This window comes from Homo sapiens, chromosome 16 (genome assembly GCF_000001405.40).
Source record: "Homo sapiens chromosome 16, GRCh38.p14 Primary Assembly".
Taxonomy (NCBI): domain Eukaryota; kingdom Metazoa; phylum Chordata; class Mammalia; order Primates; family Hominidae; genus Homo; species Homo sapiens.
The window spans coordinates 23794883-24371598 of NC_000016.10; the positions used below are offsets into that span (position 1 = coordinate 23794883).

At 43.8% G+C, this 576716-nt stretch overlaps 2 protein-coding genes, 1 long non-coding RNA gene and 2 other non-coding genes across 7 annotated transcripts, besides 42 other annotated features; 4 read left to right on the forward strand and 1 right to left on the reverse strand.

Annotated features, from left to right (window-relative positions):
* Positions 8616 to 9022: a transcriptional cis regulatory region, noted in NCBI's record as "candidate enhancer chr16.1865 targeted for multiplex CRISPR interference". NCBI's record gives its function as "positively regulates PRKCB gene expression in K562 cells {active_cell/tissue: K562}" and the evidence as "EXISTENCE:mutant phenotype evidence [ECO:0000015][PMID:30612741]".
* Positions 26988 to 27491: a transcriptional cis regulatory region, noted in NCBI's record as "candidate enhancer chr16.1866 targeted for multiplex CRISPR interference". NCBI's record gives its function as "positively regulates PRKCB gene expression with high confidence in K562 cells {active_cell/tissue: K562}" and the evidence as "EXISTENCE:mutant phenotype evidence [ECO:0000015][PMID:30612741]".
* Positions 31588 to 31727: an enhancer, noted in NCBI's record as "active region_10587". NCBI's record gives its function as "activates an Ori minimal core promoter by ATAC-STARR-seq in GM12878 lymphoblastoid cells {active_cell/tissue: GM12878}" and the evidence as "EXISTENCE:reporter gene assay evidence [ECO:0000049][PMID:35858748]".
* Positions 31588 to 32047: a biological region, named in NCBI's record as "CRISPRi-validated cis-regulatory element chr16.1867". NCBI's record gives its function as "regulatory_interactions: PRKCB".
* Positions 31675 to 32047: a transcriptional cis regulatory region, noted in NCBI's record as "candidate enhancer chr16.1867 targeted for multiplex CRISPR interference". NCBI's record gives its function as "positively regulates PRKCB gene expression with high confidence in K562 cells {active_cell/tissue: K562}" and the evidence as "EXISTENCE:mutant phenotype evidence [ECO:0000015][PMID:30612741]".
* Positions 31758 to 31857: an enhancer, noted in NCBI's record as "active region_10588". NCBI's record gives its function as "activates an Ori minimal core promoter by ATAC-STARR-seq in GM12878 lymphoblastoid cells {active_cell/tissue: GM12878}" and the evidence as "EXISTENCE:reporter gene assay evidence [ECO:0000049][PMID:35858748]".
* Positions 40597 to 41236: a silencer, noted in NCBI's record as "silent region_7282". NCBI's record gives its function as "represses an Ori minimal core promoter by ATAC-STARR-seq in GM12878 lymphoblastoid cells {active_cell/tissue: GM12878}" and the evidence as "EXISTENCE:reporter gene assay evidence [ECO:0000049][PMID:35858748]".
* Positions 40597 to 41257: a biological region, named in NCBI's record as "H3K4me1 hESC enhancer GRCh37_chr16:23846913-23847460".
* Positions 40710 to 41257: an enhancer, noted in NCBI's record as "H3K4me1 hESC enhancer chr16:23846913-23847460 (GRCh37/hg19 assembly coordinates)". NCBI's record gives its function as "activates a minimal SCP1, AML or CMV promoter by ChIP-STARR-seq in primed H9 embryonic stem cells {active_cell/tissue: H9 hESC(primed)}" and the evidence as "EXISTENCE:reporter gene assay evidence [ECO:0000049][PMID:30033119]".
* PRKCB (protein kinase C beta) lies at positions 41101 to 425729 on the forward strand. 3 transcript variants are annotated; one of them, NM_002738.7, is made up of 17 exons: positions 41101 to 41466; positions 42493 to 42524; positions 193626 to 193708; positions 237254 to 237365; positions 240537 to 240665; positions 297909 to 298065; positions 299281 to 299415; positions 318091 to 318187; positions 328953 to 329099; positions 359802 to 359975; positions 377388 to 377479; positions 379636 to 379698; positions 385908 to 386046; positions 390229 to 390309; positions 390578 to 390685; positions 396208 to 396348; positions 419776 to 425729. In NM_002738.7, exons 1-17 carry the CDS (start codon positions 41294 to 41296, stop codon positions 419932 to 419934), a joined length of 2022 nt encoding a protein of 673 aa, NP_002729.2. In that variant the 5' UTR covers positions 41101 to 41293; the 3' UTR covers positions 419935 to 425729. The 3 variants fall into 3 exon arrangements, with proteins under 3 accessions (NP_002729.2, NP_997700.1, XP_047290321.1); NM_212535.3 differs by having other exon boundaries at positions 425079 to 425729; XM_047434365.1 differs by lacking the exons at positions 41101 to 41466; positions 42493 to 42524 and adding an exon at positions 44716 to 45077.
* Positions 41258 to 41803: an enhancer, noted in NCBI's record as "H3K4me1 hESC enhancer chr16:23847461-23848006 (GRCh37/hg19 assembly coordinates)". NCBI's record gives its function as "activates a minimal SCP1, AML or CMV promoter by ChIP-STARR-seq in primed H9 embryonic stem cells {active_cell/tissue: H9 hESC(primed)}" and the evidence as "EXISTENCE:reporter gene assay evidence [ECO:0000049][PMID:30033119]".
* Positions 41267 to 41346: a silencer, noted in NCBI's record as "silent region_7283". NCBI's record gives its function as "represses an Ori minimal core promoter by ATAC-STARR-seq in GM12878 lymphoblastoid cells {active_cell/tissue: GM12878}" and the evidence as "EXISTENCE:reporter gene assay evidence [ECO:0000049][PMID:35858748]".
* Positions 41677 to 41756: a silencer, noted in NCBI's record as "silent region_7284". NCBI's record gives its function as "represses an Ori minimal core promoter by ATAC-STARR-seq in GM12878 lymphoblastoid cells {active_cell/tissue: GM12878}" and the evidence as "EXISTENCE:reporter gene assay evidence [ECO:0000049][PMID:35858748]".
* Positions 42067 to 42206: an enhancer, noted in NCBI's record as "active region_10589". NCBI's record gives its function as "activates an Ori minimal core promoter by ATAC-STARR-seq in GM12878 lymphoblastoid cells {active_cell/tissue: GM12878}" and the evidence as "EXISTENCE:reporter gene assay evidence [ECO:0000049][PMID:35858748]".
* Positions 47286 to 47335: an enhancer, noted in NCBI's record as "active region_10590". NCBI's record gives its function as "activates an Ori minimal core promoter by ATAC-STARR-seq in GM12878 lymphoblastoid cells {active_cell/tissue: GM12878}" and the evidence as "EXISTENCE:reporter gene assay evidence [ECO:0000049][PMID:35858748]".
* Positions 52454 to 52672: a silencer, noted in NCBI's record as "fragment chr16:23858657-23858875 (GRCh37/hg19 assembly coordinates)". NCBI's record gives its function as "represses an EF-1alpha promoter that drives an FKBP-Casp9 reporter gene in an ReSE screen in HepG2 liver carcinoma cells {active_cell/tissue: HepG2}" and the evidence as "EXISTENCE:reporter gene assay evidence [ECO:0000049][PMID:32094911]".
* Positions 58638 to 58727: an enhancer, noted in NCBI's record as "active region_10591". NCBI's record gives its function as "activates an Ori minimal core promoter by ATAC-STARR-seq in GM12878 lymphoblastoid cells {active_cell/tissue: GM12878}" and the evidence as "EXISTENCE:reporter gene assay evidence [ECO:0000049][PMID:35858748]".
* Positions 70878 to 71524: an enhancer, noted in NCBI's record as "OCT4-NANOG hESC enhancer chr16:23877081-23877727 (GRCh37/hg19 assembly coordinates)". NCBI's record gives its function as "activates a minimal SCP1, AML or CMV promoter by ChIP-STARR-seq in naive H9 embryonic stem cells {active_cell/tissue: H9 hESC(naive)}" and the evidence as "EXISTENCE:reporter gene assay evidence [ECO:0000049][PMID:30033119]".
* Positions 86910 to 87039: an enhancer, noted in NCBI's record as "active region_10592". NCBI's record gives its function as "activates an Ori minimal core promoter by ATAC-STARR-seq in GM12878 lymphoblastoid cells {active_cell/tissue: GM12878}" and the evidence as "EXISTENCE:reporter gene assay evidence [ECO:0000049][PMID:35858748]".
* Positions 106509 to 106653: an enhancer, noted in NCBI's record as "145 bp enhancer 73 fragment used in the MPRA reporter construct; PK_construct_4167". NCBI's record gives its function as "activates an SV40 promoter by MPRA in K562 cells {active_cell/tissue: K562}" and the evidence as "EXISTENCE:reporter gene assay evidence [ECO:0000049][PMID:23512712]".
* Positions 106572 to 106589: a transcriptional cis regulatory region, noted in NCBI's record as "GATA motif; enhancer activity is reduced when this motif is scrambled". NCBI's record gives its function as "necessary for full MPRA enhancer 73 activity {active_cell/tissue: K562}" and the evidence as "EXISTENCE:site-directed mutagenesis evidence [ECO:0005528][PMID:23512712]".
* Positions 109223 to 109408: a silencer, noted in NCBI's record as "fragment chr16:23915426-23915611 (GRCh37/hg19 assembly coordinates)". NCBI's record gives its function as "represses an EF-1alpha promoter that drives an FKBP-Casp9 reporter gene in an ReSE screen in HepG2 liver carcinoma cells {active_cell/tissue: HepG2}" and the evidence as "EXISTENCE:reporter gene assay evidence [ECO:0000049][PMID:32094911]".
* Positions 164633 to 164812: an enhancer, noted in NCBI's record as "active region_10593". NCBI's record gives its function as "activates an Ori minimal core promoter by ATAC-STARR-seq in GM12878 lymphoblastoid cells {active_cell/tissue: GM12878}" and the evidence as "EXISTENCE:reporter gene assay evidence [ECO:0000049][PMID:35858748]".
* Positions 173100 to 173229: an enhancer, noted in NCBI's record as "active region_10594". NCBI's record gives its function as "activates an Ori minimal core promoter by ATAC-STARR-seq in GM12878 lymphoblastoid cells {active_cell/tissue: GM12878}" and the evidence as "EXISTENCE:reporter gene assay evidence [ECO:0000049][PMID:35858748]".
* Positions 205124 to 205193: an enhancer, noted in NCBI's record as "active region_10595". NCBI's record gives its function as "activates an Ori minimal core promoter by ATAC-STARR-seq in GM12878 lymphoblastoid cells {active_cell/tissue: GM12878}" and the evidence as "EXISTENCE:reporter gene assay evidence [ECO:0000049][PMID:35858748]".
* Positions 215824 to 215873: a silencer, noted in NCBI's record as "silent region_7285". NCBI's record gives its function as "represses an Ori minimal core promoter by ATAC-STARR-seq in GM12878 lymphoblastoid cells {active_cell/tissue: GM12878}" and the evidence as "EXISTENCE:reporter gene assay evidence [ECO:0000049][PMID:35858748]".
* Positions 219569 to 219688: an enhancer, noted in NCBI's record as "active region_10596". NCBI's record gives its function as "activates an Ori minimal core promoter by ATAC-STARR-seq in GM12878 lymphoblastoid cells {active_cell/tissue: GM12878}" and the evidence as "EXISTENCE:reporter gene assay evidence [ECO:0000049][PMID:35858748]".
* Positions 219799 to 219868: an enhancer, noted in NCBI's record as "active region_10597". NCBI's record gives its function as "activates an Ori minimal core promoter by ATAC-STARR-seq in GM12878 lymphoblastoid cells {active_cell/tissue: GM12878}" and the evidence as "EXISTENCE:reporter gene assay evidence [ECO:0000049][PMID:35858748]".
* Positions 227832 to 227991: an enhancer, noted in NCBI's record as "active region_10598". NCBI's record gives its function as "activates an Ori minimal core promoter by ATAC-STARR-seq in GM12878 lymphoblastoid cells {active_cell/tissue: GM12878}" and the evidence as "EXISTENCE:reporter gene assay evidence [ECO:0000049][PMID:35858748]".
* Positions 260062 to 260731: an enhancer, noted in NCBI's record as "OCT4-NANOG-H3K27ac-H3K4me1 hESC enhancer chr16:24066265-24066934 (GRCh37/hg19 assembly coordinates)". NCBI's record gives its function as "activates a minimal SCP1, AML or CMV promoter by ChIP-STARR-seq in naive H9 embryonic stem cells {active_cell/tissue: H9 hESC(naive)}" and the evidence as "EXISTENCE:reporter gene assay evidence [ECO:0000049][PMID:30033119]".
* Positions 280633 to 281445: an enhancer, noted in NCBI's record as "NANOG-H3K27ac hESC enhancer chr16:24086836-24087648 (GRCh37/hg19 assembly coordinates)". NCBI's record gives its function as "activates a minimal SCP1, AML or CMV promoter by ChIP-STARR-seq in naive H9 embryonic stem cells {active_cell/tissue: H9 hESC(naive)}" and the evidence as "EXISTENCE:reporter gene assay evidence [ECO:0000049][PMID:30033119]".
* Positions 281446 to 282258: an enhancer, noted in NCBI's record as "NANOG-H3K27ac hESC enhancer chr16:24087649-24088461 (GRCh37/hg19 assembly coordinates)". NCBI's record gives its function as "activates a minimal SCP1, AML or CMV promoter by ChIP-STARR-seq in naive H9 embryonic stem cells {active_cell/tissue: H9 hESC(naive)}" and the evidence as "EXISTENCE:reporter gene assay evidence [ECO:0000049][PMID:30033119]".
* Positions 312810 to 313309: an enhancer, noted in NCBI's record as "NANOG-H3K4me1 hESC enhancer chr16:24119013-24119512 (GRCh37/hg19 assembly coordinates)". NCBI's record gives its function as "activates a minimal SCP1, AML or CMV promoter by ChIP-STARR-seq in primed H9 embryonic stem cells {active_cell/tissue: H9 hESC(primed)}" and the evidence as "EXISTENCE:reporter gene assay evidence [ECO:0000049][PMID:30033119]".
* Positions 340734 to 341269: an enhancer, noted in NCBI's record as "OCT4-NANOG-H3K27ac-H3K4me1 hESC enhancer chr16:24146937-24147472 (GRCh37/hg19 assembly coordinates)". NCBI's record gives its function as "activates a minimal SCP1, AML or CMV promoter by ChIP-STARR-seq in naive H9 embryonic stem cells {active_cell/tissue: H9 hESC(naive)}" and the evidence as "EXISTENCE:reporter gene assay evidence [ECO:0000049][PMID:30033119]".
* Positions 341806 to 342341: an enhancer, noted in NCBI's record as "H3K27ac hESC enhancer chr16:24148009-24148544 (GRCh37/hg19 assembly coordinates)". NCBI's record gives its function as "activates a minimal SCP1, AML or CMV promoter by ChIP-STARR-seq in primed H9 embryonic stem cells {active_cell/tissue: H9 hESC(primed)}" and the evidence as "EXISTENCE:reporter gene assay evidence [ECO:0000049][PMID:30033119]".
* Positions 342342 to 342877: an enhancer, noted in NCBI's record as "H3K27ac hESC enhancer chr16:24148545-24149080 (GRCh37/hg19 assembly coordinates)". NCBI's record gives its function as "activates a minimal SCP1, AML or CMV promoter by ChIP-STARR-seq in primed H9 embryonic stem cells {active_cell/tissue: H9 hESC(primed)}" and the evidence as "EXISTENCE:reporter gene assay evidence [ECO:0000049][PMID:30033119]".
* Positions 343206 to 343500: a silencer, noted in NCBI's record as "tiled region #8464; K562 Repressive non-DNase unmatched - State 14:Gen5'". NCBI's record gives its function as "represses a minimal TATA promoter and a strong SV40 promoter by Sharpr-MPRA in K562 cells {active_cell/tissue: K562}" and the evidence as "EXISTENCE:reporter gene assay evidence [ECO:0000049][PMID:27701403]".
* MIR1273H (microRNA 1273h) lies at positions 408234 to 408349 on the forward strand. Its single transcript, NR_106996.1, has one exon. It is a non-coding gene; the product is annotated as a microRNA 1273h (primary transcript).
* Positions 413703 to 414262: an enhancer, noted in NCBI's record as "NANOG hESC enhancer chr16:24219906-24220465 (GRCh37/hg19 assembly coordinates)". NCBI's record gives its function as "activates a minimal SCP1, AML or CMV promoter by ChIP-STARR-seq in naive H9 embryonic stem cells {active_cell/tissue: H9 hESC(naive)}" and the evidence as "EXISTENCE:reporter gene assay evidence [ECO:0000049][PMID:30033119]".
* On the forward strand, positions 441222 to 457978 carry LINC02194 (long intergenic non-protein coding RNA 2194). Its single transcript, NR_146569.1, has 4 exons — positions 441222 to 441254; positions 452950 to 453014; positions 457051 to 457249; positions 457825 to 457978. It is a non-coding gene; the product is annotated as a long intergenic non-protein coding RNA 2194 (long non-coding RNA).
* Positions 451428 to 452627: an enhancer, noted in NCBI's record as "MED14-independent group 3 enhancer chr16:24257631-24258830 (GRCh37/hg19 assembly coordinates)". NCBI's record gives its function as "activates an origin of replication core promoter dependent on BRD2, BRD4, P300/CBP and CDK7 cofactors, and independent of MED14, by STARR-seq in HCT116 cells {active_cell/tissue: HCT116}" and the evidence as "EXISTENCE:reporter gene assay evidence [ECO:0000049][PMID:35650434]".
* Positions 461201 to 461928: an enhancer, noted in NCBI's record as "H3K4me1 hESC enhancer chr16:24267404-24268131 (GRCh37/hg19 assembly coordinates)". NCBI's record gives its function as "activates a minimal SCP1, AML or CMV promoter by ChIP-STARR-seq in primed H9 embryonic stem cells {active_cell/tissue: H9 hESC(primed)}" and the evidence as "EXISTENCE:reporter gene assay evidence [ECO:0000049][PMID:30033119]".
* Positions 461453 to 567530, forward strand: CACNG3 (calcium voltage-gated channel auxiliary subunit gamma 3). Its single transcript, NM_006539.4, has 4 exons — positions 461453 to 462083; positions 551852 to 551935; positions 559951 to 560091; positions 566470 to 567530. The coding sequence occupies exons 1-4, from the start codon at positions 461873 to 461875 to the stop codon at positions 566979 to 566981; spliced, it is 948 nt and encodes a 315-aa protein (NP_006530.1). The 5' UTR covers positions 461453 to 461872; the 3' UTR covers positions 566982 to 567530.
* Positions 521151 to 521651: an enhancer, noted in NCBI's record as "H3K4me1 hESC enhancer chr16:24327354-24327854 (GRCh37/hg19 assembly coordinates)". NCBI's record gives its function as "activates a minimal SCP1, AML or CMV promoter by ChIP-STARR-seq in naive H9 embryonic stem cells {active_cell/tissue: H9 hESC(naive)}" and the evidence as "EXISTENCE:reporter gene assay evidence [ECO:0000049][PMID:30033119]".
* Positions 538533 to 538665, reverse strand: LOC124900377 (small nucleolar RNA SNORA1). Its single transcript, XR_007065226.1, has one exon. It is a non-coding gene; the product is annotated as a small nucleolar RNA SNORA1 (small nucleolar RNA).
* Positions 548650 to 549151: an enhancer, noted in NCBI's record as "H3K27ac hESC enhancer chr16:24354853-24355354 (GRCh37/hg19 assembly coordinates)". NCBI's record gives its function as "activates a minimal SCP1, AML or CMV promoter by ChIP-STARR-seq in primed H9 embryonic stem cells {active_cell/tissue: H9 hESC(primed)}" and the evidence as "EXISTENCE:reporter gene assay evidence [ECO:0000049][PMID:30033119]".
* Positions 562684 to 563188: an enhancer, noted in NCBI's record as "NANOG hESC enhancer chr16:24368887-24369391 (GRCh37/hg19 assembly coordinates)". NCBI's record gives its function as "activates a minimal SCP1, AML or CMV promoter by ChIP-STARR-seq in primed H9 embryonic stem cells {active_cell/tissue: H9 hESC(primed)}" and the evidence as "EXISTENCE:reporter gene assay evidence [ECO:0000049][PMID:30033119]".
* Positions 567531 to 576716: the final 9186 nt, after the last annotated feature.

Consider the following 576716-nt stretch of genomic DNA (forward strand, 5'->3'; position numbering starts at 1 on the left):
GTTTAATTTACAGTTTAACCTTGAAGCAAGGATGGGAATAGTCTTACCTTGAAATGGATCCTTTCCTTGTGCAGGGGCTGAAACTGTCTTTGTAAGATTAATAAAAGACCACAAGATTAGGATTATGGAAGGGGCATAAATTTTAAAATGTAGATATAGTTTTTATAATCCTTTTACTGCTCTGGTATCATGTAACCAGAGGTCACGAGATTTGAGACTTTGCTAATTGCTCCTGTAGATGACAACACTATTTGTAGAATCAATCTAAGGTTGATCTTTTTTTTTTTCTTTTGGGACAGAGTCTCACTGCGTCACCCAGGCTGGAGTGCAGTGGTGCAATCTTGGCTCACTGCAACCTCTGCCTCCCAAGCTCAAGCAATTCTCATGCTTCAGCCTCCCAAGTAGCTGGGACAATAGGCATGTGCCACTGCACCCAGCTATTTTTTGTTTTTGTTTTTGTTTTTAGTAGAGATGGGGTTTCACCATGTTGGTCAGGAAGGTCTTGAACTCCCAGCCTCAAGTGATCAGCCTGCCTCAGCCTTCCAAAATGCTGGAATTACAGGCATGAGCCACTGCATCTGGCCAAGATTGATCTTTTGAGATGTTTTTCAGGCTTTTACATTCTGAGTAAAGAATGGATTGACTCCCACTGAACCCATGACTCATGATTCAATCAGTCCCGTGACCTCCACCCAGAGGCAGACTCAGTGCACGAGGGCCATTTTCCGCACACCTGTGATTGCATTTCCAATCCATCAACAGGACCCATTCCCTAATCCCCCACCCACCAATCTATCCTTGAAAAACCCTAACCTCCGAGCCTTTGGAGAGAATGATTTGAGTGATAACTCCAGTTCTCCCACGTGGCCGGCCTCACATTAATTAAACCCTTTCTTTACTGCAATTTCTTTACTGCAATATCACAGTCTCAGTGAACTGGTTTTGTTTGTGTAGTGCACAGGAAGAACCCAACAGATAATTATGCATGGATACCAAAATTGGGGGATCTCCATTACTTCTGGGCGAGAGGGGGATTTCTTGCTCCCCACTAGGCCTCCATGGATACCTTCCTAGAAAGGGCAGGAATGGCTCCATACTGCTTCCCACATGGCTTTTACTGACATCATGGACCAGGGGTGGGGTGGGGAGATAGGAGAATAGAGGGTTGGGGGGATAGGAAGTTGGGGGATGGGGGGGTTTCTTCTCATGACTGCTGGGAGGCCATAAAAATCCTAACTTTCCACTAGACCTACTATGACCCCACCCAGCAGAGAGGGAGACCTTGCTACTGACTTGTGGAGATAAAAGGCCCAGTTCCCTACCTGCCCTTCTCTGACACCACTTCTAGACATCTCATTACAGCCTAGGGAGTGTGGAATTCTAGACTATTCACTCAGCTTTGCTGCATGGCTGTGGGTGCATTCAGTTTTTTTTTTTTTTTCCTCCCCTGTGGCATTTCCTGGAGAAGAGTTATTATCATTTAAAAGTTTTCTGTCTTGCTAGGCTGCCTCTGCCTGCTCCCTTAGCTACAGAGAACACTTTTGGAAGAGCATATTTATCTGCACCTCTTGGCATTTCTGGGTTGCTGGCTTCTCCAGCTCCAAGTCTAGGCTATATCAGGCAAAAAGAAAACCCAGAGAACTCAACAATATGTCATTCCTTGAGTCCCGAGGTTCTTAACTGGCCTCTCTTCTCTCTGCCTCTCAGAGCCTTTTTTTTTTTTTTGAGCGAGGGTCTCACTCTTGTTACCCAGATTGTAGTGCAGTGGCATGATCACAGCTCACTGCAGCCTCCTCCTCCTGGGCTCAGGTAATCCTCCCACCTCAGCCTCCAGAGTAGCTGGGACTACAGGCGAGTGCCATCACTCCTGACTAATTTTTGTATTTTTTTCTCTGTAGAGACAGGGTCTCATTATATTGCCCAGGCTGGTCTCAAACTCCTGAGCTCAAATGATCCTCCCCCCTTGGCTTCCCTAAGTGCTGGGATTACAGGCATGAGCCACCATGCCTGGCTGACTTTTTTCTTCGGGAATTGTAATGTGCCCAGCTGTCAAGAATGGATCATGACTTGTGTAGGCCAACCATTGCTATCCTATTCCCCTTTGCCAGATACTCATGTTCTCAGCCTCCCTTGCACCTAAGGGTGGCCGTGTGACCCAGTTCTAACAAATGATATGCAAAAGAAGATCTTTCTGGAGCCTTCTATGAGTATTTTTGCATTTTCATTGTCTTCTTTCCTGCTGGGGACAAAAGAGAGAGGGCATGAAGGCTGGAGGTGCAGCAGCTATCTTGTGACCTTGAGGTGATAAGCCTAAGAGAAAGGCCAGGTGAATGGTTACAGATGAGCTCCCAGAGACTGCAGCCATGCATAAGCTCCTGATTAGACTCATTACCTAGCTCCAGGTTCTCACTGAGAAAACCAGAAATGTCTTCACAGTCTAAATCTTCGCTGGTTGGGGTTCTTTTTTTGGTTGTTGTTACTTGCAACCAGACATATTTTGATTGATTCAGGGAGGGAGGAGTTTATGATGCAGGGAAATAGCTGCTAATAAATTAATTACAGAGTGGATGTAACACAAACTGATGTTTCTCAAGTATTTCAAAGGAAGATGATTCTTGAAAGGGAAGGAGGGAAGCTGGAACTAGGGTTTTGGATCATAAACACTGAATAAATTATATGTTTTCACAATAATAGACGTGAGCCAGCAATCCAGGGTGGGAAGGGAGATTGGAGTGAAAGAAGCCACTTGAGTTCTCTCTGGCCTTAAGGGCCTGGAACTGGGAGTTATTTCTAGTGAAAGCTCCCATTTGAGAGGGCCCTGAGGAGCTACCCCTGGGAGAACTCTGTCTTAGCAGCAGTCACAAGAGATGCAAAAATGTGGTCAGGGGCTAAAGAAAGATGGACGCTCTTCAGGATTCAGTAAACTACCGAGGGAAGCAAAGGATGCTTCTTGATTTCCAACAATAAGGACGTTTTTGATCTCAAATAATAACTCAAGAAGTAGACAGCTATGGGTTAGTTTGGAGAATACCTAGATCACCAGGAACATCAAGGTTGTGTGACCAGTTGCCTGCCATCCACATGGAAAATCCAGCTTGGGAAATGGACTCTGTCTCTCAGTCTCTCACATTCACTCAATACAAGTGCTCCTGGGTCAAAGAAAGAAAAGAGGCTCTGGAACATGGCTGGGCGCAGTGGCTCACGCATGTAGTCCCAGCATTTTGGGAGGCCGAGGCAGGTGGGTCATTTGAGGACAGGAGTTCGAGACTAGCCTGACCAACATGGTGAAACCCTGTCTCTATTAAAAATACAAAAAATTGGTAAGACGTGGTGGCACATGCCTGTAGTCCCAGCTACTTGGGAGGCTGAGGCAGGAGAATCGCTGGAACCCGAGATGTGGAGGTTGCAGTGAGCCAAGAGAGTGGGTGCCATTGCACTCCAGCCTGGGCGACAGAGTGAGACTCTGTCTAAAAAAAAGAGAGACACTCTGGAACATTCTGGAAAGGGGATATTTAAAAGATTATTATTATTTTAGAGACAGGGCCTTGGTCTGTCTTCCAGGCTGGAGTGCAATCATAGCTTACTGCAGCCTTGAACTCTTGGGTTCAAGCAATTCTCAACCTTCCAAGTAACTGTGACTACAGATGTACCCCATCACAGTGGATTAATTTTTTTTTTTTTTTTTTTTTTGGGTAGAGACAGGGTCTTGCTGTGTTGCTTAGGCTGGTCTTGAACTCCTGAGTTCAAGCAATTCTCCTGCCTCAGTTTCCCGAAGTGTTGGTATTACAGGTGTGAGCCACTGTGTGTGACCTTAACAGTTTAAAATAGAGTTGGAAGAACTAGAGGAAAGAAGGAAATGTTGGGAAAGGTGTAGTGGCTCGAGGGATGATCCTTGCAGATTTGAAAACGTTGCTTCTCAGAAGTGATATCTCTGGAAATGAGGATTTCTGTAAAGTGGGAGGGTAATTGTTCACCAGGATACGAAATATTTCTAAAGGGGAAATAATGTCACATTTAATCTTTTTTTCCTTCCAATAATAATTTTCTCTCATTGTAAAAGTAGGGCATGTCCTTAAAGAAAATGTAGAAAGTACAAGTACAAGAAAAAAAAGAAGAAAAATAAATCGCTCATATTTCTGCTACACTAACAAAGCCGCTTCCTTTATTGATTATGTTTATTTTACATTATTTTTAAAGCCATAGGCTGGGTGCCATGGCTCAAGCCTGTAATCCCAGTTCTTTGGGGGGTTGAGGTGGGCAGATCACTTGAGGCTGGGAGTTCAAGACCAGCCTGGCCACCATAGTGAAACCCATCTCTGCTGAAAATACAAATATTAGCTGGGTGTGGTGGCACATGCCTGTAATCCCAGCTACTCAGGAGGCTGAGGCAGGAGAATCGCTTGAACCCAGAAGGTGGAGGTTGCAGTGAGCCGAGATCGTGCCATTGCACTCCAGCCTGGGCAACAGGAATAAAAAATGAAAAACAAAAACAAAAACAAACCATGCTACAAAGCTTGATATTTTGTGTTCTGTTTTCTTTTTACTTTCCCATTTCCATTATATTGTGAACAGTTTTGCTTATTATTATTACAGACTTTTGGCCAATATCATTTTTAATGCCGCTTACTAATATATGAAGTGCATGTACTATAATTTCCTGAATAAATCTTTTCCATTAGTTGGACAATTAGGTTGTTTCCAGTTTCTCTCTACTAAAATTGATGTTTCAGTGAAAATTGCCATGAGAATGCCCACCGTCACCACTCACCAAGCACTTATTGTGCTGCGTGGCTTCCATTCCACATTTATTTCATCCTCACAACAACCCAATGAGGCAGACGTTATTGTGGTTTATTTCCTTTTCTTTTTATTAAATTATGAAAATAAAATGTGTCTCTGTAAAAGCAATTCAAGCAGAACCAAAGGGGCCTAAGGGGAAAGACCAAGCCCTTCCTCCCCTTTCCCTCCAATCTCACCGCTGCAATTCCCCAGAGATAACACTCATACATTTCTTGTATACCCTTCCAGAAATTTTTTGTCCATATCCAAACACATTGGGAAATGGACTCTGTACTGGCATTTCATGGCATGTATTTTACTCTGAAACTTCCTATTAGTCTGAGTGACATATCTCAAATGTCTTTTTTTTTTTTTTTTTTTTTTTTTTGAGACGGAGTCTCGTTCTGTCTTCCAGGCTGGAGTGCAGTGGTGCAATCTTGGCTCACTGCAACCTCCGCCTCCTGGGCTCAAGCGGTTCTCATGCCTCAGCCTCCCAAGTAGCTGGGACTACAGGTGTGTACCACGGCACCCTGCTAATTTTTGTATTTTTAGTAGAGACTGGCTTTTGCCATGTTGACCAGGCTGGTCTCAAACTCCTGACCTCATGATCTGCCTGCATTGGCCTCCCAAAGTGCTGGGATTACAGGTATGAGCCACCGTGCCTGGCCTCAAATGTCTTTCTATGTCAGAAAATTTCAATCCTATGAGCTGGCTATAATTATTTTCATTTTACACTTGACTAAATGAAGGCTTAGGAGGTGAAAGACTATGCTGTTGAATTGCATTGTGTGCCCAGAAAAAGATATGTTGATGTCCTTCTTATCCTCCAGTACCCCAGATGTGAGCTTAATTTGGAAATAGAGTCATTGAGGTAATTAGTTAAGATGAGGCTGTACAGGAGTAAGGTGGGCCATAATCCAATACAACTGGTGTGCTTATAAAAAGGGGCGATGTGGACACAAAATAGACAGGCATAGGAGGAAGATGTCATAAGAGACACAGAAAGAAGGCCATGTGAAGATGGAAGATTGGAGTGATACATCTGCAGCCATGGAGAGATTGCTGGAAACCACCAGAAACTGGGAAGAAGCAAAGGAGTCCCCTGCAGGTTTCAGAGAAGGCATGGCCTGGCCGACACCTTGATTTCAGATTTCTTGCCTCCAAAACTGAAACATACTTTATTATTTATTTATTTATTTATTTTGTAGAGATAGGGTCTTGCTATGTTGCCCAGGCTGGTCTTGAATTCCTGGGCTCAAGTGATCCTCCTGCCTCCAATTCCCAAAGCACTGGGATTACAGGTGTGAGCCACTGTGCCTAGCTCTTTTTTTTTTTTTTGAAATGGGGTCTCCCTCTGTCGCCCAGGCTGGAGTGCAGTGGTGCAATCTCAGCCCACTGCCACCTCTGCCTCCTGGGCTCAAGCGATTCTCCTGCCTCAGCCTCTCAAGTAGCTGAGATTCCAGGTGCCCTCCACGACGCCTGGCTAATTTTTGTATTTTTAGTAGAGATCAAGTTTCTCCACATTGGCCAGGCTGGTTTTGAACTCCCGATCTCAAGTGATTGGCCTGCTTTGGCCTCCCAAAGTACTGGGATTACAGGCGTGAACCACAGCGACCGACTGGCTCAGCTCATTTTTTAAAAACCACCCAGTTTGTGTGACTTTGTTAAGGCAGCCCTAAGAAACCCAAACACATGTCAAAGTTTCAAAACTCGTAGGTAGCAGAGCTGGAATTTGAACTCAGGTAGGTGTGACCCTAAGGCCAATGCATTTAAACGAACAGGATCTATCTATTTTCTTTTTTGAGCGAACCCCTGTATATAGTGCTTAGCCTGTGCCAGGCTCTAGGCTAAGCATTGGCATGTATCTCTCTGAAACTGGCATTTCGCCTTCTGGGCAGTGCAGTAATTTCCTCCTTGAGGTTGTCTGGTGGCTTCCACCAGGGGGCAGACCTGGGCTTTCGTGCACAGGCAGGAAAATAACACACAAGGCAGGAGGTGGACTTTTCCCTTCCCTTCCCTTCCCTTCCCTTCCCTTCCCTTCCCTTCCCTTCCCTCCCCTCCCCTCCCCTCCCCTCCCCTCCCCTCCCCTCCCCTCCCGTCTTCCCTCCCCTCCCCTCCCCCCCCCTTCCCTTCCCTTCCCTTCTTTCCTTCTTTCCTTTCTCTCTTTCTCTCTTTCTATCTTTCTTTCTTTCTTTCTGACGGAGTCTTGCTCTGTCCCCCAGGCTAGAGTGCAGTGGCGCTATCTTGGCTCACTGCAACCTCGGTCTCCTGGGTTAAAGCGATTCTCCTGCCTCAGCCTCCCAAGCAGCTGGGATTACAGGCGTCTGCCACCACACGTGGCTAATTTTTGTCTTTTTAGTAGAGACGGGATTTCACCATGTTGGCCAGGCTGGTCTCGAACTCCTGACCTCATGATCCACCCACCTCGGCCTCCCAAAGTGTTGGGATTACAGGTGTGAGCCACTGTGCCTGGCCAGGAGGTGGACTTTCTGGCAGTTCCCTCTGTAGAGATTGTCTGTAGGTTTGGTCTACCAAAGCAAAGACCACATTAAAAACAAAAAAACAAAAAACAAAAAACAAAAAAAAAAAAAAAAAAAAAAGAGAGAGAGAGAGGATCGACCCAGACGATTGAGTGCAAATAAACTTCCATGTTTTCTGAGGGAGAGAGAGCCAAACACCAGGGGTACAGGCAGTCTGATTTCCAGAGAGGGACTCTGTCATGGATGTGATGGGAGATGTGTTATCTGCTTTTTCTCCAAACAGATCCTGAACCCATTCTCACTCAGCAAGCTTCTGATGAAAAAACAACGAACATTTGTGTCATAGGCACAATTCTAGAGATGGTCATCCAATAATTAATCTTGCCGGGTGCGGTGGTTCAAGCCTGTAACCCCAGCACTTTGGGAAGCCAAGGCAGGAGGATCTCTTGAGTCCAAGAGTTTGAGACCAGCCTGGGTAACATAGAAAGACCCTGTCTCTAAAAAAAAAAAAAAAAAAAATTAAAAAATTAGCCAGACATGGTGGTGCACGCCTGTAGTCTCGGCTACTTGGGAGGCTGAATTGGGAGGATCACTCGAGTCCTGTAGTTTGAGGCTGCAGTGAGCTATGATCATGCCACTGCCCTCCAGCCTGGGCAACAAAGCCAGACCTTGTCTCTAAAAAACAAATAAAAAATTAATCTGCCTTTTTGTGCAATGGTCTCAGCAGCAGCAGCCGTATCTATACCACATGACCTTATACCCCTAGCTGAAGCAGAGCTTAGGGTTTTGACATGAGAGATGTAAAAGTGGCCCCTTAGGAGGAAGTTTGCACATTCCTGCTGCTGAGTTTCTGCAGCTGCCCTGGTTGCTGGCCCTGCTAAGCCCTGGTTGTTCAGCCCTTCCTTGGATTCTGTTAATATACCCAGTATCCATCCCATAATCTTTCTTTTTACAATGCCTTTTAAGCCAGTCGTAGTTAGTTTCTATTACTTGCAAAAGCACAAAACAAAAAAAACCCTGAATTTATATGAATAAGAATAGAAAAAATAAATGATTAAGTATATTATTTAAAGCCATGCAGGCAATTAAAAAGTTATAAATAATAAAGTCATTAGAACAACCAGCACCCAGAAAAGAGGTGGAGGTTCTCAATAAATATTTATTCAGTGACCGCAGGAATTTACCCACAATAATATCAAACAAAACTGATGTAGAAACAAGGGAAAAGGGGATAATAAGGCTGAACTAAATTTCGCTCTTTTCAATGGAGACAATATGGTTTTAAGTTGATCAATCAAAACACAGAAGCACAATCATATTATTTAGAATTATAGTGTGAACGCCAGAGTTAAAACAAGAAAACGTTTTCTGAGGAGTGGGAGAGTGTTTTTCTGTCTCCTTCTAAACATCTCCTTCTAAACTCTCAACCCTTTAATAATTTGGCAGAGGGTTCTAAGCTTGTTTGGAAACCCAGGCTGCGAGGGAGTAGGACTGAAATCCAGAACTCGCCCGGGTCACCGGCACGAGGCACATCCTCCCAGAAGGGGGTGCTGCTTTCTGATGTGCACAGAGGTGCTCACAGGCCAGACTCCACCTCCTGTTTGCCAGTCCCATAGGAGACAATGGTATCTCATTATTGTTTCAATGTGCATCTCCTTAATTGTGTGTGAGATCGAGTGGTTTCTCCCGTGTCTATAAGCCATGTGAATTGCCTCTTCATGTCCTTTGCACTAAATGGAAGCTGTGTCTCATCTCGTTCAGAACTTTCTTTTTCTTATCTGATCGTTTTATTACTCAGCTCCTCAGTTTAGCTCATTTTTGGCATACTAGCTGGGTTTTAAATTCTCCTTTCCTCTTCCTTCTTCTCCTCTACCCCTCTCTTCCTCCTCTATCCCTCTCTCCTTCTTTACAGATTTGATTTTGTAAATACCTCCCAGAATCCTAACACTCCTGCTTAGTTCCTTGCAACAGTGTTTGGGGAATCATACATACCAATGACAGGAATACATCTCGTATCGGTTACAAAATATAAAATGACCATCTTCCTTTTGTTCAGTGCCATTTACTTCTGCAAACATCCCTCCATTCTTTCTAGCTCTTCCACAAACCCTCTGCATTCTCCTATGGGCTTAGATTTTTAGGGCAAAAGCCAAGACATCTTGGAGATTATTGTGCTTTTCAGACCTGCCACAAACCCCCTCAGAGACTAGGACTTTCAAAGTTGACTTTCTGCTTGCTTGGCTGGGGGAAAGACAGTGGGGAGAGGAAAAGTGTATAAAAATCCATAAATTAAAGTCAAAATGTTATTCAATTACATTTGGGTAAACCCAGAAACAATTCTGGAAGCACTTGAAGGCAATATTTATCAGTGATTAGCCCGGGGGGATTTTATGTCTTACTTTGTATAATTTTCTATAAATTAGGATTATGCATGAGTTTTACTTTATTTTCCCCCCTTGGGCATCTCTCATATATATATATATACACGTATATATATATATATACACGTATATATATATACACTTGTATATATATACACATATATATACACGTATATATATATACACACGTATATATATACATATATATACGTGTGTATATATATATACGTGTGTATATATATATATATAATTTTTTTTAAGTGAGGTCTTGCTCTGTTGCCCAGGCTGGAGTGCAGTGGTGCAATCTTGGCTCACTGCAACCTCCGCCCCCCAGGTTCAAACGATTCTCCTGTCTCAGCCTTCTGAGTAGCTGAGATTACAGGCATGTGCCACCACGTCTGGCTAATTTTTGTATTTTTAGTAGAGACGGGTTTCCCCATGTTGGCCAGCTGGTCTGGAGCTCCTAACCTCAGGTGATCTGCCTGCCTCGGCCTCCCAAAGTGCTGGGATTACAGGCATGAGCCACTGCACCTGGAAATATTTTTCTTTTTAAAAATTTTTTTCTGGCCGGGCACAGTAGCTCATGCCTGTAATCCCAGCTACTCAGGAGGCTGAGGCAGGAGAATCACTTGAACCTGGGAGAAAAAAAAGGAAAGGAAATTTTAAAAAAATGTTTTTTAAAAATTCCTTTCTTTTTTTTTTTTTTGAAACAGGGTCTCACTCTGTAACCCAGGCTGGAGTGCAGTGGCACAATCTTGACTTGCTGCATCCTCAACCTCCCGGGCTCAAGCAATTTTCCCACTTCAACCTCCTAAGTAGCTGGGGTGACAGGCTTGCACCACCATGTCTGGCCAATTTTATAATTTTTGGTAGAGATGAGGTCTCACTATATTGCCTAGGCTGGTTTTGAACTCCTGGACTTAAATGATCCTCCCGTCTCTGCCTCCCAAAGTGCTGGAATTACAGGCATGAACCACCACTCCCGGCTCTCCTAATATTTTTTATTTGAATATTTTCTAGAAAAATAACATCGTAAAATTCAGAGTAACAAAATGTATACAATGAACACCTAATTTCTCTCTTACTTTCACCCAAGAAACAATTACAATTAATGTTCTCTTATGTAAATTCCTTGTGATATGATCTTTGTAGTGTCTCTATGTGTGTGTCTCTATCTCAATCTCTAACTCTGGATATCATCCTCCATTCTTTTTACACAAGTGGGTATGTCACCTACAGACTTTTATGTCCCCAGTGCTACAACTTGTAAATTGCTTAATGTCAGAGCCCATAAAAATCTACCTCATTTAAAAAAATGGCTGTGTAGCATTCTTCTGTGGAAGTTCTGTAATATAACAAACACTCTCCCATTGAGTGGGAAACATTGTTTCTCATCTTTTGCTACTATTAATAATGTCAAAAGAAATAACTTTGAGCAAATATCTTTACTCAGATTCCAGCTTATGTCTAGGATAAATTCTCAAAACTAGAGTTCCTGGGTCAAAGGATTTTTTTTTCTTCCTCATTTCTAATTTTTGATAGCTATTTCAGAATCTCCTTCCAAAGAAGTTGTACCAGTTTATGCTCACACCAACAATGTGTGAAGCTGGATTTTTTTTTTTTTTTAAGACAGGGTCTCACTCTGTCACCCAGGCTGGAGTGCAGTGGTTCGATCTCGGCTTCCAGGCTCAAGCTATTCTCCTGCCTCATCCTCCTGAGTAGCTGGGATTACAGGCATGTGTCACCACACCTGGCTAATTTTTGTATTTTTTGTTTTAGTAGAGACAGGGTTTAGTTATGTTGGCCAGGCTGGTCTCAAACTCCTGGCCTCAAGTGATCTGCCTGCTTTGGCCTCCCAAAGTTCTGGGATTACAGACATGAGCCACCACACCTGGCCAGAAGCTGAAGCTGGTTTTTTTTTTTTTTTTTTTTTTGAGATGGAGTTTCACTCTTGTCGCCCAGGCTGTGAACTCAGCTCACCGCAACCTCCGCCTCCCGGGTTCAAGTGATTCTAGTGCCTCAGCCTCCCTAGTAGCTGGGACTACAGATGTGAGCCACCACATCCAACTAATTTTTGTATTTTTAGTAGGGACGGGGTTTTACCATGTTGGCCAGGCTTGTCTCGAACTCCTGACCTCAGGTGATCTGCCCGCCTCAGCCTCCCAAAGTGAAGACATTTATTTATATAAATGAAGAAAGTATACAGATAAATTACACAAACACAAATTAGAGAAACTTTGATCTCTCTCTTCTACTTACTAAATTAGCAACAACAGGTAATACCCCTGCCCAAGTGGTGATGCTATAAAATGTTACAGCTCTTTGGGAATACAATAAGGCAAACATAAGCCATACAATTGTTCATATTATTCTATTTAATAATCCCACTCCCATGAATTTATCCTAATAAAATTAAAAACTACTTAAGTATTCAGTAATACTGATGCCCTCTGTTGATGAATCCATTTTCGCCCCCACTTATTTGAAATACCACTTTTATCTTATTTAGGGGTTCAATGACATGGATACTCACAGAAAGTCTTGGGTAACTGAACTCTGAGATCCTGTTCATTTTTATTGCTGACATTTTTGTCTTTCAGATGGTAAAGGAAGTATCTAGAGGAACTGTTGCCTTGGGCCAAATTCTGGCCAACCAGGTGGAACAAGCTGGTGAGGGGAAGTGACAAGGACCTTAGTAGAAAGTGACTGTGTGGGTCTAGACACCCTGTCTGCCTCCTACCACTTTGGTTAACCCTCCAGCTCTTTCCAGCTTAGCTGGGAACATCCCTTGTGGTCAGTATCCTTGACAGCCTAGCACTGTCTCTAATAACAGAAAGTTTGACCAATGAGTTCCCCAAATGTGCCCTCCTTTCTCTTGTCTCCACGTTTTTGCCTCTGCCCTTCCCTTTGCCTGCAATATTTTCCCTCACTTTTAGCCTAGCTAACTCTTCAGCCTTCACATCTGTTTAAAGGTTACCTGCAATGTGAAGGAGATAACATGCTAAGCTAGACACTCCATAATACCTTCTATTTTCTTCTTCTTCTTTTTTTTTTTTTCTTGAGACAGTCTCACTCTGTCACCCAGGCTGTAGTGCAGTGGTATGATCTTGGCTCACTGCAACTTCTGCCTCCTAGGTTCAAGTGATTCTCCTGCCTCAGCCTCCCAAGTAGCTGAGACTATAGGCACCCACCACCACGCCTGGCTAATTTTTGTATTTTTAGTAGAGACAAAATCTCCTGTTGCCCAGGCTGGTCTCGAACTCCTGACCTCAGGTGATCCACTTGCCTCAGCCTCCCAAAGTGCTGAGATTACAGGTGTGAGCCACAGCGCCTGGCCTGCTTCTATTTTCTTAATGGTCTCTATCCAAGATGGATGGGGTGCAGGCAAGAAAGCCACTCAAATTCCAGGGGCCTGATGATCTGGAAAGTGGGCTGAGGTAAATCCCAAGTAAATACTTTCCATTTCCTGTTTGCCTCAGGACTAGAACCAGCTACATAAAAGCCCAATACAAAATGAAACCGTGCTGGGCACAGTGGCTCATGCTTGTAATCCCAGCATTTTGGGAGGCCCAGGCGGGAAGATCACCTGAGGCAAGGAGTTCGAGACCAGCCTGGGTAGCACAGTGAAACCTCCATCTGTACAAAAAATTAAAAAAATCAGCTGGACATTGTGGCATGCACCTGTAGTTCCAGCTACTCATGGGGCTGAGGTGGGAGGATTGCTTAAGCTTGTGAGGTTGAGGCTGCTGTGAGCCAAGATTGCACCACTGCACTCCATCCTGGGCAACAGAGCGAGACCCTTTAAAAAAAAAAGAAAGAAAATGAAAAGAAAGAAAGAAAAAGCCACGCTTCTTTGAGGTGTCATGGAAGTCTAGCTGAAGATTTGTGGAAGTAGGAAATATTTAGTGAACAAAGTCTCCAATGAGATAAGCATGAGTTCCAGAGCCAGAGGCAAGGATAGCACGGAACAGGATTTGGAGTTGGAGGGATACTTCTTTAGACCCTTCTGTGTGACTATCAGGACTGGATGAAGATATTTAGAATCACAAAGAGCTATCTTCATATATGATAAAAACGCCAACAGTGGGGAGAGCATTAGGGAAAAGAGCTAATGCATGCTGGGCTTAATACCTAGGTGATGAGTTGACAGGTGCAGCAAACCACCATGACACACCTTTACCTATGTAACAAAACTGCATGTCCTGCACCTGCACCGTGGAACTTAAAAAGAAAAAAAAACCAGCCAGGTGCGGTGGCTCACACCTGTAATCCCAGCACTTTGGGGGGCCGAGGCCGGTGGATCACCTGAGGTCAGGAGTTCAAGACCAGCCTGACCAACATTGCGAAACTTCGTCTCTACTAAAAATACAAAAATTTGCCGGGCATGGTGGTGGGCACCTGTAATCCCAGCTACTCGGGAGGCTGAGGCAGGAGAATCGCTTGAACCTGGGAGGCGGAGGTTGCAGTGAGCTGAGATCGCGCCATCGTACTCCAGCCTGGGTGACAGAGTGACCCTGTCTCAAAAAAAAGAAAAGAAAAAAAAAAGAAAAGAAACATCAACCGTAAGTCATAAAGGATGGATAGCACACAAAAGACATGCTTCTCACCCCCTCTTAGGTCTGCTTTTTTACTCTAGCCAACACTGTGGTGCCTGGGTGTGCACAGCCATAAACGGGGAGCATCTCCCTTTGGTTGCATTGTGTATCTTTCATTCTCTGTCTCCGGGCTTTTCTGCTTTCTCCAGATGGTAGGACTGTAGGAATCTGCATGAATGAACCACACTGACTCATTCACACACCTGGAAAGGCAAGGGAGCTAACAGCCCATGCAGCAACCCTTGACAGATGAAGGAGGCCTCCATGGATAAATTGCTCTTCTCTGGAGCCTCCTGTTTGGAGAGGATTCACCATCATTCCTCTAAGGACCTCAGCAGGACTGAGCCGCAGCTGCCCATGGTGGCAACCAGCTCAATAACGTATCCGTGGATCCGTGATCACTCCTTGGTTTCATGCTTCTCCAGCCTCTGCTTTCCTGGAATCACTTTCCAGATTAAACTGGCTGCCTGCAAGCCCTTATCTCAAGCTCTGCTCTTTGGAAGAACCTAGGCTAAGACAACAGGTGTGAGAAATTCTACCAACGTTTTAGTTTTTCCATGACCGTTTTTTATTTTTTATTTTCAAGACAGGGTCTCACTCTGTGGCCCAGGCTGGAGTGTAGTGGTGCAATCATGGCTCACTGCAGCCTAGACCTCCTTGGGTTCAAGCGATCCTCCCACCTCAGCTTCCCGAGTAGTTGGGACTGCAGGTGCACACTACAACTGACTAATTTTTTTAGTGTTTTTCTTTTTTCTGTTTTTTGTTTGTTTGTTTGTTTGTTTTTTGTTTTTGAGACAGGGTTTCACTATGTTGCCCAGGCTGGACTCAAACTGAAGAGATCCTCTTGTTTTGGCCTCCGAAAGTGCTGGCATTACAGGCATGAGCCACTGCGCCCAGCCTCCTTGACTATCTCAACGTTCCGGAGTCACTGCTGTTGCTGCTACTGCTGCTGCCTGAACTGGTTCAAGAGGGCAGGAAAAAAGATAGGCTCAGGAAAGTTTCCAAACAGGGTGGGGAGAATTCAGGATGAGGCTGAGGCCATTGGGGCCTAGTAAGAGACTTGCAGAAAGGATGGAAAGAACTGGGTGGACAGGATCAGCCATGCATGTGGCAGAGTTAGGACACATTATTAGGAGTATAGCATTGAAAACAAAGGAGGCAAAAGTTCTCCATTCTTCATGGATCTGATCATAGGCTGGAACACTGTGCGTCGGTTCTGGACACTATACTTTAATAAAGACAACGAAAAACTGAAGCAAATTAACTCAAAAGTCAACAAAGGTTTTTCAGGACTTGTTACCATGTTATACAAAGAAATAAGGAGATTTACTTGCAGAACTGCTAGGAGAAAGGGAGGGATAGGGGAGCTATTTTTCAACGTGTGAAGGGTTGTCATGTGGAAGAGGGAATAGGTTTATTCTGCAGGTGAGAAATAATCAGTGGAAGTTAGAAGGAGCTGGATTTATCTCAGCTTAAGGAGAAACTCTGAAACCTGGGGGCCGCCTTCTAACTCCCAAAGGGTCCAAATGCCTGGGGCTACTATGCATGGTATGGTATACAACCCAAGAAGAACCAAAGGCAATGGAATCAAAGTTTCTTAGCTTGTCTCTTTCCTGTCGCCTCCATTCATTCCATCAAATTACTGAGCATCTCAAATTTGCATGAAGGTCTTCCTTACAAAGAATTAAAAACCTTTGGGTAACTTTCATCTTTTGTCCCTAGGCTCTTCTCTCAAAAGGAAATACAAGTCTCCAGTGTTGCTTCGTTTTGCCAGAGTCCTTCTTGAAATGTGGTTCATGGAACTGAGTGTGTCTGTGATAGCCACGTCCACACACCTTGGCAGCAAGAGTCATTTGTATTAGTTCATCACCTAGGATACTTTTTTGTAAACAACAGAAACAGACCCTGGCTAATCCTATGGGAAAAAAAATAAATTTATTAGATTGCAAAATAGGTACAGGTAAAACTAAAGGTTAATAGTTGATGCTGGAACATGGAAGGTTCTAAGGGTCTGGGTATCAGGAACAAAGGAACCTATATTGTGCATATCTCCCTCTCTCCCTCTGTATCTGTCTGTCTTGTCTATCTGTCTATGAACCCTGTGCTCACAACCACAATGTTGTAGAAAGAATCTTTCTTTTCTTCTTTCTTTCTTTTTCTTTCTTTCTTTTTCTTTCTTTCTCTCTCTCTCTTTCTTTCTTTCTTTCTCTTTCTTTCTTTCTCTCTCTCTCTCTCTTTCCTTCTTTCTTTCTTCTTTCTTTTTTTTACTTTTTGACACAGTCTCACTCCACTGCCCAGGCTGGAGTGCAATGGCACGATCTTGGCTCACTGCAACCTCTGCCTCCCGGGTTCAAGCGATTCTCCTGCCTCAGCCTCCCAAGTAGATGGGATTACACGCACCTGCCACCACACTGGCTAATTTTTGTATTTTTAGTAGAGACAGCGTTTTGCCAAGTTGGCCAGGCTGGTCTCAAACTCCTGACCTCAGGTGATCCTCCCGCATCGGCCTCCCAAAGTCCTGGGATTACAGGCATGAGCCACTGTGCTCGGCTGTAGAATCTTTTTCACAGGAAGTCAACTTTACAACCTTACCTTAGTTGAAACCTAGCTCCCCATGGAGTTTATTTCTTCTCTCCCTTTCCATTACCATCCTGAGAAATTTTAGTGTTCTTGCAGATGACTTTCCCAGCATGCTGGGTGGTTGTTCTGCAATCTTCTCAACGAGTGACCTTCTCCTCTGTTTCCTCATGGCCACACCCTGGACTTGGACATCAGCTAGAGCTGCTCTACTTGAAAAATGTCAGAAATGGATACTTCTATCTGGTCATAGCTTCCTATCTCTTCACCTCTTCTACACCTTCATTCCCAGTTAACCTATTTTTCAACCTCATCAAAGCCACTGGTTCCAGCCAGGCTTAGTGGCTCATGCCTGTAATCCCAGCACTTTGGGAAGCCAAGAAGGGCAGATCACTTGAGGTCAGGAGTTTGAGACCAGCCTTGCCAACATGGCGAAACCTTGTCTCTACTAAAAATACAAAAATTAGCTGGGCGCAGTGGCTCACATCCATAATCCCAGATCTTTGGGAGGCCAAGACGGGCAGATCACTTGAGGTCAGGAGTTTGAGACCAGTCTGGCCAACATGGTAAAACCCTGTCTCTACTAAAAATATAAAAATTAGCCTTGTATGGTGGCAGGCACCTGTAATCCCAGCTACTTGGGAGTCTGAGATAGGAGAATTGCTTAAACCTGGGAGGTGAGGGTTGCAGTGAGCTGAGATCGCCCCACTGCACTCCAACCTGGGCAAGAGTGAGACTCTGTGTCAAAAAAAAAAAAAAAAAAATAGCCACTGGTTCCTCAACTCCTCTTGGCTTCACCTTCTTCCCCAGCTGGGAGTCTGTGGTTAGTGAAATGAACATCCCTGTGACCAATAATTCCAGTTCCTCCACACCTTTGCCTTTCTAACCATTCATTTTCTCAGTTCCTATTTCCAGGCTTTTTGGCATGACTGGAGAAAAATCACAGTATCAAACTCTTTGGCTTCATGAAAAATTCTTAGTTTATATCCTTAGCTTGATCTTTACACTATCAACAATCCTTTTATGAATTCTTAGATGTTCTCCTTCTCATACAAGCCTTTACCACATTCCTGAAGGTCTCTACTCCATTGTATTATTTGATTCCCGAGATGACTTTACTTACAGAGCAAATATAAGCCAACAATTTAAAACAACCTCAACTTTCCTTTCCTCCATTTTGAAATCAGTCTGTATTTTCCTAGACCTTACCATAATCATGGCATTTTCAGTAGGACAAGGATACTGTCTAATTTTCTTTTCTTTTTTTCCTTTTCTTTCTTTTCTTTTCTCTCTTCTCTTCTCTTCTTTTCGTTTTTTTTTTTTTTTTTTTGAGACAGAGTCTCACTCTATCACCCAGCCTGGAGTGCAGTGGTGGCATCTTGGCTCACTGCAATCTCTGCCCCCTGGGCTCAAGCGATTCTCTCGCCTCAGCCTCCAGAGTAGTTGGGATTATAGGCATGCGCCACCACGCCCAGATAATTTTCATATTTTTAGTAGAGACGGGGTTTCACCACGTTGGCCAAGATGGTCTTGAACTCCTGACCTCAAGTGATTCATCCTCCTCTGCCTCCCAAAGTGCTGGCATTACAGGCGTGAGCCACTGCACCCGGCCGGATGCTGTCTGATTTTCAAGGATGTGTTCACCTCTTTCTTCACCATGTCTCCTATCTTCTCCCCAGGAACCTTGCTTCAGCAATTAATTCTCTATCCACGTACTGTTTCTTCTTTTCCTGCTATGCCTGGTTTCTCCCTCATCTTATATCTATTTCATGTCTCCATCATCTAAAAATTTAAAATCCAGCAATTCCAGCCCCTTTACTTAATCCTATGTTCGCCTCAAATCATGATCATATTGCTCCCCGCATAATCATCCAAACCTCTGGAAAAAATGCATATAGTATACATTTTAAAAATGTATCTCCTTTGAGATAATTGTAGATTCACATGCCATTGTAAAAAATATTACAGAACACATACATAATGCAGTACTATGGAGCCATAAAAAAGAATGAGATCCTGCCATTTGTGACAACGTGGATGGAACTGGAAGTCATTATGTTTATGAAATAAGCCAGGCACAGAAAGACAAACTTCATGTGTTCTAATTTAACTTGTTTGTGGGAACTAAAAGTTAAAACATTTGAACTCGTGGAGATCAAGAGTAGAAGGATGGGTACCAGAGGCTGGGAAGAGTAGTGGGGGTGGGGGGATGGGTACCAGAGGCTGGGAAGGGTAGTGGGGGTGGGGGGATGGGTACCAGAGGCTGGGAAGGGTAGTGGGGGCGCGGGGAGAAAGTGGGAATGATTAATGGGTACAAAAAATAGAATGAATAATATCTAGTATTTGATAGCACAACAGGGCATCTATAGTCCATGGTAATCTAACTGTACAATTTAAAATAATTAAAATAGTATAATTGGATTGTTTGTAACACAAAGGATAAATGCTTGAGGGGATGGATACCCCAGTTACCCTGATGTAATTACTATACATTGTATACCTGTATCAAAATACCCCATAAATACATACATCTACTATGTACCCACAAAAATTAGAAATTAAAAATAAAAAAAAAATAATATAGAGAGATCCCATATACCCTCCACCCAGTTTTCTCCAACAGAAACACCCTGTGTCACAGTAGGGCGATACTCCAACCAGGGAATTCACATTGATATAATCAATTGATCTTAGTCCGATCTCACCAGCGTTTCAGCCATTCATTTGGTGTGCGTGTGTGTGTGTGTATTTAGTTTCTTGAGATTTTATCACATGTGTAGACTCCTGTGACCACCAGCAGTGAAGACAAGAACAATTCCATCACTGCAGAGATCCTCGTGCTATTTATTCTTTTATAGCCACACGGCCATCTCCCTTCCTCTATCTCCTTGTCCCTGGCAACCCCTCATACATTTTCCATTTCTATAGTTTTGTCATTTTAAGAAAGTTATATAAATGCAGCCATGCAGCATGAAACCTTTGGGATTGGTGTTTTCCACTCAGAATAATTCTCTTATGATCTATCCAAGTTGCTGTGCATATCAATAGTTTGTTACCTTTTATTTCTGAGTGTATTTCTATTCTATGGTATGGGTATACTGTAGTTTGTTGAACGATTCATCCTTAGAAAGACATTTGGGTTGTTTCCAAATGTCTTTCCAGTTTTTTTTTTCAATTACAAATAAAGTGGCTATGAAAATTTCTGTATGGATTTTTGTGTGAACATAAATTTTCATTTGTCTAGGATATACCTCCAACAGTGCAGTTGCTGGGCAATTGCATGTATTTAGTTTGATTGATTGATTGATTATGGCAAAAAACATATACCATAAATTTACCCTCCCAACGACTTTTAAGTGTAGAGTTCAGGAGTGTTAAATATACTCACATTGTTGTGAAACAAATGTCCAGAATGTTTTCATCTTGCAAATCTGAAACTCTTTACCCATTAAACAACCACGCCTCTTTTCTTCCTTCCCTCAGCCCCTGAAAATCACTATTCTATTTTCTGTCTCTATGAATTTGACTCCTCAGGGTTTCTCATGCCAGTGGAATCATACAGTATTTTTCTTTTTTGTGACTGGCTTATTTCATCTAGCACAGTATCCTCAAGATTCATCTATGTTTAACATGGGTCAGAATTTCCTTCCTTTTTAAGTCTGGATAATATTCCGTTGTATGTATATACCATATTTTGCTTATCCATTTCGCCAGTAATGGGCATTTGGGTTCCTTCTACATGCTGGCTGTTGTGAATAATGCTACTATGAACACGGTGTACAAATATCGCTTTGAGATCCAGATCCAATTATTTTGGATAATTGAAGTGGTTTTGCTGGATCGCGTGGTAGTTCTGTTTTTAACTTTTTGAGGAACCTCCACATTATTTTCCATGCTATGTTGGAATAATTTTACAATGGTACAACAAAAATGTTGCATCATTTTACAATTCCACCAACAGTGCTGAAGGGTTCCAATTTCTCCACATCCTCACCAACATTTGTTATTTTCCCTCTTCCTCTTCCTCACCAACATTTGTTATTTTCCCTCTTCCTCTTCCTCTCCTGCTCCTCCTTCTTGTAGCCAGCCTAATGGGTATAAAGTGATATCTCACTGTGGTTTTGATTTGCATTTGTTTGATGATTAGTGATGTTGACTACCTTTTCATATGCTCATTGTGTTTTGAATATCATCTTTGGAGAAATAGCTATTCAAGAGCTTTGCCTTGAATATTTTAAAATTGGGTTATTTGATTTTTTATTCTTGAATTGTAGGTGTTCTTTATGTATTCTGGATATCTACCCCTTGTCAGATAGATGATTAGCAAATATTTTCTCCAATTCTGTAGGTTGCCTTTCCAATCTATCGATTATGTCCTTTGATACACAAAAGTTTTTAACTTTGATGTAGTTCCAACCACATTTAGTTTGTAAGAAATTGCCATGCTGTTTTCGAGAGTGGCTGTGCCATTCTACAGTCCCACCGGCAATGGATGTATGATCCTGCTTTTCCAATTTCTTACCAGAATTTGGTGTTATCACTTTTTTTAAAATTTTAGTCATCCTCATAGGTGTGTGGTGCTTTCTCACTATGGCTTTAATTTGTATTACTCTAATGGTTAATCATGTTGAACATATTTTTTTTTTAGATAGGGTCTTTCTCTGTTGCCCAGGCTGGATCACAGTTGCGTTATCATGGCTCACTGCAGCCTCCACCTCCTGGGCTCAAGCAATTCTCCCACCTCAGCCCCACTAGTTCCTGGGACTACAGGGATGTACCATCATGCCTGGCTAATTTCTTTATTGATTTTTAGTAGAGAAGAGGTCTCACTATGTTGCTCAGGCTCGTCTTTAACTTCTGGGCTCAAGCAATCCTCTTGCCCTAGCTTCCCAAAGTGCTGGGATTACAGGCATGAGCCACCATGCCAGGCTGAACATATTTTCATGTTTTTATTTGTCATTTATATATCCTCTCTCATGAAATGTCTGCTGATGTTTTTTTTTTTTCTCACTTTCCAATTGGGTTGTTAGTTTTAATACTGCTGAGTTGTGAGGGTTCTTTATGCGTGGTAGATACTAGTCTTCTGTGAGTTACGTGGTTTGTGAATACTTTCTCCTAGTATGTAGTTTGTTTTTGCATCTCTTAACAAGGTCTTTCAAAGAAAAAATTTTTAAAAATTTCATGAGGTCCAATTTATCAATTTTTCCTTGCTTTTGGTGTCAAGTCTAAGGAATCTATTATATATTTTTTAACCCTTTACTTAGCATTTCCTTTTTGAGACAAACATTGCTCCGCTTATTTCATAAAAATCCTGTTCAATCCCTGTGGCTTGAAGGCTAACAAGGGCACAGCAAATCAGAATACTCCATCTCCCAGGCTGGAGTGATAGGGTCAGGCGTAGTCATGTCTCCCAAGCTGGACCATGCAGAATTGTCCTCCCTGAGACTTTTGCTACAGTCACTGGGGAGGCTGTGCTCCACTTCTCCATGTGGAGAGAGACTTTTTTTTCTTTTTTTTGAGACAGAGTATCATTTTGTCGTCCAGGCTGGAGTGCAGTGATGTGATCTTGGCTCACTGCAACCTCTGTCTCCCAGGCTCAAATGTTTCTCCTGCCTCAGTCTCCCAAGTAGTTTCTGAGATTATAGGTACATGCCACCATGCCTGGCTAATTTTTGTATTTTTATTAGAGACGGGGTTTCACCAGGTTAGCCAGGCTGGTCTTGAACTCCAGACCTCAAGTGATCCACCCACCTCGGCCTCCCAAAGTGCTGGGATTACAGGTGTGAGCCACCATGCCCAGGATCTATGTGGAGGGAGACTTTCTGAGAAGAAGGCAAGTAGAACCAAGAAATGGAGAGAAAGACAGTGTTTCCATTATGTACAGTGGGTTCTCCATATCCAAGGATTCTGCATCCTTGGATTCAACCAATTGCAGCCCAAAAATATTAAAAAACAGGGCTGAGAATGGTGGCTCACACTTGTAATCTCAGCATGTTGGGAAGCTGAGGTGGAAGGATCATGAGACTAGGAGCTCGAGGCCAGCCTGGGCAACATAGAGAGACCTCATCTCTACAAAAGAAAAACAAAAAATTTAGCCGGGCATGGTAGTGTGTGCTTGTAGTCTCAGCTACTCAGGAGACTGATGTGAGAGGATCACTTAAGCCTAGGAGTTTGAGCGGTGAGCTATGATTGCACCTCTGCACTCCAGCCTGGGTGATGGAGTGAGACCCTGTCTCAAAAAACAAACAAACAAAAAACCAATACAGTATAACAGTTATTTACATAGCTGTTACATTATATTAGATATATAAGTAATCTAGAGAGGCTTCAAAGTATATAAAATTATATTCATTGGTTATATGCAAATCTTACATCATTTTATATAACAGTTTTGAGCATCGTCAGATTCTGGTATCTGAGAGGGTCCCGGAACAAATTCCCCACAGATAATATGGAGTGACTCTAGTTTGAACCTCTGAATCCAAGTACGTCTGATGCTAGATACTCTTTGAGTTTCAGTTATAAGAGCTGTTAAATCTACACCCTCAAACTAAGCGGTTTAAGGTGGGATTATGAGGCACATAATCGAAAGAGTCCAAGATAATGTGACATCTTATATTTATTATTCATCCTTTCTTTTCTGTAGTTTACTCTTCGATTCCTCATAGTCTGCTTTTCATGTCACAGCACTGAAACTGTCCTTGCTATGTTGACTGGTGACAAGAATTTTATGGTCTCTTTTGAGCCCTTTTTATACTTACCCTATTTGTTATATTTGGCATTAAATAAAATCTTTTTTCTAATATCTCTCTCTCTCTCTCTCTCTCTCTTTCTCTCTCTCTCTTCTGTTTCTTGGGATTGTAACGTGGGGTATTTTCTACTACACAGCAGAGGCCATGATGGGCATCATCACTTAAATTATATCATCTACCCCTCCATCTGTTTCACATGTGTTATGCCATCTTTCTATGTATGTGTGTATTTGGAATTTTGGACCTCAAAACTGGACTTTCCTTCTCATCTTCTGGACTCTATGTAATTTAAGGATGTATAAATTTGCATCTGATTTTTGGGTAACCATCCCTCAAATTTGGCTCATATTATGCAGGCAGTCAGCCTGGACTCCTTCACAGAAACTTAAAAAATATCCAGCCAGGCTGAGCGCGGTAGCTCATGCCTATAATCCCAGCACTTTGGGAGGCTGAGGCAGGTGGATTACTTGAGCTCAGGAGTTCGAGACCAACCTGGGCAACACGGTGAAACCCCTTCTCTACAAAAAACACAAGAATTAGCAGGGCATGGTGGTGTGCACCCGAAGTCCCAGCTACTCAAGAGGCTGAGGTGGGAGGATGGCTTAAGCCCAGGAAGTGGAGGTTGCAGTGAGCCAAGATCATGCCACTGCACTCCAGCCTGGGTGACAGCAAGACTGTCTACAACAACAACAACAACAAATATTCAGCCAATTTGGGATGTCTGGCAGTGGGTGAACCACCTCTTATCGTCTGGGAACTGACCTCCCCTTGTAACACCTCAACTGATATACAAAAATAATATACATCGGTTAATATCAGTTCAACTGTCTTAAACAGAAAGGAAAATTAATCAGCTCACATAACAAAAACTTCCAAGGTAGCACCTCTTCAGGGTTAGTAAATTCAGTGGTTCAATGTCATCATAGAGAATCCTTCCCATCTTCTGCCATCCTCAGGCTAGTACCCCTCATAGTCCCAAGATAGCAGAGTTCTAGGGGTCGCCAAGATAGACTGCAAAAATTGCTGCACTACATTTTATCCCCTCCCATAAAGAAATATGGTCTATTTCTCCACCCAACCAGGCTTAGCCACGTGGCTTGCTTTGGTCAATGGGACAACAGCAAATGTGATGCTTGAAGATATTTGAAAAGTGCTTGGGCAGGGCGCGGTGGCTCACACCTTTAATCCCAGCACTTTGGGAGGCTGAGGCGGGTGGATCACTTGAGGTCAGTAGATTGAGACCAGCTTGGCCAACATGGTGAAACCCCTTCTCTACTAAAAATACAAAAATTAGCTGGGCATGATGGCACATGCCTTTAATCCCAGCTACTTGGGAGGCTGAGGCAGGAGAATCACTTGAACCTGGGAGTGGAGGTTGCAGTGAGCCGAGATTGTTGCAGTGAGCCGAGATTGTACCACTGCACTCCAGCCTGAAGGACAGAGTGAGACTTTGTCTAAAAAAAAAAAAAAAAAAAGGCCTGACGCGGGGGCTCACACCTGTAATCTTTGAGAGGCCGAGGCAGGCAGGCAGATCAGGCTGGCCAACATGGTGAAACCTTGTTCTACTAAAAACACAAAAAATTAGCCAGGCGTGGTGGTGGGCACCTGTCTTCCCAGCTACTCGGGAGGCTGAGGCAGGAGAATCACTTGAACCCAGGAGGCGGAGGTTGCAGTGAGCTGAGAATTGCACTCCAGCCTGGGCAACAAGAGAGAAATTCTGTCTCAAAAAAAAAATAAATAAATAAAAAGAAAAGAAAAGTGCTTCCCCGGACCCCTGCCCAACCCTCTTACTGTACTTTGAGAGCCTGACATATCATGTTAGGAAGCCTGGACTAGGTTCCTGATGTAGTCAAGATGAGCCATCCTCAGCTGTCCCTTGTAGATCAAACAGCTTGTGAACTGCTAGACATGTGAATGAAGGCATCCTAGACCATGCAGTCCTAGCTGAGCTAGCTCAGATCAGAACCAGCTGGCTAACCTACAAAATCATGAGAAATAATAGGTGATTCTGTATTGTCGCTGAATTTGTATGTGTGTGTTTTTTCTTTTCGAGACAGGGTGTTGCTCTGTCACCCAGGCTGGAGTGCAGTGGCACAATCATAGCTTACTGCAGCCTTGACCTCTTGTGCTCAAGCAACCCTCCTGCCCCAGCCTCCCAATTAACTGGACTACAGGCATCCGCCGCTGTGCCTGGCTAATTTTTATTTTTATTTTTGTAGAGACAGAGTCTCGCTATGTGGCTCAGGCTGGTTTTGAACTCCTGGCCTTAAATGATCCTCCCACTCTTCCTCCCAAAGTGCTGAGATTACAGGTGTGAGCTACTGCAACTGGCCTAGGGTTTTTTTTTTGTTGTTGTTGTTGTTTTGAGACGGAGTCTCACTCTATCACCCAGGTTGCAGTGCAGTGGCACGGTCTCGGCTCACTGCAACCTCCGCGATTCTCCTGGGTTCAGGCGATTCTCTTGCCTCAGCTTCCTGAGTAGCTGGGATTACAGGTGAGGTGCGTGCCACCACGCCCGGCTAATTTTTGTATTTTTAGTAGAGACAGGATTTCGCCATGTTGGCCAGGCTGGTCTCGAACTTCTGACCTCAGGTGATCCGCCTGCCTTGGCTTCCCAAAGTGCTGGGATTACAGGCGTGAGACATCGCACCCCACTGTAGGGTGGTTTTTAATGTAGCGAAAGCTAATTGATAGAATCACACACAGACACAACAACATACAGTAACAGGAGAGTGGCCGTCTTGACATTGTATCTATTTTTAGCTGTGAGGAATGTTTCCTTATGTATCATTAGCTAGAACTGAATCACAGGTCTATTTCTAAACCCATTACTAGCAAAGGGCACGGAATTACCATGATTAGCTTGGAAAAGCACTGGGGCCATACAGAGAAGAGTAGACTATCCTTCACATGGGGCTTTGCAAAAACATAGGAGCCCTCTATCTTTTTGGGAGAATCACACTGGGAGAAGGGATGGTCAGTGAAGGGACCCTTGGTTTCCTATTGGCATTGCATTATCGGGGGGAAGCAATTGTATTTTCTGATTCTTATCGTTCTCCCACCTCCCACTATGGCAAATTGGACTAGGGATGCACTGTGGAAGAAAGATTAATCAATTAGAGTCTCTCTCTGGGAATTTGGAATTGAGACTATGTGAGAGCATGTGCGGGGGATGGAGATTGTGTCAGGTACACTGGGGGGATGTGGGGAGGCACACACACTCCTACACTCAGGAAGGAGGTATTTCCCAATTTGGAAAGAGAAAAGTAGATGAGAGGAGAGGAGAGAGAGATCAATCCAATTCACATTTTTTGTTTTCTAGATCTGGGGGCCTCGCTGGATTGCTGCTCTTGGCGGCATGAGACACCTCTTAATTCTTGTAGTAATTTCCCCTTCATTTGCTTGAGTTAGCCCTAAAGAGCTTCTGTCACTCACAATAAAAGTGTTTTTAATGTGCCATTCTTATGAAGAGATGCTCAACCTCATTCATAATAAGATAAATGAAAATTAAAATTCCACCAAGAGACTATTTATCACTTATCAGCTTGGCCAAAATAGAAAAGCATGACAATGTTGTGCGTACCGCTGTGGGGGAAACTGGCATTGTCATCATGAGTAGGATGAGTACAGAAGGCCATAGCCTCTGTGGAGGGCAAGCTGGGGACATCTATCAGCCTTGAAAATGCACTTACCCTTTGACCTAGCAATCCCTAGTTCTGGGAATTTATTCGACAGTTGCACTGCTGTGGGGAGGAGATGATGTATGTCCAAGGTCATTTGTTGTAGCATCATTTGCAATAGCAAAAGTTTGGAGATGACCCAAGTTTTTACTGATGAGGGACTGGTTAAACTAACAGTTATACAGAATATGATACAGCTGTAATGATTGATGAAGTTCTCTATGTTCTGATACAGAAAGAACTCCAGAAAAGTTGTGAGTTTTTTGTTTTTCTTTTGTTTATTTTATTTGATTTGTAGAGACAGGGTCTCACTCTGTTGCCCAGGTTGGAGTGCAGTGGTGCAATCATAACTCACTGCAGCCTCAAACTCCCGGGCTCAAGTGATTCTCCCACCTCAGCCTCCTGAATAGCCAGGACTATAGGCGTATGCCACCACACCCAGCTAATTTTAACTTTTTTTTTTTTTTTAATAGTGACAGGGTCTCACTATGTTGCTAAGGCTGGTCTTGAACTCCTGAGCTTAAGCAATCCTCCCACCTCAGCCTCCCGAAGTGTTGGGATTACAGGTGTGAGCCACTGCACCCAACCCAGAAAGATTGTTACGTGAAAAAATAAAGTGCAGAATATTTTACATAGTGAGATACTTTTTTTTCTGTAAGAAAAGAGGAAAGGAAGAATATATCAGAATATATGCAGCATTGATTTTTAAAAATATTTAAATAAGTAAATTTAATAAAGGAAGTATGGAAAGAAGAATAAGAAACGATAAACTAATAAATATGATTACCTCTAGGGGGTGAAGAGAAAGGCTAGGACGGGAGATGCTCCTCTCCATGAAAACCTTTTTATATTATTTTAGCTCTTAAAAAATGAACACATTAACTGTTCTAAAAATGAATGCAAGTAAAACGTCATATTTTAAAGTGAATTCAAATATTAAGTAATTCTATTCTATCCAATTGTCTAAAGAATTGAGGGCAGGCCAGGCATGGTGGCTCATGTCTGCAGTCCTGGCACTTTGGGAGCCCAAGGTGGGAGAATGGCTTGAGCCCAAGAGTTTGTGACCAGCTTGGGCAACAAAATGAGAACCTGTCTCTACAAAAAATAGAAAAAATGGGCTGGGTGCAGTGGCTCAAGCCTGTAATCCCAGCACTTTGTGAGGCTGAGGTGGACGGATCATGAGGTCAGGAGATGGAGACCATCCTGGCTAACACGGTGAAACCCTATCTCTACTAAAAATATGAAAAATTAGCCGAACTTGGTGGCATGCGCCTGTAGTCCCAGCTACTCGGGTGGCTGAGGCAGGAGAATCGCTTGAACCTGGGAGGCAGAGGTTGCAGTGAGCTGCACTCCAGCCTGGGCAACAGAGTGAGATTTGGTCTCAAAAAAAAAAAAAAAAACAAAAACAAAAAAACAAAAAAGAAAAGAAAAAATGAGCCAGGGTGTAGTGGTGTGTGCCTGTAGTCCCATCTATTCAGCAGGCTGAGGTGCGAAGATCACTTGACCCCAGGAGGTCGAAGCTGCAGTGACTCATAATCACACTTTAGCCTGGGTGACAGAGTGAGACCCTATCTAAAAGAAAAGAAAAGAAAAGAAAAGAAAAGAAAAGAAAAGAAAAGAAAAGAAAAGAAAAGAAAAGAAAAGACAAAAAGAATTCAGGGCCAGGGCAGTGGAAGAAAACATACTATGTTTATACCTTGACATTTGTTTAAAAAAAACACCCAAACCTGGAATGTACCAATGAAAATACAAAAGCAGAGAAAGTGTGTGGTAAGTATCCCTTTAACTGAGTAGTTTGTGCTTTCTACATTTGGCGCTGTGGTTGCTTGTTGAAACCTCCCCTCTCCAGGTCACACTACATCCGGAAGCAGTATTATGGATGGGCATTCTGCTTGGCCAGTTGAAGATTAAGCTGACCAGCCAAGCATAGAAAAGAATTCCAGGACAGAGAGAGATGTTGTATTAAACATTTCTTTTCAACCTGAAGGGATCAGGTGGCCTCTTAGAGAAATGACAGAACCTATTTTCTCCTTCTCATCTGTTCTCGCCGTTGGCAATCTCTTGTTGTAGGAGGGAGTAAGTAAAGATTGCCTGGGGGTGGAGGGGTAATAGAGCTGGCATCTTTTCACAGATGTGGGCGGGAGGGTTCTGTTAGCCTGGGAGCCCCATCTCATTGGATACTCAGGAGCATAGATTCGGGAGTCAGAGTGGGGTGGATGGAGCACAGCTGTCCTACGCTAGTAACTGAGTGACCTTGGGCACACACTTGACTCCTCTGTGCCTCAGTTTCTTCATCTTTAAAAGGGGAAAGTGATATCACCTACCTATATGATTACCATGAGGATTAAATGAGTTGATACATTGAAAAATGTTAGTAGAATGCTCAGCACATATGAAGTCCTCAATAAATGTTAGCACTGAAAGAAATAATGATAATTTTATTATTATATGACTTCAGACTAAATAAGAGAGTTGACAAGTATGTAAATGGTTGCCACTCCACATCTCTCGCCAACCAATTTACTGCATCCTTGTGAAGAAGGTTAGAGGAGAGATGTGTGGACACTGATTCACACTGATCTAAGAGAATAAATATAGTTCCAGTAGCTATTATGTGTGAGGCACTGTGTTTGGCCCAGGGAAGGATAAATTGGTAAGCAAAATAGGACTATCTCTGCCTTCACAGAGGTCCTAAGCTACCCAGGGAGATGAATGTGATGGACTGAGTATTTGTGTTTCCCCCAAATTCATGTGTTGAAGCCCTAAGGCCTGTGTGATGGTATTTGGAGGTGAGGTCCTTGAGAGATAATCAGGTTTAGGGGAGGTCGTGGTCCTCCTGATGGGATTAACGTCATTCTAAGAAGAGGAAGAGGCCAGAACTCTCTTTTTCCATCTTGTGAAGATAAACTGAGAAGGTTGCTGCCTGCAAGAGGGGAAGGGAGCCCTCATCAGACTCCGGATCAGGTGGCACCTTGAACTTGGACTTCCCAGCCTCCAGAACTGTGAGAAATAAATGTCTGTTGTTCAAGCTACCTAATCTGTGATATTTTGTTCTGGCGGCCTGAGTTGATGAAGACCATGGCCAAGTAAACAGACAACACAATGCTGTGTAAGTGCAGGCCAGTTCAGGATGCCAGAGGATCACAGGGAAGGAACATCTAATTTAAACCCTAGGAATCAGGAAAAACTTCTTACAGGCAAGGACAGGAACAGCAGACCCCCACTCCACTTGGTAATAAAACAACTATCTCTTTCCTACAGCAAAAATAGTAGTAATAGTAATAGTAGTAGCTGTAGTAGTAGCAGTAGTAGTAGTATGGTAACGATAATGCTAATAATTAAAACACATTGAGGGCTTGTTCTAAGCATGTTACATGCATTAGCTCATTTAATCTTAACGTCTTAGTGGAGCTACTCTGCACTTACATGACTTGGCCTTACCCTAATTCTGCCCACCATAACCTATATTTATTTTAAAAGTTGATATTTCCCTCATCAGGGATTTTTTGCATTAGTTTTGATGTTTTTAAATATTGCATTAAATGTTGTTTATCTTGCTTACTGATTTTTTTTTTTCCTTTTTGAGATGGAGTCTGTCGCCCAGGCTGGAGTGCAGTGGCATGATCTCAGCTCACTGCAACCTCCACGTCGTGGGTTCAAGTGATTCTCTTGCCTCAGCCTCCCAAGTAGCTGGGATGACAGGCATATGCCACCACACCTGGCTAATTTTTGTATTTTTAGTAGAGACAGGCTTTCGCCATGTTGGCCAGGCTGGTCTCAAACTGCTGACCTCAAGTTATCCACCCATGTTGGCCTCCCAAAGTGCTGGGATTATAGGCATGAGCCACCACGCCTGGCCTTACTTACTGATTTTTTGGCATCCCTTTAATTTTGCACTCAGGGCAAGCATCTTTCTCTCCTTACTCTAGTCCTGGCCCTGCTGAGGAACACCATGTGGGGAAGGGTAAGCAGAGCTGTCTAGCCTGCCCAATTCAGGCTGTCTATGCAGAAGGCATTTGCGGTTCCTCCTTTCCAGACAGCATCATGGGAGGAAAGAGAAAGAGAACGCATTCCCTATTTGGACTCAGTCACCCCTTAGCATCCTCCTTCCCAAATAGGGTCCCTGCAATGGCTTTTAGTATTACTTTAACGTGGCATCAAGTCCCACTGAATCTCACAATGAGAGTCCTTCCTTATTTAACTTGCTTTCAATTATTCTAAAACCATCAAGGAGAAAGTGCCAGATCGGTGCTAATAGGTTTTTAACACCTCTCTAATACTTAATGAGCAGGCCTCTGACTTTCCTCCCCTGCCTCCTTGAATGAAGAGGGTTATGGAGCTGGAATTTTAGAATCACAAGTCTGTCCTTGAATCTGAGCCCCATTACTGTACTATTACTGCTGGGAGGACCAGACGACTGTGATGGGAATGATGCTTCAGTCTGGATGTCTGACCTCTTTGTTTGTGCCCTCGTACCTTCATTTTTTTCAGTTTCCCTTTCTAGAATTTAGTAAACCAAACAAGAACTTTCCCTGACCTGAATACTGGGTTCAATTGTGCTGTGTTCATTATTACGCAGCATTTTACCCACGATTACTTCCTGTTCAAGTTCCTGTTTGTTGCTGTACTCTGAGACCCCACCTAGGTACTGGAGGCTCTTCAAGGGAAGAGGAAGACAAAACCTCCTTTCTGAAGGGGAACTTAGCTCAGGGAGTGGGGTAGATACAGGACCACGTGGCATCACAGATCCAACTGTTCAGAGTCAGTCTAAAGGACTTAAATTTTAGTAATTCTACTTCTGGGTGTATTCCTAAGAGAAATAGGCACGTATGTCCACAAAAAGACATGTACAAGGATGCTTATGGTAGGGTTTTCCAAAGTAGTCCTAAACTGGAAATAACCCAAGTAACTATCAACATTTAATGGATAAGTACACTGTGATATATTCATGAACAGCAATACAAAAGAACGAACACAGATACACACAAAAGCATGGATGAATCTTACTGACATTATGTCAAGTGAAAGAATCCAGAAACCGTATGATTTTATTCATATGAAACTCAAGAACAGGGAAAACTAATCTACCATCTCAACCTTAAAAAGGAAGGAAATGCTGACACACAATGGTACATGAATGAACCTTGAAGACGTTATGCTAAGTGAAATTACAGAAAGACAAACACTGTATGAGTCTACTTTTACGAGGTACCTGGAGTAGTCAAATTCATAGAGACAGAAAGTAAAATGGTGATTGCCAGGAGCTTGGGGCAGAGGAAATGGATAGTTGTTTAATGGGTATAGAGTTTCAGTTTTGCAAGATGAAAAGAGTTCTGCAGATTGGTTGCACAGCAATATGAATGTACATAACACCACTGAACTACAAACTTAAAAAGGCTAAGATGGTAAATGTTATGTTATATATTTATACCACAATTTAAAAGATTCTAACAACAACAGCAACAAAACCTAATCTATGATGATGAAAGTCAGACAGTGGCTCCCTTTTGAGGTAATATTTCCTGGGAAAAGGTACAGAAGAGTTTCTGGGGAACTAGAACTTTTCTGTATGTTGACCTGGTGGAAGTCATGTGGGTATATACATATATAAAAAACATAGTCTGTTGCATGTACAGCTTATTGCATAGATGTTATACTATAACAAAAAAGTATTTTAAAGAAGGTAGCCATCTGCTGGGCACAGTGGCTCATGCCTGTAATCCCAGCACTTTGGGAAGCCGAGGCGGGCAGATCACGAGGTCAGGAGTTTGAGACTAGCCTGGCCAACATGGTGAAACCCCGTCTCTACTAAAAATACAAAAAATTAGCTGGGCATGGTTGTGAGCACCTGTAATTCCAGCTGCTCAGGAGGCTGAGACAAGAGACTGCTTGAACCCTGGAGGTGGAGGTTGCAGTGAGCTGAGATCGCACTACTGCACTCCAGCCTGGGTGAGTGGCTCCATCTCGAGCCACTGGAGTGCAGTGGCTCAAACTTGGCTCACTGTAACCTCCGCCTCCCAGGTTCAAATGATTCTTCTGCCTCAGCCTCCCGAGTAGCTAGGATTACAGGCACATGCCAGCATACCTATCTAATTTTTGTATTTTTAGTAGAGATGGGGTTATACCATGTTGGCCAGGCTGGTCACGAATTCCTGACCTCAAGTGATCTGCCTGCCTTGGCCTCCCAAGTGCTGGGATTACAGGTGTGAGCCACCGTGCCCGGCCCATCTTAGCTATTTTTAAGTGTAGTCCAGTGATGTTAAGTGCATTCATGTTGTTGTGCCACCATCACCACCATCCATCTCCGGAACTCTTTTCGTCTTGCAAAGCCAAAGCTATACCCATTAAACAATAATGCTCCATTTCTTCCTGCTCCCAGCCCCCAGCAACCACCATTCTACTTTCTGTCCCTATGATTTTGACTACTCTAGGTACCTCATATGTATTAGTCCATTTTCTGTTGCTTATAACAGAATACCTGAACCTGGGTAATATAAAGAAAAGGAATTTATTTCTTACAGTTATGAAGGCTGAGAAGTCTAAGGTTGAGGGGCCACATCTGGTGAGAGCCTTCTTGTTGGTGAGGACTCTCTGAAGATTGCAGAGGTAGCTCAGGGTATTATATGGTGAGGGGGCTGACCATACTAATGTACTTGTTCAGATCTCTCTTCCTCTTCACATAAAGCCACCAGTTCCCCTCCCATTATAAGACATTAATTTATTAACCCATTAATTCACTCATGAGGGCAGACCACATCATGATCCAACCATCACTTAAGGGCCCCACCTATTAATACTACCACACTGGGGATTAACTTTCCAACACATGAAATCTGGGGGGGTGGGGGAGGCACATTAAAACAATATCGTATAAGTGCAATCATACAGTATTTGTCTTTTTATGACTTGCTTCTTTCACTTAGCATCATGTTCTCAAGGTTCATACATGTTGTAGCATGTGTCAGAATTTTCTTCTTTTTGAGGCTGAATAATATTTCATTGTATGTATATGCTACATTTTGCTTATCTTTTCATGTTTTAGCTACTGTGACTAATGCTGCTGTCAACATGGGTACAAATATTTCTTTCAGACCCTGCTTTCACATTTTTTAATTTCAACCTATTTGTGTCTTTGGATCTAAAGTAGGATCTCTTTATTATTTATTTCTTTATTTATTTTTGAGATGGAGTCTTGCTGTGTCACCCAGGCTGAAGTGCAGTGGCTTGATCTCGGCTCATTGCAAAGTCCACCTACCAGGGTCAAGTGATTCTCCTGCCTCAGCCTCTGTAGTAGCTGGGATTATAGGTGCCCACCACCACGCCTGGCTATTTTTTTTTGTGTTTTTAGTAGAATGAGGTTTCACTACGTTAGCCAGCCTGGTCTTGAACTCCTGATCTCAGGTGATCTGCCTGCCCTGGCCTCCCAAAGTGCTGAGATTACAGGTGTGAGCAACCATGCCTGGCCTAAGGTGAGTTCTCTTGTTGTAGACAGCATATAGTTAGGTCGCATTTTTGAAAATCTATTCTGCCAATCTCTGTCTTTTGATTTGAGAGTTTAATCCATTTACATTTAAAGTAATTACTGAGAATGAGAGACTTACTTTTCTCATTTTGATATTTGTTTTTTATATAACTTATAGCTTTTCTTGTTCTTCTTTTCCTGCATTGCTATCTTATTTTGTGGTTAGCTGATTTTTTTTTTTTTTTTTGCAGTGAAATGTTTTAATTCCCTTCTCATTCCCTTGTGTGTATATTCTATAATTATTTTCTATGTTGTTACCATGGGGATTACATTAAAATCCTAAAGTCAGAATATTCTAATTTGAATTCATACCAACTTAACTTTAATAACATACAAAATCTCTGCTTCTAATACCTCTGTCCCCATCCCTTTCAGTTATTAATGTCATAAAATTACATCTTCATACATTGTGCACCCAAAAACATAAAGTAGTAATTTTAAATAATGCATTAGTCTCTTAAATCACGGAGAAAACAGTAAGTGGATTTTATGATGATATTAGCTTTTATAATTGCCCATGTATTTACTTTTACTGAAATATTTATTTCTTTACATTGCTTCAAGACACTGTCCAGTGCACTTTGATTTCAACCTGCTGGACTTCCTTTAGTTTAGTATTTCTTGCATGGCAGCTCTAGTGGTGACAAACTCAGCTTTTGCTTATGTGGGGATGTCTTAATTTCTCTCACTTTTGAAGGACGGTTTTGACAGTTAGAGAATTTTGGGTTGATTATTTTTTCTTTTAGCATTTTGAATGCATCAGCCCACTACCTTCTAACTGCTGAAGTTCTGATAAGAATCTGCAGATAATCTTATTGAGGATCCCTTGTATATGATGAGTCACTTCTCTCTTACACTTTAAAGATTCTCTTTTTGTCTTTGGCTTCAGACAGTCTGATTATAATGTCTTGGTGTGGGTCTTTTTGAGTTATTCCTACTTGAAGTTTGCTGAGCTTCTTGGATGTTTATATTCATGTCTTTTATCAAACTTGGGGAGTTTCTGGCCATTATTTCTTCAAATAAGCTCTCAAATAATTCTCCTTTCTCTTTCTCTTTTTCTGAAATTCCCATGGTACGCTGTTGGTTTGCTTGATTGTGTCCCACAAGTGTTTCAGGCTTTGTTCACTTTTTTCAATCATTTTTCTTTTCGTTCTTCAGACTCAATAATTTCAATTGTCCTATATTTAAATTTGTGCATTCTTTTTTCTGCTTGCTTAAATCTGCCTTTGAAACCATTTAGTGATTTTTAAATTTCATTTATTGTATTTTCACCTCTAGAATTTCTTTTTGGTTTCTTTTTGGGTTTTCTATTTTTTTATTGACATTTCTGTTATGTTTATGCATTTTTTTAACTTTCTCCATGTCTTCCTTTAGTTCTTTGAGCATCTTCAATATAGTTGCTTTAAAGCCATTGTCTAGTAGGCTCACCTTCTGATCATTCTCTGGGACAGTTTCTGTTGGTTTATTTTTTCCCTTTGAAGGGGCCATACTCCCCTCTCTCCCTTCCTCTCTCCCTGCCTTCCTGCCTTCCTTCCCCTCTATCTCTTTCCTTCTTTCTCCCCCTGTCTCTCTTCCTGTCTTTCTTTTTTGAGATAAGGTCTCACTCTGTCACCCAAACTGGAGTGTGGTGGCACAATCATGGCTCACTGCAACCCCCAACTCTCAGGTTCAAATGATCCTCCTGCCTCAGCCTCCTGAGTAGCTGGGACTACAGGTGTGGACTACCTGTCTGGCTAATTAAAAAAAAGTTTTTGTGGAGATGGGGTCTCACTATATTGCCTCAACTGGTCTCAAACTCCTAGACTCAAGTAGTCTTCCCACCTTGGCTTCCCAAAGTGGAGGCATAAGCCTCCACCACACCTAGCCTTTTCTTGTTTCTTACTATAGGTTTTTAGTTACAATTAGTAGCAGTTCTAAGTGATCTTGAGAGTTGCCACATTTCAAATGCTCAGCAGCCACATGTGGGTACTGTGACAACTGTGTTGAAGAGTGCAGCCTTAGAACAAAGGGATTGAGGCCGAGCGCGGTGGCTCATGCCTGTAATCCCAGCACTTTGGGAGGCTGAGGCGGGTGGATCACCTGAGGTCAGAAATTTCAGACCAGCCTGGCCAACATGGTGAAACCCTGTCTCTACTAAAAATACAAAAATTAGCTGTGCACGGTGGTGCACGCCTGTAATCCCAGCTACTTGGGAGGCCGAGGCAGGAGAATGGGTTGAACCTGGGAGGCGGAAGTTGCAGTGAGCCGAGGTCGCATCACTCCACTCCAGCCTGGGTGACAGAGCAAGACTCTGTCTCAAAAAAAACCAAAACCAAAACAAAACAAAACAAAAAACAAAAGAATAAAGGGGTTGAGAGGCAAACTACTGTATCCTTGTCCTACCTTAGAGAAGAGGAAAATGAGACACAGGAGGAAGTAAGTGACTTGCCCAGGGTTATGCACTGTAGTCATTTAAATGGTAGCCCCCAAGAAGGTACATCCATGTTATAATTCCTGGAACTTGTGAATGTCATTTTATTTGGCGAAGGGGTCTTTGCAGGCATAACTATATTAAGGATTTTGAGATGAAGAGATCATCTCGGATTATCCAGTGAAGCCCTAAATCCAAGGACCAGTGTTCATATAAAAGATATACAAGGTATAGGGCCAGTGCAGTGGCTCACGCCTGTAATCCTAGCACTTTGGGAGGCTGAAGGCAGGCAGATCACCTGAGGTCAGGAGTTTGAGACCAGCCTGGCCAACATGGTGAAACCCTGTCTCTACTAAAAGTACAAAGATTAGCCGGGCATGGTGGCGGGTGCCTGTAATCCCAGCTACTTGGGAGGCTGAGGCAGGAAAATCACTTGAACCCGGGAGGCAGAGACTGCAGTGAGCCGAGACCATGCCATTTCACTCCAGCCTGGGCAACAAGAGCAAAACTCCATCTTGGAAAAAAAAAAAAAAGAAAAGAAAAAAGAGATATACAGGGGATATTAGAGAAACAGAAGGGGTGAAGATAGGCACACAGAGGAGAGGGTGATATAAAGACAGAGGAGGATGGGAGCGATGTGACCACAAGCCAGGGAAGCCAGGGAATGCTGACAGCCTCCAGAAGCCACAAAAGGCAAGGAAGCGTTCCCCTCTGAAACCTCCAGAGGGAATGTGGCCCTGCTGACACTGTGACTTATGGTTTCTGGCCTCCAGAATGATGAGAGAATAAATTTTTGTTATTTCTAGCCACCCTGTTCTGTTATAATTTTTTATGGCAGCCACAGGTCTGGAGCAAAGGGACCTTGGACTCCATTCTCAGCCACAGCAACCTGCCCCCTCACTGCCTCTGAAATCTTTCAAGTGACCAGCATTCACTCCTTCATGAGCAGAGTGGGCCTGGGGGGCTCTGGTGGCAAGGAGGACCCATGCCCAATCTACGGGGAGCTGCTGCCCTGCAGCTCCTGTTGGCACTATGCCATGTTGCCCTAATCTCTTGCCTGATCTGCTCAGTTGACCTCTTCACTGCTCTTCCTGCCTCCACCCTTTCTCCTCTAATTTCCACATAGTAGCTAGGGTAAGCTTTTAAAATGAAAACCCCATAAGTTGTATCAGGCCACTCCTCAGCTTCCAACCCTCCAATGGCTTCCATTCACTGGAGTGAAATCCAAACTCCTTATCACATTTGCAAAGCCCTTTGGGGCCCTGCTACCTCCCTGACCTCATCTCATAAGTCCTCTCTCCTCTCTGTTCATCCAACCACTGAGGCCTTCTCGCTATTTCTCCAACATACCAAGCTTGATACTCCCCTAGGCTCTTTGCATTTTCTGTTTTCTCTGTCTGGAAACTCTCGATAGTCCCCTGGCTCACCCTCTCACTTTATTCAGGCCTTACTCAGATGTCCCCATATTATAAAGGATTTCCCTGTGGTCTTTATAATAATGCTTTATTTTTATTTACAAACATTCTATTATACACCACCAGGTATGGATTCGTTAGTTGGTTAGGTTATTACTCCCCCTTCCCCATTAGACTATAAGCTCCACTAGGGCAGGGACCTTTGTCTGGTTTGTTTAACAGTATCTGGAACAGCACACAGTAGGTGCTTAATAAGCAATTTGTTGATTGAAAGAACAAATGTATGAGTGAGGGAGGAATGTAGGCTCCATTTAGCTCTATCTTTTTTCCTAGATAAGTCAGAATCTGGATATTTAAGTAAAATTCTATGACCCGTGAACTTAAAAAACAACAACAACAACAACAACCCACTGGGCTAGCTTAAAAAAAATAGAGCATCTGGAGCCACCAGTTTGAGACCCTGACCTACAGGAATCTGGGTCCAATGGGAACCACATTTCTCATCCTCACTTGGTGCAACGCCTTCAGGAACCAAGTGGCTCTTTTCCATCCACAGCCCTTGCATCCCCAGGCCCCGGCGCCATGAGGTACTGTTTGTTGTTACAGACCAAAGTCATCCAGGGCACTTCATTCAAAAGGCAGGATGTGGGCTGTGAGCTTCCAGCTCATCAGTTCAAAGGAAATCTACTTCAGCAGCAATGTCTCCTGGGATGTTTTCCCAAGCCTCCCTGGGAGGTGGTGGGGCCTCTTCAAGGACTAATAATAGACAGGCACATCCAGTTTCCCAAACATGTCAACCTTAAAAGTGAATGCTATTTTTTCCTCCTTACCTTTGAATTACTATGTAGGAGAGGGACATTCTATTATTGCAGCCCTTGCTCTCGACATGCTACCTAATAATGACTTACCACTCAGCAGCTTCCAGGCAAAATTGTCATAGTGGGACCTGAGCTCGTGCAACTCCAGCCTGCCCCCCTTCATCCACCACTACTCAGGTTCACCCCTTTGTCACCAGGATGCTTTGTAGTCAGGCCAGCCCAATCACCATTCAGCAACGGTATGACTGTGGGTGTATCTTAATCACTCTGAACCTCCCCATCCTTATCCATAATGAAAGTTACCAGATCTACATAGGGTTGTTGCGGGGGCTAAATAAGACAGCACAAGTACCTGATGCCCAGCAATCACTTGATATTTATTATTAAACACCTACTGGGTGTGAGTGGGGGTAAGAAGTGCCGACCTTTAAGTCTTCATTCATTCACTTGTTCATCCATGCCCTCACTCAATCAACCAATATTTACTGGGGTCTTGGGAGGTGTCAGGCACTGAGCTTGGTGCTGGGCGACATGGTGGTGAACAGCCCCCCTGCTCTCACAGAGCCTAGGTCTGGTGAAGGAGCTCACAGCCTAATGAAGCTCTGCGTTCCCAGAGTGGGGGACATGGTGGCAGTGGGTATCTTTAGGCCTTGTGCATGAACAGGGCGCTAAATAACATTGAATTACACATTGTAGACAATTATTACCCTTTCAGTTACCTTCAGATCACATCAAGGAGAGAGTCCTGGTTGGATAGTAATGTCTTTAACACCCCTCTAGCATTTATTAATTTCCTCTCTTAACAAATAAAAGATGACTTCAGTCGAAGATGCTTAGGACAGATGACGGCACCTGGAGATATTTTAATAATGTAGATACCTCTTGCTGTTCAAACTCAGACCAAAAGAGATAGGCTTTTTTTCCCCCAGAGGGTGCACAAATACGACCAGAATTTGTGAAGACGAGTCAGAAATGAATGAAATTTGGAAAAATATTGATCTACTGAAATCCTTCCTCCCCACACTATTAGCCCTATGTTACAGTTGGGGAAACGGAGTCGTTTTGCAGAGGGGATGGACAGAAGGTAGGGAGTTCTCTTCCAAACGTGCAGGAGGCAAGCAAAGCCAAGAATCTTCTCTGTGGTGGAGTTAGAGACATATAAAATAAAGATCGCTCCTCCCCTACCTCTGCAGAACGTGTGTGTGTATGTGTGTGTAAGTGTGTGCGGCCACAAGCCTTTCCGAATGAGTGACAGCGGGAGCCCATCCCTCCAGGAGACGCGTGCAGAATGACCAATGGGATGGATGGGGGTGGATGGGTACCAGTCTCCGCAGAGGCCGGGGTGGAATTCGCTGCGCCCCACCCCTTCCACCCGCTCCCCTTCGCCCCGTAGGTCTTTCCACTCTCGCTCCTCCCCTGGGCACATCTCCTGAACGCAGCCCCGGGGGCCGAGGACGGGGTGGGGTGGGGGGCGAGGCTCGGGTCCGACGACCCCGGGCTGCGGTCCCGGCGCTGCAGAGCTGCGGCTGTGCACGCTTAGCCGCGAGGCCCGCGGTAGCCCGGGCGCCGATATGTAAAGCAGCTGGCAGCGCTGGGCGGGGCCTGGGCGCGATGCAAATGAGGAGGGCGGGGCTGGCCCGGGGCTCCGCCTCCCTCCCCCGCAGCTGGGGCCAGCGGTGCCAAGCGCAGCTGGACGAGCGGCAGCAGCTGGGCGAGTGACAGCCCCGGCTCCGCGCGCCGCGGCCGCCAGAGCCGGCGCAGGGGAAGCGCCCGCGGCCCCGGGTGCAGCAGCGGCCGCCGCCTCCCGCGCCTCCCCGGCCCGCAGCCCGCGGTCCCGCGGCCCCGGGGCCGGCACCTCTCGGGCTCCGGCTCCCCGCGCGCAAGATGGCTGACCCGGCTGCGGGGCCGCCGCCGAGCGAGGGCGAGGAGAGCACCGTGCGCTTCGCCCGCAAAGGCGCCCTCCGGCAGAAGAACGTGCATGAGGTCAAGAACCACAAATTCACCGCCCGCTTCTTCAAGCAGCCCACCTTCTGCAGCCACTGCACCGACTTCATCTGGTGAGCGCGCGCGCGCAGGGCACCTTCCCGGGCCCCCGAGGGCAGCGCCGCGCCAGGGACCCCCTCTCCGCGCCCTCTGCGCCCTCCGCGCCCTCCGCACCCTGGGACCCCGCGTCTCCGGACTCCCGGCTCCGGACCCTGCTGCCCGGGACTCCCGGATGGACAGTCCTGCCGTTGCCCTGTCCCCACCCTGGTCCCAGACGGGCCGCCGCGGGGCGCCTCCTGCCCTCTCCTGCTCTCAGGCGCCTCTAGAGCGCCCAGGGGCGGCGTCGCGGGAGCCTTTGCTCCACCTGACTAGGAGCGCGCGGGGTCTGTGCCTGCCCTGGAGGGCAGCGCCTCGGGTGCTCTCCGACCCGGGGTTCCCTATCTCTCCGCCTGCTTCCGGGCGCGAGGAGCCCTCGCCCCCCACCCCTTGTTTCCGGGGGGGGCGGCGCCCTGGGTGTCCTTCTCTATCTCCCTGCGGGCATGGGACATCCTTTCTCACTCCTCTGTGCCTCCGGGCAGCGCCCTGTGTTATCTCCCATTGCCCCTCCCCGAGGGCCTGGGTTCCCCTTTCCACTCCTCGGTCACATCACTGCGGGCCCCTTTCTTCCCCAGTCCCTCCAGTAGTGGGGCATCCTTTCCTCCTTCCCAGTCCCCCTCCCAGAGGACACCACCGCCGCGGGGTCACTCTCGCCCTCCCTCTGAATGCGTCTTTATCTCTTCTCTTTTCCCGAGGGTGCTCGGGGCATCTATGGGTACATCTGTCGCCTGCCTTCAGCCCCTACCCCGACGGAAACGCTCCCCACTATCCCGCCACCTGGTGGTCGCAGCCTCCTCTCTTCTGCAGGAGTGAAGGCAGATGGGGGTTACAGCCGAGCTCCCACCTACCCCCACAAAGGCGGAAGACTCTTGGGCACCCGCCTGTGGCTGGGAGTTTGCACCTGGGGTACAGAGGCAGGGAGGAAGGCGGGTGACTCTGTGGGTAACTAGCTGGAGGCTGGGCCCCCCGGGCTGCCTGACATACACCTCCTTCTGCTTTTGCAGGGGCTTCGGGAAGCAGGGATTCCAGTGCCAAGGTAGGCTCTGGGGCTTTGGGGATGCTATTTGTGGGAAGAGAGGGTGAAAAATACTTTATAGAAGAAGTTACTGAGTTAGGCAGAGAGTGAAAGAATCACGTTGGTCGGAGTGACCTCCCAGGCTAGGAATTCTTCACCACAACAGGGTCCTTTCAAGGGGTGTGTGTGTGACTGGGGCCGATGGCGCTTGGGAGTCTTACATGCCAAGGAAGTTCACCTACCCTTCCTGCCTTCCCGGCTCTGGAAGAGTCAAAGCGGTCTCCTGAAGCAATCCTGGCATGGTCAGTTCCGCTGGGGGAGAAAGTGTTTTCCCGGGACGTTTCTGGGAGAACCTGTCCTCCTTAGTTCCCCTTTCTCTGCCCATGTCCCTTCCTTATCTCACCCAGGGAGGTTCTGCCTCTCCCTGCCTTGCAGAGGTCTCTGCAGGTGGCTGCCGCTCCTCTGCAGATGGTGCATCCCCTAGAAAGGCGACTGTGTTTGTCGCCTGGGCCTCCTCTCTCTCTGAAAGAAGTATTTCCAGAGGGAGTGTTTCTCAGATCCTGGTTTAAATCACCCTATCTTCTGGGTTGAAACAGAAAGGTCTCCAGGGCACTGGTTACCTGAGTTCTTGCATCTGGCTTGAGATCCTGGACTCTAACCAGGGGTATCAAACCTGCTGGTGGTGAGTTGATCACGTGTAAAGTGTCCCCCTCCCCCGTCTTTGGGGCTCATGTCTAAAAGACAGATTGCAAATTGGCTCTCCAGGACCAAAAGTTACCCGCAGCTCTGTGTAGCCCTTAGGGTGTCTTACTTGTGAATTTGATGTGAACGTTTTAGAACTGGGAGATTTCACATACACATCCTAATTTCCAACTTTAACTTTGCTGAGAAATGGTCTCACTTTCGCTTGAAAACAATCGTTTGGAGCTGAGAGCCGTCGTCGTAGATGGGGAACAGCCTTACCATTTTGTCTCAGTTGATCCCAGTGGGGAACACTTCACCCATTTCTGGCCCCTGTGGGCATTTAAGTTTGCAACCTCTCATCTGGAAAGTTTGTGTGTTATGTTTTCTTTTTAATTTAAATTTTAATTTTTCACTCTTGGGCTTGGTAAGATTGAGTTTGGTAAGAAACGGCACATTTCTGGGGTATTGTATCTTTAGGGGCAAAGTGACCACCACCCTGGTGAGCTGGGTTTAAATCAAAAGAAAGTATTTGAGTGTGGAAGAGTCTGACGTGATTTAGCACTGACTGACAGTTTTGTGGCTGCACCTCCACCCTCCAGGGAAAAGTAAAGTGATCCCTAGTGAGTGTAGGTGGCATCGTCAGTGGTGCAGAATGTTTGCTTGCTGGCAGCATGGCACTGTGCTCCTCTGAGACTCTTGCATACTCTTCTGAGATCGGGGTCCCGGTGGGCTCAGTGAGCCCTGCCAACCTACCCAGCCTGTCTTACCAAGATTTGGATCCTCTGCACCACACCAGAGGACTCCTCAAGTCTCTTTAAGTGGCAACAACTTAGGCCCTGGTGCAAACAAATTTGGATTGTTTTCTAGAACTTTGACCCCTCAAACAAAATGCCAATGGTGTCTTGGCACCGGAATGTGTAATTTCTTCTTTGAGGTTGCCTTTCACTTCCATGAATCAGTTTCAGTCTTTGTCTCTTGCTGAGATCGGGGGCGATTTTTAAACATTTTTACCACGGATCTTCTATGCCACCTGCTCTGCTGTTATTGATGGATGGGAAAGTCACTTTGGAATGTGCAAGGCATGACACATTTGAAATAGGAGATCCTTTAACTCAAAGTCTGGAAGATAATAGGAATTTTCTGATGTTAAGAGAAAAAGGCAGAATTAAAGTTTGTAATGAAATATGGGCGCTCTAGAGATAGGAGTGTCTTTTTTTTTTTTTTGACAGGGTCTCACTCTTTTGCCCCGGCTGGAGTACAGTGGTATGATCAGAGCTCACTGCAGCCTCAAACTCATGGGCTCAAGTGATCCTCCTGCATCAGCCTCCTGATTAATTGGGACTACAAGTACGCACCACCATGCCTGGCTAATTTTAAAACAACTTTTGTAGAGAAGGGGTCTTGTGATGTTGCAAGACTGGTCTTGAACTCCTGGCTTCAAGCAACCCTCCCACCTCAGCCCCCAAGTGTTGGGATTATAGGTGTGAGCCACTATGCCCCTCTGGAGTGTCTATTTTTTAAATTGCCTTTCTTTTTCTCTTCCCTGCCTCCCCACCAAGAGGCAGCGTAGAGAAGTGGGCATTTGCACAGGCTACCAGGCAAGTCCCTGTCGGTCTGAATCCTAGCTTTGAGACTTCCCAGGCATATTACTTAGCCTCTCTGTATTTCAGCCTCCTTGTCTATAAAACGGAGTCAGTAACAGTACCATAGTGTGGCTGAGCAGCTCCAACTCATTGCAATATCCAAGATTCTTGGACCAGAGCTTGACACAGAGTATGCTCAGAAAATATCTGCTCTTATGATTGTCCCCAGACTACCCCAATGGTGGGGCAGCTGGCACGAGAGAAGACTGGCTCTGCAGGGTTGCTTTGCTATGGAACTGCCTGCCAGGTAAGAGTCAAAACTCAGCCATGAACTTCTGGTCACTCTGTGTAGCTGCTTTGACAGCATATTCCATTTGGGCAGCAGTAGGGAGGAGTGAGGGGAGGGGCAGATTGGCAGTCCCTGAAATTGAGATGTTTAGAATGGGAACATATAGGAAAGAGGGAAATTTATCCCTGGTACTCAGCATTGCCTGGGACTAATTCTGGAACCACTGAGGAGTTCCTTAGTATCTGATTGTTCTTGGTATCAGATATTTCCTCTGAAAGTAAATCCACTTACGATGGAATCAACAGTTTATACAAAACACATAAGGTTTTATGATCTCACTTAAGTCAGCAATCCAGAGCCCAGGGCCTCAGGTTCCTTTGAGTTTTCTGCTCCACTATCCCTGGGGAGTGACAATTATCTCATGGTCCAAAAAGGATGCTAGACGCTGGAGTCCTCACACCCTTCTTTCAGCTAGCAGGAAGGAAGAAAGGGGTAAAGAAGGGCATATAGCACATGCTCGGTGTCACTTGTTTAAGTTGCTCAAGATCCTTCTACCTACATCCTCTTAGCTAGGGTTTAATCACATACCCACACCTTGCTGTGAGGGAGCATGTGGGAAATGTAGTGTTTATTTCAGGCAGCCACTATTTAGAGGATGTTTCCATTTCAAAAATACAAGCAGAGAGAGGATGTTGTCTCTGCCACTCTGGTAGGAGGTGTGTAGGATGATCGCAAGGCAAAGAAACCATTGAGAGTAACCTTCAGGCTCTATTACATTGTCATGGAAATTGGGGACACTGCTATGGGTTGGGAGAGGAAGGATGGAAAACTCATAAACCTTGGGAAATTATGGATTTCTGTGTGCTCAGGGGAGCTTAAGAATAGATTTTCTTGCTTTCGTATGATGATAGGACGAAACTCTAGGTTGACTGCCTCATAATTTCTCCCTTTTTGTTTCCACTCTGTCTATTTCTTATAAAACCACTCTCTGGGAGGTAATTTAAGAATGTGTTTGATGACAGGGAACTGGGGCTGAAGATCCCTATTGTAAAATTGCCTAAATTCTAGAGTAGAAGTGGAACTCCTTTGACAAGCAAGGCAGATTTCTCTCTATGGCATTTTTTTCTTTGCCTTTTATTTATTTATTTATTTATTGAGACAGAGTCTCACTCTGTTGCCCAGGCTGCAGTGCAGTGGCACCATTTCGACTCACGGTAACCTCCATCTCCTGGGGCTCAAGCGATTCTTCTGCCTCAGCCTCCCAGGTTGCTGGGATTACGGGGGCCTGCCACCACGCCTGGCTAATTTTTGTATTTTTAGTAGAGATGGGGTTTCATCATTTTGGCCAGGCTGGTCTTGAACTCCTGACCTCAGGTGATCCACCCGCCTCGGACTCCCAAAGTGTTCAGATTACAGGCATGAGCTACAGTGCTGGCTGTTTCTGTGGCATTCTTTACAGGAACTTAGGACCTGCATTTGAGCTTTAATTTTAATTAAAGTCTTCTCTAAGAAGATTTTTGGTAGAGAGAAAAACCTTCTTCTTTTATTTTAAATTTTGTTTTTAGAGACAGGGTCTCACTGTGTGGCCCAGGCTGGAGGGCAGTGACATGATCATAGCTCACTGCAGCCTCAAACTCCTGGGCTCAAGTGATTCTCCTGCCTCAGTGTCCTGAGTAGCTGGGACTGCAGGTGTGTGTCACCACGGCCCTTTTTTTTTTTTTTTTTTTTTTTTGAGACGGAGTCTTACTCTGTCATCCAGGCTGGAGTGCAGTGACGTGATCTTAGCTCACTGCAACCTCCACTTCCCAGGTTCAAGTGATTCTCGTGCCTCAGCCTCTTGAGTAGCTGGAACTACAGGCACGTGCCACCATGCCCGGCTAATTTTTATATTTTTAGTAGAGGTGGGGTTTCGCCACGTTGGTTAGGCTGGTCTCGAACTCCTGACCTCAGGTGATCTGCCCGCCTTAGCTTCCCAAAGTGCTAGGATTACAGGTGTGAGCCACTGAACCTGGCCAAATACATATTTTTTAATTTTAAAATTTTTTGTAGAGATAGTGGATCTTGCTTTGCTGCCTGTGCCTGGTCTCAAACTGCCAGCCTCAAGCCAGGAGTCTCATTCTGCTTTGGCCTCCCAAAGTGTTTGTTGTTTTTGTAAAGGAAGTGACTTTGGTAGAAATAGAGAGGCAATAAAATATAGAGATTCAGAATTCTTAGCAATGAGTTGGAGTCCAGTAGAATTGGGTATGTATCTCTGATGGAGCCGCTTACTCCCTGTGTGACCTTGGGCAAGTCGTCCCCCAGCAGCAACTTTGGTCTCCTCATCTGTAAAATGGGGATAATAGCACCTAACTCATAGGGTTATGGTGAAGAATAATGAGGTGGTGCATGAGAAATAGCCACAGCAAGTATCAATGACTCTAAGTGAGACCATCAGTATTACTTGATTAGCTGTAGGAAACTGTGTCAAAGTGGGACGGAGTTCATTCTGGAACTTGTTAAATGACTAGGCCTCTTTCATGTACTTAGATAGTTTCTCTTCTTGGGTATATTTCTTCCTGGGTATTGGGTAACACCAGTGAGTGCTCAGTTCAGTGTCTGGGCCCAGAAACCCATGCCTGGTTAGCATTGTCTTTTCTTCTGAGAAAGATCTGAACTTGCCATGGACTCTCTAGAAAAACCCCAGTGTACAAATTTTCTATGAAAAGCTAGAATTGATGATTATAATGAGTAAGTTGGCTCTTCCTTTTCCCATGTAGATTAGAAAACATGTTTTTAAATCTTCTAATTGAAATTATTCTTAAAAAACCCCAAAGTCTGACATGACTCCAACTATTGTTGTTTTCATCAATATCAATCCTATCAAATCAAAGTTTATTTTAGTGTGTAATTAACACATGTAGACTAGAAAAGTTTGCACTTTTTTATATCACAAAAAAGGTTAATTTTATTTTCTATGGAAAGCTAGAATTGATGATAATGAGTAAGTCAGCTCTTCTTTTTCCCATGTAGATTAGAAAACAGGTTTTTAAATCTTGTAGTTGAAATTATTCTTAAAAAACCCCAAATCATGACATGAATCCAACCATTCTTGTTTTTATCAATATTCACCCTATCAAATATAAAGTTTATTTTAGTGGGTAATTAACATGTGTAGATTAGCATAGCATATGTGTATTTATATAACAAAAAATGAATCAAAAGTTAATTTTATTTTGGGCAGTGTTCCCTAGAAACTTATAATATGGCCCCATGCACTTCAGGTTGAATTTTCTTAGTAAAATCATAAAGAGGTCCATTTTTTCAAAAAATCACCAAGTCAGGCTGCAAGTTTAGAGGTTACTTCTATTGTTTCACTTCTCTTTCTTCCCAGAAGCAGACCCCAGAGACCTGTGAGCCAAACTCCACTCACCTTTTAGCTTATTCTAAATGTGTCCTGCGGGCTTCTCTGTGAATAAAAGGCAGAGGCTTTTTGACTTCGTGTTTGATGATTTGGCTTTTTTCTTTTTTTTACCACCTGACGGGGGATTTCAGGCTCAATGTCCCAATCGAAATAAGAATCTTTGAGTGGGTTAACATTGAGTCTTAAAAAGGAGGGCTGATTTGTTGGAGAGGCAACAACGAATTCATTTTTCACTGTAGAGCACTCAGGAGGAGTCTGAAGCTTTGTCACTGGGCAACAGAATGCCTTTCTAAGTAAATATGGAAAATATGACCTTTGAAAATCTAGCTGATATGATATATAGATTCTTAGGATATAATTTTTAAAAAATATATTATTTCCAAGCACTAATGATACTCCAGAGATACTGCCCACAACCAGATGCAGCATGTTTATAGTGTATCTAGGCCAAAAAAAAAAAAAAAAAAAAAAAAAAATAGAAGATACAGAAGAAGGCAATTGGTCAAAAGATTAACTGAAGGTTTGAAAATAATTTTATACACATTTGTACTGTTGGGGTCTCTCTTCTCTCTGTCTCTGCTTATCCTTCTGTCTCTGTCTCTTTGTTTCCATCACACATGCACACACACACACGTGTATACACACACATATATGTAAGTAGATCAATATGTTATAATTTTCACAATACGCATCTTCTTTTGCTACTTTTCAGATACAGGTCATTAAATTACTAAGTATAATTTAAAATATATGGTCTGGCCTTTTAACTCTGCAGTTCAATTAATTCTTGGGTAGATAGGGGGATCTGCTGAAAAGTTTGTCTCTGACGCCTTCAAAGGTAAGTCCCTTATGTTCTGGCATTTGCTCTAATAACATGAATTCTTTGACTTCATTCATCCAATCTCTTCATTGAAATTGTGTGAAATTCCATAGATAGAATGTTAGCCTTTTTACAGAGAATACAACATCCACAGTGTTTACATATGGCATTTGGAGGTGTGATGGCTGCTTGAAAATCCAGTAGGAAATTTGTCTATTCACCACATACATTCATTTATTCATCCATCCATCCCTCCATTTATCCACCCACCTCTCTATTCATCATCCGTTTTTCTGTTTATCTATTTGTCCATCCATGCATCCATCCCTTCACTCCATTCTCCTTCTAAAAGTTCTTTTTTTTGAGACGGAGTCTTGCTCTGTCGCCCAGGCTGGAGTGCAGTGGTGCAATCTTTGGCTAACTGCAAGCTCCACCTCCCAGGTTCACGCCATTCTCCTGCCTCAGCCTCCCGAGTAGCTGGGACTACAGGCGCCCACCACCTCGCCCGGCTAATTTTTTGTATTTTTAGTAGAGATGGGGTTTCACCATGTTAGCCAGGATGGTATCGATCTCCTGACATTGTGATCCTCCTGCCTCGGTCTCCCAAAGTGCTGAGATTATAGGCGTGAGCCACCGCGCCCAGTCTCTTTTTTTTGTTTAGACAAACTCTCACTCTTTCGCCCAGGCTGGAGTGCAGTAGTACGATCTTGGTTCACTGTAACCTCCGCCTCCCAGGTTCAAGTGATTCTCCTGCCTCAGCCTCCCAAGTAGCTGCGATTACAGGTGCCCACCACCTCGCCCAGCTAATTTTTGTATTTTTAGTAGAGACAGGGTTTCACCATGCTGGCCAGGCTGGTCTCTAACTCCTGACCTCAAGTGATCTGCCCACCTCAACCTCCCAAAGTGCTGGGATTACAGGAGTGAGCCACCACACCTGGCCTCACTGATTAAGTTCTATGTGTCAAGTTCTATTTGTCAGGAACTATTTTAGGTGACAGAATACAATGGTGAATGAAACTGAGAAAATTTCTGTTGTCATGGAGCTTATGATGTAGCGGGGGGAGATAAGACATTCTACAGATCATTTCACTCATATTTAACCTCATTTTTATTAGGTACTTTGAAGAAAATGGACTGGGTACCGGGAGAATATATAATGGGAAGCTAACCTATGTAATGGCTGGGGATGCAGTCAGTGGTCTGGGAATTAAAAAAAAAAAGCCCAACTTCTCATTCTCATTTTCTGAGGTAACTGGAGAAAGTCTGAGTTGTCAAGGAACTAGAGCTAAAAATCTGTATTGTAAAACTGCCCATATCCTGGATAATATATGCAACAGGGCTGAAGGCAGTGGCTCATGTCTGTAATCACAGCACTCCGGAAGGCCAAGGCAAGAGGATTGCTTGAGGCCAGGAGTTCGAGACCAGCCTGGGCAACATAACAAGACCCTATCTCAATTAAAAACAAAACAAAATATGTGCAGGAGACTTATCTTTGTGACATTCTATGGAGAAACCGTAAATATTTATTTGTATCATGGCTGCAAGTAAGATGAGTAAGTATTTGGTAGAACTAGCCTGTTACCTTGAGATGGCTTCTTTCCCAGTTTGACAGAGAACTTCATCTCCTCTTAGTTAATAACTCAGATAATGAGCTGACTTCCTTTTTGTTTAGGGTTTACAGTTTGAGGTGGCTGTTCTAAAGAAGAAAAATCAGACAATTTCAGAGGTGGAGGAGCAAGTCTGGGCCAATAGATTGAAAATAAATAAAAAGAGAGAGCACGGCATTTCAGTGAGAGGCATTTTGAGCTGAAAGTCAGTTTTCAGGGAGCACAAGATTACTCACATTGCCTGCCAAATACCTTCCTCACCCTGTGTCCATCTCTGATATATTACAACTCTTCATTCCTTTGGCTTAGGCAGTATTTTCTCTTGTTCAGAAGATACTTTTTAAGTAGTTTAACAATAAACAGTGTTGACTCACTTATAGAGAAAGGACTTTTGTCAAGTCTGTCTTTCTGATTTCATTAAGGAGAAAGTCTCAGTTGGTGTTAATATATCTTTAACAACCCTCTAACACAAATCTGGGCACTTAGTAGATATCTGTTGAATATTCTTTTTTTTTAATTATAAAGGAACTACAGGGAATTATGAGAATGTAAAACTATGGGCTGGGTATGGTGGCTCATGCCTGTAATCCCAGCACTTTGGGAGGCTGAGGTGGGTGGATCATCTGAGGTCAGGAATTCGAGACCAGCCTGGCCAACATGGTGAAACTCCTTCACTACTAAAAATACAAAAATTAGCCAGGTGTGGTGGCATGTGCTTGTAGTCCCAGCTTCTCGGGAGGCTGAGGCAGGAGAATCGCTTGAACCCGGGAGGCAGAGGTTGCAGTGAGCCAAGATTGCGCCACTGCACTCCAGCCTGGCGACAGAGCGAGACTCCGTCTCAAAAAAAAAAAAAAAAAAAAAAAAGTTAGTTTCTACCTATAAACCAACTTTTTTTTGAGTCAGCGAGGGTACACTTTTACCTAATGTTGAGCCTGGTTCTGTTCTACCCTGAGCTTGATTCTGTACTGGCTATTCCTCCTTGTGAACAGAGAAGGGAAGTTCAGTGTCTTTCCTGGAAATTTTTGGTGTTGTAAGGATGCTCAGTGTTCCTGAAGGTTGAGAGGAACAGCAAGGACAGGATCTGGTAGAGATGTCGCTTTTATTCAGAAGTGCTAAGCTGTTAATCATTACCATGGTTGTTATTACCTTTTAATTGCCATTTGTCCTGCTTGTTTGTGGTCTCCTGGGCATCTCCTTCCCCCTCAGCCCACAAGCAGAAAGTTGCCCTACAGAGTCAGGAGGAGAACTCAAACCCAGACCAGAGAGCTCTGATCCACTCCTATGGGTCTTGGAACTGGCTAAGTAGATGGAAATTAACTGATTCAAGATATGCAACACCATTAGTTCAACCATAGCTGTGTTCCTGGGGTGAATTCTAGCTTTCTTTTTTCTTTCATCTTGCTACTTCCCAGAGACCAGACTTTGGGCCTCTAGGGAAGGAGTATCAAATTGGGCTTGAGAGTTCAAGCTCAAAACAGACCTGATTTTAAATCTTGGTTCTGCTTCTCCATATCTTCATGACCTTTGGGTGGGTAAAATATGATCCTGCCTCTATCTATCTATCTATCTATCTATCTATCTATCTATCTATCTATCTATCTATCTATCTGTCCATCTATCTATCTATCCATCCATCCACCTATCCACCAATACATCCATCCGTCTGTCCATCCATCCATCCATCCATCCATCCATCCATCCATCCATCCACCCAGCTATTCTTCCATTCATTCATCCAAACATCCACCCATCCACCCAGCTATTCTTCCATTCATCCATCCAACCATCCATCCATCCATCCATCCATCCGTCTGGCTATCCAACCGTTTTTCCATTCATTTAATATATATTTATTGGATGCCTACCACATATCAGGTACTGTTCTAGGCATTGGAACTAGAACAGTGAACAGAACAGCATCGCTGGCTTCATGGAATTTACATTCTAGTAGAATAACAGTAATAAGTGAATAACATAGAACGAATATATTGTATAATGTCAGGTTGCCATATGGGCTTTGAAGAGAAGTAAGACACTGTCCTCACCCTTAAAGATCTTCCTGGTCTTTTAAAAGGAGAACAGCACATGGCCAATTAGTTCTGAGACATAATGTAAAGTGCTACACCAAGAATGTAAAAACACTTTGGATGGCATCCCTACTCCTCCTCGGACCGGTGAAGATTCCACAGAGGAGGTGACATTTGGGAACAGTCTTACAGCAGGAGTGGGAGTTCCCGGATTGACAAGGGGATGAGGGCAGGGGAGGGTGTTTCAGGCACAGGACAGGACAACGCAGTTGAGATAGTGAGGAGAGAGAATAGGGCACATGCAGGGAACAGGAAGAAGAGGGTGTGAGGGAGGGAGGAGCAGGTGGGAGGTGAACGTCATATCAGAGGGGTTGGCCCCTGTGAAGGCAGTGTAGTGACTAGGAAGTGGTTGTTGTCACTGTTTTAAAGTGGGATGTGTGGGGGTGAGTGAAATGGCCAAATGTTTGAAAAAGAGGAGCATGAGATGCCTTTGGCAACAATACTTGCCATGACTCAAATCCTGAAATTCTAGGCCTGCAGTGATGGAAGTCAGGCAGGAGAAACTGAAATGGCCATTTAGAAGCAGTGGGGGTGCCTTACCGGAGCACCTCGTGGCTGTTGCTATTTTTCACACCCTAAAGAGACATTTGGAATTTCATGTCAGTCATATTGTTGATTGTTCTATTTTGAGGGTGGTTACTAGTTATTTTTATGGTTCTAACAATAGGGACATCTCTCTTCACTGTATCCTTAGACGCGGAGGGCCGTAGAAATGAATTTTCCTCTGAAAGGCATCCTCCCACTCCCTCTCCCTCTCCACTGCTGTCACCCAGTGGGTACGTGTTTATTGAGCACATGCTGCACATGGTGGTGAAGAGTTGGTGTTTTGGAGAAAGAAAGGCTTCGATTTAAATCTTGACTTCTTGCTGTGGGACCTTAAGCAAGTTACTTAACCTCTTCGAGCTTCTGTTTTTTCATAGCTAAAAGGATATAATAATAAAACCTACTTTATGTGAAGTGTTTCTTAGCACCCTACCTGACATATATACAGTAAGCACTTGATAAATGGTAGCTATTTCTGTTCTTCCTAGGACTGGGCACTGTCCTTGTCCTTACTGAGTTTATAATCCTGTTGGGGAGGCAAGATGAATGCTCTTGAATCAAGGAGACGACGCAAGAATGGATGTGCTTACATGTCGTGGTCAATAGCATTAGCTGCACCTTACAGTGGATCTTAGAGAGAAATGCTTGGTTGGGGCCGGAGAGGTGATTTGAGTGTGAGTGAGCACAGTGCTTTCTGAGAAACCCTTTCCTGGCCTGCAACACTTTAATTTGTGGGAAACCTCAGGAAGTAGAATTGCAATCTGTGATCGCCCCATCGGCTGACCTCACTTCAAAAATGTATTGGTAGCATTTCAACTTTAAATAGATTTGTGACCATTTCACCCTTCTAAATTTGGGTTCCCTTCACCCTTTGGGTGGAGTGTTTATATCCCTTTTCGGTTGAAGAAGCTGACAGATAGTGTAGGTGAAGGTGGAGGGTGAAGTCTGAAGGACGGTCGCTTGTCTCATTGGGATAGTCAGGGCAGTGATTTTTGTGGGATGGCCCTATATTGAAGATCTTCTTTCCCTCCCTAAAGGTAGAGACCATTCTTTAGAGTTTAGTGAGTGCTGCAAATGAAGATTTGATCGTTATTTGGATTTTTTTGCATGTGTATGTGTGGATTTTTTTTGGTAGTTATCCAGATACATTTTGTGGCAAAATTTATGGCTGAGGGTATTGATAATTGTTTCTGAGACAAACAGTGCACTTAGGGAAACAGGATTGACATATAGAGTAGAGAAGGACTTCTTTTTATTTCAGTTGGATATTCATCTTTTGGTGGCTAGCTTTTTTTAAAAAAACTATTAATATTATTTTTGATTGACAAATCATAATTGATGGGGTACAATGTGATGTTTTGATACATATATACAATGTGTCATGGTTAATTCAAACTAATTAATATAACCATCAGCTTGTTTACTTATTTTTTATGGTGAGACATTTGAAATTTACTTAGTTATTTGAAATATATGATACACTTATTATTGACTATGTTACCCTGCTGTGCAATAGATCTCCAAACCTATTCCCCTTGTCTATCTGAAACTTTGTATCCTTTGATCAACAACTCCTTCCCTCATCCCAGATTCTGGTAACCATCCTCCTACTCTCTACTTCTATGACTACGACTTTATTAGATTCCACATATACGTGAGATCATGCTGTATTTGTCTCTGTGTTTCTGGCTTATTTTACTTAGCATAATGTCCTCCAGATTCATGTATATTGTCACAAATGATATAATTTCTCTCTTTTTTTTAAAGTCTGGGTAGGATTCTATTGTGTGTATACACCATACTTTCTTTATTCATTCATCCTCTGTTGAACACTTAGGTTGATTCCCTATCTTTGCTATTGTAAGTAGTACTGCAACAAACATGGGAATGCACATATTCTTTGACATATTGATTTCAGTTGCTTTAAATATATGCCCAGAAGTGGGATTACTTAAAAAAAATTTAATTTAATTTTTTTTAATTTGAGACTGAGTTTTGCTCTTGTTGCCCAGGCTGGAGTACAATGGTGCGATCTCAGCTCACTGCAACCTCCACCTCTCAGGTTCAAGACATTCTCCTGCCTCGGCCTCCCAAGCAGCTGGGATTACGGGCATGCACCACCACGCCTGGCTAATTTTGTATTTTTGCTAGAGACGGGGTTTCACTGTGTTGGTGAGGCTGGTCTCAAACTCCTGACCTCAGGTGATCCACCTGCCTTGGCCTTCCAAAGTGCTGGAATTACAGGTGTCAGCCACCATGCTCGGTGGTAGTTCACTTTTTTGTTTTTTTGAGAAACTTTTAGTACTGTTTTTCATAAGGCTATACTAACTTACATTCCCACCAACAGTGTATGGGTCCCCTTTTCTCTACATCTTCTCCAACATGTTATTTTTTATCTTTTTGATAAAAGCCATTCTAACAGGTGTGAGGTGATATCTCACTGTGGTTTTAATTTGCATTTCCCTAGTGCTTAGTGTGCTGAACATTTTTTCAAGTACCTATTGGCCATTTGTGTGTCTTCTTTTGAGTAATTTCTGTTCAGATCCCATTTTTAAATCAGGTTATTTGTTTACTTGCTATTGAGTTGTTTGAGTTCTTTGTATATTTTGGATATTAACTTCTTATCAGATACAGCATTTGCAAATATTTTTCCCATTCTGTGGGCTGTCTCTTCACTTTGTTAATTGTTTCCTTTGCTGTGAGGAAGCTTTCAGTTTGATGCCCTCCCATTTGTCTCCTTTTGCTTTTGCTTAATCATTGCCCAAACCAATGTTGTGGAGTTTTTCCCTTATGTTTTTCTCTAGCAGTTTTATAGTTTCAGGTTTTAAGTCTTTAATCAATTTTGAGTTGATTGTGTATGTGGTTTGTAAGATAAAGGTCTAATTGCATTCTTCTACATGTGGATATCCAGTTTTCCCAACACCATTTACTGAAGAGACTGTCCTTTCCCTCATTGTGTGTTTTTGGCACCTTTATCAAAAATCAGTTGGCTATAAATGTGCAGGTTTATATCTGGGCTTTCTATCCTGTTCCATTGGTTGATGCATCTGTTTTTATGCTAGTACCGTGCTGTTTTGATTACAATTGCTTTATAATGTATTTTGAAATTAAGTCGTGTGATTCCTCCAGCTTTGTTCTTTTTGCTCAATGTTGTCTTGGCTATTTGGGGTCTTTTGTGGTCCCATATGAACTTAGGGATTGTTTTTTCTATTTCTGTGAAAAATGACATTGGAATTTTGATAAGAATTGCACTGAATCTGTAGATTGCTTTGGCTAGTATGGACATTTTCACAATATTAATTTGTCTAGTCCATGAACACGGAATATCTTTTCATTTATTTGTGTTTTCCTCAGTTTCTTTCATCAGTGTTGTATAGTTTTCAGTATACAGATAGTTTGCTTCCTTGGATACATTTACACCTAAGTAATTTTTTTTTTGCTGCTATTGTAAATTAGTTTGTTTTCTTAATTTTCTGGTCTGGTAGTTTGTTATTAGATAAGCTAGTATATAAAATTAGAATAATTAGATAATCTAATATAGAAACACTACTGATTGTATGTTGGTTTTGCATCCTGCAGTTTTATTGAATTTGTTGATCAGTTCTAACAGCTTTTTTAGTGGATTCTTTAGGGTTTTCTGTATATAAAATCACCTTGTCAACAAATAGAGACAAGTTCACTTCTTCCCTTCCTATTAGGATGCCTTTTATTTCTTTCTCTTTCCTAATTACTCTGGCTGGGACTTCCAGTACTCTATTGAAAAGAAAGGGTGAGAGTGGGCGTCCTGATCTTAGAGGAAAGGCTTTCAACTTTTCAGTGCTGAGAAGGATGTTAGCTACGGGTTTGTCATAATAGAGCCCATAGTGTTTATTGTGTTGAGTGCATTTCCTTTATACCTTATTGCTGAGTACTTTTTTCATGAAAGAATGTTAATTTTTTTCAAGTGCTTTTTTTTCCTGCATCTATTGAGATGATCATATGATTTTTATCCTTTATTTTGTTAACATGGGTATCACATTTATTGATTTCTATGTGTTGAACCATCCTTGCATCCCAGGGAGAAATCCCACTTGATCATGGTGAATAAAATTCTTTTAATGTGTTCTTCAATTTGGTTTGCTAATATTTTGTTGAGGATTTTTCCATCTATGTTCATCAGGGATATTGGTTTATAGTTTTCTTCTCTTGTGTTTTTGTTTGGCTTTGGTATGATAGTCTTGGATAATGAGTTTAGAAATACTCCCTTAATTTTTTGGAAGAGTTTAAGAAGAATTGATTGACATCCAGATCAAGAAACAGAACATGCTGGTACCCTAGAAGCATCATCTCACAATCCCTATCAACCGTATCCTTCAGGAGTAATCACTATCCTAACCTCTATCACCTATGATTACTTTCATCTGTTCCTGAACTTATGCCCACTTTTCTGTTATGCAACTCCATTGACTTATGCCCATTTTTCTGTTAAAAAATTTAAAAAGTGCAGAGCTTTAAGTTACTGAGGCTGAGCCTGAGAAATGTTAGCTGGGACTTTTTTAGTTTTGCATAGAGGAAGTGAAATCCGTATGGGAGACAGGCACCTTCTGGAATCACCCATTGGGGAATGGTGCCGTTTGCCTTCTTTGGGGAACATCTGCTTCCTGTTTCAATGTTGCCCATCGGTTCCAGACTGTTCAACAAGGAAGCCAGGGCATTCTGACAGTTTTTCCACACAATAATTTAGCTCTGTAAATACTAGGAAAACTTGAGCTCACAAACTATTTTTAGGGCTTAACATTTCAAAAATTCTGTATTAGTAAGAATCTATTAAAGCTGCTGTAACAGACAAACCTTGAAGTCTCTGTGGCTTGACAGAAGGGAGTTTATTTCTTACTCATGTCACTAACCAGTGCAGGTGGTCCTGGTCAGGACATCTTCCACAGAGTCACACAGGACCCCAGGGTCCTCCCCATTGGGCCAGTGGAAGGGGAAAGGGAAATTGAGAAAGCACACTCATTTCACAACAACTTCAGCTGGGGAAGGAAGTCACATCACTTCTGCTCACATTCTATTTGCCAGAACCCAGGCAAAGAGGCAACCAACGGAAGGGGGTCCTGGGACATGTCGACTAGCTCTATGTCCAGGAGGAAAAGAAAACAGGTTTTGATGAACTCAGTAAATCTCACTCCAGTCTCCAAAGCCATAATTTCCTTTGTCTTTCTTTGCGGTGATGTATCTAGTTTTATCTCTCACTTGACTGGTAAAACTAAGATGCAAAACTCTGGACGTCTTTATCTTATCAAACATAGCAGGGAAAGAGTGAGTTCTATTTGTGTTCCTAAAAGTGAAATAAAGAAGCACTTTTCTTGTTTTTAGTTATTAGAACAATCTGGCTCTTGTCAGACTTTCTAGTTTTTCAATCAGTCAGAATTCTTGCCTCTCTGGTTGCCTGTTGTATTAATCCATTCTCATGCTGCTAATAAAGGCATAACTGAGACTGGGTAATTTATAAAGGAAAGAGGTTTAATTGACTCACAATTCAGCATGGCTGGGGAGGCCTCACAATCATGGCAGAAGGCAAAGGAAGGTCAAGGCACTTCTTACATGGCAGCAGGCAAGAGAGCGTGCACAGGGGAACTGCCCTTTATAAAACCATCAGATCTCGTGAGACTTATTCACTATCACGAGAACAGCATTAGAAAACCCACCCCCATGATTCCATTACCTTCCGCCAGGTCCTTCTCATGACACATGGGGATTATGAGAGCTACAATTCAAGATGAGATTTGGGTGGGGACACAGCCAAACCATATCACCTGTGGACATCCCAAGCAGATCTCTTTGAGGCCGGGTTAGTTCTCTTCTAAGCTGACTTGTTATATAGAAGAATCCTTTGTTGGTTCTACTTCCAGATATTTGACTGGACACCCAACAAATCAATTATCTATTGCTGGATAGCACATAACCTCAAGGCTTAGTGGCTTAAAGTAGCCACTGTTTTATTTAGTTTTAGTTTCTGTGGGTCAGTAATTTGGGCTGGGCTCAGCTGGGTGGTCTGTCTGATCTGGGCAGGGATTGGCTGTTCTTGGCTGGGCTCATTTACCTTCCTGGGGCCTCAGCAGGGATGTCTAGGACAACTGGGGCCTCTCTTCAGGTCTTTCATCTTCCAGTGGGCTATCCTGAGCATGGTCATATGCTGATGGGTGCATTCTCTGGGCATGAGCAAGGGCTGCAGGGCTTCTTGAAGCCAAGGCTCAGAACATGCATAACATCACTTCTGCCATATTCCCTGGTCAAAGCAAATCACAAGCCCACCCCAGAAGTAAAGGAGGAAATAGAGAAGAGAATAGAGATGCCTCCTCTTGATGGGAGAAGCTGCAAATAATTTGTGATATTTTTTGGAACCCACCACACTAATTTCAGTGTGGTCCTCGCAATTGCTTGGCTGTCTAAAAACATACTCCAGTCTAGTGTGCATTTCTGAAAATGAACTTGATCAAAGGCAGGCCCCAAATGAGTGCTCAACATTTACACCTGATAATAATACTACCTACCTCCTAGGGAAATGGTAGGGCCAGATGAGATGCTGTATGCAAAGGATACGGCCAGGACTTAGTGCACACGCAACACTGAATACTACCACCATGACTACTGAATACTGCCATCAAATACTACCGTTACTACCACTTGGCACTCCCTAAAAGCTTGAGATTCAGAGAAAGGAAGACAAAGCCCCTGTACTTGAGGAGGGAGAGAATAAAGAGAGCCGGCGGGGGAGGGGGTGGCAGGAGAGAGAGAGAGAGAGAGGCGTGTGAGTGAGTTCTTGCAACACAGTGTGGTCAGTGTGATCACAGAGCTGTGATGGAGTGCGGATGAGGTCTGATGACTTACTGGTCAAGAGCATGGGTTCAGGCCTCAGTTCCTCCCCAATCACATGTGGGGTCTTAGGCATCTTTCTTTTTAATCTTCAGTTTCTTTGTCTGTGAAATGAAGATAATGGCACAGAGCCTACCTCCCAGAGTTCTATGTGGATTAAATGAGACAGGCAAACAACAACAAAAACCACAAACAAACAAAAAACAAAAATGAAAACAAAAATCATGTGATTGCTTATTAAATGTTAGTTATAGAAAAAAATATAAGTTCTTAAATGTGCCCTTGTAAAAATGTCCTAAAGACCTCATCTTTATTTAGTTCTTCTGCAACTCTGGCTAGCATCATTGATAAATTGTCTTAAAAGATGAAGATTTGTATGCAGGTGGTTTATTGGGGATGTAGCTCTTGGGAACAACATCTATAAGGGATAGAGGGAAGCAGGGAAGAGGTAGTTGAACTGTGGTGCAATAGTTGTAATAGAGGCCAAAGCCAATTCCATGGCTGGAGCTGAGACGGCCCTTCAGAACTGGGACAAGCCAATGCATCAAGTGGGCATTGATTGTGGGCTGCTCTTTGGAAGGCAGCATTACCTTGGGCAAAGCAGCTCCCTTCTTCAGGGGAGGAGTCCCAGGGAGGACACAGCTGTGAGCAATTGGTTTTCCCAGCAGCTGGGGGAATGAGTGCCTTGTCCCTATAGATGGTTTTGAGGGGGCTGCATTTGGGGGAATGCCTTCTGGGGTTCACTGCGTGCTTCTATGTCTTTCTTAGAGGTTCATTTCAAACTATACCTTGGTTCATTCACAGTACTGATTTAGTTACTATCCAGATTCATAGACTGTACTTGCTGGCACTGGAATATCATGGACAGAGAGTCCTAATCTGACTAGGCCTAGGGAATGACATGGGAATAGCTTGTCCTGGGTCATCCAGCTACCAGAGAGGAGAGCTGGGATTCATATCCAACCAACGATACTTTATACCTCACATTACTTCTGTTATGCTACACACTCCTGAGTCACAGGAGATTCCAACTTGTATTTCAAGCCCAGACTGCATGACTTCAATGTCCTGTTGCCCTTAACCCCTGTATCAGATTGCAGCCCCACTCTGGAAAGTTTTCTTGAATTCTTCTATGTATGTTTTTTAAACTGTGGGTCATCACTCATTAGAAGTTCATGAAGTCAATATAATAGGTCAAGAATACCATGAAGAAAGCAGAACAGAAAATATCACAGTGCATCACTCTCAGGAAGGGTAGATATTGTTTCACGAAACTTTTTTTTTTTTTGAGACAGGGTCTTTGTCTGTCGCACAGGCTGGAGTGCAGTGGTACAATCATAGCTGACTGTATCCTCAACCTCCCAGGCCCAAGAGATCCTCCCACCTCATTCTCATGAGTAGCTGGGACTTGAGGCACATGCCATCATGCCTGGCTAATTTCTAAAACTTTTTGTAGAGATAGGGTCTCCCTATGTTGCTCGGGCTGGTCTCAAACTCCTGAGCTCAAACAGTCCTCCTACCTTGGCTTCCCAAAGTACTGGGATTATAGGCATGAGCCACTACTCCTGGCCTCATACAATTTTTATTTGATATAAACATATATAGCCATGAGTGAACTGGGTCAAAATGTAAAATGTGTCTCTTACTGCAGGTAACTGTCAATGTAGTTCGAATATCACTGTGAAATATATAGAGAAGAGGCTCTGGGGGCTCATGAACTTGGCCCATGGACTGTTGAGGCTTTTTTTTTAATCTTTAGAGATGATATAAATGTAGTGCTTTGAATTCTTTATAATTAGAAGTTTTATTCTTACCCCATCACCATGTCCCAAGATAATTTTTATTATCATCTTTCAGCTTTAACATATCACAGACAAAAGTTATTTTTCCAAATAGAATTTTAAGTATGGTATAAGAGGTTTTTAGAAATGGAATGATTGGTTTTGGCGGAACTGCCTGGCCTGACCTGTCACTCGGGTGAAGTGTCAGAGAGCTGTGTCGAATGCTGGCGGAGAACTGTCCCTCTCCTGCAGAGAGAAGGAGCTGCTTATCCTGGGGGATAATGTGGGTTGAGAAAGAAGTGTTTTATGAGCAGAATCAGCACAGAGGGAGGGAGGAGGAGGTGTTTAGGGGCTGCAGAGAGCCGCCAGAAGATGTGGGAACAGTATGCCAGCACGGAGGTGGGTCAGATCCCCATGGTGGGACTCTGCTGAGGGTTGCCTCCAGCCGAGACTTCCAAGGGCTGGGATTCAGTGTGTGTTTATGTTCTCTGGTGTGCCTGATAGGTGGGGGCCCACATGACAGCTGGCCTCTCTGTGTTTCCCTTCTGGCCGTCTCTGATTTGGGGCCCAAGGGCCATAGGGGGGCCAGGGCACTCCAGATGGGACGAAAAGTCAAGTCCAAGAAAAAAATGAAATCCGGGCTAGGCTTGTCCCTGCTTGAGGATGTGAGAGAGAGAGAGAGAGTGTGTGTGTGTGTGTGGGTGTGTGCGCACGTGCGTCTGCAGTCCCTAGAAGGATCTCTATTCATTGGACAGAGAGGCCAAGGGAATTTTCCATTTCCTGGATGTCTTCAAAGATTTCAAATGCCATTAACTTGAGCTGACATTTATTGAGTACTCACTCGGTGACTGGCACTGTTCTAAGTACTTTACATGTATTAACTTATTTAATCCTCACAACAGCCCTGTGTGGCTGCTACTGTTATTGTTGCCATTTTATGCTGAGAAAACAGCACAAAGAATTGAGAAATTTTTCCAAAGTTACAGTTAGGATTCAAAAATAGACTTGGTTTTAGGATTGTGTAACTTCAGAATTGATGGTGACAATGACGTTGATGATGAGGATGATGATGATGATGATGAAGGCAGCTAATATTTCAGTGTCTGCAATGAGCTGGGCATTTTCACAAACTTTATCCCTTTGAATCTTTACCTTCCACTAAGATTTGCTGCTATTCTTATCCCTTTTGTAGATAAGAAAGCAAGCTTAGAGAAGATAAAACATTTGCTTAAGTAACTGCAGAGCGTAGATTGAATTCAGGTCCATTCGAGTCAGACTGTCTGTTCACCAAGGTGAAGGGCTCCGGGGGTCACAGAGGAGCACCATGGTGAGGAAGGCCCCGTAAGAGTGTGGCAGAATGGCAACCAGGAAGGATCTGGTATACGGGATGGTGATAAGGCCCATCTCTCATGGCCAGGAAAGTGTGCCTGCCACAGCAATGAATGAAACTGGCAACATTTGACAGGAAGGGGAAATTCTCTAGTGGGAGGAATACTTCCATCAAACTGTTTTTTTTTTTTCCCAGTGGGGGAGTTTGCACATGTGTAGATTTTTTTAGCCATAGCCTTGAATAAGGAATTCAGAAAGTGGCTTCTAGTTTGAGGACTTTCATTGGCCACGTGATCACAGTAGGCTGATTTCTTCATGCCTAAGTTACCAGGCTGGGAGGACAGGCTGAGAACTATGCAAGCTGTTGAGTCACTTGGAAGGAAGAGGGTTACATACAGCAGGCACTTTCATGGAATAATACTTCCCTGAAGAGCTGCACTAATTTATTGAGGCACTGAGCTGGATGCTTCACACACATGATCTCATTGAATGTCCACAGCACCCTAGGAGGTTGATCTCATTATTAACTTCATGAAGTGACTGAGGCTTAGAGATATTAAATAGCTTCCAGCCTGGGAAACATAGTGAAACCCCATCTCTGCAAAGAATAAAAAAAAATGAGCTAGGTGTGGTGGCTCGTGCTTATATTCACAGCTACTTAGGAGGCTGAGGTGGGAGGATCCCTTGAGCTTGTGAGGGTTGAGGCTGTAGTGAGCTTTGATGGCACCACTGCACTCCAGTCTGGGTGACAGAGTGAGACCCTCTCTCTAAACAAACAAATCCCAGGAGACATTAATTAACTTGCCACTGGTCTCTAAGCTAAGTAGTTGAAGAGGGCAACAAACCCAGGTGGTCTGACTCCTAGGCTTGAAGGTCCAGGTTCAGCTACTCCACCAGTATCCCTGGTCAGTCTTTGGCCAGGGCACAGAAGGTGGCATATCAAGTTGTGGGGTCTGATTTGGAAAGTGTGAGATCCCTCCTTTGTATCTTTTCCAAAGTCCACTCAGAAGAGAGTAGTGTAAAAGGAGTGATAGCACAGCGTGGTCTGGCTGGCATAGTCAGCCGCCCTGTGATGGGCAGGGGGAAGCTGCTTTCTGTCCTCAAGCAGCCCCTAAACTTGTAGGCCAGACTCATAAATCACACATTGATAACTCAGTGTGATGTGTGCTGTAATGGTGGAGAGGGGGGAGAAATGCCAGGAGCAGCTCACCTCCCAGGGTCCTGGGGAGGCTGCACAGAGGAGCCTGAGTTCTCAGTTGGGTTTTGAGGCAGAGGAAGCAGTGAAAGAGAGAGGAAGAATGTCAGTGAGGTGCGGGGAGAAGCAAGAGAGAGAAGACACTTGGCAGGAAGAAGTAGTTGAAGTACCCGGGGATGTTTAGCTTGAAGAATAGAAAATTTGGAGGAGGCAGAGAAAAGGCAGGAAACTTTAAAAGCAGGAGAGAAAGACCTCCAGGTTCCCAAAGGGAGCATGGCACTTCTCAAGGGGGTGAGGTTGACAGCATTAGGAGAGAGAGAGAGAGAAAGAGAGAGAGAGAAAGAGAGAGAGCGAGAGAGTTGTCAAGGAAGGGAAGGACCCATGGAGGGGAGAGCACAGGTGAAAATGAGAAGTGATGGGAAAATGGGTGGGAAATAAATGAAGTTTTGAGGCCAGTTGAGAAATCTTGCTTGGTGGTTTCTATTTTCTTTGTGAAGCAGAAAAAAAGAGGAATTAGACAGACCTGCATTCAAATCTCATGACCCCAGGCAAATTTCTTATCCTTAGCTTCTTCATTTTGAAAAAGGGGTGAATGATAATAGGACCTACCTAATAAGAGTTGTCAGGATCAAATATGTTAGTGCTTGTGTAAGATGCAGTGGCACCCTGGCACTTAGTACCAAAAAAAAGTACTATAAATGTTGTCACCTATTGAGGGAGTCCGGGTTTGGGTGCTTGATACATAGAAATATCATGAATAGCAGCAGAGAATACAAGAAGAAGAGAAAGCTTGGGGGAGAAGATAGAGAATTATGCGTTGGGTATGTTGAGGATGAGGTGCCTGTGCCATATCCGGGTGTAGGTGCCCAAAGGCAACTGGAAGTCATGAGAAGTCAGGGATAGAGGTAAATGTTTGGGAGTTGTTAATACAGGGGTGCATTTTTAAAATATCTGAAGTATGTTACTGGTGGCACTCAAAGATTTTTAATGATGTAAGGTATTCAACAACATGGAACTACGTAGTTTTAAAAGAAATTCTCTTGTAGGCCGCGTGTGGTGGCTCACACCTGTAATCCCAGCACTTTGAGAGGCCAAGGTGGGTGGATCACTTGAGGTCAGGAATTCCAGACCAGCCTGGTGAACATGGTGAAACCCCATCTCTACTAAAAAAAAAAAGAAACAAAACAAATCAAAACAAAAAAACCGGGCATGGTGGTGTGTGCCTGTACTCCCAGCTACTCGGGAGGCTGAGGCAGGAGAATTGCTTGGACCCGGAGTCAGAGGTTGCAGTGAGCCAAGATCGCGCTACTGTACTCTAGCCTAGGCAACAGAATGAGACTCAGTATAAAAAAGAAAAAAATGTTTTTTTCTTTTAATTCTTCGGGTTAAGGAGAGTGTCTTAGTTTGGTGCTATCATGTCCTAAACATCTTTCTAATGCATGCAAATCTCCCTTTTAAGCTAAAAGAATGAAGCAATCTCAGACTCAGAGCTATGTACCTGCTAGAATTTAATAATTTAAATTTTCATTGTGTTCTTCATACTCACCTTCTATTTATAGCAAGTGTTACTAGCTCTCCAATTCTGGAGGTTGTTTCAGATAGGATGCATTAGTTCTTTTTTTTTTTTTGAGACAAGGTCTTGCTCTGTCACCCAGGCTGGAGTGCAGTGGCACAAACACAGCTCACTGCAGCCTCAACCTCCCAGGCTCAAGCAAACCTCCCACTTCAGCCTCCCAGGTAGCTGGGACTACAGGCATGTCCCACCATTCCTAGCTAATTATTTTATTTTTTATAGAAACAGGGTCTCACTGTGTTTCCCAGGCTGGTCTTGAATTTGGGCTCAAGCAATCCTCACACCTCCGCCTCCTAAAGTGCTGGGATTACAGGCATGAGCCACCATGCCTGACCTGCTTTGGTTCTTAAAAACAGAATATCTGGCGAGCCTAACAAGGAGGCTGGTGGTTCCAGGGTTGGTTTAATCAAAGACTTAACACTGTCATCAAGCGCCTCTCAGTTATTTGCTCTGCCATCCTCAAAATGTGATCAGTGTCTCCCTTCTTGGTCCCAGGAAGGCTGTGATAGCTCCCAGAATCACATACTCACAGGGCAAAGCAGGAAGGAAGGGGACATAGGACAAAGGATTTGTGTTTAAGTATTTCATGTCACATTTGCATGTGGTGCTTGGAGCTGTGGCAGCTATGTTTTGACCATGAGGGACAAGGTTGGCAAGCTGTAAATGGCAGTGTAAAAAGAGGGAGAGGATCTGTCTCCTTCACAATATCCTTGAGCCCCTGAATTCACTAATCTTGATATAGCTCTATCTCTTGAAATTTTGTTTTGTTAGATAATTCTCTTACTGCTTAAAACGTCTTAAGATGGGTTTTCTGTTCTTTCCAGTAGAATGCATTGTATCTCACACAATTTGAGGTTATTGCCTCAACCTACTCTGAATCATTGCTCCTCCCCCTTTTTTCCTGGTTGATTAGCTTCTCTTGAGATTGTGTCTTATCTTCCTGGTTTTTTGTATGTCGGGTAATTTTGGATTGTATCCTGGACACTGTAAGTGTTGTGCTGTGGAGACTCTGGATTCATTCGTATTTCTCTGAAAAGCATTGATGTTTTTGTTTTAGTAGGCCATTGACTTGGTTGGACAGTAGACTGTCTCTGGGACACCAGCTCAGATGTCAGTTCTGTTTTTTATTTTATCCTTGAGTCTTCTTTGGGACTGCCCCATGCATGCATGGTTCAAGAGTCAGCCAGACATTTGGGTGGGGTTTAGACACAGAATTTGGGGCTCTTCTCTCTTGGCTGTCTCTATTATGGAATTCCTTCCTCACTTTCCAGAAGCCGTGAGTGACCTGAAACCTGTCCTCTGGTTCTGTACACCAGAAAGACTTGAGGCTTCATGTTGAAGTTTTAGCTGACAGCAGCTTGCGTTCAGGGGAAAAGCTGTAAAATGACCATTCCCTTCTTCCAAGTTTCAACCTCTCTGCAGAATCTGCTTTCTTTTGTTCACTTTCGAGTAATTTCAGGAAAAAATTTTTTTTTCGTTGAGAGTTTTTACTTGTTACCTATGGAAAGGTTGGGTCTAGCTGAAGCTTGCTTGCCCATAACAGAAACGAGACTCTTTTCTGTCTAACACATGGGAAAACTAACGCCCAGAGAGGTGAAGTCATTTCCCCAATTGTCAGAGGCACTTGAGCCAGAGTGACTCCATCTTGAGTAAGGGCTAGGAAAATAAGACCGGGACTTGCTGGGCTGCATTCCCAGAAAGAAAGGTATTCCTAGCCTCTAGATGTCTACAGTTAAGGGAACAGATTGATAATGTTTACTAAACAGAGCCAGGCTTGGCAGTGTCCAGCTATCCCGATATCTTGAGAACAAAGGCATTCCTAATTTTGCTTTAAGGATAATAATATTGATTATTGCAAAACAGAGTAATTAAGAAAATTAATCCTTTATCACAAACCCTTGTAGCAGAACACATCTCTCCATGATTTTTAAAATCATATATATATGATTTATATATATGATTATATAATATATAACATATATGATCATATAATCATATATATGCATGTGTATGTGTATATATATACACATGCATATATATGTATATATGTGTATACATACATACGTATATATGTGTATATATACATACATATATATGTGTATATATATACATATATATACACATACACACACACACACACACACACACACACACGAATATTTTACCTAGGGTGGACGTGCTCCTTCTCTTACTTTTAGGAACCCCCTACTCTGTCTATGGAGTAACTGTTCTTTCACCACTTTACTTTCTTAATAAACTTGCTTTTGCTTTGCACTGTGGACTCACCCTGAATTCTTTCTTGTGCAAGATCCAAGAACCCTTTCTTGGGGTCTGGATCAGGACTCCTTTCCTGTAATACAATGTCACAGAGCTCTTAAGTGGCAGAGCTTGGGGCCAAACTTAGGCTGCTGCACCCGATGTCCCAGCTCCTCTGCCCTATCTAGCTGTGGATTTGTGCCTCGAAATAGAATTGCATTTTGAATGCAGTTTCATTTTCGTATGGAAAGTGTCTATCCTGTAAATGTAACTGTAGCAGCCCCAAAGCTGAGCTGGGCAGTTTTATGGCAGCCTGGAGTCAGTCTTGTCCGCTTCCAATCAGGGTTCCTGGACTGGCTCCTATATTAAAATTGGTATTAGTAGACAATGTTCCAGGCAGAGTTTTGGATAGAAACTATCCATCAGCACCAAGAATGTGCCTGATTTGGTAATCTTTTTACCAAAGTAAAAGTCAGTAGTAAGTTGTGGTTAAAAGAGAGGAAGTTCAGAGTTCAGTACGTTATTTCTCTCTCTCTCTCTCTTTGTTTAAATAAAAGAGGAAGTTACTGCTCTTATTTTTGTACCAGCCCGTCAGTAATGGGTACAGAGTAAAATCTTAGCTAAGCTGAGGTCAAACTTCAAAACTTAGTAATAAGGATCTCCCTTGTTCCTTTGTAGGGCGACTAACATGAAGGTTCTGACTCTTAACCCATAGAGCCACAAAAAATAGTCCTAGGAAAATCATATGATTTTATTTATTTTAGGAACAGAAATGGTCCCTTCCGAAGTAGAGGCATTTCTACTTCTTTCCTAAACACCATCTCTGCTCAGTGAGCTCTCCCACCCTCAGGTACTGTGTTTCAGGCTTATTGCTGTATTGCTAGAAGTATCCTCACCTTCGAGATTAAGAAAAGATATTTATTGCCGGGCACAGTGGCTCACGCCTGCAATCCCAGTCTTTTGGGAAGCTGAGACGGGAGGATCACTTGAGCCCAGGATCTTGAGACCAGCCAGGGCAGTATAGTGAGAACTCATCTTGAAAAGAAAAATTTATTGAGCTCCTACTGTATACTGGGGATACAGCAATAGGCAAGATAGCCCTTGCTCCTCATGTAACCTACAGATAATAAACAAGATTACAAACAAACAAAATAAGAGGTCGTTCTAGATTATGATAAGTGATGGAAAAGAAAAAACCTGTATCTACTTCTTATAGCAGAGACCTGCATTGGGAGTTGCTGTGATCAAACAGGAAACGGAAGGTGGAGTTTGCTTCTGTATCCCTCCATCCCTGAGTGGAGGCTGGGTGCTTCTCACGACCAGGGCCTCTGAGATTTCTTTTTTTGTTTTTTTTAAATTATTTTAGATTAAGGGAGTACATGTGCAGTTTCGTTACGTGGTTATGGAGCGTGATGCTAAGGTTAGGGTTTCTATTGGTCGCGCCACTCACATAGTGAACCTAGCATCTGATAGGTAGTTTTTTGACCCCCTTCCCCTATGCCCTCTCCCTCTTGGGGTCCCTAGTGTCGGTTGTTTCCATCTTTATGCCCCTGTGTACCCAATGTTTAGTTCCCACTTCGAAGTGAGAACATGTGGTATTTGGTTTTCTGTTTCTGCATTAATTTGCTTAGGATAATGGCCTCCAGCTGCATCCATGTTGCTGCAAAGGACACAATCCAAATAAGCACAATCAGAAATGACCAAGCTGACATTATGACTGATCCCACAGAAACACAGGAGATCCTCAGGGATGACTATGAACACCTCTATGCACACAAGTTAGAAAACCTAGAGGAAATGGGTAAATTTCCTTTGCACACAACCTCACAAGATTGAACGAGGAAGAAATAGAAATCAAGATTTATTTTCTGTTTTGTTTGTGTGTGTGTGTGTGTGTGTGTGTGTGTGGTTTTTTGTTTGTTTGTTTGTTTTTTGGACAGGATCTCATTCTGTCACTCAGACTGAGGTACAGTAGCACAATCACACCTCACTGCAACCCTGACCTCCTGGGCTCAGGTGATCCTCCCACCTCAGCCTCCAGGGCAGCTGGAACTACAGGCATGTACAACAATGCCCGGCATATATATATATATATATATATATATATATATATATATATATATATATATATGTGTGTGTGTGTGTGTGTGTGTGTGTGTGTGTGTGTGTGTGTGTGTGTGTGTATATGTATATTTAAATTTTTATATATAAATATATATCTATCTTTGTAGAAATGGGGTTTTGCCATGTTGTGCAGGCTGAAATTGAGATTTCCTAATGTAAGAAACAGAGCCCCAAGGGGCTCTTCTTGGGCTGGTCGCTGTATTTCATCAGGTGCCTCTGTGTTGGACACTTACTTCCCTCCATTGCATAGATTGGATCCTTTATGCTTAGCCTAGACTCTGCCCTTTGGGATGCAAGGAGCTGAGTGAAGGTTCTGGGAGAGTAGGCTTAAGCCCAGAAGAGGGAGGCCTCTCTCTGGATGTCATGCTAGAGCCTGCCTTTTAGTCTTTGTGTTTCCACTCTCCATCCTCCTCTTCTGGAGTTCAGAACCCCTTCCTGGTCAAATTGCCCCCGGGCTCTATGGGATCCTGTGGGATTCTATCCTTTGAGTCTACCCCACCCTTCAAGTACTTCCTGTCTTTTCACACCTAAGTGAAAGAAAGTAGGATAAGAACAGCAGTTGTTAACTTGATTGATTGTAAATTGCCTTCATTAGAAAATGTTAATTATCGCCCCTGGGAAGGGATTAATCCTTTAGGTCTCTAGGTTACTAGACTGGCAAAAGCCAAGTGTGCCTTGGTTGACTGTTTCTTTCTGAGAGTAAAGAGAAAACATCAGGGGAGGTAGAAACCTCAGTCATGGGGTAATCATTATGGCCATGTTTATCCCCATACACGTATCTTCTGCTGATTCTGGAGTCAGCTAGATTTTGTGACCCAGCATAGATGATATAGTGACATTGTCCTGCTGTGTTAAAAAATTTAAGTTCATAAGAAATGCATAAGTACAATCTCATCAGGATAAATTACACAACATAGATAAGATTGAAGACCTTTTAACTCTTTTGACGTCTCAATTTAGTCCCCTCTACCTTCCCCAGAAGCCTATTGTTTGTAAATTTGGTGTCTCTTATAGAACTCTGTAGCATTCCAAAGTCTGAACTTTCTCCCATGCATATGGCCACTTCCCTGTTGATGAACATTTAGATTCTTTTTTGGAGGGGTTGTGTCTATTACAAACAGCATGGCAATGAGCATCTTTCTACACATCTCATCAATATGCAAGTGTTTCTCGTGTTCCTCGGAAGTATAATGGCTTAGCCCTGGGGTATACACGATTCAGCTTTTAATAGGTTTTGCCAAATGTTCTCCAGAATAGCTGGACCACTGTATACTCCCACCAGCAGTGTGTGTTTCCGTCTCACTGCATCTTTCCCAGACCATGATATTATCAGGCCTTAACACTTTTGCCAATCTGATGGGAGAAAAATGGCATTTAATTTTAATGATCCTTTCCTGTCCCCTTCTCTTCTCTTCTCTTCCCTTCCCTTCCCCTTCCTTTCTTCCTTCCCTTCCTTCCCTTCCTTCCCTTCCTTCCCTTCCTTCCCTTCCTTCCTTCCTTCCTTCCTTCCTTCCTTCCTTCCTTCCTTCCTTCCTTCCTTCTCTCTCTCTCTCTTTCTTTCTTTCTCTTTCTTTCTTTCTCTTTCTTTCTTTCTTTTCTTTCTTCATTTCCTTTCCTTTCTTTCCTTTCTTACTTTCCGAGTCTCACTCTGTCGCCCAGGCTGGAATGCCGTGGCATGATCTCAGCTCACTGCAACCTCCGCCTCCCAGGTTCAAGCGATTCTCCTGCCTTAGCCTCCTTAGTAGCTGGGATTACTGCCACCTCACCTGGCTGATTTTTTTTGTATTTTTAGTAGAGACGGGGTTTCGCCATGTTGGCCAGGTGGGTCTTGAACTCCTGACCTCAGGTGATCCACCGGCCTCGGCCTCCCAAAGTGCTGGGATTACAGGCGTGAGCCGCTACTCCCAGCCACCTCTTCTTACTAGTGAGACTGAACATCTTTTTACATATTTATTGGACAATTGTATTTCATCTTCTATGAATGTCTCCCTCCCCACTTTTTTATAATTTCATATTGATTTGTAATAATTTTTATTTCAATCTACTAGACACTGATCCTTTGCTCGTTGTTTGTGTTTGTGTTGTCTATTTTCATCAAGTCCTGGGTCCTGTGTCACTTTAGTGCCATAAGGGAATGACAGACTCCCTTATTATTGGTTTAGCTCTTGAAGCCTAACAAAGTGTTTCCAAACAGTTCATTATTCCCACTTTAAGGATGTGAAGACTGAGGCTCAGGGTCACAACTTGTGCAATCTTGGGTAGACTTTGAATCTCTGAGCAGACTTAGAAGTAGACCAAACTGCTGTGAGCCACAGGGAGATTATTATTGCTAACTTTTCCCTGTTAGCCAAACACTTCTGCTTGGTCCCTCTAGAGAGAAGTCTTTAATTATTCATCTCTTTCCAAGTAATTGGCGACAAGTCCTGCAGCTGGGAGTTGGAATAAACTTGGTTGCTAAAAGCATCCATCACACATAAAACAGGGGAGATCTGGCTCCAAAGAATGGTAGATGTAGATCTTCCCCTACGGATTTGTTTTCTGAAGATCTCCTTATACACTGACCTCAGCCTTTTGCTGACCTATCCTTGTGAACTGAAGGCTGAAAAAACCAATGTAGCCATGGTCCACATCCATTTATCACTTTCAGAAATGGCCCCTGCACTTTATATTTCTTCAGGTCCTGCAAAAAATATTGAAAATCCTTTACAAATAGAGGCAAGGTCAGGCCATCCCTGTGGGATTTCCAGGGAGCAGTGCACTGACCCGTTTTGCAGAATGGGAAGCAAAAAATAAAACTCAGACTTAGACAGCTGGCATAAGCAAGGACTTCCCTATTCTGAGTGCCAAATGTCAATTTGAAATACTTGAACTTTTATTCTCTGGGACATGTACTGGCATTAGTAAGAATTTCTATTTATTGAGCATTTATTTGGGGCAGGCAGATGATAAGTTATACACATTAATTATCTTATTTGATTTTCACAATGACCTATCAGTTACATAATTGATTGTCTGCATTTTATGGATAAATAACCTGAGGCTCAGTTATTTGACTTGCTCAAGGTGATGTAACAAGTAAATGGCAGAGCCATGATTTAAATAACAAAACGCATGCTCTTAATCACCACATTAATGTCTTGATATCAATTAATAGAACCATTTCCCCTCCATTTTCTCTTTAGTTTCAGAACTGGTAAGAGTTTGTCTAATAAGATTTTTATAAAGTGGTGACATGAATGGCTTGTGGGGATGGAGACTGGGGCCGGCTGCCAAGGGTACCCATCTCACACGAAGCATCAGGTCCACTTGGGTTTGTTTTTGGCTGATTACAATCTTGAATCAAACTTTTCAGTACAGCTGGTCTCCCAAGAACTTTCTAATGTTGATTTGAGCTTCCCTGAATGAATCTCAGAAAATAAGAAAGGGAGAGAGAATGCCTGTGTATTGAGCTTGACCCATTTCACAGATGCCGAAATAGAAGTGAGGCGACTTGCCCAGGGTCCCTGTGGTGGATTGTGTTGTTGTCTCAATTATTTGCTCCCACCTCATACAAGGATTATACATTTCACACATGGCTATGTGACATACATGTCTACTTGCAGAAGGGACACACTTTCCTTCCCACTGATGTGGAGCATTGGCCAATGGAACGTGAGCAGACACAATCTACTCTACATTTAAACAGAGGCTTTGAGAAGCTATTGTGTGGTTTAGCCATTGTTCTTCCCACCTCTGCCACAAGACCAAGAAAGGGCTGTTGCCTCAGCTGCGTCCTGGGATGGAAAAGACACAGGAAGTAGAATCACAGAGCCACAGACAACTGCAGTGACACGTAGCACGAGTAAGAGCTAAACTTCGAATATTGTAAGTCACTAGAATTTTGGGGTTGCTTATTATTGCACTTACCTACCAAAAGCTGACTAATACAGTCATATAGCCAGTAACTTGACTAAGCTGGAGCTTGAGCCAGGTCGAACTCCCAATCCTATCCATGGTCTTTTTCTTATTTCAGTCTTCCCTAATATTCCATTCTAACTTACATCATATTTTCTGTGTCTGTGTGCTGTCTGTCCTTTTTTCTTTTAAATAAATCTTTTTCTACCAAAGATATAGAACAGGAAATAATATTTTTCTTTAAAGAGTCTGTTTTTTCATTTCAACCCATTTATTTTGAAGGAAATTTTATCATCGTATAAATAGAAAAACAGTGTCATCACAAATAATTCATAACTATAAGCAGTGGCTCACGCCTGTAATCCCAGCACTTTGGGAGGCTGAGGTGGGCGGATCACCTGGGGTCAGGAGTTTGAGACCAGCCTGACCAACATGGTGACACTCCATCTCTACTAAAAATACAAAAATTAGCCAGGCATGCTGGCAGAGGCCTGTAATCCCAGCTACTCAGGAGGCTGAAGCAGGAGAATCGCTTAAACCTGGGAGGCGGAGGTTGCGGTGAGCCGAGATCGCGCCATTGCACTCTAGCCTGGGCGACAGAGTGAGACTCCATCTGAAAAAAAAAAAAAGGGTAATTTAAACAATATTATGAAGTTCTAGCTAGGTACTGTTGGCAGACAAGAATCTGATTTTGAAATATCGTCTCTCTATGTTCCAAAAAGGAGTTTGGCAAATATTAGAATGGTGTTCAAAACATACAAGCACCAAACTGATACTTTCTCCTTTGATAAATCAGGAAGATTAAAAAAGAATCAGAAGAACAATTTCTTCCTAGTATGGCTTGGTGTGATGAGTGTCATCTGTATTCCATATAAAATTCTTTCAGATATCACCAATGAGTGATATGTTCATTACAATGGGGGGTGTCCCTTTCTTTGGTTCATGTATAATAACTGGAAACATGTATATAGCATGTGGTATGTGCCAGGTACTCTTCAAGATACTTTAGTTATTTAATCTATTGTCAGATAAGGAAACAGAGGCTTGGAGAGGCTAAACAACTTATCCTAGCTAGAAAGAGGCAGAATTGGGGCTTCAAGTCAGGTCTGTTTGATTCCAGAGGCAACATCCTAAAGCAAAGTTTCCTTCTAACTGCTCACTTGGGACTTTTAAACGAAGCCATTAGGTGCTTCACTTTCTTGTGGCATGCCAGAGTGGTAGCTGCTTCAGGGCATCAGCCTGGGGCCACATCAGGACCTACCTGCACGTAGGTTGATCAGGACCCTGGCAGGGCTGTCAGGTACAGCCACAAAGCAAGCTGTTTCTGACTGTGTTCCCACACTTTCTCAGGCATCCACCCTGGTGTATGAATTTGCTTCTTCTTTATAACAAACTACCTCTAAACTGCACTCTAGTCTACAGATCAGCTGGGCAATGCTGTTGATCTCGGCTGGGCTTGCTCGTGTGTCTTTGGTCAGCTAGCAGGTTATCTGGGGCCTGATTGGTCTAGGATGGCTTCACTTGCACATCTGGCACTTAGATGTGTGTTAGCTGGAGCAATAGGGGGCCTGGACCCCGTGGGTCTCCTTTTCCAGCAGGCCACTTGGGCTTGTTCACAGGGCAGATGGGCCCAGTTCAAAGGGTCTGAGAACACAACGGTACTGCAGGATGAGCTTTGGAACTGCTGCACCGTCTCTTCCACTGCATTCTGCATACGGGCCCTAAACAAGTCCCAAGCCTTCTCAGATTCAAGACATGGGGGATGGGCTGTATCTCTTATGGAGAGAGTCACATAGCAAGGGTGTGGCTCTAGGGAGGAATGAAGAGTGGTCAAGTGCAGCCTGCCATGCTGGCTCCTTCACCAGCCTGTCAGTTATATGAGCCAATGGGCTGAATCATAGTCATCTTTCTCTCCACATGCCTGGCCCGTGAAGGATTTGCCTGCCCAGCAGAGACCGTGGAATGAATGTGTGCTCCAGGCACTCTGCCTTCTCTCTCTTCTTTGACTTCTCTAAGCTCGTTCCTGCCCCTGTCCCCCTCTGTCTCTCTTCCCCAGGATCATGGCATTAGTCGGATCCTTCCCATCATTTTCATTTTAGCTCCAGTATCACCTCTTTGAGCCTTCCCTGACTACCCTTCCAGCATTCTCTAATCCCATCACCTTGTTTTTTTTATCTTTTCTTTTTTTTTGAGACGGAGTCTCACTGTGTTGCCCAGGATGAAGTGCAGGGGCACAATCTCGGCTCACTGCAACCTGTGCCTCCTGGGTTCAGGTGATTCTCTGGTTTCAGCCACCCGAGTAGTTGTGATTACAGGCATGTGCCACCATGCCTGGCTAATTTTTGTATTTTTAGTAGAGACAGGGTTTCATCATGTTGGTCTGGCTGGTTTCGAACTCCTGACCTCAGGCAATCTGCCCAACTCAGCCTCTCAGCCTCCCAAAGTTATACAGGTTTTTTTTTTTTTTTTTTTTTTAAATCTTTTCATAGCATCTGTAACTGTTTAAAATATTAGTTTGACTTCCTTTTCTAGAATGTAAGCTTTGGGAGAGCGGGGTCCTTGCCTGTCTTGTTCTCTGTTACTTCTCCAGCTCCCAGAATGGTGGCTGGCACTCAGGGGGTGCTCAACACACATAATTGTCAAGAACATGCTACATCAAGGCCTGAGTGGCTTTGCCACGGCTCTTCTTGTGACTGCAGGCCTTGGTGCCAGCAGCCACCCCAGTTCCAAGAAATGGTCTCTTGCTGGCCAACTTAGCAGGAAGAACTGGCAGCGTTCCTGTTACAGCACTTCCAGGTGGCTGCTTTTCCCTGAGTCCATGTGGCTTCTCCATGTCTCTCTGTTGGAGTCACAAGTTGTGGAAATTCACTTAGGCCAACTTAGACCAAGAAGTGGAATAGTTAATAGTTAAATGTCAGTCTGGGCAACATAGCAAGACTTCGTCTTTACAAAAAATTTTTAAAAATATTAGCTGGTGCGGTCGTGTGCACCTGTAGTCCTACCTACTCGGGGGGCTGTGGTGGGAGGATCGCTTGAGCTCAGGAGTTGGAAGCTGCAGTGAACTATGATTGTGCCACTGCACTCCAGCCTGGATGACAGAGCAAGACCCTTTATCTAAAAAACAAGAAAAAATTAATAAATAAAAGTTAAATATAAGGTCTCTGGAGGTATCCTGTTTGGGTTCAGATTCTGGCTCTGCCACTTCCTAGTTGGGTCACTTTTGGGAAGTTACTTAACCTCTTTGTGCCTCAGTTTTTCACCTACAAAAATAGAGCAAAGTGTAAAAATATGAACTACCTCACAGGGTTGTCAGGAAAACTAAATTTTGTGTATGGAAAGCACTGATTGCTGAGCAGATGGTGAGCATCTCTGAGTAGGAGCTCCTGCTGCCATTATTATTATTATTATTATTGGAGGTTATCATGTGTGATTGAAGAGCAGGAACTTCAGCTGGGCTTCAGGAGCAACTGGTTAGAAAAACGGAAGACTTGGCCCGGCGTGGTGTCTCATGCCTGTAATCCCAGCACTTTGGGAGGTCGAGGCGGGCAGATCATCTGAGGTTAGGAGTTCAAGACCAGCCTGACCAACATGGTGAAACCCCGACTCTACTAAAAATAAAATAAAAAATAAAAAAAAAATTAGCTGGGTGTGGTAGCGGATGCCTGTAATCCCAGCATTTTGGGAGGTCGAGGTGGGTGGATCAACTGAGGTCAGGAGTCCAAGACCAGGCTGGCCAACGTGGCTAAACCCCGTCTCTACTAAAAACACACACACACACACACACAAAAAAAAAAAAAAAAAAAAGAAAAAAAAAGTTAGCTGAGTGTGGTGGTGGGCGCCTGTAATCCCAGCTACTTGGGAGGAGACTGAGGCAGGAGAATTGCTTGAGCCTGGGAGGTGGAGGTTGCAGTGAGCCGAAATCGTGCCATTGCACTCCAGCCTGGGCGATGGAGTGAAACTCTGTCAAAAAAAAAAAAGAGAGAAAAAAGAAAAAAAGAAAAATGGAAGACTTATCGGGAATGCAGGCAGCTGTGCGATTTCAGCTTCTCTTTGTTTTTGGACCATGGGTTTTCTGGTTCTTCTTTGGTTCCTGCAGGTCTGACTTTCTCCTTTTTCTGTTGATGGTCTTTCTTGGCCTGTGTTTGCAATGGGTCAACCATGTGCTTTCTGGCCATACTTCACACTTACTTCCCAACTGGGACAGATAGCATTTCTTAAGTCTAATTCCAAACTTCTGGGATAATCTGATTGCCCTTCATTGAGTCAGAAGCCAGTGGATAGGGACATGGAAGATGCTATAGCTGGGCTCCACCCTTGCAGGTGAGAGGAGCAGTTTCAGGAAAGTCTGCCAGGCATGAGCTGAGACCTTAAGAGATGTCAGCTAGAATTAGCCACTGTCAGTATATCTGCTTCTGGGTCCCACTCTTCATCCTGCTTTTCAAGGTTTTCAAATATACACTCCTACTCAGTCTCATGAAAATTATTATTTTTAAAATACCCTTTAGCACATTTACCTCTAATGATACTAGATTCTTGCCTCCTGCCTCTGTAAATCACTCGGTCACTTCCCGATCTTATATTTGGCTGTCAAGAATGTGGAAATCTCACAGAACCCTTGAATTTCAAAGTTGGAAGGGAAAATTGCTTGTCTATGCTTATAAAAAATACACACCTACACCCACGTACACATGTATTTACTAAAATAGTATTAGGCTAAATATTCAGTTGTACAGCTTTCTGATTTCATTAACAATGTCTGTCTTTCCGTGTCAGAAGAGATAGACATTTGAAAAAACGGCAGCGTAGGATTTTGTTCTATGGATGAGCTAAAAGTTCTTTCACCTGTCCACAAACTTCCACCTAGTCCGTGTGCCTTATAAAACACAAATTCTGAAATCCCATGTAACGTGTCAGCTAGATTCTGCCTATCACTGAGTAGAGATGAACCATCACATCTCATGTTCTAGATTTGGGGTTACAAATTCAAATTCCTACAGGGGCCAGGCAACTGTCTTAGATGTGTGAAACGTCCTAGATATAAGAAATGCCTGTAAATGAAACCTTAAGAGTTTTTATAAGCATACAAATAAGTATGTAATATTTTGAAACATACTTATTTTTTGGTGTACCCACACAGGCCTAGCATCACCAGATTCTTCTCTCTTTTTTTTTTTTTTTGTTTTGCCCCAAGAGAGGCAGGAAATGAGTATATTTATGGGAGCTTTCCTAATTGTGAAGTGTTGGTAAGTTCATTATTTTTAAAAAACTAAAAACCAACTTGCAGGCCAAACAAAATGTGGGCCACCAATGTGTAATCACTGATGTAGATAATGCACTTCAATTAATCTAAAATCATCAACTATTTTGGCAGCCCTCTCAGACTGCTGACTCACTGAGCTTTTCATCTGATGAAATCCTTAAGTGATTCACAAATACTTAATCTGAAAACCTCTTAATCTAACTTGTGTTCCTGGACTTGTAAATTGGGTTTCTGGACCTTAATACTTGCTCATGTTAAATCCATTCTGTTACTTATGTTTAAGGTCCTACATCTGTCTTCCAGCCTGATCACCCATCTTTTCAGCCATGTGTTGTTTTTGAATTCAACTCATTTGATCCTTTCTCTATGTCCTTTTTTTTTTTTTTTTTGAGACGGGGTCTTGCTCTGTTGCCCAGGCTGGAGTGTGGTAGCACGATCAGGACTCAATGCAACCTCGACTTCCTGGGCTTAAGCGATCCTCCTGCCTCAGCCCCCACAAGTGGTTGGGACTACAAGCACGTGCCACCACACCTGGCTAATTTTTTTGAATTTTAGTAGAGATGAGGTCTCACTATGTTGCCCAGGCTGGTCTTGAACTCCTGAGCTCAAGTAATCCTCCCAGCTCAGTCTCCCAAAGTGCTGGGATTACAAGCGTGAACCACCATGCCCAGCCTCTCTGTGTCTTATGATAAAAAAAATACTGGATGAGACAAGACTGAGGAGGAAGACCCAGGGACCCTTTTTAGCAGAGCTTACCAGCGGGTGTCCAAGGATTGAATTTCCCTTCCTAGACATGTTTTGCTTCAACTAAAAAGATATATATATATATATATATATATATGATGTATATCACACACATATGTGTATATCACACACATATGTATGTATATCACACACATGTGTATATCAAACACATATGTATATCACACACATATGTATGTATATCACACACATATATGTATGTATATCACACATATATGTATGTATATCACACATATATATGTATGTATATCACACACATATATGTATGTATATCACACATATATATGTATGTATATCACACATATATATGTATGTATATCACACATATATGTATGTATATCACACATATATGTGTGTATATCACACATATATGTGTGTATATCATATATATATATGCATGACCCATATTTAAAAGTAGGATATTTCATAACGAAATACCAGTATTAGGTATCTTTTGAAAAAGTGTCGTAACTGACAGCCCAAGTCTGCATTCCTTCATGGCACCAGGGCTAGAACTGAGAAGTAGCTGACTTTTTGGGGTGGATATGGGCTCCCCTAGTCATGCTATATGCCTCATTTTATGTGACTGGCCGGGCCCCATAGGCGTTTATGTTTGCCACTCTTTTAGAGGTCCCTTTAAGGTTGACATATATTCATTGATTGATCAACTCATTTACACACGCATGCAGTCATTTTTTGGACCCCTGTCTATGTGCTCTGCACAATGCGAGGTGTGGGATATAATGGTGACCAAGACAGATTCCAACCACTCACTCACAGATCCCACAGCCTACCAGGGAAGCCAGATATGGAACAATTATATACGTAATTTTACTTGTAAGTGCCACAAAGACAAATTGTATTAAGTAGTACCATGTGGCTGTGGAAGTTTAACTTGTCACTAATCCACCAAACTCTGAGAAGACAGCATATTTTCCGTCATTCCCAAAAGACTATCACAGGCAACATTGAGGAATGCTTTGTTAAACTCCAGGGATATATTCCACATCACACTTCCCCCGTCCACCAGATTAGCAACTGTCCAAGGACAAAACAAAACACACACTAAAAAGGAAATGGGGTTAGTCCGATATGTCTCCATCTCCTTATGCTGGTTCTTTTGTCTGCAGAAGCCACGGTTTCTTTTTCTTTTTGAAAAAAAAAAATGACATTTGCGTACCTCTCTGCGTTTCTCTTTCTCCAGGATTCTTCTGGGATCCTAGGCAGTGTGGTTTGGTGATCTCACTGGTGAGATCTCTTGGAGCCCTGGAATGCAATTCATCTGGGCCAGAAGAGTTGAACTAATTTAAGGACATCTGAGTGCTTCACTGATGTATTTGTTCTGCTCTGTCCCTTCAAAATACCACTACTCAAAACAATGTTCAGCTGGAGAAAGTGGTTAACACTGGAATTTTCTTTTTTTCTGAGACCTAAGTGACAGGGAAGGGTGGATGAAGGAAACATATCCTTTGAAAATCCTTTAGTTAGAATCCTTTGGTTGCAAGTAACATAAATGAACTCTGATTAATGTAAGCAAAAAAGAATTTGTTAGAAGGATATGGGGGGGGAGGGATGGACAGAGATGTGAAGGAAAAGATGAAGAACCAGGCTTTAGAAAGTCCTGAAACCAAATGAATTCTAGGGATCTAGGAAGCAGGGACTAATGACTGTTTCCTTCAGGACACCAGAGATGGGGTGAATAACTCTGTAAAAGATGCAAATTTCCCACCTGGGTAACATAGTGAGACCCTGTCCTTAAAAAAAAACAGTAGCCAGGCACAGTGCCTGTAGTCCCAGCTATGTGGAGGCTGAGGCAGAAGGATCACTTAAGCCCAGGAGCTCAAGACTGCAGTGAGCTATGATGGCACTGCTGCACCCCAGCCTGGGCAGCAGAGGGAGACCCTGTCTCTTAAAAAACAAATGCTAAATTTTAGAGAGAATAGAGAGAATCTTTTCTTAAAAAGGTGCTAAGTCTGGGGAAGGAGCTTCTGATTGTCCTGCCTTGAGTCACACGACCATCTCTGACTTGTTGACCCCTCTACAATCCCATATAAGACTCCCCAAGAGTAGATTCTGAGCAGGTAAAGCCCATGGGTGTTCCCAAAAGTCGGCCTCAACCTGAAGCCACTTATTCACTCTGAGCTCATCACCAATGGCATGCCGCACTGTCAAAACTCTCTTTCTGTGCATTTGTCTGGGCCACTCAACTCAGGAAAGTTAGTTGTTCTGTGTGAGTCCCCATGTTCTCACTGATTTCATTTCAGTCTTTAAGCTAAAAATCTGTGTAAATGGTAATGGAGAATGGCTACATCACACTTAGTATGTGTCAAAGCAGTATCCTAAGTGCCTTAGTGGTATCAGCTTATTTAAGACTGACAGTACTCTGAGGTGCAGTCACTTCTTTTTTTTTTTTTCCTTTTTTTCAAAACAGAGTCTCACTCCGTCATCCACACTGGAGTGCAGTGGCATGATCTCGGCTCACCGCAACCTCCGCCTCCCAGGGTCAGGTGATTCTCATGCCTCAGCCTCCTGAGTAGTTGGGACTACAGGCATGCACCACCACTCCTGGCTAATTTTTGCATTTTTAGTAGAGATGGGGTTTCACCACGTTGGCCAGGCCGGTCTTGAACTCCTGACCTCAGGTGATCCACCCACCTGGGCCTCCCAAAGTGCTGTAATTACAGGCGTGAGCCACCGCACCCGGCCTGTCACTTCTTGTCATTCACAGTAGTTATGTTCTGTAAAGTCACTGCAAACACTGAATTAATAAACACTGAACCATTGTTCCTAGGTGAAATACAAAGTTGGGTTCCTGTGAGCCTTTGGTCACAGCATTTTCATCCACTGATCAACCCGTAAGCTTATTCTGTGTGTGTTTCTGTTTAAAGACACCTTAATATATATTGTTGACTCATTAACATCTAACTCACTGCCAACAGCACTCCAACTCGTGCCTGATCAAAGCTTATATAACACACGCATGACACATCTCGGACTCCTTGCACTTAGGAACACCAGATAGCACTTCACCATTACCCTATGGGACCATTTTACAGCAACGTCACCCTCAAAAAGCAGAAAAATGGGAAAAAGCATGCTGCTAATATACCACAGAGAGAATGCTTGTTTACAGCATGAGAGCTGAAGTCTGAAGGTAGAACATGGTTTTGTTCATCCTCAGCTGGGAACACATGTTGGCTGACTCAAATATTTTGCCACTCCGTACATGTCCGTGAGTGATCATGAAAGAACCTTGAGTATGGATTTGGCGGTTATAAATAAATTTTAGCAAGAGGTGAATTTGCAAATAATGAGGATTGACTATAACCCCTGTTATTAGCTCTAGTTAACAGATGGGGGAATGGAGGTAAACAGCTCTCTGCAGGTCTTGCAGCCAGGGAGTGTAGAGGAGGCTTTGTCATTCTGGGTGCACAGCCTGCGTCCTTAAGAGGCAATGTAGTGTTGGCTGGGTGTGGTGGTGGTTCATGCTGTAATCCTAGCACTTTGGGAGGCTGGGGTGGGTGGATTACTTGAGGTTAGGAGTTCAAGACCAGGCTGGCCAACATGGTGAAACCCCGTCTCTACTAAAAATACAAAAAAATCAGTGGGGCGTGGTGGCACGCGCCTGTAATCCCAGCTACTCAGGAGGTTGAGGCAGGAGAATCACTTGAACTTGGGACGCGGAGGTTGCAGTGAGCTGAGAGCGTGTCACTGCACTCCAGCCTGGGCGACAGAATGAGACTCCATCTCAAAAAAAAAAAGAGGCAGTGTAGTGGTTGAGTGCAGTGTAGCTCCTGCTGAGAGCTGGTTTTCATGTTTTGTGGGCACACAGGAAGTAGAGAATGCTGAGAGCTGGGCACTGAAGCAGTAGGAGATATGGGAGTGGGAAAGTGGTTTTCTTTAGTAAGTCTGGGCTGTTTTCATAGCCTAGGATGAAGTTCAGCAATACTCAACCTTGAGGTTTTCCAGGCACCTTCTCCTTGACATGAATCTCCTGCAAACAGATGTCATAGTAATCTGGGAATAAACCTTTGTTGTTGGTCCTTTAGCTATCCTTTTTTTTTTTTTTTTTTTTTTTTTTTTTTTTTTTTGAGACGGAGCCCCACTGTTGCCAGGAGTGCAGAAGCATGATCTCAGCTCACTGCAACCTCCGCCTCCCCAGTTCAAGTGATTCTCCAGCCTAGGCCTCCCGAGTAGCTGGGATTACAGGCATGCACCACCATGCCTGGCTAAGTTTTGTATTTTTAGTAGAGACGGGGTTTCACCATGTTGGCTAGGCTGGTCTCGAGCTCCTGACCTCAAGTGATCCGCCCGCCTCGACCTTTCAAAGTGTTGGGATTATAGGCGTGAGCCACTGAGCCCGGTGCCCTGGTCCTTTAGCTTTCTAAGACAGCAGCATAGTAGTTCAGAGCATAGGCTCTTGGGCCATAGCTTCCTGAGTTCGAATCCTAGCTCTGCTGTTTTTTAAACTCTGTGACCTTGGGCAAGTCTTAACCTCTCTGTGCCTCAGTTTTCTTGTCTGCAAAATGGGATTAATAAAAACACCGATCTCATAGGATTGTTGTGAAAATCGAGTGAGTATGTTTATAGTGTTTAGGAAAGTTCCTGGTACACAAGACATGCTCTGAAAGTGTATTAATATTATTTGTCCTTAGACTCAGTAGTACTCTGGGGGAATCGAATCCCCACCCCTAAGCCAGGCAGCATGGTAGAAGCTAGGTCAGCTGGCAGGCTCCTGGGTCTTTTCCATTCTGCTGCAGGAGATGCCTGACTCACCTCTTGTGCTCACACAGATGACAGCTAAATAGAAGGGCTCTTTCCTCCTAGTATTAGCTTAATTATAGGGGCTCCCTAGAACAGTGGGGAAAATGAGCTTTGAGAATCCCCCCACCACACACACAAGGCCCACACTAGCACCTGAAAGAGGAGTGAACATTGCTTCCTGCCTCCTTCTCCCCCTCCTTCTCACATATGCCTTTGTCTCTGTGATTCTGCACGTTTAATTTTTAATCCCGGGATGGGTTCTATTAGTTTTTGTGTATTTTCTCTGCCCTGGTTTGAGCTCCAAAAGGTCTGTTTGGGTCTCTGTGGGTGTCTGACAGCCTCTGCAGGCCTTTCTGAATTATATAACTCAAGCTTTGTATTTTCTATTTGTTACTGGGGGTTCTTTCTGTGCTATAATTTTACTCTTAGAAAATGAAGTAGGGTACTAGAATTTTCTCTGGGATCCCCTAGGGTTTCCTTCTGAATATTTTTTCCTGCCATATTTTCTTCGCTAAAACATTTTTTTTTCTTATTTCAGAAGCAATACATCTTCATTATAGAACATTACAACAAGATGCAGAGAAAGAAAATAATCTTATCAAGCAGAAATGTTAATACCTTGCTATCTACCCATGTCTCTCTGTCTCTGTCTCCTCAAACACACACAAATGGGGTCAAGATGACATAAGAGACTATCTGCTTTTCAATTCACATTTTACGATCTTTTTTTTTGTATGGTTCTGTAGTCTCCACTGCTTGGCTTGACGATCTTTAACAGGTGCCCTCCGGATGGTCATGGGGGTATTTTCCATTTCTCACTGTTACAAGCAGTGCTCTGATGAAACACCTTTTGCTGGCATTCCTAATTATGTCCTGAGAGCAGACTTCTAGAAGTTTTCAGCAGTGAGGTTAAAGGGAATGTTTGCCTCTCCTCTTCACTCTGTGATGCTCCTGGGGGCCCAGGCCCATGAGTCTCTGTGTCCATCTTCCCAAGATGAAAGACAAAGAATGGGCAGAGCATTGACAGGGCCCTGTGTTGACTCCTTTTCTCTCTTTTCCCAGTTTTTTTTTTTTTTTTTGAGACAGAGTCTCGCTCTGTTGCCCAGGCTGAAGTGCGGTGGCGCGGTCTTGGTTCACTGCTACATTTGCCTCCCAGGTTCAAGCAATTCTCCCGCCTCAGCCTCCCAAGTAGTTGGGATTACAGGCACTCACCACCACACCCAGCTAATTTTGTATTTTTAGGAGAGACGGGGTTTCATCATGTTGCCCAGGCTGGTCTTGAACTCCTAGCCTCAAGTGATCCACTCACCTTGGCCTCCCAAAGTGCTGGGATTACAGGCGTGAGCCACTGCACCCTGGCCCATTCCCGTTTTTTAAAAAAATATTTTATTCCTTTTAGACTATTTAGCCACAGTTTTCCATTCTATTCCTTGGGATAAGTGAAAACTTGATTTTTAAAAAATAATTACAAAATTTTAAAATCATGGTAAAAAACACATAACATAAAATTTACCATCTTAACTATTTTTTTAAGTGTACAGTATCATTTTAAGTACATTTACATTGTTGTGCAACAGTTAGGACTTTTCATCTCGTAAAACTGAAACTCTATACCCACTGGCAATAACTTCCCATTTCTTCCTCCCCACCGAGCCTCTGGTAACCACCATTCTGCTTCCTGTTTCTATGAGTTTGGCTATTTTAGATGCCTCATGTAAGTGGACTCTTGCAGTATTTGTCTTTTCATGGCTGGTTTCTTCCTTTTTTTCTTTTCCTTTCTTTCTTTCTTTCTTTCTTTCTTTCTTTCTTTCTTTCTTTCTTTCTTTCTTTCTTCCTTCCTTCCTTCCTTCCTTCCTTCCTTCCTTCTTCCTTTCCTTTCTTTCTTTCCTTTTTTTTTTTTTTTGACAGGGTCTCCCTGTTTCTCGCAGGCCAGGCTGGAGTGCAGTGGGGCAATCACAGCTCATGGCAGCCTTGACCTCCTGTGCTCAAGGGATCCTCCCATCTCAGCCTCCTGAGTAACTGGGACTTCAGGCACACACTACCATGCCCGGTTAATTTTTTTCTTGATTTTTAATAGAGACAAGGTCTTGCTATGTTGCCCAGGGTTGTCTCAAACTCCTGGCCTCAAGAGATCCTCCCATCTCAGCCTCCTGAGTAGCTGGGATTACAGGTGCACACTACCATGCCCAGTTAATTTTTTTTCTTGATTTTTAATAGAGACAAGGTTCTTGCTATGTTGCCCAGGCTGGTCTCAAACTCCTGGCCTCAAGTGATCCTCCCACCTCAGCCTCTCAAGGTGAAGGGATGAGCCTCCCAAAGTGAAGGCGTGAGCCATTGCTCCTGGGATGACTGGTTTATTTCACTTAGTGTAATGCCCTCAGAGTTCATTCATGTTGTAGCATATGTCAGAATTTTCTTCCTCTTTAAGGTTGATTAATATTCCATTGTATGAATAGGCAACATTTTGCTTATATATTAATCGGTCAATGGACATTTGAGTTGCTTTCACCTCTTGGCTATTGTGAATAATGCTGTTGTGAACATGGGTATACAAATATCTTTTTTTTTTTTTTTTTTGTAGAGATGGGGTCTCCCTATGTTGGCCAGGCTTGTCTCAAACTCCTTGGCCCAAGCAATCCTCCTACCTCAGCCTCCCAAAGTGCTGAGATTACAGGTGTGAACTACTGCACCTGGCTGAGACTCCACTTCCAATTCTTTTGGATATAGATCCTGAAGTGGAATTGCTGATGGTAGAAACTGTCTCGGGAAGATTTTTCTGGGGATTTGGCTTCTAACTGCACCACAGCTCCAGTGGAAACATCTATTCATTAAACTGGCATTTATTGAGGACCAGCTTTGTTCCAGTCACTGAACAAGGCTGGGGGCATAGCGTGGCTTACATAGGTCCCCACCCTCCATGGAGCTGATATTCAGCAAGAAGCCAGACAATACACAGGTAAGCAAATTGAAAAAAACAGGATGAGATCCACTGGCGATAAATGTCATGATACTGAATCAGGATTTGACAACAGAGTGATGTGGTGAGTGGCTACTTTAGATCAGAAAGGCCTTCCTAACTGGGTGACAGGTGACCTGAGAACTACAAGGTGGGGAGGAGCTAGCCACACAGAATTTGGGAAAATACCATTCTGGGCCCTGGGATGAGCAATGGAAAGGTCTTGAGGAGGAAAGTGGCTAGGCGTGATCCTTGTTGCTGGGGCGTGGTGGGTGTGGGGCCAGATCATAAGGGGCCCCACAGGATGAGCCTCTGTGCTAAGTGCAGTGGGAAGCCACTGGAGAGTTTTAGGTAGGCGAGATGCAAAGGATCAGATTTGTATTTAACACACCTTCCATTGGCTGCCAAGTAGAGAATGGATTGTTGGGGACTGGAGCAGAAGTGGGAGGATGAGTCAGGAGTCAATTGCAGATTTCTAGGTGAGAGATGGTGTCTTTGTCTGCACGGGCAGCAGTGCAGAGGGAGAGACACAGGCAGATTTGGGAGGTAAAAGGACTTACTGGTAAATGGGATATGAATTGGAAGAGGGAAGCAAATGCACAGCTGGGCACCTGGTACACTTTACATATGACGTCTTTGAACTTCGTAGCAATCCCATAACCACATTTTGTAGATCTGTGTTGTCCAGTAGAAATATAACATGAGCCATAAACCTGAGCTGTGTATGTAATTTAAAATGTTCTTAGCAATCACATTAAAATGGTCAAAGGAAACAGGTGAAATGAACTGTGAGAATGTTTTCTTTAACTCAGCATATTCCAAATATTCCCATATCAACATGTAATCAATATAAAATTATTAATGAGATATTTTACTTCCCCGCATAGCAAGTCTTCAACATTTGATATGTATTTTACACGTACAGCACATCTCAATTCAACCACACTTCAAGTACTCAGTAGCCACATATGGCTAGTGGTTACCATATTGGTAGCACAGTTATAGATGAGGAAAGAGAGTCTCAGAGAGTATAAGTTCTTATGCAAGCTTATAGAATTAGGACTTGAACCCTAATTTGACTCTGGCACCCGTGTTGTGCTCAAAGCACTGCATCCACCCCCAATGATGAAGACATTTTCAATGTAAGCAAAAGTCCTGGAGATTTCCCCACATCATATACATGGGGACATAGGAACTAACATTTGTCATATATTTATATTTTCCTTTCCAAAGCAGATCAACCCCAAGTTACCTTCCCTTAGCTCTCGTTTTCTGCCTCTCTTTGCAAATATCACTTCATTAAAAATTGTGAACATTCTCTTTGCCTTCCCTTATGGGCTTCCTGTTTGAACACCACATCCAGGGCACCCTGGGAACTGAACCATCTCCTTTTCTTTTTCTTTTTGAGTCAGGGTTTCACTCTGTCGCCTAGACTGGAATGCAGTGGTGTGACCGTAGCTCACTGCAGCTTCAATCTCTTGGCCTAAAACAATCCTCCCACCTCAGCCTCCTAAGTAGCTGGGACTACAGGAACACACCACCATGCCTGGCTAATTTTTTTATTTTTATTTTTTGTAGCTGCAAGGTCTCACTGTGTTGCCCAGACTGGTCTCAAACTCCTGGACTCAAGCAGTCCTCCCACCTCAGCCTCCCAAAGTGCTAGGATGACAGGTGTGAGCCACAATGCCTAGCCCATATCTCCTTTTCTTTTGTGGCATTCTAGTAGCCCTTTGGTTCATGCGATCATTTAGTTGTTCAGCAAATATGGATGATTGAATGGATATAATAGGTGCAGGGCACTCCCAGGTTCTCAAGATGGATGATCTTGGGCAAGTTATTTAATTTCTCTGGATTTTAGTTTCCTTGCCAGCAAACTCAAGATAATAGTAATGCCTACTTTTAAGTAGTTATTGTGAAGATTATAAGGAATTAACAATAACGATAATAATAAGTAATAATGATACATGTTGTTTATTAGAGCCTGCTATATGCCAGACACTAACTCTATGATTTAACCTTCTCCTGCTACCCTTTACTCTTATTATTTCTTTAGGAGTGAAATTCACTAATCATTAAGCTTTTTAACTAACTGAATCAATTCTGTTTCTTAAGCAGATGGGAGATCCTGTGGCTTTTTACCACTATCCACAGCTCTTTTTTTCTTTTTCTTTTCTTTTTTGAGACGGAGTCTTGCTCTGTCACCCAGGCTGGAGTGCAGTGGCATGATCTCGGCTCACTGCAGTCTCCGCCTCCCTAGTTCAAGCCATTCTCCTGCCTCAGCCTCCCGAGTAGCTGAGGTTATAGGCGCCCGCCACCACGCCCAGCTAATTTTTGTATTTTTAGTAGAGATGGGGTTTCACCATCTTGGCCAGGCTGGTCTCAAACTCCTGACCTAGTGATCTACCTGCCTTGGCCTCCCAAAGTGCTGGGATTACAGGCATGAGCCACTGTGCCTGGCCTATCCACAGCTGGTTTCCCCTCTTTGCCCCCTTTTCTGGCATTCTCTTCTGATTCACTCTCAACTCTGATTTCCAAGCTACCCAGCTCCTTCCCCTAGTGTGAATCTGTATTTGCACTGGATTTATTTTTAAATGGGAAATGAAAGCCACTGTGTGCTGGAAAATATATATTTCAGACACGAGGAAGCTGGCGGGGAAATATTTTTTGGATGTCTTTCTAGATCTCTTAAAAATCCTGTGAGCCATCACCAGGTTGATCTTGTAGTAAGGTGGCCTTGGCCTTAGTGTATTTCTTTTTGACTCGATATTGGGCGGCAGGAGGTTTGAGGATTGTGATACTAACAACATTAACAACAACAAACTTTCATTGATTGATTGCCATGTGCTGGAAATGTGCTAATAAATTACATTTATTTTCTCTTTGAATCCTCAAACCAACTCTTTGAGACAAGTGTGTTGTATTACAGCTGTAGAAACTGAGGTCCTAAGAGGTCAGTAGATTTGCTGAAGGTCACAGAGCTGAGATCCAAATCTAAGCATCACAGCAAGAAGTATCCTTAACCATCATCTTTGCTGTTGGTTGGCATTAGTCTGGCTGTGCTAAGAAAGTTTCCTTTGACTTGCAGATGGATCAAGGCTTTTCTTGAGAGAGGCTTCTCTTGCCTGGTTCTCCTTGATTCTTTTACTCTAGGAGACTCAGTTCTTCTCAAATCCCTGTCTGTGGGACTTTGGGCAAAACATTCAACGTCATCTTTACCTCTTAGAGTCACTGCGAGGGTTGGACTATGGTGTGTTAGGTGTTTTTTTTTTTTTTTTTTTTTTTTTTGATGAAGTCTCACTCTGTCGCCCAGGCTGGAGTGCAATGGCATGATCTTGGCTCACTGCAACCTCCGCCTCCTGGGTTCAACCGATTCTTCTGCCTCAGCCTCCTGAGTAGCTGGGATTACAGGCACGCACCACCACGCCTGACTAATTTTTGTATTTTTAGTAGAGACGAGGTTTCACTATGTTGGCCAGGCTGGTCTCGAACTCCTGACCTCAAGTGATCGGCCTGCCTTGGCCTCCCGAAGTGCTGGGATTACAGGCGTGAGCCACCGTGCCCAGCCGTGTTATGAGTTGAACAGATTTCTTGGCTTCAGCAGGGGCTCAGTATGGGCCTATCATCATTTTCATTTATCTCCTTTTATGCCTCATGCTCTATCTGTCCCCTTCATCTCTGCCTGTAGCAGCCACAGACCCTCTCTTTCCTTGGTGCATGTCCCTCCTTCCCACTTTCCTAATTTCAGCCTGACTTAGTTCTCTACCTGTCAGCTTGGACTTAAGGAAAGGAAGTTCTCTTTTCTTGGGGGGTCACTGGGGCCATGGGCGTCTTTCCACTCCATTTCTTTTCCAAAGCTGCCTCTGGAACGAATCTGTAAATCCCAGGGCATTGCATGAGTTTTCTTTTCTTTCTTTCCTTCTTTCTTTCTCTCTCTTTCTTTCCTTCTTGCTTTCTTGCTTTCTTTCTTGCTTTCTTGCTTTCTGTCACTGAAAGCAAATATTGTAGACAGATATGCTTGTAGGATAGAAATAAAATGCCCCATTCTTTGAAACATATTTTGTTTTTTATTTTAGATTCATGGAGTATGTGTGCAAGTTTGTCACATGGGTATATTGCGTGATGCTGAGGTTTAGGCAATGAACTTGTTACCCAAATAGTGAGCATAGTACCCAGTAGGTAGTTTTTAAACCGTTACCCCCTTCTCTCCCTCCTTTCCGAGTTCCCAGTGTCTGTTGTTTCCATATTTGTGTCTGTGTATACCCCTTGTTTAGCTTCCACTATAGGTGAGAACATGTGGTATTTGGTTTTCTGTTTTTCTGTGATAATTCACTTAGGATAATGGCCTTCAGCTGCATCCATGTTGCTGCAAAGGACATGATTTCATTTTTTTTATGGCTGTGTAGTATTCCATAGTGTATATGCACCACATTTTCTTTATCCAATCCATTGTTGATGGGCACCTAGGTGGATTCCATGTTTTTGCTGTTATGGACAGTGATGCAATAAACATGAGAGTGAAGGTGTCTTTTTGGTGGAATGATGTGTTTTCCTTTGGGTATATACCCAGTAATGGGAATGCTGGATTGAATGGCAATTCTATTTTTAGTTCTTTGAGAAGTCTCTAAACTGCTTCCCAGAGGGGCTGAACTAATTTACAATTTCACCAACAGTGTAAGAGCGTCCTTTTTTCTCCGTAATCTCACCAAGGCACTGCATAAGCTATCTGAGTGGCCAGCAGGCAGAATGCTTGAAGGATTCTCCAGCTGGGGGTGCTGGGCCCAAAGGCTGGCAGCTGTATGGTCCTGGCCTTTTTCTCTCCAGCAGGGTCCCCATGATCTTCCCAGGTCTAGTTTTTTCTTGAGCACACCTGCATCTGACAGTTAATTGCAAGAATCTGACTTGCTGAACTCTCATTTCTCCCTCCTCCTTTAGCGCATCAAGTCCCCTTCTTTGTTTTCCCAGCTTGGTTCTTGCAAGGACTACCTAGAGGAGGACTTCAGGCAATCCCTTTCTCCCTGGTGGGCTGCTGTGTTCTCACCAATAAATCAATGCTCTCTCTAGTTTCAGGCTGCCTCTTAGGACAGATGCTGATACCAAGTGACTTTTGAGGTTGTTGAGTTGAGACACTTGGACCAAACAGCGGAAGGCACAGCTTGGCTCAGCTAAAGGAAGCTCCGTGAAAGCTCTCTGAGTGGGCCTATTGGCTCCATGAGTTGGCAGGCTGGCCCTCCTCTAGGAGATGGTGGGTCCTCATGGGCTGTAGCAGGGCCAGGCCACAGGAGCAGACTGCTGGAGGAGAACATTTAGGGCCATCTTCCTTGCTGCCTTTCTGTGATCTCTTCACCCAGGAAGCTGAATGCTGTTGGCAAGCAAAAGGGTGCTTGGTAACCATTTCTTTTTTAAGTGTGTGCTGGTGCCAGGGAGGGAGAAATCCTCAAAACCCATTGTGTCTGACTCAGGCACCACTGGTTTGGCCATAACCGCTAGTTTATCCTCCCTCCCTCTGCCACCCTCGTCATGTTTCTCGACCACAACCTGTCTGGACCTTCCCTGGGTTGGCCAGGGCTTGATAATCTTTTTCTGTAAGGAGTTATCCCTTCCTCATCTGCCAGGATGGGGCTACTGTGCAGGGACTGGGTAACAGGCTTGAAGTTGCAAGAGGGCTGGAAGGGTCTCACTAGCAAGCACACATTATGTCTTATATAGGTCCCTGGCCTTGTGCTTCAGACCCTATCACAGCTTTTCCACAGCTGGGGCTGTTGAGAATGTAAGTGGTGACATAGCTGGATGGCTAAGATGGGGGGAGTATGAGACCTGCAAGCGTGTGAGTCTCCTTTTGCTAGCAGAGTGTGAATGAAATGTATTTATTTTCCCAATAAATTCGACATGACTGATCATTCATCCACCCACTTACCCACCCATCTACTCACTAACCCACCCACTCAGTCATCTACACAGCTGTTCACTCGTCCATCCATCCATCCATCCATCCATCCATCCATCCATCCATCCATCCATCCATCCGTCCATCCACATTCAATGTAGTGTAATGATTAAGAGCATAGAGTTTGGAGTTATCCTGCTTAGGTTTGAATCCCAGCTCTGCCACTCACCAAGCATGTGATCTTGGTTCAGTTTTAAAACCTCTCCTTGTCTCAGTCTCCTCAGCTATAAAATGAGATTGATGTTGAAATTAATAACAGAGCCTACCTTACGGCATTATAAAGGTTATGTGAGTCAGTATGTGTAAGGTGCTTTCAGTAGTGCCTGGGTCATAGCAGTGCTATCTAAGTGTTAGCTATTAGCATTATGGCATCTACTCACCTGTTTATCATCTATAATAGTCATTAAAGGTCTTCAATAAATATTTCTGGTCTTTGGCCTTGCAGGCCAATGGTAGGATTGCACTGCTTGCCTCCCTTGTGGGTAGGTGGGGCCGTATGAGTAGCTCTGACCAGTGAGTTGTGATCCAAAGTGATGTATGTTCACTTTTATGCTGGGACATGTAATTGCTGGTTCTAGATTATCCAGAAAAAATCTTTGAGTTATGGCTGCTCTATCAACTTGCTCCTGGAGACATAGAACTTCTTCCTTAGCTGATCAGGCATGAGGCTGTAGTATGTGAGAAAAACAAACTTTTACCTATTTTGAGGGTTATTACTGCAGGATAACCCAGTTCTATCTCTGTCTCTCTCATCTATCATCTATCTATTTACAATAATTCCAGTCTCATTTTATTTCCCTTCCCTTTTCTTTTTGGCACCTATTACTAGCTGGCATTTTCTTATATTTTTTGGAGTTTCCTCCCAAAATTTATTTGTTATTAATTATAAGAATATGTTTTCCATGAGAAAAAGGACTTATTCACTTATCTAATTCCAATAGTTAGAATGGTACTTTACACATAGTAGACACTCAGCACATATTTTTAAAACAATAAATCAGTTAATGAATGGATCTACTTGACTTTTAGTAGGTCCTATTGAACACTGCATTCCACAGCTCCTTGAAAATCCTTACTGAGGCAGCTAATATTTAAGAAGGAACACCCTGACCTTTCACTGTCCAGTTTTATTGCCTGAATCAAGAAAAATATCCCTGAGATAGACCTCACTGCCTCTCTGCAAACCTCTTAATACCCTTAGTCAATTGTAAGAAGCTGCTTGGAACCCTGTAAGATGGTCTTTGGCCAGATCAAGTCTTGCTCCTCTTCCTCTGAATCTTGTAGGGGCCTTTAATCTTTCTGTAACTGTGATTCCCCAGAACAGGATGCCTTTGTTAGCCTAGCATCTTTTCTGTTACTTCTATGAAACAAGGAGAGACGCTCCCTGGGACCCTTAACTATTTCTGGAAGCAAAATGACCCTTGCCCCACTGAAGACTTAGGAGCCTGGTCACTTCCAACCGGGCTTTTCATCTTTGTGACTCCCAGTCATGGGCAAGAGGCTAGCTAGCTCCAATCCTAATGCCCGTGCCATCAACTGCTTCATTTCTGGTTTCTTCCTTGCTTTTGTGATACCCTCATTGACTCTTTCCACTGTACCCTGTGGACTTGCCTCTATGGGACACTTCCTCCCCATCCTGCCTGAAGAGGAAAGAGCCTGCCTTTCTTCTGGGAACATCATCCCATTCAGAAACAACAACCTTTCTGGAGTCAGGAGTTTGCTTTCCTCTTGTTCTTTATTGCTGCTTCCTGGAGATTGCATTCTTGTTTAAAAGCTCACCTGTAAGACTCTGATCAAATGTCCATTCTTCCCTCTCACTTCATCCCTGAAGATGAATGGGACATTTATCTTTATATATGTATGTATGCCTAGGGGAAAAAACTGAAGGAACATTATGTATATATATAATGCGTGTGTGTGTGTGTGTGTGTATATATATAATGTGTGTGTATATATATATATAATTTTTTTTGAGACAGGGTCTTGCTAGACTGGAGTGCAGTGGAGTGATCATGGCTCACTGCAGCCTCGACCTCCTGGGCTTAAGTGAGCCTCCCAACTCAGCCTCCCTAGTAGCTAGGACTACAGGCATGTGCCACCATACCCAGCTAATTTTAAAATTTGTATTTATTATTATTTTTGGTAGAGATGGGGTCTCACTATGCTGCCTGCGCTGTTCTTGAACTCCTGGGCTCAAGCAATCCTCCTGTCTCAGCCTCCCAAAGTGCTGGAAATACAGGCATGAGACACTGCATCCAGTCTATGATATTCTTATGTTTTTACAATGTGCTTATTATTGAGTAGGGAAATTATGAGTGATGTGTGTGTATGTATGTGTGTGTATACAGATGTATGCATCTGTGTTCAATTTTTCCTGTTGAGAGTGAGTAAACAAATATTTTTGAAAATAATAAAATACATAAATGAGGGGCAGGGGCTCTCTTGGACACTTCCAAAAGTACTTTGCTCAATTTTCTATGTTAGGCCTATCTGCAAGAAGCATAAGGGTTTGTCAGGAGCTATTATGATTATTTATTCTACAAATCCCAGTTCAACAAAGAAGGGTGAGGCTTGAGTGTTCAATTAGAGAAGCTGGCCAGTTGTGGTATCATATCAGCTCTACATCCAATGCTCAGTTTTCAAGGGGTCATGTTGCTCTGAAAGGCCTGGTGAGGTTGATGAGTGTCTTAATGAAGCCACTTGTGAAAGATAATGTGACATGTTTGTCCATCACATTGACGCAGGAAAGGAGCTTTCACAAAAGACAGCACAGAAATTTTGCAGGCTCGGACCAGAAGGGAATTTGTCAGTGTTTAGCTTGGCTGACATCCCACACCCTACCTTCTTGTGCAGTTAGAATCCCTTCTAGTGTAATGTGTGAAAAACCATAGGCCCCCTGCCCACACCCTCCTAGAGCTGTATCACCAACAGCTTTCAAGTGTGTGCAAATTGGGAGACGGCTGGATCCCACATCTCTGGGTGACATTTGCTGAAACAAATGCCTGTTAATAAGTGGCACGATTCCCTTGGTCTCAGTGATAAAGATGTACCTGTTACTGGGAGCCCTTGAGAGAAATCTTTGGTGAAGGCCTTCACACTCATTTTAATTGGTGATAGACAGATGTGTTGAGAAAACTTACATTTTTTTTCTCCATCCGTCTCAATTAGAATGTTATGAAATAGCACCCCCTTTGCTCTTCGTGCTTTATGCCCTAGACTTTAAAGACTGACAACGAGTGGTTAAAAAATCTCCATTGCTTCAGGATGCAGTATCAGCTGATTTGGTGGATTAAATCGTTTTAAGGTCCTGAGCTTTAATTCTTACTTCAGTGATTCTCAAACCTTGTTTTGCAAAACCCCAGAGCTTTAATCTTAAGGGATGAGCCTGCTATTTCCAAGACAACAAAATTATTTCTACTTCATATTAATACAAAACATTAAAATATACATTGTCTTTGTAATATAGTTTATTAATTCAAAGCACTTGCATTCCCATTTATCTGGTCTTCATACAAAACCATGTATGAGTGAGTAGGCAGATGGTCTTATTTATTACTTCGTTCAATATATAGATTTTTGAGTGCCTACCGGTATACAGCACTGAACGAAAGAGAAAAATACTAGTTTGGATGGGAGCTCAACACAATCTGAGGGGATATATTGGACCCATTTTGCAGAGGAAGAAACTTTGGTTCAGGAAGGGAAAGTGAACTCTGAAGTTTGACATAAAGTTAGCTTCAGAACTAGAATATCTGCCTTCTGATCTCAGCCTATCACCTATCTCAGGTTCTGTCTCCACGATACCATGTGATTGGAACTGGCTCATTAACCTGGGGATGGATCAATCAGCATCTTTTTTTTTTTTTTAACAGGATTGGATGGAAATCTGCATTCCTTGATCACTCAGTCTATAGGGTGAACTTACAATGGCCCTCATGCTTAATCTTGAAATACAGGGATGGTCTGATGGAGTGTGCTGGAGACCCTGCTGAGATCTTTGGACAACTCCTCTCCAGTCCACTACCTGAATCCTTTCTCTTCTCCTCAAAAAAATCTGAGACTATCCAAATGAAGAGTAAATAAAGGGAGAAGTAAGAAGGAAACATGAGACAGAGAGGCAGCAGGAGCAGAATGAAACTTGGGGAGCAGAGGGAGAAGCCAAGAAAACTTACTGGACTTGGAGCCAATAAATTGGCCATGGCATGAAGGTTTCTGCCAGCAATATGGCAGCCCATTCCAGCTCTTTCCATTTTCTTTTCCCAGCTGTGCTGCCAAGCACCATGCTTAGGCTGGTTTAACAGAGATTATGCTAGGAGGATTTTCTAACATTCATGTCCTGATTACCCCTTATCTGATTCCTTAGCAGTAGCCTTCAGTGGCCTCAGAGAATTCCAGGTTCAGCTGTCTGAACAGTTCAATGACTGTTTGTAAGTTCTGACTTACGATCAAGGCAGGAAATGTGAAAAGCATTTTTAAAAAGGAAAAAAACCATCCGGCGTTGTTAACATTTTTGTTATTCCAGTATTTTCCCATGCATATAAATATGTGTACTTCTTTTATTTTTCACAAGAGTACTCTCACACCATAATATTGTTTTATAACCCTCTTTTCCACTGTGCTCTAGTGTAAACATTTTACTGTACCAAATCTTTTTCCACAAAAGGATTTTTAATTACTGCATAGATTTCTATTGAACGGATGTACTAAAATTTACCTAAACAGCTCTTATTATTCAACATGATTCAACCATTGTTACAAATAATATAGTTGTATATTTATCTTTATGGAAAGCTATTTCTGAATACTCCTAAGGATAAGTTCATGTATTAGTTAGGTTTTGCTGTGTAACAAATCATCGCACAACTTAGTGGTGTCAAACAATGACTATTTACTTACCTCTGCAGGTCTGCATTTTGGGCCAGGTAGTTCTGCTGGACTAGGCTGGAATCAGTGGACATAGGCTCTGGTTACTTATGCATTTGCAATCAGCTGGGGGACTGCATGGGATGATGGTGGTATGTCATCTTCCAGCAGGCCAGGTTGTTTCCATAGCAGTTAGAGTTGCAAGAGCAGCAAGGAGGCAAACCCTGATGCACAAACTTTTTTTCAAGTTTTGGTTGCATCACATTTGCTTCTGTCCCATAGGCCAAAGCATGTGACATGGCCAAGCCCGGAGACAGTTTGAGAAGACATTACCAAAGGCATGGCTACAAAAGGCATGAAAGTCTCAGGACCATTGTTGTAATCAACTCATCACAGTCCCCAAAATGGGAGTTTCTGGGTCAAAAAGTGTGGCCATTTAAAGGTTTTCATTGTCACATTGCTCTCCAGAGAAATTGTAACTAATTTACACACCACCTAGAGTACATGCATTTCCAAATTCACTTGATCACTGGATATAATCATTGGTTTAATTTCCCCCCAGAAAATAATATTATTGCTTTTGAAGAGTACATGCTTTGTGAGGGAAGCTGTCTTGAATGTCCAGCTTCCAGGTGCAAGCGCCTGCATGTGTGCACAGGTGACACCATGTAGAACCGAAGAACCACCTGGCTGAGTCTAGCCAACCCAGAGAATTGTGAGGGAAAAGAATATTTTTTTAAGGCAGAAGAAAAATGTATGTTCATTGTAAAAACCTGAAGCAATGTGGTACCTTTATCATCAATATCTTCCCCAGTATTTGATTCATTCTGACATTATGTTGTTGGGTTACATTTATTTCTATTACATTTAGGACCTTTGAGTCTATATTCATTAGTGAAATTTGTCTGCCATTTACTCTTTTTTTTTGGTTTGCTGTCTTTGACAAGTTTTTGCTATTTTCATCAAAACATCTGGGAAGTCTTCCATCTTTTCTTGTTTTTTAATGCTTAGGAAGAGCATAAATGGCAAAGGATTTAGAATATTTTTTAGAAGTTTGAGTGGATTTACCATACCCCCAAAGCAAAACAATTTCTGGGCCTGGTGCCTTTTCCAAGATTAGTTATTTGATAATTTTTTCTGGTGTATTTCATGATCATTTTTGGTATACTTTCAAATGTGTTATGTTTTTTTAAGAATAAGCATTTAATTGAGTCTCTAATTTATTAGCATAAAACTATATATATTGTCCTGTAATGATGTGAAAAATTGCCTTGCCATCTGCAATTCTCTTTTCTCATTCTTACTGAGTTCCTATTTTTAGTTTTTGAAAATTTTCTTATGAGCTTTGCCAGAGTGTCACTGTTTTATTTTTCCCCTCAAACAACCACCTCTTAAATTTATTCTTCAGTTCAACTTTTTTCTGTTTCCAGATGCATTAATTTCTGCTTTTTAATTATTTCCTCAGTTTTATCACTCTTCCTAGTTTCTTGAGCTAAATGTCCCTATGTACTTTCAATTATATCTACTGATTTGTCAAAAATTGGATAGTATGCTCGTCTCCTACTATGATAGTGATTTTTCAACACCTTTGTATTTTTTTAAACAAATTTTGTTTTGTACATTTCTAATGTACTTTTATGTTATAGGAGTTAGAGTTTCATGATTCTCCAGTCTTATTGTGAAGTTACTCAGATCTGAGTTCAAATTCTCCTGTGCTGCCTACCAAATGATGAACCAGTTTTAGATTCTCCTAAAAGCTTGGTGATAATAATGCCAGTGTTGCTTATTTTTAATACTTAAATTAAATGATATAATTGATGTTAAGTGCTCATCATAGTGCCAGGCACATGGAACACACACTGCTATTGGTTATATTGTTATTATTGATGTACTCTTTATGAATACAAAATATCCATCTTTGTCCTATGTAATATTTTTATGCTTTACATTTTATTTGTCTGATAATTAATATTTCTGCTCATGGCAGCTTTTCCCACCTTTTCATTTTCATTTTGGATCATTTTATTTTCAGCAAGTCTCATGGGAACCATGTATATTTGAATTCTATTTTTTCTTTAAATTATGAATCTTTGTCCTTTAATGGGATAATTCAATCCATTCACATTTTTTTTTTTTGCAAGACACAGCATTTGGCAAGTGTTTACTTCTTTCTTCTCCCAATCCACTTTCCTGCCTTTGAAGATTTTAGAACCAGAATTTATGAAAAAAAATAAATATATTTGATTTCCCATGAATTGCTATTGACACATGCATTATTTCATGCAATTCAAGACTTTTTTAAAGATGTGACTCTCAAACTTACTTCATTACTCACTTTTTATGTTTTTTGGACCCATTTCCCTCTTATTGAATTAATTGATTGATTCATTAATTCAATCAACAAATATTTATTGAAAACATACTGTATGCAGACACTGTGCTAGGGTCTGAGAGAAACGTATTTGATGTAAACCTGGTCTGTGTCTTCACTGAATCTACATTTAGATTCACAAAATTAGAGACACAAAAATAGATGACAAATTAAAGCAGATATAAAGGAAACCAATAAGGGTCTCAAGGAGAGATTAGTGAACGTGCATGTGAGTATCTATTTAGCAAGTTTAATGAGGGGATGCTTTTTGTGAAGGTGACATTTATGCTGGCAGCTTAAGAAGTGGCATTAGCTGTGTGAAGAGAGGAAGGAAGAAAGGCATTCCAGGCAGAAGGACTAGCATATGCAAAGGGCTTGAAAGGGGAAAGAGCCTTATCCTAATGTTTTCATAGAAATTATTTTTAAATACTCAACAATTAGCTTTTGAATTAAAGGAATGCACACAAGTGAAGTTAATCTCTTATAGGCAAAACCAAATGAAGGATTGGAAAATGCCTCTGAAGAGTCAGCTGGAAGGCTCTTCATCCATCCATCCAACCATCCATCCATCCATCCATCCATCCATCCATCCATCCATCCACTCATCCATCCATTCATCCATCCATCCACCCACCCATCTACCCACCCATCCATCCATCCATTCACCCACCCACTCATCCATCTATCCATTCATCCATCCATCCAATAAGCAGTCATTGAGTGCCTACTGTGTGCCAGACCCTGTGCCAGGTGTTGATCACAAATAATACAAGCACCTCCTGGAGAGTAGAGCCTAGTTGTGTACATGGGATGGAGGGCCCATGATAATAAAGCTGGTACTTCTCATGGAGTGGGATGGGCCAGGGGCATGGGGAAGGCACACGTGCTGTGCTCTGTAGAGCTCTGAGCAGGGAGGGACGCAGTGGGAAAGAGCTGAGAACAATTCCTGCCAGATGGCTTTATTCTTTCCCCTGAAGGAAGTGGGGACTTCGTGCTGTGACATGATACACAAGAACAGTGTTTCCTGTGGGTTTGCAAGGGCATTTTGAATATAAACACTACAGCTCGCTGATGTGTGAAAAAATTATTTTTTTTGCTTTTTCAGACTTTGTGAAGGGATAATCAGATCAATTTTATAAGTCTGGAAAACAGGTATTTGGGGTGAATTTTAATGCACACATTATAGTGGCTGGAACCCTAACCAAAGGCAGCTGTCACCTGTTGGTGGGTTCTCTTAGGCACGTTGTTTGTTCATCTAGCTGTCACCTGGCAGCTTATGCCCTCCAGTTCCTGGAACTGACCAGTTATCTGCAACTGACTAAGTTCTGGTACTGGATCCTGTGTGATTTGACTCTAACCTCCAAGAACCTTACTGTCTTTAGCTGTGAAATGCGGAGAAGACTGGACTACTTGATCTCTCAACACTCTATATATCTTTAAAGTTAAATCATTTGTTCAGTCATTTGCCCTTTCTTCTGCCATTTCTCTTTCCCTCTCTCCCATCCATCCATCCATCCACCCATCCACCCACCCATCCATATATCTATTTAATATTTATATTATTTATGTTATTTATTTATTTATTTATTTTGCAATGGAGTCTTGCTCTGTTGTCCAGGCTGGAGTGCAATGGCGTGATCTCGGCTCACTGCAACCTCCGCCTCCCAGGCTCAAGCGATTCTTCTGCCTCAGCTTCCTGAGTAGCTGGGATTACAGGCACATGCACCACCATGCCCGGCTAATTTTTTTTTTTTTTTTGAGACAGAGTCTTGCTCTGTCGCCCAGGCCAGAGTGCAGTGGTGCGATCTCGGTTCACTGCAAGCTCCGCCTCCCAGGTTCACGCCATTCTCCTGCCTCAGCCTCCCGAGTAGCTGGAACTACAGGCGCCCACCACCACACCTCGCTAATTTTTTGTATTTTTAGTAGAGACAGGGTTTCACCTTGTTAGCCAGGATGGTCTTGATCTCCTGACCTCCAGTGATCCGCCCATCTCGGCCTCCCAAAGTGCTGGGATTATAGGCGTGAGCCACCGCACTGGACCCTGTCTAATATTTAATTGAGTGCCTGTTGTGTGCTAAGTACTGTGCTGGGTTCTCATCCAGTGGCCAGTAAATTAGACAATCCTCCCATCATAGAGCTTGCCATCTAGTAGGGAGACAGACAAGCAAATAATTACACAGGTAATAATACAATTACAGTTATGATAAGTATTACAAATGAGAAGAATGGGGTAGGTGAGCATGTGTATTAAGGCTATCGGTCTCATTTTGAGGGCCAGAGAACTCTTTCTTGACAAAATGAAGTTTAAACAAAAACTAGGTGAAGATTGGCAGAAAAGCATCCCAGGCAGAGGGCACAGCCAGTGTGAAGGCCTTGGGATAGGAAGGGGCATGGCCACATCAAGGGAGGTAAAAATACATAACAAAATAATAATATGAGTAACAATGGCAACTACTACTGAAGGAGGACCGCCTATTTGCCAGGGACCATGCGATCCTTAACTGTGTGGTTTTGATCAAATCATCTAAACTCCTTGCACCTTGGTCTATGCATCTATAAAATGGGGTGATAGTGATCGTGTATACTTCATCAGGTTCTTCTGAGGCGCCAATGAAGTAACGTCTGGGAAATCCTTAGGTCTATGCCTGGACCATAGGAAGTGTTTAAGAGACAGCCGTTGTGACTGTTATTTTTATGAATGGTATTGGGTGAGAAAAAGTTCGTGTTGCATCTCAGGGCTTGCCTTGGACCCTGTTGATGATTTCTATGTTGAGGTCACTCTTGGAGTTTCTGCAGAAGTAGAACTCTTGGAAGTCTGCTATTCAGCAGATGAGTGAAACAAGTGCTTCTCCCTCCGCTCCCACAGAAAGAGGGGCAGAGATGCCAGCCACAGCTTGGCTTTCAGGCAGCAGGCACATTGGGATCAGTGATTGGCATTTGCAACATTGGTTGGCATCACAGAGAGCATGGAAGGTCAAGGTAATAATTATCAAGGACAGTTTAAGGGAAACAGTACATTCCATTCCTTATCCATTGTAAGACCAGTACATTCCCTGTTCTTTAACTCTTGGGAAGACATCTCCCCCAGATCTCTCTGCTGAGGATCAGGGCCATTTCTCTGTTAAAAATGTCAAACAGCAACTTACCAGAGGAAACAGAATGGTGGAAATGCCATCTCAGCATTCAAGAAGCCCCAGTACCAAACTTTGCATGTATATACGTTTGAAACAAGCTTTGTAAATTACTTTTGTTCATTTGTAATTACTTATCCATAAGAACTCTCTCTCTCTCTCTCTCTCTCTCTCTCTCTCTCTCTCTCTGTGTGTGTGTGTGTGTGTGTGTGGTTTGTTGTCACCTGGGCTGGAGTGCAGTGATGCGACCATGGCTCACTATATTCAAAATCCTGGGCTCATGCGATCCTCCCACCTCAGCCTTCTGAGGAGCTGGGACCGTAGGCACGTGCCACCAGGCCCAGCAAATAAAATTTATTTATTTATTTATTTATTTATTTATTTATTTATTTATTTATTTATTTATTTATTGTAGAGATAGGGCCTTGCTATGTTGCTCAGGCTGGTCTCGAACTCCTGGCCTCAAGTGATCCTCCTGTCTCAGCCTCCCAAAGTGCAGGGATTACAGTTAGGTATGGAGAGAGAAGGAAATAAGGAAGACACAGTTATTACTCTTTAGGACCCATAATTTAACTCAAGTGATTTTGCCCCCAGGTGGTATTTGGCAATGTCTGGAGACATTTTGTTTGTCACAACTTGGGGTGGTGGGGGTTGCTACTGGAATCTAGTGGGTAGAGGCCAGGGATGCTACTGAACAAAATATACAAGACAGCCTCACAACAAAGAATTGACCAGTCCACAGTGTCCACAGTGCCATGGTTGAGAAACCTTGATCTAACTGCTTATGACATACCACTTCCATAAAGCCGAGAGATATCAATTCTTATGCAGTTATCACTGTGTACAGGAAATTGTGTGTTTGTACATGTGTGTGCATGAATGTGTAGATATAAAGGGATAAAACCTTTATCTTCCTTTCCTAGGTATTTTTACCTCTGTATTATCAATTGAAATAATTTGTTTTTGAATATACAATGCAAAGTTTGAAATCCTACAGGTACAACAAGGTATACAGTGAATAAAGAATCTCCCCATTCCACTTCTGTCCTCAAGTCTTCAGTTCTCTGGAGGAGTACTACTGTCATTAGTCTCCTATATATTAGTAGAGAGACATTCCGCATATGAACCTTATACCCTTAGTAGCACCTCACACATATTTTTTTCCTTGTTGCCTTTTTTTTTCCTATGTGATGACGTATCTTAGAGATATTTTCATATCAGCGCATATAGAGCAGCCTCATTCATTTTAACAGCTGCACAGGTTTTTTTTTTTTTTTTTTTTTTTTTTTTTTTTGTGGCTGTCCCATACGGTCTTCTGTTGATGGGCATAGGTTATTTCTAGTCTTTTGCATAACAAACAGTGCTGGAGTGGATCTCCTTGTACCTAACTGTGGACACACATGTGCAAGTACGTCTGTAATCCAAAATCCTGCAAGAGGAATTTCTAGGTTAAGATGGCATGTGCATTTTAAATTTGGCTAGAGATTTCTGCAGTGATGTCTGATCCTGTGCACCGTGCATTCATCATGTGACCCATTTCTAGTCCTTCTTGACCGCCCCCTCTCCTATGGGGATCCTGAGCTGATAGGGTCACTTCTGTCTCTCCCCCACACTGGAACAGCTCTCTCTAATCTACAAGATTAATTTTTTTTCCTAATCAAAACACAATTGCCAAGGATAGTTTGAAAAATATTAATTGTGTCTGTCATCCTGGGGCTCTGAGCACGTGAGCGTTTGGGATATAATCTTTGCAAATTGCCTATAGTTCATACAGCACAGCAAGAGCCTCTCTCTCTGCAGCCAGTCCTTTATGATCGATCATACCCACCCCCTCTCCCAATGGGCTGTATCCTAAGGGTAAGTAGACAGCATGGGTTCTCTTGCTTAAAAAAAATCGTTAACTCAACGGGGGCGCCTGCTGCTTGATTGGGAGTATGTCGGCATTTAGAGCCTGCTGGCTGCAATCTCACTACGCAGACTGGAAGTTGTGGGGTGTTTTTATCAGCAGGAAACAGCTTTGAGAGCGGAAGGGGAGTGAGAGTAGATGGATAGATGAGGGAATTCGAAGAGGAGGAAGCCGTGGGAGAAATGTCTTCTTTTAAAGACAGACAAGGCAGATTTCTCCAGCCCATCTCTCTGGAATGTCAAGTAGGAATGAAATGGGAAGTTGGGTTAATTCTACCAGGCCTGCCCAGCAACCAGCCTGTTCAGGTTCCCCAGGAGTTGCAGCCTGTTGTCTGAGACTGTGAGGTTCTCTTCCCTGAAGTGTCTTGTGGGAATTGGCTGGTGGCAGCATTTTCTCTGAGGTCCCAAAAATTCGAGTGGTCAAGAAGACACCCTGCAATGATCATTCCCCAACATTGGAGGCCATAAAAGTCAGTCTGGGTTTGCAAATACACACTGGAAGTCTCAGAGCTGGTGCAGACATCTCAGAGCTGGTGCAGACAGACACTGTGGCTGAGTGTGTGTGCCTTGTTCGTTATGGTTTCACTGCTACTGGATTGGTACCTGGTACACAGTAGGCACTGAAAAAATATTCACTGAAAGAAAGAGAAAACTTGATGGCAGTTGTAGGTCTGGGTCTGTTGGAATTTTTACCCCCAGGAAGAGATTTGATTTTAACTCAAAGCCAGTTGATAAACAGCCTCACCCAGCAGACAGAGGGCAGCTTGGGGGAAACTGGAGGGTATGTAGGGTGGGGTGGGGCTCTTATCTGTATGGACAATGCCATATATTTTCTGAAACTTGGATTTTTCTCCTTATAAGGGAGAAGATCCAAGAAGACAATGAAAAAACATTTGCCCCTGCCTTTAGAAAAAATAACCTTTTAATTTTTGGAATAATTTCAGATTTTTAGAAAAGTTGCAAAACATTTACAGAGAGTTCCACTGCATACCCCTCACCCAAAGTTTCCCCCTAATGCTAACATCTTATGCAACTGTGATGCCTTTGCCCCTACCATTTTGAGGTTAACAATTAAGTTAGTATAATACTTATTCTGTACCGAGCTCTATTCTATATCATTTTCCTGCAGTTGTTTATTTGACCCTTTCAGCATCCTTTGAGGAATAAGCACTGTTATAGCAGTCCCCATTTTACAGACGGGGAAGCTGAGGCTCAGCTAGACTCTAGCTAGTGTTCGAAACCTAAGTTGTCTGGCTCCAGTCTCTCACCCCTCACCATTATTATCTGCACAGTAATGATGGTAACTGTCATCTCTTGATGATAATGCGTTCAGGAACTGAGCTCAAAAGTTTTTCCCTCCCTCCCTTCCTCCCTTCCTTCCTTCCTTCCTTCCTTCCTTCCTTCCTTCCTTCCTTCCTTCCTCCCTCCCTCCCTCCCTTCCTTCCTTCCTTCCTTTTTTTGAGATAGGGTCTCACTCTGTCACCCAGTCTGGAGTGCAGTGTCACGATCGTAGTTCACTGTAACCTTGAACTACTGGGCTCAAGCCATCCTCCCACCTCAACTTCTTGAGTAGCTTTGACTACAGGCATAAGCCATCATGTCTACCTAATTTTTAGTTTTTTCTTTTCTTTTTTTTTTTTTTTCCTTTTTCTGTAGAGACAAAGTCTTGCTATGTTGCATGGCTGGTCTCAAACTCCTGGCCTCAGGAGCCCTCCTGCTTCAGCCTCCCCAAGTTCTGGGATTACAGGTGTGAGCTGCCACGCCCAGCCTACTTATGTTATTTCTAAACCCTCCCCTGACTCAGAGCTGTGGTAAAGAGCCCCGCTTTTGTTGTCCTGCTCAGGACAAAAATACATGGCCCCAGGCTTTTGTGAGTAGGATCCGGAAGGGAACTTAAGTGTGTGTGTGTGTGTGTGTGTGTGTGCACCCACGTGTGTGTGGGGGAGTGATAGAGATTCTCCTGGTTTCTGTCCTAGTTTTTTCTAAGCGTATGGAGACAGGTCTGCTCCGTACATCTGGGGATTGGTATTACCACATCATTTCCCCCCTAACAGCAGCAAAGATTCTCAAAGCTTCATCAGAGCATGAACAATCAGAAATGCCTTAATTTTGTTAGTCACAATAAATAATACTTTGATTAATTAGCAAGCACATGCCTTGGGAATATGAGAAAGTAAATGATTTCTACCCTAGATCTTTCAGATAGCTGGGAGGGAAGAGAGTATTAAAATACGCTTTTAACTATGGGTTTTGGATGGAGAAGAGGAGAATGCCGGAGAGGGGAAAGCAGCAGTGGAATTGTTCTTGGAGATAGGAGAAACTGAAACTCTTTCCACCCAGGGTCTTTGCAGAAAGTGGTTCCCACTGCCTGGAATACTTTTTCTTCTCTTTACATGGTGAGCTCTCACTCTAGTCTCAACTTAAATGTCTCCCCCTTTGACAGGCCCTTGCTAACATCCTGTTTCAAGTTCCTTCTGGATATTGATTAGGATGGTAAGCTTCATGAGGTTAAGGATCTCTGTTTCATCCACTGCTCCATCCTCTGGTGTCTGCAACGACGCTGGCACACCATAGGCCCTTATTAAATATGTGTCGACTAAATGAATATGTGGTCTTATTAAATATGTGTCGACTAAATGAATATGTGGTCTATTTCAAGTCCTCGTTTGTGTCTGCCCTAGAACTTAGCACTGTTTGCCATTAGCTTGTCTATTTCCTTGTGAATAGCTAGATTCCCTCATGAGCTATAAGGGCCACGATGGCAGGGGGTGTGTCTACCTTGTTCACCAAGGGTACCCAGGATGAACCTGGCCTGCAGCTAAGGGGGTGGGCTCTAGGGTCAGATTACTTGGGCTCAAATCCCAGATTTCCTATGTTCCAGCTGTGTGATTTCTGCTAATTGTCAAGCCACTCTGTGCCTCATTTTCCACATAGGTGCAAGAGGGGTGATAATAGCATCTATCTCTTGGGGTTGTTGAAAGAATTAAATATGTCAGTATTGGCTAAAACACTTAGAGGAAGCTGGGCGTGGTGGCTCATGTCTGTAATCCCAGCACTTTGGGAGGCTGAGGCAGGTGGATTGCTTGAGGCCAGGAGTTCAAGACCAGCCTGGCCAACATGGCGAAACCCCATCTCTACTAAAAATACAAAAATTAGCCAGACATGGTTGTGGGTGCCTGTGATTTCAGCTACTTGGGAGGCTGAGGCAGAAGAATCGCTTGAACCCGGGAAGTGAAGGTTGCAGTGAGCTGAGATCGCACTACTGCACTCCAGCCTGGGTGACAGAGCGAGTCTTCATCTCAAAAGAACAACAACAACAACAACAAAAAACCACAACACTTAGAAGAGTATCTAGCATATAGTAAGTGCTTCAGTGCTTTATACATGTCAGTTATTGGTAGTACTCAAAATATTTGGGATTTAAAAGTTGGGGGATTTTTACATAAAAGGCACTTTTCCTCTTTGAGTGGTAAAATCTCCCCTAAGAAAGAGGCAAGGACAGATGGAGATGATCTGAGAGGCCCAAGAGATCCTTAAAACCAGGCTTTTTAAGAAATCTGATGTTTTATTTCTCCGTATTGTCATGGAAAAGGCCAGCTTTTAGCATGCCTGGTGTTTCTGGTGTTTTCTTCTCTTCACTGTTTTCTACATTTCTTTCTTTGCATTGGTCCTTTTTTTTTCTTTTTTTTTTTTTTAATAAAAAAAAAATAGCACAGCTCGGAGTCTTGCTTGCTGACTTACTGCTAGAGTGTGGGATCCATTGCTTCCATTTAGAGAAGCAGCCGGCCCTGGAATGTGGCCGCAGGGCTGCCAGGCTGACTCTGTGAGCTGAGCTGGCGAGGAATGCACTTTGCAGCTTGCACTGAGTTTGGCCTTACGTCTGTGGAATTTCTTCTCTCTTCTTACTCATTCGTGTCGTTAAATAAATAACAACACAAGCAGTGCATCCTCCCGGTTATAATGGCAAACAGTACAATGTGTTACAACACACAGTAGCTTGAAGAGGATATCTCTCTCCTGTGGTAGATGCTTCATTCCCCAGAACTTCACTCCTCACCCCCAGAATAGGTTGCCCAGTTAACAGGATGCCTGGTTCAGTCTGCATTTTGGGTAAACAAGGAACACCTTTTTAGTATAAGTATGTCCCAAATATTGCATAGCACCAACTTATCCTAAAACACTATTTGTTGTTTATGTGCTATTCAGGTTTAACTGGGCATTCTGTAGTTTTATTTGCTAAATCTGACAACTCCAGAGAGTCTCCTAGAACCAGTTTCCTGTATTTTCTTCCAGTAATTTTCCAAGCATGTGCAACCTATGGATATCTTGGCAGACTTACTCCTGGTAGAATTCCCATCACCTAGAACAGTGCTTAGGACATTGTAGGTGCTTAATAAATATGGGTTGAATGAGTGATTGACTCTGTACCCACCCCATTTTTCTTCACATAAGTGGAAATATATTATAGTGTTGTTTCATATGTAGCTTTTCCTTTTAATAATGTCTCATGGGGATTGATACATAGAGCTGCCTCATACTCCTCTAAGGGTTTCCTAGCATTCCCTTTTATGATGCATAATGTATTTAACCAGTCCCCTGATGATCGACATTGGTGCTGTTGAGAGTCTTTAGCTATTATAAACAATAAGGTAGTGAGCATTCCTATATATGTTTACCTCTGTGGGTTTGACGACGTGCAAGGATAGGTGTCGCATTGGAATCATGAGGACGGAGGATATGTGCTTTAAAATGTGGATTGATGTTGCTGAATTGCTTTCTGTACAGGATCTGTTCACACTTCCCTCAGACAGCTTGTTCCCCATCTCCTTACCAACATAGAATATTATCAAACTTTTTCATTTTGCCAATCTGATCAGTGAAAAACTAGTATCTCGCTATCATCTTAATTTACATCTCTTTGCTTATGAGAACATTTTTATGTTTGAAAGCTCTATTTCTTTTTCTGTGAACTGCTTCTTCTTTTTTGCCTATTTTTTTCTACTTATTGATTTTTAACCGGTTTTTGTTTGTGAAAGAACATGTCTGTTAGCCTGGCATATGTTTTATATATAATGTAATTTATAAAATTGGTGTTTAACTTTGAAAAAGTGATTTATTATGGATTTTTTAAACTCTGTAGACATTAAAAAATTCCTCAGTAGTCAATTTATGAGTCTTTTCTTCCACATATTCTACATTTTGTGTCTTGCTTAGAAAGGCCTCTTACTCAATGAGATTATAGAGGAATTCTCCCATATTTTCTTTTACTACTTTAACTTCTTTTTTTTTGCATTTAAATCTTTAATCCATCTGGAATTTATTTTGGTTTTAGGAGGGAGGTGAGGATCTAGCTTTATTTTTTACCAGATGGCCAGCCAGTTGTCCCAATACCATTTATTGAATAATCCATCGCTTCCCACAGAATTGAAATGCTGCCTTTATCATATATTAAATTGTGGAGGAGGGATTTTATACTCATTTTCTGACAGCCTCCAGTGCCAGCTAGGCAGCAAGGATTTTAGGGGGTTTCAGCTGACTAGAGGCAAAGATCCTGACCTGAAGGATAACCGCAATTTATTAAACCAGAAATACTCTGTGTAGGAACAGTGGGTTTCCTGGGTGGGGACAGGGTTGGGGTGGGGGAAAGTGAGTGTCCCGTGCTGGGAGGAATTTAGTTACAGCAAGATTTCTCAACCTTGGCATTATTGACATTGGGGGGTGGAATAGGTCTTTGTTGGAGCCTGTCCCATGTAGTGTAGGATGTTTAGCAGCATCCTTGGTCTCTACCCAGTATACACCAGTATTAACTTCACCCTGATTTGTAACAATCAAAAATGTCTCCAAACATTGCCCTGGGTGGCAAAATCATCTTCAGTTGAGAATTACTGCTTTATCAAGCCTGGGTCGAGCAGACCTCCCATCCATTTCTTTTAAACAGAGGCAGGGTCTTGTTCCGTTGCCCATGCAGTGCATGATGTGATCATAGCTCACTGCAGCCTCAAATTCCTGGCTCAAGCCATCCTCCTGCCTCAGCCTCTGGGGAAGCTAGGACTATACCACATGCCCAGCTAATTTTTTAGTTTTTGTAGAGACAGGGTCTTACTATGTTGCATAGGCTGGTCTCAAACTGCTGGCCACAAGCAATCCTCTTGCCTAGGCCTCCTGAAGCACTGGGATTATGGGCGTGAGCCACTGTGCCCAGCCTGAACAGACCGTTGATTAGATGCATGTGAGGCCCTTTCTTGTTCTGAGAGTCTGTCATCAGCAGTATCAATGGCTCCAGATGTCTGGGAGGCAGGAAGGGAGGTGCCTATCTATCTCAGAGACCAGAACACCCAGATTTCTGGTATGAGTGTGGGGTCTGTGGGGAAAGGGTGGAACCATACCGGTCGACTCCGGGAGGAACAGAGGTTCCCACCTAGCCCTACAGGTGAATCTTGCAAAACTCCCTAGGACCTGCCTGGGAGCCTAGCCATTCCCCCTGCTAACCACACCCCCAGACAACAAGGCCTGGCCATGGATCCAGGAACAATGACTCTGAGAACCGGAGGTGGCAGATGTTTTGTGATTTAACAGCATATCGGTTTATTGTCTTATTTTTCTTAGGAGTAAAAGAGTCCATGGGTGTATTGTTGGGGGCAGCAGGAAGCACACGTGTCTATTCGGAGATTTGGGGCAGCAGGTGGGGAGAGAAAGTCCATCTAGACGAGGGAGGTGTGGGAGTGAGATGGAAGAGGAGAGGGAAGTGGGTGGAATCCCTGGGAGCTGGGGGAAGGAGGAAAACACAGAGAGGAGCTGGCTGAGGTTTGAGCAAGGCCTCTGGAGATTGGTGAGAGCTGGGGCGGCGGGGATTCTTTATGACAGTGCTGCAGAGGGAAAAAGGATTGTTGCTGAGTTGGGTGGAGGTAGGTAGGAGTGATTTGAAGAAGGAGGTCCCCTTGGGAAGTTGCATTAGTGGGTGAATGGGGGTTTTATAGGCCAGGCAGAGAATATGGGGAGGGCAACTCCAGCAGATGAACAGCTTTTGCAAGACACCTGTGTGGAGCATGTGGCACCACCTGAGCGTCCTCCCCAGGTGCGGCTCTAACACAGGTGCAGGTTATGTTGGGAGATAGAGAGCCAGAACTCAGGAGTGCCTTGGGTGCCTTGCTGTAAGATTTGGGCTTTCCCTTTATTTCTTTTTTTTTGAGACGGATTCTCGCTCTGTCGCCCCAGGCTGGAGTGCAGTGGCGCCATCTCGGCTCACTGCAAGCTCCGCCTCCCGGGTTCATGCCATTCTCCAGCCTCCCGAGTAGCTGGGACTACAGGTGCCCACCACCGTGCCCAGCTAATTTTTTTTTTTGTATTTTTAGTAGAGACGGGGTTTCACCGTGATCTCGATCTCCTGACCTCATGATCCAGCCGCCTCAGCCTCCCAAAGTGCTGGGATTACAGGCGTGAGCCACCGCGCCCAGCCTGGGCTTTCCCTTTATTTCAAAACACTCCTCACCCACTCAATATAGAAAACCAAAAAATAGAGGTGAGCAAAAGGAAGAGAGTGAAGAACAGCGTGGTGTCACCCACCCAGTGGCCACCTCCATAAACGCTGTCCAGTTTCCTCTGCACGTCCTTAGCATGCTCCCTGCACACCCACTGGGACACCAGCTTTGTGAAGGCAGGGGTTTGTTTTGTTTTGTTTACAGAGCTAGGCGAACAGTTGGCACTCAGTAACTGTGTAATGAATGGATCTGTACTGCAAACCTGATATCACTTGCTCTTTTCACTTCGAAGTTCATGATTCGCTTCCTTGTTAGTAGATACCTTTCTGGGACAGGTTTTTAATGGGCACAAATTATTGGACTGGGTAAATAGGCCACATTTCACGGAACCAACACCCTCCTGCTTTTTATCAGTTTTCTTCCACATTCCTCTATCACAAGTGCTTTCATTTGTTTGGGCTGCTGTAACCATGGGTGGCTTAAGTGACGGAAATGTATTTTCTCACAGTTCTGGAGCTGGAGGTCTGAGGTTCTTGGCGAGACCCTCCTCTTGGCTTATAGATAACCTCTTTCTCCTTGTATTCTCACGTGGCAGAGAGCAGAGAGAGGAAATCAGCTCTCTCATGTCCCTTTTTAAAAATTCACATACATTTAAGTTCAAGTGCAGTTTTATTACATGGGTATATTGCATGGTGGTGAAGTCTGAGCTTTTTGAGTAACCATCACCCAAATAATGTACATTGTATCTACTAAGTAATTTCTCATCCCTCACCCTCTTCCCACCCTCCCAAGTCACTATCATTCCACACTCTATGTCCGTGCACACACATTATAAGCTCCCACTTGTAAGTGAGAACATGCGGTATTTGGCTTTCTGTTTCTGAGTTGTTTCAGTTAAAATATTGACCTCTAGTTCCTTCCACATTGCTGCAAAAGATGCGATTTCATTCCTTTTATGGCTGAGTAGTATTCTGTGGTGTATATAGACCACATTTGCTTCATCCATTTTGAGTCCCTTCTTATAAGGGCCTTGATCCCATTCAGAAAGTCTCCATGATCTGATCTAATCTCATGATCTAATCACCTCCCAAAGGCCCCACCTCCTAAAAGCAACACACTGGGGGGTTAGGCTTCAACCAATTAATCTGTAGAGGACAAACACGTTCAGTCCATAGCAGGAAGCAGTGCCGCCATGGGGAAGAGCATTGTCGTGAAACCTTTTGCCCCTCTTGTTGAGTTTTCTCCTCCAGCACACCCTGAACATGCTGACAGTGTCACCTTCCTCTTTACTTGTCCCTCTTCCGCTCCAAGTTGCCTCCTGGCTTCCCAGTGTCTCTGTGGGCTTGAGACCAGAGCTTGTCATAAGAGATAGATGACGTCACTTGATGGAAAGAGTCAAGTGCAGTGACCAGCACATAGAAGGCGGCCATCAACATTGGTTTCATCCTTTAGAGCAAAGTTTCCCCAAGCGCCTGGTGTGCACTGGTGAGATTTGGGGACGGGGTGGTACTTAAGACCTGGCACTAATTAACACTAGATCACTGTGTGGGAAACATAGTCCCTTTTCTGTTCTCTTCAAATCCTTCTGATCGGGCTGAGGAGAAAGCCTCAGGTTGGTGCTGATGTGCTTTTTTCTCCCAGACCCCCATCCTAACAGAAACAGAGCAGGTCTCAGGCTCGGGCCGTTAGGCAATGATGTCAAGCCAGAATGAACTAACATTATTTTGTTCTCGTTGTGTTTTATTTTCATGGGAAACTTAGAGTTATATTCAGAGATATTGATTTTTTTAATCCCATTTAAAAATAATGTTTTAATTGAGATAAAATTCATATAATGTAAAATTCACATTTTAACCATTTAAAATGTACAATTCAGTGGTTTTAAACATATTTATAATGTTGTAAGCCATCACCACTATTTAATTCCAGAACATTCTCATCACCCCCGAAAGAAACCCTGAACCCCATTAGCAGTCGCTCTCCATTTTTTTTCTCTCTTCCCTGCGGCCCCTGGTAACCAACAAACTAATTCCGTTTCTGTAGATTTGCCTATCCTAGACATTTTGTATAAATAGAATCATACAATGAATGATCCTTTGTGACTGGCTTCTTAGAATAATGTTTTCAAGGCTCATCCAAGGCATGTATCAGTACCTCATTCCTCTTAATGGTTAGATCACTTTCCATTGGGTGGATGGACCATATTTTGTCTATTTATTCATCAATTAGTGAGCATTTGAGTTGTTTCCACTTTTTGGCTGTTATAAATAGCCATAAACGTATATATGCTTTTTTTTTTTTTTTTTTTTTTTTTGAGACAAGGTCACCCAGGCTGGAGCGCAGTGGCACAATCACAGCTCATTGCAGCCTTGAACTCCCAGGCTCAAGTGATCATCTTCCACCTCAGCTTCCCAGATAGCTGGGACTACAGGCATGTGCCACTATGCCCAACTGATTTGTTTATTTTTTGTAGACACAGGGTCTCACTTTATTGCCCAGGCTGTTCTTCAACTCCTGAGCTCAAGTGATCCACCCACCTCGGCCTCCCAAAGTGCTGGGATTACAGGCATGCGCTACCATGCCTGGTCCAATTTTTTGTATAAGCATGTTTTCAATTCTCTTGGGTGTCTTCCTAGGAGTGGAATTGCTGGGCCCTATAAGAGCTCTGTGTTTAACTTTTGCAGGCCATTTCCTGAGTGACTTTAAGTTGAAAAGTAAGTCAGTTTAAAGAAAACTATTAATCATATTGCAGATGGTGTGTGGACATGACAAACGTCATAAACGTGGTTTGCAGTGATGGAAGAGTAGAAATCCTGCTTGGACATGACCTCCTCCATCAACTGTTTCCCACTCACCTTTCCAGCCTGTGGTGCCTCTGTTCCCAGGAGCCTCAGTGCAGCCACGCTGGCCTCTGAACTGTCTTACATGAGATGTCCTTCTTCAAAGATACTGCCGTTTGTCTTGTCCTGGGATATGCGCGACCCACATTTTTTTTTTTTTTTTTTTTTTTTGAGATGGAGTCTCACTGTTTGCCCGGGCTGGAGTGCAGTGGCAGGATCTCGGCTCACTGCAACCTCCGCCTTCTGGGTTCAGGTGATTCTCCTGCCTCAGCCTCCCGAGTAGCTGGGATTTCAGGTGCGCACCACCATGCCCAGCTAAGTTTTGTATTTTTAGTAGAGACGGAGTTTTGCCATGTTAGCCACGCTAGTCTCGAACTCCTGACCTCAGGTGATCCACCCACCTCCGCCTCCCAAAGCGCTGGGATTACAGACATGAGCCACTGTACCTAACTGCGCCACCCCTTTATACCCTCCAGGGAGCTGGACTTTTCAGAGATCATCTTTCACTTAGAATCTACCGTTTAACCCTTAATTGCATTTCCCCTCATATTATTATACTCACTAATGATTTTGTTGGAGAATCTTTTGCCTCTGCTATAAGCCACTTGAGGGTAGCATCTATATTCAAGTAGTCCATTGTTCCTCTCATAGTGCAGCCTCACCTGATCAATGGTGAACAGCTGCTGATGAACAGAACCTTCCCTGGAGGCCCCTGTTCTACTGAATCTTGGTCAGCCCCGTGTCCTGATGCTTGCCCTGCTTGCTGTTACTTTTTGCCTGTGGTTTTACTGTTTAGTTAACTTCTTCTTTTCCTTTCTTTCTTTCTTCTTTTTTTTTTTTTTTTTTTTTTTGAGACAGAGTCTCTCTCTGTTGCCCAGGCTGGAGTGCAGTGGCGTGATCTAGGCTCACTGCAGTCTCCGCCTCCTGGGTTCCAGCGATTCTCCTGCCTCAGCCTCCAGAGTAGCTGGGATTGCAGACGTGTGCCACCTCACCCGGCTAATTTTTGTATTTTTAGTATAGATGGGGTCTCACCCTGTTGGGCAGGCTGGTCTCGAACTCCTGACCTCAGGTGATCCACCCTCTTTGGCCTCCCAAAGGGCTGGGATTACAGGTGTGAGCCACCGTGCCTGGCCTTTATTTATTTATTTATTTATTTATTTTTTGATATGGAGTCATGCTCTGTTGCCTAGGCTGGAGTGCAGTGGTGCAATCAAAGCTCACTGCAGCCTCGAACTCCTGGGCTCAAGTTGTCCTCCTGCCTCAGCCTCCCAAGTAGCTGGGACTACAGATATGTGCCACCACGCCCAGCTAATTGTTGTATTTTTTATAGAGACTGGTCTTGAACTCCTGGGCTTAAGCGATCTGCCCACCTTGACCTCTCCAAATGCTGGGATTGCAGGCAAATCAGATTGTTTCACAGACTTCAGAATGGAGGCTGAGGTTCAAGGAGGTGGACACCAGGCAGCCCTGGGAGGCCATCTTCCATCCAGTATGTAGAGTAAGGAACAGGAAAGCAGGTGTACCGAGAGGCAAGAACCATGAATATGGACAAGGAGAAGCCGAGAGAACACAAGGGGAGACCCAACTGTCTTCCAGTTCCCAGTTCTCTTCCTTTCCTTCAGCCAGACCGACCTTCCTCCTATTGGGCCCAAATCATGTCAAAAAAAAAAAATCTGACTGGCCAGGCTTAGTCAAGGAGGGGATCATAGAGTCCCAGTGCCATGGGTGAGGGAGGCAGTCAGTGTAGACATCATATCACTGGGGAGATAAGCCTTCAATGGTGCCCACTATTGGGTGAAAAGGCAGACCTGGAGCTCTGAACTTCAGCTTCCCCTTCTTCCCAAGGTTGTAGAAGTGGGAAAGCCAAGCTAGTCATTTCTGAGTGCGGGAGGAGAATAATGTGACAAAAATGGTTAACATCAGACTAGCTAGCCTTGAAAGCTTGAGTCTGAACGGTGATATCTTAGGAGAGGGGAAAAAATAAGCATGAAGCTGTGGCTCTGCTCCATTTCTGGGGAAGGAAGCTCTTCTGACTTTTCTGGCTCAGTGCAGGAAGGGTTGAAGAATCTCTTAAAATCTCCTGAGTCCTCTTTGTCCTTCATCTCAGAATTCCTGTGCAGGTGATGTTTGGCTGTATGCTCCACGAAAGGAATAGGGAACTTGGCTCCCTCCCTCCAGGGACTGTTGCTGCTCCTCTGAGTTTCCTTAGCTTAAGCTGTGCCCCCTGTGTGCCATTTGCCTTGGGACAGAGATGGCCCCCATTTTCCAATCCTGTTGTAGGGGTGGGAATGCTCCCCAGTATGTGAAAATATCCCCAAGCTGTGTTTTTTTTTTCTTTTCTTTTGGGGCAGGCTCTTGTGTTGCCCAGGCTGGAGTGCAGTAGCACAATCATAGCTCACTGCAGCCTCAAATTCCCAGGCTCAAGCAATCTTGCTTCAGCCTCCCGAGTTCCTAAGTAGCTGAGACTACAGGCATGTGCCTCCCTGCCCAGCTAATTTTCATTTTATTTTATTATTTTTGGGATGAGGTCTTGTTATGTTGCCCGGGCTCATGTCAAACTCCTGGCCTCAAGTGATCCTTCTGCCTCAGCTTCCTGAACAGCTGAAATATCCCTAGGCTTTTAAGCCTCAGTTACTTAATCAACACAGTGGGGCCAGTACAGCCCATCATTGGCATTTGTGGATTTGGCAGTGGTGGTTCCTTTTCTCATTAGCTACCCAGAAGATCCTTAGCACAGCATCATAAGTCACTGTCTTGAAACTCCACCCTGAATTGGATGCTTGGTGAGCATCTGGGAGAGGCAGAATGGTGTTGGAACCAAGATTGTGGGCTCTGGAGTGAGATTTCTCTGTAAGTCTGGACACCACCCCTTGGTTGGGTGATCTTGGGCAAATTAATTAATGTCTCTATGCCTCATTTTCCTTGCCCATAAGTGCGGATGACATAGCACCCACCTCACAAGGCTGTTGGGAGGTTTAAATGAGTTAAGACCTGCACAGCCCTTAGAACAGGGAGCTTTCAATATGTGTTGGCCACAGCTCTTGTGCCCAATCGATTTCACTCATTTGGGCAATGCCTGGGTTCTAGATGAAGGGGGAGGAGGCTGCCTGTAGTGTCTTCTTCATGGGCCAGTCCAGCTCTGCAGTGGACTGTACTGGTGATGTCCACCGTGCCTCAGCTTTTAAGCATATATTCTCCTTGAAAACTATTTAAGCAGAACACACTGGGGTCAAGCCAGTCCAAGCCAGATGTTTGGGGTCCTGGGTGCTTCTGTTTTCTCCATGTCTGTTTACCTTTAACAAGATGGATGGGGGCTGTGAAGCCCCTCTGGGCAGCCTTTTCTGGCTGTGACATGCACCAGAAACCCACTTTTGGCCTGTTTGCACTGTGTTAGAAAACAGCAGGTGCAGTTGGCAGCCTCTCCCCTACCCCTTCTCCCGTTAGCCCCTGATCTCTGGGGACTCCTTAGACTAATGCAGTTTTAATGAATACACATTACTGTTTACATGACTGAAATGAGAGGCTGGCTGCTTATTTTATGCTGAGGTTTACAGCCCTGCCTTTTAAAACCCTCTCTCCCTTGCTCTGCTTCTGGCCATGGCGATATTTTCTGGCGGCCCCTATGCTGTCCCTCCAAATAAGGAATTCACCATGAAGTCCTGCAGCAGTGTCAGAGCCATTGCCTTGCCCCGGAAGGAGTGAACTGTGTAGAACAAAAGCAGAGGCTGGGAGCTGTAGTTCACGCCTGTAACCCCAGCACTTCGGGAGGCAGAGGCAGAAGGATTGCTTGAGCCCAAGAGGTCTAGACCAGCCCTGACAACACAGTGGGACCCCAGTCTCTATAAAAAATACAAAATACAAAAATACAAAAATTGATGACCTGCACCTGTAGTCCCAGCTACTAGTGGACACTGAAGTAGGATGATTGCATGAGCCCAGGAGGTGGAGGCTGCAGTGAGCTTTGATTGCACCACTGCATTCCAGCCTGGGCAAGAGTGAGACTCTCTATCAAAAAAAAAAAAAAAAAAAAAAAGCAGAAAGATGGATTCTTTATTTTTTTAATTTAAAAATACTTTTTACAATTCTTAAATGCTTGCTTATGATAGAACAATTAGAAAATGAAGGTATACAAAGAGAAGAAAATAAAAATCACCTCTAATTCCACTACTCAGAAAAAACTCGATCGTTAACATTCCTGTTTATGTTTTAGCATATTTTAATCAATCTACATTTATATGTATTTTAAATTAAAATTAGAAACCAAACTTAATACATGTTATTCAGAAATCTGCTTTTTACCCTACCTCACAATTAATATATGATGAATGTCTTTCCGAGTTAAGAAATATAGATCTGCAGTATCTTTTCTTTAATTTTAATTTTAATTTTTTAGAGACAGGATCTTGCTCAGTTGCCCAGGCTGGAGTGCAGTGGGGTGATCACAGCTCACTGCAGCCTCAATCTCCTGGGCTCAAGCGATTCTCCCACCTCAGCCTGCCGAGTAGCTGGGACTACAGGTGCATGCCACCACATGTGGCTAATTTTTTTTTTTTTTTTTTTTTTGAGACGAGGTCTTACTATGTAGCCCAGGCTGGTCTTGAACTCCTGGCCACAAACAAGCAGTTCTCCCACCTCAGCCTTCCAAAGTGCTGGGATTACAGGCTTGAGCACCATGCTCGATATTGCAGTATCTTTTTTTATGCATCATTGTATCCTATTCTATAATTGTTTCTATGGTCTCATTTGTAGAAAGGTTAACATTAAATTTCGAATAGTTATATGTACTCACTGGTTCAAAATTAAAAAGGCACAAGAGCTTTAATACTTTTATTGAAAGATTTCTCTCCTATCCCTAGCCCTTAGGCCACTCTGTTCACCTCCTTTTTGGCACCCAATATTCAACTAATAATACCAATTTATTGTGTATACTTCTGGAAATAGTTCATAATGTACATGCACATCATATACATTTATTTTTCTCTTCCTCAAACACGTACATTCAAATGTTAGCTTACCTTGCTTTCTTCACTTCACAATATCCTGTATCTTGGTGTTTGTTCCATGTCAGTGCATATAGAACATCCTCATTCTTTTTTTTGAAACAGAGTCTGGCTTTGTCACCCAGGCTGGAGTGCAGTGGTGTGATCTTGGCTCACTGCAGCCTCTGCCTCCTGGGCTCAAGCAATCCTCCTACCTTAGCCTCCTAAGTAGCTGGGACTACAGGCACACACCACCATGACTGGCTGATTTTTGTATTTTTTTTTTTCATTGTTGTTGGTAGAGACAGGGTTTGTCCCTGTTGCCCAGGCTGGTCTTAAACTCCTGGGCTCAAGTGATAGGGTCACCTGGGCCTCCCAAAGTGTTGGGGTTACAAGAGTGAGCCACTGCACCCAATGTCTCATTCTATTTTTATTTATTTATTTTTTGAGACAGAGTCTCGCTCTGTTGCCCAGACCGGAGTGCAGTGGTCTTGGGTCACTGCAACCTCCACTTTCCAGGTTCATGTGATTCTTCCACCTCAGTTTCCTGACTAGCTGGGATTACAGGTGTGTGCTACCACACCCGGCTAATTTTTGTGTTTTTAGTAGAGATAGGGTTTTGCCATGTTGCCCGAGCTGGTCTCAAACTCCTGACTTCAGATGATCCACCTGCCTCCCAAAGGGTTGGGATTACTGGCGTGAGCCACCACGCCCGGCCACCTCATTCTGTTTTATGATTGCATCGTGGTCCATAGTATGGGCATCCCTGGGGTGTTTCCAAAATTGGGATATATTGACTCAGAAACCCTTCCTGTGGTTCTGTCCAAGCTCCTTGTTCATATGACCTGGCCTGGGGTGACTGGAGGAAGGATGTCCATTCGGAGATTAGGAGGGACTGCAGCTCTCGATTATGAATGGGATTGGCCTCCACAGGCCTGAGTGACAAGGACAAAGCAGAGCTGGTGAGCCCCATGCCAGGTGGCGGTCACTGGTGGAAGGCCATTTGTGACTTCTCTGCAGTTCTCCAGATGGACCACATTTAAAACAGAGGCACTGCCATTCATTTCTACTTGGTTGAGGAAAGGTTTCATCGCAGGCCCAGAGAGAGGATCAGATGTTTTTTGCAGTTTCTGGCAAGACATTAGTGGGTATCAGAGGGTAAGTGATCTCGTAAAGCTGACTCAAAGCAAGAGAAAATTTCGTGTCTGTCTTAGAAACACATTTGCCTCCAAAGGGAAGGCAGGGTGTGGAGGACTAATCAACGCATTTCACATTTGGTTTCTTTGTCTTTCTTGGTGATCTTACGTGACTAGCCCTGAATATTTTGCATATGTCAAGGAAACATTTCAAATTACTAAGATGAGAGGAAAATATGGGGAATGAATAAAATGGGGTTTATCAGCAAGAACAGCAAAAGACTTCTTAGAGCCGGCTGGGGATTGTTTTGTGAATCTCTAAACAAGAGGGGCAGTTTGACTTGGGGATGGGGGATGTTTTGACACTTGGAGGGATGGGAGGGAGCCAACAAAGATGTAAAGCAAAACTGGGATGGTGGTGATGGAGAAGCAGTGGGGGTTTCTATGGGAAGACATAGGAAATAATGGTCTGTCCTTCACAGAGTAGGTGAGGTCTACTAGAAGATACTTATCTTTTCCCTAAATTTCAGTCAACTTCACATGATTAAGTTTCCATTATTAAAGACTTGTTCTTTGTGTTACCTTTTTATTATTATTATTATTATTATTTTTTTTTTTTTGAAATAGAGTTTCACTCTGTCACCCAAGTTGGAGTGAATTGGCGTGATCTTGGCTCACTGCAACCTCCACCTCCTGGGCTCAAGAGATTCTCGTGCCTCAGCCACCCGAGTAGCTGGGACTACAGGCACACACCACCAGGCCTAACTAATATTTGTATTTTTAGTAGAGGTGGGGTCTTGCCATGTTGGCCAGGCTGGTCTCGAACTCCTGGGCTCAAGTAATCCACCCGCCTCGGCCTCCCAAAGTGCTGGGATTACAGGCATGAGGCACCATGCCAGGCCTTTTGTGTTACTTTTGTAAGAGATGAAATGAAACTAATATCTAATCAAATCTAAGCATCAAGCAATTAAAAATATTTTCTTAAATAACTATTGAGTTAAATAGGACTCAAAAGTACAATTGCAGAGAGGCTATAAATGAAAAAAAATAGAGTGCTATATAAAACAATGGATAAGATCAGCCAATGCTGTGCTTGCAGATAAGTTCATAGCTTTAATACTTTTATGATTAAGGATTGAGATGACTTGCTTTGAGCATAATCTGGCTATTCACTTATTCTAAGGAACTTGTCATGGCTCAAACATGTTTCTAGTATCCTCTTTAGAAATTCCGTTTAGATACAGTTTTCTTTATTAAACCTTCTAAGGTGACTATTTCAAAGATGAAACATTCATTTTGTTGTTTAAATTAACACGTATTTTTTAAAGGGTTATGTAAATGTGTTATCCATCAAGTATATCTTTGAGCCTTCATCACAGTGTGATGTAAGGGATATAAGTTGTTAAGGATCCAGCAGTAGAGAAAATTTCTGCACAAAAGTAACTATAGCTCTATTACTTTTGGAATATTCCCTAGGATACATCCAAAACCAAATCAAATTATACTACTTATAAAACACATTTGGAAAGATACTATGTGAATATGCTTTGAATACTGAGGCTTATGTTAGAACAGAGTCATGGACGAATTTGCAAAAAAAAAAAAACCTCCAAAATTTCCTGGAGTCTGACAAAAATACCGGATAGGGTTCCTGAATATATTTTCATGATCTTTGCTATATAACCAGATATCTCTATATTTTGAAATGGATCATATTTTATTAGTTTTTCTTAGTACACAAGCAACATGCTATCATTGCAGATGCCAGAAAGTAGGATCACATTGTTGTGCTATAGATCTCCAGAACTTCTTTATCTTGCAAAACTCAAAAACTCTATCATTTCTCAAACTCAAAACTCAACAATTCTCCATTCCCTCTTCCTCCACCCCATGGCCACCACCATTCTACTTTGTCTCTATGAATTTGAATACTATAGGTATCTCATATAAGTGGAATCATCCAGTATTTGTCATCTTAAGATTTCTTTCTTTGTGTAACGTTATCAAGGTTGATCCACATTGTTGCGTGTGTCAGAAGTTCCCTTCTCTTTTAAAGGCTGAATATTTCATTGCTTTATAGACTGCACTTTTTTATCCATTCATTTGTCAATGGACAGTTGGATTGCTCTCATCTTTTGGCTATTGTGAATAATGCTGCTATGAACAGGAGTGTACAAATATCTCTTCAAGGCCCTGTTTTCAATTCTTTTGGCTATGAACCCAGAAGTGGAATTGCTAGATTAAATGGTAATTCTATTTTTAATTTGTTGAGAACCACCATACTTGTTTTCATAGTGGCTGCACCATTTTGCATTCCCATCAACAGTGCACAAGGATTTTTCCACATCCTCACCAGCACATGTTATTTTCTTTTTCTTTTTTTGATAGTAGCCATTTAATGGGTATGAGGTGGTATCTCATTGTGGTTTTTGATTTGCATTTTGCTAATGAGTGATGCTGAGCATCTTTTCATGTGCTTATTGGCCATTTATGTGTCTTCTTTGGAGAAATTCTATTCAAGTTGACTTCTATGATTTTGCATTATCACATCTGTATTGATTCAAGCAAGCCAACTAGAATAAATTCTGGCATTTAAACCGATTTTGTGGTTTTTCTGCAAATAAATTCTGCCCCCAAATAACCTCCAACTTTCTGGAAGCAGTCAGCAGGAGTACAGTTCTGAAGATAACTTTCTTTAAAAAAGGAAATTCATAAAATATCATGCATCTTCCTTTTTTGACACTAATGGAACAATTTAATGTAATTTCAGAGGGAAGCAGAGCCCCTGGAAAGGCTGGTGTGATAAGGGAAGGTTACCCAGCTTTCCTGTCAGGCGGTGTGTGGGAGCAGAGAGTGGCATTCTCTGCATACTCTTGGGGAGAAGAGTGGGTGAGACAGGCTGCTCAGGGCTGGGGCAGAGCCCAGGGGAAGGGGATGGAAGGGGAAGAACAGCCCTTCAAGAGTCCTGCAGAAATTGGTGGAAGTTATTTAACAGAAGTGTTCGGCTCCACCCAGCACATTCTGTTGCCTTCTACATACAGAGTGTGTTAGTCTGTTCTCATGCTGCTAATAAAGACACACCTGAGACCAGGTAATTTATAAAGGAAAGAGGTTTAATGGACTCACAGTTCCACATGGCTGGGGAGGCCTCACGATCATGGCAGAAGGCAAATGAGGGGCAAAGTCACGTCTTACATGGTGGCAGGCAGGAGACAGCATGTGCAGGGGAACTCCCATTTATGAAACCGTCAGATCACCTGAGATTTATTCACTACCATGAGAACAGTATGGGGGAAACCACCCCCATGATTCAGTTATTTCCACCTAGCCCCACCCTTGACATGCAGGGATTATTACAATTCAAAGTGAGATTTGGGTGGGGCCACAGCCAAACCATATCACAGGGTAATGAAGAATGTGTGCCCAAGTAGTAGAGGGCTTAAGAAAACCACTCTTGGGCTCTGAGTCTCTCTAGGTCTCAGTTTCCTCATCTTTCAAATGGCAATATTAATAAGACCCACCTCATAGGGATTGTGTGGGGTTTAAATGAGAAAAGACAGGTAAGGTGCTGGTACCTTATAAGTGATTAAGTTGCCATTAAGGTATTGGGGACTTAGTGCTTGTCCTTGAAGAGCTTTCGGTCTCGTGAGGAGACAGCCTGATCGTTATAAACTATTATAGAAAATGGGAAGAAATAAGGGTTGAGGTGTGATAAAGATGTGCTAGGCCAGGCAAGATGGCTCACGTCTGTAATCCCAGCACTTTGGGATTACAGGTGGGCAGATCACTTGAGGCCAGGAGTTCAAGATCAGCCTGACCAACATGGCAAAACCCTGTTTCTACTAAAAATACAAAAGTTAGCTGGGTGTGGCGGCACCCATCTGTCATCCCAGCTACTTGGGAGGCTGAGGCAGGAGAATTGCTTGAATCTGAGAGGCAGAGGTTGCAGTGAGCCAAAATTGCACAACTGTACTCCAGCAAGACTCTGTCAAAAAAAGAAAAAATAAATAAAAAAAGATATGCTATACCCTCATATCACAATAATGCCAGGAAATAGATCATTAATTCTGAACCCTAATTCTTGGGTGGGCATCAAGGCAGGCCTCACAAGAAGAAGGCATTTGAGTTGAATCTTATAGGCTCAGCTGGGTTCCAACAGCAAAGACTTAGGGAAAGGGCAGAGCAGGCAGGGGAACAGTAAGAGCAAAGGCTTGAAGGCATGGAAGTTCATGGGTAATTACTGACTGAGATGTTTGGTGTTATGGTGCATAGAACACTATCGGATGATAATGAAAACATTGAATTCCAGCATGTTTAGAAGGACATTGGCTGATAAAAATGACGTCTTAATAGTTATCTGTGGACAAATTTGTAAATGTAAAAGAGTTGTAGACTCAAATCCTACAGAAATTAGGCAGGAGACCTAAATGAGTGAAGTGGGTGGGTATAAAACAGAGGTGGTGGCAGGAACCCATGTTGAATTGAATAGTGGGTGTTTTGTTTAAAGGGGCACCAGTAGTAATTTTTCCTCTGTTGGAATATGATCCTAGGGCTGCCAGCTCTTCTACTTTTTCAAGAGAAGCCAGAAATCTGGATTTCATGCAAAATTTCTTGTTTTTCTTTTTATTAAAGACATGGTATGGACCAAAAAAAGATGTCTCTAGGCTAGATCTCTGCAACCTCTCATCTATACTCTATTTGCATTTTTAAAGACTATATGCAAATGTTATTTAGCAGAGCTACCTAGTTTTTTTGTGTGATGATAGCATGTGAAAGAGCTATGATACATCTTGGAAATGTCAACTTTGAAATATACAGTGACTGTGTTGGTCACTACAGAATGATCTCTGCAGAAACTTCAGTTACATTTTCTCTAAATGACACCTTTGCTTTGACAACACATTTTCAAAAAGAAAAATAGCAAACTACCCTTCCTCCAGGGCCTTAGCCACAGTAGCTCCTGCCAGCATAACACAATGCTGCACCTTACTGAGGGATCAGGAAATGTGGTTTGATTTATAATTATGGCTTCATGGGTAGAATGGTGGCCAATGTCCACATGAGCCACACTCAGTGGCTAAGATCCAGAGGGCATTTAATTTAGGTAGCCAGTGTTACAGACATAGTTTAGATTTTTGCAGCCTTGACCAATCTTAATAGATCTGTCTGTTCTTTAGAGTTACCTTTTTTTCCTGCCTCCTAGCTACCTACACCTTTTAATGCTAAATGTAGTTAGCTAGTGAATGCTGTTATTTGAATCTTAAAATTTCAGGTTGGGACAGAACCTTAAAATTCATGTATTTCAACCACCCTTTGTATGAGGCAGGAATCTTGGTTATGACAGGTGACAGAAAATTCAAACTAGCTTAATTCAGAAGGGAATTTATTGCCTTTATAAAACCAAAAAGTCCAAGGGTAGCTGCCTTCAGGTATTGTCTGATCCAGGGGTTTGTTATGTTTCCAGGACATGGTTTCCTTTATTCCATCTCTGCTTATGTATTGGCTCCCTTCTCAGATGGAAGAGACTCCCCTCATCAAGGTGAGATGGCTATGGAAGCTCTACTCACATTTCCTCTAGGTTCAAGTCCATGTAGAGAAGAGCACCTCTTTCTCTTGTTATATCTCACAGGCTCTAAATTAGCTACTAGGGCCAGTGAAAAAGCAATGTGCTGATTGACCACCCTTATCTACTCTTGGAGTTCCGGATGGAATTAACACTACCTGAATTATGTGGACCAAGAGTGGGAAAGGAATAGTTCTCCAGAAGGATATTTGGTATTGTTATTAAAATAAGGTTAATTGAATACTCACTGAACCATCTAATGCTTGAATTCCCTTCATAGCACGCCATTGGTGACTGTCCAATCTTCAGTTACTAACATGCTACCCCCAAAATGGTGTGTTTGTGCAGCTCTAATAATGACAGGGTTTCTCCTAATACTGAGATGATATTGGCATCTCCATAGTTCCAGACATTATTTCTGGTCCCAACCATAATCAACCTGTTTTGACACGGGTGAACATGTAAGGGAAGGGATTGCTCATTGTGGTCACAGAAGTAACCTACCCAATAGAAGCACACCAACTTGAAGCATGCTTCCATGATCACTGAGGGAGGAAAATGATTGGCAAGTCTCGTATTGGTCCTTGAAGCGCTCCCTATAAACACTTGTCACTGCCAAGCGTGTATCACTGGCCAAAGCAAGTCACATTGTGATATGATTAGACTTTGTGTCCCCACCCAAATCTCATCTTGAATTGTAATCCCCATAATCCCCATGTGTCTAGGGAGAGAACTGGTGGGAGGTGAATGGATCATAGGGGCAGTTTCTCCCATGCTGTTCTCATGATACTGAGTGAGTTCTCACAAGAGCTGATGGTTTTATAAGGGGCTCCTCCCCCTTCACTCCTCACTCTTCTCTCTCCCGTAGCCATGTGAGAAGGTCCAAGCTTGCTTCCCCTTCGCCTTCTGTCATAATTGTAAGTTTCCTGAGGCCTCCCCAACCATGCGGAACTGTGAGTCATTTAAATCTCTTTCCTCTAGAAATTACCCAGTCTCGGGTAGTATCAAGATAGCAGTGTGAGAACCGACTAATACGCATGGCCATGCCTAACTTCAAAGCGGCTGGGCAAGTATCATATTGCTGTGTACTTGGGAGGAGGGGAGAATCAGAATATTTGATCTGGCGACCACCACACAACTGAACTTCTCTATTTCTGTGTTCTTCTTGTTAACCATCTAGTTTCTGTTTCCTCTTGTGACACATATATTAATTAATTTTTCAATACCCAAACACAAGCCTCTAATATTTATCTTTGTTTAGTTACTTCCTAATAAACTAAGATATCTCTACATCCTGATCCTAAAATTCAAAGGCTCCACGTATACCATGGTGACTAGTTAATTCCAATATATTGCATAGTTGAAAATTGCCAAGAGAGTAGATTTTAAGTGTTCTCACTACGAAAAAATGCATATGTTAAATAGCTTGATTTAGCCATTTCACTATGTATACATGTAGGAAAACATCATGTTGTACACTACAGATGTATACAATTTTTACTTGTCAATTATAAACAACAACAACAAAACTGCAAAGTCTCCTTAGACCCACCCAATCACATGTTGTCTGCTCATTTAATGAGTAAATGCTATATAGGTTCATTCTGGACCTGGGTAAAATGATTTACGGACTGGGACCAAGTGGGAGGACCCTATTTCAATTCATTAGGTAAGGTCTTCCAGGTCAATATTTGACCATTGATTGGCACATCTGGGGTATAGTTATTTAACTGCCTTCTAGTTTACCTCAATATGACCCCTCAGTGGAGGGAAAATGGAGCACAATGACTAGAAGAATGTTGAGAGATGAGGAAAGAGAGAATGGGATGGAAAGAACATAAAATAGGAAAGCATTGACATTGTCACTTCTTGGCTATTTCTTCCTGTAAAATTTTGCCTGGAGTGCCCTACAATGGGGTCCCCATCCTCTGCCCTGATAACATCTTAGTGGATCACTCCTCTCTCCCTTTTCATTCTGCAGGACTTGCCCATTGGGGCTCTTTCAGACCTGACTGGTCATTGGGTATCTGTGGCCATGATAATCACTCTCTTCCTGGACGTGACCCTCCTCTCGTTAACCAGGATGCCTGTGTTCTTAAGGTTGGCCGTTTCCAAGGACAGAGAGCTTGCATCCCATTTCTAGGGGACTGGGGATCCAAGGACTCCATTCTTGACATTGTCTTGTCAGCCTTGAAGTGCCGAAACCCAGCATCCCTGTCTGAGGTCATCCTGTCTCTCTTCCAAACATGAGGACTTCTTAAATTTTTTAAAAAAAGTTTTTACTTGTATAAATTGAGAAGGCACAAGTGCAATTTTGTTACATGGATATGTTATTTAGTGGTAGAATCTGTGCTTTTGGTATGTCCATCACCCAGATAGGGTACCCTGTACTCATTAAGTGATTTCTTATCCTTCACTCCCCCACCCAACCCTTCCAAGAAGGATGACTATTACTCAACAGTCATTCAGTAGCCATTGGAGAATGACTATTATTCCATACTCTGTGTCTATGTGTATTATATAGTTCCCATTTATAACTAAGAATATGCATTATTTGACTTTCTCTTTCTGAGTTTTTTTTTTTTAAGATAATGGCTTTGGGTTCCATCCTGTTGCTGCAAAAGACATGATTTCAGACTGGGCATGGTGGCTCATGCCTGTCATATTAGCACACTGGGAGGCTGACGAAGGAAGATCACTTGAGCCCAGGAGTTTGAAACCAGCCTGAGCAACTTGGTGAGACTCCGGCTCTATAAAAATTAAATTAGCCAGGCATCGTGTTGTGTACCTGTGGTCCCAGTTTCTTGAGAGGCTGAGGCAGGAGGATCTCTTGAGCCCAGGAGTTCAAGGCTGCAGTGAGCTATGATCACACAACTGCCCCCCAGCCTGGGTGACAGAGTGAGACCCTGTTTTAGTCAGGACTTCAAGACCAGCCTTGCCAACATGGTGAAGCCCCATCTCTGCAAAAATACAAAAATTAGCTGGGCATGATGGCGGGTGCCTGTAGTCCCAGCTACTCAGGAGGCCGAGGTGGAAGAATCACTTGAACCCGGGAGGTGGAGGTTGCAGTGAGCCGAGATTGCCCCACTGCACTCCAGCCTGGGCGACAGAGTGAGACTGTTTCAAAAAAAATAAATAATAAATAAATAAATAAAAATAAAATCAAAGGTCTTACTCTTTTTTATGGCTGAGTAGTATTCTATTGTGTGTATGTATATATAGATATACATACATATACCACACACATACGTGTATATATGTATATATATGGTGGTATGTGTGTCTATATACACACAATGATATGTATATTAATATATATGTATATATAAATATATATACATTTTCTTTATCCAGTCATCCATTGATTGATGCTTAAGTTGATTCCATATCTTTGCTATTGTACTGTGATAAACGTATGAGTGCAGGCATCTTTTATATAATAATTTCTTCTTTGGATAGCTGCCCAAAATTCAGGTAAAAGATCTCAGTCTACAAGGCAGCTCCCAAGCTTCAAAAAATTGTCCTGCCAGATTTTTAAAAGCAAGTTTTCTCAAAAGCTTCGATGTATACATTGGTCGATTTATTTATCCATTAAAGTATTTATTGAATACTTCTTACTGCGTATGGTGGTGGTGGTGCTGAGGTGTCTCACAGTGAACACAACAGGCGTAGCCTCTGCTATTACCAAAATTATTGTCTGGTAAAGAATGCAGATGGCTAACCAGGCAGGTGCCTGTACGGTGAGATATGTGCTGTGATGGCTGTAAGCGCATGGTGTGAGCGTAGAGTTGGGTGCTTAATTGAAGGCATCAGGAAGGCTTCCAGGACTAAATGATATCAAAGTCCCACCTTAAGGATGACAGGTTTAACTAAGTAAAGGAGGATGTGGAAAGAAGGGGGAGAGTGCTCCAGGCAGAGGAAATAGTATATACAAAAGCACAAGAGGATTGAAGAACCAAAATCACTTTGGCATGGCTGGAATGAAGGGCATGTTTGTGTATTTTCAGGGTAGGGGATGTGTTTAGGGACAAGCTCAGAGAAAAGGAAGTAAGGAACCCTGTCATAAAGGGCTCATCTGTCCTATGAAAGAGTGTGTACATTTTATTCTGAGAGTACAGAGCCTTTTCTTTTTTCTAAGCATTACATGATTAGATTTGTCTTTTAGAAACCACTCTGGCTGCCGTTAAAAATGAATTTCACAGTGACAAGGCTGGAGGAAGGATCTTGGGTTAGGAGGCGGTGGTAGTAATCTAGGCAGGACTTGAGGACGCCTGAGTGGTGGTGAGGAAGGAGAGAGGTGGATGGAAGATTCAAGAGATATTTAGGGGGTGTTATTGAGAGAACTTAGTGATTGATTTGGCGTGGGAGGAATGAGAAAGTCAGGGATGGCTCCCTGGTTTCTGGCTTGGGTACTAGGTGCGCTGGTGGTGCTTTTGACAGAGATAGAACCATGGGAGGAGGAACATGTTTTGAGGGAAGGCTGTCTCCCTTTTAGACACCTAGTTGGTGTCCAAATGGCACAGACCAGTTGGCGTGTGGATATCTTGGGGCTTAGGGCGTGGATCTGGGCTCAGGGTGGAGATCTGAGCCTTAGCTGCACATCAGTAGTCATTGCAGTCATGGAGTGTGCTGGGGTTTTGCCAAGAGCTCATGTAGATTCAGGCGAGAAGAGAGGAGGGGCCCAGGCTGGGAATACTGGCTTTGGAAATACTCTTGAAATATATAGAAATGAAAGAATGTATAGGGCTGTTTCCACAGACGTTTATTTTTTATTTTTATTTTTTTGAGATGGTGTTTCACTCTTGTTGCCCAGGCTGGAGTGCAATGGCATGATCTCAGCTCACTGCAACCTCCACCTCCCAGGTTCAAGCAATTCTCCTGCCTCAGCCTACTGAGTAGCTGGGATTATAGATGCCCACGACCATGCCCGGCTAATTTTTTTGTATTTTTAGTAGAGACACGGTTTCACCATGTTGGCCAGGCTGGTCTCGAACTCCTGACCTCAGGTGATCCACCCACCTTGGCCTCCCAAAGTGCTGGGATTACAGGCATGAGCCACCGCGCCCGGCCCACAGACATTTACTGAGCAAGAGCTTGTGCAAGGCACTCTGGTATGCATGCAGTCGGGGACCCTCTGATGAATGGAACTCAGGCCTTGTATAAGGAAGTGACCTCCATCAGAGGGTGGAGACGCTGTCAGTGAACATCCATCACAGACAAGTGACTGAGCTAGGAGCTGGGGTAAGGTAGAAAGAGGAGGACAGTGGGCGATATGAGCTGGGAAATGCACCTCTGTTGGGGGACTGGGGAGGGCTTCCTGGAGGAGGTGATTTTGGTATCTAGTGGTTTTGTTTTGTTTTGTTTGTTTTTTTTGTTTTGAGATGGGGCCTTGCTCTTGTTGCCCAGGCTGGAGTGCAATGGCATGATCTCGGCTCACTGCAACCTCCGCCTCCCAGGTTCAAGCGATTCTCCTGCCTCAGCCTCCCAAGTAGCTAGGATTACAGGCGCCCACAACCATACCTGGCTAATTTTTGTATTTTTAGTAGAGACGGGGTTTTGCCATGTTGGCCAGGCTGTTCCCGACCTCCTGACCTCGTGATCCGCCCGCCTCGGCATCCCAAAGTGTTGGGATTACAGGCGTGAGCCACTGCGCCAGGCCTGTATCCAGTGTTTAAGGAGATGTTTTGTCAGATAAAGCTGGAGTTTTGTAATGGAGTTTTGGAGATGGGGAAGGGCAGACTGGCTTAAGAGGGTGCTGCATAAGAGATGGCTCAGAGGAGAGAAAGTGTACGATGTTTTCAGGACAAATTAGTCCTTCACCATGGCAGGAATCTAGGCGGCCGAAGGACATTTGTGGGAAATTGTAGCAGAAAATACGAGGAGGACTTTGATGCCAGGCCACAGAGTTTGCAGTCCTTTTTGGAGACTCAGGGGAGTTATTGAACAATTAGAAACTAAAGGCTGATGTGACCTCCACAGGATACTGGCTAAACGCATGAACTCTTGAACCAGATGGACCTGGATTTAAGTCTGGATTCTGCCATTTCCTTGCTGTGTGGTCTTAGGCAGATTATTAACCTCTCTGAGCCTCAGTTTTCTCATCTGTCAAATAGGAGTGAAATACCTCATAGAGGGTTGTGAAGAGTGAAGTAAACTAATGTGGAGAAGGCATTCTGCAGTGTCTGGAATTCAGCGACCCCTCAGTACATGTTAACACACTAATACTTTCTACGTAATCATACCTGTAACAACACAGAGACGATGGTATTATCTTTACAGCTTGTTCGCTTCTGTATCCTGAGCATCTAGGACAGTGCCTGGCATGTAATGGATGCTGGAGAAATATTTCTTGGGCAAGAAATGAATTGCACCAGTTTCTTTTTGTAAGGGATCTATTTTTTTCTTGTCTGGAAAAATACTTTGATAAAACCTTAGGGAAAAGATGAAATTCCCTTTCTTCTGGAGCCTAGATTTCAAAGAGGAGAGGTTGAGTGCTCTGCAAAGTAGAAGGAGAAGATTTTGGGCAGTGAGGAGGAGAGAATTGATGAGATGGTGGGGCACAGCGTACTATGAAATGTGACTCTTCCCCCGGGACCCCCGAAAAAATCTTCTGTAACATTTTATATGTGTAAGACATCTCTCTACCATCTGCTATGGTCGAAATGGGATTTGTAGAGAGCTCATGTGATTCTCAAACCTCCTAGTAACTCTGCTTACATGGAGAGACAGCTGTCTCCAAGCCAGCTGTTGTCTTTTGGAAAGCTTTAATCTGGGGGAAGATAACACCTTGAGAAAAGATGTCAGGATTGGAGGCAGATGTTGACGGAGCCAGTTTCTAATGCCCCAAGGCAGCCACACTTTGTATGGATTGTATGGATGGGCAGGTGCACAAGGTGAGTTATTTTTTTCCCTACCCAGAAATTTATGGAAGCCTGGCATGGTGGCTCACCCCTATAATCCCAGCACTTTGGGAGGCCAAGGTGGGCAGATCACTTGAGCCCAGGAGTTCGAAACCAGCCTGGGCAACATGGTGAAACCCTATCTCTACTAAAAATACAAAAATTAGCCTGGTATGGGGGTATGCACCTGTAGTCTCAGCTACTCAGGAGGCTGAGGTGGGAGAACTACTTGGACCCAGGAGGTCGAGGCTTCAGTGAACCATGTTCATGCCACCACACTTCAGCCTGGGTGAGAGAGTGAGAACCTGTCTAAAAAAAAATATGAAGTTGCTCTTTTGAAGAGCATTCTAATGACTTATCTGGAGATTCTAGGAAAGAAATTAAATTCAGCTTTCAATGTCTGTCTTTCTAGATTTCTTCCTTCTAACGTTATTGTTGTTATGTCCTCAAACAAAAACATTTAGTACTTATTATGAGCTTCATAGGGTTGTTGTGGATTAATACATGTAAAGCTCTTAGTGCAATACACGACACATAGATAACATTTAATTTTATTATCGTTACTGTTGGGTAGCACTCAGTTCATGAAATTCCCACACACAGTCAAGTGGTAAATGCTATTACTTTGTAAATATCATCGATGAGGAACCTGAAGCTCACAGAGGTTGATGACTTGCCTAGGATCGCTCAGAAAGCAGGCAGCAGAGCTGATTGCCATGGTAACCATTTCCAAGCTTCAGTGCCCAGAGATGGACCCAGTCTGGCATGGGCTTATCCCCTGGAGCACTGTGAGTGTCTTGACAGATAAGTAAAGGAAGTCTTTAATTTCTGAAAAATGCCCAGCTGTGATTGGCATTGTTAGGGGTCAGTGAAGACACGCTCAAAGACCTTACTGTCCAGCTTTTTTATCTTTCACCTTTAATGCCGCTGTTAGCCCCAGGAGCTAACCAAAGGGGAGTTTTCTTTATCAGTTCCAAGAGGGATGCCATGGTTGTCCCAAGATTCTGGAGCTAAAGGTGGGACCAGGACCAGAATTCAGTTTCTGTGTTTCCAAATTCAGTTCTATTCTCCTCTCAGTAGACCAGGAGGCCTCCAGACAAGACAGATGGCAGACAGCTACAGTAGTTTAAAATAGCCTGAGCTCACTTCTGAGGTAGACATGTGCGTGGAGTGAGCTGGAAGACAGGGACCCCTGTGTGGGAAAGATTTTGGCAAAGAGAAGCCCAGTGGGGAGTTCTGATGCTAGGCTGAGTGTCATCAGGTTGGGGTGAGGGTGTGAGAAGAGACCTGAGCAGGTGCCAACCTGAGGCTGAGTGGGGAGGAGAGAAGCGAGAGGACAGGTGCCAGGCAAGATGCGGCACTGCCAATCAGTAGAAGCTTCCTCCCTCCTTTCCAGCTGTGCTACCGAGACGGGGAGGTCAGGTGGTCGTTCTGGGAGGGCTGGTGCCTTTTACTTCCCGGCCTTCTGGCCTGCTGGGTCTTGGAGTCCAGTGCAAAATAATGAAGTTCCTATAAAGACAGTTTGTATAGATCCTTTTAGGATGACTTGAAAGCCTATGCATTTCCTTAACAATGATCAATTCTTGGCTAATCCTCTTTCATCCATATCCGCACCCAATGCTTTTCACTCCATTTCCATACTGGATGTTTTGAAATAAATCCCAGACACCATATAATTTCAGTAATTATCAATCTCAATATCACAGAAAGTCAAATAGACATTATATATCTTCTAATATGATGCAAATAGAAGTGGCCAATGCTATCTATGCAATATTATTACTAAAGATCTAACCAAATTTACAGGAAATACAGAGAATATGTAGGAAATTCTACATAGAAATAACTTGATTTCTTCACGAAACCAATGGCATGGAAGTGTGAAAAAAATAGAATTAAAAGATATAGCAATCTAAGATAGTGTGTGGACCTCATTTGGAAATAAATTCAAACAAATCATCCATAAAGAAAACATTGTGAGATAATCAAGGAGAAGGAAACATTAACTGAAATATAAAATGATAATAAAGAATTGTTATTGCTTTTACTGGGTGGGATAATGGAATTGTGGTTGCTTTTTTGTTGTTCTTATCTGTGGAGATATGCTGAAGAATTTATGGGTAAAATAAAACTAAGCGATGCTAGGTGGGGAGGAACCTATGCATTTCCTATTTTTTGGCAAAAAGGCCCCAAGGTGTAGTCCCTAGCACCTATGTTCGAACAATGTGACCCAGCATTCCTGCTGATCCCTGACTGAACCAGGTATGGCTCCACTTGATCCTCTCTCTGGGGACTGGGAGTTAGCATTCAGAAATGCCAGCTAGCCTCCATCAACAGCAGACTGGAAGGATCAGGCATCTCAGGAATCATGCAATGTGCATCAAAAAATAGAGAAAGCTTATCTTCAGAGAGACAGACAAGTGAAGCTGGCTCAGAGGTCATGTGGACCAGAGGGATGGGGGAAGCAGTTGCCTTGGTTCCTGACAATCCTGCATTGAAGTCAAACTGCTGTTCCTTTCCCTGGTTTCTGTTTCCTTGTAACAGACTTATTCCTTTGCTTGAACTGGGGGCTTTTAGTGGGGTTCTGTTGCTTGCAAATCTTAAGTACTCTGAGAAACAGCTAAGGAGATGAAGATGGAAAACTTTGTCATGAAGGGAATGGGTTACTGGAATCTTTCTGGAGGGAGAATTTCAGAATTACGAGGATGCAGTTCTGATTGAAGGGGGTCTTGTGGGTATCTGGGATTTGGAAGTGAGAATGAATGCTGTAGCAGATGCTATTAGCTACCCATCCAATGGCGATTCCTTCTTTGTTTCTAGTTTTGTTCGGTGGCAATGTGCCCAGGGGACAGTGCATGCATGACCCATGATTATTTCCCTTTCAGTGATTGGTCTGGAAGTGGGCACTGGACCCAGTTTGGGTCATGTAGGAAAGACTCTTTCTTTTCATCCTTTCTTCCTGCTCTGGAGGCTGTTAGGTGAGGACATAATTGTTGGAGCTATGGCAGCCACATTATGACTATGAACAGGTGCCTAGATTTGTAGCAACACTGACTGAGAGCACTGTCATTCTTGAGACACTCATACCTCCTTCTTTCAGACTTTATTATTTTGGGGATGATATTTATTGATGAGCCCCTTTTGGTTAAGTTGCATATGGTTGGCTCTTCTGTTAATTCAAGCCAGAAGATTCTTAATTGATACAGTTAGGCTTCATAATTTGGAGGTTTGGGAGGAAAATGAGGTGAAAGAGCATGCATTGTTGGGGAAGATAATATTTTAAATCAGAAAATTAACATTTTCTACCAGAAGACCTTCAATTATTATATTATAGACTGGTTTGCAGAGCCTTTTGAGAGTGGTGTGAACTGATATCCATCCATCCATCCATCCATCCATCCATCCATCCATCCATCCATCATCTTCTGTTTGTTGATTTTCTATCCATCCATCCATTCATCCATCCATCTATCCATCCATCCATTCGTCCATCCATCTATCCATCTATCCACTCCATCCATCCATCCATCCATCCATCCATCCATCCATCCACCCATCCATCCATCTTCTGTTTGTCGATTTTCTATTCATCCATCCATCCATCCATCCATCCATCCATCCATCATCTTGTTTGTCAATTTTCTACCCATCCATCCATCCATCCTTCCATTCATCCATCCATCCATCCATCCATCCACCTACCTCATCCATCCATCCATCCATCCATCCATCCATCATCTTCTGTTTGTTGATTTTCTACCCACTCATCCATCCATCCATCCATCCATCCATCCATCCACCCATTTGACTTTCTTTTTACGAAACTTTCCCTTTGATCAATGGAGGATTTCCTTCCTGGACTTGCTTGGTTCTGTCTATTATCAGCTGGGTATAAAATGCTTTTCCTTCTTCAGTTAGGTCACGTGTAGAGAATTGATATTAGATAGCTATGGTGAGGAGTGAATGGGATTCTGCCTGGCCTCTCTCTAGGGACACTTTGCCTTCTGCAGTGTCTGGCATTTCTAAGAAACGTTGATTTTTAGGCATTGAGGAAAAAAGCTGTTTTTTTTTTTTTTTTTTGACATTAAAAGCTCTAGTTTTCCCTTATTTTATTCCCTGGAGCTTCTTTCAACATATTCAAGCACTGTTGGCTTCAGGCGTGGCTTTGTGGGCTGGAAAGGGCCAGGGTATGTTTTCAGAGGAATCCTGTGGGATTGAATTAGGAATGCTGCCTTCAGGGGATAAGTATTATTTTAATAGGAAGATATTCTTTATTTTTTGATTCTTAGGAATTGCTGTTTCTCATGTAGATGTACTTACCTTTGTTACATTAATAAGTTCCATAAAATATTTTCAGCGTATAGAATTTTTATATATCTAGACCATTGTCTGTTTCAGGTTAGGAATTGTCAGTGTTTATACGTGCGCCTAATCCCTTGTAGTCTGTTCGTTACTGGGATGGTGGTGATGGGGGCACTAGAGGGTGGAATTTGCGCACATGGAGAGAGGAGATGGTGCATGTCAGTGTGTTTTCCAGTTGAGGCCCTTGGGGTTGTGGGTGGGGAGGAAAGAGGAGGAGGAGGAAGCCAGTGTGGTAGGAGTGTGATCCACATTCTCAGGAAGAACCATATTTGATTTCATTTAGAAAACGGAATTCTTACTTCTTGAACAAAGTTGGCTTTTCTTCTCTGAACGTGGCCTTTGCAAATGCTTGAGTCTTTGAGTATGGTGATGACTGAGTGAGAGGAGGGATTTGCTTGGGGCAGCAGGCACATCTGGAACCATTGACCACAAACCTGGCTGAGCACAGAGCCACCCGGATGATGGGCTTAATAGGTACAAACTGGGAACTTCCCCTCAGGCATGCCAACTCAGGAGGTTGTCACCAGTGGCTGCAGCTTGGAGTGATCTGGGGATCTTTTAAATGCCCCAATGCCCTGCCTCTACCTCTGTCAGTGAAAGCAGGCTGTCTGGGAGTAGAATCAGAGCAGCAGTATTCATTAAAGGCTCTCCAGGTGACTGTCATCAGCATCCAGGTTTGAGAGCCACTGTGGGGAAATAATCTGTACTTTCTATAAAGCCAGAAGCAGTCAGTTTTCTGAACATCACTGATTAGACCGTAGCCATTTTCCAGTATGGACAAAGTAGGTTCTCTCCTGCCATCCCCCAGCTGCAGCAAACTTCTCACTAATGGGCATGCTTTGAGAAACACCAAACTGCAGGGACCCAAAGGAGCATACAATTAACGTTAAATCACACCAGCTTTGGGCATATATATCCCTCCTCCACCCCAAAATCTCTTTTAAAATAGTGTTTTAAATGTATTTTTTGTAGTATGTTCACAGGACTCAAAAAAAAATACAAAATGCTGCACTATTCACAATAACAAAGATATGGAATCAACCCAGGTGCCCATCAGTGGCAGAATACTATGCAGTCATAAAAGAGAATGAAATCATATCCTTTGCAGCAACATGGATGGAGCTGGAGGCCATTATTTTAAGCAAATTAGAGCAAGAACAGAAAATCAAATACTGCATATTCTCACTGATAAGGGAGAGCTAAGCATTGAGCACACATAGACATAAATATGAAACTAGACACTGGACTACTGGAAGTTAGAGGGAGGGGTGGGTTTAAAAACTACCTGTCGAGCACTGTGCTCACTGCCAGGGTGACGGGATCTGTACACCAAACCTCAGCATCTTGCATTATTCCCGTGTAACAAATCTGCACATGTACCTACTGTATCTAAAATGAAAGTTGAAATTTAAAAAATGTTTAAAATCCACACAGTTTTAAAGTCTCTTATTCTCTTCTGTTCTCCATCCACCCATTTCCCACCCCCTTCTCTGGATATCTTTTCAGAAATCTTTTCCTTCACCCCCTTTGTTGTCACACAAAAGATGACATACTGCAACCCCTATTCTCCACCTTGTTTTTTTTTTTTCCTGCTAATATTTGGCTAGTAAGCACCAGCATGGTGTAATGACTGGCATTTGTTCTGATTTGTTGAGCATCCTCAGTGACTGGCAGAAGCTCACATGGTGCTGCCAGTCTTTAGATATTTGAATTACTTCCCCTGTCCACCCCACGTCTAGAAGATCTCTCTAAGCAATGCAAAGACAGCTTCCTTATACTACTTTTTAAAATAGATGTAGAGTATATATATATTTGAGACAGGGTCTCGCTCTCACCCAGGTTGCAGTACATTGGTGCGATCTTGGCTTACTACAACCTCTGCCTCCCAGGCTTGAGTGATCCTCCCACCTCAGCTTCCTGCGTAGGTGAGGTCACAGGTGTGCACCACCACACCCAACTAATTTTTTTTTTTTTTTTTTTTTTTTTGCATTTTTGGTAGAGACAGAGTTTCACCATGTTGCTCAGGCTGGTCTCGAACTCAAGCGATCCACCTGCCTTGGCCTCCCAAAATGCTGGGATTACAGATGTGAGCCTGGCCCAAGTATTCATTTTTTAATAGATGTAAAGTATGGATAATTCATAATTTATTAAACAAGTCCTGTAGGGATGGACTTTAGGTGATTTCCAATTTGGGGCCATTACAAACAATGCCATTAAGAATAGTGTGGCCAATGCATCACTTCAGATGTGTAGAAATCCATCTGTAGAGTTCCCATAAGTGCTATTTCTTGGTCAAGGGGCATGTGTAGAGTATCTTTAGCGACGGGAAATTTCACGAAGGCATCACATTTTCCAGTTTGCTGTAGCAGGCAGCTCTGCTTCTGAAATTGTAGTAGGTACAGGGTTTTCTTTTCTTTTTTTCCATTGGTGGCTTTGAGGAACTTTCAGATGGGATAGTTGAAAAATGTACATCTAATGGTTTTAGAGGAGATGCTTCTGGAGCTGCAGTTCTCCTAGGGCCTTTCTTGAATGACCTGCAGGCACCATCTGGTGTTTGTTAAAAATGTGGACCCTGAGCCCTATTAGACTCTTTGAGGCAAGGCCCAATAAATTTTTAACACAAGCTTCCCAAGCGATGCTTCTGTGCACTGAAGTTTCAGAACCACTGTTCTAAGGGATTTGTTGTAGAACAATGCCGTGAGAGGACATCTTTTCATATGATTAGCACAGTGGAACCACACTGGTTTACTCGGGACAAAGTCTGCGACTGCCATGAACATTGCAAGCTCAATAATGCCAAGCAAAGACTGAGTCTTGGCATCGGGTTGAAAATAACATTTGGCTATCAACCTCTGATGCAGCATTTACAAGTTTGCCCTCAAATGCCCATAGAATAGGAGGAACAGGGTCAACAACACTGAAAATAGTCAGATAACCAGTTGCTGGAATCTCAGTGAAATATCCATTAACTCAAAGGCAGATGGCACTGGATTGGATCTACCCTTCACAGTCAACACCTCCAACAAGATGGAACAAGACCAACTGGAAACAGCTTTGTCTATCTTCCACTGTCCTATTCCTAGACTAAGAGACTCAGCTTCGTACCAAGTGGGAAGTCACTCTCTTCTGCTCAAAATTAAGTTTTTGAAATGACCACAGGCCTCTTACGATGGCTAATTTTCCTACATTCATTCAGAGAAGCCAGCAAGGGAAGGGGAGGCAGTTAACTTGTGCAGTGGTTTGTGTAGGGAACTGCTGGTGGTGAATTGAACGTTCAGTTGTGTGGCTGCCATACGTTAGGTGCATAGAAGAGACCGAAGGAACTAGGGTGTGAGTGCATTGTGGAATCAGAGAATCAGATTGTGGAGGTGGGAGAAGAGTCTGAGGCAGTTCAAGAGAGCTGCAGTGGATGAGTGCTTGCTAAAATCCCAGTGCTATATGTGTAGTTCTGCCCTCCAACCATGGCTTGAGAAGAGGACTGGACCATTACTAGCGAAAACATCACTAGGAAGGGCAGCCTATACAACCAATCTTCTGGCAGACACAGGGCCTGGATATATCTTTCCAAAGAATAACCCAGTACTTAAGACAATGCAGCTGCGTTTACAGAGTTTTGAAGGGAAATGTTATCATCTACATATTTGATTCTCAGTCAAACTGTCACTTATGTGTGAAGGCAACAGAAAGACAGTTTTCAGATATAAAAAGGCACTGCAAATCTACCACCACTGAAAAAGTTAATTGAAGATGTACTCTGATTGAGAGCAGATCCAAAATTAGGAACTTAAGAATGAAGAAGTCATGGTATGGAGGAACTGGGATGAGCACTTCCAGTAATTAAACATAATATTGAGTCCAAATAATTGTTATAAGTCTCCAATTAAGTGTCAGACAACAATAATTATTTGTGAATGAGTAGCTATATGGTGTAAAATTAGCTTCATGATCTATTTGAGTGCAAAATCCTAGCATATAAATGAAGACTGGGAAGTAGATAACATAGGAGCAAGGATATGAAAACTTTACTTAATCTATCATCTTTTATTGGTTTTACTTAATTTTTCATCTTTCATTGTGGAAGACAGTCAGAAAACATGCTGTTAACTTTCTTTAATCACAATGAAGTAAAACTAGAAGTTAATAACAAAGGTTATAAAAAATCAATGACTTAAATATAAAATACTTTCCTTAATGACCCTGGGACGTGTTCAACATAGTGCTGTATGTTCCTGTTGGTCCTTACCATTGCAATACGGCAAAAAAGAAAGAAAGAAAGAAAGCATACAAAGAAAGAAATAAAACTGTATTTATTTGCAAACGACATGCGTATCTGTGCAGAAAATACCAAGGAATCTATAAAACAAACCAATCAACCATAAACAAGCCATCCTACAACACATAAGTGAATTCAGCAAGGTTGCCAGATACAGGGGAAACATACAAAAAACAATTGTATTTCTATAAACTAGCAATGAATACGGGAAGACTGAAATTGAAAATATAATACTATTGACAATTGATTGCTCAAAGGAAAAAAATAATTAGCTGTAAATCCAACAAAACATTTGCAGGACTTATGTACTGAAAACTGTAAAATGTTGATGAAAGAAATAAAGAATATCTACATAAATGAAGACATACTGTGTTCATGAATTGAAAGACTCAATATAGTAAAGGTAGCAGCTATCCCCAAATTGATATACAGGTTTAATGTGATTCTTATAAAAATCCCAACAAAATTACTTTGTAGATATAAATAAGATTATTCTATAATTTATATGAGAAGGCAAAGGAACTAGCATAGCTAAAACAGTTTTGAAGAAGTAGAATAAAATGGGAGGAATCAGTCTACCGTAGTCAAGACTATGTGATATTGGTGGAGGGACAGACACATAAATCAATAGAACAGAATAGATAACCCAGAAATACACCCACACAAGTATGCTCAATTGATTTTTGACAAAGGCACAAAAGGAGTTCAATGGAGAAATGAATTTTCAACACATAGTGCTAGAACAATTGGATATTTATTGGCCAAAAAATGAACCTCAGCCCAAGTCTTGCACTTTATACAAAAATTAACTCAAAATTGATCATGCTATTAAATGTAAAATATAAAACTATACAACTTTTAGAAGAAAACATAGGAGAAAATTTTTGGAATCTAGGGTCAGGGAAAATTTCTTAGACTTTACACCAAAATCATGATCCATAAAAGGAAAAATTGAATAGTCGGACTTCATCGAAACTAAACGCTATTGTTCTGCAAAACGCTGTTGAGAGAATGAAAAGGCAAACTACAATCTGGACCAAATATTTGCAAATCACTTATCTGACAAAGGACTATTATCTAGGATACATAAAGAGCCCTCAAGTTTCAGCTGTAAGAAACAAACAATCCAATTAAAAAAGGGCAAAAGCTATCAACAGACATTTCACCAAAGAGGGAACACAGATGACAAATAAACACATGAAAAGATGTTCTACATCATTGGCTTTTAGGAAAATGCAAATTAAAAGCACAATGAGATATCACTACAGATCAAAATGTCAAAAATGAAAAATAATGGTAATGCCAAATTCTAGCAAGGGAGGCTGAGGAACAACTAGATCACCCACACATGGTTGCTGAGAATGGGAACTGCAGTAGCCACTCTGGAAAACTGGCAGTTTTTTAAAACATGCCAACTGCCCTATGACCCAGCAGTTGCACTCTTGGGCATCTATCCTAGATAAATCAAAGCTTAAAGGCTCATACAAAAACCTCTGTGTGAATATTTATAGCAAGCAAGGAAAAAAAAACCCACAAGAGAAACCTAAGGTGAACTGGAGTAAGAATATAGATGAGAATATATAATATTTTATATTCTGATGAAATATAGTGTTAGGATATATAAAAAGGATTGTGTTGATACCTCTAAGAGTTAGTCCTGGAAAACAGAACAAAGCAAAGCAAACAAAAGAGCCAATAAAACATCTACTTCTAATTATATATTTAATCATATATATAGATCATATATATATCACGCATATATTTATGTAACATATACAATGAATATATATAGCAAATATATATATGAACAACATGCAAGTTAGAAGTGAGAAAGGACTTATAAATCCAGAGATAGAAAAATTATAAGACGAGATGTGCTATTACAATGGTGTTCAGACTGGTACTCTCGGATTTATGTCGTAGCTTTTCCACTACTGTTTTCTGACCTTGGGTGATTATTTACTCTCTCAGTCTCAATCTCCTCCACTATAAAACAGGGATAATAACGCAGTAGTTGTATGGATTTGGTTAAATAATGCATGCAAATAGCTCAACCCAGTGTTGGATGCCTCATAGAACTAGGATGATAGCTGTTTTTCAATTTTTGGTATTAAGTTTGAAAGTCCAAGAAGACAGAAATGCTCAAATTGTCTACCATAAAAGATAGACTGCCTAGATTAGGGGTTGGCAAATGTTTTCTTACAGGACTAGATAGTAAATATTTTAGGTTTATGGGGCATCTGAGCAACTACTCAATGCTACTATTGTAGCATGAAGGCAGCCGTGGACAATTTATAAAGAAGTGAGCATGGCTGTGTTCCAATAAATCTTTATCAAAACAGGTGGCAGGCCTGCAGGCTGTAGTTTACTGGCCTCTAGTCTAAACCAATAACAAGAAGGAAGTAATGAAAGTTTTCAAAATCCTCACCAAAACCTATATAACAAATGATCCTTTTGGTTTTTAAAACATTTCTCTAGACCATAGGGAAAAAGGACACTGTCTCACTTCTCTCCTCTTACCCTAGCATCATACATACACAAAAATCTAACAAAGATAAGGCAAAAAATAAAGCCATGGTCTAATTTCACTTATAAACACAGAGAAAACAGTCCTAAATAAAATCTTGGCAAGTTGAATCCTCTAGGATATTAAAAGAACAATGCATCATGATCAAGGAAGCTTCATTCTAGAAATACATTATGATTTATTATTAGGAAGTCTATTAATACGTCCCATCAATATGTCAAAGGAAAAATATGATCATAGATGCAAAAAAAAGCATTTGTTAAAATTTCAATATTTGTTCTTGGTGAAAATTCTTGGAGAAAGGACTAAGAACAAAAAGATACTTTTTCAGCATGATGAAGACTATATGTGGCCAACCAGTAGCCAAAAATATACTTAATTTTGAGATACTTAAGGAATTCCCATTAAAGTTAAGAATAAATGAAAGATGGTTGATAGCAACACTGTTATTTGTCATTGTTTTGGATGTTCTAGTCAATGAAACAAGAAAAGAAACATATAAATACTAATTACATATTGGAAAAATGAATACCAAATTAACACTATTCACAGGTTATATTATTTATTTTAGCAACTCTAAAGGAATCCATTGAAAAACTATTAGTACAAATAACAGAATTAGTTAAGAGGGCTGATTACAAAACATGTCAACCAAAATCAATAACTTTCTTAGAGAGCATCTCTAACTTGGTGGATGACATAATGGAAAAATAATCCCTTTTGGTCTCCAGATGCCACCAGCTCCCTTTTCCTCCTCCGCATGCTTGGCAGAAGGCCAGAGGAAGTACTGTAGTCCTCTACTACAGAGGGAAGTGTAGGAAACTGGAATATTAACCATGGATTGGCAATCTGTGTGTCTAAAGGAAAGTGGTTTACATTTTCTTTTAAACGTCACACTTGGCATGCCAGATCCCCATGGCGTTGGAGCATACCAAAGTGATAGAGCGTGGGCATAATATGTTTCAGGCAAAATGTTTAGCATTTGCACAGTTAGGTTCTCACCAATGGTGTGTTCCTTCCATAGACATGTGAGCCTGGAGCTTGGAGCATTGGAGTTTGAGAAATGGCTTGATGAGGGCATTGAGAAGCACTAGAAAGGATATGGATAGCAACTCGATTCAAATTTTATTTTTGTCTACTTTTCTAAGTTTGTTTACTTCAAGCACTTAAACTCCACTTCTTTGAGCCTTTGTTGCCTTGCCTACATACTGAGGATAATTAAACCTTTCTCCTAGGGTCTTGTAGCAGTAAATATGATTGGATGAAAAATACGAAAGCATGTCAACAACTGCTTGTTAAAAGTTAGTTACCTTTCTGCTTCCTTCTTATGCTTGACTAGCTCCCTTGACTCTTTGAAAACATCAGAAAGCCTAGCCTTAAACTCCTTTTTGGAAACTAAGCATTGGGTCCCAGAGCCTGAGGTTTCTTAACGTCTGCCCCTAGTCTGGTTCAGCTTCTGCCTGTTTCTCAACTTTGCTCTCATTTCAGGAAAGGAGACAAATGAATTATTCACGATTATTGTCTCTTGAGGGGCAGTGACTGTCTCTTCTATCTTGTTCTTCCACTCCCCTCCGGAGCATCCAGAGCAACTCTAGAAATAGGAGTGTAGAAATAAAACCCAGGAAAGAGGGACTTTAGAAACAAGAGGCAATGCCATGGACAGGGGTGGCAGAACTGTTGCCCTTCCAGTCTTTGCTCTGCCATCCACCAGACTTGTTGCATGGGAAACTCAGTCAAACTCTGAAGCTTCGGAGTGTTCTCCACTATAAAAGGAGAAAAATGATCATCTACCTTAGGGTGGTGTTGTAAAGGTCACATATGTGTGGCCAGGCACAGTGGCTTATGCCTGTAATCCTAGTGCTTTGGGAGGCTGAGATGGGAAGATCACTTGAGGTCAGGAGTTCAAGACCAACGTGGACAACATAGCAAGACCCCATCTCTACAAAAAAAGTTAAACAATACTAACCAGGCTAGTTGACATACACCTGCAGTCCCAGCTACTTGGGAGGCTGAGGCGGGAGGATCACTGGAGCCCAGGAGGTGGAGGTTGCAGTGAGCCATGATTGTGCCACTGCATTTCAGCCTGGGTGATAGAGTGAGACTCTCTCTCTCTCTCTTTTTAAAGATACATGTGTGAATGTGTCTTATTTAACTATGTTACACATACATATAAATATAAATTCTGTTTATTAATAGCTCATATAATATACAGACTCTGCGCCTGTACAAATGTAAAGGCAATGCATTTTACGTAGGAAAAATGGTTGAGTCGAATGATTTAATTTTTTTACAAATCACACAATACTTGCATGAAATAGCAACAGGTGCGAACCTCCTAGGCAGATAGGAGTGCAGTGCTTTGTTTCACAGATACCATCAAGCCTAACCTTTATTGTGGGCTTACTATGTGTCAGGCCTGTTCTAGGATCTTGTTAATGAACTGATTCATTTTTTTCTCATAACAACATAGAGGGGAAAAGATCACATGGGGAAGGCACCAGGTCCCTGGACTTTGCCTCGCGTGCTCCTGGCATTTTGTAGAGAGGTAAGGACTTGGTTCCTTATGGACTTTTAAGCTCATGATTGGTTTGGTCTGGTTTCAATTCTCATCTTCATGTATGCTCTTAGAAATAATCTCATTTTAGGAGAGAAATTCAGAGTCAACACGGAAACTGAAAAGCTCTAGTACTGCCTGAAGTCTCAGAATAAAGGGTGCCTTCATTTTCACTTTTCCAAATAATCTATGAGAGGGACTTTTAGTAGATCCGTAAGATGTGATACTAACATAGTATCTGCATATTGTGAAAAATTTATAACTGTATCCATAAAGGTTATTTGACTCCATTGCCTCAAAGTCTATATAATTAGAATTCCATGATGTCATCTTTGAGCTTTAATATAGCTTAAAATTATCCTTCTGTAGGTTGTGTTTCTTTCTGAAACATTTTAAATTTAGAAAATTAACTTGTTAAACTTTTTTAAGTTAAATCTTTAGATTTTTTTTTATTCACCCTGCTGTGGGGGAGTCAGAATGACAAATGCTTGAATCATCAAAGTCAAATGTTAGGGCATTTTAGCCCCTCTGGGAAAGCTAAGGTCTCCATGGCCCAAGAATCTAACTCTACTTATGGGGATGATGATCTCACATGATCTCATGATCTCTGTGTTTTGCCAACATTCCTTCTTGGCAGGACTTAGGAGTGCAGATGGGCCCCAGAGAGCATGCCTTGCTCAAGCCAGGTCCCCCTCCTGCTGCCACTTTGGGTGGCTGGAAAAACCTCACAAAGGGTGCAGTGTCTGCGGTTGGGAGACTGGTCTCAATTTTCCTCCATCACCTGCTCATAAACTCTCATGGGTTTCTGGGTCACAGTGCAGCCCTAGGTCAATCTTCCAAAAGCTGATTTGCTGAATTTCATGTGAATTGACTAGCTTCATGTCAGCATTTTAGGGAACATTTGATTGGTCTTCATGCCTGCTTTCTGCCTTTGCAGGCTGAGAAACAATGAGGGGAGAGAATGAGGGACAGAGAGAGGAGGGGACTGAGGGGCCAAGGAGGTTCCGATGAGCAAAAATGGAAGAGAAAGAACGTCAGAGAGGAGGCTATTGGGGGATGAGGAGAGAGACCAGAGATCAAGAAGCATGAAGGTATTGAGGGCCAGAGAGGGGACTTCTAGGGACATGGAGAGGCTGCAGGACAGAGAAAGGGCTAGGGGAACGGGACAGTGGTTCTTTCATTTCAATGATCAAAGTTCCCAGCTTTTTGACACCACAGGGGCACCCTGACAATTCTGGCAATAAGAACATGAAAGGCCTGGTCTTTATTTCACTCAATTCCTGCTATGTGTGGTGAGTGTGGGTGAGCCAAGGGGAAGGTGATCCTATTGTCAGGAGGTAATTTACCATGAATAGGGGATGATATGGAAATAATGTGTGTGATCCTTCCCCTGCCACTGTTGGGATGTCTTTTTAATTTCCTTCCCTCATTTGTCACAGCCGTGAAAATACTTTTTCTGATATGATGAATGACAGATGGCAGGGTGCCGGCAGCCCTTCTGGAGGGATGGGAGGTTGTGTGTGTCCACGATAGGGGCCCAATAAGTACTGGCTGAATGAGAAAATGAGGAGCCTCACTGTGGGCTTTCTTTGGGGTGGATGGAGGTGCTGAGTGACCTCTCAGCTTCCTAGAAGTCACAGGCCAGAAGCCGTGGAATCTCAGTGGTGGAAAGTCCTACTGATTTGAGGATCAGGGAGGGAGAGAATCAGCAATGGTGTGCTGATAAATGTTTAGTAGTTGGCTCTCTGGTAAAAAAGAAAAAGAAAAAGAAAAAGAAAACAAAAACAAAACAAAACAAAAAAAACAAACAATGAACAACCCTGGTATGCAGTGCTTGCCACTGGTCAGTTTCCATGGTCAGTTTCTCACCATGGGCAATTTCATGTGCCATCACTGAACACAGAGTAGGGAAGAGATCCACGCCATTGGCTCACAAGCTGGCCCTACCACACCACCAGGAGGAATATATATTGGGCAACGACTAATAGCAATAGAAAAACTCATGCTTCTTTCTCCTGGCATGACTTCATGTATATGACATACATCCTCTCATTTTATGCTTGTAGCAACTCTGAAACCTAAGATTTATTTCCTCATTGCAGGTGGGGAAGCCAAAGCTCAGAGGGGTTAAATAATGTTTCTGTTATTGTACAGCAAATCAGTGGCAGAGTGGATTCTAAGATTCGTGCCTTCTCTACTCACTTCACTGGGCTGTCAGAGGTTAAGGGAAGAGTTACATAAGCCACCTCTGATTATTAGAGAATGACAGGGCTGGCTAATTCTGCCTGGATAGTATTGAAGAGGAGCTTCATTCAGGGGCACCGCTTTGCTAAAGAGACCACCCAAAGAATGAGTAGTTTTGAGTCACCAGGTACCCTGAAGTGGTACCTGAAGGTACAGCTGGTATGATGGATGACAGATGCCGGTACCTTGCTGTCATCCATCATATCAGTTGTCAGTTACCAGGTAGACCTAGCGGTAAAGGGTAAGTTATATCTCTTGCCTAAATGTCAGTTTCCTCATCTGTAAAATGGGACCCTGAAAGTCTACTTTAGAGGGCTATAGGGTTGTTAAGATTTAATGAGTTAAGTCCATAAAGAACCTAACGTAGTGTCAGACACATAATAGATCCAGAGAAATGCTGATTCTTAGCAGGCTAACTTTTTCTTTTTGAATTCCTCTTTAGGCCAGAACTGACTAGTATAGGCTTTTCAAACTTTAGCGTGCAGAAGAATCACCTGTGGATCTAATTAAGATGCAGGTTGTGATCCAGTAGGTCTGGGGAGGGGCCGGGCCTGGAATCCTACATTTCTAACAAGCTGCCAGATGGTGCTGATTCTGCTAGTCCATAGATCACACGTTTTCTTTCATTCTTTCTTTGTCTTTGTCTTTTTTTTTTTTGAGACAGGGTCTTGTGCCGTCATCCAGGCTGAAGTGCAGTGGTGTGATCTCAGCTCACTGCAACCTCCACCTTCTAGGCTTAAGCGATTCTCTTGCCTTAGCCTCCCAAGTAGCTGGGATTACAGGCATATGCAACCACTGCTGGCTAATTTTTGTATTTTTAGTAGAGACGGGGTTTTACCATGTTGGCCAGGCTGGTCTCGAACTTCTGATCTCAAACGATCCACCTGCCTTGGCCTCCCAAAGCGCTGGCATTACAGGCGTGAGCCACCATGCCCAGCCCATGGATCACACTTTGAGTAGCAAGGGGCTAAGGGATCCTGACATAGCATTTTGGGGTCCTGCAGCTTCAACTTACTCTGCTGCCTGTTCCCATGACCTCTAAGACTGCTCTTCTCGAGACAGCATCCTTGTTCTGCACTGGTTCCTTTGGAGCAGCTGCTCAGCCCTGCTAAAGGCATCTTGCTCAGTGCAATATTAGTTTGCTGCGGAAGATCTGGGACCTGGGCTCCTCTCCTCATTCTCCTTGATCTTAGTTTTGGTTCTGCCAGGACTTTGCTGGGCAATCTTTGTCATGTCCTTTCCCCTTTTTAGATTCAATTTCTTGATTTGCAAAACAAGACAGTAGGAGAGAGTCACTTTCTAGTTTAGGCATTCTGAAGTTCTGTGAATCTGTGATACCAGCTGGTTGGTGCATTTTCCTGCCAGGCCATAAGCAGTACTTGCCTTTATTTCTGGGCTCCAGTGGGGGTCTTCAGAGATACATAGATGCATATAGTCAGGACAAGAGTTAGGAGGAGTAAAGGTAAGGGTTCAATCCAAACCTTTTGGAATAGTAACAGGGTGGCCCAGAGAGATGAAGAATGATTGGGGCACAGGAATCTTCTTGCTTTGGGGCCTAAACGACATCTCCAGGGAATGGCTACTCATTGGGCACATATGAGCCAGGCACTGTGCCAAGAGCTAATGGGAGACACTTGTCATTCTTTCTGGCCACACACTCTGGAGCCGCTTTTTTTTTTTTTTTTTTTAATATTTGTGAATTCGCCACCTCATAAACCCATGTCTCTTTAATGCACAACTCAGAAACCCACTCGCCCAACCTCCCTTGCAGCTAGAGCACAGACATGTGACCTAGGATCTGTCAATCAGGTGAGTCCTTGCTGGACTCTGAATTGGTGGCTAGAAGCAGCAGACACTGTGTTTGATCTGTTCTGGAGGGGGAGGTGTTAAGTATGTCCAGACTGCAGAGTCAGCTATGGTGGGGCTTCTAGCAAGATCTGTCCCTTGTGAATGTTGAATATTCACAGCATCTGTAGTGCAGATTGCCTGGTCTGGACTCTGGAGTGGTGGCAGCGGGTTCTGTACTGTGGTCAAGATGTTTCTTCTGGCTTTCTAAATGTGTCCTAATTGGATTCTCAGGGCCTCCCAAAGCTTGTCTTTCCTGGTTAAACTGGTTAGAGTGGGCTTCCATGTTTATAAATAAGAATCTTGACTGCTTACAACACTTTATGTGTGTTATCTCATTGAATTCTTTTTTTAATTTTTGAGATGGAGTCTTGCTCTGTTGCCCAGGCTGGAGTGCAGTGGTGCGATCTTGGCTCACTGCAACCTCCACCTCCAGGGTTCAAGCGAGTCTCATGCCGCAGCCTCCCAGGTAGCTGGGATTACAGGCACACAGCACCATGCCTGGCTAATTTTTGTATTTTTAGTAGAGACTAATAAGGTTCACCATGTTGGCCAGGCTGGTCTCAAACTCCTGACCTCAAGTGATCCACCTGCCTTGGCCTCCCAAAGTGCTGGGATTACAGGTGTGAGCCACCGTGCCTGGCCCTCCTTGAATTCTCACAGTAACCTAGTGAGGTAGGTGTTATTATCCTCTTCTTGTAACTGAAGAAACTGAGTCAAGAAGAGATGAACTAACTTGCTCAAGGTTCCACTGTCGATAAGTGGAGGCCCAGGATTTGAGTCCAGATCCTCTGGTTCCAAAGCACACATTCTTAACCACCATGCATCTCCTGTCAGAGATTTGTGGGTGTGGAAAGGTCCTTGCAAATCACTTGTCAGTAGTACAGGGTTTCATGAGATCTACACCTGGGCTGGGCACGCCTGTTGGTTTTTTACTGACAACGCATAATTTTTCGAGGAGTGGTAATCAGAGGCAACCGTTCTAGTGACAGTGATTCAGGCGTAAACACTTGGCTTTGGCCCAGAGGTTGCACTGTGTGAGACCACAGGTGAACACTAGAATGTTTACACTCTTCCGGAGTCTGTAGGTGGATGCCAGGGACAGAGAATGAGATTGTAACCCAGAGAAAGAAAGAAAAGAAAGAACGAACAAACAAAAGAAAGAAAGAACGAACGAATGGACAAAAGAAAGAACGAATGAAAGAAAGGGCCAGCCCCTGGGGCCTCCTTAGATAAGGAAGAGAAAGGAGACCTTGCCTCAAGCTCAGAAACTGGTTAAAACACGAGCCCAGTCACCTAGTGATAAGCAGTGCTTGGTTCTATTAACTCTGACAACATAGTACTATCTTGGGCAGAGCTCTTTGGAGAAGCAGGTTGGCTAACTGGCCAACCTCAGTTGATTCTCATGGTCTTGGAACTTTCCTGGGGGTCCAACTTCCTCCGTTCTGCCCCTCTTTTTTCTCTACCTTCTATCGTTTTATTCTTTGTCTCCTTTATTTTTCTTCAACAAATATTTTTGAGCACCTATTGTTAACAATTCAACCAATATTTATTGGGTGTTTGCTCGGTGCCACTTACAGTTCTAAGTGCTGGAGATACAGCAGTGAACTAGCCAGACAAGCTGTCATAGAGTTTCCAATTTAGTGGCAGTGGGGTAGTCCAGTAGGCATGAAGCCAGGCAGGTACCAGTTGTTGAGGTGGTGGTAGTTCCACCCAGTACTAGGAAGATAACATTCTTATCCCCATTTTACAGATGAAGACACTGAGGCAAGAGAGCTTAAATTAATTGCCTGAGGTCTCACAGGTAGGCTGGGATCTCTGTGAGATCTAGGAGTGCCAGAGCCACTTGGGTCCAGCCACCCACACCTCTTCCCTGTGCCTCAGGCTGGGATGACACCCAGAGCCTCTCCTTTCTCCCTCACCTGGGCCCAGAGACCACCTCCTTCCCTCTCCTTGCATTGCTGCTGCCCATGCTAACCGAAGGAGCCTCGCCGTGGGGCGGATGTGGCCTCCCCAGTGGCCCACTTCCTCCTGCTTCTGCCAACAGCAGCATTGGCCCCTATGATTTGAATTTTTTTTTTTTTTTTTTTTTTTTTTCTGTTGATCCCTCTAGCGGCACCAGATGTGGGTGGGGTGGAGGGTGGGTACACCCACACTCCCTTAAGCCTGGAAGTAACCTAGGTTCCAGACTCTGTGTGTCCCTGAATGGTAATAGTGACTCTCTTCTTAGCTGTCTGTCCCACTGGGTCCTCCCACTCCCCAACTGGTGCTCCTGCTTTTCCTCAGAATGGGGGACATAAATCTCCTTCTAGTCCCAACCCATTGTCAGGCAGGGCTTCCTCCTGGAGGGCTGACTTCCCAGGACTGGGCCAGCTAAAAGCTAAGCAGTATGGGTAAGAGCACGGGGTTCTGGAGTCAGACAGACCTAAGTTCAAACCCCAGTACTGCCGTGGACAAGCTGTGTGGCCTCAGACAAGTTGATTAACCTCTCTGAGTTCCTTTTAAAATAGGCTGAGGTCTGTAGGGATAAGGTACCTGAGGTCTTAGTGCCTGGCACAGAGTAAACCCACGTGTTGGCTGTTTCCATTATTGGGTAGAACAGAGGGGCCTCCTGGCATCAGTGGGCATTTTGGGCCTGCTGCTGTCTTGTCTATCTAGGCCTTGGTTTTGCCTTTCAGGCTGGTGCCTCTTTGCAGTTTCACTTTAGCAAGTGAAACTTTATTTTTCCTGTTTCTCCTGATCTGTTTCCTCCTTATTTTCCATAGTGAATAATCACACATAAGCCTTTCTTTTCTCAGGGCAAGGTTGCTGTCTGTGAAGGAGTGGAATGCCTGAGCATCCCTGGTAGGAAAGGAAGAGTGACCAGCATCAATGGGGTACTCTATTCCCTGAGTAGCAAGCCCTCTTCCCGCCTTGTCCCTGGCTCCCACACCTGTTATCCTGCCGGCAGTCATCTCCAGTATCCCAGAGGAGCCATAGGGATGGGTGTTTGAATATAAGAACACTCTGCAGCTCAGATATGCGGCATTACTTTTCCTGTTTGACTCAGTTCTGCAGAGGGTTGCTGAGTGACTGTCATGTGCAAAGCACGTGGGAGGAAAGATGAATAATGAGAGCAATCGAATGCCCATTCCCTTGCATCCAGGGTGCTCTACTAGACCTGCGTTCTTCCATCATTCTTTCAGCCCACGTGGTTGCCAATACTGGGAGTTATCAGTCTTTTCCATTTTTGCCAATCTAATGGATAAAATATCTTGTATTAATTTGCATTTCCCAGATATTCATGAGATTAGGCATACGCTTTTTGGGCACTTGTATTTTTTTCTCTGGGAATTCCCTCTTCGTATTACTTTGTCAATTTTTCTAGTGGCTTTTTTATTTGAGACAGGGTCTTCCTCTGTCACCCAGGCTGGGGTACAGTGTCCAGATCACAGCTCACTGTAACCTCAACTCCAGTGATCTTCCCACCTTAGCCTCCCTAGTAAATGGGACTACAGGCACACACCACTATGCCAGGCTTTTTTTTTTTTTTTTTTTGTAGAGACAGGGTTTTGCCATGTTGCCCAGGCTGGTCTTAAACTCCTGGGATCAACTCATCCTCCCAACTTAGCCTCCCAAGGTGCTGAGATTACAGGCATGAGCCACTGCACCTGGTCCCCTGTCTTTTTTTTTTTAATTAATTGATAGTAACTCTTTATATATTCTAGATGCCAATCCGTGATTTAGTCTAAAAATAAATCCCCTTGGTCTGTCCTATGTCTTTTCTTTTGGTTTATGAAATCTTTTGTAATACAGGAACGTCACACTTCCACAGTCAAATGTGTCAGTCTTCTAAATAGATATAGGTACCTTGTATATACTCCTTGATATATCACATTGATTGGTGGTGACCTGTTTGTCTCCCTGGCTGTCAGACTGTGAGAAACTTGAGGGCAGGGGCTGTACTTTATTCTTCTCTGTCTCTCTAGGGACTAGTGCAAAGCTGGGCACAGAGTTTTGTGCCTGAATGAGTTTTTTTTGTGTGTAAACGTGGTATAAAACAGGTCTTGTGACTGAATGAGGGAATGAATGAAAAAGCCCTGTCCTGCCCTCCCTGCAGAGATGGGGTCTGCTGCAGAGATGGGAGTGAGTCAGGGAGTGAATCACAAGCTCTTCCGTGGCTCAGCTGACATTTCAAAAGCCCTGAGCAGAGAAGCCCCCCTCATTCCAAGAGAGCCTCCGCCTCTTTGAGCAGGCACAGTGAAGCTCTGCTGATTATCAAACTCTGTGTGTGTATGTGCACGCACGTCAGGGGTTTAGCAGTTAAAACTCTTAGTGCTGCATATTCTGCGTATGTGTGAACAAGGCTTTAAAAAATCTCTCAGAGGACCTGTGTATGTGTGTGGGTGCTGGGGGCTGCATAGAGAGAGAGTTAAAAGAGATGAGGGGGTGTTTAGAATCGTTGCAATGTATTGCATTTGTTTCTGGGAGGGTGGGGCGACTGGAGGGGGTTAAATAGCTCCCAGAGGCGCTCTTGTGAGCGGAGCTTCCTGAAATCTCTTTATCTGTGGCCACATGCTGTTCTTGGTTGTCCACGTGGTTCCCTGGTGTCCCTGTTGCTGAAGGCACTTCTGTTTTGTTCTTGGAGGCTTGGCTTCTCATTGCCATTTTCTAAAGCAGTAGAGAGTGCCAGTTAGATTGTTAGACCCAAATAATCTGAAATGTGTGAAAAAATAGTAAATATTTACTGTACCTTTTGTGGAACAGGTTATTGCCATGGAAATGCACTGTACACGAATCTGGATGATGGAGGGAAGCTGGCTCAGGAGCTATGGGAGTGTTTGGATACCATGCCGCCTGAATTGGCAGGTTTAGGAGTGAGTGCCGTGGGTTTAGAATCACAGTGTGGTTGGGTGAGGCTGAAACACTTGGTCCCCAGTCAACCTGTACTGAGAGGGGCATTTATTCATTGCTTCCCACATGCAGGGTGCTTCCTAGAGCATTCTCCATGCATTATTGCGTTTAATCATCATGCCACCCCAATGAGGTGCCATTATCCTCCCTGTTTTACGGAGACACAGAGTGTTTGATCTACTTGCTTGAAGGTACGCAGTCAATGAATGGCAGAGCCCCCTGACTCTGTTCTCTGGAGCTTGATCCTTCCCTGCTCAGCTGTTTCTCTCACTGTGATTTACCCTAGAGAAAGCTAACCAGCTGTCTACCGGGGTTTTATTTTCCAATATTGACTTCGGGGCTGACATTTAGAAACCATCAACAATTTCCAGCTTCTCTTGAAAATGTGCACAATCTGGCTACTGTGTGGGGCTTCCCTAGTGGCTGCTCCCGAGCAGCCATCCAGGTTAGCCGGGCATCAGCTCTGCAGTTGGCGCTGGGCATCCTCCTGTTGCAGCTGGGGAGAAAGCATGGGGTATCACACCCAGGGGCTCCTTGAATTAATTGAGAACTGTCTGTTGAGAGCTCCTCATCCTGTTAGACTTGACATTTAATTTAGCTGTTGTTTTCATTTGCCAATTAGAGCTTTTGAGATTCTTTTGATTTTCTTCCTGTGGTCTCAAGGAATTTGTGGGTGGTTGAGTGAAGATCTTCATGGCAGGAAAGGAAGGCTGCAACAGGAGATGTAATGCGTGAGCACATTCATTCATTCATTCATTCATTTACTTGTTTATTCATTTGTTCAACATATTCATTGAGTATTGGATGTTGAAGTTACAACAGTGGAAGTATGGCAATAAATAAGACAGACCCAGTCACTGCTCTCAAGGAGCATATAGTCAAAGAGGGCAGTCAGACATCAACTATGATGCACGTTACAGGGAAGGCATCCATCTTTTTTTTTTTTCTGTGTCACCCAGGCTGGAATGCAGTGATGTGATCTCAGCTCACTGCAACCTCTGCCTCCCGGGTTCAAGCGATTCTCCTGCCTCAGCCTTCCAAGTAGCTGAGATTACAGGCACCCACCACCATGCCCGGCTAATTTTTTTTTAAATTTTATTATTATTATATTTTAAGTTTTAGGGTACATGTGCACAATGTGCAGGTTTGTTACATATGTATACATGTGCCATGTAGTAGAGACGGGGTTTCATCATGTTGACCAGGCTGGTCTTGAACTCCTGACCTCAGGTGATCTGCCCACCTTGGCCTCTCAAAGTGCTGGGATTACAGGCATGAGACACCACGCCTGACCAGGGAAGGCATCGATCTTAGACTGACTTAGTGGTGTCTAGGTCTCTGAAGGAGGTGTCAGAGAAGGTCTCCTTGGCTAATCTTTGTGACCACCGGAGCTCTGTTAGTTTCATAAGACATAAGTCTCAGCAACTGTTGCAGAAAGACCCTTCCTCAGTAAGGATGATGGGCTCCTCGGGCTCTTGCCCTTCCCGTCCTGGGAGGAACCTTCTATCAAGAGCCATGGCTAGTCATTTCATCCATTGGGAATGAGCTTACTGGCTCCATTTATGAGAGTTAGTTTAGACTGAGGAGTAAAGGAGGAGTGAAGGAGTTTGGGAGTTGTCAGTGATAAGCATGCACATTTGGAGTTGACAGGACAGCATGGACACTAGAGCCTGAACACCTTAGTTCAGCTTAGCTGCACTGCCTATTATGTGATACTGGGCTGGTTTCTTAACTGTTCTATGCCTCAGTTTCCCCATCTGAAGTTGGGAATAAAATACTCATCTCATAGGGTTATTGTGAAGAGTAAATGAGTCAAGCTGGGTGTAGCGGCTCATGCCTGTAATCCCAGCACTTTGGAAGGCCGAAGTGGGTGGATGGCTTGAGGTCAGGAGTTTGAGAACAGTCTGGACAACACGATGAAACCCTGTCTCTACTAAAACTACAGAACATTAGCTGGGATTACACATATGCAGGTGTGTAATCCCATGAAACACATTTCAAATAATTGCTAAAATTTTTCAAGCTGTGGCATAAGAGACAACAGTCCTGAAGAGGACTGAAAGGTCTTGGGATGCAGGGGAGCTTAATGTATTAAAAGGTGACATTTTGGATCAGTAGGGAAAAAATTACACACAGGTGTGTGTGTAATCCCAGCTACTTGGGAGGTTGAGGCACGACAATCACTTGAATCTGGGAGGTGGAGGTTGTAGTGAGCCAAGATGGCACCACTGCACTCCAGCCTGGGCGAGCGAGACTGTCTCAAACACACACACATGCACACACACACACACACACACAGCCAGGCAAAGGATGAAGAGAAGCAGTTAATAAATGTGAGCCATTCACGTGTGTATTATGATTATCACGTGATATCAGCCAGTCCTGCTTGAGACTCACTTTTCCGACAGTTCTTTCTTCGGTGGACTGTACCCATGCCCCTGTGTGCCATATATTTGTGATTTCCAGCCTTCCTTTCTGATAACTTCAATTCATTGCTCTTCCCAGGCAAGTCCTTCAATGGTTATGGGGTGCCGCGCTTGCCCTCATCCCCAGCTGAGTGTTCTGCGTTTGGGGACTTGTGTTTATAAGTGTGGGAGGCTGTCCCCTGGGGGTTACTGCCCAGACAGTTAGGGTTGTCCATAATAACAGAAAAGTGCATGGAGAGAGAAGGTGCAGGTCCGCCTATTTGATGTTGGGTAGGATGTGCTGCTTGATGACCGGTGAAACATTTACTTCTCCCACCATGGGCGAGACCTTGGATGTGTCCTTTACCTCTCTCTTTGTCACTTCTGTCCTGAACTGCCCATGAGTGACCAGGGGCTTCCGACAGAAGTGTCTCACAATCCAACCACACAGCAGAAAGGCATTTTCCTTTGGATTTGAGCTTTGTCCCTGCACTGACTTTTTGTGTCATCTCCTCTTCATTCAATGTGAGATACTCACCTTGATTCATAGAATGTTTTCTCATTCCAGGTTTGTATTTTTTTAATCACCAAAAGAAGCACTTATCATAAAAGACTGTGATGATGTATAACTGTGTATTTAGTTTGAAAATCTTCACCTTATAGAAGCAATAAACAATATTTAGGTGTATTATCCTGTGAAATTTTTATAAATATAAGACTTTATTACGAATAAACAAAAAAAGAGATCATATCCTATATACTTTTTTTATAATTTTTTTTGAGAGAGGGCCTTGCTGTGTCATCTAGGCTGAAGTGCAGTGGTGTGATCTCAGCTCACTGCAACCTCCACCTCCAGGGCTCAATCCTCCCACCTCAGACTCTCAAGTAGCTGGGACTACAGGCACGCGCCACCACGTCCAGCTAATTTTTGTAATATTTTTTTTTTGTAGAGATGGGGTTTTGCCCTGTTGCCCAGGCTAGTAACTTTTTCCCTTATTAATACCTTATTTAGATCCACCTTATGTTTTAAATGGCTGCAGAGTGTTTCATAATATGGCCACCATATTATTTACATTCATATTTATAATTTGTCTAAAACATTAGCAATAGGCATTTGGATTATTTCCAAGTTTTCTCTATAATGAACAGTGCAACAGTGAACACTCTTGGGCACTGTAGTGGGGATTTCCATAGAACAATTCTTAGAAATGGGGTGTTTAGGGCAAAGGATATTAACATTTTTAGTTGTAATAGATATTGCTAAATTGCTCTCAAATGTTGTGCCAATTTATGCACCCACCAACAGCGCACGAAAGTGCCTCTTAGAAAATGTCTTTTAGAAGATAAAATACCTATTGTTAAGCCATGAAACACATTTCAAATAATTGCTAAAATTTTTCTAGCTGTGGCATAAGAGACAAGAGTCCTGAGGAGGACTGAAAGGTCTTGGGATGCAGGGGAGCTTAATGTATTAAAAGGTGACATTTTGGATCAGTAGGAAAAAAAATGGCTTATTTAATACATGGTGCTGGCATAATTGGGAGGCCATGTGGAAGGATGCTGAGTTTGATTCCTAACTCATACAAAAATAAATTACAGGTGGAGTAAGCTATAGGCAGTAAAAAAAAAAAAAAAAAAAAAAAAAAAGAATATTAGAGGAAGTTTTAGGAGCATACTTCTGTAACCTTGAGTGAGGGAAATCCAGAAGCCATAAAGAAAAAGATTAGACAGTTTCAATTATGTAAAAATAATTTAATCTTTTAAAAGGAGAATGTATTCATGAATTGCTTATGTAATAAGAAAGACTATTAAAAATAGGTCCAGTAGATAATGTACAATGGTTTCCAATGTGAATAAAGTTGAAGTTAATAAAGAAAAGAAAGTTTTAGGACATGTCAGGGAGTTTTTGTTCAAGGATTGAGATTCTGCAATGTTTATTCTAAATAAAGATGAATGATAGACTAGTGCACATGTAGTAAACTAGTAAATGTGTAGCCCATAAACCTTGTAAGCCCTGGAAGGGTAAAGAAAAAGGGAAGGAAATGTTGTTTTCTGCCTCTTTATTTTTTGTTGTTTTGAGAAAGTTGAGTACCCACCCAAAGCCCCAGGTGTCCCAGGAGAGAGAAGATTGAAAACATGCCATCAAAACAGGAGCTTCAGCCTCAGCCACAAGCTCCAGTGTTTACTGGGGGCCAGTGCCCTTATTCCCACGTGAAGCATCTGCCTTTTTTGCCCCCTTGAAGTCTGAGTCTCTCGTCTGTTCCTGGAGATTTTTAGCCAAGCCCCTCCTCCCCACCCCTCACCTTAGTATTTGTACCACCCTCTGAATCAACCCCAAAGACACCCCTTTGTACTCTTCCCTTCATCTGGCCATCACCAGGGTACTGTGGTCATTGAAGCTGAGTGTGTGCCCTCACTTTCCGTAAACTCACAGTTCCTTTATTCTGCACCTTCAGGGATTGCAAATCGTTAAGGGTATGCCTTCAAATACCAGCCCTCTGACTTCCTAGCTCAATAACCTCACACAGCTCTATATCTCAGTTTCCTCATCTGAAAAACAGTCATGAAATGGCACCACCTCCTAGCATTAATGTGAAGATTGTTATTATTATGTGTTATTAATTATTATTATGTTATCCTATTAATATATGAGACAGAATCTCACTCTGTTGCCCAGGCTGGAGTGCAGTGGCACAATCTTGGCTCACTGCAACCTCTGCTTCCCAAGTTCAAGGGATTCTCCTGCCTCAGCCTCCTGAGTAGCTGGGATTACAGGTGTGTGCCACCACGCCTGGCTAATTTTTGTATTTTTAGTAGAGACAGGGTTTCGCCATGTTGGCCAGGGTGGTCTTGAACTCCTGATCTCAGGTGATCTGCCCACCTTGGCCTCCCAAAGTACTGGGATTACAAGTGTGAGCCACTGCGCCTGGCCTATCTTATTATTATTATTATTATTACTTTTTGAGATGGGATCTCACTCTGTCACCCAGGTGGGAGTGCAGCAGTGCAATCTCAGCTCACTGCAATGTCTGCCTCCTGGGTTCAAGCGATTCTTCTGCCTCAGCCTCCTGAGTAGCTGGGACCACAGGCACCCACCACCATGCCCGGCTAATTTTTGCATTTTTAGTAGAGATGGGGTGTCACCATATTGGCCAGGCTGATCTCGAACTCCTGACCTCGTGATCCACCCACCTCGGCCTCCCAATGTGCTGGGATTACAGGTGTGAGCCACTGCGCCCAGCCTCTTTTTATTATTATACTTAGCACGGCACTTGGCACTTAGGAAATGTTCAGTATATGTTAGCTATTATTGGCTACTGTTATTTCTTCTTCTTCTCCTCCTCCTCTTCTTCTTTCTCCTCTTATTCCTCCTCCTCCCCCACTCCCTTCCACCCCCTCTTCTTATTCCTCCTCCTTCTCCTCATTATTATTTTAAGTACCTCCTTACCAATGCCTACAGAAATAGACTGACCTAGTACCAGGATCTAGAGGAGTTCAATCAAGTTCGTCTGTTGCCTTCAAGGTAACAGCGTAGTGGTGGTTCCGAGCCAGATGCCAGACCCAGTCTGCCTTTGTTCAAATCCTGGTTTTACACTTAATACTGTAGGTACCTCGGGCAAGTTACCTAACATTTCTTCACCTCAATTTCTCCATTTGTAAAATGTATATAATGATAGTACCTACCACGCATGGTTGTTAGGAAGATTAAATCAATTAATATTTGTAAAGTAGAGCAGCCGGCTCATTGTAAGTATTGGGAGTATTGGTTAAAATAATTACAAAATAAACAATCTCACTTAGATACATCCCTTACCCCCTGTGGATTATGTCAAGGGTGAAAGAAACAGTGTGCTTGAAATCCTGCTGTGCGCCGAGCTGTATATCAGAGGTGTTATGGTGATTCGTCATCATTCTCCTGACCACTTTCCATTTTTCTTTTAGAGTCAACACTGGCCAATCTTTAGGGAGGAGCTCTGATCATTGAGAAACTGACACTGTGGAAGGGGGCATTTCTGACTCTCTCTTCCTAGCTCCATTTGATCTTCCTAAATCTTTCAATAATGTGTCATTGGGGTAGGACCAAAGAAAAACGGGGTGAATGTACGGTTGCTGCTTTGTTTCCCATAGTGGGAGTGACTCTGATGTTTCACAAAGGCAGGGGTGGAGAGGCAGCGCCTCGCAGGAAAGCCTTCTTGCTAAATCGAGGACTTCTGCACAGAAATAGATACAAACTTGCTTACTGTTTAAATAGAATATTAGCGATTATCTTTTATCCAGCTGGAGTCTCCTCGGTTTGGTACTGCCTCAAATGAGCAGCCTGCAATCTTGGGTGTCACTTCCTCACTGGTTCTGCTTTCCATAACTGTGTTGAAATCACTCCCCCAGAAGGTCACCAAAAGGGAAAATATTAGTGTGTGTTTATTGGCACGATCTTGCAGGTGCTGGGCTAAGTGTAGACATGATTTATTTTCATTTAATCTTCAAGGTAGTTCTAGGCGATGTCCCCCCACTTTGCAGATGGGGACACTGATGTGCAGGAAATGAAGTGACATGCTGTAGCACTGTTGGTGCTCTGCTGTGTCCCCTCACCCTTCCATTTCATTGCATTCTGGCCTGGCTTCCAATGGGCAGCAACTGCAGCTGTTCACCTGAGGGCTTGCTCTGCCGTAGTCCATTCGGTCCATAGGCATGTCAGGCTGTGGAAGCACAGGAGGAGAGGTGAGGGATGGTGCAGGAGAGAGGAGAGGATGATTAATGTCCCCCAGGGCCCATCCTCAACCAATGACTTATGGGAAACAACCTCCTAGAGTTGTATTAAGCTCCAGTGACCCAGAATGGTAACAAGCTCACAAACACTTCCTTTTTTAAAAAATTTCACAAAAATACTTTATTATACCCATACCTCCTTGTTTTAGCCCATCCCAGTACGGTGGTATCTTCAGAACACTTCCACTTTCCCCTCTCCTCACCTCTTCCCTCCCACCCTTGAGATGTAATCTTTGGACCACTTTTACTTCTTTGCTTTCTCTCAGCACCCTTTCTCCCCTACTCTATGGTGACTTTGTGTTTTTGAATTGAAGTCGTTTCATGTCTGTGTCTTTTTTTTTTCTTCAACTGTTATTTTAAGTTCTAGGGTACATGTGCAGGATGTGCAGATTTGTTACATAGGTAAACACGTGCCATGGTGGTTTGCTGCACAGATCGACCCATCACCTAGGTATTAAGCCCAGCATCCATTAGCTATTCTTCCTGATGCTCTCCCTCTTCCCTCCCCACTCTGACATGGCCCAGTGTGTGTCATTCCCCACCACCAAATGTCCATGTGTTCTCATTATTCAGCGCCCACTTATAAGTGAGAACATGCAGTAAAACACTGCCTTTATAGGCTTCCTTCCCTTCACTGTCTTACTTCCCCACTCCCTACTGCTGCTCTCTGGGATCACCTCTCACAGAAGCTGTTTGTACTTTAATCATTGTCTGAGAGTCTGGGGTATCCCAAACTAAGATAATTGCCCAAGGTCTTAGCTAAATTCAACAGCCCTATTTGTCTTTATCCTCCTTGTGGCAATGCCACTACTAATGGATGTCCCTTCTTAAAATTCTTCCCCATTTTGGCTTTTGTGACACGTAATAGAATTCTTCTACTTCTGATTATTTCTTTCCTTTTTCATTAATTGGCAGCTCTTTCTTTTTAAAAAAATTTGCTAGATTTTTGCTTATTTTTTTTTTTAAGAAATGAGGTCTCATTATGTTGCGCAGACTGGCCTTGGAATCCTAGGCTCAAGCGATCCTCCCATCTCGTCCTCCGAAGTGCTGGGATTACAGGCGTGAGCCACTGTGCCCATCTTTCTTTTCCTTTCTTTAGCCACCCAGTTTTAGGTACCTCCAGTATCCCAGTATTTTAGTTGTAAGTGACAGAAAATCTGACTCAAATTGGTTTATGTATAACAAAATGTAAGTTATTGGATCACATACTTGGGAATCTTAGGATAGGTGGCTTCAGGGAAGATATGATCAAGGTGTTCAGCAATCTGATTCTCTCTCCATCATGATTCAGCTTTCCTCTGTATTGCTTGATTCTCAGGCATGTGCTTGACTAATGAGGCAACAACAACTTGCAGGTCCAATCTTATCTTCATCAATGGTATCTTAACTACATCAGTGGTATAGGACTGCTTCTTTCCTTAGAGTCCCACTGTAAGTTTTGGGTTTCATTCTCATTGGCCTGTGTTGAGTGATGTATACATTTCTAAACCAATCACAGTTGCCACGGAGATGTAATACAGGTTGAGCATCTCTTATCCAAAATGCTTGGGACCAGAAGCATTTCTGAGTGTGGATTTTTTTTTTCTTCAGATTTTGAACTATTTGCATTTTACTTGCCAGTTGAGCATCCCAAATCCAAAAAGTTAAAATCCAAAATGCTCCAATGAGCCTTTCCTTGGAGCATCATGTCAGTGCTCAAAAGGTTTTGGGTTTTGGAGCATTTCACATTTTGGGTTCCTGGATTTGGGGTGCCCTCATTTCCCAGGCTGGGTCACATAATCACCCTTGGAGCTAAGGTTAGAGTTGAGCCCTACTCCATAAGGACTGAGAGTGGGGAGAGGTGATTTCGCAAAGGAAAGTCAAAGTGCTGTCACATGAGGGGATGGGTACTGGAGAGGCAAAAACAACAGATGTTCATACTCCGCATCTCTGGGTTCATTTATCTGCTCTTCTCTTTCTCTGTGAATCATCTGATGATTTCCACTCCTGCCTGCCTGAGTAGGACTCTGAAACTCCTGCCTCCAGATCTGACTCCACTTCTGAGTTGTAGCCTCCTTTCCCCCACCCTCTAGAGTTAGGCATTTCCATTTGGTGGTGCCATGCAGACCTGAAACTCAGTGTGCCACAACCCTCGCCACCTCCCACCTGGTTTCGCTCCCTAACGTCCCTGTCTTTGTCAGTGGTGCCAGTTGGGTTTCCATCTCTCCCTCATCCGTCCCAACCCCCACCTAATTTCCAGCCCCATTGTGCTGCTTTTGATTCCTTGAATGCACCTTTGCAATGCTTTTCCTTGGTTTGTAACCCTCTTTAGCATATTCTTGGTTTGGTGAACCCCTGGCCATATTTAGATATCAGCTCAGAATTCACTTATTTGGGAACCTCTAACCTGGTCACCCATCTCTGCCAAGCCTGAGTTAGATGCTCTTTCCCTGAGTTCTACTAGGCCTTCATCTCGTCTACCACAGCACTTCTCACTCAGACTCCAATGACTGGCTCCATTGCCTGCCTTCCCCGTAAGGGCAGGGGCACATCTGTGTAATTCACCATTGTATCTTCAGCAGTCCAGCCTGACAATTGAGTCTAGGCTGGTGTCCAACAAACCAGTCTTTGTTTTTTTTTTCTTTTATTTTAATTTTGATAGTTTTGGGGGAGCAAGTGGTTTTTTTGGTTACATGGATAAGTTCTTTCATGGTGATTTCTGAGATTTTGGTGCACCCATCACTGTAACAGTATATGTGGTATCCAATATGTAGTCTTTTATTCTTCACCCCCTCCCACCATTCCCCGGAGTCCTCAAAGTCCATTATATCACTCTTATGCTTTTGCATCCTCATAGCTTAGCTTCATTTACAAGTGAGAATATATGGTATTTGGTTTTCCAGTCCTGAGTTACTTCCCTTAGAACAATGGCCTCCAACTTCATCCAAGGTGCTGCAAAGGCCATTATTTCGTTCCGTTTTATGGCTGAGTAGTATTCCATCATGTATGTGTACCACATTTTCTTTATCCACTAGAGATAAACCAGGTTTTGAATTCAGGATCCACCTCTCCTGAGCTGTGAGCACATGGGCAAGTTTCCTCACCAGTCCAAGCCTGTTTTCTCATCTCTAAAATGGAGACAATGACGGTTCCTCCCTCACTGAGCACTTGTGAGAAGTAAGTGGTGATCACGGTTACAAAGTGTTCAGCACAGTGCCTGGAACACGGTAAGCGTTCAATCAGTGCCAATGATCATTTATTATACTCACTATGAACATTATTTTTACCTCATGCAGTGTCTAGAACATAATCAACTCTCAACAAATGACAGCTCTTATTATTAGCCAAGAATGGAACCTGAAACATAGTACGCTCCATGGATCATTGAAGCTTTGTTTTTGAAAGTTTGAAATTAACAAAAAGAGCCTTTGATGTTTCCCTTGCTGCACATTCTTCCCCTCCAGGTGGAGTGGGCAGTTTCCACTGGGTGCTGGAACCAACCCTCCTGTAGTTGGAGGTGATCTTCTCTGATGTCACTAGGGTGCCGAGGTGATGTGTCACCAGCACTTGTTTGCTTGTGTGATGTAATGAGGGTGGACTTGCTTCTCCTAGGGAAGAGCCTCATTAAGGTTAGCAAGGGGCTTGTTCCTGGGAAGTTCTAAGGACCGCCTGGGGCTGCCACATAAGGAACTCCCCTTTTCTCATTTTGTCTCCGGTAAGTTGTTATTGATCTGTACATGATGTTTCTCTTTCTTACCAGCCGTGGGAATGGGCCATCCTCTGGCATCACTGTTGCCTTGAACGTTACCATCACCACCGTTGCCATGAAGTCATGACAGCAGCACCATTGGCTCTGGTTTATTGGGTGTCTACCATGGACAGTAGTAGGGCTAGACATTTAGTATACTCCAGGGCTACTGCGGGGATTAAATGAGGTATGAAGCATCTATAACCCCACGGTCCAATAGGGTAGCCACTAGCCATGTGTGCCTACTGAGATATACATTTTAATTAAAGTTAAATAAAGAAAAAATTCAATTTATCATGCACAGTAGCCACATTTCAAGTGCTCAGTATGTGCTCATGGCTGATGTAGCTGGCAGTGAAGATGGGGAACATTGTCATCATCACAGAAAATTCTTCCACAGCGCTGATCTAGATAGAACAGGATTCAGTCCGCTGTGGCTTGTGGATCCATGGACTGAATTCATACACACAGAATTTTGTGGGAACACAGCTGTGCCTGTTTGTTTATGCCTTATCTATGGCTGCCTTTGCGCTACAAGGATGGAATTGAGTAGTTGTGACAGAGACCATGTGGCCTGCAAAACCTAAAATACTCAGTCTCTTATCCTTGAAGAAAAAGTTTGTCAGCCTCTGGTCTAGAACATTGCCTGGCTCTTGGTAAGGTTAAATACATGTTTGGAACTTTTTATTTATTGAAAATAATATACATTTTGTTCTCCACCTAACCTTTTAAGGTAAGTATTGTTATCCCTGTCCTAGAGATGAGAAAACTGGGACTGGAATTCTGTACTGTCACTTCCAGGGGGCAAACACCTCATGAGGTTTTTTTTTTTTTTTTGGCAGTCTTGCTCTGTCTCCCAGGCTGGACTGCAGTGTCGCGATCTCAGCTCACTGCAGCCTCTGCCTCCTGGGGTTCAAGTGATTCTCCTGCTTCAGCCTCCCCAGTAGCTGGGATTATAGGTACCTGCCCCCTCTCCCCGCTAATTCTTGTATTTTTAGTAGAGATAGGGTTTCATCATGTTGGCCAGGCTGGTCTTGAATTCCTGACCTCAAGTGATCCACCCGCCTTGGCCTCCCAAAGTGCTGGGATTACAGGTGTGAGCTACCATGCCTGGTCTCATGAGTCTTGTTCATCACTTACCTCCTTTTGTTCTTCCAGCTTCAGTTTCAGGTTCAGGGGGTACATGTACAGGTTTGTTACATGGGTAAATTGCATGTCCCTGGAGTTTGGTGTACTAATGATTTCATCACCCAGGTAGTGAGCATAGTACCTGATAGTAGTTTTTGATCCTCACCTTCCACCCTCAAGGAGGTCTCAGTGTCTGTTGTTCCCTTCTTTGTGTCATGAGTGCCTGATGTTTAGCTCCCACTTATAAGTGAGAATATGCAGCATTTGGTTTTCTGTTCCTGTATTAACTCACTTAGGATAGTGGCCTCCAGCTGCGTCCATGTTGCAGCAAAGAGCATGGTTTCATTCTTTTTTATGCCTGCATAGTATTCCATGGTGTTTATATACCACATTTTCTTTATCCCATGCACCGTGGATGGGCACCTCCGTTGATTTCTTGTCTTTGCTATTGCATCACTTACTCTTGAATCTGGAGCAGTGCCTAGCACATAATAGACATTCAGGACATGTTTGTTGAGCAATGAATGGATGAGTTAGGAATCAATTACATATAAATCAATAATCAATAATCATCAATGATGAATTTCTATGAACAAATATGAAAATTAGATCGGCCGCATTGTAGAGATGAGGAGACAGCCCTGTAGAAGGAAAGTGCCTCATCAAAATGCAACATCGCTGTGAAAGTGTAGACTTGGAGCTCCAGCTGAAGTCATCTGTGTATTTTCTAAGCTGTCCCCTCTACCATCCTGCCTTCTCCGGGAGCTGCCAAAGTGCAGCGCTGATGCCTCCTCTCTCTGTCCCACAGCCTGACTTTTGTTCAGCTCCTGCTTCTCTTCTTCACCAACTGCCAGCTTCAGCTGCTTTGTGGCACCCTGGGGCTTGAAGCTTCATTTCTGGTGCTGTGGCACCACAAAGCTCTGCCCCAGTGTCACTTGAGTCCAAGTAGATCAGCCAAGTTTGAATGATCTCTCTCTTGGCCACTTCAGTCTATGAAGCTGGAGTTGAGACCATCTGTGATTTTACACATTCGTTACAGCAAAACCAAGAGGGCCATGGGGTAAGAGGGCCATTAAGCTAGAGGCTGAGCAAAACTCTGCTCTTGAAGCACCTTCTGAGATGGCTTCTCATGGAACGTCTGCGCAAAGTGGCTTCACATCCAATTAAGTCAAAGATGCATTAAATGAATCCAGTTTGTAACTGCTTCCAACCATGAAGTCACAGTTCCATCTCTTGCCCTGGGAGGGGCTTCTTTCAGGCTCTGAGGACTGGAGCCCTGGAGACTTTATTGCCTTACGGTTTCCTCCTCTACCATCAGATGTTTCTTTTTCATGTGTTCTGGCCTGGATTTGAATAGACTGCCTGGATTTGAATGCTGCCTTCACCTCTTTCTGGTGTGTAATCTTGGACAAGTTACCTTCTTTCTCAGTGCCTCAGTTTCCTCTTCAGTACAATAAGGATAATAATAAGACCTACCACATAGCTGTAGAGAGGATTAAAGGAGCCAATATGTGGAAAGTATTTACAACAGTGTACTGCATAGTAGCTTTTCTATAAGTGATTATTATTATTATCCCTTCGAATCTAAAATCCCTCTAGTTTGTTTCAGAGGAGCAAGGATTGTGTCTCGCCTGCCTTTAAATCCCTTTAAGTTGGGTGTCTCAAGCCCAACCATCTGCAGGAGACTAGAAGGGGACTTACATGAGTGAATTGAATCAGGTGTGGATTTCTGTGAACTAGAGAATGCAAGGCTGTCTGAAAGGGGAACTATTCCTTATTCATGCATCACATATACACTGGTGTGCCAAGCCCTGTTCTGCATCTGGGGACACAGCAGAGAATGAACCGGGCAAAATTCCCTGCCCCCTTGGAGTTGATGTTGTAGTGGACTAAGCTCTGATGACTCTGTTGCTGCATGAGAATGTGGGCCCACTGCTGACAAAACTTCTGATTTTTCTGTAAGAAAAGCCGGAAACCTGGATTTGTAAAAACCGTGAACTCTCCTAGCTTAAGAATTGGCAGTGGTTTCCATTTTTTTTTTTTTTTAAAGCACAGTACATGCTGTGAACCCAAGAGCCAGTTTGCAGCCCCTGCCTTAAGACACTCCTCTAATTGCTCTGGGAGGAGGCCTGTCTCTGCCCTGCAAATCAGCAGCTGGTCGGATTTCAAGGTCGTTGGTGTGGAGGGCGCCTCCTCCCTCTCCTGCGTGGAGGTTATTGTGGCTTTTTCTGCCCACAGAGCAGATGACGCTGCCACCAGGCAGTGAGTTAGAATATTCCTTCTCTTATCCTTCCTTTTGGATGGTGGCCTTGGCTGGGTTCCCAGCCCCCTGACAGCAGAAGACAAAAGGATGGAAGCAGCTTCCTCATAGTCACCCATGGGGGCGATAGGGTGGTGATGGTGATGTGGAGAAAATGCATTGGGTCAGGACAGCCACCTTTGAAGCCAGAAAATTAATGATCTCTGTTGCCTGAATCTTTTCAAAGTGGAGAAGTAATTTAAAAGCTTGTGTGGGAAGGATTGAGAATGGGATTGAGAAAAGAAGTTTAGGTTGCTATCAGGAACAATTCCTAACAGCAGGAGGTTTTTGGAGAGGCAGTGGTGAAATTCCTTGGAAATTTTTGTGTGGTGTCTTTTTTTCTTTTTTCTTTCTTTCTTTCCTCTTTTTTGTTTTTGTTTTTCTTTTTTTGAGATAGAGTCTCATTCTGTCACATAGGCTGGAGTGCAATGGCACAACCCCGGCCCACTGCAACCTCCACCTCCCAGGTTCAAGAGATTCTCCTGCCTCAGCCTCCCGAGTAGCTGGGACTACAGGCACCCGCCACCATGCCCAGCTAATTTTTGTATGTTTAGTAGAGACAGGGTTTTGCCTTGTTGGCCAGGTTGGCCTTGAACTCCTGACCTCAAGTGAGGTCCACCTGCCGTGGCCTTCCAAAGTGTTTGGATTATAGGCGTGAGCCACTGCGCCGGGCCTTTTATGGTGTCTTTGAAGTGCTTGTTTAAATTTACATGTGGTTGCCTCTCAGTGGGGTGCATGCTCTCTGGTTTTCCCCAAGCCCCACCACTCCCTGTTGTGCTTTACCCACTTGCCTGACTTAGTTATGCTTACTGGCCTGGCCTTTGTGGGTCTTTGAGTTTGTGCCTTCTGCTCTGAAGGAAGCATGCTTGAGATGATGGAATCTAGGTTCAAACCTACCTGCCCTATCTGCCCTTTACTGACTTGTGTGACTGTGGACAAGTTCCTCCACCCCTGAGGTTGTCAGGACCCTGCAGGAAATAGAACCATTCAGGTGGCTGCAAGAAGAAAGTTTCATGAAAGGACTATTTAGGGAGACTTGGGCAAGGTTAAGATTACAAATAAGGAATGTGGAAGCACCTAGGGCCTTGCAACAGCAGGAGGCGGTTACCGTCTGTAAAGAGGAAGAAGCAAGCGGAGGGAATAGTTTGGAGCCTATTGAGAGCTGGGGCTAAGAAGGAAGGCATCGCCAGCAGGAACCATGGTCCTGGAGGGATGAACCGCTTCCCAAATAGCAGTACCGAGGCAGGGAGGAAGAGGGGGAAGAAACACCCCAGCTTCTCTTCACCTCTCCCATTGCCTGTTGGCCTCACCCACTGGCTGAACCCAGCTGGAAACCAGAAGGACCAGATGATGAATTCTGTAAGGGTCAGCCTTTTGGGGCTCAGCTCACAGCAGAATCAGAGAGAAAAAAATGGATCTGAGAGGTGAAACAAGGAACAAGCAGCACGTAACTCTCAGCTTCCCTACCTTGAAAGTGGAGGAGAATGAGATAACTGACCTTGGAAGGTTATTGGGTGGCTCATGTACTCTCGAAGGGAAGGGCCTGGTCAATATTAAGTACTCATAAATGCTGAGATTCAGTGTGGGTTTCAAACCGTTTCTAGGAGCTAAAGGTCCTGAGAAAGGGCTTCAGTTTCAGTATCAAGAGACATTCTCAGGTGGGCAGATCTCTTGAAGCCAGGAGTTCGAGACCAGCCTGCCCATCATGGTGAGACCCCATCTCTACTAAAAATACAAAAATTAGCTGGATGTGGTGGTGGGTGCCTGTAATCCAAGCTACTCAGGAGGCTGAGGCAAGTGAATTGCTTGAACCTGGGAGGCGGAGGTTGCAGTGAGCTGAGATCGCGCCACTGCACTCCAGCCTGGGCGACAGGGTGAGACCCTGTCTCAAAAACCAAAACCAAAAAGACATTCTCCTCCTTCCCCTGCAGTGGGGCCCACTGGGAATGGTTGCATCTTCCATGGGGAGTTTAAAGTGAATGTGTAGTGGCTAAGAGCAAAGACCCTAGAACCAAGTAGGTGGACACTGTGGTAGTCCATCAGTGTGGTAGACACTGATCTTTCTGTTACTATAGATTAATGGCCTTGTACAGTATGCACTATTTTGTGTCTGCCTTCTTTCACTTAAAATAATGTTTTTGAGACTCACGCATGCATGTGCCTGTATTGGAGTCTATTGAGAGCTGGTTTCCAGTCCTGATTGCCACTGACAGTCAAGTTACTTAACTTTTCATGCCTTATTTTCTCATCTGTAAAATGAGGATGTTAGTAGTTTCTACCTCATTGGGTTCTGAGGATTAAAATGAGTTAATCTACGTAAAGAGCTTAACACAGTGTCTAACACATAGTAGACAATCAATAGATGTTAGCTATTGTAATTGCCATCATCGTCATCATCATCATCATTATCATCATCATCGTCACCATCTCCATGGATCAGCTCAAATCAAAACTGACCCATTGTCAATAGAAAAATTCTCTGTGGGATGAAGTCCATGCCACCAGGCCTCTCGGGAACTTCATTGATCATACCATTATCTTCTCATCCTCCCACAGATATGATATTTCAGGGAGTGATTGATAGGTGTGTGTGTGTGTACGTGGGGAAGGGTGGGCTTGTGCCTGACTCCAGGGACAGAGTGCTTTGTTATGCAGAATAGCTTGCCTGTCATCCCACTACAGGCCCCTTCCTTGAAAAGTTCCAGGCTATTTTTGAGCCCTCATGGCTCACATGTTCCTTTCTACATCATGTCAATGCCAGTACAGAAAAATTGAAACCTTTTGGCAGCATCTAAAGCAAAAGAGATTTCAAAGTGCATGGAGGATGAGTGTTGCTCAAATGACAGGGTATTAAAACGTGACAAGAAGGCTGAGTTAAGAGACTGCAGGCAGCTTGTGTGTTTGTATTTGGACCTTGCTGGATTTCTTGGGAAATCAGTGGAGTTGTCCAAGGTTAATGTCATCTCCAAGAAGGCACCAAAGGGTAGTAACACTCCTTCACCCTCATTTGTACATACACTCTGCAAGAGCGGAAGATGATGCAGCCAGTGGAGTGGGCGGTTGTCCCAGAGCACCACCTGGGCTCTGAGCTACAGGATTCTGCAGGGGAAAGCACCTGAGGACAGAGTGAGGTGGGTTGGTGCCACCTGGGAGCTCCAGGCTTTTGTGTGCTGATGTGCAGGCAGATACTGGAGCCAGACCGAATTGTGTGCGAAATGTGGGTCTAAGAGTGAAGGCACCAAACCCTCACTTTTTTTACTTTCATTCAGCCTTCCCATTTTTCTTCAAAGGGCAGAATATGACTTTGGAGTCAGGTAGACCTGAATTCAAATCCCTCTTCTTCTTCAGTGAGTAGCTAAATCTTTCCAATGCTTTATTTAAAAGGAATCACGATCACACTTTCAGGGTTGTTGAGAGGTTTAGAGATTGTGGTGTTACAGGGCCCCTGGGGCTCAAAAGGTGTTTGCTGAACCCCTGTCTTGTGTTAAATAGTCACAATAGTCCCAAGGGGAGGATGAACAGGTAGCACTGCCATTTCATAAACAGGTGACTGAGGTGCAGAGTGGCTTATCCATAATGACACAGGAGGTGAATGCTGGAGCTGGATTGAAGGCTGAGTCATTGGACTCTCCTCTGAGGGAGGCAGTACAGAGTAGTGGTCAGGGCTTGACCAACCTCTAGAGTCCATGGGCAGATTTTCTGGGCCTCTGGCTTAGTTTTCCTCATGCATAAATGGAATGTGGGGATTATAGTAGATGTACTTTCTATGGTTGTGAAGGTTACATATACATGAGATAATTCTATAAATTCTTAGCATGTGCTTGAGTTACAGTAAATATGCAATGAAGTATTCACTACTGTTTTAGTATTATTTTTATTAGAAGCCGTGGCAGTAGTTACCATCATTGTCACCATCTCCATCGATCAGCTCTAATCAAAACTGACCCATTGTCAACAGAAAAATTCCCTGTGGATGAAGTACATGTTGTAGGTGTAGCGGGCAATCGTGATCGCCATCAGAAATTCATATTGGGGTTTGGTTTACAAGTGTTGGCCTCTGGGAGTGTTTCCTACGTGCTCCTTCTCTCCTCCCCTTTGAGGACGGATGGTGTGATGGTTCCTCTCCATTTGGTCCCTCCTCTGGGACCAGCATTCTCCTGCCTTCTTTGTCCTACTCTGTGTCCCAGGAGGTAGACCCCTGTGGACTGTATCTCCTGGACTCCCTTGCTGGTTGACTTTTGTCTGAGTTAAGCCAAAGGGAGGTGGCAGCAAGAGACGAGAAGGTGGGAGGAGAGAGAGTTTGGGGTATTTCCACCTGCAGCTCCCTCTGTCCATCTCTGGCCCCGCTCTGTGATGCTAGCCCCCGCGAGGTTGCCCATCTCTCAGGGTTTCCTCTCTTACTTGCCCCTGTTACGTCATTTCATGGGACTATACCTTTAGCTTTAGGTGCAGAACAGTTTTCCACAGTTAAATGTCTTTAATTGAACATCTAGAATGCAAAACATATTATAAGATAATGTGTTGGATTGTTTTCCTTTAAAAAATGGTACAACCACTTTGCAAAACAATGGCAGTTTCTTATTAAGTTAAACATAGAGTTACAGTATGATACAGCAATTCCACTCCTAGGTATTTATCCAAGAGGAATTAAATTGTATGCCCACACAAAAAATGAATGAATAAATTAAGACTTATAAATGAATGTTCATAGCAGCTTTATTCATAATAACCAGATACTGTTAAAAAAACCCCAGAATATTGATCAGTAGATGAATGGATAAGCAAACTTTAGAATAATCATATAATGGAATATTATTCAGCAGTAAAGATGAACTAACTGCTAATACAGACACGTGCATGCGCGAGTCTCAAAAACATTATTTTAAGTGAAAGAAGGCAGACACAAAATAGTGCATACTGTACGAGGCCATTAATCTATATAGTAACAGAAAGTGGATCAGTGTCTACCACAGGCTGGGGGTGTGTACAGGGAAACTTTTTAGGTGGTGCCCATGCTCTGTATCTCAATTTTGGTGGTACATGCGTATAATACATTTGTATTGTCTTGTATCAAAGTATGCCTCATGAAGTTCAGGTATATGAAAATTTGTATTTGCTTTATTATATTTAAATATCAGAGAATGCAAAATTGTAAAAAGAAAAAGAAATCCTGAAAGTCCTTTTAACTAGAGACAACCACCACCATCCACATTTTATCTATTTCCTTTCAGTTTTTAATTTTTTCCTGTACTTAGGTTTTCCCCTTCACTGTCTTATTTAAATAAAAAAGAAAGCAAATGGAAAGTCTCCCATACGAAGGCCTTTTTGCTATGAGTTTACCTTGTCTAAGGGCATCTAGCATGATGGTGAGAAGGTTTTGTCTTGTATAACTAAAATGTATTGGGAGGAAATGAAAATGTTTAGCCTGGTGAAGGGGAAACATTGGGGAGAAAAGTGAGGGAGAGTGTGGTCTACAGTCGTGAGCTTTAAATCACAACCAATCAGCCAATTAAATACTGAGCTCCTGTTATGTGTCAGTATTAGGAAGACAGTAGTGAACAAAACATATGGCTCCTCTGATTTAATGGAGTTAACAGTCTGGGAGGGAAAGATATTTTTATTATTTGCAACAACAATAGTAATAGCTAATATTTATGATGAGCTAGTGCCTATTATGGTGTTAAGGTTTAGTTTTTTCTTTTAGTGTTTTTAATGTGTTGTCACATTTAATCCCAGCAACTCCATGAGTAGGTACTCTTAATTCTCATTTCATGGTTGAAAATAATAAAGTGGCTTGGAGATGTTAAGTCAAATGGGGTCATACAGTGAGCATGTTAAACCTAGACTGGCAGGTCAGGACGGAAGTGATATTTAATCCTCAGTGAAATGATTTTTTTCTTTTTAATTTTTATTTTTATTGAGACAGAATCTCACTCTGTTGCCCAGGCTGGAGTGCAGTGGCACAATCTTGGCTCACTGCAACCTTCACCTCCCGGGTTCAAGCAATTCTCCTGCATCAGCCTCCCAAGTAGCTGGGATTACAAGCACCCGCCACCACGCCCGGCTAATTTTTGTATTTTTAGTAGAGATGGGGATTTCACCATGTTAGCCAGGCTGGTTTCTAACTCCTGACCTCAGGTGATTCACCTGCCTCGGCCTCTCAAAGTGCTGGGATTACAGGCGTGAGCCACCGGGCCCGGCCTCTTTCAGTGTTTTTAATGTGTTGTCACATTTAATCCCAGCAACTCTATGAGTAGGTACTCTTTTTATTCCTACTTTATGGTTGAAAATAACAAAGTGACTTGGAGACATTAAGTCAAATGGGAACATACAGTGAGCATGTTAAACCTAGATTGGCACGTCAGGACAGAAGTGATATTTAATCCCCAAGAAAATAATATATTTTTTTTCTTTTTTTGAGACAGGGTCTCACTCTGTTGCCCAGGCTGGAGTGCATTGGCATGATCACGGCTCACTGCAGCCTCGACCTCCTGGGCTCAAGTGATCCTCCCACCCCAGCTACCTGGGTACAGGCATGCACCACCTTGCCCCGCTACTGTTTTGTGTTTTTGCAGAGATAGGGTTTTGCTGTGTTGCCCAGGCTGGTCTCAAACACCTGGGCTCAAGCAATTCACCTTTCTTGGCCTCCCAAAGTGCTGGGATTACAGGCGTAAGGCACTCTGACCAGCTGGAAATGATATTTAATCTGATATCTGAAGGATGATAGGAGTTAAACAAGAATCAAGTGTCAGAGACCAGAGATATGAGGTCTCATATATATATATTTGCTCAGGGCAGGGGGCTGGTTTTGGGTGATAATTAGGGGCTAGACTGAACAGAATTAGTGTTTGGAAGTGAGTGGTGGTGGTGGTGAGGGAGGAGAGAAGGGTGAGTCCCAGGGTAAGGGATGCAGGCACATCCTGAGAAATGAGGCAGAAGAATGAGAACTTGGCTTGGGGCATGTTCTGTTCATCTGAATGGTGGTGCTGAGGAGACAGGTGGACAGAGAGGTGTGGGGTTCAGGGAGGAGCACAGGACTGAGAGGGACCAGCAGGAATAGAATTCCTGAAGTCCCTTGGATTGACAAGATGCTTCAGTGAGAGAGAGTCCACAGGGTAGAGATCAGCACCTAGGACAGAGCCTCGAGAACTTCCTCTAGGATAGGGAAGGGCTGGAGAACAGGAGGAGGAGCCAAGGAGAGGAGGAAGGGGCCAAGAGGGCAGGATCAGGACTGAGGCAGGCCGACTTCTGCGCAGTTGAAGAACTCTAATGTCAGAGCTGTCCTTAGGAGGCAGAGAACCCCTCGTCCTGGAAGAGTGCAGGGAGCTGCTTGGTGACCATCCTTTGGGGATGTCATGGAAAAGATATTTGCATCAATCTGGGGTGAGATTAGGTGTCTGGATTGGTTCAGGTTCTTTTGTCATTTGTAAGCACACAAAAGAACTCTAGTTATCTAAAGGAAAAAAAAAACTGGAAATATTATGGGTTGGCACACGAGTGGTGCCAGGCCTCAGAGAGTACAGGGCCCAGGGTGGCTCTGGGGATCTGGGTGGCAGGAGCGAATGGATGACCTTCACAGGGTGACACCATCGGGAGGAATCAGCTCCAGCTGTTTTCTGTCCTTGTCCCAAGAATCAAATCCCAGGGAGAACAGTGTGATTCCCCAATGTTGTGAGGTTCAGTCATGTGCAAGGGGAAAGCCGGGCACCTCGATTGACAGCCCCACCAGGACTGCATACCGTGGAGAAAGGATGGCTTCCCAAAGAAAAACAACATTCCAGCTACCAGAGAAAAGGGAGTGGACGCTGGGCAGGCAAAGCCAACAGACACTTTTTGTAGTCTCCATGGTCCTGTGTATGATTCAGTGATTTTTGCAGTATTCACTTAGCAAGTCATTCCTCGTTGCAGAATTGTTGCTAGTGTTTTTCCTGGCTGGGGATTAAGCTTTTTCCATTTGCCTATTTTAGAGTGAGTTGGGGGCCTGGGATTGACACGCATTTGTCTCTGGGCTTCAAGGTAGCCCAGAGATTATGCCACCTCAGGAGGCACAATTTGGTGGCTGTCACTCCTTGTCATGTCAACAAAGGGTGTGGCTTGTGGCTCTGTGGCCTCTGCTTTACCAGCAAGGGGAGGATGCTGGTAGTAGCAAAGGGTCTAAATCGCTGTTGCATCAGCGAGGTGGATGTGCCTATCCTAAAGGCACCTACTGAGAAGATGCCCAAGTAACAGACACTCATGGGCACAGTAGACCTGTCAAACCTCATAGTTCCTGGCTGACTCTCTTTGGGTGACCTGAGTCACACGCCCACGCCTGAACACCCACTGAAACTCCTAGGTGCATTACGTCTTCTGCAATATCTAAAGGAATTAAGGGAAGGATGAAACTCTGTATCTCAACTTTCCTGAATTCACCAGTATGGACTGATGGAATTGAGTGCTAGTAACACCAAGCTCCTAAATAATAATAATAAAGGCTTACTTATAGGAACGTACGAAGCACAAGAGAAATAAGGGCCCCCACGGCCCACCCTTCAACTTCTCACATTTGGTTTGTTAGTCAGGACTCCTTTGGTCACAAGAGACAAAAAAAACAATTCAAGTTGGTTTAGGAAAAGAGGCATTTATTGGCTTGTACAGAGGAGTTGAGAGTTCTTTAGGTCTGGCTGGATTTAGGTGCTCCAGCATGGTCATGGGGCATCTCTTGGCTCAGCTTTTCTCTGTGTTGGCTTCATTCTCAAAAAAACTTTTCCTTGGTGATGGTAAAGATGGCAGATGCAGCACTTTGGGAGCCTGAGGCAAGAAGACCACTTGAGGCCAGGAGTTCGAAACCAGCCTGGTCAACCTAGTGAGACCCCATCTCTACAAAAGAAAAAAAAATTCAGGTGTAATGGTGTGCACCTGTAGTAGCTACTAGGGATGTTAAGTGGGAGTTGCATGAATCCAGGTGCTCAAGGTTGCAGTGAGCCATAATCGCACCATTGCACTCCACCTTGGGTGACAGAGTGAGATTCTGTCTCAAAAAAACCCACAAAAACCGCCCCCCCAAAAACGGATGGCAGATGCAAATTTATTCCCTACCAGTTTAACAACTCTGCTGGAAAATAAACCCTCTTTCCTAATAATTCCAGCAAAAGTCCTGAAGCTGATTCTCTTTGGGTGTCCTGAGTCACACGCCCATGCCTGAATCCCCACTGTGGCCCAGGTCCCATGTCCACCCTTAGAGCCAGAGGATGAGGGCAGCCTTAGCTGGCCCACACAATCAGTGAGCCAGTGAAGAGCGATTCCTCACAGGAGAAGCATGGAGGATGGGTGCTGTCAGGCAGAAACAAGACATGCCACCACACTTGGTTTTGGGGTTAGGCCTGCTTCTGGTCTGAGCAATCTGCTGCTGGATATGGCTGGTGAGTGAAGAGATATTGATGTGTCATCCCCTTAGACCATGGCATTGTGTCCTGCTCTCTGCATCTTTGGGGGCCTGATCAAAAGCGGGAAGTCATGGGGTCAAGGACAGTCTCCACGTGCCACCCAAACAGGAAGGATGTCCCCAGCAGGTGTTCTGCTCAGGGTCTGGCTCTCCCAGGGTTGTTACTGCAGAGGGAAGGGTAGGGGCAGCTTTCTTCTGGTGGATTTATTTACTTCTCAGGCCTGTTCTTTTCCTCATGTTGGCTCAACTGTTTTATCTTGCTTAGTTAAATAAATTTGGTAACATTATAAAGGAAAACAGTCTTTTCCGGCAGTTGCTGACCACTGCAAAATTACTGCTCTTTCTTTTGTTTTTCCTTTTTAGTGCTGGGCTGTGAATAAGCAAATGAAGTTTGCTATCTCTTCCTCCCCTCTTCCAGGAAGAAATAATCACCATCAGAACTTTAAGAGTTTCCCATAAGACTGGGCAAATTAGAGGAAGGACCTCTATACGGTGGAACAGATGCAATTGTGCAAACAGAATGGGGTTATTCTCTACATATGGAGATGGAACAGACCCTCCCAGATGTGTTAGTGTGGGGAAAAGCAGGTGGTGGAGGTGCGTTCAGAGTAGCAGTGTTCAGCTCTCCCAAGCACATTCAAATCACCCAGGAGCTTTTAAAACGTACTGATGCCTGCCCACCACCCTCTCCTCACAGCCCCATTAAATCAGAATCTCTGGGAGTGGGACTTGAGCACTTTTCATTTTAAAAGCTCCCTGGTGACTCCTGGGGAGCCAGGACTGAGAACTAGTGCTGTAGAATTGTATATGGGCAAAACAGCAGGGATCTAGATAAAAAAAGAAAACTGAAGTAGGGAATATCTCAGTCCGTACCTACAGATAGCCTCACACATGTGGTCGCGCATACAGAGAACGTCTCTAGAAGGATACACAGGAGACTGGAAAGAACGGTTCTCTCCAGTGATGAAGTACAGTGGTGATTCTCAACTGTATACTCGTTTGTAATGTTGGAATTTTGAAGCCACAAGCATAAATGCTCACTGTGTACTGAAAGCTGGCCAGACAGGGCTGTAAGATGACCCCTGAACTCTAGCTTGTCTGTGTTGGGGCCGGCTGCCCACAGATTCACACAAACCATCTCCCTGCCCGTGGTCTCTGCTTGCCCTCCTCTACTCAGCTGCAATGAGTGGTTTCCGAGTGTGGGAGAGACCAGAAGAGCTCATTCATTCATTCATTCGCTCACATTTTTAGTAAGAATTAGGTATAAGCCAGGCACGTGGTAGGCACGTGAATCTGATCTCACCTTCACAACCGTATGTGAAATTGGTGGTCTTATCTCCATTCTAAGATTGGGGATATTTTAACACAGAAATTCATACAACCAAGCTGTAAATATTTGAGGCCGAATGACCAGCTAAGAGAGCTTATAAACTGGCAGCACTTAGATGTGTTTGGATGGCCTGTACAGAACTTTTTAAAAAAATCCTATTTCACGACTCTGGACCAGTGAACCCAGGGCCACTGTTGGCTAGAGCTGAGTGTCCCTTGGAAGGGCATATGCCCCTCAGTTCAGCGCAGTCCCCCCATATCCCTTCCCTTCTGTGTCACACCAGCCTTGCATCACTCAGTCACAGGCCTAGCCTCTGCAGGCATTTGCGTTTGTCACCCCTGTGTTAAGGTAGGTAGGATGAGTGAACTGTCGTCTGTCCTGCAGGGATGCTGAGCTGAAGTGTCCTGTGGAATGTGCCATTTCTATTCCAATCTGGCCCTCTGTCTGCTGGCTGGAAAACCAAGCTCCTTTGCTTTAAGTTTCATTTGTGGACTGCATGGGATGGGCTGTGGGTATTGATTTGTTTGTGGAAAAGATGTGCACAATAGGGAATGTGTAAAATACATCATGGAAATGGATGGTTAATGCCGCCTGGCTGGAGTGTGGGGCAGTGGAGTGACAAGAGATGAGAGTCAAGTTAGATGGTGGGGTATACTGTGGGTAGATGCCGGGCTAAGCATTTTGAACTTTAACCTTTAGGCTACTGCTGTCCAATAAGACTTTCTATGGTGCTGGAAATTTCTTATATCTGTACTATCCAATGTTGTCTCCAGACGCATGTGGCATCAAGCACTTGAAAAGTAGCTGGCATGAATGAAGATTTTTATTGGCATTTTAGATTTTATTTAATTAATTTACTTTTACATAGCTCCATGTGGCTGGTAGCTACCACACTGGGCGCTGCAGATTTAGGCAATAGCAGTGGATGTGTTGGAGCAGGGAAATAATATCAAAGCTGAATCTTCAGAAGGTGATTTTTCCAGGAGTGTACAGGCCGCATGGGGTGAGCAGAAGTAGGTAGGGATAATATTGACACTTCTTAGCATCTATTAGGCACTTCTTGTGTCCACACACTGTGCTAAGATAACTCACTTATTCCTCATAACAACTCTATGAGGAAAGTACTATCATTGTCCCTATTTTATAGACTAGAAAATGAGACACAGCAAAGACAATGGGCATATTCAAGGTCACACAGCTAATCAACAGTGGCACACGGTGTAGAATCCAGGCAGCTCAGCTGTAGAGCTTGTACCATGAATCCTTCCATCCTGGAAGGAAATAAATGAACCTTCATTGAGAATATACCTTCTGCTGTCCCCTGGTGCTGGGCATTCACACGTAAAATCTCATTTAGATTTTTGTTAACACTCATGTGCCATTCGGTGGATTTAGATCCTTTGTGTTTATGGAAACTTGGGCTCATAGGGATGAGATATCAAGGCAACTGCAATCTCTGTGGACACCAGTTAAGGCTTTATTGTAAAATTCCATGCCTGTGGGGGAAATCACAGGCTGTGGGAGTCGGGGGGAATGTACAGGAAGATATGGCATAAAAGGTGTTGCGAAGGAAGAATCAGTGGGATTTAGCAACTGACTGAATGGCGGGGGTGAGGAAAGCGGGGGAGGCTTTCTCCTGGAACAGTGAGATGAATGACAAACACACATGTAACTGCACTGTGTGAGTTGAGAGTGTGGGCTCTAGAGGAAGACAAACTGGTTTCAAATACAAGTGTTAACACGGACTAGCTGAACAACCTTGGGCAAATTACTTCTCTCCGAGCATCAGTGTCCCTGTTAATATAACGAGGACCGAAGGCAGGAGGATCACTTGAGGTCAGGAGTTTGAGACCAGCCTGGGCAACATAGTGAGATCCCGTCTCTAGAAAAAACTTAAAAAATTAGCCAGGCATGGTGATGCATGCCTGTAGTCCCATCTACTCAGGAGGCTGAGGCCAGAGGATCACTTGAGCCCAGGAGTTTGCGGCTACAGTGAGCTGTGATTGCACCATTGCACTCCAGCCTGGGTGACAGAGCAAGACTTTGTCTCTATAAAAGATATAATGAGAATCATAGCACCTTCCTCACAGGACTGTGATGAGGCTCAGGTTAAGCACGGATATGAAAGCCCTTTGCAAACTCAATAGCATGACCCTGTGAGTCACTCTTCTTAGTGCTGGTGAGACCAGCCATTGGGCAGAAATGGTGACCAGAACTTTCTGTCTTTGATCATGGAAACAGTTCGGGAAATTGCCTGGGGGAACCCCACTTCATCTTAGGTACTTGGTAGAGTTTAATGCGGATAAGTCTGTGGGTCAGCTTTGACCTAGGAGGAAAGAGTGGTTCTCCCAGCAGCTGTAGAGCAAAATCTGCATGCCAGTGGCTCCAACTTAAATGCCCTTTTCCACCAAACAGTTTGCATGTGTTGTCTTATTTGAGCTGCACAACAACCTTATATACATAGGTACTGTGATAAAATAAGGCTCAGAGAGGTGGAGACACTGAGCTAATGTCCTTCAGCTTATAGGTAGTAAAATGAGTGTTCAAACGAAGGTCCTCCTGCTTCCAGAAACTTAGCCTGTAATTCCTGTAGGTGATGGGCTTCTCATTTCTTCTCCTACCACAGATATCTGCAACTAGCGCTAGAATTTCTATCCCAGATTGACATGGATTTAAGGGTAAAGGTTGCTTCCTAAGAATGTCAGTTTTCCACTATAGACCCCAGTAAGAATTGTGTACAAGAGGGGAATCGACTCCAAACAGAATATATATATATATATGATTTAATTTAGTCCTCTTTGGAATGCAATGAGTAAATTTTAGTGGTTAGAGTAAACCACTAAAATTTGGGAGTTAGGGGTGAAGTGCAGTGTGAAGCAGAGTTGAGATCTCAGTGCTTTTCCTGGGGCAGAAACATCCGAGAGGGCCCCTGTCACCCAAGCTTTTGGCTACAGTCTACTCCTTCCATCTGGGATTAACCAGGCGTTTCTTATCCTTGCTGATCTAGTGTTTCTTATTGCTGCTGTAACAAATTACCACAAATTTCCTGGCCTAAAATGGCACACATTTATTATCTTATACTTCTAGATGTCAACATTCTGAACAGCAGGTCTTCCGGGGCTGAAATCGAGGTGTCAGCAGGGCTGCCTTCCTTCTGGAGGCTCTAGGGGACAATCTGTTTCTTACCTTTTCTAGAGGCCACCCACATTCCTTGGCTTGCGTTCCCTTCCAGAAATGGCACAATTCCAACCTCTGCTTCCATCATCACGTCTCATCCTCTGACTCCGAGTCTCTTCCCTCCCTCCTATAAGGACCCCTGTGATCACACTGGGCTCATCCAGATAATCTAGTATAACCCCCTTTCTCAAGATCCTTAATTTAATCACATCTGCAAAATCAATTTTGTCATGTAAGTAATATATTCACAGGTCCCAGGATTAGGACACGGATATCTGGTGGTGGTGTCAGGGGGTCGGGGGTAGGGGATGGGAACATTATTCTGCCTACAGAGCTGGCAGGTGGCCTTTCTTCTTTCCTTTCTTTTCCTTTCCTTTCCTTCCCTTCCCTTCCCTTTCCTTTCCCTTTCCCTTCCCTTTTTTCCCTTTCTTTTCTCCTTCCCTTCCTTTTTTCCCTTTCTCTTCCCCTTCCCCTTCCCTTCCCCTTCCCTTCCCCTTCCCTTTCCCTTCCCCTTCCCTTCCCCTTCCCTTCCCCTTCCCTTCCCTTTCCCTTCCCCTTCCCTTCCCCTTCCCTTCCCCTTCCCTTCCCCTTCCCTTCCCCTTCCCTTCCCCTTCCCCTTCCCTTCCCTTCCCTTCCCCTTCCCCTTCCCCTCCCCTTCCCCTTCCCTTCCCCTTCCCCTCCCCTTCCCCTTCCCTTCCCCTTCCCCTTCCCTTCCCTTCCCCTTCCCTTCCCTTTCCCTTCCCCTTCACTTTCCCTTCCCCTTCCCTTCCCTTTCCCTTCCTTTTCCCTTCCACTTCCCCTTTCCCTTCCACTTCCCTTTCCCTTCACCTTCCCCTTCCCTTTCCCTTCCCCTTCTCTTTCCCTTCCCTTTCCCTTCCCTTTCCTTTTCCCTTCCCTTCCCTTTCCCTTCCCCTTCCCTTCCCTTTCCCTTCCCTTTCCCTTCCCCTTCCCTTTCCCTTCCCTTTCCCTTTCCCTTCCTCTTCCCTTCCCCTTCCCTTCCCCTTCCCTTCGCCTTCCCTTCCCCTTCCCTTCCCCTTCCCTTCCCCTTCCCTTCCCTTCCCTTTCCCTTCTCCTTCCCTTCCCCTTCCCTTCCCTTTCCCTTCCCTTTCCCTTCCCCTTCCCTTTCCCTTTCCCTTCCCTTTCCCTTCCCCTTCCCTTTCCCTTGCCTTTCCCTTCCCCTTCGCTTCTGCTTCCCTTCCCCTTCTCTTCTCTTTTCTTTTTTTTCTGGAGTCAGGGTCTCATTCTGTTGCCCAGGCTGGAGTGCAGTGGTGCTAACACAGCTCACTACAGCCTTGATTTCCCAGCCTCCCGGGTTCAACCAATTCCCCCCACCTCAGCTTCCCAAGTAGCTGGGACCACAGGTGCCCACCACCAAGCCTGGCTAATTTTAAAAATTTTTTAGAGATGGAGTCTTGCCATGTTGCCCAGGATGGTCTTGAACTCCTGGGCTCAAGCAATCCTCCTGCCTCGACCTCCCAAAGTGCTAGGATTATAGGTGTGAGCCACTGCACTCAGCTGCAGGTGGCCTTTCTGATCTTGCCTGTAATAAGGGAGGGTGGGAGGTGGATAGAGCCGGAGACATCTTTTTCATTCTCTGCTGGAGCTGAGTAGCAATTTCCCCTTTTAAACAGGCCATGTGTGCAGTCCCCTACCTGGCCGTCAGACATTTTCATTGCTCACCTGGCCCCTAGGCATTTGAGTTTCAGACCCCATTTTGTAGTTCTAGTAAAGCCTTGCTATAGACTGGGGTCAGAGGGCTGCAGGCTTTCAACCTTTGTAGAGCAAGGGGTTATTGAATAAATTATGAAGCATCTGGAGATTCTGGGCTCTTAACTGGGTACCTGTTTGAAAGTAGGGTCTAGTACATTTTTTTCAGTAGCTCAGTAAATGTTGCCTCTTCTTAAAAAAAAAAAAAACAGAAAACAAAAACTGGTCTTACTCTGAATTTGCCAAATAGAAATGAGGGGGCGTTTATTTGTGTCACAAAAGGATTTGATTTCTTTAAATAGGCAGCCCTACTATTTTCTTCAAAGTGTTTTAGTTAATGGGAAATTTGATTTGCACAACTTTTCAGAAACACACTGTGTAAAGGAATTACCTGCACCAGAAGCTCATGAGGTTTTTCAAAGTCTGTTCTCAGCTTCTCTGCACATCATGCTGGGGTTCACTTGGCCTATTGATTCTGCCTCAGTGGGGATGGACTATTCATTTCTGTGGGTAATTGGAAGCCTACCTAAAGTGACCTTGTCAATGGTTGGATTGACAAATATCCAGGCTGGTGGGATGTCAGGCGATCATCCAGGAGCTACATCTACCATGAAGTTGGTTATGTTTTCTCCTTTTTCTATGACTGATGATATTCATTTTTTGGTTCATTCATTCACCAAACATTTATTTACTGAATATCAATTATGTACCAGGAATTGTGGTAGACACTAGGAGACTAGAGATGAGCTATCTTTATCCCCTTCTGTCTCCAAAGGGGATAAAGATGAATAAGATAATAATTGATTTTTTTTTTTGAGACAGAGTCTCGCTCTGTCTCTTAGGCTGGAGTGCAGTGGCGTGATCTCGGCTCACTGCAGCCTCTGCCTCCCTGGTTCCAGTGATTCTCCTGCCTCAGTCTCCTGGGTAGCTGGGATTACCGGGGCCTGCCACCACACTTTGCTAATTTTTGTATTTTTTGTAGAGAATAACTGATATTTTAGATGTTTGGAAGAAAGGTTGTAGAATAAAGCACCTACTTGAAAATGGGGGAAACTACTTTCCTAAATATTTCTGGGTCAAAGAATAAATTAAAACCATACTAATAGACCACTTAGAAACTTGATACAATGATGGGACTAAATATAAAACATAGGATGCAGCCAAAACTGTACTTAAAAGAGGGTTTTTAGCCATAACATCTTTAAATGTTTAATGAAGAGGAATGGGAATAAATTAATTGAGCAGTCAATTCAAGAAGCTTTAAAAAGAACAGTGGATAATATTAGCTGACATTTGTAGAATAGTCATGATATGGTTGGCATGGTTCTGGGCATGGAATAACTCATTTAGTTCTGACAACACCACTGTGATATGGGTCCTATTGTTGCTGTCATTTTCCAGAGAGGAAACTGAAGTACAGGAAGATGAGGTAGTGTACCTAGTCTTAGAGTTTGCAAATGATAGACACAGGATATACACCTGATCATCAGACTCCAGAATTCACATTCCCAACCAATAAGTAATACAAATACAAGTAAGCAATACAATCACAGACACACAGAACAAAAAAAGTTAAAGTAGCAATTAATAAAGTAGGCTAAAACCAGGTAGAGTTGATAAATATAATCATAATCTGCTTCTTTAACATGATAGAAAGATAAAAATAGACAAGAAAGAACACAAACTTCTGGAAAAAAAATAACGAGAGACTACCTAACAATGCAATATGAAGAAAGAAACAAAGAAAGAGAAAAGGTGTAATATCATCCCAGATAAGATGCTACAATTTAAACACGTTGAGAAGAACACTGTGGATAATTTCCAAGGAAAATATAAATTCCAAAAGTTTGTTTGAGTAGAGGTGAAAAACTTTCCTGTGTGGTTGAAGTGTAGAGAGGGAGAGGGAGGTGAAGCTGGGGAAAGCTCAGGGATGGGGCGAGACTATGCTGTCATCCCTTTACTTTCATGTTGAATAAAAGGGAAAGTTAAACATGGAACTACGACAGGGGGAAAAGAGAGAATAATAAAAATATTATTTGGGGTAATACGGTTTTCTATCTGGAAAACTCAAAGGAAGCAACTAAAACTCCACAAAAGCTATTTGAGTTTTTTTAAAAAATGCTTTAAAATAAATATGCTAACAATCTATTGCTTTCCTATTGTTTTTGTTTGTTTGTTTGTTTTGTGTTTTGAGATGGAGTCTCGCTCTGTTGCCCAGGCTGGAGTGCAGTGGCATGATATTGGCTCACTTCAACCTCCGCCTCCTGGGTTCAAGCAATCTACTGCCTCAGCCTTCCAAGTACCTGGGACTACTACAGGCACCTACCACCACGCCCAGCTAATTTTTTTTGTATTTTTAATAGAGACGGGGTTTCACCATGTTGGCCAGGCTGGTCTCGAACTTCTGGCCTCAAGTGATCTGCCTGCCTCAGTCTCCCAAAGTGCTAGGATTACAGGCATGAACCACTGCGCACAGCTATTTGCTTTCCTATTTTTAAACAATGACCAGTTGGGAAACAAAATGAAGACATGTCAAATTTACAATAGCATAAAAAAGAATCCCTTAGATGATGCTAAAGGGAAAATGTGTAGGACTTATATGGAGAAAATAAGAGTTCAACAAGGGGACAATCATTTCCTGATGGAAAGACTCATTGTTGTCAAGGCATCAATTATCTTGAATTTAATTTCTAAATTTAACACAATTTCAATCAAAGTCCCAATCATTTTTTGGAGGCTGAGGGTTGACTGAATACAATCCCAATAAAAATTCCATTGGTATTTTTAAAATCTTGATAAACTGATTCTAAAGTTTACTTGGAAGAATAAATATGCAGTGATAGCCAAGAAAATGTTGAAAATAAGGATAATGAGGGTGGACTTGCCCTGCCAAGATATAACATATTACAGAGCTACTATAATTAAAGCCCATATTGCTATACTAGAAGACAGATCAGTGGCACAGAATAGAAGGCCCAAAGACAGACCCCAGTATATATAATTATTAAACATATAATAAAGTTGGCATTTGAAATCAGTGGGGAAGGGATGAATTATTCAATAAAGGATGCTGGGACAATTGGTTACCTCTTTGGAAAAAAATGGCAAATTGGATTCCCATTTCACATCAGATTCCAAGAAATTAGACATGGATCAAAGAGTTTAAAGTGGAAATGATGCCATATAAAAGTACAAAAAAACTCCAAAGAGTAATATTTATATGACCTTGGAGCATGAAGAAGGCTGTTTGAGGTGTACTTGGACTGTCTTTCTTTGTCCAGTTTTCCCTTTTAGTGGTTTAAAAGGAATACATAGTAGTTTTTATATTTTTATTTATTTATGTATTTATTTTTGAAACAGGGTCTCATTAGGTCACCCAGGCTGGAGTGCAGTGGTGCAGTCATGGCTCACTGCAGCCCCAACTTCCTGGGCTCAAGCGATCCTCCCACCTCAGCCTCCGGAGTAGCTGGACTGCAGGCATGCACCACCATGTCTGGCTAATCTTTTATTTTTTGTAGAGATGGGGTCTCACTATGTTGCCCAGGTTGGTCTTAAACTCCTGGGCTCAAGTGATCCTCCTGCCTTGGTGTCCCAAAGTGCTGGGATTACAGATGTGAGCCACCACACCCGGTTTCTATTCTTATTTTTAATACTTAATTGTTAACACGTATATTTAAACTTATAATGTCCTATATGCAATTTCTCAATATCAATAATCTTTTGAGGAATATAAGACTCAGCACATTTTCATCTTGTAACCCTCCTGCAACTCCCATTTCTTATGACTTGGGTTTTCTCTACTTCTCTATCTCTTCCTCTGTTGAAAACTTTTCATATTATGGAAAAAATTAAACATATATAAAAGTAACATTAGTATAATGCATCCTTGTGTATGCATCACCCAGTTCAATAATGACCCATCATGATCAATTTCTTTTTCATCTGTAATCCTCCCCTTTCTCTCCCCACCTTGGCATACTGAATTATTTTAAATTATTTTATCCATAAAGATGTTAATGTATCCTCAAAGATAAGGATTCTATAAGCAAAGAAAAACAAGACCATTATCACACCAAATATTTTTCATTCCCTAATATCAGTAACAATAATTCCCTTATGTCATCAGAAAGTGAGTATATCCATTTCCCTGATTGCCTTACAGTTTTTTAAACTGTTGGTTTTTTTCCACTTAGAATCCAAACAAGGTCCACATGTTAAATTTAGTTGATATGGGTTGATAGGTGCAGCAAACCACCATGGCACATGTATACCTGTGTAACAAACCTGAATGTTCTGCACGTGTATCCCAGAATTTAAAGTAAAATTAAAAAAATTTAGTTGATATGTTTCTTAAATTCCTTTGAAAATATACGTTTCTCGTCCTATTTTCTCCCCACTTGCAGTCCTCTCTTGTAGTCTATTTGTTGAAGATACCATATTCTTTGCCTTGTAGTTTTCTACATTCTGGGTATTTGGTTGGGGTGGGGGGGGGTGTGTTTGCTGATCGCATCCCTGTGGTGTCATTTAATATGTTCCTCTGTCACTTGTATTTTCTGTAAATCTGTATTTGCATCAAGAGACTTGAACCAATCATATTTGATTATTTGACAAGTGTACTTCATAGGTAGTGAAGTGAGCTTTCCTCTGTAGGCAAGTGGTATCTTTTTGTGACCTTAGCAACCATAGATGAATGTCACCTAGACTCATTGTGTCACTAGGGATGGCCTTGAGGTTTCCTGTTCTATTTTCATTTACTAAGCATGCACTTTAGAAAGGCTCTGAGCTGCTCCCTGAAGCATGGCACCCGTCCTCCAGAAACCCGCAGTCTAGAGGTTGTAAAAGAAGATTTGAACACCAAGACTGTAAAAGATGATTTGAACAACAACAACAACAACAAAGCAGTTTTATTTTGTATACATTCTTTCATTGTACCTCCCCCAGAGGGATATAACCTCCAAATAGGGGAGCCATACCATAGATGCATTAAATTCACACCAATTCAAATGTGTGTATATATGTATTTGCTTGCAGACTACTAAAGTGACAATGTAAACGTTGCTGCCTATTTTTCCCACTCTTCTATTAGATTGACGTTGCTTTTGGTGAGATGGGGCATGAGTCCACCATCCTGTCCCCTCTGTTTCCACATGACCCTCATCGTATGAACACCTCTCTTAAGTGTGATTCTAGGATTTAAAGATACATATTTCTTATGCATTATGCACCTAAACACAAGCCAACTACTTCATCTGGCACCTGATCCAAGAAACAACATTCTGTTCCAAAATCAATAGAAGACAAGGCACTTTAAGGGATCTTCAAGGGAGTGTAATTTTGAGCATATGGAATCTTTCTAACCCTAGCTAACTTTAGAAGTTTAACTCCTATGCAAGATGAAGCATCTATGTTCCCAAGAGTTTGACTTCAGCAAAGGACAAGCTGCAGAAGCTGACATTATTGTTTATTTTGGCATAAAGGCTTTACTTGTTGGTGAAGTTCAAGTTTAATGATCTCTTCCTCCCTTTCTCTCTCTTCCTCCTCTCCGCTTTCCTTCTTCCCTTCCTCCCACCCTGATTTTCTCTTTTGCAGTTTGCTGCTTTGTGGTGCACAAGCGGTGCCATGAATTTGTCACATTCTCCTGCCCTGGCGCTGACAAGGGTCCAGCCTCCGATGTAAGTAATGGGCATCGATTGCTTTTCTCTGTCCACAGTCAATGCTGCCTTGTGATTAAATGTGAGTGAGCATTCTTAGACGAGTAAGTGTGGACGATCTCACTCTAAGGCATGTGGTGGTCCCTATAGCTTTTGAGACAGTTTTCCTTTTAGTGGAAAACAAAATTTTGGAGGGAGTGTGGCTGGATAGGAAGTCAGCTAGTTTGTCTACTATGATTTTGCTAATGTCTTCACTTTGAGAGCTGGAGCACGGAGGGTGAGAGGCAGGGGCCTACTTGGTAGTGTGGCTGCAAAAAGGTAGTTTCGGTGGTACTTTGCAGTGCACGTTATGGCACTTTGTTAGGGTGTTCTTTCTTTTGTTATTGTTATTATTATTTTTATTATTTTTCAGATGGAGTCTTGCTCTATCGCCCAGGCTGGAGTGCAGTGGAGCAATCTCAGCTCACTGCAAGCTCCGCCTCCTGGGTTCATGCCATTCTCCTGCCTCAGCCTCCCGAGGAGCTGGGACTACAGGCACCTGCCACTATGCCTGGCTAATTTTTTGTTTTGTATTTTTGGTAGAGACGGGGTTTCACCGTGTTAGACAGGATGGTCTCGATCTCCTGACCTCGTGATCCGCCGCCTCGGCCTCCCAAAGTGCTGGGATTACAGGTGTGAGTCACTGTGCCCGGCCTATTATTATTATTATTTAAGAGTGTTGCCCAGGCTGGTCTCAAATTCCTGGGCTCAAGCAATCCTCCTGCCTTGGCCTCCCAAAGTGTTGGGATTCCAGGCGTGAGCCAGTGCACCCTGCTTGTTAGGGTGTTCCTAATATCAGGGCCCAGGAATGAGGAGGAAATGAATTTATCCTGCTACCATGAATCTCAAAGTATGACTACTGCTAGTGGGACAAGAGATGCTTGTAGGTAAAATGTGCAAAAAATTTTTGTTTTAATCATTATAAATGTATTTTAATGTGGATTGGGAAAAATGTATCTAGTAGTGGTTTTGCATTTATGATAAGGATATAGAATTTCCTACCTAAGTAAAGATTTTTAGGTTAAACAAAAGATAAACTGATTTGAGGACAATATTAAGTGAATGACAGTATGGGTGATATAAGGATATGGCAAAAGTTTTGGTACAAATGTGTTTAAAGTTTAGGGTACATTGTTGATTGGCCTACCCAGCAGCCATTCACAGCCTTCATCCTTCTGGCAGAGGCTACCTCTCATGATGGAAGCTAAAAATGCCTAATACTTGCTTTTCCCGGCTCTCTTGTAGCTGCTGAATGAGGATGTGACCCAATCCTGCTAATGGGAACTGAGGGGAAGACCTGGGAAAGAGTCTAGGAAAGATTTTTCCTTTCTGATAAGAGAGAGACATCCCTTCCCTTGTCCTCTTGGGCATTTTTGTACAAGGATATAATGCTTGGAGTTGTGGCAGCCCTTTTGGGTCAATGAGGGACACATTGCCGACATCCTGAGCATGGCAGAGTGGAAAACTTAAAAGAACCGTGGGTCCATGATGATGCTGATGAGCTGTTGATACCACTCACAGTCCTTTTATCCCCAAGCTGGATAGATGGGAGAAGAAGCTTTTTTTTTGGCCAGGCACGGTGGCTCACGCCTGTAATCCCAGCACTTTGGGAGGCTGAGGCGGGCAGATCACAAGGTCAGGAGATCGAAACCATCCTGGCTAACATGGTGAAACCCCGTCTCTACTAAAAATACAAAAAATTAGCCAGGCATGGTGGTGGGCGCCTGTAGTCCTAGCTCCTTGGGAGGCTGAGGCAGGAGAATGGCGTGAACCTGGGAGGCAGAGCTTGCAGTAAGCGGAGATCGCACCACTGCACTCCAGCCTGGGCGACAGAGTGAGACTCTGTCTCGAAAAAAAAGAAAAAAAAGAAGCTTTTTTTTTTTTTTTCTTTTTTTTTTTAAGCAAAGTCTTACTCTTTGAAGCCTTCTCTTTTATTTTTGTTTTTTTCTCTTTTGAGACAGAATCTTGCTCTGTTGCCCAGGCCAGAGTGTGGTGGCATGATCATGTCTCACTCACTGCAGCTTAACCTCCCTGGCTCTAGCAACCCCCCCACCTCAGCCGCCCACGTAGCTGGGCCTACAAGTGCATGCCACCACACCTGGCTAATTTTTTATTTGCTTGTAAAGATAGGTTTTCCCTATGTTGCCCAGGCTGGTCTCGAATTCCTGGGCTGAAGCCCTCCTCCTACCTTGACCTCCCAAAGTGCTAGAATTACAGGCATGAGTCACTGTACCTGACCCTGGGGGCATTCTTTTACATGCAGCTGAAACTGTCCTAGCTGAGAAGGCTTTCCACCATGCACAGTCTTTCATTGCCCAATAATGAACTGCATTCAGCATACCCCAATGCAGCCATCACCCCTAGTTCTCTTACTTTGTTTCTGCTTTGAATCCCCTTCTTGAAATTTCTCCCATTGGCTTTGTCTCCATTACTGGTTCTGTTACCCACTTAGACTTGACAGCTGACAGCTTGCCCAAAGTGAGTAGTGACTATCTTCTGTCATTGGATTTCTTTAGCTCCTGCTGGTCTTCTGCAAATGGTCATCTGCCAATTTGCTGCAAACTGGGGTGGGAGTTTGTGGGGAGGGCATATCTGTTGCCATAGCAACACAAAGATGCTGGAGCATATGTTGGATATTCTTTGCTTGGAAAATGTGGTAATTGAGGTTAAGAACTCCAAGAAACATGGAACAACCAAAGTCCTTGGAAATCTGTTTGCAAAGACAAAGTTTGAGACTGTTTGTCATGTTCTCTCAGATCCTATGCCCTAGCCCTTGTAGTGCAATTTCTTCTCTCCTCCCTAGCAAAATAGGCAGGGGAGTTTGGGGAGACTGCCCTACTCAGTATGCAGCTCTGAGTGTTCATGCAGACTGAAACTTGATACTCAACTTGCAGCCAAGAAGATGGTGTTTCCCATATTCTATCTATCTGCTGAATGTTTCTGTTGCCTAAGACAGAAACTCAGCTCAAACTGACTTATATGAAAAGGAAAATTTTGGGTCCTTGAAATAGAAAAGGCCTAAGGGTTGACTTGGCTTCAAGCACAGTGAATCAAAGTTCTAAATAATGTCCTCAAGAACCTGTTTCTCCCCTTCTTGGCTTAGCCTTTGTCTGTGTTGATTTTATTTTCAGGAAGGCTTGTCTCCTATGCGAGCATGGTGGCTGCAACACCTTTAATCTTATATCTTATCAGTGCTGCAGTGCAGTAACAAGAGCTAAAGTCTCATTAGACCATGAATCACATATTGCCAGAAGAATGGGTTATGCTGATTGGCCAGGCCTGGGTATATGCTGCTGTGGTGTGAATGTTTTGTTTCTCCAAACTTATATCCTGAAATCCTAACACCCAAGGTATGGTGTTAGAAGGTGGGCCCCTTGGGAGGTGATCAGTTCATGGGGGAAGAGCCCTCATAAATGAGATAGTGCCCCTATAAAAAAGACCCCAGAGATATCCGTCACCCCTTCTACCATGTGAGGTTGCAATGAGAAGACAGTTGTGTATGAGAAAGTGAGCTCTCACTGGAGACCGAATCTTCCAGTGCCTTGATCTTGTACTTTCTAGCCTCCAGAACTGTGAGGAATAAGTTTATCATTTAAAAATCACTCAGGTTTTGGTATTTTGTTACAGCAGCCAGAAGGGACTAGGACAGAAAATTTTGGTACTAACAGTGTATAGAGGAACAAAATTTTAAGGATGGGTTTTCTGAATTGGTTTCGGGGATTTGGTAATTGGCTGCCAAATCTGATTAGATTTAAGAATGCTAATTACCCTATTTCTAGTAGTAAAGAGAGCCTGGATAGTCCGTGGCATGATCTGTTTATAGAGATACACAAATCATCTGCATTGGATACTCCTAATCAACCATTTATAAGAAGCAAGGAGCCAAGTGATTCGATATATGATACCCAAACACTTTTGGAAAACTAAGGCATATAATGACTTGCTCCTAATGTCTCTGGACAAAGTGGAGAAAGAAAAAGATGAGCTCAGGGATTTGAATTCCCAGCTCAAAGAGTTTCATAAATGATCTAAGAGCTTCTAGGTGTGCCCTGAAGGAGAGCCTTCTAGCCTGTAGTTGCAGGGCTGAAATTTCTGAAAATTAAATGCACAACCTCATCCTGCAATTGGCTGAATTACAATGCAAATTGGACTCCCCACCACACAGGGTGTCTGCTCTAAAAGCAAGGGCAAGGGCATTGATCAGAAAAGAATGGGATCCCATAAGGTGGGAAGACTCTGATGAAGACCCTAATGAAGCTGGGGACATTGAGCCCCTAAATTCTGACAAGTCTTTTTTTTACCAGTGGAAGTGGCCTCCTTACCTCAAGCAAAAGTGTCATCCCCACTCAGGGTGGCATTGGCCTTTCCATCTTGTCTAAGGGAACTAACCCTGCATTGCCCTAAGAAACAGTAATGGCTTTCCCTGAGGCAGTTGCCATGCCAGGCAATGCTGATTCTTGTCAGCACCGAATCCCACCACCCCTTCAAGTCCTAGCAGGCTCCTAAACGTGAGATGCACTGTGTGACCCACGGGGAGGTATGCTATACCCCAAAAGAACTATTTGAGTTTTCTAATTTATACAAGCAGAACCATAGGGAATATGCATGGGAATGATATTAAGGGGGTAGGATAATGGTGGAAGTAACATGAAGTTGAATCAGGCTGAATTTATTGATAGAAGTTCACTAAGCAGAGATTCTGAATGTAATGTTCCAGCTTAAGGAGTTAGGAAGGGCTCTAACAGTTTAGCTGGTTGGCTGAAACATGGATTAAAAGATGGCCTATCATGAGTGAGTTGGAGATGCCTGACCTCCCCTGGTTTAATGTAGAGGAAAGGATTCAAAAGCTTAGGGAGATTAGAATGCCAGAGTGGATTTGTCATTTAATACCCGCTCACCCATGCTGGGAAGGTCAGACATACCTTTAAGAAAGGTATGTCTCTGTCAATACTTTGAGAAATATATTTGTGAGGGGAGCCCCAGCGTCCTTTAAGAGCTCTGTGATCCCTCTTCTCTATAGACCAAACCTTACTATGGGAACCACAGCCACTTAATTGGAAAACTTAAATGCAATGGGAATAATTGGGTCCTGGAGTATCAGGGGCCATTTGGTGGCACTCAACTGTTAAAGGCAAGGTAGGTGCGGTTACCTTAATGGATCGCAGAGTTACAACAACAATCGGAATAGCCTGACTCATGCAGACCTATGGCACTGCCTAATCATGGTGTTGCTAGAAGTGAAATAGGTGGGAAGCCTACTAAATTCTTACTTGATCTGTATAGCAGAAAAATTCTAGGTGAAGTGAACAGAAGTCTAACTTGAATCATAAAAATAGAGAATCATAGCCCCTCAGTCCATTCCCAGACTTGAGCCAGTTTATAGACCCAGAACCCTTTGAATGAAAGGGAGGTAAAATTTCCTTGAGAAAGCGATTATACTGCTAAAAGTTTATCCTGTTAATCTTTCTCCCAGCCTTGCCCAAAGGGACCTACTGCTTTTTATCAGGATAACTGTGCACTAGAGAAAAGGAAATGATGAGACCTTTTGGGGACTACTGAACACTAGTTCTGAACTGACACTGATTCTAGGAGACCTAAAATGTCACTTGTCCCTCCAGTCAGAATAGGGGCTTATGGTGGTCAGGTGATCAATGGAATTTTAGCTCAGGTCTGTCTTACAGTGGATCCAGTGAGTCCCCAAACACATCCTGCAGTTATTTCCCCAGTTCCAGAATGGATAATTAGAATAGACATACTTAGCAGTTGGCAGAATCCCCATACTGGTTCTTTGACCTGTAGAGTGAGGCCCACTATGATGGGTGAAGCCAAGAGGAAGCCATTAGAACTGCCCCAGCCTAGGAAAACAGCCAACCAAGAGCAATACTACATCCTTAGAGGGACAGCAGAGATCAGTGCCATCATCAATGACTTGAAAGATGCAGAGGTAGTGATTCCCACCATATCCCTTATTCAGCTCTCTTATTTGGCTTCTGCAGAAGACAGATGAATCTAGAAGAATGTCAGTGGATAATCATAAGCTTAACCAAGTGATCACTCCAAGTGTAGCTGCTGTATCAAATGTGGTTTCATTGGTTGAGCAAATTAATTCATCCTCTGGTAGCTAGTATGTAGCTATTGATTTATCAAATGCCTTTTTCTCCATCTCTGTCCATAAGACCCACCAGAGCAGTTTTATTGCAGCTGGTAAGGCTAGCAATACACCTTCACTGTCCTACTTCAGGGGTATATCAACTCTTCAGTCGTATGTCATAATTTAGTTTGCAGGGATCTTGATCATTTTTTCCTTCCACAAGCTATGACAATGGTCCTTTACATTGATGACATTATGCTGATTTGTCCTAGTGAATGAGAAGTAGCAACTACTCTAGACATTGGTAAGACATTTGTGTGTTAGAGGATGGGAAATAAATCCAACTAAAATTTAGGGACCTTCTTCCTCAGTGAAATTTCTAGGGGTCAGTGGTGTGTGGCATGTTAAGATACCCCTTTTAACGTGAAGGATAAGTTGTTGCATCTGGACCCTTCTACATCCGAGAAAGAGACAGATGGCCTACTGGGCCTACTTGGATTTTGGAGGCAACACATTCCTCATTTAAGTGTGTTATGCTGGCCTACTTACCAAGGGGCCCCAAGAGCTTCTGGTTTTCAGTAGGGCCCAGAACAGTAGAAGGCTCTGCAACAGGTCCAGACTGCTGTGCAAGCTGCTTTGCCACTTGGGCCATCTGACCCAGCAAATCCAATGGTGGTTGGTTAGTGGCAGAGAGGGATACTGTGTGGGGCCTTTGGCAAGCCTTTATAGGTGAATTGAAGCACAAGTATTTAAGATTTTGGAATATAGTCCTGCCATAATCCACAGATAGCTAGTTTCCTATTAAGAGACAGCTCTTGGCCTGCTACCGGGCCTTCGTGGAAACTGACGATTTGACCATGGGCCACTAAATTGCCGTATGACCCGAATTGCTCTTCATTAACTGGGTCTTATCTAAACCACCGAGCCATAAAGTGGGCATGCACAGCAGCACTTCATCATCAAATGGAAGTGGTATGTATGTGATCAAGCCTGGGCAGGCTCTAAAGGCACAAGTACGATACATGAAGAAATGGCCTGGATGCCTGTGCTCCCCACTCTTGCTACCCTGCCTTCTCTCTCCCAACTTGCACCTTTGGGCTCATGAGGAGTTAGTTCCCTATGATCAGTTGACAAAGGAAGAGCAGACTAGGACCCAGTTTACAGATGTTTCTGTACGGTGTGCAGACACCACCCAGAAGTGGACAGCTACAGCACTGTAGTCACTTTAGGACATCCCTGAGGGACAATAGTGAAGGGAAATCTTCTCGGTGGGCAGAACTTTGAGCAGTGCACCTGGTTGTGCACTTTGCTTGGGAGGAGAAGTGGCCATACATGTGACTATATCCTGATTCATGGGCTGTAGCCAATTATTTGACTGGCTGGGCAGGGACTTGGAAGGAATATGATTGAAAAAATTGGTGACAAAAAAGTGTGGGGATGAGGTGTGTGGATAGACATCTCTGAGTGGGCAATAAACATGAAAATATTTGTGTCCTAGGTGAGTGCTTACCAAAGGGTGACCTCAGCAGAGGAGGATTTTAATAATTGACTTGATAGAATGACCCGTTCTTTGGATACCAGGCAGCCTCTTTCCCCAGACACCCTGTCATCACACAATGGGCTCATGAACAAAGTGGCCGTGGTGGCAGGGATGGAGGTTATGCATGGGCTCAGCAGCATAGACTTCCACTCATCAAGGCTGACCTGGCTATGGCCACCGCTGAGTGCTCAATCTGCCAGCAGCAGAGACCAACACTGAGTTCCTGATATGGCACCATGCCTAGGGGTTATCAGCCAGCTACCTGGCGGCAGGTTGATTACATTGGACCCCTTCCATTATGGAAGAGGCAGCATTTTATCCTTATGGAAATAGACATGCTGGATACAGATTTGCCTTCCCTGCCTGCAGTGCTTCTACTGAAACTGCCATTCATGGACTTAGAGCATGCTTTATTCACTGTTATGAAATTCCACACAGCATTGTGTCTGATCAAAGAAATCACTTCAAAGCCAAAGAGGTGGGCAGTGAACTCACACTCATGGAATTCACTGGTCTTACCATGTTCCCCATCATTCTGAAGCAGCTGGCTTGATAGAATGGTGGAATGGCCTTTTGAAGAGTCAGTTATGTTGCCAGCTAGGTAGCAATACCTTGCATGCCTGGGCAAGATTCTCCAGAAGGCTATATATGCTCTGAATCAGCATCTAGTATATGGTGCTTTTTCTCTGATAGCCAGAAATTTATGGATCTGGGAATCAAGGAAGTGGAATGGGAGTGGTACCACTCATTATTACCCCTAGTAATTTTACCACCAGCAAAATTTTGCTTTCTTTTCCCATGACTTTATGCTCTCCCAGCATGGAGGTCTCAGTTCCAGAGGGAGGAATACTTCCAGCAGGAGACAGAACAATGATTCTATTGATAGTTAACACTGCCACCCAGCCACTTTGGGGTTCCCATGCCTCTGAGTTAACAGGCCAAGAAGGAAGTTATGAAGTTGGCTGGAGTGATTGATCTGGACTACTAAGGGGAAATTGGACACTACTCTACAATGGAGAAAAGGAAAAATGTGTCTGGATACAGGAGATCCCTAAAGACATCTCTTAGTATTACCATTACCTGTGATTAAGATCAATGAAAAACTACAACAACTCAATACAGGCAAAACTATGAATGGCCCAGACCCTTTAAGAATGAAGGTTTGGGTCACCCTGCCAGGTAAGGAACCACCACCAGCTGAGGTGCCCACTGAAGGTAAAGGGAATACAGAATAGGTAATAGAAGAAAGTAGTTACAAATACCAGCTATGACCGTGTGACCAGTTACAGAAACAAGGACTGTGATTGGCATGATTATTGGCATTATTTTGTTATGGATATGTTTGTGTGTATATATACATATGGTGAGCAAATATCTTTGTTTTCTTTGCTCTTTTAGTTCTTTATCATGTAACGTAAGATGTATTGACTTTATATCAGTATTTTTATGTCTTAGTATTTAAGTTATAGGATACCAGGACAAGAGGAATCATTACTCAAGGACTTCATCTCCTTTTCTGGGGAGGGGATTATTGCATTTTCAGTTGTACAAAGTCTAATTGTATCACATCAGGTGGAATTATGTCCTTGTTATTCTTTATTTGGAGGTTCTTTATTTAAGAAGGTGTGTATGGATGCCAAGTTGAGAAAGGGTGGACTTGTGATGGTTAATTTTGCACATGCAGTTAACCTTGACTGGGCTAAGGGGGGTACCCAGATAGCTGGTAATACATGATTTCTGGGCATGTCTGTGAGGGTGTTTTCAAGAAATTATCATTTGAATCAGTAGACTGAGTAGAAAAATTGCCTTCATTGACATAGGCAGGCACCATCTAATCTGTTGAGGACTCAGAACAAAAAGGCAGAGGAAGGGTAAATTCACTCTCTCTTTTTGAGCTGGAACATTAATTTTTTCCCGCCTTTGGGTGTTGGTGCTCCAGGTTCTCAGTCCTTCAGACGTGGACCAGGACCTACTCCATTGGCACCTATGGTTCTCAGGTCTTTGGGCTCAGATTTCAAACATTGGACTAAACTATACCCCTGGCTTTCTTGGTTCTCTGGCTTGCAGATGGAAGACTGTAGGACTTCTTGGCTTCCATAATTATGTACACCAATTCACGTTATTGATTTTTTTTTGGAGAACCCTGACTAATACATTGTGCCTACACCGTAGATGAGGGCGTGAGTGCCCCTTCCATGGATTGAGAGTGGGGAAGAGGTAGTTTCTCTGAGGAAAGCTAGAGAAACGGTATTGTGTCCTGGTTAAAATCACGGATTATGGAGCCAGCATTCCTAGCCTCAGATCTGTGTGACCTTGGACAAATAACTTAAATCCATTTATGCCTTAGATTCCTCAGCTAAAAAATGAGTTAAATAATAGTTTCTACTTGATAGCATTGTTATGAGTATCAAATACATAGATATCTGTAAAAGCACTTAGGACAGTGTCTGGTGCATGGCAAGAGCTATATATGTGATGATGATGATGACAATGACAATGAATAACAGTGCACACATGCTGAGCAGCCAGCAAGGACAGGTGTCTTGTCAGACAGACCAGGAAAGGGTGAAGAATGAGCAGGTTCTCTGTCTGCCACCTGGCAGTCCTTCCTAGAAGTGTGGAGGCTCTGTAAGTGGCATGAGACCCCTCTCTGTATGAATGAAGGAGTGCAGCCATTCATTGCCTTGAGCATGAGGAGAGCAGGAAGTACTCCCTGCAGCCAGCATGCATAGGATTTGGCAGCCTACCTGAAATGATTCTATCTCTGGATACAGTTCCAAAAAGGTCAGTTGGCACCAAGGATGATGAATTGGTCCAGACACCTGAACTGGCTTGACTCAGTTCATTGACCTTTTTCTGCTCATGGTTGGAGGCATGATTAAAGACCTAGCCACACCTGCTTGCCCACCTGGCCAGACTCTCCTTTAGCTGCCCCTGATACTCATGCAGGTATGGAGGGGTGCCCTCTCCTTCTGCATGACCTTGGAGGAACTGGTGTGCAGCAAGTTCGTGAAGCAGAAACACACAGGCGGTGACCTTGGACAAGGCTCCATCCACGATAAAGGATGTGCTTGGTTGCATCCTCTACCCTCTGCTGTTCCAAGCCCAGTCTGAGCCAGGCAATATTATGGATATTAGTAGAGCTTTGTGCTGTTGGCATTATCCTACAGCTATGTTCACATCATATCACATTGAGGCAATTTTATGAACCAGGCACTGTCCCGTGAACCTAGCTACTGAGCCAACCATTCAATAACAATGAGAATAGACAACATTTATGGGCACTCGCCATTGGAGGGCCACAAAGTGTGGCAGAGTTCATGGATGATGCTCCTGGTCACCCACAGTCATCCTTCTTGTTCTTGATCTCACCAGGCAGGAAATCCTCAATTCATCTGTCTCTTGTACCTCTTAGAGAGACCAGGTCTCTGGTACTGTCATAAGCATTACTTATGGACATTATAGGTTATTCAGCACTCAGAATACTGACCACATACACAGCCTCCTGTGACATCTCAGAACAAGAAACAGAGGAGTTGTCTCTGAGGGTTGGGACTAGGGTGAGTCAAGTGAGGTACTTTCCCTGGGCACAGTTTAAGGGGTTCTTGTCTGTGTCTGTGGATAGCTGGTTGGTTGGCTGGTGGGTGGATGATCTAAGATGGCCCCTTTCACATGACTGACGACGAGCAGGTTGTCGGCCTGTGTGATTTGGCTCTCGTCCATGTGGCATCATCCTCCATCCAACTGGCTAGCTCTGACTTGTTCATATGGTGGTTTCCAGGCTCCAAGAAGAGCAAGAGAGCATCTCCCAACACTTTTTAAGCCTTTGTATCATGTTTGCTAATGTCCTAAAAAGCTAGTCTCTGGCCAAGTCCAGATTCAAGTGGTAGAAAAATAGATTCCAGTGCCTCATTGGAGAGGAAGTATCTATGGTTAATCTATTGCAGATCCTGTTAACCCAAGAGGCCATAGCAGAACAGAACCCCTGGAGACCATCACACTGGACTTTATAAAAATCTGCATGTTATAGTGTGGCTCAGAGTCATAGATGGCCTCATCAAAAGAATGCACCTAATTTATTCCCTGCCTCAATCGCCAGTGGACTTAACCACCTCTAGCTATAAGTGGTTAATGTGGCAGTTTATTGATCACGTCAATGGTGGTTAAGAGTATGGACTCTGAAATCAGACATACCTGAATTTGAGTCTTGATTCTGCCCAGATACTCATTAGGAAAACTTGGGCATGTCGTTCGACTTCTCTATGCCCTAGTCTCCTTATATGTAAAATAGGATGTTAGTACCAACCACATAGGTTTATAGTGATAATTTTAAAAATATTTAAAATGAGAAAGAGTTCACAAACAAAAGACAAATGAATTTCAAAGCCCTTACATGAAAGCGCTTGGCACAGTGCATAGCAAGCCCTTGGTACATGTAGCTAAGGCCATTTCCATTGCTCCACCTAGGTCCATAATCAAGAATGTACTGACAATTCTCTACATTCTTCCACCCAGAGCATGCCCTTATGAGGTGATTACAGTTTCCATTTCCATTACTTCACACAAACCTCAAATTCTGTGATGCAGTGCTAAGAAAAGAACTCAAACTTTGGAGCCAGAAAATGCTGGTGTCAAATTCCAAATGGTCTCTGCTATGTATTGCTCCAATGACCTTGGGAAAATAACTTTAAGTTCTGTGACCCTCAGTTTATGTCTTTAAAATAGAGAAAATAATACCTAAATAAAGCGGTTTTTTTTTTTTTGGTAACTATTCAATAGGAGACTGCTTGAACCATCCCTAGAATAATGTCTGGCACAAAGAAGGCACTCAATACCTGGTTTTAAAATCATTATTAATGTCTGGAGGAGCCTCTCCTGCTCTATAAGGGATACAGGTTACCCTCTGACCTGCCAAGAAATAATAGCTAATAATAATAGCTAACTTTATTGAACAGGGTCTCTGGGCAGGCAGTACAAAAGGACTCTTTGTCTGGTTTGTCTAAAGATACCTTTTTCAACACTTTATGGCTTTAGAAATAATTTCTTATGATTTATAGTCAAGTTACTGAGTAAAACCCACTGTTAGGTCCTGTGATCTCCTAATTCCATCACTAAATCAGGTCAATTAGAGATGGTAGACACTAATGTTGACCTTATCCTTTTGATCAAGTCTCACTTTGTGATAAGATAGATTAAAAATCATAAACTTGTTAAACTTGTTAAATGTTGAAGATTTGATAAAACAGAAATGAAAGTATTAAATGTATGTATACATTAAAGTATGTAAATAAGTGAGAACATGTTTGAAAATCTGGTTGAAATGGATGATTTTCTCATAAAATTGTCAATTTTGTCTCAAAAAGAAATTGAAAACCAGAATAGGCAAATAACCGAGAAAGAAATGAAAACATTATTCAAGGATCTTTTCTTCTCGTAAAACCCCAGACAAATATGTTTCATGGGTAAAACTTCTTAAATTTTAGAGCAACGAAGAATTTCTGTTCATTTAAAATTGTACCTGATTACAAAGAAGAAATAAACCTTTACAATTTTTTTTAAATGAAAATGAGAGAAATCCAGCTCAAATTAGCAGTAGGAAAAGAGGGCCCATTGACTCCTGAGAAGGACATTGGGAGTAGAGTAAGAGCTTCAGGACCAAGGACCTCAAAGGCTGGAACTGAAGCTCCAGTACTTGCAAGATACTTTTCCATTTCTGCTTTATTGGTTAGTTATTTTGCTCTGTAACAAACCATTCCAAAATTTAGTGGCTTGAAACATCAGTTATTTGTGGTTTCTCATGATTGTGTGGGTTACTTGGGTGATTCTTCTGACCTGGGTTTATTTGGGTAATCCCTGCTGGGCTCTGTCCTGGGTCTTGGTCAGCTAGTGGCTGGGCCGATGCTGGATTACCTAGAACAGCCTTGCTAGCATTGACTGAGGGCTGGCAGGCTGTCGATCTGGGCATTTCATTTTTCCTCCATGCGTCCTCTTTTCCTCCACCAGGCTAGCTTAGTTTCACGGTTCCAAGCACGGCAAGAGAGGGAAATCCCAAAGCACAGGTGTGTGTGTGTGTATGTGTGTGTGCGTGCGTGTGTGTGTGTGCGTGCGTGCGTGTGTGTGTGTGAAATGGAGTCTCTTTCTGTTACCCAGGCTGGAGTGCAGTGGTGTGATCTCGGCTCACCGCAACCCTCCCAGATACAAGTGATTCTCCTGCCTCAGCCTCCTGAGTAGCTCGGATTATAGGCACCCACCACCACGCCTAGCTAATTTTTGTATTTTTTGTAGAGACGGGGTTTCACCATGTTGGCCAGCTGGTTTTGAACTCCTGACCTCAAGCGTTCTGCCTGCCTCAGCCTCCCAAAGTGCTAGGATTACAGGTGTGAGCCACTGCGCCTGGCCAGCATAGGTGTTTTTTAAGCCTTTGTTTGTGTCACAGTGGTTATGGACAAGATCAGATTTGGGGTGGAGAAACAAACTTCATCTCTGGATGGGAAGAATAGCAAAGTCACATGGCCAAGGAGCATGCGGGGATGGGAGACATTGGTGGCCATTGTGCAGTCTACCACACTGACCCTTATCTGCTGTGCCAGATGCCTCGTTTGCCCTTCCAATCCACTCTGCTTTCTCTGAGAGACTAAGCCATAATGACTGCTTCAACTGGGGCTCCCTTACCCTCTGACCTGACCTCTGGTTGGACTCAAGGGGAGGGGCTAATAGGAGACTTGGGGAGGGGAGAGTGAGACCCTCCCCGAGTCAGTCAGTATTTATTATGGAGTCATCTTCACTCTACCTTTTGACTATAGGTTGCTGCTCCTCTACAGATCATCTTCTCTATGTAATTCTCTCCTTCTGGGTTCCAGGAGCTACTCCCTTCCTTTGTCCTCTGGCTCTTACTAGCCTCCAATCCCTTATACTTTCCCAACACCATGCCCACACCTTTAGAAACAGTCCTTTCATTGAACCTTTCTTAAACACTCTTCACTTTAGTATGCCATCTGTTTCCTGCGGGGCCCCTGACTGATGCATCTGCTTTGTCTTGCCTCATTTGCTCCTGCTGTAGATGGAACATGTCTGCAAACATCGTTACAGTTGACCCCATGGAAAGATGGCAACCCTAGTGGAGGAATTAGCCTTCTTCCTGCATTCGTTTTTTTTTTTTTTTTGAGACAAAGTCTCGCTCTGTTGCCCAGGCTGGAGTGCAGTGGTACGATCTCAGCTCACTGCAACCTCTGCCTCCTGAATTCAAGCAATTCTCCTGCCTCAGCCTCCCAAGTAGCTGGGACTACAGATGTGCACCACCATACTCAGCTAATTTTTGTATTTTCAGTAGAGATAAGGTTTCAGCATATTGGCCAGGCTGGTCTCGAACTCCTGATCTCAAGTGATCTCCCTGTCTCAGCCTCTCAAAGTGCTAGGATTACAGGCGTGAGCGACTGCACCCAGCCATCTTCCCTGCATTCATAATTGATCTCAGAAAATGTTCTGATGGAGTTGGTTCTCTATCACTGGGAGAACGAACTCTTATAACCTCAGACCTGGATCCCATGGCATCCCTTTCACCCAGGAGCAGTGTATGTTATAAGAAGAGTGAAGGAGAAACTTTGATGCGCTGATGAAAGTAATAACTAATTATTATAAGCTTGCTTAACCACAATAACCGCTATTACCTAGTAAAGTTGGCATAAAAAGTAAACTACAAGCCAGTCTCATACATGAGTCTAGATGAACATATCCCAAATAAAATAGTGAATGCTATTTTATTGTTGTCACGGACATTATGCATTCAAATAATGTGGAGGAAACAATCTAGAGATAAAACAACAAAGAAAATTATGATCAATATAACAAAATATAGGAATAAAGATAAAAATATGCCAGCAAGGAACCGTGGAATCTGGAAAGCATAAATTTAGATGGTAGAAGTGATAGCAGAATGTTACCCAACCAATGTAAATGGATTGAAATTCTCTACTGAAAGGCAAAGACTATGAGATTGGATGAGCAATGTACAACTCTTGGCAGTGTATAAAAGATGCTTAAAGCACAGGTTTTAAAAATAAAAGGGACAAAAGTGTATCATGAAAATACATATATAAAAATGAAACATGGTCTTAATAATGATATCAAAAGAAATAGGACTCAAAACAAAAAGCATAAACGGGGGCAGATGTCCCAGCAGATCACTTGAGCTCAGGAGTTTGAGACCAGCCTGGGCAACATGGCGAAACCAAGTCTCTACAAAAAAAAAAAAAAAAAAAAGAAAAAATTAGCCAGGCATGGTGGCATGCACCTGTAGTCCCAGCTACTCAGGAGGCTGATGTGGGAGGATCACTTAAGCCTGGGAGGTGGAGGCTGCAATGAGCTGTGATTGCACCACTGCACTCCAGCCTGGGCAACAGAGTGAGATTCTGTCTCAAATAAACAAAACTAAACAAAAACATAAAACAGGGAAGGAGAAAACATGAACTCTAATGCATTACTGGTGAGTGGCAAATTAGTATATGTTTTCTAAAGAGCAAATTTTCCATACATATCCAGAGCTTTAAACACATTTTTGACCTAAGAATTACTAAATCTAATCATTTTGACCTAAGAATGACAATTCTAGGAATTTTTGGTAAGAAACCATTTCAGGATAAATGCATAGATTTATCTAGAGTGATATTCATTGCATCAGTATTTATAATATCAAAAATTTGAAAATGACCCAAGTCTCACTACCAATTAGAGTTTATATAAGTAAAATATATTACAGTCATATGGTGGAATGCTGGCCAGTGATTCAGTGTCACAGTGTCTGGGGATAAGGGGAATGTTCTGTGTCTTGACTGGGATGGTGCCTATACAGGTGTACACATTTTTCAAAACTCATCAAACTATATGCTTAAACTCTGTACATTACTGTATGTAAATTATACTTTAATAAAAAGTCACAGTGATTAAAATGCCATTGGCCTGGAAATGCAGTCATAATATATTGCTAAATGAAAAAAAAAAAGCAGACAACAAAACATTAGGTCAGGTATGATAGATTTAAAAATATAAAAATATATACACATGTAAAGCCAAAGGCCACATTCCCTAAATAAATTTTCGTGAATACTTAATTCTGTTCACTGTCTTATGCCAGACTTGTTACCTGCAGAGCTCTGAAGGTCACTTTGGGATGTTCTGTAGCTGGTTTCTCCAGTTTTGTTTGTTTCTGGGGCCACTCCACCTCTAGTGCAGACTCAGGTTTCCCACTTAGTTCAGTGAGGACCAAACTTGAGTGGCGGTTCCGGCGTAATCGGGAGTCACTTACAGTTCCTTCCAAATGTGGTTACTCTTGAGGTCCTCCATCCGCTGGGAGTCAGCTCAGTTCCTGGACTGAGCATCTTCAGGTGCTTCTAATAAGATTCTGGCCTCTGATAAGTCTTGACTTCAATTCATTTTTGGCCCCAGAGAAGGGGAATCTTGGCTCTGCCAACAAGGCCCTGTCCATTTCCTGCCTCAGTGTGAGTGGCAGGAAGACCACCTTGATCTTCAGGGCAAAGGCTCGCTTCCTCCTCTTGGTGTCATCCGGTCTCCTTGGCTCAGTAAAGCAACGTAACAGTCAAGTGCACTTTTCTCAACGCCTGGTTTCTTCTGTCTTACATAACCCCAAGTGGGGACACCCACAGTGAACTTTCAAAAATAATGCTCCTTCCAGGGAGCGAAGCAGCAATGAGGGTTGAACATCTCTCTTGGGATGACCATCACCTGGACCAAAAGACCCATTTACATCTCTCAAGGATAAGTAATGTCAGGGGCAATTTAGTCTAAATGATACAGTCTCCACCTCCCTTCCTCCCTTCCTCCCTTCTTCCCTCTCTCACTTATCTATTATCTCCCTACATCTGAAAGTGCACCATCCTGCTGAAATCACATCCTGTTCACATAACACTGCAGTCCATAGCTTCTGAATCCACACAGAAGTTCTCGTGGGCGATACCAAATGCCAAGAGGATGCCTTAGAAGGAGTCTGGAGATACTCGAGGATTGGCCTCTCTAGCTCAGAGGTTACACTGTCATCAAATGTCCAAAGAGCTCTTGTACAGAATTTTTGTGGTGCAGTTCTAAAGGAGAAGTAGGACTGAGGTCCATCTGTGCAGGCTAACGAAGAACAGCCCATACTGACCAACTGGTTGCTACATAATAATATTAGCTCCCCATCCGAGGATAGTAAAGCTCAATTGCCAGGCATGCTGTAGAGGGCATAGCTGTGGTAGATGTGGGTTTCTACCATGTTGGTGGTTCTACTAGCTTTTGTTGTTTTGTTGCATGCAACAGAAACCATCTTTGGTTAACATAAGTTGGAAAGGAATTCATTGGAAAAGATGTGGCATCCTTCAGAGCGTTGAAAGAAAACTTGAACAACCAGACCAGTTCTATCTGATTTTGGTTCTTGTGTTACATTCAGCCTAAATTCAAATTCCAGAAGGAGAGAGATTATCTGGCCGAGCTCAAGTTGCCTAACAAACTCTTGGGTCGGGCTTTTAAAATGTTCTTTCAAAGACTAAACGCTGTGGGGGTAGGATGGCTTTTCAAAGGAGAATCGAAGTACTGATACGGGGAGCAGGGGGTGGGGAGGGGGAAGAAGGCACAGATGTTGCGCCAATTGGAACAACGTGTTTGCTACAATTTCTAAATGCTACATTGCAGATTGCAGAGAGATTGGATGACAGGCTTCACCTGAAGAGATAGAGATCAGGACCTGGGAATCCATGTGTTAAAAAGTTCTTGGGTAATTCTGATGGATAGCTGGGTTTAGAAGCCAGTGTAAGGCAATATGTATAAAAGCTCTGAAACCAGAATGACTGAGTTTGAATTCCAGTTTGGCCACTAACTAGCTGATAATCTTGGGCTAGTTACCTAACCTCCCTGCTTCAGTTTCCTCATCTATAAAAAGAGGATAAAATGGCACCCACCTCATAGGGTCCACGTGAGGATTAAATGAGTTAACCTAGATGGTAAGAGCTTCATGCCGTAACTGGCACATAGGACATGCTAGTTAATATTATTGCCACAAATGATCCTTTCAAGTCTTAGATTGTGCATTTCAAAAGTCCATCCTTATTTTTGGAATTGCATGCATTTATCTTGCTTTCTGCAAAATGGAAAGGCATCTCCCATGGGCTGGTTGGAGAGAGGGGCTGATAAAATGATGGTAATGTGATAAAATGCAGTTCTCTTGATTGTCAAGTGAATTCTGCATGATTCTTCTGCTCTCATTTGCCACGGGCTGACTGCTTCTGCAATGCAGAACCCGCTTGTAAAGGTCAGAATGAATTGCTTCCAAACATCCCTTTGTCCCTCACTGTCACGAAGACACAGAGCTGCATGCTGTGGAGGAAGAAGCAAATCCATGATGCTGGAAGGCCAGAGAACAGAAACCAACCGTGCACAGAGAGGCGAGCTGCTGGGACTTGAATGAAGCTGATGCGTCCCATCTATAAATTATTGTGGCTTCTCCTAGTTGGGAGGCAGGACCAGCCTCACAATTTCCCAGAAGACCGTAATTTCTGGAGCCTGCAGGCCTGGGGGCAAATGGAGAAATCAAAAGGCAGATGGCCTTGGAGATAGGCAGCCAGAAAGGATGTGAAAGGCCCTGGTTCTGGACTCAAGAGACCTCACGTTTCCTAGTCTTCTTTCTGTCTCTGCTCTTTTGTGTTCATGAGGTTCATGCCCTCATGAGGGCTCCCCCACCTCCAGTGGTCTAGGATTCTAGGATGTCTTGGTATTCTTTTTCAAAAAAAAAAAACTAAGAGCCAGCATTTATAGATATAATTCTGTCCTAAACACTTTACATATAATAATTCTTCATTCTTCATTACACCCTGTGAGATAGGTTATCATTGTTATAATTCCATTTCACAGATGAGGAAACTGAGGTACTCAGAGACTAAATGACTTGCTCAAGGTCACTTGTGAGAGGTCCAGCTCTAGGCCCTCTGGCCCGTGGGGCTATGCTCTTACCTAGTACCTCAAACTGCCTGGTAGACCTCAACCCTGTGTACCTGCACAAATGGTCCTGAAGCAGGCAGCTTTCTTCCCTGAGAGCTGCCTTTCCAGATATGCACTGCCAAAGGTCTGTGACCCTACAGCCTTGGCCTGATTTGGTCCAGATGCGTGTGGACATCTCTCCCAAACAGGATCAAATTGGCCTCTTCTAGGAGTTTAGAATTTGGAATCAAGGGTGCTGGTTTTAGTCTGGACTGGTCACACAGTTTTTGACAACTGTTTATTGTACGGGAAAAGTGTCCAGCTTGATGAATTCTCACACAGTGAATTTTTCTTTGTAAGCAGAGCCCCAGAAGCCCTTCTTTGCTCCTTCTAATCTCTACACGTCCCTCCCCATCCATCAAAATAACCACTACCAGACCAGCAATCCTTTGGCTGCTTTTCCCCCCACCCCCAGTGATCTATTTTATTTTATTTTGGAAAGAACACGTAACATGAAATCTATCCTCTTAACAAAGTTTTAAGTGTAAAATGCATCATTGTTGATGATGGATGCAGTACGAGACAGCAGATCTCTGGGGCTTATTCATCATGCTTGACTGAAACTTGATGCCCATTGGTAAGTAATTCCCCATTTTGCCCTTCTTCCAGGCTGTAGCCACCACCCTTTCACTCTGATTTTCTATCAATTTGACTATTTTTGTTACTTTACGTAAGTGGAATCATCTAGTATTTGTTTTCCTGTGACTAGTGTTTTTCATTTACCATAATGTCCTCAGGGTTCATCTATGTTGTCTCATTGCAGAACTTCCTTCTTTTTGGGGGGCTGAAAAATATTCCATCATATGCATAAACACATTTTCCTTATCCATTTGTTCGTCAGTGGACACCTAGATTGCTTCCACGTTTAGCTGTTGTGAAGAGTGCTGCAATGAACATGGAACTGCTAACATTTCTTCAGGATGTTAATTTCAATTCTTTTGGGTAAATACCCAGAGGTGAGGGTGCTGAATCATATGGTAGTTCTATTTTTAATGTTTTGAGGAACCTTCACACGGGCTAAGGACTTGAATAGGCAGTTGTCCGAGGAAGACATACAAATGACCAAAAGGCATATGAAAATTTAAAAAGCTAAACATCACTAATCACTAGGCAAATGCAAATCAAAACCACAATGAGATATTATCTCACACTTGTTAGGATGACTATTTTTTTTTTTTTTTTGAGATGGAGTCTTGCTCTGTTGCCCAGGCTGGAGTGCAATGGCGTGATCCTGGCTCACTGCAACCTCCACCTCCCGGGTTCAAGTGATTCTGCTGCCTCAGCCTCCCAGAGTGCTGGGATTACAGGTGGGAGCCACCACGCCCGGCCTATTTTTTTTTTTAAAAAAGACAAGTGTTAGCAAAGATATGGAGAGATTGGAACCCTTGTACACTGTTGGCAGGAATACAAAATGTTGCAGATACTATGGAAAACAGTTTGCCTGCTTTTGAGCACTTAAAAAACAAAACTAGGCTGGGCCCGGTGGCTCACATCTGTAATCCCAGCACTTTGGGAGGCCGAGGTAGGGGGGATCACTTGAGGTCAGGAGTTTGAGACCAGCCTGACCAACATGGCAGAACCCCGTCCCTGCTGAAAATACAAAAACTAGCCTGGCATGATGGTTTTTGTATCTGTAATCCCAGCTACTCAGGAGGCTGAGGCAGGAGAATCGCTTGAGGTTGCGGTGAGCCGAGATCATGCTACTGCACTCCAGCCTGGGTAACAGAGCAAGACTCCATCTCAAACAAAAACCAAAAAACAGAATTATAGAGTAGACCATCTCTTGTGTCTGGCTGGTTTCTTTCATATGTGTGTGTGTGTGGCCACATGATATTGAAAGGACACATAGCATCCTGTTCATCAGGATGTCCAGCTTCAGAGCCAGCAGGGGCCAGGCAGGTGGGTGAATGAGTGACGTGTGTGACCACAGGCATGTCCCATTGGCCCATTGAACACCCTATCTGAAAGGGGCAGCGGCACTCAGCTCCGTTTCCTAATTCCTGCTGTTTAAAGGATGAAGGTCTAAGTTTTCCCATTTTTTTCCAGAGAAATCTGAAATCCCCTAAATTTAGATTTTGACAGAGAATTCAAGAATTACAACTGTGGTGTATTTTAAACACATTTTTGGACTGGATTCCTTCTGTGAACCTCCGGTTTACAACTTCTGCATTCGTAGGTGGGGACTGTCAGTGGAAGGTCTCCCCCACCCCACATCGGAGGGGAGAAGGGAAAATGTAAATTTAGTCAAATGGGCTTTCTTTGGAGAGTAGAGAGTGTGCAATAGTCCAAGGCAGGGAGCTTTAAAAGAATGCAGAAGTCTTTTTTCTCTCTTGGTGTCTGAGCTCTAAATTGGCTGGGACATATCCTTAGTTAGGAGTCAGTGGCTATAGCGCCCCCTGCTGTCCTTTAGCACCCTCTTCGTGTCCAGTGAGATCTGCAGGTGAGCCTGGAAGCCACTTGCTTCTCCTGCAGGTTTTGGGAGGAAGATTCATCATTTTAAATATTGCTCAAGTGCCTGCTGCTGCCAGTGACTTCATAGGCTCCTGTTAGACTCACCTTCACTTATATTTGGTCAATTACCTACTCCCTCAGTCAGACCTTGCCACTCGATTTTTTTTTTCTTTTTGATACAAGGTCTCACTGTGTTGCCTACGAGTGCAATGGTACCATCACGGCTCACTGCAGCCTCTGCTTCCCAGGCTTAAGTGATCCTCCTGCCTCAGTCTCCCAAGTAGCTGGGGCTACAGGCATGTGCCGCTACGCCTGGTTGATTTTTTAATTTTTTTGTAGAGATGGGGTTTCATCATGTTGCCCAGGCTGGTCTCAAACTCTTGGGCTCAAGCAATCCTCCCACCTTGGCCTCCCAAAGTGCTGGGACTACTCAGGCATAAGCCACCATGCCCAGCCACCACTCTATTTTTTTTTAAATTGGAGGTAGGGTAAGAAGGACTGGGCCAGGTCGTCCTTCCCACAATTCCAGTCTCACTGTTTCTATCTATTGAAAAGCATTTCTGGCATTTGCTTGGTACCTTTCCCTGGTTTCTGGGCTGAAATAGATTTTATCCCATTTTTAAACAATTCCTTCTGATACTTTCAGGGGTAGTTTGTGGATGAGAGCAGAGTGAAATGCATAGGCTCAGGTTTGTGGCCTTGCAAGTTAATAAAGAGTGTGGACTTTGGAACTAGCCTGCCTGGGCTCCAATCTTGGCTCTGGTACCTACTAGCTGTGTATCATTGTTTTCATTGTTTTGTTTTGTTTTATTTTGTTTTGTTTGAGACAGGATCTCACTCTGTTGTTGGGGCCAGAGTTCAGTGGTGCAATCATAGCTCACTGCAGCCTCCAATTCCTGGGATCAAGTGATCCTCCCACCTCAGCCTCCTGAGTGGTTAGGACCACAGGCATACACCACCACACCTGGCTAATTTTAAATTTTTTTGTAGAGATGGGGTCTTGCTATGTTGCCCGGATGGGTCTTAGCCTCCCAAAGTGCTGGGATTACAGGCATGAACCATTGTGTCCCACCTTAGCTGTGCACTTTAAATAAGTCACTTGACCTCTCTGTTCCTGTTTCTTCATTTACAAGGTGAAGATGATAATATACTACTTCTTAGGGTGAGTATTAAATAAGTTAACCTATGCAAAGAGGTTAAAACAGTGCCTAGCATATCATAGAAATGTTTGCTTGACCCAGAGGCCTGAACCTGCTTTGCCTTCAGTGTTGGTCTTTAGGTCCTGGCTTCACTCCTTAATGCTGCATCTCAGCCTTTCCTCATGAAACTTTCTGTCTTTGATCCTTTTCACTCCTTAACTGTGAATCTCCCAAATTCCACTGAGCAGTGATCAATTCTTGGGGCATCTTGCTCTGTGTTCCCAGACATTCCTTCACCCTCATTTTCTCTCCATGGCCAAATCCTATAGTGCCTCCTAAATAATTATAGCTGACATGTATGTAGCACCTATCATATGCCACGTGCTGTTCTAAGTGATTGATATATGCTAACTCATTTAATCCTCACCCTATGAGAAAGATGCTTTTTTAACACCTATTTTATAGAGGAGGAAACTGAGGCCCAGAGAAGTGAACTGACTTGCCAGGTCACATAACTAATAAGCAGAGTCTGGATTTGAGTTTGGCTCTAGAGCCTGCTCTTAGCCACCATGTCCCATCCTCACTGAGAGGACCCTTGTTCAACTCCACTAACCCTCTCTGGACAAGTAGCCTCTGGTCCTGTCTCCCTGCTTCCTCTCTGTCTCACTGGCCTACCCTTTCCACACCTTTCTAAAAACCAAATGTGATCATGTCATCCTCTTTGTTGAAAACATGTCAATGGCTTCCCATTGTTCTTGGGACAAAGTAAATACTCTTTGAAGTGGCTGCGAAGCAGGGTGGACATACGTCCTCCTCTGCCAAGCTTGCCTATAAACCAAATTGGTTTGTTCTGTTGTGTCAGCGTACCACAAGGCTGGTGCCCTTGTCATCCTCACAAGAGTCCCTGTTGGAAGATACAGGATATGATTGTCCTACTCATGAGGCCCTGCGTGCTCTGGCGTCAGGGTCCCTCCAGCCTTTGCTTGACCACTCTGAGTACCTTCGTTCACTCCTCTGTTCATCCTGCCACCAGGCATTTGCACATACTTCTCCCTTGGCTGAGATACTCTTCTCTCTCTTCTTCCCTGTGAGTTCAGTGGGTCTCAATTCTAGTTGCATTGTAGAATCTTCTGCAGGGCTTTTTAACTGAATGCAGTGTCTGCACCCATTCCAGACCAACTAAGTCCAAATCTCTGATTGATTCAGAACCTCTCAGTTGCATGCAGGGTTAAGGGCCCTGGTCAACTCACGCTGGTCCTCTAGACTGCAGCTCAAGCATCACTTCCTCAGGGAAGCCCTTCCTGACCTCCCTGACCAGGCCCATTTCCAATATTTTGTACTCAGCACACCACATACCTCTTCTTGCTGTCACATATCTTAGGGACATCTAAATATTAGGTTGGTGCAAAAGTAATTGCGGTTTTTGCTATTGTAAATAATGGTGCAATAGTAATTAGTTAAAAGTAATTAAAAATAATGGCAAAAGCACAGTTACTTCTGCACCAACCTAATATTTACTTACATGGTGACAAAGAACCCAGATTCTGGATAAAAATGAATCACTAGCTGTGTGACCTTGGGCGAGTTACTTAACTTCTCTGTGTCTCAGTTTTCTCCCCTATAAAATAGGAATAGTCAAAAACCTGTTTTACATGGTCGTTGAGGATCAAATTAGTTCATAATATGTAAGGCGCTTGGAACAGTGCCTGGCACATGGTGAGTGCTGTATGTGGTAGCTGTTACTGCACTAGTAATTATTACCCCCTGCTGGGATCTGTAAATCCCTGAAGGTGGGGTTGGCATCCGTTGTTTGATCACTCCACACCTAGGATGCTGCATGAACATAATAGCTCTTCAATACCTGTCTGTTCAGCAGAGTGGCGTCCTAGTGAGGTTCTTGGTAAAAGATGAAAGGTGAGATGTGGAATTGCAAAAAAAAAAAAAAAGTATAGACATCAGAGTTGGCCTGCACAGAATTCACCTTCCTCAGTTAGGGCCCTTGTCTATGCGGGCCTGCTGGTTCAGGGTCATTGTTTCTAGCGGTCATGAGGATCAGAGCCTGCCTGGACTTGCTGTGTGCAGAGTCCCCGGTGCAGATGGCCACCTGGCAGGCATTTGCTCCAGCAGCATCCTTTGCAGGAATGGGAGGCTCCTCTGTAATTCACAAACTCACCGTGTCCTTCTATACAGAGGATCTTTCTGCTCTTCTGAAATGCAGACTTGGGTGTGCTGAGAGCTTCTGTGACAGAGGGTGCTGTCAGGAAGCTGGGCATCCAGGGCTGCACCTGGAAACCAAGCTGGCAGCGGCTTTGCAAGTTGAATAATCTTATGTTGTGATCTTGCATTTACGGGACCCCCCACTTAGCAAAAAGGGGTGCTCAGACCACTTCCCTTAGTTGGCTTACGGCACTGCAGGGGGAGAGGGGTGGGGAGGGGAGGAGATGGGTGTGGTTTTGTGGGTGATGGAGGATTTATTTATAATGTGGGTGTGATCCGTTGCCATGTGACTATTCCCTGAAACTACTGTACACCCTGAGCAATGAATGCACAACCCGGCCTGCACAGGAAGAGGTGGGGCTCACTCTGTGAACAGCCTCCACCAGAACTCGAAGGCCCCCTGGGGAATACCAAGCCTAACCCCTTTGTTTTCAGAAGGAGGAACTGAGACCAGACCATGGCAGTGACTTGCCCAAGATCACAGATGTCATTTTTATTCTAAGCTAACATTTGTCATATGGATACTACATGCCAGTCACTGTGCCAAGCTAAGCATCATCATTGTGATTTCATTAATCTGTACACATCTAGAAAGCAGGCTCATTATATTCAGCAAACACTTGCATAGTGTATATATGATGTGCCAGGCACTGTGCTGAGTCTTTTACAAATATTAATCCATTAAATTCTCATAATCCTATGAGGATTTAGTGTGATTATTATTTCCTTTTATTTATTTATTTAAGACAGAGTCTTGCTCTTGTCACCCAGGCTGGAGTGCAATGGCATGATCTCGGCTCACTGCAACCTCCACCTCCTGGGTTCGAGCAATTCTCCTGCCTCAACTTCCTCCCAAGTAGCTGGGACTACAGGCACCCGCCACCATGCCCAGCTAGCTAATTTTTGTATTTTTAGAAGAGATGGGGTTTTACCATGTTGGCCAGGCTGGTCTCGAACTCCTGGCCTCAAGTGATCCGCCCGCCTTGGCCTCCCAAAATGCTGGGATTACAGGTGTGAACTGCCGCGCCTGGCCTTATTTCCATTTTAAAGATGAGGACCCTGAAGCTCAGAGAGGTTGGGTAACCTGTCCAAAGTCACACAGCTGGGAGGTCATTGAGTTGGGAGTCAATCTCAGACAGTCTGGCCTTGAAGTGTCTGCTCCAGCACTGTCATTTCTCTCCATGTGACAGCTCTTCTCTCCATTTTACAGGTGAGAAAATCAAGGCTTATATAACTCAAGTAGCTTGCTCGAGGCTGCACGACTGGAAATTACCAGAGCTGGTGTTGAATTTGCACATTCCAGCTATAGAATCTGACCCCTGATCTCATGCTAAACTCCCTCTCAGTGGGGCTAGGGTCTTTTGGCTGAGGGGTCCAAGCTGGGAACAGGTCACGGGGGTTGAGGCAGAGCCTGAAGCCAGCAGGTGGAGGTGGGGTGGTGTCAGCCAGGTCTACCTGGGTTGACTCTGAACCTCATGCAGTGGAGCAGTTACTCCCTTCCCATGGGGCAGAGCCCCAGCTAGGTGGCCATCGCCTGGTTACACCCTCTAATTCCTTAAGATTTCAGCTTAAACTTCATTTTCTCAGGGAAGCCCTCCTGACTCTATCCAGCCGACACTCTCCTTGTAAATTCTCTAAGCACTGAGTGTCTCCTTTGCAGCTGTTGGAAGTGTACATTGGTTTATGCTTCTTTATTGTTTTCCCCAACTAGACTGACATAGGGAAGGTACTCAACGAATATTTGGTGACTAAATGGTTAAATAAGTGAATGGCTTATAGCTGTAGTAGAAGGAATTGGCACAGGAAATCAAGACTGAAGTCCAAGAAGTGGAAATATATATAAGGTTTATTGGGAAAAGTCACAACTCAGTAGGCACAGGGATGCCCTGAGCAGTGATAATTAATAATTAATAGTTAATAATAATAGCTTGTACTTATTGAGTGCCTGCTCTGTGTCAGGCAGCTGTTTTAAAGGTTGTGGGTAATTCATTCCCTAGAACCTCACAAAACAAATATTGTTATCCCCTAGGGATAACTACCGCTAGGGTTATTATCCTAGCTCCCCCTAGGGTTGTTGTTCCTAGACAGTTAAGGTTAACTAGGGATAACATCAAGAGAGCTGGCCCAAGGTCACCATTTCTTCCCAGCTTTTAACCAACGTTTTGAGAATACAGTATTCCCCATCAAAATCGTGGCTCACCACGGCTGTGAGTTTCACCCAGCGGCCTGGGTGGTCATGGTGAAAGCTAGAAATACATCTCTGGAAGACATTTTCAGGTATGCTACAGAGGCTGGCATACCCGGGCTAAGAGCTGCTGGCCTGGCTAATGAACTAAGATCACTCGTTGAAACAACAGGTATAAATCTCCAAGCAGAAAAGACTCGCTTAACATGGATGGCAAATGTTGTCTACCAAGAAGACCCAAGAAAATAATCAAATACCCTTTGCCAAGAATGTCTGGTTATAAAATAAAGATATAAATGACAATAACTTTTCTGTATTTTAGCAACAACCAGTTAAAATAAATTTGAAAAAATCCCAGTTAAAATAGCAATAAAGAGGTAAAATACCTAGGAATAAATACTTAGGCCCCAACTAAGAGAGTTTATGGGGGAAAAAATCTTTTCTGGAAAAACACAAGAAGGCTCAAATTACATGTGAATTCCACCCCTAGCTCCCCCAATCTGTTTTTCTCCTGGCAGCCGTGGTTCTATATCACATCCCACCTCACCCCTTAGCTCAGCCACAGCACCCAGCTCTGCACAATTCCTTATTCTAAATTCTGATTGGCCCAGTTCTTCCTTCATAAATTTCATATCACTGACCCAACCTTGGTCTATTCAGCATTGGCTGGAAGTATGAGGTCAGATGCTTTACTGTCCACTGAGCTGGTGCTGTAGGTTGGAATTTTTCTAGAAGGGTCAATAAGTTAAGCAGCCAATGATTGGCATTTCCAGCACAATCTGGGAGAATACATGGATAAGAATAACCAAGAAAAATTTGAAAGTAAGCAGGAATGCTAGGGGAGGGGCCAGTGGGTATAAAGGTGTGTGCCTCTAGATACCAAGAGCTTATACTATGGTATGGTGCAACGGTGGGGAGAGAGAGACAGATCAGTGGAGCATAAGACAATATTAAAAAATGAGCCGAGAATACATAAGAAATTCGTGTATCATAAAAGAGGCATTTCAAATCAGCAGGGAAAAGATGCATTTCATACATTTGCTGTCTAAACATTAAGAGTAGAAATAAAGGTCTTTCTTGAGAGCTCATGCTAAAATGAATGCCAAGGGAAATGATGATTTCAATGTAAAAAAGTGAAACCATAAAAGACTACCAGAAAATATCAGGAAGGACTTTCTAAATACGACAGCAGAGACAGAAACCATACAGGAAAAGGGAAAAATTTGCACTTTATTAAACACGCAGGCACACACACACACACACACAGACACGCACATGCGTTATACGTTGAAAAAAGAACATCGACAAAATTAAAAGGCAAATGAGAAACTGGGAAAACATTTACTGCATATATCATAGGTGAAGGGTTAATATCCTTAAATAATACACAGGAAAATTTGTTACAAATAATTTGAAAGAAACAAACTTGAATTTTAAAACAGGCAAAATTAATGATAACAGTGAACATTTCTTCTTTTTTTGTTTGTTTGTTTTGGAAGCAGGATCTTGCTCTGTCACCCAGGCTAGAGTGCAGTGGTGTGATCCTGGTTCGCTGTAGCCTTGAACTCCCGGCCTCAAGTGATCCTCCCACTTCATCCCCACAAGTAGCTGGGACTATAGGCATGCGCCACCATAACTAATTTTTTTTTTTTTTTTTTTTTTTTTAGACAGAGTCTCGCTCTGTGGCCCAGGCTGGAGTGCAGCGGTGCAATCTCAGCTCACTGCAAGCTCCACCTCCTGGGTTCATGCCATACTCCTGCCTCAGCCTCCCGAGTAGCTGGGACTACAGGTGCCCGCCACCACGCCCAGCTAATTTTTTGTATTTTTTAGTAGAGACGGGGTTTCACCATGTTGGCCAGGATGGTCTCGATCTCCTGACCTCGTGATCCGCCCACCTCGGCCTCCCAAAGTGCTGGGATTACAGGTGTGAGCCACTGCGCCCGGCCCATAACTGGCTAATTTTTAAATGTTTTGTAGAGATAGAGACAAGATATTACTATGTTGTCCAGGCTGGTCTCAAACTCCTGGGCTCAAGCAGTCCTCCCACCATGGCCTCCCAAAGTGCTGGGAATACAGGCGTGAGCCACCGGACCTGGCAGAACATTTCTTAAATGTTCATCTTCACCAGCAACTTTATGCAGTTTCCATGCAGTATCTCACTGAACTCTTACTAACCTAGGAATTAAGCATTATTATTATTCCAGTTTCCACACAAGGAAACGAAAACTTAAAAGGGTTAAATAACTTTCCCTAGAGTCAGAAAGTTAATAACTGGAAGAGCCAAGAGTTAAGCTTAGATGTGGCTACTAATTCACCCCTATATTGACATGGACTGCAGTGCAGATCTTAACCCAGGAAATGGTATTTTAAATTCTGCCAAAGTTTATACAATAGAAGCTTATCCTTCAAATGGAATAATTACGTATTCGCCAAATGGGCGGGGTTAGAAGAGGGCAGGGTATATCAGGCGGTTGAAGCAAATCGTCACCCAACACACAAGTGTTTACATGGTGTTATTGGCTCTATTCATTCTCCTCTCCAGGAACAAAATGAAAGATCGTCACCAAATTATAGTGTCCCCTTTTCAAATGTGCCATGCGTGTGTAATTACAGCTTCTAACATTCTCCACTTTTCATGCTCAGACAATCTCCGTCCACTCAGTCTCAATTAAGGTTTCCCTACTTTTTTTGTCTTTTGCAAATTTTTGGCCTTTTGTTTGCAGTTGTGGGCATGGCAGTACTGATGTGTTACTCACGGTGGTAGTACAAGAGGTGAGATTTTTGTAATACCCAGATAAACCCTAAAATATTCTACTTTACATCAAAAGTATAGAAAAGTCTGTGCTGAGAAGTTTTACTCTCTGTCTACTTTATTCTCTCTTGCCTCCATAGATGAACACTTGTATTAGGTTTTTTTTTTCTTTTTTTTTTTTTGGTGTATCCTGCCAGAGGTGTAATTAAGAGTCGACTTTCCCCGGTTACTCAGGAGGCTCAGGCAGGAGGATCACTTGAGCCCAGAAGTTTGAGGCTCCAGTGAACTATGATCTCGCCACTGTGCTCCAGCCTGGGCAACATAGTGAGACCTTGTCTCTGAAAATAATTTTAAAAAGAAAGGATACACACTTAACTTATTGCACCTCGCTTTCTCACACACACAAAAGGTACCATGTAATATACACACCTCAGCACCTTGATTTTTTTGTTTGTTTCACTTAAAAAATACAACCTTGGTCGGGTGCAGTGGCTCACGCCTGTAATCCTAGCATTCTGGGAGGCCGAAGCAGGCGGACCACTTGAGCTTGAGCTCAGGCGACCAGCCTGACTAATATGGCGAAACCCTGTCTCTGCAAAAAATATAAAAAGTAGCTAGGCATGGTAGCGTGCACCAGTAGTCCCAGACACTTCGGGGGCTGAGGCAGGAGGATTGTTTGAACCTGGGAGGTTGAGGCTGCAGTGAGCCGAGATTGCACTGCTGCACTCCAGCCTGGGTGACAAAGTGAGGCCTTGCCTAAAAAAAAAAAAGAAAAAAAAATGAGATTTTTTTCCATATTAATGCAGAGAACTTCCTCATTGTACTTTATACCTGAGTAGTCTTCCATTATGTGGCTACACTATGATTTATTTAAACAACCCTTTCCCAGTGACACTTAGCGTGTTTAAATCTTATGCTACCCTAAACAGGGCTTCAGTGAATAACTGTATCTGTATATTACTTCCTATGTATGCAGGTTATTTTACCTTCGTCCAACGTGATGGAGTGAAAGGTGAAAAGAATTTGTAATTTTACAAAAGCATTTGTACTTTGGATAGGTAGTGCCAAATTGCCCCCACAGGATGACACCAATTGGCCCACCCACCAGGAATATGTGTCTCTGTTTCTCCACAGCTTTTCAACAGAAACTGTCGGGATGAACATTTAAAATTTTCATTTTAAAATTTTAAATTGTCTACTTCATTTTAAGGTGCATTAGAAAAGGCAGTTTGCATATTGATCCCATGAGTTCACACTCTTAGTTTCATTTTTAAAAATAGGTTTATTTAAATAAAAATGGCAGTACTGAATTGAAGAAAAATATCAAGTAAATATTATGTTGGTGCAAAAGTAATTGCGGTTTTTGCCATTACTTTCAATGGTAAAATCCACAATGACTTTTGCACCTACCTAATACTGTTACAGGTTGAATGCAGGCATGCGAAGTTATGACAGCTCATGACTGAAGCTGGGGAAATGTTGCCATGATGATTTTTTCTCTTGGGAATAATAAAATCAAGAGGTTTTATGTTCTGTGTGCAGGACACTGTGCTTGAGGTTTTATAAAGTGGATACGGTTATTGGACCCATTTTATGGCTGAGGAACCAGAGACTCAGGGTGGTTAAGTCACTTCCCTGAGGTCACACAGCTAACTCTGGAGCCTGCGCTTGTTAATTTCCCTCTGTTCTGAGGGTATTTCCAACTGGGACCTTCAATTTAACCTTGCCTACCTACCCCATGGGAAGTAGAGCCTCAGGAGCTTTCATAGCTTGTAAATGTCCAGGGATGACACAGTCTGAACTTGCAATTTGCTTTTCCTTTCTCCTCTATGGATGCTGTTAGCTTGTGTTTTCTCTCTGTGTGCCTCATTTCAGCTTCCTTATTCCTGCAGTTTTACTTCAGCCCAACCAGATTTCAGCCCACCTGTGGGCAAAGCTGCACAGCCCATTCAGACTGAGAGAGACTTTTCTTTTTCTTTCTTTCTTTCTTTCTTTCTTTCTTTCTTTCTTTCTTTCTTTCTTTCTTTCTTTCTTTCTCTTTCTTTCTTTCTTTCCCTCCCTCCCTCCCTTCTTTCTTTCTTTCTTTTTTTCTTTCTTTCTTTCCTTCTCTCTCTTTCTTTCTTTCCTTCCTTCCTTCCTTCTTTCTTTTCCTCCCTCCCTCTCTCCCTCCCTTCCCTTCCTTCCTCTTTCTTTCTTTCTTTCTTTCTTTCTTTCTTTCTTTCTTTCTTTCCTTCCTTCCTTCCTTCTTCCTTTCTTCCTTTCTTTTTCTTTCTTTTCTCCCTCTCCCTCCCTTCCTTCCTTCCTTCCTTCCTTCCTTCCTTCCTTCCTTCCTTCCTTCCTTCCTTCCTTCCTCCTTCCCTCCCTCCCTCCCCCCTCCTCCATCTCTCTCACCTGTGCTTCCTTTCCTCTTAGCTGCCTGTGTCTGGGATTAAGTGATGACCTAGGATCTGCCTGTCTTTGATGCTGGGGATTGTTTTTCACTATAAAGACTCTGGTTTGGGGGTGGCAGGGACCCAAGTACTCTGTCACTGGCCGGTGCTGAATTTGTGTGAGATGAAGAGTGTTATTGTCTATAACCCCCGTGTTAGGTGGGAGACTCTCTGGGGAGGCTGAGGAGCAGGGGGGCAGCCAGGGGACACTGAGGGGTTCCCACTCGGCTGGCTGCATTTCTGGAGTCTGACAAACTTGGCTTCCAGTCCTGGCTCTCCCATGTCCTTGCTTTGTGACCTTGGGCAAGTTACTTCTCTGAGCCTCAGTTTTCTCATCTGGAATACCAGGATAACAGTCTAACTCCTCCATCACTGGGCTGTCAGGAGAATCTGGGGACATGACATAGAGGACTCAGCACAGTGCTTGGCAGGTAGTATGTGTTCAATTCAATAAAATTGGTGGCAGTAAAAGTCACATTCGACGGTTATTTTGTTGTTGTATTCAACAATCTCTTGAATAAAGATTGGAAATGGAAGGAAATTTGGGAATCCAAGCTTGCCTAATACCAGGCATGTGGAGATGGAGCCTCAGCAACAGGAAATACTGGGAAGAGGAATCGTGCCAGGATCCTGTGGAAACCTGATTTCCAGGGGTGGGCGAGATGACTGGGGATGATCAAGGGGTGATGCTGCGGCAGGAGTGTAATAGTTTCAAACCTGTTTTTGAGAGCACTTGAGACTGAGTCAGACAAACTCACTCGGGAGTTTAGGGGATGTGTTCACATGGGGTTGGATTCCAGCACTGTTGGGAAGAAGGTAGGGAGTCTGGCAGAGGTCCCAAATCCAAATTCCTACAGGGTCCAGGCAGGAAAGGGGAAAGAGAGAAGCAGGCCTGGTGTAAGACAATAGGGAAGAGTGGGGACTGTGGAAAACTAGAAAGTTTATTACTTATCTAAAGGGGAAAACCACTGCTCAGCCCACAGAAATGAGTGTTCTGTGTTGTCACAGCTGATGATTTCTCAAAAGGAAGCAATATTTCACATTTTTTATTCTTTCTTTCTTTCTTTTTTTTGTTTGAGACAGAGTCTCGCTCTGTTGCCCAGGCTGGAGTGCAGTGGTGCGATCTCAGCTCACTGCAAGCTCCGCCTCCCGGGTTCATGCCATTATCCTGCCTCAGCCTCCTGAGTAGCTGGGACTAGAGGTGCATGCCGCCACGCCCGGCTAATTCTTTTTGTATTTTTAGTAGAGACAGGGTTTCACCGTGTTAGCCAGGATGGTCTCGATCTCCTGACCTCGTGATCCGCCTGCCTCGGACTCCCAAAGTGCTGGGATTACAGGCGTGAGCCACTGTGCCTGGCCAAAATTTCACATTTTAATCTGATAGTTCCTGACTTAAATATAGTAAACTTATTTGGATTTCTAAGAAGCACCTTGTTGGCCAACGGTAGCTTCTTTACAGGCTTGATATAGCTTCTGGGTTCCACACTGTGGCCCCTGGGCATGAAGGAGGGCCCAGGCCAGGGATGGGACAGGCTCTAGGTGGCCTGGAGGTGTCTAGTCAGTGTGGCCTGGGTGACGAGGATCTGATGTAAAATGAGACTAGGGGAGGGATTGAGGCAGAGATGGAAGCTGTGTCTTTTTTTTTGTTTTTGAGTCAGAGTTTCTCTCTGTCACTGGAGTGCAGTGGTGCCATCATGGCTCACTGCAGCCTTGAATTCCTGGGCTCAAGCGATCTTCCCACCTTGGCTGGGATTACAGGCATGAGCCACTGCTCCCAGCCAGGAAGCTGCATCTTTGAATGCGATCAGAACCAAACCCCATAGAGGGAGTGATGGCTTACAGGCCATGAGGATTCCCAGACTCATCTCAGGCTTGGTCAATACCCACAGCATCAAGGCTAGGAAGGGAATGTATTTTGGTTAAAGGCAGGACTGATACTTATTTATTTATTTTGAGACGGAGTCTCGCTCTGTCACCCAGGCTGGAGTGCAGTGGCGGGATCTCGGCTCACTGCAAGCTCTGCCTCCCAGGTTCACACCATTCTCCTGCCTCAGCCTCCTGAATAGCTGGGACTACAGGCGCCCGCCACCACGCCCGGCTAATTTTTTGTATTTTTAGTAGAGACGGGGTTTCACCGTGTTAGCCAGGATGGTCTTGATCTCCTGACCTCGTGATCCGCCAGCCTCGGCCTCCCAAAGTGCTGGGATTACAGACGTGAGCCACCGCACCCGGCCAGGCAGGACTGATATTTAACCTGCATGCCCTGGCACTACTGTACCAGTGGTGGAAATATTGAAATACTCTGAAACCGATGGGTAAATAGCCACTGGGTCCTCTGGGCCTTTTCCCCCAACCTTCCACTTACCCATATCTGCCTCTGCCAGCTCCTACCACACCCCCTCCATGACGTGGTGACTAGAGTGCTAACTCCCAGCACAGCCAGGCTCTGCTGTCCATTCCGTTTGGTCTGTGGGCAGTCCCTGAGCCAAGGCAATTATAGATATCTTGACTCACCCCTGGTTGTAGGTAACATGCCTACCTGGATTGGCTGAAGCACAAAGGACAAATTTTAGAGGACACAGGGAGGCAGATGGAATTGGAAGGCAGGATGCCAGAACCCCAGGGACCAGAACCAGGAGCTTCATCCCTGGGGTCATGTAGTCTTTGTCTTTGTTTCTCCAGGTTCCTCAGAGCGCACCATAAAAATCAGCACCAACTGTCATTTGCTACAATGTGGATGAACCTGGAGGACATTATGCTAAGTGAAATAAGCCAGGCACAGAAAGACAAATACTGCATGATCTCACTTAGATGTGGAATCTAATGAAGTTGAACTCACAGAAGTAGAGAGTAGAATGATGGTTACCAGAAGCTGGGGGACAGCAGGAGGCAGGAGTAGGGAAGAAATGGAGAGTTGCTGAGCAAAGAGTACAATGTTTCGGATAGGAGGAATTGCCTTTGAGATCTATTGCACAGCAGGGTGACATTAGTCAATAATATGTATGTTTCAAAGTAATTAAGAGAGTAAATTTCAAATATCTCAAGCTAAGAAAATGATAGGCAAGTTAGGTGATGGATATGTTAATTTTCTTGATTTAATCATGCCACATTGTGTGTGTATATTCAGAACAATCAGAACAATCACATTGTACCCCATAAATGCATACAATTATAATTTGTCAATCAAATATAAAATTAGCAGCCTCAGCCCTGGAACTGTATGTCTGCTGGCCTCAGGACTGATTACCTGTGTCCCAGCCACTCAGCATATGTGACCCTTGAGCCAAGTGTCCACCTCTGCCCCAGTCAGCTGTGTTCAGGGAATGTGGATGTCTCAAAGTACAAGCATGGCTTTTGGGAGGTGCCCATCTCAGAGATGGCATTGGGCTCAGGCAGGCATGGAAAGGTACCCTGAAAGATGCACCTTGAGGGTCGTGGAGGGAGTCATGAGGACCACAGGTGTAGGAGTGTGGCTTTAAGCTCTTTCAGGTAGCAGGAAGGAGGAGGGAAGAATCCACTGAGGATGACCTGGTTTGTCTGGTCTGAAGGATTGGGGCAGTGGGTGGGTAGAGTTGGTGCCTACAAGTATGATCCCTCATGAAAGCGGAGGGAGGGGAATGAGGTCAGAGGAGCTCTCCAGCAGCCTCTAAATAAGCCGTAAGAAGTCAATGTTTCCCTGCAACTTGCCGATTGGTTTTCCTGTCTCTCATCTGGCTCTAATCTGTGCTGCACAGCCCCTTCTAAGTCATTTTCCTAAAATAGCATGTTTATGGTGCAGGGGTTTGCAGTGGCCAACAGCGATGATTGCAGCCCTACAGCTGTCACAACAACCCATTGACCACTGTGTGCAATGCTGTGCTTGCCACGGGCAAAACACTTCGTCTCTTAGTTCTTCGGTTTCCTCATCTGTAAAACAGGGGTAGTAAGTAGTATGTACTTTATAGGGCTGTTATGAGGATCGAATGCATTAATGCCTGATGAATCCCTTAAAATAGTCCCTGGCATGAATAAATGTTCCATAAATGTTAACTCTCACTTATTAAGTATTTATTGAGCATCTTCTGTATGCCAAGTACAGTTTATGCCCTGAGAGTATAATGATGAGCAAAATTTCCTCACATTGCATGCAGTGAAGTGTGGAAGAGATGCAATTAAGCGTGCATTTATAAGTCAGTGGTTTAAGTGCCGTGATGGAGAGGATTTAGAATATAAGTTCCATGAAAGCAGAAGCTCTTTTGTTCACAGCTGTATCCCCAATGCCTAGGAAGAACTTGACCCTCAGTATACATTTGCTAGGTGAATGAACGAATGAGTCAAGTTCTATCTTAGCCGCACATGAAGATGAGGTGTCAATGGAGTAAAGTTGGGAGTGAGGAGAGAAGGGAGGGGAACTTGGTGTGAACCCCATCTCTGCAAGGGTCCAGCTGGGTGGCCTTGGTGAAGTTACTCTGTAGTTAGGATCTGTTTCATTGTTGCTAAAATGGGAACAAATGATACCTTCTGCATGGCATGTCATAAGGATTGGAGAGAGTACATGTGAGACACCCAGCGTACACATGTAGCTCTCAAGCAGTGTGTTGAGACTGGGTGTGGTGGTTCACACCTGTAATCCTAGTACTTTGCAAGGCTGAGGCAGGCAGATCACTTGAGCCCAGGAGTTTGAGACCAGCCTGGGCAACATAGCAAAAACCCTGTCTCTACAAAAAATAAAAATTAGCCAGGCATATGGCATGTGCCTTCAGTCCCAGCTGCTCAGGAGGCTGAGGTGGAAGGGTCGCTTGAACCTGGGAGGCAGAGGCTGCGGTGAGCTATGATCGCACCACTGCACTCCAGCCTGCATGACAGAGCAAGACCCTGTCTCAACAAGACAAAAAACAAAACACACACAAACACAGAAATGTGTTTCCTTTTCCCTTCCCATTCTTTGTGCTTCTTGGTATCTCCTCTTGTTTAAGAGACTGTTGATATGGAGAAAGGTCTGGATCATTTTTGGTCAGAAATGCTTGAATCCTTGTCTTGGAGATCGCTCAAGAAAATATTTACATGAAGAAAAGTGCAAAACCAACAGAGGCAACTTATTATTAGTTGTGATTTTGCCCCAGATCTTAAAGTAGAGCTCACAAGGCCTTGAGGAACTCCTTTCTTCTCTACTAGGCAGGACTAAGGAAATTCAAACCTGAACTCAAACCTAACTCTTGGCCTCTGTAAGATCAATATATCAGAGAAACCAGAAGGGACCACAAGAGCCAAGAGTAGAGACAGAATGTGTCCTAGGTCTTGGAGAGGAGCTGGCTCAGGCCACTTCTACCAAGGGTCTCAGGGCAATACTATAAGACTTGGACCCAGTAGCGTCCTGGGAGAAGTGAAGGATGTAAGGGAGAAGGAGAAGAGAAAGATGGCAAGGATGCCTTTTAACCTCCATGCGAGCTCCACCACTGGGGTCTGGCCAATCCGTGTCTTGGAATCCATCCAATTAAATCAACTCTGCCTCCTTAGAGGTTAAGTAGGGGTGTAAGAGAACCTGGAGCTTCTCCTACAGGCCAATACCAGTCATGAACAGGGGTTCCTTTTTTATTATTATTATACTTTAAGTTCTGGGGTACACGTGCAGAATGTGCAGTTTTGTTTCATAGGTATACACCTGCCATGGTGGTTTGCTGGACCCATCAACTTGTCATCTACATTAGGTATTTCTCCTAATGCCTCCCCTAGTCCCCCACCCCCCGACAGGTCCAGGTGTATTATGTTCCCCTCCCTGTGTCGATGTGTTCTCATCGTTCAACTCCCACTTATGAGTGAGAACATGCGGTGTTTGATTTTCGAACAGGTGTTCCTTTTTAGGTGGGTTTGAAGCACTGAACTCCCAACTTTAAGGTGAATGTCCAAGAAGCACAATGGGAACTGTTCTGTGGCACAGAGCAGGGGGACTCTGATAGGAACCTTATGTATTCACTTAGTCTCATTGTCCGGAGATAGAGACATGGCTGGTTAAGCTGCCAAAAGGGATCCCTTAGTTTTTTGGGGGGTGGATTTCCAAGCCCTGTTGTTGTTACTAGGACGGCACCTCAATCTTTGAGCAGGACAGATGATTGCTGGGGTCCTTTTGTAGCTGAGAGCACTCAGGGTCCCACTGGCGACAGCAGAAAAGACCTCGCTTCTCAAACTTGGCTGTCCAGTGCTCTGGACGAGTACTTCATCTGCCTGACTGCAGAGGGTGGGAACGTTGTGAAAGAAACTTTGTAGCTCATTAACAAGATAAGAAGCAACCGAAGTCTGCAGTGGCTGAGGATTTTCAGTCAGGTTTATTGAGACATACGTTTCCTGTGGTAAAAGTCACTTTAAACAATTTTTTTTGAGACAGGGTCTTGCTCTCCCACCCATGCTGGAGTCCAGTGGCGTGATCATAGCTCACTGCAGCCTTGAACTCTTGGGTTCAAGTGATCCTCCCACCTTGGCCTCCCTAGTAGCTAGAACTACAGGCATGCACCACTATGTCTGGCTTTAATACATATATATAGTAGAGACAGGGTCTCACTGTGTTGCCTAGGCTGATCTCAAACTCCTGGGTTCAAGCTCAAGCAGTCCTCCCGCCTTGGCCTCCTAAAGTGTTGGGATTGAAGGCATGAGCTACTGTGCCCAGCAAAATTCACTTTTTTTCTTTTTTCTTTTTTTTGAGATGGAGTCTTGCTCTGTCGCCCAGGCTGGAGTGCAGTGGCATGATTTCAGCTCACTGCAACCTCTGCCTCTTGGGTTCAAGCAATTCTTCTGTCTCAGCCTCCCAAGTAGCTGGGACTACAGGTGCATGCCACTATGCCCAGCTAATTTTTGTATTTTAAATAGAGACAGGGTTTCACCATATCGGTCAGGCTGGTCTTGAACTCCTGACCTAAGGTGATCCACCCACCTCGGCTTCCCGAAGTGCTGGGATTACAGGCATGAGCCACTGCTCCAGGCCACAAATTCACTTTTAAAAATATAAAGTAAAATTCATCACAGTTAATATATAGACCACTCCAATATCCAAAACAAAAAAGTTGCTGCATCTGCCTCTTTTTAGTTAATTCCCTATCCACCTCCAACCCCTTTTAACCACTGATGTTTTCTGTCCCCATAGTTTTGTGTTTTTCAGAACATTTAGAAATGAACCTACACTTGTGTTGAACATCTTTGTTTTACCAGAATCCTTTCGAGGTTCATGAATGCTGCTGCATGTGTCAATAGTTCATTCCTTTTTACTGCTGAAAAGTATTCCACTGTGTGGATGCCTCACACTGTATCCATTCACACGTCGAACGACATTTGGGTCCTTTCCAGTTTGGGGCTATTATAAGTAAGGTAGCTATAAACCTTCATGTATGGATATGGTTGTTGTTTTTTTTTTTTCCCCTTCTCTGTCACCCAGGCTGGAGTGCAGTAGCACGATCTCGGCTCACTGCAACCTCCGCCTCCTGGGTTCAAGTGATTCTCGTGCCTCACCCTCCCAAGTAGCTGGGACTACAGGCATGTGCCACCACACCCTGCTAATTTTTGTATTTTTAATAGAGACAGGGTTCCTCCATGTTGGCCAGGCTGGTCTCGAACTCCTGACCTCAAGCGATCTGCCCGCCTCGGCCTCCCAAAGTGCTGGAATTACAGGCGTGAGCCACTGTGCCCGGCCTGGATGTTTTCATTTCACCGAAAAGTAGGATTCCTGGGTCCTAGGAGAGTTCCAGTTTATGTTCTTTCTTCACTAACACTTGGTATCGTTGGTTTTAGTTTTCAAACATTTTAGCAACTCTGGTAGGTATGTGATATGGTTAGGCTTTGTGTCCCCACCTAAATCTCATCTTGAATTGTAATCCTCATAATCCACACATGTCAAGGGAGAGACCAGGTGGAGGCAATTGAATCTTGGGGCAGTTTCCCCCATGCTGTTCTCATGATAGCGAGTGAGTTCTCACACGATCTGATGGTTTTATAAGGGGCATGTCCCCCTTTGCTCGGCACTTCTCCTTCCTGCTGCTTTGTGAAGAAGGTGCCTTGCTTTCCCTTCGCCTTCCACTACGATTTTAAGTTTCTTGAGGCCTCCTCGTCCTCAAGAAAATTGACTGTTAGTCAATTAAATCTCTTTCCTTTGTAAATTACCCAATCTCAGGCAGTTCTTTATAGCAGTATGAAAGCAGACTAATACAGTATGGAATTATTTTAAAGTTTTGAAAAGAACAGTTTCCTTAGGAGAAGCACTCATCACATTAACAGCACATAAAAGAATATCTATGTAGTATGTCTGTTTATTTGCTTACATGTTCATTTTCTGTCACTAGAGTACAATTTTAAAGGAGGCATCTGTGGCAGCATCAATAAATACATGTGAATGGATGAATGAAGGAAGGAAGAAACTGGTAGCATGTACCAAAGGCTAGGGTGTCAGATCAGCCCTGGATTGGAACCTAAGGCCCATGTTATTAACTTCTGCCATGTACTTTTTTTTCCTTTTTTTAAGAGAGAGAGGGTCTTGCTCTCTTGCCCAGGCTGGAGTGCAGTGATGCAATCATAGCTCACACATAGCCTTGAATTCTTGGGCTCAAGTGATCTTCCCACTTCAACTTCCCAAGTAGCTGGGACTACAGGCATATGCCACCACACCTGGCTAATTTTTTATTGTTGTAGACATGGGGTCTCACTATGTTGCCCAGGCTGGTCTTGATCTCCTGGCCTCAAGTGATCCTCCCACCTTGGCCTCTCAAAGTGCTGGGGTTATAGGCGTGAGACACTGTACCTGGTCTGCAATGTATAACAGAGAAAGCAACTTTTACAGAAAGAGTTCTCTTGAACTAAAACCAATTCTGTGAGGAAAGAATCTCTTGAAGAAGAAAGAGAAATGCAGAGCCAAAGGCTTACAAAGGGCATGGTCTGTTTGGGAGCGGGGGTGCGCTCTGAGTGCTGAGAATGTACATAGTATGTGTGCATGTGGGTGGGTGGGAGGAGGGGGCTTAGCTGGGGATCACCTTGGCCAAATAGTAATAGCAATCATGGAAAGCTTATGCTGCTTGCTATGTGCCAGGTGGTTCTAAGACCTCTACACAGGTTCATTCATTTATGCTTCCCAACAGTCTTATAAGGAGAGCACTAGCATTATCAGCATTTTACAGATAGGGAAACTGAAGCACAAAAAGATCAAATTAGCTGGGCATGGTGGTGTGCACCTGGCATTCCAGCAATTTTGGAGGCTGAGGTGGGAGGATCATTTGAGGCCAGGAATTTGAGACTAGCCTGGGCAACATAGTGAGACCCCCCTCTCTACAAAAAAAAAAAAAAAATTAAAAATTAGCTGGGCAGGTTGGGCACAGTGGCTCATGCCTGTAGTCCCAGCTACTCGGGAGGCTGAGACAGAAGAATCACTTGAACCCAGGAGACAGAGGTTGCAGTGAGCCAAGATTGTGCCACTGCACTCCAGCCTGGGTGATAAGAGCAAAACTCTATCTCAAAAAAAAAAAAAAGATCAGCTCAGCATAGTTGCATGCACCTGTAGTCCCAGCTACTCAAGAAGCTGAGGCAGGAGAATCACTTGAGCCCAGGAAGTCAAGGTCCCAGTGAGCTATAATTGTGCCACTGCACTCCAGCCTGGGTGACAGAGCAAAACCATGTCTCTTAAAAAACAAAAGAAAACAAAAAACCATCAAACAACTTGCACAAACTCACACAGCTTAGAGCCCCGGAAGTTTATCCAAGTCTGCCTTTTACCACTGCACTGCACTGCCAGGCTATCAAGGGCATATTTATTGATTAGGAAATTATGTAAGGTTCTGTGAGAAATAGCTCCCAAAATATAGTGACTTAAACAAGGCAGAAATTAGGTTTTTCTCTCAGGGGTCAGCCCAAAGGGACAAAATTCAAGGCTGGTAGGGTGGCTTTGTCCTTTCCACATATGGCTCCAAGTTTGGGTCCAGGACAGTCACTTCCAGTTCTCACCATCTTTGAACCAGTGGGGAGAGGGAAAGGCTCAAGGAAGTATGCATTTCCATTTGAAGGGAATGGCCCTGGAGCACACACATCCCATTGGCCAGAACTCAGCACCATGGCGGCACCTGCAAGAGGTGCTGGGAAATATGGCCTCTATCTGGATAGCCATGCTCTCTGCTAAAACTCAAGGATTCTACTATTAAAGGGAAGAATGGATATTGGTGGAAAACCAGCAGTCTCTGCCACAACTTGCAGACTGTCCACTGGGCTTTGAACTTTATTCTGTCAGTGATGAGGAACTGGCAATGGTTTCTAAGCAGGGAGATTTCACATCCAGACTTGGGTTTTTGATCACTGCAGAAGCATGCTTGGAGAATAAAGGTGGGGAGAAAGAAAAGTCAGGAGCCCTGTTTAGATGATGTGTCTGTTACTTTGTTTTCCCATCTCTGGAGTCCCTACTACAGGCAGGAGCCTGTAGGTTGAGTTCCCAGGCAGGCCCAGATGGAGGGTTTGCAGGCAGGGTGAGTGAGCATGGGGCTGCAAAGGGAACAATCATCTGTCTTTGTCCTTCATTCCTTCCACAACTATTTATCCAGCACCGTTTCTGGGCACAGGGCTCCAGCGATGGTCCCAACAGGTACAATGACCTCTGGGGACCAAGTTCAGTTCTTGGTGAGTTCTCCAGTGCCTCTCGATGTAGGATGAACCGTTGGCATGCTCCACTGACGCTGGCTCCTTCTGTTGTTTCTCTTGGCTCCAGGACCCCCGCAGCAAACACAAGTTTAAGATCCACACGTACTCCAGCCCCACGTTTTGTGACCACTGTGGGTCACTGCTGTATGGACTCATCCACCAGGGGATGAAATGTGACAGTAAGTACTTTTTCTCTCTGGGGGCATCTGCTGATGGCAGAAGCAATGGGAAGGGCTGCTTCCACTTGGTTTGGGGTCCAGGTCTGCCATACATTCCCCCCTGTCCTCGTTGGGGCTGGTGTACCAGTTATCTGTTGCTGCATAATGATCCTCCCACCCCAAAACACTGTGACTGAAGACAATAAACATTTTTTTAGCTCATGACTCTGCAAGGCAGTTCTTTGAATCTGGGCTGGCCTCAGCTGATGTCACGCATGTTCATAAAGCATGAACTCATGGTTCATGGTGGATTAGCAGATGGAGGTGGGCTGGGAGCTGTCTGGGCCATGGTGGCCTCACCCACATGTCCTGGAGGATGGCTGGCTGTCATCTGGGTGATGGTGATGACCAGGCCACGTGTCTTTCCTCCTCAGTGGGCTAGGCTACCTAGCCTCCGTGCATGCACGGAGGTCACAGGGTCCTGAGTTTCTTAGGAGGGCAAGTCCCATTGGCAGCCACACTTCAAGTCTCTACTTGTGTCTTTTGCTCCTGATCCACTGGTCAAAGCAAGTGGCATGTGAGATGCACAGTCACAGTGTGGGAAGGGGCAGTCCATGGCTGTTGACACCCAGAGGCATGAACAAATCATGGGCATTTCTGCAGCCATGCACCACCACTGTTTTCAGCATTGAGATGTGGGGCTGATGCATTCTTTGCATGGAGAAGACCTGTGGCCCTGCAGCACCCACAGGTTTGTGCTGGAGGAGGAAAGAGCATCATTCTCTGGCCAGGATGTGGTAGGAAAGGCAGGTGGGGTAGGACTCCTCTTTATGAGGCCAAGGCCCGGATGGCCTGTGGGGCAGGGGAGCAGACAGGCTTTGAGAGCTATGGCCACAAAGCTACAGGGACACTGGAGGTGCTGGTGGCTCCCACAGACCTGTTGGTCTGCAGCAGGCTGGGTGTCATGAGGCTAGTGGTACTGCTCTCCCAAGGGTCCTGAGGCCCAGAGGACAGAGGGAGAAAGTCATAGGGCAGAGAGTGACAGAGAGGACTGTGAGGGTGAATAAGGGTGGTAGGGAGCAAGACAGACAGCAAGAAACACACATGCATAGACAGACACAGATGCAGGGGAAAGATGGACACATGCAACCCTAACACAGGGAGGAATGTGGGGCGTGGAAGCTACAGAGAGACTCAGCTAGAGAGAGACTCAGGCAAAAGGAGGGACAGGCAGACACACAGACCAACAGATAAGCCAGGTGCAGTGGTTCACTCCTGTAATCCCAACACTTTGGGAGGCTGAGGCGGGTGGATCACCTAAGGTCAGGAGTTTGAGACCAGCTTGGCCAACGTGGCAAAACCCAATCTCTACTAAAAATACAAAAATTAGCCAGTCAAGGTGGTGGGTACTTGTAATCCCAGCTACTTGGGAGGCTGAGGCAGGAAAATCACTTGAACCCAGGAAGCAGAGGTTGCAGTGAGCTGAGATCACACTACTGCACTCCAGCCTGGGTGACAGAGTGAGACTCTCAAAGAAGAAGAAGAAGAAAAGATAAAATGATTGGCATGGACACAGAGAGAGACGCCATTACACAGGCTCATGCAGAGGTATAGAGATGGAAAGACCAGAGACAGAGACAGAAGCACACATGGAGAGCCACAGAGAGACACGGAGGAGAGAGGCAGAGAGACACAGTTGGAGAAAGGGAGAGACAAAGAGGCCAGAGACAAGTGCAGAGAGTGGAACAGACCGATTCACAGACACGGCCAAGGCAGTGAGCCACGTGCAGAAGTGGGACAGCAGAGACAAGAGACATGCAGCAACGTGGAAACAGAGAGACAGACACAGAAACATGGCAAGAGCCACAGGGGGACAGTGAGGTTGGAGCCTTCTGCCTGCAGGACACCAGCTCCTCTTACCACACATGGGGCCCTAATATAGGGACAATGTCCCTGCCTCAGAGACAGTGGTGGGTGGGAGCTCAGGCTGGTGCTCAGGTCCCAGAGGGCTCTCCCTTCCCTCCCCACAACTCATTTCTAGTTTTTGTAATAGGCCTGCTGCCTCCTGGGACTTGGGTGGTCTGAGAAGGGTCCCTTGCCCCCAGATCCCTTGAAATAGGGGCCCATGGGGTGACTTGGCCTCTCCTTCTGGCTTCTCCAACTGGAACTAGCGTCCCCCTGGAGAATCCTGGGTGCCTGGCACACCTTCCTGGAGTGGGGCATTATTGCTCAAGACCTAGAAGAAATCACCCACCACATTGAAATAGACACAGATACTCTACGGAGGAGTGCGCAGAGGGAGTGGATATCCTATAACATGAGAGATGGCCGAAGGCCAAATTCAGTGTATAGGCACATTTTATCCACCCTGCCCTGGCTCTAAATCTTTTTCCTTGTAATTAATTATGGTGGACACTATGGCCAGCCCAGACCCCCTCTTCATGGTCCCACCCCATCCCCTAGCTGTGGTTCACAGCAGTGCCCCATCCTGCATAATTGCCCAAGATAATGCCTCTTCCAGGGAGACCAGATGATTGTGGTGCCCAGCCCTCTTGTCTCAGTTTGGAACAACTCTGAAGGGTCATCTCAGCTCTGGGCTCCCCCTAACATCAGCTTTGATTGCATCCACGTGGCAAACGAACTTCTCCCCACAAGAGCACTCCCCAAAAACCTTGTGCTCAAAACTCCCCGTCTCAGACTCTTTCCAGGGAGCCCAACCTATTAGCTGTTAATATTTAAAAATCAGAGCTGTCACGTACACATCGAGATTCCTGCATACGTTGAGAAATGGGGAATGTTTTTGCTCTGTTTCCCACTTGGCTTGGCCAAGTCCCTGCCACCCCCTTAGCTTTCCTCACTCATGTGACCAGCCAGCCTGTGAGCATTGAAGTTGGTGACTCTGGCTTCAGAGCCTTAAGGGGTGTGGGGTGTGCTTGCTTCAGACTGCACCCTTGGCTGTGGGTGGGGAACAGACAAGTTCTACCTCCTTTGCCCATCAGGGTTCAGGGGGAAGAGTTGGAAAAGCCCTTCTGATGAGATCCTGGCAGGCAAGTTGGTCTCAGCCAGGCTCGTGTGTCTCAGCTGTCTCAAAGGAGGGAAACAGGAAGGGCTCAGCGGTCTTGGGTGGGGCAGATGTCTGCAGCCCCCAGCCTGGGCCAGCCTAAGCCACATCCCCTCTCTCTGCCCTCACAGCCTGCATGATGAATGTGCACAAGCGCTGCGTGATGAATGTTCCCAGCCTGTGTGGCACGGACCACACGGAGCGCCGCGGCCGCATCTACATCCAGGCCCACATCGACAGGGACGTCCTCATTGTCCTCGGTAGGTGGCCCTGGGGCTCCACTGGCTCCTGACCTTGCTTGACCTGTGTGATTGAGAAGGGGAGGGTGGCGGAGGGGTGGGGCAGTCCAGTGGAGGGGTGGGGCAGTCCAGGGACGGGGAGGGGGTGTGGCACTGCTTCTGCCCCATGCCCTGCCCATGACAGCCCCTCCCTGCAGCAGGGGGATCTTTAGAAACTGTACACCCTCAAAGCTTCGTCCATCAGCACCCCAGGCTGACTTGGGTTCAGAGAGGAGACGTCTGAGTTCCTTGGACTTCTAACTTCCTCAGGATCCTCCACTTCCCTTCTCTCCTTCTCATTTCCCACTCTTTTTTAGTAATCTTTTGGGATGGGTAGTTGCATTTCCTTTACTCAGATAGCAGAGAAGGGAAGCTTGCTTCTTCCGCAAACTTTTCCAGCAGGAAAAATGGAGTCTTGATGATAAACCCCAGATTTGGAGAATATAATATCTTGGGAAGGAGGAGGGTTGGAGGGTGCAATTCAGGGGCTTTCCACATATTTGAAATATTTCTTTCTTGAACCTGATGGTGGCTATGCTGTAATTTTATTATTCTCTATATTTTCTGCATGTCTAAAATATTTCATGATAATTAGAAAGCAGGATGGTACAGTCTCCTGGGAGATGCAGTGAGAGGAGGAGCTGCTGGTGGTGGTGGTGGTGGTGGTGGTGGGGCTGTCACTCATGTATCCCAGCATTCAAGACATACCTGGCTCTGATATGGGAAGTTCAAGCAAAATTGGAACTCAGCAGCACTGGCTTGAGGAATACTCAGCCATAAGCCCCGGTATAACCAGCACTGAGCTGGCTGGGAGTGGAGCTAAAACTTTGCAGGAATTTCTTCTCAAAGGCTAGTGACAAACTACTGTGGACTTTATATATCTAATGAATATAAATAAGGGTTTATGAGTTGGTAACTCAGGAAATTGATCATGGAAGAGATTAATTTTGCAAAAATTAGTGTTTCTGAGGCCTCAGACTGGTTCAGTAGCTCTGATGCATTGAGCCCTGGGTTGCGGAGGGGCTTTACGTAGATTGTGTAAAAGCTGAAAAATACTTATCCCTGTACAATATAATTCTTTTAAACTTGAGATTTCGTGAAGCCCAGTGAGATTTTAGAAAATGTGCAATCCATTGCATTATGTTTTCCTCCAAGTGGTCGCCTGCCTCCCAGTGTGATGCTTGGGGGCCCCAGGGGAAATCCCGCAGTTTCAGGTTCAAGGGAAGCCAGTTTTCCCCACTGATTGAGGTTCCCGATGCTGGTGAGACAAATATGAGACTCTGCTTCCCTCTGGTGTCATTCTGTGGGAAATACACTCGTTCCAAAGCATGACTGCGGGCAGCCAACATTTATGGGCCGCATGGGATGTGCAGTGCTCTAAACCTTACGTGTTATCTCTTTCCACCTTCACAACATTGTGAAATCTCTATTATTCTTGTTTGAGAGGGAGACTCCATCTGTTGCCCAGGCTGGAGTGTGGTGGCGCCATCTTAGCTCACTGGAACCTCCACCTCCCGGGTTCAAGCGATTCTCCTGCCTCAGCCTCCTGAGTAGCTGGGATTACAGGCGCCCACCACCACGCCTGGCTAATATTTGTATTTTTAGTAGAGACAGGGTTTCACCACGTTGGCCAGGCTGGTCTAGAACTCCTGACCTCAAGTGATCCGCCCATCTCGGCCTCCCAAAGTGCTGGGATTACAGGTGTGAGCCACTGCGCCCAACCTTCTATTATTCTTGTTTTATGAACAAAGAAGCCACGGCTCAGAGAAGTTATATTCCAAGAGCTCACACCATTTGCAATAATAATAAAACAATAGCTAAGATGTGTTTAGTTTTTAAAATGTGTTAATCATTGTGAAAAGCACTTACAGGCAGTATCTGATTTACATTGTTTCAACAACTCAAATGAGTTAAGTTATCATTCTACCCATCAGAAAACACATTTCCTCACCTAGGTCTGTTTGACTCAAAAGTACTATATAGTAGGTTACTTTTTTGTTTAGTTTAGTTTCGTTTCGTTTCTCTATGCCCTCCACCGTATTTATTCCTTTTGTGGTTTGGCTAGGGCACCTCCTATGGGCATTCCTTAGGGAGTCTTTGTTCTGATGTGGTACAGTACAATATTTCTTCAAGTTCAAGGTCAAAGTCTTCCCCCTTAATCATAGATATGCTGTGAACTTTGAGAACCTGGATCACAAGCCCCCGCTTCTCAGGACACACTGATAGGAGGTGTATCCATTTGCTGTGGCTGCCATAACAAAATACCACAAACTGGGTGGCTTAAGACAAGACGTTTAAAAAAAAAAAAAAAGAAACGAAAAGAAAAAGAAAAAAACAATAGGCCAGGCACAGTGGCTCATGCCTATAATCCCAGCGCTTTGGAAGACCGAGGTGGGTGGATCACTTGAACTCAGGAGTCAGCCTGGGCAACATGTCGAAACATCATCTCTACTAAAAATACAAAAAATTAGCCAAGTGTGGTGGTGCACGACTGTAATCCCAGCTACTTGGGAGGCTGAGGCAGGAGGATCACTTGAGCCTGGGAGGTGGAGGTTGCAGTGAGCTGAGATTGCACCACTGCACTCCAGCCTGGGTGACAGAGCAAGACTCCGTCTCATAAAACAAAAACAAGAAAAACAAACAAACAAAAAAGGCCAGGTGTGGTGGCTCACACCTGTAATCCCAGCACTTTGGGAGGCTAAGACAGGAGGATTGCTTGAGACTAGGCGTTCAAGACCAGCCTGGCCAACATAGTGAGACCCTGGCATATTGTAGGATTTCATTTCTTTGGGATGTTCAGAGCAGGCAAATGTATAAAGAAGTTTAATAGCACTTTGTGCTTTTCCAAATACTTTGATATCACACCATTCGGGAAAGGGCACGTTGTTGCCATCATGGAAGGGAAAACGAAGTCTCAGCAAGGCTGAACACCCTGACCAATGTCACATGCTGAGCAGGGGTGAGCACCTGGGCCTCTGGCCCCATGTCACAATGCCCTGCAATTGCCCATACACCATGCTGGGCACAGCCTGTACTCAGCATGGGCTTGTTGATTGATGGATGATAGAAGAGAGCCCTGATGCTGTGGCCGAGTTCTCTAAAAATAGAGCCAAGATGGGGATTTTGTTCCAGTGATTTATTGGGCTGCTCATGGGAAAAGAGAAGTGAAGGAACCATGCTTCCTTCCTCAGGCAGGGAAAAAGCTTGGCGAGAGTGTGGTCTCCGTGGAAGTCTTCTTCAGCCTGGTATCTGGTGGAATTTTGTACCAAACACTGTAGCACAGTCAGTCCCATCTTGAGGCAAGGGGGCTGTTCTGTCGTGTTCCAGGTCAGTCAGTGCTGTGGGATGACTTGTGTCTCCCCCAGATTTGTATCTTAAAGCCTCACCCCCAGTGTGGTGGTATTTGGAGCTATGGGACCTTTGGGTGGTAATTAGGGTTAGATGAGGTTGTGAGGGTGGGGCCCTCATAATGGGATTTGTGGATTTCTAAGAGGAAGAAGAAAGAGAGATCATTCTGTCTCCACCAAAGGAAGGATACAGCAAGAAGGTGGCCGTCTGCAAGCCAGGAAGTGAGTCCTTACCAGGAATTGAAGCTGCTGGTACCTCGATCTTGGACTTCCCAGCCCCCAGAACTGTGAAGAAATAAATGTCTTTTTTTCTTTTTTTCTTTTTATTTTGTTTTAGATGGAGTCTTGCTCTGTCACCCAGGCTGGAGTGCAGTGGCATGATCTCTGCTCACTGCAACCTCTGCCTCTCATGTTCAAGCGATTCTCCGGTCTCAGCCTCCCGAGTGGCTAGGATTACAGGCACGTGCCACCATGCCCAGCTGATTTTTTTTATTTTTAGTAGAGACGGAGTTTCACCATGTTAGCCAGGATGGTCTCAATCTCCTGACCTCAAGTGATCCGCCCGCCTTGGCCTCCCAAAGTGTTGGGATTACAGGCGTGAGCCACTGTGCCGGCCTAAATGTCTGTTGTTTAAGCCACCCAGTCCATGGTATTCTGTTATGACAGCCTGAGCTGGCTGATATAGTCAGTTACTGCTGTAGGCTGCTGGGGATGGAGGTGGGAAGGTAGAGTAACTTCCCAGGTGAGGAGGCTTCTGTGCAGTTGAGGACAGTTATCTGGACATAGGGGTAACTGTGAGCCATTAACAGCCATCATACACAGCACCCAGGGGATGGGTGCATTGGCCAGCATGGAGGGGAGCTGGGCAGGGTCCAACAGCATCTGGCACACTCAAGTTTCCCTTGGTCTCCTGACTGTCTTCCTGGTTTCATTGCTGGGACTCCAGCCCCCTCCTCCTTGGTCTTGGCAAGACAGATCAGAGAGGAGCGAGCACTAAAGGTTGTGCGGGGTCCTTCCCAGCAGTGCCAGGCCAGAAGTGGCCTTGTGGTGTTTGTGGAATGGCCCCACCTCATCCAGACCCAAGAAGCATGGTCAGTATTAGGATTTTCCACTGACCATCAGCCCAGGACACTGCCGTTTGCCCTGAGTGTCATATGTTCTTTGGAAATCTCAGCATCTCTAGAGGTCAAAGGTTTTCTAACTTGCCTGGCTACTGAAATTGAGCTCATATATCTGTTCTTAGTGTTTTGGCAGGTCAAGATGAGAATAAATCTGATCAGTTCTCCTCCTTTTAAAAACCCATCAATGGTTTCCCATTGTCTTTATAACAGACTAAATCTAACATGGCGATCTCATTCTTTATTCACTGTCTCCTCCCCCTTTCTTTTAATCCTTGGTCCTCTGCAGACTGCCACACACCATAAGACATCTGTGCGTTCTGTTTAGAATGTTTGCCATTGCCATCTTCTCTTTTTCTAGCAATTAACTCTTCCTCTCGATCTCGGTTCATTTTTACCATCTAATAAGCTTCCTCCAACTTCCCCCTTTCGTAGACACTCATGGTAACCTGAGCTTGGCCTTGTGAAAGGGGTGATTTTATGTTGGATTTGATTAATGTCTGCATCTCATCACAAGGCATTAGCTCCATGAGGGCGGGACTGTGTCTTGCCACTCTACTCCCAGCACCTAGCAAGGTGGGCATCACTAAATATTTATGGGCTCAATGGCTGTATGTATGAATGAGAAACCCCTGGAGGATCCTGATAGATAGATATAAGGCTTTCACTGATGGTCCCCAGATCAGTGCCTCCTAAAGTCAGGAAATGAAGGTCAACGGATTGTCCAATTTATACCATTATTCTCATGGGAGGTAGAACATGCAGAAAATCTTAAGTACCAGGTCCAACGTCAACAGCAAATGTTACTGGGACTGAGACCCGCTTGTTGGAGTCATGACCACCCTTGTTCCCTGGACAATGTAGAAAAGACATGGAGCAGTGGGATTTGTAGTATCCCAGGAAACCGTATTGACATCATGATGCCCATAGGTGTCATGAGATCAGGCAATACAATGTCCAGATCAGAGTTGTAAAATGCTCCCAAGGTTTGTGAAGCCTGCGTGTTCATACATGCAACAATAATTTTTTTTGTGTGTGTGTGACAGAGTCTTGCTGTCACCCAGGCTGGAGTGCAGTGGTGCAATCTCAGCTCACTGCAACCTCCCCCTCCCAGGTTCAAGCCATTCTCCTGCCTCAGCCTCCCGAGTAGCTGCGACTACAGGCGCATGCCACCATGGCCGGCTAATTTTTTTTTGTATTTTTGGTAGAGATGGAGTTTCACTGTGTTAGCCAGGATGGTCTCGATCTCCTGACCTCATGATTTGCCCACCTCAGCCTCCCAAAGGGCTGGGATTACAGGCGTGAGCCACCGCACCCAGCTAACAATATCTTATTCAATGCTTTTTCAATTCAGTATCTACCTATCAACATAACAACTGACATCTATTATTTATACTCCCATCTACATTACAGCCACCTCCAAATGCTTAGCCATGTCCATCCTCATATCTATCTCCCAAAAGTTGGGAGTGTTCTTAAAGAAAGCAGAAAGAACCTTTTTTTTTTTAAATGTTTCTCTTTGGAACTCCCATTCTATATTCTTACCATTATATTGTGTTATACAGAAACTTTTTAGACTGAAACATCTCCCTGACAGCCTTAGGTACTCCCAATATTGTGATATTTAAATCCTTCTTAAGATCTGACATCCACACATCAAAAGAAAAAGAGTACCAAAGAGGCTGAGTGTGGTGGCTCACGTCGGTAATCCCAGCATTTTGGGAGGCTGAGGCGGCTGTATCACCTACAGTCAGGAGTTCAAGACCAACGTGACAAAACCCTGTCTCTACTAAAAATACAAAAATTAGCCAGGTGTGGTGGTGGATGCCTGTAATCCCAGCTACTCAGGAGGCTGAGACAGGAGAATCGCTTGGACCCAGGAGGCAGAGGTTGCAGTGAGCTGAGATTGCATCACAGCACTCCAGCCTGGGTAACAGAGTGAGACTCCATCTTGGAAAAAAAAAAAAAAAAGAATTGGGAAGAAAAAGGGCAATGTAAACAAGAAAAAAAAATCCAGATAGCTTAATATTTATTTTTGTTTAACTTTTATTTGAACTTTGGTGGGGGGGTACGTGTGCAGGTTTGTTATATAGGTAAACTTGTGTCATGGGGGTTTGTGTAATATTGCCCAGCCATGCGTCAATTGCAGACAGAAAATTATTATAAACTAGGCCGCGAGGGCCCACTAGGGGGCAGTCTCTGCCTTCAAAGCCATTCCTCCTCGGAGGCTCTCTCAGGAGATGCCCCAATTTGTGAAACCACAGTACTGTCATTGCTCATAATGGAAGGTGCAGCAGAGACCAGCTACGCTCACTGAGGTCCAGAGAAAGGTTACTTCTTCAGGTCACACACAGATAGGGCCCAGTTCTGGTAGATCTCCCTTCCCTTTTACATTATTGGTTTGTAATTTTTTCCCAAGTCTTTATTTTGAACTAAGTTGAAAGAATTTTACAGCAAACACTCATTTATCCACCACCTATATTCTGTCGTTAACGTTTCCACACTTGCTTAATCACATTTCCAACTATCTCGCTCTCCATCCATCAATCTGTCTTATTTTTGACACATTTCAAAGTAAACTGCAGACACCAATTCGATTTCCCCCAAACACTTCAGCATGCCCAACATCAATAGAATTCAAAATTTACTTGTAGGGTTTCTTTTTTTTTTTTAACTTTTGAGGTGAAATGTACATACAATGATACATACAAAATTTTTTTTTTTTTTGAGACAGTCTCACTTTGTCACCCAAGCTGGAGTGTAGTGGCGTAATCACGGCTTACTGCAGCCTCGACCTCCCAGGCTCAATTGATTCTCCCACCTCAGCCTACAAAGTAGCTGGGACTACAGGCATGAGCCACCACACTCAGCTAATTTTTGTAGTTTTGTAGAGATGGGGTTTTGCCATGTTGCCTAGGCTGGTCTTGAACTCCATGGTTCAAGCAATCCTCCCACTTTGGCCTCCCAAAGCGCTGGGATTATAGATGTGAGCCACTGTGCCCGGTGATGTCTTAAGTGTACAATGGCTGAGTTTTGACAAATGCATATGACTGTCATTCTAACCCTTATCAAATTAATTCTCTTTTTTGATGTCACAGCTGCTGTTGAGGATCCAAGGGAAGGTATGAACCAGAGAAATGCCTTTATGTCCCCACACACTGCACTCATACTCATGAGCTCTGGCTATTGGGATGTCTATTATACCTAAAATCCCTTAGATGACATGAAACTTAATAGTTGTTCAATTTTTTTTGTTTGTTTTTTGAGGAGTTATAATGCAGTAAAGTAGAAACTTTGAAAATTGGAAATTCTTGTTTACAATTTTTTGTTATGTATTCATTGAAGAGCAAAATGCCTTTAAAAACTCAATACACCTGCTTTATTTTGCTTTTTTTTTAGTATTGTTGTAATGAAGAAGTTCAGTTAAATCATATCTGTCTATGGAACATCTATCATCTTTCTCAGTGTATTACTGATAGTTGTCTGCACACCCCATGAGGCCAGGGGAAGGGTCTCTTGCCCATCCTTCCTTCAAAGCCTATCAGCTTGTTAGGTTGAGGTGAGTGTCTCAGGCACTGAAGTTTTGGGATACTGGACCTAAGGAGATGTAGGGAAGCTGACGTCTTGCTATTCAGTGTTCCTTCTCTTCTTCCCTGGTCATTTAAGTCTCATGAGAATTATCAAGGCCAGGCCAGCGTCTGAGGCCTTCAGGATGTGCTGGGCGCGGTCATTGCTCCCAAATGTCTAGGGAATTGCATTGAAGTGGGCACTGCTGGGACCTGCAGGGCTGTGACTTGTGACTGCCTTTGGGGACAGTGGTCCAGCAATGTCTATTAAAATATGTATACATATGAACATTTTGACTCTCACGTTTTCCTTTAGGGAATCTATTCTCTTAAAATGAAACACCAGCGTGCAAAGAAATAAAATCTAGAACAAGCATGTTTATTGATGTTTTCTTTGAGATGCAAAGAAAACATCAGCCTAATGAAGGGGTACCCATTTTATGTGATACTAGGTAGTTGTTGAAAGCATTGAATTAGGCCAGGCGCGGTGGCTCACACCTGTAATCCCAGCACTTTGGGAGGCTGAGGAGGGTGGATCACTTGAGGCCAGGAGTTCCAAACCAGTCTGGCCAACATGGTGAAACCCCGTCTCTACTAAAAAAAATCCAAAAAATTAGCTGGGTATGGTGGTGCATGCCTGTAATCCCACCTGCTCTGGAGGGTGAGACACGAGAATCACTTGAACCCTGCAGGTGGAGTTTGCAGTGAACAGAGATCAGGTCATTCATGCACTACAGCCTGGGTGATAGAGTAAGACTCTGTCTCAAAAAAAAGAAAAGAAAAGACTGAATTAAAATGAGAAAATGAGTATAATTTTTGACATGGGAACTGGTTACACAGGTGAATTTCCTTTGTGAGAATTCAAGCTGTAAGATTATGATTTATACACTTTTCTATAGGTATATTATACTTCCTATACTTTTATTATTTAAAAGTTTGTGATAAAAATTCTAAATAACTAAAAACAAAACACCAATGGGTTAGAGCTACAGATATTGGTGTAAAGCAGAGGTTGCCAAACTGGCCTGCTGCCTGTTTTTATAAATAAAGTTTTATTGGAACACAGCCACATCCATTCATTTATATATTATCTATGGCTGCTCTTGTGATACAATGGCAGAGTTCACTGCGTAGTTGTGACAAAGCTTGTACAATCTGCAAAATGTAAAATATTTGTTCTCTGGCCTTTACTGAAAACATTTGGCAGTCCTTGAACTAGAGGAACATCTATGGTTAAGTGAAAGGGTTAGGTTGCGTAAAAATATATTTAGTATGATCTCATTTTGAAGAAATAAGCAACAGCAACAGACACCTCCTATGTGTGAAGTTTTGTCTGTATATTTTATAACCTGTGTGTGAAGAAAGGTGTGGAAGGATACCAACCAGGTTGTAAACACTGGGATCGCAGCAGGATTGGGAGTGAAGAGGCTGTGGCGGTGAGGGGGATTGTGTTGTGTCTCTGTAGTTTTCATTACGTTTCACAGGTTGATTGCAATACATATCATTTCCGCAATTTTTGAAAAATAAAAACAGAAAAATCTCCAAATAGGAAAAATGAACAGAAATAAATTGTCTCAACAACAATAGCAGAAAAAAAAAATGAATGGATAATGCCCCAAATGATGGGGTGTTGGTTGCTTGAGGAGGGTTGTTGGGTGGTTCTCAGCTTGAGCAGAGCTGGGCCCAGGCCCTGTCTGGGTATTTTTGAGTTTTTATTGTCACTAGCTTCCATCTTGTGTAGCATCTGCCTTGTGAGCTGGGCCTGTTCTCCGAGTTTCATGGTGTTTGATGTTTTTTGCCTTCTTTCAGCAAGGTCGCTGGCATCATCCTTGCTGAGTCGCATATGTTCTGGGAACCACCTCCTCTTCTCTGTGCCTCTCGCCTGGCAGGTCTACGCTAAACTGCCCCCTGCCCTCCCAGGCCCACCCCACCTCCAAGTCTGAGTTCTTTGACTTAAACTTCAATCCTGTTTCCCATGGGCTGTGGCTTCCCAACCCTCAGTTTCAGTTGAAGCTAATTTTTTTTTCCAGAAATCACTGTGGGCCCTGGCTGCTCTGGGTGTGGTCTGGGGACCAGCTGCATCCCATCGGCATTACCTGGGAGCTCGTTAGCAATTCGGGATCTCAGCTTCCCCTCCAGGCCTGCTGAATCAGAATCTGCAATTTAACAACATCCCCTGGGGATGCACTGTAACATTCGAGCAGCCCTGCTGCAGAGGATCGCAGTGAGACGGGAAGAATGTGTCTTTTCCACTAGATGGCAGGCCTTACCTGCGCTTGGCTCCTGCGCAGACCACCACAGGTGGATGTGCCAGGGGTGATGTGAACCTCCAGCCCCGCGTTGGCCATGGCATCTTACCAGTCATGAAGCTCGGGTGTCAGTCCCGCCAGGGCTGGAATCCTCTTTCATTGGTGACCTGCACCTACCTGCATGTCCTGGCCTGGTGCAGCATGAGCTTCTGGCTTGAGCCATTTGTGTAAAGTGACCCAGAGCCTTTCTTTCTTCCCTGCTTTGCCTTTGTCCTCTACCACCTGGAAGGTGAAGGCATGTCTCTGGGGAGCTTCCTAGTCATTAGCCTCTGTGTTGCTTTTCTGGATGGCTTGCTGCACGTCTCTGCTAATTTTAGGCCAATGTGGTCTATGATTACAAAGGTTTTGCATGGGCTTTGGAGTCAGGCCTGGGTTTGAATCCTGCCTTTCCCACTCCTCCAACAAGTATTTGTTGGGGGCCTCCCATGTGCTGGGCACTGCTTACAGGCAAGGCCCCTGTGCTCATGGCCTCTGCCTTCTTTCTAATGATGGGAGATGAAGAGGAAGCAAACAAAACACTTTGAGAAAACAAGGAACACTATCAAGGAAATAAAATAAAGCGGCATGATGTGATAGAGGGTGGCCAGTGGGCTGAGTGTGATTAGCAGGGATAATGGCATTTAGTTGAGACCTCAGGGACCAGCAGGAGGGAGCCAGCTTGCTGAAAATTCCAGGGAAGAGTATACCAGGCAGAGGGAGCGGCAGAGGCAGAGGCCAGAGGGAAGAGTGAAGCAGCAGGCTTGTGAGTGACAGGAACTGACAGCCAGTGGGTGTGACTGGAGCCTCGGGATGGGGAGGGGTGGGTGACGCTGGAGGAAAGGCAGGGACAGCCAGTTAGGCTTTGTGAGCCCCATGGTGGGCTTGGTTTCTTTCTAAGTGCATGGAAATTTAGATCCCAGGAGTATCTGAAGGACATCATGCAAGGTCAGTGTGTTTAGGCCCCAAAACCACCCAGTGGGGGCAGTCATTTTGTTTTTCTCATTTTACAAAGGAGAAAACAGAGCCTTGAAAAATCTGAGCCTGGTGTGGTAGCATGTGGCTATGGTCCCAGTTACTCAGGAGGCTGAAGCAGGATCATCAGTTGAGGCCACAAGTTTGAGACCAGCCTCAGCAACACAGTGAGAAAAAAAGTCTTAAAAATTAGCTGGGTAGGCAGGGTGCGGTGGCTCATGCCTGTAATCCCAGCACTTGGGGAGTCTGAGGTGGGTGGATCACAAGGTCAGGCGTTCGAGACCAGCCTGGTCAACATAGTGAAACCTCATCTCTACTAAAAATACAAAAAAAAAATTAGCTGGGCGTGGTGGTGCGTGTCTGCAGTCCCAACTGCTCAGGAGGCTGAGGCAGGAGAATCGCTTGAACCCGGGAGGCAGAAGTTGCAGTGAGCTGAGATTGTGCCACCGCACTCCAGCCTGGGTGACAGAGTGAGACTCCATCTCAAAAAATAAATAAATAAAATAAAATAAAATAAAATACAAATTAGCTGGACATGGAGGCATGCACCTGTAGTCCCAGCTACTTGGGAGGCTGAGGCGGGAAGATGACTTGAGCCCAGGAGTTGGTGGCTGCGGTGAGCTATGATCTCGCTACTGCACTCTAGGCTGGGCGACAGAGCGAGACCCTGTCTCTCCTTCTAAAAAAAAAAAAAAGAATTTGAGCACCCGCCTCTAGTCCCTAAGGCAGTGCATGGAGGAGGCTGGATTTGTACCCTGGGTCCATCTGTCTGGCAGGTTCTAACACATTAAGTCAGATGTTGGAAAGATACAGTTTAAGACTATGAGACATTGGAACATAAGAAACACCCACCATACCAGTGGGGAGAGGAAGGAGATGCTTCAGCACTGGTAGTTCTCATAGTCTTATCTTTCAGTGGCTTTAGGGCACAGGTTGGGACTAGTTTAGCCTTAAGGTCTTGGAGAAGACCTGCTTTTCATTTGCCTGTTGCCCCAGCACTGTGGGGTCAGAATCTTTCTTGTGATCAGAGTTTAGAGAAGGGAGGGAGCAGTGGGCTGGAGGCATTCCAGGTAGCCCTGGAGAAGGCAGGAGAGGCATAAGTTAGAAGGGTGAGGGAAGGGAGGAGGGCCAGTGGCTGACGCTTACTGAGCCCTTGCTGTGAACCCAGCACAGTGCTAGCCATCGTGGGGCACAAAAGCCTGTGCAAGATGCAGTCGCAGCTCCTGAGCAGCCTCGCTGTCTGGTTGGGTTCCATCTGCTTTACCACTACCAACAAAACCAAGGGACGGACACCTCTTACTGATAGTAACCACCAGGCACTGGGCGAAGCACGTTGCTCAGCCATGTCGTATAATCCTATCAACAACCTGTAGTCCCAGCTACTTGGGTGGGAGAGAGTTACTGAGGGCATCTCCATTTTACAGATGGGGAAACTGAGACACAGAGAAAGAGGTTAAATAACTTGCCCAAGCCACACAACTAGGAAGATGTGGAGCTGGGACTTGAATCTAACTATGCCATTCCAGATAATTAGGCTCTTGGACACCGTCTTATCCTGGCACTAAGTACATCAGTGGAGTGATGATGATACATGATATTAGTAGCAGCCACTTTTACTTCTTTCTTTTCTTTTCTTTCTTTTTTTTTTTTTTATAACAGAGTCTCACTCTGTCGCCAGGCTGGAGTGCAGTGGCACAATCTCAGCTCACTGCAACCTCCGCCTCCCTGGTTCCAGCGATTCTCCTGCCTCAGCCTTCCAAGTAGCTGGGACTACAGGCATGCGCCACCATGCCCAGCTAATTTTTTTGTATTTTTAGTAGAGACAGGGTTTCACCATGTTGGTCAGGCTGCCTGACCTCAAATGATCTGCCCACCTCGGCCCCCCAAAGTGCTGGGATTACAGGTGTGAGTCACCGTGCCCAGCCACAGCCACCTTTTCTAAAACCCTTCCAAATGCCTGGCTTTTGCTAGGAACTCTACAAGCGTTCCTTCAGGTAATCCTCCTAACAACTTTTGCTATTACCCGTAGTCCTTCTCTCCATTATATGGTGAGGAAACTGAGACTTTGCTTCATATGACTCCATTTTCCCCAACACTTCCTGCTAGCCTGTTTTGCTCCTTTGGGAGTATGAGAGTCAGTGTTTGCTGGACTGTGAGGCTGAAGATGATAACATTTCTTCAAATTGGCCTGTTTTTTTTTTTTTTTTTTTTTTTTTTTTTTGCAGAAAGACAGATTTCACTGGCCAAGATCTGCCCAAGAGGCTGAATAAATTCCTAGGTTGTGAGAAGCAGGTGGATGGAGAAGACTTTCTCTCCAAACCTCCCTGTGTTAGGACCAGGGAATGGGTTATGTGAATCTGGCAACCCTGTCCCACCCTGGACCTGCACCCTTTACCACTACCCTGGCACATCCGGGACCTGCACCCTTTACCACTACCCTGGCACATCCGGGACCTGCACCCTTAACCACTACCCTGGCACATCCGGGACCTGCACCTTAACCACTACCCTGGCACACCCGGGACCTGCACCCTTAACCACTACCCTGGCACATCCAGGACCTGCAACCTTAACCACTAACCTGGCACATCCAGGACCTGCACCGTTAACCACTAACCTGGCACAACCAGGACATGTGCCCTTAACTATTACCCTGGCACAACCGGGACATGCACCCTTAACCACTACCCTGGCACATCTGGGACATGCACGCTTAACCACTACTCTAGCATCATCCGGGACCTGCACCCTTAACTACTACCCTGGTCTGCCTCCTTGAGTGGCCCAGGGAACATCTAGAAGCTGAGAGAAAGAGAGGGATAAAACCAAGTTCACAGCAGTATCCTAAGAAAGTGTTCTCACTTAAAAATGCAAAGATGCTCACAGAGTGTTCAGGTTACACTGGAAAACTCCAGAAACAAAGTGGTTTGTGTACATGGGAGGAAGCAGAATCAACTTCCCACCTTAGCATTGTGGGTGCTTAGCCCACGCCTGTGTATCGCTCAGGGAATCAGAGTCACTATAAGCATCATGGAATAAGGGATTTACTGTACACGTTAGACCTTATACAAGCTTGGAGATGCTGGAGACGGGAAGATCTGGAGGGGTGAATTGAGAATCAGAGGAAGAGCAGTGGTGCAGGTGGACAAGTAGGAGTTGGTAGGGGATCCAAGAAGCCAAGCACGTTGAGCTGCTGACATAGATATTGATGAATTTCATGAAGCTTTTACAGGCACTGGTTTCACCCTTGGGTAACTCAGTACAGGTATGTTGACAGCCTTCCACTAATTCAAAGATGGTTCATAGGTGTCCCAGAATCTTTTAATTCCCAAGTGAGGCAGCCCCAACTCCTTCAGCCATTTACTTTCTAATCCTTAATCCACAGCCCACAACCTCAAACACATGATAGGGCCGAGTATGCCATCATTGATGTCAACCCGGAACTCTTCCTAGACAACACTCCAGTTGGAGTAGCTTCCTTATAAAGCAGGGTGCCCAGAGTGAAAGAGAATCCACCTGTGTTGCCGAGGAGCGAAGGATTGTCACTTTCCTTATTCTAGATCAGCTGTTTTCAAACCTTTCGGCTTCCAGCCCATCTAGGTTTTATGTAACACACACACACACACACACACACACTGCACAAACAAGCACAAACTCACAAACACACACACATTGCACAAACAAGCACACACTCACAACCAAAACCAAACTGCCATTAATGCTTACCTCTACTTATGCTCACCACACACTCTGATACATTCTCCTCTCTTTTGTGGCCCTCTTTTCTGTTCATTTCCATTCTATTTCCTTTAAGAAACCCTTTAAGGAAAATGCTCTTACTCTGCAAATTGATTTCACTAACAATTGGCAAATGTGTCATGACCCGCCGCTTGAAAAACACTGTCCTAGACAACAAAATTCTCTTTCTGCATCCTGAGATGATACTACTCTTTTGGGGGGTCTGGGGGTACCACCAGCCACATTGCACTGTTGACTTATCTTGGGTTTATGATCAGTTAAAGCTCTCTTGTCTATCACATCGGGTGCTGCTAGCCTGCAGGCCCCACATCCTTGTGCAAGATTTTTTTTTTTTTTGAGACTCCAGGATGAAACCTGATGCATTTCATCTTGTAGGGTTTGGCCTTTTGCTCCACGGCCAGGCTGAGAGCTTTTGGGTCTTCCTGTTCTTGTGCCGAGTGTCTTCCGGACATCACCTTCCTCACACCATTCTCTGTGCTACTTGTTCTGCCCTCCTTACTTTTGAAAAGATAGTTTATTACTCATAGATGAGGAGCAGGCGTGCCACTCCATGAAAGGCCACACAGGGAAGCAGCAGGGTCTGCCAGGAGGCAGAGGAAGCGGAAAGAAAACGTGGCAGGAGCATTTGCTGCTGTTTCTGTGAGAAGGAGCAGGTAGGGCGGGAAACCAGCCTTAGGGCTGGCTGGTTTGAATGATCTCAGCAGACTCTGGGTGTAGAGGCTGTCTCTCTAGTTGCCTGGTACCTGATACCTGGTGCTTTTACCTGGGGTAATTAGCACAGGCTGGCCCAGAGTGTAAGAGCCCCATGAAGGAGTTGGTTGGAGGTTTGGGCTTTGGATTGGTTGGTTTGCATATGAAAGGTGCGCTTGCAGGTGAGTTCTTTACTGTCTCTAGGAATGGGCTAGCCCTGGGACAGACAGTTTCTCCAGGGTCAGCAAGGCTCCGAGACACCAAAGCATCAGAAATACAGAAAATAGAGCCAGGTGCAGTGGCTCATGCCTGTAATCCCAGAGACTCAGGAGGCTGAGGTGAAGAATCACTTGAGGCAAGGAGTTTGAGACCAGTCTGGGCAACATAGTGAGACCCCTGTCCCTAAAAAAAATTAAAAATAAAATTACCCAGGCATGGTAGTGCAGCATGCCTGTAATCTCAGCTACTCAGGAGACTGAGGAAGGAGGATCACTGAATCCAGGAGTTCAAGGAAAGAGGCCGGGCACAGTGGCTCACGCCTGTAATCCCAGCACTTTGGGAGGCTGAGGCAGGTGGCGAGTGAATCACCAGGTCAGGAAAGGGAGACCATCCTGGCCAACATGGTGAAACCCTGTCTCTACTAAAAATACAAAAATTAGCTGGGCATGGTGGCGGGCACCTGTAATCCCAGCTACTCAGGAGGCTGAGGCAGGAGAATCGCTTGAACCTGGGAGGTGGAGGTTGCAGTGAGCAAGCGAGACTCCGTCTCAAAAAAAAAAAAAAAGACATAAAATTAATAGACCTTAGACTATTTTATTTAATTATTTTATCAAAATAGGATAGGCATAGTTAAAAATGCCAATGTGCATTGGAGAGCTGAGGATGAAAAGCAATGTCCTGTACTTGAGCTTGCATCAGAATCATCTAGAGAGTGCCCCACCCTCAGAGTTTCTGATTCAGTAGACATTGAAGAATGAGAATTTGAATTTCTAACAGGTCCCCAGAGAATGCTGGTGTGTTCACACTCCGGTTACCAGAAAGGGATCCCGATCCAGAACCCAAGAGAGGTTCTTAGGTCTTTTGCAAGAAAGAATTCGAGGCAAATCCATAAAGTCAAAGCAAGCTTACTAAGAAAGTAAAGGAATAAAGCATGGCTACTCCACAGGCAGAGCAGCCCTAAAGCTGCTGGCTAGCCACTTTTGAGGTCATTTCCTGATTATATGCTAAAAAAGGGGTGGATTTTTCATGAGTTTTCTGGGAAAGGGGTGGCAGATTCCCAGAACTGAGGATTCCTCCTCTTTTTAGACCATGTAGGGTAACTTCCTGACGTTGCCATGACGATTGTAAACTGTCATGGCGCTGCTGGGAGTGTCTCTTAGCATGCTAATGCATTACAATTACTGTATAATGAGCAGCAAAGACGACCAGACGTCACTTTTGTTGCCATCTTGGTTTTGGAGGATTTTGACCTACTTCTTTAACACAACCTGTTTTATCAGCAAGGTCTTTGTGACCTGTACCTTGTGCTGACGTCCTGTCTCATTCAGTGACTTAGAATCCCTTAACCTCCTGAGAATGCAGCCCAGTAGGTCTCAGCCTTATTTTACCCAGCCCCTATTCAAGATGGAGTCACTCTGGTTCAAACATCTCTGACACTCTGAGAACCACTGCATTGGAAGACACTATTTTCAACTCTTTAAACTCTTTCTTCCAGCACTTGAGCTCTAAATTTTAATCATGTGCTCTGTCTCTCTGTCATTTCACTATTTCATGGCTCTGACTTCCTGAGAAGGTTTTAATTCTCTGATGTGATCCCTCTAGTTCTCTTCCCCTCACATCCAGCACGGGGTTACTGCCATTTGTAGTTCACTCACTCAAAAAAAAGTGATTATTAAGCATCTTCTGCATGTCAGGCATTGACTTAGTCACTGGAGATTTGTCAGAGAACAAGCCAAAGTCCTGCCCTCATGGAGCTTATATTTTAGTGCAGGGCTTGACAAACTTTTTCTGTGAAGGGCCAGATGGGCTTTGGAGCTATCTGGTCACTGTCACAACTACTTAACTCTGCCATTGTAACACGGAAGTGGCCACAGTGTGCCAATGAATGGGCACGGGTGTGTGCCAATAAAACTTTATTTACAAAAACAGGCAGGAGGCTGGATTTGGCCCTTGGGCTGTAGTTTGTAGACCTCTGTTGTAGTGTGGGAGAAGACAAAGTAGGTAAATAAGTAAAATACGAACAGTAAGCTAAGGGGAAAAAGAAAAAACGGAAAAAGAGGATGGGAAGGAGGCAGGAGGGGACTGGACCTGCACATTTAGATATGGTGGCAAGCAGGCAGTCACTGAGATGGGGACATTGAGTAAAGACTTTCAAAGGAGATGAAGGAGGGAGCCATGCATCTCCCTGGCAGAAGAGCATTCCAGGCACAGTAACAGCTGGTGCAAAGGCCCTGTGGCATGAGCATGTTCGGTGTGCTTGAAGAAACAGCAAGGAGGCTCGTGTGTCTAAGTGGGGCAAGTCAAGGGAAGGGAGCAGGAGAGGAAAGCGGAGGAAACAGAGAGGCAGCTGCTGAGGGCTATGTGATTCTTGGGAGGGAATTTGTCTTTTCTCTTAGTCCAATGGGAATCCATTATTGTGACTCTAGTAGTTGTAATAGTTCCTTTAAGTTTTATTTATTTATTTTAGATACAGGTTCTCACTGTATCACTCAGGCTGGAGTACAGAGGCACAATCACTGCTCACTGCAGCCTCAAACTCCTGGCCTCAAGCAATCCTCCTGCCTCAGCCTCCTGAGTAGCTGGGACTGCAGGCACACACCACCATGCCCAGCCAAATTTTTAAAAATTTTATAATAGAGATGGGATCTGGCTATGTTGCCCAGGCTAGTTTCAAACTCCTGGCCTCAAGTGACCCTCTTGCCTCAGCCTCCCAAAGTGCTGGGATTACAGGTGTGAGCCACTGAACCTGGCTATTTAAGTTATGTATTTGCAACTCCATTTCTTGCTTTCCCAATGGTAGGCAATATCTCTTAACTTTGTCTTTTGTAGAGCATTTTTATATGCATGATATCATTTACTCCCTATGAGATGTGACTATTGTCCCTATTCTGTAGAGGAGGCAACTGAAGCTCGGAAAGGTTAAATGACTTGGCCAGATTCATATAGCTGATAAGTGCTGGTGCTGGAATTTAAACCCAGGTTTGTCTTAATATGGAGATCTTAGCACCTATTTTATATGAAGAGACAATCCTTTAGGGATACTGGGGAAACCTGTGGCTTTTGGACAATAAATTAAAAACCCTTTCCCAAGAAGGGGAGCTGTGTGTGTATCAATCAAACAAAATGAGAACTATTCTGAGAGGGAGGAAAAGGTTCTTTTCTGTGGGAACGCTGACCAAGCCGTTGACAGCTCATTTATGTGATGCTGGTGCAGTTTGACATTCATAGTACAAGACTTGCATGCAATTAGCACGAATCGTTCTAACAGTCTCTTGAAAACATTTGGAATTTTCCCTCTGTCTGGCCTTGTGCATGATGTAAACATGGCTTTATTTAGTTGGTCATCCATCCCAGAATAGTGTGGTCTGCATCTGTCTGCATCACTGTGGTCTGATTGAGGTCTTGTTTTCCTGGAGGGCAGAGACTGTTGTGTAGGCTTGCTTTGTGGATCCTCCTCCCCCAGGATCATTCGCCACAAACCCGATGGCAGCCTCTCTCTTTAGCTCATGACAATTTCTCCAAGTGTAAGCTGGGGGTCCCGTTCAGTATGCAATGCAAATGAGATGCAAATGAGGGGCCCTCTTGGGCACAGGCCAGGAGGCCAGAGCTCTGGGGACTTCTGTACCCCTCCTCTGAGTTGCCTAATGAAGCTGACCGTTCCTTTCACAATCATCTTCTCCACCCACCAAAGGCCTCTTAATGAGGGCAGAAGCTGACTGCTCTGAAACCCCTTCAGACACCTGGTGATTGGAAGCTGGAGAGACAGTGAGCTTTAGATGGGCTGTCAGCCGCTGCTGAGTCCTCATCAGCTGCCTGCTGGGTTCTGAGAAGCACTAGGGAAGGAAGGGAGATGGCCCTGGAACTGACTGCTATTGTCTGTTCCTCCTCCCCTGACGAGCTGCATGCGGCAGCCACGGATGGCTGGGTTTGGGCTTTCACGTCGGCTTCTCTGGCCCTTGCTGGATGCCTGCTTCAGCTCAGAGAATGTGGCTTCACAGGGACTTGGAATAAGAGCTGAGAGCCTGTTCCCCCCATCGAGGATCAATGCTCCTTTGATTTCATTTCTTCTTTCCAGACGAATCCACTGTCTTAGCCCGTTGTTGGAGAAATCCCGACCTAAGCAGGCTTTCAAATTGGGGAAAGAAAAGTGAACCAATCTGAAATCATGGAATGGTTGGTGGAGAAGGACAAGTAGGCATATCCATAAAGAGCCAGCAGTCCCAAAGGATGTTCCAGTGCATCTTTCTGCTTATTTCTTCTAGTTTTGTAGGGGTGTGTGGTGTGCAATGCTGTTTGCTTGACAGAATCCTTTCAGTCTCTCTCTCTCTCGAAATATAAATTTCCTGCACTACAACAGCCTACTAAGTGCCAGACACAGTGCTGGGCTCTTTACCTGCATCAACCCATTTTGTCTCCATTGACAAAAGGGGAAACTGAGGCTCAGAGAGGTTAATTGACTTGCTCAAGGTCAACTGGGCTTCTGTGTGGCAGAACTGGAGTTTGGTCCCAGGTCTGTTTGCATCTAACACCCAGCCCCTTAACCACTTTGCCGAATTGAGAATTTGGAAATTAAAATGGTGATTTCAACTCAGGGATGGGTGTGCTTTCTTTCAGCCTTGCAGTAAGTGCACATCTTCTTTCTCTTTTCCTCTTTGAAGCTGCCAGCCTCTCCCTTGGGGTTCTCCTTGGCTCTGGCCATGATTTCCCCAGCTTCCTCATTCATACCTCCTGGCATCAGACTGACCTGGGCTAATCACCATCTCTGCCTGTCACTAGTTCAAGAGGCAGCTTATGGGGACTTGTGGGTCATACAGGTTCCCCTAGAAAGATGATGGGCAGACTGACATTGGGATTGAAATGTCTTGTCTCCAGCGTTCTTGAATAGGGGCAACAATGCCCACTGGGTCTCCAGGCATGGGGTCTAAAAGTGAATGCAAAATACCTGTGATACAGTGTGGATGTTTTATCCCCACCAAGTCTCATGTTGAAATGTGATCCTCGGTGTTGGAGGTGAGGCCTCGTGGGAGGTGCTTGGGCCATTTTTGGGTCATGGGGCAGACACCTCATGCCTGGCTTGGTGCACTCCATGTCACCTAAACGAGTTCTCGCTCCATGTTCACTAGAGATCTGGTTGTTTAAAAGAGTCTGGCACCTCCCCTCTCTCATTCTTGTTCCCGCTCCTACCATGTGATACACGGGCTCCCCTTTCTCCTTGTACCATGATTGGAAGCTTCCTGAGTCCCTCACCAGAAGTGGATGCCAGCACCATGCTTCCTGGACAGCCTACAGAACCATGAACAAAAATAAACCTCTTTTCTTTATAAAGTACCCAGCCTCAGGTATTCCTTGAGAGCAACGCAAACGGATGAACACAGCCTATTTCCATAGCCTTGCTATTGGTGAGTCTTGGGCCCGTGGTGCATGCACAGGGGCCAGATCCAGCCCTTACCCCAAGAGCAGATTCAAACGTGTCTTTCCCTGATTATTTATGGCCACTAAAATGGAAGGTGATGGTTGTGGTGGGTGTCTATGATCAGGGCTCAATAAATATTTGTTGAAAACAAAAATGTAAACAAGAAAAAGACAGGACCTTGTCAACAAGTGTTATATAGTTGCAGATCTTTATCTTGGATTGTTCAGACTCTGCCCTTCTCTGGCAGGCACACTTTTGGGAATGGGAAGGGCCAACAGTGCTTCTTTGGTCCCATTAGATCCCCATGTCAGCCCTATGAAATAATACTATCCCATACTTACTACTATTTCAGCTTTACAGAAGGGAAAAATGCAGCTCAGAGAGGTGAATTCACTTGCCCAAAGTCCCATCGCTAGGGAGCGATGGGATTTGAATTAAAAATGCAGATGTGATTGATTCTAAACGCAGGCTGTTAATGCATAGCTTTCCTGGGGAACAAAAAGAGCTTTCCTTTCATACCTCATTCATTCATTCATTCACTTATTCTTTAATCTCTTCTGTATGGGAGGTCATTTGCTAGATACTGGATGGCTGTAGGAATGAATATGATTCTTTACACGCTGAGTATTTCATAGCCCTACTAAGAGAGAAGAAGAGAGAGCTCACTATAAAAGGGGGGATTGGTGAAGAGATAATGGAGTAGGAAGCACATGCTGTGGGAGGTGCCAGGGGATGAGAGGTTAATTCCAACCCATGGGGTTGTGATAGGCTTCACAGAGGCAAAGGCAGTGGACTTAGTTCTGGATGGGGCAGAGATCTAACGCTTATTGATGGCTTGCCCCTTGCTAGGACTCAGCTCGGTGGGCGCTTTGTCTATTTTCTACTTTGAAAGATGAATAGAAACTTTGACGGTCTTTTGCCCTCTGAAATCCACTCTTCACACCCAGCCACAGGAATCTTTCTAAAATGTAAATCAGGCCATGTCACCCCCCTGCTTAAATGATTCCAAGCCTTCTCAGAGCTTCCAACTGAAACCTAAACTCCTCACTCCTGCTCTAAGAGCCTGCAGATTCTGCTTCCTTCAGCCTCTTTCCAACCTTGTTTGTTCTTTTCCCATGATAGCCACATCTCTGAGCCAACAAATATTTTTCCTTCCTTCTTGCACTTGCTCTTCCCTCAGCTTGGGTTGCTTTTCCTTGGGCTCTATGTGTTGCCAACTTTCCAGTAGCCTTCAGTCATCACTAAATGTCACCTTCTCAGAAAGCCCGCCTCTGAGTCTTATCTGAAGAAACCCCTCCCAGTCACTCCCTATCCCATTACTCTGTTTGCATTTGTTTATTTATTTGCTTCTTGCCTGTTTCTCTCCACTGGATGGAGAGCAAGAACCTTCCTTATTTTTTATGCCACTTTGTGCTAGTGCAGTGCACAATTGACATGTACAGATGCACAATTAGAGTTTGCTGAGTAAATGGCTAAATAGGTTAAAAAAAAAAACCAAAAACGGTGGGCTGCTAGGCAGAAGTGTAACCACACAAGTGAACCTTGAAAGTTACCATGAAACGTAACCTTCATGCCCTGTGAAGGTGCCTTAGGTTTCTGGTGTGTTTGGACCATAGATTGTAGCTATGAAGTCTGATTAATGCCTGAATCAGACATTGAATGACCTGAATAAATAGTTAAAAAGTTGGACTTCTAGGCTGAAGTGTAACCACATGAGAGAAGCATGAATGTTACCATGAAGGTGCCTAGGGTTTCTGGTGTGTTCAGACCATAGATTGTAGCTATGAAGTCTGATTAATGCCAGCTCACAGAAGAGCTTGCTCAAGCATGCTAGGGATTTGGTGAGCCATTGTAGGTGGTAATGACCTGATCTAGTTACCATGGGTGACAATTAAAAAGAAGGATTAAAGATGTAAGGGACTAGAGCTGTAGAGACCCATCCAGGAGCTATTGATCCCTGTAGGATGGAGGAGATGAAACATACATGAATTAAGGAAGTGGAAGGATAAGAATAAATTGATGTAGAGGATCAGGGAGAGGATGGAGGAGTCAGGACTAACAGAGATTTCTGACTCAGGAAGACATGTGGATAGTGAGCGTGATAGCCAATTAGGGTTAGAAGTCACAGAAGCTTACCAGAAGGGAAAGGTAATCATCTTGCTTTAGTATATGTTGAGATGTTTTTGGGTTGCATGGGTGACTGTGTCCAGTAGGCAGATGAATCTGTATATCCAGAGATCCGATTGGAAAAACAGAGCCAACAGTATGGATGCAGGGGTCACCGGCCCTAACAGTGGAAGCTGAATTCTTTGAGTGGGTCAGGAATTAGTGCAGCACTGTAAGAGCAGGAAGGTTCAGGCTCTGGGAAATGGAGCCACTTCAGTCATCAGTGGAGCAAGAGGAGCCAGTGAAGGAGAATTTAAAAATAATGCTTTTAAGTCCAGGTGCAGTGGCTCATGTCTGTAATCCCAGCACTTTGGGAGTCTGAGGCAGAAGGATCGCTTGAGCCCAGGAGTTCAAGACCATCCTGGATGATAAAGGGAGACTCCATTTCTACAAAAAAAAATTTTTTTTTTTTAATGTAGCCAGTGTGGTGGTGCATGCCTGTGGTCCAAGCCACTGGGGAGGCTAAGGTGGAAGGAGCCCTTGAGCCCAGAAGTTTGAGGCTGCAGTAAGCTATGATCACAGCACTGCACTCCAGCCTGAGTGACAGAGTGACACCCTATCTCGAATAATAATTATTATTAGTAGTAATAATTATAGTGCTTTTAGAGAATGAAGGGGAACCAGCCGAGTAAATGGTCATAGAAGCCAAGGGAAGAGAGAATTCAAGAAAGTGGATATGGCCAACACCTTAGATGCTGCCAACTGGTAATGATAAACACGAGGCTAAGAATTGAACAGAGTCACTGGATTTGGTCATTTAACTTAGGGACTTGGGAAGTGCTCTTTCAGTGGCATAGTAGGAGTTAAGAGGCAGGATGCCGGAAAGCCTGGATGCTGGATGTTGAGGAGGGAATTGAAGGAGGGGATGTGGAAAGAGGAGTGTAGACAACTCATGAGAATTTGGGTTGTGGAAGAAAGGGGCCAGGGAAGGCGTCTTAGAAGGAAGTTATTTCTGAGAGGCATCTGAGCAGGTTTATAGCATGAATGGAAGAAAGCAAGGTGCCTGGGAATAGGGATAGGAATTAAGCAGAAGCGGTCCTAGGCTTTGTCTTCAGGAAGATAGGTGTTCAAGTCCCAGCTCTGCCACATGCTGGCTGTGGGACTTTGGGCAAGTTAATGAAGCCCCATGAGTCTCAGTGTCCTCATCTGGCGAGCAGAGAGAGTAGCCTGTACCTTGCAGAGTCATGGCAAGGATGAAACAAGAATGTCTCTCAGGGCCTTCACAGCGCTTAGTGCATAATGAGGGGTTAGTTAGTGAACTCCTACCAAGCTCCTTTGTACAGGGCATTTAGCAAAGACGTCAGTGACCCTGAGAATCCCTAGTCTAAGGTAGGTACCCCTTCCCTAAGCGCTGAACTTCCTCCCTTATGCATGTATCACATCTACAATGTTTCCTTGTGTAGTGGATACTGTGGTGTGCCACCAGGATCCCTCTCTCAGCACAGAGGCACTCCTGCCCCAAGCCACGCAGAGTATTGGCTCTGACCACTCACGGCTTCAGTATTTCCGTAGGATTTGCCCTGAGGGAGCTGCAGTGCCCAAGGTTATGCCCTCTTCCAGGGGCAGCTCACAGTCTATGATTGGTTGCTGGTGGGGAATGGGCTTATAAATGCTCTTCCCCAGCCTCAGTAGGGAACAAGTCTAAGGGGCCATCCCAGCTACAGAGCTCCCTCATGGATCAGGTGACACCTCTGTTGCAGCTACATTGCAGTTCAGTTTCTCGATTTCATCCTGCTTCCCCCATTCCTTGCAGGAGTTCCTCCCAAGGTTATTCCCTGAGAAGCCGCCTGCATACAATATCCAGATCAGTCTTTTTTCAGGGAACCCGACTTAAGATGCCTTGTTTAATGTTTGTATCTTTTCTCTAAAATATAAGCTTTTTGTAGGGACTGACTATTCTGTCTTGTTCATTTTGTGTCACCATGTCTAGGTACATAATAGGTGCTTGTTAATAATTTTTAATCTTTTTTTTTTTGAGACAGGGTCTTGCTCTGTTGCTCAGGCTGGAGTGCAGTGGCATGATCTTGGCTCACTGCAACCTCCGCCTCCCGAATTCAAGCAATTCTTATGCCTCAGCCTCCCAAGTAGCTGGGATTACAGGTGTGCATCACCACACCCAGCTAATTTTTGTATTTTTAGTAGAGACGGGGTTTTGCCATGTTGGCCAGGCTGATCTCAAACTCCTGAGCTCAAGTGATCTGCCCACTTTGGCCCCGCAAAGTGCTGGGATTACAGGCATGAGCCACCACATGCGGCCATTAATTGAATAAGTGAATGAACAGGTTTCCTAAACACACACACAGGAGTGCCCTGATATATACAGTTTTTCAGAGTTGTGATTAGAGAATAGGTTATCTGGAAGTGCCTTCCTGTGGGAGTGTGAGCTTGCATAGGCTCCCCCAGCATGGAGCCATCACTAGCAATGGCTGTGTCTTCCACGAGCTATTTCCAGGGTTCCATCAGCAAACAGTGGTCACGATTTATAAAACGTTCACACAAGAACATTTGGGCTGCATTCTACATCATTTTAGTACAGAGAGGTTGTTCCTTGGGGCCTTTAATTTTCTAGCTTTCATTATTGAGAGAGTAAAATGTATCACTTGCATTCCAAAATTGATTTTTATTTCCCAAAAGAAGCCCATAAAAATAAATAACTTCCCGGGAGGGAAAACAGAAAAGCACTCTATACACTGGGCAATTTGTTAAAAAAGAAAAGAAAAGGAAAGGAAGCCTGGAGCGACAAAGCAATCTAAACATTTAGATTGTATCTCTTGTATTCCCCCACTCCCCCTGCACCTTAAATAAATAAAAAAAAAAAAAAAAAAAAAAACTTGAGGCCTGCTGGACTTTGAAAATGCCCATGTTGTTGAGAAAACTCTGTTGGGCAGCTTCATGGGACAGCATCCTTTGGAGCACTGCCTCATGGTTCACACCCCTGGTATCCCAACCCACTGCTATGTTGTTATTAGCAAGATACGTTTCCAGTATCTCATTACTAATTGTATCAGTAAGCATTTGCTGTGTAACAAATTGCTGCAAGGGTAGTGGGCTTAAAACAACATTCTTTCTCTCAATTTTGTGGGTCTTCTGGGAGGTTCTTGTGATCTGGGCCAGCTTGTCTGGGGCTGGAGGGTCTGTGAGGCCCTCACTCTCACATCTGGTGGTTGGCTCAGTGTCAGCTGGAGGGACAGGGATGCCTTGGCCATTGCCTGCCACCACCCAGCAGGCTAGCCTTTGCCTGCTCACTGGCATCTCAAGAGCAGTAAGTGAGGGCATTTCAATCCAAGCCCCAATTCCCAAGCACTTTTGAGGATTCTGTTTGCATCGCATTGGCTAATGTCCCAGTCACATGACCAAACCCAGATGCAGGGAATGGAGAAACGAATTGTTGTTCTTTCCTTGACATTTTACTTTCTCAAGTATAAAGGGGGGTTTGTAGGCAAGGAAGATGCCAAGTAGTCCCATTTTATAGCTAATAAACTGAGAACCAGAGAGGTTGAGCAACTGGTCTGAAGTCACGCAGCAAGCCCAGAACACACTGGGTAACCAATCCACTGGGGGTGAGTTCACCCTGTGCAGCCACATTTGATCTCCCCTTGCTTCATTCCCTCCAGCACTCTGGCAGCCAGGAGGACAGCTCCCTGTGGGGACTGTGACATTACTGGCCCCTCACTCAGCTCTTCTTGTGCCAATTAGAATGCATACTTATTTTTTTTTGCAGGTTGTCCTTTGCTTGCATCCCTCACCTCCCCCATCCACTCTGTGATCTTCTCTGTGGCTCAAGAGCCTGACTCCTTCAGAGTGCATGACATGGGCTCTTTTCCTTTTTAGTTTCTGATTGAGTTCAAGCAGTAAGAGGCATTGATTGGCAAGAGATTGTAGGATGGTAGGAATGAGAAGATGCGGCATTTCTGTCCCAATTCCTCTGCTCTTGGCTGTGTGTCCAGCAGTATCAGAAGGCCCCTTCTCTGTGTCTCCAGATTTCACTGGGCTCTGGTAACACTACTTCCTTCTTTGGCCTCTTCAGGCCTAGGGGTAGCAATGACATCTCAATGCTGCTACTCTCTGGATGTCTCACCATGCGTTGTTGATCCCTTTAACCCTGTCTTCACATTTGTGAGTAGTACCTTAATTAAAATCTCTAGAGCCTTCTGAATTGGATTCTGTTTTCTGCTTGCGCCTATCCTGATACACTTTTTTTTTTTTTTTGAGATGGAGTCTCACTCTGTTGCCCAGGCTGGAGTGCAGTGGCATGATCTTGGCTCTCTACAACCTCCGCCTCCTGAGTTCAAGCGATTCTCCTGCCTCAGCCTCTCAAGTAGCTGGGATTACAGGCGTGTGCCACCATGTCTGCCTAATTTTTGTATTTTTAGGAGAGACAGAGTTTCATCATGTTGGCCAGGCTGGCCTCGAACTCCTGACCTCATGTGATCCGCCCGCCTTGGCCTCTCAGAGTGCTGGGATTACAGGCGTGAGTCACCATGCCTGGCCACTGATGTACTTTCACTGGGTTCCATTTTTTTTATAAGGGGAGAAAGAATGGAGTTTGCAGCATGCGCTTAGGGAACCCAGTATCATGATGATAGAGGAGTGAGTAGCCTGCATGAATGCTGCTGTGGCAGGAAGAATGTTTGAGAACTTGAGCACTAGAGTGTGAGATTTCTGGTTGTCTTGGCTCCATTCAGGGAATTCTTAGGACTCTGGGAAGGACATACCAGGATATTTATGGCATCACTGTTTGTGGTGGCAAAAAGCTAATAGCCTCCTGAATGCCCGTTTTTGAAGGCTGAACATGTTGTAGTCTGTCCATGCTGTGGTATAACTTGCAGTTGAAAAAGAATGAGTTTCAAACTGACTGACATATTGTTGGGTGGGAAAAGCATTTTGCAGAGCAGCGTGTATAGTGTGATTCCGTTTTTGTACAGTAACCCTCCCAGTCCATTTGTTTCTAGGTGATTGTCTCAGCCAGGAGAAAGGTAGGAAAGAGTAAACACCAGGTTGCCGTCCTTCTTACCTGGCAGTTGGGGAGGAGGAGAAAGATAGAATGGGAAAGCAAGTAGGTAAAGGGAGCTTGAAAAAAAAATCATAGCAAATGGGAACATACACATAGATTTAATTTGGTGTCCCTTTTCTAACTTTTTGAGATAGATATAGCATTGATTTTTCAGCCTATCTTCTTTCCTAATATGTACATTAAGGCTACACATTTTCCTTTAAGCACAGCTTTAGTTGACTCTCACAAGTTTTGAATATTTTTGAATTTTCATGATGATTTTTCCTATGATTTATTCAAAAGTGTATGTTTAATTTTCAAGCATTTGTAAATATTCTAGTTATCTTTTTGTTATTGATAGTTTGTTTCCACCACAGTCTGAAAACATACATAATTTCATTCATTTGACATTTGGGTAAATATTCCATGTGCACTTACAAAGAATATGTATCCTGTGTTTGTTGGATGCCATATTGTGTGTGTGTAAATTAGTTTCGTTAGTTGTGTTGTTCATATTTTCTATATCTTGTTTGATTTTTATTTTGCTTGCTTGTTCTGTTACTGAAAGAATTGGATTTAAGTCTCCTATTATGATTCTGGGTTTTTTTCCTTTCAGTTTTATCAATTTTTGGTTTGTATATTTTGAAGCAATGTTATTATTATAAAATATAATTGATATCTCCTCGGTGAATTGATCCTTTTATCATTCTGAAAGGTATCTGTTTATCTCAAATAATGCTTCTTGCCTTAAAGCCTACTTTGCCTCTTGTAAATATACCAGTTTTCTTTTGGTTGATGTTTTATGATGTGTGTGTTTATATGTATATACATATATACATATATATAGACCGAATATATGTATTATATATGTTTTATATAATGTTTTATGGTGTGTGTGTATATATATATATAAAAAGACTGAAAGGGAAAAGGGGGAAATATATCTATATATAAAATAATATAAATATATATATATTTTTCCCCCTTTTCCCTTTCAGTCTTTCTGTAGCCTTACATTTAGAGTGTGTCTTTTATAAGCACAATTTTTAATACAGTCTGACAATAGTTGATTTTAATTGGAGCATTTAGACCATTTACATTTTATATAATTGCTGATATATTTGAGTCTATATCTACCACTTCCTATGATTTTTCGTTTGTCCCATGTGTTTTACATTCCTTTTTCTCTTTATTATTGCCTTTTGGGGATCACTTAAGTATATTTTATTATTTCATATTCCTTTCTATTAACTAATTAGTCATGTATTGTTTTTATTATTTTTATATTGATTCTAGAGATTGCAATATGCATCTTTGGATTTTAGAATTTAATATATTAGTACTTTTATTACGTTCCAAATGATCCTAGGTTCTTTAACATTTTAGTCCTGTTTACCCCATCCTACCATACACATTGTAATTTTACATGTGATTTAAACTACATTATGATAATGCTTCATATAATCAGCATTTACTTGGATTTAATAATATATTTACCCTTTCTGTTAGTTTTCATTCTTTCTTACATTTTCACATTTCCATCTGGGATCATTTTCTTTCTCTCTAAAGAACGTCTTTTATTATTTAGTTTAGGCCTGCTGCAAATACATCTTAAGATACTTGTATTTCAAGCTGGGCACAGTGGCACATGCCTGTAGTCCCAGCTATTCAGGAGTCTGAGACAGGAGGATTGCTTGAGCTCAAGACTTCAAGTCCAGTCTGGGCAACATCGTGAGATCCCATCTCTGGGGAAAAAAAATCTTTATTTCACATTCACCCTTGGATAGAATTTGAAACTGGCTGTTATTTTCTTTCGGCACTTTAAATATACCATCCCGTTGTTCTTCTTCCATCATTTTTGTTGATTTTGTCAGTCTTATTGTGGCTCTTTTGAAGTCCTATTGTTGCCTTTATGCAATCTGTATGATTTTAGATTTTCTCTCTCTCTTTGATTTTCAGCAATGTGACTGTGATGTTCCTGTGTGTGTGTGTGTGTGTGTGTGTGTGTGTGTGTGTTTGTATGTGTTTATCTTGGTTGGTGTTTCTTTACTTCTTGCCTCTTTAACTTGATGTTTTTCATTAGTATTTTCTTGTCCATTGTCTGCCCTATCCTTTTCTCTCCTTTTCATGCTTGACTTTGATTATATGTATGTTAGACCTTGGTACTGTGTCCTCTGTCTCTGACACTCTCTTCTGTACTCTCTGTCTCTTTTAATCTTTATGCCATAGTCTGATTTTTCTTAATAATCTGTTTTTCAGCTCACTGATTTGCCTTCTAACTGCTTCCAATCTGCTGCTAAGCCATGCATTGAGTTATTAATTTTAAGTATTGCATTTTAAATAAACTTTTTATTTTAGAATAGTTTTAGATGTACAGAAAAGTTGCAGAGGATAGACTTCCCGTATACCTTTCACTCAGTTTTCCATTATTAACACGTTACATGACCATGACACATCCGTCAAAATGAAGATGTTAACACTAATTAGTACTGTATTGTTAACTAAACTCCAAACTTTATTTGGATTTTCCTTTTTTTTTTCACGATATTCTTAGTGTATTCCAGGATCTCATGTAGGATACCAAATTACATTAAGTTGTCATGTTTCCTAAGTGTCCTCTGGTTTATGACAATTTCTCAATCGTTTCTTATTTTTCATGACCTTGACAGTTTTGAGAAGTACTGGTCAAGTATCTGGTAGAATGTCCATCCACTTGGGAATTATTGTATGTTTAATTCTAAAGCTTTCATTTGCTTTATTTAGTTATTTTGAGACAAGGGTCTTGCTCTGTCACCCAAGCTGGAGTGCAGTGGCACAATCATCACTCATTGCAGCCTTGAACTCCTGGCCTCAAGCAATCTTCCCACCTCAGCCTCCTGAGAAGCTGGGACCACAGGTGCATGCCACTGAGCTTGGCTAATTTTTAAAAATTTTTGTAGAGATGAGGTCTCGCTGTGTTGCCCCAGGCTGGTCTTGAACTCCTGGCCTCAAGTGATCACCCCTCCTCAGCCTCCTAAAGTGTTGGGATTACAGGTGTGAGCCACTGTACCCAGTCAGTTTCTTTTTTGTAACCAATAGTTCTCTGGTGAAACTTTCCACATTGTCATCCTTTCTCCCTTCTTTTAAACATCTTAATAAGTTATTTTAAAGTTCATGTTTGATAATTCCAGTGTCTGAATCACCCATGGATCTGCCCTCTTGTCTGTTTTTTTAAAATTTTTTAGACGGGATCTTATTCTGTCACCTAGGCTGGAGTGCAGTGGTGCAATCATAGCTCGCTGCAGCCTCTACCTCCTGGGCTCAAGCAATCCTCCCACCTCAGACTCCTGAGTAGCTGGGACTATAGATGTGTATCACCACACCCCACTAATGTTTGTATTTTTGTAGAGATGGGGTTTTACTATGTTGTCCAGGCTGGTCTTGAATTCCTGAGCTCAAGCCGTCTGCCCATGTTTGCCTGTCAAAGTGCTGAGATTACAGGCATGCATCACCACGCCTAGGTGTTTTTTGCTTCTGGTCCTATTTCTTGGCATGTTTGGAAGTTTTGTTTGAATTTCAGATGATTCCTTGCTAAATTAGAAAGCTGTTGGACAGGTGTGGTGGCTCATGCCTGTAATCTCAGCACTTTGGGAGGACAAGGTGGGTGGATCATCTGAGATCAGGAGTTTGAGATCATCCTGGCCAACATAGTGAAGCCCCATCTCTACCAAAAATACAAAAATTAGCCTGGCATGGTGGCACATGCCTGTAATCCCAGCTACTGGGGAGGCTGAGGCACGAGAATCACTTGAACCTGGGAGGCGGAGGTTACAGTGAGCCTGGGTGACAGAGCGAGACTCCGTCTCAAAAAAAAAAAAAAAAAAGAGAGAGAGAGAGAGCTGAGGAAGAGGTTATTTTCCATGCAGGTTGGGGTCACCCTTCTGGTGGTGATCGAGCTCACTGTGTGCTGGTTTATAGCCTTCGTAAGGTTTGTTCTATTTCTGGTTCATTTCCACTCCTATGGTGTAGAGGTTTCCAACTCTGAGGCTGAAGACTTGCCAGGGCCCTCCTTTTAACTGGGTCCTGAACCCCAATTTTTGTTTCTCTAGCACCATAAGCCTGACAAAACCTCTCAGCTGATTTCTGTTTTGTGTCTCAACCTCTGCAGTGTGATTGGTAGAGACTCAAGAGAAAAATCAATGCCTAGCGTTGAGTTCACTTCTCTGCTCTTCCCCTCCCACTATGATTTGGCCCCTCAAGTCCTGCCTTCCCTGGAAGCTTTGATTCCTAGCCCCAAGAATAAGCTTCAAGCTCTGGTGGCCTCCCTCCTTCTTAGCAGGTGCCCTCTGTCTAGCTTCTTAGTCCTTTGCCCTGTGTTGAGAATTGATTTATGGCCCAAAGGAAAAAAAAAAAAAAACCACACACAGAATATTGGACTTATCTTAATTCTAATTCCTTCAAAATTCCAGTTTCTTGAAAAATATTTTTTATCTGGCTTTTATAGTTGCTCTCAGTGGGAGAGCTACTTTATCATTGCCCCAAGTGGTATGATATTAAATAAAAATATAAAATACAAAATAGATTTAGAGTGGTATAATTATGTAAAAATTGAATGTTAACATGGAAAAAGACCAGAAGGTGAATATACAAATGAAAGCATTTATTTAATTTTGGGATAAGATCTAAGGTAATATTTGTTTGGTTCAGAAAATTATTTTTAAAGAAGGGTGTTGTGAGCATCAGTGATAGAGTGAGGAATCCTCATTTCTTTCAGATCCTGGTAGGGGACCCTGAGAACTTTGGGGAGTGAAGATAGTGAAGTAAAGGTTGCTAAGCATTCTGCTAGAACACTATGGAGACAGCGATATAAAATAAGAGCCAATAATAACAAAGTAGCACATAGTGAATGTTTACCATATGCCAGACATTCTATTAATTTATAATGATTGTAACATTCCTATGAGCCAACATCCTTATCATTAGCCCCATTTTTTAAACAAGGAGACTGAGTTACCGAGAAGTTAGGTAACTTTCAGGTCACAAAGCTGCTCTATGGCAGAGCTGATCTGCCAGGATCTCTGGGTTTAAGCTCCTCACCATCACACTTGACTAATTTGGTATAGAAAGTGGCTTTAGATCAGATAAGGGTACATGAAATGCAGGAGGTGCCGTGTTAGAGGACAGTTTGGTCCAGTCCCCATGTCCTGGGGCAAATGAAGCAGATGGCCTCAGAACAGCCTGTTTTTAAATCATGTAAGACTGACTTCTTTCAGCTGCTGGATTCCTGCCTCCCAGAGTGAGACGTTGAAGTTTGGCCCGGAAGAGGCTGAGCACTGGGGACGAGCAGTGCTGTGCTGTGTATAGAGTGCTTAAAACAGTGCCTGGGTCTGAGCGTGGTGGCTCATGCCTGTAATCCCACCTCTTTGGGAGGCCATGGTGGGAAGATTGCTTGAGCCCAGGAGTTTGATTTCAGCCTGCAACATAGTGAGACCCCATTTCTACAAAAAATTTTAAGAAGTAGTCAGGCATGGTCGTACACCTGTAGTCCCAGCTACTTGGGAGGCTGAGGTGGGAGGATCACTTGAACCCCAAAGGTTGAGGCTGCAGTGAGTCGTGATTGCACTACTGTACTCCAGCCTGAGTAACAAAGCAAGACTTTGTATCAAAACAAAACAAACAAAACAAAACAGTGCCTGGCATATAGTATGTGCTCAATAAAAGTTGTCATTGTTATTGTCATGACATCATCAGAGCCTAGAACAAATCACAAAACCTGTATATTCTCTCTGGGCTGGAGGTCTTAAGATTCTTCTCCATTCCCAACGGGTACTCCCGAGATGACGTGATTCATGGCCATTCCTTCCTTCCTTCAGTGTGTGGCTCACACTGTGCTGGGCTATGGCGTCACCACTGTCAATACGACAAATAAATGGATAATTACAGCAAAGTGTTAGGACTGCTGTGCCAGACACGAGTGCAAGGTGTCCTGGGCAACCAGGGAAGGGACGTTAACTTACACTGGGATTGGGGCCCTGTGATGGTAAGCTTTTCATCTTGCAGGAAACCAGGGGATTTTTTTTTTTTTTTTTTTGAGACAAGGTCTTGCTCTGTCGTCCAGGCTGGAGTGCAGTGGCACGATCTTGGCTCACTGCAACCTCTGCCTCCTGGGTTCAAGCGATTCTTGTGCCTCAGTCTCCCAAGTAGCTGGGATTACAGGCATGTGCCATCACTCTTGGCTAATCTTTGTATTTTCAGTAGCGACGGATTTTTGCCATCTTGGCCAGGCTGGTCTCAAACTCCTGACCTCAAGTGATTCGCCTGCCTCAGCCTCCCAAAATGCTGGAATTACAGGCATGAGCCGTTGCGCCCGGCCTTGAAACCAGGGAATTTAATGACATTTAAAAATCATTTATTAAGTATATATGAAATATATAGAAAATAGTATCCCAGGCACCTAATAGAACAGAATAATAATAATGACTAGGAGTTGTTGAGTGTAAAATAGGTTGCAGTCATTACAACGCATATAATAGCATGAAGTATATAGCTCCTCAGCCCTCTCAGCCATCTTATGAGGGAACACTGTTGCTATTCTCATATTACAGATGAGGAAACTGAGGCTCAGAGAGGTTAAGTAATCCTCCAAGCCTCCGCAGCCAGGAAGTGGTATCACTTTGAACTCAAACTCAGGTCTGTTTGATCCTGAGGCCAAGCCCTTGGCCAGAAAAATTAGGAAGTCATAGTCCCTTCCCTTAAGGAGCTCTATTTAATATAGCAGAACAAGTAAAGCAAGTACATATCTCTCTAAAGTATACTGTGTCACTGAAGATAAGAAAGGAAGAAATCCTGTGATGGGTCAGATGAAGTCAGGAAAGGCTTCTGGGAAGAGGTGGCCTTATAGATCTAACTAGAAGGATGAATGAGCTTTGGGCCAAAGGCAAGGGAGGGAACCATCTGGACAAAGGGTAGTTAGTACACACTGTGACCTGAAGAGGGAGCTCAAAGCCCCCCTCCACTCCAGGGCTGATGTGAGGATGTGAGTTAAGGACTTGGATGCTGCTCTTGGGGCTTTCAGAGATAGGGGAGGAGCTTAATGACCTCGTCTTCATGATATACCCTAAGCATTCTCTCTTGGCTTTCCATTTGAGACTTACTCTGCCTTCAGACCTCTCAGAACTCTGCATATCTGGTATGGTAAGAGGAGCCTGAGCTACCTCTTCTCTGCATTGCCTTGAAAACAAAACATGGCCGGGCACGATGGCTGACGTCTGTAATCCTAGCACTTTGAGAGGCCAAGGCGGGTGGATCGCTTGAGCTCAGGAGTTTGAGACTAGCCTGGGTAACATGGTGAGACCCTGTCTAAAAAAAAAAAAAAAAAAAAAAAAAAGACAAACAGGACTGGGGAAAAGGAATAAGAGGAGCCCGTCCAACCTTCCAATTTCCACCAATTTTAATGTGGATCCAGAATTGAGAATGCTAGTCTAGCTCAACTCAACAGGGCCAGTGGTTCTACTTGTGATTGGGGGTAAAGGTCCTAGGGTAGTAAAGAGAGTGAGTACCTGCCTGGCTTGTCCGCTCTGCACATGTCTCTGGGCAGTAGCTGTGGGATGTGGTCCTGGACACTAGATCCCATCTGTCTCCTCCTATGGAGGCAGGATCTTACAGGGAACAGCCGGCAGCCAAGGCTAGCTGGAGTCTGGCCTACACCATATAAGGAGATGGTGCAGGAAAGGCTGAAAGTTATGGTGGGGGCCGAAGAGGGCGTTGAGTTGCAGTAACCATGCCCAAGCCTTTGTGGAGTTAATGATCACAGTGGACACATTCTGGAGGGGTCGTCGGCATCACTGGGCCCTGCTCCAGGATCTCAGCAAGGATGTTATTATTATCATGAGGGTGCCCAATTCAGTTTGCTACTTGTTTATGGGCTGATTGCAATTTGGATAGAGTTTAACCCCCACCCCACCCCCGCCTTTTGTTTTTAAAAATTTGCTGAGGTGAAATTCACATGACTTAAAATGATCTGTTTTAGAGTGAACAGTTCAGCGGCATTTAGTACATGCACAGTGTTGTGCAACCACCACTGCTATTTAGTTCCAAAACATTTCCATCATTCCAAAATAAAGCCCCATACTGATTAAGCAGTGACTACCCATCCCTGCCTTCTCCCAGCCCCTGGCAACCATCAATCTGCTTTTGTTTTTAATTTTTTTGAGACAGGGTGTTTCTCTGTCACCCAGGCTGGAGTGCAGTGGTACGATCATAGCTCACTGCAGCCTGGAACTCCTGAGCTCAAGCAATCCTCCCACATCAGCCTCCTAAGTAGCTGGGACTGTAGGCATGCACCACCATGCTCAGATAATTATTATTTTTATTTTTTATAAAGATGGGGGTCTCCAACTCCTGGCCTCAAGTGATCCTCCCACCTCAGCTTCCCAAAGAGTTGGGATTACAGGTGTAAGCCACCACAACCAGCCAATCTGCTTTCTTTAACTCTCTCTTTCTCTCTCTCTCTCTTTTTTTTTTGAGATGGAGTTTCCCTCTTGTCACCCAGGCTGGAGTGCAATGGCATGATCTCTGCTCACTGCAACCTCTGCCTCCTGGGTTCAAGCAATTCTCCTGCCTCAGCCTCCCAAGTAGCTGGGATTACAGGCCTGTGCCACCAGACCGAGCTAATTTTTGTATTTTTAGTAGAGACGGGGTTTCACCATGTTGGCCAGGCTGATATCGACCTCCTGACCTGAGGTGATCCACCCGCCTCAGCCTCCCAAAGCACTGGGATTACATGTGTGCGCCACGCACCTGGCCTAACTCTCTCTCTCTTTTTAAGGCTGTTTAAAAATGAAACTATTCAGTAGCTCAAGTATACCTTACTGTAAAGAGGAAGTATTTATGCAGTGCTCAGTCATCTTGATCAGAGATGATTATCAAAACATCAAAATATCTCTATGCCAGCTGGCAACTAAGAAATACCACCAGATGTCCTCTGCCTCTCTGGCCTTGTTAGTTTCTTCTCCAAGAGCCCTTGGATGTGATCTGATAATGAAAAGGTGAATGTCTAGTTCAGTGGGAGCCTTCACATCTACCCCAGGGCTTTGGCTGTCTCCAATCTGATGGATAAACCGCTTGCTAAATATTTTGACTATCAGCCCTGTGATTAAGGTCAGGATTAGAACTGTTGTATTTGTAAGAACCTCTCCTAAAGATGGCCTCCCATTGCCCACCTGTTTGAATCCTACCTGCCTTAAACATTTTTGCCATTTTTATTTATTTCTTAGAAACAGGATCTTGCTCTGTCTCCCAGGCTGGAGTACGGTGGTACAATGTTGGCTCATTGCAGCCTCAGACTCCTGGGCTCAAGTGATCCTCCCGCCTCAGCCCCTTGAGTTACTGGGACTACAGGCGCATGCCACCATGTCTGGCTAATCGTGAAAATTGTTTTTGTAGAGACAAAGTCTTGCTATGTTGCCCAGGCTAATCTCAAATTCCTGGCCTCAAGTGATCCTCCCTCCTTGACCTCTCAAATTGCTGGGATTACAGGTGTGAGCCATTGCGCCTGGCCGGTTTTTTAAATGTCTCAGTCTAAAGTTCAATATTCATCCCCTAGCCCCTAAGCCATGTTTTTAACACCTCGATAAACGATGTGCTGACTTTACCTAAAATGTGTCCAGTATTCCTTCTGAGATGGAAAGATGCTATTTTGGGGGTAAATATGTTGATCTTTTCCAGAAGGAGTCCAAGACAGCTGATGATAGCTTTTGCTTGTTCTCTATAGAAGAGCAAGTGATGGCCGGGCGTGGTGGCTCACGCCTGTAATCCCAACACTTTGGGAGGCCGAGGCAGGCGGATCACGAGGTCAGGAGATCGAGACCATCCTGGCTAACATGGTGAAACCCCGATACAAAAATATTAGCCGGGCGTGGTTGGTGGCGGGCGCCTGTAGTACCAGCTGCTGGGGAGGCTGAGGCAGGAGAATGGCATGAACTCAGGAGGTGGAGCTTGCAGTGAGCCGAGATCATGCCACTGCACTTCAGTCTGGGTGACAGAGCAAGACTCCATCTCAAAAAAAAAAAAAGAAGAGCAAGTGATGTGTTTAAGACACACCTCGAAGCTACTGCCATAGAATGTGTGACCATGGTTATGGATTTCATAAGGGGCACCCTAAGAGGGAAAAATAATCTGACCCAGATGGATCTTCCGAGGCACTGTGATGTCGTGCCTAAGAGTGCAGCCTTGGGAGGAAGACAGAGAGGGTTCAAATCCCGCTCTACTGTTATCAGCTCTCTGTATACCTTGGACAAGTCACTCAACCCCCTCAGCTGTCAGGTTCCACATCAGTAAAATGGGGAAAACAGTAACACTCACATCATAAGGTTCTTGTAAGGATTCAATGAGATAATTCATGTGCAGTCCTTAGAATAGTGCTTGGCTCATATAGTAAGAGCTCATTCACCGTCAACTATTATTATTTAATCTATTTTCTATCATATTTTGGAATAAAACATTTTGGCTTACTAAAAAAGAACAAAAAGAACATGTATTTAAAATCAGTAGGCAACAGTGAGTCAGTGAGGATGTTCTGAGAGTAGGAATGACATGATAAGATCTGCGTTCTGGGAAGATTAATTTGTCTGAAGCTTATAGGGTGACCTGAAAGGAGACGAGGAGGGGAGGGAAATCTGTAAGGAGGCTGATGCAACGGTCTAAGCTGCTTTGTGCAATATGGCAGCCACTAGCCACGTGGGGCTGTTTAAATTTAAATTAACGAGCTTGGCCTGGTGGCTCACACCTGTAATCCCAAAACTTTGGGAGGCCAAGGTGGAAGGATTGCTTGAGGCCAGGAGTTTGAGACCAATCTGAGCAACATAGCAAAAACTTGCCTCTACAAAAAATAAAGTTAGCCAAATGTGGTGGGATATGCCTATAGTCCCAGCTACTCGGGAGGCTGAGGCAGAAGGCTCACATGAGCCCAAGAGGTTGAGACTACAGTGAGTCATGATTGCACCACGCACTCTAGCCTGGGTGACAGAACAAGACCCTATCTCAAAAAAAAAAAAAAAAAATTTAATTAAAGAAAATTAAATAAAATGCAAAACTCAATTTTTCCAACACAATAGCCACATTTCAGGTATTCAGTGGCCTCATGTGGCTAGTGGTTACTATACTGGACATCAAACACTTCCATTATTTTAGAAAGTTCTATTGGACAGTGTAACTGTAATAGGTTCACTGCCCAATGCATGCAGCAAGTCAATACACTAAGCCACTGAGTTGCAGCAGAGAAACAGGTTTAATTGTAGGGAAGAGACAGGAGGAAACCTCAAATCCATCTCCCAGAGGAGTCTGGGGCTAGGATTTTTAAGGGTTTTGCAGTGGGCTGAAGTGTGGAGATTGTTGATTGGTGGAAAAGAGCAGGATGGAGTCATGGGACAGGGAGATAAAGAAGCTGTGTTCTCTTGCTGATTCAGTTCCTCTGTTTGGGGTCTTTAAACTGGTTGGCATCAGCTATTCTGCTGGAATTCAGGATCTGTTTAAGCAACTCTTAAACAAAAGCCTATGATTCTAATGTCAGAAATCCTATCTGTAGGAACAACGAGGTTGCAAATGGTCAGTATCCAGTGTTACCTGACTTTTAGTTGCAAGGAAGTGGGTCAAAGTTAGCCTGATTAATGCTGAATTGTAACTATATTTCTGTCCAGAATTCTTCCTACCCTGGTGAGGCTGGCTTCAACAACACTGGTCAAAAGCAGTGGTTTTCATACATGAGTGTCACATCAGAGTCATCTGGAAAGTGTGTTAAAATACAGGTTGCTGGGTTCCATCCTCAATTCAGCAGGTCTGAGCAGGGCCTGAGATCATGCATTTCTTTTTTTTTGTTTGTTATTATACTTTAAGTTCTAGGGTACGTGTGCACAATGTGCAGGTTTGTTACCTATGTATACATGTGCCATGTTGGTGTGCTGCACCCACTAACTCGTCATTTACATTAGGTGGGAGGAATAACATTAGGAGATCATGCATTTCTAATGAGTTCCCAGGTGATGCTGACGCTGCTAGTCTGGGCCACACCCTTTGAGAACCACTCTCTGAAACAGGACTTCTCAGTCATGGTGTGAGGGAAAGGGGAGTTGTTTGGAGCATGTGAAAAGCCTTATTTATATGCCCCAGTTAAGCCCAATTGGGATTTGGACTCAGCCTCTTTCCAGGATTGGCAGTTGTTGGCAGATGTACAGGAGTGCTTTTGGCTTTTCTGGTTAAAAGAGGTGAAAGGTGGGGCTAATTCAGAGTATGGAGATCAGAGGGGTGAATCATGGAGCAAAAAGGGGGCCTTATCTGCTTCTTCATCCATTCTCTCTGTCATCCTGGAGCTCAGCTTTTGGGGCCTGATAGGGAGAAAGACGAGACAGAAGCTTTCAGAACTGAGAAGTCAGAATTCACTGGCTTTGTTCCTCACTAATACCTTGACAACTTTCTCCCTAAGGCAGTGGATGACTCACGTCTAGCTGCATGGTCTGGGGGGAGGAGCCTCAGGGTACAAGTGACAGAATTCAATGAAGTGCAAAGTGGGAGAAACAGGCACTTCAAACCTCAACGTATTACCTTGCTACAAGTGTGCCTTTAACTCACTGTTTGAGTCACAGAAGGAAACAGCATAGGGCTTGCTCTCAGGGAGCCGGAGTATAGCATCTGCTGATGGCCAGGGTCACTGGAATATTTGCCTCTGTCTGGGCAGAGTTTAGAATAACAGGCAGAGGCATAGGGTGGGGGCTGTGCCGGAACTCTGTCTATCTCATCTGTGTACCCTTTTATAGATGGTCATCGGATTTGTATTTGCATCTCAGTGTAGTCAGACATTCTTCCAGAACACTCCAGCAGTGCTTCTGTGCCTGCTGGAAAATAGCTGCAGCTCTCTCCTGAGGCAGCTCTTCCCACAGTCCCAGCTGCTCCCCTGGGATCCTCCTTGGACCTCCCCATAGCCTGGCAAGTAAACTTAGCACCTGGGCATATCAGGGGGCCTCTAGGACCCTGTTCCAGTACTGAGCACAGCATCAGTACTGGTTAGCTTGTGCTTGGGCTGTGCCATTTGGAAGTATTTTGAAGATGCACATGCACGTGTGTGTGTGTCTGTGTGTCTACGGTGGTGAAGAATGGAGGGATGTGGGATGGGGCAGATTCAGTAGATGCCTTGAGATATGGATAGTTTGGTAAAATTATGATAATAAGAAAATGGAAAGGATGCCAGTTTCCTTCCAGCTAGTTAAGACCCATTACTTTACTCATTGACCCACCTAACCCATCCATCCATCCACCCATGCATTCATCTCTCCATCCATCCATCCATCCATCCATCCATCCATCCAATCCATACATTCATCCATCTAATCCATCCATCCATCCACACATGCATTCATCTCTCCATCCATCCATCCATCCATCCATCCATCCAGTTCATACATTCATCCATACATTCATTCATCTGTCTAACCCATCCATCCATCCACTCAGCCAACTCATCCATCCATGTAATCATATATCCGTTTAGGATAAATGTATCCAGCACTCTCTTTTAGTGCTTCTGTGTGACTGAGGATGTTTGACAATGAAAGGAGGAAGCATTCATCTGCTGGGACCCCTTCTAACAGATGTTTTCTTCTCCCTTCATCCCTGAACAACAGTAGGAGAAACAGGAAACTTGTCTTCAAATGGTAGCCCTTTTCCCTGACTGTCTGAGGATCATGGTCTGAGAATGTGCCTCTCAGTTTTTAAAAATCCTTGAATTCCATGATTCAGTGATGTAGTTAATGTAGACAGGGCTCTTCTATCAAAGCAGGGAGCCTATTGAAGATATGAGAAAATATGCACTGTTTCTCTAGAGAAGGGAAGTAAACCCGCCTTCCTCAGAGCTGGGAAGGCTTTTGTCCCAAGCTTCTGAAAATTAAACCCATCACTTAACGTTCTCACTGAGCAGATTGCGGGGCTTCTGGCCCTATGCTGCTTGGGTTGTGCAGAGCTGCCGACAGACAGTTTTGATTGAATGTCCAAATTAAGCTGCCAAGCAGCGACTCTGCAGCTCCAGGGACTCCATGTTAGTATTTATGTCACATCTTTAGAAATAATCACATTGCAAAGCAGCACCCAGAGCCATGTCTGCAGCCGCTGCAGCGTGGGAGAGGGGGCTGTTGAGCACCTCCTGCCTCCATGCTTCATGCTGCATTTACTCAGCACCCAAGCAAGGGTGGGGCCCCATGGCACGCCATCCTGGTTCCTGTCCCGAGGATATGAGTGAGGAATTGGTAAACCTCGTCTGTCCTTCTTGTTTTCACTTAACTTGAGGCAGGAGGTGGTCTCCAAACAAGAAGTAAAGCTAACTTATTGGATGCCTGACTCCCAAACCATCTGTCCTAGGCAGACAGAAAGACCCTCAGGGCCAACCTGAGGGGAACAGATGTTTATGGGGGGCAGGTTTACTCTTGTTTTTCCAAGCTGGGCTGAAGAGCTCCTCTTCCATCTGCATCAAGCCCTGAAAACTCTGCCGTGCATGAGTAAAGTAGCAAGTGCTGCATCCCCCAGTGAGATCCAGTGGTGACATTGTCCACACCACTGGGGAATGCTAGTTATTAAGAGACTGGGCTTGTGAGAGCTCAAAGGTGGACTAACCCAGATCTTCCCTGTCGAGGGAAATGGTCTCTAGACTTGTGGGGTTGTGGTTGTGTGGAGTCAGAGTAAGTGTGGAGCAACGCTGGGAACTGTAGGACCCTGAATGACCAGGGAAACCGCTGTAGAAAATAGTTGACACTAAACTGGGTTTAGGGGGTCATAAAACCTCCAAGATTTCAAAGCTTCTGGGTCCCAGGAGGACTCAGTTACTGAGCACAAAAGTTGCATGGTTTTGGTGTCAGGCCTCTGAGCCCAAGCTAAGCCATCATATCCCCTGTGACCTGCACGTATACATCCAGATGGCCTGAAGCAACGGAAGATCCACAAAAGAAGTGAAAATAGCCTTAACTAATGACGTTCCACCATTGTGATTTGTTCCTGCCCCACCCTAACTGATACGATATATTCTCCCCCGCCCTTAAGAAGGTACTTTGTACACCTATCCCAAACCTATAAGAACTAATGATAATCCCATCATCCTTTGCTGACTCTCTTTTCGGACTCAGCCTGCCTGCACCCAGGTGAAATAAACAGCCTTGCTGCTCCCACAAAGCCTGTTTGGTGGTCTCTTCACACGGACACACGTGACATTTGGCAGTGTTGCAAAACCCTCAGAAGTCCGAGTATCAGCTGGACTGAACCTTGGGGCACCCGCGTTGTGTCTAGTTCCAGTTTGTTAAGAATTAGGTGCACAAGACCAGCCCCCCTTTTACACAATGATTTCTTTCTCTCAGATTTAGAGTAACATTTTTTTTTCTAACTAAAAATGTAATTAATGCTCAACTGAGACCATATATTGAATGTCTCCTTCTTCCAAATTCCCACTGAAGTGACAAAGAGATTAAAAATGGAAAAAAATTGATCAGGGTGACAAACCAGAAAAATGGTATCAATCAGATGCCAGAATCTTTGGGGAATTTTTCTAAGATACAATTCAGACAATCCAAGCTGATTTTGTGTTCTCTTTTCCAACATCTAAGCCTCTTATACAATACTTTTAAAAAATGTAATTGCGTTGATTGGTACTTTCAGAACAATGTTAAATTATGATAGTGATGGTGGGCATTCTTAATTTGATTGTGGCCTTAATAGATATGCCTCTAGAGTTTTACCCGTAAGCATAATGAAGGCTGTTGGTATATTTATTACGTCAAGAAAAGCATTCATTTATTTCTATTTTTCCAAGTGTTAAAAGGACGAATGGTTATTGAATTTTGTCAGTCGCCTTTTTCGTCATTTTTTAAGATAATTATATAGTTTTTCTCCTTTGACCTAGTTTTATAGTGAATCATATTATTAATAGATTTTCTAAAATTATGAAAGATTTTTGTTTGAAGAGTGTGCGATCGGTTTCTAGCTTTTGAAAGATCACTTTGGTGGGGGAGTGAAGGAAGGGCTCAATAGAAGACCACAGGCAGGAAACCAATGAGGAGGATCTTAATTTCACCCAGAGAGGAAAAGTGAGTGGCCAGGGAGCAATCATATGAGCAGCTGCTGTTTATGAATCACTCATCACCTGCCCAGCACAATACCAGGATTCAAATATAACTTAATAATCACAGTAATTCTATGGCACACTTATTATTGTTCAGATGGCAGTGATATGAATAGTAGGGACTCAGGTACACAAAATGAGAAAGAGGCAGATCAAACAGCACGGGGTTGTAGATTGCACCAAAGGGAGGAGACCAGAATGATTTCTAGATTCTTACTGGGGCAGTTGGGTGGATAGTTCAACACTCACTAAGACTGGCATTGAAAGACAGGGAGGAGACATGGTGGTGTCGGGGGAGCAGGAGGATAATGAGCGTTGTTGGACATGTTGAGTTTAGCGTACATATGGGACATCCAGTACAAGATAACCAGTGGACAGTTGTACATACAGTTGTAAAGGTCAGTAAAGAGGTGTGGGTGGGAGTTGTCAGTATTTAGGTAGAAGTAAAATCATAAGAGTAGAGCCCCTGGAAAAATACGGAAACTAACAAACAAACTTCCGAATAATCCATGGTTTAGTTCAAAGAAGAAGTCTCAAGGGAAATAAGAAAATATTTTGAATTGAAAGAAAATAAAAGTATAACACATGATACTTTGTGGAATCCAGATTAAAAAGTGCTTAAAAGGAAATTTATATTGGTAAATTCTACCAACACTTAAAGATGAAATAATACTGATTCTCCTAAAAAGTAGATGAGAAGGGAACATTTTTCAACCTATTTTATGAGGCTAGCATTACCCTCATACCAAAACCAGACAAAAATAGTACAAGAAAACTACAAGCAAATATCTCAAATATTTTCTTCCAGTTCGTCATTTGTGTTTTGCAGAACAAATGTTTTTAAACTTTAATAAAGTACAATTTATCATTTTTTTCTTTTATAGGTCATGTTTTTAGTGTCATGTGTAAGAACTCTTTGTAAACATAAATATAAAAATCTTCATAGAAATATTAGCAAATTAAATTCAGCAATATATAAATGAAAAATACACTCCGTCCAAATGAGTTTTATCCTGAGAATGCAAGCTGGCTTAATAATAAAAAAAAAAATCAACCAATGTAATTTACCATATTAATAATCTAAAGAAAGAAAAAAAATTAACATATCAATTGATGCAGAAAAAATTGGACAAAACTCAATATTCATTTATGATGAAAGTTCTCAGCACACTAGAAATAGAAGGGAACTTTCTTGATCCAATAAGAAGTATCTACCAAAAACCTGTAACATACTTAATGATGAAAAACTGCATGCTTTCTCATTAAGCTATGAAACAAAACTAAAATGTTCATCCTCCCCAGTCCTATTCAACATCATGTCATAACCAGCACAGTAAGATAAAAAAAATTTTTAAAGGCATGTGGGGCTCGGCTCGGTGGCTCATGCCTGTAATCCCAGCACTTTGGGAGCCTGAGGTGGGTGGATCATCTGAGGTCAGGAGTTCGAGACCAACCTGGCCAACATGGTGAAACCCCCACATCTACTAAAAATACAAAAATTAGTCGGGCGTGGTGGCAGATGCCTGTAGTCTCACCTACTTGGGAGTAGGCAGGAGAATTGCTTGAACCTGGGAGGCAGAGGTTGCAGTGAGCTGAGATTGCACCACTGCACTCCAGCCTGGGTGACAGAGCAAGACTCTGTCTCAAAAAAGTAATAATAAAATAAAAAATAAAAACCATATGGAATGGAAAGGAAAAAAAGAAAAATTGTTTCTATACACAGAAAACAGTATTGTTTATGTAGAAAATCCACAGGAATCTACCAAGAAATTACTAGAAATAATGAGTGAGTTTAGCTGGGTTGCAGCATACAAGTCAACACACAAAAATCAATTGTATTTCTATATATTAACAACTAGAAACCAAAAATTTAAAAAATACTACTTACAGCAGCTGCAAAACAAAGGAAATATTTAGGTATAAATCTAACAACACATGTCTAGAATCTATATGCTAAAAATTCCAAAACACTGAAAGAAATCAAAGAATACCTAAATAAATGAAGAGATAACCCATGTTCATGGATTGAAAGACTCAGCAGAGTGAAGATAGCAAGTCTTACGATTGATTTGTAGGCTTAATGAAATTCAAGTCAAAATCCCAGCAGGATTTTTTGTATGTTTGGACACAGTGATTCTAAAACTTGTATAGAAGGGCAGTGAATCCAGAATGGCCAAAACAATTCTTAAGATGAAGAATAAAGTTGGAAGAATTACTGTACCCAATCTTAAGACTTACTATATAAAGCTTCAGTAATCAAATGTGATATTGGTGACAGGATAGATACACAAGCCATTGGAACACAGTAGAGAATCCAGAAATAGACCCACACAAATACGGCCTATTGATTTTCAACAAAAGTGCGAAAACAATGAAATGGAAAAAGGACGGTCTTTCAACAAATGATGTTGGAATGATTAGACATTCATATGAAAACAAAATGAACCTTGACCTCCATCTCACACCTTTTGCAAGAATTAACTCAAAATGGGTCATGGAGCAAAATATAAAGGTATAAAATTTCAGAAAACACAGGAGAAAATCTTTATGACCTGTAGTTATACAAAGAGTTCTTAGACGTGACACTTAAAAACGTGACCCATAAAAGAAAAAAAAAAAAGTGGTAAATTGTACTTTATTAAAGTTTAAAAACTTTTATTTTGCAAGAAACAAACTATAAACTGGAAGAAAATATTTGCAAATCACATATCTGACAAAGGACTTGTATCCAACTCATTGTATCAGAACTCTCAGACTCATTTGTATGAAGCCAGCCTTACTTAAAATGTAATCTAAAAACCTGAACAAACACTTTACCAAATAATACAAGGATGGCCAATACATTCATGGAAAGATATTCAATATCACTAGAAATTACAGAAATGCAAATTAAAACCACAATGAGATACCATTGCACACTTACTAGAATGGCTAAAATAATGATGATAATGATAATAAATACTGTCAATATGGTGTGCTAATGAGTATGCAGAACAAGAGGAACTCTCATTCATCACTGTGGGAATGCAAAATGGTACAGCTGCTCCGGGAAAGTGTGGCAGCTTCTTATAAAGCTAAACAAACGCATATAACTGAATGATCCCACTCCTAGTTATTTATCTTAAAGAAGTGAAACTTTATGCTCACACAAGAACCCGTGAGTATATCAGCTCTATTTGTAATCACTAAAATTTGAAGACCACTGAAATATTCTTTAACAGTTGAATAGATAAACCTTGATACATCCATGCAATAAAATACTACTCTGCAATAAAAAAGAATTAACTGTTCATATACACAACAACATGGATGACCCTCAAAGGCCCTTTGCCGAGAAAGAGAAACCAATCTCAAAAGGTTTTCTTGCTGTATGATTCCATTTAGGTATTATTCTTGAAAAGATAAAACTGTAGTGATGAGAAACAGATCGGTGGTTGCCAGGGGCTGAGGATGAGAAGAGGATGTGACTATAGAGGAGAAGTATGAGGAATTTTTCCGAGGTGATAGAACTCTTCTGTATTCTGATTGTGTGATGGTTACGTGAATCTATACATGCATTAAAATGTATAAATTTTTTCACAAAACTGTGCACCAAAAAGTCAATTTTACTGCATGTAATTAAACACATAAAATAAATGTTATAGGCAGAAAATAAGCTGATAAAAGACACAAGTACACACAGAGAGAGAGAAGAGAGAGAAAAGAAGGCAATAGTCCAAGATGAAGAGGGAGATGGATAAGAGGAATGCAGAAGAAAGAAGGTTGTCATGTTATGATACTAAAAAGTAATTTAAAACAGTAGACTAAATCAAAGTGTGTAGAAGCAGTAGATAGAGGAGTGCCTACTGCAGAAAATGTAATAAGTAATATGGAAACAAGCTTAAGGAGTGCTCCAATGGGGATGGCAGGGGAAAGGGACAAATAAATAAATATAACCACTAAATAAATGACAGATGTAGAGAACAAATAGCATTTATCCATGGGTAAATGAGTATCAGATACTCCTAGAGAAAAGACCAGAGCAAATGGAAAAGCATCTATACTGTATTCAAAGTAGAGTTCAAGACAAATATATAATATACTATATAAAATGTGTCTTTTATTTATGGTAAGTAAAGTCTGGGGACAAAAAGTAATCATGAACCTAGGGCCAAAATGCATAAAGCAAAAACTTGAAATGAAAGGAGTAATTTACAGAAATACCATAATAGAAGGGCTTTAAAAACACACTTTGTCAGTCTTGGACAGATAAAAGCGGTTAAGAAAATGGATATAGATAATTTAAATAATATAATTAGAGTGAATATAAAATACCTCTCTATCTTGAATCCTGAACCCTTCAATAAAAGAATTACATTTTTTCCCTAGTATTCACAAAATTAGTGATATATTAACTTGTTAAGGAAACCTCATTAAATTCCCTCCAAAATGCCCCCAGAAATTGCTCAGCCCACATTTTCCGATAAAAATAAAACAGAACTAGAAATTAATGACAAAAACATATAATACCAAAGATCAATGGATGAGTGAGATGGAGGTAGGAATCAGATGGGAGCCTCAAGAATTGAAATCTTGAAATTGCTTCTGTAAGGAATGGGAAATTAACTAGGGACACCCAATAGGTTTGACAAGCAGTGTGCGGGACTTTGCTGTGGTTGGAGATCATGGGTATATAGTGGCATGAAGCCCCTATGTGTGACACTTTCCCCTGGGGACACTGTCTAGAGCAAATTTCACTCATGGTTGAGGGTATGCACACAGGATGTTGAAGAGACAGGAAGGTAAGGACATTTAAGCCACTGGTCAGAAGCGATTGAATGGCTTTTCCATATGGGAAGTGGTAGGGAGGAAGTAAAACCGTAGCAATGCACTGATGGACCAGGGGAAAGGAAACAGTTGAGGAACTGGAGGGTTTGATGAAATGAAAAAAAAAAAAAAGCCAGGTAAAGGGAGTAGAGACATAAAAGGATAAACTACCACTGGAGAGTTTAGAGGCTATGCCATATCAGGTGAAACTCCAAATGCCTGGACTGGAGTGGAGAGGAGGTCATAAGAAGAATGGATGATACGTTTGACTTCACGTCGTCTATTATTCTCAGACCTCCTCCAAGATTCATTTGTATGAAAATCACATTGGAGGGATACTCTTTTAGCCCTGGAATTTATCTTGATTGTTACATAATTTGGTCTAAATTCTCTGAAAGGAGAAAGGAAATCAACATTTGTTGAGCCTCTGCCATGTGCCTTACATTCCACTTTGACACTGTTATCCTCTATCATTAGGGTAGTCATATAATTTATTGTTAAAATTTGGACTCTCTTAAGAGTGAGAGGACAACAGTTCTAAATTGAGGTTGCTCTGGGAAAACTGGGATGGATGGTCACCCCCACTATTATCCAAGAGCCCATTTGAGTTGTCTGTGTAGGTTTATGAGAATTTGGGGGTGGGGAGACAAAGGCTCAGAGAAGCCATTTGAGTGAGATCACCCAGTTAGTGAGAGTCATGGCAGAGGTAGAATTGACAACCGTGTCTGCCTGACTCTGAGGTCTAGCCATTGCTAACTTAGTTCCTGATTCACCACGCTAGCTCTCCACCATTGTTTCACTAGCTGTGGCTTGACAGGCTCTCTTCTTGACAGACACCATGACAGTCCCAGCTGGAAGTCTGTCTCAACACAGATAATTAGATGTGTGATAACTGTACCACTGCCAGCAATGATGGGAAGCCAGCTGTTCTAGGAGCCTTTGGGACCACGATGTGCTCGGGAGGACTTTGATGCTGGATGTGGGCTGCCCAAAGACCCCACGTTTGCTGGTTTTGTAATCAGAGCCTATCAGGTGAAGATTATACAGCATGGCCAGTTACAGAGGCTGGGAAGGGGATTCTGAGGGATTTCAGGGCTCATAAAAGCCACAGCATCAGAGAACCTTGGGGTCAGAAACCCCCAGGGTTAGAAGAAGTAATAAGTAAACAGGAATCGATGGGACACAAATCTAGATTGTAGAGCAAAGGGCTAAAGAAGCTTCCAACTTGGGAAGGTATGGCAGGGCAGGGGGGTTCAAGCAAAGGACCAGGTAAACTGTCAGCCACCAACAGATAACTGAAACAGGAGAGGGGCAGGGCAGGACAGTGAAAATAGGTTGATGGATCTGAAATGATTGACCTGTTTAGTCTCTCCCTCCAACCCTGGTTAGGGCATGTGCTGAGGATGTCCAGCTGACCTCAATGAGCTTATCCTGGGTCTGTGTGTTATTCACCACGGAGCTCATTTTCTGGGTTCTATGATGCAAACCAAAAGTTTTTAAGTATCACCCTGCGGATCCAATTACCCTATAAACTCTTTGGAGGAATAGGATGGGGTCTCTGAAAGCCAGGGCAATAGATTCTTGGAAACTGTAAAAGCACAACTGAATTTGTAAATTGTTTTAATAACACAATTAATACAAGAATACATTCTCTTTGTCAGAAATTTAAAATGTGATGGATAAAGCTAAAATCTTTATTCACAACCCTCAAATCAGGTTCCTCTACCTGTTCCTCAGAGGTGGACATTATTTTAAATCAATTTTGGGTATATCTTTTCAGACTCTTTTCTATATATTTACATTCATATATGACCTTGTAGAAAATGCATTTTACTGTACCTTTCTTTTAAATATTTGGAGGGCCTTTAAAATTTTTTTATTCTGACATAATCTCAAAATGACAGAAAATTGCAATAACAGTAAAAGAAATTTCTGTATACACTTTACCTGATGTACTAATTGTTTATATTTTGCTCCATTTGGTTTAGCATTTTCTCTACTAATGTATTTTTATATGTGTGCACATTTTTTTTCTGATCCATCTGAGAGTAAGTTGGGGTCATGGTTTCCACTTATCCTGAAATACTTCAGTTGTATTTCCCAAGAACAAAAATATTCTTAGTACATTTATTCAAATGAGGAAATGCAACATTGACCCAATGCTATTATCTGACAGTTCAGCTCCAGATTTCACTAATTGAACCACTAATGCCTTCACGCTTCTTTCTTAAACAAAGAGGCATTATATTGCCCTCATCTTCTTTTTTCAACGTGCTTCATCTTGCTTTTTTCAACACGTTTCTGCATATAGATAACCCAATGTTATCGGCATGGGCAAAGTGCGTCACAGTATGAATGCGCCATATATTATTTACTGTTTCCCCCATTGGTGGGCACTCAGGTTATTTCCTACTTTTATAATTGCACACATCCTCAGGCTGAATATTAGTGGGTATTACTTTGGATTAATGTTCTTTTATTTTTCCTTAATAAATCCTTCACTGGAATGAATTACTGTTTTGAGGACACACAGTGAGGACAAAGCAAGACTCACAATATTGAGGAAAGTTCCTTCAAAAGGAGTTAAATAAGAGATGCTCCTGATTCACATAATGTGGGATCGGGATATGAAAGCAGCACAATTATTCTGAGTTTTCTGACAGATAATTGTATCTTCTTAGAAAGAAAAAACAATTAAGGAACTTCTTGGTGAAGAACAATTCTTGGAAAAATAGTTAACATGCATGCTATCTTTTTATGGATTCAGTGCTGTCTTAGAGAACTTGGACCAGAATGCAGAGGCCTCGCTTGCTCCAAAGACCCTTAGACAGAAACAGGCAGACCTCACCCTGCACCCAGAGCCCCATGCCCACGGCAAGCAGTGTTCTCTGGACCAGGACACGCTTCTCCTGTACTCTTTGCAAACTTCCACCAGTGGGGACGTTTGCTATTTCTGCTCTGTGTGAAGCATTTGGTACCATCTGGGCTGGCTGAGTTTCAACAAAGATAGTAAAGAAACATTTATCAAGAAAAATCAAAGTCGGTCTCGCCAAGTGTGGTCTAGAGAGATTTGCTTCCGCGATACATATGCGGCTCTCTTGCTGCTGGGAAACACGACTCAACTTTGAAACACTTCAGGAGGGACAGCCCTTTGGATCTTAGCCTGCAGCTACTGTCAACTGCTCATGATAGATGGTTTTAGTAGCCAGAGCTCTTGGAGATGTGAATGCCAGCAGTCTCAGGATGCATTCCACAGCATTCCGTTGCACAGAAAGTTTTGGCCCCTTTGGTAGAGAATAAGCTCAAAAGGACAAAAGTAGAAGAAAGGACCTATAAAGGTGAGGGAAGAGTCATGCCTCAGTGAGTAATGTTTGGCTCTGCAATGATTAGATTCCCAAGAAAAGGTCATTCTTGGCTGCACACAGTGGCTCACACCTGTAATCCCAGCACTTTGGGAGGCCGAAGCGGGAGGATCACTCGTGGCCAGGAGTTTGACACCAGCCTGGGTAACATAGTGAGACTCCATCTCTACAAAAATTTTTTAAAAGTTAGCTGGATGTAGTGGCACATGCCTGTAGTCCCAGCTATTCAGGGTGCTGAGGTGGTAGCATCGCTTGATCCTGGGAGATCAAGGCTGCAGTGAGCCGTGATCGCGCCACCGCACTCCAGCGAGACCCTGTGTCAAAAAAAAAAAAAAAAAAAAAAATTGCTCTTAAACCACGAGTCTTGAGATTGACAGCTTCAAAATACAACACTCTTGTCCAGCAAAGAGCACTCTAAAAGAGCTGTAAATTCCTTAAGCTTATGATAGAAGATCTTTTTCCAGTGACTACCCTTGTGGTGTCAGTTCATAAGACTGGGGCGGAGGAGGGGGAGTGGCCTTGCCAGGGAGAAGAAAGATGAGCTGTTTCCTCTTGCCTCTGTGTTACCAATCAACCAGACAGACAAGCTTCTGGCGCATCTGAGTGTCTCAATCCTGTGTGTGTGCAGCTCACTATGTGATAGATGTGTCACTCCAAGATCCCAGCCTAGAAACTGGTACATGTTATTTTCCTTGGAAGGCTCAAGAAATGAAAGTAACAGTTGGATATTATATTCTATGGGGAAAATGCATGGGTATTTTGAGAAATTATTATTCTCCAGAACAATGTTACTTAATGTGTGTCTTATAGACTGGCAGCATCAGCATCACATGGAAATGTTTTAGAAAAGCATATGGACAGGTTTCACTGCAGACTTAGGGAATCAGAATCTATCTGTGGGGGTGGGTGCCAGATACATGTGTCTCATGAGTCCTCTGAGTAATTTTTATGCACACTAAGGTTTAAGAAGCTCTCCTGTGGAAGGGTTCGAGTAAACATCGAATGCATTGTTAAGAAGAAAACCACAAATGGTTCCATTTGATGTCAGTACGTGTGGAAATGGTTAACTCTTCATAATAAAAATAGACAAACAGGCAAGGCATGGTGGCTCACACTTGTAATCCTAGCACTTTGGGAGACCAAGGCTAGAGGATCATTTGCATCCAGGAGTTTGAAACCAGTCTGGGCAACATAGAGAGACCCCCACCTCTACAAAAATTTTTTTAAAAATTAGTTAGGCATAGGTTGGCAAGCACCTGTAGTCCCAGCTACTTGGAAGGCTGAGTTGGGAGGATCACTTGAGCCCGGGAGGTCGAGGCTGCAGTGAACCATGATCATGCCACTGCACTCCAGCCTGGGTGACAGAGTGAGACCTTGTCTCTCTCTCTCTCTCTCTCACACACACACACACAACAAAAACGTAGTGAAAGAGGGCATTGCATATGAATAAGAATAATAATGAAATAGCAGTAATATATAGCAGTTAACATTTATTGAGTATTTTTTAAGTTCCAGGTTCTGTGCTAAACATGTATATTCTTTATCCAATTTTACTCTTGTAACAACCTATTTTATTGATCAAGAAATTGAGGTTCATATGTGTGAAGTAACTGCTTGGTAAGATGCGGACCCTGGGATCTTATAGCCCTGTGTCCATGACACTATATGGTCTGTCTTGGGGACAAGATTAACATTTTATTTTGTCCCCTATATCCCCAGGGCCTAGCAGAATGCTTAGCACTTAGTAGGGACTTGCTTGTTGAACTTAACTGATCAAGGTCAACATCTTGCTTTTGGTGTAAAAATGAGATGCAGCTTGCAAGCTGAGATGGGAGATGAATTCAGCCTGTGGAAAAATAGAAGACACTGCCATGTTGCTGGAGTGCAGAAAAAATGTCAGCACAGAATAAGTTACAGCTTGATCCTGGTAGCCGATTCAATGCTTCTCCCATCTCATTTATTCGGTCTCAACCCCTTACTAGCTGTATCATTTTAGGGAAGTCAGTCTTATTTATTTTCCAGCAATGGTCAGCTGTTTGAGTGTAGGAAAAGGACAGAGTAAGAAAGGACAGGTATTTGAATTTAAGTAGGGCTGGGGTCATGTGAGACAAGTAAAATAAAAAGAAAGAGGGGCAAGGGAGTTGAGGGTCTTTCCAAAGGAGTAGCTAAAATGCACCATAAAATTGAATCTGGATATGAATGGAGTAAAAGCAAGAGGGAATAGGGAGATCAAGAGAATGTGTTGGGTTCGAGGGACTGATTGGTGGAGAATGGACTGACGAATAGGGGAAGATTTATTGCAGTAGAATAATAGAACTAATGAATTGGAAAAATAGAAATTGGTGTAAGATAGTAGGGTACTTGAAACTGAGATTGAGAAAGTGGTATAATTTCTGGGATAATAGGCTCCAGAGCGTGACCATGGTAGGAGATAACTATGATTGGGGGTGAGCAAAGGTTGCAGGAAATGAGGGGGTGCTTTCTCTCCTACTTTCCAATATTCTTTCTTCTAATCTGTTTTTCTTGTTATCTTGAGTTTACAAAATTTCTGGTTTTATTTATGCTGTGGATATTTTTCCAGCCTTTTCCCTATGGGCTGTCTGGGTGCAGGTTATGGGTGATACATGGATAATAGGTGCATCTTGGTTTAGAGGGTAACTCTTTATTTCTTACTGCACTTATGGAACACGAGAAAAAAAAGTATTAAATAATGGCTATGGTAATGGATATCTTTGTCTTATTCCTTACTTTAATGGAATTGCATTTATCATGAACCATGGTGCTGTTATTTCAGATAGCCTTTATCCTGTTAAAATTCTCTGCTGTTTCTAGATAACTACAATGATCTTATGGTTTTCTTCTTTGATCTATAAATATGATGAATATATTGAAAATAGATTTCCTAAGATTGAACCATCTTTGCATTCCTGATAGGAGTCATTATGTATTCACCTTTTAGCAGATAGTTAGAGTCGATTTGGATTGAATGTATTACTGTGGATTGTTCTACTGTAAGTGAGATGATTGACATTGTATCCTTAAGAGCTGTGCAATTCTCATTTTCTAGTCTGCTTCCATTGACTACCTGCATTACTGGTTTCTGAATTGATTCCTAATTAACTACTTCCTGTTTCTCCAAGCTGATGATTTAGTCTCCCTCATCCTTTCTATAGCCAGTTGCATCTTCACTGCTGATTCCCTGCCTCCTTTTCTCCTGTAAGTTCATCTTTTTTTTTTGACGGAGTCTCACTCTGTCGCCCAGGCTGGAGTGCAGTGGCATGATCTTGGCTCACTGCAAGCTCTGCCTCCTGGGTTCATGCCATTCTCCTGCCTGGGCCTCCCAAGTAGGTGGGACCACAGGCACCTGCCACCATGCCTGGCTAATTTTTTTGTATTGTTAGTAGAGACAGGGTTTCACCATGTTAGCCTTATAGCCTCTTTACCTGGGTGTTCTGGAGTCAGGGTGGAGCTGAGCTCTAATGCTGCTGACATTGTTCCAGCCTTCTCTCTATGGGCTGTCTGGGTGCTGGTTATGGGTGATACATGGATAATAGGTGTACCTTGGTTTAGAGGGTAATTCTTCCTTTCTTTAGCTTTTTCTTTTTGAATGGAGGTAAAATTAACGTAACATAAAATTAACCATTAACTGTTTTTAAACGTACAATTCAGTGACATTTATAGAATATTCACAGTGTTGGACAACCATCATCTCTATCTAGTTCTCAGAAATTTTCATCACCTCTAAAAGAAACCCTGTACTCATTAAGCAGTCACTCCCCATTTCCCTTTCCCTCCAGCCTCTGGCAACTATTAATAGTAGTCTACTTTCTGTCTCTATGGATTTACCTGTTTGGGATGTTTCATGTAAATGGAATCATACAATATGTGACCTTTTGTGTTGGGGTACACAAATGTTCATAGCAGCAGTATTCACAACAGCCAAAAAGTGGAAACAACCCAACTATGCATCAACTGCTGAATGGATAAACAAAATGTGGGATATCTATACAATGGAATATTATTCAGTCATGCAAAAAAATGAAGTGCTGATACATGCTATAATGTGGTGAACTTTGAAAACGTTATGCTAAATGAAAGAAGCCAGCCTTTCCTGTGGGCTTTGTGGAAAATAAGCTTAGAAAACTTACAGTTAATCTTGGTATGGGAAGAGCAGTGTAAAAGTCAGAAATCCATTTTTAACCAACACAGACCAGAGTTGACATCTTATCAGCCCATCTCATTTTGTGCACTGCTTCAGCTATGGATGTTAATAAAATTAAATTTCTCACTAAACAAGTGTGATGCCAAAGAACCTTCCACAAGTTCTGCAGCTGTCACTGCTTGGTGCTTAAACATGTTGGACAGTATTAATGCAAAAACTGCTTTTTCTTTTTCAGTAAGAGATGCTAAAAACCTTGTACCTATGGACCCCAATGGCCTGTCAGATCCCTACGTAAAACTGAAACTGATTCCCGATCCCAAAAGTGAGAGCAAACAGAAGACCAAAACCATCAAATGCTCCCTCAACCCTGAGTGGAATGAGACATTTAGATTGTAAGTGGAAATGACTGCAGTGAGCATGGGTGGTGGAGGTTGGGTTATGTGCCACCTGAAATCAGGGAGTTCCTCCTCCCTTAGCTCCTGTTTCCTTCCTTCCCTACCTCCCTCCTTTTCTGTCTTCTCCATCCCTCACTCCTATCTTTCCCTCCCTTCTTTTCCATCTGCAATTTTGTATTGTGAGCCAAGAAAAAAAATTAGAGCTATTTTTTTAATAGAGATGAGAATGCCTGTGGTGTGGGGGAGTGGGTAGGACAGGAAATGGTGTGATGTGTTGCTAAGTGAAGGCAAGTTGTGGGAGAAATGATGGGGCTCAGCAAATAGGGGAACATAACCTACAGGGTGTGGTGACAGCCTCTCTAGAGTTGGGTTTATGGATGATGCTTGGCCTGCAGCCTTCTGGGACATCTCCACCAGCCTCCCTTGAGGGTCTTCCCTGGCCAGGGCTCCAAGAATCTGGGAGTCTCTTTCTTGTACATCTAGGCATCAGGAGTTGGTTATAACAGCCAATTCACTGAGCATATATGATGTGTGACAAACACTGGGTTAAGCGATCCGACTTCATCGGCTCATTTTATTCCCAATGTAGCAATAGGGCTTATAGAGGTTAAAGAGTATGCCCAAAGTCCCATAGCAAATATGGGGTGGAGTGGGATTCAGCTTCTGGCAGTCTGACTTTAGCGGTCATACTTTTTTAGCCACCAGCTAGAAGCACAGTTCCTTGTCCTGTCTCCTCTTCCCTCTCTCAGGGCAAAGCTGGGCCCCTTCTCAGCCTCAGTCAAGGACATGTCTCAGAACAGACAATTTCCCCAGGATTTTTCTCCATGCATTTCCTCAGCCTCATTCTCAACCCACCTGTGTGCAGATATACACATGTACACACCCAATTATGCAATTGATATCTGTATTTCTTATAGGCAATAGGAATTCCTGAATATCCTGAACCCTATTAAGACATAAGATAACAAAAGTAGTTAGAACTGTTCTTGTCATAGCCAGTCTAAGACCTCTGCCTGTTTAAGCCACAGGCTGTCAAACAGAAAAAGCTCTCACTCCCTGGAGAGCTAGCCTGGGATGGAAACTGAATATGTTTCTTTCAGCAGCTTGTAATCTTTAAAACTTTCTACCTCCAGGTCTTGTCCTCTTGTACATTTATTCTGCTTGAGAAATTACTACAACCTCCACTGATGTCTTTTCTTTTTCTCTATGCAGTCAGCTGAAAGAATCGGACAAAGACAGAAGACTGTCAGTAGAGATTTGGGATTGGGATTTGACCAGCAGGAATGACTTCATGGGATCTTTGTCCTTTGGGATTTCTGAACTTCAGAAAGCCAGTGTTGATGGCTGGTAAGTAAGATTTTGCCTTGAAAGCTACCATACAGCTTGCTCCATCAAACGCGGGGTCAAGTATGTTTTCCTTTTTCTCCAAAAATTGAAATACTAAAACAGAGTCCCAAAGTGAAGTCTGGTTGATTGGATCTGCCTTGCAGATATGTTTTGTTTGGTCCTTGTACTAAAAACAAAAAAGAAAGAGGCCAGGCCTCGTGTCTGACACCTGTCATCCCAGCACTCTGGGAGGCCGAGGCAGGTAGATCACTTGAGCTCAGGAGTTTAAGACCAGTCTGGGCAACATGGTGAAACCCCATCTCTATCAAAAACATGAAAAATTAGCTGGGCATGGTGGTGTGTGCCTGTAGTTCCAGCTACTCAGGAGGCTGAGATGGGAGGATCACTTGAACCCTGGAGGCAGAGGTTGCAGTGAGCAAGGTGGTCAGAGATTGAGCCACTGCACTCCAGCCTGGGTGACAGAGTGATAAAAAAGAAAGAGAGAGAGAGAGAAGGAATGAAGGAAGGGAGGGAGGAAGGAAGGAAGGAAGGAAGGAAGGAAGGAAGGAAGGAAGGAAAGGAAGAAAAAGGGAAAGGGAAAGGAAGAAGAAAGAAAGAAGAAAGAAAGACGGAAAGCAGGAAGGAAGGAAGGGAGGAAGGGAAGGAGGGACAGAAGGAGGGAGGGAGGGAATTAGTTCTAGTATTTTAAAAATCTGGGGCTAGAAGGCAACAATTGAGAACAGTTGAATAGTTAATGCCCCCTTTAGACAGGACATGGATTTTCTATTTGTCACCGTCCTCACCACTCCCTATTTTATTACATCTGGGCCAATTTACTAAACTACATGATGAGACTGTAACTGCCCAGTGGCTTCTTTGTGCCTGCTGCCCAGACAGAGCCGATTTATCAAGATGGGAGAATTGCAATAGGGAAAGAGTTTTACACACATAGAGCCAGCTAAATGGGAGAACAGAGTTTTTTTATGACTCAAATCAGCCTCCCTGAAAATTTGGAAGCTAGGGCTTTTCAAAGATAGTTTGGCAAGGAGTAGGGTGGCTAGGGAATGGGTGCTGCTGACTGGTTGGGGATGCAGTAATAGGGGTGTGAAAAATGGTCCTCGTGCACTGAGTCCACTTCTGGGTGGGGCCACAGGACTAGTTGGCAGGTCCAGGTGGGGCAGTCTGGTTGTCAGGAAGGCAAAAGCCTGAAAAGACATCTCAAAAGGCCAATCTCAAGTTCTACAGTAGTGATGTTATCTGTAGGAGTAACTTAGGAAGTTGGAAGTGTTGTGAGCTCTGGGATAAAGGCTGATAATAATCCATGTCTACATCTTAGCAGAATTCAGGCTCCTTTCATTCTCCTAACTTGGCAATATTTCATTAGTTTTACAAAGGCAGTTTAGTTTTGGGAAAGGGCTGTCATAATTTAAAATATACAACAAATTTCTTTCAAAGTTAGGTTGGCGGTCTGGTCGGGGTGGAGCCATTGGTTACGAGAAATGCAAAAAAACCTGAAGAGACATCTCAAAAGGCCAGTCTACAATAGTGATCTTATCTGCGGGGGTCATTGGGAAAGTTGCAAATCTTGTGACCTCTGGAATAATGGCTGGTAATCCTTTATGTCTACACCTTAGCAGAATTCAGGCTCCTCTCATCCTCCTAACCTCATGGTCCCTCATTAGCTTTATGAAGGTAGTTTAGTTTTGGGCAAGGGCTATTATCATTTAAAATGTACACTAGGCCGGGCGCAGTGGCTCACCCCTGTATTCCCAGCACTTTGGGAGGCCGAGGTGGGTGGATCACGAGATCGGGAGATCGAGACCATCCTGGCCAACATGGTGAAACCCTGTCTGTACTAAAAATACAAAAATTAGTTGGGTGTGCTGGCATGTGAGGATCACTTGAACCAGGGAGGCGGAGGTTGCAGTGAGCCGAGATCATGCCACTGCACTCCAGCCTGGGTGACAGAGCAAGACTCCATCTCAAAATAAAATGAAATAAAATAAAATAAACACTAAATTTGTCACAAAGTTAACTTGGCCCGAGCCCAGGAAAGCGTAAGGGCAGTTTGGAGGTTAAAGGCAAGCTGGGGGTTGGTTAGATCAAATCTCTTTCACTGACGTCATCATTTTCTCCCTGTTACAATTTCTGCAAAGACAGTTCCATGACTGGCTCCATGGACACTAGAGTGGCTTGTACACTTCACCTGAAAGATATGAGCAACCCACTGTCAGATGGTGTCTGAGAAGCTACCGCTTCCTTGGGAGTCCTTAGCAAGTCTGGCCACAGATCATAGATGTACTGGGGTGTTGTTTTCATAGTCAGCTGCTGTGTCTCCTTTGTCCTGAAGATTTTATTTTGCTCCCTTCCTATGGCAAAAAAAAAAAAAAATATATATATATATATATATATATATATATATATATATATCCTCCAATGTTACCAACAGAGAGGCTGGGTAAGCCCCCTTGGCAACTGTTTCACAGTTAACTGAGTCAAGGAGTCAGAAGAAATAGCTTAACCTGGCACTATAACTTTGGGAGAAGTGGCAATTGGGCTGCTATTACTTCTTTAAGATAAATTGTCTCATATCTGAATTGTCTCATTCAGGACCTTTTCAGCTTCAAGTGAAAGAAAATAAAAATCAAACTGGTTTAGCGAGAAAGAGATGTGTCCTTTGGACCACACACACATCTTTCCTTTCCATTGTTCACCTTATGACTTCCTTGTCTTGGCTCCATGTTTCATCTTAGGCCTTTTTTTTTTTTTTTTTTTTTTGAGACGGAGTCTTGCTCTGTCACCCAGGCTGGAGTGCAGTGGTGTGATCTCGGCTCACTGCAACCTCTGCCTCCTGGGTTCAAGCAATTCTCCTGCCTCAGCCTCCCGAGTAGCTGGGACTACAGGTGCCCGCCACCACGCCCAGCTAATTTTTTGTAATTTTAGTAGAGATGGGGTTTCACCATGTTAGCCAGGATGATCTCGATCTCCTGACCTTGTGATCTGCCTGCCTTGGCCTCCCAAAGTGCTGGGATTGCAGGTGTGAGCCTCCGTGCCCAGCCTATCTTAGGCTTTTCTTGAAACATATATTGAGTGTCCACTAGGTGCTGGTCACTAGAAACACATGGAGGTATAAGACAGACATGACTTCATGGAGCTTAGCTTATGGCAGAGGGTGGGTTGGGGAGATAAACATTGAACAAGGAATTACGCAAATGACAAATCAATGACAACATGATGGAAGATGTGAAGAAGACAGGAGCTGAGAGTTTTGAACCCAAAAGTATCTGAGACAGATTTCAATCAGTTTAGAAAGTTTATTTTGCCAAGGTTAAGGATGTGCCAGTGACACAGACTCAGGAGATCCTGATGACATGGGCCCAAGGTGGATGGGGTACAACTTGCTTTTATACATTTTAGGGAGACGTAAGACATCAATCAATACATGTGAGATTTACATTGGCTCAATCTGGAAAGGCAGGACAACTAAAAGTGGGACGGGGAGGTGCTTCCGGGTCATAGGTAGATTTTACAATTTTCTGATTGGCAATTGGTTGAATGAGCTGTTATCAATAGAAAGGAATGTCTGGGTTACATAAGGAGTTGTGGAGACCAAAGTTTTATCATGAAGATGAAGCCTCCAGGTAGCAGGCTTCAGAGAGACTAGATGGTAATTGTTTCTTATCAGACTTAAGGTCTGTGTTGATGTTAATGCTGGTTGGCTTTTCCTGAATTCCAAAAGGAAGGGGATATAATGAGACATCGTGTCTGACTCTCCCTTCTCATCATGGCCTGAAACAGTTTTTCAGGTTAACTTTGGAATGCCCTTGGCTGAGAGAAGGGGTCCATTTACATGGCTAGGGGGCTTAGAATTTTATTTTGGTTTACAGAATGTACCCCAAAAGAGTTGTGTTAAAGCACAATTCACAAATGGTTAAAAACATAGTTCTCATAAGATAGATAATGGGCATTAATGGGCATTGGCCAAAGATTTCCTTAGCTCACTAAGGAGAAAAGCAGCAGGATGAATGAATGATTCCACAGAAGGTTTGATAAACTGATGTTCGTGTAGTCAGTAGAAAAAGATATGCTGAAATAACTTTGCTCAGTTAAATATAAAACTGACTGATATACAGGACAATAGAATCATAAGCTTTGGGGTTATCTACTAGAATGAAACAAAAAAAAGATTTTGGCCAGGCATGGCGGCTCACACCTGTAATCCCAACACTTTGGGAGGCTGAGGCGGGCGGATCACCTGAGGTCAGGAGTTTGAGACGAGCCTGGCCAACATAGTGAAACCATGTCTCTACTAAAAATACAAAAATTAGCTGGGCATGGTGGCAGGTGCCTGTATTCCCAGCTACTCGGGAGGCTGAGGCAGAAGAATCGCTTGAACCCAGGAGGCAGAGGTTGCAGTGAGCTGAGATGGTGCCACGGCACTCCAGCCTGGGCAAAGATTTCACCTCAGTTTTCTAAAAGTTAACATGTATCTTTGCAGACTAGGGAGGCCATCTGGGGCTGACCTGATGGTGAATAATAAACTAAACAAAGTAATATTACTGTGAGGAAAGAAATAGCTAATTAGAAAATGCTCTAGCATGACATTAAAAGTTCACACGGTCATCTTTTTGGTTTTCTTTTTCCCCCAAGCTTTGGATATTTTTCCCTAACATGCAAATGACTTGACTTTGCAGGGTGTACATCAGTTACTCACAGTGGATGTTTCATTCTCATTTTAAATCAAACTTAAAGAGGTTAAAGAGAAAGAATGCATGATCCTCAGGGGGTATCAGTGTGACAGGAGGAAACATAATAATAATAATTATAATAACAATAGCTACTACTCATTGACTCTTAATAGATGCCAGGCTCTGGGTTGAGCTTTTCCAGATGTCGTGGAGTCACAATTTTACACAGCACTGATCAGGTGTGCAGAAAAAATAAAGCTTATTTCTTTTCTATAATGGACTTAGACTTTCTCATGCACTTTTGTGAGCTCCTGGTGACCGAGGAGAAGGGACTCTATATGCTGCATGTGGTACTTTCTGAGCTTCACTGTTTCACTTTTCTGACTGGTCACTGTTAACAGCAAAACCCAGCTCTGTAAAATATTTTAAAGAAGTTTATTCTGAGTCAATATAAGTGACTGTGGCCTGGGGAAACACAAACCCAAGAAGCTTTGAATAAGTGGTCCTGAGGTGGTTAGATTACAGTTTGGTTTTACATGTTCTGGGGAGGCAGAAGTTACAGGCAAAGACATAAATCAATACATGGAGATTATACATTGGTTTGGGCCCAAAAGGCAGGATAGCTTTAAATGGGGCTTATGGGTTATAGGAGATTCTTTAATTTGCAGTTGGTTAGAGTAAGACTTTGCTAAAACTTGGAGTTAACAGAAAGAAATATTTTATGTTGGCTGGGCGTGGTGGCTCATGCCTGCAATCCCAGCACTTTGGGAGACCGAGGCAGGTGGATCATTTGAAGTCAGGAGTTCGAGACCAGCCTGGCCCACATGGTGAAACCCCGTCTCTACTAAAAATGCAAAAAAATTAGCAAGTTGTGGTGGCACATGCCTGTAATCTCAGCTACTCTGGAGGCTGACCAGGAGAATTGCTTGACGCAGGAGGCGGAGGTTGCAGTGAGCTGAGATCCCGCCACTACACCCAGCCTGGGTGACAGAGTGAGACTCCATCTCAAAAAAAAAAAAAAAAAAAGAGTGTTTAAGTTGAGGATGCTGTGCAGCAAGATGGCTTGCTTATGGTGCAACTTCACCTTTGCCTGGCCTGGCGTTAGTCCTGTTTATAATCTGATATTTTATTGCCACAAAGAGTCTGTTTTGTCAGTCTTATGATCTCTACTTTAACATTCATGTCAGTCCATTGTTGTATATAAACTCCCAAAGAAAGGAGGCATAACAAGACGTGTCCAATCTCCTTTCTCTCATGGCTGATAATTCTGTTTTTAAGGTTTTTCTTAGATCCTCTTGGCCGAGGAGGGGGTCTGTTCTGTCAGTGGGGGGCCTTAAGATTTTATTTTTAGCCTACGTTCCTAAACCAGCGCCCACTGAAGTGGGACTGGTCCCACCTAGCTTTGGGGCATCATTCTGGCTTTGTGCTGAAGATCCTGGCCTGTTGCTTCTCCTTGTGAGTTCCCTCCATGCAGCACCCTCTCTGTCCCACTCATAGGCCACTGCTGGGCCTGGTTCAGGGAGGCCAGGAACCTGCCTGAGTCCTCCCCCTGAGGAGTCTTTTCTGCTCCTTCTGCTGCTGCTGGAATGATGTTGCCTGGTGCATGGATAGGTCTCTGGCCAGCGTTCCAGCCGAGGAGGAGGGAAACCCACCTCTCCCCACCACCTGTCCTTTCTCCTTCCCAAGGTTCTCCAAGCCCCAAAGGGAGGGGCTTCTCCTACAATCACCCAATGAGTTCATCTAGAGCTGATTCACTGAGACGGCAATATTTTAGCAGAGAAAGAGTTTAATAAACACAGTGCCAGCCAAGCTGAAGGATGGGAGTTTATTACTCAAATCAGCCTCCTCCAAAATTCAAAGACTAGGGTTTTTCAAGGACAGTTTAGTGGTAAGTGGGGGCTAGGGAATGGGGAATGCTGATTGGTGGGTTGAGAGTGAAATCATAGGGGGTCAAAGCTGTCTTCTCATGTTGAGTCAGTTCCTGGGTGAGGATCACAAGACCAGGTAAGCCAGTTTCGTTGTATGGATTCCCAGTCTGGGTTGCACCAGCTGGTCCATCAGAATGCAGGGTCTGGAAAATATTTCAAACACCAATTTTAGGTCTATAATAGTGATTTTATCTATAGGAGCAATTGGGGAGATCCTGAATCTTGTGACCTCTGGCTACATGTCTCTGGAGCCAGAATTCTAACTTTGTGGCTAATATGTTAGTTTTACAAAGGCAGTTTTAGTCCCCAAGCAAGGAGATGGTTAGTTTTGGGAAGGAGCTGTTATCGTCTTTGTTTTAAAGTTAAACGAATGGCCAGGTGTGGTGGCTCATATCTGTAATCCCCGCACTTTGGGAGTGCCAAGGTGGGAGGATTGCTTCAGTTCGGGAGTTAGAGACCAGCTTGGGCAACAATGAGATCCTGTCTCAACAAAAAATTTAGCCAGGCATGGCGGCATGCACCTGTGCTCCCAGCTACTCAGGAGCCTGAGGTGGGAGGATCACTTGGGCCCAGGAGGTTGAGGCTGCAATGAGCTGTGATTGTGTCATCGCACTCCAGCCTAGGCAATGGAGAAAGACCCTGTCTCAAAGTAAATAAAGAAACAAATACAAATAAAAAATGAAGTTGAACTGAAACTAACTTCTTCCCATAGTTAGCTTGGCCTAGGCCCAGGAATGGACAAGGATAGCTTGGAGATTAGAAGCAGATGGAGTTAGTTAGGTCCGATTTCTTACACTGTCATAGCTTTTCTATGTCATATTTCTCTTACTGTCATAATTTTTGCAAAAGTGGTTTAACTCCCACACATGCCATATCCTTCTTCCTGGGCTAGTGCCTGCCTTGTCTACTCCCCTAAGGCTGAGAGCAGGGAAGAAAAAAACGGCTTAAGAATAGGGATAGTGTATCAGGAGTAAGCCCAAAATATTACTGCATTTACACTTAGATGATCATTTAATTCTCCAGTTATTCTAGGTTTCATCATTTCCAAGGCTCAGAATAGTTCAGCAGTGTGTTAGGGATACACAGCTTGTAAGCAACGGTGCTGGGTTCAGGTCCAGATTTCTATGATGCCAGAGCCTAAGCATATACAAATTCCATTCTGCCTCCTGATACAGGGTTAGGTGGAAGGCTAGAGGGTAGACAGCTGGGATTTTATTTCGGCTTTCCTGACTGGATGGATGCTTTGTGACCTCAGGTGAGCCACTTCACCTCTCTGTACTACAGCTTTCACAGCAGATATGCCACCCATCAGATTGATTACAACACCCCCTGTCCTCCATCCACCACTTAGGATAGCTGTGAAGTTGATGACATAATAGTTGGAAGGGAACTTTTCCAAAATAAAAGCCCTCTGCAGATTTTTGCAGATAAAAGTCCTCCTCAGATTTACGGCCAAGACATTTGCGATGCTGTCTTGACTGTAAATGGACCAGATCCTAGACATTTGGATTCTTGCCCCTGGGATTCTTTGAACATTATGTGATCTTGAGCAAGTCTCACACCCTTTCTGAAACTCAGATTCACCATTTAGAAGGGGATGGGCTCCATCAGCTCTTCTGTTGTGCTGTAATTGAAGACCGTGTGGCAGAAACAGCAGATGCAGCTGTGGAAGCTATCAGATGTGGTGCACCAGCCCCAGGCCCCCTGTCTGCCTCTTGGCCAACTGCCCTGTATCTGTTGACAAATCCGCCTCTTTGTTTCTAATTTTGTTTATTTATACTGTCTCCTTTCTTTCCCCTTCATTTTCCAGAGGTTCATCTGTTTTATTTACTTATTTATTTTCTTCAAGGAATTAACTCTGGGATTTGTGTATCAATTTTGTTTGTTTTCTCCTTTTCTGTAGGTTTATTTTGTGTTTGGCTTTGACTTTCAGTTGAACATTTTACTAATTTATTTTTTCTTCTTTCGCCTGACTCTGCTCTTTAAAAATAATGAATAGCTTTTTTGTTTGTTTGTTTTGAGACGGAGTTTTGCTCTGATGCCCAGGCTGGAGTGCAGTGGCACAGTCTCTGCAGGTTCAAGCGACTCTCCTGACTGAGCCTCTTGAGTAGCCAGGATTACAAGTGCCTGCCACCACACCCGGCTAATTTTTGTATTTTTAGTTGAGACAAGGTTTCACCATGTTGGCCAGGCTGGTCTCGAACTCCTGACCTCAGGTCATCCTCTCACTTCGGCCTCCCAAAGTGTTGGGATTACAGGTGTGAACCACCGCACGTGGCCAAAAATAATGAACAAGCATTTAAGGGAATAAATGTTTCCTCTGAGTTTTGATATGCTAACATTCTGGCTTTTGCTACTTCCTTGAGGGCCTGCAGTTGAGGTTTTAGTTTCTTTTCTAACATGCTTTAATTTAGGCATTTTTTTTAACCCCTAGAATTAGATTTTTGTTTAAATTTTTAATATTAATGTTAAGTTACTGTTTTAGTGCTTTCAAGTTAGAGAATATGGCCTGTGCACTTTTCTTTTTCCCTCCTGTTTTCTTTCCTTTCTTTCAGCATAGCTTAGTATTTGTTCAATGTTGTTAAAAGTTCTGTGGACTTGCAAGAAAAAGATTATATTAGCTATTCGTAGAGTATACTTTTTTGTGGAGAAAGAATAAACCTTTTTTCAACTTTTATTTTAGATTCACGGGATACATGTACAAATTTGTTACCTGGGTATATTGCATGATGCTGAGGTTTGGGGTATGAATGATTCCGTCACCCAGGTACTGAGCATAGTACCCAACAGTTAGTTTTTCAATCCTTGTCTTCCCCTCCCCTCTCCCCTCTACAGTTCCTAGTGTCTGTTGTTGTCATCTTTATGTCCATGAGTGTAGGGTATACATTTATTCATTCCAATGTATTATAAGGTCCAGATCTTTTTTTTCTGAGGCGGTGTTTCACTCTTGTTGCCCAGGCTGGAGTGCAACGCCGCGATCTTGGCTCACCATAGCCTCCGCCTTCCGGGTTCAAGCTATTCTCCTGCCTCAGCCTCCTGAATAGCTGGGATTACAGGCATGTGCCACCACGCTCAGCTAATTTTGTATTTTTAGTAGAGATGGGGTTTCTCCATGTTGGTCAGGCTGGTCATGAACTCCCGACCTCAGGTGATCCGCCCGCCTCGGCCTCCCAAAGTGCTGGGATTACAGATGTGAGACACCACGCCCAGCTAAGGTCCAGATCTTTTATACCTTCATATTGTCCTTTTGTTTGCTTGAGCTAAATGTGTAGTGTTTATTAAGTTTCTTCAGGCAAAATGATTCACAAACATTCTTTTTATTTCTAGGGGTTTTTGCCTTATCTGTATATGGCAATATTATTAACCACATAACTCTACAAGTCTTATTATATTGACATGAAGTTATCTTTGTTGCAGCTAATGCGTTTTCTCTATAATTTTACTTTGTTGCTGGCATTCATTCATTCATTCATTGAATATACACAGTGAGCACCTGCTGTGCTGAAGAGACACTAATGAGCAAAACAGACAAGAATCCGTGGCCTCATGGAGTTTTCTTTTTAGTTGAAGAAAAATAAACAACAATTGTAAATGAACAAAAATAAGTAATAAAACATGGCATGTTTGAGGCTGATAAGTGTCATAGAGAAAAGTAAACAAGAAATGGGGACAAGGAATCTTGGGGAGTGGAGACATTCAGATTTTATAGGGAACTCAGGAAAGAACTCACTGAAAAGGTAACATAGAGCAAAGATCTAAAGCAGGTGAGGAGGGAGCTGTGTGGATATCTAGGGAGAGGTTGTCTTAGGCAGCGAGGACGGCAAGCTCAAAGGCCCTGGGGCAGGAGTGCACCCGGCAAGTTGGAAGAGCAGTAAGGAGACTCCTGTAGCTGGAGCTGGATCCATGAGGGGAGAGTGGAGGAGGATTAGGTCTTGGAGGATATGGGGAGAGGGTTGGCGGATCCTGTCGGCCTTGTCAGGACTTTGTCTTCTACTCTGAAGAACACGGGGAGCCAAGGAATTAATGAGATTGAACTGACCTTTGCATATGTCCTCTAGTTGTGGTGTGGTCGATCCCTTTTCCCTAGTAGGTCCTTTCCCATTCTTTTATGTCTAATCTTTCTAAGTCCTTTGGTCTTGTGTAACAAGCGGCACGTTGTTGGATTTTTTTTTTTTTATTTTTGAGACAGAGTCTCACTCTATCGCCCAGGCTGGAGTGCAGTGGCACGATCTCAGCTCACTGCAACCTCTGCCTCCTGGATTCAAGTGATTTTTCTGCCTCAGCCTCCCGAGTAGCAGGGATTACAGGCATGGGCCACCACACCCATCTAATTTTTGTGTTTTTAGTAGAGGTGGGCCTTCACCATGTTGGCCAGGCTGGTCTCGAACTCCTGACCTCATGATCTGCCCACCTTGGCCTCCCAAAGTGGTGCTGGGGTTACAGGCGTGAGCCACCAAGCCTGGCCTTTTTTTCTTTTTTTTTTAAAATTTTACTTTAAGCTCTGGGATACATGAACAGAAAGTGCAGGTTTGTTACATAGGTATACATATGCCAGGTGGTTTGCTGCACCTATCAACCTGTCATCTAGATTTCAAGCCCCGCATGCATTAGGTATTTGTCTTAATGCTCTCCCTCCCCTTGCCCCTCACCCCCTAACAGGCCCCGGTGTGTAATGTTCCCTTCCTTGTGTCCATGTGTTCTCATTGTTCAACTTATGAGTGAGAACATGCAGTGTTTGGTTTTCTGTTTCTGTGTTAGTTTGCTGAGAATGATGGTTTCCAGCTTTATCCATGTCCCTGCAAAGGACATGAACTCATCCTTTTTTATGGCTGCATAGTATTCCATGGTGTATATATGCCACATTTTCTTTATCCAGTCTATCATTGATGGGCATTTGGGTTGGTTCCAAGTCTTTGCTATTGTAGCTAGTGCTGCAATAAACATACATGTGCATGTGTCTTTATAGTAGGATGATTTATAATTCTGAATCTGAAGATCTTTTTTCCACAGGAAAATGTTTTAATGTTTATAGCTATAATTGCCATGTTTCTTATGGTGTTTCTAAAGTTTTCTTTTTCTTTCCTATTTCATTCTTTTTTTTTCATCTCCTTCTAAACAGATAACTATTATCTTAAATCAGTGTTATATTACTTTTTTTTAAAAAAACTTTCTGTTATTATTAATAATCACATTTTGGTCTTATTACAAAAAAAAAGCAAAAAACAAAAAACAAAAAAAACTAATGCTTTGGAATCAGACTTCCCGGGTTAGAATTTCTACTGTACCACTTCCTAGCTGTGTACCCTTGGCAAGTTACTTCGCCTCTCTGTGCTGTGTTTCCTCATTTGGAGATAATAGTCGTAATTATGTCACAGGATTGTTGCAGTATCAAATTAGTTAATATAAGTGAGGTGCCCAATGTCTGCTAAATAGCACTCAGTAAGTGTTAGTCATTATTGTTAATTGAATAATTATTAGAAAAATATAAGAAATTGGAGAATTTCAGAGACCCCAGATTCCCAGTGCCCATAACCACTATTGACCCTATAGAGAGAGAGAGTGAAGCAAAAAATGAAATCTTACTGTGCATACTATTTGGTACCTTGCATTTTTCACCTAAAAATAATCCGCAATAAACATAATTGTGGCAAAACTTTTGTGCCCAGCTTTAATAATTTCCTAATAAATTTCTAAGCCTGGAATTGATGACTTTAAGCATATACACATTATTAAAGGGTTTGCCAAAATGTCCTACAATTTTAAAAATCAATTTACAGTCTTATCAATCTTGTATGAAACTTTTCAGTTTATTAACATTAACATCCAGTGCTATAAATTTCAAAGATATGATACAAAGATTATACACATATTGTATTAGAAATTATGTTGAACATTTTCATTTGCATATTGCCATTTGTTTATATTTATATATGACTATGTCCTTTTGCCTTTTTCTTATTGACTTGTAAGAACTTTTTATATGAGAAGAATATTAATATGTCTTTCCTGACATATGTATGTTGCAACGTTCCTCCTCCTCCTTTTCATGTTGTAAATTAATTTTGGTAATATGCATTTTTCTTATGGTATATAAAGCATTCGGTTCAACTCCAATCTAATATGATAGATATCAAGCCACTTGCCAGAAACATTTCTCAAGTTTTTCTTTTCATTGACTAATTGTTATCTGAATTATCCATGCTGTGTTCACTGTCTCAAATGAATTTTTTAATTCAGTGATTATATTTTTCTTCCGAAAGTAGTCTTTCCCACTCTCGTATTTGTTCCCTTTTCACAGATGCACCAACCTCTTGAATCTCACTGCAAATATGAATTAGGTAGTTTCTAGAATGTTCTCTCTTTTGGCAGCAGTTGTATTTCATGGGAGTTACTTTGATTCTGCATTGTTTCTTTCTATTTAAATGACTAAATTTTTCACACATCCTATTGTGCTTATTTGCCTATCCTTATAGAAGGGTGAGCACAGACATTTCTGTGTCCTTGTTCTAACATTTCATATCTGGATAAAGGGAGACAGGAGTCTTTTGTATTTTTTGGAATTCTGTTTTGTCAGATCAGGAGTCCTGTTCCTGACATTTGGGCGGGGCTACAGTGGAGACAGGTCCATAACAGGCACCCCTCAAGCCAGATGGAGAGCCCATCTTCCTCACGTTGGTTCTGTGCATCTCAAAGTCAGAAGGGGTCCTGCTCCTCTCTGAGGGGGCACACGTGTCCTATTTGGAGGCAGTAGTGGCAGCGTCCTTCACTCACTCTGTGGCGTACTGGCCACCGTGAACACACGCTGTGGCACCATGCCCCTGCCCGCTGCGCCAGGCACTGACATGTCTCCTCTTGCATATGAATGGGAATCGGCAACCCTCACCCGGTCATTGATGGTCTCAGCCGGGGTCATTATTGGGCTCTGTTGGGGCACCTTTTATGGATGACAGCTGGTCAATTCCCCTTTATCTGTATTTTCCCAAGTGTGAGACCCCAAATACTCTAGATGGTTCACAGTCAGGGCATAAATAATATTGAATTGTGCCCCAAGAAAGCAATTATTTTGTCAGTGTTCTTTCAGTTCTTCAAATTATGGCAAAGAGAAAATCTCAGAGGTCTCTGATATATCGTTAACACTCTAACACTTGCTCTTCGCTGATCTCCCATTAAAAAGGGGCAGGGGCAGGCTTTCGATTGAGAGCCTTTAGTAAGCAACACCATCTACTTGCACGTGCATAACCTTGATTTCCTTGATTTCCATTTGTTTATTTTTTTTTCTTTTTTTTTTTATTGGAACATTAATTAGGTTTTATTTTCACTTTTTGTTTCCACAGTAACATGTATGGGATTAGGTTACAGTGTTTATTTGTCCCCAATCTTTTATTTATTTATTTTTTTTATTATTTTTTTTTAATTGATTGACTTTTTATTTTTTATTTTATTTTTTTTTAAATTTATTTATTTATTTATTTATTTTTTATTGATAATTCTTGGGTGTTTCTCACAGAGGGGGATTTGGCAGGGTCATAGGACAATAGTGGAGGGAAGGTCAGCAGCTAAACAAGTGAACAAAGGTCTCTGGTTTTCCTAGGCAGAGGACCCTGCGGCCTTCCGCAGTGTTTGTGTCCCTGGGTACTTGAGATTAGGGAGTGGTGATGACTCTTAACGAGCATGCTGCCTTCAAGCATCTGTTTAACAAAGCACATCTTGCACCGCCCTTAATCCATTCAACCCTGAGTGGACACAGCACATGTTTCAGAGAGCACAGGGTTGGGGGTAAGGTCATAGATCAACAGGATCCCAAGGCAGAAGAATTTTTCTTAGTACAGAACAAAATGAAAAGTCTCCCATGTCTACTTCTTTCTACACAGACACGGCAACCATCCGATTTCTCAATCTTTTCCCCACCTTTCCTGCCTTTCTATTCCACAAAGCCGCCATTGTCATCCTGGCCCGTTCTCAATGAGCTGTTGGGCACACCTCCCAGACGGGGTGGTGGCCGGGCAGAGGGGCTCCTCACTTCCCAGTAGGGGCGGCCGGGCAGAGGCGCCCCTCACTTCCCGGATGGGGGGGCTGGCCGGGCGGGGGACTGACCCCCCCACCTCCCTCCCGGACGGGGCGGCTGGCCGGGCGGGGGGCTGACCCCCCCACCTCTCTCCCAGATGGGGCGGCTGGCCGGGCAGAGGGGCTCCTCACTTCCCAGTAGGGGCGGCCGGGCAGAGGCGCCCCTCACCTCCCGGACGGGGCGGCTGGCCGGGCGGGGGGCTGACCCCCCCACCTCCCTCCCCGACGGGGCGGCTGGCCGGGCAGAGGGGCTCCTCGCTTCCCAGTAGGGGCGGCCGGGCAGAGGCGCCCCTCACCTCCCGGACGGGGCGGCTGGCCGGGCGGGGGGCTGACCCCCCCACCTCCCTCCCGGATGGGGTGGCTGCCGGGCGGAGACGCTCCTCACTTCCCAGACGGGGCGGCTGCTAGGCGGAGGGGCTCCTCACTTCTCAGACGGGGCGGCCGGGCAGAGATGCTCCTCACCTCCCAGACGGGGTTGCGGCCGGGCAGAGGTGCTCCTCACATCCCAGACGGGGCGGCGGGGCAGAGGCGCTCCCCACATCTCAGACGATGGGCGGCCGGGCAGAGACGCTCCTCACTTCCTAGATGTGATGGCCGCCCGGCAGAGGTGCTCCTCACTTCCTAGGTGGGATGGCGGCCGGGCGGAGACGCTCCTCACTTTCCAGACTGGGCAGCCAGGCAGAGGGGCTCCTCACATCCCAGATGATGGGTGGCCAGGCAGAGATGCTCCTCACTTCCCAGACGGGGTGGCGGCCGGGCAGAGGCTGCAATCTCGGCACTTTGGGAGGCCAAGGCAGGCGGCTGGGAGGTGGAGGTTGTAGCGAGCCGAGATCACGCTACTGCACTCCAGCCTGGGCACCATTGAGCACTGAGTGAACGAGACTCCATCTGCAATCCCGGCACCTCAGGAGGCCGAGGCTGGTGGATCACGTGCGGTTAGGGGCTGGAGACCGGCCTGGCCAACACAGCGAAACCCCGTCTCCACCAAAACCAGTCAGGCGTGGCGGCACGAGTCTGCAATCGCAGGCACTCGGCAGGCTGAGTCAGGAGAGTCAGGCAGGGAGGTTGCAGTGAGCCGAGATGGCAGCAGTACAGTCCAGCTTCGGCTCAGCATGAGAGGGAGACCGTGGAAAGAGAGGGAGAGGGAGACCGTGGGGAGAGGGAGAGGGAGAGGGAGAGGGAGAGGAGGGAGAGGAGGGAGAGGAGGGAGAGGGAGAGGGAGAGGGAGAGGGAGAGAGCGTCCCCAATCTTTTAAGTCTATTTTTTTTTTCTTGAGACGGTGTCTCGCTCTGTTGCCCAGGCTGGAGTGCAGTGGAGCAATCTCGGTTCACTGCAACCTCTGCCTCCCGGGTTCAAGCGATTCTCCTGTCTCAGCCTCCCGAATAGCTGGGACTACGGGCGCGTGCCACCATGCCCACCTAATTTTTTTGTGGTTTTAGTACAGATGGGGTTTCACCATGTTGGCCAGGTTGTCTCGATCTCCTGACCTGGTGATCTGCCCACCTTGGTCTACCAAAGTACTGGGATTACAGGCATAAGCCACCATGCCCAACCTTTTTTTTTTTTTTTTTTTTTTGAGAGACAGGGTCTTGCTTTGTCACCCAGGCTGGAGTGCAGTGGTGCAATAATAGCTCACTGCAGCCTTGACCTTCTGGACTCAAGCGATTCTCCTACCTCAGCCGCTCAAGTAGCTGGGACTACTGGCATGCGCCACCATACCTAGCTAAATTTTTTTAATTTTTTTGTAGAGACAGGGTCTCGCTATGTTGCCCAGGCTGATCTTGGACTCCTGGCCTCAGGTGATCCTCCTTCCTCAGCCTCTCTAAGTGCTAGGATGACAGACATGAGCCACCACGACGACCTGTTTATCTTTTTGTTTGTTTTGTTTTGTTTGTTTTTAACAATTATTTTCTATTTGTAACAAGTGATATTGAATTTCCTTCCAAGGAAGAAATAAAAAGTGTCCTTTAAAATTAAATTTATTATTAAAAAAGTAAAACAGATATTTCAACGCTGATATACAAATCTAGCAAAATCCACAAAGGTAGCATCTGAATGGATAAAGTTAAAGTTTACCCAAAATAGCTCTGTTTTCTTTCTATTACTTTAATTTGTAGGAATCCCTGGAAGTCCCTGCTGTGTGGATAGCACCCTTCTCGATTTCCAGCAAAGATACAGATGCTCTCTTGTTTTTATATTTCTTTTGGTAATTTCCGTGGAATTTTGGAAGAAAATTTGGAATATTAAATGTGGAGGCGTAGAGGCTCAAATTGTCTTCTCTGCTTTGAATCACCTAGCCCATTTTTGGAAGCTGCGTAAGAAGATTCGTGAATGGAGAGAAAACATTGTGATGAAAATTTTAAACTTTGGTTAGGAATGATCTTTGAGAGCGAGGAGTTTTGGGGTCTTTTTTCTTTCCCACTGATTCAAATGCTTTTAGAATGTCCCTTTTCTTTCCTCACACTCATCTCATCCTCTTACTAGATGAAAAAATCTTTGTGGTCAAGAAACAAACTGAAGCCCCCATGTTTATTATTATATTAGTAGTAGCTGGGCATGGTGGGATGTGCCTATAATCTCAGCTACTTGGGATGCTGAGGCAGGAGGATTGCTTGAGCCCAGGAGTTCAAGACTGGCCTGAGCAACATAGCAAGACCCTATCTCTGCCAGAAAAGAAAAAAAAGAAAAAAAAAACAGCCAGGTGTGGTGGGATGTGCTTTTAGTCTCAGCTAGTTGAAAGCTGAGGCCGGAGGATTGTTTGAGCCCAGGAGGTCAAAGCTGCAGTGAGCTATGATTGTGCTGCTGCACTCCAGCCTTGGTGACAGAACAAGGCCCTGTCTCTAAAATAATAATAATGACATTAGTCACAGTAATAATAATCATGATGATGCCACTAATTGAATACTTGCTGAATGCCAAGTGCTGTGCTTATCATTTTACATGCGTCATTACATTTCAATTTCACAAGAATTCTATGAAAAAGGAATTTGTATTCCAATTTATAGATGAGAAAAACAGAGGCCCAGAGAGGCTAACCAGCCTGTCTAAGGTTATGAGATGAGATTTGCACCCAGACATGGTTTGACTCCAGGGCTTGTGCGCTTAACCACTAAGGGATGCCGTTTCTCAAAAAGGCTGACTACAGCACATTTTGGGAAAACTTTTGCAGAGAAAATAGCATCATGAAGTCAAGTCCATGGTCACCTAAATGCAGTTGAGTGCCAGGATGGCAAAGTGGCACCCTATGCACCCTATGTAGGGTGAAAGGTAGAAATGCTGGAAGAGCATGACAAGAGTGTATTTACAGTCAGGCAGTGGGGGTTGCAATTTGGGAGGATAGGGTGAGAAGATCACTTGAGGTCAGGAATTCAAGACTAGTCTGAGAAACATAGCCAACTCCCATCTCTACAAAAAAATTTTTTTTTGTTTAATTAGCTGGGCATGGTGGCACATGCCTATAGTCCCCAGCTACTCAGGAAGCTGAGGCAGGAGGATCGCTTGAACCCAGGAGCTCGAGGCTTCAGTGAGCTGTGATTGCACTATTGCACTCCAGCCTGGGTGACAGAGTGAGACCCTATCTCTAAAAGCAACAACAACAATAACAACAACAACAAGAAATTTACGATGAGGGATCTTCATAGCATTCTTTCAGAATAAGAAACTACTTAATGGACAAAAAGTAGGTAAAAATATACAGTAATTTAACGATATAACTAAGAAAACTGTGTAAGTGTGTATAGAGAGAGAGTGAGAACTTTGCCTCCTATGTACATGTGATATACATTTTTTTTCTGCTGTCCATGGAAGAGTTACAAAAATACATAGTGTACCTGGTAGTGTACCATGCACACTACCCCCACCCAACATACTGAAAAACAAACCAAAACAAACCAAAAAACCCTCAACGTATATTTTTTCAAGTAGAGCTTTATATAGGCCTCCTTTTCATATGCTGATCAATAAAATAATACCGAGTCGAGTCATGAAATGTGTCCCACCCCCTTGTCTCCCTTCAGGTTTAAGTTACTGAGCCAGGAGGAAGGCGAGTACTTCAATGTGCCTGTGCCACCAGAAGGAAGTGAGGCCAATGAAGAACTGCGGCAGAAATTTGAGGTGAGGTTTCTTTTCTTTTTCTCTTCTTTCTTTTTTCTCTTTCTTTTTTCCTTCTTTCCTCCTGCTCCCTCCTCTTTCTTTCTCTTTCTCTCTTATTCTTTTTTCTCTCCTTCCTTACTTCCTTCTTCCTCTCTCTTTTCTTTCCTTCTTTCTCCTTTCTTTCTTTCTTGCTTACTTGCTTGCTTTCTCGCTTTCTTCCTTTCTCTCTTGCTTTCTCTTGCTTGCTTTCTCGCTTTCTTCCTTTCTGTCTTGCTTTCTTTCTTGCTTGCTTTCTTTACCCCCCTTTTCTTTGTTTTTTCCTTCCTTCCTTCCTGCCTTCCTTCCTCTCTCTTTCTCTTTCCCTCTCATTCTTTCTTTTCTTTCTCTCTCTGTCCTTCCTTTGTTTCTTTCTCTCTCCTTCCTTCTTCCTTTCTTCCTTCCTTCCTTTCCTCCCTTCCTTCTTTCCCTCCTTCCTCCCTCCCTCCCCCCTTTCCTTTCTTTCTTCCTCCTTCCTCTCTCTTTTCATTCTTTCTCCCCTTTCTCTCTCTCTTCCTCTCTCTTGTCTCTCTCTTCTTTCTTCATCTCCTTTCTTTCATCAGTGGGAACCAGTTAGGTTTGCTGCTGTGCTGATTTTCCTGTTTATGGCATGGTTTCTACTAAGACTTTTCATGACTCTGAGCCTTTGCAAGGTTGTTTTATCTCCTAGAAAACTCTGATTAATCCTTCAAGACCCCAATTAAATGCCCTTGCCTTATGAAGTTATTCCTGCTTCCCTGTCTGCATTCAGGCTTAGACATTTCTTCAAAAGTGCTCATTCACTGCCCACCATTTTGATGGTGACTTGGACTGGAATGGTAGTCATGGTGAATGAAAGAAGTAGACAGAGGGCCGGGTGCGGTGGCTCACACCTGTAATTCCAGCACTTTGGGAAGCTGAAGCAGGCAGATCACTTGAAGTCAGGAGTTGGACACCAGCCTGGCCAATATGGTTAAACCCAGTCTCTACTAAAAATACAAAAAAATTAGCTAGGCATGGTGGTGCACGCCTGTAATACCAGCTACTCGGAAGGCTGAGGCACAAGAATTTCTCTGGGTGGCAGAGGCTGCAGTGAGCCAAGATTGTGCCACTGCATGATCAGTAATGCTCTGTTGCCCAGGCTGCAGTGCAATGGTGCGATCTCGGCTCACTGCAGCCTGGGCAACAGAGCGAGACTTCATCTCAAAAAAAAAAAAAATAAGTAGACAGAGAAGTGATATATTTTGGAGGCTGAGTCAACTAGGCTTGCTGATGGATGGAATCTGGATTGGCTCTATTGACAGAATGATGCTATATAGTTAACGAATGGAATTGATTGTGCTAATGACTTCATGAAATACCCTGGGGGTAGATCTTCCCAGAGAATAGTTTTATCAAATGGAAAGCCCTTGGCTGTGACCTTGAGTTACATTGCTGGCTCTGCTCCTACCTGAAATAAATCCCTTTCCTTCTACGGGGACAAATAAACACCATTTTCAGCTACCTAAGAGCAGCAGGTGTATAGGACACATCCTTGCTTTACAAAGAAAATGTTTGGGGGAAGATAGGTTTGAATACTTACATTATATGTGCATTGAGTGATTTTAGTAGTTTCCTGAGGAAAAGCACATTATTTTGTTCCCACAAACTCAATACACTGAGTCTGGTGGGAGATGATCAATTCTAGATAAACCATGATGGCCTACTAACTCCCCAAAAATGTATATAATAGCATAGCTAAAATGAAATTAATTTTTATTATTGTTATTCATCAAATAATGACACACACAAATAAAAAAAAAACGTGTAAAGACCATGTAAAGTCCTGGGAAAGAGAGGTCAGGTACCTTGAGAACATGTACAAGAGAAATGTCACGTAGTTTGAGAGAATGGGGAGGTGTCAGGAAGGAAACAGCAATGGAAGTTTACCATGTAAAAAGAGGGGAAAATGTATTCTGTTCTGCAAACAGCATGTGCAAAGGCCCTGTGGTTGGGGGTTATATAGCAGCAATGTGAGACTGAAAGAAGACCAGCCTGGGTAGAGCAGAGAAAGCCAAAGAGAGTCCAAGGAAAGGCTGAGGAAGTAGGCATGAGTCACAGTACGTAGGGCTGTGCTGGCCTTGACAAGGATTTTAGCATTTATCCCAAGAGTATTTATCCCAAGGACTTTAGCATTTATCCCAAGAGTATTTATCCCAAGGATTTTAGCATTTATCCCAAGAGCATTTATCCAAGAGCATTTATCCCAAAAGTATTTATCCCAATGATTTTAGCATTTATCCAAAGAGTATTTATCCCAAGGATTTTAGCATTTATCCCAAGAATATTTATCCCAAGGATTTTAGCATTTATCCCAAGAGCATTTACCCAAGAGCACTTATCCCAAGCGTATTTATCCCAAGGACTTGAGCATTTATCCAAAGAGTATCTATCCCAAGGATTTTAGCATTTATCCCAAGAGCATTTATCCAAGAGCATTTATCCCAAAAGTATTTATCCCGATGATTTTAGCATTTATCCGAAGAGTATTTATCCCAAGGATAGCATTTATCCCAAGAGCATTTACCCAAGAGCATTTTTCCCAAGACTATTTATCCCAAAGATTTTAGCATTTATCCCAAGAGCATTTACCCAAGAGCATTTATCCCAAGGATTTTGTTTTGTTTTGTTTTGTTTTTTTGAGACAGAGTCTTTCTCTGTCACCCAGGCTGGAGTGCACTGGTGAGATCTCGGCTCACTGCAAGCTCCACCTCCTGGGTTCACGCCATTCTCCTGCCTCAGCCTCCCGAGTAGCTGGGACTACAGGTGCCCACCACCACGCCTGCCTAATTTTTTGTATTTTTAGTAGAGATGGGGTTTCACCATGTTAGCCAGGATGGTCTCGATCTCCTGACCTCGTGATCCGTCTGCCTCGGCCTCCCAAGTGCTGGGATTACAGGCGTGATATCCCAAGGATTTTAGCATTTATCCCAAGAGCCCAGTTACCACACGTGGTATATTTCAGTACGTCAGAGTTGGTTGCCTCTGTTTGGTTACGGGGCTTTGAGTTCTAGGGCTCTAAATTGCAGACATGAAAAGGCAGCCATTAGTGAGTGTATTCCTGTTTCTGAGGGCACATCGTACACAGCAAGATAAAGGACAAGTTTGTTTGTTGAAAGAAACAAACTATCAAGTTTGTTCTCCCCTCAACTTGATAGAAATAGCGCTTAGGGGCCAGGCACGGTGGCTCATGCCTATAATCCCAGCACTTTGGGAGGCTGAGGCAGGAGGATTGCTTGAGCCCAGGAGTTCGAGACCAGCCTCAGCAACATAGCGACCCTACCTCTATTATTAAAAAATATATATTTAAAAAAAAATAAAAAAAGAAATAGCACTTACGTATTCCCAAATTCCTTGTCTTGAGCCTATGCCCACCCGACATGCTGGAAGATAGTGATAGTTCTGACCCAGTGGGGTCCTCCCTTCCTGGGAACAAGTGGAACAGACACATTGGCCTTGAGCTTATCAGTCATTCTCCAGTGACCTTGATAACAGAGGCTTGTTCCCAAAGTCTTGGACTCAAGCCCAAGTGAACTGAAAAAAGAACCTTCCCTCCAAGTAGAACTAAAAACTGGATACTGTTTGATAAAAATTAAGACAGGAAGGCAGTCTTTCCAGAGAACACTTTCTGTCTCTTTCCCCCAACTTGCTGATGAAGTGGTATCATTTGCTGCTGTTATAGAAATGTACTATTACGGGTGAAAAACACAAGGCCAGTATTTTCTTGTATATAACCAAGTCTCAGTTTTGCAAAATGATTTTTTTCTGTCCTGGGGCAGCTGGGGTGACATTTCAGAACACCAAGGAAAAGATTTGCTACACAAACAGAGCATTTGTCTGGGCCAGTAATTGGCTTGGAATAGGAGACTGTTTTATCCGCATGCAAGAAATTGTGTCCCTTTCTTTCTAGCAAGAGCCTGCAAATGCTTGTTTATGCCTGAATTATAATCGCTGCATACTGTACTTGTTGATTTAAAAAAATGTTTCCAACAGACCGAAAATTGTTCTCAGGCTCACAGAGGAATTTCAGTTGACCTTGAACATGAGAAATGTAATCCCTGGGCGATAACCAATTAGCACCCGGAATGACTCAGAAATTACTTTCAAGCCTCTTATCTGGAGGAATTCTGAGTGACAGTAAAATCGAGCTGCTAGAATTGGGGTAATAGAATTTCATGGTAGTGTGAGCTTGGCGCAGTTACCACACGTGGTATACTTCAGAACATCAGAGCTGGCTGTTTGCTTAGGGGGCTTTCAGTCGACCGTGGGCTTTGGAAAAGAAGACTCCATTTTGGATGGCGCACAGTGGGATTTCTCAGAGTCTTAAAATTTATTTGTATAACAAAGTGCTTACTGTGTGCCATTTATGATTCTAAGTGCTTTGCAAATATTAACTCAGGTAATTTAATCCTTACAACAACCTAGAATGGTAGGTACTATTATCACGCTATTTTACTTTTACAAATGAAGAAACTGAAGCCCACAGAGGTTTAAGTAACTTTATAAGGTCCCAGAGCCAGTCATTGTCCTGGGTTTGGGTTTTCCCAGAAACAGACTATAAGGATTCAAGTGCAAGTACTTTATTTGAGAGGTGATCCTGGAAGCACCATAAGTTAATAAGGAAGCATTGCCAGAAAAGGTGGGAAACCAGGAAAGTAAGTATTATCAAGCAGACTACTGCTGTGGGCAGCTAGGGTTTAACCCTGCTGGAGAACTCTCAAGTCAGCGCGGAATGCATGCCTCAGAATTTCCCAATCAAGGGACAGGAAGCTGAGGGGTTATCCGTCGGCTCCCCTTCCGTTGCAGGCTAAGGGCTGCTCCCAGGGAAATCCACTCACCCGCACTTTCAATGTGCCCTGTGCGCTGTGCCCGCTCCTATAACCAGAAAATAAGCTACAGGCAAAGAATCACAGGTGTTTGCTGTTAGCAGCCCTAGGTGTAGAGAGCAGCATGCTGGTGGTGTCTTGGAGGAACACCAGCGATTGTACCTGTGCAATGTAGCCTAATGGTTAAGTGTGATTGCTTGAGAGCCAGACTGCCTAGATTTGAATCCCAGTTCTGCCACCTCCTTGCTGAGTGGCTGTAAGCAAGTTGCTTTGTCTCTCTGAGCTTCTGATTCCCTACCTGTAAAATGGGGAATTATAGCACTTCTTACCTCATGAGGTTATGTGAGGATTGAATGAGGTAATGCGTTTAGCAGAGTGTCTCACATGTCATACATATCCAGATGTTAGATGCTAGCATCATGGTGGTTGTTATAATTATTGTCTCCCCCTTCGGGATAAATAAAGCTCAGAACATCCTCTTTCTGGGCTTTGGAAGGGCTGCTTGGAGGTTAGGGAAAATCTACAGGGACTCCTAGCCTACAGAGGTCCCTGCCCCACTGCTGGGTAGCTGGGAGTGCCTGTAGTAGTTCCTTGTAGGGGTGGAGTGGCAGAGGAATCTGCAGTTTTAGCCAGGACAGGCATTCATCATCGGGAGTGGAGCCCAGAGTCTGGCTGCCAGGGCTTCTCCACTGTCCCCTCGTGCTGTCTGGAAGGTGGCTTGGCTCTTTGCTCAGAAATGCTATTTGCTTTCTCTCTTAGCATTGAGTTCTAGGGCTCTAAATCGCAGACATGAAAAGGCAACCATTAGTGTATTCCTGTTTCTGAAAGCACATCCCACACAGCAAGATAAAGGACGAGTTTAATTTGTGCCTCAATTTTAAAATGTTCGCTCTTTGATGCAGTGTGTGCTAGGCATTGTCCCCTTGGAACAATGGGATATTTCAAAGGACAAAGGACAGGGCTCCTGTCCTCTGAAGGCTCACTGAGTAGGGGCCACAAACCCAGGTGTTTTCAGGAGCCAGGCAAACAACAAGAAGGCGAAAGAGCTTGGCATCACCCAGTGTTAGCAGATCCCCTTCTTCAAAAGAAGCTGGGGATCTGGGTTTTCATATCTCCAAATTTTCAACAGTTGGCAACTAATTAAATATTAAAATGACAACAAACTCTGTGCAGACCAGACCAACAGGGTTATCAGACTTCTTTTTTTTTTTTTCCAGGGTTATTAGACTTCTGATCTAGATTCTAGAAGTTAAATTAACATGCCCATGAGAAAAGTTATAAAAGCAAGCTGGGAGGGAGGGAGGAAAGAGGGGTGCCAGCCCCAGATTCAGAGGAGAGAAGGGAGTTTCTAGTGCTGAGGGATGAGGCTGTTAGCTGCTCCTTGAAGGACAAGGAAAAAATCAACCCCTCTTCCCACCCCCCCAAAAAAGTCCTTATCTGTCCACTACGCAAAGTCAAATGAAGAAATCAGGAAGTTTGAGGTCCGTGCTCACGTTTCATGGGGAGTGTGTGCTGGGACCCGCAGGTGGATGGGAAAGTTCCCAGGATGGGAAATGGGAACTGGGGCAGGCAGGACTTGGATCTTCACAGTCTGGAGAATGGAGACTGTGAATCAGATGGGTCCTGAGCCAGGATTCAAAGAAGGCAGGACACATGGTGCTAAGGTGATGGGGCAGCAGGGAGGGGAGTAGGGAAAGTGTTTGGGTCAGGCCAGCTTGGGGGTGATGATTTAGGAGGGTGTGAGGACATAGCCCGAGAAAGGTGAGACGGCTTCTGTCCTACCCTGGCTCTTTTGTTTGCAGTTTCCATTGCAAATAAGATGACCTTGTAGTTTTAACTACCCCCTCGTTGCCTCTACACCCCAAATCTCTGTCTCCAGTCCAGATATCTTTGCTCAAGCCCCAAACCCATGTATACAACTGCTTACTGGGTATTTACACTTGGGTTAAACCTCAACATATCTTACTGCAAAGTAAACTGACCAAGTATATTCACAGCAGCGTTGTTAGTAGGCCGAAAGGGGAAACAACTCAAATGCCTGTACACAGGAGACGGGATAAACATCAACAATGAGTGCCATTCAGCAATACAAAGAGACAAATTACCGATTTATGCAAAAACATGGATGCATTTCAAGAACATTTTGATGAGTGAAAGAAGCCAGGCACAAGAGTACACACTCTACAATGCTGTTCAGATGAAATTCAAGAACAGACAAAACTGACCTATGGGATAGAAACTGGAACAGAGATTGCCTTAGTGGCGGGGGTTGCGGGGGGCGTCGACTGGGAACTTTTGGAGGGTGATGGAAATGTTCCGCGTCTTGTTTGGGGTTTGGGTTACATGGGTGTGCACATTTGTCAAAATCTACAGAACTGTGCACGTGAGATTGGTGCACTTTGCGGTGCCCACCTCAAGTTTCAAAACATGAATAAAGAGAAAATGGCGGATGCTTTGTTAGCCATGGTTCCTATATGGTAACAGTGGAATATGCACCCCATGAGGGAGAAATAAACCTTGAAGTTTTAAGCTGCTGTGGGGAAGAGGGGATCTCAACATGCCTGAAATCACACCGGTCATCTCTGCCCACCCTCTTCCCCACACTTCCAAACTTGCTCCTCCTCCGCTTCTTCTCATCTCAGTGGAAACAACCAGCATCCTGCCAGTTGGTCAGAACAGAGGCTGGGGAGCTGTCCTTCATCTCCAATCTCCCTTCTCCCTTGCCCAATCTGCTACCCATCTGGGGTCAGTCTGTCTCCCAAATAGATCCACTTTGTTCAGTCTACACTGCAGACAACTGAGTCCATCATTTTTTTTTCTTTTAAGACAGGGTCTCCCTTTATCACTCAGGCTGGAGTGCAGTGGTGCAATCATGGCTCACTGCAACCTCCAACTCCTGGGCTCAGGGGATCCTCCCACCTCAGCCTCCCGCGTAGCTGGGACTACAGGCACACACCACCATGCCTGGCTCATCATTTCTCTCCTTGATAATGCAGTGACTTCCTAGTGATCACTCAGCCCACGTGCTGGGGGGTCTCCTCTCCACTCAGAGTGACCTGTTAAATATGTATGGTCATACCATAGCCCTGCTTCAAACCTTTCAAAGGCTGTCTGTCATGCTCATAGTCAGCCTGAATTTCTTAAGGTCCTTTCAACACTTTGTCTGCCTCCTGTGCCATATCTGCCTTGCATTTCATGATCCAGCCAGACGATGTTTCATTCCTTGAATGTGTCTTCCCCTCTGTTCCATAAATGCTGTTCCTGCTGCCAATACCAGTTTATCTACTTCAGCAACCCCAACATACCTTTTGGACACAGTATGGAGGACCCAATCCCAGCTAGAATGCACGTTTTTTCAGAGTATCTGTATCCATTTTGCCCTCTGATGTATCCTCAGCACCTAGAGGAGCACTTAGCATGTAGCAGGTACTCAACAAGAATTTTTGATTTGTTTGTTGGTTTGTTTATGACAGAGTCTTGCTCTGTTGCCCAGACTGGAGTGCAATACAGTGATCAGAGCTTACTGCAGCTTCCAACTCCTGGGCTTAAGGGATTCTCCTGCCTTAAGCCTCCCAAGTAGCTGGGACTACAGGCCCACTGCCACCATGTCCAGCTAATTAAACTTTTTTTTTGAGATAGGGTCTGGCTGTGTTGCCCAGGCTGGTCTTGAACTCCTGGCCTCAAGCAGTCCTGCCTCAGCCTTCCAAAGCTTTGTGATTACAGGCATCAGCCACCACATCCAGCCTCAATAAATGTTTTTTGAATGAATGAATGAATCTTCCCTGATATTCAAAACTTTGGAAAGATTTATTTTGCCTCTTTATCTTCAAAGCAACCAAATAATGCAACAATAATAATAGCTACCATTCACTGAGCATGTGTTGTGTGCCAGGAATGATACTAAGGACTCTGTGATACATCATTTCATGTCATCATCTCCATGTCTTGAAAAGGTGATGAATGTTTAGGAAGCTTCAATCACCAAATGCAAATTAAGTGCCTTCTCTGTGCCATACTCCTCTAGGTACCAGGGAAACAGTGGAAAGCAAAACAGACAAAATCCTTGCCATTGGGGAGCTTACATTCTGGTATAAGGAGAAAGATGATAAATTGGGAAACAAGTAAATATATGGTTTGTAAGATGGTGACAAGTGTTTTAGAGAAAATCAAGTAAGTAAGGCGGATGGAGATTGCTGAGAGCAATTTTATGTAGGGTGTTCAGGGAAGAGCCCTCTTATCAGAGGTGAGAGAGTTCTGGGGAAAGAGTGCTCTGAGCAGAGGGAACAGCAGGTGCAAAGGCCCTGGGGTAAGAGCATGTTTGGTGCATTCAGAGAGCAGCAAGGAGGCCAGTGCGGAAGTAGAAAGGAGGCTGAAATCAGAGGGGCTCAGTCATCTGTGGCCTTTGGCTTTTACTTTGAGAATAATGGGATGGTATATATATTGGGCAGAGGAATGTTATGACTTAACTGATGTATTCTGGGCCACACAGCTGATTCATGTCAGAGGATTCTACCACGAGGCTTTTTTTTTTTTTTTTTTTAGTGAGAGAGAGATGGGATCTCACTCTGTCACCCAGGCTGGTGGGCAGTGGTGTGATTATAGCTCACAGCAGCCTCTAACTCCTGGGCTAAAGCAGTCCTCCCACCTTGGCCTCCCAGGTAGCTGGGATGACAGGTGCACACCACCTTGCCTGGCTAACTTTCTTTATTTTTGTAGAGACAGGGTCTTGTTATGTTGCCCAGGCTGTTCTCAAACTTCTATCCTCAATCGAATCTCCTGTCTCAGCATCAAAAAGTGTTGGAATTGCAGGTGTGAGCCACTGTGCCCAGCCACACATGAGCTTTTAACTCCACAGTTTTCTCTCTGCTAAACGTGAATCCAGTAACGAAGTCCTGGCAGCTGCAGGTCTCCCACTCATGGCTTCCAGTTTTTGCCTCATTCCAAAGCACCTGCTGCCACTCTGAGCCCCATTCCACAGCTCATGGCAAGGAGTCCCTCTCCCATTGCACTGAGGACACACGTGGCCCTCACTCATCCATTTATGCAACAAATATTTAGTTGGGAACTATACTAGTTGTCAGGAAAACCATGGAGAATGAGAAATATTCCGTGTCCACAACAGTCTCCAATTTATTGGAAGGAAACAAGTGAACAGGCAGTTATCCTCCAGTATTTATGGGAAGAGAAGTGGATGAAGGAAGAAAATCAGAGGAGAACCTAGTGCAGACAGAGAGAATCGATGAGGGCTTCCCTGAGCCATGAAAATGTGAACCCCAAGCTGGGTTGCTGAAGGGGAGAGAATAGCCATTTGTACCACAGTAGCAGCAGCAGGTGCAAAGGCCCTGTGGTTGGAGGGGCCTGGGACATCCAGGGGAGTGAAAGGAGAATGAAGCTACATTGCAGAGAAGAAGCACCCTAGCAATGATGGAGCTGGAAAGCCAGGTAGGGCCTAAACACACAAGTCCATGAAAGCACCTCGATCTTTACCCTGAAAATGATGGGATGCCACTGAGACATTTTAAGCAGGAGGGGACTTGGTTGGATGAGAGGCTCACTGTGGTTGTGTGTGAAACCCAGTGTAAGGGAAATCACTGTGCCTTGTGCAGGTGAGAGATGATGGCAGGTAGTGATGGTTGAGATGGAAAGAAGTAGATGAATTCTAGAGACAGCTGGGAGGAAAGAAATGACAGTTCTGGTTATGGTTGAGACATGAGGGATAAAAGAAAGATGGAGTTGCAAAGGATGTCCGACAGGTTTCAGGCTTGTGGAGTGATGCATGGCTATGCTTTTCATGGGGACAGGGTGCCGGAGCTGCAGGAACTACAGCTTCCCATTGTGTGCCTGTGCCTTCCTACAAGATCGTCCTCAAACCCTGAGCATGTTTTCTGTGTGCTTCCTTTTTGCAGAGGGCCAAGATCAGTCAGGGAACCAAGGTCCCGGAAGAAAAGACGACCAACACTGTCTCCAAATTTGACAACAATGGCAACAGAGACCGGATGAAACTGACCGATTTTAACTTCCTAATGGTGCTGGGGAAAGGCAGCTTTGGCAAGGTATGGTATGATTTGGTGGCTCCACCTGCTTTGGAAGGAACATCTAACAACACAGGCACATTTGCTGTTCCTATGGGACGGACGTCCTAGTGGGAGAGAGAGTAAGAAGTAAATAGAGCCACACTACACTTTGTAATGAATACCATGAAGGAAATGAATGGAGTGCTGTGTCACAAACAAAAAGGCGACCCTTTCAGTCTGAGGAGGTGACACATATACTGAGACCTGGATGATGAGAAAGAACTAGCTATGCTTTCAAAGAGCTAGGAAAGAATGTTCTCAGAAGAGAGCAAGTGCAAAAGTTCCAAGGTGGGGACAGGCTGGGTGCATCCTAGGAACCATCAGAAGGTGTTGGGGCAAAATGTCACTAGCAGAAGGAGGTATAGGACGTGATGTTGCAGAGATAAGCAGGGCCCAAGGATGCAAACCTTATAAGCTACAATGAGGAGTTTGGGTTTCACTCACAGTGCAGCGGGGAGCCATTGAACCTTTTTAAGCAGATTAGTGACACGATCGGATTTGCCTTTTGGAAAAGATCACTCTGACAGCCAAGAATGGAAACGGTTCCTTTCAAACAGTTGCACAGTGGAAGGATGACCCTGGGACTCATACAGTGTTTCTGGACGCTTTTATAGATACTGCGAGATGCTGTTTTACTGAAGTTGAGATTGTGTTATAAGTATTTCTGACTCATTTAGTGTTGTTTTGGGGTTTTTAGTCTCTTTGCGTGCCACAAAGATGTCTAGCATAAATCTCATACCATGAACTCAGGTGTGCAAAAAATATAAATTTCTTTTCCATCTATGTAACGTAAGCCAAAAACCTGGGAGTTATCCCTGAGCTTCCCTCTTTCCTGTATTCCCACTGTTCCTGGCCACCGCCCCCCACAGCCATGTACAATGCATTGGCGAATTCTGACAGTTCCTTCAAAGTATATCATGTATTCACTAACTTCTCTTCATCTCTCTAATACCACCCAAATCTAATCATTAATATCACCTGGATAACTGCAGAAACTCCTCAGTGGTTTCTCAATCCCAATCTTGTTACCTATAATTAATCCCAATCCCAATCTTTTTTACCTATAATTAATCGTTACCTATAATTAATTGCAATCCCAATCTTGTTACCTATAATTAATCGTTACCTATAATTAATTGCAATCCCAATCTTGTTACCTATAATTAATTTACTTTCTACTTCGTAGCCGTAATAATTTTTTAAAGCTTACATTAGGTCAAGGGGCTCCCCTGCTTAAGACCCTCCAATGACTTTCCATCCAATTAGAAGCAATTCTATGTTACATCCTTAGCTTGTATCACCCTTTATCATCTGGCCCTTGTTCTCTGTGTGACTTCCTTTCTTCTTTCTCCTCCCCATCACCCACTGTGCTCTGGCCACAACATCAGCTCTTGGGTCACTGAAACACACAAAGCTCCTTCCTCCCTTAGAGGCTTTGTGATTCAGCTCCTTTTGCTGTTTGCAAGGCCGGCTGCTTCCTGCAATTCACATCTCAACTTAGACGCCACTTCTTCTGAAAAATCTTCCCCAACTACCCACTGAAAAGTTGCCGCTCATTCACTGTCCATTATGTTTAACTCTCTCATGGCACCCATCACTGAGCAATGCTTTTCTTGTGTCCTTGTTGATTTTTTCTCTCTTCCCTTTCTAAGGTCTAAGCTCCACAAGAGTAGGGATCTTCTCCGTCGTGGTCGCCACTGTGATTTCAGAGCCTAGGGATGGAATTCATTCAGTGCCCAGATTGAATGCGTGGATTCTCTCTGTCTGTGGGTGGCAAGGGCATCCACTGAGATGGACTAAGGGATCTGAAATGATGGCTCAAAGTCTGAAGAGCTTCAGCATGGGATGGGAATAGAGAGTAAGGGCAGCCAGTAAGATGGCCCATCCAGTCCCTAAGGTTGGGAATAGGCAGTTGGCAGTGGTCCACAACGTTGTATGGTTTTTACCAGCAGCTCTGAGTATCCCTGGGGTGGAGATGGAGAAGGAGATGGTGGATTTGAACTAAGCGTGGGATTAGTAGAATCAGTGAACTAGAAGATTATGGAAGAAAGAGAGTTAAGGATTCTGGGAAGAGAGATGTCCACTGCAGATCCACAGAGCCTGTACCAAGTGCTCAAGAAAAGCATGTTGAATACATGAATGAAAATGGTATCTAGATTGGGTTGGGGAAGATGTCTAGCATAAAGAGGGTCATCACCTGGGTGGGAAAAAGGGAGTTTAGAAGTCTAAGGATGAAAAAAAAATAGATGAGGTCAAGATACGTAAAATGTTAGGAAGAATTGAGGCATTGAGATTTCAAACATGGAGCAGTTTCTCTGATGATGAGGAAGAAAGTGGCCTAAATAAAGAAGAGGTTCTAATAAGCTGAGTTTTTACAAATTAAATGAGCACTTTTTTTTTCTTTTTGAGATAGAGTCTCACTCTCTTGTCCAGGCTGGAATGTAGTGGTGCATTACGGTTCACTGCAGCCTCGACATGCTGGACTCAAGCAGTCCAGCTCCTACCCAAGTTCACATCTTTCTCTGACCCCCAAATAACTGCATGCACCACCATGCCTGGCTAATTTTTGTTTTTGTTTTTTTGAATCAGAATCTTACTCTGTTGCCCAGGCTGGAGTGCAATGGCGCCATCTCGGCTCACTGCAACCTCTACCTCCAGGGTTCAAGTGATTCTCCTGCCTCAGTCTCGCGCTCGGCTAATTTTTGTAGTTTTTAATAGAGACAGGGTTTCACCATGTTGACCAGGCTGGTCTTGAACTCCTGACCTCATGTGATCCGTTCGCCTCGGCCTCCTAAAGTGCTGGGATTACAGACATGAGCCACCGCACCTGACCTAATTTTTGTATTTTTTTGTAGAGACATGGTCTCACTATGTTTCCCAGGCTGCTCAAGTACTTATAAGCTCAAGCAATCATCCTGCCGTGGCCTCAGAAAGTGCTAGGATTACAGGTGTGAGCCACCGCACCTGTCCTAAATTATATATATATATGCTTTCTTTTTTCCTTTTTTTTTTTTTTTTTTGAGACGGTGTTTCTCTCTTGTTGCCCAGGCTGGAGTGCAATGGCACAATCTCAGCTCACCGCAACCTCCGCCTCCCAGGTTCAAGTGATTCTCCTGCCTCAGCCTTTTCGAGTGGCTGGCATTACAGGCACGCGCCACCACGCCCAGCTAATTTTCCACTTTTAGTAGAGACGGGGTTTCTCCATGTTGGTCAGGCTGGTCTTGAACTCCTGACCTCAGGTGATCTGCCTGCCTCAGCCTCCCAAAGTGCTGGGATTACAGGTGTGAGCCACCACGCCCGGCCATGATATTCTTAATAAGCAATGCATTCACATGATTCATCATTAAGATTATATTAAAAGGATAAACACTGAGAAGTCCTGCTCCTACCCAAGTTCACGTCTTTCTCTGACCACTTACTGCTACTGCTTTCCCTATGTGAACACTTTTATTCAGTTAATTTGCGTCTTTCCAGTCCCCCTGAGCTAATTTAACATTTTTTATTCTTGTCCTTATTAACTCAAAAGTTCATGTACTACGCCTGTTTTTGATCACTTAACAAAACAGACGAGAGGATGTTTGATGGAGGATTGGAAGTTCTGGAGAGTCCCATGGAAAGGATTGGGGTTGGGGGGTAGTGGGTGGAGTCGTAGGAGAATGAATCACTGGGGAGCAATGAGAGAATAGATCATATGTCTCCATGGAAACTGTTATAATAATTGAGAACTCTGTTCCAGACTGGAGATATAGCATCAGATAAATCATAGATGAAAACAACAGTAAGTCATGAAAGCAAAGTAGAATAACAAACACCTCTATGATCCTTTAAAACAGAGTAATCCTTTGCAACTCTAGTGTTGCCAACTAGGGTTGTAAATTAATGCAGGTTTTATATTTGAATTCCAACTTTGAACATTTTGCAGTCTGGTTAGGTATATAGATCAATCTCCATAAACAGAAGAACACAGCTGCAGTGATTTGCTCTTCCCCTTCGAAAGATGAAAGTGATGGGGCTTTGGGGTAATCTGTTTCCACCTCCCTTAACCCAGGAAAACAAAACAAAACAAAACAAAACATGTTTTTAAACCCTAATGGCCAGGTGCGGTGGTTTGCGCCTGTAATCCCAGCACTTTGGGAGGCCAAGGTGGGCAGATCACAAAGTCAGGAGTTCGAGGCCAGCCTGGCCAATATGGTGAAACCCTGTCTCTACTAAAAATACAAAAATTAGCCGGGCATGGTGGCAGGCGCCTGTATTCCCAGCTACTCAGGAGGCTGAGGCAGGAGAATCGCTTGAACCGAGGAGGCGGAGGTTGCAGTGAGCCGAGATCGTGCCACTGCACTCCAGCCTGGGTGACAGAGCAAGACACTGTCTCAAACAACAACAACAACAACAGCCCCACTAATAATTTGTGGGGCAACTAGGGAATGGCACAAGCCTTTTGGTAAGCCCTGTAAAAATGAAACAAGGCAGGAAGCAATGGTGAAGGACATTGAATTTCAAATGTGTAAGCCCGTTTCAAAATCTTTCAAAAGAAGAAAACTGTGGAGAGTTTGTTTTTTTAAACAGGCAGAAGTGTTTACCTGGAAGGGCTATCTTACCAAAGCAGGGCCTGTTGGCATGGCTGGCTTACTCGGAGGTAGATGCCTTCTAGGACTTTTAATACAGAGCATTCAAACGTGTCATTCACGTTTAAAAATTATTTTATTTCTCAACTTTTATTTTAGATACAGAGGGTACATGCGCAGGTTTGTCACATGGGTATATTGTACCCAGGTAGTGAGCATAGTACCCAATAGGTGGTTTTTCATTTAGTGCTTAATGGTGCTTAGAATTTTATCCTTAACTGTCTGTTTTTATAATGCCTTGAAACTTTGAGTTTTGCCAACGTCTTTCAAGAATTGAACTTTGAATGATTGCTGGAGTCAAAATTATGCTGCATATATATAAATTGGGCAGATTTGTACCGTCCGGATTGATGATACAAGCTTACCTTATAAAGTAAATACAGCAAATACTTGATCAAGTATATACACAGCACAAGGATAACTCTTTATATTATAAACGTGATTCCTCTAACCCTAATGTGCTGCCATAATAAACATGCATTAAATATTTAATGAATGCTAATACTGTGTGTCTTCTGAGATTTCATATGTGCTCATGGTAATGATTTGTATGATCCACGTCTTTAAAAAATAGTATGCAGGAAAGTTTGAATGGAGGCTTTCTTGTTCTCTTATACCCCTGACTCTTGCCTATGGATGGAACTGAGCTAATGTACGTGAGTTGAGATGGGATCAGGGGGTTAGAAAGGAGCTGGGGGAGGCAGCTGGTGTGCTATAGTGGACATAGATCTATAACCATAAAGAAGCTGAAAGAAGCTTCAGCACAGAAGATCTATGTAAAAATGGTATTTACTGGAAAACAGAAATAGCCCAAATGGTATATTCATAATAAATACAAAAAAAAACGAAGTGACTCTCTCCTCTCTCTTTCTGTCCCTCTCTCATGCACGTGCATCTATCTATCTATCTATCTATCTATCCATCTGTCTATCTAATCTATCATCTATCTACCTATCATCTTTCTGTTATCTATCTACCCATCATCTATCTATCATCTATCATCTATATCTATCATCTGTTTATCATCTATCATCTATTTACCTATTATCTGTCTATCTTATTATCTATCATCTGTCTACGTATCATCAATCAATCAATCATCTATCTGTCGTCATAGAAAGATTTTCATAACATATCAAATAAAAATAAAAGCAAATTATGGAACATTATGATTGGCAATATAAAATGTGTATAGACCAATTCCTTTTATGTAATATACTCATGGTCCCTGCTTTCATTAAACTTTTTCTTCAACATTTCATTATGAAAATTTAAAAAATGGAAAAGTTGAAATGATTGCATAATGAACATCTATAACACCCACCACCTGGATTCCACAAGTAACATTTGACTGTATTTGCTTTATCATGTATCCATCTGTCTATCCGTCCATCAACGCTTTTTTAATGCATTTCAAAGCAAGTTGCAGACATCCATACACTTTACATTTGCAGATAACTGCAAATGCACTTTACATTCAGCATGTATACCATTTAACCAGAATTCAATATTTGCAATGATTATTTTAAAGGTAAAATTACACACACTGAAATGCAGCTATCTTAAGTATATCATTCTATGAGTTTTGAAAAACGCATAGTTTTTAAAATGCAGTGGAGGTATACACATTCATTTAAAAAATCACACAGGCATGAAAGCAACTGTGATGTTTAGTATGTTCCATGGGCACCTGCGGGAGTGGGATTTGCCCTGGTTGAAGCCAGAGAAGTCTTCTGTGAGAAAGTGGCTCGAGCTATAGCTAAAGGACGAGTTAAGTTAACTATGCAAAGAGGGGAAATAGTAAATGAAAATCTCAGAATGTCTCTTTGTTCCTGGCCCCCACCCCCAAAATAGGCTTGGTTAATCTGTGTGGCTGACAGGGCACCTAAACTTTTATTAGGGTAGATTCATCTGCTGTAACAAATAGACCCCCAAATATATACTGGCTCAGACACAATAGAAGTTTAAAATTTTCATTAAACTTCTAAGTTTAAGACGTTTAAGACAGGCGCGCCTGGCCACACCCACTCTCTCCATATGGTGATTGGGGACAAGGTGTCTTTCGTCCTGTATGGCTCCATTAATCCCTAGAGCTTTGTTTTTCTCTGCAGTCAGAGGGTGGAGGAGGCACAAGCTGCTTCTTAAAAGTCTCAGCTTGGGAAGTGGCACCAATCATTTCTGCCTACTCTCTATTAGAGAAAATATAGCCACGTGGCCACACTTCAGTGCAAAGGAGGCCGGGAGAACAATTTGGGTGGATGACACGTCGTCTCAGCCACATTCCCTACTTTTCAGTCCTGGCTGCAATTTTTCACGGTGACACACAAAAGACCTTCTGACTTTTCCCTTTAGAGCTCTTGATGTATCACACTCCACACACAAAAAACTTCAAGTGCCTCTTTTCTGTGACATTTCTTTGTGTTCAAATCATGGAGCACGCCAGGTGTTAGTGGTGACTTTCTTGAAGCTAGCACGAGCCAGGAATAAGTCAAGTAGGAAGAAGTCAGCAGCTTATGAAATTAAAAAGAAAAAGTGAAGTTACTATAGAAACTAGGTGCCCAGGTATCACATTTTTTCTCTTTTAAAAATCCCATCCAGCTCTGTTGCTGTCTATGAATCTAAGATGATCTAAAATCAGAAGCAGAGAGGTGAGAGACAGAACCATTAAGCTTCCCCATCTAGTGCTTGACTTCCCTAAAATAATCCCAGGACACTGAACCAATGACATTAAATGCCTGGGTGTATCACTAAGGAGGCTGTGGAGGGTCTGGTGGTGGCCCCTTCCACTAGGGTACCCCTAGAAACTTGGCATTTGTGTGACACTCTCCAAGATGCTGGCATCAACTTTTGTAGCTCAAAATTCAGACCGTACAACAGAGTTGACTATAGTCTTGGCCAAGTTTTCCAAATATTAGTCATTTATGCACCTGTTATGGGTTTTTCCTTGCCATTACATGCCTCCTTTATTCGATCATATTTTTCTTTAAAGTGACTTTAACTTGACTTCCTTTTCTTCTTCTTAACATTGCCCTAAGCAATAATATATGTGAAATCACAAGTTTGATGTACCAGTTATACATTTATTTTAATGTGTTTGGTTTGATATACCAGTTATATATTTATTTTAATGTGTTTTAGGAAAATATATTAAAAGAAGAGTAATTTTGTTCTTGTACTAGTACCTGAACCACATTTGGTGAAAAACTGTCATAAAATCTTACACTTACACAATGTAAGATTGAGGTGATTTGGCAGCTCGATTACCATGGTATTTCTAAGAATGTAAAGTCTTTTGTTACAATTCGTGTGCGTACCTGGAAGTTACAAAAAGTCTCTGTTCATCCCCCTCCTCCATATCCTTTCCTTCAAATAAGGAATATGCGCAACACTGCCTGTATCCTTAAAAATCTTTCGTGTGATCTTGACCTCCCTCTACCCTCCTTTACTCACTAAATATATCCAGACAGCAAAGCTACTCTTTGGAGATTTTCTACCTTCATTTCCTCCCCACCCACTCCTTCCTTATCCTTTTGTATTATGTCTCCTCCCCTTAGCAACTTTCAGAAACATCTGTCTCCCAGGTTATCAGCAGTCTTGTAACTCATATCTCTCCAGATCTGAGCATGAGGCATCCTGGCTTGCTCAGGGGAGTAGGGCAGGCATGAGGGGAAGGGAACTGGAAATAAGATTGGAATCCATACATTATTCTGGGCAGAAGTCATCACCTTTACAGTAACTTCCCACTGAAAGGCATAACTAAGGATTCATTCATTCAAGAAGTATTTATTGAGCATCTACTATATGCCAGGTACCCTTGTAGGTACAGAGGCAATGTCTATGAACAAAACAAACAAATATATCTGCCTGCCCTCATGAAACTTATATTCTAGTGGTAGTGATGGTGACGACGAAGATGATGATAACACCTAACATTTTTTGGGTCCTTACTATGTGCCAGGCTCTGTTATAAGTGCTTAGTATGTATTCATTAGCTCACACTTACTCTATGATGCAGCTACTGTTGTCCCCATTTTACAGATGAGGAGAGTGAGATGCAGAAAGTTGGAATAACTTGCTGAAGTCACACAGCTAGTAAATGGCATTAAACAGATCAGCTTTGATTTAGATGTGTATGATTTGGGGCTTTTTTTTTTTTTTTTTTTTTCTTCTAGAGACAGGGTCTCACTCTGTCACCCAGGCTGGAGGGCAGTGGTGCAATCATAGCTCACTGCAGCCACGAACTCCTTGGCTCAAGTGATCTGCCTGCCTCAGCCTCCCAAAGTGCTGGCATTACAGGCATGAGCCACTGTGACCAGCTGATTTTGGGATCTTGATTGCTTGAAACTTAACATGTAATTTCCTAGTTTTAACAGCGATTCCGTGGAATGTCACAAACATATTCTAGGAGGTTAGTCATTTTTCCCTCTTATTTTCTCATCTTTCCCTCTAAGTGCTAAGCAGAGTTTATGGCCAGGTGCAGTGGCTCACACCTTTAATCTCAGTGCTTTGGGAGGCCAAGGCAGGAGGATCACTTGAACCCAGGAGATGGAGCAACAAAGGGAGACCCCATCTCTATAAAAGCAAAAAACAAAAAAAAATTGCATGCCTTATTTTCAGTGTAAGTTGCTGCCATTAGACAAACCACATACTCCTAGTGATGGAGGGCTCTGGGTTTTCTGTTCATCCTCATCACTCTGTGCTTATTGGCTACCTGTCCATGTGTAAATAACACATGTGCCCTGTGCTCATTGGAACCGTGAGTCATCCGCAGGGATTCCTAAGAGGGCCCATGAGAATGGCTTTCACTCCTCCAGCCTCTGCCCTTCTGACCTCCTCCACAGGCTTCAGCCTTATGGGAGTCCCCAAGTCTTGGAAGCATCTCTAGTGAGTGCAGTGACTCCTTAGCTGGTTCCTTTTCAACCTTCAACCTCCATTTTCTTAACCCTTACCAACTCTACTGCCCAGCTGCACCCACTCCAATTCCACTCACACCCTGCCCATTATCGCCAACGTTTCTGAGCTCATGCTCATTGACAAGGACCATGCCATGGATTTGCATGCATTATATCATATTAATTCACACCATAATCCTGCAAGGTAGTCACTGATAATCACTCTATTATATCATATAGAAATTGTAAGGCAGAGAGGTTAAGTGACTTCTCCAAGAAGGAGGCGGGACCTTGAAAGCTGGTTTTGTGATTTCAGTTGCCTCTTGCCATCTCTTCTCCACTTTGGGGTCCACACATCTTCCCAAACCCCTAGTTTAAATTTTTTTTTTTTTTTTGACAAGAGTCTCACTCTGTCACCCAGGCTGGAGTGCAGTGACGTGACCATGGTTCGCTGCAGCTTCAACCTCCCAGGCTCAAGCAATCCTCCCATCTCAGTCTCCCAAGTAGCTGGGACTACAGGCACATGCCACCACACCCAGCTAATTTTTTTATTGTTTTTGTAGAGACAGGGTCCCACTTTGTTGCCCAGGCTGGTCTCGAACTCCTGGGCTCAGGGAATCCTCCTGCCTTGACCTCTCAAAGTGCTAGGATTATAGGAGTGAACCACCATGCCCAGTCCAAACCACTACTCTTTCCTCTTCCTTTTTTCCTTTCTTTCTTCCTTCCTTCCCTTTCTCTCTTTTTGACTTTTTTGAAACAGCAGTTACAAAACGATTACAAGAGCTACCTAATGAGGCCAGGTGTGGTGGCTCATGGCTATAATCCCAGAGCCTCTAGAGGCCAAGCCTGGAGGATTGCTTGAGCTCAGGAGTTCAAGACCAGCCCAGCCTGAGCAACATAGCAAGACCTGATCTCTAAAAATGTGTTTAAAAATTAGCCAGACACAGCTGGATGCAGTGGGTCATACCTGTAATTGCAGCACTTTGGGAGGCTGAGGCAGGCAGATCACGAGGTCAGGAGTTTGAGACCAGCCTGGCCAACATAGTGAAACCCCATCTCTACTAAAAATACAAATAAAAATTAGCCGGGCGTGGTGGCGCATGCCTGTAATCCCAGCTACTCAAGAGGCTGAGGCAGGAGAATCACCTGAACCTGGGAGTCAGAGGTTGCAGTGAGTCGAGATCATGTCACTGCACTCCAGCCTGGGCGACAGAGCGAGACTCCGTCTCAAAGGAAAAAAAAAAAAGCCAGACACACTGGCACACAGTTGTAGTCCTAGCTACTCTGGAGGCTGGGGCAGGAAGAGAGGTTGAGCCCAGGAGTTCGAGGCTGAAGTGGCTATGATTACACCATTGCACTCCAGCCTGGACAGCAGAGGGACACCCTGTCTCTTATATATTTAGAAAGCTGCATAATGACATTTGTGGGTTTCTCCTTCTTCCATGAAAAAAAAAGCAAAAAATGGTATCTCATGACTGCATTGGTATGAAGACAAATATATTAATATTACATATTAAAACATGTACTTCCACCTAGGTTCACTTTTTTCCTTGTGATTTAAAAAAAAAAATTAAAGTGCCTTATGAACCTTGAAAACAGCATGGGCCCTGAGCACTGTGCCTGGTGGGTTTTGATGGAGAAGTCAGCCCTATGTTCCAGCTCCAGCATCTCAATAGCACCTCCCTCTGCAGCCTCCAAACTTTTCTTCCCAAAGGCCAGGGTGCTTAACTACCATGCTCTGTGAGCATGAGAGAGCATTCCAGAGTTCCAGGCCCCAGACCTCAGTGTCCCTTTTTTTTTTTTTTTTTTTTCCTTTTTGAGACAGAGTCTTGCTCTGTTGCCCAGGCTGGAGTGCAGTGGGGTGATCTTGAGTCACTGCACCTCCCAGGTTCAAGCAATTCTCCTGCCTCAGCCTCCCGAGTGGCTGGGATTACAAACGCCTGCCACCACGCCCAAGTAATTTTTATGTTTTTAATAGAGACAGGGTTTCACCATGTTGGCCAGGCTGGTCTCGAACTCCTGGCCTCAAGTGATCCGCCTGCCTCAGCCTCCCAAAGTGATGGGATTACAGGCTTGAGCCACCACACCTGGCCTCACAGCATCATCTGCTGGAGCCAAGCCCGGCACCAGATTTTAACAGGAAGAAATTGCCTGAGGAGATTAAAAGGCAGCTTAGTTCATGCCAGGAACAAAGGCCTTCTCTAAAGTCTGAGCTTCTGTTGTGGGAGTCTCTACTAATTTTAATCTCATTAGTGGTATGTATTCACACACAGACATATACATACATACATTAGATGTGGTTATATAATCCTACAGACAAAAGCACTTCCCTGTACTTCAGCCTGCTTTGCTATCTTCCTGCACCATATGGTGAGTTCCTTTATCATATGGTTCACAGATAGCTCAAAGTGTTTGCTACCTGTTTCCTTAATCCTCTTCCAGAGAACCTTTTTGACATTTGCTGTCTGATCTTGGATTCCTGCCTTCTCTTTGGTTCTATCGCAATTATGTCACTTCCCTGCCCCCACCAAGCCTTCAACCTTTCCTTCTTTCATATGCAATTCTGATTGCAGCGTGTTTTTTTTTTTTTTTTTGCCAACTCATCTTCCCAGATCCTCGTGAGGCCCTTCTTCCACCTTCCCGAATTTTCCAGGTCTCTCCTCAATGAAGTGACTTACTGCTCTTCCGCAGCCTCTGCCTTCAATTCTCAGAAGGTAGTATGTTACAAGACAAGATAAGGTTCATTTTTCTCAAGAAAATAAATTATATCAAGGAAAATGAAATGTCAGGAATTTAAGTTTTACAACCTTCCATCTGCTGCAAGTAGATTGTCAAGCCAGAGTGAGTAAAGCGGGTATTTGCTGAGAAGACATGGCTTGTTTCTGTGTATCTCAAGACACCCAGAGGCAAGAAGTGCCACCTGAATGAGAGAGCTTCCAGCAGTCTGATAACCATGGCTCCATCTGGGGGGTTGTAGGGGGGCCCCCAGCCTGTCATCCCTGCTTCTCGATGACATCTCTCTGCAGATACGCATCAGCACCACCTCTCTCAGCCTTGTTGATGCTTCTCAAGTCTCCATGTCTAATTCTCACATGTAGAATATCCTAGGAATCTAAAATCCCGGGAAAGAAAAACTGATGGGCCAGTGTGGACCAGGGATCCCTAGGATCCAATTCACTGTGACCGGGGAAGCGGTTACTTTTCCAACCATCCATCAGGAAAGATGACAAGAAAAGCAAATAGGATGTGGGCAGTTTTCCTATGAGAAAGAAGAAAACGACGGGCCTGTCTGGCACACAGGCCAAAGTGGGAGTTTCCTTTAAATGTGTATTATTTTTTATTTTAATTTTTTTATTTTGTTTATTTATTTATTTTTGAGATGGAGTCTCACTCTGTCGCCCAGGCTGGATTGCAGTAGCATGATCTCGGCTCACTGCAACCTCCACCTCCTGGGTTCAAGCGATTCTCCTTCCTCAGCTTCCCGAGTAGCTGGGATTATATGCGCATGCCACCATGCCCGGCTAATTTTTTTTTTTTTTTTGTATTTTTAGTAGAGACGGGGTTTCACCATGTTGGCCAGGCTAGTCTTGAACTCCTGACCTCAAATGATCCATCTGCCTTGGCCTCCCAAAGTGCTGGGATTACAGGTGTGAGCCACTGTGCCTGGCCTTTTATTTTAATTTTTTAGAGACAGCATCTGGCTTTGTTGCCTAGGCTGGAGTGCAGTGGCATGATCTTAGCTCACTGCAGCCCCGAACTCCTGGGCTCAAGCGATCCTCCTGCCTCAGCCTCCCGACTAGCTGGGACTACAAGTGCATGCCATCGTGCCTGGCTCATTTTTGTTTTTTTTCTAGAGATGGGATCTCATTATGTAGACCAGGCTGGTCTTAAACTTCTGGCCACCAGCGATCCTCCTGCCTCAGCCTCCCAAAGCAGTGGGATTACAAGTGTGAGTCACGTCGCTGGGCCCTGTGTTTTCTCTAAAATGTTGCCTGATTCTTTGGGAAAAATATCGCAAAGATAAATCAAGTCCTCTTGTAGAAGGACCAGATAGAGCCCATTAACATGGAAACTCTGTCTCAGGTGATCATTCATGGCTACTGGTCCAATTATTGTGCTATCATGGTACCTGCCATCCTCTGCATATCCATCTCAACTTTATCTCTATGTATTATTTCAGAAATTTACAGTCCTGGTAAAATGAATCCCTGGTTACTAACAGCATAACCCATAATCTTTTCTATAATACAACAAACATAATGGCAGAAATTTGTGGATTGTAATCATCCAACACCCATGATAAATATTTTGGATGTACAAATGTGGATGGTACCTATGATTATTCATGCCGTAGTTGTTTCAAACCCCCACCCCACCCCACAGTTTCACCTTATGTACTGACCTCATTGAACACCACTGCGGAGATTGATAACATTTTTGGAGCACTGGGAACTCATCTGAGTGTTTTATAGGCATTGCTCATTTAATCTTCACCATGGGTCTTGTGAAGTGGGTGCTGTTATTATCTGCATTTTTAAATCTGTAGATAAAGAGACAGAGTCTCTATTTTGCAGATGAGGGAATAGAGGCTCAGAGAGGTGAGAAGCTTGCAGTCCTGAAGCGGTGGAGGCAGGTTCAAACCAGGGAGCCTGGCTGCAGAATGTGTTGCCACTCAGCTCCATAGTCCCCTTGCATCCAGTGCCCCCTACTCCTGCTGTGCTGAAACCCGTTCTCTATTAGCAGTGCTCTGTAACTCCAACAACAAAGGGGGGCAGTGCTTACAAGGCAGATCAGATTATAAACAAGCTTTCTTCCTGCCACCTAATTGTTGCCATGAATGACAGGACTTTAAGGGTTTCATTTCATTCTCTTTCAGTAGAAGCCATCAATTATTAGTTTATTTTCCCAGCAACCATTTAAAAAAGAGTCAAATTAAATCTGCTTTTATTTTAACTATCCAGCTTTGTCAAATATAACATAGGATTCAAAGAAATTTGACTAAGCCATATATGTCACCAATGTTTATTTTATTTATGTATTTTTTTTTGGCATTTCTGTTCTTTTGTGAGTGTGAGTGGTGAGAACACTTGGGATCTCCTCCCTTAGCATATTTCAAGTATATAACACAGTATTATTAACTGAATTACCATGCCATACCTTTTAAATTGCTAGTACTTATTTATCTTGTAACTGAAAGTTTGTACCCTTTAATCAACATCTCCCCATTTTCTCTACTCCCAGCCCCTAGCAACCACCATTCTGCTCTCTGTTTCTTTAAGTTTGACTATTTTAGATTCCACATATGTGAGATCATACAGTATTTGTCTTTTTTTTTTTTTTTTTTTTTTTTTGAGACACAGTCTTGCTCTGTCTCCCAGGCTAGAGTGCAATGGCACAATCTCGGCTCACTGCAACCTCACCTCCCAGGCTCAAGCGATTCTTCTGCCTCAGCCTCCTGAGTAGCTGAGATTACAGGCATGCACCACTATGCCCGGCTAAATTTTATATTTTTAGTAGAGACAGGGTTTCACCATGTTGACCAGGCTGGTCTCAAACCCCTGACCTGAGGTGATCCACCTGTCTCAGCCTCCCCAAGTGCTGGGATTACAGGCGTGAGCCACCGTGCCTGGCCCCAGTATTTGTCTTTTGGTGTCTGGCTTATTTTGCTTAGGATAAGGATAAGGTGCTCCAAGTTCATGAACATTTATTTCAGCTCAAAAGAACCGTTCAGTTACTGGAATTGATCAATATCAATTCTATTGGTAAAAATCAATTCTACTGGTATCAACAATTAGACGACACAGCCCAGAGTGTGAAAATAGTAGTTCTCTCGCATTTCTTGTTACAACCCAATTAGACATTTCTTATTAGACCCAACCACACATCCTCATTTAAATACCAGGGCCAGGTATTTCAGGTTTCAATCTCCTTGTTCCACTCCTCCCCTTTCTAGCAGTCACTGTGAGTCATCCCTTCTAGGGGTGTAGTGACATTTGCTTAACAATAGCAAGTCCACAGAAACCAGAGATGACTGGGCTAAATGCACCTTCATTCTAAACTTCGTTTCACACTTTCATGGCTTTCTCAGCTAGTGGGCAAAAATGCTACTTGATTAAATTACAGGTGTGGCATGGCCTCATTTTAAAAGGTTGAAATCTTAATGCAACCTGTCAATCTGACCTCTGAAATGAAAAATTAGCTTATCTATCACACAGATCCATGCTTTTATCATCTATAAAGAGATTTTTAAATACAGAAAACCTTACGTAATAAATCAAGAAATAGCCAAGTTGTATCATCCGAGTTGATCTATACGCCGGATATCACTGCTCTTCTTTTCATCTGGCCAACGTGAAGACTGTATTCGAAAAGTGCTGCAGTCCTACCTACATCCACACTATTAATTCCCAAGCATCTTCTCCCCATTATATCACTTTCCAGTTTTTCCTGAGGTACGTCTTCACTTGGCAGAGTCTACCCAGTTGCCTTCTCCTAAACAGACTGTTAGAAGTCTGAAATCATTTTTAGACTGCTGGCTTCCTCTTTACTGCTAGAGGCAAGTGCATTTGATTCCTTCAAACCACATGACTTCGCATCAGACTGATGTGGCCACTGTCAAATGTAACATTTAAACATATGTTTGTGTGGACATATGTGTTTGGAACATTTCATCCGAAGTCTGACGCTTAAGAATACACTTTGGAAAATCAGAATTAGGGCCTTCAAGATAAACTAGAATGTGATAGGACATCTTCATTTCTGGTCAAAGTTGGAAGTTTAGGAGAGCCTCAAAAGTGAAGAATTCGCCAACAACCATGGTGAATGCAGTGTACTGAGTTCTTGTAACCACCCGGTGGGATCTTCTTGCCTGCTCCCCAGATAGAGCCGATTTCTCAAGAGGGGAATTATAATAGGGAAAGAGCTTTACACACAAAGACTCAAATCAGCCTCCATGAATATTTGGAGGCTAGAATTTTTCCAAGATAGTTTGGCAGGGAGAGGAGGTGGCTAGGGAATGGGTGCTGCTGATTGGTTGGAGATGCAGTCATAGGGGTGTGGAAAATGGTCCTTATGCTCTGTATCCACTTCTGGGTGGGGTCGCAGGACTGGCTTATGGGTTCACGTCGGGGCTGTCCAGTAGTCAGAAAGGGAAAAGACTGAAAGACATCTCAAAAGGCCAATCTGCAGTTCTACAACAGTGATGTTATCTGTGGGAGTAATTGGGAAAGTTGCAAGTCTTGTGACTTCTGGAATAATGGCTAGTAATCCTTTATGTCTACACCTTAGCCGAATTCAGGCTCCTTTCATCCTCCTAACTTGGCAGTCTTTCATTAGTTTTACAAAGGCAGTTTAGTTTGGGGGAAGGGCTGTTACCATGTAAACTATACACTAAATGTTTCCCAAATTTAGCTTGGCCCAAGTCCAGAAATGACTAAGGGCAGTTTGGAAGTCAAAAGCAAGATGAGGATTGGTTAGATCAGATCTCTTCCACTGTCATCATTTAGTTATAATTTTTGCAAAGGCGATTTCATTCTTTGCTATATGTTAAGCTGTTAACATGCCTTATGTCATGAAATCATCATCATGGCCCTACTAACTCTTGTTAATGGACTCTTGTCTATATTTTACCCTGATATCCAACCTGCTGTGAGACCTCTTGCTTTTGTTTGTTTGTTTTTATTTTTTGTTTTTTGAGACAGAGTCTCCCTCTGTTGCCCAGGCTGGAGTGCAGAGGTGAGATCTCGGGTCACTGCAACGTCCACCTCCCAGGTTCAAGTGATTCTCCTGCCTCAGCCTCCCAAGTAGCTGGGATTGCAAGCATGCACCACCATGCCTGGCTAATTTTTGTATTTTTTAGTAGAGACGGGGTTTCACCATGTTGACAAGGCTGGTCTCGAACTCCTGGTCTCAAGTGATCCACCTGCCTCAGCCTCCCAAAGTGCTGGGATTACAGGCGTGAGCCACTGTGCCCGGCCAAGACCTCCTGTTTGGAATGGCTTTCCCCTCCATTCCAGGCCTCTGGTTATCAGAGATGAGGTAGCTTAAGCCCTTCAGTGCTTAATCCCTGGCCCAGGCAGAAGGAGGGCTTTGGCAAATCCGCATGCTAGAAAAGATGAGTTTGGAAGGGCCTGGAAACCAGGGTACATAGTTCCTTTTCCCTTGAGATTTTAGAAGTTGACAGACGGTTTGCTGGTTTTGTAGGGAAATCCTATCTGCCACAGAGCATGTGGATTACCCAGGGAGGATCCTGGAGGTCACGTGCCCAGTACCACCTCTAAGCACAGACAGTATGACCTTGCCTTTCACTCTGGGCTTTGTGTAAGGATCTCCCAGGACATAGATTTCATAGCGACATTGGTCGATTGCTCTGATTCACTTTCTGCCTTTCTCTTTCTTGCATATGGAGAATGTGGGAAAGAATCCCCTATACACACCCACAGGAGTTAGAACATCCTTCTTATCCTCCATAATCGTGCCTTCAAATTAATAATTATGGCTTGCTGTGTGTTGGGCCCTGAGCTTAACCTGCATTATGTCACTTGATCTCACAACAACCTTCTGAGGGAGAAACTGTCATTATTCCCCTTTTATGGATTGGGGAACTGAGACTCAGAGAGGTTGAGTAACTCAGCCAAGAACACACAGCAAACCATATGATAGAGTCAGGATTTGAGCTCATGATTCCAAAGTCTGAACTTGAACCTTCTATGACTATAATTCTAATTAGATATAAGCTTCCAGATCATCAGACTCTGTCGATGCCATAATCTCTTTCTTACATGGCAGAGATGGTCAGGATACCTGCCACGTGGTAAAGACGTGGATGCAGAAGTTAACCTCCATTTGATTAGCTTCGGTGCACCAAGCTGCACCCAGGTTTCTCTCGAAATCCTGCTCCTGAGTGGGTGAGTGCCCCGGGAAGAGCAGGTGGTTGGCGTTTGCTCAGTTTTCCAGCCCCTGATCACCCTGATGGCCTCTAGCCAGCTTTTCTCTCTGTCCTCCTCCAGTGAGGGCCAGGCCTGGCACAGGCAGCCTCCCAATGTTTAGAAGGTTCCGATTTAATTGGTCTAGAGTGTGGCCCAAGCATCGGCTTCTAAAACCTCCACAGGGAGTTCTAATATGCAGCAGGGAGAAGCAGCAGCTCAGTGCAGCAGGCAAGGCTCGTCCACGGAAGGGCTGGGGGAAGGAAGGAGATCATATTTGCCTTAAAACTTGGAGTTGAGCTCATCTGACCTACCCTCTGCAGGTCTTCAGGGGGACTGGGAAGAATCCATGCAGGAGATAGCCCCAGAGATCAAGGGGATCCTCAAAGAGATGGGATCTTAAGATAGAGGGAGGGTACACTCCTTGCAACAGATCAGCACCCTGACCCTGTACCCAGCCTCGTCCACAAACCTGCTCCCTAGTGCTGGGCATGGGATACAGAGCTAGGGGTCGTGTGGTCCCCCGGAGGCCTACAGTATATACACATGAGCTGTAACTTGCTTGTCTGTCCCTCCCCAAGTTGACCTCAGTTTATCACACCTTACTGATGCTCTTCTGCCAATTTAGTGTTTGAGGACCCTGTGAGCCCTAAAGGTCTCTTTCTCTTATTTTATTATTTTATTTTATTATTTCATTTATTTATTTTGAGATGGAGTCTCACTCTGTCATCCAGTCTGGTGTGCAGTGGCATGATCTCGGCTCACTGCAACCTCCACCTCCTTGGTTCAAGCGAGTCTCCTGCCTCAGCCTCCCAAGTAGCTGGGATTACAGATGTGCACCACCACACCTGGCTAATTTTTGTACTTTTAGTAGAGACGGGGTTTCACCATGTTGGCCAGGCTGTTCTTGAACTCCTAACCTCAGATGATCCACCTGCCGTGGCCTCCAAGGTGCTGGGACTACAGGCATGAGTCACCGTGCCCGGCCGAGATAGGATCTTAAGACAGAGGGAGGGTATAGTCCTTGCAACAGATGAGTACCCTGATCCTATACCCAGTGTCATCCACAAGCCTGCTCCCTAGCAGGGATGGGAGAGGGAGCTAGGGAGGGAGGGGCATGGGAGAGGGAACTAGGGATCGTGTGATCCCCTGGAGGCCTACAGTATATACACATGAGCTGTAACTTGCTTGTCTGTCCCTCCCCAAGTTGACCTCAGCTCACCACACCTTACTGTGTTGAGGTATAATTTACAGAAGACTCACTTGTTTGTTTCATGTAATCTTGAATGATGCTCTTCTCCCAATTTAGTGTGTGGGGACCTAAGAGCCCTAAAGGTCTCTTTGTCTATTTTAGATGCACCATCTGAATTCAAGTTAGAATCTTTTCCCAATCACTGTTTGTTAGTCAAGCTTGCAGACTGTGACAGTGCTAGATGTTTTGGTCTCTTCTTCCTTGCCTCCTCCTCCTCCTTTTCTGATTCTGTTGCAGGGATGTTATTAAGAACACCATCCACAGCACAGTGTGTTCAAACATCCATGCAAAACATTTCTCTTAGACCTAAGTTCTAGAGAAAGCTTATTTTTCTCCTCAAAAAACGATTTTCATTATAGAAAATATGAATTTTGTTATGTTGCATATATTTCTGATTGCTTTGGTTTCCAGGAAGCAGAAAGAGAAAGTAGGAGAGAGAGAAAGAGAGAGAGAGAAAGAGAGAGACTGAGAAGAAAAGAGGGAGAGAAAAAAAAGAAAAGAGAACGAAGGAGAGAGGGAGATGGCAAAGGAGGGAAAGAGAGAGTATATATCTATAAAGTATATATGCATACATGTACACATACACGTGTATTTACTATATTCTTTTTTTCTTTTTGAGACCGAGTCTCACTCTGTCACCCAGGCTGGAGTGCAGTGGCATGATGATCTCTCGGCTCACTGCAACCTCCACCTCTCGGGTTCAAGTGATACTCCTGCCTCAGCCTCCCAAGTAACTGGGATTACAGGCGTGTGCTATCATGCCCAGCTAATTCTTTTGTATTTTTAGTTGAGACAGGGTTTCACCATGTTGGCCAGGCTGGTCTCGAAATCCTGACCTCAAGTGATCCACCCTCCTTGGCCTCCCAAAGTGCCGGGATTACAGGCATGAGCCACCAAGCCCGGCCACTACATTCATTTTTAACCACCTGTGTTGAGGTATAATTTACAGAAGATTCACTTGTTTGTTTCATGTAATCTTGAATGATCCCTCAAATTCTTTGTGAAATATGAGTTGGATGGAGCCTTATGTAAATTAAACAATGCTGACACCCAAGGAACTGAAGATCTTTAGTGACCTTGATCTGGGAGATTTTTAAAGCAACTTCTCCTACTCATGAAATCCTTTCATTCATTGATTCAACGGATATGTATTGAGTGTCAACTGTGTGCTAGATGTTGGGGACATGACAGTGGGCAGCTCAAAGAAAATGCCTGCCCTCATGGAGCTTCCACTCTTGTGAGGGATAAAAATAAACAGATAGATATTAATATAATGCCCGTGTGGTAAGTGCTGTCAAGAAAAACAAAGGAGGGGAAGGGGATGGAAAGTGACAATGGGGCCTATGAGTTTAGAGAAGGTGGTAGGGAGGGTGTTGGTGACAGGGTCACATTGGAGTGACCTGAACAAGATGAGGGAGCAAACTGTTGAGTGTCCCTAGGGGAAGAGTCATGCAGGCAGGAAGAGCAAAAGGCAGTGATTCTGAGAGGTGAGATTGAGTCCCAAGTACAGTAGGAGGACAGAGGAAAGCCTTAGGAAGGTGGAGTGACATGAACAAACTTAAGTTTCTAAAGCATCGTTCAGGTGTATAGAGAATAGAATGGACCAGGTGCAGTGGTTCATGCCTGTAATCCAGCACTTTGGGAGGCCAAGGTAGGAGGATCTCCTGAGGCCAGGAGTTCCAGACAAGCTGGGGCAACAGAGTGAGACCTAATGTCTACCAAAAAAGAGAGAAAAAGAGAATAGAATGTTTATGAGAGCGAGAAGAGGGGAAGCAGAAAACAGGGTAGGAGACAACTGCAGGAAACCAGGCTAAGGATCAAGGTGGCTCAGATCAGCAAAGAGGTTGAACTTAGTATATATTTTGAATGTAGAGCTGACAAATCTTGTGATTGTACTGGATGAGAGATACAGGAGAGAGGAACTGAGGGTGACTGGATTTGGCTTTGGACTTGTGGCAAGTGTATGTTGAAGTTGAGCAGTTGGGAAGCAAGATCTTGGGTCCCTGGCTGTCTCTGCCCTTGCACACTAGTGTGGCCATTTGCACTGCTCCCTCAGGACAAAGCTCCCGGGCCAGTTGAAAACCGGAGGTTGGTGCTTTGTACAAAGCTCACCATCAGCCCCCTTTGTTGTTTGGTGAAAAGATGATGTTGACGATCACCACTGTAATGGGTAGAATTGTGTCCTCGTAAACAATGTATGTTCAATTTCTAATGAAGGTTGCCTCACTTGGACATAGGGTCTTTGCAGTTATAAGCAAGTTAAGATGTGGTCACTCTGGATTAGGGTGGGCCTGAATCCAATGGCTGGTGTCCTCATAAGAAGAGGGATATTTGGATACCGACAGAACACACAGGGAAGAATACCAGGGGAAGACAGAGGCAGAGATTGGAGTGATGCGCTTAAAAGCCAGGGAGTGCCAACGGTAGCTGGCAGCCAGCAGGACCTAGGAGGGAGGTGTGGATGGAACAGATCCTCCCTCAGAATCTTCAGAAGGAACCAACCCTGCCAGCACCTTGATTTGGGACTTCCAGCCTCCAGAACTCTGAAATAATAAATTCCTTTTGTGTGAAGTCACTCAGGTTTTGGCTCTTCCTTTTGGTCATGCTAGGAAACTAGTAGAACCACCAGGTATTAAATATTTATAATTTGCCATGCACAGTGCTAAGTTAAGGTGTGCACTAAGATACTTTATCCCATAAAACTCTCTCAGCAGCACCAAAAGCAAAGTATTGTTGGCATCTCCATTTTATAAGATGAGGAGAAGATTGAGGTTCAGAAAACAGTGAATTTCTCAAGGTCGTACAGCTTGTATGTGGCAAAACTTGGACACGTACCAGGTTTTCTAACTCTAAAAGTCCATGCCCTAACCATTATGCAACGCTGGGCCACAGTCAGGGGCCGAGATTCCAGGCACGCTTTGCCATTGGGATTCGCCAGTAAAGTTCATCACCACAAACTTTCCAGCCAGGAATCCCTGGGCTACTTTCCTCTGTTTTATTTGCTGTCATCAGAGTTCTGCTATTTATCACATCTCTCCCAGAAGATTCTTGGGGGAACAGATGTGGCTTGGAATTTGATAAGAACGTCACTTCAACACATCCTTTCAGTCTGTTTGGAATCCTCACCCTGGAGAGAGAGGGACAGCTGAACAAACAGCCCACGCCCTCTATGTTGGTATTAAAGTTTCTGGAAGCTCCAGAAACTGCTTGAGACAATTAATAAGAGATCATTTCCATTTAAAGGAACATTTTTGAACGTGGGCATCACCAGCCAGGGCAATGGCTACTTTTCTGCTCTTTTCCTCTCCCATGGCAAAACTTCACAGCATATGGCCGGGCGCGGTGGCTCATGCCTGTAATCCCAGCACTTTGGGAGGCTGAGGCGGGCGGATCACGAGGTCAGGAGATTGAGACCATCCTGGCTAACACGATGAAACCCCGTCTCTACTAAAAATACAAAAAATTAGCCGGGCATCGTGGCGGGCGCCTGTAGTCCCAGCTACTCGGGAGGCTGAGGCAGGAGAATGGAGTGAACTCGGGAGGCGGAGCTTGCAGTGAGCCGAGATCGCACCACTGCACTCCAGCCTGGGCAACAGAGGAGACTCTGTCTCAAAAAAAAAAAAAAAACTTCACAGCATATGTGGAGGCAGAAAGGTCTGCCCAAGCCACTTGATGGAAGCAGGGCCGTGTTTGTCCTGCTTATTGGGCACATCACCAGTGCCTAGCATCATGCCTAGAACAAAATTCCCAATAGAGCTTGTAGACCTGATGGAAGAACTGGAATCGTGACTGCAGCATGAATGCACACCAAGCTCATCTCGCCAAGCAAATGTTAGTGGTTGTATAAGAAATAGAAAAAGGAAATGACTGTTCTCTCTGTGGCTATGTGCAAGGTGGATAGGAAAAGAGGAATAGGACCAGGATCTAAAACTGAATTTAAAATATTCCAGCACTGATTTGCTCACCACTGAACACTTGGCACTTAGGGCTTGATGATGGGTGTGTTTAAGGGCATGGATTTAAGGGACAGGTGACTAGGTGTCACTTCCTAGTGGAATACGGACGAGTCACCTAGCTTTGTTAAGCCCTCCCTTCTTCATCTGTAAAATAGGGATAGCAGCAGTTTCCACCTTACGTATTTACTGTGGGAATTAAATAAGATAATGCATATTGGAAGTAATCAGTGGGCATGTACATGGTTATTGTTATAAAGTCCAAACTGTCCCAACGTTGCCCTTTTTTTCCTTGGCACAAACACTAGGCCTTTGAGTATCACAAATTCTTTGTCCAGCCACCCTACTTGGTGGCTGGATCTCTGTGATTCTATTAGAGACAATTGTCTGCTACATCTCAGAGAGATGGGAGTCAGCATCTGCAATTTGATTTCTGAAGCTTAAGTGCTCATATCCTTATAGGAATCATAGGCCAAGGTTTGTAGATCCAGATCGTTTAATCCTAAGGAAGCACTGTTCTTTTCCCTTTGGCTGAAATATGCCTCCTGTGTCCCCGCCTTGCTAGTCCTATTGATACTTCAGGTGTCAGCTTAACCATCACTTCCCGAAGAGCATCTTTTGCTGACCCACTCAGCGATGTTAAGTCTTCCATTTAAACACTCCAAGAGCAATGTGTACTTCTGTTTCAGGGGTCTCATTATGATTGATGTTAGGTAGTTATTTGTACAGGAGTGTAAGCTTCATGAGGGCAGGAACCTTGTCGTTCTGCATTCCTGGTGCCTATCTCAGTGTCTGACACATCCTAGACCCTAAATTAATGTTAACTGAAAGAATTGTCTAGTCTTCTAGGTGCTGGATAAAACTAGGAAAGTTGATGCATTTGGAAGGCCCAATGAATTCCATCTCTGTTGCCTCTCTCAGTTGAAGCTTTAAACAATATTGTTATTATTGATTGAAAAGAGCATGCATAACCAAACCCAAGGTGGCAGGGACCACTGCTGACCAAGCTGGGTTGCAAATTAAACTGCAGCCATTTTTGATCATGTGGTTACTCTTCTTTTCCCTGATCCTTCTTGAAACACTTATTCTAAAACGAGGGTCAGCAGACTATTGGAACCCAGGCTACTGCTTATTTTTGTAAATAAAGTTTTATTAGACCATAGCCACACTCATTCACTTGATCCAGACCGCCCTGCAAAGCCTATAATATTTCCTGCTTGGCCCTTTATAGAGAAAGAGGGACTTGATAAATCTGTTCTAGTTATCTATTGCTATGTAGCAAGTCATTCCAAAACATAGAAGCTTAAAACAACAGCCATCCTATATTATCTGTCATGGTTTCTGTGGGTCAGGAGATTGGGAATGATCACTGGTTGGTTGTGGCTTGAGGTTTTTCCTGCACTGGCTGGAGCACCTGGGGCTGCCTGGTCATCAAGCTTATCAGGTAGTACCAGGGTTTCTTCATGGGGTCTTGTTCCCTGGTCTAGCATTGTGTCTTGGGGTAGAAAGGAAAGAAACTGACAGAAGCTACAGCCTCAGAAGTCTTGCAGGGTCTCTTCACCACATTCTGTTCATTAAGGCAGCCGCAGTGCCTGCCCAGGTTCAGAGACTCTGGCTCTGATTGGAGGAGTATCAAATATTTGTAGACATGTTTTAAAACCTCTATAAAGTATCACTTCCTTCGTGCTATGGGGACAGCTCTCAAAATGTAACTCCAAGAGAGGACAGAGAGATTTATATCGAAAATGAAAGCTTGATTAGAATATTAAGAAGAAAAGGAAAGTTTTCTCTCATCCTATTAATGACTGCTGAGAAAGTGTTAGGAAAATCAGGATGGAAGGATTCTGTCAGCTTTACCTACTGACATCTCCTAGCCACCTTATTAAATGAATCAATTTTGATAATATCTGGTGATTATAATCAACATAGGAAGAATATGTTTATTAAAATGCAGACTCCCAGGTCACAGCCCAGAGCTCCTGAAGGAGAGGGAGTGCTTGGAATCTATATGGTAAGCAAAGACCCTCAAGTGATTCTGACATAGGCAAGAGGCACTGTCCTTTATAAAGACTGGAATTTGCCTTGTTTTAGGTCACATACTGACATGATGCTACTTGGCTTCATGTATTTTAATTATTAGTAAGAATTTGAGCTACCTATGTAATAATTTTGTTTTAGGGATCTCTAAGATACATAATCCATTCAAAGTAATATAAATAAAAATAACTTTATTGGAGGAACATAAAGGTTTCAAACAGAAAATGGCTAAGCCTCATGAGAGATTGGAAACTGAAAGCAAGGCCTCTGCTTGTTCTCTTACCTTCTTTGTTTTTTTCCCCCTGCCTCAAACATCTATTTTATTCCTCTTTGCCTGCACAGTGGTAGAAAAGGACCACGCTAGGCTGAGTGTGGTGGCTTACGCCTGTAATCCCAGCACTTTGGGAGACCTAGATGGGCGGATCACTGAAGGTCTGGAGTTTGAGAACAGCTGGGGCAACATGGTGAAACCCCATTTCTACTAAAAATACAAAAATTAACCAGGTGTGGTGGTGGACGCCTGTAATCCCAGCTACTTGGGAGGTTGAGGCAAGAGAATTGCTTGAACTCGGGAGGAGGTGAACGAAGATCATGCCACTGCACCCCAGCCTGGGCAACAGGGTGAGAATCTGTCTCAAAAACGAAAAACAGAAAACAAAACAAAACAAAACAAAAAAGGACCACTCTAGGAAGATCTGTGTATTCTCTGTTGAGGGACCCAGGACTGACTCCTCAGAGTACCCTAATTCAAATTCTTGGGAGGGGGAATCCGATTGGCTTGGCTCAGGTTGAGGAACTTACCTCTGATCCAATCAGCTGTGACCAGCTGTATCCACTGCCCAATCAGAAGGTTCTTCTAATAACACAGAGTTGGAAGAAGTGAAAGGCATGCTAGGGTTTTCATTTCCAAATTAAACTGCAGTCATTTTTTATCATGTGGTTACTCTTATTTTCCCTGATCTTCTTGAAACACTTGTTGCAAAACAAGGGTCAGCAAACTATTGGAGCCCAGGCTATTGCTTATTGTTGTAAATAAAGTTTTATTAGACTACGGCCACACTCATTCTCTTGATCCAGACCGTCCCGCAAAGCCTATAATATTTCCTGTTTGGCCCTTTATAGAGAAAGTGTCCTGACTCCTGCTCTAGAATTCAGTTCGCTTCTATGTCTAAATTTTTGCTATGCCTTATGCATGCCCGTTCTGTTTTCCGTTAATCAGTATAGGGCATGTTGTTGAGGGCAGGGCAAGACACTGGGAATCTTCACACACCCCTGTTTATTGATTTTTAAAACTATCTGTACAAATGCAATAGTATCTCCTACGATGCGGAGCACATAGCATTGCTGATTTGCAAGAAGATTTCAACTGCTACTTGAGATTGTTTTAGGTGCCGTGTAGTTGCACTATGAAATAAAATTAAATCACGTTATGATAAGGTTATTTCTGTGTCTCCTTTTACTCTTTCTAATTACTTGAACAAGCAAATCTCATTTGATGACAATATGCTCTCTAACAACTTTCTAATACAATTTTTTCCTTTAACAAGGAGAAGATGCAGAGCCTGACTCAGAACCTTCAGCAGCCAGCAGTATATAGCTAGAATTTACTGGCACCGCTTTGCTTTTATTTATTTTTATGCTTATCTTCCATTTATGACTTGTGATACTGGCTTGCCATTAATAGTGGTGATATAAAGTTTCCTTTTCAAATTTAGTTAAGTTGAAATGTGACTAGATTTTTAAAATGCTAAGCAAATAACAGTTTAGGTGGCAGGAAGAAATGTGAAAAAACGGATATGAATGATTGAAGTGCGGAAATGCCTGAGCTACAGTAACTGACATAGTTACAAAGCAGCCCTGGTGCCCAGAGGAGGTAGTGGCCGATTTGGTCTGAATGGAACCTCCAGATTAGAGGAGGAGATAACAGCCCAGTGGAATCTCAGATTTTCAAAGCAGTGCAAGAGCATGGAAGGACGTCATAGACAGTGGGAGTCGAATGTTCAAAGGAAAAGAAAGAACAGGATGTGGTCATGGAATTGTTTGGCTTTCAAGAGCCACTGAAGGGCTTTCAGCATTCAAGTGGCACAGTCAGAGCTGCATTTTCAGAACAGTCATTAGCTGAAGCAAGTTAATCTCCCTGAGCCTCAGTGTGTTTATCTACGAAATGGGGGTAATTGACACAGATGTAGGATGTCCACCCCTGTCCCTGGTGAAGGGGGAAATTCCCAGCCATTCTGCCCTGTCTCTCTTCCATGTGGAAGGCTAAGATGTCCTATCATGACTGCATCTGCACTGAAGGTGTCTAGGGCCCCTCCTTCTCTCGTTTTGGTTGGGGGAATGGGAGATAGTTGCAGATATTCAGGATTGTTGGATGGTGCCTTGACCGGTGGTGATGGGTCAGGGAGAGTGTATTAGTCCGTTTTCATGCTGCTGATAAAGACATACCCGAGACTGTGTAATTTATGAAAAAGAGGTTTAATGGACCTGGGGAGGCCTCAATCATGGTGGAAGGCTAAAGTCACGTCTTACATGGTAGCAGTCAAGAGAGAATGAGAGCTAAGCGAAAGGGGAAACCCCTTATAAAATCATCCGATCTTGTGAGACTTATTCACTACCACTAGAACAGTAGGCAGGAAACCGCTCCCATGATTCAATTATCTCCCACCAGGTCCCTCCCACAACACGTGGAAATTACGGGAGCTACAATTCAAGACGAGATTTGGGTGGGGACACAGCCAAACCATATCAGAGGGTGTCCACTGTCAAGGACAGCTCAGCACCAAGCCCTTCTTACTGGGCTCTGGAGTTTCTCAGCTGAGAACTCTTCTTCTTTCCATCTCCAATTCCTCTGCTCACTTGTCTTCCAGCTAAGTCACCTCCCTGCCCCCTCCCTGCACATGTCCCGGCCCCAGCTCTCTCTGGAATCCAGGAGCAGGAAGTCCCTGTCTCCACCTGACTCTACATCTTAGGAAAGTGACTCCCTTGAGTCATTGTTTCTGTGTTAGTAAGCATTGAGGAAGGAAAATACATCCCTTGGGTACCAGGGAGAGAACAGAGGGAGGCAAGAAATAAACTGAAGGTGCCCATCCTAGCACTTGGAGCCCTGTCTTGCCATGCACGTAAGCAGAGGGTCTGCAGGAGCCACTCAGACTGGCAGCTTTTCTTTTTTATTGTGCTGGGGAAGAAAGAGGTTAAAAAGAGTTCTCTTGCTGTGGAAGTGTGTGACAGGGACCCTCTTCCTAAGGTGTCCCAAATCCCTGCATCTGCCTGGCCTTTGTCACTGTGGCTGTGATGAGAGAGAAGATGGTGAGGACAGGAGATAGGAATGCTGTGAGCTGGCAAGCTCAGCTCGGAAGCTTCAGTGCATGGGTGCATGATCTGGAAGCTTCTGTGCATGAGTTTAGCCAGACCTTTTGCTGCTGGGATAAGAGCTGAGTGGGGTGTGCAGAGCTGCCTTCCTGCTGCTAAGCTTATTCTATATGTCACCCCTTCTAGCCTGAGTCCTCTGTTGCATCCTCTGGTCCTCCAGCTGAGTTGAGTGTAGCATCTAATTTCCTCAATCACCTGAACTCTGGCCCTGATTGGTTCCCTTACCCTCCTGAGCCTTAATTTCCTGCAATATGGGATTCACAATGGCACCTACTTCCTATGATGTTATGCAATACAAATGAGTAACAATAAGTGAAAACCTGGAATTGTTTGGTCAGTAGAAAAGTGCTCAAAAATGTAATGGTGGTTAGTATTGTTGCCTGCAAAATATCTGACACAGTGCATGCAGTGAATACTTCAATCTGATTCTTTCTTCCTCCAGGAAGCCTTCCTAGAAGTCCCCAAACCAGGTTAGGACTCTTCGTAATGGGGTTCTGCCTTGTGCTTCCTACAGGGCTTCTTGAGACAATCTGCTGGTCATTGTTCTGTCTGGCATAATCACAACCAAAGAATGTTCAAAGAATATTCCCCCGGTTGGGAGAGTGGGAGAGGGGGTGACACGCAGAAAATACCGATGTGTCTGTGAGCCACACTGGTTAACTGGCCCTGAATATGACCACAGCACAGCTCATAGAAGGAAGCCCCAAGACAACAGGAGAGGCTGTTAAAATATTAAATTAATCATCTCTGTAATTAATTTGCAAAATATTTCTTCCTCTCTGGAGTTAAGGGTCAGAGAACGTGCTTGTTTCTTTATTGCTGTATCCCCAGTGCTTAGCAGGTTCTTAGTGAACATTAAATACTTGAATTAATAAAGGAACAAGTGCCCTAATTTTAGTTTTGTCAGTCATTCACTCATTCTGTCATTCAACAAACATTTATTGAACATGTACTATGAGCCAGGAGCTATTGCAGGCTCTTGGGTTACACCAGTAAACCAAAACAGCAAAGATACTTGCCCTCATGGGGCTTACCTTCTAGCTGGGCATTGACACATTGCCTGTTACCTCAGAGGGATCAATATACAATCATCTCCCCTGGAACCATCCTCTCTTGATTGAGTTCAGCTATTCAAAGTGCGAGGTCAGGGCTGGATGCAGAATCACCCCTGTAATCTTAGCACTTTGGGAAGCCAGGGCAGGTGGATTGCTTGAGGCCAGGATACCAGCCTGGGCAACATAGTGAGACCTTGTCTCTACAAAAAATAAAAAATAAAAAAATTAGCCGGACATGGTGGCACTTACCTGTAGCCCTAGCTACTTGGGAGGCTGAGGCAGGAGGATCACTGAGCCCAGGATTTCGAGTCCGCAGTGAGCTATGATCATGTTACTACCCTCTAGGCTGCAGTGAGTCATGATCATGCTATTGCAATCTAGGCTGGGTGGCAGAGCAAGACCCTGTGTCTGAAAATATAAAAGTGTGAAGTCAATAGAAAACATTACCTGTTGTTTCAGAGTCAACAGAAGGCACCTATACAAAGCTAAGTGTGGCTACAAATGAACACCAGCTGCTCATAACTGGCCCCCAGACTCCTTCCAACTGCCCTGACATGCTTGCTCTCTTTCCCAGGTCATGCTTTCAGAACGAAAAGGCACAGATGAGCTCTATGCTGTGAAGATCCTGAAGAAGGACGTTGTGATCCAAGATGATGACGTGGAGTGCACTATGGTGGAGAAGCGGGTGTTGGCCCTGCCTGGGAAGCCGCCCTTCCTGACCCAGCTCCACTCCTGCTTCCAGACCATGGTAACTTGTCCCATGGCCCTGGGTATTCCACCTCCAGGGCTTCACCAGGCTTTGGCCAAAGCTATCTTAGCAGCACCCAGCACAGAGATACCTGCACCCTTCCCTTTCTAGACACAGAAAGATGTAAGGCCCAGGGAAGTCAGCTGAGAGTTCTGAGGTTGCTACTGAGAAACGCTCTCCCCTGAGACAGATGCTGTCTCAACTTAGATAAAGGAATTCAGGCAACTGGTTTTATAATTAACAGAGCAGGGCCTTTCTCTGACAGCAAGGAGTGACTTGGGGACAGGAGCTGGGTGAAAAGGTTCACAGCTTGTGGATCTAGATGGTTCCATTCAGCCCTCTAGACCTTTGGATAAATGCACAAGTACATCTCTGCAGGTTGCCTGAGGCCTTTGCATGGGCCTCATTGGAGGGAGGATGTTGCCTGAGAACACAGCCCTCGAGGACTCTCAGGGAAGGTACACAGTGTCCTGGGAAGGAGCTAGTGAGTTCAGAGCCATGGCTGCCAAGGTGAGAAGGGAGCACTTGTCCATTTGTCCATTTTCTGCTCTTGACTGTGATTTCAACCCTATCTGCAAGAGCAAGAGTCCCTGCTTTAAGTAACCTCTTACCTTTCCCTGTTCAAATTAGACCTTGGTTTCCATACCCAGGGATGGAGAGGCCAGAGCCCAAATGCAAAGGGGTACAAAGTTAATTGATGCCTTTTAGGATTCTCAGGGCCAATGACCTGGTGACTTAAGATGTTTTGGGGACTTTTCAAGATTAATTTTGACTCTATCCAGTTCTCAACTTACTGAGTAGAGTGACTGATTTTAGAGCCCAACCCATATATGAGATGGGACACTACAGTACTTTGCATCTAATTTGATGTCTTTAGTGATTTCCCTCTCACTTTAATTCTTTTCTTTTATCTGTTCTATTATCTGCTGAAGATATCCTGGGCTGTGTGACCTGTAGCATTTTCACAGTCTGGATTTCACTGACTGTACGGTCTTGGGGCACCTCAACATGTTTCCTCTGTCTTCTGTATTTCGTGCAATTGGCAGCTGGTTCTGGAGGCTTGGTCAGACTCAGCTAGGATCTCTTTGGCAAGACCATAGATGGTGACCTGTTCTTTCATCTGAAGTCGTATAATGGCTTGTTGTCTCTCATAGTGAAGTTGGCAGCGACTGATGGTTGGTGCCTAGATCTGTTAACTCATTAGGGATTGTAAAATGGTGATATCCTAATTCTATCATTTATTTTTCATTTACTAGTGAGAATGCCTTTATAAAGAAGGGCCTCCCTTCACCTATTACTTAGTTCCCTAGTGGTATAGTTCCTGTGAGAAAGGCAGGATAAATGCTTGATTCTTTCTCTTTATTTAATAGTTCTCAAGATAATAAATTGGTTCACTGTTGTGCTCCAAGGGTGGCTAAAGTTGGCTTTTTTTTTTCTAAATGGGTCTGGCTCTGTCTCCCCAGCTAGAGTGCAGTGGCATGATCATGGCTGACTGCAGCCTCGATCTCCCATGCTCAAGTGATCTTCCCACCTCAACCTCCCTAGTAGCTAGGACTACAGGCACACACCACCACGCCCAGCTAATTTTTGAACTTTTAGTAGAGACCGGGTTTCACCATGTTGTCCAGGCTGGTCTTGAACTCCTGGACTCAAGTGATTCACCTGCTTCGGCCTCCCAAGGTGCTGGGATTACAGGCATGAGTCACCATGCCCGGCCAAAGTTGGCTTTTAAAATAAACTGTTTTGAGTGGAAGAAGAGACAATAGAAAGAAAAATATTAAGTGAATGATAATTTACATCATGCAATGGAGACTTGGCAAAGACCAGGAAAGGGGTACACCTAACCTTACTAGTCCAAATCTCTAGTCTTACCATGGGGATTTAAGGCCTAAAGGTGTTCAAGTGGTGATAGAGACAAGGCTGGGATTTAAACCTCTAGGCTCCCCTACTCCCTTACCTTCTCCCTTTTCCATTGGTTATCCCCAGATGGATTCATTGACATCATCAGGCAAAGGACAGTCTCCGTCCAGTAAATCAACTAAGTAAGAAAGGGACCTTGTGCCCAGCATAGAGGCTGAGCAGCAGCAGTTTTCCATTTTAGTTGGATATGTTGAGAGTGGGAGAAATGAATCATGGGTGACTAATGTTCATTGTAGTGTCTTTGTGGTTTATTATTTTAAAAATGATTAAATAGAGTAGATTTGAGATTATTCTTTTAATATTGAACCAACCTACTCACCTATATTTCAATATGCTTTCTGGAATTAGAGAGTAGGGGCTGGGTGTACATGGAAATTTTGCAGAAGTCTGGGTCCCCTCCAGGGATTGTCATGTGCCAGGGAAGAGAGACTGAGAACCAGGAGAGCCTAGAACACAAGAGCCCAGTGGGTTTGGGTCTTGCATGGTGACATGATTTGGCTGTGTCCCCACCCAAATCTCATCTTGAATTGTAGTTCCCATAATCCCCATATGTCGTGGGAGGGACCAAGTGGGAGGTAATTGAATCATGGGGGCGGTTACCTCCATGCTAGTTATGATAGTGAGTGAATTCTCACAAGATCTGATGGTTTAAGAGGGACTTTTACCCCACTTCGCTCTGCACTTCTCCTTGCTGCTGCCACGTGAAGAAAGACACGTGTGCTTCCCTTTCTGCCATGATTGTAAGTTTCCTGAGGCCTCTCTAGCCATGCTGAACTCCGAGTCAATTAAACCCCTTTCCTTTATAAATTATCCCATCTCAGGTATGTCTAATGGACTAATGAGAATGGACTAATACACATGGGAATGAAGGCCTCCCATGTTGGAGACCAATGCAAGTAATTGAATCGTGGGGGCAGTCACCTCCATGCTAGTCATGAGAGTGAGTGAATTCTCACGAGATCTGATGGTTTTATGAGGGACTTTTACCCCATTTCGCTCTGCACTTCTCCTTGCTGGTGCCATGTGAAGGACACGTTTGCTTCCCCTTCTGCCGTGATTCTAAGTTTCCTGAGGCCTCTCTAGCCGTGCTGAACTCCAAGTCAATTAAACCCCTTTCCTTTATAAATTACCGAGTCTCAGGTATGTCTAATGGACTAATGAGAATGGACTAATACACATGGGAATGAAGGCCTTCCCATGTGGAGACCAATGCAGAATCTCCCCAACCGACAAGTCCAAGGATGGAACAGATTGCTTTCTCAGTTGTTGAGGGTCTGATGAAGTCTTTAACCTATCTCTAGGGATTGTATCGATTGAAAGAAAAAAGTGCTTGGAGAGACGCACTCACTGCAAGCAAGAGACCCTGAGATGCCAAGTGCAGTTGGCTGAAGGAAGAGCAGATCCCCTTCCATCTCACCTGCACTCTGCGCATATGCTCATTGAGTGAAATGCTCCAATTTAAATTATTTTTTCTCACTTCTTTGTGGGCTAAGCACATATATTTTAATGTTGCATAAATTAAATTTATTTTCAAAGACTTATAATAATGCCTACTATATGTGAGGCACAAGGCAAACAATTTTAAGTCTCTTGACAACTTAGATAGGTTCTGTCATCATTCCCATTGTGTAGACCAGGGGACTGAGGCCACACAGCTAGTACATTTCAGGGCCAGGATTTGAACCCAGGCAGTCTGGCTTTAAGGAGTTTTGCATTTAATTGCTATGCTCTGAGATCTTTTTAAAAAAACATGTATATGTATAAGTATATGTATATGTATATGTATATGTATATGTATATGTATATGTATATGTATATGTGTGTGTATGTGTGTGTGTGTGTATGTGTATGTGTGTGTATGTGTATGTGTGTGTATATGTATAAGTATATGTATTTTTAGAGACAGGGTCTTGCTCTGTGGCCCAGGCTTGAGTGCAGTGAAACAATCATAGCTCACTGCAGCCTTGGGCTCCTGGGCTCAATAGATCCTCCTGCCTCGGCCTCCCTAGTAGCTAGGACTACAAGCATGCATCACCACGCCCAGTTAATATTTAAAAATATTTTGTAGAAACAGGGTCTTGCTATGTTACCTAGGCTGGTCTCAATCTTCTAGGCTCAAGCAATCCTCTTACCTCGGCCTCCCAAAGTGCTGGGATTACAAGTATGAGCCACCACACCCAGCCTGAAGTCTTTTGAGTGTGGATCACCCAAAGACCACTCCACCTGACACCCCTGGGTTAGAATCCCTCCTGCAGGCCTGTCTCCAGGCTCCACCAGGAGCCTGTGCTCTAATCTAGCCATGGTCACCTCTCACCTGTTCAGTGAAGCCACACTACCTCCACCTCTTAGCTTCCCTATCTCTGCATAAAACTTGATGTTCCATCTGAGCCTCTACCATGCATGGGTCTTCAACAACGTTGCTTCATTCCAGCCTCACAAAAATCTTGCAGTGAAAGGGATTATCTACTCTCCCATTTTGCAGGTGAAAGGATTGAGAATCAGGGCTGCATGGTAGTTCTTCCTCGACACAGCACTGGGTCATTGGCTCATTGAGCTCAGAGCCCAAGCTTTTGTTAGTACATCATGTTGAGTTGCCACCAAAATGGCCTTGACAATGATGATACAAACAAGAACAAAAAGCAGCAGCTAACAGTAATAGGTTGGGCACTCTACTCAGCACTCTAGCTGTATTATCTCATTTTATCCTCCTGATACCTCTATTGGAAAGGTACTATTACTAACTTTAATTTACAGACAAGAATGCTGACATTCAGAGAAGTTAAGTAACTGGTGCACTGTCACACAGCTGCTAAGTAGTGGAGCTAAGATTTGCTCTGCAAGACTCTAGAACCCCAAACCCGGAAGCCTTTGCTAACCTACCTGTGCCTTAACTTCACATTCCTGGTTTTGGCTTATAGAATATTTTCACTTTACAGCCAGGCACAGTGGCTCACACCTGTAACACCAGCACTTTGGGAGGTGTAGGCAAGTGGATTGCTTGAATCCAGGAGGTCAAGACCATCCTGGGCAACATGGCAAGATCCCATCTCTACAAAAAATTAGCTAGGAGTGATGCACGCACCCGTAGTCCCACCTACCCAGGAGGCTGTGGTGGGAGGGTCAACTGAGCCTGGGAGGTCAAGGCTGCAGTGAGCCATGATTGCATCACTGCACTCCAGCCTGAGCTACAGACTGATACTTTGTCTCAAAAAATAAAATAAAATAAAATAAAATATAAAATATTTTCACTCTTACGATCACATCTAATCTTCACAAAAGCACTATAAGTATTATGGTCCACATTTCTATTCAATGGAAACTGACCCCCAGAAAGATGAAATGGCTCAAGTTCCACAATCAGTAAGTGGCAGTTCCAGGGCTTGAGCTCAGGTTTTCTAATAGCCCTTTGGGTGTTTTTTTTTTTTTTTTTTTTTAATACTATGGAAGTTACTCCGCTTATCCTACAGGGATATTGCAAGGATTAGATAAGATTTTATCCATGGGAATGATTATTAAAATTTAGGGAGCACTGCATATACATGAGGCAAGCCATTGTTATCATGACTAAAATGAGCAGGAAGGTGACACCTCTTTCTGGGGATGTCCTTGAAAATGGTCATCTGGCTCCTGCTCATTTTCTAGCATTGCATGGCCTGGATCTGCAGAGCAGGGCTTCAGAGGAGGCAGTGGAGCTGGAATAGGCCATATCCCTAAAAGGGCATTACTGCCTGTATACAGAGGGTATTACTGCCTGTATGCTGCCTGTATACAGAGGGTACTAATGCTTATTGATTATTTCAACAAAGACTTATTCATTGAAATAATTGTATCAGGCCCCATTGCATCACCATGATGAGGTACAAAACAGATAAAGTCCCTGTTTCTTTGGAATTTACATTCTCTTGGGGGAGACTGATAATAAACTATAATAATGACACAAAGTAAAGAGGATGGAGATGGATGGATTGGGGCAGAGAGATGCTATTTTTGATAGGATCATCAAGGAAGGTCTCTCTGATAAGGATGACATCTGAGCAGAGACCAGGGCAAGCAAGGGAGCGGGGCATGTGGCTATCTGGGGGCAGAGTGTTCCAGGCAGCAGGAAGAGTGAGTGTGAATGCCCGCGGCATGAGCATGCTCCGCGTGTTTGAGGAACAGCGAGGAGGCCGGTGTCGCCCCGGTGGATTGTCATTTTGTATTTTGTGACCCAGAATTCTTTTTGAATCAGCTACCTTTAAAAAAAAAAGAGACAAATCCAATATAACATGCTGTAAATTTGATGTTTTTCTTTCTAGAGACTCAGAATTTTAAAGATAAAAGATTCTTAATAGGCTCTTAAAAAATCTCAAAAGTGGCCAAAATACTGGATAAAAGTGAAAGAGACAACCAGCAATGTACAAAACCATTTTTTAAAAATCAATTTTTAAATGATGTAAATTCGATTTTTAAAAACTTATTTAAAAAAGCAAAGTTACATCAGAAATAATCTTATATTGGAATAAAAATATCTTTCAAACATATGCACAGCACGGTGTTAACAGAAAATGTAGGATATTAAATCCTATTTAAGATATTATTTTAAGTGTGTTAAAATTGAATATTCACATGGAAAAGAATCAGAAGGGGGCATAAACAAATCAAAATATTGATTTGATTTAGGGAGGGGTCTGTGGATAAGTGCCTTCTTTTTGAACTTACATCATTGCAGAAGTAGTTATAATATAGTTGTTTAAGTTTTTTTTAATGTACCACAAGATGGCAAAGTTAATATCCAAATAGATGCAAAAGCTCCCAGAAGGGGGTTGAGTTTTCAGAGATTTGCTCATTAGATGGTTTAGGCAAATTGTCCTAGAAGCACAAAGGGATAATAAGCCTGTACTCCACAGTCAGGTGAATCTGGATCTGTGATTGCTTGCTAGATGACCTCTAGGAAGTCACTTAACAGCTCTGAATATGGATTTCATCATCTTTAAAGTGGGCATAATCAGGGAGGATTGAAAGAGATGGTGAATAAAATATAATAAACATGAAATGGAGGTTGCCGGCATTATTAGAGCTGGACTGGAGGTGCACCTTGCTGCATAGGTACGAAAGAATTATGTTTCTTCCATTCCTTTTGCAGTTTTTCTCAGGGACAATTGTCAGCCCGGCACATTCATGCAATTTCCCAACTGCCAGTGGGCACAGGCAGTTAAGTTTCTTTAGCAAAACATCTATTTTAACTGTTTTCTTTTCAATTGAACATATGCACCTCTTTTTTTTTTTAAATAGAATTAGATTTTATGAGTCATTGAAGGACAGAAGTTACTTCCTCCCCAAATTTGCTGCCATGGCCCAGCAATAACTCAGTTGCAAGGCATGCTGGGAGGAACGTCAATTCAGAATGCAAGAGAGGACAGGGATGGGGTGAGGATGATTCCCACATGTAGAGTGGACCCCTGATGGCCCAAGAATGAGCCCCGAGAATGTCCCAGGGGTCCTGGTAACTCGGGCTCAGCTCTGGGCTGGCAGCAGTACCCAAGGATATGGTTGGACTTAAGGGCATTGCTGCAGGTGGCTCTGGCTGTTGTCTCAGTCAGCAGTGATCAAGTTGTAAGAAACAGAACACCCCTTCCCCTGCCCCCCACCAAACTGGCTCCAATAGCTCCAAAAAAACAGAGAAGACTTTTTTTTTTTTTTTTTTTTTTTTGAGACAGGATCTCCCTTTGTCACCCAGGCTGGAGTGCAGTGGTATAATCATGGCTTACTGCAGCCTGGACCTCCTGGGCTCAAGCGATCCCCCTGCCTCGACTTCCGGAGTAGCTGGGACCACAGGCATGCACCACCAAGCCTGACTAATTTTTTAAAATTTTTTTGTAGAGATGGGGTTGAGACCTATGTTGCTCAGGCTGCTCTCAAACTCCTAGGCTCAAGTAGTCCCCATACCTCAGCCTCCCAAAGTGTTGGAATTACAGGCATGAGCCACCGCGCCCAGCCTGGAGAGGATTGTTGATGAGAAATTAGTTAATGCGTGCAATGTACCTTATTCAGGTGATGGGTGCCCTAAAAGCCCTGACTTGACCACTATGCAATCTATGCAGGTAACCAAAAAAAGAGGATTTTATTGGAAAGAAACCACCCAAAGACAAAGGTGTACCTGGGCCTCATGAGGAGCTAGAATCTGTAATCCTAAAGCAGTCTAGAATAGATTTCTAGGTTTCTTTGTCCTTGCTTTCTTTGTTTCTCACTGCTCCTGGTAAACATGACTTCGTTAGCTCCTTGCAGTTTGCCTATCTGGCAAATTCCCTGCATTTCAGATCATAGTCCTGGGAAAGAGAATCTGGTTGGTTCAGCTTGGGTCAGGTGTTTATTCCTGGCCCAATCAGCTGGCAATTGGTTGCTACTAACTCACTAGGAACCTTTTAAAAGGGGTTGTATCTACAGGGAGGGAATAATTGGTGCTCATGCCAGGTGAGAGGCACCATCTTGAGTCCAAGGAGACTAACTGGATTCAAGCAGGACATAGTTATAGGCTAGTGGTACAAACATGGCATCATTGCCTCCCAGGGGAGGAAACTGGTGAGAGCTTGGCAGGTGTTAGTGCTTTAGCCAACTAAAGCCATCCAAGGATCTTGAGTACAGGAAATGAATCAGAAATGCAACCCAGGCAAATAGAGCTGGGGCAGGTGGGAATAGACACAGCCTTATGCTCTCTGTTTTCTTGATGGTGGCCTTTGCATATTCATTCAATAATCAAAGATCTGTGGAATTCCGAGGAAGAATAGAGGTAGTTCTAGCCTTTGAAAACTTTGGCCTCTATGTGGAGGGACAAGGCTTAGAAAGCTGAAAACAAACAAACAAAAAAGCTAGAGGAGCATCAATTGCTTGATTCTAACAGTGATTGCAAGGCTATAAAATACAGAGGAAGGGAAAGTTGTGTGTGAACACATGTCATTGAGTGCACACTTACTTGGGTAAGGCTTTTTGAGTTTGCATGGACTTGACATGCGTCATCTGATGTATCTTGGCAACACCCCTATGAAGAACAAGCTGTCATTACCCCCTTTTGGGAAGGTAGAGACTCTAAGTAACTGACCCAAAGTCTCAGAGCAAGTATCCAGTATAACTGTGACTAGAACCCAGGACTAGCTGATACCAGAACCAGGGCTCTTAACCACAGCACTACACAGCCTCTCTGGAGAGAAACAGATGGTTCTGAGCAATAAAGGGATCAGCTTCCAGACGGGATGAATCCACAGACCAGCTTGGAAAATCATTAAAGATCATTAAATAGACAAATTCTTGCAGCAACTTCCCTTGGAGCATGGTACATAGAGCTGCCCACGTGGTCGGTTTTCTCTGTTCATGGTATCTGATTAAAAGTGGCAAGTGTCCCCCTGGCAGTCACACAGGCATCATGTTACACTCCACTTTCAGCTGTCTTAGGGGAAGATTGTCTCTTTGAATTCCCTTGCTTCCTCTGGAGACCTCCAGGTGAATTCTGCACCTCCCACCTAGTCATCATTTTAAATCAGACTATCCTCATACTCATGTTCCAAATTTGGGAAATTCTAGCCAACCATTTTGCATAATGTAGTGACAGACAGACATTTAGTTTTATTTATTTACTGATTATGAGAGATTAAGGAGAAAGGGAATTTTAAATTACCTGAAGGCACTTGAAGCTTAGAGGGCAGCGGTAATAGTGTAATGAAGAATCACAATAACAATGACAATTTTGAAGAAGCCCTTTAAAGTCAAGCAGACTAGCCAGTTTGAAGAGAAAGATGGTGAGTTTGCCTTTCCGAGCTTTTAATTGGAGTTGACGGTGGAACACCCACGTAGAAACGTCCTGTAGCCAGCTGGAGCTGACTGGAGCTCAGGAGAGAGGGAGAGGATAGAAATATAAGTCAAGACTCATCAGCCCAGCGAGATGAGAGTTGAAATTCTGAGCTGTGACAAGTTCTTCTTGGAAAATTGAGTAAGTAGGAGAGAGCCAATCTGGACTTCAAGTCGATACGCAAGAAATACTTTTTTTGATTTTCATATATTAGAGTCCAACAAATAAGCCCTAATCAAAAAACACTGAGTGTGGTGATAAGGAAGATTTTGCAATAATTTCGTAGGAGGAATGGGGAACAAAGGCAAATTTAAGGGTGCTATGGAGGGGAATAATATGTAAGAATTAGAGGCAGTACGTGAGGTCCATTTAGTTAGCCGAAGCCCCCATAGTTCACTCTTTATGCCTCTCATGCACTTTCTTTTATCGCATTCTATTTTATTTATTTATTTACTTTTATTTGAAACAGGGTCTCACTCTGTCACCCAGGCTGGAGTGCAATGGTGCAATCACTGCTCATTGCAGCCTTGACCTCCTGGGCACAAGCCGTCCTCTCACCTGAGCCTCCTGAGTAGCTGAGACTACAGGTGTGCGCCACCATGCCTGGCTAATTTTTTTATTTTTTGTAGAGCCAGGGTCTTGCCATGTTGCCCAGGCTGACCTGGAACTTCTGGGCTCAAAAGCAATCCTTCCACCTCAGCCTCTCAAAGTGCTGGGATTGCAGGCATGAGCCCCTGTGCCCAGCCACATTCTATTTTAGATTAGGGTTTGAATTAGTTGTATACTTGTTTTAACCAAGATTCTGAATTCCCTGAGGGCAAGCCTGAACCTTATTCATCGTTTTCATCCTTTTAATGCCTGCCTAATGCCATGACTTGCAAAAATAAGCGCTCGATGAAAGTTCTAAAACTCACTTCTCTGCTCCAGATTGGCTCTGGATTGCCTCTGACAATATTTTCCAGATTTTGATGTTGCTTACTGTGGAGTGGGAGATGAACCTGGTGGTACATGAACACATTGCATTTATTTTTAAAATAAGTCATTTAAAGGATTGATGTACCAGAGCCAGACTGGATATTGCATAAAGATGATGGACTCCAGATATGCACTTCTTTTCTACAGAGAGGATGAATTTCCATTTATGACTTTAGTATGAAATTTAAAATTTTTAAAATAATTGTGTTTAAGTTTTTTTTAAGTGAGTTAATAAAAATACTTTTAAAATAAGTCAATTTTAGTAGAAAAGGCAGACAAACTTAGTAAAGATTTTTTTCTTTTCTTTCTTTCTTTTTTTTTTTTTTTTTTTTTTTGACACAGGGTCTCACTCTTCCCCAGGCTGGAGTGCAGTGGCATGATCTGGGTTCACTGCAACCTCCACATCCTGGGATCAAGCCATTCTTGTGCCTCAGCCTTCCGAATAGCTGACATTAGAGGTGTGTGTCACCATACCTGGCTAATTTTTGTATTTTTAGTAGAGATAGGGTTTCTCCATGTTGGCCAGGCTGGTCTCAAGCTCTTGGCCTTAAGTGATCTGTCCACCTTAACCTCCCAAAGGGCTTACAGGTGGGAGCCACTGCACCCGGTCCAGATATGTACTTGTTTTCTATAGAGGGGATGAATTTCCATTTATGACTTTGGTATGAAGTTAAAATATTTTAAAATAATTGTGTGTAAGTTTTTTTAACGGAGTTAATAAAAATATTTTTAAAAAATAAGTCAATTTTAGTAGAGGAGGCAGAGAAACTTGGTAAAGATCTTAAAGCTGGTTGGGAGACAAGTCACGTTTGGGTGGATGGTCTTAGGCAGTGCATCATAATCTGGTCTTACCCTACCTTTCCCCTTTTTTCTTTTATATGACTCCATGAATTTTACTCCCCCTCTCCAGCAATAATAGCCATCAAATCAGGAACGTAAGTGCTTAGTTGTATTTTCCACAATATACGTTAAAACAAATACAAAGCCATAAAGGTGAAACCATCATACATCCATGGACTACCTAAAATGATCTCCTACCCATTTTGGGAAACACGGCCGTTTGGAAATTTATCTGGCCCCTGTCCCTCGCCTGGGAATCCTTAACATCTGGCACTGTGGATTATCCACAGAAACATCTCTGGCAATAGAGTTGCTCCTGGCATAGAGTGGGCATCATTAAGTGTTTGTTCAGAAATAAAAGGACAGTGAGATGCCAACCGTAACATTTAATAGCTTAGGCACTGGTGTGTTGAAGCCACATGCTCAGTACAGTTCAAAGATGATAGATCTTAGGGTTTCCCTGCATATGGTTAGCGGTAGAAACATACCACAAAACACGACCTTACCTACAGTGGAGCGATCCCCTGATGTGGGGATTCCGACTAATGAGTCTGGGGGGCAAGCCGAGTTCTTCCAAGCAGAAAGCAAGCAAGTGAAATCTCTCTCTCACTTACTTCTCTCTCTGTGGCCAATGCCATCTGCTAGCTTTAAAAATAATTTTTAAAACAAGTGTTTTGGTTCTCTTCAACGTGCAGCAAAGACAGATGCTATTTTTAGGCTTGTTTTCTATTAAAAAAAAAAAAAAAGCCAAAGAACCAGGGGCTGGGTGTCGGCAGTTCTGGCTTACTGTCTGCATTTTGCCACCAACTTGTATGTGACCTTTTGGCAAATCTCCTATGCCTTGGACCCTGAGAATATAAGTGATCATTTCACCTCCTTTTCTCATTAGACATGTTGAGAGGGTGAAGCAGTATTGGTCTGAGAAATAAAAACCATTTTCTAAAAATTAGTCAGTGTGGGCAACATGGCAAAACCCTGTCTCTACAAAAAATACAAAAATTAGCCAAGTGTGGTTGTGTGAACCTGTAGTCCCAGCTACTGGAGAGGCTGAGACAGGAGGATTACTTGAGCCTGGGAGGTTGAGGCTGCAGTGAGCAGAGATCACGCCATTGTACTCCAGACTGGGCGACAGAGTGAGACCCTGCCACAGAAAAAAAAAAACAAAAAAATTGGTTAACTTGTGCTCTCCTGTAACCTGCCAGCTTCTGTCTTGATGTACCACTAAATCTCCATGTTCCTTCTCTCCCATCCTGGACTGGAAGCTCTTTGAGGGGAGGACACATCCACACATCCATACAATGTCTAGCTCAGAACCTTTCACACAAGATGTACCCACTGGAGGCAGCATCATGAGGGGTTGAGAGTGTAGAGTCTGGAACCCAATGCCTAAGGTTCAGACCCTGGCTTTGCAGCAGCTTATCAGCTGAGAGACCACTGGCAAGTTACTTACCCTTTCTGAGCTTCAACTTTCTCCTCTTTAGAAGGGAGAGAATGATTATACTTGTCACATTGAGTTTTGTAGAGGGACAAGTGAGACAAAATATGTAAAGCATTCAGCTCATCACGTGGTAAGTACCCAAGAAAGCTTAATTTCATTATTGTTGTTGTTATAATTATTAGGCACTCCCACATTTGATAAATGCACATATGACTGTTACATATAAGATAAAGTTCTATGTGCTGTATGGAAGATTTTTTTAAATGGTGAATTAAATGCTTGTTATATGGCCAGCATCATGTTAGACACTCTACACATGTGTCCTTGTTTAATATTCTGTGGGCAAGTGAAAAATGTCCCATCTACAGGTGAAGAGAAAGCCCAAAATTAGATTAAATAACTGCTCAGTGTTGCAGTTAGTAAGTAGTGCAACAAGACTTCAAATACTGTATTGACTTAAAAGGTGAAATCTTTGCTTCACTTTCCCACCACCTCTTCTCCCGGTTTTATAGCCCCTCACAATAGCTTTGCAACTTTTGACAGCAAGTCACCTTTTACGTTGTGACTCAGCCATAGCAACATATAAATATAACCAAAACATATATTCCACAAAAAGTACTTAGTGGTGTTCTGTGCAGCATGCACTGATAATTTCCATTTCATCATTTCATTATTTTTCTTTCTTCTTCTACTTTTTTTTTTTTTTTTTTTTTTTTTTTTTGAGACAGTTTCACTCTGTTGCCTGGGCTGGAGTGCAGTGGCACCACCATGGCTCACTATAGCCTTGAACTCCTGGGCTCAAGCGATCCTCTTGCCTCAGCCTCCCGAGTAGCTGGGACTACAGGTGCTCACCACCATGCCTGGCTATTTTTTTTTTTTTTTTTTTTTTGGTAGAGGCAGAGTCTTGCTATGTTCCCCAGGCTGTTCTCAAACTCCTAGCCTCAAGTGATTTTCCTGTCTCGGCCCTGCCAAAGTTCTGGGATTACAGGAGCCAGCCACCATGCCTGACCTCTTTTTTCTATTATTTTTTTTTAAGTTGATCATGACCCACCAAATTGATTCAATCATCAATTAAAGTGAGATACAACTTGAGTTTGGAAAACACTTGTCTGGCTTCAATACTCAGGCAGTATTGCCAGGACATCTCATTTTCATCACATTTACAGTTTGCAGCCCTGTGTATGTTTCATTCCAGCCCCTCAGTCAGTCTGTTAGAGATTATCGCATATGTTATCCTCATTTTATAAATGAAGATATCAAGGCTCAGGGATGTAAAATGGTCTTGCCAAGCCTCCCCAGTAGTCAGAAAACGTGGAGTCAGAGCTTTGATTCCAACCTTCTGACTGTATGAATGCTGCTTTGGAGACCCAGTAACTCCTGCTGCCTCGAGGATCACCCATTTATTCACTTAATTAATGTATATTGATGGCTCGCTTTGGTCAGGCATGGTGCTGGGCTGTTGGTACACAGCGGTAAACAAATTTTACATGGCTCCTGGATTTGTGGAACGTTCAGTCACATTTCGCATTAGTCCATTTCTTTCAGAGTGAGACCCCGAACCTTTGTGTTAGCCTACGTGACCTTACATGATGCGTCCCTCAGCACCACCCTGGGCTCATCTCCTACCCTGTCCCCCTTCTTCTTTCTTCTCCAAGCACATGAGGTGTGCTCTAGCCTCAGGGCCTTCGCACAGCCTGTTTCTCCGCCTGGTAAGCTCTCACTCTCAATACCTGCATAGCTGCTTTCGTCATCTCCTTCAAGTCTTTGCTGAAGGATCGCCTTCTAAATAAGATTATCCTGAATACTTTATTGAAACTGGAACTCCTTTCTCCCATCTCATCCAGCTGGTACTCCCAATCCTCCATACTTTGCTCTGTTTTTCCCCCGTGGCACTTTTTAATCTTTTAGCCTTCTATTTTTATTTTTATTTATTTATTTATTTTTTGAGACAGAGTCTCACTCTGTTGCCCAGGCTGGAGTGCAGTGGTGTGATCTTGGCTCACTGCAACCTCCACCTCCCAGGTTCAAGCAACTCTGCTGCACCAGCCTCTCGAGTAGCTGGGACTACAGGCGCACACCATCATGCCCAGCTAATTTTTGTATTTATATTTTAGTAGAGACAGGGTTTCACTATGTTAGCCAGGCTGGTCTCGAGCTCCTGACCTCAGGAGATCTGCCCGCCTCAGTCTCCCAAAGTGCTGGGATTACAGGCACGAGCCGCTGTGCCCGGCTATCTTTTAATATTCTATATAATTTGTTTATTATGTTTAGCATTTATTGCCTTTTCTGTGTCTACTTGCTAGAATGAAAGACAAAGGCCAGGAATTTTTGTTGGTTTTGTTCACTGCTCTATCCTCAGCACCCATCTATAACCTGGTACCTAGTAGGACTCTGTAAATTTGTTTTTACTTGAATAGATAGATGAAATAAATAACCATCAAGTTCAAAATATAATTAACAAATTATGATGTGGTCAGAGATTAAAAAAAGAAAAGAAAAGAAAAAAGCCCACAGGCTTTCATGAAAGAGTATAACGGCAGACCTAATTTAGATTGGGTGGGTTAGAGGAAGTGACTTTTTTAGGCTGAGAACATAAGAGGGACTTCAGTTCCCAAATTCGTTAGCGCAGACTCTGCCATTGCAAGCCAAAGGAACGTAGCGTAAAGGAGAGATTTCACCCAAGCAGAAGTCTCTAAGAAGAGATAAAGTGATTCATTCATTCATTTAGCAAACACCCTCTGATGGAAGGAGAGAAACGAGTCACATATTGGTGTTGCCCAAGGGCCAAAACACACATCTGACTTATTTAATTCCAGCAACATCACTGAGGTTCTACTATTATCTCCTCTTGACACACAAGGAAACCCAGGTGTTGAATAACTTCTCCAAATACATCCAGCTATTAAGAGACAGAGCTGGATTTCCAAATGAAGTATCTTTGGCACCAAAGCTTGTGCCCTTTCCCTCTCTGGGCACCTGCTATGTGCTAGTTGTGCTATCAGAAACAGGGCTTACACAGCCAACAAGGGCATAGCCCCTGACTTGAAGAAGTTCACAATATCCCTTGAAAGACATGCTGAAAAACTTCCCTGATTAGGACACAGATTTTTTTTTGTCCCCAGTTCTTTTACTTCTGGACATGCCTTCCTAGATTACTGTTTTTCAAACCTTGATAATTCATCTTTTTGTTTTTGATAGCCACTATGTTATCTATTGGTGAGTACCTCAAAATTCAGTGGCTTAAAACAATAAGCATTTATTATCTCAGTTTCTGTGGGGCAGGAATTTGGGAATGCTTTACCTAGTTGATCTGGCTCTGGGTCTCAAAGGAAGCTGCACTCAGATTGCCAGCTGGAATTTTAGTCATCTGAAGCCTTGTCTCGAGTGAAGGATCTGTTTCCAAGGTGATTCTCTCACAGGACTGGAGTTGGTGCTGGCTGCTGGCAGGAGGCCTCAGTTCTTTGCCAAATGTACCTTCCCATAGTACTGCTTGAGCATCCTCATGGCATGGCGGCAGGCTTCCCAAAAAGCAAGTGATCTGAGAGAGAGCAGGGTGGAAGTTGTAGGTCTTTTACGCGCTACTCCTGGAAGTCATTCATTGTCATTTTTGCAGTATCCAATGGGTTACACAGGTCAGTCCTATTCATTAGGGGAAGGTACTACACAAGAACATAAATACCAAGAGACTGAAAAATCACTGTGGGTGGGGGGAGCATCATAAAGGCTGGCTACTACAGCTATCTATCACCTGTAACATTATTTACTTAATATTTTCCACTTTTTGTTAAAATCAGCCTTATCCTAAACAATAATATCAGTTAAGTCACAAGATTAATATGCTAATTGTATTTTCCAGCAAAAACAAATATAAACTTGTAATTATTATTATTATTATTATTTTTGAAATGGAGTCTCACTCTGTCACCCAAGCTGGAGTGCAGTGGCATGATCATGGCTCACTGCAACATCCCCCTCCCGGGTTCAAGTGAGTCTCCTGCCTCAGCCTCCCGAGTAGCTGGGATTACAGGTGCCTGCCACCACGATTCGCTAATTTTTGTATTTTGTTTTTTTTCAGTAGAGATGGAGTTTTGCCCTGTTGGCCAGGCTGGCCTTGAACTCCTGACCTCAGGTGATCTGCCCACCTCAGCCTCCCAAAGTGCTGGGATTACAGCTGTGAGCCACCATGCCTGGCCAAAGTTGTAATTATTAATGAAAAAAATTATCTGTGTATCACCTATGCTCACTTGCGTAGTTCCAGTGACACAAACCTTACCCTTGGGGAAACAGGAAGCCCAGCAAACAGGGATCTGTCAGAGAGCCCTGGTAGTTTTCATCATAAATTCCAGCTCTTCCCCCACTGTCCATTTGGAGCCCCAGAAGCTACGGGATGCTAATGTTGCTGTTTGCTGTCCTCTTCCAGGACCGCCTGTACTTTGTGATGGAGTACGTGAATGGGGGCGACCTCATGTATCACATCCAGCAAGTCGGCCGGTTCAAGGAGCCCCATGCTGTGTAAGTGAGAACTAGTGCTGTGCTTTCTCCTTGGGATAAATGGGTAGGTTAGTGGTTCCTTTGAGGGTGTTTTTTTGCCAAAGAGGGATCTTTAAACACCTCGGGCATCTTTTTGAAAAAATATTTAGCCAGGGAAGAAAGGTGTTCTGCTTAATATGAGATACTTCTTTTTTTTCTGACACCAGCTAAGAACCTGAAGCTCAGACAGACACCATGGCTCATACCTGTAATCTCAGTGTTTTGGGAGGCTGAGGTTGGAGGATCACTTGAGCTCAGGAGTTAGAGGCCAGCCTGGGCACCATGACGAGATCTCGTCTCTATAAAAAATAAAAAACTTAGCTGGGCATGGTGGCGCACAGCTGTAGTCTCTCCTAAAAATAAAACAAAACTCAAAGCTCTAAAACCACAGCTATTTATTTATTTCTAATTCATGTCCCTGACTGCTTAGAAAGGCCCTATATCTTCCTTGGGGATTATCATTGTAGATTTTATGTGTCCATTTGCTAATATTTATTGAGAACTTACTATAAGCCAGGCCCTAAGTGCTTAACAAACATCGTCTCACTTAACCTTGAGAATAACTCTGGGAGGGAGATGCTACCATCCCTGCTTTACAAACAAGGAAATGGAGATGCAAGGTTTTGAAAGCTTGCCCAAAATCATGGAGCTAGTAAGAAGCAGTTCCCAAATTCTGACCCCGGTTTTTCTTTGCCCATGTTCTTTATCTTACACCACTCTCCGTCTTAGATGCCTTCACTCCATGGGGGTGAAGGATCAAGGTGCTCGGTGGCAATGGTCTGTGGTTCCTGTGATGGGGAGACTGATTCTGGGTTGTTGGAAATGTGTTTCCTCTGCTGAGTCAATTCCATCCCCTTCGGTTCAAAAGGCAGCTACAGTCTCTTCTTTTTAGAACACAGATTTCATCATGTCATTCCCCTGCTTAGGAACATGGCAAGTTATAGGAATTAGCAATGATAACCTCTCCTGGGGAGTTTTCTAAGATCTTATTGCCTCTCCAGAGAGCCCCCAGAGCTCATCTAGAACCCCACCTTGTCATACTAGAGGCTTGGTGGCTCCTACCCAGTTCAGCTTGCCCCCTCTCCTCCCACCTGGACAGGTTGTGAGCACTATGTTCTGATAGGATTTGCATTATTCTTGTGCTTCCAAATCTAGCCATTTGTATCTCCTGGCATGACTCTAATAGGACTAGCTTTGCTTTTACTTCTAACATCTAATTGACCACAGGCTTTAATTCCATTGTCACACAAGACATGTCAAGACACTTTACATAGTTCCCCAAAGCCCTGCCCAACCTTTGTGGCATAACTGGGCTTCCCAGTTCTCTTGAAACCTCTTTCTTTCTGTGCTGACCTTCAATAAGAGGTTACACTTTAGACAGATGTTGTTTCTTATTCCAGCTGCGCCATTCATTCACTATATAACTTGCCCAAGTTAATCTCTCTAACCCTCAGTTTCCTCATTTGAGGAATGGGGAGATACTAGTAGGACCTACCTTACAGGATTGTTATTAGGATTAAGTCAGGTAATGCCTAAAATGGTGCTGGGGAGATGGTAAACCTTCAACAGATGTTAGCTGCTATTGTTAAGATAATTTAACTTGCTATATAGTCTGAAAGTATAATTCTCTCTTTTTTGGGGGGGTGGGGGACAGGGTCTCACTCTGTTGCTCAGACTGGAATGCATTGGTCCTGACCATAGCTCACTGCAGCCTTGATCACCTGGGATCAAGCGATCCTCTTGCCTCAGCCTTCCGAGTAGCTGGGATCACAGGCATGTGCCACCACACCCAGTTATTTTTTTTCTTTTATTTTTAGTAGAGACAAGGTCTCACTATGTTGCCCAGCTAGTGAAACTATAATCCTTCATCCAGTTCATCATATCCCATGTCCCCTTCTCCACTATACAATTGCTGAACTTCTGCCTACCCCCAGTTTGTCCTTAAGGCAACCCCATCACCCTCTAAACCACCCTTTGAATCCATCTGTACTTTCAGCACTTTATGAGCTATATAGCTGACCATCCATGGGTTCTTTAATGTCCTACACCTAGTTCAATATTGTATTGAATTCTGAGCATTGCCAAGCATATGGTGTCCTTGAGTTTCTCCATCGCTTTTTTTTTTTTTTTAATTTCAGATTTTACGCTGCAGAAATTGCCATCGGTCTGTTCTTCTTACAGAGTAAGGGCATCATTTACCGGTAAGTGAACACTGCTGTACTTTCCATCTCTTCATCTCCCTCAGCTCCTCCCTGCCCTGCCTCTTTCTTCAGCTGCTTTTAAAATTAGAATCCGCGGTGGGGGAGGAATCCTCCAGAACTAACTTGGGCATGTGTTCTGCCAGGCAGCATCGCCCACTGCCCTGGCAAAGTTTGGGCAGCTCTATATGGTGGTAGAAAATCTCGGTGGACTGTGTCACCAATGATGGTTCAGAGCCTCAAACAGGAGACTGTTTGCTCTAAGAGGAGACTCACAGAGAGGACCTCAGTACTTCTTTCTCTTGCTTGTGGACCCTACATTTGAGGAGCAGGCAAAGAATTTTGGCTGGCAGAATGTGATGGATCACATTATTATGAAACATTTTTTATTTATTTATTTTTTTCTGCTATGTAAGTACAACTTGGAAATGGATCTCTGAGTGGCTGCCCTGAAAGACAGGATTAAGTTCAGGACTTGGCATTTGCTGGTTTTTGGAGGAGCAAATGGATGATCATAGCTGCATGAGTCATACCATTTTATATTTCATGCAAGGCAGACGATTGCACCCGAGGCTGCTATTTGTCAGCAAGTCCAGGGCGTACAATTCTCCTTGTACTACATTGATGCAAATGGCATAGCCAGGGCAGGCTTGGGCTGGTTTGTTATGCAAGAGAGGCTGCAAGGTATGAGGCCTCCAAATAGCATTTGGCATGGGTGGGGGTCTATTTCAAAGATTATGAAGAACCACAAGAGTCTCTTCCATTCATGTGTTTGACACACATTTATCAAATCCTACTATATTCTAGGCACTCTTCTGGGTGGTGGGCATACAGAAGTGAATAAAACAGATGAAACCCCTTGCCCCCGTGGAGTTTATCTTTCTCATGGTGGGAGTTAGATAAGTGAATCATAAAAACATAGTCTGCCAAGTAGTGATAAGTACTATGGAGATAAATCAAGCAGGGGAGGGTGCTGGTGTACACTGGGTGTTGGAGGGTTCTCTCTCATTCTGTAGAGAGCATGATGATGAGGGCCTGGAGAGTTAGGGGTGACTTGAGAGTCCTGGGCCTTTTGCCTTAACTGCGGGATATGGGATTAAAAGGCATGAGGGGGCTGGGCACAGTAGCTAGCACCTGTAATCCCAACGCTTTGGGAGGCTGAGGCAGGAGGGGTGCTTCAAGCTAGGAGCTCCAGACCAGCCTAAGCAACATAGTGAGGCCCACATCTCTAAAAATAAAATAAAATTAGCCAGGTGTGATGGTGCATACCTATAGACCTAGCTACTCAGGAGGCTGAGGTGGGAGGATCAATTGAGCCCAGGAATTCAAGGATGCAATGAGCTGTGATCATACTACTGCATTCCAGCCTGCGTGACACAGCAAGACCCTGTCTCAAAAAAAAAAAAAAAAAAAAAAGGCATGTTAAGATTAGCCCTGGTAAGTACAAGGCAGATAGCGGAGGCCAGGCTATGGGATGCTGGTAGGATGGAGAAATGGGAAGTGGGGACCTTGTCAGAGGCTTTCAGAGTCCTGGGGCTTTTAGTCACACCTGAAGTGGTGATATGGAATCTATAGGGGGAAGGATGATCTTATTCTGAGGGCACAAAGTCCCCGCCATTCCTACTTTCTCCTAATGATGGAGGGAAGAAGGTCAAGAAGAGGAGTGGTTTTACTTGGCATGTGGGTGATCCTAGTGAAAATGTAAAAATAGAGAGAAGAAGAAGAATTTAGAAGCTGAGGCAAGAGGATCACTTGAGCCCAGGAGTTCGAAACTGCAGTGAGCTATGATTGTGCCACTGCACTCCAGCCTGGGCAACAGAGCAAGACCATGTCTCTAAAAAAAGAAGAATTTAAATTTTAAATAGTATGATCATTCTGCCCATGCCCATGTTTGCCCTCAATGAACACGTTCACTATGTGTGCATGAAATGGCACATGGAAATCCTCTAATTCCCTTAGTTTCTCTTTTGACTCTCATAGTGACAACATCTTTTTGTGCTGAATATTATTCTGGTTTTGAAAGGTGCACATGAGGCTGGGCGCAGTGGCTCATGCCTGTAAACCCAACACATAGGGAGGCCGAGGCAGGCGGATTGCCTGAGGTCAGGAGTTGGTGACCAGCCTGGCTAACATGGTGAAACCTCATCTCTACTAAAAAATACGAATATTAGCTGGGTGTGGTTGCACATGTCTGTAATCCCAGCCACTCGGGAGGCTGAGGCAGGAGAATTGCTTGAACCCGGGAGGCAGAGGTTGCAGTGAGCTGAGATCACCCCGTTGCACTCCAACCTGGGCAACAAGAATGAAACTCCATTTCAAAAAAAAAAAAAAAAAGTACACATGATCCGCCATATGACATGATCCCTAAATTCAAGCCGATGACTTCAGCTGGTGCTTAACCAAAGAGACAGGCATCATGGGTGATTTTTCACTCTACATGATTTTCAACTTGGGTGCTGACATTAGGACCTAACTCCTATGTGGGATGTGCCTCTACTAAAATAGAACCAACTGGGTTCTTGAGAAGATTAAATATGGAACTACAAGTTTATTGGAAGAAAATCCACTCCCATTGTAGGAAACAGGAGAGGAAATAATTAGTGTTCCGGTCAATTGAGTTGTGATTCAGGGCTAGTTTCTAATCAATCAGGAAGCCGCACTGGGATCTGGGATCCATGGATCCGGCTCACTGGCCAGGCAGGTGGTAAAATTAAAAGATTAGCATTTCAGGTGCTAAGATGATACCTATTCCAAAGCCCCTTTTCCTAAACTAACTACACACTCTCCCTTTCATCTTCCACTATTAATATGGTCTTTAAAGGGGTATTTATCAATCTTTTAAGCCAGTCTGCATCTGAACCCTTCTTTTGTGTATGTGGAAGAACAGAGTCAATCTTCTACTATAAATAATGAAAATGACAGATACTCATTTCACAGCCCACCTGTAGCCAGGGCAGGCACACAACCCAAGCTCTGACAGTTGGTCATACTTACTCAAGACCTTGAATCAGAAACTAGCGGCCAAGGAAGCAGAAAGCATAGAATCAAGAGTGACCATAGTAATTATCAGCAACTACTTTCCAGAGGCAAGAGAAGAGGGTCTTAATAGCAATAGGCAGAGTCCAGCATTAGGGCTTCGTGGAACAAGGGGTGATGTGTGTGTCCCATGGCAGCTTGGGTGGTGGTGTCACTGGACAAGCCCTGAGTTGCAGTTAGGCATTGTTTCAGGCTGTATAGACTCTTAATCTGGTTCTTCAGTCTCCTCAAAGATTCTATGAGCTCCCCAATATCCTTTGATGAATTCCTTTTCAGGTAAAAATCATCATAGTTGGTTTTTGTTGCTCACCATCGAGAACGCTGATGGAAATAGAGTTCTTGAAATTGATAGTCAAATGGAAATGGTAAAAAATAAATTACTTGACAAAAGATGTATGGTTTTATCATTTCACAGAGATTGATTTCATAGTGGTAAGATCTTTTAAGATGTTACAAATCACTACCTCCTTCATCTAAATCTCTACTTAATTGAACAGTTCTTAAGTAAAGAGGATGAAGGATTATGTTAGACTTACCATCTTTAAGGAACTGGAGATGTTGGGTTGTGGGGTGGGAAGGGAAAAAGATTCTTCCTATCAAACTTAGTGTCTGATTTACTGACCACTGTCTCTGGAATGTGTGTTGGTTTTGCCCTTGATGGTTTTCTGAAAAATGAAAATAATTTCTCCATCCACCTTTTGAAGCAGAAATGCGGATTTATTACACAGAACAAAAGATTAGGGTGTGATATCAAAACACTGTATGTGACAGTGAAGATGACAGAGGTGCCCTCCAGCCTCAGGACTGCCTGGCTCTTGGCACCTGAAACTTCTTTTCTATAATAGATGAAGATTTTATCACTTCCCTAGTCTACCCAGCTGCCTGCTTCTGAGCATGTGGTCGAGCTGAAGGGTTGTCATTTGTCACTATTAGAGAAATCACATATATCACATATAGACCTACCTAGTAAGTTTATGAAAAGCAAATTGCTGCAAAGCCTGGGTTTTCTGAGTTCCAAACTTTCACACAAATCATGGTGGCTTGTAGATGAGCATGAAGGCTGGATATGAGCAGCACCACGGACAGCGCCAAAGGCATGGCGTGTTGGGATTGGCAAACATCAGTGGGCAAGTGCAAGTGGACCTCCCCATCCCTTTGAATAAGGAGACCCCACAGACACAGATAGGAGATGCCAGGATATAGTTTTCAGATTGTATTCTTTTAGTTGGAAATGATGACAGCAACTCAATTCAAAGTAACTTAGGTTAAAAGAGGCATTTATTGGTGACATAACTGAAAAATCCAGGTGCAGATCTGACTTTAGGCCTGGATAAATGCAGAGGCTCAAGTGACGTTATGAGGGCACATTTTATCACCCTCCCTCTAGGCTCTGCTTTCTCTATATTAGATTGCTTCTTTTCATCTGGTGACCCCTGGAGTTTCTAGACTTCCATAATACCACCTGAACAACCCCAATGTAAAATGCACTTATCCCTTTCCTGATTATGCCAGCCAAAGTGCCAGCACTAATACTTAACAGCTTTGATTGGCCCAGATTGGATCACATGCCCATTCCTGAATCAATCACTGTGACCAGCAGGATGGAATATTTCCATTGGCTGGGACAGGCCCACTTGACCACTGCTGGAGCCATGTTACATGGAAGCCATGTTACACCCATGTTACATGGAAGAATTGAAGGAGGGTGGTTCTTCTAAGAAATATTAGAATGCTGTCATCACAAAACACTAGAATAGACAGAACCACAGATGCCCACTACCCAATCAAGATGACCGAAGGGAAAGATCTGAATTAAGGAATAGATCCCCCTACCTCTCAGGAAATCGGATTTCCCCATCTTCTATTAGGACCGATCCATCTCTCAGCCTTGCTCACTGGTGCAGAAATATAAAGCATTGACATTGGAGTAGGTGTTTAGGGAGGAGGAAAGTGTGTTGATATTGGAGCAATCTTGTGTGCTAAAGACCTACAACTGTTCCCCAAAATATCAAGCTCTTCTCATCAACACAGATGAAAATAAAAGAGAATACAGCACATATCCTTTAGGTTAGAGCTCAGATGTCACCGCCTTAGACAGGTCTTTTCTGACTGACACCCTGCTTAAAGTGACTTCCTCCAATCACTATCTTATGTCCTCTTTATTTTCATCATACCACTTATCAGAATCTGTAATAATCATGCTTACAGAGTAATTGTTATCTTTTTCCCAGCACTGAAATTTAATCTGAAGAACAGGAGGCTTGCTTATCTTGTTTACTGCTACATACTATACCTGGCTCCAGGCATAGTGCCTGTCACATAGTAATTGTGCAACATTTTTTTTTTTTCAAGACGGAGTCTCGCTCTGTCACCCAGGCTGGAGTGCAGTGGCGTGATCTCGGCTCACTGCAACCTCTGCCTCCCAGGTTCAAGCTATTCTCCTGCCTCAGCTTCCCGAGTAGCTGGGACTACAGGCGCCCACGACCACGCCCAGCTAATTTTTGTATTTTTACTAGAGACGGGGTTTCACCATATTGGCCAGGCTGGTCTTGAGCTCCTGACCTTGTGATCCACCTGCCTTGGCCTCCCGAAGTGCTGGAATCGCAGGCGTGAGCCAATGTGCCCTGCCAAATGTATTTTGATTCAAAGAATTGATGGAAACTCCTGGGTCATGTCCTAGAAGGTGGCCCAAGAGATCAGGGAACACTTAGCATTAAATATTTCTTTCAATCAGCTTCTTTTTTTCTTTGTAATTTTTAGAGATATTTTAAAAAATAATAATTTTCTGAAAAATGTATCTTCTTACAAAATATAAGGAGTCTTTAAGTGGCAAAGGAAAATTCTTGGAATTTTCCTGGATCCAAGAAGCGTCATGGATGCTCTGCCCTTTGCTTAACTTTCTGTGGATCTCCGTCTTTTCAGAAGTGCTGTCTCTTTGTGTCCTTGTGAGACACTTGGCACAGTTGGCTGTGTAGAAAAAGAAAAGCACGGAGGCTTGCGGACCTCTTTTTATCTCCCTGCCAGACTGTAAGCTGTTGGAGGTCAAAGGCTGGTTTCTACTGACCTTTGTGCCCACACAACACCTAACACAGTGTTTTATGCATAATGAGTGGCTGTTGGTTGGCTTGAAATGCATAGCGTTTAATTAAATCTCTAAATTCTTGTGTCTGCCATAGTGACCTAAAACTTGACAACGTGATGCTCGATTCTGAGGGACACATCAAGATTGCCGATTTTGGCATGTGTAAGGAAAACATCTGGGATGGGGTGACAACCAAGACATTCTGTGGCACTCCAGACTACATCGCCCCCGAGGTGAGAGCTGCTGGGCACACGTTCACATTGCGGTGATGTACCCTCTGCTCCCCAGATGGCTGTGTGAGAGCTGGGAAGGGTTGAGGGTGGTACCTTGCAAGGGAACCTCGGACAGATTCTTATTCTATACTCTAAATCCTCCCTTTGAGATCACACATGCAAATTAATTTAGCACACATCCAGAAGCCCAAGCCCAAAATACATCAAGGTTTGGGAGAAAATTTAAATAAAACCCAAAAGAACCATCCAACACACATCAGTAAAATTCTTCGTCAAACTGTTGTGGCTCACGGCCATGTGATACCGCCTAATTATGACATTGAAATGTTTGTTGAGAGAAAAAGAGCATATCCCCTGGGCTGGCATATGACATGGGATCTGTGTCCTGTATATGTCCCTCAGCAGGAAAATGGACAATAGCCCGTGATTTATTTATAGCATGAAATACTACCAGGCACCAATTCAGAAGAGTGAGTTAGATATATATGTAGATGTGAAAAGATCTTCAAGACACATTGTTAGAGAAAAAAATCAAGGTACAGAATGACAAATACAAGGCCAGGTGTGGCAGCTCGCGCCTGTAATCCCAGCACTTTGGGAGGCAGAGGCAGGTGGATCACTTGAGCCCAGGAGTTCCAGACCAGCCTGGCCAACATGGCGAGACCTCGTCTCTACAAAAAATACAAAAATTAGCCGGGTGTGGTGGCACATGCCTGTAGTCCCAGCTACTTGGGAGGCTGAGGTAAGAGAATCACCTGAGCCCCAGGAGGTCCAGGCTGCAGTGAGCCGTGATTATGCCACTGCACTCCAGCCTGCCTGGGTGACACAGTAAGACCCTGTCTCAAAAAAAAAAAAAAAAAAAAGAAGAAGAATGACAAATAACACTATGATACTATTTATGGATGAAACAGAAATACACAGAACACTGTTCTGTTTTCAATGAGTAAAAGCATACAAAAATCTGGAAGATTTCAAACTGATTTTATAACACTGGTTACCTCTGAGGATAAGGGAATTGTAAAGAGAAATTTAGCTATTTCTGTATACTGCTGACATTTTTTACAAGGTAAATGTATTTGGGTATTACTTGAGTAATAAAGTAATTCTTTAAAAATAATAAGGCTTTACTCGGACCCAGTGAAGTTTTCCCTATGTGATATGCTTTGGTCTATTATCATTTTGTTAATTAATTAGATAGGACACAATCCATAACACAACTTCCTGATAGGCCAGGGGTTCCATAATCTCTGGTTCTCAACTCTAACTGCAGTTTAGAGTCGTGAGGGAGCTTTTACAATGTAGGATGCAGCTGGGGCATGGTGGCTCACTCCTGTAATCTCAGCACTTTGGGAGCCTGAGGCAAGAAGATCGCTTGAGGGTAGAAGTTTGAGACCAGACTGGACAACATAGTGAGACCCTAATCTCTACAAAAAAAATTAAAAATTCGCCAGGTGCACTAGGTCACCCCTGCTGTCCTGACTACTCAGGAGGCTAAGGTGGGAGGATCACTTGAGCCCAGCAGGTAGAGGCTGCAGTAAGCAGTGATCATGCCACTGCACCCCACCCTGGGCGACTGAGCGAGACTCTGTCTCAAAAAAAGAAAGAAAGAAAGAAAGAAAGTGTTTCCACACTTTTAAAGTACTTCAAGTCTTATTTGATCCTCATGACAAGCCAACAAGTTAATCCTTTTACAAAGGAAACTAGAGCCTGGGATGTGACAGCAGTTGCCGAAGGTGATGTGGTTAGCTCATGACAAAGCCTGACCTGCTGCTTATCCCTCCCATCTGTGGGCTGGAGGGGAGGCAACTTCACCAGCCACACAGTTGAGGGTTTCTTGTGCTTGCCTGAATCACGACCAGCGAGGAACTTCTGAGAACCACAGATCCTGGGCCTCCACCTGCAGAGATTCTAATGGGATGATGCTTGGGCATCCCACATTGTTTCTTGTGTGTGTGTGTGTGTGTGTGTGTGTGTTTGAGACAGGGTCTCACTCTGTCTACTCACTGCAAGCTCTGCCTCCTGGATTCATGCCATTCTCCTGCCTCAGCCTCCCGAGTAGCTGGGACTACAGGTGCCCATCACCACGCCCAGCTAATTTTTTTTGTATTTTTTTAGTAGAGACGGGGTTTCACCGTGTTAGCCAGGATGGTCGCGATCTCCTGACCTCGTGATCCGCCCGCCTCGGCCTCCCAAAGTGGAAAACACGTTCAATGAGAAGTGTTCTCCTGGAATGCTTTCCCTTCCTTGTCTTGAGGGTTACTTCTCAGAATGCATTTCATTCATTCATAATTGACCAGTAAAATTGTATACATTTATCATGTGCAACATGTTGTTCTGAAATATGCATACATTGTGGAATGGCTAAGTTGAGTTAATTAACATATTTATTGTCTCACATACTTATTTTTTTATGGTAAAAACACTTAAAAATCCCTCTTAGCAATTTTCAAGAATACAATAGATTGTTATTAACTATGGTTACTGTGTTACACGATAAGTCTCTTGAATTTATTCCTGCTACTTAACTGAAATTTTGTATCCTGTAATCAACATCTCTGCATTTCTGATTTTGGAATAGAAATCAAAGTGGGAGATAGAGATCAAGAAACAAACATTCACTTTATAGCCAAGTTTGCTCAAATACCCTTTTTGAGTTAAACAAGCAATAACTGAATTATAAAACATTCTAGGATTAGTTAACATTTTGAGGGCATAATATGTGAAAGCCACCGAGTATCTCATTCATCCTCACATAACTTCATGATATAGAGATTATAGAAGTTAAGTAACTTCTCCTGTGGTCAGACAGCCAACCGGTAGACAGCAGTCAGGATTCAAAGTCAGACTGCCTAACCCTCAGACCTCAGCCTTTAGCCTTTGCTGTATTACCTCTTAACCTCTGACATGGTTAGTTTTACATCCCTGCATACTGAAAGATGGACAATCACATAGCTCTTCTAGACTTTTCCATGTTCTTGCAGTTTGGGAATATGAATTAAAAACTTCACAACCATATATACCATATGATACACCAATTCTACATCTAGGAGTTTATCTTAAGGAAATACTTGGACAGATGTCCAAATGTCTAATTACAAGAATATATGTTACAGCATTGGAAGAAACCTAATCAACTGGAAATTTATAAGATAGATTTTGGTATATCCATTCAACGGAATGCTATGCACAGATAAAAATTGATTATGTTCATATACAAATATTAAATTAGCAAGGAAAACTTAAGTGAATAACTGGCTTTATTAAAGATCTATTGCCCATAATCCCAGTGCTTTGGGAGGCCAAGATGGGAGCTTTGCTTGAGTTTGAGATCAGTCTGGGCAATATAGAGAGACCCCATCCCTACAAAAAATTAAATAATTAGCATGGTGGTGAGCACCTGTAGTCCCAACTACACAGGAGGCTGAGGTGCGAGGATTGCTTGAGCCCAGGAGGCCAAGGCTGTGAGCTGTGAGCTATGATCTCACCACTGCACTCCAGCCTGGGTGACAAAAAGAGACACTATCTCAAAAAAAAAAGAAAAGAAAAAAAGAAAAAAAATCGTCCAAATACTAAAGTGTTTATGTAAAGCACACACATACACACAGAGTTTAATATGTATTCAGAGAAAAGAGTATGGAATGAAGTAGACCAAATATTAGTCATAATTTTTCTCTTAATAAAGGATTATGGGTGATTTTCATGTTATTATCTCAGCTGAGCTATCTTTTATAAAGAAATATTAAAATAGTGACAAATGTTGTTATCTCTTAAACGTTTTTATGTTTAATTATGTTTTAAAAACATGTAACGTAAAATTTACTATTTTAACCAGTTCTAAGTATACAATTTAGTAGTGTTAAGTATATTTACATTATTGTGTAAATGTTGTAACTTTTACAGAGGAGTAAAGACAGTTTTTCCTTTTAAAAATTCCATGCTCACTGTTTTGAAAATAATAATAACAATACACCTTACTTAGTGCTTCGAAAAGGCAATGTGACAGCCACAGGTGTTTGCCCAGCTGCAGGTGCCTCTGCAAAGCATGTCTGTCATTCCCTGAATAGCTAATATAAAGAAACAGTTCAGGTGGGCACTGGCCTTCTTGTAAAAGAAGAGTGAAATCTGTCTCCAGAAGAAACATGAACTGCAAACCTCCCTGATAGGGTGCCTTCTCTTTTCTAGATAATTGCTTATCAGCCCTATGGGAAGTCCGTGGATTGGTGGGCATTTGGAGTCCTGCTGTATGAAATGTTGGCTGGGCAGGTAATTGAATTTTAAGTGATCGATAAGAGAAGTCCTCCCTACCCCCATCCACATGGTTTCTTTAGGAGAATGCATGTTTGGTAACAGCTCATAAATTGGAACCTCTATGACTTTCCCGGCCTTGGGGTCATACAAGTCTGTGGTCATTTGAAAGCCTGGGTGTGTGGCTTCACTGTGGGCCCCAGGGAGGAGGGTCTGCCAGTTGAGGGGAGCTAGGGGGAGGGTTCAAGCAGGGATTCTTCTCCTCCCACCCTCCCCTGTCATACAGGCACCCTTTGAAGGGGAGGATGAAGATGAACTCTTCCAATCCATCATGGAACACAACGTAGCCTATCCCAAGTCTATGTCCAAGGAAGCTGTGGCCATCTGCAAAGGGGTAAGTGCATCTCTTAAAGCTGTGACCAGGACCACCACATAAAGGCATGTGGGCTGTACCTTGCCCAAGAACACCCCACCAGGGGGGAACACAGCCTGAACTCCACCCTTCACTCCATTTGCCAATATGAGAACCCTGATGTGGAGCTGCTACCTCCCGGAGGAGAGAGAGCTTTTTTTCTGATTTGCACAGAAGTGCTGTAGAGAGCTGCCTGCAGCTGCGTCTTGCTGCTGGCTGGGCTGCAGTCTCTGAACCAGCACAGGGGAATGCTTATTGAATGAATGAGGTAGAAAGCACAGAGATTTTGTCAAAGAGCTGGAAGTCATGGGAAAGGGCACAAGAGGTCTTTTGCACAACTCAGGCTATCTTGCCCTGCTCTGCTGTATGTGTTTAGTTAATACTAAGAGCGTGCAACTTTTGTTCTAAAAAATACCACGCCGTGTTGAGGTTAAGGAATTCTCTAGATAAGCAGACTGAAATTCAATGTACTCAAAATCCCACTGTCTCCTCTCCCCAGACACACACACAAATGGCTAAAAGGGCATGCACGCTTGGACATCTACGGTTTATGCACAGGGCACCTGTGAAGAAAGCAGGATGTGTGTTTATGGGGAAGGATTGTTTGTTTTGCATCTTGTGTTGGACCAGGGCATACTCACAGTGACTTCTGTGAGATCCTAAAGATCAGCGACCCTCACCTTTGGAGCCATCAGAATAACCCGAAGTGCCTTACCAGAATGCACATGCTTCTGCCTTACCCCAGAGATTAAGTCTGGGTATGAGTATTTTGGAAAAGTCTCCATTTGGCTTGCAGACCACTGCCTTTAAAAATACTGTCCAAATGAAGTGATTTTTCAACTCTGATGGAAGCCTGAAAGCAATAGAATTAGACGCCCAGAAAATATGTTCTACACATAATATACTAATAAAGGATTTGCTCTCCCTCCACCCAGTGGTACAGGTTAGAACATGGCCGTGCCTTAATCAGTGGGTTCCCACCTGTGTGTCTGAATAAACCAGGGCTGCCAGTCCTAGATCTGTGGGATGCTTGCAGACTTTTCATGCCCTACTTTGTTCTTCCTGACCCCAGCCAGATGCTGGATGCACTGTCTTGGGTGAAGGAAAGCTGGGAAACTCAGGCAGGCCAATCTGAGGCTTGGCCCAGTTTGGAATAGCTGGGCCAGCCTCTCAGCCTAAAAGCGCCTTGTCACACTGCCTAAATTCCCACTCTCAATGAATCACCTAAGGTTTGCACCTCAGCTGCATAGGCTAAGATGCATGTATCCCTGGGGAAACCACCTGTGAATTAGTCTCAATCCCGAACATCTAAAGTGAATTGCTTGAAAATATTTTCTTTGAGGGTGTGAGGCAGGGAGAAAGAAAGTGAAGAATAGAGAGGGGAGTCCCAGAGGTGCATTAGGAACCCAAGCAAAGCCCATAAAGAAAAAAAAGGCACACACGAAGGCCTCCACAGGCCCCCGTAGACAAGTTATTGAAGGGTGGGGGCGGGTAGAGAGAAGGTGGTACCTGGAGCTTTTAGTTTGTTTAATAATTACCAGCATATAAGGATCCAGAGATTTCTCAAAAACATTCAGCTTTCAGGTTTCTCTTGAAAAATCAGATCTTGCCACATTGGCCTGTCATTCTTACAAAGCACCAGTCAGCTGGATTGGAAACCATGGCCCTCTGTAGTTGGAGCTTGCCCTCTGTAATTCTCAGACGTTCTCATTTGGCCAATTCTCTCCAAGTTCAAATCCTGGTTCAGGCATTAATTGCCGCAGGACCTTGGGGAAGTTGTTTGACGGCATCTGCAGATTGGGGATAATAATAGCACTCCACATTGGGTTCTTTGATGACTAAACAGCTGAATACTGTAAATCACTTAGAATAGAGGCTGGCACTCTGCTCCAAGCCCCTTGGAAGTTATTATTACTATTACTAGTGCTGACGCTATTGTGTTATCTGCCAGGTTCCTCTTGGCATTTGAGTTTGCATCCCCTGGAATTGCAACTTTTAAAGTAGGGGATTTTGGAGATCAAGGGACCCTTTGCAAATCTTGACCCTTCTACTTTCTAGGCACAAGGTGTTTTTGTTTTGTTTTGTTTTGTTTTGTTTTGTTTTGTTTTGTTTTATCAATGTCTCGCTCTGTCGCCCAGGCTAGAGTGCCGTGGAGTGATCATGGCTCACTGCAGCCTTGATCTCCCAGGCTCAAGGGATCCTCCTGCCTCTGCCTCCCAAAGTGCTGGGATTACAGGCATGGGCCACTGCACCCAGCCTAGGTGCAAGATCTTAAGCCACTTCCTTTGCATCTCTGGGCTTCTGTTTATTTTAAAAAATGGAATAGTAGTACTCATTGAAAAGAGTTTTTGAGAGCATTAAATGAGATAACATAAGAGAAAGCTCCTTGCATGATGTGGGCACATAGTAGGTGTTTAATACATCCACAGGGTCCTCCCCTTCACACGCCCGCCCTGCCTGGACAGCTGGGGGTTCTAAATGGGTCATGGAGGAAAGAGCATTTTCCAGGTCAGCTGCCTTCAGCTCCTGCTCCAATTAGCAGTTTCCCTGGTAGAGCCGTTTTCTATTAATTCAGGACCCATAACCTTCATGATTAACTGGGGTGACTCTCTTACTATTGAGTTTGGGGACCATTATTAATTGAGTGGGCTGAGTCCAATGGGGCTCTTCCTTCAAGGAGGGTACTCCAAAAACGAGTGATGCTCAAGCAAACAGCCAAATGCTTCCTCTGGAACAGCGAGCCCCAGGGGATACGTCTGGGAGGTGATCAGAGATTGGAACAGTGATTAAATCCAGCTGTCTACATGGCTTCGGGCACATTAGAGCAGAGTGCGGGAACTGGGCAGAGACTCCGAATTAATGCTGGATGTTTTTGCAGTACCTTTTCTTTGCTTGGCATCCTCCTGCTTAGACAGAAATTCAGTTGAGCTTTTGAAAACAGTCACCTGTTTAATTGAAGCAGTGTCCTTTATATGTCCATTCCCTTAAAGGCCCGATTTTCTACTAAAAAAAAAAAATTAGTAAAACCTTACTCAGATGGCTATTCCCACTTTGAACAAACTTGAAGCAAACAGAAGCCCAAATAGACAGGACCTTAGGGTGAAAACCAGCAGACACTGAACAGCTGAGACTGAACATAAAGCTATAAGAGTCCTGAGCCAGGCAGAGCTGTTCAAAGCCTTGCCCTGCTCCTTAGCTGTTTGACCTTAGGCAGATGACTTTACTTCTCTGCACCCACATCCTTTACCTGGAAAATGGGGGATAATAGTTGCTGAGGCCTTAGAGTATTGTTGCAAAGTTTAAAGAGTAATGGGTAATGGCCGGGAAGCCTTTAGCACGGAGCCTGAACGCATATGATGTTGTCATACTCAGTACACGGAAGCCGTTATTGATGTTATTATCAGTGTGAACCAAAACCTCACTGCCCTTTCTTTCCTCCCATCCTAATCTTACACAAATGTCAAGCCTTGGCTCAATTTCCTCACCCTCCATAAACCTCTCCTGACAAAGCCAGGCCACAAAAATTCCTGAGAAAACCACGTGTGAAATGCACTCCCATTTTTCTTAAAAGCCCAAGTTTTAGAGCTAGGCAGAGGTGGAGTCTGCACCCAGCTCTTACTGACTCTACCACTTCCTCTCTGGAGTCCTTACTGTTCCTCAACTTCTCTGAGTGTTCATTGCCTTTTTATTCAAATGGGAAAAATAGTATACTCACCTCATTGGGTTATTATGATGATCAGGGAAGCTCATGCATGTAAATAAAGAAGTAGCAGCTCGGCGCGGTGGCTCTTGCCTGTAATCCCAGCACTTTGGGAGGCTGAGGCAGGCAGATCATGAGGTCAGGAGATCGAGACCATCCTGGCTAACATGGTGAAACCCCGTCTCTACTAAAAATACAAGAAAATTATTAGCTGGGCATGGTGGTGGGCGCCTGTAATCCCAGCTACTCGGGAGGCTGAGGCAGGAGAATGGCGTGAACCCGGGAGGTGGAGCTTGCAGTGACCCGAGATCGCGCCTCTGCACTCCAGCCTGGGTGACAGAGTGAGACTCCGTCTCAAAAAAAAAAAAAAAAAAAAAGAAGTAGCTAGCTTAGAATGTAAGTGCTCAGTTAATTTCCCCACCCTGGAGGATACACTTTATATGACAAGTACATGCTTGTGTGTGAGACCACAAATTATCTTGCGAGGGGGCAACAGGCTGAGTGACTGTCCAACAGTGTAGGAATGAATTTCTGGGTTCATTCCTTCCCCATCATCAGCAAGTCCTGGGCAGAAGATTCTGCCATCATGGGCTTCTCAATGTGATGTCAACTCTGGAAAGCTTTTGGACTTGTATGCTTCTTTCTTTTTTTTTAATTAATCACCAACTCTTCTGTCTTTACTCCCTGTGCATTTGCTCAAGTCTTGAGATCAGAGATATTTTCATGCTGCTTTGGACTCATTTACAAGAGGAAGCCTGTCTGGTTTCATCTTGGCGCATCTATTCATCTTGTTATTTAGCACTCAGAGACCCAAAGATGGAGGGTTTTGATAATTAAGTAATTTAAACGGAACACCAAAGAAACCTCAGCGGCTTTGTGTGTAATGTATGATACAAGGGAAATGAGCTGGGCTAGGTTTTGACTATTTAATGGGCTTTCAGAAAGTAATTACTTGAAACTTGGGCCCCTTTGACTAATACTTTTTCTTCTGTTTTGTCATTTTTGCAAGTGCTTTACTGAGAAATGCAAATGGTATCTGAATGAATGTAGCCTTTGCTTTTGTCAAACTCCAGTTTTCTTGTTGTGGGAGGAGGGAAGTTTGAAGATATTGAAACTGTCCTAATTAAATGCACTGGTAATTGCACAAAACTTATTCTTAAACCAAAATGGATAAATGGATCATGTGGCATTTATTTTTTTCTTTCTGTTTTTTTTTTTTTGGTTGTTTTTTTGGTTTTGTTTTTTTTTTTTGAGATGGAGTCTCTCTCTGTCGCCAGACTGTAGAGTGCAGTGGCGCGATCTCAGCTCACTGCAACCTCCGCTTCCCGGGTTCAACAATTCTCCTGCCTCAGCCTCCCAAGTAGCTGGGACTACAGGTGTGTGCCACCATACCCAGCTAATTTTTGTATTTTTAGTAGAGACAGGGTTTCACCATGTTGGCCAGGATGGTCTCAATCTCTTGACCTTGTGATTCGCCCGCCTAGGCCTCCCAAAGTGCTGGGATTACAGGTGTGAGCCACTGTGCCTGGCCCTCATGTGGCATTTCTAACTTGAAGTTCACGGCCACATTCAGGCTTCGTTTTGATTAACCATAACAGATGATTGGCAGTGGGTCCTATTATCAGGTCCTCTCCTGCAAATTCCTGGCTGGGATTTTTTGCTGGGATAAAAAGCAAAAAACAAAAATGAGTTGAGATTCTTCATTTGCGCTTTCTTTCCTAATGCATTGGAGTAATAATTTCTGAGTGTCTTACATTTCCTCTTCTGAAACTCAGCAAATTCAATGTTTTTCTTTCTCTCGAAGCTGATGACCAAACACCCAGGCAAACGTCTGGGTTGTGGACCTGAAGGCGAACGTGATATCAAAGAGCATGCATTTTTCCGGTATATTGATTGGGAGAAACTTGAACGCAAAGAGATCCAGCCCCCTTATAAGCCAAAAGCTGTAAGTAGCCCATTCTCTCTGACTGCCGGGTATTCACACACAAGGTATTCTTGCCTGTGCCTCATGTTTTCCAAATGCTCCCTGAGGGGTAGACGTCAATGTGTCTACTGGAACATGGGTGTATGTATTCACACATATGCACAAAATCACTGGTTACTAAGATGGACATTTTCCATTGGCCCAGCTTAGTCTCTATAAAGATGGAAACGACGATGCCTATTGAATTTTTGTTTCTTCGATTCAATTATTGTAACTGTCTTAGCTGACAACTTTCTGAGAATGGTTCTTGGGTGAGCAGAGTTCAGATCCATTTTTGGACTGTGATAAAGGATCTAATTTTGCCCTCATTCTTTCTCTTGGTTCAACTGTGTCATTTTTTCTTCATACTGACATTGAAAAGGTCATGTTGTTTATCTCAACAGTATTTAAATTTAATTCTGAAACATACACTATGTCTGAGTCAGTAAATAAGATGGCAGTTCAGCAGCCAGCTCCCACCCAAGGCAAAACAGAGTGAAGCAGAGACTGAAGTCCTCTTGAACTGAAGACCCCCTCCGGGAGGGTTTGGGTGTGGAGATGGCTTTGACATAAGTTTTATAATGCAAGAATAAAACTCTCACATTTCCCACAGTCCATGTACCAACAGGAAGGTTTTCTATCCCCAAAGACTCAGCAGGAAGTACTTGTCGGCATCAGGAAAGAAGAGTTTACACCTGAATTAATCAAACTGTTATTCTGCTGGGAGGATATTTCCTTGTGAAATTAAATAGAGGGCAGACTTGGTGACTCAATGATGGGTTGTAAAACTACTGACTGAGGCTGAAGAGTGAACATAAACACCATCATTGAAACCTAACGTTGTAAGGGTTTGAGTGTTAAGATGAAGAAGATAATAATGGTAGTTATTTTGATACTAGTATTGTTATTCATTTCTTGAGCACTTACGTGCTAGGCACGTAATGATAATAGTTTTGACATCAGAGGGTTGTTATGATGCATAAAGCACTTTGTACAAGCCTGGTACAGAGGAGGCACTCACAGAGAGCTGATCATGGTTTTCGTTAGCTGTGTCATACATTAATTAATGTCCCGGTGTAGAGTCTTTGAGGGGCAGAATCCTGCTGCTGCTATTCCTTAAGATAACATCTGTGTGTACATTGGGGTCGAAGAGGGCCCCACATGTCATGAGCAGCATCACAGCTTTTATGGGACCATTTGGAAAAAGATGAAAAGGTAACCTGGAAAGGAAGAGTGAGCTCTTTGTTCAGGAAACAGGGAACTCAGAGGTGAGATGCATAACTCATATGGTTTTTGTGGGGTTATTTATGAGATCTTGAAATGTGGACCTCCCTTTCCTCTCTTGGCCAGATGCACACGCTCCCATCCCCACCAGCATAGAACCCAGCGGACATCTGGGGGTCATGTTATAGCTGTAGTGCAGTGGTTTGCAAAGTGTGCTGTCTATCAGTATGCAGTATCAGTATGCAGTGTCAGAGCCAGCGGTATTGACATCTCCTGAGCACTTTAGGAATGAAGTTCTTGGTCTCCACCCCAGACCTCCTGAATCAGACACTCTAGGTGTGGGGCCCAGTGTTCTGTGTTTAATAGGCTCTCCAGGTGACTTGATGAGCTCTCAAGGTTGAGAATCACTGCTGTGGAGTTTGGCATTAGGAGCTCAGCCAGGGAAGCTAGGCAGAGACCAGAGGGAGGTAGCATGGAGAATCATCTCCTTTTTTTTCTTTTTTTAAAGACAGGGTCTTCTTCTGTTACCCAGGTTGGAGTGCAGTAGCGCGATCATAGCTTACTGCAACCTCGACCTCCAGGGCTCATGCGATGCTCTCACCTCAGCCTCCTGAGTAGCTGGGACTACAGGAGTGTACCACCATGTCTGCCTAATTTTTTATTTTTATTTTTAAATAAATGGGGTCTTGGCCGGGTGCGGTGCCTCACGCCTATAATCTCAGCACTTTGGGAAGCCGAGGTGGGTGGATCACCTGAGCTCAGGAGTTCGAGATCAGCCTGGCCAACGTGGTAAAACCCCATCTCTACTAAAAAAGTACAAAAAATAGCTAGGTGTGATGGTGGGTGCCTATAATCCCAGCTATTTGTGAGGCTGAGGCAGGAGAATCACTTGAACCGAGGAGGTGGAGGTTGCAGTGAGCTGAGATTGCGCCACTGCACTCCAGCCTGGGCGACAGAGTGAGACTCCATCTCAAATAAATAAATAAATAAATAAATAAATAAATAAATAAATAAATAAATAAATAAATGTGGTCTTGCCATGTTGCCCAGGCTAGTCTCAAATTCCTGGGCTCAAGTGATCCTCCAAAAACCTCAGCCTCCCAAAGTACTAGGATTACAGGTGTGAGCCACTGCACCCAGCCAAGAGAATCATCTCTTTAAGTGGAAGACACTGGTCCTCCTTCTAGTCAGGGCATGGGGTGATGGCTTCCAGAAGAGGTCACAGACTCAGATGCCTACAGAGGCCAAGCAGATAATATGAATGAGGGAAGAGGGCTGGTGAGATAGAAGAGAAAGTGTTGGAGATCGATGCAAGCCAGAGAGCAGGTGATCTACCTAACAGGCTCAGCTGATGTTCACCTCCCGATGGCCTGCCCCGCAGGATGCAGCCTCCTCAGGGCTGCTCCATCTTCATGGTATTTGGGGCTAGAACTCGGTGCTGTGGGATGCAGCAGACCTGTGAGTTGATTGACAGATCCTGTTACAGTCAGTGTAGTATGTAGGCCCTGTGTAGTAAGGGCTTAGTGAAAGGGTGTATAAAGTTAAGATGTTTATATAAAATCTCACAATTTTGGCTGGGTATAGTGGCTCACACCCGTAATCCCAGCACTTTGGGAGGCTGAGCCGGGCAGATCACCTGAGGTCAGGAGTTCGAGACCAGCCTGGCCAACATAGTGAAACCCCATCTGTACTAAAAATACAAAAATTAGCTAGATGCGATGGCATGCACCTGTAGTCCCAACTACTTGGGAGGCTGAGGATAGAGAATCGCTTGAACCTGGAGGCAGAGGTTGCAGTGAGCTGAGATTGTGCCATTGCACTCTAGCCTGGGTGACAGAGCAAGACTCCGTCTCAAAAACAAACAAACAAACAAAAAAACAAAAAACAACAAAAAAAAAACCTCACAATTTCTTTTATATATCAGAACAAATTTTTGAAAATTAAACACAGTTTGGGGCAAATAAAACACACCCACACCCATATGTATCCCATGCATTGTTGGTTTATAGCCTCAGGGGTAGTGATGGTTCAAAGTCAGGTTGCTATTTAGCCAGCATCTGTTAGCAATGGTTATTTACAACCAGAGTCCATTTTGACCGGTTAAATATTTTGAATAGCCCTGCTAAGCAGTAATGAATATAAGAGGTCTAGCCTCGTGCCTGGCTCATAGAAAGCACTCAGGAAAAGGTAGCTGTTATTATCATTGATAATATAAAAAGATTACAATACTTAGTCATTATCAACGAGATCCCTCAACTGTTCTGCATTTGATATGATTTCCCACTGACCTGTGTCTTGAATTCCTCCATGTGGGTTTAACAATGACTTTCAAAGTACAGTGATCAGGCTGTGCTACATACTTCAAAGTGTTCTGGTACCAGCTCTAAAGGAGCAGGTGCTACCTTCAGTCTCCTTAGACTGAATTAGAAATAATAATAAATGATACATTATCCAGGTACAGTGGCTCATGCCTGTAATCCCCACACTTTGGAAGGCTGAGGCAGGCAAATTGCTTGAGCCCAGGAATTTGAGACCAGTCTGGGCAACATGGCAAAACCCCGTCTCTACAAAAAATACAAACGTTGGTGGGCGTGATAGCATCCACCTGTAGTCCCAGCTACTCAGGAGGCTGAGGTGGGAGGATCTTGATCCTGGGAGGTTGAGGCTGCAGTGAGCCATGATCATGCCACTGCACTCTAGCCTGGGCAACAGAGCAAGACCCTGTCTCAGAAAAAAAAAAAAAGATACATCACCTACCCATTTGATCCAGCCTGCCTGTATGCCTTTTACATTGCAAATGCATTGCATGAGAGCCCTCCTCCCCCCAATCCCAGGATTTTATATTTCTCCTTCCTCACCCCTTCTTAACTGTCTGCCACTTCCAAAAGGCCCATGGTGAGCGTGTGCAGAGTTCCATGTGCCTTGTGGGATGTGAAAAGGCATGCATGTATCTGTCAGCGTTTCTGATTCATGCATGCTATTAAATAGAGTGTGGTGAGAGAAAAAACAAGGAACAATAACAGAGGATTATGTTCAAACATCAGTGAAGGGTGCTATTATTGGAGGTTCATTAAAATAACTTTAAATGGGTTTTTCTAAGTTGTTCTCAATGCCATCTTTTATTGTGGCAAGGAGCTGTTCACAGAGCATTGTTTGAAACTGTATTGAAATACACTAGATTTGGTGTATTGTTGCAGGGAACAAGAGTCATTTCTTTTTTAATGTTCGCCTGGTTGTGTGTTGCTTTTGCTTTAAAACACCCAAATGGCTCTCTGTTGCCCCAGTCTCGTATCTATTGCTCCTTGGCATATATGGCTTTTGAGGTCTTCCAGTGCTAGATCTCTGTCCTCTTCCTAGCTTTAGCTCCTGACTCCAAGAACAGCATTCCTGGGCTTCTTTCAGTCCCTCAAACATGCAGTGCCTTGTTTTCCCTTGCCTGCTTCATCTGTGCAGAGCCATGCACCTGGGATGCCCGAAGCCCTTTCCTATGCTCTCACCAGCCCCCTGATCCCCACCGTGCCTTGCCTTTTCCCCCTCATCAAATCAGTAGAACATCAACCGCTCAGGGAGGCTCTTGTTGATTCCTGAGTAGATATCTGCTACTGTCCCATCAAGAAATTCATCACAGGCTGTAATAACATGTTCAATCTCATGCCTGTCTTTTTGACTACTTTAAGATTGTGACTTTCTCTGTGTCAAATCCCAGTGCCTAGCATAGGGTTTAGCACATTATAGGTGCTCAGGAATTCTTACTGAATGAGTGAATGGCCATAGAACAAGATGCTGTAACACAGTGTGCTGTGGAACATAAAGGAGTCTTTTGGGATATATATTAGAGTGCATGGTGTTTTTCTTATGTACAGCAGGGTATCGCAAATAAATTGGTTGTTGTGTAAGTTACTACCCTATTTATAAAGGACTATAATTTGGCTGCTGATTTTGCAAACTGTCATGGCATCGTGTGGTTTTGCAGTGTGTGCTGGGAGAGGGTGCTGGTGAAGGATCTGAAGAGGCAATGCATTGAATCACAGGACTTTGGGTAGAGAGATCTGCAGCTTCCTGCAGCCTAACCTTGCACAGTCCAATCCAGTGTTACAGATGCCATGATGTAGCCCTGCAGAGTGTCTTAAATTTTAATGTGCATGCACGAGTCACCTGGGTATCTGGCTAAAATTCTTACTCAGCCAGTCTGCGGTGGGGTTTCAGATTCTGCATTTCTCACAAGCTCCCAGGGGATAGGACACTGTGGGGCCAGGGACTCCACCTTTATGTAGCAGGGGCTAGAACTCAGTGCTGCAGGGTGCAGCAGGCCTGTGAGTTGATTGGCAGAACCTGTTGTAGCAGTGCAGTAGGTAGACCCTGTGTAGTAAGGACTGTAGTGAAGGGGTATATACAGTTAAGTATAGAATGTTCTGGTGAAGTTATTGTTCAGGGCACACAGCAGGCTGTTGCTGGCCAGCATGTGGTAGGAGGAAGGTGGTGGTTTGGGTACTAAAGGGCAGACTCTGTCGCTGAGTGCATGATGGAGCAGTGGCTTGGGAAGAAGCGTGTGCTGGTTCTGTCCTCTGGTGGGGATGTTGTCAGATATTGAGTTATCCATTCAGTGGGTGATGAGGTTAGGTAATGTTCTAGGTGATGGAAACATAGCACTAAAAATAATTAACATCCCTGCCTTCATGGAGCTTATATTCTAGGGAGAGTGGGCAAAATAATAAACATAGAAACAAGTAAAATATACGATGTGTCAGAAGTTGATAAACATTATGCAGGAAGCTGAAGTAGGGATGGAGATTGGAAGAGCCAGGTCAGGGAGATGTCCTTATGATAGAGTAGGTGGAGAAAATGACGTTTCAGCAAATACAGGAAGAAGATGAGGGAGGTGGGAGCCATGTATATATCTGGGTGAGGGGGGAGAGTGATTTGGTTGGTAGTAGCAGATGCAAAGGCCCTGAGGCAGGAGCTTGCCTGGCATGGTCAAGGGAGAGCAAGGAGTGCAGGTGCCTGAGCCAAGGGGTTGAGGGAGAAAGGAAAAGGGGGTGTGAGATCAGAGAGGCCAAAGGAAAGCACAGGCCACTGAAGGATCTTTGGCTTTTACACCAACTCATGAGCCAAGAAATAACATGTTCTGACTTTGGGTTTTTAAAGGATCCCTCTGAGTGCTGCAGGGACAAGGGTGAAATCAGGGAGACTGGTTGAGACTCTTGCCATAATCCAGGCAAAAGGTGATAGGAGCTTGGGCAGGTTGGGGCTGTTTGAGAACCCCCAAGTTGGCATCCTCAGGTCCTCCCCAGTTCCTGGCATCTTGTAGGCACTCAGTCATTGTCTCATGGAGACATGAAGGCGCTGATGAACATGAGTCCCTGCAGACTGCCCACATGATTGCTCCTCAAGTATAAAACATGGTAGCCAAGAGTTTGGTCCCAGTAGCAATAGGATGAATGAATGAAATAGATGGTCAGGAAAGCTTCTGTGATACAGAGCGCTGGCTTGCAGGGCATAGAGCAGGAGGACATGGTTGTGCTCTTGGTTGGACTTCCTCCTGTCCATCCTGTTGCAAAGAATGTAGTGATATCGGAGGGTGCAGTGGCTGAGGGCTGTACCCAGGGAGTTGCTTTGTGTCTGGGTGATCCAGCTCAGAATTTTGCTGACTTGTAGCAAAAGGTGCATTGAGCCTTTGGCATGGATGAGCATATTTTATTGCAGAAGTGGTAGTACATGGAGCTATAATGTCACAGGACAAGATATGCTAGGTAATATGTTCACATTGAAATGCCTAATGGAGAGTTTGGTGGCATTCATGTATTGTCACGAATTGGCTTAATGAAGTCCTGTCACTCTTCCTCTGAAAGGCTCCCATAGTGTCCATAACACCTAATGAAGGGCTTACTGTGAAAACTGGGTAGGGGGATGAGCCCAGGGTACAAGGATTCAGCCGCCTCAGAAGACAACCCAGGTAGCAGCATAGAAGCAGTGAGGTGAAGAGGAAGAGAAAGCTAAGTAGGCTTCATTAGAGTCCTTGGAGTCTTTTCTGCTTTTTATTTATTTGTTTTTTCATTGTTTTTAATTAATTGCCCAGGCTGGTGTCAAAATCCTGGCCTCAAGTGATCCTCCCACCTCTGCCTCTGAAAGTGCTGGGGGTTACAGGCGTGAGCCACTGTGCCTGGCACCTGTGGAGTCTTAAGCGCTAAAGTGTGTGTACAATGATCTGCCCAGTAGTAAACATGGCTCTAGTATTCTTTTAAAATATTATCAATCAGATCATCAATTGTTCTAAAATATGGTCAACCAGATTGTCAAGTGTTCTAAAATATGATGCATCTGATCGTCAATGCTCTCTGGGCAGGGCTTGAGGAGTACAACCTGATGAGAAGCAGACGTTAAGATCCCCTTTCCTCCACTCCTGACATTGGAGCAACCATCCAGTCCTGTCTAGACATCACTACAATGCTCATTCCCTCCTTCCTTCCATTCTAGCCTGTGTCAGGCCTCACTAACTCCAAACCCACTTGTATGACAGACTGATTCCAATCATTTCTGCTCTTGTTACCGATTCTTATCTGCACTTTACTTAAAGCCCCATAATTTTGAGGCATCTGGACAGTAGGAAAGGCTGAAAACCTGGCAAGCTTTTATAGCTTGCAAAGGTCCTTGTCCTATGCTCTGTTAGTATCATTTCCAAAATACTACTTGGGCTATCTGATCACATCCCATTGCCCGTATCCTCTGAGAGTCTAAATGCTGAACTGCTTCAGAAACTAAATCATACTCACAGGACTTGGTTTCTCAGCAATTTTATCATCTGAAAACATTGTTTATGTAGCTGAGGTCAAAAGCTTCAAGTACTGCTTTAATGAGCTGCGAATCTGTTCATGTGACATTCTCTTCCAAACCCAATTGCCCTTTACACTGTATGAGTAAGTGCCTCTGTGTGTGTGTGTCTGAATGTGTGTGTTTGATGTGCTGACATTTCTGAATTGAATCCAGAAAGTGTAACCTTTGTATGTTTGCTGTTAAAACTCCAAATTCAAGCCTTAAGAAAAGGATCTAACACTTACTCAATGTGATTTATTTAAGCACAGAACCTAACTCCCCCAAAGTATCAAATACTCAAGAGAACAATTCATTTTTGAAAATTGTGATTTAAAATAATTCTCATAAAACCTTTACTGTTCAAATATATTAGAAAATATATTGCATTTTTGTCTGCATCAGGCACTGTTTTAACTGCCTTCCATGAATTGCCTCATTTAATTCTCTCAACCCTGTAAGGTAGGGTTATCACCACAGTATAGATGAGGAACTAGAGCTTGGAAAAGTTAAGGCATTTGCCCAAGGTCCAGCAACTAGAAAGCAGAGGAGCCAGGACTTGATCCCTGGACTGTACACTGCACAAGACCCTTGTAAAGATTATTAGAAGCACTTGGAGCCCCTGGTAAGGTTTGTGATTGTGCTACCAGGAGAGTCATGATAACACCATCGAATGGTGTCTGTTACATAATAGAAAAAGACTGAGTATTCTTACAATTCAAATGATTTAAATTTATTTTAAAATATTGCAACAAATAAGTAGCATCTTCACAGCTTTTATAATTCGTTGTCAGGATTTTAAAAGATGCAAATCTTATTTGTTCCTTAGGGCTTTGATTTTGAGGCTGACAAAGACGGCATGCATTGACTAACCTCTGAAAGAAGGGCATGGCAGCATTGAAATGAGGCAGCCGAGACAGGCTCATTAAGGAGTAGAGGTTTCCCTGCTCATTTCTGGTTGTTCTTTTGGGGTATCCACTGTGTGGAGTTTGCAGAGATCTTAATAAAAATATCAACCTACATTTATATACTGACAAACAAATAGCCAAGAGCCATTTAGGACACACAGCTTGGAGTCTGTTTATCTCTCTCCACCTATCTACACACCCATGGAGAACCCATTTAAACTTCAGATCAAACCAGGCTCCCTTTAGATGGTTGGAATTGTCAGGTTCCTGAGCCAGGTGAAGTTCCTAAATCAGTTTCTGTCTTAGTCCATGTTGTGTTGCTATGACTGAATACCACAGACTAGATAATTTATAAAGAAAAGAAATTTATTTCTTACAGTTCTGGAGGCTGGGAAGTCCAAGGGTGAGGGGCTTGCATCTGGTGAGAGACTTCTTGCTGTGTCATCCCATGGCAGAAGGTGAAGGGCAAGAGAGAGTATGCGTGCATGTGTGTGCATATATATGCATATGCATACATGTGTGTGCACATGCAGGGGAAAGATACGGAGCCAAACTCATCCCTTTTATTAGGATCCCACTACCAAGATAATGTTGTTAAGTTCTCATGAGGTGCCACCTCTCAACACTGTTGCATTGGAGATTCAGTTTCTAACACATGAACTTTGGCGGGGCAAGTCAACCATAGAACCTACCAGATACATGACTTTGAGTCATGTACTATTATATTATTATTTATTATTATTATTGTTATTTTGATACTGGTCCATGGCCCAGGGATTGGGGATCCCTGCCCTAAATCGTGAGGAAGATTGAGGCCCATGGGTGCCACTGGTTGGTAGCCGTCAGCTTCTTACCACCTACCGGCACCTCCATAGTCATCTTGACCTCCTTGCCCAGCTTCCATCTCTGTCTTAGCAAATATGTTTTCCCTCCCCCAACTCATGTGAGACTTACCCTCACTCCTGCTCTGGACTCCAGCCTCTTGATCCTTCATGCTTATCTCCCCTGTTTAGTCTGTCTACAGCTTCTCTCTGTATCAACAAAACTCCTATGGTTTCAAATAGGAATCTGATTTAAACTGACTTTTAAGCAAAAAATAATGATAGTTAGTATTCAGATGTAGATGGATCATCTACATCTGGTCCCAAACAATGCCAGCAGGGAAACATTTATCTATATCCCTTAGGATTACTTTCCCCACTGTGTTGACTTCATTCTTCATTCTCAGAAGGCTTTCTTGGGCACATAGCAACTCCCAATTTATGTCCCATTATCTCTGCAACTTCTACCAAAGAAAAGGGCTTCCTTTTTATAAAATCCCAGCAGCCTAGGACTCAATCTTTTTGGAAGATTATTGGGTCATATGCCCATCTCTAAGGGAATTGCTCACTGCACCAGGGGGATGGAATGTGCTGATTGACCGGGCCTGGGTCACCAGCCCCTCTTAGCCAGAGAGCTGGATCTAATCCAGACATTTTGAAAAAAGAGAAGGAATGTCCTATCTAAATCAGACATTTTGAAAGAAGAGAAGGAATATCTCCTTTAAGAAAAAAAAGCCACTGTCATGGCCGGGTGTGGTGGCTCACGCCTATAATCCCAGCACTTTGGGAGGCTGAGGCGGGTGGATCATGAGGTCAGGAGATCGAGACCATCTTGGCTAACACGGTGAAACCCCATCTCCACTAAAAAATACAAAAAATTAGCTGGGCGCGGTGGCGGGCACCTGTAGTCCCAGCTACTCGGGAGGCTGAGGCAGGAGAATGGCGTGAACCCAGGAGGCGGAGCTTGCAGTGAGCTGAGATAGCGCCACTGCAGTCCAGCCTGGGCAAAAGAGCGAGACTCCGTCTCAAAAAAAAAAAAAAAGAAAAAAAGAAAAATAAAGCCACTGTCACTAGAAGAAAAGACAATGCCTGCTGGCTGGGCAAAAACAGCAGCTGTCCTTTCTGACTCTATCCTGGCCTTCTCCTTTGTGCATAAACCTGCTATGTCTTTTTCATGTTAAAAATCCCCTACCTCAAACCTGGGAATCCTCCTTACTACTACTCTTACTACTGCTATGATTACTACCCTACCTTACTTTGCATACAAACACACTTTTGAAAGAGTTGCCAGTTCCTGCTATTTCCACTTGATGACAATTTATTGTTTCCTCAGTTTGGTGCAATCTGGCTTCTGCTCCCGCCATCCTATTGATATTTTTCTCATTGAGTCATCAATGACCTGAAAACTGCCTCTTCTCATAAGCTTGTCTCATCTTTCTTGACCTCACCATATTATTAGGTGCTCTAATCCTTTCTCCTTTAAAAAAATGTGAAAAAATAAAATATTCAAGCAGCATCAGAAGCTACAAAGTGAAATTAAGATTCCCCTCACCCATGGCTCCTAGCTAGGCTTCCTGGTTCTCCTTCCCAGAGACACCCATTGCAACCAGGTTCTTGTGTGACCTTCTAGAGAAGATGTGTTCAGGCCCAGAAATAGTCTACATCACACACAAGGATGTTAGCATGCTGTGTACAATTTCTGTATCTTGCATTATTCCCCTCTGTCTTGGAGATTGTTTCTTATCTGCTTATCTAACTCTACATCACCCTTTGAATAACTTCCTAGTTTCCTATATAAGTGAGTTTATCTGTAGGAAAAGTTCAGAGTGCCTTCTTTCTTTTTAAGCCCCTCTTCTCCTTCATTTTTATGACATTGTGTGTCTGTCTTAGTCTGTTTTGTGCTGCTATAAGAATACCTGAAACTGGGGCCTGGTGCAGTGGCTCATGCCTGTAATTCCAGCACTTTGGGAGGTTAACATGGGCAGATCACTTGAGCTTGAGCCCAGGAGTTTGAGACCAGCTTGGGGAACATGGCAAAATCTGTCTTTACACACACAAAAATTACAAAAATCAACCAGGTGGGGTGGCACATGCCTGTAGTCCCAGCTACTTGGGTGACTAAGGCAGGATTGCTTGAGCCTGGGAGGTCAAGGCTGCAGTGTCGTGGTCACAGCTTGCTGCAGACTCGACCTCCCAGGCTTAAGCAATCCTCCTGCTCGAGTGACAGAGTGAGACCCTGTCTCAAAAAAAAAAAAGTGGATAACTTACAATGAAAAGAAATTTATTTGGCTCATGGTTCTGGAGGGTGGGAAGTACAAGATCAGGGGCTGTATCTGGGGAGGACCTTCTTGCTGCATAGTAACCTGATAGAAGGCATCACATGGCAAGAGAACACATGAGGGAGGGTAACTTACTTTTTAAATAAATTCACTCCCACAATAATAACATCAATCCAGTCACCTCCAAAAGTTCCCACCTCTCAACACTGTTGCATTGGGGATTAAGTGTCCAGCACAAGAACTTTGGGAGAACACATTCAAACCATATCACCACATTTGCTGATGTTCTTCCTACCTTCACAGCCACTCCCAATAGAAATTCCAACTCCACAAAGACTTCCAGTGACAGTTGAATTTGGAGGGTTGAGACCAGCTCATGACCCAGAAAGGAAAACAGAAAGCTTACTTTTTGTTTTGTTACAAGTGCAGTCTCTTAAAAATAACCACAAAATGCCCCCCCAAATGGCATATGGAAAACAGCACAGAGATGGTGTGTTAATCTACCTGAAATGTCTTTCTAAGGAAGTGAGGCTTGGATGGGAACGGAAATGCATCCCTTTTTCTTCCCAGGGTACACGTCTTTTTCTCACTTCCTCTAACTGGGAGCCCCAGGGCCTGGCTTTGTCTTGTAGCTTCCTGCCGTGATGCACCAGGCTAAGTGGGAAGGTTTCTGTTCTATGTCTAAAGTAGCACTGGCAGGTCCTCATTCTGCTTGTAATTGGGATGGGAATATGGGTAGGAATTTAGGGTTTGGCAGAGCGTACAGGACCTCTTTCAAGCCAGAGCACAGCCCTGTCAGACTTACTCACTGGACATGAATGGGTCAGTCAGCCCTCAGCAGTAACCACCAGCTACCATGTTAAGTATTTGATGTGAATTTTATCAAGTCATTCTCGCCACACCCTACAAGAAACTTGAGCTTAGGGGACTTAGCTAACTTGCTTGAAGGTTGTATAGCTGGGAATTGTTGGAGCCAGGATTGGTACCCAGGTTAGCTTAACTTTTAAGTCCGTGCCACACAATCAGATACATAGTATGAGGCAATGGGATGTAATGGAAAGCCCATGGGCTTTGGAATTGAACAGATGGGCTCTGGATCTTGGCTCTCCTACTTGACCCTATATGACCCTGAACAAACTGTTAACTCTTAAAATTATCTGTTAAGTAGAGATAATCCTTTTCCTGCCTATCTCACAGCCTTGTGGGAATCAAAGCTATAAAAAGATAGGCAAATAGAAGGGATAATTACTATTTGAGGGTGAGTTTACTTGAAGCCAACAATGTGGGTTTAGGATGAATGGTGAAGAATAGATAAGAAAAAAAATGATATTCTGTTGACATGGGAAGATGTTTAGAGTGTATTTCATCTAGTTTCTTTTAAAAAGCAAGCAAAAGAACAGAGTCATGATTCCACCTTTGTCTAAAAACTAAAAAACATCCATTCATCTATTCATCCAGCCATCTAGGATACAAACCAAGATGTTAACATAATACAGAGATTTGGGGTGGCGGGATTAAGAAGGATTCTTTTGTGTGTTTTAAAATTTTTTATGGCCAGGCACAGAGGCTCATGCCTGTAATCCTAGCACTTTGGGAGGCCAAGGCGTGCAGATCACGAGGTCAGGAGTTCGAGACCAGCCTAGCCAACATAGTGAAACCCCGTCTCTACTAAAAATACAAAAATTAGCTGGGCATGGTGATGGGTGCCTGTAGTCCCAGCTACTTGGGAGGCTGAGGCAGGAGAATCGCTTGAACCCGGGAGGTGGAGGTTGCAGTGAGCCGAGATCGTGCCACTGCACACCAGCCTGGGCGACAAAGTGAGACTTCATCTCAAAAAAAAAATTATTATTATAATTCCTTTTTTTTTTTTTTTTTTTTTTAGAGACAGGGTCTTACTCTGTTACCCAGGCTGAAGTGAAGTGGAACAGTCATAGCTCACTGCAGCCTCCAGTTCCTGGGCTCAAGGGATTCCCCGTGCCTCAGCCTCTTGAACAGCTGGGACCACAGGCATGCACCACCATGCCTGGCCAATTTTTAAAAAATTCTTTGTAGAGACAGGTTCTCTCTATGTTGCCCAGGCTGGTCTCAAACTCCTGATCTCAAGTGATCCTTCCACCTGGGCCTCCCAAAGTGCTGGTATTATAGGCATGGCACCACCATGCCTGGCATCTTGGTGCTTTTTAATAGCTTGTTTGTTTCTGCGATAAATGTAGGAGACTGATAGAAGAGTCTGGATCTCTTGTCAAATCTAGGATCAAATCGTGGTCAGATACTTAAACTAAACCCATTTTCTCATTGCACAGCAAGGACTTCATAGAGCTTTTGGGGGGATTAAAGGAGGTAAAGCTTGCAAAACACTTAACACAGTATCTGGCTCATAGTTAGTGCTTAACATACACTATTATTTGTCCATTTGATTTTTTTTCATCCCTGGGTTCTAGAAACGCAGTGGTGAATAAAACAGATGTGATTTTGCTCTCATGTGGCTTACAGTCTAGATGAGAACATAGACAATCAACAGAGAATGAACATGTATTAATAATTATAGACTGAGATATACCAGATTTTATTTCTGTTAAAGAAATGAACAGGATATCTTGACAGAGAATAACAGGAGGGAAGAATGAGAATCCTCTTTATTTGAAGGTGGTCTGGAACAGCTTCTCTGACAGGGTGCCATTTAAACTGAGATCTGGAGGAAATCAAAACACTGGATGTTATTTTTTAATGAAAATTAAGAAAAGCAAGAGCAAAACAAAACAGACTTAGTATCAAACACAAAAGACCCCTCTCCTACTGACTTCCTCCCTAAATAAACATAAGAGATAAAAGATCCCTGATTGTAAGGGACCTTCATTATTAGCAGAAAAAGGAGACTTAAATCTCTCTTTTTTTCTGCCAAAACCCAGACCACAAATGACTTTTTAAAATGATCAAATATGTATGCAGCTTTGAGCATCTGATTCTCCCTGGAGTGGGTCCCTCCTGTATTCGGCTGTGGGAAACTGGAAGGCATAGGAACGACCCTGCATTTCACTGGATGTGCACATGTGAAAAAGAAAGATGCGCTTGTCTTTTTGCCTAGGCTATGTAGCTTGGATGTCTTTTCATCGTGACCTTCTGGTCTTGTTAACCTGAAGGTGTCCTGGTGTCTTGATGGAGGCTGGGCAGGTAGCTCCCCTGAGCCACTAGCCTCATGTTATCAAAGTCGGCTAGGCAACAGACAGCAGGGAGGAGCCTTATCCTCTCCTCCACCATCTTACCTTGTCCATGCCCTCTTTTTACCTCCATTTCTTCTCCAGGCTCTTTCCTTTCCTCCTCCAAAGAAGCAATGTCTCTCTTGCAGGTCCCACTCAAGTGAGATGTCACTCCCTCCAGACAGAGTTCCTGGCCCTTCTTGGGTTCCTTTCCTCTGTGCTCAATGGCAGCACCTGTCCCATGGTCCCATGCAGTGGCCTGTGTGTGCATCTGTGTCCTCTGCTAGATCTTAAGCTCAACGGGGACAAGAACAGGTACCCTCTTATGTATCGCCAGAGTCCAGCATGCTGCTCGGCAGAGGATCTACAACAGCCAAATATTAGCCTTCCTTATTATCCCTTAGCACCAAAATACACGTCAAAGCAGCCACTTGTTTTAGAGTTTTTTTGCTTCATTTTGTTTTGAGACAGGGTCTCACTCTGTCACCCAGGCTGAAGTGCAGAGGCACGATCATAGCTTGCTGCAGTCTAAACCTCCTGGGCTCAAGTAATCCTCCAACTTCAGCCTTCCAAGTAGCTGGGACTACAGGCATGTGGCGTCATGCCCTGAGAAGTTTTAAATTTTTGTAGAGACAGGGTCTTGCTATGTTGCCCAGGCTGGTCTCACACTCCTAGCCTCAAGCGATCCTCCTGCTGCCTTAGAGTGTTTTACTAAGATGAAGCATGTTAAAGTAGCATCAGGCTAACCTTAACAATTTACCCAAATACTCCCATTCTCTTTATTTCTATTTTTCAATTTCTTCCATGATAATTGCTGTCTCATTTAAAATAGCTTTCACAGCTTCTTTTCTTATTACAAAATAATAATAACAATACCTGATTGTTATGTAAATTTTTAAAATATAATCAAGCATAAAGGGGAAAAGGAAAAAATTAAAACCATCTGTAATTCTTCGAATCTCCATAAGCCTGTGTATAAAATGTGTACAGATATTACGTATACATTTGTGTATATAATTTATAGAATGGGAAGATATTGTACACACTGTTAGTAATTATATAACTATGTCATTTAATATTCTTCTACATCTTCTTTTAATTTTTAAGAATGTTTTGCATGGTAATACATCAAATAGATGTATCATTATTTATTTAACTGTTTTCCCTATTGGCCCATAGTAGATTCCCAATTTTTCTTTCCTCTGACGATTCTTTGATGAACACCCTGTATTTTGATGGGGTAAATCCAGGAGTATAGAGGACAGGTCAGGGAAAACCTCGTGGAGGAAGTGACACTGCTCTGGAGACAGAAAGGATGCACAGGAGATAGCTGGATGAGTGGAGAAGGAGTGGAAGGCAAGTGTTCCTGGCAGAGGAGGCAGCCTGTGCAAGGGCCTGGAGTCACCTCCAAGAGTTCATGAGTGTTCTAGGAACTGGAAATACTTCAGTATGGCTGGAGGGTGTCTCAGGGGGTGGGGGACACAGGCAGGGAAGGGGCCATTGACCAAGTGTCCAGGAACAGGTCCTAAATGGCCCCTTAAGCCATGCTAAGGAGTGTGGGCTTTGGGCAATGGGGAGCTATTGCAGATAAGAGCAGGGAAATGGCATACTCCAGTCAGCGTCTTTAAAAGATCCCTTTAGCTGGCCATGGTGGTGTGCAGCTGTGGTCCCAAGCTACTCACAAGGCCAAGGCAAGAGGATCCCTTGAGCCTTGGAATTCAAGGTGGCAGTGAGCTATGATCACGCCACTGCACCCCAACCTGGGTAAGAGAGCAAGACCTTGTCTCAAAAAACAAAACAAAACAAAACAAAAAAGAGATCCCTGTGGCAGTGGTGACCAAGCCAACTCCACATTCAACAGCAAGACTCTGTTATTAATTCAATGAAACAGAAATTAAAAGAGAAGAGAAAAAGAAAAAGAGCTTACGTGTAACAGGTCACAGATAAGCTTTTCAAACTGTCTAGATTCTTAAATTCAGGAGCGTAATTCAACAAATCAACCTTCTTACTCCTCTCCTTAATCCTGAAAGAGGTGCTTGTGGTTTAAATAACCCAGTTGGTTTCTGGCCCCCATTCCTGTTCCAGGAGCCCCATTGATGTACCCTGATGACAAGGGAGTCGGATTTTCTTTTTTTTTTTAAGCTGAGTGAGGCTGAAGTGTTCACCCAAGACAAGCCAGAGAGGCAGGTGCAATCCATGGTGCGTTTTTAATTAGATCCCAGCCACTGAGCTGCCCATACTTCAAGGACACAGCAGGCAGGAAACTGATCTGGGCTGTGTCTCCCAAGGGCTGACGTCTCCATTTAGGGAGCGCTCCTGAAGCTAATGGTCAGTGACAGCTCCATTTGAAAAACACAGAAACACTTAACAGGGAGGCTGTGATCTGCCAGCCCTGTAAGCTGCTGATTAGCAGGGAAATCACGCTCCCTCTGTATCGCACCCCCTTGGTTAATCCCTGTTCTTGTGTCTCCTCTGTGCTATCTCACTTAAAGATTTCATTGTTCTCTGAGGCAGGAGGGAGTGGGGAGAGGGAGGGGGAGGTTGTGGAGCTGCCAGAAGCTGTTTCACTGTCTCCCATCACAGCCTCTGGGGAGGCCCAGGCGAAGAAACAGCCTTCTGGTGTGGATGGGAAATTGATGGTTTTTAAAGAAAAATGGTCCCTGAAGATGCTCTGTGTCTCAGCAAATGTGCTTCCTAGACTGGCTGGCTTGGGTTCCAACACCCAGGCCAAAGAAAAACACGCACGGGTCTGCCTTATAGTCACACCAGGATGCCATACCAGCAGTCCCTGCCACCATCACCTCTTTGTTGTCTGCTCTGCCTCCCCTTTCTACAGTCCTAAGCCACCATTCCTCTCCTGTGGATGACTGCGGCAGTCTCTCCCCGATGCCACGGCCACCAATCTAGCTCCCCAAACCTCTGCAATCCCCACACTGCAGCTGAGGGGACTCCTTGACGTGTCCTCTGGAATTTTGAACTTATCAAAAAGGAAAGCAAATACTAAATTTCCCCCCTCAAATAGGATCTCCTCCTCGTGTTCCTCTCTTACTAAATAGCTCAGGCCAAAAATGCCAGGGTCACCAACAATGCCTCTCTTCCTCACATACCCCACACCCAATCCATCAGCAAATCTTGTCAACTCTGAATTCAGAATATACCCCACATCCGAATGCATCTTTCCATCCCTCCACCAATCACCTTCCTTCAAGCCCCCATCATTCTTAACTGGATTATCATAACCACCTCCTCACTGGTTGTACTGTTTCCACTATTGTCCCCCGCTCATTTAATCTATCCTTGTACACCACACCAGTGATCCTGTTTAAATGTAAATCAGGGCCAGTCTTGGTGGCTGACACCTGGAATTCCAGAACTTTGGGAGGCTGAGGTGGGAGGATCACTTGAGGATAGGAGTTCGAGACCAGCCTGGGCAACATAGCAAGACCCCACACACACACCCTGTGTCTACAAAAAAAAAAAAATTAGTCCTGCGTGGTGGTGCACACCTGTAGTCCTAGCTACTCATGAGGCTAAAGTGGGAGGATTGCTTGAGCCCAGGAGTTTGAGGCTGCAGTGAGCTGTGATCATGCCTCTGACTCAAGCATGGGCAACAGAGCAAGACCATGTCTCTAAAACAATGAAATATTATAAAAACAAAACATACGTCATCATATCATTCAGGGCTCAACATTCTCCAGCAGTTTCTCATCTAGCTGAGATGAAAATCCACTGTCCTTACATGGCCATCAAGGACCCTGCTCTGGCTCGTGGCCCGCTGTGTGGCCCCTTGGTCACTCTGCTCTGGCCATACCATACTGACCTCATTGCTGCTTGGTGACTGTGCCAGGTGAGCTCTGTCTTGGGGCCTTTGCACTTGCTGCTCCCTCTGCCTAGCATGCCTTTCCTCCCGACATCCAAAGGGCACCCTCTCTCACTTCACTGAGGTCTTGCTCAAAGGCCATTTCCTCCAAGCTGAAAATGGCATCACTCTCACTCCATCCCCTGGACTTTCTTCTTCTTTTTTTTTTTTTTGAGACAGAGTCTCATTCTGTCGCCCAGGCTGGAGTGCAGTGGCTTGATCTCCGCTCACTGCAACCTCTGCCTCCTGGGCTCAAGTGATCCCCCCACCACAGTCCTCCTGAGTAGCTGGGACCACAGGTGTGCACCACCACACCCAGCTAATATTTGTATTTTTGGTAGAGACGGGGTTTCACCATGTTGCCCAGGCTGGTCATGAATTCCTGAGCTCAAGTGATCCACCATCCTCGGCCTCTCAAAGTGCTGGGATTATAGGCGTGAGCTACCCTGCCCGGCCTTGGCTTTATTTTTCTTCACATCACTTATCTCCCTCTGGCACTAAAACATATATTCACATTTACAGTTACAGTCTCGTTTGTTGCTTCTCTTCCCCAGTAAAATGTAAGTTCCATGAAGCATGGATTTTGTATCATTTTCTACTAGCACAGAGCCTGGCATGTAGTGGGTGCTCAGTAAATCCGTCTTGAATGAGAAAATGAATAAACAAATGAATGAATCTGGACAACAATTCTAACCACAGTGAGTTTACCGAGGGGTCATCCTTCTGTGGGAGCTTCCCTCCACTGGCCAGCAGAAAAGACCCCAGGTCTTCATACTATGTCAGAGAGTTCTCATTTTCTGAGACCTGAAGCCAAGATAACAAAAACAGCAGAAACAATTTAGCTTGGAATGACAAATAGGTTTCCTTAAGTCTGACAAGAGTCTTTTAAAAATTCAAGACTGTTTCCTTAGTATTTAAAACTTAAACACCATGCAAATGCCCTATTATAGGAAACATACGCTGTCTGTCTGTAGGGATTTGTAGTAGAAAATGGGAACTAAATAATACTTGGAGCCATGATGCGTTGATCACATACTCAGTACCTGTTACTTGCATTCTCTCATTTTATCCTCATATCACAACCCCAGTGTGATAGGAATTAAAATTGCTCCCATTTTACAAAAGAGGAAACTGAAACTTTAAGGAACTTGCCCAGAGTTGCACAGATAGTGGGTAGCATAATGCCAGGGTTTGAATTCAGTCTACAGACTCACTTTTTTTTTTTTTTTTTTGCGATGGAGTTTCCCTTTTGTTGCCCAGGCTGGAGTGCAATGGTGCCATCTCAGCTCACTGTAACCTCTGCCTCCTGGGTTTAAGTGATTCTCCTGCCTCAGCCTCCCGAGTAGCTGGGATTACAGGCACCTGACACCACGCCTGGCTAATTTTTTGTATTTTTAGTAGAGATGGGATTTCACCATGTTGGCCAGGCTGGTCTCGAACTCTTGATCTCAGGTGATCCACCCGCCTCGGCTTCCCAAAGTTCAGGGATTACAGGCATGAGCCACCGCGCCCGGCCCCAGACTCACTTTTACTCAGATAAGAAGTGAGCAGGAGGCAGAGGCTCTTGGAGACCTAAGTCCCTTGCATGCACAGCAAATACTTCTGCTTCCCTCAACAAAAAGGCTTTGAAGAAGAGCGTGCACCTCTTGACTTTCTCAATGTACCTTCACTCCTCCAGCAACTGAAGTTCAGTGGCAGCCCTCCATTTCTCATCAGTATCACCCCAGTTGCCAATTGCAATGATCCTTTTTCGGCAACTCTCCTATTTGACCTCTGAAAGATATTTTAGTTATACCAATGCCCTTCACCTGGGGTTTCTCCCAGTCCTTAGCTTGGCTGATACTGTTCTCTCCTGGTTCTCCTCCTGCTGTCCTAAGACACTTTAAGGAGCATTTTTATCATGGGCAAATGGAAATAAAACACCTATTTCACAGAGTTTTTACATGAATGAAAAAGGTCATATATTCAAAAACACTTGGCAAATGTCTGTTTCATTGAAAGTGCTCACTGGTTTTTATTACTCTTGTTATCTCTTTCCACTCCCCATATTCTGTGCTTTAAAAAAAAAAAAAAAAAAAAGGTTTTTCAAGACCTCTCTCCTCCTGTGCTTTTTTTTCCTTTTTTTTTTTTTTTTTTTTTTTTTTCCTTTTTGGAGTCAAGGTCTCAATCACTGCCCAGGCTGGAGTGCAGTGGTACAATCCCTGCTCACTGCAACCTCTACCTCGCTGGCTCAAGCAATTCTCTCACCTCAGTTTCCTGAGTAGCTGGGACTACAGGCATGCACCACCATGCCCAGCTAATTTTTTAAAGACAGGGTTTTGCCATGTTGGTCAGGCTGGTCTCAAACTCATGACCTCAGGTGATCTGCCCACCTCGGCCTCCCAAAGTGCTGGGATTACAGGTGTGAACCACCACGCCTGGCCCAGAACCTGTGCTTCTGACTCCCTCTGGTCATCACCAGGACTCTCATTGGCCTCTCAAAGTCGTTATCCAAAATGGAATTAATCATCTTTCTCAGTTTTCACACTTTCTCTGTCTCAGTTCATACAACCACAGTCTCTGTCATTCAAACCAGAGACTTCATCATCCCCATCCTTGTCTTCCCGCTGGCCCCTTCCCCACTTCATTAGTTAGTCAGCCACCAGGCTGCCACCGTACTTGTATATTTATTTATTTATTTATTTATTTATTTATTTATTTATTTATTTTGAGAGAGAGTCTCGCTCTGTCACCCAGGCTGGAGTGCAGTGGCGCGATCTCAGCCGACTGCAACCTCCGCCTCCCGGGTTCAAGCTATTCTCCTGCTTCAGCCTCCTGAGTAGCTGGGACTACAGGTGCCCATCACCACGCCTGGCTAATTTTTATATTTTTAGTAGAGACGGGGTTTCATCATGTTGGCTAGGATGGTCTCGATCTCCTGACTTTGTGATCCACCCGCCTCCTCCTCCCAAAGTGCTGGGATTACAGGCGTGAGCCACTGCGCCCAGTCACTGTACTTGTAAAAATGGAGCCAGGAACTTGGGCTCTGATGTCAGATGGACCTGGTTCATCTTGCTCTGCTATTGGTTTGCTGAGATTATGAACAAATTACATAGTCTCCGTGGTCTCAGTTCCGTCATCTATAAAATGGAGATCATAATAATGCCCACTTCATAGGGCCATTGGGAAGATTAAATAAGGTAATGCAAGTAAAGAACTTTCCAGTAAACAGCATTTTGCACTGGTATATAGCAAATGCATAATAAATATCAGCAGTCATAATTGTTATTACTCCTACTACTATTATACTATTAGGTTGTGGTTACCTCGTAGAGATACTGTGTTGAAAACACATAGAGCTTTTGTGCAAATGGGTTTTGCTGGCAAAGAACAAGGAACCCCAAATTAGCGGTTTGCCCCTTCTCATTAGGTGGGAATTAGCATGTACAGGTGTGAGCACCCATGCATGCATGCACACATTTGCAGACATGTACATACACATATGTGTTATAACTCTGCCTCAGATGGGGGCCTTTTTAATATAGAAACACCAGCAGGATGGGTGAGAAATGGCAATGGTTTTCTCTCTAGAACCTGATTGCTTCACCAAACAATGGTTTGTATTTCCTCCCACATCCCTCCTTCCTAATTGAAGAGGGAATGGCTGAATTTACCTCCTGGCACCTTGCATTTGATGTTCAGTGACTGATCCAGCTAACCAGGGGCCTCGTGGTTGCCCAGGCGTTGCAAGCATCAAACCCAGATCTTCACTGGGATCTTCCTCCAGTGGCTGGAGTTTATAAATTGTATTCTGTTGAGTTGGAAAACATCCACTGCTCCTGATTGAGAGCTGGAGGACAGCACTTTGAGGGGTCTGCTGCTATAAATACTGGGATCTCCCAGGTGATGTATAAATGGGTCACTACTTTGCATCTTGCACCACCTGAAACATCTCAGGTGCCTTAATCCCATGTTTTCCAACAGATGAGCTTGGCTGACTTCTCGGGGTGGGTTGGGGGGACATGCCACATGCCTCTGGCCCCACCATCTCATGCCTTTGCCATCCATCTCCTGACTGGCCAGAAGGACACCAGGAGCAGCTCATGAGCTACAAAAACTGAAGGTCGGGAACCCAAGGTCGTGCACCAAAGGTCATGAGAATTTTGCATTTTATGTTGCTCTCATTTCTGATCATTTGAAACAACCTCTCTGAGTTTCTGAAAGGGAAGGGAATGGAGAAAAGCACACCCAATTATGCTAGGTTCTGTTTTATTTTGGCTTTTGTTTTTGTTTTTTTTCCCACCCACCACAAGTTCTTTTCTTCCCCTCTCATAGTGTGGGCGAAATGCTGAAAACTTCGACCGATTTTTCACCCGCCATCCACCAGTCCTAACACCTCCCGACCAGGAAGTCATCAGGAATATTGACCAATCAGAATTCGAAGGATTTTCCTTTGTTAACTCTGAATTTTTAAAACCCGAAGTCAAGAGCTAAGTAGATGTGTAGATCTCCGTCCTTCATTTCTGTCATTCAAGCTCAACGGCTATTGTGGTGACATTTTTATGTTTTTCATTGCCAAGTTGCATCCATGTTTGATTTTCTGATGAGACTAGAGTGACAGTGTTTCAGAACCCAAATGTCCTCAGGTAGTTTGGAGCATCTCTATGAGATGGGATTATGCAGATGGCCTATGGAAAATGCAGCTGCATAATTAACACATTATCAAAGTCCTCTTACAATTTATTTTCCGCAGCATGTCAGCTAAGTAGACCCAATGGGGAGAGAAAATGCCTGCTTTCTTTCCCTCTTTTTCTGCACTGCCATATTCACCCCCAACCATCCAATCTGTGGATAATTGGATGTTAGCGGTACTCTTCCACTTCCGGGCCTGGAGCTTGGCTTGTATCCAAGTGTATGGTTGCTTTGCCTAAGAGGAATCCCTCTATTTCACCTGTTCTGGAGGCACCAGACCTTGAAAAGAACATGCTCAAAATAAAATGTTATCTGTTATTTTTGTAAACTCAAAGTTAAGATGATCAAAGTTCTAAAATTCCAAGAATGTGCTTTTAGACGGTCTCAATCTAAAAGCACTTCAAGGGGTCAAAGGGCAACCAGCTTGGGTGCTACCTCAGTGTTGTAGTTTCTGATACTTTATGTCTTTGCTCACCCTCATCCCCAAACTACTTGAAAAGGGCATTTGGCACCACTCTCTGAAACAACACAGTCACTCTAGCAAGGCCCCCAAAGGGCCCTGGTTTTACATTACATTTCAAACTTTATTTGCTTTGGGGTTTTGTTTCTGTTGTTGTTCAAATGCAAAAAAAAGAAAAAAAAAGAAAAAAAAAGGTGACTCACATTGTTACACATGCTTTAAAATATGTATTCAAATGTTATTAACCACAATGACGACCTGCTTTGATTTAACCAAGAAGACGGCTGCGGAGCCTAGCAGACTCAGGCCTGTGGGAATGGGATTTGTTACAAATCTAGGTTTGTTACTGGCTTCAGAAAGCTAATTAAGTGCTCTGAAAAAGACACCGTTTCTTGAAACAAAGATGGTTGTATTCCTCACTTTGATGTTGTTTTGCAAGATGTTTGTGGAAATGTTCATTTGTATCTGGATCTCTGTTATGTGCCATTTTTCTTCTAGCATCGAGATACAATAAAAAAAAAAAAAAAGAAAAGAAGAAGAAATACTATTTCAAGGAAAACTGCTCTTTTTGAGAAACGTGGACCTAAACTACAAAGTGGGAACTGAGGAGGGAACTCAGGAGAAAGGAACTAACTGCGGAGCTTTAATCTTGGCCCCAGTGTTCAGCCACTCGGAGGGGCGGGGGCTGTGGCCCATTCAGGGGCTGCTGGTGGGCTGTAGTGGGGTGGGATGACCTGGCCAGAGCCAACGAGGATACTGGAGCCCAAAGTCAAGTTTAGAGACCAGCTGGGAACGTGAATGGGGCTCTTGATTTTCTTATCAAAATCACCACTCCTCCCAGCTTGGACTAAATATTCTTTCTAGCAAGCAGCTTTGTGAGCTCCCTGAAGCCCAAGGAAACCCTTCGGTGGGAGAAATTTCATTTCTGTCTGAGAGGATTAAGGCAGCAGGTGACTCCCCCTCCTCGCCTGCCGTGTCCTGCTATTCTCAGGCAGCTCTAAGGAGAATTCTTATCACAGTTCAAGTGATTTCCAGAAGTTCCAGGGCTTCTGAGAGACCATCAAGGGAACTTTAACAACTTGACAAATGTCCTTGAAGTAAGATGCCTCATCTTTAGGGAAAAATGGGGTTTGGATTTCTGCTTAGGCAAAGTCTCCTGCAGTTCATCCTTCTCTGTCCTCTTCTTGCTTCAGGCTTGGGGACCGTCCCTGCTGTCCCCACTGTGGTGGCAATCAGGACCTAAGGTGAAGCAAACTTGAAGTTCTATCTGACAAGTTTAGGCAGTAAGAGAAGGAGGGAAATCGGAGCAAAGCTCCCTCACTTTATTGTTGAGAAACTGGCATCTGGAAAGAGGAAGGAATTTGCCCAAAGTCAGTCAGCTGGGATAAAAACCTGGGTGTCCTGTCCAGAAAGTGCAGGGTGCTTTCTGCTCTGTAGCAAGGCAGCAGACATCTCTGAGCCAGGCCCACCAACAGGCCCTTATCTGGTGGTTGGATCATGATCCCATTTTGCTTGGACATGCTCTCAGGAAGATAAAAACCATGGAGAAACACTAGGCCATTGACAAATGATCTGAGACAACTTTAGAAAACAATGTAGGATGAATGGAAAGAGAAAGAAAGGAAAGAAAGAAGAAAAAGAAAGAAGGAAAGAAAGAAAGAGAAAGGAAGGAAGGAAAGAAGGAAGGAAAAGAAGGAAGGAAGGAAGGAATATAGTGTTATAAATACTGCACTCAACATTTTCCAAATTCTTGCCATTATTTTTCAAAAGTTTAATAGTTTGCAGAAATAGATACTCAAGCCAAAGTCTGTTTTAGAGAAACTTTCCATGGAAAGTCAGAATTTCTACCACTTCCTTTTCTATCCACATTTCCAGTGCAGAAGAAACTGAGAAACAGAGCTTTTTGAAGAGAGGACAGGGCCATAGCAACAAGGACCTTCTTGGGGGATTAATGGGAGGTCAGTAGAATTAATAACCCTCCTTGGATGAGTGCTACTGTTTTCACATGGCTTCAGATGCTATCAACCTCAAAGAAATGATCTCAACAGAGAAGCTTATTCTCTCCCAACTTCTACGGTAAAATCCAGGAGTATTTTCTCTGGGGATCTGCCCACAGGACAAAGTCCATAAAAGCAAGTCCTGTCTGGACCATGTGGTTATCTGAAGCATTAGCCATCACCAGCACAACAAACGGGGCAGGGCTTTCCAAGGTGGGGCTGGTCAGAAGGGAATCTTTGATAAGAGGCCCACAGGCAGGGAAAGCGAAATAGGGTTGATGAGACCAGGGGAGACCTAAAAAAAAGGCAGCTTTGTGTCTTCTAGCTCCAAATATACCTGCCTTTTAGCTCACACACTGTCCTGGAGTTCTCAGACCTTTAGGGGCCCTAACACAGTTCAGTTCATACAGGGGTTCAAAAGGGACAGTGGCCCATTTGGGAGACCTTTAGGATCAATGGGAATCAATTCCATTGTTTTGCCTCAGAGTAAAGTTTCTGGCTCGGGGACAATTATAAGTTGCAAAAAGGATAGAGGCATATCCCAAGTCTTCCTTCATTCCACAAATAATTACAAACAACCTACTGTGTGCCAGGCACTATTCTTAGCACTGGAAATACACTAGTGAAGAAGCAGATGAGGACCCTGTTTATTGTTTCTCTCCAAGAAATTCTCCAAGAATATTGTTTCTTGGAGAGAAATAATAAATAAACAAGACAATTTCTGAAAGCAATAAGTGCAATCAAGATAATTAAAGGATGCTAAAGTGTGACTTGTGGGGATTGGGAGAGAGATGCACAGACAATATTAAAGAGGAGGCATTCGAGCTTTGTTGTGAACACCGGAAGTAACATGCCGAGCGCCTGGGGGATGGAAACTCCTATAGCACCCCACAGGCTAACAGCAAGCAGGACAAGACAAAAAGGGCAGGTGGGACATGGTAGAGATGGACCCTACCCAGGAAACAGCTCCATCAGCATCTTAGCCTGCCCCACTCTAGCCACACATACCCACGTGTGCTCCTGAGTTCAGTGTGCCCACCTCACTCCCACACCCTCACATAGACTTGGCAAGAGTAAGGAGGGAACTCCATAGAGACATTTTACCTATCTCAGGGGAGCAGCCACAAAGAAGCAAGTCTTGTAAAAGGTCTTTTGCAAAGGAGAGTGAACCCAGCAATGAGAGATCCTTAACAGCTAGTGCCCATTAGGGGGCTAAACCTAAAGCCTGGGTGGTGATGGCTCAAACGCTAATGAGTCAGTGAATCCTTACCGACCCCCTGGCCTTTATAATCTGAGGCAACTTTGGCTGCAGCCCGGGAATGTGCAGGGCACTAGGGAATACAAGGCCTTCTTCCCTGGTTGTCTTGTAATAAAACAGCCATGGGGTTGTCCCTCCAGTCCGAGAGACTGTGATGAGGCCTACATAGCAGCGATGTGGTCAGGTAAAAATCAGGAACCCACTGAAATCTTGGGCAAGCCACCCTGCCTGCTTGTGCCTCGGTTCTCTCATATGTCATATATAGGAGGTGAGGACTCCAGCTCCACCTGCCCCAGGTGGGTGTGGTGATGATGAGGAAAGACAAGAGGCTTGCAAGGACCCTGAAGAGGTCGGAGCATCATACAGATTCCTTTATTAGCCCACATTCTGATGTTCCCTGGTGAGACTTGCCCCAAGCAATTGCTAGTAAATGGGGGTTAATTTCTTCTCCACCTCCCTACTGAACAAAAAAAGAAATGCCAGACTTACTAGGAGAATCGAGTTGCTTTGAGTTTCTTTTGTTTTGTTTTGTTTTGTTTTGTTTTAAGGCTCCCCTTACACACCCTCCTTTAAGCTTTGGGTTTTCTCTCTTATAGTTTGTTGACACATGCTAAAAATGTCTTTGGAGAGAACTTCTGCCTGATAAACACCCAATTCTAGACTGTGGGTGGATTTTCGAGCTGACGGTGGTCAATTCCTTTCATTAAGCAGTGATCTGATTTCTCCACATGGCCATTCTGCCTTCTTGGGGGCAGAGTAGATGGGCAGCAGTTCACCTTTTCAGAGAAAGAGGTCTTCTAGCCACCTGGGCTGCTACTGAATGGTTTTCTCCAGGACGCTCTACCTAATGATTATTTCTATAACATTAAGCATGGTAATAAGTAGCTTCCAATTCAATTCATCCTAAAGCCAAAGAAAATACAGCAACACACACACACACACACACACACACACACACACACACACACACACACCACTTTATGGCAATTCTTAACTGACATTCAATGACTTACTTCTTTTCTTAGAAAATTTCCACCACATTTCTATCCCCAAGCCAACATACAATGTGAAATGAAAGCCAGTGCGTGGAGTGCAGCTGCTAAAAATTTTCAGCACAGGGCTCTTTCTGACTCTGCTCATGAGATGGTATCAGCCACCCAATGACTGGCGTATCTTGGTCCTGTGTCTTTCTTCTTACGCTGTGTTAATGTGTTTACTTTCCATTTGGCAGAGAGACAAGAGAGACACCTCCAACTTCGACAAAGAGTTCACCAGACAGCCTGTGGAACTGACCCCCACTGATAAACTCTTCATCATGAACTTGGACCAAAATGAATTTGCTGGCTTCTCTTATACTAACCCAGAGTTTGTCATTAATGTGTAGGTGAATGCAAACTCCATCGTTGAGCCTGGGGTGTAAGACTTCAAGCCAAGCGTATGTATCAATTCTAGTCTTCCAGGATTCACGGTGCACATGCTGGCATTCAACATGTGGAAAGCTTGTCTTAGAGGGCTTTTCTTTGTATGTGTAGCTTGCTAGTTTGTTTTCTACATTTGAAAATGTTTAGTTTAGAATAAGCGCATTATCCAATTATAGAGGTACAATTTTCCAAACTTCCAGAAACTCATCAAATGAACAGACAATGTCAAAACTACTGTGTCTGATACCAAAATGCTTCAGTATTTGTAATTTTTCAAGTCAGAAGCTGATGTTCCTGGTAAAAGTTTTTACAGTTATTCTATAATATCTTCTTTGAATGCTAAGCATGAGCGATATTTTTAAAAATTGTGAGTAAGCTTTGCAGTTACTGTGAACTATTGTCTCTTGGAGGAAGTTTTTTGTTTAAGAATTGATATGATTAAACTGAATTAATATATGCAAGCTCTTGTTTATATGTCTTTTCTTAAATAGACTATGTTACAGAGGTTACAGACTGAAGATCCAGTTTGTAGCCATTAGATAAGCTTAATTTTACTCACATGGAATTTTACTTAATCAAAACCATTGTGAACATGACAAAATAAGATACTTTATATAAATTCCTGGACTTTTAGATTCCCTTGAAAAAAGAAACAAAAGACTAGCAGCTCTGAGCCTGTATTTCCACATGGAAATAATTCTACAGAACTGAGAAATGCTTCTCCTTTAAAAGCAGTGTATGTTCTCATTTTGCCACAGTCTCCACCACCCCCTATTGTCTTATACCCTCCATCCACTTCCCTGGCTGCTATAGCCACTTGAGGTTGAAACCTCTGTCATTCGTGAGTCACAGGTTTGAGGACCTTAATATTTTCTTGTGCCCCTAATCAGGGTATGTGTGCAGCCACCCACTCAATGTGATTCGTGTTTATTAAGCTATGTATCAAGCACAAGATATGTAAGATTTTATTCCAGCCATGACAAAAGTCAGGAAAGAGGCTGGTGTCAGTGCAGAGAGAATCCTTTGTTTGTTGTCCATGAGGATGTTGCTATTTGTAAAACGACTTACCTTTGACTTATATTCTCCTAATTTAGCTAAGCACCTGCCAAAAAAAGAGGGGGGGGAGTATAAGCCATTTTTTTTTTCAACCGCTTGTCCAGGGAGGCCCAAGAGAAGAGGGAGAAATAAGGGAGACTGCTTCTAAACCCTGCTGGCATGATAAGGACCCGCACTCTCTCAGAGCAGAGTGGCACAGTACTGAGTCACTGGGTGTCAATCTAATACCTTCTTCTCTGAATGAAGTCATGCTTCTATTTTCTTTTCAAAAGATATAGTAATCCAATCTGTAGCACATGCCTTTGTAGCTGCTAAGGCTAGTGGGTAGCAGAAAAGAGCAAATGTGTTCACACTATGTACATTATGACTCTCTACAGAGTGTATTCATCTCTTCCCTTCTTGAAAGAGCCTCAGTAAATGGAGCATTGGAAAGATACAGTGAATCCATTGATCTTACCTAGTGCACTAATCTTTGCAGAATTTTAGAAAGTCTGCCAGTTAAAGTTGGCTGAAGCCCATTTAAACTTCAGGAAGAAACAGTGTTCTAGGCATCACATTTAGAAAACAAAAATACCTGGGATTCTACAGATGTTTGAACATGCATCCCATTTAAGACAGTATTATATAGAAGAGGTTACCATTGCTGCCTCTTATTCCTCCTCATTCCATGCCAGCTTCTCAAACTTTCCCCCTCTGCCAGATATAAACCCATCTTTCATTTAATAAATATTGAGCCCCGACTCTGAGCCAAGCACAGTTCTGGATACTGGTGTTATAGAGACCAATAAGATAGTTCAGGACTCCCCACTTGTAGGGACAACATGGCTGCAGAAATCCTGGCCTCTAATCCTTCTAGGATCATGTCCAGTGAGAAAGAGTGTGAGCTCCTATAAAAGTATTGTAGTTTATTACAGTTGACTCAGCCTGGTCACATGTACATTCTTGAGCCAAGCACTGTGGGTGGAGAGGGGAGACAGGTGAGGTGCTTTAATTGGCCAAACCTGAGTTGTATTAGCTAGTTATTACTGTGTAACAAGTTACCCCAAAACTTTAAAGCAATAAACATTTATGACCTCTCAATGTCTGTGGATCAGGAATCTGGGTATGGCTGAGGTGGTATAAAGTCTGTCATGAGGATGTGGCCAAGCTATTGCCCAGGGTTGCAGTCACATGTGAAGGTTCCACTGGGGGAAGATGGGATTCACTTCCAAGCTTACTCACATGGTTGTTGGCAACCCCAATTCCTCACTTCATAGGTCCCTCCATAGGGCTGCCTCTGGACATGGCAGCTGGCTTCTCCTAGGGCACATGATTCAAGTGAGAGTGCCCAGTTTAGAAACCACAGTCTTTTTGCAATCTAATCTCAGAATTGACATCCTATCATGTTTCTGTTTTCTGTTCCTTACTAGTAAGTCCAGCCCATGCTTAAGGGCAAGGGATTATGCAAGGTGAGACTACTGGAAAGTGGAGGTCTTTAAGGACCATCTTACAGAATGTCTATCACATATAACATGAGCTGCACCTCTGCAGCTAGGGATAGAGTGCCACCCAAAACACAGGAACTGGGAATAGGTGAAGAACAGCTCTCTGAATGAAAATTGAAAGTTGTTCTTGGAACAAAGAGGATGTATGCCCAGGAAGGAAACCACAGTGGTAGATCCTCTGTAGATGGGAATTTGGGGCTACTCCAAAGATTCTTGAAGCTAATGATATATGAGAGATGGGTCAACACTGATAAACAATTAAAGGAGTGGTTCACCTGGCATTGCATTGGTCCACAGTAGTCTCTATTGTTTCATAGCCAAGCTCACACCCAAGGCAAATACCTGAATTGGACCTTCTGATGAGTTATAGTTCTTTGCCTTCAAGATCTCAAAACCCACCAAGGAGATGAGTTGGAGGAAACATACACATGGTGTCAGTCTACGTCAATTATCGGGCACTGAGTAACAAACCACATCACAACCTAATGGCTTAATAAAAACTACCACTTATTTAGCTCACGATACTGGTTTTTCTGGCCTGGCCTCCCCAGTTTGTCTCTGATGGACTTGCTTGTGTATCTTCAGTCAGCTGGAAGGTTATCTGATGACTGGAGCATCGAAGAAATAAAACAGATGGAAATAAATTGCTGGGAATAGACTGGACTTTCCCACAGTCAGATTCTTCAATCTCAACATATAAAGGCATGGTACCGAAGTTTAGGCTTGTCAATTGGATGACCACAGCCAACTTAAGAACTTCAAACCCTTGAGGACAAATTTCTCAAATCCTCAGAGCTTATTCCTGCCATGTTCTTTCTCTAACCTCACATACAAGCTCAGATGCTGGTGAAATCAAGAAGAAATGCAAAGCAAGATAAATAGGAACTAAATCTGGGATACCAATCCAGTTCCACTTGTCATGTCCTTTGCAAGGACATAGATGGAGCTGGAGGCCATTATCCTCAGCAGACTAACACAGGAACAGAAATACCACACATTCTCACTTATAAGTGGGAGCTAAATGATGAGAACACATGGACACATAGAGTGGAACAACACACACTGGAGCCTATCAGGTGGTGGAGGATGGGAAGAGGGAGAGGGTCAAGCAAAATAACTAATGAGTACTAGGCTTAATACCTGGGTGACTAAATAATCTGTACAACAAATCCCCATGTCACCAGTTTACCTATATAACAAACCTGCAGATGTACCCCCTAACCTAAAGTAAAAGTTAAAGAAGCAAAATGAATAAATGCCCTAAAGCCCTGTACCTCAGGTCCTTTATCTTTGCTTGTTTTGATGTGGGACTGCATTGACCTACACAGAATTCTGCTGCTCATTACTTCCTAGACAAGCAATGTTGGCTCCAAAATGGAATCCCAATTTCCAAACACAACAAAGTTTTAGCTCTAGGGGACTTGCCCAATAAGTGAACCACACTCCATCAACTATCGACTTTTTACCATAAATGCTAGTCTCCCTGGCATATGGCCTGCCAAAATCAGGGCAGATGTCAGGGTGAGATGAAAATGGTATTTGGACAAGAGATGCAAGAACATTTAGTTATGTTGTCAACAAGTGACTCCTCCTCACAAGATCCAAGAGAGAAATAAATGCATATAGGACAATGCCTAGAAAATGAAAAATTTATTATGATTTGAAGATTTGACTGCATATTCCAATATCCTAATCCTAAAGTGGTTGGACTCCATAGAGAACTCCTAGATATCATGGGGGTTGTATTAGTTATCTGTTAATAAATTACCCCCAAAATTAGCAGCTTAAAACAATATACATTTATTATCTGTGCTTTCTGTGAGTCAGGAGTCTGGGTACAGCTTAGCTGGGTCTTCAGAGTTTCACGTAAGCTAAAGTTAAGGTGTTGGCTGGGGCTGTGGTCTTATCTGAAGTTTCAGCTAGGGAAGAATCTACATCTAAACTCATTTACATGGCCATTGCCAGGATTCAGTTCCTTGTGAGCTGTCGGACTGAGGTCTTCAGTTTCTCACTGGCTCTTGGCAGGAGGTTGCCCTCAGTTTGTTACCATGTGGGTCTTGCCAAAGTGGAAGCTTGCTTCATCAAATTATACACACTAAGAAGGCAATATAGTGAGAATACCAGTAGTTTGGAAGACCCATTCTTCAGTAACCTAATCATAGAAGTGACATTATATCCTTTTTGCTGTATTTTATTAATTACAAGCAAGTCATTAGGCCCAGTCCACACTCAAGGGGAAGGAATTACACAAGGATATTATGGTATGAAATATATATGTATGTGTGTGTGTGTGTGTGTGTGTGTGTGTGTGTGTGTTTTCATCTACAGTTCCTGGCTCATACCTCCCATAACCCTTGTTATAGTTTTGTTATAATGTTGGGTGCTTTAGACCTCAGGAAATAGAAGCTCTCTGACCTTCTTCTGCCCTCCTTCAGGCAGGACTCTAATCTTCCCTCAGCTTTCTGATTGTGGGTCATAAGACCCTCATTCCAGAGATGGTCCCCTGTTCCCATACTCAGGGGGAAGGAATGCTGACATAATGAAGCTTCCATAAAAACACAAAAGGATAGGGTTGAGTGAGCTTTCAGATAGCTGACCACATGGAGGTTCCTGGAGAGTGGTGCTCCATATTCCTCCCAGTGGAGAGGGCATGGAAGCTCCACGCCCCTACCTGCATACCTCACCCTATGCAAGACATCGTCTTCTGTATCCTTTGTAATATCTTCTATAATAAACCAGTAAATGTAAATGTTTTCCAGAGTTTTGTGAGCCATTCTAGCAAATTAATCAATCTCAAAGAGGGGATTGTAGAAATCTCAACTAGAAGCTGGTTGATCAGAAGTTCCAGGGGCCTGGATTTGTGACTGGTATCTGGTGGGTGGGAAGGGGCAGTTTTGGGGACTGAGTCCTCACCCTGTGGGATCTAATGCTATTTCCAGGTAGATAGGGTAGGAATTGAATTGGAGGATACACAGCTGGCGTCCACTGCTTGTTGATGGGGAAAACCTCCCAGACATTTGGTTACGGAAGTCTTCTGTGTTGATTGTTGTGGTGTGGAGAGCAGAGGAAAATCACAGGCATAAATAGGCAAGATGGAGACTACTGGGAGCCGTGTCTGAAGCTGTCTACCACATAATACGGGCTGGAGTAAGGGAGGGAGGTGTCCTAGCACTGTTTCCAACAAACTTGCTCAATCTTGACCAGCCAGGTCAACCCTCCTCCCTAGAGGTGAAGTCGGGGTGGGGAGCAGGGACTGTGATGATCCCTTCTCTGAGAGTTTCTTAGCTGGTATGAATGATCAGACTGACACAATTAATCCAGATGAAAGAGATTCTTTCAAACATAATGATTTGGGCCTCTCATAAACAGAGAAGACATTAGTATTTCCTTAAACCCACACAACTTAAGGGCCCTTGCTCTCAAAATAAAGGAGTTTCCTTGACTCCCTAAGACATCAGCAGCACCAGATTCACATTTCTGCCCTAGTTAAGCAGCAGAAATCAAAGGGGGACTTTAGCTGATGAGCCCCTGAAGGTATTTGACCCCGAGGTCGTCCTCAGGAAATCCTACTAATTGTAAGTGGGCAAAGCCCAGCACAGGACTTTCAAGGGAAATAGATGAACAAAGAGGAAATACCAGAAAATTATGTTAAGAGGGAAGACTCTCTGAAAATTATGTTAAGGGGGAACAAGCAGAAATGACCTCCAAATCTCATCCCCTATCATCTCATGGCTCAAATCTGGATTGGGGGTGATTTGCTTATTGTTAATATGCCACAGGGGCTGAACCCATGGCAGGGACCCCATGGCTTTGGAGAGAAATCATTGGACATGGAAGGTCTATTTCATTCATTCATTCTACAAATCTCTCTTTAGAATGAATGACTGTTCCAGATGGGAACAAAGCACGGGCCCTTTTCTCATGCAGCTGATGTTTAGGAGGGATGCATATTAAATGCATATTAAATATGGTGAATAACATGATTGGAGACAGCAGGGTTTTGACCTGCTGGGTTGTCAATAAATAGCTGGGTTGTCGACTATTTAACTAAGGCGCCAAGGAGGGTGGCCTTCTTGACAAGGTGATATTTTGAGCTCAAAGATGAGAATCCAGAGCAAAGCATTCCAGACTGAAGGAATGTCAAGAGCCAGAACCTGAGGGCTGGCCTGTCAAGGAGCAGAAAGTAGAACCATGTGGCTAAAGACTGGTAAACATTGGACCAAGTGGTAGAAGATTCCTTCCAAAGAGGAAGTCAGCAGTCTGATCACGTAAGCATTTGTAGACCCTGCTGAGAAGCTTGACTTTGTTCTAAGTTCAATGAGAATCCCTTGAAGACTGTATTACTTTCCTGTTGTTGCTGTAACAAATTGTCACATGCTCCATAGCTTGAAACACCACAAATATATTATCTTATTGTTCTGGAGGTGAGAGGTCCAAAAGCAGCCTTGCTGGACTAAAATCAAGGCATTAGCAGAGCTGGTTCCTTCTGGAGGCTCCAGAGGAGAATTGGCTTCATTTCCTTTCCCACCTTCTAGAGGCTGCCTGCTTCCTTAGCTCATGGCCCCTGTTCATCTTCAAAGTGCATCTCTGCAACTTCTATGTCTGCTTTTCCATCTGTGACTTTTCTGCATCCCTTCTGATTACCTTGGGACCACTTAGATCATCCAGGATAATCTCCCCATCTCAGATTTTTAACACATCTGCAAAGTCCCCTTTGTCACGTAAGGAGCTTATTCACAGGTTTCAGCGATTAGGATGTGAATGTGTTGGGAGGGCCTTTATTCTGTCTCCCTACAGAAACTTTAAGCAAATAATGGCCATGATCTGATTTGTATTAGAGAATATAGTTTGTAGAGAAAAAGGAGGAGCAGGAAGATCATTGGAGGCCATTGTAATAGTGCAGCAAGGAGGCAGAGGTGCAGTTTACCTTGACCACTGCCATCCTTGTGGAGATGAGAGAGTAGAAACACACACACACACACACACACACACAGAGAGAGAGAGAGAGAGAGAGAGAGAGAGAGAGAGAGGCAGGTGACTGCCGCTGACAAATCCAGCCAATCTTGTTTTTACTGACCCCAAGCCCAGGGTTCTTTCAACCATCCCAGCTTTGTTTCTCTAGGGTCTGTGTGACATTTTTGAAGGGAAGAGACTTGGCCAGAAAGGGAGGGAAAGCAGGACAAGATTAGGGCATCTGTAGTGGTGAGTAAGGCCCAGAGTAGTAAGCTGAATAACGACCACCCAAAGATATCAAGTCCTAACCCTGGAATTTGGAAATTTTACCTTATTTTGGGGGTGGGGAGGAAGGTCTTTGCAAGAAGTAATTGAATGGAGGATCTTGAGATGAAGAGATGACCCTGGGTTAACAGGGTGGGCCTTAAATGTCATCACGAGTTTCCTTACAAGGCAGAGGCAGAGGAAGATAACACAGACACACGGAGGAGAAGGCAATGAGAAGATGAGGCAGAGGGAGATGCAGGCACTAGATGCTAAAGGATGCGACAGTCACCAGAAGCTGGAAGAAGCAAGGAATGCATTCTCCCGTAGACCCTCCAGACAGAGCACAGCTCTGCCAACACCTTGATTTCATACTTCTGGCCTTCTGGACTGTGGGAGAACACCTGTCACCATTTAAGGCTACTCAGTTTGTAGTAATTTGTTTCCACAGCCCCAGGAAACTGATACACCTGGTGTGGATCAGATCATAGCCTAGCGTGTGACCCAACTGCTGTGAAATTGACCAAGCTGGGATTTCAAAACCAAGTTCCCGAGTATTGCCATGCCAGCAGGCAAGTGCAGTCAGGGATGAACCCTCACTCCTGGTTGTCCCAGGAAAAGAGATGAGATGACCCTACCAAGGTTGCTCTGACAGCAAGAGGACCTTGATGCCTCTAAACCCCTTTCCCATTGGCACTGTCCCCACCAGCTGGAATAAAGAGCAAGGACCCTGTCTCTGTGGATACAGCCCTCCTGCGGGGCCCCCAAAGACAACGGATGCTTCGTATGGTGCAGGCCTGGGGACAGCTCGCCTCTCCCTCGCAATACACCCACCTGGGGTTGGCTCAAACTCCTTTTTGTCTGTTGCTGCAGAGAGTGGTGGAAAGCTACAGAGAATGGACAAAACTCACAGACCATCTGTTCATCTTCTGTGTTTTGTGAATTTATTTTCAAATGTTAAGCATTCGATAGCAGTCGTCAGGCATCATCTCAAAACTTACCATTTGGGGAAAGGCATTCTTTTAAAAATCTACAAGAATCACTCATAGACCAGTGAGAGTCAGGGTTTGGAATAGGGGGTGAGTCGTATTTTGAAACATCTTCAAATATTATCATATAATTTCATAACCGGAAAAGGAAAATAAGATGTCTTGTTTTTATAATACAGACTTCAGGAAGGAAAGCTTGACAAGATTTCACTAGAAGAGCTCTGTAGAAAATGGAGGGATTTCTTAAGAATGAATCAAGGCTCTTGATCAAGGGTGGGCGTGTGGGGGCTTATTGGAATATCCTGGCCATGGTAAGATTTTATAAATATTTTTCAGGAAGGGACACAGGTTCTCTCTCTCTCTCCATATATATATATATATATATATATATATATATATATATATATATATATATATACACACACACACACACACACACACACATATATATACACACACACATACATATATATCTATCTATCATCTATATATATATACATATATATAGAGAGAGAGAAAGAGCATAACACTTTCAGTATAGAGATGTGTCACTTTGATTCGATTCTAGCATGATCAGAAACTGAATAAAATGGATAGTTTTCAGTCATCTAGGAAGGGATGTGTCTACAGTTGTTAGGGATAAGCAGAATGTACCAACTCCTGAAGATGGGTTTTCTCTCTGTGTCCTGCCTCTCAGGGGCTGAGTTGGGGAGACACCAATGTAGGAAGAGACCCTCACTCTAAGTTCAATGACCTCCAACAGGAGCTTCTATTCTGGGTAGAACTATCCTTGTGCATCAGAGATGAGTCTGGGAGTGTTGAAGGCAATTGGGAAATTAGGCACCTAATTCCCTAAATCACGACCTTTGGCATCCACAACTAAGCCCTCTTGGCCAACACGACGAGAGCTGAATATGGACACCCTGGAGTGTGTTCCCCTTTTATTCATACAACTGCAGAAAACTTGACCCAGGTAGAAATAAGGGGCTACTCTAGAGTAGAGTGTAGGGGCGAGAGCCCAGAGTTGGGAATCAGAGTGTGCAACTCCCAGCTCTGCCACATGCCAGCTGCACAACCTTAGCCCTTCTATGTCCTCTCATCCTTAAAATGAGACAATAACAATACTTCTCCCTTAGGTTTGTTGTGGGGATGGATTGAGATAGTGCCTGAATCATAGCATGCTCTGTGTATGTGTTAGCCATTATTTTCATTATTTCAGGAGCCAGGCAGATAAGGCAAGTGCCTGAAACATTCCCAGGTGTAGAAAAATGGGAGTGTTGTAAACCAGGAGGCTCCTGACCTGGACAGTGTCTGTCCTCTCCACAGTGATCAATCACAGTGGTGTCAACTCCAAATGACAGCCTGAAAGAATGTGTGCCACGGTGCCATCTCTTCCCATTCCTCAGGAGAAGCTGGAAAGCCAGATTTTTATATGAAAGGTCCTGATTTTAAAATATGAGCCATTAGCCAGGCGTTTTGAGTTTTTCTTAAACAGGCATAAATAGGCGAGGTAGACTATTGGGAGCCATGTCTGAAGCTGTCTACCACATAACGTGCACACCTGTAATCCCAGGTAATCAGGAGGCTGAGGTGAAAAGACCGCTTGAGCCCAGGAGTTTGAGACCAGCCTGGGCAACATAGTAAGACCCTGTCTCTAAAGAAAAAATGAGGGCACTGATTCTAATTTTTTGAAACTTGAGGCTGTGCAAGTAAAATATGTCCACTGGATGTGTCTGTCAGATAGGCTATAAGCTTGAAACCTGTAATGTACAAGATCAAGAAACATATTTTTCAGCTCTTTTAAGAGAATTCTAAGGCTATTTGGAAGCATCCCGTTTGCAGGATATATTAGCTGGACATTATCACTTATAAGATAATAATTTCACACTTACAATGTGTCAAGACCTATATTCAGAACTTTGCCATAACAACTCAGTTAATCCTCATGACAATTTATGAAGTAGGTACTATGAGTTTTGCCATTTTACAGTTGAGGAAACTGAGGCTCAACGAGGTTAAGTAATTTGCTCATGATAAAATAGCAGATATTGGAACAAGACTTTGAATGCAAAAAAAATTATTGTGAATTAATTGTACACAAAAAGAATGTGGAATGTTGGCATGGCCAGAGTTTTCACCAAAATTCATAAGGCTGTGTACTGCTGAGTGGTGTTGGGATTAGCAGGACCACAACAGGACCCAAGCAATCAGAATCCAGCATAGCCTTACTGTGCACACAGAGTGGCTTGTGTCCAAGATAAATTAGTGCTTGGCCACTCAACATGTATGTGGTTGATGTGGCACAGTATTAAACACACAGATGATGACTAATCCTTATGTTGTGTCATTCATTAATATTAGCTTACTTAGTATTAAATATTAATTTACTTAATCCCAATGAGGCAGATACTGTTTCTTTTTTGTTGTTGTTTTTGTTTTTGTTTGTTTAAGATGGAGTCTTGCTCTTGTTGCCCAGGTTGGAGTGCTATGGTGCAATTTCAGCCCATGACAACCTCTGCCTCCTGAATTCAAGCAATTCTCCTGCCTCAGCCTCCCGAGTAGCTGGGATTACAGGTGCCTGCCACCACAATCAGCTAATTTTTGTATTTTTAGTAGAGACGGGGTTTCATCATGTTGGCCAGGCTAGTCTCAAACTCCTGACAGGTGATCCACCCGCCTAAGCCTCCCAAAGTGCTGGGATTACAAGCATGAGCCACCATGCCTGGCCGGCAGATACTATTTTTGTCATCCCCGTTTTATGTGGAAACTGAGCCACAGAGAGGTGGAGCCATTTGCCTAAGACTACGCAGCCACTAACAAGGCAGAGTTTGAATCTAAACAGCCCAGTTCCTGAGTCTATGCTCTTAAGGATTACAGTTTGCACGTAAATCAATTGAGAACATCAAGTACCTGTGGCTATATCCACTGCAAAAATGCTTGTGAATAAGGGAGGACAGAACAAAGGGAGAGATTTTGAGTTAAGCTACAGACAAAACTGAGCATTTGCAGGGAAATGCTGTTTGCTTTATAATGATGACAGTTGCTATCTTTCATTGAGTGACTACTAGGTTCCCACCAGTGTTCAGTTTATTTCAGCCTCACATAAACTGTAGGAGCTGAATGTTAGTATTAAACTCATTTTGCAGATAAGAACACTGAGTCTTAGAAATGCCAAGTAACTTGACTGAGGTCACATGGCTGGTAAGTGGCCAAGCCAGGGCTTAAATGCAGGTCTGTCAGACCCTAAATCTTGTGTGGTCAAGCCTCACATTAAAATGTTCAAGAGCTTGCTTCTTCCAGAACCACTTCTGCTAAGGGAAGTGGAGTAAGTGGGAACAGGGACTGATTCTTACTAGGCCATGGAGTGAACTTCCAAAGAGTTTCCAAAGGGTTCACATGACCAAGCAGTGCATGAAAGAGTCAAGGTTTAGGATAGAGCCTCATCCAGGATATTTATCTGACACCCGACAGGCTCCAGCCCTCAAACACCCTGCACTTGGAAACAAGAGGGCCATGTACCCCTGCCAAATATAAGGGATGTCCTTCTGCCTTGCTTTGTCCTGGAATCCAACACCTGCCTTAAATCAAACTTACACATTGGGCCGGGCGTGGTAGCTCATGCCTGTAATCCCAGCACTTTGGGAGGCCGAGGCGGGTGGATTACTTGAGGCTGGGAGTTTGAGAGCAGCCTGGCCAACATGGTGAAACCCCATCTCTACTAAAAATACAAAAAATTAGCTGGGCGTGGTAATGTCTTACAGGTCATGCACCTGTAATCCTAGCTACTTAGGAGGCTGAGGCACGAGAATGCCTTGGACCCAGGAGACAGAGTGAGCCAAGATTGCGCCACTGCACTCCAGCCTGGGCAAGAGAACGAGACTCCGTCTAAGAAAAACAAAACAAAACAAAACAAACAACAACAACAAAAAAAACCCTACATGTTTGACCTTCTTAGGGTCACAAGTGGCAAAACCCACCTCAAACTAAGGCAATTAAAAGGGAAAAATGGTTGTATATTTGTTTAGGTAACTAAAGAGGCCTTAGGTCTTTCTGGCTTCAGGTACAAATGGGTCTATGGACTCACGCAATATGAGAAAGCTGTTACTCTCCACCTTCATCTATTTTTTTCACCATGGCTTTATTTTCTTTGGTGGCTCCCAGAATCTCCAACCACCATCCTCAAGTCTTAGTAATACCAATGGAAGGAGAATTTATTTTTTTCAGTAGTTCCAAAAAAAGTTCTGAGACTGGGTTTTATTGCCTCAGCTTGAATATTTATCTCTAACTTAATTATCTTAGCCCAGAGGATAAATATCAGACTTGCCAAACTTGAGTCACCGTACTTGCCCCTGAAGTAGGGTAGAGGTAAGAGATAATCCCTTTGAATTGCTTGGGAAATGGGCAGTTTCCCAGAAGAAAATGGTGGTGTAATTAAAAGAAGAAAGGGGCCAATGTGGTGGCTCATGCCTGTAATCCCAGCACTTTGGGAGGCCAGGCAGGTGGATCACCTGAAGTCGGGAGTTCGAGACCAGCCTGACCAACATGGATAAACTCCATCTTTACTAAAAATACAAAATTACCCTGGTGTGAAGGTGCATGCCTGTAATCCCAGCTACTTGGGAGGCTGAGGCAGGAGAATCACTTGAACACAGAATGCTGAGGTTGCAGTGAGCCGAGATCGTGTCATTGCACTCCAGGCTAGGCAATAAGAGCGAAACTCAGTCCCTGCCCGCCCCACCCCCCCAAAAAAAAATAAAAAGAAAGGGTAATGGATTCTGGAAAGACAATAATGACAAGTGTTTTCTAAAAGATCAGCACATAGAGTCAACTTCCTCTGGATACTAGGGTTGTAGGAGCAGCCCCATTTAGTGTATGATGTGTTTACCTAATCACCCTTAACGGAAGGTGCTCAAGACCTCTGAAGCCTATAGTAAAGGAAACAAGCTTCTTTGCTAGCTTAGGTAGTGGACATTTTCCCTTCTGGAAAGAACACATCTTTCCTGTTCCATCCCTCATTCTTGCTCACTGTGATTCAGGTGGGCCTAACCCTACCCAAGGCTTCAAGCAGGAGACTATGACCTAAACTCATCTTGTTACAGGAAAGGGGTCCCAATCCAGACCCCAAAAGAGGATTCTTGGCTCTCATGCAAGAAAGAATTCAGGGAGAGCCTATACAGTAAGTGAAAGCTAGTTTATTAAGAAAGTAAAGGAATGAAAGAATGGCTACTCCATAGATAGCATCCCCAAGGGCTGCTGGTTGCCCGTTTTTACAGTTATTTTTTGGTTATATGCTAAAGAAGGGGTGGCTTATTCATGCCTCCCCTTTTTAGACCATATAGGGTAACTTCCTGATGTTGCCATGGCATTTGTAAACTGCCGTGGCGTTGGTGGGAATGTAGCAATGAGGACAACCAGAGGTCACTCTTGTGGCCATCTTGGTTTTGGTGGGTTTTGGCTGCTTCTTTACTGCAACCTGTTTTATCAGCAAGGTCTTTATGACATGTATTTTGTGCCAACCTCCTATCTCATCCTGTGACTTAGAATGCCTTAATCGTTTGGAAATGCAGCCCAGTAGGCTTCAGACTTATTTTACCCAGTCCCTATTCAAGATGGAGTTGCTCTGGTTCTCACACCTCTGACAATCTTATACCTCTGGCCATAATGATTGGTTCTGAGGTGATTATGTCCTTTTTTTCTTTTTTCCTTTTGAGACAGGATCTCTCTTTGTCACCTAGGCTGGAGTGTAGTGGTGCAATCTTTGCTCACTGCAACCTCGAACTCCTGGGCTCAAGCGAGCCTCCTGCTTCAACCTCCCAAGTAGCTGGGACTTACAGGTGCATATCACGAAGCTCACCTAAATTTTTTATATTTTTGTAGAGATGGGATCTTGCTATGTTACCCAGGCTGGTGCTGAACTCCTTGGCACAAGCAATCCTCCCGCCTCAGCCTCCTAAATCACTCGGATTGTAGGCATGAGTCACTATGCCTGGCCACTTGTGTGATTCTATTCTTGTCTGAGTCATCACGCTCTGGGCATTAAATAGATGATAGATAGATAGATAGAGCTATTGGGAAATAAAAGCTCTCTCTTCCTGACTGGGGTGGGTGAGAGGATAGGTTCTTGGCTAGGAGGTACTAGGAACCACTTTGCCACCGCAAGGATAGGTCTGGCCTCAAAATGGTGCAACATAGAGGCAACTGGAGCTGAGAGATGGAGTTTGAACTCCTGGATTCAGGCATGCCTGGACTTCTCAGCTACTTGAGCCAATCGATTGCTATCCTTTTTTTCCCTTGAATTAAACCAATTTGAAGTGCATTTTCTGCCACTTGCAACTGAAACAAAGCCTAAATGATACTACCTGGATCCAAATACCAGCTCTACCATTTTCACAAACCATACTCTTTCAGGTAAGTCAGTTCTTGTGATCCTTAGCTGCCTTCTCTATGGAGTGACGATCCCTCTCTTGTAGGGTTTCTGGGGTAGTAATTGAGGTTATAACTGATAATACACTGGGTGCTCCATACATGTAAGTTTGAGACATTGTAAGAGCAGAGAAAGCACAAAGCAAGTAGGATGCAACCAAACTGAATGTCTATCATTGAAGCCAGGAAAGTATACGATGTAGATGATGAGAGCAGGCTGGACGCAGATAATACGGAGTTCTGGAGCTAACTGGAAAGCCAATGCTCAATTGAAACTCATTTACAATTTAGAATTTAAAATCTCTGTAAGGGACAAACAAAATAAACACCAAGACTGCTAGTTCACAAACCCTGCAAAGCAAATGAAACATTTATGTTTCAGGCGAGACCACAACTGTGAGCCATGAGATGCAGTTGCCCAGTTCTGGGTGTTCCCATGAATTAGGGTTCTGGGGAAAGGAAGCCCCGTGGTGCTCCCCGACCATGTCCCCCCTACTCAGCACCCTCTTCCTCCCAAAGCCAAGAGAATTGAAGGGCCTTTGAGTCCATGCCTCTCTTTTAATTTCAAAACTGAACATGACCACTCTTTATTTTTAATCTTCCCTTCCCCTAGTCTATGCCTTCAAGCAGCTTTTCTGGGGAGAGAGTGTTGGCGCCCACACTGGCAGATCTGAGTCCCTGGCCACGTGCCTGCTGTGATGAGGATGTTGCCATGCTCACCCACCCCAGCAGCCTGGAATCCAGCCTTTAGAGGGGCCCACTTGAGAACTGTCAGCATGATGAGGAGAGTGGAAGTCAAGTCCCACAGGTGACCCAGGTAAGGACAAGGAGCCCTCCATCCTTGCCTCCTCTTTAGAAATAAGCATGCCTTATGTCTGGTTAGAGCATCTGTAACAAAGGACTTGACTTGAGGGAGAAGTAGGAGCTTACAATGGTCATCACCATATATTGAATGCTCCCCATGTGCCAGCACTCTTCATCCACTCTCCAAAGAAGAAACCTGCTTAGAGAGGTCAAGGAACTTGCCTAGAGTCACAAAATTAATAGGTGGATAGCATTTTAATCTTGCTCAGTATAAATTCAGAACTACAACTTAGTCATCATACTATAATGCCTATCAGGAGAAAGAATGCATTGATGAGCTGATATGAATGTCCTGATCCATTTGACAATCATATTTATTATTGTTAATTGTTAAAGAATTACCTGATCCATACATCAATTTTCTATCAATTTGATTGGTATCATGGTCTTAAAACATGTCCAGTTCCTTGATGCTCATCCCATCAAGAGGTAGAGACTAATTTCCCTTCCCCTTGAATATGGTCTGGCTTCTAATGAGTAGAATGTGGCATAAATAATGCATTGTGATGTCAAGGCTAGGTTAGGAAAGGCTTTAGAACTTCTACATGGCTCCATGTCTTGCAATGCTCCTTCTTGAAACCCAGCCACCATGCTGTGAGGAAGCTCAAGCCACACAGAAGCCATGGAGAGGTGCTCCTTCTGATAACCCCTGCTAAAGTCCCACCCAGCAGCCAGCAACAATCACTAGATATGTGAGTGGGAAAGCCTTTGAGATGACCTCAGTCCCAGCACCATCTAACCACAACCAGGGAAGGATTCTGAGCAAGAACCACATAGCTGATCCCAGTTAATTTCCAGAACAGTGAAAGATAACAATAAATGATTGCCATTAGAAATGGTTAGTGTGAATTAGTTCCTGTAAAACTTGATCACTCCTTGAACCCTGGCAAAAAAAAATTAAATTAAAAATTAGCTGCTTGACTTGTCTGATTTGACTCCAAAATGAATAAACTTCACTCTTATAAAACTTTGTCTGGGAGACTTTCCACTTGCCTTTCTGAGAGTGCTTTTACGTTTAAATAATATGGATGATGATGATGATTCGTGGTACTACTTCTTGAGGGCTAAGGTCTCTACCTGCATTATTTTATTTTATTTTATTCTTTTTTTCTTTTTTTGCTCAAAAACAACATAATAGTGTCATTTTCTTTTCTTTTCTTTCTTTCTTTTTCTTTCTTTCTTTTTTTTTTTTTTTTTTGAGATGGAGTTCTGCTCTCGTTGCACAGGCTGGAATGCAGTGGCACAATCTCAGCTCACCACAACCTCCGCCTCCCGGGTTCAAGTGATCCTCCTGCCTCAGCCTCCGGAGTAGCTGGGATTATAGGCACCTGACACCACACCTGGCTAATTTTTTGTATTTTTTTTTTTTTTTTTTTTTTTAGTAGAGACAGGGTTTCTTCATGTTGGTCAGGCTGGTCTTGAACTCCCGACCTCAGGTGATCCGCCCTCCTCAGCCTCTCAAAGTGCTGGGATTACAGGCGTGAGCCACTGCGCCCAGCCAGCAGTATTGTCATTTTCATTTTTGGAACTGAGCTCAAATACTTAAGTTGTCCAGAGGGGTCGGGCATGGTGACTCACACCTGTAATTCCAGCACTTTGGGAGGCAGATAGGGAGGATCACTTGAGGCCAGGAGTTCAGGACCAACCTGGAAAACATGGTGATACCCTGTCTTTATTATTTTTTTAAAATTGTCCAGAACACACAGCTAGGAGGCTGCAAGGGTGAGGTCGTTATTGATTCATTGATTCAACATGTATTTTGGAGCCCCTGCAATATACCACTCTCCATGCCAGGCCCTAAGAAGAAGACAGATGAGGCTTTTGCACTTGTACTCCAGCATAGCAAACAGGTGATAAGAAAACAAACCAGTAAGTAAATATCTTAATCTATCAGGGCTACTATAATTTTAAAAAACCATAGTCTGAAAGGCGTAAACAACAGAAATTTATTTTCTCACAGTTCTAGAGGCTGGGAAGTCCAAGACCAAGGCATTGGGTAATTTGGCTCCCTAGTGAGGGCTCTCTTTCTGGCTTACAGACAGCCACCTTCTCACTGTATCATCAAGGGGCAGAGAAAAAGAGCTCTCATCTCTCTTCACCTTCTTATAATGAATCACATCCCATCATGGTGCACCATCCTTATGACCTCATCTAAACCTAATGACTGCCCAAAGTCCCCACCTCCAACTACCATCACATTGAGGATAAGGGCTTCAATATCTGAACTTTGGAGGAACATAAACATTCAACTCATAGCAATAAAAATGGCATTGCTAATTGTGATCATGAGGAAAAATAGTGATGCACTTTGTGGAATTAACGTAAGTGGCTGTCTTCAGTCTGGTTGTTGGCCACAGCCTCTCTGAGAAAATGGCCTTTGAAGGACATGATGTGGGATCTGCACCATGTGATCCTGGAGAAAGAGCATCCCAGGCAGCAGAAACACTGAGAGGAAAGGTAGGGTTTGGGGAAAGGCTTGGTACCTTCAAGGAACAGCACGTGCACACACACACACACACTCACACACACACACAAAAGAGGACAGCATAACAATGAACAAGAAAAACAGGATATGAGATAAGGTCAAAGAAGGAGGCTGCAGCCAGATCACACAGGGCCTCATTGACCAAGGTAACAAATGTGGGTGTGTTTAAATAAAAATGGGAAATTTGGAAGTTTTTTTTTTAATAGGGTAGTGTTATGGTTTGGCTGTGTCCCCACCCAAATCTCATCTTGAATTGTAGCTCCCATAATTCCCACATATTGTGGGAGGGACCCAGTAGGAGATAACTGAATCATGGAGGCAGTTTCCCCCATGCTGTTCTCATGGTAGTAAAGAAGTCTCACAAGTCTTGTGGTTTTATAAGGGGTTTCCCCTTTTGCTTCTCTCTTCTCTCTTCTCTCTCCTCTCTCATTCTCTCTTGCTTGCCACCGTGTAAGATGTGCCTTTTGCCTTCCACCATGATTGTGAGGCCTCCCCAGCTACGTGGAACTGTGAGTCCATTAAACCACTTTTTCTTTATAAGTTACCCAGTCTTGGATATGTCTTTATCAGCAGCATGAAAACGGACTACTACAGGTAGTGACATTATCTGGTTAACTTTTAAAAAGTATCATTTCTGGCTGTTCCATGGACCAAATCAAGCAGGGGAAAAGTGGACTGAGAGACTCCAGTCAGGGTCACCAAGGAACACATAGCTGGACAATATAACCCCTTAACACAACTGAGCTTACAACACCTAGGATTCAGAGTTTGAGCTGCTTTGCCCAGAGCAATATCTGTCTAGAAGTGATCATCCTTCTACTGCAGGAGCAGGAGATTGACAAGCCAGTACTTAGAAAGGCCAGAATGACTAGGTTCTGAATTCAGGAAGAGGGAGTGGATAGGGGGCCATGAAAAGGAGAGGGCAGCCATTATCATTTCCATTAATTAAAAGAAGAAAAGGAAATTAAATGAAGTAGGCATCTGATTCAAGAAGTTAGGAAAGGAAATGAAAGCACATTGTGAGACTCTATGCTAGCTCACTGGAAAATCTTGATGAAATGGATGCTTTTCTGGGAAATAATTACTAAAATTCCTTCAAGAAATAATATAATCTTAAATAAAGTAGCAGAGGGATTAAGAACAGGCTCTGCCATCAGATGGATATGGGTTTTAATCCATTCTCCATGTCTTACTAACTGTGGGAATTTGGGCAACAGTCAATATCTTCACTTCTAAAACAGGGATAGACTGGATACAGTGGCTCACATTTGTAATCCCAGAATTTTGGGAGGACAAGTTGGGAGGATCCCTTGACCCCAGAGGTTTGCAGCTGCAGTGAGCTATGATGGTGCCACTGAACTCCAGCCTGGGTGACAGAGTGAGACCCTGTCTCAAAAGAAATAAGTAAGTAAATAAATAATCAGGGATAAAGCAGTCCCTGCCTAGAAATAAATGTAACTAGAAATGTGCATAACATATATAGAGAAATAACAAAAGTTCATCAAGGAAATTTAAAACAAGATTAGATAAATGAAATTAAGGAATGATTATTTAATAATGTCAGTTCTTCCTAAATAAATGCATGGGTTTGATGCAGTTCTAATAAAAATCCCCTATTAATTTTATTTTTGTTATATATAATTTCCTTTGATGAGCAGGGGAAGAATTTCACAAAATGATTATAAGATTTGACTAGAAGAATGAATGGACAAAATAGCCAAGAACAATTTGAAAGTCAAGAATAATTAGGTAACTCTATTATTCCGTTTTCATGCCGCTGATAAAGACATACCCAAGACCGGGCAATTTACAAAAGAAAGAGGTTGAATGGGCTTACAGTTCCACATGGCCTGGGGGGGCCTCATAATCATGGCAGAATGCAAACAGGAGCAAGTCACATCTTACATGGATGGCAGTAGGCAAAGAGAGAGAGCTTGTGCAGGGAAAATCCCCTTTTTAAAAACCATCAGGTCTCATAAGACTTATTCACTATCATGAGAACAGCATGGGAAAGACCTGCCCCCATTATTCAATTACTTCCTACTGGGTTCCTCCCATAACACATGGGAATTCAAGATGAGATTTGGGTGGGGACACAGCCAAACCATATCAGGAACACTCTGAATATAGGTATTAAAATGGACTATAATGGTTCAAAGATTAAAGTAGCATAGTAGATAAATACTGTAACATAGATTAATATGATAAATATTGTAGCATAAACTCATGTGCTCTATGGATCTATGGGACTATGTTACAATAATTGCAACATAAACAATGGAATAGTACAGATAGCTCCAAGATAATCTTTCATGTACCTGACTTTATTAGATAATAAAAGTGGTCATACAAGTCTATGGAAAAAGAAGTAGCATTCAATAAATGACCCTGGGACAATTGATTAATATTTGAAGGGAATAAATAAAGCAAAATTAAATCTTCATCTCATACTATAGATCAATGTAAATTCCAGATTAATTAAAGAGTACAAAATAATTTAAAAGTTAATGAAAACTAATAAACAATCCAGACAAACTTCTGGCACCTTGATCACTTAATCACAGGCATCTAATCCTTTGCTGTATCTGTGCTGGAAATTACAGAAGGCTGATACCCATATATTTGAAACTTTAAAATGTTTATACTCAATATAGCATGGATGAAACAAAATTCAAAAATGGATATTTGGTGGGTGTTGGGGATCAATATAAAAGGAAATAAATATTTACTTAATCTGATCAAGGAGCAGTAGAGGGAAAAGGGACCTTTAAGAATAAGAAATAGGCTGAGTGCAGTGGTTCATGCCTGTAATCCCAACACTTTGGGAGGCCAAGGCAGGTGGATTGCTGGAGACCAGGAGTTTGAGACCAGCCTGGCCAACATGGGGAAAACCCTTCTCTACTAAAATACTGAAATTATGTGGTGTTGTGGCGGGTGCCTGTAATCCCAGCTACTCAAGAGACTGAGGCAGGAGAATTGCTTGAACCCAGGTGGTGGAGGTTGCAGTGTGCCGAGATCGTACAATTGCACTCCAGCCTGGGTGACGAAGCCAGACTCTGTCTCAAAAAAAAAAAAAAAAAAAAAAGAAAGAAAGAAATCAGAATGATAGTTAAGAAGAATAAACTAATAAATTAATTTAAAAATAAGAGATTATTATGCATAACTTCATGCTGATAAATTAGAAAATGTTGATGAAATAGATTATTAAAAAACATATATGGCCAAAAAAATGATTCCAAAAGAAGAAATAAAAAATCTGAGTAAAGCCATGGAGAAAACCGAAAAATTATTCAAAGAATGGCAGTGGGCTCAGGTGGTTTCATGGATGAAATCATAATGTTGTTTGGAAAAACTGCTGGGAGTTATTGGAATCTATACTTCAATGTCTCATCCACAAGGCATCTTGGGGACCCATGGGAGCTAGGCAGGTGACTAAGGAGCGATCTTCAGGCAGAAGATCATAAGGTGGGCTGGGGACTGCAGTAAACAGAGGCAGGCATGCTTCATCAAATGCAGATGCTACTCTCCTCCAACCAATTGCCAGCAGGAATGTGGGCCCACATTCAATTCATTTCAGTGTAAATTGCAAAACCAGGCAGGCAAAACAAAACATCAGAACCTGTGAGCTATCAGCTTGCACATTCTCCTGAAGATGCTAAAAATGTGGAAGGGTTTAGGGAAAGGCAACCCCCATAACATTATCTGGAATCACTTGTGAAGCTGTTTCTCCAAAGAGATAATTACCCTAGTCAGTCCTTCAAGGTGGGACATTTTGCTCAATAACTTTGGGTCAGTACTGAGGCAAGCCAACTGAGTAACAAAATATAAATATTTTACCTTGTGATGGGTAGCAAAAAGGAAAAAAAAATAAACATTTTACCTTTTACTTCAATCTGAGCACTTCTCAGATTATGGCAAAGGGAGGCCAGGCTATTTTGAACAAATAATTCATTCAACAAATAATTATCGAGCACCCACTATGTGTTATGTGCTATTATGAGTATAGGGCTAGTGCAGTGAATAAAATAGAAAAATTCTCTACCCTATGGAACTTTATGCTTTAGAGACTGAAAAAAATAAACAAGAAGAACCCAGGGTCTTCCAGTCATTTTCAATGTTAAGAACCTTACTTTAGTAATTAGAACTCATGCGCAGGCATTCAAAAGCCCCATCTGGAGGCAATAGAACGTCTGGCACTTGCTTCAGAATGATAGTTAATGGAGCATAGACATGACAAGATTGGCCATGAGTCAGTCACTGTTGCAGCCAGCAATGGGTACAAGGGCATCCATTCATTCTGCTTTTCTGCCCGTTTTGTATATGTTTGGGAATTTCTCATAACAAAAATATTTTTAAAGTCCAATTTAGTTGAAATCAATACTACAACCTCCCATTCCATTCAAAGCCTTTCCCTCTGTCCAGTTCTAGCCTGACCATCAGTGGAGAGCCTCCACTAGTGGGAATGAGAGGAGGGATGTCCTCTCATTCCCCTTCTTCTGTTGAAGGTTCCCCTGGGGCTGAAATGGGAGGGTGGCATCTGGGGTTTGGTTGAGGGTGAGAGGTGAAAGTCTTACTTAGATGGTGCAATCAGTGGTTCTATTTTGTTTTGTTGTTATTTTGTTTTTTGAGACAGAGTCTTGCTCTGTCACCCAGGCTGGAGTGCAGTGCCGTGATCTTGGCTCACTGCAACCTCCACCTCCTGAGTTCAAGCGATTCTCCTGCATCAGCCGCCCTAGTAGCTGAGATTACAGGTGTGTGCCACCATGCCCAGCTAATTTTTTTGTAGTTTTAGTAGAGACAGGGTTTCCCATGTTGGCCAGAATGGTCTCACAGCCCCAAGTGATCTGCCAGCCTCGGCCTCCCAAAGTGCTGGGATTACAGGTGTGAGCCACCGTGCCCAGCCTGTGGTTCTATTTTGGCTGCTGCTCTCTGACATCCATATGCTGTTCTCTTGTGGGCATGATCCCATGAAGAGAGCTTGAGCTCAGTTACTTTCTCAGCATCTACTTGGTACTCAGCACATCTCTGCTACACGAAATCCTGGAAGTGTAAGCTGCTTTGTGATGCTCTCTCTTCCTGCTCTGCAGTGGAAGGTGGTTCCAACCAACCCCTTGCTATCATAGTTCTACAGGTAGAATCCAGGCACCAGCCTCCATGTTCAGGTGTTCATGTGTGCCCCAAACACCAGACAACACTTGCCAATTTCTCCCCAGTAGTCCCACACAATGTTCTGCTGGAACCCACTGCTCTCTTCTAGGTACCAACCTAGAGTCTCCACAGGTTAGCAAGCATCAGGGAGTAGCATGTCAGTCTCCCCTAATCTCTCCAACAAGCTGATTGGGCCTCCTCTTACTTGCTTGGTGGGCGAGAGCTACTCCCTCTTCTATCATGGGGATGGAATAGGAAAAATCCAAAGTACCTTCCTCTCCTAGCCATTTCTCCCACCTCATTGAACTCCAGCCTTCAGTCTAGATCATTGAGATGGGAGTCATCAGAGCGAGGACCACAGAACACACTTGGCCATCTCTTGGTAAATGCTAGGGAGTCATGTGGCAGCTCTTTGGCTCTGGATGTGGGAATATTTCATGCTTATTGTTTTCACCTTTGAGGATTTGGCCAACATTCCAAGCCACTAGGAAGAGCCCCAAACTACATTCTATTTCACTTGATTTTAGGAAGGTTTCCAAAATTTTAGGAAGGTTTTAAGCTTCTTAGTTGTCTATTTGAAGTATTTATATCATCTCTCAATAAAGACACCTTTTGAATCTCTAACTGCCTCTTGGGTCATTTTGTTTTCCTCTTGTGTAAGTCTCAGGGAAACTGATTAACCACGTAATAGCCGTTTGTTATTCTGAAGGTGGCAGATTAAAGCAAATCTCATTAAGAGCCAGCTTCTTTGGCATCATACTTCTATTTATAGCTGCAGCTGACATTTATTGAACACCTAATACGTGCCAGGCACTGTGTTAAGCACTTATGTGTATTATCATATGTAATCCTCATTACACAAGAAGGAGGTTTCATTGACCAAAGATATAGCTTCTATTACTATCCATATTTTATTTATGAGGAAAAAGTGACACTGAAAGATTACATTTCTCAAGGTCACACAACAGATGATGCAATTAGGACTCTAACCCAAGCTTCTCTAGCCCCACATCCCATTTTCTCTACCAATACTATCTGCCATGCTCTAAGTGCAGGGTCTGATGCTTCCATAGATTCAAGTTTTTCTCCTAAAACCTGTTCTGGATTAGAGATGAACAAAGGTTCTTTCTCCTGATTCTTCTGGCAAAGTTTGTCCAAGACACAATTTGGGGGATCTTTATCCTGAGTCTGGTTTCTAAAGTCAAGTCTTGGGGAAATGGCCAATTTCACAACCTCCCCACCTCATACCTCAATCTAGGTGGTGAGAAGAAGAGCAAAGCCCTAGGGAAGCTTGGAGCCAAAGAGATCTGCTATTTTCTTGCCATCTTCCGGGTCTCTGCTACAATTTCTTGTCCCATGGAGCACAGACAAGGCACTGATGTACCACTAAGAAACAAAACAAAACAAAACAAAACAAAAATTTGACCACATCATTCCCCGCTTAAAACCTCTCAATGTTCCCCATAGTTTTCAGGAAACAGTCATATTCCTTAACATCCAAGACATCAATACAATATCTCTTGCCTGAGTTAATGCCACTGCCTCCTAATTCATCTCCAAGCCTTTATTCTTGCCTGTGCCATCCACTCTGTGGCTAGAGTGAAATCTCTGAACTGTAAATCAGATCTTGTTAACTCCCTTGCTTAAAATTGTGCAATGGCTTCACCCTGCAAAAGAATTAACACCCAAACTTCATTTAACCTGGCCAACTAGGGCTATACAGTCTGGCCACAGTCCACTTCCCTAACCTGATTTTCTACCATTTTTCCTCTTGTTTACCATTTGTCTACCACTTGACCATTTCTGTTTTTCAACAAGCTGCATTCATGATCCTTCCACTGGGGATACCTTTTTCTAGATCCTCTTAGAACTGACTCCTCCTTCACTATTGACTTTTCTCAACTCAGAAACCACCTCCCCAGAATGCCCCACTGACCATGCTACCTAAAGCAGTCCTTCTACTGCCAAGATTGGTCATATTGTATCACATTGCTTACGTTTATTTTTTGCAGCATTTTTCACTACCTGCATTTTTTTGTTTGTTTTGTTGGTTGGTTTCATGTTTACTGGCTATCTCCCTCACCTAAAATATAAGCTCTTTCAAAGCAGGGAATCTATCTGTCTTGCTCATTGCTGTACCCTTAGAACCTACAGCAGTGCTTAGCAAATAAGTAGATCTTAATAGATACTTGTTGAGTGACCTAACATGGCTAAAAGTCCCTGAATAATTTGGAATCTGTTTATCTGTAGTGCACAGTGAATAGCTATTATTCTTTACTTCCTACCATTTATCCAACCTTCTTCTGGTAACAGCACCCTCGATTTTCTCTAAAACATCATCCTTTATGCTACTGTCCATCCACATGGATTAAAATAAGGCCAGTTTTCCTTCCTATATGCCCAGAGATTGGAAAGGAAGCCCAAACCTAGAAATCAGTGAATTCCATTTTGTGTCCATTATGATTGGTTCAGGTGGGTATGAACTAAATGAGTCAATGAGAAAGCAGCCCCAAGACATTTACTGTAACTGTTGGTGGAGAGATGTCCTCTTTCTCCTAGGATTGCTCAGCTGGTAAGATGCAAGCCAGGAGCTCTTGGTGCTTGAGAAGACAGCCTGCTAAGTGCAGAGGGGGGAGGTCTGAGATGGAGAGAGACGGACCCCAGAAGCTATAGATATCTACCTTTGGACTTTTAAGTTACATATATTAATTGATTACTTCTGTTTGTCTTATATACTTTAAGTTGGATTTCTGTTAACTGTAACTAGAAGCTTATGACCAATAGGCTACCTCTCTAATTTCATGTCTCCTTGCCTGAATAAATTAGGAATTGTGCTCACCTGCTAAACTTGAAAAGGGGTGAAATACGTGAAAGAGTCTGTTTTCATCATGTAATGAGAATTGTTGAGATAAAAGCTTTTGGCCTGTAGTAGTAGCGCCATAATGCTATCAAGGACTCTGGCTTCTTTCAGTATATCTCTGTTGCCAAGGCTGGAGTGCAATGATATGGGATTATAGCTGACTGCAGCCTCCATGTCCAGGGCTCCAGTGATCTTCCCACCTTGGCCTCCCAAGTAATCAGGATTACAGACATACTCCAGCATACCTGGCAAAAAAAAAAAAAAGAAAACTTTTAGAGATGAGAGGGGATATTGCTATGTTGCTCAGGATGTACTCCTGGGCTCAAGTGAGCCTCCCACCTCAGCCTCCTGAATAGTTGGCATTACAAGCATGAGCCACCACACCTGGATCAGGCTTCTTCTGTTTTATTTTCAGGTATCCTAAACATGTGCTTGTTACCTTATGCAACAACATGGCTGATCTGACTCCACCATTAAGTCCTAGTTCCGGGTAGGAAGAAAGCCAAGAGCAAAAGGTGTCACCTACGTGCTAGCAAAGTCTGTCCAAAAACCTGCTGGGAGGAGATTTTACAGAAAACCCACAGAACAAGTTTGGTTTTCCCTTTCTTAAATTTTGGTAAAATATATATAATATTTGCCATTGTAAATGTTTGTAAGCATACAATTCAGTGGCATTAATCACATTCACAAGGTTATGCAATCATCACCTCTATTTCTAAAATTGTTTCATATATCTAACAAAAATTCTGTAACTATTAAGCAATAACTCCTCATTCCTGTCTCCTCTCAGCCCCTGATAAACTCTAATCTACTGTCTGTCTCTGTGCACTTGCCTGTTTACGTACCTCATATAAATGGAATCATGCCATATTTGTCCTTTTGCATCGGGCTTATTTTGCTTAGCACAATGTCTTCAAGATTCATCCATGTTGTGACATGTATCTGAACTTCACTCTTTTTATGGCTGAATAATATTCCACTCTATGTATATACCACATTATGTTTATCCATTTGTCTGTTGACGAATACTTGGGTTGTTCTCACCTTTTAGCCATTATCTACACTGCAATTTTTGATTACATTGTATCAGTCAGAATTTTATGACAAAACCATCCTACTCTGTGAGGAAAACTGAACAATGTAACTTTATTTCAGCTAGAGAGAGTGTCCCCAGTCACAATTGGAGTCTTATGTAAGAAGAAATAAGGAAAGCCTACTGGGTAAGTAACTAGAAGATTCTGTAACAATCCACTTTTTTTTGCCAGCAAATATCATTATTTGAAAAATATATATTTAGAGGGTACAAATGCAGTTTTCTTTCATGCGTATATTGCATAGGGGTGAAGTAGTGTACCCATCACCCAAATAGTAGTGTACCCATCACCCAAATAGTAAATATTGTACCCAATAGGTAATTTTTTAGCCCTCACCCCCCTCCTACCCTCTTTTGGAGTCTCCAAAGTCTATTTTTTCTACTTTGTATGTCCATATGTACGCATTGTTTAACTCCTACTTGTAAGTGAGAACATGTAGCATTAGGCTTTCTGTTTCTGAGTTATTTTAGTGAGGGTAATGACCTCCAATTTTATCCATATTGCTGCAAAAGACATAATTTCATTCTTTTTTGTGGATGCATAGTATTCTATGGCATATATATATATATATATATATATATATATACACACACACACACACATATATATATCACGTTTTCCTTATCCAATCCTCCATTAATGGACACTTTGGTTTACTTCACATTTTTGTATTGTGAATAGTGCTGCAAAAAACACACAAGTGTGGGTATCTTTTTGATATAATTATTTATTTCCCTTTGAGTATATACCCAGTATACCCAGTAGTGGGATTGCTGATTGAACAGTAGAATAGTAGTCCTATTTTTAGCTCTTTAAGAAATCTTTTTTTCTTTTCTTTTTTTTTTTTTTTTTAAGACAGAGTCTTGCTCTGTCATCCAGGCTGGGGTGCAGTATCGCAATCTCAGCTCACTGCAGCCTCTCTGCCTTCTGAGTTCAAGTGATTCTCTTGCCTCAGCATCCCAAGAAGCCGGCACTACAAGCACATGCCACCACACCTGGATAATTTTTGTATTTTTAGTAGAGATGGGGCTTCACCATGTTGGCCAGGCTGGTCTCAAACTCCTGACCTCAAGTGATCCACATGCCTCGGCCTCCCAAAGTGCTGGGATTATAGGCGTGAGCCACTGCGCCCAGCCGAGATATTTTTATACTGTTTTCCATAGAGGCTGTACTAATTTACATTCCCACCAACAGTATGTAAGCATTTCCTTTCCTCTGCATCCTCACCAACATCTGTTATTTTTTGACTTTTTAATAATAGCCATTCTAACTGGAAAAAGATGATACCCCATTGTGGTTTTAATTTGCTTTTCTCTGATAATTAGTCAGAAAATGTCATTCTATACATAGAATACATTTATCTTTACCCAAAGGACATCACCCCCAAAGTCTCATCCACGTAAAAGGTAAGATTTCTGGGCAGCTTGCAGCCCTCTACAGCAGGTTTGGGTGTGTCCTCTCTTGGTCTAAACTAAAAGACAATTTACTTGCTTCCAGCACATCCATCATTTAATTGTGCAGAAGGAGCCACATAATAAAAAAAAAACTCCTTTTAAAAGCAGAGACTAAAGTACACACAGCAGTCACACATGTATAGAAGTGATCAACTGAGCAAGAATAATATTTGTCTTTCCTAAGAATGGAAGACTTTCCTGGCTGGCAAATCTGTTCCCTTTTCAGAGAGAAACTTCCTTATTCATTACTTTTCATCACCCTACTCTCTGCCCCCTGGAAGGTTCTTCTGTGTCCATCTCTCTCCCTAGATTCATCTGAGGTGGAATTGGAAAGGACAAGCTTCTTGTTGGGCTCAAGGATCTTTTAGGAGTTTAGCTGTTTAGGGATTTAATAGTCTCAGGTTGCTATGTATCAAGCTTGGGAACTGTTTGGGAATGTAGTTCCTTACTATTCCTCCTTGTTGTCTTAGGTAGCATTCCCTAGAAGCAGAGCCTAAGGCAGACATTTGGATGCAAAAGACTTATTGAGAAAGTAACCTTTAGGAAAAACCCCAAGGGAGTATGGGAACAAGCATAAGAAAAGGCAATGATTCTCCAGTTGTGGTTTCCTAAAGAGCAGTATTAATACCTCTTGAGAACTTGCTGAAAATGAACATCTTCAAGCACCACCCACCTTGGAAACTTTGAGGGTGGAGCCCAATAATGTCTCATTCAACAAGCCTTCTAAGCGACTCTAATGCACACTATGGTTTGGCAACCATAGAGGATGGAGATGAAGCCCAACGAGGATGTGGTAGTCTTGGCCTGATCATCGGAAGACTCTAGAGCATAAATTGTATCTCAGAGTTGTCCCTGCCTCTGGGAAGAGGCCAGACTTTTGCACCCTTGTATCTGACTGCAGGGAGAAGGGCTCTAATTCCTCGGGAGAGGCAGCTCCCATCAGCTGAGACCAATTATCCCTGGAAGGGGCAGCTGTGGGTTAGAAAGGTCAGGGCTAGAGGTGTATAAATGAATCAATTCAGTAAAGAGAATCTGAAGAGTGGTGTACCAACAACAACATCTTCTTCTTCTTCTTCTTCTTCTTCTTCTTCTTCTTCTTCTTCTTCTTCTTCTTCTTCTTCTTCTTCTTCCTCTTCTTCTCCTTCTTCTTCTTTTTCCTCCTCCTTCTCCTCCTCCTCCTCCTCCTCCTCTTCTTCTTTGAGACAGGGTCTCACTCTATTGCCCAGGCTGGAGTGCAGTGGCACCATCATGGCTCACTGCAGTCTTGAACTCCCAGGCTCAAAGGACTCTCCTGCCTCAGTCTCTTGAGCGGCTTGGATTACAGGTGTTCACTACCATGCCTGGCTAATTCTAATTTTATTTATTTATTTATTTATTTTTGGAGAGACAAGGTCTCACTATGTTGCCCAGGCTGGTCTCAAACTCCTGGCCTTAAGTGATTCTCCCACCTCAGCCTAGCAAAGTGCTGGGATTACAAGCACAAGCCACTGCATCTGGCCTGCAATTGCTCTTATTGGTCCAATTGTCTCTGTCCTCTTCATGAGACTAAGAGTTTCAAGTGATCAAGAGCAATCTCTTTCCTGCTTGTTATTTGCTCATCAGTGCCTGTCACAGGTGTAAATCTTAATAATTACTTATGCAGTTAGTTGATTAAACAAATACTATTTAAATGCCTACTATATCCTGAGCACTATTCTAGGGTCTGATAATTTAGATTTGAACAAGACAATGCACCTGTTCTCATGGAGTTATTTGGCTTTAGTTGGGAAGATGACAATAAGCACAAAAGCATATATGTACATATATACAGTATAATGTCAGATATTGATAAATGCTATGAAGAAAAAGCAGAGTGAGAGTATAGAGAGAAGTATGGGGTGTTATTTTTAGATAGAGCAGTTAAAGAATTCTCTAAGAAGGTGACATTTGAGCTGAGGTATGAATGAAGTGAGGGATTGAACCATGACAATATCTAGTGGCAGCAATTTGTGTGTAAATTCAAAATTATTTTAAAATAAATGTTTCTTACATATAAAGTATATTCAGGGAAGAGCATTCTCAGCACAGGAAATCAATGGGTGAGTCACAGGAAACACCTGGCATTTCTGTATCAATAAAATAGGAGGTAGTTGGAGGAGAAGGACAGGTGGCACAGTGCTTACTGTTTTTATTTATTTTTGAATTAACTTTAAACTTTTATCAAAACATACATGTATAAGATTTTTAAAATCAGATAGAAGTGGCTGTAGTGAAAAACAACTGTTCTGGTCCCATCCTGTTCATTCTCATTACTCATTTCATTTTATTTTAGTTCATTTCACCTCAACCTCTCTTCTTCTCTTCTCCAAATATAGATTAGAATATTTTTATTTTTATATTGGTTATCTTTAATTTTCAATGACATACCAGATACTCTAGATCTCCTTTTATCAACTCTAGAAGTATATCTTGTCTATTCTCTTTGTATAATAATATCAGGATGTTACATCCTACCATTCCCCTCCTTCTACCTCCAATTTCTATCACTGTCTAGAGAGTAGAAACATAACTTCATGTAATTGGGTTCAAAGAGAGAATAGAGAAAGAAGAGAGAATAGAGAATAGAGAAAGAGAGAGAATACTGAAAGAAGGTTAACAAGACTGAAGTTGAAATAATGATGTGTGAATGTTTTGTAAGCATATTTGGTTTTTAATGCTTTTTTCTATAGGTTGAATCTAAAAGTAGAAAACTCATAACAAGGCTATGTGTGAACATCAAGAGAGAATTCAAGATGGCGGGGATGACACTCTTTAGTCCATGTGTGCCTGGTTTTCATCATCTCCTTGACTTACACACATGTGGGTGCCTTTACCTCTGAAGACTTTTTCTCTTCTAACTGATGATGCTCCATTCTCTTCTGACAAAAGGTAAAGCTGGTTTGGTACCACTGACACCCAGGTTAGTTGGGGTCCAATATCTTCTAAGCCCCATATCCTGCCATGTTGTCTTCTCCTTCGTGGTCACATTTTACTGCTGATCCCATGGACATCACTGGAGTGGTGCCACAAGTAGATCACATAGACTTTTCACAGAAGTCTTCTGAGGTATCACAGAATTTCCCCCTTTTCTAAGAACTATCCTCCCACAACTCACAGGGGCTGGTCCTGATGGCTGCGTTTATAGTACATGACCCTGAATCGTTGGCCACAGCTGCATGGACCAGGAAGTGGCAAGCAACATAAGCTAGGCTGATCAGGTTGTCTCTCCCGGAAATTTTGAATTAGGACTAAAACTTCCCAGTTTAGTCTGGGTGGGTTTCTTAAATAGAGATGACATAAGAACTCAAAATCTAGCTTCTATTTCAAGGATCAAAGAATAGATGAAGCAAAACAATTTTTCAACTAAAAATATGAAAAGAGGCAGAGATGCAAAATGAAGTGACTGTCAAGACTCCTGATGGCATTTTTTTTTTTTTTTTTTTTTTTTTTTTTGCTGGTTCCAGCTCCCTGCCAAGGCCTGATTGAACCTCTGCCCTGTGGTTCCTTGAAACATCGTCATATTCTTGTACTAAATTCCCCATTTTCTTAAGCTAGCTCTGGTAAGTTTTTGCCATTTACAGTCAAAGTGAACTCACTAATAAAATATTCCCAACTGCATAATCTTCTCCCTGGGGGATGGGAATCATATCTTTGTATTCTCCAAGGTGCTGAGCACATAGGGGAATGCCTTGCACATAGTAGGCACTCGAAAAGCATCTGTTGAATTGAAGCAACTGAGAGTACTCCTTCCTAAATGACACAACCATTTACAGGGATCACTGACCCCTCCAGATGTTATGAGAAGATGGACAGGAAAAAGCATAAATAGATACACCGTGCCAACTACTTCACTAGCTGACAGCCCAATAGAAGAAAACAAAAGTCTTAATAAGAGAATCAGACATCAGTTGCAAGATGTCTGAATGTCTCCTAGTCTTCTGCCAGATAAGTGGGATCAGAAAGGGCTATTAGTAGACAAGAGTCTAGCTCCAGCCCGCCCTGGAGAGAGCTCTGAATCTCTTGGGTCCCTCATTGATCTGTTGAAAGAGCCCTCTAGTGGTGAAAATGAGGAACGATCTCTAGCCTTACAAGCAGATTCTACGCGCCCAGGTCCACACACCTACACATTCAATTGAATGAAAGGATGAGGTCACCCCCTAGTAAGTTGGGAGGCATGATAGGGAACAAACTGCGGCCTCCCTGCCTCCACACTCCCACTCCGTTCAGTTGTTCTGACTTGCTCCACATGCAGGCTCGGGACTTCCCACAGTGATCAGGTTGGCCCTGGACAGCAATTCCAAAGAATGAGCCTGCCTCACCAAGTCAGAGGCTCAGGACAAAGCTCCAGTTTTATCACATGTATCCCTTTCTCTTATTCAGCAAAACTGGGTGCATCCTGACCCATAATTGTTACCTTCATCTACCTGAGCTCCTGATCCTTTTCCCCCAACTATCCTTCTGCTAGGCTCCTGGGCACCATACTCTGCTTGTCTGCGCTTCTGTTGTAGAGCTAAGTGGGTGGAGATGAAGATGCTGCTGTTCCACTGTGGGTCTGGTAAATGGAGAGATTGGGGCATACTGTCCCTTAGCCCGAAGCTCACTCACCTTTCATCAACATGGTCCTTCTTTGAAAGAAGACCTTTCTCACTTCTATCCAAGCAAGAGAAGAATCAAACAGATCCTGAAATGACTGCTTTGATCATTAGTAATTATTTCATCTTATTTACCTTTCTGAGAGTGGGGAGAGAAATTTTTGCTAACTGAATTAATCCCTCCCAAGAAATACCAACCTCACCTCCATGTTACATATGGCTTTCCCTTAAAAAAGAAAGGTAATAACAATCAAGGCAGGATATTTTTATTAAGATGCAAATTTTCATTTCAGGAAAGAAAATGACACTAAGAAACTTGTAGGGGCCCTCGTGTATCCTCTCCCTACTATCTTCTGTCATTCTTCTGGAGTACGGCTGTGGTGCTGGCCCCAAGTTTATCCATTCCATTGTGGATTATGTGGCAAGATTTCAGTATTTCTACCTCCTGTCCATAAATCAGTGTTTTTGAACCACGACACATGCATATGCAACTAAATGCTCATAGGTATACACACCTACATATTCAAATCTATACTATACCTACACACGTGCATGCATACACATACATGTGCAAATATGTATGCATATGCATAGCAAAAATGCTAGGCATTTGCAGCAAATATGTTCACATGGTCCATAACACTGTCTGCAGGTACAAACATACATTTACATACTTGCTTTACTTCTATGACGGATTCACAGGCATTCAGAATTTATAACTAAACTGAACATAGCACAGGTGAGCATTCAAACACAATCACTCCACAGCTATATATTCAAACTTCCTCCTGCACATGAGTATTTATCTAACACCAAGAATAAAGTCTTCAGTCTTAACACCAAAATGAAAGTAGCAAAGTCACCAAGAAGTTGTGAGCTGCATTTGCGAACCCTTCAATATATTCCTGCTACCCAGTCACCTGAATAGAAGTTCCCAGGCAGCCAGAGATGGCACCAGGGGAGTATGTTTGTCTGCGATTACCTCCCGTTATATTTCTGTCCAGCTAAATAACATTCAAACATGACAGTTGGTTGCGGACACATCTCAGGAACTGTGGAAACAACCCAAGCAACCTCATTTCCAACTATCTGACCTCTGGATATCAGTCCCAGGATGCCATAAGAAAAAAAATAATAAGGGCATTTCTGTGGGCTGTTTCTAGTCAACTCGGTGTGTGCCCATGCATATGCCGGAATACATAGTAATAAAAAGCTGGTTAAATGCTGGTCCTTTGCAATACTGGCTATTTCCAAGGAAGAGAGCTTTCAGGTGTGCAATGCCATTTGCCCTTTGGACTAACAAGCAAAGCAGACCTAACTTCACCTGCTTCATGGTCTCACTTAGATAACAATGTTAACAAATGATATCTCAGAGACCTTTGAACAAAATCTGACATTTTCAGTGACTCTCCCACCATGAATCCATCACCCCCTTCGATGTAGATATGTTAAAATGTATAAAAGGCATATTCAAAGGCCAAAATCTTATAGTCTTTTGCCCAAGGTCCCTAATATGTGTATGACAGAGTCTATGTATATTTAGCTTCTTCCATCTTTTAGGAATACATGATCATGTATATATGAACAGTTCCGGGTCTGATCTGAGCGGGTTGTCTTCGGTGTAAACCAGAGCTCCAGAGAAAGGAGGGTAGACATATTGGTTTGTTTGCTGGGGAACCAAATTGAGACAGACTCTACACAGATGTGATTGTGACAACACTTTTTGCCCGCCTAAGCGAGCCATAGAGCCGTCTCCAGAGCTGCCGGTGCCTTTAAGAAGACTCGGTCTTTCGGGTCTTCTTTTTCCCCAATGGGCTCCAGTGGTGCCCGCAGCAAAAGGCAAACTTGCCTGGCTCATGGGGTGAAAGGGAGGATTGAAGAATGCCGCGTTGGGTGGGTGCTGAGGGAGCGCCAGAGTGCGCTACGGGCTTCGCTCCCCTTCCCCTTTCCTTAACCCTTCCTAGAGCGGAGGAACCGGGTCGTGCTGCAGCGCCCAGGAGCCAGGGCGCTGACTGTCCTCGGCTCCAGAAACTTTGCGCGGAGAGTGGGCTTGACTGGGCAGAGCCGAGCCGGCTGGCTGACCCGGGAAGGAACGGGGGAAGGGCGGGGTGAGGGAAGAAAGACCCTTTAGCACCCCGGGTTTCTAGCCCGGGCGGCGGTGTGCAGCTGCATGAGGGAGCTGTCCCTTCGGCACCACGGACCTTAAAGCCTAGGCGTTAAGACGACGGAGGCGGGGCAACAGGCGGGGAGCTGTCCCTTCAGCACCACGGACCTTGGCGCCCCCAGGGAAACCAGCCGGCCCCCGCCCCAGGACTCTGTCTTTTCTCCAGTTTGAGCGGGGGTGTCGGGAGCAGGCGGAGAGCTTTCCTGCGAGGCTGTGGAAGCAGTGAACACTCTTCTCAGCGGCTCGCCTCCCAGCAGTGCTATTTTTTGCCATCCGCCCTCACCCCCAGCACACGCGCTCGCACACACACGCACGCACGCACACACACACACACACACACTCACACAGAGACCTCTCTGGGTTTCTTTGCCTTGAGTCTCCCGGGGCTGTGAGAAGCCAGGCGCATCTCAAACCGAGCTGGCAGCTCCAGGCTCCGGAGCCATGCCCTGCACGGACCCTCGTCTTTACCACGCTCCTGAGGAATGAAAGGAACCCAGGGACCCTCAGAAGGCAGCAGTGATGCGGACCAACCCCCCGGAGCCTGCACCCTTCCGAGGGCCATAGGCGACCCAGGGAACTGGAGAGAGCTCCAGAAAGGAAATCCCAGCTTTCCCAAAGTCCCTGTGGATGCTGACAAAAGGAGACCTGAATTTTTGGAAGAGCCTGTACTAGGTTACCCGGCTGCAGAGTGATTTTCCCCTCCGGCACTGACTCTCCCCCTCCAACCCCCAGCCGTCCAGAGTACCATGAAGAATTATGAGGATGTGTGACAGAGGTATCCAGATGTTGATCACCACTGTAGGAGCCTTTGCCGCTTTTAGTTTAATGACCATTGCAGTGGGCACGGACTACTGGTTATATTCCAGAGGTGTGTGCAGGACTAAATCTACAAGTGATAATGAAACCAGCAGGAAGAATGAAGAAGTAATGACCCATTCGGGGCTGTGGAGGACCTGCTGCCTAGAAGGTATTTACAATTTCCTCTCAATAGCTCTGAATAATCCAGTTCTGATATTCTGGTGGGTGTTTGGAGGAGATGGAAATGGTGATAAGGAAAGAAGAGAAGTTCAAATTATTGCTGAGAATGTGCAGGTGCCCAGACTCTGTTAACAGCAAGACTGACGCCATGTGGGTTAAAGGGGTTGGGTCTTGTTGATTGTTTTTAGTATAAGCTTCATGAGATGAGATTTTTGTCACACTCTAGGCAGCTTCTGCAGTTTAGAAAAGTCTTCAAATCCAAAATCCCTAGGCATATTGTCAACTGCTTGGATCTCTGGCTTGAGATGGGGTCTTTAACCCTGCTTAAATTGGATTTCGAAGGGAGGGGGAGGGAAGGGAGGAGAAGGGACAAGAGGAAAGAAGTGAGGGGGGAGAGAGAGAGAGAGAGAGAGAGAGAGAGAGAGAGAGAGAGAGAGAGAGAGAGAGAGAGATCCTGACCCGGTCTGGCACATTCTGAGCTATTTCATTATTTCTCAACATAGACTTATCAGTTTCTCCTGAGTTTGCTCTAACTAGATATTGTCATGAACTTCCACTGCCAATCAGTAACAGGGTAACATATGTAAACCCCTACTCCCACCCACACCCTATGCACACATTTTAAGAAAAAATCCTTATTGATACATGTTTTATTAGTTTGGATCACAACAAAACTGAAGTCTTGGTATTTTGTATCCACCTGTCTTCATTCCTAAATCATTCCCAAACCCCTAAAAAGGTATTTCCATGACATTTACAAAAGACTGATTCTCCAAGAATTGCAGTTCGTCATTTCTAGTTCTAAAAATTAGGGAGTAGTTATAACTTATAATGAAGAAGAAAGAGCAATTTAAAAATATAAAGCCCTTTTGTAGCCTATCACACTATTAAACTTGCTTTCACCACACCAGAAGTCACTCTCAGCACCAGTAGGCAATGCTTGGATATCACTGGGAGTAAATAGAAAGATAAGGAAGAAAATCAAAGCTCTTTGGAGCCTATGTGCCTGAGGGAAGTCACTGGATTAGAGGGGCAGTAGGGGTTTTCTTAGGCTTCCGAGAAATCTGTGAAGCTTGTCACAGTGGTGGGCAAGGAAATCTGCGTTTCCTGTGTGGTCCCCTCCCCTGCTTGCCATTGGTTCTTCACACTGCATTTTCACTGGCTGGCATTTGTCAGGGCTTCTTGAGAACTTGCATTTATGTAAATCGCTTGGGAAATCATGCTATGACATCACTTGCCAGTGTAATATTGCATCATTCTCTGGCCTTTTTCCCATGTCCTGACACTTTGAACAACTGCTCTCCTGACCGTAGCGCTACTACAATTGATTCTGTTTCTAACACAAATTTGCAACTGGTGGGAAGCCCAGGTAGGAAAGGGCTACCTTTAATGCAGCAAGGATCATGTGAAGTCAGAAGACCTGGGTAATGCTGCAAAGTATCGCTGTGGCCTTGGTTAAGACATTTACCCTCTCCAACTCTCAGTTTATTCATCTGGGAAATGATACGTTTGGATTAGGTGGTCTTGAATTAACATTATCTAAAGCTTATACTGTATTCAATATACTGACAGAAATTCTAGAATAATTATTTCCTAAACAATGACAAAAGTTGGATATTTGTGAGCATTTGTGATTGGGTATGGTGAAGTCATTTACCTCAGGGAAATTCCATATTTCCCTTTCTTATATTGGCTATAAGGAATTGAATTATCTTTTGTAAAACTGATTTGGTGGATGTTGCGATATCTACATGGTTCTAGAGATGGCATAGAAGTTCTAAGGTTCCTCCAAGCCAAAAATGGCACATATGTATACAGTGCTTTAGCCATTTCCAATTCTTCTGCCTCTGGGAATCAAACCTGAGAATGCACAATTAAAAATGAAGTTTGACGTTCCTCATTATGATCTATGAAAAAAATATATATCTATAAGAGCAGAGGTAGGACCTAAAATTTCTAAACACTTGCTAAGAATTTCTCAACTGATGATTTCTCTTTTTTCCAACATCAAGTCCTACACCCACAGTTTGTACAAGGAATTGAAACCCCAGCCAGGCATTCTGTAGGCTTAGTGGGAGAAGTGAGAAATTGAATCAAGAAGGAATTGGATGAATTGAAGACATAACCTTGGGCAGGTGAATTCTATTGAGAAAATGTGTTGCAGTCCCCATACAACTTGGCCTGGCTTTTTTTGTTGTTGTTCACTTTTTTGAAGTATTAAATACAGTAAGATGCACAAATCACAATGAATCACAATAAAATATTAGCTATGGCTGCACCCATGTAATTAACACCTAGGTGGGTCCTGGCTGAAATTTGAAGCCAAGATGTGTACTAAACACATCAAGTGTTTGGGGAATTTGCAGAAGCCTCTGATTTCTGCATGGGAAGTCACATGCAGTTGGTAGCATCCATCCCAGGCATTTCCATCCTTTGCTAGAATGAAGATGAACAGTCCTTTCCCATTCAGTATTTCTTACCTACACCTGAGCCTCAAAATCCTCATTTTCTGGTCCTTTAAGTGTCAAATGAAAACTGGGGGTTTTCGTAGCTCCATTTTCTTAGAGGTCAAATTAGAAATGTTTGTTCTTCTGTGCTTTTTTAAAGAGCCATGAGACAATGTGATTATTTTATCCAAAAGAAGAGAATGCCAAGGAGAACATGACAGCTGTCTGCAAATATCTGAAGGGCTGTCATATGAAAGAGAGATTTGAGATGTTCTGTGTGGCCTCAAGGAGGTAGAAGTAGGAGCTAGAGGAAACCAGGTTTTACCTCAATATAAATAACTATCCAATGTGGAATGGGAAGCTTTGGCAGGTGATGGGTCTTCCAACACCAAAAATATTCAAGAATAAGCAAACTACATCGTTTCCCAACTTTGCTGGTCATCAGATTCTCATGAGGAACTTTTAAAAAATTAGATTATCAGGGGCTCCACAACTAGATTCCCTGCTTCCATAGGTCTGAGGTAGACCAGGAAAATCTGAGTTTTCTAAAGGTGCTCCAAGCAATTATGATGTTAAAGCCAACATGTATTGGTATTTGCACTGGTATTGACTATGTGTTTTAAGGATGATCCCATCACTCAAGGAGGAGAAGGATGTTTCCAGTTTTCATTTCTGTAGGTAAGTTATATCCTTCTCCTCCTTGAGTGACATGATCAGCCAAACCAAGTTTACCTTGTAGCTGAATTTGGCCCATGGGCTGCCAGTTTTGAGCCTTGTAAATTACCTAAATGGCATTTTTAATCCAAATTTCTGATATTTTTATATTTGACTCCTGAATTACTCTTTAATAGTCAATAATCACTTTTTCAACCCTTAAAAAATACCTAGGAAAAAATAAGCTAACCTACCAGAATATCCCTTACATTTAGCACTTACTATGTGCTCAGGCTGTTCGAAGAATTTTGAAAAATTAACTCTTTCATCTTCAAAGCAGCTCAGTTGTGTAGGTACTATTATTACCCTCATTTTACAGATGAGGAAACTGAGCCCTGGGGGATTTACATAACTTGCCCAAGGTCACACACCTAAACTCAGCAGGCAATACTTAACCTTAGTCGTGCTGCCTCTCTGAGTATTTGCTAGAAAACATTAATTCATGCTTTGGTGGGTAGCCTGCTACTGGTACAAACATTAGTTTGTGAAAATGCCCAGGCACATGGGTTTTTCCATTCAGAAGTTTCAGATCTCAGAGCACTCACTGTGCCTGTGCAGCATCAGCAGGGATGCAGGAGACACCAGACACACACAAACTTAGAGGCAGCAAAGGACACGCTTTGCATGGAGAGACAATTGACCTGTGTAGAGACACCCACACTGGGAAGCCAACAAGAACGCCCAACTCATTAACTGGAAAGCACGGGAGGCATTCACAAAGTAGAGCCCTAACCTGCTGCGTGTTATCAATAGTGGCCTGTGAATTTGAATGAGAACGTGTTCAATATGTGACTCTCTCATTAAGAAAACCTCATGAAGTCCTGGAGACAATCAAAGCAATGTATTTAGATAGCAGAAAGACCACCAGTCTAGTAGTGAGGAACCCTAAGTGTTCATCCCATTTCCATAACAACAGTTATGTGAATGGTGAATGTTATTTTCCCTCTTTGGACCTTAGTTTACCCAAATCTAAAATGAGAAATTTAGATAAGATTAGAGTAACAAATCCAAATGTTTGTGTAGATGAGGCAGCTAATGTAAAGTATGAAACAAGCATTTCCCAATCCTCTTAGCTCAATTCTCAGCAGGTTTGGAGGCGGGTAACGGTAGATTTGAGAAGATGTATTGTAACTGAAACTCGGTCTCAGTGTGGGGCAATAGGGAGTGGTGAGGACTGTGGCAAACTGGAAAACACAAGCCTCATCTGAAGGATGACTACTACTTGGCTTGATTTGATTTTTACCTTGGAGAAATAGACACCAAGTGTGGCCCAATATTCCAAGTAAAGAAAAGCCAGATGTAAAATATCTTGATTTTTAAAATGCAGGCAACTCTTTCAACTTTTTAAGAATATGATATTAGCCAAACCAAATTTACCTTGTAGCTGAATTTGGTACATGGGCTGCCAGTTTTCAGCCTTGTAAATTACCTAAATAGCACTTTTAATATGAATTTCTGATGTTTTTATATTTGATTCCTGAATTACTCTTTATTAGTCAATAATCACTTTTTCAATTCATTAAAAAATACTTAGAAAAGAAAGCCCACTTATTTAGGATTTTAAAACAAGGAACTTAAAGTTATGGAGAAGAGGTTCAATAACTGATATTTCTGCTACAGATGGGCCAGGATGACATCAAACATCTCGCTGAAAAACTGGAGAAAAAAATTAGCCAGTCATTAGAAGTTCTCCCATATTTCCAAAACTCCAGATGGTTGACTTTTTCAGCCAGACGGGGTTTCAGCTTTATTTATGTTGTCTGAAAACCTTCAGGGAAGCTGCAAAGATGTGGTTGAGGATGGAGGTGAGGAAAAGACATAACATTTATTAACTATTCTGTATGTGCCAAGCTCTGTGCTAGGTGCTTTTGTACATGTTAACTCATACTTTTCATATCTCCTGTCTCCGCCCAAGTAGAATGTGGAATCTGTAAGGACAGGGATTATTGTCTTTGGGGCACTGCTCTACCCCTAAAACTTAGAAACAGTACCCAGTCATCACTTCCGCACCTGCAGTCCTAGATTTAATGCTGCACCCTCCCTCAGACATGGGTTCAGAATGTGCTGGAGTTCTCTTACTCTCTTCCCTACTCCTGACCTTCTCCCAGTTCCTTTTTCTGTATTCTTCCTCCTTGCCACTAAAGCCTGAGAGGCAGATGGAAGAGAGAAATGGGATGGAGTCTTAAGGCAGGATGGGAGGGAGTGACCCTGACTGCGTTTGAGGGTTGAGTCAGGATTGGGCAGGTGGTAGAGGTCAGAGTATGAACATGACTAATAGTCAGACAGAATGTGTCCATAGCGCCATACTGGTTGTTAAAATGTTAAAATACTTTCCTATGTCTTGATAAACAACAACTGGCCCAAGTCTTTCACCAACTCCCCACCACCACTGCACCTACCCTAGCCCTTACTGGGGCTGCTCAGATCCATTAGGTAAAGGGTGAAGACCTGGCCCCACAGATGTCATCGTGACCTTGCTCTGGCCCTACAAAACCATTCATTCTGATTGTCTGGTCTTGTGTCCCATTGGTTGTTACATATTTTAAATCTCATTCCCAGTCGTATCATCATCGGTGGAAAGAAACTTACTCCTCTTCTTTCTTCCTCAAACCCAATCTTCTACCTGACTGTGGGATTCCACCTACCTTAGGAAGTAGATGCCTTGAAAATACTTTCAGTTGTTTCAATCTCTGAAATTTTATCTTCTGGATTAGAATAAAGGCAAGTGACCTTCATTCCAAGGTTGGGTGACCAGTGTGGGTTATTTGTATGGATAACTAGTGTGTGTCAAGAAAAAAATAAAACAAGAACTTAGGCAAAAACATGACTGTGTTCTTTAAATGTTCACATAGAGCACAGTGAAACAAGCTTACCCAAGGGATCATCTGACCCTCAGGGGAAATGTAACTTTGATTGACTCAGCTTTTAGTACAGATTGAGGCCTGGTTGCTACAAAGTTAGATATTTACTTGTAGAAAACTGAGAAAATGCACATAATTTTTTTGTTCAGTAGATGTGCATGTGATTTTCATTCATTAGAGGAGATAACCCCAAATGTTGTGGATTTATTCTCTCCTCTCCTGAATATTATTCAGTTTTATATTACTTTAGTAATCTTATTTCAAAACCTTTTCACTGAAAAAAAAATAGAACATCCTCCTTTGAACTAGTTTTGTCATTCTGCTGGTTCCTCACTGCTGAATTGAACAAAACTTGACATGAGCTATGTATTTTAGGAGAATTATGTTTTTAATAATTTAACATTTCTTTGACATATGGAAGCATCATCCAATGAAAACAATGTTTCTGAGGTTAAACAGAACTGTAGAAAACCCCAAGGTTGTTTTAATTTTCTCCCATCTCATAACCCTGCCACAGCACACTTTTTCAATGTAGGAACAAATAGGGCTTTAATAAGTTAATGAAAGACCACAGAGAATATGGGATATAGCAGGGGCTTTGGGAGCAGGTGGACCTGGGGGCTTATGTGGATCCTGTTATTTACTGACTATGAGACCTTGAAAGTTACCTACCCTCTGAGTGCTAATTTACTTACCTGTGAAATGGGGAAATAAACATAGCAAGTGCCATCAACTGTTTCTGTTTTAATTCTTGTGTTTCCTTCATTTCTTCTTACCTCTAAATAACATGTTGACCATTAGTTCTTGATTTATGCATTTCTACACAAGATCCATTTGCTAAGACAAACAATAAGTTAGCTTTCTTATACAAGTTCTCTCCTTCCTCCCAATACTTGTAGTTCCTCAGTGAGGTACCTGTGGCTCCAAGAAGAATCATTCATAATGATTGAGTGCTGGATTGGACACTTGCTTAAGCAGCATGGCTGCTCATGTGCCCACCTCAGCAAGGGACTTGGAGGGAACAACAGAGCTAAGAGGAGGCATGGGATTGGAGTAGCTTGTTTGGAAAGGTGAAGTTCTGTGTGTGGATTGGATCTGGGAGTGGGCAGCTGAGCTGCCACCCTTGTGTTCATATCTCACCTGGGAGAGCAGCCCATTAACCAAGAAAACTCTAACCCGGCTGCACGATGCTTGTGAAGATGTTGCCCTATACGAGGCTGCCTGGCCGAGGGGTCGAGTAGGGGCTGAGAGTTAGCCCACGCTCCGCTCACCAAACCATGCACCTTGGTTCCGAACTGACTCTATCCAAAGGGAGGAGGGTGTGTAATAAATGTTCGCAGGGTACTGTATGGGTCAACTACAGTCTCAGCAACATGGGCTGTATGTTTTCAGTGGAAGGAGCCAGGCAGGATGGAAAAGACTAGACCAGAGTCAGAGATTCCACACCAGGAAAGGAAGTTGCAGTAGGAAGGTACCATAGGACCCTCCAATAACCAATGCATGTAACTCCACAAGACAGTCAGCACGCAGATCCCTGCTACACAGAGCGCCTGGCAATTGATGTTAGCCAGAGAAGCAGTGACAGCAAACAAGAAAGGTTTACAGCCTCGCCCAGCTAAGTGAAGTGGCATGTTGGCCTTTTCTTTCTTCCTGCTCCCTGCAGGAACATACATACAGAAGGTGCTAGAATCTAAACGAGGAAGGAGCAGGGATAGTGATTTGAATTCAACATGCAATTTGAAATGTTAGACAAAACTGGAAGTTTTAACAACCAAAAGTGACTGGGAAGTTATGAAATCTGCCTAAACTGTCAGTAAGAAAATGAAGGATTTGATATAACACAGTTGAAAGCCAAACTAAAACTGGTGCATGTTTATATCCCACTAAATTGAGACACATCAATAAACATAAATAATGTCACCATGCTTCATCTCAGAAATTTTAACAGTTGAAAACTCTGCAGGCCATGGTGGATCACATCTGTAATCCCAGCACTTTGAGAGGCCAAGGAAGGTGGATCACTTGAGCCCCAAAGTTTGAGACCAGCATGGGCAACATAGTGAGACCTCCATCTCTACAAAAAATACAAAAAAGTTAGCCAGGTGTGCTGGCATGCTCTTATAGTCCCAGCTACTCAGGAGGCTGAAGTGGGAGGATGATTAGAGCCCAGGAGATTGTAGTTGCAATGAGTTGAGATCATGCCACTGCACTCTAGCCTGGGTGACAGAGTGAGACTGTGTGAAAGAAAGAAAGAAAAAGAAAAGAAGCGAGAGAAGGAAGGAAGGAAGGGAGGAAGGAAGGAAGGAAAAAGAGAAGGAAGGAAGGAAAAGAAAGAAGGAAAGAAAGAAAAAGGAAAGAAAGAAAGAAAGAAAAAAGAAAGAAAGAAAAGAAAGAAGAAAGAAAGAAAAAGAAAGAAGAAAGAAGGAAGGAAGGAGAGAGAGAGAAAGAAAAAGAAAGAAGAAGGAAGGAAGGAGAGAGAGAGAGAAAGAGAAAGAAGGAAAGAAAAGAAAGAAAGAAAGAAAGAAGAAAGCAAGCTAGCTCACTCAGTGGTGTATATATATATTATGATGTGTAGCTATCTCTCAGGGTTTGACAAACTACAACTAGGCCAAATTCAGCCCATTGCCTGCTTCTGGACAGCCCATAGCTAAAAATATTTTGTACATTTTAAAATGGTTGAAAAATTAAGTAATATCCAATAATATTTCATGACAAATAAAAAAGATATAAAATTCAAATTCCAGGATCCATAATCCTAAATGTTGTCAATAAAAAATTTATAGAAACTTGTTTTATTTCTTGTCATTTATATTTCTATATAATATCCTCAATTTTGCTGCTTGGCCTGCAAAGCCTGAAATATTTACTATCTTGCCTTTTCCAGAAAAAGTAAAGTTTGCCAAACCCTGCTATATCTCACTGTAGAGACATGTAGGAATCTATAATAACACTCTATTTCTAGAAGGATTATTTGTTTTCCCAAGAGTTTTGAATTGCTTTTCTTTTTTCTTGCACCATCTGCCTTTATCACAGACCGTTCATGTAATCAGATATTCTTTCTTTCCCAGAGAATTCTCACATAGGTCTGATTTTCCCCCTCTCATGGTGTCCAGGAAAATGTAGCCCTTGTCCAGGTGCACAGGGAACAGTAACTGCTAGGGCTGACAAAAGAAGAAATCCTTGGGAGCCAGTGTTTCTACTGACAATAAAAAGAAAGGAACACTATAGATAAGTTTGACAGTAGACTCTGTAAGACACGGTTACTCGGTGGGTGACCCACCACAGGCAGCTGGTGTTGGGAGTTTAGGTACGAATACTGTGTCATTTAGCTCCATGGATGAGGTTCAGTATGCTCATGAAACTTCATGAAAGATACATGAATGGGCACTTCTATGAAAGAATCTCATACTCCAAAATGTTACAAATCACAAAGAGAGAGCTTAGAAGTGAAACTGAGGGTGACACTTAGGGTCATCCAAACATAGATGGTAATCAAAGGTATGACTGTACACAAGAAATGCCAGAAAAACACAAGGAAGAAAAAGAGGGAAAACGATACCCTAAGTAGCACTAACATTGATGGACAAAGAACAGAGGAGCCAGTGAGACTCTGGGAAAGCAGAGATAAAGGAGGAGAAGGAGAATTCAGGATTTGACTAGCGTTTTGTGGGTCTGCTGAAGCTTTTTCTAAAATGGTGCAGATGAATGACAATGTCTACTACTAGAAGCCCTCCAGCCTAAGAGAGCTCTCTGCAAGGCAGGAACCCCACCTGTGGCCTGCCTCCTGGATTTGCATGAGGTGGCTCACTTCCAGGGCAAGTCTGCCCTTCTTCCTGGGATCAGTCAGCAGGTGAAATTGTGTTATGGATCCTGGGAGCTGTTTCCAAGGAAGCTGGAGAGAGAGAGGATGGGCCGTGAGAACCCCAGAAACAGGTGCCAAGGAACTAGGGAAATAATTATTTTTAATTTCTTTTTTTTTTTTTTTTGAGATGGAGTCTCGCTCTATCGCCCAGGCTGGAGTGCGGTGGCACGATCTCGGCTTAGTACAACCTCTGCCTCCTGGGTTCACGCCATTCTCCTGCCTCAGCCTCCCGAGTAGCTGGGACTACAGGAGCCCGCCACCACACCTGGCTAATTTTTTATATTTTTAGTAAAGACGGGGTTTCACCGTGTTAGCCAGGACAGTCTCGATCTCCTGATCTTGTGATCCGCCCGCCTTGGCCTCTCAAAGTGCTGGGATTACAGGTTTGAGCCACCGCACCTGGCCTATTTTTAATTTCTTAATTTTTACTTTCTAAAATTGTTTTGAGACAGGGTCTTGCTCTATTGCCCAGGCTGAAGTTCAGTGGTGCAATCAGAGCTCACTGCGGCCTCGACCTCCTGGGCTCAAGGGATCCTCCCACCACAGTCCCATGAGTAGCTGCGACTACAGGCACATGCCACCATGCCCAGCTATTTTTAAAATTTTTTGTAGAGATGGGGTCTTGCTATGCAGGCCAGGATGGTCTTCAACTCATGGGCTGAAGCAATTCTCCCACCGTGGCCTCCCAAAGTTCTGTGATTACAGGTTTAAACCACCGTGCCCCACCTAGAAAAAAATAATTAATAGCTAATACTTAACAAACACCTTCTATGTGCCTAGCAATGATTATTGTGGTAGATTGTGCATTCATTTGTTTGTTTGTTTTTGAGGCAGAGTCTCGCTCTGTTGCCCAGGCTGGAGTGCAATGATGTGATCTTGGCTCACTGCAACCTCCGCCTCCCGAGATCAAGTGATTCTCCTGCCTCAGCCACCCAAGTAGCTGGGACTACAGATGTGGGCCACCATGTCAAGCTAATTTTTTGTATTTTTAGTAGAGACAGGGTTTCTCCATGTTGACCAGGCTGGTCTCGAACTCCTGGCCTCAAATAATCTGCCCACCTTGGCCTCCCAGAGTGCTGGGATTACAGCCGTGAGCTACCGTGCCCGGCCTCATATCTGGGCCAGCCCCTGAGCATTTATTCATTTATTTAACAGACACACGCTAGATGCCAGGCACTGTTCTAAGGATGCACTTTACAATTATTATTTAACCCTCCTGATTTATTTGAGAGATAGATACTACTATTACCTCCATTTTATAAAATGCACATAGTTAGTAAATGCTGGGCTGGGATTTAAACTGTACCTTCTTCTGTTTCTCATTAACTGTATTCTGGGCCCTTGGATAAAACCTTAGCATAAACAGGCTAAATTGAGCCTCATGATAGCCCTGTCTACTACTAGTTGTCTGCTCTACCAGCAAGGAGACAGAGGCTCAGAGAGGTAAAGTAGCTTGCACAAGATCACTCTGCTAGGTGGTGACAGGGCTGGGATATAAACCACAGTCTCACCCTAATCATCACACCACACTGCCTTAATTTAAGGACCTGGGCTGGTGGGTTGGGTCTCCTCCAACCTGCTCAATCCTGTGTCAAGGAGAGCTCAGCATCAGTCAGAGGCTCTGAACCATTCAACCACTGGAGATATTGTGAAAAATAATTCACCCAGTGTCTGCCAATTCTGATACCAAATCCAGAAAGCAAGGTCAAGGAAAATAAATGGTAAAGCCAATAAAATTGAGACATCGTAGCACTAGGCTGTGAAGAAATACCACCTCTGGAGATCAAATGTAAATTTTTCTTTAAAAAAGTAACACTAATGATTTGGAAGTGAGAAGAACAGGGAGTCTGATGGGATGCAGGTGAACAAATGATTTGAGATTCTCACATCTTCTACGCTGGAGTTGGGGTGTTCGCCAATGGGGGGATGGCATCAGGTCCATGGCTGTTCCACTTCCTGAGGAGTAAACTTGAGCATGTTATTTATTTGACTTCTTTGGGTTTTAAACTCTGCGTCAGGCACGAGTCAACCCTACCCTCATCCTCAACTCCAGGTTTTGGGCTTGGATGACTCTGTAACATAGACGATGCGAATCTGCAGCCAGGTTCTCATGCAGCACTCAGATGGCCAAAAACGTCTTTGAAAGGCACCAGACTTGGAATAGACAAATGTACCAGCAGGCCTGGTTCTTACTGGCCTTGGGTTTGAATGGGTCAGGAATGGGCAGCTAGGCTAAGATTTGGGCAGGCAAGACCCAACACCATCTATCCACCTTTTAGCCTGCAGGTTGTAGGAAATGTTATCAAATATCTTATTGCCACCCAAAAAACTATCCGCCACAACTCCCTGAACCACCAGCCTAGAACCACAACCTGTTGTACAGCAGATCTTCAATAAATACACCTTGAATTTTTTTCCAGAAGAAAGATAATTCAATTACCTTAAGCTTTTCCTAGTGAACTTATACTAATCCCTAACAATTACTGTTTTACTCTTAGGTGCTTACAAATTACCCTATTAATAATATCTCCTATAATTCCAGCCTCAATTGTTTACAATTCAGCAGCCTGTAGTTTGAGAGAGTCTAGCTCTCCAGTCTTGAAAATCTCAGCCGAGTGCGGTGGCTCACACCTGTGATCCCAGCAGTTTGGGAGGTCAAGGTGGGTGGATCGCTTCAGGAGTTCGAGACCAGCCTGGCCAACATGGTGAAACACTGTCTCTACTAAAAATAGAAAAATTAGCCCAGTGTGGTGGTGGGCACCTGTAATCCCAGCTACTCGGGAGGCTGAGGTGGTAGAATAGCTTAAACCTGGGAGGTGGAGGTTTCAGGGAGCTGAGATAGCACCATTGCACTCCAGCCTGGGCAACAGAGAGAGACTCCATCTCAAAAAAAAAAAAAAAAAAAAAGAGAAAGAAGAAAGAAAGAAAAAGAAAGAAAGAAAGAAAGAGAAAGAAAGGAGAAAGAAAGACAAAAGAAAATCTGTGTTATTTGTTCATTTGTTGTTTTTTTTTTTCCATTTTATCCACGAAGATTATCCAGAGTAGTTTAACAGTCTCATTTTAAAATTCCCTCAATATCCTGGGTGCAAACTGAGGAAAAGAAAAAAGAAAATATATGTTGTATGGACATATTGTGCACAAATCCCACAGACACTGTTTCTATTCCTTTTGGCTAAGAGTCTATATATACATTTGGTCACCTGCACATTTAGGAAGTGGAATTTCCACCACTCTGTATTGTGTACCATATGCTGTTTGACATCATGCATAGCTGCCCTGGAATACAATAATACTTACCTGTTAAATTAAACTGATCCAAAAAACCATGTTGAGGTTAACTGTTGAGGTGCCTTCCATCACCTCATTCTACTGTCACCTGTAGAAATTGGTTTTGGCAGACAGCAGTTAATAAAGATGTATATTTACAAATCATTTTGACCCTTTGCAAATTACAGGAGAGCAGAACCAATTAGCTGTTTATTAGCTTAACGTGCCCTAAAATATGTATTACCAAGTAAGTCTTGATTTTTCAAAATGTTACTTTTCACCAAAGATGAATCTGGCAGGCAATCAAAATGCTCTGGGTGTTTGGAGAAAAATAGAAAGATCAAATCAAGAGGCAATGATGTTAATCTGAGCCAGAGGTCTGCTGCGCAGCATAATAATTGCTCTTTTCTGCTTTTTCACTCTTTGGTGAGTGATGGCTTAGCTCCTGAGCAGTTGGGAGATGGCAGGGGTTGGGTTTCAAGAGATAATAAGGTCTGGACCAAGGAAATCAGGTCTGGACCACCCCAGGATGATTTTCCAGTTAGAATCCCTGGGGCTCAGCTGCAGTGACAGCTCACTGGCTTAAGAAAGAGATAATCTTAGCATAGCACAATGGACTTCTTCCAAATTACTGTAAAGCAGAGAAGGTGTGTTGGGGTGGGTGGGGATGAAATTGTAAATGGTGTGGTCAAGGTAGGCTTCTCTGAGAAGGTGACATTTAACCCAAAATATGAAGCAGGTGAGAGGCAAAGCCAAGTGGCTCACTGGGGGATGGGCATTCCAGGCAGATGGATCAGCAAGCGCAAAGGCTTGAAGCGGGGAATGTGCCTGGAGTGTTCAAGAAAGCCAGGGTGGCTGAAATGGGGGAGTGAGGAGGAGAGAAGCAGATCAGTTTAGGATAGTGCAGGCCGGGTCATGTAGAGCCCTGAAGGGAATTGTAAGGACTTTGACTCTTAATAAACTGGAAGCCTCTGAAGGATTTTGAGCCCAAGAATGGCTCTTGAATTCACCATGGCTGAGTCTTCTTCTCAACTGCACTATTTGCTGTTTGACAGGAAGAGAACTCTGTCCCTTGACCTCCCTTGTTCTCTCAGACAAGTACTTTAGCTCTAGGCTTTTAACACTTTTGCCTCGCCCTTCTCTATGACTCGGTGCAGTGAAGTAGCACCTCATTAGCACTGTCTTCCTTCTTTCACTGAAGACAAGTCCGTGGTCCCTTATTATTTTTCAGTATTTCATTTCTCATTGTGGAAAAATAGGTTTTTTTAAATGACGTTGATGTAGAAGTTTCTAGTCCTTACCAAATCTTGCAAAGCTCCTAGAATCATCATTCTTGCTGGGCAGCCCCTTCCCAACTCACAGATTCTCACCTTTCATTGGCTCAGGCTGGTATTTACTCCTGTGCAGCTTCCCCTTCTCAGCCTGGAGATCCAACAAGAGATGCAAAGTGAGTGATTTGAATTTAGGGGGACCTACAGCCTGGGTTCCCTGCACCAAATGTACTTATTGAGCCGCTACTATGTGCTAGACCCTGTGTTGGGTCCTGAGGATTTAGCAGAAAATAAGGCAGACATGGTTCCTGTCTTTGGTAAGCTCACAACTGTGTAGGAAAGACGCTGATAGAGTGCACCCAGGTGAGCAGGGCATGGGGCTCCTGTATGTGGCAGAGAGTATCGGTCCTAGAACAGTCATGGCAGGGGTGTCACAGAAGTGTTCTCTTAGGGTTTGTGAGTCCCCCAAGGTGCCCCTGGTTCACAGTAGGTGCTCAAAACACATTTGCCAAACACACAAAAAGGCTTGTGCAGCATACACAGGGGAGAACTGACCTCTTCAAGTACTCGGGGCTGGAATAGAAATGAGCTCAGAGATACTTGTTTCTTATCCTTAAGCAGAGGGGAAAGAGAACATGGAAATAGCCTACCCCTAGAAATCCATGAAGACACATTGAGTGATTATACATTTTCTCTCTCTCTTTTTTTTTTAATCTTTAACTTTAAAAAAAAAAGAAAGAAATCCTGGATATTTTATTGTTATTATATTCTTTCGAGTGGTATATTTTTCCTATTGTATTTTGTTAATTAAAACACTTTTTATAATATGAAAGTAATGCAAAAACATGTTCTCAATATAAATGTTTAAAACAAAGTACACAAGACAAGGTTTCCTTTGTACCCTCACTATAGACTCATCTCCTTTCCTCAGAATGACAGCTACTTCTGGTTTGGTAAATAGCCAATAAATCTCTCTCTTTTTTTTTTCCTCTACCAAATCAAAGAGATTAGGGAGCATACATTTTTTCTTTCAGTTCAAATTCTTCATAAGTCACTCCACAACTTTTTAACAATTATCTTACAATTTATTAGACATTTAATCATGCACATTATTTTATAATATTTTATTTTCATTTTTTGTCATGTAAGTTGAATTTATTCAATTTTTTCAACTTGCCATTTATTTTTCAGTTAACAAAGTGTCCTAGAGATCTTCCTACAATTATCTCACAATTTATTAAGACATTTAATCATGCACGTTATTTTACATTATTTTGTTTTTAATTTTTGTCATGTAAATTGAATTTATTAGATTTTTTTCAACTTGCCATTTATTTTTCATTTAATAAGGCATCCTGGAGATCTTTCTACATCAGTAGAGAAGTCCACTTTATTCTTTTTGGTGCCTATTTAGTACTTTGAAATATTCCATTATATAATTGCTTTTTTAAAATTTTATTTTAAGTTCAGGGGTACTTGTGCAGGTTTGTTATGAAGGTAAATTTGTGTCATGGGGGATGTGTTATACAGATTACTTCATCATCAGGTGTTAAGCCTAGTACCTTTTAGCTATTTTTCCTGATCTTCTCCCTTCTCCCACCCTCTACCCTCCAGTAGGCCCCAGTGTGTGTTGTTCCCCTCTATGTGTCCATGTGTTCTCATCATTTAGCTCCCACTTATCAGTGACAACATACAGTATATGGTTTCCTGTTCCTCATGCACATTATTTTAAACATTAAATCATATGGAAGGGCTTTTCATGAGAAGCATCCACGTCAGAGATACTGCTGTCTCCCCACCCTAAGTCCAATTGCTTTTTTAAACCATTTTTTATTCAGTCCTTCTGGTAGTTACATCCTTATCCCTACATAATATGTTCATCCCTCTATTTCTTGATTTATAATCTATTGACTTCCTGCCATGATAGGTGAGGATTTAGCAAACTCACTCCTCCCTCTGTATTGATTAGCTTTCTAATTTTTTAAAATAACGCACATCTTCATTTCCTCACCTTTCGTAGACTGTCTTAGCTTCCCATTTTATAGAATGAGAAAGTTCACATTCCTCACTTCCATCTACCCATGCCTGTAGCTGTATTTTTACTTTTTCATCATCAAGATTCACTCTGGTTGCATCCTATTCTGTAACTAGACCAATGTCTTCCATGCTTGGGCTACGGATCGATTCTGAAGTTTGAAAACCGATGAACCTTATTCTGATTATGTAGATAATGTTCATTGTGAAGCTGAGTCATTTTCTGAGATTACATTTTTCTCTTTGTGGTTTCAATGTCACAATCTCTGAGTCACTCCAAGAAAAATGTCCAAATGGAGTTGCCTAATACTTAACCAGTCCATCAAAATCATGCCATATATTTATTTGCATCACACTTGGGCTTTCTGGTACAGTTTTCATTTTTCCTGGCATTTCTGATGGACTCAAGGAGTTTTTTTAACAGATCATTTAAGAGCAAAATTGGGCTTTTTAAACACAAGCCCTGTATAGGAGGAAACACTTTTCTGGAAAAATAACTCCTCTTCCTTTTTTCCTGCCTCCTCAGTATAGTATAGCAGTTAAGAACTCAACCTCACCAGCTTGGCCAATATGGTGCAACCTCTTCTGTACTAAAAATACAAAAATTAGCCAGGCTTGGTGGTGCATGCCTGTAGTCCCAGCTACTCTGAAGGCTGAGGCAAGAGAATCGCTTGAACCTCGGAGGCGGAGGTTGCAGTGAGCTGAGATCACACCATTGCACTCCAGCCTGGGCGACAGTGCGAGACTCCATCTCAAAAAAAAAAAAAACAAAAAAAAAAAACTCAACCTCTACTACCAGATTGCTTGGGCTCAAATCTGAGATCAGCCACATATGGCTGTGCAACTCTGACACATTACTTAACCTCTCTGTGTCTGTTTCCTCACCTATAAAAAGGGGGGATTGTCATTATACCTACTCATAGGGTTGTTATGGGTACTTAATATTTGTTCAACTCTTAGAACAGTGCCTGGCACATGTAAGTACTAATTTGGTGTTGGTTATTACCATTTTCCTGGGATAAATAGATTGGACAGAATCTACTCATCTGCATTGCTCCACCAACAGCAGGGAATCACTCAGGTCATGGTTACCACTGCTCTGTTAGTCCCCCAGAATCTTTAGGAGCCTTAGGGAAGACTGAGGCAAAGCCAGTGATGCAGTTGATGGAGCCCCTACCATGGAACAAGATTTATGGCATATGATGACAAATCTTGGGCCTGACTTCATACTGGTTGATGAAGGTAGTCAAAACCTTAAGGAATAGATGTTCTAGAATATCCCCGAGATGAGCTACATCGGGGAGCCATTAGCACTTAAGTTAACAACAGCAAGCGCCTACTGAGTGCTCACATACATCATCTCACTTTGTCCTCCCAAGAGCCTCGTGGGACGTTAGACTCGTTTTATCAATGAGTAAATGGAACTCAGAGAAGTAATTGTCCCAAATTCTCGAGACAGTAAGTGGTAGAGGTAGAATACAAACTTAGGTATTTTAAATCGGAAAACCGCTGTCCTCAATCCTGATGTTATAGCTCAACATCCTCAAAGGGTGGTCTATTAATTCCTAGGATAAGAGGGGGACTTCCTAAGATCCTTTTAAGGGATTGGCAAGGTTGAAACTATTTCAGAATAATAATAAGATATGGCTGGGCAACGTGGTGCACATCTATAATCCCAGCTACTCAGGAAGCTGAAGTGAGAGGATTGCTTGAGCCCAGGAGTTTGAGACCAGCCTGGGCAATACAGCAAGACTCCATCTCCAAAAAAAAAAAGATATGATTTGCTTTTTTCAATGTGTTAAAATTTGCACTTATGAGGCAAAAACAATGGTAGGTAAAACTGTTGGAGCCTGACCACAAAGGAAGGCTGTGGCTCAGTACTCATTGTATTCATCACCACTCACTTGCAGGGGAAGAAAATGCTAGCCTCACTTAAAAATGTCCCTGATGAAGCCATAAAGAGGCATCAATTTTATTAAATCTCAGACCTTGAGTGCTAGATTTATACAGTCTGAGTAACCAAATGAGAACTATGCATTGAGTACCTCAGCCAGAGTATGCTAGTGGTCTCAAGCAAAGGCACTTATGCGACTGAGTTGCGAGCTGAACTAGCTGCTTTTTTCCATGAAACACCATATTTACTTGAAAGAATGACAGGTAAATTATGGTTATTCAGGCTTGGGTATTTGGCAGACATTTTCTCAAAAATGAGCTAAGTGAGCCTGTCACTTCAAAGAAAGCAACTGACAGTATTTGTTGCCAAGGATAAAAATTCAAGGTTTCAAGTGATAATTATGATTTTGGAAAACTTGTGTCCCTGTGAGCCAATGTGATTTGTTTTTACACTGTGTAATGAAATGTGCCAAATTTAGAAGACCTGCATAACTCAGTGAAACAATACTTTCCGAATGACCAATGAATGATGTTACAAAGTTATGCCTGGCTAAAAGACCCATTCAACGTGCAGGATTAGAAAAATGGATTTTCATGTAGTAGAGCATGAAAAGTTAATATGGTTTCAGATTCCACATTGCAACTAGCCTTTAAGGAACTACCACTTGTCGAGTTTTGGTGTAGTATCAAAGAATATTCACAGTTATTTCAAAAGCTATTCAAATACTGCTCTATTTGTCAAACTTGTGTGAGGCTAGGTTTTCTTCATAAACTTCAAGTCTAACAACAGTGGGCAACAGATCAAATGCAAAAGCAGATATAAGAATCTATCTCTCTTCTCTTGAGCCAGACATTAAAGAGATTTTCAAAAGCGTAAAAACAATTCTTCTCACTATTTTTTGTTCTGGAAAATATAGTTATTTTTATACAAATATTTATGTTAACATGCAATTGAATTTATCATTATTTTCAAATGAATTTTAAAATAACTATTTCACTATTTTAGGGGGGTTTTAATTTCTGATATAGGAAATATTAAATAGATACAACCCACATAAACAAAAGTTCAATAATTTGCAAAAGTGTAAAGGAGTCCTAAGACCAAAAAATTTGAGAGCCTCTGCTACAGCTGTATTTTAATTCTGTTGACTAACTTCATATAGTTGAGGAGAGAAACTAAAAGAGCTATTTCCATACTTTCATCAGAAGATTTCCTTCTAGTTCTGTCTTTTCTTCTCCAGTGGGAAATGAAACAGTCCCTTGGTGGGTTCTGGTATCTTTTTGACTTCTCTTTAGTTGCAGCTAAGCTAAGTCATTGTTCCACCATCACTGGGATGGAAGAGGCAACATGAGATTTCAGCAGGCACTGAAAAAGGTGTCTTTGATTAAAATGCAACCCTGCTGATATAAAGTTGGACAGAGCCTGGAGGATTCATAGCATCTTGTGTCTTTGTTCATGAAAACTGACAAAGCTTAGCCACCACTCCACAAAAAGTTGAGATCTGTGGTGATATTCTTCATATGTGAGATGAAGCAAAGTGCAAAAAAACTGAGATTTTTGACCAAGTTTTTGGTGGATTGGAATTTAAATGTATAAATTTTCCACCTTCTAACCTATAATTAAAGACACTGTGGGTGAGGATGGAGAATTTGGGAAATGGAAGGGTCTAGTGGGCAATCACTGAACAAACATTTATCTTGGCCAGTGCCAGGGCTTGGTTCTTGGAAATGGAGAAATGGGCACTTGAAGGGAGGCTGGATTATGTGGCCACGAATGTTTTTGTTTGTTGTTTGGCCAACCTCACATCCATTCCTCCTTTTTCTGGTCAAAGGAGGGGTTGCCATGTCACCCTGTCCTCAGTCCATGTGGTTTGGGTGGAACTGACTCCAGCCTAGCAGGACCAGCATATGACCTAGGAATGACCTTGAGGATTATCATTCGGCATCTGGAGTTTATACTAAGGCAGTAGCTCTCGACAGGAACATTTGGTAATGTCTGAGACACTTTTGGTTGGGGGATCAGGGAAGCACAACCAGATCTAGCAGGTGATATCAGGGACGCCGCTAAACCCCTTGCAATGCGCAGGACAGCCCCTACAACACAGCATTACCCAGTCCCTAATGTCAGGAGTACCGAGGTTGAGAATCCTGATCAAAAGGTAAAGGGAGCTGAGTGCGGTGGCTTACACCCGTGATCCCAGCACTTTGGGAGGCCGAGGTGCGCGGATCACTTGAGGTCAGGAGTTCGAGACCAGGCTGGCCGAAATGGTGAAACCCCGTCTCTACCAAAAATACAAAAATTGGCCAGGTGTAGTGGCACATGCCTGTAGTCCCAGCTACTCTACTCAGGAGGCTGAGGCAGGAGAATCGCTTGAACCCAGGATGCGGAGGTTACAGTGAGCAGAGATTGCACCACTGCACTCCAGTCTGGGTGACAGAGCAAGACTCCATCTCAAAAAAAAAAAAAAAAAAGTAAAGGGAAGCCATGAAAGAGTTTTAAGCAGAAGAGCAATAGGATCTAAATTGATGTATGTATGGTATTTGTTTGTTGTTGTTTACTTTTTATAAAATAGAGATGGAGATCTTACTATGTTGCCCAGGCTGGTCTCCAACTCCTTGGCTCAAGTGATCCTTCTGCCTTGGACTCCCAAAGTGCTGGGATTACAGACATGAGCCACAGCACCTAGCTAACTGATGACTTTAAACTGTGGTCAGGTCCCAGGTAGAAACAGATTTTTGAGACGTAAGAAGGGAGCAGGAGATAAGCCAGTGGGCTATTGCAATAACTTTAGAGAGAGAAGACCCTTGGAGTATGGAAGGTAGTATGATGTGGAAGGAGGTATGATCTGGGAAATGCACATTTGGAAATCATCAGTGGTAAAAGGCAGAATCTTGAATGTGAATAAGAGCTTCCAATAAGACTGTAAAAAATAAGAAAATAGGACCAAAGACAGAGCCTTGGGGGAACATCCATGCATAACAAGTAAAATAATAATAATATCTAACACTGGGCAGGGCACAGTGACTCACACCCGTAATCCCTGCATTCTGGGAGGCTAAGACAGGTGGATTACAAGGTCAAGAGATTGAGACCATCCTGGCCAACATGGTGAAATCCCATCTCTACTGAAAATACAAAAATTAGCTGGGTGTGGTGGCACATGCCTGTAGTCCCAGCTACTTGGGAGGCTGAGGCAGGAGAATTGCTTGAACCTGGGAGGTGGAGGTTGCAGTGAGCCGAGATTGCACCACTGCACTCCAGCCTGGCGACAGAGGGAGACTCTGTCTAAAAATAATAATAAATAAATAAATAAATAAAATCTAACACTGTTTGAGAGTTTATGTGCCAGCTTCTATGCTAAATAACTTACACGATTACATCTGACCCTTTTTAACAACCCTTCATATCTCCATTTCACAGATTAAAAACCTTAGGCACAGAGAGGTTAAGTAACTGGCCCAAGGTCACACATGGAGCTATTATCTGAGACAGGATTTGAACTCAAATGATATAACTCCATGGCTTTCCTTCTTATCTACCAAGCTGACTCCTTGAATGGAGAAAAATCTTCCAAAAGGAAAATTACCTCTTAAGAGCTGAAAGATGAGCAAAAGTTAGAGAGATGAAGGGATGGGTTGTTGTCCCGGGAAAAGGGAACAGCAAATACCAAGGTCTGGAGGCTAGATGGAGCATAAAGAGAGCCTAGGACAGAAGCCAAAACATACAGTAATGGCTGGAGCAGGAGTGGGCTGAGTGGGGAGAATGGCAAGACTGGAGAAGTAGACAGGGGCCGTGTCATGCAGATCTTTGGGAGGCACGTTAAGTAAGACTTTATTCTAGGGGAAACAGAAATTCTTTGGAAAGATTAAAATAGAAAATTAAAGATCTGACGTAATCAGGTTTTCATTTTTGAGGCTCATTCTGGCGGAAGTGTGGGACATGGACTGGGGAATGGAAAAGGAATAGTTTTATTTTTATTTTTCTTGAGACAGGGTCTCACTCTGTTGGCCGGGCTGGAGTGCAGTGGTGCAATCTCGGCTTACTGCAGCCTTGACTTCCTGGGCTTAGGTGATCCTCCCACCTCAGCCTCCTGAGTAGCTGGGACTACAGAGGTGCACCGCTACACCTGGCTAATTTTGTTTATTATTATTATTATTTTGTAGAGAGAGTATCTCACTATGCTGCCTAGGCTAGTCTTGAACTCCTGGGCTCAAGCAATCCTCCTGCCTCAGCCTCCCAGAGTGCTGGAACTACAAGGGTGACCCAGTTCGCCCAACTGAGGAATATTTGCAGACTGGTTAAGAGACATTAATGCAATAATCCCATAGCAATAATAGAATCCTATATAAGGGAGATGGACTCATTGGCCATCACTTTGGTAGATGCTTGAAAGCTGGAATCAACTTAATTTCCTGACTGTTGCATGTAAAGGTAAGAGAGAATGAGCTCAAGGCACATCTAGGTTTCTGCCTTTAACCTTTGGATGGACAGTGATCCCCTTTAGGATGAAAAGTTTAGTGATGGGGAGAGGGTGAGTCTGGTTTTAAAAGTGTTGAGTTTGCAGCTTCCTTTGTAACACTCAAGTGGAGGTGTTAAAAGGGCCGCTGAATGCACTGCCCAAGAACTCATGAGGGATATCTAGTCTAATTACTTCCATATATATGGAGCTATGCTTTTTTGATCAGGAAACAGTCAAACATGTACATTCCAACCACTAATTCTAACAGAGGCAACCGGTGAAAGGTCATTAGCTAAGGTTCCGTGTGACAGATGAACTGATGTTAAAAGTCTGAATGCAACACCAGGAGGTCACTGCCAGTCTAATTAGGCACAGATAGAGTTTATTGGGTCGTGGAAAGCCAGTTGTGTGTAACCGTCATTTCAGCCCTCTCTCCTTCCATTTCTGACTTGTCATCTGGTTTTAAGTGAACATTAAAGTTTCCTTTCATAAATGGTGACCTTTAGAATTTGAAATGATGGTTTCTGGCTAATTTCCATTCCAGCCCTGGGGCTGCTGCTTGAAGCTCTTGACTAGTTTCTAGCCCTGTGTTCTCAACCATAATTTGGAAAAGGGCAATGTTGTTTTCGTCCTTAAAACGCCCATCATTCGGATGAAGGATCGTCATTTCTAATTGTGCAACCACACACTGTTTGGGGATGAAAAATGTACTAGGTGCTGAGCTTATGCTAATAACAAGACCAGACCCAGCCAGGCGCAGTGGCTCATGCCTGTAATCCCATCACTTTGGGAGGCTGAGGTGGGTGGATCACTTGAGGTCAGGAGTTCGAGACCAGCCTGGCCAATATGGTGAAACCCTGTCTCTACTAAAAACACAAAAATTAGCTGGGCGTGGTGGTGCATGCCTGTAATCCCAGCTACTTGGGAGGCTGAAGCATGAAAATCACTTGAACCTGGGAGGCAGAGGTTGTAGTGAGCCGAGATCAAGATTGCACCACTGCACTCCAGCCTGGGTGACAGAGCAAGAGTTTGTCTCAAAAAAAAAAAAAAAAAAAAAAAAGACCAGACCGTTTATTCTGGAGATTTTGGGAACATTTTGTCTGAGGTCACAATAGAACAATAATATGGTTGTATAACCTAGAATTCATTCAGTTGGAAGTGACAGAAAACTAAATTCTAATTGACTTAAGAATGGGGAGACAGAAAGAGAGAAAAAGCCCTATTGCTCATATACTGAAATAACAGAGGTATGGCTATATGCGGGGACCAAATTCACAAGGACACTGTATCTCTCACCATTGTTTCCTCTGCTTCTTCTCTGTTGACTCCATTTCAGAGTAATGGATGGGATACTCAGGGATTCAAGATGGGGAACAGCAGCTCCCAGGGCTATATTCTGTTTTGTTGTTGTTGTTTGTTTGTTTGTTTGAGACAGGGTCTCACTCTGTCACCCAGGCTGGAGTGCCGTAGTAGAATCTCAGCTCGCTGTAATCTCGACCTCCTGAGCTCAAGTGATCCTCCTGCCTCAGCCTCTGGAGTAGCCAGGGAACTACAGGCATGCACCACCATACCCAGCTAAATTTTTTGACTTTTTTTTTTTGGTAGAGACAGGGGTCTTGCTATGTTGCCCAGGCTGCTCTCCAACTCTTGAGCTCAATTGATCCTCCCCCTACCTTAGCCTTCCAAAGTGCTAGGATTACAGGCATGAACCACTATGACCAGGAGGGCTGTGTACTTGAATCCAGCATAACAGCATGAGTTTCTTTTCCAGAGGCAAAAGTCTCATTGCATTTTATTGGCTTCAATTAGGTCATATGTCCATTATTGAACCAATCACTGCAGACAAAGGGTCCCCGAAAGGTTGATTGGCTTAGGCCTGAGTCACGTGATTCAATCTTGAAGTAGGAGGGGCATAGATCCCCAAAGATAATTATGATGATAAATGACAACCATTATTGACCAGTTGCTACATGTTCTGACCAGCATGAATGCTTTTTTCGTGTGCTTCTCATGACAACACTTTGAGATAGGTGCTATTGTCATCACTCTTTTAACGTTGAGGAAAACAAAACTATAGCAAGATTAACTAACTTGCCCAGGACCGACAGCCAGTAAATAACAAAACCAAGGTGTAGAGAGAGGTGACTGTAACCTTTCCAAAGACCCACAGATGGTAAAAGATGGAGCCACTATGCAAATTCAGGCAGCCTTTCACCAGAGTGTAGGCTCTAAACCACTACTCTATGACACCATCCTGAGTTAGGGTAGGGTTACCAGATGTCCACTGCAACGCAGCAGTTTTCAGTGACAGCAGGCTTTCAAACATGACTTTATTTTTCCTCACAACAACTTTAAAGGAGACCCGACCGGGAAGCACGATCTCCATTTTCCCATGAGGAAATGGAGGTTCAGGTTGAGTGCTTTGCTCTAGGTCAAACATGAATTAAACAGTGGAACAGAGACTAGAATCCTATGGCCGCCTTTTCTAGTCATGCAGTAATGTAGCTTGAGCGCTTAGGAAACGTTTGGGAGGCCACACAGACTGAAGAGTCACACTGGGCTTATTGCGGGCTAATCCTCCACCCACACTTATCCACTTGTGCGGCTTCTTCATTACTTCCTTTTTTTTTTTTTAAACGGAATCTTACACTCGGATAATTTGTGTATATTTAGTAGAGATGGGGTTTCACTCTGTTGGCCAGGATGATCTCGATCTGTTGACCTCGTGATCCGCCCACCTCAACCTCCCAAAGTGCTGGAATTACAGGCATGAGCCACCGTGCCCAGCCTCATTAACTTTCCTTCTGTGATTGTTATAGGTGGACATGAGAGTCCCAAGAACGTGGACACAAAGTTGCTCTCAAAGATGTAAACTGTAAATTAAGCTGTTTATGAAACAATTTATCCACGTTGAATTTACCTTTTATTAAACTCAGACACACATATGTATGTATATGTGTATACATATTTATGTACATATGAACATATCTATTTCTGAACCTTCTATTCTTTTCTTTTAATCTATATTTCTATTTCTGAGATTCTACACACTCTCTTTTGAATTCATGTGCTTCACAAGATTCTTTTTTTGTTTTTTGGACAGAGTCTCACTCTGTCTCCCAGGCTGGAGTGCAGTGGCCTGGCCTGATCTCAGCTCACTGCAACCTCCACCTCCTGGGTTCAAGCAATTCTCCTGCCTCAGCCTCCCAAGTAGCTGGGACTACAGGTGCACACCACCATTCCCGGGTAATTTTTTGTATTTTTAGTAGAGACGAGTTTTCACTGTGTTAGCCAAGATGGTCTCGATCGCCTAACCTTGTGATCTGCTTGCCTTGGCCTCCTGAAGGACTCAATACTAGAAGAGCGCCTTCTTCTCTGCTATCCTTCTTTACCAAACATCTGAGTTCTTATCATTTGGTTTTGCTAGCAAATATTCTAACTATTCTGTCTCATTGTAGGATATTGAGATATTAATTTTAAAATGTAATTAACAGGCTTATTTGGGAATGATCGACATCTTTAGGATATTGAGACTTCGCATTTAACAACATAATGTATCTCCCATTTATTAAAATCTTCTTTTAGGTTGTTTAGAGAAATCTTAACATTTTCATCATTCAAGCCTATGCATCTATTGTGTACATTATTTCTAGGTAGTTTTTATGTTTTTTGTTTACTCACATTAATGGATGGTGTTTTCCAGGATATTTTCTAAGAGGCTAGTATGACTGGTAGGTGAGAAAGCTATTACAGATCTATAATTATTTATAAGCTGCTTGAACATTCTTACTTAGTGAATTTCATTTGCTTTTCCAGGTAAAACAATCATAACATCTGCAAATAATAGGTGGAATATTTTTGCCTCCACTTTTTTTTCTTTGACTGAAGTTTAGAGAATAGTGTTAAATAATGGTAGTGGTCAAAGACCACCTTGCTTTTAGCTGTAATGGATATCTCATGAACAGTGTTTCTCAAAGTGTGATCACAGATCTCGGTTTACATCCCAGAATTTATACAAACCTGGTCATCTGCATTTTAGCAAACTCCCTAAGGTGATTCCTGTCTACACTCAAGTGAATAACTCCTCCAGGTTTTCACCAAGAAGCATGGTATTTGTTATTGGTTTAGATAGGTTTTCTTTATCATACTATCAAGATTTCTGTCAATGTCCACTTAACTAAGAATTCCCATCAGGTATGGAGATTTACATTTTTGATAGTTATTGAGATTATAAGTTTTATCCTCTTTGGATTATTAATAGGGTAAGTTATGTTAATGTCTTTCGTATTGGCCTTTCTACCTTTCATTCTTATAATAATTCCTTTTGGGGCAATTTTGTTTTTGATTGTATAATGCTGAAGTGGATTTGCTAACATATAATTTAGGATTTTTCTATACACTTGTCAATGAAATTTTCCTGTGGTTTGTCTTTTGTGTGTTATTTTTGTTAAGGTTTTAAATCTGAGTTGCGGTAACTTGCTGAAATGATTTTCTATGCTCTGAAATAGACTAAATAGCATGGAAATTTTCATATAAAACCCTCTGGGCCTGGGGCCTTTTTGAAAGTAGTTCTTTGACAATTTCTCTCACATCTTATTTGCCTATTTTGAGCCTTTTTCTAGAGTCATTTTTACTCATAGAAATGTAAAAATGTTTTAGTCTAGGGTTAAATAGTGTGATTGCTTATAATTCATTTTATTCCAAATCTGTCTTTTTTCTTCTCTATTTTCTCAACTTGTCTCCGACTGCATTTATAATTGGTGTCATTTCTTCCAAGATGGTGCCATTAAGTTGTCTTTCAGTCTTTAACTTTTAGGTTTTGAATTTTCATCTCTTTCTTGGGTTTCTTAATGTATTTTTTAAGAATCTTGGAAGAGCAATTTGAAGGCAGCCAACCAAATGCCATTATGAGCAATACATTTTTGCTCTTGGGATTTTTTTAACCTAGATTTAAAAATCTCATCTTGTTGAGGTTGGCATGCTTTAATGTGAAGAGGTCCTTTTGGCATCCTAACTACTATCCAGCAAAGTCACTAGACCTCGCAGATAAGTGTCATCTGCCAATGTGATTAACTAGCTTGCCATTTTGGTTCTCAGCAAGTCATTGATAAAATCATTGAAGGGGAAAGGTTGAAGGACATAGCAGTGTGGTAAAGAATTAGCCAAACATCTAGTAGTCTTGTCTTACAAACACAGGAATTATAACTTGGTTTTATGGGATTCCCATCAAAAAAAAAAAAAAAAGAAAGACACTCAGAGTGTGACCTCACCTCAGGTTCACTATGCTCAATGAAAAACCACATTCCCTAACACAAGCTGAGTAAATGTTGTTCACTCCTGTGATTCACACTCATCAGGACTTACTCTGGGAAAGGCACTGTGCTGGTCTTGGACGTGCAAAGCCAAAAAATATGGCCCCTGCTCTCAGGGACTTTGCATATGAGGAAAATCCTTTCTTAGCTATGTGGTCTCCAATATCACAAGGTTACCAAAACCATTTTTTAAATAATTGCAAACACAGATTGTTTAAGGTCTCTCTTCAAAGATTATAAGAGTAACCCGTTTACTGCACCTAGTGAGACTATTCAAAAATAGAAAAAGAAGTAATAATACCCCCTACTCTATTCTCACCCTGCCCCAACTCATCCCCTTCCAAAGTAACTACCGTTAACTGCTAAATGTGCTTCCTTTCCTACCCTCAAAACGTACACACATACATGCACAGGAGAAGGAGCATCATTTGCTTTTGTTTAAATTAAATCAGAGCCAGACACAATGGCACACACCTCTAGTCCCAGCTATTTAAGAGGCTGAGGCAGGAGGAGTTCAAGTCTAGCCTGGGCAACATGGTGAGACCCTGTCTCTAAAAATAATAGTAATAATAAAAGTTTTTAAAGTGTAAAATAAGTAATTATATATCTAATTGAAGATAATATGTATATATAATTTAAAAAGTATATATAATTAAATCACACTGTCGATGTTAGCCTGCCAGTTGCTTTTCAATACACCATGGCTATCCTTCTGGTTCTATAGGTACTGATTTTTTTCTTTCTTTTCTTTTTTTTTTTTTTTTGAGATAGGGTCTCGCTCTGTCACCCAGGCTGGAGAGCAGTGGCGCGATCTCAGCTCACTGCCACCTCCACCCACTAGGCTTAAGCAATCCTCTCACCTCAGCTTCCCAGGTAGCTGGGACCACAGGCGCATGCCACCACACCAGCTATTTTTTTGTAGTTTTGGTAGCGATGGGGTCTCCCCATGTTTCCCAGGCTGTTCTTGAACTCCTGAGCTCAAGCAATCCCTAACTTGATTTTTTCAATAGCTACATAATGTTCCATAGAATAGAATCACTTCAGTTTATTCAACATGCCTTTGTTCATGGACATTCATCTTGTTTCCAGTTTTTATTGCTGTCATTGTCATTCTTGTCACATGTTGCATGACAACATATGTTCTTATATACTAGTGCTTTTATTTTTCTGGCTAGATTACCAAAAGCAATATTGCTGGATCAATAAGGGTATGGGGTTATAATCTTAATAGATATTGACAGGTTATTATCCTAAAAGATTGTAGCAAGGGGAGTGATTATCAGGCAAATGTCTTGATTATTAAATGAAGGACACACACACACACACACACACACACATATATATATATCATATATATATATATTCAAAGATTTTGCTTTGAAAGGAGATCCCCTAGAATGGATTGGAAGCACAAATAGCAGCCCTGAATTTCAGTCATTCCTAGTAGTGTCCTCTGTTGCCATCGCCATGCTGGCCCCCAGAGGACACTGCTCTGAGAACGCTAAAAACAGCAGCAAAGCCATTTATTGTGTCCCACCCAGGTAATACACTAGTACCTTAGGTACATGTCTTCCGTCTTACTCTCATAGTTATGTAAGAGATAGGTGCTATTACCATCCTTATTTTACAAAAGTGGAAACTGAGGCCTGGAAAGTTTGTCACTTGCTCAAAGTGACGCAACTGGTAGGTGGTATAGCTGGGATTTGATTCCAGTTCTGCCTGCCTCCAAGACCTACGCTCTTAACGACTGTGTGGGATTTCCTCCAAGGATACCGTCACTGAGACTTTCATTAGAGCCCCAGGCAGAGCCACACCTTGCCTCCTGCTGTGAAGGAGGAAGGCTCCTGTGCAAGGTCCTTGCCGCCAGGCTGACCTCCAGGAAGTACCTTCCCTATTCAGAGATAACTGAGTGAGCATGTGGGCACCCCAGAACACAATGGATGGGATGGCATGCTTGCTTGCTCCTGCAAACAACTCAGAAGCTAGCTTTCTTCTCTCCTTTCTCTCTCCCACTCTCTTTCTCTTGCTTTCTCAAAACAAACTGAAGCAATTAAGAGACACTGGTCACCCTTGGTTTGGCCTTTCCCCATTCTGTTGTGATAGGCAACAGGTACGCATGATTAAAAGTGTAGGCTCTGGGCCATGCATGGTGACTCACACTTGTGATCCAAGCACTTTGGGAGGCCGAGGCGGGTGGATCACTTGAGGCCAGGAATTCGAGACCAGGCTGGGCAACATAGCAAAACCCCATCTCTACTAAAAATACAAATATTAGCTGGGCCTGGTGGCACTCACCTGTAGTCACAGCTAATCAGGAGGCTGAGGCATGAGAATCACTTGAACCCAAGAGGCGGAGGTTGCAGTGAGCCGAGATCAAGCCACTGCACTCCAGCTGGGGCAACAAAGCGAGACTCTCCAAAAAAAAAAAAAAAAAAAAGGAAGAAAAAGAAAAAAAAAATGTAGACTCTGGAGTCAGAATGACCTGGGTAGGAAACCAACTTGTTAAACCTTCAGCAATTTTCCTGAGACTCTCCAAGACTCATGGTCTCCCTGGCAACAGAACCATCCTACCCAGTGTCTTGTCTTACCTGAGAATGCATCATCATCTCCTTGGGGACAGGTCAATGTCTATGCCTCTTGGCTTACAGGTCCTGAGGGAACCTCTATAACACTAAGCAAAGGTTGATTCTCAATAATTAAATTCAATGGTGTTTTAAGGTAAGATTGAGGCCAGGTACAGTGGGCTTATGCCTGTAATCCCAGCACTTGGAGAGGCCGAGGGGAGAGGATTGCTTGAGACTAGGAGTTTGAGAACAGCCTGAGCAACATAGTGAACCCGAGTCTTTCCAAAACATAAGTAAATTAAATAAATAAAGTAAGTAAGTAAGGTTGAGACCTGAAAAGGGAAGAAAGAAAATGAATTCACATGTATTGAGGGCCTACTTCTGTGTTAGGCAGTATTCTGGAATTTAATAAACATTAACTCAACTCTTTGAAATAGGCGTAATTATTCCCATTGTATAGAAGACAAAAATGAAACTTAGCAGCATCAGGATAACTTTGCTAGGATTGCAGAGCTAGAAGTGATGGTGATGGTGATGGTGATGGTGATGATGATAATGATAGTGATGATGATGATAATAGCTTTCTGTTTATTGAACATCTTCTATGAGTGGCACTATGCTAACAGCTTCACATGCACTCTCTCATTTAATCCCAAGCACAACCCAATAAGTTAGTCCCTTTTATAGATGAGAAACCTGAGGTCCCAAAAGGTTACAAGGGCACTCAGTTAGTAAGTATTGGACCTGGGAATTGAACCCAGGTTTTTCTCCTTCCTTAGGAGTATCGCTCGTGCTTTGGAAGTGAAGGCCTTGGTGGCAGTTATTCAAATTTAAACATTCAGCTGCCTGGACCACTTCTAAATGTGGTGTCATGCAACTGTACAGAAGGCCAGGCCTTTGGAAAAAGAAAACAGATTTTATATCTACTGTCTTTTCCCCTTCATCTTCTGGGCTCTGTGGGCAATAGTTTCATGGCAAGATTCTGCATCCTGTCTCATGGCCACACATACTGTCTGTGCTTGGCACAGCCTGCTGTCTCCATGGAACATCTGCGGCTCACTACTAGTGTGAGTGATTCTATTTTCCACACATCCCCAGCTCGTTAGAAAGCAAGGCTCCCATTTGTTGGTGGATGTTTGCAATCTGAAGCTGAAACACTGCAAAATGATGATTGAGCTGATTCACACTAGGAGAGAGTCTGTGACACATAAACACACACACACACACACACACACCAGACACTTAATTAGTGAGAACTGATCTCTTGCCTGACCTGAAGGGTATGGTGACTTTTTCCATCATGCGGCCATGTGGCTTCTGAGGACAGTTACCCAACTGGAAGCTTTGCATGCAGTCATGGTGGTCTTTCCTGGCCAGGGATGCAGCTCAAATGTCCTCTGGGCCACCCAATTGAAGTGTCAGCATCTTAAGGAAACCGCATGTCTACAAAGGTAGTAAGAAAGTGGAAGTAAACAGCATCCCTCCCAAACGACCCAGGGCTCTGCAGAAAGGAAAGAGCTTCCCCTCTCCTTCCCGATGAATTCGCCTTAGAACTTCCTCAACGTTCCTCTCAGATTTTCCTCTTCTGGTCTTTGGCCAAATGCAATCTTTAAAAATACACATTTGGCAAGAATCTGCAAAAGAAAAAAAAAAAAGAAAAAGAAAAAAAATCCCTTCAGATTGTTATGTGATGGTGGGGAAAAGACACATTTTTTTAAACTCTAAAAAAAGCACCTTAGCATTTTGTAGGCTTTTATAATTCTGAAACAGCTGAAATGCTAAAACTTTCAAGTTGGCAGGATTGAAACTGAAATCTGCAAAGCAGGTTCAATTTGACAGGAGTAGGAGCCTTGCATTTCAGAGGGTTTTGATGAGCTTGTGGGTCTGAGCCATCAACACAATGGGTGGCCACCCACTTGCAGGGAGCCCTTCATGCCTGGGTCTCCATCCCCATTCTAGCTCCCTACAGGGTTCACTCTGAGAGATGCTCTGGGGTAGTCCATGAAGGTACCCCATTTGCCTTCCTAGCTGTGGGTAGCACAGCACGCTCTGTGGCACTAGACTGCCTGGATTTGCAGATCCACTACCTGAAGGACTTTATTCACTTAATTCCTGTGTGCCTCAGTTTCCTTATTTGTAAAATGGGGATAATCACTACCTGATAGGATTGCTGTGAAGATCAGGCGAGTTCATCCTTATAAAAGGCCCTAGAACAGTGCTAAGAATATGAAAAACTTTCAGTAATGTTGGCTATTACTTATTAGCAGAGAAAGCTCAACTTGGAAGAAAGATTTGGGGCAGTGGCTAAGAACAGCAGGAAGCCAAGTCCTGGAGTATTACAGAGGCTTGCGCCCTAGCAGGGCAGGCATAAGGTTAAGACAAAGACCATCATAGACAGAGAAGACCTACTATATGTCAGAAACTCTACTGTAACACTCAAAGTCAACATTACTAATTAACATTTTGAATCAACAAACATTTCATATATTTGTGGATTTATACCCATCTTTTATTTATTTGTTTTTTTATTTGTTTATATTCATCTTGTTCCAGAAAGAATTGGAGAGAGTGTCTAGTTATACAAAATAAGACAAAATAGGATAATTTCTAAATTGGACTAAGGAAGAAAACATGGGAACAGAGCAGAGCCAAGCATGATGCTGAACATGCATATCATAAAGAACTACATTCCTGATAAGGGTAGTTCATAAGGTTGACCGTAAACTGAGCTTCCTGGCAGCCCCTTCACGAAGAGAAGCCTGTTCAATTCCATATTTGCAGTGTTTATAACACTGGAAAAGTTGGTGGCTAAGCAGACTTGCAGTCAGGCTGACCTGAGCTGGCAAGCAGGCTCCAAGATGTGTCCCTGGACAAATGACTTAATGTCTCAGAGTTTGAGTGTCTTCACCTCTAATGGGGATAAAATTGTAGTCATGGGTTATTTATTTATTTATTTAGATAGAGATGGAGTCTCGCTATGTTCCCCAGACTGATCTTGAAGTCCTAGGCTCAAGTGGTGTACCTACCTTGGCCTCCCAAAGTGCTGGGATTACAGGTGTGAGCCACTACACCCAGCCTATGGGTTGTTTTTTTAGAGTAAAGTGAAAGAATATATGTGAAGTGTTTATCACGGCCTACGTACTTAACAAGTGTTTGATAAACACTAGATAAAATAAAATTTAGAACATGTAGATACACACAACTTTCCTTGATACCAAGATCAGATAGGGATGGCTTCCTTCCTAAGAGGATGATGTGTCACATAATAAAATATAGTGTCTCCAGTGAAGGCAGATGGCAAACTCCCCAAAGCAATACTGCACTGTTCTTGGGAGCATGAAAGAAGGATGGGTTGCATCCTAGCTCTGCCACTTACTAGCCAGGTGACCTTGGGCATGTCACTTCACTCTCCTGGGATGCACATTCTTCTGCTGTAAATGGGCAAGATAATAGTACCTCCCTCATAGGGTTCTTATGGAAATCAAATGAGGTTATGGCTGATAAAGCATTTAGCTTAGTTTTGGCACATAGTTAGCCCTCAATAGCCACGTTGTTGTTGCTTGTTGTTGTTGATTACACACTGTGAGTCATCACTGCTGGTCTGGCTTGATCCAAAGGGACACTCAGAATGACTGGAAGAGTAGGGACCTGCACATCCCACAACCCTTGCTGGATATTGCTCCTGTCAACAATACTTCTGGCAACTACCATATGACAATGCACTTGAAGACTGTGCGGTCCAACAAACTTTCAAGTGCAGCGATTTTATCCTGCCAGTTGAGTATGAACCACATAGGCTTAAAAAAATCAAGTGAGGGGTGGAAACTATATTATTGAGAGCAAGAAGATGGAGGTGGGGGCATATAAGGACCTGGGGCTGAATGAAAGGCCACTTCAGGATTCTTCTTAGAAAAATTTTGTTGGTGGAAGGCAGTTATTGTGGGTTGAGTTACTATAGCCAGATGGTTAGGAGCATGGTATAGTGAGTCAGACAGTCCTGGGTTCAAGACCTCCTTCCCCCACTTACTGGGTGTGTGATGTAGGACAAGTTACTTAACCCCTCCTGCCTCAGTTTCCTCATCTGTTAAAGAAAGGAGAGAGAGAAAATAATGGCACCATCCGTGTATGGCTGGGATAAGGATTAAGTGAATTAGCACACATGAGATGCATTCTACGGGGCATACAGGAAAGCCAATCTAAGTGTTAGCTATTAACGTCAAGGAATGAATGGAAGATGAGAAACTGAAGACAGTATGGGGATGAAGGAAAGGGTTAAGGAGGATGGAAGTTTGAAGGGAGGCAGAACGGAGCAACTTTGTTTTAGGATGAGCCAGTGGGGAGAGAGAGAGAGAGACTGAGGTAAGTGAGGGGTGGTTATTGACGAGGTAAGAACGTTAGGGTAACAGATGAGACTGGCTTCTGGGCACAGGTGGAGCGGATAACCGGGCAGGCGGAGGAGGAAGGCATTCAGGATGAGCAAGGTGGCAGCTAAGTTTAGCGCTGGAAGGGAGGGATTTGAATATGCATGTACTGTCCCACTGTGCCAAACAGCTCGATTTTTCAATCGTTCCTCAAGGGGAGTCCTGAATGGCGAAACAGAGTCAGCAGGAATCCCTGTGTTGAGTGCAGTCTGTCTGTTCCTTCTGGACTCAGGCCACTGGCTTCCCCAAGGGCCTCTTTAGGGACCTGGAGAGGGACCTTCCTTCCCTTTGTTAAGTGAAATTACATATTGAGGAACATTAGATCAGCAGAGTGCTGGACACTGATTCCTTTTTGACATAAAGACAGCCTAGTCTTCAATCATTGCTTGCAGATGGCCCGAATTGGAAAAGGGTCCATGCCAGTTTCCTTGCATCATCATCCCTGGAGCTCGAATTCCTTCCAGTCCTGCCTTCCTCTTCTCTTCTCTTTTTCCTCCTCTCTCTCCCATCCCCTCTGCCCAGACTCTCTCCCTCTCCCCTTCTTCCTCTCTACTCCTCTTCTCCGTTTCCCTCTTTATCTCTCTCCCACAAATCTATATTCAGTTTCTGTCTTCCAAAAAGAAAAAGTGAGTAGGAGGACAAATTGTTTAAAAGCAACGCAGCTATTTTAACAAAATGCTTTTTCCTTTGAGTCAGTCCTAAGAAATTTGGGTAAAATCAAAGCCAGAATGAACCAAAAAATTATTCTGAAAAATGACATGGATTAGGGAAAAGAGCCTAAACTCCCCCAGATAGAATGGGGAACAGGAAAGAACCAGAGAGGATGTGATGTGAACACCAATGTGTTGGAAAGAAAACCAAAGGAAGGAATTTGATGAGATTGGAAAGGCAGCAGACAGAAAATGAGAAGACATTTATCCAATCACTTGAGTCCATTCCATCACAGACACCTGACTCTTGGGAACATCTGGATGAAGGTTTGTGTAGACATGATCATTCAGATCTCAGCCACTGAGGACGTGGGCTCCCATCTAAGCCAAGAAGTTATTGTCCCTTGAATTTCAAGGTTCTAGAGCTGTTAAGAAATTATTTGAAATCTTATCTGTTGGAAGAGCCAGAAGCTTAGCTCTAGTCTCAGCTCTGCCCTTAACTTTCTCTGCACCCTGAAATAAATCATGCCCTTTGCTGGGGAGTGGCACTGTTTTCTTCTTTCCAGAAGGAGAGGATGGGTCTAGATGACCTCAATGGTCCTCCAACTCTGATGTTCATCCTCTGGTTCTCTTTAGCCTTGCCCCTCTACTTGACAGCCAATGAAGAGCACAGACTTGGGAGCCACACTGCCTACATTTGAATCTTGCCTCTCCACACCCGATGGCTGTAAATCTTTGAAGAAGCTACTTTGAGCTCTCAGGGCCCTCAGTTCTCCCATCTGAGAAATGGATAACAATAAGGTTCTTCACTTTTCCCCTTCTTATCTAAGAAACTATGTCAGAATACAATTGAGTGACAATAGAACCCGCCCTCATTTATAAAACTCAAAAGCACATCACTTGCACACTTCAAAACCTACACTAGAAGATATTTGGGATGCCTTCTACAATTAACAGTTAAATAGCCTGAAACTGAGATTTGGTTGTTCTTCTGATCTGCTTCCATTTCAGTTTCAGCTTTCTCAAGCTGAGGACCAGAGAGGCAAATCTATCTGCCCAGCATCAGTCAGCAGATGTTCTCGAAAGAGCCAAGGGACACCTAGCAAGGGGAAATCCTCTCTTCCTCCAAGACCCTGCATCTGGTTTCGGGATTCATATTGAAAATATGGGTGAAAAAAAATAAGCCTTGAATCTTCTAGACCCACATATGAACTGTTTCATTCCAGTCCCCTTGCTTTTCGTCCCCATCCATCCTCTTCCTCCAGCCACTTCCTTGGCTGCAAGAATGTGTTTTCATAGGAAATTGCTCTCACCTTATCTCCCTTCTGAGAAAATCTGCTGCTTCTGAAATGATGTATTCTTCCCACAAACCTGGCGTTGTGCACCTGATCGTAGGTGCAGAAGCAGGAAGAAAAATCTACATAGCAGCAAAATTGCTTCCTTTTGCTTATCTGCAAACTCTTAGCTTAGAGAGGATGCTGGAAGAAGGCACCAGAACGTCTCCCCTCCGGGCAGCGAGGACAGTTTCCCCTTGGCTTGGGAGTGAGAAATCCCCGAATCAGCCAACACAAAGGGACACAACACCATTCCTGCTGGCAGCAGAGTCGCCTGTGCCAAGGCCTCGGGGTCCCCAGCCGCTGTTCATTAATGCTGCCCATGGGCTGAGGGAGAAATCTGTCTGTTCTGATGGGCAGAAGGTCCAGGTTCCAGGGCAGTGGAGGGGATAATTGTCTTTATAGCCAGGGGATGCTTGGCAAGGAGGTCAAGTGACTTACACACTCCACAAAGTCTAGGTGGATGATGATGATGAAACCATATTGCCTTTAACTCCTGACAGGAACAAACAAAAGATAATTCAGGGTCTCACTATGTTGCTTAGGCTGGTCTCAAACTCCCGGCCTCAAGCGATCCTCCTACCTATGCCTTCCAAAGTGCTGGGATTACAGGCATGAGCCACTGTACCCAGCACAAATAAGATATTTTAGAAAAAACATGTTGTAGAAAGAACAGTGAAGGGTCATAAGGGAATGAAATTTGGAATCTTGCCTGCCGTAAGAGTCTTGTGACAGTTTGTCTAGCAAAATTAGAAAAAGGATTTTTGGCCTGCGTATTTCATAGAGCTACTATGAGAATTAAATGAGGTAATAGGTGTAAAAGGACTTTGAGAATGATATTGCATTTCATTCATTCATTCCTCCTAATGATAGATAGTGAGTATTCACTAGATGTCAAGCACTGCAGATAGAGTGGTGTAAGGTAGGCATGGTAACTGCCCTCACATGCATGTTGGGGAGGACAGCCTACCACTGCAGTGTGTGCTTTTAAAGGATGAATTGTCAGGAGGGTCCCTCAGAGACCAAGTCCTAGACCTCCACCTGCCAGTTTAGCAAGAAGTCCAATTTCTCCCACCTTGGGTCTCTTCTTAAGTCTCCAGGTCACTCTGGGCTCTAAGTGGTCAGTCCAGCTTTCTCCAGACTTGCCGCCTGAACTGGAGCCCCGATGTACTTCCTGGAGCTATGGTATGTCAAAACTACTACCGAGATGCCAGCTTCAGAATGGGGTTTCATTCTACCAAGGATGTCCCCTGTGTACCTACTGGGACAGGGAAACCCCAATACATTCTCAACTTGCTACTCCTGGTGCTGATGGCGGCTAGATGTCAGTCTCCAGAGACAGTGCAATTTCTGCCTACGTTGTTGTTACTCTTCAAGGTGTTAATAATAAAAATAACTGACAATCAATCGTTATTGAGTGATTTTGCAATTTATGGACTAAGTATTATTCTGAGTATGTTTTATGCATTAACTCATGTAATCCTCAAAGCAACTTTAATGCCAGGTGTGGTGGCTCATGTCTGTAATCCAAGCACTTTGGGAGACTGAGGAAGGAAGATTACTTGAGCCTAGGAGTTTGAGACCAGCCTGGGCAACATAGTGAGACCTCATCACCACTAAAAATTAAAAAAAATTAGCTGAGTGTGGCGGCACACACCTGTAGTCCCAGCTACTCTGGAGGCTGAGGTGGCAGGATTGCTTGGGCCTGGGAGATAGAGGCTACAGTGAGCTATGTTGTGCCACTGCACTCCAGCCTGGGCTACAGAGTAAGACGCTGTCTCAAAACAAACAAACAAACAAACAAAAAAACCTCAAACAGGTATTAGGATTATCTCCATTTTACAGATGAAAAAACTGAGGCTTAGAGAGGTTAAGAAACCCTCCTGTATCACAGCTAATAGGCAATAGACCAGGATTTGAACCAGAGCCATCACCTTTAGCTATCATGCTCTACTGCCTCTAAGGAGGAGGACAATTTTGCACAAGGTGCATCACACCAAAATAAGACATACAGATCTTTAGATTCAGGTCCAAGTCTGCCCCCAGGATGACAAGGTCAGAAGCCCCCCAGTGTCCACAAGCTCACAATTGTCATTCTCTTTCTGTGACCCGACTCCTGGTCCTTCCTCCTGCCTTCTGCCACCCTCAGGGTGACTCCCACCTAGGGATTTACATGGCCTGCCCACACCATGAACTAAGTCAGTTTGCCCTGAGAGTCTACAACTTTCCATCTTGTTCTCCTTCTGTAAATTTGTCCTCTGAACTTGCAGCTCTTCCAGACCTGCATAGCAACTGTCTTTCTTGCAGAAAACAAAATTAAACCTCTTCCTTACCAGACACCCAGCTGTGCACAAAAACTTAATCAATTACAGTTGAGATTAGAGCTGCAAAGAAGCTGCTCACGGGACTGTGGCGATACTACCGTTATCTCTGAAGACACTCCTGAACCATTCTCTGGAGAGGAAGGTCTGGGCTTGCTGGGATGTGTGCTCATCCTGCAGGTATTTCAGGACTAGAGACTCCCCCGTAATACTTTCTTCCCCCTCTTCTCTTAAGTAAAAGTATTAAAGAATTAACCCTCTTCATTCTTTGATATACATGACAACTACTACTGTGTCTGAATAAGTGAATTAACTTTATATTATAAAACTAGGGTTCTCAAAACACCAGCAAAGGGAGAAGAGAGGGGCTGCTTGATGCCTGTGTGTTACTAAAGTCCCAAGAAGGTGATGCCCTGGGCCAGAAAGGGCTTCATTATCTATTTTGAGCCTGCCAGTTATTTTGGGTGTGCAAATGGAGCTGACCTGTAATTGCCCCTCAAACAGGAACAGGAGCTGAGAGTGCAGCCACAAGCAATGATCCTCAGTCCTGGCTGTGCAGGAGGTTCCCTGAGGGGTGCTTAAAAATATTGACGTTAGTTGGGTACAGTGGCCTGCACCTGTAATCCCAGAACTTTGGGAGGCCAAGGCAGGAGGATTGCTTGAGCCCAGCCTGGGCAACAAAGCGAGATCCTGTTTCCACAAAAAACAGAAACAAAAATTAGCTGGGCAAGGTGTTGCAAGACTGTGCTACTTAGGAGGCTGAGGCAGGAGGATGGCTTGTGGCCAGGAATCTGAGGCTGCAGTGAGCTATGATTGCACCACGGCACTCTAGCCTGAGCAGCAGAGCAGAATCCCATCTCTAAAAATAAAATAAAATAAAATAAAATAAAATAAATAAATAAATAAATAAATAAAAATACTGATGTCTGTCCCCCTCCTCCAGACCAATTTAAACAAGAATTTTGGGCAACAGCTTGTTTTGAAGCTGCTCTGGGGATCCTAATGGGCAATTGGGGTGAGAACTGGTGTGCTGCAAGGAGCAGAGCTTCCAAAAACTATAACCAAAACCCTCTCACCTTACAACTGCAAACAAGAGAGGACTTAGAACAAGCTGAACAGAGGATGCATCTACCCGCCCACCCACTCACTCACTCACTCACCAAGTGTTTGTTGAGAACCTACTACCTGCCAGGCAGGTTGAAGTGTCCTCCAGACTCGATAGCCTGAGCAAACAGAGAGCTCTTCTGAGCTAGAATTTAGGCAGCTTAGCTCTGACATCTTGCAGCCTCTGAAACTCAGACCTCTGAGAGTCATCTAAGAACAGAAGCATAAGGGATGGATGGGGAGGGGGTGCTGTGGGTAGAAGATCTCTGCGGTGTTCCAGAATCTCTCCACCCCATGTGAGCCCTTTGTTCTGTTTCCTAGACGTGGTCAGCAAGAAAACCCTCACACTGTAAAGGATTTTTCTGCATTTTTTTTAGTGGCCTTGAGAAAGGGGGAAAGACTGGATCATACCCCAAAGTTGTTGTCACAGTAGCCTAAATGAGGGTCCTCAGCCTGGGCCTGGAGGCCTGTGTCTTCTTTTCTTTTTCAAAAGATCTGTGTGTGTGTGTGTGTGTGTGTGTGTGTGTGTGTAATTGCTTTTCTTTATTACAGAAGCAATGCATTATTCACTATAGAAAATTTAGAAAATTAAAATTCGTTTGAAAGGTACAAGTAATAATTATCTTTATATTCTCTTATCCCAAAGATAAACCCCTTCAAGTAAGTATATTTACATTTTCTACTGTATGTGATTAGCCCTTGTTTTTAACCAAAATGGGGTGATATTCTACATTTTTTTGTAATGGACTTTTTCCTTTACTGAAATACCATGATCATCCTTTCTATATCAGATATTTTACTCCATCACTTAATGACTGGATAATATTTCATGGTATAATGTACCATAAATTATTTAGTTAATCCCCAGTTATTGGGTATTTAGTTTGCTCCCAATTGAAAACCACACACACACACATACATCACTGTAATTAAATCCTTGCACACACTCATCATAGTTTTCTAAAACTGAAATTATTGAGTCAGAAGATTATAGTATATTTTTAAATAAACTTTTTATTCTAGAATAGTTTTAGATTTACAGAAAATCTGCAAAGATAATATAAGAGTTCCTGCCCACATCCAGTTCCCCCATCGTTAAGATGTTACATGAATATGAGACATTTGTTCCAACTAATGGACCAGCATTGACACATTGTTATTAACTACATGTCATAGTCTATTCTGATTTCCTGAGTTTCTCCCTAATATCCTTTTTCTGATCCAGGATCCCATATTATGTTTAGTCATCATATCTCCTTGGGTACCTCTAGACTGTGAAGGGATTTCAAACTTTCCTTGTTTTTGATGGTTTTGACAATTTTGAGAAGTGCTAGCTAGTTATTCTGTGGAATATCCCTCAATTTGCCTTGGGCTGTTTTGCTCATGATTACATGAAGGATCATGGGTTTGGGGGAAGAAGTCCACCAAGGTAAAATGTCCTTCTCAACACATCAAATCAAGGACATGCTATCAACATGACTCACCACTGATGACGTTAGCCTTGATCGCCTGTCTGAAGTCGTGTTTGCCAGGTCTCGCCCCTGTAGAGTTACTTTTTTTTCCCCCTTTCCCTATTGTATTCTTTGGAAGGTAGTCATTATGCACAGCCCACACTTAAGGAGTAGGAAATTAGGCTTCACTTCCTTGAGGGGGCTGTGTTTACATAAATTATTTGGGATTCTTCTGTACTGGAAATGTGCCTATTCTCCCCCATAGGCTTATTTATTTATTCATTTATTTACATCAGTATGGACTCAGACATTTATTTTATACTTTGGGTTATAATCTAATACTGCATTGTTTATTTTATTGCTCAAATTGTTCCACCTTCGGCACTGGGAATGCTTTCAGCTGCCTCCTGTGTCCCTTTGAAGCAGCCCCCATCAATGAGTATTTTGAACACATCCTTGCTTTCCAGCACCTCAAGATGCTCCAGGCACATCTTGTACATTCCCTGCCCCAGCCCCAGAAGAAGCCATTTCTGCAAGGGTCCTTGGTTCCTTTGACTGGAGAATGGTATTAGAAACCAAGATCTGAGTGCTGGGTGTGCTCATTGCTATTGGGATAATGCTGTTCCTGTCAATGTAAAGAGCTTGGAAATCTGTGTATATATAGCAACCCATGTAAATAGACACATTCATAACTATTTCCATATTTATCTACTTGTATCTATCTTAAGCTGAACATGACTTCATAGTGATGTATCCAGTGTAAAGACATGTATGAGACTGTTTATTCAGTTGAATCCAGTATGACGTGGTTCATTCTAGCTTTCTCCCTCCTTGAAGATAGCCATATTTGAAAGGCTTTTGAGTCATAGTACCATACTGCCTTCCATGAAATTTGGGAGAGGGGGTAGGGGAAGACAAGTGTGCCCTGAACCTATTTGCTGCCAATCAAGTTTTAATCAAGTTATCTGCACATGCATGGATGCACACATGCACACGCACACACACACACACACACACATACGATAGAATGATGTATTTTAACATAACATTTCTTATGTTGTATGAGGGTCTTATCATCCCTTTTGCTTGAAGGGATCAAAACCTGAAAGTACTGTCTGTACAAATCACCCACTTTGATAACCAGAGACCACGAAAATTAAAGAATTCCAGATGGAAAGCTGTGGTTATTTCTATGTTTGTTTTTTACTTTGTAGCATCTTCTTTTGAGTGATGACTAAGGCCTTTTGATCTAAACTGCTTCCAAACTGCTTTCACATCCCAGATAAAGAGTTAGTCTTTTGTTCCCAATTTACGGCCCATAGACCTCATGGGGGAGACAGTGGGCTCTCGAATCTGTACACAGGGGCCCCGATAAGGTGTCTACAGAGGCCAGGCAGGTTACGCGTGTGAGAAGGGGCGGGGTGAGGACTCTGGCAAACTGGAAATTGCATGGTCTGTTACAGAAATGCAGGCCCATTGTTGCCAGGTCTTCTGATTCTGGGGGGGAAACCAGAAATCTACATTTTTGTGTAAACACCTACAATTTTGAAATGTTGGCTATGATTGTCAATCTTTCCAAAACACTGCAAGAGCCAACCAAAATACATCCTCTGGCAGGATCACCCATTTGGGACCTTGGTATCTGAACTCTCTTGTTAATTAAAAAACAAAACAAGACAAAAAAAAAAAAAAACCATAGACTGAGCATGGTGGCTCATGCCCGTAATCCCAGCACTTTGGGAGGCCAAGGTAGGCAGATCACTTGGAGTTCAAGACCAGCCTGGCCAACATGGCAAAACCCCGTCTCTACTAAAAATACAAAAATTAGCTGGGTGGGCCAGTGGACCACGCCTGTAATCCCAGCACTTTTGGAAGCTAAGGGGGGCAGATCACAAGGTCAGGAGTTTGACACCAGCTTGGCCAACATGAAACCCCATCTCTATGAAAAATACAAAAATTAGCCGGATGTGGTGGCACACACTTGTGGTCCCAGCTGCTCAGGAAGCAGGAGAGTCGCTTGAACCTGGGAGGTGGAGGTTGCAGTGAGCCGAGATCATGTCACTGCACTCCAGCCTGGGTGACAAGAGCAAGGCTCCATCTCAAAAAAAAAAAAAAAAAATTAGTCTGGCGTGGTGGCACACACCTGTAATCCCAGCTACTCGAGAGGCTGAGGCATGAGAATCACTTGAACCCAGGAGGCAGAGGTTGCTGTGAACTGAGATTGTGCCACTGCACTCCAGCCTGGGCAACAGAGTGAGACTCTGAAAAAAAAAAAAAAAAGCATATGAGCTCAATTATATGGGGATCCATGAATATCTTTTTATATTAAAAAGGGGTCCCACATATTAGAAAATATGGGTAACATTGGGTCATTTTATCTTGCAACCACATTCACTTTCATTTTTTTCCTGAGCTGATGAGCTTCCAGACAACTTGGAATCTAGATTCTGTGGAGGTTGAAGAATTAACTCTGGAACTGAACAAACCACTAAAGGCAAAAATGATCCAACTCAGTCAACTTGTCTATGAGGCGTATGCGGTGTTGGGAGAAGTGTGGTATCCTGCAGCTCACGACGGTCACAGAGAGGGTGCAGGCAGGAAAGGACTTCAGCCTGCCCAGTGATTATACATTTCTCATTCTCTAAGGTTGCCATTGTTTCTTTTGCTTTTCTGACTCATGACTCTCCCTCCTGGGGCTATGGGGATTGGTTTGAAGACATCGCACAAGGTACAAGGGAATGGAGCTGGGGGAATTGTTCTCTATTCAGCAGAGTCAGGCCTCCAAATAAAAACCATACTTCCTTCCTTCATCTTCGCATGCAGCATTCATCTCTCACCCAAGAGAGCACTATTCTATTCATCGGCAACAAAAGAGTGGAGACATTAAAGATCATTTTCTTACAGTTTAAAACAACTGCCTATTCTCCTCCTCTGGACCTGTCCATAGCTGTATTTCCTTTCTGCTTTCTGAGATCTCTGTGGTTGGGGATAAATCTGGAATTGAAAATTATGACTTGGCTAAGTGATTCATCCTGGGATAGTTCTGAGTATTTAATGAGATGACATAGGTGAAGGTTCTAGATCCAGGCCTTGGACACTGTGAGTTTCTAATTTCTCTCCTGCTATCCCCATGCTCAGAACCCGTAGGGCCTTGGGCAGCCTGGAAAGCAGCAAAAGTCACTCATCCTCCTTCTGATTCCTCATCACTTGTCATCCGGCTTCCTCTCTTGTCTGCCTCCAATCCATGTTCCACAATGTAGCCTGAGTAACGTTTTGAAAACATCTGTAAGGTTGTGCTATCCTTCTGCTTAATATTCTCCAACAGCTTCCCCTGGGTCTGTAAAAATAAGCCTCCTTATCACAGCCAAAGCCTTGCTACTCAAAGAGTCACCCTTGGACCAGGAGTATACAGCGTCCCCTGGGAGTCTGTAAGAAATGCAGTTACAAAATACAAAATACAACCAACGGAGTCAGCATCTGCCATCAGGACGGGTTCCAGGTATTGATTTTTTTTTATTTTTTTATTTTTTGAGATGGAGTCTTGCTCTGTTGCCCATGCTGGAGTGCAGTGGCATCATCATAGCTCCCTGCAGCCTTGAACTCCTGGGCTCAAGCCATCTTCCCACCTCAGCCCCTAGAATAATGGAGACCACAGGCATGCACCACTATGCCCAGCTAAATTTTTTTGTTTGTTTTTGTTTTGTTTTGTTTTGTTTTGTTTTGTTTTGTTTTGTTGAGACAGAGTCATGCTCTGTTGCCCAGGCTGGAGGACAGTGGTGCAATCTCGGCTCACTGCAAACTCTGCCTCCCAGATTCAAATGATTCTCGTGCCTCAGCTGCCCAAGTAGCTGGGATTACAGACACACACCACCACACCAGGTTAATTTTCGTATTTTCAGTAGATGCGGAGTTTCACCATGTTGGCCAGGCCGGTTTTGAATTCCTGGCCTCAAGTGATTTACCCGCCTCGGCCTCCCAAAGTGCTGGAATTACAGGCATGAGCCTCTGAACCTGACCTAATTTTTTTTTTAAATAGAGATAAGGTCTTGCCGTGTTGCCCAGGCTGGTTTTGAGCTCTTGGGCTCAAGCAATCCTCCTGCCTCAGCTTCCCAAAAGGTTGGGATAACAGACGTGAACCACCGCACATGGCCTAATATTTTTTAACGCTCCCATGGTGATTGTTAAGGTGCAACTGGGCCTAAAAACAACTGCTTTGCCCCATCTTCCCCTTCCCTCTCCAGCCTCATTTCAGCCACATTCCTCGCTGTCTCCTCTACTCCAGACTCACCTACCTTTCTGTCACAATCTAGGAAACTCTTGGGTCCACAGTTATTGCATTCCCACTACCTAGAAAGGTCTTCTCATGGTTGGCTTCATCTTATTACTTAGAACTCTATGTGTGTATTTATTTATTTATTTATTTATTTAGTAGAGGTGGGGTCTCACTGTGTTGCCTAGGCTGGTCTTGAACTCCCGGACTCACGTGATCCTCCTGCCTCAGACTCCTAAAGTGCTGGGACTGCAGGTGTGAGCTACTGAACCTGTCCTAAGGTTCTATTTAAATGTTAACTTCTCAGGGAATCTTCCTTTACTACTCCCACCCCCCACCACCTCTCTATCTCTTTGCCTTGTTTTATTCCCTTCAGCATTCGTTGCTGTCTGCAGTTACCTTGTTTCTGTATTTGCTTGCGAAGTGGTTGGTTTCCTTCACCAGAACTTCCTTCTTTAGAATTGGGAGGCGGAGACAGGTGGATCACCTGAGCTCAGGAGTTCAAGACCAGCCTGGGCAATGTGGCCAAACCTCATCTCTACCAAAAATGCAAAAAATTAGCTGGGCTTGGTGGTATGTGCCTGTGGTCCAGCTACTCAGGAGGCTGAGGTGGGAGGGTAGCTTGAGCCTGGGAGGCAGAGGTTGCAGTGAGCTGACTGCACTCCAGCCTGGGTGACAGAGCAAGACCCCATCTCAAAAATAAATGAACAAAAGAATTAGGTGGTGCACACATGTGGTCCCAGCCTACACCATAGGCTGTGGTGGGATGAGCCCAGGAGTTCAAGTCCAGCCTTGGCAACATAGAGAGACCCCCATTTTTAAAAAGTAAATAAAATAAAATAAAAACAATTTCAGTTCCAGGAAGATAGTGACCTTGTGGTTTTATCTATCGGCAGGACTGGATTAATAGCAAACTAAAACACGTGTTTTGGGCAAGAATATGTGGCGGGCTAGTGGGGGAGTGGAGAAAGAAAAAGTCTTTTAAAATGAGATTTGCTATCTCGAAAGCTTATTAAAGCAGTCATCATGGGAAAAAATAGATTTTTTTGGACTTCCTAATATACATTTTAAGGATAGAGTTTCCTTTTAATTATGCATAGGAAAGAGTATTACCTTCTTAGTGCTTAGAACATTTCATTTTTTTTAGCTTTTTAAAAATTAAAGTGCATGTACAGAGAAATGCACACAGTGTAGGTATACAACTCAATGAAATTTCATAAACTGTATACCTCTGCCTAACCAGCGTCCAGATCAAGAAATAGCACCTGATAAGCCCCTAGAAGCTTTTCTCATGTTCCTTCTGGTCACTACCAGCCCTGGGAGTGCGCTAACTTGACCTCCAACAGCACAGACTGGGGTATTTGGTTTTGTTTTGTTTTTATAGACAGTCTCACTCTGTTGCCCAAGCTGGAGTGCAGTAGCGCAATCTCAGCTCACTGCAGCCTTAACCTCCTAGGCTCAAGTTAGCCTCTCGAGGACCTGGGCCTACAGGTACACGCCACCATGCCCAGATAACTTTTGTATTCATTTGTAGAGACAGGGTCTCACCATGTTGCCCAGGCTGGTCTCAAACTCCTGAGCTCAAGTGATCCTCCCGCCTCATCCTCCCAAAGTGCTGGGATTACAGGCATGAGCCACCGCGCCCAGCATGATTTCTTAAGTTTTAATCCAACATTATTACCTCTGTGACCCAGTAACTGGAACAGTGCCTGGCAAAAACAAGATGTCAATCAGTGTTTGTTGAATAAACTAATTGGTAATCAATTAATTACTTTCCTCCATTGGTCTCCACGCACATCCTTTGTGGAGAATCCAGAGAGTGTGGCTGTCAGGGGCTTAACTGTCAAATTTGAGTAACAAAAAAGGGATGGAACCCTAATGTAAGTGATGGATTCTGGGTGGTGATGAAGTGTCAATATAGGTTCATCAGCCGTGTGTGACAAATGTGCCATTCTGGTGGGGGATGTTGATAATAGGAGATGCTATGCATGAATGGGGATGAGGAATATGGGAAATCTCTGTACCTTCTGCTCGGTTTTTCTGTGAGCCTAAAACTGCTCTAAAAACTAAAAAGTATATATATATATACAAACTTATATACATAAATATGTGTGTGTGTGTGTGTGTGTGTGTGTGTGTGTGTGTGTGTGTGTGTAGACAGGTTTAGAGACAGGTTTGCTCTGTCACCCAGGCTGGAGTGGAATAGGGTGATCATAGCTCACTGCAGCCTCCAACTCCTGGGCTCAAGGGATCCTCCCACCTCAGCCTCCTGAGTAGCCGTTGCACCCAGTTAATATTTTTTTAAATTATTTTACCATCATTATTGGAAAACTAACATAGGAACAGAAAACCAAACGTTCACTCATAAGTGGGAGCTGAACAATGAGAACACATGGACACAGGGAGGAGAACATCACACACTGGGGCCTGTCCTGGGTGGGGAGCAAGAGGAGGGAGAGCATTAGGACAAACACCTAATACATGCGGGGTCTACAACCTAGATAACGGGTTGATAGGTGTAGCAAACCACCATGGCACATGTATACCTATGTAACAAACCTGCACATTCTGCACATGTATCCCAGAACTTAAAGTAAAATTTAAAAAAGAACTTTAAAAAGAAGGAAAAAAATTATTTTATAGAGATGAGGTCTTGCTTTGTTACCCAAGGTGGGGTCTGGAACTCCTGGCCTTAAGCAATTCTCTGCCCTGTGCCTCCCAAAGTGCTGGGATTGCAGGTGCGAGCCACTGTGCCTGGCCTGTATATATGGTATATACACATTTAAGTGATGGTCTCAGAGCTGACCTCAGCCTCCTTCAGATCCAAGGCAATTGACAGGCACTTTTACCGGAAGTAGTTGGTCTGAGTGCTTTGATGGAAGCCACCAGGTGAACTTTCTTCCTCTGGTGCCATTCACCCAGTTACACCACAACTCTCCATACATTAGTGGGACTTGTCACACCAGTGGGCTTTTCTTGGAGCCACCGTGTGGTCACTGCCTTTGGATTTCTTTGCATTTGACTGCAGCTTATATTTAGCCCGTTGGAAGCTCAGGGTTTCTATTCTTCCTTCCGGGCTTTTCGTCTTTTGCCTCCTGGCTGCTGAAGTGACCATACTGAACAAGGTGAAAAGGCTGAACGGTGGCTTCAGGAGCAGAAAGCTGCTAAGCTAGAGTTTCCTGTGCAAGAGTATGGGGTAACAAAGCAGAGAGTTCTGGCACTGACCCCAAAAGACAGGGGACGCCTGGCAGTTAGGGGCTCTTTCCCACCTCTGGACTAATAAAGATTCCTTCCACCCATCTGGTATCTCCTTCGCCCACTTCTTTGCCTCTAACACCAGGTACCACAGTTTCTTTAATGTACAGCTGTCCCCAATTAAAAGAAGCCTTCATGGACACTCTCTGCCCCACGCCAAATTCCTGCCCACCCCTACCCCAACACATACACACACCCTACAGTTTGCATCGGGCAGGATACTCTGCACTATCCCAGGCACAATAATAATAACCTCTGCTTGCACTGCCATGCTAGAGATTCACTTACAGCCCTTCATTCAGCCCACCCACTCCAGCCCATGAAGCCCCTCCTGGCCTCACCCCCATTTTACAGATGGGGAAAGTGAGGCTCCAGGAAGTTGACTGACCCCCAGTCTCTCAACTAGTAAGAGATCAAGACTGGCCCCTTAGTCTGTTTGACACGGAGGGCAGGTGTGGTGGCAACACAGTTCTTATCCGACACAACTGATTCACAGTTGAGTGCCGCTCCGGGTACTGCTCTCAGCACAAAGGAGCTGCCTCAGCCAAGGTCACACCCGCTTCCCAGAGGCTTCCCACATCCAATAGCTGGGCAGTATGAGGGTATAGAGGTTCATCTAGCTTGCCTTCTTTCTGGACATCTCCAAATGCCATCTTTGCTGTTGTTGTTGTTGTGTTGTTTTCTTTTGTTTTGAGACAGGCTGGAGTGCAGTGGCGCGATCTCAGCTCACTGCAACTTCTGCCTCCCAGGTTCAAGCAATTCTCCTGCCTCAGCCTCCCAAGTAGCTGGGATAACAGGCACACACCACCATACCCAGCTAATTTTTGTATTTTTAGTAGAGACGGGGTTTCACCATGTTGGCCAGGTTGGTCTTGAACTCCTGACCTCAAGTGATCCACCCACCTCAGCCTCCCAAAGTGCTAGGATTACAGACATGAGCCACTTCAGCCAGCTTCCAAATGCCATCTTGACTCGAGTCTCCACAGGACTGGCTGAGTCCACTGTGACAACTGACAGCTGCATCACAGTCCTTCCTCTCCCTCTGTCTGGTCCTGCTTCCCCCTTCCTACAACATGGGGGTTCTTCCCAAGAGTCCATCCCAAAAAACCTCTGGTATGCAAATCTCTGTCCTAGAGTGTGTATTCTGGGGACAGAGTCTAAGACAACAGTCACCCACACACTAAAGTATGCTCCACTGTAAACTCTACCACAGCTCTCTCCATCATGCACCCAACAAATGGATGATGAACAGAGCAACTCAAGCCCCTCCATTTCTCTGTGCACCTCATGGAAGAACTGGAGGTCCCCATGCATAACAGAATGGTGGCGTGAAACATGGGGCCAGGGAAGAAATCCTGCCTGGTGGGTAATTTCATTGCATCGTTGGATCCTTTGCATTTCTGATTCATAACTCTACTTCTTGGGGTTGGTGGTATCTCCCAAGATGAGGTGGGCTGGGGTGGTCATTGTCCCTCCAGCAGCCCAGGGCTTGCAATAGAAGCATCTCTCTTTTTTGGTCCAATGGTGCAAGATCTGTGCTCTCTCATCTGCATCTGAGAAAGCAATGGGTTTGCAGAGACGGGCTGACTCCCCCACGGCACTCTGAACTGTTGATGTGTGGAGCCAACACTTAATTGCATCCAAAACTCCTGGGCATAAAACAGGATCTTTGACTGTGGATACTCAGAAAACATTGCTTGAATGAAGAGATGAGCAGGAACCTGGGAAAAAGTCTATAAACGGTGGAATGACCGCACTTGGTGGGTCATTCCTAGGTCACTCACCATATCATCAAGGAAAGCTGTCTATGCCCCTGGCAGAAGCACCCTGTCTAGTCCTCATTGCTTCCTGGACTAGATGTGACTGTTCCAGAAGCTGCCTACTCTTCTAGTGCCTGCAGCAATCTGAGGTGTGGAGGGCACTCCCATTTCCCTTCCCTGTGCTTGAGAATCTGTAGAAATTGTGCAACTTTGTGCTGCTGGGTTCCATCCATTGCCTCTGCAAGCCGTCCTTGCAGCTGGACAGTATTTACCTGCTTCTATATTCCTAAATCTTCTTGTGCAGGCCTGAACCCATTGTAAGCACTTAATTAATTAATATTATCAGGCCAGGCGCCGTGGCTCACACCTGTAATCCCAGCACTTTGGGAGGCCAAGGTGAGAGGATCGCTTGTGCTCAGGAATTCAAAACCAGCCTGGGCAACTCCATCTCTACAAAAGATTTAAAAATTAGCCAGCCATGTTGGCATGTGCCTCCCAGCTACTTAGGAGACTGAGGTGGGAGGATTGCTTGAGCCCAGGAGTTCAAAGCTGCAGTGAGTGCTGATGTCACCACTGTGTTCCAGCCTGGCTGATGGAGTGAGAACCTACCTCAAAAAAAAAAAAAAAAAAAAAAAAAAAAGAAAAGAAAAAAGAAAAAGATAACTAATTAATATTATCATTAGTAAAAGTGAACAATTTAAAAATATTTACTATGTGCCACTGGCCTGGCTACATTTCTTGAATTGGCTCACTTAACCCTTCACAGCAGCCCTTTAGATAGTTATTCTCATTTTGCAGTTGTGGAAACTAAGACACAGATGTGTCAAGCAATCTGCCTAAGGTTACACAGCTAATAAAGCAGTGGCGGCTGGCTCTGAGTGCAGGCACTTAACCATTGTTCGATTATCTCTCCAATGCGCACAAAGTTAAGGCATTTGAACAAAGAGATAAGGACTAATAAGTATGCAGAGTAGAAAAAGAAGGCAGCAAATAAATGACATCTACTGCCTAATATGCACAAGGTGCATCCCATACTTTATGTCTTTTACTTCCAACAGCTGTGCTATGAGATAAGGGAGTCTCAGAGAGGTTAAGTAACTTGCCCAAGGTCATCACAGCAAGCACCAGAGCCAGGATTCTAATGCAGGCTTCCTGGCACCTGTCAGAGTCACTTCACTCTTTACAAAAAGCTATGAGCCACACAATGTTTCCAGCATGAGAGAGCCACCACATAAGCTTCTACCTCAGGTTGTGACCTCCTGGCGGGCTGCCACATGACTCATTTGTCTTGGTTTTGCACACAGTTCCAAGCACAATGCCTATTGAGTGAGCAGATGAATTACAATTCACGTACTTTCATGCAGGGGTGCCTGGTGCCTGGTGGGATTTGGTGGAAACAGTGCAACGACATGCTGTGAAAGTGATGATTTCTCCACAAAGCAGTAAGAATAATCTTTTTACAGAGTAAATCAGATCATGTCCTGCCATGGGACGGCAGAGAGGGCCTCTCTGAAGAGGTGACATTTTGAACTGAGACCTGAGTGGGAATACAGAGGAGGAGATGTATTCCAGGCAGAGGGCGTGGCGCATGCTAAGGCCCTGGGGTAGTAAGGAGCCTGGGTGTGACCAAGGGGGTCGGGATGAGGGCTGGACAGTGGACAAGAGCTGGATCACAGAAGGTGTCATGCTACATCGCGGGGACTTCAGACGTAATTTTAAATAGGACAAAAAGCCACTAGAGGGCTTTAAAGCCATGGAGTCATGTGAAGTGGCTTTGTGTGTGCGTGTGTGAAATGTCACTATGAGAAAGAAATGAGCAAGACCAGAAGCAGAGTGATCACAAAGGAGATTGCTGGGGCCATCCAGGTAAGGAATGGCGATGGCTTGGGCCAGCATGAGGGAGGGAAGGATTCCGAAGAGAGACTATGCTTTGCAGACTGAGTTAACAGACTCTGTGGACAAATTCAATGTTTGAAAGTCAGAGAAAAGATATCGAGAAGTCAGCTCTTCAGAGTGAGTCAGCAATGAAAATAGCTCTTATTTAAACAGTGTTAAGCTGGGCACAGTGGCTCACGCCTGTAATCCCAGCACTTTGGGAGGCCAAGGTGGGCGGATCACTTGAGGTCAGGAGTTCAAGACCAGCCTGGCCAACATGACAAAACCCTGTCTCTACTAAAAATACAAAAATTAGCCGGGTGTGGTGGCGCATGCCTGTAATCCCAGCTACTTGGGAGGCTGAGGCAGGAGAATCTCTTGAGCCCAAGAGATGGAGGTTGCAGTGAGTCGAGATTGCACCACTGCACTCCAGCCTGGGTGGCAGAGCGAGACTCCATCTCAAAAACAAACAAACAAACAAACCAAAATAGTGTTTATGACATGCCTGGCACTGTTCTAATCATTTAACATATATTACCTCATTTAATCCTCACAAAGCCCCTGTGAGATAGGTATTGTTGTTAACCCCATTTTACAGATTAGGGAAATTGAGGCACAGAGTGGTTAAGTGACTCACCCAAGGTCACATACCTGGTAGGGGGTGCTGCTGGGATTTGAACCTGGATAGTCTGCCTCTAGAGTCTATACATCGGAATTTCACCCTGTATTCTCCCCACAGAGGAATGTTCATTCAACAGGAAGTTTTCTGGGCTCCCCGCATCCTTCCCTGAGCCTCTCAGTCAGTATGCACAAATTGGCTCCAGGAAGCTACTCTGCTGAAGATGTTTGAGGTCCAATGGAGGCAAACATTCCTCCAGGACACAGTCTAGACAATGTCCCTGCACCCGTTTCCATGTTGGGAAGCAGGAAGCCAGCCCAGGGGCACTTGGGTTGTCCCCATTAACCACAGTGTGAAGCAAAAGTTAAGAGCAAAAGCTCTACAGATAGATCCAAGGCAATTTACAAGATCTCTGTGTGTCCCAATTTTGTCATCTGTAAAACGCGGACAGTGTTAATATCCCATGGGGTTATTATGAGTTAGTGTGTGTAAGGTGCCATTAAAAAGTACCAAGTGCGGTGGCTCACGCCTGTAATCCCAGCACTTTGGGAGGCCGAGGAGGGTGAATCACCTGAGGTCGGGAGTTTAAGACCACCCTGGCCAACATGGTGAAACCCCATTTCTACTGAAAATACAAAAATTAGCCAGCATGGTGGCACCACCTGTAGTCCCAGCTACTCAGGAGGCTGAGGCAGGAGAATCACTTGAACCTGGGAGGCAGAAGTTGTAGTGAGCTGAGATTGTGCCACTGCACTACAGCCTGGGTGACAGAACAAGACTACATTTCAAAAAAAAAAAAAGTGCTAAGTACATTCTAAAAGCTTTTACAGTATGTGATAAAGAAATTAAATGGGCCTGGCGTGGTGGCTTACACCTGTAATCCCAACACTTTGGGAGGCCCAGGCAGGCAGATCATCTGAGGTCAGGAGTTCAAGACCAGCCTGGCCAACCTGGTGAAACCCCATCTCTACTAGAAATACAAAAATTAGCTGGGCATGGTGGCGGATGCCTGTAATCCCAGCTATTTGGGAGGCTGAGGCAGGAGAATCACTTGAACCTGGGAGGTGGAGGTGAGCCCATATTGTGCCACTGCACTCCAGCCTGGGCGACAGAGCAAGACTCCATCTCAAAAAATAAATAAACAAATAAAATTAAATGGTGGTAAGTAAAGGCACAAAGGAAAGAGACGGTGCTTCTCCAAGCCAGGACTATCGTCCACAGACCAGGGTATTTCTGGTCATGATCAATCATCACGTCTGTCCCTGGACCTGACCTATTTGATTTGAGAAAATGTTAGAGTCAGCCTGCACCAGTCTGCTCTCAGTATGGAATCAGAGTCAACAAGAAGGAATGATGGAGCCAGACATTTGTGGCTGAGGCTGAGCAGCAATGAGCAGTGAAGAAATGTGGTTTGTGCTTGGTTCACAGTGTGCCGGTGGGGAAGCTGCAGGTCTAACATGTATCTGAGGGAGAACCCAGACCACTGGATGTCTCCGCTCTGCTATGCCACAAGTCCCTCCAACTCTTCCTGTCATAACTGAGCCGAGCATCTGCTCCTGTCCCATCTATCCTCCCCATCTATGCTCCTTTTCCTGATTTGGTGAATTGCATAATGAAAAGAAATACAAAGAGTATGACGTCCAAAGTCAGATTACCTGGGTTCTAAACCTAGCTCTGTCACTTGTTAGCTGTGCTCTTTAGCATAAGTTCCTTATCCTCTCTGTGCCTGTTTTCTCATCTGTAAAAAAAAATGGGTGATAATAATAGTTATCTTCTGGAGCTGTTGTGAGGACTAAATGAAAGTATGCTTCTGGCCAGGCACGGTGGCTCACACCTATAATCCCAGCACCCTGGGAGGTTAAAGCAGGAGGATAGCTTGAGGTCAAGAATTTGAGACCAGCCTGGTAAACATACCAAGACTCTGTCTCTTAAAAATTTTTTTTTTAATTAGCCAGACACTGTGGCACACACCTGCAGTCCCAGCTACTTGGGAGACTGAGGCAGGAGAATCACTTGAGCCCTGGAGTTCAAGGCTGCAGTGAGCTATGATCCCACCACTGTACTCCAGCCCTGGACCACAGAGTGAGACCTTGTCTGAAAAAAGGCAGGGCAGAGCTGGGCAAGACAGGGTGAAAGAAAGAAAGAAGGAAGGAAAGAAAAAAAAGAAAGAAAAGGAAAGAAAGAAGGAAGGAAGGAAGGAAGAAAGAAAGAAAGAAAGAAAGAAAGAAAGAAAGAGAAAGAAAGAAAAGAAAGAAAGAAATAAAAGAAAGAAAGAAAGAAAGAAAAAGAGAGAAAGAGAGAGAGGAAGGAAAGAAGAGAAAGAGAGGGAGAGAGAGAGAAAGCGAGGGAGGGAGGAAGGAAGGAAGGAAGGAAGGAAGGAAGGAAGGAAGCTTCTGTCATCCAGTAAGCACTGAATAAATAGTAATTAATGTGTATAAGCCATTAGTCTTTTTAAAAAATAACAGTAGCTAGAACATATTCATTAAAACATTCACTATTCCAAGAACTTTTTATAGTGAACTCCTTTATTTCTCAAAACAACCCTCTGAGATAAATCCTATTATTAGCTCCAATTTACAGAAGAGGAAAATGAAACTCAGAAAGGCCAAACAACGTGCCCCAGGTCACACAGCTTGAAGTAATACAGTTGGGATTTAAACTTGGACACTCTGGCTCCAGAGTCTAAGCTCATAAACCCTACACTAAGTTGTCTCAAGAGTTCCTTTCGGCACTTTTATGTTTTTGATTTTTTTATTTTTTACTTATTTATATTTGTTTTTAGAGACAGTAACTCACTCTGTGTCTCAGGCTGAAGTGCAGTGGCACGATCATAGCTCACTACAGCCTCAACCTCCACAAGTGATTCTCCTGGCTCAGCCTCCTGAGCCAGGCACATGTCACCACACCCAGCTAACTTATATACAGACAAGGTCTTATAATTTTCTCCAGGCTGGTCTCAAACTCCTGGCTTCAAATGGTGCTCCTGCCTCAGCCTCCCAAAGTGACTTTTATGTTTTTATTTATTTATTTATTTATTTTTTGAGATGCAATCTGGTTCTGTCGCCCAGGCTGGAGGGCAGTGGTGTGATCTCGGCTCACTGCAACCTCCATCTCCTAGGTTCAAGTGATTCTCCTGCCTCAGCCTCCCGAGTAGCTGGGATTACAGGTGCGCACCACCACACCTGGCTAATTTTTGTATTTTTAGTAGAGACAGGATATCGCCATGTTGGCCAGGCTGGTCTTGAACTCGTGGCCTCAAGTCATCCACCCGCCTCAGCTTCCCAAAGTGCTGGGATTCCCAAAGTGCTCATCACACCTGGCCTTATGTTTTTAAAAACGTTTACTTTTCTACACCCTTCAGGATAAATGAAAAAATGAAACTGGCCAAAAAGACAGATCTAGCAGTTTTTCATGTGCTAAAACAGTTTTCCTCAAGGTATGCTTGTCATGGGTTACTGGTGTGCTGAGCAGGACCAGTACATAATTTATGGGGTCCAGCACGAAATGAAAATGGGGAGCCTTTGGTTCAAAAAAGTGTTAAGAATTTCAAGAGAGTGACAGACAGTAGAGCACTAAATGAAGCCAGAGACGCTTCTCAGTGTGGGACCTCGCATAACTAGTCAGGCAGAAGTCGCAGCTTCTTATGCAGAAGTAAGAATCCCCTTGGCCCTCAGGTCAGTCCAGCAGCCACGGGTGATCGAGCTCCAGGCCAGCTGCCTAAGGGCTGTGAGCAGCCTTGACCTTTCTCCCAATGCACCTTGATGTGAAAAAGGAAGGAAGCCTTGTGCTCGTGGATGAATCTGGACAGCAGGCTCTTCTCTAGTCTCCAGCACATCTGAACCAAAGCCCAGTTCTGAAAAGAAAAAGATTTATTAACCATCAAAATGTTCTGCATGTGTGGGTTGCCACAACCCTCACGGTATAGATATATATGTCCCTGTGTTTCCACCGACTCCCAGCAGACATGTGGCAGCTACATTTTGAAGCCTGGCAAATTCTCCTAGGACTCTCGCCTCCTCCTCCTCCTCCTCCTCCTCCTCCTCCTCCTCCAACCTCCACCTACTCTCCTTCATTTTCATGCCTTCCAGGAGTCCCACACAATCAGGAAACCCAAGTAGGTGACAGGAGGATGGAAAATAGGGGCTGCAGGTTCCGAGGGTTATGATGATCGAAAAACCAGAGTCCCTGAGCTTGCAAGTCTGTGAATCCCTTGGGCCACTGCATAAAGAAGCTGTGAGCTTGTGCAAGATAGTTTTATTCTCCACCTGGGTTCCTCAGGAGGCTCCTGGAACATGGAGGTGTCTTGCCCACCTGACAGTCAAAAGGACTTGGTTCTAGCAGGGAACAATGACCAGCCAGTGGCTGGTGCTGCCACTTCCCTGACATTAGCATCCCTGGTGCCTTTGCAATGCCTCTCAGAATTATTTTTGGAAATCTATTAAATCAACAAGTATTCACTGTGTGATGTACCTGAGGGCCGGGCCATAGTGTCCTACTGCCAACTGGTTTTGCACCTTTCACCAAAGTTTACCCATCTCTGCATCTCACCCAGACATTCGGCAGGGGGAAGGGTCTCCTCCGAATCCTAGGAAGGGATGTTTGGACTCCTGGGGTTTACTTCCCAAGCTGCCAGAACACACCTATCACATCACTCCTTCCTACTCTGATTACCACCCTCAACCTCACCATCATCATCTCTCCCTCCCTCCCTCCCTCCCTGCCTTCCTTCCTTCCTTCTTTCCTTCCTTCCTTTCTCTCTCTCTTTCTTTCTTTTCCTGCTTTCTTTCTTTCTTTTCCTTCTTTCTTTCTTTCTTTTTCCTTTTTTTCTTTTCTTCTTTCTTTCTTTTCTTTCTTTCTTCTCTTTCTTTATCTCTTTCTTTGTCTCTCTTTCTTTCTTTCTTTTTCTCTCTCTTCCTTTCTCTCTCTCTCTCTCATTCTCTCTTTCTTTCTTCTTTTAACAGTCTTACCCTGTTGCTGAGGCTGGGATGCAGTGGCATGATCTTGGCTCACTGTAACTTTCACCTCTTCCCAGGTTCAAGCAATTCCCCTGCCTCAGTCTCCCAAGTAGCTGGGATTACAGGCATCCACTACAATGCCCAGCTAATTTTTGTGTTTTTAGTAGAGATGGGATATCTCCAGGTTGGCCTGACTGGTCTTGAACTCCTGACCTCAAGTGATCTGCCTGCCTTGGCCTCCCAAAATGCTGGAGTTACAGGTGTGAGCCACTGTGCCCGGCCCATCATCTTAATTAATAACACTTATTGAGCATGTACTATGTGCCAGGCAGCATGCCAGGCACTTCACAGATATTGTCTCATTTAATGCTACAGCAAATTAGTGAGCCCGTATTATTATTATCCCTATTTCACAGAGGAGGAAGCTGAGGTTCAGAGAGTGTAAGCAAGTTGTCCAAGATAACACACCCTGGAAGCCAGGCTATCGCCATCACTTTAACATCCCTGCTTTGGGGGACTCTCAGGAACCGTCTGGACTTTATCCATCATGCAGGGCACCAAGAGCAAGCACAGCTCTCCTTTCTCACCTCCTCTTCCAATCCCTGGCAGCAGCCCTCCCCATTGTCGGAGCTATGCCATCCCCTGAAACATGCCCCCACGCCTTCCCAGGGCAGCACCCTCACTGAGGACCAGGCTTGGCCTGTCCTTCAAGCCCCACCCCAAATGTCCGGCACACTGAGAGCATTCTCTGCCTGCTCTAAAGTGGACTCTGTGAGTCTGTGTTCTCTCTCCTCAGTGAGACAAAGCTCCTGCGGGAAGGACATGGCCTGCTTTTCTGTGTCCCCCACAGAGCCAGCATGGCGTGGGCACCATGTTGCTTACTGGGGCATCAACTGATTGATTCATCTGTGGCTTCCCGGTGCTCTGGGCACCTTCCCAGTCCTCCTCACAGCAGCCCCAGTTGAGACACCCCCAGACTCCACTGCACTCCCCAAAGACCTCAGGGCCTCTGACCAGACCCAGGCTGACCCAGGCTGTCCCTTCCCCACCCTTGGCTCCTGGAAGTGAGTGACACGGTTTGGCCCAGTTAATCTGGCTTCCCCCAAGTTCCTGACACAGTGGCCCCATGTGGAGTGGAAACAAACAGACCTGGTGGAAATTCCAAACTAACAGCATATTTCAAAAAGACCTTTGTTCAAATTCCAGCCTTGCTGCTTGGCTGGGTCACCCTTAAATAACTTCCACGAGTGTTAGTGTCCTCGCCAGTGAAATATGGATTAGAATGCACAGCGAATCACATAGCAGGGAGAAAATCTAATATAATACCTAGGACAGAGGCATCATGACACCAGTTTCCTACATAGGGAACTCCTGTGAATAAAAGGGTCCCATGAGTGACCCTCCAGGCTACATAGTAACTGTCATCATCATTATTGCCCACACATCCCATGTCTCAGGGGCATGCTAGGTGCTTTATATTATCTCATATAATAGGTCATTCCGATTTTCCAATTGAGGAAACTGAAGCTTAGAGATGTTGAGAAATTCAAACAAGGTTACATGGGTAAGAAGGTGTAGAAGCAAGCCGGACTTGGTGGCTCCCACCTGTAATCCCAGCACTTTGGGAGGCCAAAACGGGCGGATCACTTAAGGTCAGGAGTTTGAGAACAGCCTGGCCAACATGGTGAAACCCCATCTCTACTAAAAAATACAAAATTAGCCAGGTGTGGTGGTGCATAACTGTAATCCTAGCTACTCAGGAGGCTGAGGCACGAGAATTGCTTGAGCCCAGAAGGCAGAGGTTGCAGAGAGCTGAATCAAGCCACTGCCTCCAGCTTGGGTGACAGAGGGAGATTCTGTCTCAAAAAAAAAAAAGAAAAAGAAAGAAAGAAAGAAAGAAAGAAAGAAAGAAAGAAAGAAAGAAAGAAAGAAAGAAAGAAAGAAAGAAAGACAGACAGAAAGAAAGAAAAGAAAAGAAAGAAAGAAAGAAAGAAAGAAAGAAAGAAAGAAAGAAAGAAAGAAAGAAAGAAAGAAAGAAAAGAAAGAAAAGAAAAAAGAAATGCTGAACCTCGGGTCCCACCCCAGACCTGCTGAATCAGATCCTCTTGAGTTATGGCCCAGGAATCTGAAGCCAACCTCCCTCTGACCCCCACTCCTAGGGATTCTGCACCCCCTGAAGCTTCAGAAGTGCTTCCTTGAAGATGGGGTGATGAGAGGTGAGAATTCCAGCCTCTGGGCCTGTGCACTTGCTGGTCACTCAGCCCAGATGCTCTCCCGCTCATCTTAATGTGGCTGCTCATGCTTGGCATTTGGTCTCAGCCCAGATGCCCCTTCTCTGAGAGGCTTCCCTGACCTCCCACTGTGACAGGCTATCCTGCCTCCTTGTTTATTTCCTTCATATGATCCTTCTCCATCTCTCCCATATTCACAAAGGCAGGAGCTTTGTCCCTCAGCATCCCTAGAGCTGGGTATGGTGCTTAACACGTAGGAGGCACTCAGTATATCCTTTTGTATTTTTTTTTTCATTTTTCTTGAGATGGAGTCTCACTCTGTCACCCAGGCTGGAGTGCAGTGGCACTATCTCAGCTCACTGCAACCTCCATCTCCCAGGTTCAAGCCATTCTCCTGCCTCAGCCTCCCAGGTAGCTGGGACTACAGGCATGTGCCACCACACCTGGCTAATTTTTGTATTTTTAGTAGAGATGGGGTTTCACCATGCTGGCCAGGCTGGTCTCAAAGTCCTGACCTCAGGTGATTCTCCCACCTTGGCCTCACAAAGTGCTGAGATTACAGGCATGAATTACCGCACCCGGCCTGTATATCCTTTTTCGAATGAATGAATGAAAAAACAGCAGCTTCTTGCCTAGTGCCCAGACCCTGGGGTCTCACTTCCAGCCAAAACAAGCTACTAGGCTCACCACCCTCTGGTCATACTATGGCACCTCCCAGCGATAGTGGCTCAAGGATAATAAATGTCCTTGTGATTACAGTTCAACAGGACACCTCCTGTTGCAGGTGGGGTCACATGTTACCAAGTAGTTTTGGGCATATTCTGGGTGCTCTAACCAGAGGAAGGGCAGCTGTTAATGCTGTTCCTTGAAGCATGGATTATCTGTGCTACCTACCTCAGGTTGAAGGGGTTGGGGGCTAACTAGTCCCTTCCTTCTACCAGGCAGGCAACCCCACCAGTAGGAGGCTCCCTGGCTGCAGGTAGCATCTACCAAGGCTGCTATGTGGCATCCGGACAAGGCATTAAATAAGATCTCACCACATGGTGAGAAAGCTATTTCCTTTTCAATTCATGGTATCTGGCTGGAATTTAATAAAATCATTTTGTTTTCATTGTGTTTATTTTTACAGTGGCCTTCTATTTACAGCCAGAGATACTCACTTTCCATTTACAGTTGGGTTATAAAGTTTCCTTTGAAAATAAATTTAAGTTAAAAAAGAAACCGGGTTGATTTAAAGAGTGTCAACCTAAATGACAGAGAGGAAAATGCTTCAAAAGAAAATGACGTTTATTAGGGAATAGGCATTGCAATGGGAATACAGGTGCCATAGTGAACTATGCGCATATTTAGGCAGGGAGGTAAAGGAAGACAAAGGTTTTTAAAGGAAAAATCAGGGGGATTGTGTAATTGTTTTGAGATAGTTATCCTTGGCTACAAGGATGAATAACAAGGGTGGTGCCAGTTCGAGGTTGGACAGGCAGTTGCTGGGAAGATGTCCTCGTAAAAGTATTTTTTGTGTGTGTAAGGTTGCAATGGTCTTTGTGCAAAGTTATGGTTTTTGCAAGAGAAGAGGTCTTGCTTTGTCTCCCAGGCTGGAGTGCAGTGGTGTGATCATGGCTTACTGCAGACTTGACCTCCTGGCCTCAATCAACAACAGGGACAATAGGCATGTGCCATGCCTGGCTTTTATTTATTTATTTATTTATTTAATTTATTTATTTATTTTCATAGAGATAGAGTCTTGCTGTGTTGCCCAGGCTGGTCTTGTACTCTTGGCCTCAAGCAATCCTTCTGCCTCAGCCTCCCAGAATTCTGGGATTACAGGCATGAACCACCATGCCCAGACTTGTCAGGGTTATTTTTGTTTGTTTGTTTTGTTTTTAAAGAGAGTCTCACTCTGTTGCCCAGGCTGGAGTGCAGTGGCACAATCTCTGCTCACTACAACCTCCGCCTCATGGGTTCAAGCGATTCTCCTGCCTCAGCCTCCCAAGGAGCTGGGACTACAGGTGCACACCACCATGCCCCGCTAATTTTTGCATTTTTAGTAGAGATGGGGTTTCACCATGTTGGCCAGGCTGGTCTCGAACTCCTAACCAAGTGATCTGCCTGCCTTGACCTCCCAAAGTGCTGGGATTGTTAGGGTTTTTAACACAAGTGACTCCATTTTTATTCTGACAACTTTCACAAGAGAAATGTAACATAAATGTTAAAGCATGTGACATAAATATATGGAGAAAAGCATAAAAACTGGGGAATGCGTGATCTGCTGTGCTCATTATGGTATAGGTCCACAGTCTCATACTCAGATGCGTTTCAGAAATTCAAATGTTTAGGATTTTACAAAGGCATGAGGGTTCATTTACCACAGATAACTTAACACCCCCGGGCAGCACCCTGCAGTCAGATGCATTCATTGCTCTGCAGCAAAACTTAGAAATAATCATAACAAGTGAAATAAATAAAGACCATGAATACTTTCCCAAGTCAGCTCAGGTCAGATTTTGCTCCCAAATAAGTCCATGTGATGACCTCACAGTTTGCTGCTGTATAAAATCCAAGGAACTTTTATTTTTTTCAGAGCTTTTTGGATTTCAGGAGCTTGGATAAGGGATTGTGGACCTTAGAAATAATGCTAATACTAATATACCAATACTATATTATTAATACAGTATTAGGACTAATACTAATCCTAGCTGAAAGTTAATGAGTATTTCACTGTGTTCTGTGCTTCACTTTCCTTGTTTTCAGTTACCTATGGTCAACTAAGTTTCGAAAATATTAAATGGAAAATTCCAGAAAGAAACAATTCATACGTTTTTCTTATTTTATTTTATTTTTTAGGGATGCAGTCTTGCTCTGTAGTCCAGGCTGGAACGCAGTGGCATGATCACGTCTCACTGCAGTCTCAACCCTTTAGACACAAGCAATCCTCCTGCCTCAGCCTCCCGATTAGCTGGGACCACAGGCATGCAACACTATGCCTAATAATTTTTTTTTTCATTTTGGGTAGAGAAAGGGTCTCACTATGTTGCCCAGGTTGGTCTCAAACTCCTGGCCTTGAATGGTCCTCTCACCTGAGCCTCCCAAAGCACTGAGATTACAGGTGTGAGCCAATGCACCTGGCCTAATTCATAAGTTTTAAACTGCACACTGTTCTGAGTAGTGTGATGAAATCTTGCACCATCCCACCCAGGATGTGAATCCTCCCTTGTCCCAAGTATCCACACTGTAGATGCTAACCACCTGTTAGTCACTTAACCGTTGGCTTGGTTATCAGGCCAGGCACAGTGGCTCACGCCTTTGTGTAATCCCAGCACTTTGGGAGGCTGAGGCGGGAGGATCACTTGAGGCCAAAATGGTGAAACCCTGTCTCTACTAAAAATACAAAAATTAACAGGGTATGGTGGCATGTGCCTGTAATCCCAGCTCCTCAGGAGGCTGAGGCAGGAGAATTGCTTGAACCTCAGAGGTTGCAATGAGCCGAGATCTCACCACTGCACTCCCGCCTGGGCAATGGAGTGAGACTCTGGCTCAAAAATAAATAAATAAATAAATAAAAATAAAAGAAATAGAAATAAAGAGTTGTCTCGGTTATCAGATGGATTGTGTTAGTATTACAGTGCTTGTGTTTAAGTAACCCTAGTTTTACTTAATAGCATCCCCAAAGCACAAGAGTAGTTATGCTTGCCATTCCAATACGCCAAAGAGAAGCTGTCAAGCGCTTCCTTTAAGTGAAAAGGTGAAAGTTCTTGACTTACAAAAGAAAAGAAAATCATCTATTGAGGTTGCTAAGATCTAGGGAAGGAATCTCCTATCCATGAAATTGTGAAAAGTAAATTCAGGCAAGTTTTGCTGTCACATCTCAAACTGCAAGAGTTATGGCCACAGTGAGTGATAACTTTCATGATGATATACTGCTATAATTGTGCTGTTTTATTAATTACTGTTGTTACTCTCTTACTGTGTAGAATTGATAAATTAAACATTATCATAGGTAGGTACGTAGAGGAAAAATCAGTATAAATAGGTTTTTGTACTATTCGCAGTTTCAGACATCCACTGGGGGTCTTGGAATGTATCCCGTGTGGATGAGAAGGGACTGCTGTATACCCGTGTACCAGATGAGGAAACTGAGGCCTCAAGCAGTTAAGTCACTTGCCAAAGTTATACAGCTAATTCAATGGGGGAACCTGAATTGGAAACCAGACAGGCGGGAGGAGGAGAGCAGGGAAGAGCCTGGAACTCAGACATAGCCACCCTCACCCCCACCCTGTGCCCCGCTGATGACTCTCACTCTCCCATTTGGATTGAAATGCTCACGTCAGCATCACTCCTTCGTTAGGTGAGGAAGGAGCACCGTCTCCAGATGCCCCGGGAGAACACCGCCCAGCCAGTGCCTGTGAATGACTCTATCAGGTCATTAGCGCCTCAAAGGAACCCCGGCCACCCTTGGGGACCTGCCACAAGCTGCCAAGAGAAGCTGGATGCTTCACAGCCACAGTTTCTCTTAGTCTTCTCCTCTGCCCCCTCCCCACTAAACACACTCTTTTTTCTCTTTAGTTGCCATTTTTATTGAACATACAAATCTCGTGCCAGGCAGTGCTTAGCTAAACATTTTCTTATGCATTAGCTCTGTTTTTAGAAGACTTTTACATTTGTAAAATACAAGAAAATGGAGCCAAAAAGAAAAAAAAAGTAAAACTCCCTCCTAAAGCACTTTTAAGAGGAGAGTGTAAGAAGCAAAAGTTTTTCCCCTTCTGCTTCTCAAATTCTACCCCCTCCCCAACCCACAGAGGTTCCTTAAAGTAACTTTCTCAGTCATTCCGTGTGCATATTGAGACATATCTATATTCATGTCTTTATCTGTGATTATGTCTATAATCTAAATCAATATCTACCTATTTTGCTATCAAGCCACAAAATACCTCTATACAGTTGCTCAGGTAGTGCACTGCTCAACTCCCAGGGCCACTATTCACATAACCAGCCTTGCAATCCACTCACATATATTTTTCGCCTTACAAAAATGAGATGAAGGCCAGGTGTGGCAGCTCACACCTGTAATCCTAGCACTTTGGGAGGTTGAGGTGGGAGGATTACTTGTGCTCAGGAATATGAGACCAGCCTGGGTAACATGGCAAGAGCCTGTCTCTACAAAAAACTTTTTAAACTAGCTGTGCATACTGGCAAATGCCTGTAGTCCCAGCTACTCAGGAAGCTGAGCTGGGAGGATCAGTTGAGCCTGGGAGGTTGAGGCTGCAGTGAGCCATAATTGAGCCACTACATTCAGCCTGGGCCACAGAGCAGGACTCAAAAAAAAAAAAAAAAAAAAAGAGAGAGAGAGAAAGAGAGAGATGAGGCCTTCCATATGGACATCTTTCTGGGTCATCAGATGGTCAGAACTTCCTCATTCTTTATGATTGCTGCCTATACTAGACCCTAGCATGGATGTATCTTAGTGAATCTAATCCTTCCCCTAATAAAGATTATCTAAGATGTTCCCAAGCTTTTTGATTTTTACAATGGCCTTTTAATACTCATAGCAGTCTTTTGAGGATAGCAGCATTACACCTATTTTAAACAAAGAAAACTGAAGCTCAGAGTGGTTGAATAACTAGCTCAAGGATGCAGTTACTAGGGGGTAGTACCAGGATGCAATCCCAGGTCGGTTTGACTTCATGTTGATATAAAGCAGTTGATACTGAGGTTGGATCACAGCAACGCTCAGTAAGTCAAGATCATCATTCCCACAGGTTGATACTAATAAATATAATAGACAAATGGAGTCATTACCTTTGCCTGGAAGGGCAGAGGGAAGAAGAATAAAACTTACTTAGCACTCAGAATGTGTCCAGCACCTTACCAGATGTCCTTCTTTTTGAGGCAGAGTGTCACTGTGGCCCAGGATGGAGGGCAGTGGAGTGATCTCAGCTCACTGCAACCTCCACCTCCCAGGTTCAAGCGATTCTTCTGCCTCAGTCTCCCGATGAGCTGGGATTACAGGTGCACACCACCACACCAGGCTAATTTGTTTATTTTTAGTTGAGATGGGGTTTCACCATGTTGACCAGGCTGGTCTCGAATTCCTGACCTCAGGAACTCCTGATCTGCCTGCCTCGGCCTCCTAAAGTGTTGGGATTACAGACGTGAGACAATGTACCCAGCCACTAGATTTCTTATATACATTTTTTATTGAATTCTCAAAGAGCCAGACAACAATAAAGCCTGTTAGAAAGACACTGCCATCCCTGTGTATAAAAAGCTGAAGTTCAATAAAGGTAAAGGTCCCAATGTCACACAGCAAGTGGTGGATCTGGGATTTGAACCCGCATCTGCCTTGCTTGTATTTCTAGTGGATACAGAATTCAGCCCACAAACCCAGGTGTGTGTGAATATAACTATTTTTCTGCAAGTGAACTTCATTTCTTAATTTCCTTGCTAAATCTGCCTCTTGCCTAGTTTTTCCACCTCATCTCCTAGTACCACTACTTACCCCAGCCATACACAGGCAAAAAGCATAGACATCACTGGTGCCTGTTTCCCCCACTCCCCAGACCCAACACACCAAGTCTCATTGGCTCTGCCTTCAAAAATATCATCGTAGCCAAAGGCAACAGCTTCTCCCACTTCCCCAGCTGCCAGTTTAGCTCAAATCACCATTGCCCCCACCCCAGATCATTCTCCATCTGGCAGCCTGAGGGACCATTTACAAAATGCATATCCTATCATATCACTCTCCTGCTTAATCCCTGAAAGCCCCATTGCCCTTGGAATAAATGCTCCTCAGTGGCCCATGTGCTCTCCCTCCTGTGGTCTCAGCCTTCTCTCAGCTTTTCTCTCCTTCTCCCTCTACTCTGCTGTTCCCTACTGGGTCTCTTCTGTTCCTCCATGCCCCAGCTTATGCTACTACAAGGCCAGCCCTTCCTCTTCCCTCTGCCTGCACTGCTTGCCCTGATTTGCAAGGGGGCTGTTTCTTTCCGCTTTCAACTCTCAGGCCACACAGCTCTCTCAAAGACCTCCTCCCTGCCTCATCACCCTGGGTCACTCTGAGCCCCTTATGTTGAGGGTCTTTTTAGCTCTGATTGCTGTTGGAAGTCATTTGTTCCATTGTCCTCCCCATCCCCTTTGAAGAACCAAGAGTGCTCTATGTCATGCCTGCGGAGCCACAGTGCCTGTAGAGATGCCAGGCACAGGGCAGATATTTACTGAGTGAAATGAATGAATGAATTTATGTTATGAGTTCTGTGTCTACTGGGGGAAGAGGGCAGGAATTTAATATCAGCCAATTCTTTAATCTTAGCCAATTCCTTCCCTTGAGGGGTGTCTAAATTCTGGGGGACAGCAGAGGTGGGTACATGTGGTCTGGATCATTGATCCATGACAGCATCTGCTGAGATGTTCTCATTCCCTGGGACAAAAGAAACATCATCAGGTACATGGGAACAAGGGTTAGGGGGACGTCAGTTAACATTCAGCAGAGTCACCCACCACCAACCTTTAGCCCACTCTATTCTCCCACACTCCTGAGATCAGAAACACTCGGGACCCTGGGAGCTCCCTTTCCCAAGTCCTAGGAGCCAGACCCCAGTGCTGGCGTACATCAGCTGGAATGCATTGCTGAGCGCAAGCCCCGCCAACCCCAGCGAGCTCTGCGGCTGGGAGAAGGTGCCCAGTACTGTTATGCAGCACGGGCTGGTGATTCACAGTTTATGAGCCGCCTCATACCCATCACTTTGATGCTCACAACAAGCCCGACAGGTAGGAAAAGTAGAGTTTATGAGCTTCTTTTCACAACTGTGGAAACCAAGATCACAAATGGTAATAATGTGAGTTGCTCAGGTTTGCAGAGCAGGCATGGAGGCAAAGCTGGGACTGGGAGACTATTACATGGTTAGAGCTTAATAAATGGTAGGTGCTGCTGTTCCAAACAGGTGAGGACTCTCAGTTTGTGAGGACTCTCAGTTGCAAAGTACAGAAATCCATTTCAAATAAGCGTAAGCAGCCACATAAGCTATTGGCTGATGGAACTGAAATACCCAAGGTTTACCTGTTTCAAGCATGGCTGGAGCCAGGGACTCAAATGATATTAGCAAGATTCAGATGGTCAACACCTCTCAGCTCTATTCTGAAATCTCTGCCTTGATTTCACCCTCAAGCTTGCTGTCTCCAACGTGGGGGGGTTGGGGGCTTGGCAACTGTAGCCCCAGCCCACTAGCTTAGCCACTCAATGGAAAATAACATTTTTCTTTTTTGTTTTTTCTTTTTTCTTTTTTTTTTTTTTGAGATGGAGTTTCGCTCTTGTTGCCCAGACTAGAGTGCAATGGCACAACCTCTGCTCACCACAACCTCCGCCTCCTAGGTTCAAGCAATTTTCCTCCCTCAGCCTCCCGAGTAGCTGGGATTACAGGCATGCGCCAGTAGGCCCGGCTCATTTTGTATTTTTAGTAGAGACAGGGTTTCTCCATGTTGGTCAGGATGGTCTCGAATTCCCGACCTCAGGTGATCCGCCCGCCTCGGCCTCCCAAAGTGCTGGGATTACAGGCATGAGCCACCACACCCGGCCAAAATTTTTCTTTCTCAACATTTCTAACCAATGTTCCAAGACTATCTTCACTGGACAAACTTGGTCACTTGCCCTCCCCTGAACCAATCACGCCAATCAAGGTGGTGAGACATGTTGATTGGCCAGATCTGGGTCATGTGCTCACCCTCTTAGCCAACCACTGTAGCCAGGAGAATTTAGAATTCTGATTGGCCAGGACTGAATCACATGCCCACTTCTGAAACTGACAATGGAGTCACCCTATGCTCACCTCACTCTCTGCACAGGCTGAAGAGGGAGAGAAGGCATTCCCTACAGTGGAATGAAGGTAGCCTTACCAGTGGAAGGGAGAATGGAAGCTCCTCTGGCAGCTAGAACAGATGTTCCCTCCAGATGCCTGGTACAGACCAGTAACCTTAGCCCCTTGACCAGAGAAACACGCCATGATCTCGCTCCCCTGCCACCTGATCCTGAACCAGTCTAGCTAATGACGCTAACTGGAGGCTCCAGGCTCGAGGCTCAGGCCAGAAACAGAGGCTGGCCTCTCCCTGCTAATGGCAGCAGGTGATGGGGATGAAGGAGGTGGCGGTAAATGTGATGGTAGCCTGGCTTCCTCCTCATGCAGAGAGGTGGAGTCCTAAGTCTCTAAGGAGTGGCCAAGGCAGGGGCTCCAAACCAAAAAAAAAAAAAAAAAAAAAAAAAAAGCCATAGCAATGAGAGAAGGAAGAGGAAAAGAAGACTTGGGCTCAGAGAGGCTCTGGAATAAAAGGAGAGTCTCAGGCAGTGAAGAGATGCCAATAAACAAAGCTTAAAGGACAGTTCATCCAGGCTGGGTGCTGTGACTGATGCCTGTAATCCCAGCACTTTGGGAGGGCAAAGTGAGAGGATCACTTGAGCCCTCACTTCGAACTCCTCACCAGGAGTTCGAAAGCAGCCTGGGCAAAATAAGAACTTGTTTCTACGAATATATATATGTGTGTGTGTGTGTGTATATATATATATATATACACACACACACACACACACACATATACTATGAATATATACATATATATATATATGGGGGGGCTGAGGTTGGGGGGATCGTTTGAGCTCAGGAGTTAAAGGATGCAGTGAGCTATGATTGTACCGCTGCACTCCAGCCTCAGTGACATAGTGAGAACCTGTCTCAAAAAAAACAAAAACAAAACAAAACAAAACAAAAAAAACAGGCCGGGTGCAGTGGCTCATGCCTGTAATCCCAATGCTTTGGGGGGCTGAGACAGGAGGATCGCTTGAGGCCAAGAGTTCAAGGCCAGCCTGGGCAACATAGTGAGACCACATCTCTACAAAAAATGAAAACAGTAATGGAGCATAGTGGTGAGCAACTGTAGTCCCAGCTACATGGGAGGCTGAGGCAGGAAAATCACTTGAGCCCAGGAGTTTGAGGCTGCAGTGAGCTATGATCATGCCACTGCACTCCTGAGTGTCACAGAAAGACCTTGTCTCAGACAACAAACAAAGTAAAAACAATTCAGACATGAAGGAAATACGCAGTACTCATCCCATACATTCATTTGTCCACTTGTTTATTTAACAACCTACTATGTGCCAGGTCCTGGGAAGACAGTGGTGAGCAAGACAGAGATGCTCTTGGGATTTACAATAGAGAGGAATAAACAGACACATCATTAAACTCATAATTAATCCTTTGTAATATGTGCCTGAAAGAGAAGCACAGGGTGTGGTGCTGTGAGGGCAGATTATTGGATGGCATCAGCCTGGGGACATATTTTTGGTAAGATCTGAAGCCCAGATAGAAATTACTCAAATGCAGGATGGAGAGGGAGAAATAATTGAGGCTGAGGGTGCTCGTGCAAAGGCCCTGAGGCAGGAAAGATAAAACAAAGCCTGTGCAGCAGAAATTTGGTGAGAAAGATCTGGAGAGGGGCTGGGGCCACATCACAGAGGATCTCGTAGGCCAGGTTAAGGACTTTTGTCACCATCCAACAAGAAGTTGCCCAAGATACCTGCAGACATATACAAAGGACAGTCTGATGTTCAGGGCACAGTTATAAAGCACCTACTGTGTATCAGATTGGGTGCAGGATATTTGGGATTCAGTGGTGCTTATAGTCTAGGAAATAAGAAGTCAGAAAATAAACTAGGCAATAAATATAAACAAGATATTTCGCATACTCACGGATCATCGTAAGCTTAGCAAAGAAAGTGACTGGAGATGTTCAAGTGAGGTGAGGACCTGACGGCCCCGTGAAGGGCTGGGAGAAAGTGGTCCAGGCAGAAAGAGCATCAGCTGCAAAGGCCTGGCAGCCATAAGACATGTACTCACCAGTGCACCCACACAGAGTCACATCCACAGGCGGGCATCGTGTGCCCATTTACATTCCTTGCTCTTCCAAAATGCGTCTGCGTCCACCTCTGATAACCTGGGATGCCCTCCACTCTCACCCCGACTTCATCACATACACACATACACCCTTTCGTAGGCTCACCCCACTCAGAGACAGCCCCCGCCACACCCCCATCATATGGCAACTAGCAAAGATCCTAAGGGCTGAGTGGGCAGGGAGAATGGGGATCTGGGGGAGGAGACACCGCCCTGTTTCCCTTCTTCACCCAAGAAGCCTGGGGGCAGCTCAGATTCGAGCAGGGGTGGGGGAACCACCAGGATGTCCATGCAAGTTGGAGGGAGGCGTCCAGGTCTTTACCTTGCAGAACTAAATCCCAGTGTGGTGTTTGCTCAAAACGCCAGAACTATTCCTGGATGTCAGGTGCAGTTAATGGTTGCCGTGGCAACCACCCATGCTTAATGAATAGAAGAGAGTAAAAGATGCCCCGGATAAATGTCAGGGCCCGGGATGGATTTGCTTGGGAGCAAATCTGTTAGTGCTGGGCAGAGCTGACCAGCGAAGGTTGAAATAAGCAGTCCAGGGTAGCTGGAGACAGATCCAGGAGGCTCTCTTCTCTTTCTCAGCTTAACATAGTCAGAATGCTAACGTTTCACAAAATGTCAAAAAGTGTGGCTCTTTATACAGACAGTTAAACATAGGCTCCAGTTTTGCAGGTTTGATTCTGCACATGTTTATGTAGTTTGCAGGGAACAGAAATCCAAGCCCAGGTCTCTCAGGAGTTGAGACGTCACTCTTTGTTTTTTTTCTTTAACTCTTCCTGCATTACCTTTTTTAATGAAGAAAGTGTCACATTAGGGTCAAAAATAATATTTTAAACTCTGAACCTCTACACATTATATTGTCATTGTGCTATTTACATGCTGCTTACAGGATTAGAAAACAACTGGTAGTGGCTGGGCCACAGTGGCTCACGCCTGTAATCCCAACACTTTGGGAGGCCAAGGCAGGTGGATTACTTGAGGTCAGGAGTTTGAGACCAGCCTGGCCAACATGGTGAAATCTGTCTCTACTAAAAAAATACAAAAATTAGCTGGGCATGATGGCATGCACCTGTAATTCCAGCTACTTGGGAGGCTGAGGCACGAGAATCTCTTGAACCACAGAGGATGGAGGTTGCAGTGAGCTGAGATTGAGCTACTGCACTCCAGCCTGGGCAACAGAGTGAGACTGTGTCTCAAAAAAAAAGAAAAAATAAAAGAAAAGAAACAACTGGTAGTGTCTGGTAATGAGACATAAGTTAAATGCCACGCAATGAGCATCCCTCACATCTGCTGGAGCATCCCAGTGACCATGTGCGTAGCTGCATTAGGGAACCATGTCAAACTCTGTTGGCCCATGAAAGTGAAGCCCAAGTCCAAGGTACAGACCAGCTCTGCACTCGCAGCTGCAGTCAAGGACTCAGGACTCACCATGGCTGTGATGCTTGCTTGTAGGGAGACCTCAGATCAGTCTCAGAAGGCCTCAATCCCAAATCTTCTAAGAGGAAATAACCCTCCCCACAAACCTTCCACATCCCCAAACCTATCTTGCCTATCCTCCAGGCAGGGTCTCAAATACTCCCTGAGGGCAAGTTTTTTGTGAGGTTATGACAATACTGTGTGTCCATCTGACGACAGAGGCTGGAGCACCTCCTGAGGTCACAGCACTGCTCTCAGCCTCTGCTATGCATCAGAATCTTGGAGAAACCTGTTCAAAAACACAGGTTCTCAAAGCCTCTAATTCAGGGCATTGTGTAGGTAGGTGCCCAGGAATGCACTTGTTGGTTTGTTTTAAGAAGAGCCCAGGTGATTCTCATGCAAGTGGACTCAATTTTTCCAGGCACCTCTGAAAGAGAGATGTCACCAGTTAAAAAGCAGCTAAGACCCAGGACACTTGTTCTCTTCAACCCTTCTCCCCAGAAGCTCCAGAAGCCTCTGTGGTCTGGAAACAGGATGAGTTCTTCATGCTTTTGAATGCCTGCCAAGGTAGGGTTAAGAAGACTTTCAGACACTCTAAACAGTGAAATGATCAGGGTGACCACCCTACCCTCACAGATCTCCAGTGTTAGTAATACTAAGCTGTTAAGTAAGGAAGATCAACACACATCTGGTTTTTTTCCATTGCATTTCAATGGTTTTTGTAAACATCAAATATCAAATAATTTATAGTTGTCATTCTCTCTGTCTCTCTCTCTCTCTGTACCCCTGCTTTGCTGGTACCCCAAACACATGACTATTCTACCTAATTGGTGACTCCTACAGCAGTGCCTACAAAGTTTCAAGGTACTGTGTTGGTGAACATGCCCTGTGGTCTAGGCTAGGAAGGGCTGGGCTCTTGGCTCTGAGGTCCAGGACTAACCAGAATCAAAACCCTCAATAACCAAATAATGAAGGACCAAGGAAAACAGTTCACTCTAAACCTCCCAAACACATTCAATGGGCCGATCAAGCAAAGAGCTCAAAACCAGGCTCTTTAGAAATGAAGCAAGCCTATTCATCATGTGCAGAAATGGACAGGTAGCAAGGACTGTCATTCCTCATTAAATTTCCCATACTCTGTTTTAAGGCAGTACCCTCTCTCGAAGAGGCATACCTCTGTGGACTCTGGCTTGATCACTGTTCCACCCCCATCACCAGTGGCTTCTCCAAAAGGCCCAAGGTCACTTTCAATGATTCCTCTAAGATGCACTTTCATTCCTGCTCCTCCACAAGTTCCTAGCATGCAAAGAGATTTCTTACACTGTAAATCAGATTGTGTTTCTCATGTGCTGAAAACCCTCCAAAGCCTGGACCATACATGCTCCTTTTCAGTTCTGGACCCTGGCCTGTAAGAAGCTCGGTGATGTGTGCCTGCTCCTTCATGGGCCTGATCTCATCCCACTTTCCCCCTCACTCATTCTGCTCCAGTTGCCCTGAGCTTGTCTTGGTTCTAGAAACACACTAAAGTGCCATACTTCCCCAAGGCCTTGGCACTTGCAGTTTCCTCTGCCTGGAAGGCTCTTCCCTCAAATCTTCCCATGGGTGGCTTCCTCTTGTCACTCAGGTTGACTGCTCAGATAGGCCCTTTCTGTCCACCCAATCTCACGACTGTCCTCCCCCACCCCAATCACATTCTCTCCAGGGTTTATTATTTTCATGGAACTTACCACTGAAATTATCTTTTCCTTTTTAGTGATGCATTTGTTTCATTTATTTCTTTGTTTACGCTAGATCTCTCTCTGGTAGAATATAACAGCCTGGTCTATTTTGTTCACTGATAAATTTCAAGTGCTGGAAACAGTGCTTAACACAAGCAACCTAGGTGCCTCTCCAGATATCTATTGAACAAAAGAATGAATCAGGGACCGGGTGCAATGGCTCATGCCTATAATTGCAGCATTTTGGGAGGCTAAGGTGGCAGACCAATTGAGGCCAGAAGTTTGAGACCAACTGGACAACATAGTGAGACTCCATCTCTACAAAAGTAAAATAAAAAGATTAGCCAAGGGCGATGACATGCACCTGCAGCTCCAGCTACTTGGTAGGCTGCAGTGGGAGGATCACCTGAGCCTGGGAGATTGGAGCTGCAGTGAGCCATGATTGTGCCACTGCCCTTCAGCCTGGGCAACAGAGCAAGACCCTGTCTCAAAAAAAAAAAAAAAGAATGAGAAAAGAATAAATCAGGATGTGCATCAACCACAGTTCTTTACACCAGAAGAAAATGTTTATTTCTCAGTAACTGACTCGTTGTTCTCTTATTAGAAGCGGTAATTTGTAATTGCTATACCCTAAGTGCTTCATCTTGATCAGGGGCCAAGCTCAGCTCAGGGTCCTTGTTACTATGAATTCATTATCCAAATCCCTGTGTGCGCAAGGTTGCACGGACAGGCAAGTAAACTCTGTCTTAATATGAATATGTGCATTCATGACCGGACCAGTTATAAAATCATTCCCTACACAGGCACCCCCTCCCTACTCCACTCCACACCCCTGCCCCATTTAACACTCTGCAATTCGCGGTTTTTGTCTGACAGCCTGGTTCTGATTGCCAGCTCTTGTCAACACGTGACAAAACAACGAAAATAGGAGGCAAAACGTGATGTGTTAACCACGGGTAGACAAGAGCCTGCTGGAGGGACACAAGCTAACAATGGAAGAAGAGAAAATTGACAAGAATGATGATGTGATAGACACATCCAATGATTTGAATATCAAAGGATTAACAGGAGCCCTTAGGAAAACTGATGACAGGCTCAAATATTGCTTGCAAAAATGACCCATTTTATGATCCTGCTGTGAAAGTCAAACTTTATGATCTTGTCAGGGAAGGGAAAGATTTCATACTGGACTACCACGCAATTTTATCAGAAAAATTATGCATGCCCCAACCCTGCCACTCCGAAATCAACAAAGCTTACTTTTTTTGTTTACCCTAGTACATAGTTAAAGAAGATCAGAAAAAAATCAGCATGTTTTCCTGAATTATAATTTCATTTTCAGATAAAGTTGGAAGCATGTTTTCGGACTTGATTGTTTACTATGAATAGGAGGCCCTGGGTTTTTTTTCTTTTATTTTATTCTCTTAAAAAAATTTTCAAAGTGTTACAGGTCTCATTGTCACCACTGCAATACATATACTCTTATGGAAGCATAACCTGTGTTTCAATTTAGCCACTTACAATTTTCAGACACCATGATCGACAGTGCCCATTCTCATCTAGAAAGAGGCTTTAGTCCCTATTTTTGAGTGGACTCACCTGAAGGCTGTGGTCCTTGACCTTAGCTGCACAGTTAATCACCCAAGGAGCTTTGAAAAATCCACAACCTGGGCAACATAGCAAGACCCTATCTCTACAAAAAAAAATAATTTAAAAATTAGCCGGGTATGGTGGCGTGCACCTGTAATCCTAGCTACTCAGGAGGCTAAGGTAGGAGGATTTCTTGAGCCCAGTAGTTTGAGGCTGCAGTGAGCTATGATTGTGCCACTGCACTCCAGTCTGGTGACAGAGCAAGACCCTATCTCTCAAAAAGAAAGGAAGGGGAGAGGAGAGGAGAGGACAGGAGAGGAATTCAGATGCCCAGATAAAGTAAGAATCCCTGGGAGCAGAACCCCAGCCTCAGCATTTTTCAAGCTTCCCTTCCCAAAGTAATTCCAATGTGAACCAGTGTTGAGAATCACTGTTGTAAGGCATCTTTATTCTCAGATAATAAAGATCTGTTGTAACAACAGGGGCCCAAACATTCTTAATCAAGGGCTTAACCCAAGTACTCAGGAAGCATAAACACAAATGATATTTGCTCTTCCTTCCTGATATCATAAAGCAAAAATCTTCACAAAAGAGTTCTAGCAAAAGACCTACAACGCTGGACCCTAGGTTCCTGTTGGCCTCTGTTTTGAGCTCTAAGCTGGGCTTTTGGGGGCCTGGAATGTGGTTGCACTGGCTGGACTCATGCTGAGATGGATGTCAAGCTCTGGCTACAGAATTGGCCCTGTTTATGGGTTGGAGCAGGTTCCAGGCACTGTGGCTGGGCTAGGTGGGCTGGTGAGGAGTGCCAGCCCTCACTCTGAGCACATCATGACTGTCCAGAGCCTGCTCTGAAGTGATGTCTCTCTGTTAGATTCGTGGATTCACAGCCACCAAAATCTGCCCCAGGACCCTCCGTGTGGGCTGTGCAGAGGAGATGGATGTGAGAAGACCATCAAGAGGCTCTACTGATATCCTCTCCTTCCACTGGAGGGGGGACATCCTGGGGAAACCTGTCTCCACTCCCCATTTAGGATCTCCCTTCAGGACTGCAAACTTGGAAAGATTGGGCCTTGGATGATAGTCTCACTTCCCCAGGCCTCTCTGCTCTGGATCCAGTATTTCTTGACTTGAAGTCAGATCCACTAAATTCAGAGCTGTCTTTGAATGACCCAGAAAGCTCTGTCTGGCCTTTGGCCAAAATTGGCATGGCAGGTTGGTCTAGGTCTATTCCCTCCCGGGAGTGATGGTTCCTGGGGCTCCTTGCCTGGGTTAGCGCTCTGTGAGAATACACACGCATGCATGCACCCACATGCACAGGTCTGCACATGTGTACCCATGTCTGGGTGAGGGCAGGATGAAGAAGGCCATACCCTCCAATTTCCCATTGGTTTCCTCTCACCCCCATGCCCAAAATAGAGATAATGATATTAATAACTGCCCCCTGTTAACCCTCTTCCCAGTGCTTGGCACTATGTTAGTGCTATTTAGAGGATTTTGCAAGAGCTCAGGGTCTAGGGTTAGACAGACCTTGGTTTTATGACTCAGCTTCCCCTTCTATAAAAGTATTTATTGGGCCAGGCACAGTGGCTCACACCTGTAATCCCAGCGCTTTGGGAGGCTGAGGCAGGCAGATCACCTGAGGTCAGGAGTTCAAGACCAGCCTGGCCAACATGGTGAAACGCTGTCTGTACTAAAAATATAAAAATTAGCTGGGCGTGGTGGCGGGCACCTGTAATCTCAGCTACTCAGGAGGCTGAGGCATGAGAATCGCTTGAACCTGGGAGGCAGAAGTTGCAGTGAGCCAAGATCGCGCCACTGCACTCCATTCTGGATAACAGAGCAAGACTCCATCTCAAATACATACATACATACATACATACATAAAATAAAATAAACATATTTATTGAATGGACATCCACATACATACTTCCCATGTGCTAAGCATTGCTCTAATGCACTTGACGAACACTGACTTTTCTATTCCTACTGTTATTCTCAGCTTTCAAAGGAGGAAACTGAGGCACTTTTAAGTTAAGCAACTTGCAGAGCTGGGATTCAAACCCGCTCATTCTGGCTCCAAAATCCATGCTCCTCAGCTCATCCTATGACCAACAATAGTGCCTGCTTCATGGGATTGTGAGGAATACCCAAAGAGCCCTTACCCAAGGCCTGACAGAGCACATCTCAACAAACATGGATACTATGATGATTTCTTTTGAAACCCCCAACAGGCTGGGTGGTGGCTCACGCCTGTAATCTCAGACTTTGAGAGGCCAAGGCAGGCAGATCACTTGAGGCCAGGAGTTGGAGACCAGCCTAGCCAACATGGTGAAACCTTGTCTCTACTAAAAATACCAAAAAATAAAAAACAAAAAAAAAATCCGCCTGCCTCGGCCTCCCAAAGTGCTGGGATTACAGGCGTCAGCCACTGTGCCCGGCCCAATAAATACTTTTAGAAAAGGGGAAACTGAGTCATAAAACCAAGGTCTGCCTAACCCTAGGCCCTGAGCTCTTGCAATTTTGGTGGCATGCACCTGTAGTCCCAGCTACTCGGGAGGCAGAGGCAGGAGAATCGCTTGACCCTGGGAGGCGGAGGTTGCAGTGAGCCGAGATTGCACCACTGCACTCCAGCCTGGGCAGCAGAGTAACACTCTGTCTCCAAAAAAAAGAAAGAAAGAAAGAAACCCCAGCAATCTGGAGATCACTGGCATTTTTTTTTTTTTTGAGACGGAGTCTCGCTCTGTCTCCCAGGCTGGACTGTAGTGGCGTGATCTCAGCTCACTGCAAGCTCTGCCTCCCAGGTTCACGCCATTCTCCGGCCTCAGCCTCCCGAGTAGCAGGGACTATAGGCGCCCGCCACTACACCCGGCTAATTTTGTTTTTGTATTTTTAGTAAAGGCGGGGTTTCACCGTGTCAGCCAGGATGGTCTCGATATCCTGACCCTGTGATCTGCCTGCCTCAGCCTCCCAAAATGCTGGGATTACAGGCGTGAGCCACTGTGCCCAGCCAATCATTAACATTTTCTAACTGAGGAGATCAAGTCCAGGCACTGTGACTCATACCTATAATCCTAGTATAGGTATGATCCTGGGAAGAAAGAGAACAAGAGAGCTCTCTGGAGTTTCTTTTATAAGGACACTAATCCCATTCATGAGGGCCCCACCCTCGTGACCTAATTATGTCCCAGCAGGCCCCACTCCTAATACCATCATTGTAGGCATTAGGATTTTCTTTTTTGTTGTTGTTGTTGTTTTGTTTTGTTTTGTTATATAGAGTCTTCCTCTGTCACCTAAGCTGGAGTGTAGTGGTGTGATCATAGCTCACTGCAGCCTCAATCTCCCAGACGCAAGTGATCCTCCCACCTTGGCTTTCTGAGCATCTGGGACTCTAGGTGTGTGCCACCATGTCCAGTTAATTTCTAAACTTTTTGTAGAGAGGGGTCTTGCCATGTTGCTTAGGCTAGTCTTGAACTCCTGGGCTCAATAGATCCTCCTGCCTTGGCCTCCAAAAGTGCTGGGATTACAGGTGTGAGCCACCATGCCCTGCAGGCATTAGGATTTCAAGATAGGAATCTTGAGAGGACGTGAGCATTCAGTCCATTGCACAAGGCCATACAAGTAGTAACTTAGTGGCTGGCCAAGGATTCAAACTGAAAGCTTGCGTTCCTACCAGTATACCACACTACCCCTCTAGAGGTCAGATAGGCACCTGCTGAAGAAGAAGCAGCCGATTTCTCCCCCAGATTGCAACCATCTGACTTACTTGTAAAAATCCACAGACAAGCAGCCTTATACCCCTTTGTGATTGCTGGTGACCACTTCCCAGGATCAGGCTGGGGCCCACGCTGCTGAGATCTGAAAGGAAACACTCAAAATAGGGACTCTGAGCCCCTTTTCAGCTCAAGTACCTGGGAAGCACCACTTTCTCCAGAGACAGATGACAAGGGCTTTAAGAGTTAAACATACAGGCCAGGTCCATGGTGGCTCACATCTGTAATCCCAGCTCTTAGGGAGGCAGAGGCAGGAGGATAGCTTGAGCTCAAGAGTTTGAGACCTGCCTGGGCAATGTAGTGAGATCCCATTGTTAATAATAATAATAATAATAATAATTTTTAAATTAAAAAATAGTTAAAAATACAAACATCCCATTTCTAGATTCCCTCCCCATTCCTGCATGTTTGGAAGCCACCCAGAACCAAGTCAGTTCTTTCAGTTACCCCAAATCTGGTGGTCTCAAGGTTACTCCCTACCCTAAGAAAGAGTTGGGGCTGACCTTGGTCCATGTCCATGTGCAACTCAACCTCCTAGATTTTCCAGAGGTTGAGTTGCACATGGACATGGGCAACTGAAGGGACATGGAGAGCTAAAGGGACAGCTAGAAGGGCAGCTGATGGACCCAGTGATCCCTGTGCTGAAAAGACAGCTGGAAGGGCAGCTGATGGACCCAGTGATCCCTGTGCTGAAAAGACAGCTGGAAGGGCAGCTGATGGACCCAGTGAAACCACCGCAATAGGCCTTCTTTTTTCCTACTAGCCTCTCTTCTGTTCCTCAAACTCACCAAGTTCACTCTCGCCCCAGGGTCTTTGCATTTCCATTTCCTTCTACCTGGAAAGCTCTTTCCTGGACTCTTCATATAACTGGCTCCTTCTCTTTTTTCAGGTCTGAGCTCAAGTGTCCCTTCTGCAACAACCCTATCCAATGTTGCCCTCCACTTGCCCCCACCCAATGAAGAGTTGCTATCACATCATCCTGTTTTGTATCTTTCTTGGTTTTTTGTTTTTGTTTGTTTGTTTTTTGAGACAGAGTCTCGCTCTGTCACCCAGGCTGGAGTGCAGTGGCAAGATCTCGGCTCACTGCAACCTCTGCCTTCTGGGTTCAAGTTATTCTCCTGCCTCAGCCTCCCGAGTAGCTGGGATTATAGGCACGCACCATCATGCCCAGCTTATTTTTGTATTTTTTAGTAGAGACAGGGTTTTACCATGTTGGTCAGGATGGTCTCGAACCCTTGACCTCAAGTGATCTGCCTGCCTCGGCCTCCCAAAGTGCTGGGATTACAGGCATGAGCCACCATGCCCAGCCCCAGTGTTTTGTATCTTTCAAAGCTCGGTTATATTGTCTATAGTCTCTCTCCTCAGTGAGAATGCAAGTTCTGAGGATCAAGACCGTCTCTGTCTTGGGCATTAGGGAATCCCTAGGACCTAAAACCAGTCTTCACAACCCAGTTCTCACACTTACCTTCCCCGGTTCCCATCACCCCTCTCCTTTCACCTGTACCCACTGGATCTGTCCTCCAGACCGTTAATCCTCTAAACACCTTGAGCTACTTTGAGTTCCCAAATGAGTTTTTCTCTTGTTCATTCTCTCATCATCACACATGCTATTCCCTCTGCTTTGAGAAACACGCCTCCCTTCCTCTGATTAACTTCTCATTAACCTTCAGGTCTCAGCTTAGACATAATTTCACTCCACGTGCAGTTAACAAAAATTATTCTGCTGAGTTATCAGGTGAGAGAATTTTTGGTGGTGGGGAAAGCACTTTTAATCCCTCCATACTGTTTTAATTCTCTATGTACATCTATTCTTTTTAATTTAAAAGGGATTAACTGAATAAAGGGTAATGGACTGTTTCTTGTTTTCTTTGTATTATTTCTCTGTATTGAAAAAATATCATAGTAAATGTGATTTTAAAATGCCAGTACCACAATGACTTAATTATTACAGCTTTATTGTATGGCTTAATATCATGTAAGAAACCACCTCACTGAGCTCTTTCATTCATTCTACTGTGTTTTCTCAGCTAATTGCCTTCAGCTGCTTCTTCCTTTTTTTTTTTTTTCTGAGCTGGGGTCTTGCTGTCTCACTCAAGCTGGAGTGCAGTGGTGCCATCTCAGCTCACTGCAATCTACGCCTCCCAGGTTAGACAGATTCTCCTGCTTCGGCACCCTGAGTATCTGGGACTATAGGTGCCCGCCACCACGCCCAGCTAATTTTTGTATTTTTAGTAAAGACGGGGTTTCACCATGCTGGCCAGGCTGGCCTCGAACTCCAGACCTCAGGTGATCCACCGGCCTCAGCCTCCCAAAGTGCTAGAATTACAGGCGTGAGCCACTGCACCCGGCCTACTTTCAGCTACTTAAGTAGACTAATTCTATCACCTGGAAAAATTGTAATTTTACTCCATTTTTTTTCTGTTGCTTATAACTCTTAATTCTGTTTTATTCCTTCTTGTGCTAGAATTTGTCAAACCATAACAAATAATCGAGGCAATGATGGGCATTCTTATCTCAGTCCTGATTTCAGTAGGAAAATTTCAAGGGTTTGACCTTTAAGAAAAAGTGTCAGAAGTTACAGCTAGAAGGGAGGAATACATTCTAATATCCTATAACACTGTAGGGTGAATATGGTTAACAATAACTTAGTGTGGCCAGGTGTGGTGGTTCACACCTGTAATCCCAGCACTTTTGCAGGCCTAGGTGGGAAGATTGCTTGAGTCCAGCAGTTCAAGATCTGCCTGAGCAACATGGCAAGACCCCCATCTCTACAAAAAATATAAAAATTGGCTGGTTGTGGTGGTGCACACCTCTAGTCCCAGCTACATGGGAGGCTGAGGTGGGAGGATCGCTTGAACCCAGGAGTTCAAGATCGTGAACATGACGAGACCCCATCTCTACAAAAATATAAAAACTAGCCTAGGTGTGGCAGTGCATACCTGTAGTTCCAGCTATAGGAGGCTGAGGTAGGAGGATCACTTGAGCCCAAAACGTCGAGGCTTCAGTGAGCCATAAGCATGACACTGCTCTCCAGACTGGGCAACAGAGCGAGACCCCGTCTCAAAATAAATAAATAAAATAATTTAGTGTACCTTTTCCAAAAGCTAAAAGAGATAGATTTGCCAATTACCTTGATTTGATCATTATTCGTTATATACGTGTATCAAAGTATCACTCTGTATCCCATAAATATGTACGATTGTTACATGTCAACTAAAAAGGAACAGAAAAAGAAAAAAAGAGTATCCGCTTAAGGACAGCACCCCTCCTCATGTGAAGGAAGTACTTTTCCATTGTCTGAACCAGAGACGAACTATTAGTACAATCTTCTCTCCCCAGGATGAAGCTGTGGCCACCAAAAAGCCAGTCTCTACAACTGCACTTCAACACCTCCGGAAATCTCTTTTGGCTCTGTCTTTCTCTCCAAACCTCTTCCCGGGGTCCTGGGGTCTATGAATTCTCAGGGCCCGGCTCTCACACATGCCCTTCGCTGGGCTCCTGTCCTCCGTCACCTGGGCTCCTGTCCTCCCTCACCTGTAACCACCGGATCCGTCACCCAGACCAAACGCCATTGATCTTTTTCCTGCTTTAGCTTCTACCTCTCTCTGCTCCAATGCCTGAACTTAAAGCTGTGCTCTTCTCTGCATCCTGACTTCATCCTTGCAGTCTGCATGTTTTCACCATCTCTCTTGGTTCCATCTTCTACAGTGGGTGGGCAAGTCCAATCTCATTCTACTTTTCTAAGATTTACTGATATGGGAGGATACTCCTAAGAAAATATAAGTGAGAAGAACAGCACGATCCCAGTTTTGTAAAGCCATTTGTGTGCGAAAGCACAGGGGAAAAAAAGCCTGGAAGGAAATATACAAAAATGCTAAATAGTGGTTATTTCTGGGAGCCAGCAATATGCTACTTACATGAATGTCCAAGCTCACTTTGTGATGCATGTATGACATGGGTTGCCAGCAGATTCATTTTCAGTGTGGAGTCTTCCTTGGGGAAAATTCTTGATTCCTTTTCCTTCTATATTGCTTCTTAAAATCTCACCATGGCGCCAATGTGTCTCTTGTGATCCTAAAGTACCTACCAAAACCAACGGTAATAATAGCTGTAATATACTGAGTTCCTACCATACTCCAGGAACTGTACTAAGTGCTTTATGTCATTGCCTAATTAAAAGATTTATGTGTAAAGTGCTGAGAACAGCAACTGGCGTAATAACTGCTATTACTGCCTCAACTAATTCTCATGGCAACTCCATGAAGTTACTATTATTATCTTCATTCTGTAGAAGAAGGAACTGAGGTTTGGAGAGGTAATTTGCCATAGATACCACAACTAGTAAGTGGCTGAGTCAGGATTCATGCCTACGTGGGACACCAAAGACTGGGCTCTTACTAAATACATTTTGGTTCGGGGGTTGCAAACTCAAATATCTACAGGGCCAGGCAAGAATATAGAGCCAGGTGGGGACTTTGGCCAACTGGAGAGTTTACACCCAGTCTAAAGAGGGCTGCTGATGTCAGCTACGTCATCCAGGGATTCATTACTCCCGCATGGAAATGTGAGACAGAGGTCCCCATTTTTGAAGAGAAACTGCGAATCAGTTTTTAATGTGAAATATTCAGAATTTTAAATTGCAGCAGCATAGGCCAGGAGCGGTGGCTCACGCCTGTCATCCCAGCGCTTTGGGAGGCTGCAGCAGGCGGATCACCTGAGGTCAGGAGTTCAAGACCAGCCTGGCCAACATGGTGAAACCCTGTCTCTACTAAAAATACAAAAATCAGCCGGGCATGGTGGCACGCGCCTGTAATCCCAGCTACTCAGGAGGCTGAGGCAGGAGAATCACTTGAACCCAGGAGGTGGAGGTTGCAGTAAGCTAAGATTGCACCACTGCACTCCAGCCTGGGTGACAAAGCAAGACTCCATCTCAAAATAAAATAAAATAAAAATAAAATAAAATGCAGAAGCTTACTTAATTTTTAAAAATAAAATGTGCAAAAGAGTATTGCAGGTAAAACAAACACACACAGATTAAACCACAAAATGAAACAGTCTGCAACCCAGATTTGCGCCAGAAGCCAATATTATCTACTTTAGAAACACCAGCCTAGATTACATCTTCTATCCCAGGAAGGCCCAAACTCCCCTTTGCTTTCCATTTTTGCCTTCTTGGGACAGAAATCTTTAAACCGGGGACCAGCAAAATTGTTGTTAAACAGCCAGAGAGTAAATATTTTCAGCTTTGCTATCTCTGTGGCAAATACTGAACTCTGTTATAGTGGCATCAACATGTTTTATTTTCTTTTGTTCTCAAAATGGCTTCATGAGGAGCCTAATGTTATAATGAGGAAATTGAAGCAATATAAACAAATGGGCACGATTGTGTTTCAATAAAATTTTATTTTCCGACGCTGAAATCTGAATTTCACATTTTTTTGCAGGTCACAAATAATATTCTTTCGATTTTTTTTTCAACTATCTAAATATGCAAAAACCATTCTTGGCTCATGGGCTGTACAAACGTGGGTAGTAGTAAGCTGCTTTAGACCATTAAAAACTGGTGACTGCAGGCCAGGCGCAGTGGCTCACCCCTGTAATCCCAGCACTTCAGGAGGCTGAGGCAGGTGGATCAGCTGAGGCCAGGAGTTCAAGACCAGCCTGGACAATATGGCAAAACCCTTTCTCTACTAAAAATAAAAAATTAGCTGGGCATAGTGGTGCATGCCTGTAGTCCCAGCTACTTGGGAGGCTGAGGCAGGAGAATCGCTTGAACTGGGGAGGCGGAGGTTGCAGTGGGCTATGATTACACCATTGCACTCCAGCCTGGGTGACAAGAGCGAAACTCTGCCTAAAAAACAAACAAACAACAACAACAAAACTAGTGACTGCGTCTCCAGGAGCTACTGGCGTTTGCTGGTTCTAAGTCTTAGTTTCAAGCTGCCTGAAGTCACCATGAATAGGCCCATTTCACAAGCAGATGCCCACGTGTATGTAGTTCCGAATTCCCTCAGTAATTCTGACTGGTCTGTATTTAGTAAGGTTCCCATTCCATCTTCACCTGAACACTTTCTTCCTTTGAAATCTTTCGTGGAAAACAGCAAATAATGAGGAGTACGGAAATCAACTAACAATGGATGGTGTCACTACCAACACCCTTCCCCTGCCCAGGTGCCCCTGGGACATGCCATGGGGAAGCATAGTTAATGGAGAAGCCACTGGTCCAGTTCATTGCCAACATCAATAGTAGGGGGTAGGCTATAAAATGATCATGAAGCGACCAGGCAAAGAACTTAGTTCACAATACAGACTTGTTGAAGAGAGTGTAATTCATAATAGTAGTTAGGAACTTTGTCTTTGGGGTCAGCTGGTAAATGTCAAGCTGTGTCCTTGAGTAAATCGGTGACTTGGCTAAGCTTCAATTTCCTCCTCATATTAATAACATTGCCTCATTATAACATTAGGCATCTCAGGCCGGGCACAGTGGCTCACACCTGTAATCCCAGCACTTTGGGAGTCTGAGACGGGTAGATCAGGAGGTCAGGAGATCAAGACCATCCTGGCTAACACAGTGAAACCCCGTCTCTACTAGAAATACAAAAAATTAGCCAGGCATGGTGGCAGGCGCCTTTAATCCCAGCTACTCAGGCGGCTGAGGCAGGAGAATGGCGTGAGCAGAGCAAGCAGTGAGCCAAGATTGCGTCACTGCACTCCAGTCTGGGCGAGATTCCGTCTCAAAAAAATAATAAATAAATAACATTAGGCACCTCATAAAGTCATTTAGATAGCTAAAGAGGATAAAACACGTAAATGTGGCCAGGCGCAGTGGCTCACATCTGTAATCCCAGTGCTTTGGGAGGCTGAGGCGGGTGGTTCACCTGAGGTCAGGGGTTCAAGACCAGCCTGGCCAACATGGTGAAACCCTGTCTCTACTAAAAATACAAAAATTAGCCAGGCCTGGTGGTCGGGAGGCTGTGGCACAAGAATCGCTTGAACCTGGGAGGTGGAGGTTGCAGCGAGTTGAGATCGTGCCACTGCACTCCAACCTGGGCAATAGAGCAAGACTCAGTCTCAGAAAAAAAAAAAAAATGCATAAATGCTTAGAATGGTACCTGGTATATAGTAGGTGCACACGTGTGTTACTTATTATGATTTCTTATCCAGTCAACTGGAAGGGGATGGGGCTTAAAACCAAACAGGCATATATAAATGAAACTCTAAAATATGAACAAGCATGAATAAGGTCTTTTTTTCCCAATATCAGGGAAGAAATTATGGGTCTGTCTTTTTTCTAAGAATTTCCTTGAGTCTTCTCTCCTGAACCTCCTTCCTGGTTCTGAGTCTATTATTTGCCTGGTAAGCGGAGAATCAGAACCAAGGAGATGTTCTACATATCCCAAGGCATTTATTATGAAATGGCTCTGGCCTGGAGCCTACTTATAGTAGAAATTAAATATATGACACTCTTATTTTTATGAGATCATAATAGACATCATGATAGTAGCCATGGTAGCCATAATAATAACGGCTACTATTCATAGTGTAATGGTGAAACTACACAGCCTTTGAAACCTGGATCCAAAAATCAATTCCGTCACTCACCAGCTGTGACACCATCTCCTCTGTGATTTTCCATTGTCTCATTATCAAATGTTAATACTAATAGCCTCTACCTCCTGGGGTGGTAAACAAGGGTAAATGAGATAAGGGGTGTAAGGTTTCAGCTATGTGCCTGGCCAATTGGAAGCACTTAATAAGTGTCAGCCATTATTATGACATGCCTAGAGCTTTGCAAAAATTATCTCATGTTCATGTATAGCTTTATTTCATTCTTACAATAACAGTTCTGAAATACCAACGCAGCTCTGTCTGATTCCGAACCTTGTCCGTTTCCCACGACATCACAATGCCCGCCCCCCTGATTCCACTCCAGCTACACAGACAGGGAAAGGGACAAGAATGCATAATTTCTGGAAAATTTTTTGTCCTTTAAAAGAACTGGCAGAGCTATTAACTGCCCCCAGAGACTGGTTAACTGTCTAGTTAACTAACACCCAAAATGATGATTAAACATCCACACCTCAGCCGGGCAAGGTGGCTCACGCCTGTAATCCCAGCACATTGGGAGGCCGAGGCAGGTGGATCACCTGATGTCAGGAGTTCGAGATCAGCCTGGTCAACATGGTGAAACCCATCTCTCCTAAAAATACAAAAATTAGCCGGGCATGGTGGCAGGTGCCTGTAATCCCAGTTACTCGGGAGGCTGAGGCAGGATAATCTCTTGAACCCGGGAGGCAGAGGTTGCAGTGAGCCGAGATCGTGCCATTGCAATCCAAACTGGGCGACAAGAGAGAAACTCTGTCTCAAACAAAACAAAAAAGACAGCAAATGTGGACGGATGTTCAAGATGCATGTTCAGCAAATCTGAGGCTCCCAAAGGGGTGAACCTCATAGCGAGGGAGATGAGCTGTGATCCTTTGGGAGGGCAGAGAGGGAAAGGGAGTGTCCTGTGGTCAGATATGAACATCATTGGGGAGAGTGGACTATTCTGGAATGCCTGGACTCAGCTCTTGATTGGAATGCCGGTTCTATTTAGGTTGGTGCAAAAGTAATTGCACAACTGCACAATTACTTTTACATCAACCTAAATAGCTACTTACCTGAGTGATTTCAAGAAAAATTCTTAAGCCCTGTTTCCTCATTGGTAAAATGAGCGAAAAAAATGATGTACTTGAATTCTGCCTGCTTTTTCCTTCACTGACTGGAGGAGAGGGGAAAGATAAGATAGTCTTCATAATTAGTGTTTATGTTTCATGGTGTTTTTGCGCTTCTGAAGTGGATCCCAACATCATGCAAAATCTAAAAAGCAGCAAATTTCCATCTCCTGCTTTGTATTGTTTATCTTTTGCCTCTACTGGTCTCTTTTTTGTGCCCTAAAGAAACATGCTGTTGATGACTGATCCCGTTGGCTCATGCCTGTAATCCTAGCACTTTGGGAGGCTGAGGAAGGGAGGATCGCTTGTGGCCAGGAGTTTGAGGCCAGCCTGGGCAAGATAGTGAGACCTTTTGTTGTCACTATCAAAAAATGTTGAATTAGCCAGGCATAGTGGCACATGCCTATAGTCCCAGCTACTTGGGAGGCTGGGGTGAGAGGATCACTTGAGCCCAAGAGTTCAAGACTGCAGTGAGCCATGATTGCACCACTGCACTCCAGCCTGGGCCACAGAATGAGACCCTGTCTCTAATAAAAAATAAAGGTGCTCTTGGGCCTACCAGCCCAACAACCCTACAGCCCCCAACAACCAGAGAAAGGATCTGCACATAGCGGTGAGGACCCAGGCTGGCCCCCAGAGCTCTGTCTCCTCCCCCAGGCTCAGAACCCTTATCTGTTTCCACAGGGGCTTTCCGAGGCGTGTGCAAGAAAATCGATCACTTCCCTGAAGATGCTGACTACGAACAGGACACAGCCGAATATCTCCTGCGTAAGTTCCCCGGCTTCTCGGGTCTCTCTGGGAGGAAGGGATGGGCCTCTGCCATCACTCAGCTGCCTCTGAGTCGGAGCTTCCTCAGCATCTGTCCCTAGAAATAGATAAGTGCAAAGAAGCCCCATGTGCCAGTACACAGAGACACTCAAGTGGTTCTGAGAGCTAAGCCTCTTTAGTTTCAATGAATTAGAAACAGAAAGAAGAAGCAGGGGGTAGGGTGGGGGATGGTTCATGCCTGTAATCCCAGCACTCTGGGAGGCAGAGGCCAGAAAGGATCGCTTGAGCTCAGGAGGTCGAGATCAGCCTGGGCAATATAGCAAGAACCCATCTCTACAAAAAATTAAAAAATTAGCTGCATGTGGTGGCACACACCTGTAGTCCTAGCTACTCAGGAGGCTAAGGTGGGAGGATCATTTAAGCCCAGGGGATTGAGGCTGCAGTGAGCTATGATCATACCACTGCAGTCCAGCCTGGGTGACAGAGTGAGACCCTGTCTCTGAAAAGAAAGAGAAGGAGAAAGAAAAGGAGAATGAGAATGAGAAAGAGAAAGAGAAAGAGAAGGGAGGAAGGAAGGAAGGCAGGAAGGAAGACAGAAAAGTAGGTGAGTCAAAACTGAAAGGTTCTTTTTAGTCAGTTTAGGAGAAAAATCTAAGGAACTTTCTCTAACTTGAATGCAAGTTTTCACTTTCCCAGGAGGGTTGATTGGAGGTGCTAATGGCAGAGTGCTAATGGGTGATGTGAGGTGCTAATGGGTGAGGTCCCAAGGAGCAAGACCTAGGAGAATAAATACAAACCCAAGTTCACCTCTTCTTTGACTTCCCTCCAGTTTCAGTCCTACTGGGACAGAGCCAATGTCTCTGTAGGATTTTTCCAAAGTCAGTAACCTGGATATGACATGAACCGTCACAACTACAGCATGTAGGAGCCAAAAGAATGTGGTGGCTTTGAGCCAAGGCCTCTGGAATCTGGGCTTTGACCCTTGTTTGACTCTACTAGCTGGGTTGGACTTGAGGCAAGGGGCTTTACCTCTCTCTCTAGTTCCTACCTTTCTTCATTTTTTTCTGAAATGGAGATTATAATGTCATCCATCTGACAGGGTCACAAAAATTAGCCGGGGCCCAACACATAGTCAGGAGGCAATATGCATTAGCTCCCGTTTCTTGCATGGGATTAGCAATGCAAAATTCACTGCAGAGATGAGCCTTCCATTGGTCAAGGCACAGAGAGAACTTGATTTGGGATTTTAATGTAATTTCTTCAGCAAGAATTTGTGTTGGATTCACTCAAAATAGTGAGGCCAAGTGCAATGGCTCACACCTGTAATCTCAGCACTTTAGGAGGCCAAGGTGGGAGGATCACTTGAAGCCAGGAGTTCAAGACCAGTCTGGGCAACATATTAAGTCGCCAACTCTACAGAATTTTTTTTTTTTTAATTATCCAGGCATGGTAGTGCACACCCTTAGTCCCAGCTACTTGGGAGGCTGAGGTGGGAGGATTGCTTGAGCCCAGGAAGCTGAGGCTGCAGTGCCATTGCAGTGATCGTGCCATTGCATTGATTGTGCCATTGCGCTAATCAATAATATTGATTAGTGACTGGCTACACGGTGTGGAGGATAGTGTCAGATGCAGCATTATTAGGTTAATTTATGCTACTTGTGGCAAAAGCCAGCAATTTCAAGAGATGAGTACCCAGCTCAAAGAGGAGAGAAGGATGTGATCACTGTCTCATTGTAATGTCTCTCTGGGCCTGATAATTAAAAGGACTTGCGTTACTCAGATAAAAGTTGTTTTCTTTTCTCACCCCTCACATCAGCAGCTCAAAAAGATTCAGTGTGGAGAGCAAAATTAGCCACACTTAGAGATGTAGCTTAACCAAAATTTGGGAGATGACACAGATCACTTGCATCTTCTCAATAGAGAATGGCATTAGTCATCACCAGTGGGGTTTTACCAGAGTGCCCATAGATTTTCTTTGTTTTTCTTTTTCATGTTGATAAAACATGTTGACGTTTGCTCTGTCGGAGACTAAACAGAACTGTGACTTCTCTTCACAACTTGTATAGCTGATTTTAAGTTCTTCAGAGAGGCCCATAGCTTTTCTGACAAAGTATTTTTTTCTCGTCTGGGAAGATGTCCCTTCCTCTCTCCTCACCCCTAGCCCTCGGTCCACCTAAGCTTCACCAATAGCAGCAGAATTGGGCTAAGGTTAAGGAGAGGCCTTAATGAGAACACAGATTTCCTGCTGAGAGTTTTGGAATTCCTGATCCAGCCACGTAGGGCTGGGAGCACATTCCTGCAGGGTTCTCCCTGCCTGGCTGGTGTTCACTCTGCCTGCCGGTCCCTTTCCTGACCCACAACCCTGGTGGGAATGGGATTCTGCATATCGACTTTTCTGTTGTTTCTTCTTTTCTCCTATGCTCTTTGGGGTAGGCTACAGCATAAACCCATAGCAGTGTTACCGGAAAGGGGTCCAGATCCAGCCCCAAGACAGGGTTCTTGGATCTCACACAAGAAAGATTCAGGGTGAGTCCACAAAGTAGAGTGAAAGCAAGTTTATTAGAGAAGCAAAGAAACAAAAGAACGGCTACTGTATTGACAGAGCAGTGGCATGGACTGCTTGACCTAGTGTATTATAGTTACTTCTTGATTAATGGTAAACAGGAGGCGAATTATTCATAAGTTTTCCAGGAAAGGGGTAGGCGATTCCAGGAACTGAGGGTTCCTCCCACTTTAAGAACATAGGGTAACTTCTGACATTGCCATGGCATCTGTAAAGTGTCACGGCGCTGGCGAGAGTGTCTCTTCACATGCTAATGTATTATAATTAGCATATAATGAGCAGTGAGGACGACCAGAGGTCACTTTCATCACCATCTTGGTTTTGGCGGGTTTGGGCTGGCTTCTTCACTGCATCCTGTTTTACAGCAGAGTCTTTGTGACCTGTATCTTGTGTTGACCCCCTATCTCATCCTGTGCTTGGAAATGCAGCCCAGCAGGTCTCAGCTTCATTTCACCTATCCCCTATTCAAGATGGAGTCGCTCTGTTTCCAACGCCTCTGACAGCAGAAGGTTCAAAGCCCACAGGTTCTGTTGACTAGAGACTTCCACGACACAGCACTGGACTTAGAAAGTCCTATTCAGACTCCAATGGTGGGGCTACACTTGAACAAGCTTATGTCCCCACCCTTAAGACCTTAACTTAGCTCCATATAGTTTGGGGGGAGAAACAGGGAAGGAAGACAGTAAAAACCTCTTTGATCTGAAGCCACCATATGTCCACTGGGCTAAAACAAATGCAAGGTGGGCTTCCACTGACTTAGCAGAATATTTCCTGTCTGAGGCAGACACTTATAGCCAGAGTTGACAGAATCTGCTTGTATCTCATTTGAGGGGCAAAGAGTGGGGTCTCCCCACCAATGGTTCCCAAATGATGATTGCACCACTTGGGAAACAGTCACATTTACGTATCTCCTATCCACATGTTTCAAACATAAACTTTTTTTTTTTTTTTTGAGATGGGGTCTTACTCCATCATTCAGGCTGGAGTACAGTGGCATGATCATAGCTCACTGCACCCTCAAATTCCTAGGCTCAAGCCTCTTGAGCTGGGACTACAGGCACCCACCACCACCATGTCTGGCTAATTTCTTTTTACATTTTTTGTAGAGTTGGGGTCCCCCTGTGTTGCCCAGGCTGGTCTCAAACTCCTGTCCTCAAACAATCCACCTGCCTTTGCCTCCCAAAGTGCTGAGATTACAGGCGTGAGCCACTGTGCCAGGCCCAAATATCCATTTTTGTGTAACCAACACAGTTCAATAGCTTCAAACATTCAAATCATTTTCTTAGGGCACACATCAAAGGTTAATCATGCTTTGATTTTTTAAAAGGTATTCACTTTTTATTAATTACACTCATTACATTGAATACTCAAGCAATTCCTGTCAATATACAATGCAAATGATCCCTTTAAAGGTTAGTCCACAAGTCCCTAACAGGTGCTTGAAACCACTGGAGGAGACTTGCCCCTAATATTTGCAAGGGCCCAAGGCAAGAATCCAGCTGGAAACCCATAGGTCATATGTGTACATTTTTACAAATTATAAATAAGTTGTGCCCACAGATGGGCCCATTAAAAATAAGCTACACTCACTTACAGAACCCCAGAGCTCACTCGCTGGGATGGCCCCCTTGACTTGGGAGCTAAAGGAACCAGGGGCCAGCTCTGTCTCCTGAAAGCCTGCATAATAGAACTGCAGGACTTTGCAGCAGGCCAGAACTCAGCAACGACACTAATCATGCCTAACTAAAGTTAAGGGTTGATATAGCCAGGAAGGAAAACAGGAGGGGCAAGGAAGAGGATTTGGCCAACAGGCAGCAGGTGCATTTCATTTCATTGAAACTTACACATGTAAGTTTCTAAAGCTTCAGTTCATGGGCATCCAGCCTGTTAGAAAATTGGGCCAGTTTCAGCCAGGCATGGTGGCTCATGCCTGTAACCCCAGCACTTTTGGGAGGCCAAAGCGGGTGGATCACCTGAGGTCAGGAGTTCGAGACCAACCAGACCAATATGGTGAAACCCAGTCTCAACTAAAAATACAAAAATTAGGGTGGTATGGTGGCATGCGCCTGTAGTCCCAGCTACTCGGGAAGCTGAGACAGGAGAATTGCTTGAACTCGGGTGGTGGAGGTTGCAGTGAGCCGGATCGCACTATTGCACTCCAACCTGGGTGACAGAGCGAGACTCCATCAAAAAAGGGAAGGGAAGAGGAAGGGGAAGGGGAAGGGGAAGGGGAAGGGGAAGGAGGGGAAGGGGAAGGGGAAGGGGAGGGGGAAAGACAGACGAAAGAAAGAAAGAAAGAAAGAAGGAAAGAAAGAAAGAGAAAGAAAGAAAGAAAGGAGGGAGGGAGAGAGAGAGAAAGGAAGGAAGGAAGGAAGGAAGAGAGAGAGAGAAAGAAAGATTGGGCAGTTTCAAAACCAAAGCAAAATCCCTTCCATCTTCTCTCTCTCTCTCTTTTTTTTTTTTTTTTTTTTTGAGACAGAATCTCGCAGTGGCGCGATCTCGGCTCACTGCAAGCTCTGCCTCCTCCCGGGTTCACGCCATTCTCCTGCCTCAGCCTCCTGAGTAGCTGGGACTACAGGCGCCCACCACCACGCCCGGCTAATTTTTTGTATTTTTAGTAGAGACGGGGTTTACCGTGCTAGCCAGGATGGTCTCGATCTCCTGATCTCCTCACACCTGTGTGCCGTCAGCCCCCAACTTCAGGTCTCCCTCTTCATCCCTCCTAGGCCCACAGGTTAAATAAGTTACCAAATTTTCAGAAAACTGAAAACACAAACAAGCAAACGAATGAAAGTGCAGTACCAAATGAAAACGGCCGGAGCTAAACAGGCAGAAAAACACCTAGTGAATATGGAGGTTAAAGGCTTGAACACTGAGCAATGTGAACTAAGCTTTGAACCCCTGAGCCAAAATAAACTCGCATCCCTCCCCGGCCCCACCCCATTCCCTAGAGGCTCCTCCATTCACTCAGCACCTAAGACCAAACGCAACTCGCAGCCCACGGCCAATCCATCAGCGAATTCTGTTGGCTTTACTTTCAAAATATAAAGTACACACTGAATCTGCCAGCGTGTTACCACCTCAGGTCTACCCCCGCAGTCCAAGCTATGAAGGGCTTTTGCCTGGGTTATGGGGTTTTTTTTGTTGTTGTTGTTTGTTTGTTTGTTTGTTTGTTTGAAACAAGGTCTCACTCTATTGCCCAGGCTGGAGTGCAGTGGTACGATCTCAGCTCACTGTAGCCTCTGCCTCCTGGGCTTAAGTGATCCTCCTACCTCAGCACCCCCAAGCAGCTGAGAACACAAGCACACACCACCATGCCTGGCTAATTTTTTATTTTTTAGCAGAGATGGGGTTTTGCCATGTTGCCCAGGCTGATCTCAAATTCCTGACCTCAGGTGTTCCTCCCGCCTCAGCCTCCCAAACTGCTGGGATTACAGGCATGAGCCACTGCTCCCAGGCTTGCCTGGATTCTTGTGGTTCTACCCGTTACACGGGGCTCAGCCCTCAGAAGGGCCCCACCCTTGGTTCCATGTTCTGCTGTCACTATCTTGAAATTCTTAACAATTCTGGAACAAGAGGCCTCACTGTTTTTTGTTTTTGTTTGTTTGTTTTGAAACAGAGACTCGTTCTGTTGCCCAGGCTGGAGTGTAATGGCGCAATTTTCAACTCACTGCAACCTCCACTTCCTGAGTTCAAGCAATTCTCCTCCCTCAGCCTCTCAAGTAGCTGAGATTACAGGTGCCCTCCACCATGCCCAGCTGATTTTTGTATTTTTAGTAGAGACAGGTTTCACCATGTTGCCCAGGTTGGTCTTGAACTCCTGACCTCAGGTGATCCACCCACCTCTGCCTCCCAAAGTGTTGGGATTACAGGCTTGAGCCACCATGCCTGGCTAGGCCTCACATTTTTGTGTTGCACAAGGCCCTGTAAATTATGCCGCTGGTCCTGCCTGTCATTGCTACTAGAGTGTAAGCCCCTTGATGACAGGACCCCTGGCTCCTTGGTAAACCAATGAGCACAGAATTTATTCAGCTGATGTATTCTGGCCTGGACCCACCAGAAAATACTCTTATACTGGATGGGTAAATACTGGGACCCCAACCACATGGGGCCCCTCTCCCAGGACCTTAGGGCCTTCCATGATCCAGAAAATATTTAATAAGAAGCTGACACAGGGACCTCCAGGACTCTGCTTCGACTCCTCAGCCAGTGTCCCTTTTGAAGGGCAGTGCCTGCGCCCTTGTGGTGGTTAAACATGTCAGCTATGACTGCAGCACCCGCCACAACACCTAGCATCTATTAGGTGCTCAAGAAATATTTGTCAAATGAATAAGCAAATTCATTTGTTCATTCGTGACTAAATGGGTATTCAATGGGTGTTGTCATACTCTCTACTATGCAAATGTAGATGCGTGCAGGGAAAGATTCTGCATTTTAATGAGCAGCATGTGGTCTGATGGGAGTCCCTGTATACAGGGCTGGCTGCGTCATTTGCAGGGTCCAGTGTGAAATGAAAATCCTGGGCTCTTAGGCCGGGTGCAGTGGCTCATGCCTATAATCCCAGTACTTTGAGAGGTTGAGGCAGGAAGATTGCTTGAGGCCAGGAGTTCTAGACCAGCCTGGGTAACTTGGTGAGATCCCATCTCTACAAAAAATACAAAAATCAGCCAGGCATGGTGGCACATGCCTGTAGTTCCAGCTACTTGAGAGGCTGAGGCAGGAGGATTGCCTGAGCCTGGAAGGTGAGGCTACAGTGAGCCGTGATTGCACCACTGCACTCCAGCCAGAGTGACAGAACAAGCATCATCTCAAAAAAACCTCAAGCAAAAAACAAAACAGAACAAAAAACTTTTAATTTTTTCTGTGATCGCTCTCGATCTATCATGGTGTTTTCTATTTGCCGTTTAATATCACCCTCCTTGGGTGCAGGGACATTCTCCCAGTGAGCGCAAACCCTCCCAGGGACCTGAGGCTTGCACCCAACTCTGACTCTCCTTGTGTCCGTGCCTGGGCTCCCACCAAGGGCAAAATGGGGGCAGTAGTCGCTGGGCTGAGGAGGGAGAATGGGCGTTTGAGAGCCTTTTCCAGGGAGGCAGGGAGGTGGGAAGGTGTTGGTGATAGGTGAGGAGGTAGAGAGTGGAGTTCCACATAAGTCAAGTCTCCAAGCCCCAGTGCATGTGTCATTGTCCCATCAGACTTCACTTCACTTATAAAACACACATTCGATTATAAAATCGTTAAGACTCTCAGAATGGTGACTGCAGAGCATCAACCCCAAGTGCCAAGACTCCTTCTAAGCACAGGCCCTGAGCGCCTGGTCTCATGCCCGTGTTAGACATGGGCTCTGTTCTCTTCCTGTGCTGCCTTCCTCTCAGGCACTCCTGCGCTTGCAATGGGAGGACCCCAGGGGCTGGCTGGGCACAGGCAGAAGCCTCTCTCCTTCTCTCCGCAGGAGCTGTGAGGGCCTCCAGTGTCTTCCCCATCCTCAGTGTCACGCTGCTGTTCTTCGGCGGGCTCTGCGTGGCAGCCAGTGAGTTCCACCGCAGCAGACACAACGTCATTCTCAGCGCGGGCATCTTTTTTGTCTCTGCAGGTGAGTGTCTGGCCCCAGCCCTGAGATCTTCACAGATACCAAACTGAAGCCAGGGCCACATGGAGGAAGCAATGCTACTCAGGGCTCCCTCCAGGGAAGGAGCAAGAAAATGTTCCAGTTGTGCTAAGGATGAGAACTCCAAGAATTCCATTAGAACCAAAGATGCCAAAACTCTAGCTAAAGCCGGCATGAAGGAAAAACAGGGAGGAAACAGCATGGCACGATCAGCTGAGATTGAAAGAGAGAGAGGGAAGAAGAAAGGGGCAGGAGAGAGAAAGAGAAAAGGAGAGAGAGATTTATAAGAGTGTACATACATGCTTGCTGCTTGCATATGTGGTACGTGTGAACTGATTGACTGGGGAGGCTACAGCAGGAGGATTGTTTGAGCCCAGGAGTTCGAGACCAGCTGGGCAGCACAGTGAGACCCTCATCTCTACAAAAAACAATGTTAATTAAAAAATTAGCTGGGTGTGGTGGTGCACACCTGTGGTCCCAGCTACTCAGGAAGCTGAGGTGGGGGGATCACTTGAGCCCAGGACGTCAAGGCTGCAGTGAGCCAAGATCTTGCCACTCCACTCCAGCCTGGGTGACAAAGTGAAGTCTCATCTCTAAAAAATAAATAAGTAAATGTAAAAATATACAGCTGCATTTTTGTGTTCACTTGGGCATGTTAATATACGATCTCTGGCCCTTTGGGATTTGTATTTGACAGCTACTTATTGTTCAAGCCTCTCTTACTCACCATTTTATACCCTCCTCCACTCTTCCTATGCCAATCAATACTCTGCCATCACCCTGCAAAGTTTGAAAGTCATCACGAGAGTCCAGCCCCATCCAGCTTTTGAAGTGCTCAAATCCTCATATCATTCCAAGCATCTCTGGGAACAAGGTAAAGACCAGCAGCCCGAGATGCTCTGGGGGAAGACCTTATAGTCAATAGGAGCCCTGACCAGAAGAAGGCACAGGGTGGCAAGGATGCTGAGAGACAACTTTCAGAAAAGGGTCCTGTTAAAGGGTCCTGTTCTCTGCCTCTTTTACCTCCCTCCACCTCCATCCCTTCACTGGTGTCCTGTCTTCCTTGCTTCCCTCTGGGTTTTCATCCTTCATCCTTGCTTTCACCCCTTTACCATCTCTTCCTACCCCACTCCTCTTGGGGTGGATCAGTGCCATTTGGATGAAATGCTTTAGAGAAGCAAAGAACAGGGTAGGGATGGGGGAAGACGGGGCTGGACTCTGGTGATGACTTTCAAACTTTGCAAGGTGATGGTAGAGTACTGATTGGGATGGGGACAGCGGTGGAGAGTATAAAATGGTGAGGAAGAGTGGCTTGCAACCCCCCTGGATTTCAATCCTGGATCCACCAATCAGGCCTTGGGAAATGTGATCATCTCTTTGTAATTTGGTTTCCTTCACTATAACATGGCAAATGATAATAGTACCAACTGCAGCTGGGCTTGGTGGCTCATGCCTGTAATCCCAGCACTTTGGAAGGCCGAGGCAGAAGAATCACTTGAGCACAGGTCTTCAAGACTAGCCCTAGGCAACATTGCAAGACCCGATCTGCACAAAAGTTTAAAAATTAGCTAGGCCTGGTGGTGGGTGCCTATAGTTCCAGGTAGTCAGGAGGCTGAGGTGGGAGGATTGCTAGAGCCCGGGAGGTCAAGGCTGCAGTCAGTCATGATCACACCACTGCACTCCAGCCTGGGTGACAGAGCAAGACCCTGTCTCAAAATAGTCGTAATCATAATGATAATAGTACCAGCTGCATGGGGTTTGCTGGAAGGAGACTGTATTAGTTTGTTCTCACACTGCTAATAAAGACATACCCGAGACTCAGTAATTTATAAAGGAAAGAAGTTTAATTGACTCACAGTTCCACATGGTTGAGGAGGCCTCACAACAATGGTGGAAGGCGAAGGAGGAGCAAAGTCATGTCTTAACATGGCAGCAGGCAAGACAGCTTGTGCAAGAGAACTCCCCTTTATAAAATCATCAGATCATGCCTGTAATCCCAGCACTTTGGAAGGCTGAGGCGGGTGGATCATGAGGTCAGGAGTTTGAGACAATCCTGGCCAACGTGGTGAAACCTGTCTCTACTAAAAATACAAAAATTAGCTGGGTGTGGTGGTGCAGGCCTGTAGTCACAGTTACTTGGGAGGCTGAGGCAGGAGAATCGCTTGAACCCAGGAGGCAGAGGTTGCAGTGAGCCAAGGTCGCCCCACTGCACTCCAGCCTGGTGACTGAGTGACACTCCATCTTAAAAAAAAAAAAAAAAAAAAAGCCATCAGCTCTCATGAGACTCATTCATTACCACAAGAACAGTATGGGGAAAACTCCTGTCTTGATTCAATTATCTCCACCTGGCTCCACCCTTTACACATGGGGATTATTAAAATTCAAGGTGAGATTTGGGTGGGGACAGAGAGCCAAACCATATCAGAGACTGAACAGAGAAAGCACAATATTATTTTCTAGTATTAGAAAAACAGCAACCACACAGTTCCAAAATCTGGAGCCCCACAAGATCTTGCTCGAATTCCTTCCCCACTGCTTCGCCGGCTGTGAGATGAGAAAGGGAGACTATCTAAAGCTGAGTCTCTGAGAACCGACTCAAGCAACAGACCAGAAAGAGAACTGCCATCTTGCCCCAGGGGAGTGAGATCAGCCCACAGGTGGCGGTGGCCTCTACCTTGCTCTGTGTGGACAGATGTTAGCATCTGGCAAACCCAGGGACTTGTTTTGTCTTGAGGCACGCTCCTGTCACTGGTGGCCCCATCCAGATCTCCCGGGTGCTTGGCCGATCCAGAGGATCAGTACCAGTGTCATGCTGATGTGAGAGTTTCCTAAGAACAAGAGAAGATCATTATGTTGTCCCCCAAGGGGATTGTTAGGGAAGAGTGTGTCACCAGCAACTTTCTTCTCACAAGAGGTATTGTGAGGGATGGCAGGTAGACTAGACACGTAGGAACTAGAAAGTGTGTGAGTGTGTGGAGGAAGCCTGACGGGAAGGCAGAGGCTTGGGGTCTAATCCTAGACCCTTCCACTGATCTCCCCAAAGAACCCGAAGATCTTGTTTTTCCACCTCTAAAATGAAAGGATTGGAGGATTCACTACTCTCTAAGGCTGTTTTTTGCTCATCTACACTAAGGTTGATCATTTGAGGCAAGCAATTAACAACCCTTTAAATCGGTAAATAAGAGTGCTGGGGGGAAAAAAGAGAAAACAATTCTTAATTGAGCACCTACTACGTGTCAGATACTATGCAGAATGCCCAAGAGCGTAAGCTCTGAAGTCAGGCTGCCTGGCGCAAATGTAGCTCTACTACTTTCCTGCTGTGTGACTTTGGGCAAGTCACTTAACCTTTCTGTGCTTCCATTTATTTCTCCATCTGAAAAATGAGTATCATAACGGCCCCACCTTTTGAAGCTGTTAAGAGGATTAAATGAGTTGGTATTGATAAAGTGCCCAGAGTGGTGCCTATCATCCAGTATGTCTTCAACACATAGTAGCTGTTATCATGTACAATGTACCATTTAATTCTCATATCAACTCCACTTATTCACCCATTCAACAAATATGCACTGCCCTCTTGCTATGAATCAGACTCTGGGCTGGGAGTTACGGCCATAGCAATGAAGGAGATAAGCCTAGTCCCTGCCCTCAGGGAGTTTACAGTCTGAAAGTAGGAAAAAGCAATTGCCTACTCAGATCTTGTTTTCCCTAAGCCTTGTTACTGAAATCTAAATCCACCATGGCTAAGAGCTCTGGATTCAAATCTCACTTCAACCATTTTCTATTAGGTTGATGCAAAAATAATTGTGGTTTTTGCAATTAGTTTTAATTTAATGGCTGTGCTCGACATGGGAAGTTACTTACCTTCTCTGTGTCTGTTTCCCCATCTGTAAAAGAGAAATCATTTTTTAAGTGGGCCTGCTGCAATGATTACTAGGTATGATGCATATAAAGATTTTGCACAGTGTGTGGCACATGGTAAGCGCCCTGTAAATAATTGGCAATTCGCTTGGCTTCCTATCAGTTTAATCTGACATCTGAGCCTCTCTTTGAACTTCTTTCTTTCCTTCCCCACTCCCCGCCACCCACCGTGCTGCCCCCAGAAAGACCTTCTTTGGGGACTTTCCAAATTTTGCCATCAAAACATTCCTCATGGCAGAGGAGAGAAAAAACATGGCCCGGGGGAGTCAGGGGGCATCAATAGAAGCCACCTTCATTGAGCTGAGACGTCTTTGAAGTCTGACTCCCATTTAACTTAAAAATTCATGTGAAGTCTGCCTTCTCCTCCTTGTTATATCCATGTTCATTTTAATATAAAAGAATATGTCTTCCCTACTCATCTTCAAGCCAAATTGACACTCCAGGAAGAGGAGCTGTTTGTCACCCTGTGGTTTCTTGCAGGCTGACACAGAGCTGGATGTGTCAAACCCCATAATAAGAAATAGCTCAGTGATGAGAACTTGCTGCCTACCTGCTGAATGTCTGTGCTGGGTACAGCCAAGAGGAGGCAGGAGAGAAGCAGCAAATTTTAGCCCTGTACTCTGGAGAAAAATTTGAGATGAAATATAATGAGAAGTCCTATTCAAAATATTGAGGCTGGGCATGATGGCTCATGTCTGTAATCCCAACATTTTGAGAGGCCAGGGTGGGAGGATCACTTGAGGCCAGGAGTTCAAAACCAGACTGGGCAACATAGCAAGACCCCATTTCTAAAAAAAAAAAATTAACTTAGCTGTGCTTGGTAGCACATACCTGTAGTCCCAGCTATTCAGGAGGCTGAGGAGGGAAGATGCCTTTAGCCCAGGAGGTTGAGGTTACAATGAGCTATAATTGTTCCACTGCACTCCAGCCTGGGTAAGAGAGCAAGATCCTATCTCTAAAAACAAAACAAAACAAAACAAACAACAACTAATAATCCTAATGCATGTGCACCAGCTAAGCAGAAGGGTGGCACTGGAGCACAGTCCTGTGTCTCCTGCTCTACCAAGCTTTAACCCTTTGGTTGCTGGACTGTAGGGAGATCTTGGGGATGCCCACAAAGAGTACGGAACATTCAAGGAATGGAGAGAGAATTCAGGAGGCTCCTGGAAATGGTTACTCACCAACTGTTGTCGGAAACTATAATGAGGGACAACCTCCATTTAGCACCACCCTACAGGTAGCCTAAATTTGGAGGCAAAGAGATGCCAGCTGGTGTACCAACAACCTCCATGAGTCATTGTTGGCACCATGACCTGGATGAGGCCCTTGAAACAAAGGGACAAAAAAAAAGACATATCCCCTTCGGAGTAAGAACATGAGAAAGGTAGGCAGAGATGTGCACAGCCCTCCAAACCTCCTGCTCCTACTGACCACTACCTAGGAAACTGATTCCTCTCCAGTGGGCTAAGCAGCTATTTCCAACAATATTGGCACTTTGGGAAGCTAAGTCTGCAAGCCTCGCCCGTTGGAGGTAACAGCTTCCTGCTCCCCAAGTCCTGGTGCCCTGGTGCTCAAACAACAGCTGATCTGAAGCATTATCATATCCTGTGCAGATGAAAAGACTTGGTAAGCTCTCACCTCTTCCCCATGGGTTTATTTATTGTCCCAAATTGTAGCTCCAGACCCATACATTTCCACTGAGCAGCTCCATTTGGATTTTCCATAAGCACTTCCAACTTAATGTGTTCAAACCTCCTCTTTTATCTAAACCTGGATTCTCTGCTGCCTCTTATTTGAGCTCAAAATGCCACCAGCTTCCCAAGCATCCAAGTTAGAACCCTAGTAAGTCATTCTCAATGCCTTCTCTCACATGCCATCGTCAACAGTCTTTCATCTCCTGGCTCACCCCTATTTGATTTGCAGGATCCGGCTCAAATGTCACCTCATCTTCAGTGCCAGGTTCTTAGTCTTTCTCTCTCCTTCTCCTCCTGAACCATTTTTATGTGTCTCCTTAGCACCCTTACTGTATTTTCCTGTAATTGCATTTACATGTCAGTCTTTGCTACTAATGGTAAAGAATTCAAGGGCAGAGGCGTGTATCTTGTTCATTTTACAATCTTCATGACTTAGTGCCAAAGATTAAGTGTTGATGAGATGAATTGCTTCTAAGGGAAAAATAAGTGCATTCTGAGTTCTTCCGTACTTGCTGTAGGAGTAGGGTGTATTCTTCAGCTGAATACACATTGCCTGGAACTGAGCAGCAGAATTCTTCATTTCCTAAGTGACAGACCATGCAAGAAGAACTAGGTGGTTGGATTTCCCAGCTATAATCCATTCTCCTCTCTCCCCATTACCTCCACATTTTCTATAAATATTTTAAGATGGAAAGTGACAGTTCTCTCCGAGGTGTATAAAGGACGTGTTTTTCTTTTCCCCTTCTCTTAGGGTTAAGCAACATCATTGGCATCATAGTTTATATATCAGCCAACGCCGGAGACCCCGGGCAGCGTGACTCCAAAAAAAGTTACTCCTATGGTTGGTCCTTTTATTTCGGAGCCTTCTCTTTCATCATCGCAGAAATTGTAGGAGTGGTTGCCGTGCACATCTATATTGAAAAACATCAGCAGTTACGAGCCAAATCCCACTCGGAGTTCCTGAAGAAATCTACTTTTGCCCGCCTCCCACCCTACAGGTATCGATTCCGGAGGCGGTCAAGTTCTCGCTCCACCGAGCCCAGATCCCGAGACCTGTCCCCCATCAGCAAAGGCTTCCACACCATCCCTTCCACTGACATCTCGATGTTCACCCTCTCCCGGGACCCCTCAAAGATCACCATGGGGACCCTCCTCAACTCCGACCGGGACCACGCTTTTCTACAGTTCCACAATTCCACACCCAAAGAGTTCAAAGAGTCACTGCATAATAATCCGGCCAACAGGCGCACCACGCCCGTCTGAACTGACCTCTGACCTCTGCCCCACGCCCAGCACAGCCTTGGGGGAAGTGTACAGAGATGTCTCTGAGGTTGCATGGCATGGTCCTTGTGATGGTATTACTTTTTACAAAGAATGAAACCAAATGGACTCAGCCCTCTCCCACATTTTCCCCTCACCCTCCAAGTCCTAACCCCTCCATCCTCTCTAACTTTTCAAGCCAATCCCTTAATGTCATTCCTCTCTCTGTGTATCTGTGCCAGATGTTTTCCTTTCTTCCTTCTTTACTGGAAGGACCTCCACATTCTTCCCTCCTTGGAAGAGGACTTTACTAAAAGTCACAGGTGGTGGCCAGGGGGGATTTCCGAATCTCCATCAGGCGCGCTCATAGTTGTCCCCATTGTCTACCCACACAAATCCTCAGGAAACCAACCACCGCCCAGGTGGCCCTGAGGGAGGCATTCACCTTTATGTGTTAGAAAAACATGACCAGAAATCAAAGATGTCAGAGCCCCGAAGCAGCTAATGTAATAAGCACTCATGTTATTAAAGGTTTTGCCTTGTCGTAACCAACCGAGCCGGGGGTGTTTTGTTTCTTGTGGGTGTTTCCTACACAAACTCACTCCCCTGCCTCCAAACTGGCTCATGTCCATCTTGGAAGCTGAACTTTGCTCATCCACACTTGAGCCACTAGGAAGGATCTCCCTGCACCTTTGGAAGCTAGTAAGGCATTCCCACAAATGTCCAAATCAATGCATCCTTCTACTTGAATTCCTGGAGGCTACCTGGGGGTGGGTGAGTGAATGCTGGTTTTCAAGATCTAACTTTGGCATGCAATAGCTCTAGAACCTTGGGCAAGTCACCTAAGCCTCAAGCCTCAGTCTCCTCATCTGTAAAATGGAACATGATAATAGCACTCTCCTCCACAGAGTTATGAGGTTTAAATAAAACTGTGTGTAAAATGATTAGCACATTGTAAACAATTGATATATATTTTTCAATGTTTCAGGTGGATTTTAGGCAGAGTAAGCATTATGTTGATCTGCTTTTGCTGTGACAACAAAATATCAAAATGGGCCAGGAGAGGCGGCATGAGCTTGTAGTCCCAGCTCATGGAACTACAGACTTGGAGGCTGAAGCGGGAGGATCACTTGAGCCCAGGAGTTAAAGAGTTCAAGTCTAGCTGAGACCCCAGCTCTTAAAAATAAAAAAATCAAAGACTGGTTAAACAACAGACATTTATTTCTCAAAGTTCTGGAGGCTAAGGAGTCTAAGATTAAAATGTCAGTAATTCAGTTTCTGCTCAGGGCTCCTCTTCCTGACTTGTAAACAGCAGCCTTCTTGTTGTGTTCTCACATGATAGAAAGAAAGTAATCTCTTTCTCTCTCTCTCTCTCTCAATTTCTCTTTTCATAAAGCCACAGATCCCACAGTGAGGGTCCCACCGGTCCCACCCCCATGATCTCATCTAACCCTAATTATCTCTCAAAGATCCTATCTCCAAATATCATCACACTGGGGATTAGGGATTCAACATATGCATTTTGGGGGAATGGGAAGGTGGATGGAGACACAGTTCAGTCCACAGCAAGGGTTACTTTAGCAAGATAAAAGCCAAATGGAAGTTACTTTATATAAGGGAGAGAGAGAGAGTATACTTTGCACAGGCTCTGAGGGCTCTGGGAAGAGAGAATGGAAGGATTTGAATATTTTAAATATTTGATGTTGGAAAGCATGAGAAATATGTTGGCCAGGCATGGTGGCTGACTTCTGTAATCCCAACACTTTGGGAGGCCAATGTAGTTTGAGACAAATGTAGTTTGAGACCAGCCTGGGCAACACAATGAAACCCTGGCTCTACAAAAAAATACAAAAATTAGGTGAGCATGGTGGCACATGCCTGTAGTCCCAGCTACTTGAGAGGCTGAGATGGGAGGATCACCTGAACTCAGGGAGGTGGAGGCTGCAGTGAGCCGTGATCATGCCACTGCACTCCAACCTGGGTGACAGAGTGAGACCCTGTCTGAAAAAAGAAAAGAAAAAAGTATGAGAAATATGTCACCTATGCCCACAGTGACTTCCTTGAGCATTTTTGGCACACACCCAGGTCTTCGCACTTCTGAGGAGCCTTCCCACTTAGGGCCGCAGCATGCTAGGAGGCAGGGTTGCAGGCTTGAGAGCTCACACTTAGCTGATACTGTGGGTACCAGGCTGTGTTCTGCTGCCATACACACACAAAATCATTTCATCCTTCCAGTAATCCCATGAAGAAAATACCTCCCAAAATCTCCACTTTACCAATGAGGAAACTGAGGAAAGAGAAGTACCATGACTTGCCCAAATTGTATTCCCACTATGGGACAGAAGTACTGGGAAACTAGTACCTTGCCCACACTCACACAGTAAATTTCATTGTAAAGTGCACCTAGGGACAATTCATTTTGTTCAACACTTGAGTCATTGCATGCAAATGACACGCACATACATTAAATTATCTCATTTAGTCCTCCAAAGAACCACGTGTAGTAGGAATTATCATCTCCATTTTGGCAGGTAAGGAAATAGAGGCTCAAAGAAAGTAAGCGTCTTGGGTGCTAATGAGCAGAGCGACATTTGTATCTAAGCCTCTGCTTCCTACGTTGCGTGGCTTCCCCAGTATTCCAGCATTTTCCAAGCTCAGTCATTTGAGCGCCACTCCTAGGAAGTTTTTTATAGCCACATCCCACATCAACAACTATTTACCTAATGTCTTTCTTCAAGCCTACTTGCTTTTAATCCTTTAATAAATATATTTCGAAAAGGAATTTTATAACACTACTATAAAGAGAAAACTGAAATTCCTTGCCATAATCAAATGGTAACTGGGAAAATAAATACAATACAAACGAAAACAATCATGCTATACTTTAGCTGTTGCTAGCTTAGCTCACTGCAACCTCCACCTCCCTGAGTTCAGCTGAAGGCCGGCTGCCGGCTGCCTGTTCTTTGTGAAAAGGATATAACCGAAGTGTTAGAGAGGTGTTAAAGGATATTCTGGCACCAAAAGAAGATGCTTCCCTTGGTTTACTCAGAAGGAGCAAAGGAGAAGTCAAAAGGGAATACCCTTCTCACTGTGTGATTTGACGCTCTGTGATACTGCGGCCATGCACCATATCAAATCATCTACTCTTTTTATTATGGAAGTTTACAGAGCACTTTATTTTTTTAATTTTTTTTTTAAAGATGAAGGATGAGGTAGATTTTATTTTGAAGCATGTGAAAAATATTTGGGAATGGTAACTCAGGTAATTTTTTTTTATTATTATTTTACTTTAAGTTCTGGATACAAGGGCAGAACTTGTAGGTTTGTTACCTAGGTATACATGTTGCATGGTGGTTTGCTGCACCTAGCAACCCGTCATCTAGGTTTTAAGCCCTGAATGCATTAACTATTTGAAACTGTGGAATGCTTCACGAATTTGCATGTCATCTTTGCTCAGGGGCCATGCATCTCCTCCTACTCTTGGGGACAAGTGGTCCAGCCACCCTTGGAGAGGGAAGGATCTGAGAACTGGAGCAAATATGTGAAGAACACTGTGAAGGGGAAGCAGCAGCATCCAGGCACCCTGGGAACTGGGAGTGTGCAAAAACAGGGCATCGGGGAAGTGGATCTGGGATGGAGAGAAAGGCCCCAGCGCCTTAACTAGCGGGGTATCAGCCCTGGTAGTCAAGAATAAAGTCCTTCTGCAAAGGCCAGAGTGCTAGAGGAGAGAAATGGCCACGTGACCCCCGGAAGGACTCCCTCTGTACCCCACATGCCTCCCCACCGCACCATCTAGGTTTGCTCCCTGAAAAGCTTTGGCACAGGAGCCTCGGGATACCTTTGCTTGACAGCTGCTCAGTTGAACCCCGCTGGCTGGCATCAGATAGATATTAATATTACCACTTCTGGGTTGCAGCCAGGATTCAGGCCTATCCTTGCCATCCAAATCCACTGGAAGATTATTTCCATTCACTAAGCCGCCACCCTCTGTGTCAGACACTGTGCCATGAACTTCACTCATCTTGTCTCATTGAATTCTCATATTTGTGGCAGGTATGATTGTTAAATCCATTGTGAAGATGGTGAAACTTACAAGTAGACAGCAAAGTCGATACACAAACCCACGTCTGCCTGACTTGAAAGCCCATGCAGCAGCCCCTCACTAAGCATTCCTGGCCATGCTGCTTGAATCTCTTGCTCCATTGCTGAGTTCTCCATCTCCTTCTCCCTCAAATGCAGCTCCCTTTCCCAGCTGCATTTGAGGGACCAAATTTCTGGACCAGCAGATCCCTCCACCAATCTCAGGACCAGAACCCTTGAGTTTCTCTTTGCTGCTGCTTTAATGTGTAGTCCCTGGAACTGAGTTTTTGCCAAGTTATGCCTCTACCTTTTGAGAACAGAGAGGCAGCTTGCACAACATTCAAGCATGGAAACTCTGCAACTGGATCTGGACAGTTGCGGAGTTTGATTCCTTTGACTTTGAATCCAATGACTTTGAATCCCAGCTCTGTATTTATCAACCACAGACCTTTGACAAGATCGTCACCCTCTGTCTCAGCTTCTCTGTCCATAAAATGGGCACAAATATAGCACTTACTCCGTAAGTTCATCGTGAGGATTAAATGAGCTTACCTTCACAACGCACTTAGAAAAGAACTTGAAACACCATAAGCACCATATAGATGTTAGCTATTGTGATTTAATATAGTTCACAGATTTACATTTTTCCCATTTGGGTGCTTTTCTGCCTGGACAATCTTCTTTTCCAGATCTTGTCAGCACAGGCTTCTGCACTAATCAGGCTGGTGTCCACACTATACCCTGGGCTAGCTCAGGCTTTCTCCCGATTCTCTGCCTTTGCTGATAAAGGTTATCCCTACCTGAAATGTTTCCGCTTGCCCTCTCCAAATCCTATCCATCCTTCAAGGCCAAGGTCAAGCCTCATGCTTTCCATGAAGTCTTTTTTTTTTTTTTTTTGAGATAGAGTCTCACTCTGTTGCCCAGGCTGGAATGTGGCGGCACAATCTCAGCTCACTGCAACCTCCGCCTCCCAGGTTCAAGCAATTCCCATGCCTTACTCACCCAAGTAGCTGGGATTACAGGTGTACACTAAAACTCCCGGCTAATTTTTGTATTTTATTAGGGATGGGGTTTTGCCATGTTGGCTGGTCTCAAACTCCTGACCTCAAGTGATCTGCCCACCTCGGCCTTCCAAAGTATTGGGATTACAGGCATGACCCATTGCACCCAGCACCATGAAGTCTTTTGTGGCTCCTCGGGCCACACAATCTCTCACTTCTGCGCATTCATCCATTTATTCATTCATTTATTTATTCAGCACTTATCATTCAGCACTTATTGTGCGCTGGTGCTATCGTTTGGATGTTTGACCCCCTTCAAACCTCATGTTGAAATTTGATCCCCAATGCTGAAAGTGGAGCCTGATGAGAGGCAGATGGGTCAGAGAGGTGGATCCCTCATGAGTAGATTAATGCCCTCCCTTGGGAATGAGCGGATTCTTACTGTATTAGTTCACATGAGCTGGTTGTTTAAAACAGCCTGACACCTCCCCTCTGTCTCTCTCTTGCTTCCTCTCTTGCCATGTAATCTCTGCATATGCCGGCTCCCCTTGCCTTCTGCTGTGAGTAAAAGCTTCCTGAGCCCTCACCAGAACAGATGCTGGCACCATGTTTCTTGTACAGCCTGCAGAACCGTGAGCCAAATAAACCTCTGTTATATATAAATTACCCAGCCTCAGAGATTCCTTCACAGCAACACAAAACAGACTAAGACAGCCAGAAGGAGTAATAATCCCAAAAGATATGACCACTGTCCTCATGGAAGTCTCAGTCTAGTGGAGGAGACAAGCACTGAACAAATGAACATACACATCAACATCATTCAAAATTGTGATCTATGTCATGAAGGGAAAACGTAATGCAAAAAATACAAATATAAATGGGAATCTCTGGCTAGGTGCGGTGGCTCACACCTGTAATCCCAGCACTTTGGGAGGCCGAGGTGGGTGGATCACTTGAGGTCAGGAGTACGAGACCAGCCTGGCCAACATGGTGAAAATTCACCTCTACTGAAAATACAAAAATTAGCCGGATGTGGTGGCACACGCCTGTAATCTCAGCTACTCAGGAGGCTGAGGCAGGAGAATCACTTGAACCTGGGAGGCGGAGGTTGCAGTGAGCCGAGATCAAGCCACTGCCCTCCAGCCTGGGCGACACAGCCAGACGGTATCTCAAAAAATAAAATAAAATAACATAATAAATAAATAAACAGGGACCTCTAATTTAGCTGGTGGAGGGGAGATCAAAGAAGAGGAAATGACATTTAGGATCAGAGCAAAAGCAAGATTGGGAGTTATTCGAGGAAAGGGAATAAATAAAGTGTCTAGGGGAAAAAAACCAGCATGTGCAATGTCCTGAGACTGGAGAGACCAAAAACAAACAAACAAACAAAAAACAACCAACCAAGCAAACAACAACAGCAAAACAGGCCAGTAAGGTGTAGGAAGAGTAGCACTGATGAGAACAGGAAAGAAAGCTGGGTCCAGAGGATGCAGCATTAAGGGCATGCTAAGGATGTTGAGTTTTGACCCTAAGTGCATTTAGAAGCCATTTGACAGTTTTAATCAGGAATACATTAGACACTACCTAACATGTATTTTCAGAAGTTTAATAAGTTAGGCACCCAGTGAAATGCTAGTTTCCTAGATCTTATCTCTGGAGTATCATTGCCTGCTTTATCTACAGTCCCTGGTAGGAAGGCAGGACCTGTCCTTGGTCACAGCTGATTGGATCAAAGATTGCACCTGATATAAGGCCAGCCAATCCAGTCATAGGATGGCCAGTGGTCTAGGATTTGCAACTAGACTCCAAAAGGTCAGCTGGTCCAATCAGATGATCTCTAAGAGACTTAACTAAGAGACACAAAAGGCAATTACCAGTTGGCTACAAGGAGCAGAACAGAGAGGATATGAGGGACCCATGAGGCTAGGGCTGCAACAGTCAGCCAAATGCAGGTTAAAGTTATACCAAAAAAAACTGCTTGGTAAAGAGAAGACAACTCTGTAAAGGCTTCTCATTGTACGTAAATAAAATTCAAATTTTTGGCCGGGCATGGTGGCTCACGCTTGTAATCCCAGCACTTTGGGAGGCTGAGGCGGGTGGATCACCTGAAGTCAGGAGTTCAAGACCAGCCTGACCAATATGGTGAAACTTCGTCTCTACATAAAATACAAAAAAAAAATTAGCCAGTCATGGTGGTGGGCACCTGTAGTTCCAGCTACCCAAGAGGCTGAAACAGGGGAATTGCTTGAACCTGGGAGGTGGAGGTTGCAGTGAGCCGAGGCCACGCCACTGCACTCCAGCCTGGGTGCAGGGAGACTCCTTCTTCAAAAAAAAAAAAAAAAAAAAACAAAATTTGTCTAGGATCTCCAAGTTCTTGCATTATCAGGAGCATGCTGACCCATTCAACTTTATTCTGTGCCATTAAGTTGGTGCGAAAGTAACTTTATTCTGTGCCATTACTTTCAATGGCAAAAACTGCAATTATTTTTGCGCCAATCTAATACTTCCATCTTGCTACCTGCACTCCAGTCAGGCTGTCCTTTTTTCAGTTCCTTGCTCAAGCCTCAGGGCCTTTGCACCTGCCATTCCTACTGATTGAAATGTCTTCAATCTCTTTACATGGCTGGCCCCTTCTCATCCTTCAGATCTGAGCTGGACAAGTCACTCCTGAGAGAGGACTTTCCTCAACAACTCTCTAAAGTAGATCACCTCTTATTCTTTACTCGAGTTCATCCTTATTCCCTTGAGAGGTCAAAATTTTGTAATATTTTATTTTGTTTTTGTTTATTTATTTTTATAGATTTCTCTACAAGAACACACATTTTGTGAGAGCAAGGTCCTTGACCATATAATCCATGCCTAATATGGAGCCGTTCACGTGGTGGGTCGGAAGGAGAATGCATTAAGAACTGTTTAGAGGAAAGCAGAAACATCTCAAGGGAGAGGAAGGGAGCGGCTTCCTTGTCACTCAGGCTGGAGTGCGGAGATGCGATCACGGCTCACTGTAGCCTCAGCCTCCTGGGCTCAAGTGATCCTCTCACCTCAGCCTCCTGAGTAGCTGGAACTACAGGTGTGCTGCCACACCCAGCTAATTTTTTTTATTTTTTGTAGAGACAGGGTCTCACTGTGTTACCCAGGCTGGTATCAAACTCCTGGGCTCAAGTGATCTTCCCGCATCAGGCCCCCAAAGTGTTGGGATTTACAGGCATGAGCCACCATTCTTGGTCTCTTCTTTGTTTCTAATAGCTTCCCTGTCCCGTCTCCTCAAGGCCCATCTCAATTTGAGTTGCCATTCTCAGATCCCTGGGTCACTTTTTCTGCATTCCTTCAACAATCCTCCCTTTTCTTGAGCCAGCCTGAGTGGGCTACCAAATAAACACTAACCAGAAGCTGTGTCTCTAGAACAGAGGAACACTCGGTTACAGGTGTACAGCTGAGAGTCCCTTGTAGAGACAGAACAGCCATGCCAGAATGGTATTTAGTCAGGATGTTTGTTGAAGAGAGATCAGAACCTCAAAGCAAGTTCAGTTCAGAAACAGCCAAGACTGAGAGAGAACCAGTAACCAGAAAAAAAGTGGCCAGGTCTGAGGGTTTAGTAAAGCATCAGTCTAAGAAGACATCATAAAGGCAATGGCAAGGCCAAGTCACCAAGTTGAAAGCAAGAATCCCTGGATATTATATAAAATTCATGGTATGTTGATAGCTTTATTTTTGTAAATAATAAACAAGTCAAACAAACAAAAAACCAGTTTTGAGATGGTAATCTCGACTTACGGGTCCTTGTCTAATGCTTTAGGTAAGATGCTTTTGGCTGCAAGTAACACCTAACTCCAACTTAACTAGCTTGTATTAATCAGGTAGACTAGGCCATCTGTCATAACAAAATAAATCCTAAAATCTCAAGTACTTAACAGAAGAAAACTTTATTTCTTACTAAAGACTACTGCAGGCACTCCTGGCTGAGTAACACTCCTAGATGGCTCTACTCCACACAGTGACTCAGGGACCCAAGCTGCTTCTGTCTTGTAGTTCTACCATATTGTGGCTTCAGGGCTATCCTGGTGTCATCCACCTGGTAAAGGGAGGGAAGAGAAAAGAAGTGGTGGTGAGAATGTGAAGGATCATGCACCTAAACATAACAACCTTGGCCCACAAGTAACCCACTTTATGTCACATTCCACTGGTGAGAATGAATCACATAGTTCCATCTAAATTCCAGGAGAAGGAATGCTGAAAATGTCATCCATGTCCGGAGAATTGCTTCCAAATAATAATATGTTTATATTATATAAAGTGTGCACAAATCTTTGGCAGGTGTCTGCCATGTAACCTAAATACGAAAAATGTCTGCTCCATAAAAAGAAATCTCAAGGTAAAGGGGTCCCAGGGTTAGTTACTTCAGCAGCTCAAAGATAAACTCAAGAACCCAAAGTCTTTTTATTTTCCACACTTCCATGCTTAGGCCAATATACTATCATATCTAAATACAATATCCCATTGTATCAAGGTACAACATCCAGCAGAAAGGTGTCTTTAACAGTGGAAAAAGTAGGCCAGGCATGGTAGCTCACGCCTGTAATCCCAGCACTTTGGGAGGCCGAGGTGAGCGGATCACGAGGTCAGGAGATCAAGACCATCCTGGCTAACACTGTGAAAC

Excerpts from the sequence above, each read along its gene's own strand:
- CACNG3 (NM_006539.4), top strand. The coding sequence starts at position 461,873 with ATGAGGATGTGTGACAGAGGTATCCAGATGTTGATCACCACTGTAGGA. Across the intron at positions 551,936-559,950 it reads CACAGCCGAATATCTCCTGC|GAGCTGTGAGGGCCTCCAGT; the intron begins GTAAGTTCCCCG and ends TTCTCTCCGCAG. Across the intron at positions 560,092-566,469 it reads CATCTTTTTTGTCTCTGCAG|GGTTAAGCAACATCATTGGC; the intron begins GTGAGTGTCTGG and ends CCCTTCTCTTAG.
- PRKCB (NM_002738.7), top strand. The coding sequence starts at position 41,294 with ATGGCTGACCCGGCTGCGGGGCCGCCGCCGAGCGAGGGCGAGGAGAGC. Across the intron at positions 193,709-237,253 it reads ACAAGGGTCCAGCCTCCGAT|GACCCCCGCAGCAAACACAA; the intron begins GTAAGTAATGGG and ends TCTTGGCTCCAG. Across the intron at positions 298,066-299,280 it reads TGGAATGAGACATTTAGATT|TCAGCTGAAAGAATCGGACA; the intron begins GTAAGTGGAAAT and ends TTCTCTATGCAG.